The 527,905-nt window shown below is 37.6% G+C and overlaps 9 protein-coding genes, 5 long non-coding RNA genes and 2 pseudogenes across 19 annotated transcripts in view; 5 read left to right on the plus strand and 11 right to left on the minus strand.

Moving 5' to 3' along the window:
- Positions 1-31,539: 31,539 nt before the first annotated feature.
- LOC139143678 (uncharacterized) lies at positions 31,540-48,452 on the plus strand. 3 transcript variants are annotated; one of them, XM_070714196.1, is made up of 5 exons: positions 31,604-31,689; positions 37,098-37,135; positions 44,608-45,059; positions 45,538-45,747; positions 46,153-48,452. In XM_070714196.1, the coding sequence occupies exons 1-5, from the start codon at positions 31,619-31,621 to the stop codon at positions 46,315-46,317; spliced, it is 936 nt and encodes a 311-aa protein (XP_070570297.1). In that variant the 5' UTR covers positions 31,604-31,618; the 3' UTR covers positions 46,318-48,452. The 3 variants fall into 3 exon arrangements, with proteins under 3 accessions (XP_070570298.1, XP_070570297.1, XP_070570299.1); XM_070714197.1 differs by lacking the exon at positions 37,098-37,135 and having other exon boundaries at positions 31,540-31,689; XM_070714198.1 differs by lacking the exons at positions 31,604-31,689; positions 37,098-37,135 and adding an exon at positions 32,493-32,669.
- Positions 48,453-56,565: 8,113 nt separating this feature from the next.
- Positions 56,566-119,037, plus strand: LOC139143679 (retinoic acid receptor beta-like). Of its 2 annotated transcripts, XM_070714200.1 has the most exons (10): positions 56,584-56,812; positions 79,641-79,837; positions 81,086-81,321; positions 86,243-86,384; positions 92,195-92,349; positions 99,729-99,770; positions 106,501-106,689; positions 107,378-107,582; positions 110,272-110,430; positions 110,993-119,037. In XM_070714200.1, exons 2-10 carry the CDS (start codon positions 79,822-79,824, stop codon positions 111,217-111,219), a joined length of 1,371 nt encoding a protein of 456 aa, XP_070570301.1. In that variant the 5' UTR covers positions 56,584-56,812; positions 79,641-79,821; the 3' UTR covers positions 111,220-119,037. The 2 variants fall into 2 exon arrangements, with proteins under 2 accessions (XP_070570302.1, XP_070570301.1); XM_070714201.1 differs by lacking the exon at positions 99,729-99,770 and having other exon boundaries at positions 56,566-56,812.
- A 5,096-nt stretch (positions 119,038-124,133) lies between these two features.
- LOC139143054 (CMP-N-acetylneuraminate-poly-alpha-2,8-sialyltransferase-like) lies at positions 124,134-127,864 on the minus strand (annotated as a pseudogene).
- Positions 127,865-137,232: 9,368 nt separating this feature from the next.
- On the minus strand, positions 137,233-172,481 carry LOC139144386 (probable serine/threonine-protein kinase pats1). The gene is made up of 5 exons (XM_070715088.1): positions 172,280-172,481; positions 167,453-167,751; positions 147,556-147,658; positions 146,985-147,130; positions 137,233-138,531 (listed from the first exon to the last, which is right to left on the minus strand). Exons 1-5 carry the CDS (start codon positions 172,413-172,415, stop codon positions 137,233-137,235), a joined length of 1,983 nt encoding a protein of 660 aa, XP_070571189.1. The 5' UTR covers positions 172,416-172,481.
- Positions 172,482-232,480: 59,999 nt separating this feature from the next.
- LOC139143693 (uncharacterized) lies at positions 232,481-253,580 on the minus strand. Its single transcript, XR_011554658.1, has 3 exons — positions 253,504-253,580; positions 235,265-235,366; positions 232,481-232,579 (listed from the first exon to the last, which is right to left on the minus strand). It is a non-coding gene; the product is annotated as an uncharacterized lncRNA (long non-coding RNA).
- A 1,895-nt stretch (positions 253,581-255,475) lies between these two features.
- On the minus strand, positions 255,476-487,295 carry LOC139143694 (uncharacterized). The gene is made up of 3 exons (XR_011554659.1): positions 487,014-487,295; positions 484,776-484,916; positions 255,476-256,063 (listed from the first exon to the last, which is right to left on the minus strand). It is a non-coding gene; the product is annotated as an uncharacterized lncRNA (long non-coding RNA).
- LOC139143055 (uncharacterized) lies at positions 258,893-261,244 on the minus strand. Its single transcript, XR_011554509.1, has 2 exons — positions 261,043-261,244; positions 258,893-260,678 (listed from the first exon to the last, which is right to left on the minus strand). It is a non-coding gene; the product is annotated as an uncharacterized lncRNA (long non-coding RNA).
- Positions 262,967-267,513, minus strand: LOC139143056 (cadherin EGF LAG seven-pass G-type receptor 1-like). The gene is made up of 8 exons (XM_070713229.1): positions 267,406-267,513; positions 267,081-267,178; positions 266,539-266,637; positions 265,845-265,969; positions 265,045-265,137; positions 264,661-264,727; positions 263,637-263,722; positions 262,967-263,108 (listed from the first exon to the last, which is right to left on the minus strand). The coding sequence occupies exons 3-8, from the start codon at positions 266,608-266,610 to the stop codon at positions 263,021-263,023; spliced, it is 531 nt and encodes a 176-aa protein (XP_070569330.1). The 5' UTR covers positions 266,611-266,637; positions 267,081-267,178; positions 267,406-267,513; the 3' UTR covers positions 262,967-263,020.
- Positions 267,986-271,252, minus strand: LOC139143057 (uncharacterized). Its single transcript, XR_011554510.1, has 4 exons — positions 271,109-271,252; positions 269,922-269,988; positions 268,285-268,435; positions 267,986-268,035 (listed from the first exon to the last, which is right to left on the minus strand). It is a non-coding gene; the product is annotated as an uncharacterized lncRNA (long non-coding RNA).
- LOC139143691 (uncharacterized) lies at positions 271,763-291,410 on the minus strand. Its single transcript, XM_070714210.1, has 11 exons — positions 291,245-291,410; positions 288,666-288,836; positions 287,935-288,150; positions 286,885-287,130; positions 282,145-282,309; positions 280,238-280,422; positions 279,911-280,020; positions 276,743-276,837; positions 272,976-273,161; positions 272,766-272,834; positions 271,763-271,877 (listed from the first exon to the last, which is right to left on the minus strand). Exons 1-7 carry the CDS (start codon positions 291,387-291,389, stop codon positions 279,985-279,987), a joined length of 1,164 nt encoding a protein of 387 aa, XP_070570311.1. The 5' UTR covers positions 291,390-291,410; the 3' UTR covers positions 271,763-271,877; positions 272,766-272,834; positions 272,976-273,161; positions 276,743-276,837; positions 279,911-279,984.
- LOC139143175 (retinoic acid receptor beta-like) lies at positions 301,906-314,223 on the plus strand (annotated as a pseudogene).
- On the minus strand, positions 337,455-338,567 carry LOC139143058 (alpha-2,8-sialyltransferase 8B-like). Its single transcript, XM_070713230.1, has 2 exons — positions 338,470-338,567; positions 337,455-338,060 (listed from the first exon to the last, which is right to left on the minus strand). Exons 1-2 carry the CDS (start codon positions 338,562-338,564, stop codon positions 337,487-337,489), a joined length of 669 nt encoding a protein of 222 aa, XP_070569331.1. The 5' UTR covers positions 338,565-338,567; the 3' UTR covers positions 337,455-337,486.
- LOC139143690 (probable serine/threonine-protein kinase pats1) lies at positions 345,133-399,299 on the minus strand. Its single transcript, XM_070714209.1, has 7 exons — positions 398,432-399,299; positions 391,917-392,197; positions 386,668-386,770; positions 386,082-386,227; positions 350,164-351,419; positions 349,431-349,490; positions 345,133-348,725 (listed from the first exon to the last, which is right to left on the minus strand). The coding sequence occupies exons 5-7, from the start codon at positions 351,107-351,109 to the stop codon at positions 348,550-348,552; spliced, it is 1,182 nt and encodes a 393-aa protein (XP_070570310.1). The 5' UTR covers positions 351,110-351,419; positions 386,082-386,227; positions 386,668-386,770; positions 391,917-392,197; positions 398,432-399,299; the 3' UTR covers positions 345,133-348,549.
- Positions 356,830-366,566, plus strand: LOC139143176 (uncharacterized). Its single transcript, XM_070713308.1, has 7 exons — positions 356,830-357,015; positions 357,494-358,083; positions 359,109-359,190; positions 360,596-360,883; positions 362,476-362,608; positions 364,082-364,218; positions 366,372-366,566. The coding sequence occupies exons 1-7, from the start codon at positions 356,830-356,832 to the stop codon at positions 366,564-366,566; spliced, it is 1,611 nt and encodes a 536-aa protein (XP_070569409.1).
- Positions 395,432-396,931, minus strand: LOC139143681 (uncharacterized). Its single transcript, XR_011554653.1, has 2 exons — positions 396,310-396,931; positions 395,432-395,626 (listed from the first exon to the last, which is right to left on the minus strand). It is a non-coding gene; the product is annotated as an uncharacterized lncRNA (long non-coding RNA).
- A 33,974-nt stretch (positions 487,296-521,269) lies between the features above and the next one.
- LOC139143689 (retinoic acid receptor beta-like) overlaps positions 521,270-527,905 on the plus strand; it is a 77,642-nt gene continuing 71,006 nt past the window's right edge. For all 3 annotated transcript variants that reach the window (XM_070714206.1, XM_070714207.1, XM_070714208.1), the window contains exon 1: positions 521,270-521,522. The gene's annotated coding sequence lies outside the window, so the exon portion shown is untranslated. The remainder of the gene's footprint in view (positions 521,523-527,905) is intronic.

A 527,905-nucleotide genomic window follows, 5' to 3' on the forward strand; every position in this document is an offset into this window, starting at 1 on the left:
ATAAGTAAATATCCTGACAACCTAAATCTTTTGCCTCAAGTTGGCTGCTGGGATCATCAATAAATTGTTTAGGCCGAGAAAAATAAAACGTTTGTTTCTCATCCTCGCGCGCGTCAATTCAGACCCGCCGCGTCAACCTTTTTTTCTGCTCATGAGGAAATAAAATGAAAAACAAAACTCGCAAGAAACGCGACGATAGTGCATAACACAGTGCTGTATAAAACAGAACTGTAAACAAAATAACTGACACTATACATTCCATTCAGAACTGTACACATCACATGTAAGCTGTCATAACTGTGCATTGCTGAACTAAAAGACAAACCACAGAACTGCTGCTATACAAAAATACTAAAACAAACACTGCTGTGCATTTATCTCTGCGTGTATTCCTATGTTGTTTTCATGTTTTTTGCGCGTTCTTATTCGTTGAACAATAAAGAAATATTGAGAAGAAAAAAAACCCGCGTCGTCGCATCATTTTTGCAATATATGTCTAGGATGAGAAACAAACTTTTCATTTTTCTTGGCCTTAATGTACCCTAAAACTTGCGCCCTAAAGGTGCGCCGGAAATGGAAATGGCAGGAAATGAAAGTGCCAGAAGGTAAATGGAAAGAAATCTGACATTTAATAAATTTTCAAGTCCCCTCTTTGCGATGTCAGTTTTTTTAGACCCCCCGGCATGTTGCAATTTTTTTCAAGTCCCCTTCCCCCTCTTCCAGAAGTGGTTTTGGACACAGCCTAACCGTAGGACTTCCGCAAGCCTGCTATTATGACGTAACTATGACGTACATTTTAGCATTGATGTAAAAAAGAATACGAGAGTTCAGCAAGAGCTGCCATGGGTAAAGCCAAAGACAGTTTGATCTGCACAGGTATCGCGATTGTATCCTTCAATAGTTTAGATGATGTCGTGTCCTGCGAAGCCGCTAACCTCTGCGACAATCTCTCTCTCTCTCTCTCTCTCTCTCTCTCTCTCTCTCTCTCTCTCTCTCTCTCTCACACACACACACACACACACACAGCTGCACAGCTTAAAAATGAAAACGTTTCTTTGTGAAAAATGCGAAAAAATACCACTCGGCCACAACAAGACTCACGACCGCCGACGGAATGTCCCGGACGGGTCAGTCGAATCTTTTCTTCACTGAGAACCGGCCGAGTACGGTACATGTATGTACATTACTCTACACTATCGTAATCCTACCTGAGTACCCTCTCCGGCCCCCACAAAAATCTAACCAAATAAATAATATAAAACAAAATAAGAAAACAACCAAAAATAAAGATTGGTCATCTATATCTATTCCTATTTTCGACTGTTTAACGACAGGCAGTAGTTACGATCATGGATGTAATATTTTATGATAAACTTTGCTGCTTTCTACTGTAAATACACAAGAGAAAGCTCATGTTCAGCAGTTCATATGATGGATTCGTTTGTTTGACTAGAATTGCATTACATGCCGTTGAAGTGAGCATGGATATTTTAACACGTGGCCAGCGATACAATGTTTTCACATTGTGAATGGCAAATAATTTATTAAACAATTTATTTATTTGAAGCTTTCGAATTGGTAAAAATAATGAGAAATTTGATGGTTGGGTAATATGAAACACGTGACCAAGTGGCGAACTAGCTGTGGCTCGGCGCCAATTTTGAAGAAAGGATCAGAGGAACGTTATACGTTCACTCAACTTAAAGGGCGGTGGTCGTCGGAACGGCGCTCAAAGGTCGCTAGGGACCCCTACGACCGATATAAACACTGTATCCAAGCTACGTTGGCGATTGATGAAAGTTAAAACATGTTTGTCTTCATGTACATCGTAAAATTTAAATGTCGCAGCTATTTTGACATGATGCATCTATATATAGGGCATGAAATACATTGTTTGTAAACAAGAGAGTTGCACATGCGCAGTTCCGACGACCACTTCCCTTTAAATCAGGAAGTGATCTCACAAGAATGAAATTGTATTCTGCAAGAGACGTGTATAATGCGCACCGAGACTTGCGAATCGGCATAGGGATGCTAAGTAATGCAAATCTTTGTTTTACGTCCACTCTCAATTATGAAAAGTAAACAGGAAAGCTGTTTTATAATACAGCATTTTACAATAAAGTCACGCAAGTTTTATTTTTATTTTATTGTTTCCTTGTAATATGAATACCAATTCACGAATAAAAGCTGAAACTTGGTCTATTTCGCCGCCATAATTTACGCAACAATGTGACAGTGATCTGCAAGCATGAAGGCGTTTTAAGTTCAATTATTTTCAGAAATTGGTAGTCTACAAAAGATTTGTAGGCAGAAAAGCTACGTGCCAAAACGGTCATATTCAAACACACTGTGATGGTTTCTTTTCCAGGAATTCTTCTAAACAATCTTCAAAAATCGCCCTTGGGACGCTAATCAAAGAATTTAGTGACTTCTAAATCAGTTTAATATTACAAGTAATATCCTAATAAAAAAGCGAATCATGACACGTTTAATATTTTCACATAACCATGATCGGTTAAATTTGAAGTTGAACTTCGTTACTACTTAAACATATGGCATATCCTGGCATTTCTTTTGCCCGAATCATCCGCTAAGTTATGATCACGTAGAAATCTAGAAAGACAAATGATGCTGTGTTTGGGATTTGTTGTTTGTTCTTTATAAGTTCCATTACATATTTGCATGTAGGTCTACAGTATATACTAGTCAGTCAAGAGGCAGTTTCCTCAGACTCTTTGGCTTGTCGTTGTTACATCTGCCGAATAGTGTAGAAAGTGAATAAATTTGATCGTCGCCGGTGTTTCTGGTCACAGTCCGGCCACTGTACCTGTGTTCTCGTGTGGAGGTGTATCGGCTTTTCTAAGGTAGAATGCGCCTCGGGCACAGATGTCGAACTCTCAAATGATCAAATCTTTATAATTCTTTCCCTGATCTACCCCTTGTGCCAACATACGATGGGGTTCATTTTAAAGCTCTTGGGGTACGAAAAATTTTAATGTCAAAAGTCTTAGTTTTCGAAAATCTAAATTTTTATTTTCCCGATAGAGTTTACACAGGGATGACGGCTAATTTTAATTTCAAATATCGGTAAATGTCCAGTAGGCCTCATTATATTTCTAGATTTGATAAGAGTTTAGTCGAAAGTTTCATTGAGGAAAGTTTGTTTCTGGGCGCGTACTAGGTGCGTACTTACCTGAACTTCAAAACTCGCGTAGACATTTCGTTGGGATTGTCTTGGGGCTGTGATTTCACTCAATATGGCCATGGACTAGACTTGGTTCAAGTCGGTGAATTAAAAAAAATACAATCATTTGTAATCGTTTCTCTTGTGTCTCTCCTATTTCATACAAAGCTATTTGGAATTTGGCAGCCAAGGCCAGGTCACCAAGCGATTGAACGCGTTACCTTTGAGTCTGCGCAGTAGTGAGTTAGTTTCTGTCGGATTCCGGGAGAAACTCCCCTATACAGCGTTCACCCCACTCACGCGTTTCACATGAAAACAGAACACACATCATTGCGTTCATCCCACTCAAAACATTCACAATCACAGACTTAAACCAAGTCTAGCCATGGACATACTGGTACGTCCATGATACGGCCTATTGGATTGGAAAATCCATCTCACCAACTTTAATACCCCACCACAGTCCCTCAGCACCCCCTAATACGGGTTGCGCGATTGGTCTACTTACGATTTCAAAGGACTGGCATCGCTCACCGGCAAACTTGAAACAACCCGGTCGTTTTGAACGTTGCATGCAGAAGAGCAGAAACAGGAAGATATGGTATCGACATGACTTTCAAATTTTTCTCACTCTGGAAAGGTGGGGTTCCCCTCCCTCGGAACCCCTCCCCGTTTCTCTCTCGTTGCTGCCGATACACGATGTTTTAGAGGACACTTCATTCACACCAGACATAGTGCTTCCGTCCGTGTCACCATGTACGTATATGTTTCCATTTTTTCCCGGGTGATCAGTCGGGTGTTTTTATCAAAAAATGTGTCACTTGTTCTGTCGTGTGGGGGGCAAATTGACATACACGCCGCGCCGGTCACACCTCTGCGGATCGAAGAATTTCTACCTTGGTCTTACTTCAAAATTATGAGGGAAGGGGTGCTTGAATTTGTTTAAAAGTGAGGTTACTTGAAAAATTATAATATTTTCTTGATTCCCCTCTCCAGAGGTGTTTTGTGTGAGGCCACTATTAACTCCATGTTTCGCACTCGCCTTCGATCCATTTCTTCGTACGTGTTGAGGTCGAACGGTTCTCCCGAATGACATTCTCTTTCAACTCTAACTCCGCTCCAACGTCGATGGACATCCTTGGCCTCCAGCTGTTGCCGCCGAGTGGCCAGGGTTTAGATTAGCCATGGGGGGCGAAGCGGGAGGGTAGTTACGCCGTCAATCAGTCGTTTCGAACATACCGCCGCTCACTGTCTTTCTACCTCCATGCTGTGGTAGAGCGCGTTCTGCCTCCGCGTTCTGACTCCTGTTTGACCCTGTACCTGTGTAACATGTGTGCTGTCTCCGTAGCAAAATTCTGCATGGATTTGCACGATTCAACGTGTATATAGTTGTTTGTCAACTACGAAACCATTTTATTTTGTTCACTAGTATCCCGGGGACTGGCAAAGTTCATCGCCGTCCGACGTGACATGGCCAGTACATGTGACTGTCTGTCCTAGTTTCCGAAGCACGTTGAACCGCTCCCTTGAAGTCTACTGACCGCTGGTCAGCACGCGTTAGGACACGTGTTGTCATAACATAGATCATTACGTAATGGGTGTTCTATTTTCTCGTGACCGTGCTGGAGACGCATGTCTTCGATCTTTCGGCCATGGAACCACACACGCAGCCGTGGGTCCATATAGCTGTGGTGGTTTTACAAATTTTACAGCTCCACCACGGATGCTCCGCAGAAAGGAAGCTCAACCCGGATGAAACTCTAACTCGATTTTAGTGATATCAATATTTCATAATTACAATTTATTATTTTGAATAATTATGAAAACAATATCATATTTTTAGACTATTCACTACTAGTTCGCCCGTCCTATAGGCCAGAGTTCACAACCCAACCCCGCCAAGAGATGTAATTGTAAATTACCAGATATCATATAAATCGTCATATTTTACAAATTAAATAATATACAGCAGAGAGAGAGAGAGAGAGAGAGAGAGAGAGAGAGAGAGAGAGAGAGAGAGAGAGATAGCGTTCTGTCTTGTCAAGGCACAGTCCCTTAAACAAAAAGGGACCGTGGTCAAGGCAACACACACATGCCGACTCGGCCATCCCATATCGGAAGGTCTTGGCGGATGGACCAACGTAGAAATCCACAGAGACTCTCCCTTCCTACCCCCATGAACAATGCAAGCCTGAATGGTCAAGGATGGCCGTGTTAAAACACTCTACAATACTGACATCCATAGCCCCCACTCAATTATCAGATTTATCTAATATAAATATTAGTTACTTGATGAAATATTCAATGGAAAACAATAGAATGACAAACTGTTAATGGGCTATTGACACATTTGCTAATGTGAGAACCTGGGATTGAGAAGGGCGCCTTTGGTTTCCCAAAGGAGACTCGGGCGGCCTCTTTTGTTTATATTCGTTATATGTGATCACGGTCCCTCCACAACCGTGATGTGATTTATTCAATATACAAGGAGTCGTATTTAGGCCTATATTCATTTTTATCTGTCATTAAAAGGCTGTTTTTGTTTTTTGTTTACAAGAATATTCAACAATTGATACTTAATAAAAAATTTTAACACAATCCCACGATAAGCAATAAAGTAGACCCTTTCATTAATATTGCTGTAAAGAGTCAGTTGGTCTCCGTGTTGTCGACACGGCAGTGTCAGCAATGGGATTTGAGTATCCATGCAGAGCAGGTTCTGCCGCTGGACTGTCTTTAGAATAACCATGAAAAAAAATTACCTCGATCCAAATTGGCGACGAATACCTGTCTTACTTCCGACACCCTATTACGATTTGATGAGATATTATCCGTTCTGACGTCTTTGCCCTTTTGCAAAATTCCATGCGTGGAAAAGGCTGTACGCATACAAAGTTCTCTCATTACCAGCGAAAAGTCCGTTTTATCGGACAAAAACACGTGCAGTCCCCGTTACCTCAGACACGCGGTCCGTGATATGATGGAGGGATCGATCGCTCGCTCGTGTCTGTCTTAGGGATGGACCATTAGACCTTGGAGGGGGGGATGGTCACAATGAAATTGTGAAAATTTTTTTTTACTATTGTAAATTTCTGAATTTTTTTTTTCCAATTGAGATTAGCTGTGCAAATTTTTTTTCAGAGTAAATTTTCAGATTTATAATTTTTTTTTCGTTCGTCGCTGTCTGAAGATAAAGAGGGCAAACATGTGGTGCCAAGCACCACAAGCGGCCACGCAAGCGGTCACTGGGAAGAGGTCAGGAGAGGCCCCCTGCTGCTGTTGGTGCTTTTGAAAAATAGAGATTAAAATGGTGTTATTTGGTGGCACTTGGGGAGTATTTTTGCGGGGGAGGTCAGGAGGGGGTGTCCCCCTCCTGCTGTTGGAGCTTTTGAAAAATAGAGATTAAAATGGTGTTATTTGGTGGCACTTTGGGAGCATTTTTTTCGGATTACACATCTTCCTCTGAAACATGGTCTTCTTGCTCCTCAGTAGCTTCGTATAGTTTTGAAATTGACTATTTTGGTTTCCTGGCTTCCCTTTCTACTGCGTGGTGAAATGCCTACATTCACACCCACCAAACATCATGCATATCTCATGATTTACAATTGATTTTGACAAGCTGAGAAGCTAAAATAAGCTAAATAATATAGTGAAATTTGCATATTTGTGTTTTAGAGCAATTGTTGCCCTTTTTTGATCAAACATCTATTTCTCTGTAGCAGCATGTCCAAATTGATTGGATGTGTATAGATGTGTTGAAATTTCAATTTTGTCTTTTTAGGGAATTTATGCCATTCATGGTCAAAAAATCTGTATTCTCTGAAAGGGCTTGTCCAATTTCTTTGAAATTTGATGCACAAAAACGATTAACCATGCAGATTTATTCAGTATTTGCTATCGAGAAACTTTCAAAGTTCAACCCTTTTATGTGTTTTTGTGTTGGGATTTGTTGGATAGATGGCATTCTACGTAGTGTATTGTTGAATGTTAAAACATGTGTTGCTGTTGTTATTTGAGGCTGTTTTTTGAGAAAAAGAATTGAAAATGCCTTTTTAAAAGCAAAATAATACATAATGACTTGATATGTTGTTTTATCATTATTGACGTGTTTCTACTTGTTCACCCATTCTTGCATTCATCATTGTAATAAAATGCTGTGAAAAAATGAAACTGATGTGGCCTGCATCTGTTTACCTTGATCTTAAAAGGCAAATACAACTTTGTCTTGACAACCATACCATAGTTTCAATGTTTTACCTAGTGTACCTGCTTGGTTTGTACGCAGGAAAGAAGTAGAAAACAGGCTCTATAATTTCATAATTTTCAAGTGATCAGAATACAAAAGTCCTGAAAAGATAAGATAATCACAACTTCCAGTATAAGGGATACAGTCACTCTAAATGTATAAATTAAAATTAAAAATGTGCCGGGAGGATGTATTAAAAATACAGAAAGTTGCTTACTGTCGGTAAAATTTAAAAAAAATTCAAAATTTTAAAGACTTTTGCAGATTTTTTTTTTTACGCCTTTGTCTTCTTATTTATTTATTTTTTATTTTGCAAACTAGTTTGAAGATTTTTTTTTTCCTAACTTTCTGCTCTGAAATTTTTTTTTCTGTTTTTGACCACCCCCCCTCCCAAGATCTAATGGTCCATGCCTTACAACTACACTACAATGAATGTCTGGGTCAATGACCCCTGGATGTAGGAGAGACGATCGCGCTGTGTACTTTTGTAGAGAGAAAACAAACTATTGTTATGCAAAGTTGTCTGTCACGTTGTTCAAATCCAATTGCACGCTGTGAGGCTACAAAGGTCATGGGTATGTAGGTTTAGAGGCCAACCGTTAGTTTTGGGTGGCCAATGTGCCATTTCACAGTTCCAGAACAGCATTTTTCATTACTGTAATATGCATTCAAGTAATTTTACCCCCTCCCCCAAAAAAGTGTATAAACGAGTTCCGATGAGAAACAAAGGGGCGTTTCGCAAATCGCGCTATTGCAAGGGCGAGTCATCACTGTCAGGAGTTTGCCCCCGGGAAGGGGGTCTGAGGCACAGGTGCTCGGAATTGATGTGGTATACGCTGCTGGAGAGAATCTTTCCTTTTCGTTACTCCACACTGATACTCCATGCGTCTGTGGTCTGCGGCAGGGCACAGGTATTTCCACGGCTAGTTCACATCAGAAATACCATGCCACAGTACTTCAGAGGAACCATGAAGTGTGACCATCAATTTTATTCAATACGACAGGCTGTATCCCGCCGTTTTAAAGACCGTGGTGGAGGGAGCGCTACAAAACTAAACTGTTTCGGAGTTTTGTCGTTGTCCAATGTTATGTCATCGGGGTTTGTCCATCGAGGGAACTGGCCGTGTGCAACGAAGTGTTAATGGTTAAAAAGCGCAATGTGCCTGTAGTGAATTTCATCAAATGTGACAATGTTTTGTCCATTTACAGCGCTGTAAATTACTTTCGTGAGGGAGAAAAATAAAGTTGCAATGTTTTTCGTGGTCTTACGCATGAAACAATAAATTGAAATAAATTAATCGAGACCGGCGTGGGACGTCTGCCTTGAGTGTTAAAGTGGTCGAGTGCATGCTTCGGAGATGATGATGATGATGATGATGATGATGATGATGATGATGATGATGACGATGATGATGATGATGATGACGACGACGAAGATGATGATGATGATGATAGTGATGATAATTTTTAACACCATTAATATTATTTTCATTATTATCATTATTTACCACTTTCGATATTATTAGTAAACATTTAGTGTCAAGATAGCCTTGAGTCAACTTCTCAGTCTTGTAAAAAAAATCACGAAAGATTCAGGCAATGAATTACTGTGTACAGAATCAGTGTACGTGACAACGTTTTCAAAATGGTAACCATTGTAGTTGTAATATCACACAATCTGGAAAAAATCTTTAAACGGCTCTCTAGAGAGATCCCACATCTATAGACAGTAAGTACCACTAATATTATACAATGTATATTCATCCAATTATATTTTTGATCCGCCTATGGAAATTCAAGTTCTGTATTCTCTGTTACATACGTAGCGATTATTTTCACCTTCTTCTGTGCTTTCTGGGTGAATATTCCGCAAAGTAAATATATATTTTGTTACGTGCAGAGAAAACGAACAAAAGGGTGAACTCAGCAGTTGACGTTTAAACAAAATTTATTACGAAAATAAAACTAATTGCTAAGTTAGGGACAGAGTACAAGCTTTAAAGTGTACAGACTAATTACTTATCTCAGCTGGGACGGCAAAGCTCCAGTCTCAGAGTTGTAACAGTCAGTTGGATGAATGAACAGTCCTTTGGCTTGCAGGCTTGAAACTGCACAAAGTCCACAGTATAAATCCAGCGTTGGCAGTGAAGGTCTTGAAAAGTCTTGAGAATGACTACTGCTGGAGTTTAGTAACACACAAGAGACACACGATCCCAAAAGTCTGACTGGAAGCTGTGCACGTCCCTTTTATAAAGGCATATAAGAACAATCTAGAACTTTTATTGACATGCTAATTACTGTTCTAAAATTATCTCCCTTACACAACTAATCAACTTCCAGAACATTCCAAACATGACTCATTGAATTCAAGGTTGTTAGGTCATCAAGGGCAGTGACCTTGAGAATGTTCTAGACTAATTGAACTCAGGTCATGATGAGTGTGGGGGTAAATGACCTACATAACACACCCCCTCTTCAAAAAAGAAAATTTTTCAAAGAAAAATCTTTCTTTTACAAATGTAATCTTGAAAAGGATTTAAGTACTCAAATTTTGTTTTACTCTAAAGTAAAACTTCTTGAAAGTGAACATCAGTAAACTCTAAATACGAGAGAGACAGTCTGCAATTAAATTGTCTCTGCTTTGATATGTCGAATGTCAAGATTAAACTCCTGTAACATTAAACTCCATCTTAGCAATCTCTGATTTTTGCCTTTAAATTTCTGCAGAAAAACAAGAGGGTTGTGATCAATATAAACCACTATTGGCTGATTTGAAGAAGTAACATAAACTTCAAAATGCTGTAAAGCTAATATCAAAGATAAACACTCTTTTTCAATTGTAGAGTAGTTTCTCTGGGATTTGTTAAATTTGCGTGAAAAATAGCAAACAGGATGATCTACACCATGACTATCCTCTTGCAATAAACAGCCACAGCACCACAGCCGTATCACTAGCATCCACAGCTAATTTGAATGGCAAAGTGAAATCTGGTGCAGACAACACTGGAGCACTTTGCAGTATGGCTTTAAGTGTATCAAATGCCTGTTGGCATTGCTCTGACCAAACAAACTTTACTTTCTTTTTAAGTAAGTTAGTCAAAGGCTCAGTAATTGTGGAGAAATTTGGACAGAATTTTCTGTAGTAACCAGCCATACCGAGAAAGCGCATCAGTTGTCGTTTGCAGTTTGGTATGGGAAAACTTGAAATGGCACTGATTTTGGCATCAACAGGTTTTACCTCACCCTGTCCTACAGTATGTCCGAGGTAAGTTACCCTCGCCCAACCAAACTCAGATTTGGCAAGGTTGACAGTCAACATTGCTTTACTCAGTCTCTCAAAGAACTTCCGCATGAGCTTGATGTGTTCCTCCCAGGTGTCACTATACAGGACGACGTCGTCAACGTAAGCTGCACACCCGTCTAGCCCGGATATGACGTCGTTGATCATCCGTTGGAACGTTGCCGGAGAGTTCTTCATTCCGAATGGCATCACCTTGTACTGGAACAATCCGTCTGGTGTAACAAAGGCGGATATTTCACAAGCACGATCCGTCAGAGGGACTTGCCAAAATCCCTTCAGTAGGTCAAATTTCGTCACATACTTGGCTTTTCCCACTCGGTCGATGCAGTCATCAATCCTCGGGATTGGGAAAGTGTCTGTCTTTGTTAAAGTGTTGACCTTCCTAAAGTCCGTGCACATACGATAACTGTGATCTGATTTGGGAACAAGTATGCACGGCGAACTCCAGTTACTTTTACTGGGTTCAATAAGTCATTGTCCAGCAGGTATTTGACTTCTTCCTGGAGATATTTCGCTTTTGTTGGATTCAGTCTGTATGGATGTTGTTTTACAGGCTTACTGTCCCCAACATCAACGTCGTGATAGATGACGTTCGTCCTCGTTGGAACATCTTGAAACAGGTGTTTATATTCGTGGAGCAGTTCTTTCACCTGTTGTTGTTGTCCTGGCTGGAGGTGTGCCAACTTTGTAGACTCCAGCTTCTCCAGGATTTCTGAGTTCTGAAGCTTGACCGAGCCCAGCTTTGAGTTTAGAGTATTTTCACTCAAGTCAGTTTCAGTATCACTATCTTCATAATGGCTTGAACTGACTGCACTGACAGGCTGAGTTATAGTAGGATTATCCCTATCCAAATATGGCTTAAGCATATTTATGTGACATAGCTGTTTTTGTTTTCGCCTGTCAGGTGTTATTATGATGTAATTTAAATCACTCAATTTCTTATCAATTAGGTATGGCCCAAAGTAACGAGCATGGAGTGGTTTGCCAGGAATTGGAAGTAGAACAAGAACTTTTTGACCTGGTTCAAACTTCCGTTTTGAGGTGCTTTTATCATATTTGGTTTTCATTGACTGCTGAGATGACTCAAGATTTTCTCTGGCTAATTCACATGCTTTAGAGAGTTTTCGTACGAAAATCTGACACATATTGCAAAATATTCAGACAATCATCATCGTCTGATAGGAATTTCTCTTTAACGAGCTTAAGTGGGCCACGGACTGTATGTCCAAATACAAGCTCAAATGGGCTAAAACCAAGAGACTCCTGAATTGACTCTCTAACAGCAAAGAGCAAAAATGAATTCCTTCATCCCACTGCTTCTCTGTGTCAAAACAGTAGGTCCTAATCATGTTTTTCAAAGTTTGATGAAATCGCTCAAGAGCACCCTGACTTTCTGGATGATAGGCGGATGACCTATACTGTTTAATGCCTAGCTGATCCATTACTTGTTGAAAAATTCCAGACATAAAGTTGGAGCCTTGATCAGACTGGACACATTTAGGGAGGCCGAATAAAGTGAAAAATTTGACTAAAGCTCTCACTATAGTCTTTGTCTTTATATTTCTCAGTGGTATGGCTTCGGGGAACCGAGTTGATGTACACATTATTGTCAACATGTACTCATTTCCTGATCTTGTTTTTGGTAGGGGCCCAACACAGTCTATTAGTATCCTACTAAATGGTTCTTGAAATGCAGGAATTGGCTGTAAAGGGGCCTTTGGAATAGTCTGATTTGGCTTTCCTACCATTTGACATGTGTGACAAGTTTTACAGAAATGTGCTACATCCTGCCTGAGATTAGGCCAATAAAAGTGACTGAGAATTTTATGATAAGTTTTCCTGACTCCTAAGTGACCAGCCCAGGGCGTTTCATGGGCCAGGCGCAATATTTCAGCACGGTAGGGCTTTGGAACCACAATTTGATGTTTTATAGCCCAATCGTCATCAACCAAGACATCTGGAGGTCTCCATTTACGCATGAGAATACCAGATTTTGTATAATAGGAAACAGAGCTATCTGAAGTTTTACCTTCATCATCTACCCTGTCAAACAAAGACAAAATATCTGGGTCTTTGTGTTGTTCTGCAATGAGATTTGATCTAGAAATGTCTGACTTTGGTCAGCAGAAGTTTTACTGGAAGTTTCAAATCCACGAGGGATAACGGAATGATCCGTGTCAAACACCTGACTGAGAAATGTGTCATTTAAGTCACATCTGTGACATTATTTTTGAGAGTATTTTGATTCTCGGAAGTTTTCTTTGACATGGCTCGAGTAATGCACATGAAGGAAATAAATCGGGTATCTCTTGTTCAATTGGCTCTGGATCCTGATCTAAACTAGGATTATCAGTCACAAGTGGATTAGTGATGACCTTGTCCCCAGCAAGGTCGTTTCCAAGAAGAAGGTGAATCCCTTCGAAAGGCAAAAAAGGCCTAATACCTAAAGTCACAGGTCCAGAAACAAAGTCCGAAGACAAATAGACATTATGGAGAGGAACAGGAATGTAGTCATTACAATCTACCCCCTTAATAAGAACTTTAGAACCTGAAAATGACTTTTCAGAAAACGGCAGGGTATCTGCCAACAAAAGAGACTGGGAAGCCCCGGTATCTCTTAAAATTTTGACAGGGTAGCGGAAGAAAAATCACTAGAAAGTGATATAAAACCATCATGAATAAATGGCTCGAAAATACCCATAATGCTATCTTGAGAAGAATTGACCTTGACCTCATTAATTGGGGATAAGAGGGGTTTAACCTCAGAAAATGTGTTGCACACATTATTAGACTCTAATTGAGTTGATGAAGAAATAAAGCCGGTTGGCTTAGATCCACTTTGACCACTTTGACCTTCACGTTTTCTTTTCAATTTGAAACAATCTGACATTAAATGGCCGTCTTTCTTACAATAATTACAAGAAAGTGTACCGAACTGTTTGTCAGAAGGAGATTGAGACTTGGGATCTGATGATGTGGGAGTGTTACTTGAATTTTGTGAACTGTTGTCATTTGATTTCCTACTCTCCTTTGAGAAATTCTTGGATGAAAAGGAGGAGTTAAATTTACCTGCATTGTTTCTGTATGAAAAGGACTGGGATGGTTTGCTGAGAAATGAAGATTTGTGGGTCAATGAATAATCATCGGCCAAACGTGCAGCAACCTCTAATGTATCTGCCTTTTGTTCATTGATAAACGTCTTGATGTCACTCCGAATGCACCTTTTAAATTCCTCAATCAAAACAAGTTGTCGTAATTTGTCATAATTCTGACTGACCTTTTCGGAAGAGCACCAACGATCAAACAGTTGTTCTTTTGTTCGAGCAAATTCAACATAAGTTTGATCCTTCACCTTCTCACAATCCCTAAATTTCTGACGGTAAGCTTCAGGCACCAACTCATAGCCCTTGAGAATTAATTCCTTCACAGAATCATAATCTGAAGCCTGCTCTACTGACAACTGAATGTAAATTTCTCTGGCTTTACCCACCAAAGCACTCTGCAAAAGCATAGACCAGGACTCCTTAGGCCAATTCAGACTCTGAGCAATTTTCTCAAAATGAGGAAATATTTATCACATCCTTTTCTTGGAAAGGGGGAACTAACCTGAAATGCTTAGTGATGTCAAACTTGTCTGAAGGAAGAATTTTCCTGACTGTCCAAGCTCTAAACGTCTCATTTCTAACTGTAGTCGATGTTCTTCCAATTCTCTCTCCTTTTCTCTCTGTCTTCTTCCATTTGTAATTCTTTCTCTCTCATTTGTAATTCTAGTTCTTGATCTCCAAATTTGTCTGCATTTCTAATTCTAATTTTCTGAGTTCAGAGGTAGACTCGGGCTCATAATCTTTCAGGGTGGATTCCTCAAATTGGCCTAAATCAACTAGATGTTTGGCAATACGGTACTGTATTTCCCTCTTGCGCATAGATCTTTTGACATCTACTTTAAGGAAATTGGCCAGTGCTATGAGGTTGTCTTTTCTGAGGGAATTAAATGTGTCCTGATCAAGGTCATCCATAATTCGTCTGGTTTAAATTCCGCCATGATTAAATTTCGCTGAGTTCACAGTATACAGTAGTTTTGAAAGGCTGGCAAAATGTTGTCAAACGGCTCAAAATATTCGTCTCCCGGACGAGCCCCCAATTTTGTTACGTGCAGAGAAAACGAACAAAAGGGTGAACTCAGCAGTTGACGTTTAAACAAAATTTATTACGAAAATAAAACTAATTGCTAAGTTAGGGACAGAGTACAAGCTTTAAAGTGTACAGACTAATTACTATCTCAGCTGGGACGGCAAAGCTCCAGTCTCAGAGTTGTAACAGTCAGTTGGATGAATGAACAGTCCTTTGGCTTGCAGGCTTGAAAGCTGCACAAAGTCCACAGTATAAATCCAGCGTTGACAGTGAAGGTCTTGAAAAGTCTTGAGAATGACTACTGCTGGAGTTTAGTAACACACAAGAGACACGATCCCAAAAGTCTGACTGGAAGCTGTGCACGTCCCTTTTATAAAGGCATATAAGAACAATCTAGAACTTTTATTGACATGCTAATTACTGTTCTAAAATTATCTCCCTTACACAACTAATCAACTTTCCAGAACATTCCAAACATGACTCATTGAATTCAAGGTTGTTAGGTCATCAAGGGCAGTGACCTTGAGAATGTTCTAGACTAATTGAACTCAGGTCATGATGAGTGTGGGGTAAATGACCTACATAAAATTATGAATCTTCGAAATACACAGGATCATATTTATCAGCAATCAGGGTTACTCGGTTAGTTACAAGCCTTTCACTAATGTTATTTTGTAACTTTTTTATTTCCTTTGGGACCACTTCCTTGAGATGATTGAATGTTCAGGCTTAACGACAGTATTCTTTTCATTTCTGTCGCTTTTATAATCTTTCCTTCTTCGCTATCCGATCTCTTCAAGATATGTATCTAGGTTTTCTTCTTTTGGCTTCAGGGGCTGTTAGGGCAAATAAAAAATATGGTTTTCCGACAACCCGACCTTACCAAGAAGAACCCGCCTACCCTAGTCATTTTTTTGAGCATTTTCGGGAAAAAAATCGAGTAAATCATAGACCTTAAAAACGTTTTTAAAGTCTATGAGTAAATTCTCTAAATTTTACAATATTTTAATGGGTCTAAGCCAACATTAATGAAAATGATAAAATTCCGCTGACCTACCCTACCCTAAGTTTTGGAGGTATGTCGCCGGAAACACACAATTTAAAAAAACCAATTGGCCTTACTAGTATATACAAGACAAATCTCATCTCGATGAAGCCATCACGTGGAATAAACTGTCGGAGATTATTAAAGGGAAAGGACATATATTTACATAAGTGCCTCTGGTTCTGGACACTTCGGCAAATGTAATGCAATTATCTCTATTCCCGAGCACTTTGATATAAGTGACCATTACCGTAGCGGCATATTTCCAACTGACTGCAGAATTATACTTTTCCCTATTCAGCATTTTTGGGGGCATGAAGGGAAAGCAGGCCGACGCGTATATAGAGGCAGTTGAATTGTTGAGATATTTGAAACCCCTCTACTCGGTATGTTCGGTAAAGAATGAAATTAATGACTTTCCACATGAGACAGTTCAATGAAATATACCATGCAAGATGCTAGGCCTATGAATATTACACATTGATAATGAATCATAAGCATAAAATTTTAATAACGAAACGACCCCATAGATATAATTTGTAAATACCGATGTACTTCGCATCTTTCACAAACTGTATCAATGGAAATGAACGCCTAAAGATACTGAATATGCACGATATAAGATACATAACGAAGCATAAAAAGTGTTTTTTTCTTGTGCAGGATGTCACCAAATCATGGTAAACCTGGCAGGAAGCTTTTCCCTTTAAGCCTATGGCGAAAAAATATTCGCATCCTTCGCATGACGTAAACAACTGATGTCTGTCTGTCTGTCTGTCCGTCTGTCTGTCTGTCTCTCTCTCTGTCTCTCTCTCTCTCTCTCTCTCTCTCTCTCTCTCTCTCTCTCTCTCTCTCTCTCTCTCCTCTCTCTCTCTCTCTCTCTCTCTCTCTCTCTCTCTCTCTCTCTCTCTCTCTCTCTTTTTCTCTCTCTCACGCTTTGTTGTCTTGGGAAAACTAATGTTATATGATTTACGCATGCTTTGTTTTGGTAACTACAGTTAAACCACGGGGGACGTTGTTAAGCTGGGAAATTAAAAAATCCAGCTATTTTTAAACTATGGTCACCAGGGTACTCTGCAAAATATCGACAGGGAAAGGGTTCGATCGATTGATATTCAATAACAATAATAATATGAAGAGAGAGAGAGAGAGAGAGAGAGAGAGAGAGAGAGAGAGGAGAGAGAGAGAGAGAGAGAGAGAGAGAGAGAGAGAGAGAGAGAGGGGGGAGGGAGGGAGGGTTGAGGCCAACATCTATTGAACTCTTTAAAACAATCTCGTTATCACATTCAAAACTAGTTCTCCATTCCTTTGTAAAATGTGTAAATTGGATTCAAGGTGTCAAATCAACTTTTATTATATAGTGTTGTATAGTGTTTTATTCTCCTGGCATCTGCACGCTGAGGTCCTAGCTAGTTGTACTAAGTACAGACATTTAACTCTCCAAATTGATGACAATTTATGCCGAAAGCTTTTTGTTTTTCGTTCACAGTACTGTTTATAAGTATATTTTTTTATAAACATATATTATGTTTCCTGCAATAATAACTATTCATATACCATAATAGCCAAGAGCCCTGCCCTAATCGGGATGGGGACATTTCTGAATACTGAACTGTAAAATCGCTGTTTCTGTAAAACAGAAATAATCGGACGATAAACAAGAATTATAATTTTTTTATTCAAGATATTCGTCAAAACAACGGCAAATACAACAGTAATGTTTGTCACCCACGGGGAGACTGTGAAATCGTAACTGCCATTTAAAAAAAAAAATCAAAACGTACTTATCGTGTTCGTGGACCTGAAACCAGTGAATGAGACACTAAATGATGTTTTCTTCCACAAGGTATCACCGCAGTTCCCATAATTTATGCAGAAAATATGACATTCGCTGTGCAAGGGAGTAACACGTGAGTCGGTGTACCGGCGCGACACGTGATCTGACACAACACGAGGCTCGGAATGAATGGAAAGGTTCAGGGACGAGCTGCCGACAGTCTGTCATCAACGCCGAGACAAATGTATTATGGTCTACGCTCAGACGAATGCTACTCGTCTTATTGTTTTAATCTCAAATAAAAATTGTTGCTTCGAGTCAACATCTGATGATAATTTAAAGGCAGAAGATGACATTTATTAATTCTAAATATTTCATTTACCTTAACGTTTTACTTTTAATTCATTTCTTTTCATTTAATTTGCGCAATATGTTATTTATTTTTTTCAAACGTTTGAGTTCATATCAGGCTTAATACCTCGGGCATGGCACATGGTTCCGGATCGGGTGAATAGTTCACACCATTCTCCCTCCGTCACTACAAAGGACCTGTTCCATCGATACCTGTGGTGCAGATTTCCTGTTGCTGTGGGTATAAACCTAGTACTATGAGGCGAAGCAACGGATTACTGAAACGAGAGTCAAGCTTTCCGGTATAAGCAAAAATCTCAAGCACGTGTACTTGTACATTTTGCATAGCTCATTTTGAATTCAAAGCTGAACAGTTTTTTGGTCACTCGATACCATATATACATTTATAATCATGCATGCTCAAATCTTAAAATAATCAGTGTTACCATTTGTTCGGTCATTCGATGTGTTTCCATATATTAAAAAGACGTTCACTTTTCTCGTTATTTACACAGTATGTGGGCGATGCCACCACCGACGTCGACGCGTGTATATTTGTGTGTAAACGTCGTCCCTTTGCTATTGTTTAGTAAATAGAGTATGTATGTATGTATGTATGTATGTATGTATGTATGTATGTATGTATGTATGTATGTATGTATGTATGTATGTATGTATGTATGTATGTATGTATGTATGTATGTATGTGTTGCGGTAGCACTCATCTGCTGACGATACAAATATCGTGTTTCTTCTTCGTTACCACGTGAACGGTTTTGTATCTTTTTGTGTGCCACGTGTGATCACAAATTATTTATTTCGGTTCTATAACAAGCCTGCACGTTACCGTGTCGTTTGTCTTCTGTGAGCAGAAGGGATTTACAGACGTCTGCTGGATCTTTGGCTGTTGTAATTCTATCTTCGGTAAAGTGTGGATTAGGATCGGCGTTGAAGACGTATTGTGGAACTGTCTACGGTCCGGGCATTCATCTTCTCGAAAACACACACTATTCTGAAGAGTGTGTGTTATGGAGACTTTGGAAATGTCTGAAATATTCAGAGCCGGATGGGATTTCGTGCTGACAGGTGTCTTCGTAGATTTTTATACGACCCGAGTTATGTGCTACTATTTTGAAATTCTTCGTGAACTGTTGCATAGGAGGGTATGGGCAGATCTCGACATACTGGTACCCACCCGGACCTGAACATCACCAGTCTCTGGATTGTTGGGCTGTTGATGTAGAGGGCGCTGTTTGTGATAATCGCGGTTGATACTTTTGTCGGCCCTGTGAACAAGTATGTACGCAATTCTGAAGCACGTGTACAAACGGCATTAAACATTTGGAAGTAAATTCTTAATTGGATTTTCCGGGTCATTTGATATACTTAAATACTTTGGTCTTTCGAAATTAAATTCACTGGGAATATTTTTTGTCTTTCGATACAGGTCCATTACGTACACATTTTGGATATTAAAATTTTTATGTGAGGGGTGACCACTCTTTTCGCCTATGAGGGGACCGTTATGTATGTATGTGTGTATGTATGTATGTATGTATGTATGTATGTATGTATGTATGTATGTATGTATGTATGTATGTATGTATGTATGTATGTATGTATGTATGTATGTATGTACATACAGGTAGAGTTTCTAGTACCTACTGAAGATGCATACAGTGTTTCTTTTGCGTGACCAGGTGTGATCAGGAATTTATATTTCGGTTCTGTAAAAGCCCGCACTCACGTTACATGGCACGTATTTTGTCATCTGTTCACAGTGAGGATCTACAGCAATCCTCTGGTGTATTGGCTTCACTGGTGTGGCTCCATCTCTTGAAAATATGGATTTGGTTCGGCGCTGGACACGCAATGTTGAACTGCCAACTGTCCGAACAAAAACTTATCGAAAAAAGCTCAAGTGACTTTTGAAAAACTTCGGAATGATTGGTGGTACATGCACCATGTCTAAACTGACAGTTTACCCTGCCTGAGGTCTGTGCTTTTACAACGTCAGAAATCTCCGGGAACAGTCGCACTATATGTAAGGGAGTCATTCCACAGTAAAGTGCAACCACTTTTGTGACAATAAGGTCAAAAATTAAATTTATTAATCTGAATCTAAAAGTTGAGTGGGTGGACAGTACTACAGGTGTGTCATCTAAAATATTTTTTTTTAAGATAAATAATTTCTTTGTTTAAGAAGGAGGGCAAATTGTCGCGGCAACAGTAACGCGTGTAACATGGACAGACATGACATTGTATTGTATTTGATCACATGTATCCCATTATCATCCCTGTGCCAAGTTTGAAAGAAACCCATTAGTCTACAAGAACTAGAAACACACTTCAGAAGATGTTTTAATCTTAATATTATCAGAAGAGGAGGATATCTGATGCAACGTTATGGCAACTGGCAACGTATGTAACATATACAGACACTGGATTGGCTTTATACACAAATTGTGTGTGTTCCATTCTGAATAAATGTACTTGATTGATTTATATATGTATATGTCATGACGAAGTTAAATACCTCAGAATTATGATGTGAATTGTTATAAATTGGCTCTGTGGATAACCATATAGACAACAGAGGGAAGACCCCTGTATTGTCTATGGGATAACGTATGTAACATTGGACACACATCATCAGTTCTGTCCAATTCGTTCATAAACGATATGGGCATCTAAGGTGCATCAATAGTTGTAAAGAAAGCTTTCAGTAACTTTCTGATACAGATAGAATTGTCACACTAAAAAACAAATTAACATTATTCTATCCAGTATTTAATTAAACTACAATTACTTCCACGCGTGTAACACCGGTAACGCGTGTAACAAAGAGGACACACATCCTGCCATTCAGGTGCTCTCTGTAATGGTGGCCATCGGTTTATATTCAATTGCGCCATAAACATGAACTTTAGGGCACCCTCAAATGACAAAATTTCAGCAATGTATACCAAAAGAATTTTTTTTAAATCTTGATTTTCGAAATGAGTTAACACGTGTAACATGTGGACACACGCCTTCCAGAAATATTTTTAACTGCAAGAGAACCCAAGCTTCAATAAAGACAGAATAAAGAATGTTACATAGTGGAAGATTTCATTGTTAGTCAAATGTATGAGTGGTTTGTTGCAGCTTACAGCCTTCACTATATTTATTGTTCTCAGATTATCAATTTGCATAGAGTTGGACAGACATTGTTACACGCGTTAGCAATATTTTTGGGCATAATATTTGGCCCTTTCCCTAGTGCTTTTTTTCTAAGAATAAATTTAGTTTGTAATTGCTTATAATACATTACTACTTTGCATTTGAAATCAATTCAAATGGTATAAATATTGTAAATATCCCTTCCTAATGTTACAGGGGTACAAAATGTCACAAAATGGTGAGCAAATAGAGGCCATATTTACAAAGATAAAAATCTATAATTTTTGTTGAGCTGGACATACAGCTTTAATATTATTTTTTATATATGTTCATATGTAGTACTTACTAAAAATAATATCATTCTGTGTGAATGCTGTTATCATTGAAAAAGCTAGAGCTCCAAAATTGGGAATGTCAAATGTTGCGCTTTACTGTGGAAAGACTCAAGGCTATGTATTGGCTATCTTCTGACTGTAGGGCTCGTGGTATGATAGAGGGCGCTGTTCATATCAACGCTGTTCAAGCGAAGGGAACAGCCTTGTTTGGTTGTTGTACTGTTTTTATTGAACCAATCATTGTCTCATTTTTATTCATTTTAAGGAATAAATGTACTTGCAGGCTGAGACACGACTGAAAACCTAAAATAATCAAATACAGAATACCAATGCATCCATCCATCCATCCATCCATTCAACGATAAAGAGTTCCAAACATACATATTATTGAGAACTGGGAGATTTCTTGAGATAACGGTCAAACATATCACTACATACACCAAGTGTTAAATAATCCAATAGCGAATAAAATAGATACAGCATATTGATATTTATGTTTTCTCACCGTGACTAGGTAACTAAAAATGAATAAAAATGAGACAATGATTGGTTCCAGCGATTTACCGTAAATTCCTGGAAAATTGGACAGTGTTTTAACAAAGGAGGAACAGTGGAAATAATAAAGCTTGTCATTTTTAGGGAATTTTCCCCGTTCGTTCATTTCCCCGTTTGCCGACAAGGCCAATGATGGAACGCTAGTCGCGTGAATGAGCTGCCCCGTATTTACAGCTAATCGTGTAACACGACGCCAACGTTGCACGTGAAATTACGGAAAATGGTTCATGCTTGTCATAGGATTTCAAAAGTGCGTGGATCATTTTCAGTTTCCCCTACAATCATATATTTCGACACTTCATAAAAGACTGTCTCGAAAGGTTTATGAACGACTCGATATTGATATACTGTTTTATACCTTAATCTGTGGTTTCCAAATGGGCCTAAACGGAACGTTTTCTTCACTGCATAGCTACACCGTATGCCGCTTTAGTAAGTTTTATATGATTTTTACATGTAAGACTGTGACACTTCCGATTGTGGTCTTCATGTCTTTAACAAACAAACATGAAACTGTTCAAATTTGTCAAAAGACTGTCATTTGGAAGTTCACTATCGGCTACTGTACTGATAACCGACTGTGATCAGCTGAGAAATGATAAGCGCACACAATATAACTATATTGAGGGCAAGGAAGGGTATTCTTCTCAGAATATCCCTATGTCTTTGTTGTTTTGTGTATTGAAACCAATTTTTGCTCTCCTCTCTTTCACATCATCAATGGTGCTGAAGTTTTTTTGATAGTATCACTGTAGTGTCGCAAACATATATTAGGGATGAAACCATAGACCCTCGAGGGTCTTTGGTAAAACACAGTGAGCTTCGGATCCCTTCAAACGGGTGCGCCCTCACTCGGGCCAATTTTAGACATCGATTGTTGACATATTGTTTGCGCATAAGGTAGTAAATACGCCGCAACATGCACCCAAAATGTTAAATTAAGGTTTTAAGATTAGATGTATGCCTATATCAGTGTAGATAACAGGCATGAAAAAAGATGCCTCATATTCTAGCCTGACCATAACTTCCTCCAACAGTCCGGGTCATTTCCAAAATTGGCGACGCTATACCATAATATTTTTTCTATCATTAGCCAATCAGCGGCCAGCGCGCCATCAGTAAAAATTGTATTTCCTGGCAACCTCCACATGCGTCCTTCGTTACGTACGCCATACTGTATCAACTCTCGAGCCGTATTCCGTCATAATGTCGAACAGTCGTGTGGCCACTCTGTCAAAACACATTTTCAAAATCGCGTACCATTTTTATTCTGGCTTAGACAACAAAACCTCATATATCGCTGTGATTCCTGGACTCTGGCCTGAAGTCCTGCGAAATATAAATCGTGTACCTACACAGATCGTTCAGAAAACCCCATTTGTACATTGTATCGGAGCATGGATGTAAAAAGTTTTTTACATCCATGATCGGAGATGGCAGCGATCACAAATTCTACCGTATGTCGAACAGTTGTGTGGCCACTCTGTCAACGCATTTTCAAAATCGCGTACCATTTTTAGTCTGCGTAGGACAACTACAAAACAGGTATCATTTTAAAGCTCTGACATCGCTCTTCCTTCTTGCAAAACGCCATACGCGTACCTACACAAATAACCTTTATAACAGTATTTCTAATAGAGATGACGAACATCTACAAAATGATTCTCGGTACTTGAGCGAAATCGATAAACTGGGGATAAAAATGAATCGTCATTTTTCGAATATTTCTTCACTCATCAGACCCGTTGTTGGACATGACCTGCATAACACGTGGATTATGTTGACAGTCGAAATGCGTCGAAATTCACAAGGCAGAGGCTTAATAAGCGGCCCAAAACTGCCGATCACACTCGGTGGGTAATTTGTGACCCAGCGTGACCTTTACTTTATAAATGATGAAATCTGGTCGATGATTGGCTAAAAGCCGGAATACATTATCATAACGAGTCGCCAATTTTGGAAATGACCCGGACTGTCCAAAGCTTGTTTTTACGTTAAAGGCGTATGTTATCGTGCTGGATTGCGAAACATAAGACAACTGGGAAAACATAATTTTATCGAAGATAATTTTGGTCCAACTAAAAATCAGCAGGTGTGTTTCCTGTACCATAGGTCAAATAATAAGAAGATTTATCTCAACAAGTTGACAAAAAATATGCAAAAAGCATTTGGTGTTGGAAATATATACACTTAAAAATTACAGACTGTTTTCCGTTTAACTATTTAAATGCACAACTTCACGGTCTACTCGCCCACTCTTACGCTTGTTACATAGAAGCAAGGCTAACCCAATATGACAATTTTGAGACTTCACAGTGAAGTTGTCATTACATCCTTTTTTACAAATAGTGTACTAATTTAGCCGTGCACTTTATCATCACGGATCGGTGACTTTCTGTTCAGCGTCCTTGATCGCGTGGTTGGTTGGTTGATTGGCTGGTTGTGAGAGAGAGAGAGAGAGAGAGAGAGAGAGAGAGAGAGAGAGAGAGAGAGAGAGAGAGAGAGAGAGAGAGAGTTGGTTAGTTAGTTGAGCACTTGTAACTTTATCGTACTGGGGAAAATTATTTGACATTACGTTCCAATTTGAGTCTGTCGAACATGAAATGCGTCCTCTAGTGGTAGATGTTAGAAAGTATGTAGGTATTGCTTATGAACCAGCGTTAATCACGCCACCTAGTGCCGTTGTTTGTTGGATCTCACAGAACGCCTAGCGGCGAGAATAGCATCAATAGTATGGTGACCAATCCATGCCAAAATTATCACTTTGTATTTTACTATTCTGAATTCAATTTTATGACCATGCCTTTCTCTCGACTTTCTATATTAATCTTCTATATTCAATTTTACAACAGTTACTATACTTTCTATGTCTCTTTCTACGTTCTATTTTATATTCTACTACTTAACCTGCTTACTTCATCATTTCACAGTTTCACAAATGAAATTTAGGAGAATAAAATGGAAAGAAACAATGTTGCACCGTGAAATATAATGTTGCATTGTGAAACTGAAATGATTAATGAATGTAGGACAGAGACATAGAAAGTTGAATTGTAAAACTGAATATAGAAGAGTAATACAGAAAGTCGAGAAAAATTTTGCATTGTAAAATTGAATTTAAAATAGAATATAGTAAGAGACATAGCAAGTCGAATTGTAAAATGAGTATAGAATAAAATAGAAATGTTGAGAGAAATGAATTGTAAATTTGAATTCAGAATTGTATAATAGAAAGTAGTAATGTTGGCATGTACTGGACACCATAGTCGACGTCATTGAGTGGTATTCGTGCGTACGCGCGTATGATCAATATTAAGCTTACGTCCTCTTCGTATCTCAGTCCTCGATCCTCTGTGTTATCAGCCACGTGCACATCGCAGCATCACTTGTAAAACATAAAATGTTTTCTTTCTTATCCCCATCCCCAGGGCAATCTAAGCAGGCTTCGATCGAGTAATTGCGGACCATCCCATCGTGCTGCAGATCCCAATTCCAGGAAAGTTGTTTCCCGCTCTCTACCGCGGGTTACAGTTAAAATCACCGGTAACCAGGGTGCCGTAGCAACATGCTCTACAGAAAATACAGCCAGGACTAATCAATTTGACATTTGAAAGAGGAAACCTGTAAAAAGGGCAAAAAGCAAATTCAATTTGCTGTTGTGTTAAATACAATTTTTCATTTGGTAGAAGCAAAGCAAACGTGCTTAATTTTTTTCTTTATCGCCACTTTTAGCGAAACAAATGATTGTCCCCTGGCGTTTCGCTCTATTACGTCAATGTGAATCTTCTTATAAAAACTCTGATATCCGGATGCCGCGAGATTTTATGCCCAGCTTTCCTTTAACAGTATGTCTCAGATGTATAAAACTGACAAACTTTAATACTACAGTGTAATTTTGTGCTTTTGTTTCTCACTTCTTGTCATTAATCTTCTCCGAAAAACCTGAACGATTGTTCTCGTTCGAAATGATTTGTTCAGATCCTTTGGAATGTTTTTAATTCGGGCTGTACTTTTCAAATGCGATAATAATTATGATGTAATTTTTAGATCATTCGTGATTTTTCTTGGCCGCCACATATCGGACATGCTCTTCACTAGTTTAAGGTAGAACGCGCGGCGGGGACAGAGAGTCGGACTGTCAAATTTTTACCATTTTTTTCTGATCTGCCACTTGTGGGAGATCATTTTAAAGCTCTTGGAGAAAGAAAAATTTTCACCGGCTTATTTTTTTGAAAATCCAAAATTTTATTTCCCCCCCATAGAGTTAACATAGGGATGGCGGCCATTTTGAATTTCAAATATCGCAAAATGTTGGATAATTTGTTTCGCTAGTTCCAAACTTTGCACGGTGACCCCCGACTTTTATTGTTGATTTGGTAAGAGAATGGTTGAAATTTTTATTCAGGAAAGTGTGAGCGAAAGTTTAAGTCTTTCACTTTCGAGGCGCATACTACCTTAAGGCTATATTTCTTTATGAAAACCCGTCTCTGAAATTGACAGTACAATTGCTCTTATATTCGGTTCGCAACACCGCTGAGACTTAATTGTAATTGTATTCTGGGGTCATTTTGAAACAGGAATCATAACGAAATTAAAAGACTCTTCTAGATGGCATGTTATGGATTTGGAAAACCTGAATATATTCGGTGATATGTGATTTGTGAAGAAACAATTTGGAACAATTTGTGAATTACTGGGACGAATCAGATCCACATCTATAGTCACTTTGTTCGAAAGATCAAAACTAAGCGGAGCCTCACAGGCACGTTCCTAGGTTAAAAGGCCTGGGAACAAACTAGACCCCTGTATCACCTAAACTTAGGATAAATACTTGAAATGCTTCTACATCTTCATCAGGCTGAACAGATAATTGATATTTTAATGTTTACGATATTCGCTTCTATCAAAATTTGCGATGTTGTACCCCGTGCATTGTCAACATAAACAATTGTATTGAGGCTGTTGTTTGAACCGTTCGATGGGCTGCTGTCCGAATCCCTTGACTTGTTTGCAATACAATCTGGACATTGACATGTCAGATTTAAAACCTCGATATCAGAGACTTTTCACAATATTTTCACGATTTCATTATCAAACTAATGTCATGTCATGTTGTTGTATACTTATTAGAGGTGGGAGTATATTACTCAGCATAACGCTTGTAAAATATGAGTGAATTTGAATATATAAAACAATGTCATCGGGGGTACCCCTAAAATATGGTCGCTGAGTTCCTTCATACACATCCATCATGGCAAGACATCTTTGAGACAAACTGACCAACACTGAGATAAAGTGCGTTGTTTTGGGTAGTATTGCCTGATACCCGGGACAAACATACCTAGTCCCAGGCGGTACCAGGAAAGGCACGTTTATTCTTCTTAAGGGGTACTATGGCAGTTAGAAAACAAATTTGAATTTTGGCCAAATGTTTCCAGGATGACACATACGTCATCGAAGAGTGGGCACGTCAACACTGACTCAGCTTATGAATGGATGTAATTAAGAACCGGGGGAAGCAAAATTTGATGATTTTGTGGAAGGGAAAATGCTTAAAGGTGCAGATCCCTTGGCTTGACAAAATTTTTTTGAACTTACGGCTAATTTATAGAACATATGTTGCACAGCTGTTTCATATGCGAAGGACTTTAACTTTTTTGGTACTTTCAGGGTTTCATGCAACGTAAAAATCTTTAAAAACCACTGAAAGGTATAGGTTTTAAGTATCAAATAGAGATTCTTTAAGGCATGTCACCTTATTGGTGGCAGTTCTTAACAGACGTTGTAATCACGCAGTCTACCACTTTAAAGTTGGTTTCTTAAAGTTCAACACGTACGAACATCCTCCCCGGAAACTGCGGAAACGAATTTCTCCCAGTTTAATTAAGGTAGTAGGCCTATGCGCCTCGGGGACAGATATTCGGACTCACATTTTTTCTAGTCTATCGCCTGTTGTGGCTCATTTTAAAGCTTTTGGAGCATGAAAAAATTTCTCCATCCCAGTTTTTTCGAAAATCGAAGTTTATTTTCCCATAGTGCTAACACAGCGATTTCTGCGATTTTGAATTTCAAATATCAGTAATTATTTGGTACATGGTAGTGTGTTTCTCTTGGAACAAACTTTGCACTCTGATTTTTATTCTCGATTTGGTAGGAGAATGGGTTGAAAGCTTCACTGAGGAAAGTTTGAGAAAATGTTTTAGACGACATGTTTTCATAAATCGCTTTCAGACCCCTATAGACTGGAAGACCCGTCGCTCGAGGGCGCCCTCAAGCGACGGATCTTTCAGACCGCACAACTCCCTGGCATCAAAGGCTTATCCTTTCTTGTAATAATTTTAAAAGATTCAAGAACAAATCTTAAAGGGAAACAGTTATCGGAACCGCGCCTGTGCGAGTTTCTTGTTTATAAACATGTATTTTGTGCACGATATCTAGATCAGTCTAGATGCACCTCATCATAGTTGCAACTTTAAATTATACGGTGTAGATTATGACAGATATGTTTTAACTTTCATCAGTCACCATCGTACCTTTGATACAGTGTTTACATTGGTCGTATGGGTCCCCCGTGAGACCTTTGAACGCAGTTTCGACGACGGTATCCCTTTAAACTAAAGATCTGAAATATATTATGAAAATTAGATTCAAATAATGATCAAGTAATAGTCAAAGAATGAGACAAGCAAGAGATAAGCTAATGAAAAATCAACAAAAAAAAAAATTCAGAATCATGATATACTGAAGTGATCATCCTGAAGCGATATCATCGTAACTGTGATTTTGCCCTATGAATTCAATATTCATTTACCAAAGTAGCAACTACGACACGAAATTCAATGGGAAGTTGGCAAGATTGCACGTCGGTATACATTTTGCTGGAGCGATAGGCTGATATATAAACAAACAGCATGAGTGTGTTGGTAGTTTTTTGTTAGTTCCAGAGTATTTCCACCTGAAGTCTTGACGCCAACAAGTTAAGTTACATATCGAAGTAAAATTGCAAGTTTCAAATCATTTCTTTTTCGGGCCTCTTCTTGTGACGTAAGCCAGTAATGAGATTAGATCTGACCTTTGTAAAAGGACACCGCCCGAGGCGATGAAACGTTCATCCTTACGGCGTAACACTTGATGGATGATGTGTCTTTGTGTATTATTTGATATTATCTGTAACATGCAAATTCACTTACATCTGCAGTATTGTGAATTGCGCTTTGCTTAGGAACAAAAATATTGGCTTTTGACTTCTTGCCAAAATAATGCAACAAACCGGTTTTCCCCCATATTTTTTTCCTTTTTATGAGCTGACAAGATCCAACTTCCTACATATGAACAACAAAACAGGAGTGTGTACTCTCATAATGGATCTTGGAGCGAGAGAGTCAATTCTTGCGTCGCGCACAGGTAATTTTGTTACACAGTGAGATAACGGGATAAGTTCGATGTTCGCTATTGTATAGTGCGTGTCAATACTATAGAAAATTTTAAACTATGCGTATTGTACAGTCATTTTTACGGTATATATATATATATATATATATATATATATATATATATATATATATATATATATATATATATATATATATATATATATATATATATATATATATTATATACAGTGCGTTTCACCTAGGTACCGCAACTCAGCGTATGAGACGGACACAATCCTCGTACAAAGGGCACGATTAGCTTGTGTATCACGGACACATTTCAAAGCCACCGACTCGTCGATTAATTACAGTAAACCAGCATGGGGCAGCCGCTGTCTAGACTGAGAGATAAACCGTTGACTCGACTTGATCTACAATGTAACTGTTTCTTTTACAATTCCAGCTAAGAGTTCAAGAGGTGAAGGTATTCTCAACAGAAACTAACTAAAAAGCCACACATTGTAGATCAAGTGTATCTCTCAGTCTAGACAGAGCGGCTGCCCTATGTTGGTTTACTGTAATTAATCAATGAGTCGGTGACTTTCAAATGTGTCGTGATACCCAAGCTTATCGTTTGTTTTTTACATGGATTGTGTCCGTCTCATACGCTGAGTTGCGGTACCTATGTGAAACGCACTGTATATATATATATATATATATACCATTGATCGATATGTCATATTTAGTTTGATAACCCTTGCTATTTATTGTATTAGGGGTCGTCGATCATCAAAGCTGACGCACGAACTGTATAGGGAGGACGCTGGAATTATCGAGTGGTGTGTGTCTGACTCTGCCTGTGAGTTAATGTGTGAGTGTCAGTTTGGAAGATATGACACAATCACGAATATAGATAAACAAATTTTACGTTCACACTTTTTCGCAGTTTCTAGTGTATATTTGACTCTATCAGAGTTCAATTTATGGTGATTTTTTGTTTTTGAGGTTGTCGAAATTTGTGTCCCATTTTTTGTCAATAAACGCAGAGATAGTACTGCGTCAGAGCCGTCTAATCACATTTAGTTGAGACCACACGTTTAAAACCACACACTTGTCTGTATTGTAATCATTTCCCTTCCGTTATGGTTTTACGGCCCGATTTATTGTACTTGGGCCTCAGCCCAAGTACATTTGTTTTCATTCCGTGGGAAAAAACTCTGTAAGGTATAACCATTCCTGGCTGAGACCAGGGAGGGCAAATGTCTTGGCTTCATCTTTTCTGGGATAATAAATGGCGTAATGATGTTAACTGAATGGAAGTGCTGCTCTCAGCCAGTCTTGAATAAGTGAGATGTGAATATTAATGCTTCTCTATCTGAGTTTTTGCCACAAAATCTTCTGAATATAATCAAAATGTGCATCGAAATGCAACAATTAATGCACCCTCCGTTTCTTAATCGATGGCACGACCCTTGCTGCACCCACTGGACGAGCCAAAGTGGGAGGGGTAATTTCAGTTTGGTCGAACAGGAGGGCTCGAGACCAGAATTTAACATTTAACTTGAAACATGTTTAATCACTGACAAGATGTGGACTATGTGTTAATCAAAGTGAAAGTGTCAAAAGGAAAGATTTTATATCCGGACACAATGAAAAACACAACGACTGGAAACTGTACCCCCATTTGAGAATAGTAATGCCCACAGCGATGGAGAACACTTATCCTTGAGCTGAGAAAACCAGACCATCATTTCGAAATAGAGCTGCAGATTCGAGAAGCTCATTCAAATAGCTAGGTACACCCCGTAAAGGGCTGGTTTCGAGTCTTGAGGGCAAATTTCGCCTCCTTCTTCATTTAGAAATCGTACGTTTGTTTTTCCAGGAGAAACACATCATTTGACACAAATTTGCATGTAAAGGGGTCGCCAGTAAGCACGTGGTCAAATCTGGCATAAGAAACAATATGAAATGTTGGGTAAAGCCTGCCCAAAATAAACTGATTTGAACTTTTGTGTTTTGTAATTTATACCACTGTAGTAACATTACCTTTTTTTGACAACATCACACAATGTAATACGTTTTGAAACTGAATACTCCGACGTATTCTGTGTCTCCTTTACTAAAAAATACGGTATGCCCATTACCATGTAAGGAGATGATGACGTCAAGACAGATTTGTTGTGCGTTTGGTCGATGGTCCTGGATGGTGGATGAAGTTTTGTCAAGGTAGGTTGTGAATTTATTTACCTAAATGGAAGAAATTAGGGTCGATCTAAAAGAAGGCCGCAGAATGTTATGATACTCTAAGCGAGCTGAACTTCAATGCGAATGGTTGGATAATTTGGAGGATGTCTAGAATGATCTCGTCTCATGAAGATTATTTGGCGGTCAGCATTTAATTTCAACGCGTCACAAGTTTGCGAAATGAGTATTCAAGTCGAAATCGCCCAGTGAGTCAATGTAACTGTATCTGTATTACCATTTTGAGGTATGTAATTGTCTCAAAACTGACATTGTACGAGCATAAGTACGGCCTCGTACTTTCACAGCAAGATTTTGACGTAAGGCTGTAAAATTCCTATTAAAATTGGAGCTACGGTTTGTATTGGGACTATTTTTAGACCCCCTCCAATCGTGAACTCCAAAACCCAAAACGTACATTTGTTTGGACTCAACTAGGTCACGTTGAAAATTGCCAGCAAGGAGACTATTACTATGCAAATGACCACAGCCGCATTTCTCCGTACTAGGAAGACTTAGTTATACATTTTCTCAGTTTTTTCTCCTCTATCTTTCGAATAAAGATGATAAACCCTTGCACTGCCAAGCCTAAAATAATTGCTGTCGACTCCAAGCTATACACCCTTGCCATAACCGCAGGAACAGCTGTGCGGGCCTGCTCATGTTCCGTCGAACGATATTTTTAGAAATCTGGAGACATGGCACATCGCATTTTTTATATTAATATTTTACAAAAGATGTAAGAAGCAATGATTTTTGTCGAAAATTCTGAAAAAATGTAGGAAGATTTGATCGCGAACACTTTTTCACTTGGGGTCAACATGGGGTCGCAGCCATGTTGCCTCAAGGCAAAACTTATTTCTGTCCGCTCTCAAAACTCAAAAATGTCGGATTTGAACCTGAAAATCTATGTCATTTTGTCAAACTTCGGCGAAATTTCAGCCTATAGACAGGATTTCATCTAGGTAGGTACATTTACTGAAATTTGATAATCCTGTGCTTGAACGGCACTGACAGCTCGCGTTCTCCGGGAAGTCAAGTATCCAGCTGCCCATACACAGCTGCCCATTGGCTGAGTTATGAAATTGTTTTCAAGCGACGGCGGCAGACCGTACCGGGGCTCTGCCCTTATGAAAATGAAACTGTGCGGCAGCTCTGCTGTAGACTAGCGGCAGCTCTGCCGTAGAGTTGCTGCACTAGTGCTGCACAGGAAAGCTGTGCAAGAGAGGCTGTGCAGGAAAATGCAGCTGGCTGCACAGTTTCTGCACAGTGTTAATCTGAGCAGAAACTGTGCAGCAGGAGACAAAACTGTGCAGCTTCTGTGCAATAATCTCAATACTGTACACCTTGTGTGCGGCAAATGTTAAAAATGTGTACAGATTGTGTACAACAGACCTTGAAGTGTGCAGCTTGTGTGCAGCAGGCCATCAAAGTGTGCAGCTTGTGTGCCAGAAATTACATTACATGTACAGATTGTTATTGGTTATTGCTGCGAATATGGAGCAATTAACACATGATGGGCACATTGCCGACTATTTCATTACCGGGAGTACATGCAGTGTACCATTGCACTTCGTGACCAGTCATATTCAAGAAAACAAAACTGACCTTCATTTATATTTTGCATTCATTTATTTTTATAACAGACAATCCAACTTTTAAATTATAAAAACTGTTAGATAATGGACAGCTTTTAAAGCACAGTTCAGCTGTGAAAGCGACACAGGCCTAAACTCAACAACATTGCAGGATGATGGTATAAAGAGTACATCTGTATAGCAGTGACATGTAACATCATTACATGAGTACCCCCTTCGACGATCTGGTTTGGTAAATCAAGGTTCAATCGACAACTGAATTTTTAGGAAAACAAATTTTTAAAACAGGGACTTGTCTGACTTGCAAGTTAAACTCTGTATTTTCTGCGAGTGATACCAAAATGCACTGAAACAGTTTCGAACGAAATGTATGATGGTCTGTAACTTGTGTAAGGACGCGTCGTAGACTTTTGTTACTGCAAATCTGTACCTTAAAAATATCGACAGATGAGAACTTTTCATTGTAGAAACAAACAAATAAACTTCAATGTCGCAGGACCCGCTACTAGTACCTTGGCTCCAAGCAGGGCCGTGGACGTGTTCAGACTTCACGCTATAGCAGTGTATACAGTATACGGTACGTACGTACAGTGCCCAGCACTGGAAGCTAAGTCTGTGTCCTGTCATCGCTAACAAAATCTCGCTTTCTGTTATGACTGGATTGATATTCAATGCTTTTGTCCATGTTTTCAGCGTTAGATAATTGCCGAGCACAATTTTGGGGTGTTTCACACCCCATCCTGACCGCTGTACGAAAATCCAATACGCTGCTTCGCTAACGTCCAGCGCTGAGCTGCAGCCGACATGTTTACACTCTGAGGTCACGGTTCATCAAGTTCATTCGCGCATTGATATTGAATCTTCGTGTTGAAGAAATTTTACTCTATTTTGAGTCTTTCTATGATGAAAATAACCCGTTTCATTATACTTGTAAATTGGGTGCTCTATCAAGTATAAAACATAACGGATTGGTCAATAATGTAGAGTCAATTCCAACGTTTAAAAACGGGACTACATTATAAATCGCGTAATGATTTATAGATCGCACTTCCGTTAACGTCATGAGGCTTGATCGGCGCGAAGTTAGATTTTGGTACCATCGGCTGTGTACTTGTTGTTAGGGAGTTATCTAGTGGACAATTTCGTGATCTTTCTATGGAATCGCCAGGCAAATGATATCACAGTGTTGGAAAAACGTGTATACAGCACCAGAGATAGACGGGTTTCAAAATTTGTGAACGTGAACAGCAGTAAAAATGCTCACTATGTTTTCTAAGTATGTACACACGGTTCGGAGAGACCTGCAACCGGAACCGGGATCGAATCATCCAGCCTCTGCGAGCAATTCTCAAATGTACCGGTAAGTCAATTTACCGTCCGTCTGTTCATCGCTATAATGTTCTGTAATCGTTGCATTGCTATGTTTAGCTACAGGTGAATTTTCGTTGAGTACCGATTCATACTGAATTCACTTTCGTTTCACAACAGTTACAGTAAGTGCTGAGATTTTTGCAGATTGTCGCCGCCGTTGGTATGTAAACACATACGGCGAGCTGTCCGCTGTTTGACATTTGATCATTATTAATTTAATAATCATAAATGTATATGCATTTTTTTGCTTCAAGTTTTCAAATTTGTTGTCTCTTTTCAAATAATTATTGATGTCTTTCATCAAATTGCGATGTTTAAATGTGTGGTCAAACGGTAAAGACTTTCTTCCCTGAACGATTTGTATTTTTCAGAATGCATAGTGAGGAAGGGACAAGAAATTCAGAGAACAGAAAGCCAAATCGCAGCCTATGACAGTAATGTAAATGTTACATGAAACTTCTCGAGTCAAAAGAAAATTCTCTTGAAGATACTTGTGGCATGAAATGAACATGGCATTTAAAATAAATCGTACCACAATTTGAATTTAATCTTTTTTTTCTCTATGTCTTTTTATTTAACAATAACTTTATTTGCGCTGACCATTTTTTCTTGTGATACTGGTATTTCAGAGCTTAGTTGGATAATAAAACACATCTTGTGCTTTCCACAGTCTGTCAGGTTTTCAACGGTGTCACTAACATTGGCCATGTTTACACAAAGCGATTTTACAACTTCTGTTTACATATCTGAGCTGAACGTATTACAATATCCTTGGAAAAGATAAAAACGTTGAAACTTATGGTACAATACAAGAAATTTTGCTGTCACTTAATTGTGTTGCTTCTTTGGTTTTCAGTATCTATCGTCTATTTAATAATGTATTTCGTTTTCTTACTGTTGCTGAAATTGGTAAAAGTTTATCCCAGAGCTGACTGCTGTGGAATTATGCCAACTTATGAAGGAAATTTTGCATTTTGTGGTTTGCGGCAAATCTGCAGTAACATGCAAAATAATTTGCCGCAAATTTTACCTACTCCTGGTAGCTGTCCTGCAAGATGCCACAATTTTCTGTGAAGTTCCTGCACAGTCTTTCATGGTACTCTGTAGTTCAAAGGGCTATTTGTTGCAAACACAGGCTTCCACATTTCCAACACAAAGTTACTGCAGTTACTGTTTTCAGTATTTCTTGCATTATATATTTGCTCAGTGCAGCTAATGTGTATAATGCAAAAGAATCACCTGACAGCAAAGCTGCTGCAACTTGTTGTATTGTTGCACAGTTCCTGCACAAAGCTACTGCACAGTTACTGTTTTTCATTGCTTCTTGCACCTGTGCGGCAGCAACTAATTTGCATGAGAAAAAATCGCCTTACAGCAGAGCTGCCGCAACCTGCTGTATATTGCTGCACAGTTCCTGCACAAAGCTGCCGCACAGTTACTGTTTTTATCATTTCTTGCGCCTGTGCGGCAGCAGCTAATTTGCATGCGAAAAAGTCGCCTTACAGTTGAGTTACAGTAATTGTCTGTTGCACTAGTGCCGCACCTGTGCAGGAACCTGTGCAGCAGGCTAAATATTTTCATAAGGGTGGATATGAACCTACCGCCGGTGTAGCTCTAATGACTGTTGCGTTGTTGTTGGGTTTTTTTTTGAAGATTTTTTTACATTAAACCTACCATATTCCTTCAAATTACAACGAGATTTTTTTCGATCACACAAAGTACGCTGAACACAGGCAGGCTATCGAGAAATACTGACAATACGTCACTTGTATGGTGAAAGTGCGGCACATTATGTCACTTGTAATTTGGTCGTACGAGCTCGTACGTCTGCTCGTAGTTCGTCCGTTTTGAGACGATTAGATAAATGCCATTTTGTAAAAAGATAAGGTTTCATTATATCGTGGGGAATGTCCACTATCGTTTTCTTATCGTTTACAGAAATGGATCTCGAAAGTTGAGAACACTAGTGCAAAATGTCAATAAAAGGCATGTGCTTGATTTCCTTTTTCAGCGTCGCGTTTAACGGTCGCCATGATCGTCAGTGTATCTGTTGATTTTTGAAATTAACCCATTATGAAAGGAGAGTCTGAGTTGTTGGACAACTTATTTTTTTTTAACTCAATGATTACTCTTCTCTGTATCTGAATAATTGTCCAGAAATTAGTGAATGGCGCAAATTAGAAAAAGCATATTTCCAATTCACAGGCAACACGTTTCTTTGTTGTTGACTGATTTTGAAATTTTGATGCCAAAGCAGCGCCCCCCCCCCCCCCCCCCCCCCCCCCCCCCCCCGTCTTTGTCTAAAGATAGCATTGCCAATAGATTAGAAAATGTACAATCCGTTGCAAAGTAAATAAACTGCAGCGATGAGTAAAATCATTTTCATGCATTTTAAGATGACATAGAACACTTTCACTTTTACAGGGAAGTTGTGGTTTGGCAGCTTTTTAATAGGAAAGCAGGTATGTCTTTTCAATGCACACATCTCCATTGTTGTGTTTTATTGCAAAAGATAGCACTCCACTGGCCATCTGACAGCAATAATTTTGTATTGTTAGAGCCATTAGTTCTACCTGCACCATACATAATGCATGAAGTTGAAAATTATCTATGCATTACAACATTCATTTGGAACAAAGATCAACATTATCTAATCAAAGGAAATAAACAAAACTGTTCAAAATTAGCAGCAATACAGAATCTCACACTTTCTCCGCTGGCCAAATGTACATTTTTAGATCATCATGAAATTATAACAACTCTGACAAACATCCAAATTTTGCCCAATCCTGGCCCTACATGCAGTGTGCAGGAGAGTGATTATTCTTTACATGTTTACTATACAATAAGCTCATGCGAGTTTCCACAGTTTGCTCAATATCACTGCACAGGTAGTATACATACAGGTGTTAGCACTTTACAGGAAATTGTGGAACATGATGATGAAATTCCAGATGTTCTTTATAGTGATGACTTTGAGTTTTCACTTGTGCAATCAGTGCAGTTGCCCTACAAAGACTGGCAACTTCACATGAATCTGTTTATTAGCAGTTTTACAGATAATATGTTTACAATTTAATTGTTTTAAGCTAAGTTTAGCAATGCCTGTCTGTCTCTCTGACTGTCTGTCTGTATACTGGATAATCAACAAGAACCATGCTAATTTGCATATATATTGAATGAACTTTTCTAATTATCGACATAGTTTTAAAACTACTGCATCAAATTTGATGGAAATTTATACACATACTTATCTGATAGACCCCTGACTGTAGAGCGAGACATTGGGCAATATCATGTTATTAATAGCTAATTTGCATATTTAATCAATTTACCAAATTAGCACTGTAAATCAGGAACTCCCTCTCTTCTGAAGATTCCCTTTCCCTAAACACTGTGAATGGCAAGTGTTTCTATGTCCTTGCTGGTACTGTAACTCACTATGGTAACACTTTGTCTGCTGGTCATTATGTTTCCTTCATCAAGGAAAGTGACCAGTGGTTTAAAATGAATGATCTACAAATAAAGACACCTTCATTGAGTGAAGCAATGAATGACACATATCTTTTAATATATGTAAAACCGACCAATGATGACTTAGTCATATGCCATCAACATGAACCAAAAACTCAAAATCAAGAACCCTTGCTCAGAACTCCATGAAACTTGCTGGAGATATTGTTTGTGTACATATTAAATTGTAGTAAGAGACTTTCCACACTGCTAATCAAGAGTTCCTACTCCAAACTCCATAATACTCCAGAATATTGTTTGTAACTATGTTAAACTGTATCAATTAAGAGACCCTTCACAGAATCTAATAAAAAAATCTTTAATTTGTATTTTATGTTAAACAAGGGAGCATTTTCAGTTCATATCTGGTTCCTTTGCAGATGTACAGTAAACTGGTAAGCCTTCAACCAGCTACAATGACTTCTTCAAATCCACTGATAACTGGTCTTCCTAATCCCAATAATTGTTGTTTTCATAATGCAATTGTACAGTTATTAATGCATTGCCCTACTTTTCATCAAATATTGTTCCAACAACCATACCATGGGAAAAATACACTGGTTAACACAATCACACAAATATTCAATAGTCACACATCTCAAACATTCAGAAAAAATCATCAGATCTTTACAATTATATCATGAATACTTGCAATGACAGATTTCAGCCAAATGAACAAAATGATTCACATGAGTATTTACTTTATATTATAAACCAGCTTTATAATTGTCAGTTTTTAACTCCCAACAATCCCCAAGTGTTCAAGCTTTCTGGAAATCAAGTTGTTACATGCAATAATTGCAAGCAACTTCTGTTACTGTTTACAGTGTTTTAGACATAATGCTTCCCAATGCAAATAACTCAATACAGCATTTACTTAACCACTACTTTGATACTGAACACCTTGATTACACTTGTAATAACTGTATGTGCACTGGTGCAAACAAATATTTAACAGTTACTGCAGAACCACTGATTCTCATCATTACTGTGAAGCTTTTTGATGAACATTTGTCAAAACAAAGTTGTAAAGTGATTTCTGAAGATTCCCTTTCCCTAAACACTGTGAATGGCAAGTGTTTCTATGTCCTTGCTGGTACTGTAATGGTAACACTTTGTCTGCTGGTCATTATGTTTCCTTCATCAAGGAAGGTGACCAGTGGTTTGAAATGAATGATCTACAAATAAAAACAGCTTCATTGAGTGAAGCAATGAATGACCCATATCTTTTAATATATGTAAAACCGACCAATGATGACTTTCTCATATGCCATCAAGATGAACCAAATGTACAAGCAGATCCAGAAAACAGCATCTCAAATGATTCAAACTCCTAGGACCCTTCCAATTATCTTTCTGAGATATCACAACCATTTTCTGAGATATCACAACCATTACTGAACAAGTATGTTTCTCTTCAAATGGATTACAATAACCTGCCATTATATATTACTGTATATATGTGACAAGACATCTCCAATCAAAACAGTTATTTTCAGTCATGTCCATGAGCACTTCGAGAGTACTATTGCTTTCAATAATACCCCAAAAAGCTATGCAATTGAAAAACATGAATATCAGTCTTTAGAATTTCACAACCAGCAACATTTACCACTCTCAGATACTGTCAATACCCCTGTACATATGTCTTCAAATGCAAAAACTCCAGCCTTGCAAGCAACTGCACATGCAACTACTTTTAAAATAACAAGAAAACAAATGAACACTCGATCAACCACACTAAAAAAGCCATGTAATAAACTCACTCATGATTTGCCCAATGCAAATGGTGAATTCAAAAGTACAAAACAGAAAATCAACAAAAGATCTGTAAATAGCAGTACTTCAAAAGGTAAGAGACAAATATTTTTCATTTGGAAAAAGACATACTTCTTTTCAAAGAAATATAAACCAAACTTGTAGTAAAACTTGTGCAATGTGCCAAAAGCAATTATTCCCTGAAGAAGTCTCTCACATGCAGACTAATAAGAAAGTCACATGTTACTGTAGAAGATGTATACAATATGCCAGAAAAGGCACATTAGCACCATGGGCTTCACAGAATGAGATGGATCCTGGTCCAATCCCAGATTGTTTAAAGGGTTTAAATCTCCTTGAAAAAAGATTGCTAGCAAAAGTCCAGCAATATATCTGTAGTAATATTACCAGGTGGCCAGTATGGTACAAAAGGCCAATGCATAAATTTTTCCATTGATATTAATGAACAGTTGAGGTCACTTCCATGTACATTGGCTGATGCCAATGTAATTGTTGTACCTTCTGATGACAAGGACAAACAGTCCATGCCTATCAACTTTGAAAAATTGTTTTCAGCATTAAAGTGGCTGAAAAAGGAGAATCCCTTGTATAAAGACATAGAGGTCCCACAGCTGTACACTACAGAAACTTGTACAGTTCCATCAACTCAGGTCCAGGACTCAGATATGGACTTTTCCCTTGCTCAGGATTGCTTTCCTCAACCTTCAATTAAGCAAAAACAGTCAAATTTTTTTACCATGGCCAAAAACAAATTAACCGATTGATATTCTGTCAAAAACAGTAAAACCACTTGAGGAATTGACCTTCCCCTGGTTATTTCCATTTGGTAAAAATGGCCTCTGGGCTAAGAGACCAACAAAAATAACAGATTTGTCATATTTCCAAGCCAGATTGTCACATACAGACAAGCGCTTTTCATCTGAATTGCTTTACTTATTTTATGCACATTCTATATATGAAAGTAGAGCATTGGCCAGCAGTGTTTCAATTGCTCTTAGAATGAAGTCACCTGTACTGTTTAATAATGGTAAATCATCTATCACTGCAGCAGATGTCAAAAAGCCAGGTAAAAATGCTATTACAGAAAACTCCTATGCCTTCATGAGAAATATCAGGGGGACACCAGCATACTGGCACTCCCAACTTCTCAATTTGTTAGCAAAAATAGAATGCAAAGGTCCACCTACATGGTTCATAACTTTGACAGCTGCTGATCTCAAGTGGCCAGAACTTTTTTCTCAATTGGCTCCTCATAAAGATATTGAAAAGTTAACGCCACTCCAAAAATGGTCCTTAGTGAGGGAAAATCCAATAATAGTTGCCAAGCATTTTCATAGACGAAAGCAGGCTTTCTTGAAATACATATTGAAAGGCAAATCAGAACCTCTGGGACATATAACAGAGCATTTTATAAGAATTGAATTTCAACTCCGAGGATCTCCCCATATCCACATGTTCCTGTGGATAAAGGACAGCCCAGATCTTGATTCTCTTGAAGGTCGTGCACATGCCCCTGCTTTTATAGATAAACATGTTAGTACCATAATACCAGATGATACAGACCCAGTCTTAAGGCATTTAGTCTTGACATTACAGGTTCACCGCCATACTAAAACATGTTTAACCAAAACTGGCCACTGTCGGTTTGATTTTCCACGTCCACCATCACATGAAACCAGATTGAAAACAATATTGATCCTGGCAATACTTCTCGATTTTACATCACCAAAAGAATCTAAATGACACAATGGTCAATGCCTACAATCCGGTAATATTGAAAACTTGGCAAGCAAATATGGATATTCAGTTGATACGAAGTGTGTACGGTGTTGCCCTATACATATGCACTTATATATGCAAAAGTGAACCACAACACTTACGTGAAGCAATATCTTCTGCACTTGATAAACTGCCACCAGAATCTTCAGAAAGACGTAAACTACACAATATCGGGGCCATTGTGTTTATCACATCGACAAGTATCAGCTCAAGAGATAGCATTCCGAATGACCCATATACCTTTTGTGCAGTCATCTATGGCTACTGTATTTGTAAATTGCCTCAAACCAGCCAAAAGATCTAAAATATTACTTCCGAAAAATACCCTAGAAAATTTGCAGGATGATGATACAAATGTATTTCAGATAGGCTGTATTGAACAATACAGCAACAGACCATCTGGCCACATGTGGGATCATATGTCTCTGTACACATTTGCTACATGGTACACACTTGCAGGGCAAAATCTCATAATGGACATCGACAACCCTGTTTTAAGTTGCTGAAACTTAATACTTGGATAATTCAGCGAACAAAACCGGCATGCATAAGATATCCAATTCTAAATCCTTACGAACATGATGATGAATACTACTACTCTCAGCTTCTGCTTTTCCTGCCTTTTCGCAATGAAGATGAAATCCTTTGTGGTTTCAATAATGCATATGATGTGTATTTGGCTAAAAAACAGCTGTTTGACAAAAGTTCATGCCCCAAAAAGAATGTCATGGAAGACATTGAACACAATGTGCACTTGCTACACAAGTTGCACCATGGTGATACACAAATTGCAGATGCCCTTACACCTAATACATCTCATGTTGAAACATCAAACCTACTCAGTGATTTGGATACTGGTACAAAGTTTCAGATTTTCATATATTAGATATTTCATCAGACCAGCAGGTACTCAATGGAAATAGTTTTGTTGACATCATTCAACAAGAAGACCTACAGTGGCACCATTTAAGCCTATTTACCATGACTGACTCGGTTTACAACACAAAAATGAAATTACTCACACCAGACCAGAAAGTTGTAATAGACCATATCATTGCATATGCTGAAACATATCTTGATTTTATAAACTGCAAAACCAAAACAAAGCCCAAGCCTTTGCACATATTTGTCACAGGTGGAGCAGGTTGTGGAAAGTCCTTTCTTCTGCAAATTCTGAGAGAGTCAATTTTTCACAAACTCCTAACTGCCTGTGTATTAACACTGGCGCCAACAGGCACAGCTGCATTCAATGTCCAAGGTCAAACAATACACTCAACTTTTTGTTTGCCAGTAACTAATCGCTTTTCTAAAAATTATCAATATATACCACTCACTGCAGCAATGAAAGATAACTTGCAAAGAGCATTTGCAAGTATACATTTTATTATCTTAGATGAAATAAGTATGGTTTCTGATCACATATTCCATGCTATTCATCACAGGCTACAAGAAATTAAGCCAGATTCTGACAGTACATCAGTATTTGGAAACTGCAGTATTGTAGCCTTTGGAGACTTTTTCCAATTGCGCCCTGTAGCTGCTAGGTATCTCTTTGACGATGCTAATTATCCATCATGCAATCTTTGGATACAGTATTTTAAACCTTTTTTCCTCAAAACTAATGTCCGTCAACAAAGTGACAGACCATATGAAGAGTTACTCAATCGTGTTAGAGAAGGCAACCCTCAACACTTGACATAAACTTACTTTGTGAGTGATGTAACATTGATCTATGCAAACCCCCATTTGATACAGCTATACATCTCTTCCAACACGGCTACAGTGCTATCAGTACAATAATATGAAAACACAGGAAATCGCTACACTGACAAAATCCAAAGTATACACCATTTGGGCAATACATACTTCCCCTGATGCCTCACCAGTGCCAGTATTACCGCTATACCTTCAGATGATACCATGTGTGGAGGCTTGCTTTCTAAGTTAACACTTACTATTGGCAGTAGAGTGCTCCTACTCCGCAATATTTGCACTGCAGAAGGCCTTGTAAATGGAGCTCAGGGCACACTAATACAATTTCACTGGGATACAAGAAAAGATATGCCAAGGGCAGTAGACATTTTATTTGACAATCCAAAATTGGACAGTCAACGCAATCTCCAATTGATCAAACCATTTCAATTAAACCCATGACCACTACTTCATTGCTAAAGGTGGCCTTGAAATACAAAGGACACAATTGCCACTCATACCAAGTTGGGCTATAACTATTCACAAAAGTCAAGGTTTAACTTTAAAGAATGTTGTTGTTGACTTGGGCCATAAATGCAAAAGCCCAGGTCAGGCATATGTGGCATTATCACGATTACCACACATTGCAGGATTAGCATTATCTGATTTCTCAAAGCAGTCAATTAGAGTTTCAAAATCTGTATTAGCAGAAATGGTAAGGCTAAAGGTAAATAAACCTTTAAATTGCTTAGCATTTTACCAATTTGATCAAATTACACAAACACTGTGTGTACAGCCTAGGCATGCTTATCAAAAGTGAAAGGTCACAACAGAGCAACTTCTGTCACATACTTTTACACATACCATGTACATGGTGCCAAAACAGATGTACGACAAATCCACCTTAGACTTCTTAGCTAATTTTTATGTGGCACTAGGTGCTATTAGGTAGTATAAGTTATCAGTGAGTCTTATTAAAGCTCATTTCAATGGACAGTATTTTTGCGAAGTCTGGTGAACAGATAAATGTTAACAGCGTTTGCTGGTCATTTCACTAGCCTGCCCCTTTGTTACTGGTATTGTTATCAAGTTTCCTAAACCATTTTATCATGTCCCCCCCCCCAACCTCTACAAAAAACACTGATGCATACATATATAATTTTCTTTCCAGGAAACATGCCTAGGAGATCAGAAACCACAGTAGCTGCTATACAAGCAAATACCAATACCAAAGGAGTTTTGACAGTTCAGGTTGCAAAACCGTTAACTGTATCAAAATACCAAATTGGAGATAAAGAAAAAACAGCCGGGCGAACTGTGGTTTGTGACAACACAGCACCAATAATTTGCTATGTTGAGGATCCTCCTAAATTCTCTTCCTTTCATGAGTCAAAGGTAATCATGATCAAGAAATACTCCACCAGATTGCAGGATGGCAATTTAATAGTGTCTGTTGGTAAAAACACTGAGGTGTTTGATGTCAACAAAGTACTAGAAATCCCTGAAGCACTTCTGACGGCAGCTCAAGTTCTCGATGTACCTGTGGCACCTGCAGTCAACATTACTGAAGCAAGAACATCACCACGTAAAAGGAAATTGACAGTTGAAGGCAAAGTTATCAAAGTAAGTGGTACACTTCCTGGCTGTTAACAACTTGTCATTTGGCAGCCATGCAGCGATATGTAGCAATCAAAGCACTCCGGTAGTTGTAACTTTTGACTATTTCTTACTATTTTCATTCTTAGTATCATGGTTTCGTTTATATCTGCATTTATAAGCAATGTTAGGTAGCTCACTTGATTTGTACAATCACCTTTTTTCATAGAAAAGCCGCTGGCAATTACTGTGTTACCTTAGCCAATATCACTGTGCCCACTGACTAAGGTCAACAAACTTGGCAGTATACAACAAAATTATCAACCCTTCATATAAGTTTGATGACAGTTGCTAAGCAATTTCTCAAATGAAATCGATGCATTCAAATATATTTACTAAAAGGCGAATGAGTGCTACAAAATTCATAATTGATACAATGTCATATTTTCATGGATTTTATTGTATATGCACTGATATTGCTTTCCTTTGACATCCATACATGTAGGTATCTGATGTCCAGACTGTTGGTCACAAAAATATACCTTTGAAGAAATTCCATCTCCAAGATGCAACTGGTGATGTCAGTGTAGCACTTTGGAGAGATCAGTCAAAGCTATCAGTTGCGGTTGATGACTGTATTTCAGTTTCATGTCTCCAAGTTGGTGAATATAGAAAAGAGCCAGTTTTGTCTTCAACTGACTTCACCATGATTAAGGTGAGTACCAGAGGTGATTAGGGTATTAGTTTTCAATAAATTATCTTTTAACAGCAGCTGTATATAGGCAGAAAAAATCTCTTGAACATGTCTGCCCACTCAAATTGACAAATTTTCAATTAAGGATGCTTTTAGTCTTGTCAGTTGCAAGTACAAAATGTGTTATTAAACTTATAGTCCATTTGAAGGACCTAAATGCAAACAAAATTTGTCATTTTTACTGCCATATAGATATTTAGCAGTGTATCAAAATGTTCTGTATTACATTTGACATTTTAGGTGTATGTTTTCTGTTAAGTGAATGTAAATTCACTTTTACATTCACTTTTGTACATCATGTCTGTCCAACTCTTCAACTCATTGTACAAGATGTAAAATTATCTTCTGTTTCTTTTTTTCAATCAGCCTGTACCTAAAGAGAATTTGAAGATCTTCCTGCCATTGATGTTTCTGATGATGAGGCTATGCAGACTGGAACCATTATTGGTGTCTCTGAAGCAAAGTTGTACCCATCTTGCCCTAACAAAAGATGTCGAGATAAAGCCCTGGATGAAGATCACACCTGTTTAAAATGCAATACAACGTATTTGCCTTCTTCTACTGGTACAGGTGCAGTTGCCAAAATTGCCATAGATTATGATGAGGATATAGAGACATTTACTGTCTTCAAGCCAGCTCTCATTCGCATTTTAACATTACCCGGAAATGGACAATTAAAACAAGCAATACTTGACATCCTGCCTCTGAAAGTGCTATTCCAGTACACACCAGATAATATTATTACATTTTTACAAGTTGCAGCTGTTGAATAAATCTCCCGGCAGATCATCAGTCCATTTTCCTACTTCATTGTTTCGTCATCTGTTTTTTTACAAGAGCTTGCATGCATGCATGCTATCACTTCAGAATCTGCATCTTGATACACAAAATAAGTGCTAACTCGGCCATTTCCTGACAGTATATTCAATAATCCTGCAGTGTTTAACAAAGCAAGTCTCTTTAAGTTTAGTGCAATGGTTAATTAGAGCTTGAATAGCTGTAACTTTTGACTCCTTTTCAGCAGTTTTTAGTCCCCACGGACACCGTCCGGGGGGACTTATAGGTTTGGTCATGTCCGTGCGTCCGTCCGTCTGTCCGTCCGTCCGTCCGTCCGTCCGTTCACGCAGATATCTCAGAGACGCCTGGAGCGATTTCGTTCAAACTTGGTACAAGGATAGTACCCTACCTCATACAGATGCACGTCAATTTGTTTCACAATGCAATCAAATTTGGCCGTGTTAGAGGACTTTTTAGTTTTCACCTCCATAGACTCCCATGTATAAGGCAGTCCATAGACTCCCATGTATAAGGCAGTCCATAGACTCCCATGTATAAGGCAGTCCATAGACTCCCATGTATAAGGCAGTCCATAGACTCCCATGTATAAGGCAGTCCATAGACTCCCATGTATAAGGAAGTCCATAGACTCCCATGTATAAGGCAGTCCATAGACTCCCATATATAAGGCAGTCCATAGACTCCCATGTATAAGGCCAAGAAAAATAAAAATTTAGTTTCTCATCGTATTCATATTGCAAAAAGGATGCAGTGACACAGTTTTTAGTCCCCACAGATAAAGTCCAGGGGGCTCATAGATTGGGTCATGTCAGTCTGTGAGTCCATCCATGTGAGTCCATCCGTTCACGCAGATATCTCAGACACTTTGACAAAATGTCACGTGACCTTGGTGACCTTTGACCTCAAATATACATATTTGTCCATAACTCAGTAACCACAAGTGCTACACCCTTCATATTTGGTATGATGGGACACCTTATGACGCCACATATTGTTCCCAATTAATTATGCGCATATCTAATTTTGAGCGAGCCAATAGAGCTAGAGGTCTGATTTTTGGTATGTAGGGATAACTTAGCAATACAATTTGTTTGACAAAATGTCACGTGACCTCGGTGACCTTTGACCTCAAATATACATATTTGTCCATAACTCAGGAACCACAAGTGCTACACCCTTCATATTTGGTATGATGGGACACCTTATGACGCCACATATTGTACCTCATTAATTATGCACATATCTAATTTTGAGCGAGCCAATAGAGCTAGAGGTCTGATTTTTGGTATATAGGGATAACTTAGCAATACAAATTTTTTGACAAAATGTCATGTGACCTTGGTGACCTTTGACCTCAAATATACATATTTGTCCATAACTCAGGAACCACAAGTGCTACACCCTTCATATTTGGTATGATGGGACACCTTATGACGCCACATATTGTACCTCATTAATTATGTGCATATCTTATTTTGAACAAGCCAATAGAGATAAATGTATGATTTTTAGTATATAGGGATAGACTATAGGATAGAAATTTTTTGACAAAATGTCATGCGACCTCGATAACCTTTTACCTAAAATACATGATTATGTCAATAAATAAGTAACCACAAGTGCTATGTCCTTTATATTTAGTAGGATGGGAGACCTTATGACAACACATGCTTTACCTCGTTAATTATGCCCATATATAATTGTGGGCAAGCCAATAGAGCTAGAGGTCTGAATTTTGGCATATATGGATTAATTAGCAATACAATGGGTTTTTTTTTCAAAATGTCACGTGACCTTGATGACCTTTGACCTTGAATATGCATATATATGCATAACTCAGTAACCACAAGTTCTTTACGCTTCAATTTTGATAGATGTCACATCTTGTACCTCGTTTATTATGCACATATGTATTTCTTGGCTGGCCAATACAGCTAAAGGTCTGATCTTTTTTCCCGATTTAGAACCATAACTTAGACATGCCTCTTGTTTCAAATTGGGAACAATGACATAGACCTATGTGTCCATAGATCTGAACATATACACTCCAGTGATACTTCTTAATGACCTCATTTCCCTGCCCCATCAAGACTAATACTCCTATTACAAGTGGGGACTATGTCATTGTCAATGACTTGTGTTATGGAGTTGCTGGTTCATGTTGTTTGATAATATAGTTAATTCAGTTGTTTTTAATGTTACCTCAGGAAAAAACTCGCAAGTTGTGTTATTTTCAAAAAGGTTTCCAGATTGTGCTTCAATTTCTGGTGCTATGTTTGACACTTGATTAACAGTTCAAAAGTTTGTCTAGCAGTATAGATTAGTAGGTTATATCAAACACCCATTAAGTTGATGCAAATTTTGTACAACTTTTGAGAATATATTTTGATTTTATTATTATATTAAAGTTAGTTCATGGAAATGTTCTGACTCTGTGATGTTTATTTAAGTATAATTATCCATTGAGTTGAACTACATGGATAGATTTCTGTAAGGCAACCGGTTCTCCTCCCAAATATGGCCACAGTACTGCCATACAATTATGATAAACACCAAAAATGGTGCACATGCAATCTTTCCATCTTTACAAATACAACATGGTGCAACCTACTTCAGGATGGGACAGGAATCCACTCCATTTGTACCCATTTTTCAATTCTGCCACAAGCAAAATTTATAGATAGCAATGAATATGTGCGAAAATTAAATGGTAACTTGAGGTTGGTTAAATTTTGCAGTTACCGCTCAGGCCCTCTAACTAGCTCTAATAAAATCATGTAGTGTTGAGTTTGCTTCCCAATGCCAGAACAATTCACTTAGGGACACACCATTAGACTTTGTGAGGGGGTGGTCACGCTCGGATTCTGAATTTTTTTTGTACGTCTGAGAATTTCAAATTTTATTTTTTTCAAATGTAATAGATTTGCAAATTTTAGAAGTCTGAATTAATTTTTCCAAACTTTCTGCTCTGAAATTTTTTTCTTTCCATTTCTGACACCCCCCCAAGTCTAATGGTCCATCCCTTACCAGTTTGTTTCAAGTAGGTAATGAAAGTGACTGATGAGGGCGCTATTTCAATATATTACAAATGTTTTACGAAAGAATTCTGAAACGTTACTACACTTGCTTCACAAAATACTAAATTTGGTACCCATGTTCAGGACTCAAATGGCAAGAACTGGAAAGCTTTTAGTGAGCGTGCTAGCATATTAATGTTATCACTTAGTGTCATGAACAAGCTTTACTGGCACCGACTATCATGAAACTAACCATGTATTATGTAAACTGTTTATCTCCATCATAATATAGTTAAACAAACACCATGTTATTTGTGCACATATTAATATTTATTATACATCTACCATCGAGAACAAAAGAAATTTGCTGTAATTTGAATATTTAAGGAGTTTAAGCAATTTCCACTATAAATAAAGAACCACTGCCTCAAACTCCACAAAAGTTGCTAGACATATTTTGCCATTGCCATGCCATTGCTTCGTTTAATAACCAGTTAATCAAATGCCTAATTGACAGGAGGAAATTCGAGACCATATTTGAATACTAGTATATATTGTCCTCAACATTACTATATAACGGCCCAAGTACTCATTGCCTTCAGCAATACTGCCTTGTTTTTTTTAATTTCATTTTTGCAACAGCAGAATATCCTTAGTGCGAATTTGACGCACGTAAAACGAATTGGAGTCTTACCCCTTCCCCCCCCTACTAAGGAATTACGTTTCTTGTGCGTAGCTTTTACGACCGACAACCCCTTATAGTCCACTACGAATCCTGCTCAATGCGACACGAAACATTGTATCTAACTGAGAATACTTGCCAACATTCAGCCTAAATTTTCGACAACTTTTTGCAATATTTGCAAACTCAAGCCACTGATAACATTTTCTATATTCTGCGTTAACCACAGCTGATTTGGGCGTGCCCTTCATGCGCCATGGCTTTCATACACACGCTTTTTTCGACTTTGAAAGATTTCAGTTTATGCATATTTCTTTTGCTCTTGTCACGATTATCATACTGATGTATTATCAGTGTTAACAAACTCCACCCGCAGAAACTGTGAACCACGGTCCCTCCACAAAACGGTCAAGAAACGCCACTACTTTCTTTTGTAATAGTCCGGGTTTCGATTGGGCTGTCTGTTGATTTTAACACAAACAGCCTGATCTCAATGTCTGACGGATGCGCTATTTTGCGGGTTGCGGGCTGCGGGTTGCGGGCATGAAAAAATGTGTGATTTTTGGTATCATTTTCGCTAGTAGATAGAATAAATGCTAAAATAGTATCTAGATGTATTTGTTTATGGAATAAAAGCCGTGAACTTCTTGAATAATGCCGTTATTTAGCTTACATCTGGTAAAGCACCACCAACGTCAGAATAGTCCATTTCCCATCCAACATTCGCCGTTGCACAGCGCACTGCCGATCGAAGCTTTCGAAATGATATCGAACACGGATGAGTAATAATATGAACAAGACAGATTTCACAACAACTCGCTATATTAACTTTTTATGTAATGATTAGGACGGATAGTTTAAAAGTAAGTTTCGGATCGTTGACAGCACAGATGAACTGGGAGATGAACTTCGGTTCGTTGAAACTCGACACGCCTAATAATTTGTTACTTTTCATAGAATGCCCTCCCCTTCCCACACTTCAGATTAGTTCAACCGCCGATAAAAGCACAATTTTCAGAATCGTTTTCAATGCCGTTTAAAATTATTTTATTGTGGTGAACACGATAATAGTCCTAGGAAACTTTTCATAGTCACGCTGGATCAAATGCATATGGAGCGACTATCATGCTGCAGGTGCAAGTCATAGAATATGTTCATGATATTAGGAGATACACAATTATTGAGAGCTGCAGAACACAAACTCATCCAAAAATATTCCTATTAGATCGATTCCTGAAAATAAGTCAACGCACCGACGTGTTTTTCCCGCTGAAATTCTCGCGTAAAATGTTAGCGGAATGTCGTTCTCTGTGGTCGTGACCTCGGTTGAACCGAAACGGCAAAGTAAGCTAAGTCCATTGTCGTACGTCTTTTTCTTTTTAAAGATTTCATGAAAAATACACGGCATTTAAATACACAACACTTCTACGCTTTTTGAAGTCAAATCTTTCCTTACACATTGCATTTAAGTAGGCATTGTTTAATTTTCTGTATGTGTTGCCCTAGAACCGAATTGTGAATAGATGCATTACAAAGAATTTACTTCCTATGGCCTGATACTAGAAATGTAACAATTTTCATTCCGCGATAAGTGGCGACATTTCCGAGGCGCGAATTTTTTTTGTCAGTCTGGTATTATTTCTCACTCACATCCATGGCAAGAAAGAAAAGTGATTTCAGATCCCAAATTATTTGTGATGGCCAGGCAGCTCGGAACAAAATAAATTGGTCCTCGGAATCGCCGCTTTTAGTTTAGCAGATTTTGATTTTTTTCAGAAACATGACGTATTTTCACCCACTTGGTATGGTCTGTTATAGCATCTTTAGTCCAAAAAATCAATTTTACAGCATATATGTTTTCAACAGCCTTCAAATGTACAGTATTATGTTAAAATACACAATATGGAATATGTTGTGTTTCATTAATTTTTAACCATCTTGACCTGATGTTGAAAATATGGACTTGGCAGGAAAAGGGATACTGTACGATAGACCTGATCATGATTATTGATAATAGACACCTTCTAAAGGTTTTATTTCTTATATACTAAATGCCATATTACATATATTAGAAATCTAGCCATAATTCTAAAAACCCTCAGCCCGCAGCCCGCAACCCGCAACCCGCAACCTAGACTCTCCACAGTCGCTGTGCCTTGTTTTTGTGCGCGCCCACGATGGGCCTGCATTCGAAGACTACGCTGTGCAGCTGTGAGCACGCGCTGCCAGACACAGCGACTGTCGGTTTTTGCAAGGGTATGAATATTCATAAGGGTAGTGACCTCAAAAGAAACACCTATCTAACTGGGCGGAGAGAATATATACTAGTAACCGGTAGACCTATATACGTGGTATGTTTTTATTTTTCATTTTTCATTTTATCTGGCTATGCTACTTGTCATTTTTGTTTTGATTAACGGGTGTGTGGAGTTCTACAAAGTACCCGGATCAGGCAGAAATCCGACCGGTCGCTTGCAAGAACGTCCAGACCCTGGGATTCGCGTCGCGTCTCTGAAGGGCGCGCGTGTTCGAACAGGGGAGAACGCGAATCGCAGGGTCTCTGCCAGACTACCGCAACCCGCAGCCCGCACTTTAGCAGATACCAAGCTCTGATAACATATTGCCCACCACTGTTTGCTTCTGTTCGCTTGATTTTTGCGTGTAGGTCAGCGGAGCGGAAATTATGCTCTGGCTCGCGAGAATGCAGTTATCAGTCGTGAAATCTTCAAAGAGAGAAGGTCACAACTAGATATGTAGATATTTAGCAGTTCTATTGACTTCTGACACTCCAGTAATATTTTACGCTATTCACACTTTCTCATTGTGTTCTTTTACTGTATGTACAGTAGTAAGTATGCTATTCATTCAGAAAGTTTTATTTCATAATCTGTTGTCTGTAAATAAATCACATAGTAGTATTATAGCCTAGAATATTCCACTAAAACAGTACAATATTTTAAGATACGTCTTTAAGGTAGTATGCGCTTCGAAAGTAACAGACTTAAACTTTTGCTCAAACTTTCTTTACGGAATCTTTCAACCATTCTTTTTCAAAATCAAGAATAAAAATTGGGGGTCACCGTGCAAATTTTGGTACAAGAGAAACAAATAACCAAAATTCAAAATGGCCGCCATCCCTGTGTTAACTATATGGAGAAAAATTAAATTTTCGATTTTCAGAAAACTAAGCCGTCGAAAAGTTTTCTTACACCAAGAGCTTTAAAGTAAGCCCCCACAAGTGGTATATCAGAAAAAAGTTGTAAAAGTTTGAGAGCCCGAATATCTGTCCCCGAGGCGCATTCTACCTCAATTTTCATTCATCTGAAAAAAAATTTAGGCACGCCTGGCTTATCTTTTCCTTGTGGCGTTAATCATTAATTTTTTTTAGAGCGTCTTTGGTTATAGGGAAAAAATATCAATCCTCCCTGTATAGAAGTTTTGAATTGCACTGTATTTTATAGCCTAGTATTCTAGGTCATGTCAAAACGGAGCCACAAATTTTGTTTCTCGCCCTGTTGTAGAAAAGTATTGAGATGCATCGAGTGTTTCATGTAAGAATGTTCACGACTAGTTGCCCTGAAAGGCTTCATCGATGTCTCAGCTCAGAATAACAAACAATACCTAGGCCTGACTTTTTAAAGTAATGCAAAATTGACGAAAAATAGTACATAAGAGACTTCAAATTGGCCCCTTTAAAGAGACAATATCTGTAACTTTGGAGAAAGTGTTCGTCACTTTTTTCACGGAAAAAGCACATTTGTATTTCTTCGCATTAAAGACGTATAGTATGCAGGGCTTACCAAAATAAACTTTGTATGATATGTGTAATACCATCGTTGACGACTAAATTTCTCGTCTGGATGAAGTTCAGTGGCCTATAGGCCTAATTACGATTCCGACAAGGATTTTTTCCCACAGGCTGAACACTGTTCTGACGTACAATATTCTGACATTAGGCCTAAACTGTTCTCTGAAAGACCCATGTGGAAGACAAAGCACAGGATATACATGTAGCTTTTGTCTTGTGCTAAGGGGTCAAACTACATCGTATTGAACTGCATTGTGGGTAAAAAGTCGGCTTGTCATCACAGCAAGAGTTTGACGTAGTGATGTACTTTTATTATAACACAAATGCAGTTATCTCCACTGCAAAAACGATGTCTTTTTCTTTGCGAATCGAGCTAAACTCATCCATCTTTTCATCTTTTCAGGCATTTCTGGTATGAATTTCCTGAAGAACCAAGAACTTTACTTTGACTTCTTTAATCTTATGTGTTGTACCTGTAGAAATCTGCCATGTTGAAAGTATGGTCGACAGCCTGAGGCTTTCATGACTCACTTAGCGTGGAAAAATCGTATTTAAAGGACCGAGAACTGTGTTCGAACACTGATAGAGTGTGAAGTACCCGGAAAGTCGGTTTCTGCAACATCCGAGGTCAAAATCTCAAAATTTTCAGGGCCATTGTACGCCTACTCGCAACTTAAGCTGACAACTCATTGACGCAAGAAATTCGAACTCTCACTCTCTCCTTGCACGTATAAGGCTAACCTAAATAATACATCTCAATATCCAAAGTTTATCCTTCATACCGATTGACATCAAAACATATCGAAAATGAATACTTGTAACTCGTATTAACTAGTATTGTTGAGATTGTTGACTACTGTTGTCCTATCGACCAAAATTTGGTGTCGTACGCCGTAATAGAACATAATAATGATCTTTCTACACAGACAGCCAGTGCGTGAAAAACGTTCAGTTTGTTATTTTTAGCAAGGCCGCACTTTATAATCAATTCATCAATAATTGCGGGAGCTATACGTAAGCTGAGTACTGGGCATTTCAAAATTCTCTAAAAAGAAGAACGCCGTGTATGCTTATTTATGTCACCTTCATAAGCATTTATATCCCATGAGGTTGCAAAAAATTGCAAAGCCTACAGAAGAACTATAGTGAAACTGGCCCAGAGCCAAAGCTATTCGGGGGGAGAGAGAGAGAGAGAGAGAGAGAGAGAGAGAGAGAGAGAGAGAGAGAGAGAGAGAGAGATTACTTGGAATAGCCCTACGATAATTAAACAATGATAATGTGCAACAACGGCAATAATGTTTTTCATAAATTTCAGAAATAAGTAAAAACAATTTTTCTCAACAGACCCGTTCGGCAAAGGGTTTGTTGTAGATAGAGCGATAGGGACATAGCCCCGTACTCCCCCCGAGAAAAGACAAAGGTTGGACGTTTTTGCCTTTAAGAACTCCCCTCATTACACCGTATACGTAATTGTAACCTTCCGATCATTAATATTTGTACATGCGGTCGAACTCCCACGAAAGTTCAATTTCATCCTTTGAATAGCTTTTTACAGTATTTTGTGGGCAATGAAATGCCAGGAACCTGGCAGTTTTGCTCAGCTGTTCAGCTACAGTATGTGGAGATCCATCTCTGCTATACGAGTTGACCGACGATAGCATGAAAACATATTTTTAGTTTTAATCTGCCCGTGGTAAAACGGTGATAATGTCCGATGACCTTGCTTGTAGTTTATCAAAGGAATGCATTTTACGTAACGATTCTGCACTGGCTTCGTGTCCTTGGTTGCCTTCAAAAAAACTCACTCCGCCACATTCACGGCGGTTTACCTTGAACAATGCCTGTATTTACATAGAGATTTTCCGTTCAATAGATTTGTCTGGCCCACGAGTAACCCCGATGAATAGTCGCCAGACGATTACGTAACAAATTTTACTGGCACGACCTCACGCTATAGTTGGCCTATCGAGCGCTCAGCTCTGTACAAGAGTAAACACACGCAACAGATCACGTTTATAATATCATTAATTGGCAGCAGCAAGGACCCGAACAACGCTTTATGAATATTAACGCAACTTTACATATTGTATATTTGGTAAATAAAGAAACCCAGCGATTCGCAATGCAGCGTCGGGCCCGTAATTCCGCCTTTGTTTTCAATATAATTGGTTAATTAAGCGGCACTATGGATTGACCTGAGGTAACCGCATTTTATGTAAATTAGTACTACATTGAAACCAGACACTGTATTGTAACTTTTTAGTATTCATTCGCTCAGCCATTTCATACACAAACTCTTCTCTTTACGTTGTGAAAAAATACCGCCAGCAAACTTATTTTACTAGCTGTGTAAGCTGATCTAAGTTCCTCTGGAATGCTGAAATGAAGCGACAAGTTTTGTCGGAGTATTTGCAGCTCTATATATCTTGTGCTGGCACTTGTTTTCCTTGCGGACTGATATATAGCTGTAAGTGAAAAAATCGGCGAAGCTATTTCGTGTATGTTTATTTTTGATGGCGCTCTTGCCTGCTCGGTCAGATATCTGCGATTTACGTTGACTCTATCTGAACGAAATCCAGAGGCTACAAGTAGGAGAATAACGTGCAATCGGAATTCTAAATCGCCAGGAACTTCTCCGTGTCAGCTTCAGACCCGAAACAGAGGCGGCGATAGGATTTGGGCTGTAGTTAACCAGTGTTGCTGACATTGTCGTATCTCAAGGTCGGTGTACATCCCTATCCCAACATTTGTAATTAGACGTAGTAAAAACTTGTCAGTATATTTACACGAGCATTTTTCAAGAATTAGAGCACTTCGGACTCCTAGCTTGACGGAGAATACGAATGCCTACATGCCGCACATGAATCAGCCCATGTCAATACTGAACTGAATTCGTGGGTGGAAGTAAAGCGGCTGTAAAATCGAAGCATGGCGACGCAAGCTTGCAGGCCACACAGTGTTCGGCGAAAACGATCACTGGTCGGCCATAACATGCCAGGGTGCTACTATAAGATTGTGACGGCTGCCTTTGAATTCAGGGCAGTGCATTGGAGCTAGCACACGGCATCGTTCTGTGCATTGTAAAGTTTGCGTTGCTTTTGCTGTCTAATACAGAGAGAGAGAGAGAGAGAGAGAGAGAGAGAGAGAGAGAGACTCTGTTCGTGGGGAGGGAGTTCTCGACTGTACATAAAAAACATTCTGTCATGTACATACTATTGTATATAGGACAAGGTTGCGGTATGCTTATTCGATCCAATGGATATCTTACGGCCAACTTAGGCCTACAGTAGGTGTCGCATATTGTACTAAATATACAGCCAGTGTCGGGCGTTGTGGACATCTTGGAACAGTTCTTTGAGAGTGAGACGCAGTTTCGTAGGAAGTTTATGTTCTGCAATCTCGATTGGCCATTTGTCAGTGAAGACAATAATCATTTGTGTCGTTCCACGCACAGAAGTTTTCGACAAGAAGTGCGGGGACATCTGCGGTATGGTCTTGGGCTTACAATCTGTTTGATGTGCTAACAGTTGCTTAGCAAGTCGGAGATTAATGTATATGTGTGTGCACTTTGATTTTACCTTAAAATTTGGGCAGTAATTTTCTATAAGTATACATCACATGCCCTTTTTTGTCAAGAATAAATTATTTTATGTTAGAAAAAACTACAAGGAAGGAGAAACTTAAAGCTTTTCTTTTGAGTGTCAGACTCTATAAATAGAAAAATTTGACCTTTAGCACCTAGGCTTGACCTTGGAAACTTGTGCTGTTGTATTTACATATCTTTTAAGTGAAGCACATAAAAAGCACCTTCATTTCATTTTCTGTTTGTATTTCACAAATTTTGCAAACAAATGTAAGTAGCGTGCACATAGTGACAGCTCAGCTTTTGTTTGGAGATTTCAGTGGTTTGACAGAGTAGTTCATTTGTGAGGGATGAAAGTAGTATCACAGTGATATTTCCATATGTTTTGAAAATTACTTTGTATGTTCAAGGCAAGCCAATGTTCCCCTAATACCCAGTTACAGGATCCTAAATGCTAACTTTATCTGGCTTCAACAGCCAGTCCAGAATCCGACCCCTTGTATTATGTTGCTGCTCTGCTTTTTTCTTGTAACTTGTTTTCATTTGGTTGCCGCCGTGTGCTGGAAGGTGTGTTTTCAAAAGTTATGTCCTGTGCTCTGTTTTACGTGTGCTATCCCAAGGAAGCGGGTAATCTTCATGGATGCAGTTGGGTCACTGTAATTGTGTTCTACAAGTTTTAAAGATAGACGTTGATCCAAGATCTGGTGCCATGGCTCTTTTGGGTCGTAAGCACTCTTGCATTGCGCTTTGTCGCAAGTTTTGGGTGAGAAGCTGAAAAGAAATGACAAAATACTGCCACTTGATAATTTCAAATGAAAGCAGAACTGGGCTAACCTTTGAACTGCTGCATATTTTGAATGATCTGTGGACCACCACACCGGCTCACAGGAGATAAATTTGATCACCCCTGCTCTCATGTGCCGTGTAGGTTAACTAGGTCATCAAAAAACACTTCACAGGGTTCGTGGTCAATCGAGAATAGAGACGTGCCATATATGCAAGCTTTGACCTCTGCACCTTGTTTTGAGCTTTCCGGGCAACAGTGAATGGGTCTGATGCAGTGCTTTAGATTGTCTTTGGGAGGATAGGTAAATGGTTATGGAACAAAAGTAACATTTCTGTCATCCACGTATATGAATTTGCATTGATATTCAAAGGGGAACTCTGGCAAAATGACTTGGAAACCATACTAAAATTTACTTTTGTACTGCCCTTGACAAAAATCGCTGCAGCTATGACCTGAGAGCAAGAGTTGTGTTCTAAGCAACCGGGATATGTCGAAAGATGGTACAGCTAATGCTACAATTTTGTTGGAATACAGATGCCATCCATTCAAGGCCTACATAACATGATTGTGATGACAGACAACAAGATTGAGAACGAGAGAGAGAGAGAGAGAGAGAGAGAGAGAGAGAGAGAGAGAGAGAGAGGGGAGGGAGGGAGGGGATGTTTTGTAGATATTTGTACTTTTCAAAATCTAGCAGATAATTGTGCAAGAATGTTTTCCTTGCAAATCTACTCAAATGAGGTGAAAACCAAGAAATGAAAACCCTATGTAGTCATTCTGTTACCCATCTTTAAAGACATAAACTTCACTGTACTATTGATAGTGTATCAGATATAGGATAACCATGCCACAATGATTTATAACCTTTTCGTTTGATTGTCTGGTAATGCTCAGTCAGTGATGAGGTCAATATTCCTGACCTGACCTTGAGTATTACCCTTTGACCTCCCATGGTCCTGTCAGCAGGTCCAAACTGTAGCAGCTGCATCCATAGATATCATTTTCTCATCAGATCATATACAATGCAAGATCCGAGGTACATGAATATTCCACATTGATTAAGGGTCATTAGCATAGAATTTAATACCGAAACAATGCTCATTAATGTAATCTGCATATTTGAATATCATTATACCTCGCATCTTGCACTAATAGTCAGATCAGGCTTTGTCCACGCAGCTTGTGAATTTGTGCCATTGTTTTGTGAATCAATGCTGTCTGCTGTGTTGTCATTTATTTTCTATAACTAGTTTTTCCAGTCACACAGAAAAATGATGTTGCGGAAGAGTTGTGCATTTGCACGCTGATGTTGTTGGAAGTTGTCACAAAAAAGTTCTAGCACCAAAAACTCCTCAGTACATTTCATAACCATATGTAGAAGCTGTTGAGCCCTTTCCATCTCTGTATATAGCACAATCTCATTGTTTTCTCTGCAAAATTGGATTTGGGCCGAGGAAAGTAGGTCAAAAGGTCTTAAGAATGAGGCCATGGAGAAGATATAAGGAATGCCCATGGCTGATTTCAAAAGCCCACCGTTCATCATAATGAGAAAAAGTAGAATTTGTGATTCTACCTGCCAAAAATTTTGCGGTTAAATTTGCATAATACCTGAACCTAGCAAATGAGAAATTGTTCTGTGCCAGTGTGAAATGACATGTATTATGAAGACAAGTGTCTGTAAAGAGTGAAGTTTAACAGGTAATTTCAGTATCACTAACAGTAAACATGGAGTATAAACAACTGACATTCAGGCCAATAACTTTGGATCCTTTACTTGGTACAATTTCAGTTTGACCTTTGACTGAACAGCTGTTTTGCATAACAATGGAAGGGTCTCACACAAACTCATAATTTTGTTCAGAAATCCATCTTAGAATCACGAGGTCACATAAGACCAGTCGAAAAACTAGTAATGTATGTGTAAAATTTGTGCAGAACTACAATATCCTTGTAGGGTTGAATTTTTCACTTGTACACTCATAGATGACAATATGGATGTGTATTTAGCCAGCATGCAATGACACGATGGTGTTTATGTATTTGATATTCTGAAAACACTATTTCTTTAATTTGCTAGAAATTTAACCTTAATAAAAAGGTGTACAATATCGGTAATAATTTATTCATAAAATATTTGTGTCCTTGTACATACAGAGACAGTTGACTCTCTGGTAAATGTATACTTCGCATGCATTGTGTCATGGAATTTATGTACAGGGCATTCTAGAATCACTGATTTTTTTAGCTTTTGCCAGAAAAATTTGACTTTAAAAGGTGTACCATAATAACAATATAATGAATAGGGATGTAGAAAATAGGCAGAAGATGGAAAAAATAACCGCCTGGCCCTGTGAATGGCAAAGTTCTGGCTGTAAGCAAGGGAAAAAACATCCAATCTACATAATGCTGAGGTTTTAGAAATTAAAATTCCCCTGGCACCTCCTAATTTCCATGTGGTGAGAGAATGTCCTATATCACTAATTAATGATATTATTCGTAAAATAACAGGATTTATGTCCTTGTACGTACACCGATAGCCTATTCTCTGGATGTGTACTTGGTTACCATGCGATTGTGCGATGAAGTACGTGGCATTTTCTTGGATATAAATCCTGGTTGTCAGAGCATAAGCTGTAATACCAAGACCCTTTTGACAGGACCTTCGATAGAAGTGCAGTCCGTGTTTTCATTTGTCAGTGATCCACTGCGTTCCCATTTCCAATGCTTTTTATGACCCAGGGAACCAGCATGCCATGGACATACCGACGTACAAATGGTACAAACAGTGAAATTACTGTATATATTTAGTATTGTTCAGTCCAAATATAGGGACATAGAAACATTGATATCTGTTTTACTGGTTATGTTGACATATTTCAGTTTTCTGCCTCTATTAAGTCCTTTATGTTATACTGGCACTTGTTGATTATTATTTATTATTATACGATTTTCATTCCTGTGGCACCAAAATAAAAGCATTCTAGATGTTGCATGTAATATACTCGGTAGTTTTAAAAAAAAGATTTAGTGTTCAGACAATAAGCGCTGTTTATAATTCATTGGAACATCTCTTATTGTTTAATTTTATTTAACTTGTGGTGACAGAAAGAAAGAGATAATAATAAGCATGATGAATTAGTATGTTAATTTTTGAAGTGAAAAAAAAGGTTTAGGGTTTGGTTTACAAAATAAGGCAGGTTACTTCACTTGGTAAAAATAGTTTTAGTGTAAAAACTAAACTAGAGTAAATTGTGGTTCAGATGTAGTGTTTTCATGGAATATTAGTGGACATTTGTGACGGAAATGCATTCAGAGGTGAATAACTGGTCAGAATATAAACTTTTAACCTATTCACTGTGAACTGGTCCACAAGCCCCATTGATAAAAATGGGTTTGGGCCAAACCATGGTGGTGAAAGGGTAGGGGAGAGTGTCTGCCCTGTTGATATTTCTATGGAACTGAATTTAGTAGTCCAAGCTACCAGCTTACTAAAAACATCAGGTCATCAGGTTTTTAGGTGTTTAATTAATGACTGAAAGGGCAAAAAGGGGTTATATTTTCATTTTAACTAGTGCAAAGCAATATATTTTGACTGTTTGATTTAGTGGCGTTGTGGTTGTTGTGATGTGAAAATTTCTTGAATACAATTGGGAAAAATTAAGATAGAATGCTGTACAATGAAGGTGTTGAACAATTTTATGCAAAAGTTTCTGAGGAAAAAAGAAATTGTTAATTTTCGTGGTATATCTGAATTTAATAAATGTTTCTGTCTTAGATATGATACATTTGTGTGAATTATAAATGTACAAAATGTAGTTTCTCAATTACAGCAATGGAAATTGTAAAAAAAATGAGTTACAATATTTGTTATTGATATTAAACTGATAAACTAATGTTTTCCTCCATGTGGCAAAAAATGACTTTCTTCTTCTCCCGAAAGATAAAATTCTTTTACAGTAATTTTACTGTAATCTTCAATCTCCAAGAGCCAGGATGAGTACAAAGCGATATCCCTTCACTTGGCAACATCACCCTCTTCAAGAAGCATATTTTGTGATGCTCTACACTTATTGTGCTACAGATGCCATAATCATTAGATATTTGCAGGCCACATGTATGTTATCATTGAGTTTAAATCCTTCAAAGAGCATCAATTTACTCTTTGTTCAATGTTGTCAGGAATATCGCTATTGAGAGGACTTCGAAAATAACAAATTTGTAAATTTGTTTTCGGCTCAGGTTTTGCAATGGGAACAGTTCGGAGGTTGATAAACACTAAGTGTGAGAAGGTACATCGTATTGCACTCACTTCACAACATCTCATATCTCAACACTTCTGGTGACCGAGGTTTAACCCCCTTCCCTTGGAAGCAATCTCTTATTTCCTTAGCAACCTGTCTGCCAATCAAAGCTGCTGTTAGCTGAAGATGGAGGCTGTAAGTTTTGAACTTACTGGGCTGCACGAGGCGATACATGTACATTCTGCAAAATGCTGCAGTTTACGGTGCTTCAACTAATATTTCACATAATTGACACATTTCTACGAAAAAAAGAAAAGATGTAGTTGTGTTAGAACAGTCAGTATCTTGTATCTCCCGGAGGGACAATTTTTAGTAGCTTAAAGATCATGTATTTTGACCATTTGGCCAAAATAACAAGGGAGCTGTTGGATATTTTAAAAAACATTTCACAATCTCCCTCTGTCACAGAGCGTTGTGATTTGTTAGGTTGTAAAATGGAGATACCACACGTACATGAAAGAAAACATTTACACATAAAAGTTGAGTGAACATTTTGTTTATTCATAATGGGAATATTTTTGGATCATAATATTGTTTTAACAAACTCGTTGTTTGCCCATAAATGGCTGAAACACTCCAGTTTAACTCCATAAAGTGCAAAGTAGAGCATTTCAGCGATATTAACCTTTTTTTCCTGCCAGACTGTATCACTCCCCCATCTGTTAAGTCAGTGAAAGGTGATATTAAACAAAAATCATATTTATTTTCACCCACTTGTCTGGTATGTTATAGCAGCTTTAGTCTGTAAAAATCATGTTTACATAGTATTTTTTTTTAGAGGCCTTCAAATGTTCAATTTTTTGATAAAACGCACCATATGGGACATGTTATGCTTCACTATTTTTTTTTACCAACTTGACCTGATGATGAAATTTGAACTTGGCAGGGAAAAGGTTAAAGTTAACTCAGGTCAACAGTTGAGTTCAGTACTGGTATATTGATAATTGTCAGTGTGAGGAAGTCTGCAAATTTCAAAACGGAATACTAAATACACAACCTCAAAATCAGAGACGGCTCACTGCTTTTAGCGACAGAGTGTCATGAAGTTCATCGGAACAGAGGATCCGGATATGACATTGTCATGGAAACGTCCGCCTCTGAAACAGCACTGAAGCTTAACCCTATTGTTTCCAGTCATGTGGATGAACCCAAATGAAAGGAGATAGCGGCGATAGGGTTAGTGTCCTTGAACAAAGAGACAATAGCTGTACCTATTGATAATACAAACTGTGCTGTCGTCTATTTTTGTTCCACAAAACTAAATAAATTACTGGTACATTTTGTCTCTTTCTTGCACGTAAGCGTGTTGAAATACAAACTATCAGACTAGCAAGCCGAATGTATCATACACAGTATGTTATGAATGTTGTTATTGACAAATGAATTCCTTTAGGATTAGAATTAAGTTTAATATCAACAGTAACAAGAGAATTACATGTACACATATTGTGTGTTAACAAATCGAACGTGAGGGATTTTAACATTATTTTTTTGCAAGCTGAAGAAGAAACTACTTTTATAAGCTGAACAAAAAAAACTGTGGCAAGTACATCAAACGTGTAAATAATAAACAAACAAACAAACATGTAAATGAGTACATGAATAAATAAAGAAGTGAAATATCCGTGCTTTTTCAAATTTCATGCAAATCAGTTATTGTGTAATTCTGCAGTATTTTATATGCGTATGTGCCTTGCAGTGCTTGTACTTCTATTTAGCAGTTTTGTTGTCAAAAATGACAGAAAATCTCAAATAAACTGGAAAATGGGAGCGGCCTTGAGAAAGCTATTTATACATTGAAAGAACACTCACTGTATTCAGTATCAATAATATGTATCCAATGGTTGAGTTCGTATTTCTGGTACTGAACAGCCAGGGTCAAAGGTCATTTGCGTGAATCAATAGTCAATTGATAGATAGATGAGTTTATATGTTCAACTGTTCAAAGTCTGTTCTGTCTTTGTTAAATCATTTACGCACTTTGAGGTATTTCATTGTTATGAATTTCAAATTGTTTAGGTCCCAAAAGTTGAATTATACATGACAAGATTATGAAAAAAGGTAGAACGCGCATTGAGAAGGATAGTTCTAAACTTTTCCTCAAATTTTCCTTCAAGATTCTTTTAAACTATTCTCTTTCAAATTCAAGGATGAAAATCTGGGGTCACTTTGCACATATTAGTATTAGAGACAAGTTTACACTGATAGTTTGAAATTCAAAAAGACAGCTGTCTAGGTACTTATTATAGTGATTTTAAAAGCAGCAATATCTGGTAAAATATTTGTAGCCCTGATTTTTTCAGTGTTATTTTTTCTGAGATATATTTGTGAAAATAAAATCTAGGATTTGCAATGAGATTTCTTTCCACCTAAACTCCATTGCAAGAGTTGAAATTTTGATTTTCACAAAAACAAGATGGTTTAAAGTTCATTTACCACACATGTTTCAAAATGAGTCTAACAAAGTAGCATAATAGCAAAGTATTGTGGAGAGTTGAGAGGTCTTGTGTTTGGCTGTCTCCGGGAAGGTGCAATTCTACTGTAAAGAAAATATATACATGGAAATGGTGTTGAAATTTGCCTCAAAACACAACTTTTACCCAAGAACAGCCCACCACAGTAATGGAGAACCTTCAGTAAATGTACTGGCTAAACATCACCCCCCCCCCCCCCCCCCCCCCCCCAAAAAAAAAAAAAAAAAAAAAAAATATTCTGTCTTTTGAGCCATATATTCATATGTTAATAACAATACAAGAAAAGATATGAATTTAAGCACAAAAGTGTACTTGGGATCCAGTTGTCAACTGTGGGATTTTTCCCGTTCCCATGCAGGTTTTTAGTGGTCCCGGAATATTTTCCACTCCAGACACCTATTTCTATCCTACCCCTGATCAAGGCAGCGCATGAATAGCACCCAACACTATCAATCATAACATTGGTATATACCAAATTATTTTGTACCATTGCATGCATGCAGTTACTCTAGTTTTCTGAACCAAATTGATATTCTACCACTGGTTATGAAATCATAAACAAATAAATCATTCATTTTTAGCAACTGTCAATTTTAGTCTCTACGCCATCACATTTTGCATTGCTGAATATGTGAAAACTTCTCTGCCTACGTATTTTTCTGTACCATTTACAGTGGGCGTATCAGAATGGTGTATTTAATCATTTATTTATGTATGGTAGTACCCTTTACAGTTTATAGGGTTTTGTTTTTCAGAATTTTTCATGGAAACCGTAACTTAAATACCCAGGTCTTTTGTTACAATTCAAAATGTTTAATTTTGTGTTTTGATTTCTGGACAGTTCTCTATTAGATTTTTTTTGGGTCCATGTTGATTATTTCTGTTGAGGTTATGAAGCGTTTGCCACGCTTTGGCGAGTCAAATCCTCGCTTGAATTAAAGGACTACAGAGAAATTTTATTTTTTCCCACCAAATTCTAATTTTGGTTTGATCATGATACGTGTAGGTGTAGTCAGTCAACGTGAACTGCTGAATGTAGCCACTTTTCATCACCCACCATTCTGTTTACAGAAAACACCCCCGAATAGAGTTGTTAATTATAATCCGTTCCTGTATCAAAAGCTGTGTATTGTATCCGCTTTGTATGGAAGCGATTCTCTTTATGAAACGAGTGAGCACGCATGCATCCACAATTCCCCAGTACCTGGATCCACGTACAGCAGCCTAAACAGCCCTGAGGTGGCAGTGTACCCGCAAAATGTAAACATATGGTTGCAGTATAATTAGTATTTTTTGCTTAGGCTGTGGTTGTTGATCAAAACTGATCACTGAAATGCGTTTACTTGCTGGTTTTGTTTTTTCGTTGATGGGGGACATCAGACCTCGTTTCTTTGTAGTGCGTGACAAAATTGCTATAAAAATAATGGAAAATTAACATACTGTTAACTTATTGGCTGATGATGTGGCAGATAGATGTAATGAAAGAAAAATGGTACAGCTTTGTGTGTCAGTCACCGACCTGTAAAGTGATAGCCTGGACATGAGCAGACAATGAAATTCTCTGCCAATCTTCTCAACAGTGACATTGCTATGACAGCAATGGTTTAATAAAATTAGAGAACCACAATAGAACATCCATGTTAAATATTCTTCCAGGTCACAAAGCATTCATATCTAACTGTCAAGGTAACTTTGACCTTCAAAAAAGTGTTAATGAAAACAATTTAATGATTTGATCAATAATTCAAACAAACAAACAAATAAACAAATACAAACAAAACAAGTCTATAAAACTGACAACATTACAATAAATAAGTATTAAAATAAATGAATAAAAAATAAATAAATAAATAATAAATAAATTAATTAATAAAACATATCCAATACATGAGAAATCAAAGAATGACATATTTTTGTGTCGCTGAACTTTACAAGATCAGAAAGGATTTTAGAAATAAATTTCATTAGTCAAAGCAAACTTGTGACATGTTTAAAGTGTATTTACGAGCACTCTGCGAATGTAATCGTCTGTATAAATAAAATGTAAATACTTTTTTACATTTATGTACATATGTATGTAGAAATATCATCGGCAAGGGTGCAATAATCCATTTGTGTTCAGTCATTTAGATTCACTTTGTTTCACTTTAATCATTTGTGACGCTGCAAAAATTTCATTTTCTGTTGAATATGCCGTCTGGAGCTTTTAATCTTAGGGTTATTGTTATTCATGCGGTCTATGCAATTGTCTTTATTAATTCATTCACAAATGCCCAGGTACAGTATTTTGTGAACGTAGAGTCGTAAAATCATTTTAAGTGACAATATTTAGATGGCGAAGAGCCAAAGAGTGTCCCCAGTTTCAAAACAGTAACCCCATGCTAGCAAAAATAACCACCCCATCCCCCTGAAAAACAAAACAAAACATTTGAAACATGAGAAACAAACAAAATGAAACATAACTTCAAATTGTTGAAAAGCAATTTTGTCCATAGTTGATTTTCTGAAACATTTTCTCTTAGAAAGTTAAAATTTTATCAATTGTAGGCAAAAATTGGAGCGAAGGAAAAAAAAAACCTTGTTGACATGCAGCGTGTCTTTTGCAGTTTTAGGAAGACTAGCATAATAGCAGTTTAGTTTGTTTGACAGATTTGGACCAACCTGTTGGCCCTCAAGCTGTGCTTCAACCAATTGTTCGGAATGAATAGCAGATACTTACGTATTTGGTATTATTGAATTATCACTGTCTACTTCTACGTATTGACAGCCCATATTTGGGTAGCAGCAGATATATGTCTTCCCTCAGGCCTCAGAGTCGGCCCATCGCCTCGTGAAACAGACAGTTGCAGCGCACATCTCAGGCTTTAGGGCGACAAATATATACTGTAAGCCTCACAGCCAGTTAATATATGTGTAATAATGCACAGCAGTGGACCCTCTAAACCAAATTATATCAAATCAGTGTATAAGTCACGCCAATGCGTCGTCCTGATTCAATGAGAGCTCATGCTAGTCGCGGTGAAAAGCTGTTTTACCAGTGCTAAACAGGCCCCGCAACTAGCATAGAACCATTATGGGAAGGCAGAGAGCTTTTAGATAGCAGGAAAAAAAAGGCCTTTGAACCAGTTATTAAAATGATTAAATACAAGAAGTAAACATTTAGAATTATGCGTTTACAACTGCCGTATTTGAGCATTTGGCTTGCGCTTCACCAAATCAGTGTTGTTTCTCTCTTTCCACTGCCACATCAGAGTATGTTTGCTATGTATCCGTTATGTTAACAGCGTTCAATCCCGGGCCTCGGAATTTCTCTTCGACAATGATCGCTCATGATAATGATACTGTTTTTTCCATTTTTTGTGCTAATAAAACTATTGAGGAAACAACTTTGAATCCCATAAACACAAATGTTGACATCATAGAAATAACTCCCATCTCAGGAAGTTATGCATTCAACTTGGTTATAATTTGCTCCATATAGCACTTGTACCTTCGTAGAAGCTCATGATGTATGTATATGTCATGTATTGTATGCAAATCCTGTGTATACTTGCCAGGGGTAGGTGTTATTGCTGAAGGTAGCCTTGAAAATGAAAGACCTAAACTTTTACTCAAACTTTTCTCAAGCAAACTTTAAACCGTTCTCTTTCCAAATCAAGACTAAAAATCGTAGGTCACCATGCAAATTTTGTTACTAGAGAAACAAATTACCTGAATTTTACCAATACTGGTATTTGGAATTCAAAATGGCTGCCGTCCCTGTGTTAACAGGGAAAAATTGTTGTTTAGATTTTCACAAAGCTAAGATAGTGATTACTTTCCTTATTCCAAGAGTTTCAAAATGAGCCCCCACAAGCAGTAGATGAGAAAAGTATTGTCAAAATGTGAGATTCCGAATACATGTATCTATCACTGAGGCGCATTTTAGTATGCACCTCGAAAGTGAAAGACTTTTGCTCAAATTTTCCTCAAGGAATCTTTCAACCGTTCTCTCTCAAAATCACGAATAAAAATCAGGGGTCACCGCAAAAATTTTAGTACTAGAGAAACAAATTACCAAAGATTTACCAATATTTGAAATTCAAAATGGCTGCCATCCCTGTGTTAACTCTGTGGGGAAAAATAAAATGTTTGATTTTCAAAAAACTAAAGTTTATCTTTCTCCAAGGGCTTCAAATGAACCCCCACAAGTGGTAGATCAGAAAAGAATTGGAAAAGTTTGAGAATCTGAATGTCTGTTCCCGCGGCGCATTCTACCTGAAATGGCAAAATGGTACACCCTACTTTTAGAAGTTTTGCACGTGAGAGATACATCAATCAGAATAAGCTGTTTCATAGATGCACAGTGAAGGTCATTTGGAATATTAATAATGTTTTTGAATAATCAATGAATTGTTCCCAACATCGTCAGATATGTGACAGTGATAACCCTTGCATGGTGAGCAGTTTCATAATTTTGTCTTCAAAATTTTTAGGTCATCACAGGAAGTTCCTTACCCTTTACCGGAGTTATGATGTGGCTTCATGGCTTTTTTCTTCCAAAAATTTTTGCCATCGATAATAATCCTGTGTCATTAGCATGGTTTATACAAATCATCTGTTTAAGTGCCCTGTTCAGTCTTTCGACATATAGGGTGGGATTTTTTTTGTAGTCATCAACTTTCCCTCAGTAATTTGAGACTGCCTGTATTTTGTATTTTTATGTTATTTCTTACTTTCAACACTGTTCCGTGTAACTGTATATAGTGATAGAGGAGGGAGGAGGAGGGGGAAGGGAGGGGCTCACATTAAATGTTATTCTGATCTTCGCCCTTCAGCTGCATTTATGTGAAAGCTCCATCAGTCGTAACTATGGATGTATTTTCTGGTATAATGTTTAGTGTTCATAATATATTATTTCTTGTTCTACTGCCAAAATCATATGTCAAAGTGACTTGCGTTCAACCTGTCACCACAGCCTGTTTGTCTGTTACATGTATGACAAATATCGATTATTGTTGACATCTGCAGTTTAGTTGGCACTAGAATTCATTTGTCAACAATATACACAATGTGTTGTGTTTGTAAGGCCAATACTTTTGGAATTTTTTTGAAAATAGTTTCAAGAAGAGACAAAGAAAAATTACTTCAACTTGTTTTATGGTACCAAGAATAAGGAAAGCCTAGAAGTCAAGAGCTACAGCTTTGGCCCATCAACTGAAATCTTTCAGCTGTCGGAGCCTGTACTTATGTCATCATTTTGGCTCTTTCTGTGTCAAAGATAAGAAAAAAAAAAGGAAAAATTTGGAATTAGCACCTTGTTTACATCTACAATGTAGCTTATACACCTTGCATGCCAGGGTACTGGTTTAATAGCACCAAAGGTTATTGGCCTGGCTTAACTGCCTGTTCAAATATTTTTATAGCAAGCGCGGTTGCTGTATTCATTATTATACATGTACAAGTGGGTGGTGAAGAATACTTCTAAAAATTCCTACCAAAGAGATTGTTTACAGACAGTGGGTGTAATAGTTTCTGGGAACAAACTGAATCCACGGAAATTGTAATGACCTCAGTGAACCTTCCTGTGCCAATGCACCAGCCTTATGAATATTAAGTAGTCTGGCTGGTAAGCAAGGCCAGAGGATGGCGTGTCATTATGAAGTGACCTTGAGATTTTGGCCAGAGCTGATATGCTGACATCATGCCAAGCAATTTGTCACTATTAAGTCATCCACCATGAAGGCGGTTGTATTTCAGCGGTCTTGGCTGAAAAACAAGTTGCAGAAATAGTTGTGGTAATACCACCAGGATTGAGATGAAGCCTGCTAGTGGTTTCTTCTGCGTGTGTCCGCATGCCACAAATGTCCCTCAACGTACATCATTAAAATAATAATATATCTCATTAATTACGACTTTGTTTGCCCTACAGATGATGCACACAATGTAGGTTTTTTTAGTCCAATAAAATTATGATGAATATTTTCTAGTGAGTGTTTGTTCACTGCCTTGACTGCAATTTGTAAATTATAGAGTTGTGTATTTGATCAGAAGATTGAGTGACACGGAACTAACAAAGTAAAATATGCCTTGTGTCAGAAAAGTGTGAATGTTTATTTTCTTGTTGACGTCAGTCAGAGGTCAGAGGTGAAAGGGCAAGACTTTTCTAAGATCCTTCCTGGGAATTTGTATACAGTGTTTAGCAACATAATCAAGAGGGGTTGTTTTTGTACAACTGGAGAGATGACAGTGATTATGAACAAACTCTTGACTTAACATTTTGATCGTAGATAATAATGTATTAACCCTTTGAGCGCCAAAGTCAATTTTTGTCTTTATAGAATATATCCAATTTAATTTTTTTCAGATTTTTGCCAAAATTTTGATAAAAAACTGTAGCCAATGAAATGTGATGTACATTTGGTCTAAAATTATCAAAAAAAAATCACAGAAAATCTCATAACATTGGTCAAACGTTCCACTGAAATTTTGGTGGCAAAAAATTACAGCACTCAAAGGGTTAACGCTCTGAATGAAATTTAGCTTGGAAAAACAGGAAAGAACATCCTTCTCATACAGCAACATGTTCATCTGTATAATAGTAATATAATAATAATAGTAATAAACTTTATTCCAATTCGATAGCCTTGATGTTACATTGTATATGCCTCTTTTCACAAGGGTCAAGCACAGAGAATTTTTATGTACAAAGTATACAAATATAGGGATAAAAACAACATTACAACATCAACAGATCATCGAGTAAAAGTGTTGGTGAAGTTTTGTCAATAAAATTTATAACAAACATGCTTAAAAACTCTAACACCTGTACAAAATCTTATTGCTGTAGGTAACTTGTTGTATAAGCTAGGAGCAATTACTCTAAAAGATTGTTTGAATAATTTTAATAATTTGATAATCTGTACGCATCGTGTGCGAAGAGATAAAGAACAATGGAGCAGTACTGTGTCGTAAAACATTTTAAGGATGTACACCGGCTCCTAGATGGAAAAATGTCATGCTTAGGCAAAAGTTAGCCTTTGTGATGGCATGACTTCCATAATAATGACCCATCACCTATTCATGGAAAGTTTGTCGTTTGGGTGATTTAATACTTCCTAAGGCATTCATTGCCTGTTTCACAAAGAAGTGATTTTCACAACCCACTGATTCAGCTTTTCTGTTTATACTACACAGCCTGTCAATGTGCCCCCGCTCTGGCTTGTCTTTCGTCAATTTTAGGAATTTCTTGAAACTTCTATGAGTCAGCCCTACACCAAACATTTTGTAGTATGCGTAAAGATTGTCTCCAGTCAAAATGAATGTTCGGGAGTCATTAGCACTTCAAATTGACCAAGAAAAGGCACAACTTGCTGGCTATATAACTTTCCAGCAATGGAAAGAGCAATAGGTCTATATACCGATACATGTAACACCCACAAACGTAATTTCTCTGATTTCAAAATTGTTGACAGGAAGCACACATTATGTAAACTGTAGTTTCACTGTTTTCAAATTGTGCCAATCGAGCATTAATTTTTATGCTGTATCCAGTTACATTGGTACTAAATATAGGCGTGACACATTTAAAATCATGAGTATTAAACAATTGGCTTCTAAATTCTCATTATAATTGGCAACTTTAGAGGAAAGCCAGAAAAAAGGGCCTATATATTTTCATTGTTCAGTTTGAGAGAAAAGATGAAAGCATTTTATGTATAATTTAAGGAATACATGTATTTGAAAATGAAATCTTATCATTGTGTATACGGATGAATATTGCTTTTGCTGTTTTATAGTTGACAATGTGACAACTGCACTGATGAGTTTTCATTCTTGTCTGGATTTGTTTCTGATTCATTTTTGATAATGGACAGGAGTTGTCTGCTCAAAACGTGTGCCTGTAAAGTGTCTTTGAAGATTGGACAGAAACGCCACTCCGCAACTCAACAGTGTTGCGTTACACTGCGGTTATAAATGATGCAGCTGTTGCCCTGGTCCGACATTTGACTTCCCGTATAATTATGTAATTATGTCATCAGATTCATACGATCTGTGCGTTTCTGTTTTTTTTTGATATGCAAATTGCCTGACGTGAACTTTGTACACACGGAGGTCGTCCCAGGTCAGCGTTTTCAATTGTGGTTATTCTATGCTTGCCAATTTCTCCAAATTGCAGTCTTTTGATATCTTGAAGAAAACACTTAGTTGTGTCTGTCTGTCTGGCTTGCAGTAATCCATGTTTCTGCATGTATTCAAATTCTTGCAAGTGCGAGCGCAAATATTGCCTTTTGCCTGATGGTAAACACACCACAAAGAGTTTCAAATTCATCATAAACATGCCAATAACCAAGCTGGCAAAAGAACAGTAAGTGATTTTTCTGCACTCGTTACAGATCAAATAGAGGTTTGTTATGATTTGTTTTCCAATTTTCATCTGGCATTTCAGAGTTTTTGTACAAATATTTTTTTGTGTGGGAACAAGGTTTGCACAGCAACATAATATTTCTATTTCCTTATCCTTCTTGCTACTTCAAGACATTGCTGAGTGGTTTGTTTTTACGTCTTGTTGTGCAGACTTGTCCTGCACAATGCAGTCGAATGTCTGAACAACAAATGGCGCACTGACGTGGTACTGACGCAACTGAAGTCTGTGCAGTGCAGGAGAAAATGCCATCAACATGCAACTGCACATATGTAAAAGTAAAAAAAAATAATGTGTGCCATACTTTGCTGTGGAGATCGTAGCAGAATTGGACGTTGGTTGGAGATCTCAGGAAACCTGATTGCACACAAAAAATTTTATATCCGGGAGAGAGAATTGAGATGCGCTGAGAAGTGGTTTGCTTGTGGAATAGTACGGCTTCGCTGTCACATCCTGTTTTACGTACGGTAGATCTCATTTGTAGGACATCTCTGCCAGGATGTTCGTCTTAAAAGTCACATTTTTAGGTCTCGTCTTCCTACATCAACTATCATTTCTGGTACATCACGGTGGAACCATCATTACTGTATCATGTGAAGATGACTGTATATTCCAACTTAATTAAATTTATTTGCCCCTGTGGTAAAGAATATATTGGTCAACCACACAAATATTTTCACAGATGATCATTGTGATACGCTACAGAGATAATATTTTGATGTAGAATTACTCTTCAGGGACTAATGTGGAAAATTTTCTGGAATAGCAGATAATAGTAGGAGAGAAGAATAAGCTGGTAGTAAGACTTTTTTGGTGTCATTACCTATATGCACGTGGGCATTGTGTATGAATGAGGTGGTATAGTTATTTATGGGGTCTTAATTTTCAACTGTGGGCGTCTAAAGTTTATTTCCGCGAACTCAAAAAGTTCAAACACAAAAGGGATCATGGCTGCTGATTTGCAATCACTTCAAGCGGCAACGAATGGAATTTGAGTTTATTGAGTTTGGTTTCATTCCTGTTTGTGGCAAGGACGAGATGTGAATGCATAATGAGGTTATGCATAGAGCAATCAATGGTTCTGCTCTACGGTCAATCTGTCTCTCTCAGTGAACTGTCTTTTGTAGTTACATGTCCTGTACATTGGTTAAAAACCAAGAAGAACATCGTGAAAGGGTGATAATTTTTCATCTGTGGATGGTCCATTTTCTGGTTTAATAATGGCATCTTATTTGTTTTCAATACCTAGCTGTGTAGGTACAGTATAGAATAAAGGCCAAAAGAAACGAAAAGACTTTGTTTCTCAATCTCATGTTCTCACACTCCTATTCACATTAGCTGTGCCTGCCTTTTTTTGATGTTTGCATGAACAAAAAAATCTAAATTAAAAAAAAATCCTGACAGGTTGCGGGCTATGCATGACAGAAACTGTCATTGACTACATACAATCACATGCAGTACGTGCACTGGTATGTATTCATGCGGTACGGTTCTGAACAGTGTGAACCTATTGACGTCATCTTGCTGTACACTAGAATAATACCTCTGAATGTTAACAGTCCTGTTTTTTATTTTCGTTTCGGTTGTTTGATCTTGTCAAAAAAAAAATTCATAAAGACAAATCCTATGGCAGCAGCAGTGTTATACGAGATCCATTGATCTAGGATCAGAAACAAATTTACAGATATTCTGTCTCCGAGTTCTGTGGCATGTACATTCTGAATTTGAACTTTGAAGTTACTTTGAGCTTAGACTTGGGTATACTTTGTAGCCACTCTGTGATTGGGATGTATTTATCACAGTCCAGTGGTCCGAAATGTAGGACAATTGACTTCCTGGCCTCACCTTTGGACGCATCACGCACAGTTTGGATCACAGTCTAATTCCGATGAAGTAGACTATGAAAATATGTATATTGATACCAAAGGATCACCCGTTGAAGTAAAAGTCTACTGGTAATTGCTGTAAGGTCCCAGAACTTACTGAAATTGTACTAAATTTTACTGAAGTTCCAGAAATATCTGACCCACAGCTGAGTTTCTGTACCTGTATGAGAGCGTGTCCTTGATTTAGGTCAAAGGTCTTATGTAATGACATTTCAATAAGTGGTAAATCAAACGCAATGTGTTCTTGGAGTGAATACTGACAATGCAGTCAGACAATTGTTCTTTTTGTTTGCTTCAGCTGTGCCTTACTACTGGTATTATGATGGGTAGAGAGATTTTGATCACATGATATGCTGTCACTATATCATTAGGTTACTGGTCCGATCTGTTTAGTACTGTGCATCTCATGGACATCATCACATTTCTTTTTATTTTGCCAAGTAATTTTATTTTTGTCTCAAAATCCTGTCAATATATTTGCCTGTTCTCAGGTGAGCAGACCGTTTCCTCAGACAAGTTACAATGAATCTGAAAAATGGTCTGTCCAGTATTTTTTTCTACCCGGTATTATCTTTATGACATTATCAGAGTTGTGCAGTTTATTTTTAACTGTCGTGTGACTGATAGGATTATAGGAATGAGATTTACTGGCAAATCTCTTGTTCACAGCTTGTGGTGCCTGAGTTTATACATTATCAATGGAGTTATAGGTTTGATTATTCCCCTGTCAAACAATATTCATATGCTTGGACATTTTTAATAATACTTGATAAATTTTGTTCTCTGAACAGCTCTGCTTCCATGGTGTTGATTTTATGCAACTTGTTGCTTGTTATTTAACGTAAGATGCTGTTTTTCAAGGATAGTAATATTTATTTGGCCAAAAACCCCAATGAGCTTGTTTCTCATCTTACATACAGGCTTCTTGCAAAAATGATGCGGTGACGCAGTATTTATTGTATTTTATGTATTTTTTAAAGCTTTAATGATCCAAACTCAGTGTTTCCCCTGGGTTCCAAAATCTTGTAGCAAATTTGGCTAGAAGCCCTAAAAAATTATTCGCCAAACCAGATATTCAATTAGCCAAGCCGATACCACTGATCACAAATGACGTCATTTCTTTCTCATTAATATGTAAAAATAAATATTTGTCTGCATTTTCCTTAAGAATGACGGAAATAAACCCTGTTAGTGCTACTATGGATACTAAAAGTAACACCAATTTATGGTTCAGATTACAAGGTGCCAACATCAGCCACGCATACAACATAAAATTTGTCCGAATTTCAAGCGACACTTGTCCAAAGTTAGGCGTATGCAACTATATTCAGTAACAAACCTGAAATCGCTATCGTGCGATACTGTACATATCGCTACAGACAACGGCACGAAACCTGGTTCAGCATACTAGTTTTTTCAAACGAATCAGATATCCATTCTCGTAGCAGTTCGAAAGTAAAATACTCTCAGACTTGAGAAATATGTGCATTTTTTTAGACTTCCAATACATTTGCTTTACGCTTGAAGTTTAGCAAGCGAAGCTCGAACAGCGCACAGCGTATCAATGGCGCTTGGGTCAGGGGTCATCATCAAAGACGTCATTGTGTATTCACAGCCAGCTTCAATCATGCCATGGATCGCGGAAATCACGGCTCATAAATCCAAATGTTCGCGTCTATTATGTTAACAGAATCGTAAAGTATCAAATATATACCCTTTTGATATGGAGAAACATCTTTTTGTTTCACTGACGATCAAGTCAAATGCTCAAATATCGCGACAAGACTTTGGGTATATATTTGCACGATGTACGTGAAATGTACGTGAACGCGGAACTGGGCCGACTCGGCGGACGAGCGACGAGGGCTTCTCTGAAAGTCTGTATGAACGATGTCACGTCACAATACACCCGGTCCGTGATACATTGAAAATTGCCGCGAATTTATATTTAAGGAAGCCAATTCACACAAGTTTCTATAAACGTCAGTAAAGGTATTTTCTTGTTGGCAGCAATACACCACGAACATTTTCGCTTTTCAGGAGTGCCTTACTCGCTCTACGTTCTAAAAAATGCCATGTGTATGCTTGTGACCATGCATGCCGCTACCTTCCATTCCAAATTCACGGTCGACTTTCCTACATTGATCATAATTTTTCTTTCCATTTCATAGCTTTACTTGCGCTTAGAATGTGTGTTGTAGGGGTGGTTCCCCCATATTGGTGGAGCAGCCAAAGTCAAAAAGGAAAGTTTGCTGTTTTTGCTTAGTTTCACCGTCTCTACGATCCTTCAATTCAGTGTTGACATGGCTGTCACTGCACGGAGTTATCTGTAGGCACACATTGCGCGTAGTCAAACCCAAAACTTTGCAACATTTTAGTCAACTAGTCATGATATACATGCGGTACTATTGATTTGTGAGTTATTTCGTTACAATTTTATTCATACTCTATACGTTACAAATAGGATCTCCTGACGCATAAGGTCGGTCGGGGATGCACAGAGATAAAGCATTACGTCTCAAGTTGAATGCAGGACATGGACATATGTGCGCCCGGACAGACAAAGTGATGACGTCATAGTGCAATTTTCGATTCGCAAGTTTGGCTAACTTTTGCCAAAATCTTCTCGCCAAACGCTACTTTTTTCTCGCATTTGCGATTTGGCGAGCGGGCAGCGGAAACACTGAAACTACTGACATGAAACTTAATCAAAATAAAATAGGAAATGTGAACATGCGATGGTAATTCCATCATCTTGCGTGATGACGTTGATAACTTTACTGGTTAAAAATTGTACCGTACATCGTGTGCATGAAATCTTACAGGCAATAAATGTTACATTATCTGCCGTGCGTAACAGAGTGAAACTCAATATTTCTTCCCAAATAAGTTTTCCAAGTGAACATTGAAAAAAAGGATGATGCGGCTGGTCTAGATTGACACATATGTGGATGACAAATGAAGCTTTTATTTTTTCGTCCTCAAAGCATATAATTTGGAAATGCAATACTACTGATGTAGTAATAGGATATGATACTAAAATCCAGCATGATCACGAGGTGTGCACGCACTGAAAAGTTGAGAAAATATGTTTTTATTTGTCTGAAGTTTTAATGGTTGTGTAATTTTGTGTCATGTTTATATCTGGTGGTAATGGCATATATTTTGAAAATGCGAATGTCCTGCCTGATCCTATATCAGTTGCCGTATTGATACTAGTAGCAGCCTAGTACCCTTTCTGTGTGCCCATGTATGCAACAGTGTCAACTGTATTTGCTACAAACTGGCAAGATTTCAAGTAGTTTGTCACTAGTTTTGCATATCTGTTGCCAGTTTATTTTTCCGGTGGATATCTACCTGACCTGTTTACAAAGTACACACATACCTGGTGCCAACTTTTGGTGTGACCTTGTTCCTATCAGAATATTGCATCTCTCAGTACTCAACAATGAAATGGTTATAAAAAGGTTTGGTTTCTCCGTCAACAAAGTGAGAAGACCTAATGAAAAGACATCGATTTGAATTGTAAACTGGTGCGCTTTCGCGGTTGTCAAGCATTTGTCTACATGAGAAATACATTAAAAATGTACTTTCACCTCGAAAAGTGAATTCTTTGAGAGTTGCGTTTGATTAATTGTCTACTTTCAGAATTGCATTGTGTAGACTTATATAGTATCTGGGATCTGTAGGACCTTGTGTTGCTGTACATAAGGGCATCATGCTGACGTCAGTGATTATTTCCATTGCGCAAAAAGAAGTGCTTTTGTTTTGTGTCAACAAAAACTAATTACGCAAGTTGTGTTTTATTGTCGTTGGCCCAGAAGTAGATGCTGGAACGACGAGATATTTGTTGTGAAAACAATTTTTATGCCGCTTACAGTACCAATGCTCTTGTTGTAATAAAGTGAAACCATTCTTGATGAGCTACCCTGCAGTGTTTTCCACTTTTGATTTGCAGGAGTTCAGTTTTATGATTATATGCTCTGAGAAATATCATACACATTATTTAAATTTCAGTCAGACTGAAAGATACAAGTACTGAAAGTTGCAATATAACTTTTTAGTATCCATTGATACAAACTGACAAAATGCTTTCGTGTGCTTTCATTTGCAGGGCTACATGGTAACAAAGACTGCAACTTTTTCCAAAGTTGCCACCAAGTGGTAGGTCACAAGTTCAAAGGTCAGTCTCTCCCTGAGGTCAAGTTGGCAGGTCAACCAGGTACATATCAGGTGCATTGATGTTGTCGCAAAATTAGCAACTCTAGCTGATTTTCTCAGTCCAATGTTTCACAATGGAAGGGTATTCAGGTGAGTTCAATCTTTCTTTTACCTGGGTTTTTGTTACAGTTTCTGTTTCTTAGCAAAAAGTCTGGATTCTGGAAAATCTATTAGATTGGTTACTACTGTTTATAGAGGGCGAAAAGCATTACATTAAGATTGTTTTACACAATTTACACACATGCAGAAAATTGCTAAAAATATCCCCCGAAAATTGATTGTATCTGTTTCTTTCAGTATCAAACTTCATTGTGAAAAAAAGACTTATTAAAACACAAAATGGAAAAAAATTACATTATTTTTTTTATGGAAATTGATCCAAATTTTTTATGTACTTACAGTGACCTAATGTACTGCATTTTTCATTTGAGTAGCATTTTATTTGAATACCAAAGGTCAATATGTAATCTGGCAGTTGTGCAATGATCATCCAGTGGGGTCTTGAAATTGTTTCAGAGAATTGTTCCTGGGACTCATGTAATCTGAGTTAGGGAGTACAGACTTGTTCTTTAGTTTAACCCAGTTAGTGTTTGGTGGAAACTCCTTAGAAAAGTATCATGGTGAATGATAACACAACCTTTGAGTGTCTCCACTCAAAATCTGAAATAAAATGTATGATTCTGAGGGTTGCATCGTCCTGCCTCACGCCATCCTTTTTTCCGCAAATTTCTCTTGGTCCACCTACAATGTCAAGTTCAAATAAATATTGCTTGTTGGCATTAAAGTACTCATGTGTAAAAAATGTAACACAAGAGACAATGCCATTTTAAAATGACACAAGATGAAGAGGAAAGAGGTAGGGTTTGCTGATATTGTTTCTTTTTTAACCGTCACCACCATGGTTTGGTCCAAAAGCAATTGTCGTTGATGATGATTTTGGACTTGCACACAGAGAAATGGAGGTGAACAGGTTAAAGATGTGCATATTTTAGAAACTTATCATGAACATATAACTATGTAAACTATGATCTGATTGGCAGGATACAAGTGTCTAGGTTTGATATTAGTTGGCCAAATTTTGTTTGTAAATCTTGCATACAAATGAATGATTTGCATATCAATGAAGATATTATTAGCATATCAAAGATTTGTCTCAGATTGATTGACAGTTGATCAAGGGGTTTTGTTGACATATTTAGCTACAATAAGGTCTCATATAGTTTAGTTTTTGAATCAGACTCCTGATTTTTACCTCGGCATTTTGACATTACACAACACTTAAGACCAAAAATGATTACCTTCAAAATTGGTGTCATGTTTAACATTTATTTCTTGTAGAATATTCAAGTGCAATGAATAGCTTGGGACTGAACCTTGGGATGAATGTGAGTAAATCATCCAGTGGGGTCAACTACAATGCTACAAGCACGTCAGTTCCCACTCCATCCGATTCCAACTCACTGCCGCCAAGTTCACCAGAGTCCCCTCCTCCAAGGATCTATAAACCGTGTTTTGTCTGCCAAGATAAGTCTTCTGGGTATCACTATGGAGTCAGTTCCTGTGAAGGCTGCAAGGTAAGGCATAGCAAGCTTTCTGAAGTTGTTATGAAACAGAATGGTTGTAAATTGTGAAGCAATTCTCAGTACTTTAAATATGATTTTGCCACCTAAGTGAGTCATAAAAGTCTCAGGTGGTCGACCATATTTTCAATATGGTGGATTTCTACAGGTAAAAACGAGAGTGAAAAATATAAGACTTCAGAAGCAAAAATAAACTTTTTAGCTATACAGAAATTTAACCCTAGAAATACTTAAAAAGATGAGACTACCGGTATGAATGAGTTTCCCTAGTTTCACGATCAAACATTTGTGTATAAAGTATTTATGAGATCACTGTCTCAAACTTTTGCTGTGGTGAGAGATCGACTTTGTACCCACAATGCATTTCAGTATCATCCAGTTTGACCCCCTAGCACAAGACAAAAGCTATTTAAGGTGGTGATAGTTAAAAAAGTCTAAAGTAAGCACTATGGTGCACATAGGGTGTAATAGTAAAGTGACGTTTTGATCCAAAAGGAGCAGTTGATCAGAAATCATCTGAAATGAACTGAAAAGCAAATCTTGTGAAAAACGTTTTATCAGCCCTGCTTGCTTTTGCAAACAAATATTGTGTATTTAACTTGAAACTGAAAAAAAGTTTGCATGTGCTGCCAATTTCAGAATAGGAATGTGCCAAATCTTAACCTTTTCACCACCATGGTTGGACGCAGACCCATCGTTACGTGTATCAGTGGATATTGTAGACCTGTAAACGGGGAATTTGGGGCTGAAGGTGTTTAAGGTGGTTGGAAAGGCTAGAGCGTCAGTTATAAATTTCAACAAAGCTATTAAAATATAAAAGTAGTCAACATTCTCTGTGGAATAAAAAAAACTAGACATTTGGGCACAAAGGCATTGCAGAGTTATAGCCTGTTAAAACTTCTGAAATACTGACCAAATAAGAAGAAGTGGGGAGTCCTTAGTGTATTAACTATGGTAGAGGTCCCCTAGCTTTTAATAAAATGTTTGAAAGGGAAAGTCATTATTTGCTGTTTTTCAGGAAAGTTTGACAAGGTGGTGCTGGCATTCAGAGTGAGTGACTGCTATTGTAAAAGCATTTTTAGATTCTTTGAGTGTCAAAGAGGTGTCAAAAGTGAGATTAACCAAAAAAAACTGCTCTATGACTTCAAAAGAGGGGTGCAAATATGGCTTGTTTTCAACATTTTTGACAGAATAACAGTTTTCCTACATAATTGTATACCAATTTAATCCAACTTTGAAATGAGATATGGACATGGAATTTTTACAGCCTATTAACAAGGTTACAGATAAGATTTGTACGGCACAATTTTCCTGTATTTGAAGTACTTTTTGAAAAAGAAAATTTTGAAATTTGAAAGAATTTTTAATAATTTTTTGATATATAAACCCATGTAAAATCGTAAAAACAAATTTTATTTACAAATCCTGCCGTACAAATCTTACAATAAATAGTGTCAACATATTTATAACTAATTTGGTAATATTAATACTATCCAATTATTATGAAATTCAAATATGTAAAAAAATATGAAAAATTAAATTTTAATATTTACTGGTGTCATATTTCAAAATCGTGGCTGCAAATATACAATTTTTATATTTTTTGGAGAAATATTAACTAAGGGAGTTATCCTGAAAATTTGAACTAAATATCTTGATTTTAACACTTGAAACTTGACATTAACTCTGAGAAAGAATTGGTGCAAAAAATAGCCTTTCCAACCACCTTAAACATGGGAAAAAAGTTTCATCTCTAATTCATATTCTCACCACGTTCCTTTGAAGATCTGATGGTTCCCCTCTGACGTCTACCGGTAGAAATGAACTGTCAATTCTCAAAAACTTTTTAAACATTTAAACACAGATGGGATTTCTGCAACTCAGCGTTGTTGGATCAGGTAGCAAAACACAGTTGATTAGGATTTATTTTTGTTGAGGTCACGCCAACTTTCAAACACTCTGTCACACTTTCAAGCTATGCAAAAGGACTTCTTTGAAAACTCTGTCACCACTAGCATGGCAATACATTCACATATTATGTAGATTTTACTGGGTTTATATACTTGAAGTTGACAGTAACCCTGTCAATGTTCCATCTTTCTACAGTTGTACACAAAGTGACTTGAATTCCTAGTTGTTTGTTTCAGTATGCCCCTCAGTACCCTCAAATTCAATTATTCATCGTTAGTTGAGAAATATTCATTAGCTGATATCCTCACTCTTTTAGCCATGATGGTACGAAGTCCATAAATTGTCATGAAATATCGTAAATTATACTTGTAGATATTCAATTTGATTGTACATTGGATTGGCATGGGTTATTTCTGTTTTTTTCATGGCAATAGATATTCCAAACCACATTTGTAGCCTTGGGCAATCTAGCTATGCATGAAGCTGAACAGTGAGTCGACACAATATCACAGGATGTTCATGTGACTTAATTGTTTGCAGGCTGATGTTTGTCTGATTCTCAAGCATTAAAATGTGATGTGAAAGGTGTTTTAACATGCATTCATGACAGCATTTATTCCAGAAAGCAACCTTGCTAATGCCATATGCCTGTTTTTCCAGTTTTTTGGAATTTGTAAGGTTTGTGTCAACTTGATAACAGACATGTCACTGTTGCACCCTCTTAAAAAGGTTCGCTACACGAACAATAATAGCCCCCAAGTATCGATCAGGCAAATTTGTCCTTGATGAAGGCTGTTGTGCTATCGGTACACAGGGCAGATTGCCGTCTGTTTTCCGCTTTGTCCACTGCACTGTACAGTGTATGGACAAAATGTGTACAAAAACATCCAGTAGGAATCCTAAGGGACTATCATAGTCCTATAGGATTATAGTATCATGAGATTTCTACAAGACAGTTAGATGTGCATGCATGGGACTGTAGAAAGTTTAACATTACTATTGGAATTCTGTAAACATCCAAGAGATGTCACGTAAATTTATATTGGACTCTGTCCAATAGGATTTGAGATTTTTGTGAGTGAGTTATATGTGCAATTTGATATAATGCTATTGTTTAGCTAAATGCTATACAGACCATGTTTTACCATGACACCTATGACAACACATATAAAACAACATTAGAAAATCAAAACATAGTCAACATGTACTGATCTCTTTTCAGGGAGATCCAGCAGGGTTTTCTGCAAGGGGATTTTTAGGGATGGGTAACCTGTGAGTTTTTCCAGCAATCTATTGATATATTAATAATCATTTAAAAATATATTTCCACAACAATATAATATGCAAATTAATCATTGCTATGTAAATTAACCATTTCCCTGTTTTTTTCAAACTACCTATATTGAATCATGATCTCACAGGAATAAAGGCAGTTGTTTCTTCAGATGAGAAAGCACACAGTGCTGGTCATCTTATACCTAGGCTGTGGGTAAGAAAGTTGTGAGAACAAATAGGAGACAGTGGAATCTGCTAACGGTAGATATGTTTGTGTATGACAGATACAGTAATTTGTCCAGAATAACCCTTTTTCGAGTGCAGGTTGTTCCAAACGCGGTTCATTCTTTGCTTTACATCCATGCATGTGCAGGTCTTCAGAGTTTTTCAGCAAGAAAGAAACAAAACCAACTTTGCTTGTGCAATTTCCATTGTTAGGTGTGTTCTGTTACACAACCAAGCCATGACTCACATTGGGACAAAATAACAGAACTCATATTACAGCCACTGAACCAAACCAGTGTACCCTCTTGAAGCATATAGTTACAGGAATTTGTTATTGTATTAGAAATGCGTTAACTCTTGCCATATTTTGTTCATGTCCTTTGATACTGTTATCATCACAAACAGGTTCTTGACATGAGTATAGTAGTATACAGGGGTCCATTTTATCATCTTTTAGGACAGGAAGAATAATTAACTTGTTCCTTGGCATTGCTAATTCTACTTTAGTCAATTTGGAATTTTGTTGAAATTGTGTAAATATTAAGACCCCAACCATGACTATCTTGAGGATACTAAAAAGACAATAGTGCAATTGTTTACTTTGAAGGGCTGGTAGCATGTGAAAATGGTCAGAATTTCCTCTGTCAACACTGCCTGTATATGTAATACCTCTATTATTATGGACAATTTGTGAAATGTAGACTCCAAGTCGCCAGTAGCAATTAAATAGAGAGATTTTGCTAGTTTGTTATAAACAATTTCACCTGCTGTCTCTGTTGGTTAGCCAAAAAAATTCCAGGAGCAATAAATGTTTTTCTCTGGCCTTTACTGTACGTATTACTGCATGTACATTCTGCTGTCTCCCCCCTCCCGCACTGGCATCTAGCGATGAAACAGCAGAATACACAGCAAGCCCAATTGCAAATGCCCCGAGTATGGCATGCTTGCACTGTCTCCATGGAGTTCTGTCATAGAAGTCGTTCAAAAATTTCATAAATTAATGAGACATACAACTGTTAATTGAAACATGGCAGTTAGATGAAATGGCCACGGCAAATTGATTTTATAGCAAAAAAAAAAAGAAAAGTTTTAGAGTATTTTCATTACCCTGTGACAGTCCTTGAAATGCATTTTCTCCAGAATTTATCAGACGCTGCCATCTATGTGCAACCTCTTCTTGTAGACAACGCTCTCTTGAGGACACTTCTCTGTATAAAGGACAAGTTTTTTGAGGTGAAAGTTACCAGTTGAAAAGGGAACAGCTGTCTGTTTCTGACACCTCACTGTGTTAAAGTACATTTGCCATTCTGGCACGTGTCCTTAGTCGACAGCTAGACTACATGATACATGTGTCTTTCCAATACTCACTTCACTTGGTCGCATCCTTTGCTTACATTGCTTATACATCATAACTTCTGTCTGTCATGCTTTTTTACACAACAGATGATCGATATGCCAGTTTCAATTTTTTTTTCATTTGTCTCTGTTTTTTTAATTTTTGCAGGGATTTTTCCGGAGAAGTATACAAAAGAATATGCAATACACATGTCACAGGGACAAGAAATGCATCATAAACAAAGTGACAAGGAACAGATGCCAGTACTGCAGATTACAAAAGTGTTTCGACGTTGGAATGTCAAAAGAATGTAAGTTTTGCTGGCTTCTTCTTCCTGCCGCGTACTTTGACCACCATCTGGGGATGTGCAGGAGACAAAAAAAAGACAAAAACTAAAGTGAAAACAAAAGGAAGAAAAAGGGTGTGGGTGTTGCTAGGAATACCCGTATCATGACGTTAACACTTCAGCAACCTGATATGACGTTTACAATCTTACTGAAAACATGTTCAATTTCTAATCATTTTAGTATTGTGTTCTGGTTTGATAAGCATACCACATGACTTAAAAGCACCATATGCTCTCAAATGCTGTCAAAATGAGAGATTCTAAGGAGGCAAACTTGTCATTACTAGACAATATTTGTCTACATAAGATTCATATCATACTGGTTACTAAAAGGCAACTAATATAATGGTACATTGATGGACCATTCAAAGTAGCTAGAACATACAACATCAAATTCTTTGTATGCATGTACGAAGCAAGATTGCGGTGGAAAATTGACCAACCCATCATTTTTGGTATCTAATCCCAAAACTTACGTCCAGCGTACTGCTCTGATTTTCTGTCAAAGCTATAAAACTCCTCATTTGACTTATATCTCATAATTTAAAAAATTCTCCTAACATTGCCATTTGTCCAGGATGACAGAAAGTCCATCATGGCATGCTGATTTGCAGCGTGTTCTATAACCAGTTCAGCATGATGAACCTATCTTTGAAAAGAAAACAACGCATATCCCATCACGGATATTCATGCTGGAAAAGACTTCCATTTCCATTGTTGGGAATATGCATAGTTTGTAAAGCCTCACATCACCAAAGTGCTGATTATATAGCATTATTGACTGATGTAGTCTTTTGTAGATTCAATACAGTTTTTTTTCTGGTTTGATACATTTGATATTTTCCTCAATTAAAGTAATGTTGTATATGTACACCGGCGAAGGAAAAGCCTTGAAGGGGAAACCCCCTAAATGAGACGATGCCTTGTGGCGTATTCGTTATTATCGTACCTGGCAGCCAGTCTTGGAACCTACTGCCAGTTTCTTACGCAATTCTCTGAAGACGAGTCGTCTTTGCTGGTTTTTAGCTGCACATGTTTCTTGTATTCATTTTGTGCAACACTGATAGACCCCATAGTGGAAGCTGTCAGATATACAGTATACAACGTGCCCCAAATTGCATAGCCATTTTTTTCTGCCATATGTGAATTATTCTTACAAAAAAGAACGTAATTAAATACCGCAATTGTCGTCGTGATATGCCATTATGAGGCGGCTGTCTCCAGAATTGCCAATAATGTCTGGGACTTTCGTGTAATATGAGATTTCCAGTTGGGGTTTCACTTACGCATAATATGAGTCTTACTGCTTCAGCAGCATCTTCTTCTGTGATATTTAAAGGTGAGCATGTTGTACAATATGCCTTCATGATTGATTTCTGATGGGTATGGATCTGACATCATGAAAGTATCAGCTCTCCCACTGTTCCAGTGCACTATACATCATTTAATGTTAGGCCGAGCTTTGAATGTTTATTACGGTACAGTTTGACTGAGTTCTTCCACTTACAGATTAGTCTTCCTGAATTTGGTCCTATGTTTTTATATTTTCCCTTCTTTTCTTTTATTCATTTTTTGCATCCCTTTTTATTCCCAAGAGCTAGGCTCAGATAGTTGGACGGTTGTTACCATGACAAATCCGGCTTTTGTTTCATTTTGCTAGCCGTCCCTATGCCGGTAGACCTTTAGTGCAGCCATTCATGATTCATGTTGAGATGGTTAATACCACGTGTCATATCGTTGGGTGACTGTCTTTTGTATAGTTGCTATTAATATTTTATTGCATCAATTAATCCGTGTTCCACCCCATAAATAAAAAACGTTGGCATAGCTTCTTCGTCTTCAGAGATTAGATCGACCTTTACAGGAAAAACTGGGTTGAAATTAGTCTCTGTACTGTTGTCTGCTATGTACTACATTACAGTGTAGTTTTCATCACTGCCATTGATATTGAATTTGAACTGTGAACTGTGGCATTCTCAGACAGATAAGGACGACCTTGGCTGGAAATCAATAGACTCACATCCAAGCATGTAGCTGCTTTGTTTAGAGTCAAGGTCACTTTTGAAAGTGAACCAGCAGGCATGAAATTTATTGAGTTTTATTTTGCATGGGGCAACAACGCCAGTTTACTTTAAAAAATTTAGACTGCTAAAACCCAGTTTTCAGAGGCTTAGATGTGTTCTTCAAAGATATATCAAAGAGAGCTATTTCGGTGTAATAGCCACTGTTTTTGGTTAGATACTGCATTACGATTTATTGAATGTGCCAGTATCAACTCAGACTATGATTACGGATTATTGAATTAGGTCAATACACCTTCCCTTCCAAATTAGAATGCACGTACCGTACCCAACCCAAAACGGATGTACAGAAGAACACTGAGTGTGGACTAATACTCAATAACCAAAAAGTACTTGTATTCCATCTGTTAAAGTGAATTTGATTGCAAGCTGTCCACCACCCTAAGGTATTAGTACACACAAACTTTCAGTAAGGAAACTTTAAGTCATGCCTTTAAGAAATTGAGAATGAAAATCAGGGGTCATCATGCAAAATTTTGTTCTAGAGAAACAAATGACCAAATATTCACTGATTCTTCAATTCAAAATGGTTGCCATCCCTGTACCGGTAGTAGCTTAAAGGTAATACAGTCACCTGTAATCTAAATATGCCCATATATGGTCAAAGGGGCGTTCCTTGTTGTTGAAAATGCCCATGTGAGGGCGCTGTTTTTAAAAAGTGGCCACCTGCTTGAAATCTGTGAATGGTTAGACTTTCACTTTCAAAGGTAACTGTGGCAAAACTGGAACAGGTGACAGTATATCTCAACCCCAGTTCAGATTTAATACAAAATCTAGCAACACATGTACCGGTATATAAAGATTGCATTTTCAGAGGAAAACTGAAGGCAGAAACACTTCATAATCTTCTTTATATCTTAACCCCATGCCTTTTTGATGCTGGGTATTAAAGACAGTTCGCAAAGCCATCTTAACAGGGTAACTCTGAAGCATCTTGCGTAAATATATCTTATAGTTGATTTGAGATACAATCCAGCAGGGCTGAACTCTGCTAGTGGACAGTTTGAGGAGAAAAACTTGTCAGGGGCTTACATTGTTTAGAAAAACATTAATGAGTGTGAGTTGACTCATTTACAGAGTTTAGACGATGAACTGGTCACATTTGATGTTCATTTGAAAATAAGCACACAGTGAGCACATTATTTGTTGCAAAACAACATCAACTCACTTCATTAATTATTAGTAATAACAACAAGAACAACAACGCTGTCGACAGCAGCTAAAAAGAAAAGTGCCGTATCATGGATAAGAGAAATGAGTCGTTACTCCTGCCCAGTGCATAATAATTTCAAGGCAACGAGAGACAGAGACAGAGAGAGAGAGAGAGAGAGAGAGAGAGAGAGAGAGAGAGAGAGAGAGAGAGAGAGAGAGAGAGAGCGCGCACGCACACGCACACACACACACACACACACACACCTGGGACTCTATAACCATACACCTTTCAAAATCAGCTGGCCAGTGAGGTCAGTGCATGTGACCTTGCTTTATACTCATCATTAAATGTGAATACTCTTTCATTGTGTCAATGATGAACTGTTCCTGCAAAGAACAAATGAACTAGCAAGGTACATGTGTTATCAATTGATCATTTACACTAAATTGAAGGTCAGCTAGGTTATTTACGGAACGGCATTTGCGTCCTTTTGTGAACATGTGACAGTCTGAACACAATATGAATATGCTGATTTGTATGTTTTGTATGAGAATTTAATATCATTATCATTTCATTAACATTTCATTATAGGTGTTACAAATGTAAGCCTTATCGAAATAACAGTTTAATTGAGAATGGAAAACATTTGCTTAGTCAACTAGAAAATACTACACCAGTGTAGAGTTTCTCTCATTTTGATGGAGATATTAGAGAACTAGTACTTGTCAAAGAGGACTTGTCAAAGAGGAAATAACCATAAAAAACTGCATATTAAGGGAAACCTTAGTGAATATGTATGCTTTCAAAAATTCTTGTAAATGATTACTTACACACTTTCAGCAAACCTATTGGTATACAGTGCTACACTTTGGATAAGCCAGCTTCGTTATTATTCCTCAAAAGGTCAAGTCACAACATACATTATACATACTGGTACATTGCAGTGGCCAAGTATTATTGTTCAAAAATTAAGAGTCAATAGAAATTAGTAAAAATTATTGAGCATAAGGGCCAGTAATGCTAACTTTTGATGATTTTTCTTCAATTTTTGTTTTTAATGTCAACCATAATTTCTTGTTCTACTCCTCAGAGCATGTTGATGTATACGGTATTAAGCTTGTCAACACACGCTGAACATGTGTAAAACTGTTGTTATTGTTGAAAAGTAAATCCTGGTCCGGATTAGAATTCAAATGTAAATAACAGTGCATTGTACACATATAGGTGCTATGTTGACAAATACTGGTAAATAGTGTGTTTCAACATTCTTTTGGGAGTAGAATAAGAACTTATAATTGACGTACAAAATAAAAATAATGAAAAAAAATCATCAAAAGTTAGCATTACTGGCCCTTTGAATGTTTGGGTTACAAATGCAGCAGGTACTATCCAATTACCAGACACTGCCATGCATTCAAGATTATGTGATACCCCAGCCACTTTACTATTTGGTCATTCAATAGCCCAATATTTGCCACAATGGACCAGCAGATATTGAAAGTTTGAATTATCTTAATTCTGTATGTCTGAACAGCTGACTGTATTATTCGTTTGACAGGGAACTCCAAAATCACCTTTGAAGTGCTGTTTATTATGTCATTTGATTTGTGAAAGTTGGGATTGAAGGAGCTTTATTTGTTATTGTTTATGTTTGTTAATCATTGCATTATCATTGATGTTGTGAGTGCATATATAAGATAGCCATACGTGGGCTCCGTCAGCTCTTTTGCCACCATGGTTTGGCCCACACCCATTATTAATCAACTGTAATATGGACTGGCTTACTCAGCGTGGGAATGAGGGGTGAGCAGATTAAAGAGGAACCACAATTACTTCTTTCATGCCCACACTCCCTATCATCGGGTGCACACTTTGCTACCTTCCCACCAACCCAGTGAAATTTGTACATGTCAGTTGGTAGGCGTCATATTACATCCATTATGTATATGTATTTAGGCAGCTTGAGTTCATGCTTTACTATGATTACAGGCCATGAAGAAGTTACGGTGCCACCACGAGGGCAATGTTGATAAGAAAGTCCAGTTATTATGTTCTTGTGCATTTATTTACTCACAATGAAAACAATAGTGAAACAACAAACGTGAACAGTAATGAGTTATAAACATCCATTTCATTGTTATTGACAAAGGAAACATGAATCAAGTATAGATAGTTATTTCGGAGATCCTAAGTACCGGTATAATGGCTATTTCTGTGGTCCCAATGGTTTAATTGGTGAGAATCATATAGCAAATGGTAATGACAACAAGTTTAACCTTTTCACCTCATATTCCTGTATCCAGGTCCACACTTACCATTGAAAACAATGAGGTTGGACCAAATTACTGTGGTGAAAGGGATAAAAGCATCCCTTGATCCATCCTCCATCTTCAAGGGGGTTCTGCAATCACCTTGTCAGCCAGTAAATCAACAGCGAAACTGACTCCACCTGATAATAGCTTCAAAAACGATTTGTAAGCACATACAGTGTACATAGACACACGGTCAGAGATTGAGTGCACGATTTATTTTCTCTCCAGGTGTGCGGAATGACAGAAACAAGAAGAAGAAACTGAAACACGAAGTCAGCGAAAGCTATGAAATGACAACCGAGTTAGAGGACTTGATGGATATTGTAGTGAGGGCTCAAAAAGAGACATTTCCACCTGAAACCCCTAAGCCAGGATACAGAGTGGTGAGTGACGATTTTATTTTGTTTTTGTTTTATTTTGGTTTTTTGTTCCAAATACTGAAGACCATGCTTTCAGCAGGCAGGGAGCAATCTACTTTCCGATTTCAAACTCTGTAGCTTTTAAAAGAACTCCTATTTGCTGTATGGATAATAAGTATTATGAGCATTTGGGATAAGTAAAGGCATCCGTTATCTGTATGTATGTATGTCTATCTGTCCTGTGTATGTACCTATGCATAAGCTATGTATGAGTATTACATTTGTTAGAGTTGAAAGTGATACTGTTCAAATGCAGATTTTAGCTCCAAAATGTGCAAATGAGCTAAAAAATGTGAATATTGTAAAGAAAAAAAAATCATTCGGGAATCATATTCTTCCTTACTTGCTTTTAAGGTGGCATAAGATATTATGAAATAGGTCATTTTTATAAGTTAGTCAAAAAAAATTATCATGCAGTGGCTTATTATGAAGTAGGTCATTTTTATAATTCAGTCAAAAAAATATCATGCAATGCTTTTCAAATTGCTCTGAATTTGTCTGACTGGTTCCAAGGGATGTTCACTTTCTAATTTGTTTGAATACAGTGTACTTTTGTAATAATTTTTGTGGATATTTTTCGGGGGGGGGGGGGGGGGGGGGGGGGGGCCAGGAGGGAGTCCAAGTGCCTACTGAAAAACTGCTCCCTGATTCATTTAAGAATTGGCATGTTCCTCGGATGTTCTGATTCAGATTTGCACACATAATGATGAAATCAGTTCTATATTTTCAACATATATCTGTCTCTAATTTTGAAATTCTTCCCAGAAACTGCTTATCCCCGTGCCTTGTTGTAGTGTGCTTGTATGGGTCTTCCGACTCAGGTCTGTTCAAGTTACGACAAAACACTCGTAGCTTGATCGTTCTTTCATGATATACGGTACGTACAGTACCCAATGCCAGGATGGATGTATCAGTAGAGCTCCTGATTCCGATGAAGTTGACAAGCATCAGTGAAAATATGTTTGACAGACCCATGCCAGTGAAAGTCATGCATATGTGCATACGTAAATTCTGGTAGATGGGAGCACAGTGTACTCCATACGTCTGGTAGTTTCATCTTGTGGGGAAAAAAGTTGCAAATGTGCAGTTCATGTGTGGATGTGTACTTGTACAGACAGACACATTCTATTTGAGTATGAGGGTTTTCAGGAAAGGGTTGGGATACAATGTTTGTTCACTTCAGTTGTCTGAACTGGTGCTGTATTATTAATAACTCATTTCACAAAATTCATTTTTGATAAGTAAAACTGCACTCTGTTCAGTTTTGTCATGCTCCATTTTGTGTCCGCTATAAGCCACTTAATTCAATCAGAAATGTCACATCAATATCACGTCACACTTTTTTTATCAGTAGCCTCATTCATGGTCACAGGTGTTTCTGATCACTCAAGACATACAGCTTTGCAATTTGCATAAACACTTGTTGAAAAGTTGCTTTACTGCATACAAAATACCAAGAGGATGATAAATTTGACAATGTGTAAAAACAACTGTTCTTTAAACACTGGAATCCTCGTTTTTTAGAACAGTTATTGTTACCATTTTTCTCTTATCATACTTCCAGCCTGAAAAGGTGTTTCACCAGGGACATTGTAACGCAGTGTCTTCACCTTTGTAAATTTTACGAGGGTTCCCCAGTATTTTTTATTGGAGTTCTGAGTTAAATCAATGCAATCCCATTAGAGGACAGCAGAAATGGTACTTTGGTTCCCATGCCATTTTAATACCTATCTTCCCAAAACTTTACAAAAACACTACTTGTAAGCCACATGCTTTTAGGTCACTGCTGTGATTTCAGGGAATTATGGGAGTTGTGCTAGCTGTTTATCATAATTTTGTACCTTGAAATTGAAAGACTTAAGCTTTGCTCAAACTTTCTACAAGAAAACTTTAAGCCATTCCCTTTCGAAATCAATTAACAATCGAAATCAGGTATCTCTGTGCAAATTTGAAACTACCGGTAGAGTTAGGCTAGGTACAGTCAGTATGTAATGAGAACACTGTGTACATGAACAAATAAAAAATGCTTTAATATATGAACATCAAGTAAGTTGAGATTGATTTGTAACAGTGTAACAATTTTAATAGTGCAACAGTTGGTAGTAAGTAGTAGAGATAGAAGCATAACAGTTATTACTGATCTGTGAACAGCTGTTATTAATACTAAGTAGCAGAGACAGTAATATATATTATTGCCTGAATACATGGGTTTATGTGCCCGAGAGCAGGTGACAATTTGCCCGACGCCAGGAGGGCAAATTGTCTCCTGCTGCGAGGGCACATAAACCCATGTATTTAGGCAATAATATTTTTATTACATGCCCCTTCACAGTTAATGCTATATGACATTTAGTTACATGCAGGGCCTTTTCAAATAATTTTACCATTATCGACCGGCATCAAACAGATTTTACCGAAAGTCAAAATAGTAGCGCGCATGGATATTTTACATCTAGCGTTAAGCGTCTACTTTTACGTCGAAAATGTCGAAGGGCTTCACTGGACCGGGTAACCATGGAAACCGGTCAGTACATCGTTCACCGGCCCGCTAACATCCCGGATGTCCCTATTCAAATCAATGCACTGATTTGCACTCACATCGAGGCATGTAATAAGCCTAGCAGTGACTACTGAATAGTGGAGACAATGTAACAATTATTACATATCAGTGAAGACAATGTAGCAGTATACACATATTGACTGGCCATGAGGGTCACAGCATACATTTGTTGCACAAGGGCCTTAGAGTTGCCCAAAAACAGTCTGTTACCTGAAGCCATAGGCTGAGGGAAACAGACTGTGTTTCATGACAGTCAGGCGCAAGGGATCATAAATGTATGCTGCTACCAGCATACAGGCCAGTCAATATGTGTTTTGTAACACGTCACCTCATCCAAATTTCTCAATGAAAAATTGAGTAACTCCTCAGCTGTTATCACTCGTCTTGGTTGCAGATGTCATTTCCATCTTCGTTACACATTCTGGAATGTATGCATGTGTATAGATGGTTCTTCCAAATTTGCCCAGTCAATTGTTGTTCTGAAATGTTAACCAGTGAACAGTTATGGAAACTTTTACTGTTAATTTGTTCTTTTGCATATATCAGCATCGAAATGTCTCATACTATGAGACCGTAAATAGCGAATCACAATAATTGAGAGAACACTGATTGTAAAATAATCACAGTCATACCAATCCATAATCCGATAACACTCGGTCAAAATTCTTAATACAATAGTTATAAACACAAAACAGCACACAACAGACAGTAAATCACCGGTACACACAACAAAGTCAAATTCATGAAAGAAAGGTACCGGTATATGGACCTCTGACCAGAAGACCAAGAAGTGATATCAGGTGTTTCGAAAATATTAAGCGCAATGTAATTGCTGTCACTAAATGTGGCACCGACATATGTCATGTATAGACTACCGGTATATTGCATTCTGTTCGTGTTACCTGCCATCTGAGTTTCAAAAAAAAAAGTGGGCAAACTTTTCAACAGTGACTCAGCATGTAGCCATGGCATGAGTAGCAATAATGGAATTCACCATTCCATCAGCAATTCGGTTGTTAGGGTTATCAGAGGTGGCGTTATGCAATAATTATGTGTATTTGACGCAAATAAATCTGCTTTCGGGCAAAAATATAAATACCATGGCTAAGATTGACACATGAAATGAGTAAATGTATGATTATATGTATGTATTTTCTGATGGATTGCTGATTGAGTTCAGTCCTGGTACAGCATGCTATGTTCCACTGGATATTTGAGGTGGGCATTGAGTGATATGAATAATAATCACTAAACAAATCCTACCACAACGCATACAGGTATAAGGTGTTCATAAAATGTCGCTGGAATTATTAGACATTTTCGGGGACATTTCATCATGTGGAATCATCTTCAATCATGCCATTTGAATGATTGATAGGTGGCTTAGGCATAAACAAGACAGGCACTCATCTGATTGGTTTGAAGTTGATCTACTGTCAAACAAAACGCTACGCTCATTGCTGATGCTGCTTATCTCTCTTTATCATTTATTTCATTGTTTTCATCACCATTTTGATGTCAGACATGCAAATGAGAAAGGACAGAAAAGGCCCCAAAAAGTGTTTCTGGTCCTTGACATTCAGCAAAAGTGATTTGACGACGCCATTTTCTTTTTTCCCCCTTTTTTCTCCCTCCCCCCTTTTTTTCCTGTCAATAATCAACACTGGTTTGGCACTATTGATACAACAGTTATTGTCTTTTATCACTGGCTGCATAATACTTCCGTTTTCTGTTTAGCATTTTTAGCTCCGCTGTCAGCGACGCGGAGCTTATCAAATAGGTTGATTTTCCGTCGTCGTCCGTCGTCGTCCGTCGTCGTCGTCGTCCGTCAACAATTGCCTTCTCTTCTGAAACCGCAAGTCCGATTGCTTTGAAATTTTATGTGCAGTTCACTTGGGGTGACCTCACTTGAGTTTGTTCAAATCGTGGTGAAATTTGCATATTTGTATTTTTGGGGCATTTTTTGGAGTTTTTGGTAAAAAAATCTTCTTCTCTGAAACCGCTTGTCCGATTGCTTTGAAATTTGATATGCAGTTGACTTAGGGTGACTTCAGTCAGATTTGTTCAAATCGTGGTTGGATTTGCATATTTGTATTTTTAAGGCAATTTTTGTCATTTTTGGTAAAAAGATCTTTAAAAATCTTCTTCTTCAAAACTACCAGTCAGATAGCTTTGATATTTGGTACATATGTCCCTAGGGATGATCTTTTTCAGATTTGTTCAAATTGTGGAGAAATATGCAAATTTGCATTTTTAAGGCAATTTTTGCCATTTTTAGTCAAAAAATGTATTTCTCAAAAAGTACTGGTCTGATAGTTTTGAAATTTGGTATACAGGTTTCTACAGATGAACTTAGTAATATATATTGAATCTCTGATGAAATCTGTAATTTTGTAATTTTGGGGCAATTTTTGCCATTTTTGGTCAAAAAATGTGTATTTTCAAAACTACTCATCTGATAGCTTTGAAATTTGGTATACAGGTTCCTGCAGATGAACTGAATGATATTTATTGAAATTATGATGAAATCTTTAATTTTGTATTTTTGGGGCAATTTTTGCCATTTTTGGTCAAAAAATGTGTATTTCCAAAACTTGTCATCTGATAGCATTGCAATTTGGTATACAGGTTCCTACAGATCACCTTAATGATATTTATTGAAATTATGATGAAATCTGCAATTTTGTAATTTTGGGGCAATTTTTGCCATTTTTGGTCAAAAAATGTGTATTTCCAAAACTACTCATCTGATAGCTTTAAAATTTGGTATACAGGTTTCTATAGATGAACTTAAAAGTATTTATTGAAATAATGATGAAATCTGCAATTTTGAATTTTTTGGGCAATTTTTTCCATTTTTGGTCAAAAAATGTGTTTCTCAAAAAGTACTGGTCTGACAGCTTTGAAATATGGTATACAGGTTTCTATAGATGAACCAAATTTAATTTCTTGAAATTATGATGAAATCTGCAATTTTTGTTTTTGGGGGCAATTGTTGCCATTTTTGGTCAAAAATTATACTCTCAAAAAACTACTCATCAGATAGCTTTGGTTGACATGTTTTTAGGGATGATCTGATGTGATATATTCAAAGTATGATGAAATCTTCAATTGTGTATTTTTGCAGCTATTTTAGCCACTTTTTTCTGGCCACTGCATTGAGCTATCAAAGATTTCCACCTTCTTCATCAACATGTGTCAAAAATAGTTATTCTCTACATAAACACAGCGGAGCTATATCGGCCGCTAGGTCGCATTTTTGGACATACAAACAGGGATGTTAAGGATAGCTGTACTGATGAGTATGTAACAAGAAAAGGACATTACATGCAAGTTCTGAAGTGATGCACGCGATGACCAGAAGTGATAATTTTTAGCCTAATTATGAGCACATTGTTAAACAACCTGTCTTTGATACTTTTTGACGTAGCTCTGACTGCATCACGCTTGTTGCTGACCGAGCACAAATCAAAATGGCGGATTCTATTCAAGGTTAGGGATTTGCATATTGATCACGATTGCAAGGTAGTTATTTTGGCTTGGCCAGAGATGTCCCAGCAGCTTCTGTGTTTATTTCTAATGATTGTAAATTATTCACCTTTTAAAGTCTAACATTCAGCCGCCATTGCTGTTCCTGTTTTCGAGTACCGTGCTATGCCCAGATAGGGACCTCACTCCTGTAATTAACCCTTTGAGTGCCAAAGTCTATTTTGTCACCTTTATAAAATATACAACAGACAAATTTTTTCTCATTTTTGCCAAAATTTTGGTAAAAAACTGTAGCTGATGATGTGTGATATCCATTTAGTCCAAAATTATGAAAAAACTTACAGAAAAGTTCACAAAAATTGGCAAAATATTGCATTAAAATTTTGGTGGTAAAATTACAGCACTCAAAGGGTTAACAGAATGGGATAAATAAGACTCCAATTACACAATATGAATAACTGAACACACCGATTGCATATTTGTTTGAAAGTTATGAGTCTAGCATGTTGAGTTCAACAGTTCACGAACATGGTTACGTAGTACTACAATCATGTGCATCTGTAGATATGCTTGGTGTGGAGAGATGCCATACAAAGCAACAATGGCTGTGAAGAAGTTGACCAACATTTACAGAATTTATGATTTCCTTTGTTTGATTTCAAAAAGCAAAATAAATGTTAGCTTTGGCATTTCTTGCTGTAGTGATGCAAAAAAATATGATAAAAAATGTTCCTTTCCTGTTGAATTATGTGAGTTTTTAAAATATTTTTGAAAAGCTGCAGATTTTGTGAGGAGCTTCCAATTATAAGTACACATATGGTGTACTTACAACTGCAGATATCATGGTCTTCTATTCTTCAACCATCATGTTTCACACAGTCGATGATGTCATCTTTATCATTGATAAATGAATTTGCACTCTGCAAAATCGATAGTTCATGATGCAGGATTTCAACAGTAGCCATCCACAATACTTCCCAGGAGACTTCTGTCAGTGCAAGGATGTTGTATCATCATTGAATGACTAAGCTAAACTATACAACCTACACAGAGTTTCTTACATTTTAGACAAAAATTGACACAAAGTCAGCAGAGTTTGACTCCCTTTTTGCTCAGGCGTGTCAAAAACATGCATTAAAAAAAAGGAAATCCTAAGGCGACCTCTAATTATTTCATACATTGTGATGTCTGTGCAAGCTATAAGGAAAAAATATTTCCATTGCATCACACAATGCAGACACAATTTGTATGGCTCTCTACCTATTTTGTCTTGTTTTTCACATTCTCCTTTCAGCCTGCAAATCTACAAGTACCATCCTCTGAGCAAGGCCTGACAGTTAGTACCTCTTGATTCTTGCTCTTTTTAGCTCCATCGATCACATCAGCTCATTGTCATGACTGTCCCCACGCTCCATCAACCCCCCCACTAGATCGATACCCATCTTCCATATGCGGTGTCGAATTTCTCTTCAAAGGTTTTCTCCATATGAAAATCAGCGTCTAACCATATTTGCTATTGGTTTGACTGACAATTTGAATGAACGACATGACAAATTTGTCATTAAACGGAATACAAGAGCTGGTAAGAGAGCAATCACTCAGTATGTCATTGTGGTTGAGTAATTTCAAACTACGGTCCCATTTTTACTGATATGTATTTTCTTGTAACACACATTGTTCACATTTTCTTTTAGAAATTAAGTTTCTTCCAGTTTCTCCCGGTTGAAACACCCTTTTATTCTAAAATAGCATAACAAACATTCTTTACTTTTGCACATAAATCAAGATATATTATTCAGTTTTTCACGTAGAACAAAAGAAAATTAAGTCGTCATCAGGAGGCAAACATATTTTTATTGTTTGTCGAAGAAATCAAACTCTGAGAGCAAACTTTTCCCATTCCTAATTGACTTTATGAAAAGTGTATCTGTCTTGTCATATTTGGTTCTTTTTATTTATGTTGTCAGTTTCGGTCTCTGAAAAAGGGGACACGAGGAGTATACAAGTTACTCATCCAAAGCAGTGTAAAGCATGTGCATTTGTAATATAAACTGATAATTCATGAATAATTCATGAAAATTTTGGAAAATTGAGGCTTGATTCGGTGATCAGTGTGCAGCTGAGATTGATGGCAAAACCTCCATATATGAAGAAATAGCTTGTCATACAAGTCAAAAAAGCTTCTCATGACAGTCCAGGTTAGGACGAAAATTGTAATTGTGTTCTGTGTATTCCTTAAAACTAATAATTGTTGTGACTACTCAGGAGTATATCTCCGTAATATTTATCCATTGTAGTCTTGCTGATTTCATCAGCTAAAGTTTAAAGTGACAAACCTGTAGCCTTTGATGACATTTCAGTATTTTTCTATATTTTTCTGTCTAATCACTAAAGTATCTTTCAACACAAAGTCTTAGCATTGCCAACGCAATGCATTATGGGCAATATGCAGTGTTAGTGTTGACAAATGAATTCTAGTCTAGGCTAGAGCTCATTCAGTAATAGTAACATTGGATATGTCATACATACATGTATGTGCTGTGTTAGCAAAATTGATGCTGAGGCAATTTCTCCATGAATTTTTGGCAGCAGAGCAAAAAATGTTATTTTGTAAATCAGAACCAAAGTACTAGAAAACACATCACTGCTGCTGGAGCTTAAAGGTGGCAATAGTTCTTCCAAAGGAAGATCCACTCACCGTATTTGGTATCTGCTCTTAAGTGCCAGGATGCAGCTCATTTGCTAGTGCAACAGCTGCAGTTAGTCTGGTTCAAACCCTTGGTATCTTCTCTTATACTTCTTTCTGCTGTTTTGCTCTGAGTTAGTGTAACTCCAGGAGCCACACAACTTTTGCGCATGGAGATTAAAAAGCCCAATTCGAGCCAACTTGGCACTTGTGTTCTTTTGCCAAAGATTTCACCAATGGCAACCTCAAACTGGGTTGTGCATGATCTATATTGCTTTTTTGAGTGGATTTGTTTGGTTGCACTGCACTGGTTATTATGTCATCATAATTCAGGAATTTACCTCTTCTCCCCATTTCCCTTTATTGAAGCCCAGCTTTGCTATAGACAACAATAGGACAGGACCAAACCACTGTGGCGAGAGGGTTATAATTGCCTTGTCTAGCAAGCGCATGAAAATCTAGACAACTTACATCATCTGTGCTGCAGCTCTCGAGCTGAACAATTGTGAGCAAACAGATCATGATCTAAAGTAAACTTTTTATTTGACTTAATATTGCAAAGGATTATGTGTCATTGAAAATGGTTTAGTGGTTAACATCCTTCTACTGAAAACACATAGATTGGTTTATCTTGGGGAGTACAGACACTATTTTATGTCTGGAATCACACACTGAAAGTAAAAACAGCTCCTAGCCACAACCAGCAATTACTTACATGAATAGCTGGGGAGGAGGGATGGGAGGGGAAGTGGGTATGACTGACAAAATTGCAGGTTGTAATAAAATGCTGATGATAATACGTGTAGTACCGGATTTTTCTGAGAGTACGCCCACTTGAAAAACCGCCCATGGGCGGTTTTTTGGGAGATGGGCTGTTATTAAGAATTTTAATTTCATCTCAACCTTTGTCTACGGCATTTCAACTTGACTCCCCTTGAAAAAAATTACCTACGCAAAGGTCAAAAAGTTTTATATAGCGTACAAAATAAAATAAGTTACACTTCTGTGATAATTACTTCGGCGATATATGTCCGTATCCCCCTATTTATGCTAATAAAATGCAGGTGGAATGATCCAGAAGAACGCAAAGTCAACGTTAGAGTTTGCCACACAATGCCGACAATGATTGACAGATGAAGCAGGAGCCAGGAATTTTCCATTCTGCACAATGGGATCATGAAATAAATAAAATGACTATCATAAAAAATAACTCTGTTTCATTATTTTTTTATTTAATGTACATCATTACTTTTCAGGTTTTTTCGCTTTGATACAAAAATCTGATGATTTTCTTCGCGTAAATTTGTTGCATTCACAAACGTAACAGTAGTAGTAATCCCTAGTAGAAATGGTATGATCCACAATTGTTTACGATTCTTGACCTCTTTGCGTGCAATGAATGTGAAACACTGTATCTATTTTCACACGTTCGACTACTTTGATTAACTTGTCACACGTACAAACTAGGTCAACCTCAGAACACGTGCACACGTCAAAATCTGATCGATGATTTTCTTCGCTTAAATTTGAATGCGTTCGACAAACCATGGAGGCATGTGATAATTGGATATTATTCCCTAATATTTTTCTTCGTTCAGCGAAGGAAAATATGAGTGACGTAATGACCGTGTCACCACGAGTCGAAGACGAGTGGTGACACGGTCATTACGTCATGAGTATTTTCCGAGCTGAACGAAGAAAAATATTAGAGAATAATATACTTATCACATGCACAAGCCAAGAATTCGTTATTTTTTGCAAAATAAAATAAGTTTTCCATGACGATTCCGCGTTTAAACTTTTGAACTACTTTAGGAATAAATATCAGTACGCCGTGCACAAGTTGTCAATCATTTCCATTCGTCCGTCGTGTGCGGAACAAATGACAGCTCTCGGTCTACACGTAGGCTACCTTCCGCAAAGTTATACTCTATTTCAAATGTAGTATAGTCCTAGAAATTTATCACAGACGAAGATACGCTATTTTTCGGGAACAAATATCGACTGAATCTCGACGGCGCGAACACTGTAAACGTCGCGCCTGACCCTGTTTGCAATGCGTACGGAACCCACGTATTCTTGACCGCGGACATCCGGGAACTTGCGGATTTTTACGTCATTTTTGCGTCACACTGCCGAGAGAACAAAATATTGAAGTGTGGATTTTTCAACATTTACAGCAGTATTCAAAGTTTCAACATCATGTCAATGATAAACACTAAGTTCTGTACTTTGTCACATAATTTCTGCATTGTTCATTGTCCTGTGAAGTCAAATCCCATTTCACCTCACTCGCGTACGTGAGGTGAAAGTGACGTCACTCCGCTGTCAAGAATACGCGACCAGCTTCGAGTTCGTTGTTTCCGCAAATTATTCACGTAATTCCTTCGGAATATACAGGCGGTACACTCTTGTGTTTACATTGTTCGGATGAGTAATGTCGTAGTCTGTGAAAATATCGATTTCATTACATGAATTTTGATCGTGGGAGAAACATCGGCCGCCATGTTGTTTGTTTACATATTTACGAGCACACCGAAGATCGACAAAAAAAAAGGTCCGACGCACCAAAATTGATGACATAGACGCGGGTTGTCGTGACGTAGAACGACCAGAGAATAAATCCCGTATTTTTTAGTTAATTGGCGGTAAATTTTTACCGAATTACGGCCCTGGGCCGTTATTTAGCTACAGGTGTGAAGCAGACAATGTAGCCATTTTCTGTTTAACGGCCCTGGGCGTACTCTCAGAAAAATCCGGTAGATGCTTACCTTGTATTTAAAATGGCAGCCTATTGCCTCCTGATGGTGGTAGTGTAAGTCAGTGTCCATGAAAACTTATTATCCTTACACTAAATAGGTAAATAAATACAGATTAAAAATCCAGACAGGGACTTCATATTGTCCTTTTTGGTTGACCATGAGCAAATGTACAGTTCACTCATGGTCCCGGCTCACAGTCTCTCCATCATGGAGGGACTGCAATATGCACTGAAATCCATTTGCTTTGCATAAAGCGGGAGTCCAACAGCCATATCCATGTAGTCACATCATCGTCCCTTCCATGGCTACAGTTTGGGACGTCCCTGTTGTTTTCAATAGGACACTGGGACCTACATAAATGGATTGAAGGGTTAAACCCTGTACATAGTTAGAACTCAGTACTGATGTGTCCGGATAACCCTGTTTGAGCATCAATCAACAGGGACAGCACCACCATTTGTCCTTGCCAATATTTGAGACCTAAGCCATCATGAAAATACTGTAAAAGATTTCCAATTAGGTCATATCATAACATATTCACATGTATTTGAAAATTATCTATGGAGAAATTAGCAGGTTTTTTTTAAAATTTGCAAAAAATGCTTGCAAAATTTTTTGTGGAAATTTGTATAGGAAAACTGGTCTGTAATACACACGTAACAATTACAGTGACAACAAAAGTAGTGACAGAAAACTGTAAAGCTGTTTAAAGTATAGTGAATAGACAATATAAGGTGAGCCGCCATTGAGTATTGGAAATTAATATATACATTCAGACAGATAAATTTCAAAAGTTGCATGGCCCAGAATAGTACCTGCTGTGGGAATTATTTGTTGCCTACTAATAGACCTCGCATCTGACATCGGCCAGCTAAAAATTGACAATTATCACCAGGCAGGTAAGTGCAAAATTTTACCTGCCCAACCAAAAATAGACCTGCCCAACCCAGGTGGATATTTCTTAATTTGCTGCCTTGGAATCTGAAGGTTTTCTCCGGAGTCAGCACTTTTGTGTTGAAAATGTTTTCAGGTCACCATTTTGTGCTTCCAAAGCAGCATAATCTTTCTGCATTCCGTTGCCAGCTGATCTGCTGTTAGCTGATCAGTGATTTTCATGTAGGGGCTAGAGAATAAAGTGTGCCGCCAAACTTTATATCTGCTGATGATTCCACAAGTAGACATGGCCAACACGCCTCTGTAACCGTGCATGAATATATCATCCAAATCTGTGTTAAATGCTCTCAATGGGTAAATATCCAATATAGCAATAAGACCTCAAACAGCAGTCAGTTTCTGGTGAAAGTTGGTTCCATGCCACATATAGAAACTTCATTAACTATTTCATATTTATAATGTATTTGACAACCTACTGCTTTTCTGAGGTATTCCCTGCCACCGTTAACTATACATAATCACAGTGACCTACAGTGATTGTTCATTTCAAATTTCAAAGGGCAAAGTGCGTAACACGGACGCAACGTAGAGTATGTCATACCACGTCAGCCATGAACGTTCATGCAGTTTCCGTTCATATGACTGGACAAGTCAAGATGTCAGTTTTAGAACTATATACTGACAGATCTGTCATAAAAGGAGAAAATCACTCTTTTGATGGAATTTATCATGCCATGAAGAGAATATGAAACTACCATCATATAATCAACATGGAGGTTGCTGTTTGGTGGAGTAACCATCAGTCAATAATTAAACTTCTCCATGACAGTGGTTTTGCTAAGGTTTGCGAATATCGGTAAATGATCTGGTAACCCTGGTAGCATTTCTGCTGTCCCCTGACCTGATTGCAATGACATACCAAGGGGAATCCCGGTAAAATGACTGGGGAACCATGGCAACATTTACCTGCTGACCGCCCTTAACAAAAACACTGCACAATATCATGTCAATTTTAGTATCTCCGTTTGTTAGCATTTATGAAGGCGCCTTCTTTGTGGGCCGCTCTTCCCAGGTGTTTCAAGTGTTTCACTAAATAAAGTTACGGTATACAAAATTGCCAAAATAATGAATACTGAAGGTATACGTAAGAGAGGGACTATTTCTCTAGGTTTGGCATTCATGCTAGAAAATCGTGTAATCCAATGTTGGCTTTCTTCCCTGATTGTTCCATGGACTGAATATCAGATGTTAAACATTTTACAATTCATAAAGGAGCCGTTAGAGAAGTCTCGTAAATTTTTGATAATTTACCAATTTGTGCTTCCTTGAATTACCTCTCTAAATTAAGGTAGAATGCGCCTCTGGGACACATATTCAGAGTCCCTAACTTTGCAATTCTTTTCTGATCTGCCACTTGTTGGGGTTCATTTTAAAGCTCTTCATGTAATAAAACTTTTCACTCTCTTAGTTTTTTTATTCTCCTGAAAAATTCCAATGTTTACTTTTGTCCTGTAGGTGCAACTGTAGGTGCAACTTCACCAGACAGGTTTTCCTCCTCAGTTGTCATCTGTGAAATGAAAATTGATCATCTGTGATAATGTTGCACAGATGTACATTGGACCGACTTTGCAGCCAGCTTTGCTATCTCAGCTCTCATTAATTTTGTTTTGCAATCTCTTCGTCTTGTCACATTTCTGACAGTTCTCTTGTTTCTTTTCTTGTAGGCAGCAGATCCAGCGCCAGGCGTTGGCTCGTCAAGTGAAACCGACCCCTTGCTGTTTGAGTATGTCACAGACATGTCGTCGAGGGCGATCATCATGGTGGTTGAATTTGCCAAAAAAGTTCCCGGCTTCCTACAGCTCAAGACACAAGACCAGATCACGCTACTAAAAGCAGCGTGTTTGGAGATCATGGTAAATACTTTTATACCTTGGATTCAAAAAGTTCAAACAAGGCTGAATAGGGTGACTGCTTTTAAATAAGATGTTTTCCGTGGAAATGTTTGTTATAAGATGGGGTACTCAAAATTTTCTGTATTATTTTATAAATAAATATTTTTGCCATATGTGCAATGATTCAAAAGCAATACCCAGTCTTGAATGTACAAATTGAAATTAAGGTAGCACCACCTCAAAGGTGAAATACCCGGTACTTACCGGTATACTTTTGCTAAAACTTTCCTCAATGAAACTTTCGACCATTCTCTTAGCAAATCAAGAATAAAAAATCAGGGGTTACGATGCAAAATGTAGTATTAGAGAGGCAAATTACCTGAGATTTCTCGATATTTGAAATTCAAAATGGATGCCATCCCTGTGTTAACTCTATGGAGAAAAATAAAAAATGTTTGATTTTCGAAAACTAAAAAATGTTCTTAAACCAAGAGCTTTAAAATGAGCCCCCACAAGTGGTAAATTAGAAAAGAATTGTAAAAGTTTTAGAATCCGAATATTTGTCCCCGAGGTGTGTTGTACCTCAAACTGTGGATTGTGAACATTCAGTAACGAAATAATACATTTTCATCCATTGTGATGTACATTGTACCACATTATTCAAAAAATGATAAGACTTTATCTTTTGACGTTTTTCTTTTTGTCTCAGATTTTGAGGATAAGTTATCGGTTCAACAGAGATGACGGTAGTGTCACATTCACATCAGGATTAACACTCACAAATTCCCAGCTGAAAAGCGGAGGGTTTGGAACTCTCTTGGACACAATAGGACAATTTTCCAAGCAAGTCTTCAGTCTGAAGCTAGATGAAAGAGAGGTGGCCCTGCTCTCCACAATTTGCCTCATCAGTGGAGGTTTGTAATCTATTTTCTCAATAATGTTTACGATCATCATGGTTAAGCGTGACCCATGTGATTTTCATGAAAGGCCTGTCAACATGGGTAAAAAGGACCAAACATTAGTTTGTTGACCTGTCGTAAGAGTTTTGGTTCATGTTATAAGAGTGGGTTTTCATTGACAGTGAATTGCTACGATACTTTTTAGTTTTTGAATGTCTATACACAGTTCATAGCTTTATTGACGCTTTAAATTGTCTTGGCAGCGTTTGCTTACCTGTTGAATTAATGATGAACTGTGTAGAAAAGTAAAATATTTGTCATGTTAGAATGATTTCATGAGCAGAGCACAAAAAACTACAAATGTTACGAAAGGGAAGCACAGAGAGAGACACTATAAAATTTTGCCTCTTCAATACATTACCAATATATTTTGTGTTGAAATGAAAGTGTTTTTGTAAAATTCATGTGTAATCAATTTAATTCGTTCACCCCCATTCCCTGGATAAAGGTCCACAATCACCATTGATAACAATGGGTCAGGGCCAAACCATTGTAGCGAAAAGGTTAATAGTCTTGTGATGGTAGGGATTGTCAGTCTTTTCGGATCATACAATAACCTCAAAAAACAATTGTTAACTTTCGTCTGTAAATTTCTTGATCGGTGGGAAAATTTGTATTGCATTATGTAGACTTTAATTATGAACAGAGAAACAGTGTGGTGCGTTTGTCAAAATTAAACTCATGCAAAAAAGACAAAACTGTCCAAGTTTTACAACTGGAAATTTAGGCTAATGCACATGTACTAGAAACGCTGGGGTTTTAATGGATGCTGTGGTTTCGAATATCAACCCAAGCTACGTTAATTACCCTTTCAAAGTGACTCTTGGATCAGCGTTTGTCTGGCATGCCTGAAGCGGTGCTTGCGAGTTGCCATGTGTCTGATCTGTAATATCTTACAAGGACACATTTTGTGTGACAACAGATACTATAGACATCGGTTGTTCAACTGGTAGAGCTTGTTGTAGGTGTTGCCAGGGGGTGCGTGTAACTCATGTCTGAGTCCTTGAATATACAATGTGTAGTGTAACACTCTGTATGTTCTTTGAGATAAATATCTTACCTGTTACAATTCTCCAAATTAGATTTAAGGTAGAATGCGCCTAACAGCATCTTTTGATAATCAAATTATAACTTTCCTTTACTGTTCTGCTGCTAATTTAGCAAAAGAAATATTCACAATTATTTGCAAAGGAATTTTTACAATCCCAATTTTCGTGAAAATTTAAACTTTAATTGTGGGCTACAGAGTTAGCATGTGTTATTGGAGCGACCATTTTGCATTTCAAAAATCAGGAAGTTTAAGGCAATGTGTGTTCATAATCCAAGACTGTTTTCACAGTTACCCCTGGTTTGTATTAATGATTTTTAAAGACAGTAGCTTACGGTTTTCTTGAGAAAAGTTTAAAAAGGTTGAAACCTTCAAGGTAATACATTGGTTTCCATTGAGTTCGAACTCACAACGTACGGACCCAATCACCTAGTGCAGTATTACCTGAAAAAAGATACAATGTTGAAGAAAGTTATGACCATGCAGACATTGCAGGCTTTTTCATCATTTTTCTCCCTGATTAGCAGACCCATTCGTTTTGAATTATATTCCAGCCTTGGGGTCATCTAAGGTTTCATCTGTTCAGTATGTCATTGCATGACCAATTTGTTATGATTAGTTCAGGTACACTTTCCTATTTTTGCATGAAGTCTAGCAGTTTCACATTTTTGAATTCATTGGCTGATACCACCTGCCTTCCTGTATTCTCATTTAAACTGAATTTTTTGATTTGTCCATAAAGTGTTGAGATAGACAAAACAAATGAAAAACGAGTAATGCAGTCCAAACCTTTTCGTAGTGTTGTAAATGTCTGTCTTCCTCATGTCATAGAGGGCGCCCTTCTCTACCTAAATGTTCAGAAGTCCTGGTTGATTTTTAACCCTTTAAGTGCCAAAGTCAATTTTTGCCGGCATTATAAAATATACCCTTGTCACTTTTTTCCAGATTTTTGCCAAAATTTTGATAAAAAGTGTGCAGCCAGTGAAATGTGATGTTGAGTTGGTCCAAAATTATCAAAAAAATTCAGAAAATTCATGAAAATTGGTAAATGTTGCAGTAAAATTTTGATGGGAAAAATTACAGCACTGAAAGGGTTAATTCGTGTGAATGATGGCTAATTCATGTGTATAACACACTGAAACTTGGATTTTAGCTAAGCCGTGGTTCCTTATATCCCGGCAAATATCAATGGATTTTGAAATATTTTCATATTTGATATGACAGTTATAGCTCTCAAATGGTGAGTTTTATAGTTTCTACAGCTTGATATGTGCACACTAGTGTCTCGTATAGAATGCTGCTAGAGATATGACGTATGAGATCACACTTTAAGATGTCCTGTTTTAATCAGCAGTAATACCCAACAATCTTTTGTAATGTTTGTGAACAAAATATTTATGTGATTCTAAAAAACATCTGAGAGAAATTTTTGACATTTGAGTCAGTGGAACAAGTTTAATTGTGAATGTCAAGTGCAGGGATACTTTTCTATTGAGCATGTGCAGAAGTAATCAATAAAAGTAAAAATACAAATGATTGATTGATTGATTGATTGATTGATTGATTGATTGATTGATTGATGACTTCATGTAATAGATCGATCTGGACTTGAAGAGCCGGAGAGAATTGAGAAAATGCAAGAGCCATATCTGGAAGCCCTGCGGATATACGTACGCAGACGACGTCCGACTGAGCCACACACTTTTGCCAAGATCCTTATGAAGATCACAGATCTTCGGAGCATAAGTGTCAAAGGTAGGCAGGAAATATTTTTGAGTGAGCTGTTGGATGCCTCAGAATATAGATTTGCATAGCTTTCTAAATATGGTATGACAAGTTGGGTGTTTATAAATGTTCAGTTAATGTGGTAGGTGTAGGTATCAGAGAAAAAGTTTCTTGTTGACAATAGGCGCTCAACTTACTGAGGTTAAACCTTTGAGCACCAAAGTCAATGTTTGTCACCTTTATAAAATATTGACCAGTCCATTTTTTTTTCAGATTTTTGACATAATTTTGATAAAAAACTTGAGCCAATGAAATGTGATGTCCATTTGGTACAAAACTATCAAAAGAATTACAGAAAAATTTAAAAGGCGGTAAAATTTGCACTAAAATTTTGGCGGGAAAAAAATTACAGCACTTAGAGGGTTAACCAGGTTGTCTTTAGTTTGAAAGGTTCTGCATTGGACATGGTTTATAACCAAACAAGTGTTTGTGGCACGTGATACACATCTCTCATGCTACTCTGTTTTGCTCTTCACTTGCGTTGTGCGGAAAATACTAATTAAATCTTTCAATTTTGGCGCATGGCACACAGGAGCGGAAAGGGTGCTGCACCTGAAACTGAAGATCCCTTGCGAGATGCCGCAGATCATCAACGAGATGGTGGAAGAGGATGATGAAGGTGCAGGACCCAGTGAGGAGAGCAGCAAGCATGCGGCTGCCTCGGACATCCAGGAGATCAATGTGAAAACTGAGAACATGTCCGCTTCCAACCAGTGCACCACTGGCATTGATGTTATGAAAGCAGCGTTATTTTCTTGAGAGCCTCATGAACACAATCTACTCTCTCCTTTAATTCCTCATCCCCTCAAAGGGTCTAGCGTTTCACTTCCTGTTGACAGAATTACCCAAGTCTATGAATCAGAGAGAGGGTTTAAGATCAACTCCAGTAAAACTTTTATTATTTTCAGTGAAAAAGGAGAATGATATTTTAGTTAAGTATCAGTCACAGTCATCTACTGTAATCTTTTCAAAATCCTTCCACCCCCATTTTTCTCTAAATAGGATTTACCCACCCTATTGAAAACAGTGGGTATGTACCAAAGTGAGGCAGTGGAAGGGGAAACGCACTAATGTGCGTATGTTTATGATTTCCCTTCATGGGAATACTTGTGTCAGAGTCGTTCCGGCCAATATACATGCTGAATGAACTTGAGAGCCTGAATTTTGACACTGTAAAATCTTTCTATTCTACCCTTTCTATTCTCCTTGTGTCGTGGTGCATTGAATTGTACTTTTCATGTTAGGCAGTTAAACAACAAGGCTGTACCAGTATTTTGATATGGTCAGATGCCTTGAACCTTCCCTGTTCCATAAATGTTGGTGTCAGATGTGCCCAGAACTAATGACAAAAAACAATATTTTGGGCTGTTTTGTTTAACTGGTGTCAGAAAGGGTGACATTTTTACTGTAGGACTTCTGTATCACAGAGAAAGAAATTTAAACAAGTGGTTTTACTACACACATGGGTTGTTCATACCACAACCCTTGATGTTTAAGATTCTAACAACTATGAAATATCTTAGCTTTTGCAGAAAGTGATTCAGAAGTAATCCATAATAATATATTATTGTAGGTAGAGACTATATGCAACATGTTATTTATTGTTTTCACTCTCATCTTTTACAAGCTACAGCTTTGCGCCATTGTCTTTTTTTTGTGCGTGCTTATCTTTGCAGCAGTGGGAAAAGTCACTAAAAACTGTCAACAGAATTGCTTTTGGGTGTCACTACCTTTAACAGAATGTAGGAGTCTTTTGGGACAAAGTCCCGCAGAAAATCAACAAGGACGTTGACTTCTCATTCACATGTGTGGTAATTCTGGACATTGTCCAATATGCTTCGTATATTGTCGTCTAGAAATTCCATGGTAATATTATAAGACACTTTTATATCCTATAGTAATTCTGTTGGATTCCTATGGGACATATGACTCGACCAGTTTCACCCTCAATCTAAGTTCACCAGTACAACCAGTCCATTGTGAAGACAGGGACAGTGTTAACAAACATCTGGTGGAAAAATTGTAAACTCTATAATGTGTCTGAATGTTTTCTTTAAAAAACACTGAGATTTAGATAGGACATATATTTATTATCTTTTTCCTGACAAATCAGCTTGCCAAACAGATGACAGCAATTTTCCAGTATTCCAGTTTACTTTTCAGTGGATGAATCTCTTATTTGTTATTTTGGTTTTCTGCGACTGGTTGAACGGCAACTTGTTCAAATGCAGTAGGTTGAAAGTTAAGCCGCAAATTATGAAAAGTGAAATAATCAGAAGAATTGGCTTAAATTATTTCTTGCCATAGCACATTAAATGACATGAGGAACAGTCATCTTGTTCTATAGAAAAATTCAAAAGAGACAAAATTTTCTTATCATTCAGTGGAAATCTTCTTTGAAAAGGTCAAGTGTCGTTCTATGTAAGCAATGTTCTGGCTGTTATGATGACTGAGGTGAGAAATTTGACTTTCTTTTGGTATCTTTAGGTCATATACTGATTATTTTTGAACTCATGTTTCCTAGAACCACCAGAGTTGGTTACTATATCGGATTAGTGCTGAGATGTTATTTCAAATGTTATGCCCTACAACTTCCTAAGGAGTCCTACAACGCGGTCAAATCAATCAGGTAGTATAAAGGTTCAGGTTTCATCAGTTGAAATGGATGACATGGCTGCATAATTTTCTGTAGGACTTTACGGCATAGATATATATCAGTTGCACGTAAGTTTTGGTGCTTGTGAAAGATTCTTTAAACACATACTGGGTACACTGTAGGTGTACAAACCTATGCAGTACCTGCTCAGGTGCTACCTGTGTCATTGAAAACATGCGCAAAAATGGAATTGCTCTGGCAAGAAACATCAAAGCGCCAATTACCAATATGTTAGGTAACCATAGAATGTAGGAACAAAGTGGGAGATACTATTCCTCAGGGGCATTTATTTAACAATGTGAAATATGACTGATGTCAGAGTTTGTAACAGTTTCAGTATGGCCTTGTTGTGAATATCATCTTGTTCTTTATATTGAATGGTAAAGCGGTGTTTCATTGTCGCTGTTATCATAATATTATCTTGTGCAAGTTAAATGTGATTATTGCCCTGAGGTAGGAACTTTTATGTCTATGATCTGCTATTTGAGAGGAAATACTTGTTTGTGACATTTGCACACCAAGAATGCGCCTCAGGGACAGGTGTTGGGATGGATATGTTCATATTTTTGTGATACTTGTCTGCTGCTGACGTGCATGAAGAGTTGGTTTTAGAACTTTGCAGCAAATGAAGTTTTTAGTCTTGTTTTTGAGAAATTTAAAAAAATTTGATTTTTGCCCACAAACATAACACAGGGTTCTAGCGGAAAGTTTGGCTGGTAATTCTTTCCTGCAGTCCCAGAATTAGCCAGTGAACCCTAATTTTTTTATCTTGCTTATGAAAGAAAATGTTCTAAATTTCCTTAAAACGAGTTCAAGCAAAAAATTAAAAAAAAAACATTCTGTTTTGAGGCTCATATAACGTAAAATCAAAAGTCACTTTGACAAGAGATGGGTATCATCTTTGAAGACTTTGCATCTCAAAGAAATGATATGACTGTTGTGAATTCAGAACTTCAGACAGGAAATGCATTGTGATTACTATTTGGCATGTTCTAGAAAACCATGGTCCCTGCCCTGGGATACATTTCCTTTCGTACATGTGTAGAGAAAGTAAGTCAAACTTAAATCACGGATGCACATTGTGTAAAGCGCAGTAACTTTGAGTCACTATCTCAATTTTGCACATCTTCTGAACTCTAGTCATAGAAATGTGAACACACCATGTGCAAGTGGAGTTTACCAGTTGGTTTGTTTTTCCTCCAAAATTGTAAATATCAACAAGCATTATGCAAATTCCTGCAGGATGTAGAAGTTTCACAGCATTTGATTGCCACTTTTTAAAATTGCATGATGATCACGTATTCAGAAAATGAATTCATCTATGGCCGGCATTGCTTAAATTTGACAGTGACATTAATTATAAAACTAGCAAATGTTTTACATAGGATGTGAGCCTTTGCAATGATGTTGACAGCCAACTTTAAACCGCTGTTGCTATTTTGATTCATATCAATTATATTCAACCATGACAACAGGTTGGGACACAAGTTTTTGTGTGAAACATGAGGTAATTAGGCATTATCAGCAGACATGCACATAAACATTGGTGGCTGGATTTTCCAACGGTACACACAGTGTAGAGTTGGATGCAGGTAGCCAGGAGATCTATCATTAAAGACAGCTGTAATGAGTACATGCACCATTGACAACCCTGACCCTCAACTCTGAACCACATTGCCAACTATCCCAGCATTCTTTGAATGTATTTCTTTTAATTCTTCTCAATTCCTTGCTTGCTTGCTCTGAGCAAAAGGCAGTCATGTTATTTAAAACTGCTTGTATTTCCGGAATGCCCCTGTGAGACTAAAACGCCTATTTCAGTCATTTATTATTGGATAGTAGTTGATTGAAAATTCTTTTGACAAATCTCGCTTAGACGTAATATTTTTCTAAATTTTCATAATTTTCTCTCATTTATGCATGTAGCAAAGCTATTATGTTATATTGCCAGTTTCTCACGTCTGTTTGTAGTTTGTACATTTGTTTTTTCTTATATGTATAATGTGTGTATGTAATATTCATGTATGCACAAATGCATCTGCTGTGTGTACATTTCAGCACTGGTGCATGATATAGCGTACATGTCGGTGTTTGTGAATGTAGACATTTGCAAAGTGTTGGTTAATCAAGAAAACAGTCTTTGCGATGTCTGAATATAATTAGTTTTCGAGAAATTCCCAACTTTTACTGATATTGACTCACTCGTCTACCATGTTACCAAAGAATTACTAGATGTATTTGCAAAGCAAATTTTTTAAGCGATGAATAGATCAAAACATTTAATATTTTACTTCCAATATGCATGCATCGACATAAACCGTTTATATATACATATTCTTAATTTCTCAGTGACATCAGTTGACAGTACGAGTATGAACGTTAGGAAAGAAATTAGGTCAGAGAGATAAATATTATTGTTCCTCGGATAGTTGTGGGCAAAGCTACTGAGGCGTTGAACAACATGTAAAAACTTCTATTTATGAACTAGCATCTGTTGACATGGAGTCCAGATTCAAAAAAAACTGATACTGAAGATGTATGAACCTTTATGAAACGGGCATGTTACTCTTGAAGGTCGACTCCTGTTGCATTGTTTACCACAAAAAATGCCCACGCCATGCAACTTGTTGATAATTGCTTTTCCCAAACTCCATACTGAAGTCTGAATTGAAGTCCTATGGGCGTGAAGACTCGAGAGACTAAAGGGCGCCATCACTAAAATAATAGCAATGCAGAAGTATGTGATTGCTTCAATTTAAAAAAAAAATAAGATTTTCAAATTGGTTAAAATAGCAGCAGCGATTCCGAGGAACATTTTATTATTTCTAGCCTGATTAAATTAAAAGACAAATCCTGCTTCATTGAAGCACTTTTCACTTAGTTTAAATGAATCACTTTTTTCTCATATCATTCCTTGTCAAACAGGGAGGACTCTATTAATTAATTAATAGATTTTTTGCTGGTGTTAAGCATTATATGTTAACACTGTCACTTCAAAGACTCTGTATGAAGATCAAACGACACTCATAGTAACAATGGACTTTCGTTAAGTATTGTATACAGAGTATAACACAGAGGTCACTTTCTTTACTCATAAACAATGAATTAGTAATGTTAATGTAAAACCATTATTTATCGATCTAGATTCCTTGTTTTATTGATCAGTCAATACACATCTCACGGTACTGCGTGGTTTCTTTGCTTATTAAACAAACTACACACATTGCATTTCAAGTGAGCTGTATATGTATATATGAGTCACTGACACAGCCACATCTCTCATGAAATTAATACTTTTTTGTACTTTATTTTCAGTACACAAATATACTTCACAAAACCACTCCAGAGTATGGCCTTTGCAACAAAGCCAGATGTTGATTTTGACCGTAATCCTCTCATATCATGTTCAGGACAGTCAAGAAACCTCTTTAGTTTAATGGTATTTTTCAAAATTGTATCATTTGGTTAGATAGACAACCAGACACGTTATTATTGCAGCGTTTTGCAAGTTAAACGGATTTCATTCGATTTCAGCAGATAATGGATCATTGCGCAAGAAGCAGACATATTGTGTCCATTTGAGTAATTGATTTCATGTATACCGGTAGAACGTGTACAGTGATTATCGTTACATTATCTTTGCTGAAAGCAAAATACTCAGTTTCATTATAATTCATGTGTATTTTTCAGTCACATAATCATAAATCACTTTTCGGGAAAGCATAGCTTAGTGTGTCAAATGCTTGATATGTCAATATGAGAGAAGGAAATATGACGTATTGTGTAGCAATTCCAACTGTTACATTGTACATTGACTTGGATGTACAGGTAATTGGGTAAATCGGTTAAATATTTCATAAACCAGAAAGAATGACATCCAATATCCATGACATGTAGACATTGAGTGCATTTAAATTGAAACGTTGAAACAGTGGTTCTACTCTGGCATTATAAGGACGAGATGTGGCCTACAGACTGCAGTTACGCCCAAAGGATCATGTGATGGCAGTACAAACAAACCAATATGTACAATTGTGCATAGAAATACACATTTCTATTTGTGGACGTGGGTTTTGTTTGTACCATGGTCCATTCGAAATTCTGGGCTTAAACAAAATTGAAATTCGCATTGTTCATTTTCATAGGAGTCCTTTCTTGAATGCTAATTATGGAATTATGGCACCGACTAAAGTATAGTGATAGATAATGTGTTCAAAACAGAGCACTTCAGTTTTCAGTCGAACGGAATAACCAAATTGATAGATTGATATGCGATAGCTGTTTTTGATTGGTTGTGGCTTTCGTCTATTTCTTGATATGCACAATCTCCATATGTTGAATCAGAAAAGACCGTGCAATTCAGAACTTACAATGAGTAATTTTTTCTACCATGAAAGTCTGTCATCCATAAATTATGATGGATGTTTGTGATGATGTACTTTTGAAAATGTGTCATGTGATATTCATCTATTTTGCGATGTCATGAGATGCATGGAACGAATCGTATAAAATACTGCAAGTTAATGTCAGTCTGTTAAAGTAAGCCAGATATCTAACGTTACATTGTTGGCTTTAAGTTTTCATTATGCAAAGCATTAGACCATCAGGGAATGCAAAACCATGGAAGTTAAAACTAGAGCCATATTTGGTAATCACTGGTTATCAGTTTCAGCGTACCATTAGGTCTGTGATGGTGAGGTTGTCAAAATGAGGCAGAAGGAAGAGTAGACTTAGGATTGGAAAAATACAAAAAAATTAAGCTTTTTCTCATGCTCGTGAAAAAGTCTATAAATCACCACCACTTATGTTTTGTCAAAATTTGAACACACTTTGTTGAGCTCACCTAGAGGCTTTGAATCACTGTAAAAAGATATTTATCTGTGATTATATATCTTGCTTCTTTGTGGCATGTGGTCGTTTTGGTAGGAGAAACAGTTCTGTTATAGCTATTGTTTTCATTATTCATTTACCAGTGCACTCTAAAGTACCCAATCACTGCAATTGTCAGGGCTGTGTCTGTTCACTGAGATATCCCATCATACACCCTCTCTATTCATACAAAGCATTGTTTGTGATGACCACTGTACTTGGAGTAACTGCATCAGTGTTCCAGATCTTTGTTGCATGCCATTTTTCAGACACTTCAAAGGTTTACCCTGATCTGTATCTAGTTTTCAACTGCTGTTATCAGTCTTTTGACTCTTTAGTTAATGTAACCAAAGAAAGTTTGATGTGAGCTGAATGTTTTGTTGTTAAACTTTGGTGTTGACAAATTAGAAACGTGCTCTTCTCCGCCCAGGCCTTTCTCTTGTAAGTACTATGCTAGGGCGTTTAATTGCAGTGGTTTGTACACTTTATCAAAAAATATATCAAAAAAAATATAATTTTTTTTCTCATTGCAGTTTCTAGATATATTCCCATGATGAACTTGAAAAATAGCATTTTGAAGAAGTCGTGTCAGAGAGGTCATGCTCATAAAATATTACAGATGTGTCTGAAAGGCATTGCTTGGACTGAAAAAATATGATCATGTTTCTAGAGTGTATGTATCTATATTGTAATCTTTTAAAGATATAAAAACAAATGATGAAAAGAGATATCAAAAGCTCTGTTTAAAACAGAACTTGCAGCTACAAAGTAGTCTTAAAAAGTTTGAAGGCTTTTATTTTAATTTTTTTCCTGTTAAAATGTTTTCAATTTTTTGACATCTAATTGCTTGTGCCATGTATTTAAGACTTTTGCAAGACTGAGCCTAGCATTTAAGGCAAAAAACTTTCACAAACAGGCAATGATAGGAAAAGTTTAGCGTACTATATATGTAACCTGTGAACCTTATGTTGTATATTTTCTTTATCCGAAACACTCCTACAAGGGTGTGCATGTAATAAAGCGAAAATAAAAATTCTGAAATAGTAACAAAACATTGTGTCTGTATGAATATAAAGATGTCAGTGACTGTTTTCAGCTCCACTGTCAGTGATTGTGGTTGCCTGGCATTGTCTGTCTTCGCTAAGTGACTAGTTGCTGTATGTTGTGGTTCAAATCCGACTGAAAAATGCCTGAATTTGCATTCAAAACTTCTTGAAAATTGCAATGCCATTTACTTTCATATTTAGTATACAGTTCCCTGTGATGAAATACATAATTCTGTATTTTTGCCATTTTCAATTAAAAAATCTTAACTGCTGGTCAAACCATGTCTTTTATTTTGTACATATGTTCCTAGGGATTACCTAATTGAGATGTGACTACATTATGAGGAAATCTGCAATTTTCTATTTTTTGAGGAAGTGTTTTTATTCGTAGTTTCCTGATAGACTACCATGCATAGTGAATCAACATTCAGTGCAATTCCAAATCAAATTTATTGCACACATATCCACTTGTAACCACCTTACTCTAATCAAGTACTTTAAAATGAAGTATCAAACATCAATAAATACACAGATTAAGCTAGTTTTGTACTGAAAAAAAATCATAATTTCCTTATAGACTACCATGCATAGTGAATCAACATTTCAGTGAAATTCCAAAATCAAATTTCTTGCACATACATCCACTTGTAACCACTCTAGTCTAATCAAGTACTTGAAAATGAATTTTGAAACATCAATAAATACACAGATTAAGCTAGTTTTATATTGGAAAAAAATATATTCATAGTTTCCTAATAGACTACCATGTATAGAAACTTAATATTCCAGCGAAATTTCAAAATCAAATTTCTTGCACACACATCCACTTGTAGTCTAACCAAGTACATTCATATGTACCAAGTACATTTAAATGAATGAGGTCCTGAGGGCGCTAACAGCAACACAACGTGTTTGATTTGACTTCGTAAAACTACACAATTTAGTGCTATTTTGCTACATTTTCCTCGGATATTCGTGTATTCTGAGCAAGAAATCATGTCTAGGAAGTGCGAGAAATGTAGGATGCGTTCTTCACGTTCCATTATTCACGCCAGCGACCATTTTCTGTGTGATATGTGTGCAGACTATAATGACAGCTGTGCTCAGCGACGTGAAAGGCCTGATTGGGAGACCTTTCTAACAACTATGCAATCGCAGGTAACAACAGACGCTCTGCTCGTAAACGATGCTTCTACTGGTCCCTATGTGTCCATTTTTGAACAGCTTTCTGCTACAATGGATGTTAATATATTTGCTTCTACTTTTTGTAATGATATATCGCATGTAGACAAACATAAAAACATGTCATTTCCCGAGCGTATTTTTCACACCCCGAAGTTTTACGATCGTTTCTGATTATGACCCGAAAGCGCCCGAAGGTTTGTTGTGCTGATTAACGATATTCTAGGGTATCCATAATAAGTTCGAACGGCGCAATTATTTACCTCCCACTGCAAAGACTTTATAAGCTTACACAGCAGTATGCCTTTACCTCACAGTGTTGTCCTTATATTTAAAAGTAGCCGGGTGGACTGCGAGGGGGCGAAGCGACCGAGCCGCGAGTGAGCGTAGCGAACGAGGGGGGAGAACGCGAGAGGGGGGGTGTCCCCCTCTTGCAAGGCAAAAAATGAAATTTTGGAGTGGAAATGGTGTTCTCTGGTGGCATCTGAGGTGACATTAAGCTGAGACTGAAACAGTACTTTTGTTGTGTCTTAGACGTGGCTCACATACAACAAAACAAACAAACAAACAAACATGATTTTGTTTTGTTTGTATTATTTATGACACACATGGTTTTATTTGCAGTGAAGATGTAATATTTAATCTTAAATCACCCTCTGTCCGCTCATTTTTATTGCTCATTTCCCATTCTTCATTACCACATAGTAGTTTCCCAAAACCATCAAACTCATTCTATTCTAATCAAAACACATTCGCTTTTGTTAAGAAAAAAAGAAAAAAAATGCGTATATAGAAAACTCATAACAATGAAAAAATGCGTAGAGAGTCGATCCAAAGCATAATAATATTACGCATTGGATTGAGTCTCTATGAGTTTTCTACACGCAAACGATAACCAGACGAGATGAGTGCCCGCTTGACATTAAATTTGTTCCAACATTTCTGTCTATCACTCATTTTGTGTGGAAAGTTTCGGATTCTCTGAGTGTAGTCTGAAAAATCGGCATCGTCGAGTCAGAGGCACGTTACCATGTCAGCTGTGCCTATGAACTTACTACGTTGCTAATTTTCAGGCGAGCGACAGTTTCTGTAACTTATGACACAAAGTGAGTGATTGACAGAAACGTTGCAACAAATTGAATGCAAACCGCGCACGATCATCGCGTCTCGCTGTCCCCAAAATTGATCAAAGCAGATATGCAGCATGGCGTCGGAAGGAAACAACTCTATTTTCTTTCAAATTTGCTCCACGAGTCCGTGAAAAAAATGATTCAGAGGGTCCATCGAAATACACTATCGGGCAACCCAACATGGAGAACATGGAGAGGCGCAGTGAAATTAAACCTAAGCCAGAATCCACGACGTGTTGTCCTGTTGTCTTAAGCAGCAGGGGATCAGCGCCACGGTGAAGCCGTGAGCCGTGACGATGATGCGCTGGTCGGCAATGGTCGGCAACACACATGCCTGTGACCGTGGGTTCTAGTAAGTAAAAATAATCAATGAAAAAAAAATACCCATTCAAATAAACAGTTGTTTTTCAAAAAATCAGTTCTAGCTCATTTTTTTTAAATCTAGAAAATGCGTCGGTATTGCTCTGAGAATAACTTGATGTTGAGAAGATCATACTCGTAGTGACCGTGACGTGGCAGCCAGCGCGGCGGCGGAAAACTAGTTGCAGTCTCATGAACTTCGAATCGTCGATCAAAATCACATCTTTTCGGCGCTTTTTTGTCACAAATGCAGCGAAATTGAAGTTTTTCATACATAAACTAAATATGTTTTTGAAATCAAGTATACCTTCGAACGGGCTTTCTTCGGGAAAAAATATTCCATCGGCAAGGTGCCAGTTGCCGACGCCACATTTCGTTTTGACGTCATCGTTAAAAATGACCTAAGATGACCTTCATACTAATCAAACCAATTACACTGCTCGTAACAAAGACAATACCATAGGCGCGTCCATCAGCCAATCACACTATTTAACAAATAAAAGATCGGGCTCAAAAAGCCAAAAACGGGTATTTAGAAACTGTTTATGTTTGTGCAGTTCCATGCGGGGAAAGGGGTGGCGAAATTGCTAATCGTATACGTGTGCCGTCTAACAGCTGGCAGTGCAATCCCGAAATTACAGATTTATAAAAATAATCTAATAATCTAATGACGTTAAAAGTAGCCGGGAAAAAATGCCAAACAGCCGGGCTATTTACCCGGCACCCGGCTTCTGAGGACAACACTGACCTCAGGTAAGCTTTTTAAAAACTTCTGCCTAGCTTTTGTCGTTTACATTATTCTCAATCAGTTATATTATATTTTTAACCAATACCACATAAATATCAGTTTTTACGTGCAAAATATTAGCCGCCTCTGATGACTACATTTTGTCGTCTGCCACACAGTTAGGTGTGATTCGATATATAGCGGCCGCGCGTGGCATGCCTCTATGCATACCACGCGGCGGCCGCTATGTATCAACCAAACGTAACTGTACTATTCACCAAGGTGAATATTCACCTATGCGAATTCTAGTGGATCAGCAAACCTTGCTTTTCGTGTTTTTTTTGGCGGAGTCAGTAAGACTCGGTTTTCACCCACGGGGCATAACCGATCACCAACGTGAGTGGTACATGTACTGTGGCGTACAGCAGCGTCAGCGTAGAGTCGTACTCCATAGCTTAGTTGACAACGGCCCCAGTGCCGCGCCGAACGTTCCATGTTCGGAGGCTGAATTTAGGTGGGCCACCGGAATTCAAACTTTACTTTTTTAGGACATGTTTTTATCGATATCTCGCGATCCGCGCGCAGTCGCCACGTCAAATATCGACCGTTGGCATTAAAAAAAATGTGTTTTAAAAATGTTACCAAGTGGTAGTGCCACTTTAAAGGGACATCTAAAGTATCATACTAATCTGCCGGCAAAACAGGCAGTATAAATGGTGCCACTTTTAGTACACAGCATAAATTCACCGCTCAGAGTGAACTGGGGGAATACAAATGGCTTGGTACAAACGAAAGTATTGTGATCGATCATTCTTGAGGGCACTGTCTATACGATCGTGGAAGGGCAAGGTAAGTACCTTTTTATGGTCAGAACTTGCTGTGGTTCCGTAGCCCTGCCACTCCCTGGCTGGTTGTGTGGTAGCCCTGCGTACAGGTCTGTGTGTTCCGGCGTTATACGGCCTCCACCACGTGTTGTGGAGGCCGTATAACGCCGGGAACACACAGACCTGTACGCAGGGCTAGTTGTGTGGGGGAGTGGGGGCTACGGTTTAGTCAATTGGAAAAGTGCACAGTCGTGCGTGATGAAAATCTTGTGGGGAGAAAGAGAGCGTTTTTCTTGCAATTCTCCAGAAAAACAACAAAAAAACATCATAAGGCCAAAAAAAAAAAGAAATGTTTCTGGTCAGCGCGCGCGTCACTTGAACAACAGCGCGTCACCCTTTTTTTTCTGTTTGTGGCCGGCGGCCGTGGCTTACACCAAACCAAAATGGCTGAAGAGAAAGACAAAATTCTTTGGGGGGAATGATCAGTGACTGCATGAACAGTATATATGTGACTATATTGATAAAACTATAAAACTGACCCTCCTCCCTCCCTTGAGGCAAAAAAATAAAAAAATAAAAAAAATAAAATGCGCGTCATCGCACCATTTTTTAAAGAAAGACCTGACCAGAAACATTCTTTTTTTTTTTTGGCCTAATCCGGAGTCGGGGTGCATCTAGCGCCTCTATGTCTACTGTCCTTAAGAATTTCGTTTAGTCAATCAGATAAATTGTAGTCATCAACCCTATCTCCTCGTCACAGAAAACAGTCATCTCTTCAGTTAAAAACTCCGCAATTGTCATACCGTAAGTCGACGAATGAACTAGACAAAAGTTTAGCCACAACAGTTTAGTCAGTTAAGGCAGGAGTATCGGTGTCATCCATGTTGTATCATATCTCATTGACTTGATCTGACTTTTCGCTATCGTCGCTTCATGAAGACACAACGCCCCCTTGTCATCCCTGACATTTAGAAGTTACCAAATTTATTATTCCCCTTTCGTTTAGGTCTAAGAAGATCGCATTCTCTTCGGGCATAACAATCTTCTTTTTATTGTACTGAGATCGCTTGTTGTAGTAGTGGTGACTGACGCGTTTTCCGCTTGGATCAGTCGGGAACGGCCAGAATCCGTAGATGTCGATCTTTTCACAGAGGAAAAGCGCCACCGTGAAACTTAGGAATCCTTCACTTGTACCACCGGTCTTGTTCCAAAATCTGTTGAAGACAGTATAGATGAAATTACATTTGACAAATATAACCAAACATTCAATTAAGAGATAGTGTACGACAATAGGCTTTCGAGATGGCTTGTCGAAAAGTAAAACATTGAATACTATGGATATCGTGAGAAATTTTGTAGTAATTGATTTTGGAAATATATGTACAGACTACTTACTCCGAAAATAGGGGGAGTCTTTGAAACGGATTTCATAAAACACAAACAATTATTCAATTATTCAATCAAGAGGTGTTTCAAGACTAGGATTGGTCTAATCCGGTGAATTTGAAAAAAGATGAAATAGTTTTGAAGAGATCTATTATCAAACTTCTTTCATGTGAAACTGCTTTTGTTTCATGCTTGAATATTGCAGCTGTCTGCTAATGTTTCAGAATGACGAATGAGTTGTAGACAGCACGTGATACCCTGTGTAGATTTCCAATGCTACGTTCGATCATACGTTCAACCTAGACACAGTTCACAAATAATGCCAACACACACATATGGGATTAATACAGTCACTGTATGTGTCTTGCATTTTCAAGCCGTAAACGGTTTACTCGCGTACCTTAAATGTTGATGAACTAGCTCAATAAAGAAGGCTATTTCGTCCATATTTTCCATATTTTTGATACACGTTGTATTGTTGTTACTGTTTACTTTTTATGTAAGGCGCATTGAGATATTTTATCATCTAATTGGCTGTATAAGATATAAGATAAAAAAGATTAAGATTAAGATGATAACTTTATATGTTTAGAAAGCTCTTAAGATTTCAAAATTATGTTCAGTTCCTTTAGATGAAAACAAAAAGTGTGAGGAGAAAGGTATGAAGTAATTCCTATTCCATGTTGAAGACACATACATTTACAGCTATACCTAGTAACATTGGGATGGCTTACTCTCCAATTATTCGGGTCCATATCGGAAGAACAGCATAGGCATACGTGAAGTTCAAGCCATCTGAGTGATCCAGGAGGTACTGGATGTCAGATTTTGTCTGGCTTATTCTGTTGTGACTCCTCGTCATGTTGAATCCAAACCATAGTATCGTACCATAGACCGCAGACAAGGTATCCATGGAGAATTTGTTCTTGTTTATCAGTGTTTGGTTTTGGGGTCTTTCAAGTGAAGCACAAGACTGTTTAGGGCAATTTTGTTGACTGCTGTAAAATCCGTTCTGCTGCCGACATCCGCCTCAAATCCAGCTACTGGGGGTAGATTACTACGGATGATGAAATCATGAGAGTCGATTTCGTTGCCGCATTTACTGCGACGCAAAATTCCACCACTGCCGACCACTGCGCATGTCTGACGGGAAGCAATGGTATGAAAGTTTTTGGCGTATTGGGCTCCTGTAGGCATGTCTGCTAGTCGCCAGATGTGATTGCAACACTTGGTGCTAAGGTTGCGGTCGTCGTTGAACATGGTAACGGTCGACTGGAGCGTGATGACATCAGAAAGCCTTTGTCTGAAAGAGAAAGTTGCAATGTAGAATAAAACACCCGGAGTAGCGTCAATCAAGGCGATATAGGGACAGAAAAGGGCAGAGAGACAGCAGACATGGTGAGATTACTGGTGGTAGACTGAGAGACTGATAGACAGGCATACACTCTGACAGAGGGAAACACAAACAAGTAAAGAGCAAAAAATAAAAACAAACTGAAAAAACTTAAAATCTTAATACAGGCAGACCGGCAGATAGATAGATAGTCATGAAAACAAAAAAGTCATACAGAGGCAGGTAGATAGACAAACAGACGAAAGATAAAAGAAATTTCCCGTAGATAGAAAAGGAGAGCGTAGCTCTACATCGGAGTTGAAATTGCAGTGTACAAGAAAGTGTTTGCTAAAGGATAAAATACGCGATCCTTGCTGTACCTTAAATCTCTTATTGTCTTCGCATCTTTTAAATTATCCGGACAGGATTTCCACGCTGGCATTACAGCAACGGTAGATTTTCCACTTTTCGACATGTTGGCGCTGCTTGAAATGATGAGAAACTATTATTTACGTACATTTGCATTCCGTTGAATCCGCCTGACGTCTTTTAATTCTGTAGAAATAACATAATGCTCCAAATTGCGACAGTAATATCAAATTGAAAATTTTATTCTACTGAATAATCTGAAGTGAAATACTAGAGCTGCAAGAAGCAGAATGCAAGAGGAACATGAACGACATCAGCTCTTACGGTAACAGCAGAATGAATTTACCTAGCAACCTGATTTTTGAAGTCTGAAATAGTCAGGGATCTCTTTGAAATGTCCGCATAATAATCTATTTAGTCAGTGTAACTAAACCAGAAACGCTATAAAAGCTTTGACTTATTCTGGGACTGACACAGATTTGTTGTTGTTCACTACCAGGAACAGAGAGGACTTATCAAATTTACAACGTCCCTTGTCTCCCATCTAGTCGCCTTTCTCTACAGCTAAATTCGAGTTGTTCATTACCTGAAACTTATTTCCATAATCCTTACCTTGTTTCTTTGTGCACACGATGGCCAGTCCAATGTTTCATTGAGGGCGCTGCAATAGGTATTACGCCTGATCCGAGTTGAGTCCGGGAATAAAGAAACATCATGAACATGCATACGATAGAAAGACCAAGCGTCATCCAGTATAGCCGATGAAACTGCGTCACCGTGAACATCATTTGCACAGTACGCTGTTAGAGATCCTTCTTGGTAAACGACTGGTGCTGAAAGCTGCTATAAAACGTTTTCCTAAAGTGCGGAGAGGAATGCTTGACTTGGAATGAACCGGACCCTTCACTCAGATTAGAATAACTGTTGTCGAATAACGTATTTTCCTTCAAGTTGGTATCTGGTATACTCTAAACAAATTTCAAGTATACGCTCAGCCAAATATATCTTCAGTTTTGTCGAGCATGGTAAAAATTCATTCTGCTTTCATTAAAGGTAAATCTACTGTGAAATGAGAAAAACGTTTTGGTGATTATACATATCTTACATAAGAGAGTACATACGACACTGTAGTAGAGTAATTTTTACCAAAGGAGTTAGTACAGCTGCTGTCTTTTATTCCACTCTCGCAATGCAAAGATACCTGTCGTTTTGTTCCACTCTTACGTGGCAAAGATACAGTGGAAACGGCAAGAATGAAAAGTCTTCGATAATAATGATATATACGCCCTGCTTTTAGCATCGAGCACTGTAATTTATATTTTACATCTTAGTGGTTAGGGCATTCCCGATATGTTCCCTTTACCTTACACTCTAGTAGCCGAAATATCTGAGAGTTTAAGAACACGCTATGCTTGCTTTGCTATTTCGACGTCGACAGGCGAGCAACTGTTTATACAAAGGGTCAAAAGTTCATACCAACGTAAACTGCACGGACAACAAAGCGTCATATGTCAACATGTTGGTACACTACAACGGACATAAGAAAGAGAGAGTAACAAAGGAAAGACATTGGTATTTCTGGCCTCTACTACATGTCGATATGTATATGTATATATTGCGACGTATATTTTGTGTTGCGAGAGCATCAATTAAATCTCAGTTACTATTAACTTCGGACGATACACTTGAGACATTGAGATCTTTTAAAAGCCTTTAGACCCTCACCCATCTCTTGTAAATAAAAATATAAGTTGCATACACAAACGCCAAATCTATGTCTTTGTCACAACACAAGTGAGACGAAACCCTGTATCATTGAACTCACGGAGTGCCATATAACACTCATGCATTTTGGGAGATTAAATTTTCATCATAGAGTGAAACCAAAGTTGAAGTAAATAAAATACCAACAGTACCGTAATCGTGTTTACCTACCTGTTCCCAACGATATAAGTGTTCAAGACATTCATAGTCAGTTATAGACCACATATACCTACATTGAAGGTATAGATGCTGTCAAACCAGATCGAACTCGTTAATTTCAGCGGAACGGACACGGTTCCAGTGAAAGTTGCTCCCCACTCTGTAATCAGCGTCTGAGCTGATAGCGCGATAAAGGATGCAAACATCAATTACGCAATGTTTATATTTGCTAAAGGTGCATATTGCCTTCTTGGTTTTCAATCTCGCCTTATCTAAACATTCATTTACACCTTGTCCGTGCCGACAGATCCCCTGCGATAATTCTTGTTACCGAGAGTATTATCTAGGGGAGATATTTTCTGAAAACAAACTTGAATAGTTCTTTTTCCATTTGTCGTTAGTGATAATGTAGAGTCATTTTGAAGAATCAATATTTTGATAAGCCCTTAATCAAAATCTGAAGTTCGACATTCCCCCATTGAGTAAACGCACGGAAGTGAACGAGTTTTAAACTTTGATATATTGTAAATTTGTATTTATTTGTTGCTCAAAACCCAGAATTTGCTCTGGCTCCCTACCTTCCCCCTTGATATGGAAGCCATAGTACCGTGTTCCTTGAGTAAAACGTGAGCAAAGAGTTAAACATTTCGGGTCGAGGCGTGGCGGAATTACTTTAATGCCACATCCACTGGTGTTATAACCCGACGAGATTGATATCTATGAACGTACCTTGTCAGGTGATAGGAGCAATATGAGAAGAGCTGACGAACATGTTCTATGACCGACATCTGAGAATAGCCTCTATTTAGTGGATACAATGCTTCGAAGGGTAAAATCTTCGCTGGAGGATTTACTCCGGTCCGATAAAGACGTTCGGCGCTGTGATAAACAACTGCTCTTGACTGGCACGGCTTTAAAGTTTGTCTTGTGGACATCAGATGTGAACTACCAACAATTTAGTGCTGCGGTAGCTCTACGTATCTAGTAACAATAGCTGTTTGTCGACAAATCTATGTGCTATATGGAAAGATGTTCCTTCTCCTGTATTTATTTCAACAAGAAAGTACACTCAACATACTGCCAGGGACGTAAAGTCTCTATAAAGTAATTCGTAATTTTTGATGTATTTTCCAATATTTTCCAATATTTCTGTTCTGTTTGCAAATACATTGTCTTAGGGACTGGACGGAAATTAACATATACATGATAATCTAGGGGAAATGTTTAGTACTATACTCTCAGACATCTACGAGAAGTGAATTTATGTATTTACTTGTGCTACCACGATATAAAATGCCACGCCGTATTATCAATTAGGTCAGCCCTTATATCTTATGACATAACGCGCCAATTTGGCTATTGATAGTTATTTTAATGCGAATACGCCACTAAATATACACTATTTTAGGATGTGATTTGTGGGTTATTTACGAGTCTCCCCAGTATATAGTTCCAACGTTGGGATTTATTCTCATTTTGCAAATTCTGGCTGTTTATCCAGTCAAAGCGTTTTGGGTCTATACAGTCTCGGATATATTCTCACATTGTACCCAAGTTTTGGCGGCTGTGGTACGTCAAAAAAGAGAACCGTAAATGATGGTCGCAGGACGATGTAGGAGTCTTGAGTAAAAGTCGCTGAAAATCTGAACCATCGGTGGAATTCTTCGACAGAATTTGTTGTAAAGGAACATCGAAGAGGACATGTATCAGCAGACGTAATCTGAGCTGGTTTTATTCGTAAAGAGATCTCGACACTCGCATTACTTTTTTGCTTGGATGTGATCCTGATGACTGCGAGATCGATGGCCGAGATAAGGGAATGAGATCAGAGCATTTCTGCTCGATCAGTGAAATTCAGAAAGAATTCTTAGCTGATTTGGCAGGATTGCGGCGACTGGAAATCTCCGAGCTGAGAGGAACTGACGCCAAACGTGACAAAACGCTACGTGGGAGTTTGTTCTGTGGTGTGTTATCTTTCTTAGGGCAAAGGGACTCGCAAAGTAAGTGTTTACACAAACACAGAGCTGACCGATGTGATATAGTTGCACGCTATATTCACTCGAACGAAATCTAAACAGCGTATGACTGAGAATTTCCGAGTCGAAGTTGTGTTTGGCAGAATCGCTCAATATAAACGTAATATGCGGGTAAGACATCGCCCTCAATGTAGATGATTACTTTGTTTGCATTCGTTGACGAATGTGCATATATATGAATACGCCCTCAACATTATAGGCTTTAACTTTATTAAATTGCACGCCTGATCATTAATTAAGGCCATTTTTTTCACCAGAAAGTTATTACTTTGAAAGAAACATGGACACTGTTGGCTGTCAATACGGAAGAACCACTTTTGACTTGTATTGTGTGTTGTGTCAGTAACACTAGATGAAAGTGTGTACTGCTTGTGCCATAAAGGACCTGTTACTGTGGCTACTGTACGCGACGAAGATGAATCCTCGTGCACCGCCGATTCAAGCGCTTGACCAATGAACAGTTACACTTCATAGTTACTGGACATTTTGTAGATCATAATATTTTATCATTGAACGCTGATCTGGATTTTGTCGCAAACTATTTATTTTTTTGGTATTAGGCTGAATTCCCATTGACTCTGAAACCAGTCAAATTAGTGATATACATTTAGATTGATTTTCCGATTTTATAGCACTGTTCAATTTACCATTTGTACTTTCGGGTTATCGATGTTTATATTGGTATATAAGTCCTCACTTTAAGTGTTTGCCCATACTACACTTGTACAAGAACGTATGATACCAGTGTTGTTGTTGTGTAATACCCTATTCATTGATTAAATTTTTTTCCAAACCCACATTCTCAACCCAAATATTTCACTATTACTTTATAACATATACGTTAGCATTCGACAATTTTGTAATTAAAGAATGAGAATGAGAATGTAATACATCAATCATAACTGTTTTGGATTATCGGTTGATTTTGATTCGATTTCTTCTGTTTCTAACCCTTTTATGACTTTCTTTTGAAAAGTTTTTTTTTAAATCTTATTTCGATCACAAGTTTAAAGTCGTCCTGTGTCATTGCTTTTGCCTTGTCTCTTTACTTGCTAAACTTCTCTCAGGCTTGCATGAACGTGTTACTTAATTACTCCATTACTTGAGCATTCACCCCGTTTAGGGGTTCCATTCTATGTAGCATGTTCAAAAGACCGGCGTCAAAAATGCGGACTGATGGCAGAATAATTGTTTGTTTATTTGGTTTATTTGCGACAATTATTTATAAACGATCTATCTAAATGTCGATTTGGTGGTATAATAATCACAACATTATAATGAAATAAACCAAAAATAATGACATTATCCCTGAAAACAAAGGAAATCTAATAAGAATGGTCAATCAAAACCCTCTCTGAAATAATTATCAAACTATGGTGCAAATAATTACAGATTTATTTTAATAAGGGAAAATGGCAAAATGATTAGAAAGTAATTGTAGTATAAGTGAATAGCAATAAAGTAATTGTAAATTTTAAAAGCACCAGACTACAATTGAGAATGGTCATCAACTGATGATACAATCATCGTAAAATGAGTAAACAGTGATGATATAATGAATATGTAACAAATCAGTTTTGCTAAATTCATCGTAAAATGTGTAAAAAATAGTCACACGATAAATGATAAAACAATTCTCAAAGAAAGCAAATAATGGTTGACTAAATAAGGAAATTTCAAAATAGACACGACAAAGCAATCTACTGATGTTGATCTTCGGCCTACAAAAATAAAACGATTGTTTCTTATCCTCGCGAGGGGTCAATGCAGACCCGCCGCGTCAACCATTTTTTCTGCTCATGAGGAATTAAACAGAGCAAAATAACAGCAAAAATACGCGATGAGTAGCTCATAACACAGTGAGGTAATAAACAGAAAACGTAAACAAAATAACTGACACTAAAATTCCATTCAGAATTGTACACATATGTCACTGTTATATTAAGCTGTCAAAATGAACATTGCTGCACTAAAGGTCAAACCACAGAACTGTTGCTATACAAAAATACTGAAGCAACACTGCTGTGCATTTATCTCTGCATGCATTCCTATGTTGTTTTCACGTTTTTTGAGCGTTTTTATCGGTTGAAGAATAAACAAATTGTGAAGAAGAAAAAACGCGTCACCGCATCATCTTCGCAAAATGTCTAGATGAGAAACAAACTTTTTTATTTTTCTTGGCCTTATCCAAATTTAGCTATCAAATTAAACGTTCTCAATTTCACTCAAGAAAACAGAAAAATAAATCCTTAGATATTTTACTTTAACTTATAAATGATCAATATGATGTATTTGCACCTCCTTTATCTGAATCAAAAATTACAGATTTGATAAGTACAAATTATTATTGTCTCTCTCTAATCATTCTCATTCAATATTCGTGAGTTTAAATATTCTGCTGATAGTTTTGCGGCAAATACAGTACAGTTGCTTTCTTTTGTGTCATTCGAAATATTTCGGTGCAAATGAATGTTACAACTATGTCAAAATACTTCATTCCAATGACAATGTAGACATTTTTGTTGACATTGTCATTTGGCATATTGTTTTTATGTGTACTATTTTCAAGGAATGCGGTGAAAATAATTATTTGAGGGTGAATATTCGAGTAAACACGTCATCATCTTGTTGTTCTACAAATACAAGGGAGATAACAATTAAAAAACTACAGTGGGCGAAAATATTGTGTCTGTTTATAGTTTTTGTGTGATAAAAGATTCTTATAAATGAGAAGCAACTAAGAATCACTCCATATGATCTTTTTCTTACACTTTGTCTAAAAGTGTTTTGAGATTACTAGAAAGTTAAGATATGATCAGTCTTATTACACAGCAACTTTAGATAACTCTAAATTGTATTCATAAATCCAAATCAAGGTTTATAGAGGTGATAAATGAATCTTTAGAATTAACGATACCTTAAACTCTTGAGTCTACTTTGCGAATCAAAGGTGATAAAATTGCCATCAACCAAGTTTGGAAATCACCAGAACCAACACACATCTGGTAAAAACACACACACAAAAAAAACTTTCAAAACATAGAACTTTGCTTCTAATGATACATCATAATCTAATGTGACTGTAGTGAAGGACACAGACTGAACCCTTAGTCGTACATCTCAAGACGTGATTAGAATTCCGTACATATGTTGAATGCCGACAGGCAACGAGTCTAATTGCTAATTGTATATAATATGCGCTGGAGTTATTTCTTCATTATTGTGTTTCTCTATGGAAAACATTAGCTAATAAACAACAGTAGCTAAGTGCTAAATTACACTCGCTTTCTTCATTTATTGACACAGTTTCATGTTCACAGCATTCAATTTCATTAAGGGTCAATACCCTGATCGTGCTAGGTAAAATACAACTAGTAAGTGTACATCACAGACCTGCAAGGGATTTCTATCAACTGATCTACCAGCAAGCTTTTGACATTCGGCGAAACATTGGCGAGATTCGACATTACAATGAATACCACAAAAATGATAAATACCAGATTACAGAAGAAAGTGATAGTAAAGGTCAAGACATCGAAATCTGTCGTGAAATATTTATCCAACCGTTATTAGTTCGGAAATGATTACAGAAATGATAATAACCGATTTAACTGTCATTTGGTTGTATGTTAATTACAAACTTATAATGAAATAAACCAACAGTGATGAAATAATACCAGATCACGTAGGAAATTTTAACAAGAAAGGTAAAAACATCGAAACTCAGTGAAATACGTATCAAACTATTGTATTTGATGGGCACATAATTACAAATCGTTGTAAAAGGCATGTGGTAAAATAATTACAAATAATTGTAAAAGTAAGGTAAAATTAAGAATGGTCATAAAACAATGACAAAATCATCGTCAGTGATTACATAATGAATATATAATACTGAATACACTGAATTATAACAAATAATATATATATTTGCAAAAATCATTGTAAAATAATTGAAAATGATTACAAAATAAATGAGCTAACAATGCTCTTACTAAGCAAATAATTATTGACTAAATTATGAAATATTGAATACATGGCAAAACAAGAAACTGATGTTGATCTCTTCCGATAATCAGCCATTAAATTAATGCTGCTAGTTATTAATTATACATACTGTTTATGCTGTGACCGAGTTAGTTTTTATTATTGTGTTTCTCTGTGGCAAACGTTGAATAGTAACACAAGTAGCTCAGCATGTAAAAATAAACTCGTTCTATTAATTTTTTTACAGGTTTGCATATTCATAGCATTTGATTTCATCACAGACAAATAGAGAAACAGACTAGCAACGGGTATTGTTCAAGGCGTGAAGCGGTTACGTAACCCACCAATGTTCGCCTCCCCTCATCCGATCAGGTTGCTCTCGTCTGTTTTTTCCGTAGAGTGCCGACCATGCATCCTTCGGTAATTTTCGTATTTTCGCCAATTGTTAAGCGAAAGTATGTTCGGCAAAGTTTATGTTGTTGTTGTTGTCGTGTGGTGCTGAGCGGAATTGGCGTGCTGGCGAAAACGGGAGTGTTTTGAGCTTCAGGAAAGAGAGTTTTACCATTTTAAAAATTCCTCTCATATTTTTATGAATATATAATGAGTGTGTTTGAACAAAATTTGAAAGTCTTTTATCGATACTGTCTGGTTTAACTCAATGGTTTACGGTCAGTCATACCGTCTTTTACACGTTCGTCAAGGAAGGACATGTTTATAAAACTGCTGGCGTGTTATGTTTTGATTGGCGTGAAGCAGTGTTTCTGCCCTGAGAGCTCACAAAGTAACTATGGTTGCTACGCGACTGGCAGCACGATGCCATCTCGTCGTATTTTTCGCATAATCTCGTGCAATTATCAACCACAAACAAAGTCTCAAAAAAGTTTAACACCTTTGAAGCTCATTTTAATATGAAAAGGCCATAGTCTACCGAGACGACCATGGAACAAAAGGCATACCGCGTTGCTAGTCTGTTTTTCTATTTGTCTGTGAGTTGACCAAGTTCCATTAAACTGATAGTGCTAGGTTCAAAACATAACTTAATGTACACCACGAATGTTTTTAACAGCTCTATCAGTGTTATTTATACATTCTACAAAGTATTGGCGATATTTAACATTAGCTTCTGATTTTCATTGCGTCATTTAGAATTTAAACTCAGATTGGAACACGTTTACTGTACGAAGTACTATTCGAGACTAATAATCATACGATGACTCCATTTATGTTACAGTGTTCACTGCTAGATGGATAGAAAAATGAAGTTGATATCTCACCGCGGATCATCTCTTGTATATAATGCTAATAAAAGCTGATAGCTGAAATGAGCTTCTTGTAATGATATGAATCTGCATTCCTAGTAAGCAGAATACATGTAATAGCCACATCACTCTAGATCAGATTCTGACTACTGGAATAACTATTTTTGTTTCCTTGCAGATACTTATCAATATCCTTCACCAGTTCGGGTCTCTTCATCTTTTGAAAGACTTTCTTCAGCAGCTCCATATCATCTTCTGTTATGTCGCCCTGTTCTTTTAAATTCCAAAAGACATCATTTGCCGTCTTGTCCGGTGTCTTGAGCGTCGCTGCATCATGTATGCTGATTTGCTGACCAAGTAAAAGGTCAATCATTTGACGCTTGTCATCATTAGTCAGCTTCTCATTCAGGGTATAGAACAGTTGATTCAGTGGAGCTATACCTATATTTGGTGATACATTGAATGTAATTTAGTCAGAATTATTCCTGATACTGCAAAACAATCACCAATGTGTAATCGGGAAAAATTCATTATATAGCTATAAAGGTGTTATGCACATTGAAAGTGAATACTTAAATTTATGCTCCAAGTTATTTCATCAAGAATGCTTTCAAACTCTTCAAAATCAAAAAGGGAATTACGGGTCACTGTACATATTTTCGTACCTAAGAAATGAATAACCTCGAATTTACCAATATTTGAATTCAAAATGGCCGACATCTCTGTAATAGCTATTTTGAAAAAATCCACTTTCAACTTTCGGAAAAAAGAAGACGGCGAATTATTTATTTTTTCCAAGATTTTCAAATCAACCAATACAAGCGTAGATCATTAACAAATTGAGAGTCTGATTATATATTCCCGAGGCATATTCTGAGATGTGAGAGGTATTTTCAAATCAGTAGCTCAACATATCTTTCATGGCCTTTCATAGCGTCGGCGATCAGCTTGACCGTAGACTAATCAAACCGCGGTATGCTCACATGGTATTCATCAGACCATAGATTATGGAAAAATGTACGGACCATTGCGAGGCATTTTGCATGAATACCAGTATGTGAAAAAACATCTTCTCAAGTCGACTCCAGACGAGTTGTAAAATGTGTACCACTAACATTCTGCACGTTACCCTTACATGAAAGAGTCAAGTTTACCTTCACGTTTAGATCCTTGAGTAGAGGCCTCTCGATGGCGTGCTTCCGCGTGCTTGTCTTCTGTAATCGAATTGGGATGGTATCGTTAACGTTGAAGTTGTTCAATTTTGTATCAAATTATGTAATACAATGATACATGCAAAGCGCATGATAGTGATTATATTATGCCTTTAATGCAAAATTAGGAACATATTGAGCGAGGTGGCATCGACAACATGCTTTCAGTCGTACAATTGAATATATTCTATTTCAAAACATTCCCTTCGATAACATATTCTCATGAAAATATTTCCATTCCATAGAATTTGCACGTTGAGCCCTTGGGTCTTCAGTTTCTGAAAATCTGATTTAACTACTACTACTACTACTACTACTACTACTACTACTACTACTACTACTACTACTACTACTACTACTACTACTACTACTACTACTAGTAAACAAATTGCATCATCGTATAGGATGAATGTACATCATACCCTGTCACTCTGTCGTTTGGTTTATTTCGATTAGTTTGTGCCAGAAAAATAACTATGTAATACTATGGCTTGAACTCTCACCTGTCCAATACCACATGTCCAATTTCCGATCCTTCATTAGCATTCCACTTCTTGGGCAGACACCTGAGGATTTGTCTCCTGACAATGGAACACATTTATCATCTGCATCTTCAGAGCCTTGCAGTAATTCTCCCACTCTGTGATTCGGACACTGGCACTTGAAAGAGGGATGGTACACCAGGTTAGGGGTGTAGGTTTTGACTACCACACGTAATTCTTCCTCGATCAGTTTCCTTACATTGCTCACGTGCCTCGACTGTGGTGGAGGTGAATGCTGATCACCAGCAGGGATACTTAGTATCTTCAATTGGATATCAGCGTCTTCTTTGCACATGGTTATATAGAACTCCTCTTTCGGGAAGTACAGTCGAGCCTTGTGCTTTCTGATGACTGCTATAGATTCTGGCCAACGCTTTAAGCATCGGACAAGTAAGCGGTAGAAGAGGCCTTCAGGAAGAAAATTGCCGACGAAATGGATGTACAGGTGACAGTGCACTGAACTATTTGCTGGGAAAATGATACTATTTTTCCCCTCTGCATCTTTTTGTAAGAGGCTAGGTAGATAATATAGACTTTTCTCTTTTTTAGGATTTGTAGGCATTTCACAAATGATGTCATATAATTCCATCATTTTCATAAGAATCGTCTTGTCTTCTTCACGCTCGTGACGTTTCAGAATATAATCAACCAATTCTTCGTGCAGCCTACCTTCATTATGCAACTCGTCGATCAGGCCGTTAATTTTTGAAGGGGCATCGAGGTCTTTCTTGTACGTGATTGATTTGGTGATGAGTATTGTGAAAAGATTCACCAACCATTCGACATCCAGGATGACGGTGTTTTCCATTTCAGGTATTGACCCAAAATAGAGTATTTCACCTATATCATGATAAAATTCAAGTGCTTTCATGACTTCTGCTTCTTCCATTTTCAATTCTTTGCCAAACTTCTTCACTTCATCTAGAGATACTTTCTGCTTCTGTAATTTCTTCAACGATAATTCCAAGTGTATCCATTTCGCTTTCACTTTACCGAGAAAAAAATATTCCTTAGCCAACTGCTGTAACTTCTCTCGAAGGGTTTCTACCGCTGGGTCTGCTATTGTGCCATCTTCTTTTCTGGATTTGTTGTCGATTGCAATCATATTGATGACGTGGTTATTAACCACCTGGGTTGCATGCTTACGCAAGAATTCCTTGATCTCAAGCAGTCGTTTCTGAGCTTCTCTCTCTTCACCGTCGATAGCCGCGGCAGCTTCTGTACTGTTTTCCTATTTGAGTAATGTATTTATTGATCTATAAAATACTCAGTTCCACACAAAATCACCATGTGGAAGCTGTCATAAGTTGTCTTCCGGGGTGCAAGTTTTAAGTCTACAAGTACTCATAGACATTGTGATAATCATAACATCAATAAACGTTTTAGCTATCGGGACCATAACTATATGCGTTTGTTCAAAGAATATTTGTGAGTCGGAGAAAGACGCGTATATACCACATTGAGAGTGAAAACAAATGACCGGGTACAGGTGATATGGGTAAGATGGATATGATACCGTTACATACATACATTGTTATTGGGGATTACGCCAACATTTTAGTATTCAAGGCATCCGGTGAAAACTATATGAATTTGCTTTCTGAAAACCGACCAATTGTCTGAGTAATGGAGAATATTATACATTTACGGTGTTAAGCTTCTTATTTATATGTCTGATTTGAGACCAGTAGTTCCAGAATATCACCGCATTGCGAGTGCTGCACAATAATTACATCAGCAACTACGGAAGATACATTTGTTTCTAAAGCTGACTTGTTCGGTCCGTATCAACTTCATCGTCGATACTATCGAATTTTTGGCTTGTCTTGGCTTCATTGACGAGTAATTGCTCAATATAAATGCATGTATTTATGTATGGATATATGTATGAAAGGGGGAGTAAAGTGAGAATCCCCCGGGGTAGGGTTCGAGTTAAACTGACGTCGAAACAGAAGCGAGTGATTTGGTTCAATGTAAAAATCACAAGTTGGTTTATCACAATTCGAATCCAACAACAATAACTAGTAACACCAGAGTAGCAAGGCTTGTCCAGCCATGCTATGAAGCATCAGCAATCTACAGAGCTCTCAACTAGAAGCGCGGCAAATTCCTATCCTACCTCGTGACCATGAACGCTGGAGAAAACATCAGGAAAAGTAGCAACGTAATTTGAGCGGGAAATATACTGTTATAGTCGTATCTCGCCGGTCTGGTGAGCGTACTCACTGCTGAGAGGTACTTCTAGATCTTTGACAGAGTAGAGACTCACAGAGTTGTTGGATATCAATGATGGTGGTTTATTACTGAAGTGTAAAGCTTACACATCAGATGCCCAGCTATCTCCGACTGAAAATAGTGGGTGATCATCCCTTTTTAAAAAGAAATCCTAACATAAATTAGTTAATCCTCCAATCACTAATCAACTAATATTTCTTGATTGGCTACAATAAAGAAATACGTCACTATTTCTCTGATAGGCTATTGATCATATAAAATCATACATGATCTGCATAAGTGACATCATCGTTATACAACACTCCCCTTGCGTAATCGTCCCAGGGTCCGGTGTGGAATTTAAATATTGACTATAAGAATTCACTTTACTGCCTTGACACTAGATGTCACTAATAAAAGTGTCTTTCTTATCATTGATACTTAGGTGTCAATGACGTAAATACATTAAATGTCCATAACAACGAAGTTTGAACCAAGATGTGTGAAAATTCATAACGATCATTAACCCTTACACAGACTTGAAAAGTTCAGCCCTTTCGTTCACTGACCCTTGTACAGATTCCGAAATTACAAAAACAATATCAGTAAGCCAAAGAAAATTGAGCGAGAAATATACCAAAGTCTGATTGGATATAACTAAACGTCTATGATTGGCTGAAAGTTTCTATTTCAGAATCCTGGTGTCTGTAATGAATAAATTTTGAATAACGTTCTAAACTTCTGCTGCAGCAAATTCTCCGCCACAAAAAAAAAAACAAAATACGTAAACACCATGAATACAGAATCTCAGAAAACATGAAAGTTAACACGTATAAAGATCCATTAATTTGTCCATTACACTATAGAATTTAAAAACGCAGCTCACATTGTCAATGAAAGCATACTTTTACTTTTAACAGGCCAAAAAAATAAATTGTGCTGTTCCGATAACATGGTTTTCAAAAATAGGCTAGGTAAGTCGGCATGGATTTTTTTAATATTTTTGTTTTTGAATATGCACTTTTGAGTGGTTCAGGGCTATCAAACACTGGCCACAACATTTCCAGAAAAACGTATCATACATATAAATGGAATAAAAACATAGAAGACGTCCTCGTTCAAGCAAAATCAAATGCCCGTTAACGAACACGTGATTTAACGGTATTTTTCCTTTTTCACTTCCGTGTTTACGTAGCTCTTAAACTGTTAGGGTTGGCAGACAAAAAATAGGGTAGGTCGGGTAATCGGAACAGCACAATTTTTTTCTTGGCCTGATAAAGAATGCATGCAATTGTGTAAATTGTCTGAGTCAAACAAGGTCCGCTATTCGTATTCGAGCAGCTACAGCAGAGTCTCCAGTAGGCCGTCTTGGAAAGACATCATCCGTTTTTTGAGTGGTGTCAACGGCAGTACGCGTTCCATCTTTCGCTTTCGTGAATAGATTTCCCGTGAAACCTACACCGGTTATCGTAAAACGCTGGAACCTACTTTGTAGCTTGGCAACGATGCTTGTACAGGATTTGCGTAAGGTTTCCCTGTAACTTTATTGCATATAACACAGCCTCGTATTACACTACGTACGACGATCCGTATTAAAAGGATCCAGTATCTCTTGTTGTATTTGAGTCACAGTTTACTGGACTCCCCGTGAAGCATCAGTTCATGTGCTTTCCGTACGATAAAGTCTGTTAGTTTGTGATGCGACGGTATCAAAGCGGAAAACTTTGTGACGAAATCGAGGTGCGCGTTATGAATTATACTTCCACAAGGGAGTACGTCATCATCGTCAACAAACAAGTCTATAGCTGTCTCACGGTTGGGGCACACTTGCTCAAATTCAGTTTCACCGACTGTATTGTGTCCCCATCTCCTAACGTTATAAATTATAGAGTCACACATACATTAGATGTAGTACTTGTATTTTTTATTTACAATCACTCTCGTAAAGCAGATGAATCGGCGTTCAGTCTTGGTGGATGTAAACACGGCCATACTTTTCCGGGCCCCGCATCCCTTCGACATGTTTTGGGCAACCTGTCCCAGTCTTGCTGGTGTTCTCGCTCTTGTCCACAGTTGATGATGATACACGCGAACGCTTTCTGGTGACAATGGTCGTACTGGTACGGCATTGCAATCACATAATCGATGGAGTTGCTCCTGGAACTAAATTCTACTTTACCGTACATCTGGCTTTCGAACCGTGCGTATTCGACGCGAAGTCACAAGGCCACGGCACGGCTGTGCTATAAACGCGGCTATTGCTATCGATAAACTTGTGTCACAGATTTGAAAATGATATGAAGTTTTTTCTTTCGGTCTCTTAGGGACCGTCCGATGTTCTCACAATGATTAAAGCATGTACGTGAATGTTTAATAGTTGACATTATACTTTGATTTGTAACATTACGCTCCAGCACTAGTTCCCAAAGGTAGCCTTGAGCGGTGCCGAAACGTCTTTGGTCGCGATGCCAAACGTACGACTTGGGGCCTGAAATTGGGAGGCCCAAACGTCTTAGGCCCAAACGACTTGGTGCCGAAACGTCTAGAAACCCGGCATGCGAGGCACTCGAAAATGTGCACCACAGAAAACGGTTGTCTGAATGCCTCTTTTCCGACCCTTTCTTGTAAGTTTGGCAAATGCTAATACGGCATCCTAAAATGGCAAATGACTGCGGTTATTTAAGCCACCATAAGCGGAACTTCTTACCATGTTGAAGCCACAGCGGTAAGCATTCGCTGCGGCGGTGGTGAGCACGCTCACTCGTACGTTCAATTAGGCCTACTTACGTCATTCCGGTGGCAACACGGCGAATTCCGAAACGACCCGAATGGCAGCCAACTTCACAATCACGCAACATAAGCTTATTGCATTTTTATAATATTTAACCGCGTCATTTCCTTTGAATGATGCATTAATTTGATAAAGTAGGGATGGCAAAATCATATAGCATGGCTCATTTTAAGCAAAATTAACTTTGAATTATGCGGGACTTTAAACTTTAATTCGAATCTGTGCAGAACGTTACGCGTACGGAACGCGGAAGTTAAGCGCAGTCACTCTGTACGTTACGTTCTCGCTACGGATGCAATCTTAACCTCTGTAATGTCTGGAGACATTGGAATCAGTACACTGTACTAACCGAGATTGTATCATATGTTTCATAGTGTTTGAGTCGATCATTTCTGGATGTCACTTCCTTATTTTATCGAGATTTCCAAATCACCAAATGGTACTTGAACTTTAACAGAGTGAACGCAATTGTTGTAAGCTTACTTGTGTAGTAACCTCTCACATCGGCGAAGACCAACGCAATCAATACAATTTTTAGAGGTTAAAGGCAGCATCGTGGCGTTAATAGTCGCGCCAGCGGCTTACTGACTACGCATGCGCTTATTCATAATTACTATGCGAGTAACCGGAAGTGTACCCTTCTTTCACGGCGCCGCCATGTTTTTTTTTTGAGTACTCGTAAATAAACAAAAACGAAACAAATTACTATTATATAACATGCCTTTTATAAAATATACCTCTTTTATTAGCCAGTAAACGTTATTATGCACATTGTCAATGATACAAAATATCGTTAATATAGATAAAGGGAGAAAACTGTCGTGCATATGAACGGGAGCATACGCAAAGAATGCTGGGATTAAATTATAGAAGAGCGCCCCCTGTGTCAATAATTAGATTCAAAAATTGCCAGTTTTTAGACGGAACGCTATAGTTTTCAGCTTGCAAGTGGAAGGTGGGCAGTGCGGTTACCATTGCAATGATAATGATTGCATAATACGTCCCTTGTTTATCGCAATAGGCTGTTATCATTGTAAAAATTGCCAATCTTTGTCCAAATTTTTTACACGCTACAGAAATTTATACCTGCCCTGCTGCAGGGTTTGACGTCGTGTACGTACGTGAACTGCTTTCATCAGAGGGAAACTGGGCATACCGGTAGTTGTCATATAAACGTTTATGAAGTAACAATTACAGTTTATCATGAATCAATACAAATAACATTGCCAATCTTTAATAACCCCTGGCGCGACACCAAGGGCTGAGCCCTATATAATATTACACGCATAGTGCGAGATCATACCATATGGTTATCACTGACAAACCCATGTCACTGCAACATACATGTGATCACCAGTTTGATCCTCCTACTATTAAATATGTTATCATTGTTAGAAAATAGATTTAGCGTTACTGTGCTGGCTAACTTTCTGTCAGATACTAGATATACTAGCAGAAACTGCGTCATCGAAGATAAAATGTTATCAAGAAAATGCATATCAACAAAATTATTTATGTATTTCAGACGAACATCGTAAGCTCGACATGATTTTTTGAAAGCGTCTGTTTTTCTCTCTTTTTCTCTGACATAAGATTTATGAATGTTGAGATTTGAGCCTCCGTACATGCAGTCAGCTTTGTCTGTTGTTTACTTTCTTCCGCAGGTGTATATTGTACCTGAGATGTCTTTTAAGTTTTGTTTGTTTTATACAATTGGATATCATATCCCCCATATATCACTTCCAAGAGGAGACGTGACAAAACGGATGTAAAGCTTTTCAATCGATTTGTATTTATTTCATTTGATTATTTTCATAAAAAATTAGAATTTCAAATTTGATTGGAAAGAATACTGTAATTATTTGCATGGTGTTTTAGCGATTTTGGATTTTCATTGCAATCAGCGGGTTTTAAATTTAGCTGAAAAGACATCTTGACCATCTTAAATATGGGGAAAAATATAAATTAGCGGCATCTTAAATTAGCAAATTTAAACACTTAGCTAAATTAGCTAACATTGATACTAGCTAAAAAGACTTGTTTTACAGTGTTATCAGTTTGCAGTAGACTGACCAGAAGATATTGTCATTATCGATTTAATTTGATAAAACAAAACGCAAGAGAGATTTGGAATGCATTGTATTTTCAAATCGTTACACCTTGCATTTTTAAAATGATCATTCGAAGCATGGGCAGTATTGTGGTCTTCTGAAGTCGAATATTGGTATTTGGTTTACGACGGCATACAGGTAATAAATTTGGATTGGTTTTATAAAAAACAAAAACCAAGCAAAATGCATATACTTGACATGGTCTTTTATACCATTTGATGGAGGGAACGATACCTGTCATAACCCCCGAATCATGGTGGTCCAAAGACCTTGTTGTCGTCCTGTCAAACACAAGTAAAATAGTTATTTTCAAAGCTATTTGACGACAAAAACTATAGAAAGGCCATCACTTGGCGAAAGCATGCTTCTCCTTACACTAATTTACTTCACTATCAGCCAAATATGAATACCAAAGTCACATTATGCCAACATGAAAGCATCGCATATGTTGAGTTCAAATCTTCGACGTAACTGCGAGTCTCAGAGTGCAACAATTCACGCTAACCCGATGGCCAGCAGTTTTCATGCCAGGCCAGTAACTCTTGAAAGATGTCCTGCTATTCCTAAAAACGGGTGCCAGTAACATTCTCTATATGCATAGAAGTTTACAAGAATGTTTTGCTAAGCTAAATACCTGACAAATTTTTTCAAAGATACGAGAGATTTGCAAAACGTGAAATTCGCAAATAAAAACTGAACAGACTGATCGGTACTGCATCTAAGCGAAAAACCTTACCTCATGTTTTCTCGCGAGAGTAGTGGCGCTATTCAATATGCTCCCATTTGTTATGCATGTGTTAGGATAGAGATCTCGTTATGGTCAGAGAAGAGTGAAAGTTAAGCGTATTGACCGTGTTGCATATGTAAAGGTCAACTGGATTTCGAAGGCACTTCAACATTGCACTTTTATATGATATCGGATATTTACAGGTTCTAGACAAAACAGTATCAAAATCAGAATGTTTTGGTCAGATCATAAACCCTCGGCAAAAACTATAGTCAGATATGTGAAATGGTGAAATCTCCGATATTGGATATTTACCCACTGTTTTAGACAAGTCTATTATAATTTAATTTGAGTTAGAGTCGGACTACGGAAGTTGGGCTTGGCTAGACCGCGGGACCAAATCTGTAAGGTAGTGATCTCCCAGATATACATCGATTATTTGTCCGCGATTTGACAAGTATAACATCGTCTAATATCGAAGTTAGAACCGAGCCGAAATCATGAAGTCGGGCTTGGCAAAATCTGTGAGGTAGCAAATCTCCGACATATATAGGGGCCTATTGGACATTTGTCCCGAAATCGCCGAAAAAACATCGGTGATTTTACATAGACCAGACGCGCCCAAGACACGAGTGACGATATTAGGGTCCCAATCGCCGATAAATATCGAGTAAATATCTGTGATTTCTCAGATCCGTATCGAGAGGCAAGGCAAGTCATTCTAGAATTGCCTAGTATCGTTTACTATAAAGAGTCTCAAAATCGCCGATGTTTTGTATTGAATCCATTTGTGTGTGATCCGGTGTTTGTGCTGCCAAAACTTATCCATCCCTGATCGGAGTTCTGGATTCTTAGAATTTCCGTGTTGCGACATATTTCAAGCCCATGCTTGTGCTCTTTTTCTCAATGTAGAAATATTTGTTTTGAAAGGCTATTTTAGGAAATGAAAACGTTTTATGTGTTGGTGCTTAACCTTTCACTGAATTCATGTTTTTTTAACACTGAGATCAGTTGTCCCAACTTTTGGTTTTGATCGTCATCTTCATTTGAAGAATTAAAAAAGAATAAAAGAATTAAAAGGCAGAAAAATCAGTTTGATTTTAGGATTTTAAATGAGTGATTTTTGATTTTTTAAATCGCATGTTCTTGGCCCCTATACTGAACGCGGGTAAAAAATCTCCATCATATTTTGATTTGACCTAATGATCGGACCAGTTGATTTCCATCAGGACCAGTGATTTTTTAAAATTGCTGGCCCGATTGGCCAGTAGAGATTTTGCGTGAGTTTCGCACACTGACTGCGATGGCAACTGCAAACCTGGAATTGATATTTACAAGAATGCTAGACAACTAAAGGACCGGCAATTTTCCTGCATTGAAGACTGATCATCGCCAATTTAAATAATCGATATGTTTAAAAAAGAAAATAACAAAGTGTCTGTCCCGGACATTAACGCATAATATGGCATAGTCCCATTTGGCAACAGCAATTATTTTACATACGTAAGCATATAAATTGCGCCTATTGTATTCTGATTTGAAGTTCCTTCGTACATACATTTTAAGCTTGAGATTTTTCGGATCTTTTGTCCGTTTCCTCTTTTTTAATGCGTATCACACTTTCTTGATAACGTCCGCACGTTCATTGTATCATTAGGCAGAAAAATCGTAAAATTATGATATTTTTCTGGAGCAAACTTTAATATTCGTTTACATCTAAAATTTAAAAGCTAACTATAGTGAAATTGGTAAGTGGCATATTTAATCAACGGTCTGTTGATAAAAATTATATGCTCAAAACATCACTGAACGTCACCCATGTGTAGCATATCCAACTTTACCTTTCGTATGAGGTCTTTCTTAGTTCCTAAAATGATAACGGGTGGTTCAGTTGCCATCTTATAACTTCCATCTAATTGCTTCAGACGGATACCCGGTCCTGGGCTTGCATGCGTGTGTATTGAATTCATCCAAAACGTAAGAAATTCTGCAGGACATGAGTGAAGTCGAAAAATAACTGACATTTTAAGTGAGCAATCAGAATCAATCATAGTAAACACAGATTGATTTTATGAGGGAACTATCATTGCTTGGTTATGAACTCACCTATATGCAATAAGCCATTCTACGCAAATTGAGGATAAAGTCACGCCCCAGGCTGATCATTAAATATTTTGAGACGTACGAATTATACATGGCGCTGAACGTTCATGAGCGAAAAAGTAGAACAGCAGCAAGATTATCCAAACCCCCTTAAAACAGCTTCCGAAATACGTTAGTATTGCATTCTTCATTCATATATACTAACATTTCTCGCTCGCAAGGATTACAATCTGAAAATGTCAATCTGACACAATGACCTCTAGAAGGACAATCAATGAAGTTTGAAGTGTTTCCTGTGACGTTACTGACCCTTTATTTTCCAGTTGTGAACATCATCGACAGGCAAAGTATCATCCAGAGACTTGGTTAGATCAGTTACAAGAATGTAGATAACCCGACTTGAAAGGAACACCTGTGAGTGTGTGTATGCGAGAGAGAGAGAGAGAGAGAGAGAGAGAGAGAGAGAGAGAGAAGAGAGAGAGAGAGAGAGAGAGATACTACATTAATGCGAATGTACATCTTTCAATACTTACGATAAGTGTTCGTGATGAATTGCATAGACTGTCACAGTTATTATACTATTTACCTTTAATAGTAATCTTTCAAATCAGACTGAATAAGATATTCTTTCAAATATTAAAAATTAGGACGTACATATATAGTGCTTGATTTTGCTGCGGAAAGGTGCACCAAAGTAAAACAATCCCTGTTTAGTTGGCATTGTCTGCTAACAACATAATTCAAACATTATGAATATCATCAGTAAATATGTGACATTGGAATAGTGTGCGCATCTCACGAGATCGACAGAAACGTTATGAATTTCTCGAAAAACATTTAATTTGAAGTCAAATGATTTGCGGAATTTCGAAGTTGACCTGTTGTCATCGGCGCCCTAAGCTACGAAATACAGACGCATTCTAAACCACGCGTTAGACTAGAACGTGGACATGAACAGGACACGTGACGAATTTGTGAAGAAACGATAGCATCAATTCTGGCTGCCCCGGAGACAGGGTTTGTAGTTTACGTCGGCATAGTGTCTAAGAATTCTTGTTATCTTTATATTTCAATATGTCCCACTTTAAAGCAGTATCATTTTTGTGTATTTTATGTTTAACCAAGTCAACTGAGTTAAAGGCCAATGGCTGTTTATTTTAGCTTTATTTTGTGATTTTACTTCCAAACTAAACCAAGTTCGTGGGAATGTACTCATTGAAGGGTGTTTATACAAGTATAATAAACTGGTCACTCGGACTGCATGTGCCATTTTGAGTAAGATAAATAATAAACGTTTGCCCAGCCGTAAAATGGCGCCCTCATGCAAATAAAGCAACAACACTGTACGTTGTGCACATATGCATCGGAATTTTCACAGAAACTACAGAGTAGTCCAATATAATGCATATTGCTGGGTGTTTTCCACTGGGACATCATATACCTTGTTTTCTTTGTATGATATTACCATTTTAAAAATGGCGAAATCAAAATAGCAATTAAAATTTAAATATACTTCTCCAATTTTTCAGTTGTAAAAGACTATATCGTTTAAATTTGTAGAATTAAAAGGTAACCAGAAAAAATAGAAAACCTTTTTCAGGTCCACAAATTCAAGAGTTACAGCTACAGGGGCTTTAACTGCCTATCATCCCGAGGACTGTTAGCAATGAATTGACTTCAAAAGCTCAGAGGTACAATGTTACGGCTGTATCATAATGATAAAACTGTGCAGTCTTTTGTAACCTTACTGTCATTGTCACTCTGAAAGAATACTTACATCAGCAAATTTCAAGAAGTAATACACCCATAAACTTATGGCGTCTTAACATCTAACGAAAAACACGGACCGTTGTGGAAATCAATTCCTTTGTCGGTCAAATCGAACCCTGAAGCAGCGCCACTCTGCACCTCTTGACTGAAATTGGGACAGGTCGACCTGCCATAGTTCCTCTGCAATATGATATAGTTGCCCATTTCCACATACTCTATGAAAAACGTATCGAGTATATACTCCCTAGGTCGACTAGGTCGATTACTTGATTTACTATTTTTCATTAGTAGTAGAGTAAGCGTGGACAACTGGGATGAAGTAAGAATTTTTACACCCATTTTATTCATTTATCTACATGAAGCGAAGGAAAAATTAACCATCCATGTAACTAAAGTATAACCCTGACCTATATACGAACTCACGCATGCGCAGCAGTGCATTGTCCTGAACTAAGCAGGGAAATTCCCTTCTGAGTCACACACAACATGTTTATACATGTACGGGAAATTCCGTGTGAGTCATCACCATCAAACTAGCCTATAAAAGGTTTTTTTACCCCCGTTGTCAGTCCGACCGGTCGCGGAGTCTAGCTGATGTTGAACACGAAGTTCCTATCGGTACGAACTTGTTCACCTGATAGATAAAATTTTAGTAATTTCCTCTGAACTTAAAATATGTCGGAAGACCATTACTTCAAACAAAATGAGTCGTTTCAGATGAATGGTACTGATATCTAAAGTGTTCACTCTTTTATCTCTACGTACAAATGTAGTTCCTAAGTCGGGGGATTCTACTCTATTCCCACCAACAAAACATTCAATACTCATTTCCCCTCCCCGATCTTTATCAATACTTATGATAATATCACAAGTTGTTCTGTTATCTGTTTTCATAGCATAATATCCAACCAAATCGTCAAATTCATCTCCAGTAGCTAACTTTACACATCTAATGAGAACTGTACCATGTTGAAGTATTTTCATATTGTCTGTCATCTGTTGATTTACTGTCTGTAAAGTTAATTCAGCTGCCTCATCACCGACACTTTTAAGACCCAGTTTCTTTAAAGTTGTGTCCCAAAATAATCTAACTGGAACTCCGCTAGCTGTATACGAGCAATAATTCTCCCCCTCGTTTATCCACCTTCTTAGTGTATTATCTGCCTTCATTATTGTATTAAGAGGACTAATTTTAAGATGAATTGGTATACCAAGAAGTGCAATGTATGGATTTGTAGGAGTAAGCCAACTACGAAAATCTAACAATTTATATTTGTTTACATTGCTATCAAAATAAATCACATTCGGAGTTCCTGGTGTTCAGCAACACCTCCTGCAATTTCACTACCCAATATATCTAAGATGTTACGCGGCACATTATAAGGCATGAATTTCTGACTAGCCGAATCCCATGTCAGAGCAAAAGGAGTAGAATCATTCGAAGCCTTTGTGGCGTCAATTACAGTTTCATCAATGTCTTTAAGTTCGGAAAATTCTACAGCATGTTCGTGGGGTGGCGCCGCGGCATTGGCTAAAACGAAATATTTTTCGCGGTCTTTATAACGAAGGACGTAATCCTTATTATGATTAGCAGCCATTTTAGTATTATTGTTAACTTTAACATCACTCAGATCTTCAAGCTCAAGATTTTGCATACGAATTGTACCTAGACCGAAGCCACTTGGATCAGACATACTCCGTAGGGACCTATATACAGTGAAAATTAAAATAATACCTTGTAATATACAATACACAATCATGGCTTCAGCTATAGGAATGACAGTTCTCGGTGCTGTATTAAATGCAACGGCATTCACAGGTGGAAATATTATCGGACAAAAGCTTTCGGGGAATGGTGAGGCTCTTATTGAAGAGAAAATTAGACATGATAAAGCATTAGAAAAATTTGAACATGATCGCAACGTCTGGTCAGAAAAAAGATTACTACAGGCTGACTGGGAAAGAGAAAATCAAGCAAAGGACGCACATGCTGCGGCAGAATTAAGAGATACAGATGCAGAAATCCTGGAAGAAGCAGAAGCGGTGCAAAGCAACTCTACGTCAAGTCCAGCGCAAGCGTTAGCGCAATTCTCAGATTATTATCAACCCAGTCCTGAGCAAAAGAAATATGAGATGATCTATATTGCTGGAGGATTGGTCGTGGGATGGTTTATCTTCCGATAGGGTTCCTTCGGAACGCACCGGTAGGGGCCCGCTTCGGGACTACTACAGCAATTCAATACAAAAGCTAATTGGCCAGTTATTGAAATCGATCATGTTCCCATCCTGATCCGTTATCCAGATACGCATTGAATTCATGTAATCTCCCCCTTTTCTCAATGGCATAGAAATTGCTCCGTTTTTAAAATCGTAAGTAACCTTTTCACTTATTTCTCTCGTATCCCGGATGGGAAGTATTTGTAAACAGTTCGATACTTTCCCCTGTATGTATCCTCCGGAGGCACCCGAACCAAATGAAACATAATTTCCAGTAACATCGACTACATCTGAATGAACTATATATTTAGTGACTGTTAAGAAATCCACTTTCTTCGGACTAATAGTACTTTTTATAACTGGGTTGTCCTCAGGTTTATCTGAAAAACCAACTACGTTGGCAAAGCTACCTGTGGCATTGAAATACACTTTAACATCTTTAGCCAAAGTTAGAAGAACGTGGTTTGTCGGCAGATGTTTTTCAAAATTAATTTTTTGCTTCAACCCGATTGCTTTGTTTAACGTATCGATATTGTAGTTACCTGGACGTATTGATTTAGTCTTCTTCGTTGGTCACCTTCTTGATATTTTATTACATTATTCGTCGATGTTATGTTATGCCATGAATTATATAGTCCACACTCTAGCAGTCTTATCTTCGTAAACTGCGTCGTGTCAATGCAAGGGTAAAAATTAACAGTGACTTGTTCACCTGTTTGGCTTTCAATCCAAATGATCATTGTTGTGCGCTGTATATATTACTAAGTATAAATGTTCGATGAATATTATTATTACGAAGTATAAGGTTCTGCAGGAATAATATTTTTCTGTTCAAGGAGATCTTTGGTCGCAACCGCGGCAGCAGTCGCACCACCTAATTTTGCCAAGCGAGTCAAATTTGGACGACTTGGATCGCCCATATCAATTTTCAGAAATTTGCTGGAGATCATAAGATATCCCATCGCAAGTCCTGCGATTACAATACCATCGTACATTGTGTTTACAACTGTTTTAATATCCATGATTGCTGACTAGTATATAAAATAAAAAATAAAAATAAAAAATATGGGGAGTTAATCCATCTCATACAATGTAGAGGAGCTGGGAACACCCCCCTCCCCCTCCCCTCCCCTCGGAACCCCCGTCGGAACTGTTCCGGATGGAGCTGCTACGTGCTCTGTTTTTTTCGCTTTCTGTGGAGGATCTTTCCGATCTGGACTCGATCGATTAACGGGACAGGGGGTATGCCGAGCACGCCCCCAATATAGTCCTAATGCAGTCAATGAAACTCCCACAATTCCTAAAACAAGATAACATTTATTATACCAGCGTGAGCTATCGCGTGAGCTATCACACTGTTCTTTCATTGTAGGCGGTAGGCTTATACAGTTTGTCGCTACCGCATCACTCCCCTCCCCTCCCTCCCCCTTCATTGCTTGGCGTTTCTTCTCCTTGTTTTGCCTGTTCCATTCCGCTAATTTCTTGCCCGCAGCAACTCTCCCTGGATGCTTCGGCGGTAACGTCACTTTCTCTATGTTGCGCTGTGTCGGAATCGGGAAGGTCGTCGTTTGCGGTGTGGGCTCCGTCGGCGGGGCTTCTGACGGAGTCCCTGGCGGAGCCGTTTGCTGAGTCGGCGAAGTTGAATCCATTTATTTCAGGTACTATATTAAACCCGATTTTTTTAAAATTTAAATGTTTACCCGTAATTAAACCGGTGGAAATTAGAGCAATCAGGGGTCCACATGTGTAGGCTATCCGTCCTGATAATCGTTTTATTTCACTGTTTAGAATAAAATCCTTTTTAAGATCAGTGGCATAGTTATCTCGATCATCGATTGGAACTACCTGACTTATTGCACGGGCTCCTAGATCTATGAAACTTTGAGTGATGGTATCACTTATAAGAGAACTGTATTTCGCTTCATAGACTTTAAATGCTTTATTCACCGTTTCATCTCCCATTTTTCTACATCAGCAACTGAAATCTCCTTACCAAAAAATAACTTGCTTTGACCACTTGCGATGACACACAGTATTTTTTCACGTTTCGTCTCTATTATGGATCGAGCGTCTGAAGGCACCGAAGACCCTTCGGAACGCGTATTTGCCGCTGCCGATGACTTTATTAAATTCTCCATTGTTTGCAATATGTTATCTATTCTTAGTAAAAAATAAAAAATTCGTTTAAACCTGAATCCGAAATATAATATTAACATGGTCTGGAATGTTAGAATGATTCCGACAGGGATTCCGAAGTATGGAAAATTCTCCTCCATTTAAATCTATCTGTATATAGAAACACGAATAATGAGTACAGACCTATTCCCAGTTGCTTTTCAATTGAATAAGACGAGCATACCGACAGTACAGCATGCTGATACCCCCCCTTCCAAACGGACGGGGGAATAAAACCTATTCTCATGGACTTAGAAATATATGTAACGCCGACAGAAAAATTTACTTTTCATCCACGGGATATATTTAAAGATAACGTAATCACTCATCGAACAGCTAAAGAAAGTAATGTCTGGTTGGGCAGTCCAAACATGAAATACTGGGACCAGCAATTAAATTTCGCCGTATGGTGCAGCACTACTGGTTGCGGTATATCATTCGCCCATCTCTTTGATAAGAAATTTCCACCACAAATACGATCATTCTGCCGTTTCCATGTATATTTTACAATACGTCGTATCCTTCACGAAATGGGCGTTGCACTTCCAGACGATACCCCCACCTTCAAAGCGGGCGACAATCCGTACAATCTCGTCCAATATGAACTTCTATGTACTGAATTTGGAAATATAAGTCCAACGAAGTCCGACTTTCGATATCGAAAAGGTCAAAATAAAGGTCTTGGTTATGGATATGAATATTACACTAATCGTGGGCCTGTTCGACAGCCAAAAGCGATATACAACGGTCATGACTTTTTCCTCTCCGCCGACGGAGGCGTTTTCTATACACATACCATTTTTGGAAAGAAAAAACATGTACTGTCCGACAAAGACCGACCGCACTATTATTTCTTCCGAAATGATGGATCGGAGGGTCAATACAATAGTTTCGTCCCTCTGAAGGGAGACTCGGGACTAACAAAGGCCGGTCTAGCTCGCCTCAACGAAAGTCTTGAAGCCTACGTATATTGCATACTTGGCGCACAAGCAAATATTCGTAGTACCATAGTGGGTGATACTGGCAGTGCACAGCAAGTCCGAAAAGAATTCGGTGTTCTCCTCGAAGATGAAATTCGTAATACCGACAAAGTAATCAGTTATCGGCGATATCAAGACACAATAATGAATACTGGTGTCAAACTTGATATGGCAGTCTCACCCAATTTACTTCTCTTGCCGTCTAAGATGGTTATTCTTTCAGGCCCGGCAATCTCAGGTTATAATAATGAATTGCAATACGCAACAGAATCTATGGTGTTCGGGGTGAATGGTGATATAAACACGGAAGTTCGAGAAAGTGCTATACACGAGATGGAAGGAGGGGAGGAGGGGGGGGATCCTGTGAAGTGGCAGGACGAGCCCGGAGGACCACCACCTCACAATGACACGACTCGGTCCCCGAAGGCCCTTCGGAACGCTTCGGAACGGGCAGCAGCAGTGACCGGCGCAGACCCTATTCATGAATATGGTAAAATTGGTTTGTTATCTTTAGCAATATTCATTACATTAATGTACAGTATATAGATCCGATGTATGCAACTGTACCATTCAACATGATTGTAACTGGACCGACAAATTCTGGCAAAACGGAATATGTAATGGATCTCCTCACCGGTCCGTACCTAGGAAAATTGAATATATAGTTTTCATTTGTCCGACATTCATGAACAATAAAACGTATAATAAAAGATTCATTTTCACCGATGACCACGTGTTTGTGTTTCCGGTCGGACTCGATGCTGTGGATGATACACTAGCCTTTGTGCATAAAGAATGGGCTGGCACGAACACTTTAATAATCCTCGACGACTGCGCTGCGTCCAAAGATATGAAGAAGCGCAGTGACGTTTTAGTCAAACTGGTTTCAGCGCAAGACACGACGGACTATCTGTCTGGGTTCTGACTCAGCAATATACTAGTATTAGTAAACCATTTAGGGAAAACATACAGATGTTAGTACTTTTTTACACACTGAGCAAGACAGATAACAAGACTATTATTAAAGAATATGGAATGGAGGTGTCAGAACGGGAGGCACGGACCTGGTCAGACAATTGAAAAGTAGCCATTCAGTAAACTAGTATTTCATTTACGGCATCCGTACGACATAAAATTTTTCGTATAAATATAGCAAATTATGGAAGCTGAGAAGCCGAAAAGTGACAAAACATCGCGGAAGGCACTCTTAGAGAATTAATTACAACCCGAAATGGGGGTTGGAGGTGACAAAAGTGTATGACGCAGCACGGGCCAGCGGACTCCACGTCACTAAGAAGAGGTGAAGGACTGGTTAAAAACTCAGCTAACTTATAATCTACATAAACCGGTCCCTCGTACTCGTGGCGCGTTCCGAAGGGGCCGGCGCGTTTTTGTAACATCGGTGGACGAGTTTTGGCAGGCTGACCTCGTGGAATTCCCTCCCCCATTCGCAAAAGAGAACCGTAACATTCGATACATGCTAACAGTAATCGATGTGCTCAGTAAATACGCATGGGCCAGGCCGATACAGTCAAAACAGCTGATGATACGTTACAGGCGCTACAAGACGTGATTAAGAAATCCGGGAGAAGGCCCGACAAACTTCAGACAGATGAGGGGCGGGAATTTACAAACCAAAAAATGCAGGGGTGGCTCCAGGAGGCGGGAATTCATTGGTTCTCACACCTACAGTGACAAAAAAGCTAGCGTCGTTGAACGTTTTAATCGGACTCTTAAGACGATGATGTGGAAATACTTTACATACAGACAGACACGAGAATGGCTTTCTATTCTACCAGAACTTCTTGAGAATTACAATAACACCGTTCACGGAAGTATCAAAATGAAACCCAGGGACGTAACAGAGGAGAACGATTGGCAGGCATTTTATACACTATTCGGTCCTGAGTTGGCAGCCGGGGAGCCAACCCTGAATTCAAGCCGGGAGAACGTGTCCGAATTACAAAATACAAGACCACTTTTAAGAAAGGATATTTGCCCAATTGGACAGAGGAGATTTTCGTAGTTTCAAAAGTTGTGTACGCAGCTGGCTTGGGAACACCACCAGTTTACAAAATAAAAGATCTGAATGGAGAGGAAATACTCGGCACTTTCTATTCTGATGAACTTCAGAGCGCACCTTCAGAACGCGACGAGCTGTACAGAGTAGAACGAATTTTGAAGACGAAAAAAATTAGAGGAAAGAAATATTATCTGATAAAATGGCGCGGTTATCCAGAAAGTTTCAATAGTTGGGAGCCGAGGAAAATGTTATTAGAACTTCGTAAGTACTTCGTAAGTTCCTGTGCTGGTTCTTGTCAAGTACTAACGTAAGTACTAACGTAAGTATTTACGAAAGTTATTCAGTAAGTACCATGGAAAAAGTCTTAATTTCTTGAAAGCTGAAAGTGACAGCTTACCATTATTCTTCCAACCACCTGGCCAAGTATTTATCATGTACTGTCGTAAGTAATGTTCACTTACTGCATCTTTTTGGCCGTATGTGGATGAGGTGGTACCTCAGTTCCTGAACATATTAAGTTTGCAAGATCTTCAAAGCGACTTCTCATGTTGCCACGGTCCGTTCTTTCCAATCCTCCTTGTTCAGCTTTATCGATAAGTTCTGGCTGAAGTATAATGTACACAACTGACATGAACCATAGACAAGTAACTCCAAAGTCCACCCTTTTCATCATATCAAGTGCTCGTAAGTCAAACGGAGCATTATAAGCACACACTGTTTCACAAGCATTAAGAAGTTTGTGTAGGTTCTCGAGTGAGACTCGAGGTTGTTCTAGTTGTTCTTGACCAGGTGGAAAGTAAGCTTTTTCAAGTTCCTCCTCCTCGAAACCGTCTATTAAAAATCCCTGGCTGCCGCCGGTCCATGCAATTCCAAAGTCAAAAGCTTGTGGAAAATCTACTGGTCCGACTGTCTCGGTATCAATTGTTGGATTAAGTATATTCTTGAGAACTTCAGGCGTAAGAGATTGATGAATTACCAAACATGGAAGCCTGTAGTCGTGGCAAATTTCTAAGAAAACTTTTTTGAACTTATTGTGAATCTCTTCTAATTCTTCTAAGGCGGTACCGGTTATTTCGTACGACCTGGCTCGAGTCAACACATTCCGCCTGCAATAATCCCAAGGCATATCTTTGAATATGATAATGAAACTATGCAAATGGTCAAATGCTCTAGAAACAATCTTTTTTTCTTCCGACTCCGTGGAAACACCCCGGATTCTAGAAAAAGTTAGATGTTGAATTATGGAAGAGTCACAAATAATGTAGCGTTCCGAAGGAGAGGCCCTCCCAGCCTGACATTGTAAACTAAGAGTATGTTCTATAAACTGATTCTGAAAATCAGCAATCGAAACGGGGGTGACACGCCCATTATAAAAGTCAGCAATGTTGCTGGAAAAACTAGTGTCAAATTCTGGTACGTGATACACCTCCGGTCCCTCCGCCAAATTTACTGCATCGTAACTCTTACCACTTCCAGTTGGTCCATTTATGAATATGTATGACATTTTGGGATACTATATCATAGAAATTTTTAATTTTTTTTTTTTTTATTAAGATATATACTATAAGACAATGACAATCCTTTCTATTTCAGATGCAATAAAAATACTTGAAACCGGAGAAAACATCAAAATTGATGATGGAGGCAATTAGTATTTGGTGAATATGTAGATCCTTTCATATACGTAGACAGTGAGCTAGAAGTAGTTTTCAACATCGGACCTAAGTACGGTTCGGGAGGAGATCCAGCTACATGCGATGGGGTGTGTGTCCGTTGGCAACCGAGTCTTCAAAAGTTTACGATTTAATAGTATTCCGTACCCTAGGTGAAAGTTTCGATGCAAGCACTGCTAAAAGTTATGCTGCAAGCCTGGCTGCTCACTCCAAGAATACTACCAGATTTTACAATCCATCTAAAGTGTATCAGAAGCGAGGGAGCGAGACACAGGGCGTGGCGTATTTTAAATTTCAGTTTAAAAGAGGCGATTTCGCTACATGTATTGATATGGTTCAAGAAATTGACTGCGGTTTTAAAACAGTGAGTCCGTTACTACCAGTCCGAGAAAATCCTGCTATTGTACCTCGTAATATCCGAAAAGGTAGTAAGATAGAATTCTTAGCATTTAAACCGCGATTAAGTAAGCGTGCCTTTCTTTCACTGTTGAGAGATTAATATTTTGTGCTGCGCCTAATAAACCAGAAATTCAAGATGTGGAAGAACTAGTCGACTTAGAAAGATTAGGTGAGATATATAAACAAATAAATGCTGACAAAAATATTATAGTGGATTTTGATGACCTATCATAGAATAATTATTTTTCATTTTAAAAATTTTTAGGATAGTATATATCATAAAGATTATTATGTCCCGTCAATTACATACAGCATTCAAGGGAGCAGTTTTACGAAAAGAATTTCCTGAAGTCAAGCGAGTCAAGGATATCGGGGAGCTGGTGGATATTGAAGGTATGGTCAAAGGGGCCAAAGGGGCGGAACGAAAGATGTACTCTGTTTATACCGAAATGGAAGTCAAATTATCGGATCCGAAAACTGGTAATACACAATCGCGTTCATTGTATGTTAAATTAAATGATACATACACAAAAGATGTAAGAGGATCGGGATTGGATGTGGGGCAACAATTAATAGATCGCTACGATCGTATGCTTGATACAATTGAAAATGTTGAGGGTTCTGGTCTCGTTCTCGAGGAGATACTTAATTTTGAAGTAATTCTAGTAGAAGTTTTACTCGGGGCTGGGGCTCCTACGGGAACGGAACGAGTCCAACTTCCCGGATGGTTAAAAAATAAGCATTGTGTGAGCGATCTGGTGCTACCTTCGGGCAGCGAGAACTGTTTTCAATACGCCATCGTAGCAAGTTTAAAGTTGGCCGACCCCGAGTTTCGTGAAAAGAGAGGTGGTCAGGTAAGGAGAAAATGGAATACGTACGCCCCATTTATTGCTGACTACTGTTGGGAAGGTATTCCCTTTCCTACGCCCGCCGATCTGACTGTATTCAGGCGCTTCGAGCAGCAAAATCCAGGCATCAAACTTCAAGTATTTCAGATCTACGAAAATGATCCCGCTCCCCCGTCCGACATAACTGTGTTATATAGTGCCCCTGGCGGAGCCCCTGACGGAACCGTTCCGATAGGGGAAGGTGAAGCCCGTTCCGAAGGTGATAGGAATCAAATAGCAAATATCTTACTGATAGTTGGCGAAGACGGCGGCCGTTCTCACTTCGTACCAATTACTGCGGAAAATCGCCTTCGTAATTCTCGTACTAATCGAAAGAATGAGCGCAGACGGAAGTGTATTTGTATGGTTTGTAAAAGAGGTTTTAAGTCAACAGAAGAATTAGAAAAACATCAGGTATACTGTGGAACAGACACTGCCCAGCCAGATTTTCCTAAGGAAGTGTGTCAATTTGAAGGACATCGAAGAAGGTTCCTTCTCCCTACGTCGTCTATGCAGATACTGAGGCAATTATTGAGAAGGGGACCGGCCGACACATTCCAATTTGTCTTTCGTATGTTATGGTGGAACGGGGTGGGGAGGATCGCGGACCTCTTCAGAACGAGGCCGACCCACTGTTTATGGTAAAAGAACATTCACAGGTCTCTCCTGTGTTACAGACTTTCTAAAGGATATGAAAGAACGGGTCGAGTATTATTCTAAATCGTATTATTGGAAAATAATACCGATGAGGGATCCTTCTAATTACCGGCGCGACGGATGTGATCCAGTCTGTATTGCATGTGGAGAGCCGGCAGGATACCGAGTAGTGAAGGAGGAGGCGACCTTCTATTGCGAAGGATGCCGGCCGTCGAGAACCATTCCTATCTACTTTCACAACCTCAAGGGATACGATGGTTCTTTTATTTTGAAAGAATTACATGAAATCGACGCCGGAGGGGGACCAGAGCCTAAAATCATAGCTAAGACGAGCAATGGAGGAATTATGGGTCTCTCGAAAACATTTATTTTTCACGCCTCAATTGTTGTTGATGGGAAGAGGGAGATAAAGAGACGTTTCTTTTCTATAAAGTTTATGGACAGTGCTCAGCTGATGATGGGGTCATTGGCGAAGTTGGCAAAAACTGTGCCGGACCACGGATGGACGGCAGTACCACTTACGTACCCGGACATTCAAAGGGCGAAAGGTTTCTTCCCCTACGAATATTTAGACTCGGTTGACAGATTAGAAGAGGGTGAGCTCCCGGAGAGGGGGGAATTTTATAGCGAATTGACGGAAGAGGGGATTTCAGAGTCCGATTACGAACATGCATTGAGAGTATGGGACGAAGTTGGATGTAAGACGATTCGTGATTATATGGAATTCTATTGTGAGACGGATGTTCTCCTTCTTGCTAATATATTCGAAAATTTCCGTGACACATGTTTAGAAGCGTACAAGTTAGATCCAGCCCACTATATGTCAGCGCCTGGCTTGACATGGGATGCTATGTTACTTTACACGGGTAATAAGTTTAAACTCATTCAAGATGCTGAGCAGATGACTTTCGTACAACGGGGAATTCGAGGCGGCATCAGCCAGTGTAATATTCATTATTTACAGACAAATCATCCTGCTTACGCTGGCCCCGCCGGCGGGAATACTTACGTTAGTTACGATCCAGAGAAGCCGGTGACCGAAATAAAATATCTCGATGCAAACAATCTCTACGGCTGGGCAATGAGTCAGGCAATGCCTACGGGCGGACTTCATTGGATGACGATGGAAGAGTGGGAGGAATGGGAAGAAGGGGGCCGAGGCGGAGCGGGGGCCCGAGACGGTGGAGCTGGCGGAGCGTGGGGACCTGGCGCCACCTTTCCACCAAGTTTTCTAGAAGTAGACTTAGAATACCCAGCCGAATTACATGAAGAACACAGCGATTTGCCATTAGCACCGCATCACTATGAATTTCCGAGGCAGGGCGGTCGACTGATTACAAGTGTGATGGATAGAGAGTCCTATGTCTTACACTACAAGTTGCTGGAATTCTATCTTCGGATGGGAATGAGATTGAAAAAGATTTATCGGGTGCTTGCTTTCGATGAAGCTCCATGTCTCGCGAAATATATCGACTTTAACACTAAAATGAGGACAAAGGGAGGACAGATTTCGAAAAGAATTTCTATAAGCTGATGAATAATGCAATGTTCGGTAAGACAATAGAAGATGTTCGAAAGTACAGAGACTTTAAATTTGTTTCGGACTGGAACGGCACGGATAGTGGACGTAAAAAGATTCAGAAGTATAATCCAAAGATGAAACATATAACTTTCATAACTTCCGAAGAGGATGGTGATTCCTGCGACAGTGCCCTACTGGAACTGAAAACGGATGAGCATAGATATTAAAACCAGTTTTCATCGGCGCCGCAGTACTGGAACTTTCTAAGCTGCTTATGTATGAGACGCATTACAATTACTTTCGGGTCAAGTTCCCTGGAATACGATTAGCCTACATGGATACTGACAGTTTTGTTTACAGTGTGCCGATCCCGAACGCCTCCCCGGACGGCTCACGCGTCAGCACTTTCAATGATATAGTCCGAGAAGATGTGAAAAGAATGGTGAGAAGTCTATATATGATACTAGTGGGATGAGCTCCGCCCCCAACTTTCCGAAGATTAATAAAAAAGTGATAGGTAAATTTAAAGATGAGTTGAATGGTGAACCTATTCTTGATTTTGTCGGCATACGCTCGAAAGTGTATGCTTTTCGAACTCCAACTTCGGAGACGAAAAAAATAAAGGGGTGAAAGATGTTTGTGTTAGAAAACATTTGAACTTTGAAGATTATAAAGATCTATTTGAAACTGGGAATAAGCCCGAGCCGGCACAGTTTGTACAGTTTGTACGGAAAAAGGCTGGAGAAATCCGTAGTGAAAAGCGTAGTAAAATCATGATGGCACCAAATGATATCAAACGTGTGCAGTTATATAATCCAGACACGGGCGAATGGCTGGCAGAAACATGGCCGATAGGAATGACGACGGGTTTAAAATTGTAAAGACTTTAATCTACTATTTTCAATAGAGACCAGGGCATCACTGATAACATAAATGTGAGCAAATATATTGACATCGTGAGCGTCATCGCCAACCTTAATTGAGGTGTCTTTCTTCAGAATTTCAAGTTGAATTCCGTCCTTTGTGTTCATTACTTTTAAACCATTTCCATGAAACTCAATATCTTTAAAGCTACGCAGATCGATAAACAGACAAAATTTATTCTTCAAATAATCGACCTCATCTATATCAATTTCACACCAATCTTTATCTTCAGCAAAATACCGTCGCACCTCTCGCCAAAATTGTCTTGGTATCATCTTCTGAGCGTACACTTTATTTGCAATGCCTTCGATTGATACAGACACAGATTCAATGTAGGGGTTAAAGAAAAATTCACTGTTCAGTTCTGCATGATACTGATTTTTAGTGAAGAGTATAGCGATACCTCTAATGCTACGTCGTGGTACATTTATATTTTCATTGATAACCGTGTCCGATTCTTTGAATGGGATTGTTCTAAAATAATGTATATGCTCGTAAAGGTAACTTTTTCCACCGTTGTAATAACCAGCAGTTGACCTCGCGAGTTCGGGGTCAGAAATTGTTTCGTATTCCATTTGAATGTTTTTTAATTTATAATTGGCTGTAAAATATTATTATAAGCGATAAGTAATTGTAAGATGGGTGCAAGCGTAATTTCCCATTCAATATGACTCCCTAACGCTGATGGATATGCAACTCCATGGCCTGTTATGAGGGGGTGAGTGAGACGAATAGCATATTTTGTTTTATATGTGTCGAAAAGTAACTTATCGCCCATGACGGTGGCATCTCCATCGGTCGAACCGCTTCTTAATTTTCTTAGATTTTCGTTCTGAATTCCGTACAGTGTCATGTTCGATCTCTCCTTTTTATGTTTGAAGAGATCGCGATAACATTCAATAAGGTTATATTTATTCAAATCGAAAAGTGTCTGACCCTCAAATGTGAGTTTCATACGCTCCACCAAATTTTTTGCAACATTTTGTACTACTCGGTTATTTTCATCTCCCATTACTTCGAGATCAAAAACCAGGTTGAAAGTATCTGGAACTAAGAGTACTCCGCTTTCTAACTTCGGACATCGTATGATAAGTGTCTGGCCTGGATCTGCCTCACTTGGATTATGAGCAATCACGTGATGAGTTCTTTCTGACTTCGTTCCATTCGGTATTCGGTTGGTGAAATTCGGTAATAATGTTCTATCGTACCCCATTTTCGTGTAATGTATATAGTAGAAGAAAAAAAGAAAATAAATCACATCTTACATTTCACTTCGTGTATATAATAACTTAGAAGAAAAAATCACATCTTTACATAAATATTTCCGTCTGCCTGAAAGATAAATCGATTGCCTGTGTCGCGAATCAATCGAAGGACCCAATATTCTTGGAGATGATGAGCCTCTTGGTCATCCTCAGTATCCTGGAATACAGCTATGAATTCTAGTCGCTTAAAGAAGTTAGTCTTTTGACATTCCTTCACGAAAGCTAATATGTTATGATATAGATTATCATCTTTGAGTCGGACACCTGGATTTGCTCGAAGTATATGTCGATTTACTCGTCGGAGTTTGCACCATTCCAATTCGACGGAGAAACCAAACAGGTCTTTATTTTTAGAAAGAAACTTTGCAATATTCTTTTCACCAAACATGTTGATGCCGTAGGGGTGTCATATATTAATACATAATTTTATTTATAATGACTAATGTTAATCCAGTCAAAAATATCCATAGCTGTTCTCCGACAAATCCGACCACCGATCCTGCTGTTTTTAATAGAAAACTGACGAGGGAACCGATTAGACCGGGTATTGCAGCAGCACTTTTTGCGGCCAATGTTTTTAACCATTCGCCAAATTGCTTTACAATTTCTTTCGCTTTTGTATATACTTTGGGCGGACCTGAACCTCCTGCGTTTGCTCCTCCTCCCCCTGCTCCCCCTCCTCCCCCTCCTCCTCTAGTCACAGCCAGGGCAATTGTTGATATTGTCATTCCAAGGGCAGTCAGTATTGCAGCAATTGTAATACCATTTCGTTTAAATAACTCTGTCAGCTTCAGCCTGAGTGACAATTCTGGATCGGAAATTACATCACGAAGAGACCTAGTCGTAGCCAGACTTTCACGTGCCTCACTGATCTTATCATGTTCGTATTCAATTCGATCAACAATTTTAGCTTCTCTTGTTATTAGTTCAGCTAGTAGTTTCTCGGCTTTTTCTTTTCCTTGGGTGCTCGTTTCAGGATCCTTTAACTGTTTTTCAACTTCTTTTTTCTCTAGCGTTATTTTCTTTTTTTCATTGTTAAGTTCACCAAGACGCATATTTGCAATCCTTAATTCATCATTAATAGCTCTATACTCAGGTTTTCATTATTCCATTTTTCGATTTTATTTTCGATAGTACGTATTTCATCGGCATTATCGCTAAAATTTTCTCGTAAATCTGTTATTCTATCTCTGAGTCGTCCAATGTCGTATGGTTTCAGTTTATCGGCTGGCCTTTTCAGTAACATTTTCGCTTCATTATCAGTCAATTCTGATACAAAATCTGGATCTATTCCTAATATATCTTTTTTAAATTCTGCAGCTCCCTTACCTTTTATTGAGGAGGGCATTAAATACTTCTTGCCTTTATTTGATGTCAGCCTGGCGTCTCGATAATACAGCTCTCCATCCCTAATACTAGCATTCGTACGCATTAATCTTCGTTTATCCATATCAGTAATCCTATTACTATCTAAGTATTTGGTTAGCCGTTATATCTGTAATTTCTCCTCTCTGTCTAATCAACGACTCACCTGCGGGTCTGTCGCTTGAGCCGGCCTGGAAAGTATCAGCTTCTGCAAGGACATTATCGCCAATAAAAGATGTTTCAGCAGTAGCATCATCGTCATTTAAATTTGCATCATCGAAATCCTGGAGTGGTATATCTTCTCCTCCTTCTGCCATATTGTATTTCTATATTACTACAATTATTTTTTATCATCCCTTACATATACAGTAAAAAAAATGCACATCTCAGTTGTTGAAAGCGTTGAACAATTGGCTGATTACATAGAAAGAACTAGCGCTGCATATCGACGAAGTTATAAATTAATGGGTCGAATTGATATGGCTCTTAATATTACTAAAGGAATTCTTGTAAGTTCTGCTGTAATAGCAGCAATTCCGACAGTTCCAGTACTGTTAGCCTTAACTCCTATACCTGGCGTCGTTATTGATGTAATACAAGGAAAAACGGGAGTATCAAAAAGAAGAGAGAAATATAAACATTATTACGTTCAATATAAACAGCTGCTTACACAAATACAAGAAAAAGGTGCAACCCTTCGGAACGAGGAGGCTCCGGGGTCAGAACTTATTCAGAACATATTTCATCAGGCGCTAGAAATACAAAAACAAGAAGGATTTAGTCCGCCGCTGGAGCGATACCTAAGACATTATGGATTGAATGGATATGAAATTTAGTTCGCCCCGATAGGAACTCTGAGTTCAACATCAGCTAGACTCCGCGACCGGCCGGACTGACAACGGGTGTAAAAGTCCCTTTATATAGGCTAGTTTGATGGTGATGACTCACACGGAATTTCCCACCTTCGGAACGTGTATAAACATGCTCAGCAGGCCCGCTTAGTTCAGAACAATGCACTGCTGCGCCAAACCCCTGTTGCGCATGCGTGAGTTCGTATATAGGTCAGGGTCACACTTTAGTTACATGGATGGTTAATTTTTCCTTCGCTTCATGTAGATAAATGAATAAAATGGGTGTAAAATTCTTACTTCATCCCAGTTGTCCACGTTTACTTTACTATTTTCATTACCAATCTCTTCGATAATGTAATCTTACTTGAGTTTAAGTTTTGTTTCCTTGACGTGTTTGATAATGTTTCTCTTCTTTGCCTTTTCAAAGGCACTTTGGTTAAATTGTTCGTCCAGATTTCGTTTCCCGTTACTTTTATTTACCTTTTCCTTTTTTTAATGCAGTCTCATTTAGTTTTTTTGCCCTATTTTGTCTGTTAAGTCTTTTGGCTGAATGTTTCTCCTTCACTGTTTCACTGTTGTTCTTTCTTCAAATGTAATCTACATGGCCAATTTTTATGTTACTTAATTATTCTGTAAAACTTTCAAAAAATCAAGTAAAGTTTGAATTGACATTTCCAACTTGTGGCAGCCCTTGGCGACCATACCTCTCCTTCGAGGCCCTTAGCAATCAGCGCGTCAGTTTTTTACAGCATCGTCACAGGCCTTTAATTTGCATTGATGAGACTTTATTCTTCCCTCGCAAGGCGAGAAAAAGCCCCCATCGTTACTTACACCTATCATTGCATGACGTAGGAGAACAAAAAAATTATTTGGGTCGTTTAATCGTCTTGGATATCATGTTGATTAATTTAAGCTTTTGCTAGGTATTCAACGCCATTCAGCTTGGTGCCCACCCTTAGTGTTGTATAGAATTTTGAGTATGAACCCATATATTAACATCACTCCTACACGCCAGACTTAGGACTGAACACGATCCGCACTTAGCATGTAGGATAGGGTACTGCATTTACCGAGTGCTCACCGCCAAGACTTCTACGAAATACGACGCACTTCAGTATTATATATGGGCTTCTCTCTTTCTTTATAGTACGTTTCAAGAAAATCGGTAATGGTAAGTGTCAGAGGTCGCACTCTTCGACAACGTTTGTTCTCCAATTTTTAATGCGTCAGTTTTCAAGGTCAAATATAGACCATAATATAGTATTATTCATTGATGTCGTTACATCAGGTTGTTATTGGATATAATGACATGTTTTTATGCTACTTACTAATATGTTATACTGCATAGCCAAATGATCACATGGGGGAAAAGATAATAGAATTCAAGGCAAGCAATTCGAAGTTTAGTTTGTTTTCATAAATAAACTTGCAATGAAATGCTGTCATCTGGACAATAACAAATTTCTCCTTTGATAAAAAGGCGAAACATGAAACTAACCTGATGGGTTATATAATATATACTTTGTCCTGCGAAATCCCACAAACTGAAGTACACATCTGATTCTTCTCTTTTCCTCATCCAAGGTACAAGCTTATAGGGGCCAAGCCTGGTAAAGACGTCAGATATCCGTTCCCCTTCCAGTTTTACTGCATTCAATACATTTGCTACTTCCGCTTTGGTGGCTGGGTGTTCGCGATGGCCATATTCCATTTCAGTCATTCCACTCACGAGGACATCTCCTAGTAACTTCTGCGTCGGCTCCACAGATTTATGGCCTTTGTAATCAGTAGTACACTCTAAACGAAAATGCAAAATTTATCTTATTTATTTTATTATACACGTTGTGTTCCTTTTAAGATTTGAATTATTGCTCCCCTATTATTCTTATGTGAGCATAGTGACGTCCTCATGATGCTGTGTTATAGTTACTATATTTGAATTGCTGATGGATGAATATAAACCATTTAGGATTTAATATTCAGGATTGTGACCAAACCCTAATTACTGCAAAGGATTTGTAACTTACTAAATAAGCAGATGAACCATCATTACAGAGCAGACAAGAAAGTATTCATGACTGATCAAATTTTACGTAGTTATCCGTTTGGTAATTGCAGTGTTTCCCGAGGAGGGGGCATCCTAACAATAACATAAGATAAACTTCTCCCACATTAGATAGTACTCGGTATGTTTAAACCAGTTTAGTCCGTTCATGATTTGAAATATTGAGATGTAACGGCTGCAATGCAATTAGACATTTTTCTCACGAAAGATTCCAAATTTATTGTATGGACGTCATACATTTAGTTTCTTACTGTAGTCACCCGATCGAACATTTGCCACTGCTTGAAGAAATTCACACAAAGTTTATTTTGTGCACCGGTCATTATGACCGCAGATTGCGGTCGCATCCTTTGACATGTGCTTTTTAATGATTTGAATCGGTAAATTGAAGTGACAAAGTACGAATTTACCCCTTCAGCGGATGACATTTTATAAAATCTCGTACTTATTTCACGCAAATTCCTATTTCGGCATATTAATGATGGAACTATGACGTCAGCAGCTTAGATCACTATTGCTGTTGTACTAGTAAAGGATACTATGTTAAGGTTGTGAAAATTTTGATTGCATCTTCGTTTACAATAACTTATCGAATAACATTATTACAATGTCTACTAAATGCATGCTTTTGAGATATGAAATTTCCGTAACTTCACACTCTTTTGCTTAAGTAGTAAAACGTAAAACATCATTATCAAAGGCTTTACCCAACAGTTTCCTCCAACTAATTGTTTAAATTGTATAGGTGACTACGAGTACACATACTGACTTCTTTGTCTGACAAATTGATATATTTAAGGTGTATACTGTGGTAGTCGTAACTTCATTCTCGAGAATTCTTCACTGGGGATATATAATCACTTGATAGACAAAGTACATGTATTGAGATAGCTTTTCATTAAAGTTTATGCATCAAAATTAAACAACTCAGCGGCCGATGTTCTAATGTCTGATATAATAAGGCCGACTGTGCATGTGGCCGGTCAGTCGCGGTCCAAGAAAACACGTATATGCAATCGAAAAAAAACATTGCATTGCTCTTTCGATTTGACTTAACATATAATCCTTGATCTATTGACAATTATTTCTAAAATCATTTATTTAACTTCGATTAGTGCACTCACGCAACGCCGACTTTTAGACGTTAATAGACCAAGCTTACTCAGTTCAAACTATGATTAGACGTATTATAATCAATTTTCGTAATAGAACGACTGATTTCTCAACCTGCCGATGGACGTAACTCTGTCTCGAGAGAAAAATGCCCGAATAAAATTGAAAGAGTTGAACTAGTGAGTTTTTTATCTCACCACTGTCTTAATAAAACAATTCTTTCATCGAAAATGAGCGTCCGAACCCCAGAGAAAGTACACTAATACTAATAGGCTAGGTTTCATGAGTTGCTGTACATGAAAGTTAGCCTGGCGCTACATCAGTGCTATTTAGGGCTTCCTATTCTGGCATATCATGCAGGGACGTCGTCATAATGAGCACAGGTGTTTTCAATGCAGTGGTGCTTGGCTAGTCGAAGGCAGAAAGTTATTTATATGAATTTTCTATTATTTGCTTTTCAAGTGCTTGTGAACTCCGCTGTGTTCATATGTTTAGCGATCGTAACGACTTTGTACCTTAAGTTGTAAAGTATTGTGCCTTATGATATCACAAATAATGTTTACTTCGTTGCGATCAGATTAGTAAAACGTAACCGGCAAATTCTGAGCGGCAAATCTGGTTACAGTAGTTTCGACCTCTTTGAGTTGCTAAGTGAATCGTCGCTGGTTTTTCACTCTCATTTTTACAAAATTCCAATTAAAATAACCGTAGGACATCGTTGAGACGGCTACATACACTATATGTATTTAAAACTTGTAGGCAATATGTACGATTCGTTAACTTCATCGCAGTCATGATCAGTATGCAGAGATCTGTATCTTCGCGTTGCAAAATAGTCACCATCACAGCCCTTGGACGTGGACCAAAGCAAAGTGTAAACTTTGGTAAGTAAATTTTCAATCTACCTTCTCTGTGACGTGCCGACGTAATTTTTGCTAGCCTGTTTTTATTCGGTATAATTCTCGGGGAACACTATTGAATTGTGATGATGAAGTTCTTTCCTCTAATACTGTAAATGGGCGAGTCATGAGTTTGAATGTAGAATGAACACAGTCAACGAAGTGGAGCTACCTATGTGGTTAGTGTCTACATACTTCTCTGTTGCATTGACCAGGGTGAAAATTTTGCTCATTTATACAAACTGTTCACTCGATTGACGACTTCAAAACAAAGAAAGAACAATAAAAGAATAAATTGTTGTGTAAGAAGGTTTGACGTTTTCAAACTTAGAACCTAGTTTAGAGCGGTACTTGCGTACACGTATTCCAGAACAGTTTCATCTCATAAAATATTTTGTCATTCATAAAATCATTCTGACGGTCTGTATCTTTAAAATTTGACAGTTTTTTCGAAACTTCATTTACCTATTTTTGCTTGTGTGTTGTGTGTAACCTGTAAATATTTTTTCTGGCATATTGTAAGGGGAATCATAAATTTACAATGCCGGCATTTCATTGAAATTCAGGCTACGTGAAATCGTACATCACAAAATATGCATACGATATTTCTATCGCTGTGGATCACTAATGGAGTTGTCCTCCCCCATCTAAAAGTAATTTTTATTTAAGATATGTTATAAGTAAACTAGTTTTCATGTACAAATGCATGTGTTGAAATCCCATTAAAAAATCCCTGTTAACTTTTTCATTCCTCTTTCTTGCATTGCATTTTTTAGGTCTTTTGCTGTAAGTGATGATTTATTTTTGCGATGGTGCAACAGATGCAGAGAAAAAGAAATGCTGATGACAGCTTTGTAAGGCCAATCTCACAGGCCCGCAGTGGTCATGAAAAAGGAATCTAGATTGATAAAGCCGACTATGTGAGTATAATTAGTATAGTGTAAGAGCATTCCATTTCATGACATGTAGCATGACCAAATGCAAGAATATTGTGAAAGGTATGCCAATGCAGCAACAATTACATGCTGTAACAGAATGGTGTCATGAAATTTATCTACTGGTGTATGTGATTGCATTAAATGACTTCTCATATTTTCCTTTTTGTTGAATCAGGTCTTTCTGCAGTCTACGGAAAGTAAAGAGAAAATGCAAAGAGACTTAACGATCAGCTGGATCAAAAGTAAATGGGTCCTCAAAACATGTTTGGATATGCCAACACTTCGGTCGGATGATACCCAGGAATAGGAGAAATATCCTGTGAAAGATCTTTCACAGAATATTTTCTCCTAGTCCTTGGTATCATCCGAACTAGAAGTTCTAGAAATTCTCGAACTGTTGATGAATTTATGGTTTATTTTGTTTTGCGTCATTTGTAAGCATTTACGTGTGCAATAAATGTAAGGTAGGTATTCAACTAAAGGACATGCTAATTTTTTCTTTTGTATGTGAATGCGTGACAGTGTTCATACCTACGGCTACATTCTGAAAAATGTTTATGAGAACAAGAATGAGTAATGACGTCAGGAGAATGAGCGGTTGTGGCAAAGTGCGGAAGATTGCAGGAGAGTGAATGTAATGTTTACGGTGTAGAGGTAGGGGGTATGCTGCTTGAATAGGGACTGCCCTTAAGGTTGGCTTCAATAGCTGTATATGTAAACCGTAAATCCCATTTGTGGCAAGTGTACCGCAAACATATGTTGACAGTCTGTGGTTGGATGTTATCATAGATTGACTCATATTTGCCAAGGTGTGTCTGAGTAATAGTTGTAATCTAACAATTTATCGCAATGAATCGGACTGTATTGGAGCAGATGTAGAAACAAACTGATGTGCATTTGTATGCCATATGAAAAGTTCATCAAAATTCACATTTGGTTCCGAAGGTAGCTGTTAGTCATGAGCTTTGTAAATTTGATCGCTGACTGAAGGACATACATGAAAGAGACCCATAGAACGATGCTATTGGCCAAATGGTGTGCCTTTGGCACAGGGATGGGATAAAATGTTCAGCTGTTCATTGATAACTTTGCAAAGTTAGCAACGTAATAGAGATTGATACGGCTATAGTTTTAAAATATGACCTAGATTCTGAAAGGGGACCATATTGGTGGCCGTGTATACACGTACAGGAATGAAGGCTTTGTGAGAATTACATGAATGATCGTATGGACTGTATATAGTTCTTGACCAGTGCTTCATTAATGCTACCACAAGATTCCCAACATGATCTCATCAGTTAAAACATTACCCTTTATAATCCATTTTGTGATATCTATACTGTAGACATCAGCTCCATCGGTGCTTAAATGCTTTGTTTCGTACGGTTCGTTGAAAAGACTTCTCTTCGTTGATGTCTTCCCTGCACCATATGCACCGACCAACATTACACGTCCTCGAAAAAGCTTTTTGCACGTTTCATGACTTTGAGATGCTTCTTGAAGTTCGTGAAAAAAATCCTGGTTACAAGAAATAATAATCAAGAGTACAGATGCATGAGATACCATATTGCGATGAAAATTATCATGAGGGATTCAATGCATGCAATGTCAAAAAAAAAGGAGAGTGGTGTTAGGATCTGAATCAATAGAAAGTAATTTCATCAAGTTTTGCAAATGAGTTTGTAGTGGCAAAAAGCTGAAAAAAAAACTGTCGATAACAAAATGGTGTTTAAATTTATATTTTAGGCAGGTATATGCTATAGCATATTGACGAGATAGCTTATTTAGAAGTTCTGTTTTGATTGCGAGCTGCGATATGTATATTTGATGAATGCAAATTCCCACAAATCACTTCATATTAGGAAACTTTTAGAAAACAAACAATTGATATGTACTTCATTTTTCGTCTCAAGGCTATGCGACTGCACGAAAAAACACATTCTTATTCAATAACGTCAATGTATATTGATCACGTGAATAGTACCATGGACGAAAACGACAAATCTCCGCGCTGTGTAAAAATCCCGCGCTGTAAAAAAAATATCTCCGCGCTGTGTAAAAGCTCCGCGCTGTTTGAAATTTATCTCCGCGCTGTATGAAAATATATCGGCCCTGTCGGAAATTTTCCGCGCTGTTTAAAATCCGGCACGCTGTTTGAAATTTCTCTCAACTGTTTGAAATTTCTCCGTACTGTTTCAAATTTTTCTCTACTGTTCTTTCACTGCAGCTTAATACTTCTGGTATCAACCCTCGAGTCGTTTTCTAACGACACTCCTCATGGTCTATAAAACGAGGAACTAAAAGAAATCCTTCTTACAAAATCATAGTTTTCACCACCATGTGAAGGAATAAGCATTCCGTCGATATCCTGACAGACAACCTAAAATTCCGGTGTGTGTTAATTCAAACACACTTTGCCCACATCGCTCAAACAGTTAAAAGGTTTAACGATAGCGGTTTAAACAACGGAACTGTGCGCTTTGTTTTTGCTTAACTTGTCTTCAATTTCTGCCAAAACTTATCGTATCAATACAAGATGCAATCTGTCATCTAATCGGTACTACAATCTACCAAACTAAAAAAATTGCTGAGCAATACAATAAACCCCGTCCGGCAAAGAAAATCATAAACTGAGAAAGCTGCCATATAACTAATCAAAGTTGGCGGCATGAATTACATAAACCATTGATACTCTCCTCGAACCAAACTGATTTAAAAGGCCGTTTGCAGCAAATATTGTTAACCGAAACCTTGGAATGCTAAAAACAGAGAAATAAGATGATGTATTTCTCGAAACAGCCCTTAACAAATGCCTTTAAAACACAGGAAAACAGGCACCAATATCGACCCAAAATCTATTACAAAGTCCATGAAAAATTTACACAAAACCAACAGTTCGGATAATCGATACAAATGCCTAAAACAAACTAATCGTTGACAGACTAGTACACCATTTACTGTTAACATAACGAGCACTAGCAACACTTAAAATATGCCCTAAAACAAAAACATATAGCGTCCGGAAACGCTGGTCGCTGCTTGGTCATGTTAATTATAATATGCAGCACAGAGAATTTGCAACAGTGCTGAGAGTTATACACAGAGCGGAAATATCTATAGCGGCGTTCCATCAGTCTAATCAATTAAAGCAGTTTTTGGAAATGTTGGATTAAAAATTTGTAACTTTAAATATTTAAATGGTAGTTGCCATTCTAGGGTGCATGATTTCTTTAAAAACACGAGCTTGTTGTCTTGGCGAGCCGAAAGCAACAGTCGATCGCGCGTTGAATTATTCAAAGCATAAAAAGAGAGAGAACAAAATACTTGAAGAGAACTTGTGGAAGTCACTTTGTGAATTGGAAAAAAAATTAGACAGTGATTTGAATGACGATATTGTCCTTGATTATGAAAGAGTTAAGACTAAGTTAGAACATTTGTGGGAACACGAAGTGAAAGGAGTTATGGTAAGATCAAGAATTAAATGGTATTCAGAAGGTGAGAAAAGCTCCAAGTATTTTTTAAATTTAGAGAAAAGGAACCATGATAAAAAATTAATTACAGTTTTAAATTCTGGTGATGATGTGTCCATAACGGATAAGAAAACAATTCTCAAAGAAATCAAGAACTACTACGAAAATCTCTATACCTCACGTCACCCCACTTTTGATGCAGAAATGGTTGAATTATTTTTTAACGATTCGGTTGTCAAAAAGTTGTCTGATGAAAAGAGAGATTCTCTCGAAGGTCTTTTCACAAATTCTGAAGTTCTTGAGGTGCTGAAGTCAGCGCCTAAGAATAAAACTCCTGGGAGCGATGGACTCCCAGCTGAATTTTATATTGTTTTCTGGGAGGAAATTGGTGATATTTTGGTTGAGGTCCTGAACGAAGCTTTTCGTACAGGAGAAATGACATCTACACAAAAACAAGCTGTCATCACACTTCTACCGAAACCCGGAAAAGACCAAAATTACATTAAAAACTGGAGACCAGTCTCGCTGTTGAATTCCGACTATAAGGCAGCAGCTAAATGTATAGCCAAGCGCTTGGAAAAGGTTTTACCAACCATAATTCATGAAAATCAAACCGCTTTCATCAAGGGTCGCAAAATTATAGATAACATACGTCTTATTTCTGATATCATCCATTATTTCAATGCCAAAAATAGGAAGGGTATACTGCTTTTCTTAGATTATGAGAAAGCTTTTGATTCCTTGGAATGGCCACTGATTGACAGAGCTCTCGACCTTTACAATTTTGGTCCTGATTTGAAAAAATGGGTAAAAGTTTTCTATAACAATATAAAAAGCTGTGTATTAAACAATGGTCATTCTACAGGCTGGTTTAACGTTACACGGGGAGTAAGACAGGGATGCCCCTTGTCAACCGCTCTTTTCGTAATCGCTATTGAACTGTTAGCTACTGCAGTACGTAATGATAAAAATATTTCCGGTTTACTTCTCCCTGACGGGAGTGAAGAACGTATCTCACAGTTTGCTGATGACACTACTTTTTTATTAGATAACAGAAACTCGCTTGATAATGCCATTCATTTGGTAGAAAAATTTAAACTTTGTTCAGGTTTGAGTATGAATTGTGATAAGACAGAAATGATGCTTCTTGGAAAATACAGGTCAGAATCTTTCGAGGACTGTGGTATCAGGCCAACAAACTTTCCAATCAGACTCCTAGGGGTCTATTTAGGCTACAATAAAAACAAAATGGATGATTTTAACTTCAATCATAAGCTTCGGAAAATGAAGAGCAATTTGAACATATGGAATTCTCGTAACCTCACTCTGAGAGGAAAAGCACTGTTGGCCAGATATCATGGGGCCTCAAAGTTTACTTACATAATGAGTGCAGTTTCCGTCCCAAGGACTGTGTTAACACAAGCCAATAAATATTTGTTTGAGTTTATTTGGAACAGAAAGCCCCATAAAATAAAACGCAATACTTTGATTGGAAATCCTGATGAGGGTGGCTTGGGAATGGTTGACTGTGAACTACTTGATAAAGCTTTTAAACTGTCTCTGCTTGCACGTTTGAAAAGTTGTAATCATCAATGGACGAAGATCCCAAAATATTACTTTGGGAAAATTGGAGGTTTAGATTTATTATTACAGTGTAATTATGACATTAATTTTTTTCCTGTTACCATGCCTAAATACTACAGCGACATGTTGAAATATTATCAAGATTTGAGAACTGTAACAGATGATATTACCTATGATGGAAATGAAATTATCTGGAATAATAAGAACATTTTAATTGATGGATATTCTGTATTTTTTAAAGATTGGTATGACAAGGGTGTTATGTACATTTCAGACCTTCTCTCTGAGAACGGAAAATATCTCACGTGGGACAATTTTTCAACAAAATATGACATTGTCAAGAATCAGTTTCTTAAATACCATAGCCTCATCCGTGCTATACCAGAAACATTAAAAAATTACTATAGAACCAGAGGTATACCTACGAATGACCAAGTTTGTCCGCTGGGCGATGGTTTGTTAAAAAGATTTATGAAAAATTGGTTAGAAGCAAATTTGTACCTCCCAGAAGTCAAGCCTACAATGAGAGGTTATATAAAATTAATTTCTCCTAATTGGAAAGTAATCTGGAGCAGGATTAAAGCTACAACAATAGAAGAGAAAATGCGTAATTTTCAGTACAAAATTTTGCATAGAATAATTTCGACTAATAAATTCCTCCATACTAGAAAATTACGCTCTAATGATCTATGTGATCATTGCAAGAATACCGAAACATTGGAGCACTTACTCTGGGAGTGTACGAAAGTTAATAATTTTTGGAAGGAATTTGAGATATTCTGGTCAAACAAATCTAAGCAAACTCTGCATTTGGATTGCCAAACAGTAGTTCTTGGCGCAGATTTTGACAATGCAAAAGATTCTTTTCTTTTGAATCATTTACTATTATTGGGAAAATACTTCATTTATACAGCTAGATTTCATTCTCATCCTCTGAATTTTCGTTTATTCATGGATAAGATTGGAGAAGTCCGCTCTGTTGAATGTAAACTTGCAAAATATAGAAAAACTGTAAATCAATATGAAACAAAATGGGCCGTACTTTTGCATTGTGAGTTGTAATAGTCTTTTTTTCTCATATTGTATGATAATCTTTACTGACCTCGCTTGTTGTTTTGTCTTTTTGTGTTGTACTGTTTTTGTGTAGTTCTTTCAATAAAAAAATATTTAAAAAAAAAAAAAAAAAAAAAAAAAAAAAAAAAAAAAGTCCATGAAAAATTTACACAAAACCAACAGTTCGGATAATCGATACAAATGCCTAAAACAAACTAATCGTTGACAGACTAGTACACCATTTACTGTTAACATAACGAGCACTAGCAACACTTAAAATATGCCCTAAAACAAAAACATATAGCGTCCGGAAACGCTGGTCGCTGCTTGGTCATGTTAATTATAATATGCAGCACAGAGAATTTGCAACAGTGCTGAGAGTTATACACAGAGCGGAAATATCTATAGCGGCGTTCCATCAGTCTAATCAAATTAAAGCAGCTTTTGGAAATTGTTGGATTAAAAATTTGTAACTTTAAATATTTAAATGGTAGTTGCCATTCTAGGGTGCATCATTCCTTTAAAAACACGAGCTTGTTGTCTTGGCGAGCCGAAAGCAACAGTCGATCGCGCGTTGACGAGCTTATTGCTGACAATGACTACGCACTTTTCCAGGTGAAAGGAGCCATTTTATCTCTGGGAATGGAGGATATGATCCTACGATATTATAGGTGACAAATCTTGCTCAGTCAATTATCAATTCATCGATGCCTCAAAACTGCACATTTGCGACACTAACTCAGATGTGTAGCAGATTCTCGACAAAACCCAAATCCACAGCATTTAGGCCGTGTGGTAATTAACAGCACGAACTATAGTAATGCAGGTGATGAAAGAAGTGTATAGTCGAATATATGCTGTGGGTATTTGTAACTTCTTTGTCACTTTTCTACTTATTACACTTAAGGGAGAGACCCACCTTCCTTGGGTGATTTTGGTCATTTTTATGGTAAATTTTGAATCCGTGTAATATGGTCTTTGAGTGGAATAAAGTTTGAAACCATAACACACTCGGAAATGTGTTAGATTTTAACAAAAATGAACATTGAAGGCTAGTTCGCGCGCCGTCGTTTTTATTTTGTCGTAAAGGTTTCCAGATTAGTCAAGACTATCTCAAGAGTGTAAGTAGATTACGTTAATTCCACCCGGAGGAGTGTGCATGCGTCGGTCTTCTTCTGCGTTACCAGTAGGAAGTATGTCGCCCAGGTATGTCGTGGCTACCGTAGGTAGCCGTCGATAGTGAAAGCATGGTCCACTTAAGCTAAATATCAAACATATAGCCGGGAAGAAGAGAAGAGTTGAAATCGTCAGACTTACAGTCTCCGGTTTCCGATGCGTTTACAAAAGGCGTGAACTGGAAGTGGTCGCAAGCGCACACTGTAATGCTACACATCTCTACTCATTCAACACTGGACTGAGCTTCGAACAATAGCTGAGGTACATCTTGCGCACAACTGAAAGGCTGCTCATTGTAGTTTACGTTATATTCACTTCGTTTTCCTGTAGCACATATTTAATAGAACTGTTCCCGTACAAAACAAATAACGGCCGAAAGTCCGAATAGTACGTCCCTGTCTTGTCCCCGTCTTATATTTTACGTGTTTGCCAAATAAAGTCCAGCACAAAAAATTAATCGCTTCCGAAAACCAAAACGTACATTCGTTTCCGATAACAAGTTACGTGACTCAATGTCAAGTATAGTCTGACATTCAAATCTGACCCCACCCCGATCAAATTAGGCCTACTGCCGAAAAATATGTCTTTCTCTGTTAACGTTTTATATGTTTGTCTCGGGGTTTGTCGGCACCCAATAAAGTCCGATAATCAATATGATCCCATTCCAAACTAAATGCGACTGAAGATAAAAATGTCTGATAATGTTTTTTATGTCTGCAAATGCCCAGTGAAGTCTGGCATCCAAAAGTGTTCCCGCTTATGTTACGGTTTAAAGTAGCCAAAGAAGATTACGTTCCTGCACGTCACCACAAGTTTTCTATCTTTGTCTTTTGAAAATGGTTGCGACGTCTTTTTGTTTCAACAGTTGGTCAAGCAACATTCCTTTAAGTAGAAATTAGAAATATGCCAATAGTTCTAACTTTTACAGCAAGAAAATTGCGCCGGTGTCTGCTCTGCCCCGTCGGGAAACGTAATGCATTGTAAATTCTATGCGGGTAACGCAAGTGAATTCTGTTACTTTAAATTAATGCCGTAATTTACAATTTAAGCACATTGTTGACATAGCATTTGTTTTTCAATCTGCATCGGAGCTAATCAAGGAGCAGACAAATAGTTTTCCTCGACCTACTTTTATTGGTGAACTGCTCGAGAAATTAGTCGAAGTCAATCTCGAAAAGTATGCGATAATTCACAGCACAAATTCATGTCAGTATAGTTTTTGAATGATTGCGATTCAATTGCTATTAGGTAATTATACACTTATGCAATAAATTTAAGAAACCAAAATAGAAAAATATTGGAATAATTTTCATGAACTTGAAAAAATTAAACAACCACGAACGTGTTTTTTCGAATCTGCAACTGCTTTTTCCTGTGGATGAACTCAATCACGTTGAGAAACAGCGTGCTGCTGATCTGTCTGTTGTCGTTATAATATTAGTTCAACAGACAGTCACAACGGAAGAACGATGCACTCTCATTCAACATATATATCAGAAAACGCGATATTCAACTGTATGACTGAAGTTTACGCATTTCATTACCCCTACAAAACTCGACCGTCGCGATTTAGAGAATGACGCATTCCGTTATCAGCGTTGTCACAGTTTCAAATCTGTGTTATTTACTCACTGAGCCAATAAAAGTCGCTTTTATACCCCGGACTTTTAGAATTGTTCGAGTTTCGTGTCAGAATATTTATGGATTTATTTTAGTTTTCGTCAACTGCTACCCTTTATCTTGTGTTAGAAAATCGTTTTGGATACCAGATATTGTCTGATGTTATATTAGCGAACTTGCTAAATGCATGGACGAAACGAAACGAAAGGAACGATACACGCCCTGTGATTGGCTAGACGCTGCAACGTTCGTTCTTTTCGTATGCAATCCTTTGTTCTGATTGGATGAACGAAAACGACGAAAGAGTTTTCGCTCCTTTCGTTCACATTCTTTTTCTTGATTGGCTGAACGAAAGTGACGAAAGATTTGCATATTCATTTTGTCTGCATGGAAGGGCGAGCTGTTGTTAATCAAAATGCTGGCGCCTCGCTCTCATTATATATTCACCATGATGTAATTCCGCCGTCTTTGAAATACAAGGAATAAAACTGACCACGGGTTCATGAGACCACCGAAACACGTTGACACTTCGTTTGACGCGCTAAACGAATTACACAATGCTTGAAAGGGGGCCTCGACACCATATTATGGTGTAGATAGTGACAATTTGTATGATTGACGTGCGGATTTGTGAGACCACTTTCATGCTTTTACACACCGCAACACGTTGAAGTTCGTAAATTATGCAAAGAAAACAATGGGAGCCATAACGTAAACCGCGACTTAGCCGAAACCGCGACTTATTGAGGCGCGACTTAGCGAGGGTCCACTGTACTTTCATGACACGAGTTGAATGGAGGTCACGGTGAATGAACTCTGTTCAATCTGCGTTCACTGTTATTCCTTGTATTTCAAAGACGGGAGTTATTACATGGTGAATATATAATAAGAGCGAGGCGCCAACATTTTGAGGAACGACAATAGCTCGTTCTTTCCAGACAATCAGTAAAATGGGTTATGCAAATATTTCGTCACTTTCGTTAACCCAATCAAGAAAAAGAATGTGAACGAAAGGAACGAAAAGTCTTTCGTCGTTTTCGTTCAGCCAATCAGAACAAAGGATTGCATACGAAAAGAACGAACATTGCAGCGTCTAGCCAATCATAGGGCGTGTATCGTTCCTTTCGTTTCGTTTCGTCCATGCATTTAGCAAGTTCGCTATTTACTTTAGCCTAACGATGGGTTCTAAACTGCGCAACACAACAGTGTTTGTACTTCACTAAAGCTGCTCTGGGGTCGGAAACCGTGTTCAAGGTGGACTGTGGTCGTGCAACAACATGCAGTTGACACAAACTCGAAGTGTCGTGTTCTGATTGTGTGGAAAACGCAAACAAGCTAGGATGCAAGAACAATTTATTCGGTCCCCTCGCTCAGCACTCGTGCTCAGGAAGCAGTTTCACCTTGGCAGTACGGAACGTAAAACTAAAACCTAGCGTACGCAACATGGCGTCTAAATGAACTTCACGGCTTTGTCGCCATGGACGATATAGTTAATTTATTGTCATGTGTCTCTCTCTCCGGACAGGAAGCTGAAAACGCGTTGACGATTTCGCAACCAAAAGACAGGATGTCATCGGACTTCGCAGGCACAATCACATCATTTTTACAGAAATATATGCGCAGTCCAAGACACGGCTTTTCAAAACCTTACCCTGCTATCGATTGCAGTAAACGGCTCACCAATGGCCGTCACCCCCTCGTACTTACACTTTTTTAAGTGAAAAAACTCAAAAACACACATTTTTGAGCAATACAAGCACAAGCATACAGGTTTTGAAATATTCGTACAATTTTCGTAGTCTTCAATTGTCGAGCTACCTAAATATAAATTACATGTCGGGTTATATTAATGGTGAAAAATTAGGTCAAGATAAGTGTCTGAGAAGCTGGGTCTCTCCCTTAAAACAGATGTTGAGCATGTTTATCAAATGAACCATATGGGATTCCCGGTTTGCAATTTGTAGCCAGCTTCGACGCCTACATGTTTCTTATTGTTGTCGGTTAAATGATTGGGACAGTGGGTTGCACCTGATCAGCTGGATGAGTGGTCACCGTGACCTATAATCATGATACAGTGTAAGTGAACCGTGATTTTAGTCGAACCCGGGAAACCCGAGAAATTGGGCGAAGTGAAAGCTTTCATGAAATTACTTTTGATATGGCATTGCTTTCAATTGTTCAAAACCTGTCGTCATAATGTTCTGCAGGAACACTGACTTGTACGCATCCAATTGTTCTTACAAACAGCATAAGTACCCCTACCACATATGCTTCACACGTCCCTTTGCCACGTTTATCAGTAACTCATCACAATGTAAGCATTTATACTAATTCTATTATTGCATGACCCACCGTAAACAATTTAGTCATGACTTTCTTCACATCCGTTAAGAAAACATCAATTTAACCAACCAATCATCAATATTAGTTGCAACTACTCAATACTAGTCAAACAAATTACCCGACACACTCGAATATGATGTTTCCTCGTGAACTTGCTAGAACTCTTGACCACGATTCTTCGTTGTTACGTATTAGATATATGAGCACAACGATCGATCGATAAATCTATCAAATGTAAAAATTCACATGATTGAACCAAGCGAGCAGTATGCATGCTGTATATCGCATTCTGTAAATTTCCGAAAGGCGATGATCAAGTGACTATAAGATGTGAACATACTGAAAAACTAAAAGGTGATGGCAACTGTCGTGATGTTGTGTTTGTTGCATCGATTTCGATGGGAAGTATCAAAGAAAATCGGAATATTGTTAAGGCTATCTCCCATCAGCCGTTCAAACCGTAAAATCACAAACGAAATGATAGAATACCATGAAAACAACCTGTATCTCGCCAGTTACTGTTTCAGATGTGATGGTGAACAGGACTTGGTAACGGTACTCTCTCATTACTGACCGCACAGTTTCTTCTCGTATTGGCAGAAAGTGGAAAAAGATAACAATATGTATATATAAACATCAAATATATAATTTTGAAATGTCACACACTAGGTCGGGTGCATTTCCTCCACAGCAGATTGTAGGCAACTTGTGCGCTACAATGATGACAGTGTCCCCGTTTCTTGGCAAATTGTGTGTTCATTGCATTGTTCACAAAACGGCTATTAGTGGTCGCTTACTATGCACTGATCGTGCACAGAGAATGCCCAAAGGAGACGCCAAACAGATTTACACATGACACGCTACTGCACAACTTTTTATGGTAACACCTCTCTGATATTCCAACAGACAGACAGACAGACAGACACAAGTCCATAGTTCATATCGTCACTCATCATAGACCTGTACATTGCCCCTCTACCCACACTCTGGGTGCCGTTCCAAACATCAACCTTGGTTCTGATTTAATGTTTGGTGGACATCCTCGACCAACAGGAGTTTAAAATCACATTCCTATATAAGCCATGTTAATACAGAAAATGATCTTTGTCAACAAATAAACATTCAGAAATTATGAACATCTATGACGTCTTTCATTCAATATGCAACCATTATTATTATTACTCGACACTGACTGTACCTCTAAGCAAAAAGCTTATTGCTATTGATAAACATATCCAAAATATTTCTACAATCGATAAAAAGAAGGCCTAACGTTTGGCGCAAATTTGCAACCATTATAACCAACTAAAGCTACACTAAATTCACTTTGCAATCGGGGCGACCTAGTCCAATACTCGTCGTTCGTGTTAAATTCACATAGCTGCAACAGAACACTGCACATTGAATAAGGAACACTGAACAATTGTAAAGTATAACAAAAAACATACATCTATCACCTGTTGCATCAAGTCAACAACATTCACCCGCACAATGGCAATACTGTCCTTAAAAAACTTCTAACATTTCTCTGTGAAAAAAACTATTGCATACATATCAATCTCCTAACAAAAGTAGTTGAATACGCTTAAGTAGAATAACTCTGCCTTGAACCGTGTCTCAATGTTCAAGAGTTTCTATTACAATAGTACATGCCACTAATGAAACTCATATTTGATTCAGTATTCAGAATACGAAGAACTCACAAGCGACTTTGATTTCCGTTCTTAATGTCCGATAGTGACGTCCCTACATAATAATCGGTAACAATACACATGATCAATGGGTATACAATGTCTGAAAAAGCTGCTATTGGTGCAACAATCGTTAGTCCTTGTTGACTTTCGCGCATGTCTTAAGAAATACTTGTATCTCTGCCACACCCAAGCATGTAGAATACAGACAATTTAATCTTCTTAACAGTTTACTCAATAAAACTATGCAGCAAATGCATCACAACACGGGGATGAGCAATTAAGAATATTATAAGGTCACTTCACAAGACAAACTGAATAAACAACAATCATGACTACCTATCCATCTGACACTAAAAATGTGCATCTTCCACGCTTCGAATTTATCAATTATCAGCGGTCAAATGTCCCATGGTTTTTCTGCTTTCAATCATAGTTTTCAACGTGCAGTTGACAATGGTGACTTCTAATATATGTTGTTTACAATAATTGTCAAATCATAGTTATAAATTTTTATCTGAAACCAACAAGTACTCACATTAAATGTTACACATACTACTCACATAACTGAACAATAATTGAAATCTATGTATTTTTCACTGACGTCGCACATTGCAAAGCTGTTGAGCTAGCCTGTTGGTACTTTCATCCTTATCTGTTAATTTGGTGTGTAATTTATAAAAATAGCGAGCGACGCACTTTCCATTAACGTTTATTAACAGGCAAGGACGAGATGAAAGCCAAAATTAACTGGCGAGGCTTGCCGAGCCAGTTAATGTTGGCTTTTCTCTCGCCCGCGCCCATAGATATAAATTAATGGTATGCGCGTAGTCTGTTATTTTCATTATATTATCAAAATTTGCGACAATCCCCACGCGAACGACAACGAGATCCCAGAACTTGTCAGTGAGTAGTGCGCGCTGTAAAACATTTGCAAATCCGGAGATTTTTCAAAAAAGTGTCTAAACTTGGCTCATAAGTGTTCCATTTTATTTTTTGTTTGTCAATGATCTTTGTACAAATTACAATTTACGTTTTGGCTGTAAAGGTTTCGATGTTTACGATATTATTCATATTCACGGGCACATAAACAAATCATTATTGCGTATTTGTGGTCAGTCACATTGTTCAGCTCGACCAATTAAAATGCGACGGACAGGGCATGGTAATATAATGTATATTTTACGCCTGGTTTGTCTGTGTATCAATTACATGTGAGTAAATTATCTAAAATTGTCAAGTTTGTTGATCATCCAAATTTGAAACTAGTCGTCAAAATGGACTACTGTCTAAACATTAAAAGTTCAAAATCTTTTCAAACACAAATGCACTTTAGTCACAAGTGAAAATAGGAACGCCTCGTTTTGTTCGCTATATGGGAACATCATGTGCCCTTGTTGGTATTTAAAGAAAATAGCTGGGAAAATTACTAATGTTATTATTATTTGATGACACTTACTAAAAATGTTGTTCGTAAAAAAGATATACTAGAACTGAAAGGCATCTGCAGTGTCAAATTATAACTTTTTTGCATATTTAATGAATCATCATCTCAGAAACCGCTTGTCTAATTGGTCTCTAACATTTTAAGATTTTTTATCCAACTGCCTTTTCAAGTGTCCGTCCTATGTCAGACACATATGGCCAAGACACTAGGCGTAGATGGCGGGTTTTCTCTGCTTGCTATTGTTGATGTATGTTTATGTAAAGGGGATCTGTAAGTATGACCAATACTGAAATAAGTTTTCTGCCATTAGAATATTGTCAACCGACCTCTGCACTCACTATATCTCGTAGTATGATATGTACGCCTTCCATACCATCCACGTCTATAATAGCTAAAGGGATGTGGCCCCATTTATCTCACGTGTTCACACACGTGAGCAAAAGTCATAGCGATGTATGTCTGTCTGTCCGTGTGTGTGAGTGTGTGTGTGTGTGTGTCTGTCCGTCTGTCTTTCTGTTTGTCTCTCTGTTTGTCTGTTTGTCTGTTTACACAATAACTCAAAAACGCCTGAACAGATTAAAGTCAGATTTGGTAGAGGTACCATATTCTAATTGCAAGAACTGATTAGATTTTGGTTATATGTAATAATTGCACCAAATTTTATGAAGTCTGCTGCAGATACTGATCCGACAGATATCTAACTGTGTTGTAAAGCATTTAGTAGTGTGAAGTTAATGAAGGGTTCATAGCATATTTAATGAACTTTGTAATTAAGTATACAACTCTGAAATTACGGCACCCGATTCGGTGAAACGTGCTCCAGACGTTGATCTGATAAAAATCTAATTGTACTGAGAAGGATTGGGCAGTGTCAAGTTAAAGAAAAATAATTTCCATATTTTATGAAGTTTGTAATAAGTCATAAAACTCCGAAATAAATGCACCAAATTTAATGAAATCTGATGCAGATACTGATCCGACAAATATCTGACTGTGTTGTAAAGCATTTAGTAGTGTGAAGTTAATTAAGGGTTCATATGCATAATCAATAAACTTTGTAATTATGTATATAACTCTAAAATTACGGTACCAAATTTGGTGATACCTGCTACAGATATTGATCTGAAAAATATCCGATTGTACGGAGAAGCATTTGGCAGTTTCAAGTTAATTAAGCGTTCGTTTGCGTATTTAATGAACTTTGTAATTAGTGACATTACTCCAAAATTACAGCATTAAATTTGATGGAATGTGCTGCATATGTTGATCTGATAGATATCTAATTGTCCCATGAGTCATTGAGCAGTGTAAAGTTAATAAACAGGTTATTTGCATATTAAATAAAGTTTTGCTATTAGTGATTTAACTCTGAGAGTACCGGGCGGGAGTAAAGCGTACTACACACAGCGATGTCTGTCTGTGTGTCTTTTTGTGTGTCTGTCTGTTGGTGAAATAACTCAAGAACGGCTTATGGGATCAAAATTAAATTTGGTAAATAGAATCTGTTTGAAAATGGTTAAAACTGATTGGGTTTGGTGGGTGTGGCTTGCATATTATTTTCTTATTTGCATAATTTTTGATTTTAGAAAAAAACAGACATACAATGAGAACGGTTGAAAAGAAATGGATGAGATTTGCTGCAAAAGTTTATCATACAATGACATAAAAATGTTAAACGCTAATTTTAACATTTGTTGAACTTTCCTTTAGGGATATATATCTGAATTCTATCTGAATTGACTCAATCTAAGTCGAAAAAACTTGGTACGTATATTGAAGTTACTATGATTTAACATAACTGAAAGTCAATAAGCATTTTTACTTCAGCCAATTCCTAATTTGCATATATAATGAAACTTCCTAATTAGTGTTAAATATCTTGATTGACTTGACCAAAGTTGACGAAACTTGCTATGTATATGGAAGATACTATAATACAGCAATATTGAAAGTTATTTAGCTAATTACTAATTTACATATTAACGAAATTTCCTAATTAGGGATATATACCTGGAAAAACCTGATCAAAGTTGGCGAAACATGGTATGTACATTGATGATACTTGGATAAAACAATATTGGTAGTCGATTAGCATTTTTATTGCAGCTAAATCCTAATTGGCATATTGAATGAACTTTCGTAACTTTTCGAACTTTGGATGGACATAATCAAAATTGTTGAAACTTGCTCTGTACATTGAAGAAACTGTAATGACCAACAGTCGGTCAAGATATGTTTCAAACTTTAATTACTAATTTGCATTTTTTGACGGACTTTCTTAAGTAGAGATATATATTTGAATTTGCTTAATCAAAGTTGTGAAAATGTGCTATGAACATTGAAGATACTATGATATAATATTTATTGAAGTTGTACAGCATTATTGTTTTAGCAAATTACTAATTTTCGTATTTAACGAACCTTCCTTACAAGAAATGTACATGGATTGACTTTACCAAAGTTGATGAAACTAGCTATGTATAATTAACATACTAATATTTCATGTTACAAAAAAGTCGGTTTTGACTTTGTAAAACATCGAATTTACTAACTTACATATTTAACAAACTTTTCTAATGAAGGATATATCTTGATTGACTTAATTGGAATCGGTAAAACCTGCTATGTACATTGAAGAAAATTGATACAACACTAATGAAAGTAGTTGTAAGCATTTTTACATCAGCAAGTTAGTAATTTGCATATTTAACTAACTTTCACAATAACGGATATACGACCGGAAGGACTATAAGAAGTTTATGAAACTTGCTACGTATATTGATAAGACAATGATGTCGTATAAATGAAAGATATTTAAATGTGTAATTTTTATGTCAGCTAATATATGATTTGTATATCGAATTAGCTTTCAAAGTTTGGAATATATATAACTAGAAGGACTTTACCAAAAACAAATAAAAATTGCTATATAAAGTGCAAATACAATCACAACACTAAATGTAAAGCTCCCTAGATTGCAATGTGAAATAATAATTAATTTTTGTAAGACATGTTATGAATGTTTAATGTAGCTGGATAATATCAAAGACTGAAAGTTATAAATATAGCCATGCACACTACTAAGAACGAAACACATCTATTATTTTAATTATATTTGCGATATTATAGACAAAGTACAAGGTATTATTTTGACCGATATGGTTCCAAAACACACAATGAGGGTTTATATGCATTGGCTTTTCTTACACTCTATTTTGGATCTTTTTGAAATATATGACTAAATTATTTTGGATAGTTTTCATAAACCTTGTGTCTCCTTTTTCTTTTGAAATATCAGCGCACGTAAAGTAGCCTTTTCGAAGAATATTCAGCTATCTTGATAGGCATCAAAAATAATATGCAGTTTGTGTATGACACTTAGTGAATATTTAATGTAGCATAATAATATCAAAGACTAAAAGTTTTAAATATGTACATGCATACTGGCGAACCATTGTTTTGCAGTGCTAAATTTCGGTGAAAGTTTTTAAATTATGTCACTGGACGTGAAATAGGTACATTTGCCCCAAAATATCATTACAAAAAAATTTTTCATAATGTGAATACATCAAAGGCTTAAATTTTGGCATCGAGATGCAGACAACCTTAATTTCAAAGGCACGAGTTTAATATTCTGTTTAATGTTAGTTATATTGTTATTCGTCTTGATCATTTATACCATAAACCTAGTAAAAAACAATTTTTTTATGAATAGTGCTCCTAATACCCTTAAATCCCTTGAACATGGTATTCAACGATAACATGCAAATACAACTATAATATCTAATGGAAGTTGTGACGCAACACTGGGAAAATAAAGGTATACATAACTTCCAAGTTTTTGAAAACGTGTATATATACTATAATGAAAGATGGTTCTGACTGCTTTGCGTTTGTAAGAATAACATTTACAAACATTTTTAATATTGCAAAACTTCCAATACTTACATTCTATTGTAAGCGTCAGAGAGAGAGAGAGAGAGAGAGAGAGAGAGAGAGAGAGAGAGAGAGAGAGAGAGAGAGAGAGAGAGAGAGAGAGAGAATTTATATTAATGCACGAAATCTTTATTAATATGTCTTGTATGCTTTTCCCTCCTTAGTTTTGCGGCTTTGATGTCATATGTTTTGCTCTGACCAACTGAGGACCGTCTCTATGGTCTCCATTCCAAGAGACTGTACATGACAAGTAGGGGCATTAATCTGGCACGTTGGTGTTCGCTACACCAGCTACACCTCACCAACAGTTCCTAGCTTCAAAACAAATATATAAAGTCAACCTGTAGATGGTAATTTAAACACCTTTTGAATGCCAAGACAGTATCTGCAGCTGGAGAGGGAGGGTTCCCGGGACCAAAGCGCTCAACCCACCGCCGCCCGTCCCAAGTCGGGGCAGCTGCAGTAGACTGAGAAGAGCTGATAACAGGATGTAGTGAAGCCTGGGCTTGATAATTGGAAGAACATCACCCACACTGTACACGTCATAATAAAACGTTGATGCAGATCAAGCCAGGCAACGGCCACCACCCGTCATGGTTTCAATCTCCCTTACCAAGTTATTTGAGGGCAGCCATTCGCAATTATAATATAATTATAATTAAGTATTTTATTAGACAGTTTTCTAATTTTTAATGCAGCATAATATTATTAAAGACTGAGGGTTTTCAATATGAAGGTGCATACTACTTAAAGCATTAAACATCCAAAACACACGGTGAGGGCTAATGTATATAGGTATACTTACTTCCTATTTTGGATAGCCATAGAAAGGAGAGAGAGAGAGAGAGAGAGAGAGAGAGAGAGAGAGAGAGAGAGAGAGAGAGAGAGAGAGAGAGAGAGAGAGAGAGAGAGAAGAGAGAGAGAGAGAGAGAGAGAGAGAGAGAGAGAGAGAGAGAGAGAGAGAGAGAGAGAGAGAGAGAGAGAGAGAATGTTATTAATGCAAGACGACCATATTAATATGTCTGGTATGGTTTCCCCTTCTTAGGTTTACGGCTTTGATGTCATATGTTTTGGTCTTATCAACTGAGGTATGAGCGTATTGTATTGGCCAGCCATTCGGAGTTATAATATAACAATAATCAATTATTGTGTGAGATAGATTTTAAATTTTTAATAGAGCATAATAATATCAAAGACTTTGGGTCTTCATTATGGAAATGCAAACTACTAAACTAAAGTATAAAACATTCAAATACATGGTGAAGGTTACTATATAGAGGTTATACTTACTCCCTACTTGGGATATCCATAGAATAGAGAGAGAGAGAGAGAGAGAGAGAGAGAGAGAGAGAGAGAGAGAGAGAGAGAGAGAGAGAGAGAGAGAGAGAGAGAGAGAGAGAGAGAGAGAGAGAGAGAGAGAGAGAGAGAGAGAGAGAGAGAGAGAGAGAAGAGAGAGAGAGAGAGAGAGAGAGGAGAGAGAGAGAGAGAGAGAGAGAGAGAGAGAGAGAGAGAGAGAGAGAACGTTATTAATGCAAGACGACCATATTAATATGTCTGGTATTGTTTCCCCTTCTTAGGTTTACGGCTTTGATGTCATATGTTTTGCTCTTATCGACTGAGGTATGAGCGTATTGTATTGGTCAGCCATTCGGAGTTATAATATAACAAAAATCAATTATTTTGTGAGATATTTTTTAAATTTTAATAGATCATAATAATATCAAAGACTGAGGGTCTTCATTATGAAAATGCAAACTACTAAACTAAAGTATAAAACATTCAAATACACGGTGAAGGTTACTATATAGAGGTTATACTTACTCCCTATTCGGGATATCCATAGGGGGGGAGAGAGAGAAAGAGACAGAGAGAGAGAGAGAGAGAGAGAGAGAGAGAGAGAGAGAGAGAGAGAGAGAATGTTATTAATGCAAGACGACCATATTAATATGTCTGGTATGGTTTCCCCTTCTTAGGTTTACGGCTTTGATGTCATATGTTTTGGTCTTATCAACTGAGGTATGAGCGTATTGTATTGGCCAGCCATTCGGAGTTATAATATAACAATAATCAATTATTGTGTGAGATAGATTTTAAATTTTTAATAGAGCATAATAATATCAAAGACTTAGGGTCTTCATTATGGAAATGCAAACTACTAAACTAAAGTATAAAACATTCAAATACACGGTGAAGGTTACTATATAGAGGTTATACTTACTGCCTATTTGGGATATCCATAGAAGAGAGAGAGAGAGAGAGAGAGAGAGAGAGAGAGAGAGAGAGAGAGAGAGAGAGAGAGAGAGAGAGAGAGAGAGAGAGAGAGAGAGAGAGAGAGAGAGAGAGATTTTTTATCAAAGCTAGACAATTATATTGACATTGCAGAAGAATATATGGTTAGTATGGTTTACCATCCGTCGTATCGCGAGCTTTTATCTGATATATTTTGCTCGTATCAATGAGGTATGTTTATACATTATTTTGATAGTTTTCATAAACCTTGTCTTTCCTTTTTCTGTTGAAATATCAGCGCATTTAAAGTAACTTTTTCACTCCATATTCAGCTATATTAATAGACATCAAAAATAATAACAACTAATTGTTGATATGATGTTTCTGAATGTTTAATGAAGCATAATAATATCAAAGACTGAAAGTTTTTACTATGGACTTGCATACTACTAAAAACAAAACATTCTTTTGCCATGCTATATGCTGGTGAAAGTTTGGTAACATATTTCACTGGACGTGAAATAGAGAATATTACCTCAAAATATCATTAGTAAAATAAATAAAATAAAAGAATACATCAAAGCATTGAAATTTCGCAAAGAGATAGAGACGAAATTTATTTGAGAAGAACGAGTTTACTATTGTTTTCAATGTATGATATATTGTTATTCATGCTAATCATTCAGAGCATAAACGCATGGAAAAACAAATTTGTTATTAATTGTACATTAAATCAACTTAAAATCACTTGAACATGATCTTTAACAATAACATGCAAATAAAATTAAAGCCTTTTATACCTAATGGAGCTTTTTACGCAACTCCTAGAAAGTAAAGCTATAACCTTACATAAAATAAAAAAGATTAAAAAATGTGCATATGTATATTTTTGATAGATGGCTCAGACTGTTGTGCGTTGTAAAAGATATGTTGACAATATGCATGATATCGCTAAACTTCCGATACTTACATACTATTGTAAGTGTAAGAGAGAGAGAGAGAGAGAGAGAGAGAGAGAGAGAGAGAGAGAGAGAGAGAGAGAGAGAGAGAGAGAGAGAGAGAGAGAGATTTTTTATCAAAGCTAGACAATTATATTGACATTGCAGAAGAATATATGGTTAGTATGGTTTACCATCCGTCGTATCGCGAGCTTTTATCTGATATATTTTGCTCGTATCAAATGAGGTATGATTATACATTATTTTTGATAGTTTTCATAAACCTTGTCTTTCCTTTTTCTGTTGAAATATCAGCGCATTTAAAGTAACTTTTTCACTCCATATTCAGCTATATTAATAGACATCAAAAATAATAACAACTAATTGTTGATATGATGTTTCTGAATGTTTAATGAAGCATAATAATATCAAAGACTGAAAGTTTTTACTATGGACTTGCATACTACTAAAAACAAAACATTCTTTTGCCATGCTATATGCTGGTGAAAGTTTGGTAACATATTTCACTGGACGTGAAATAGAGAATATTACCTCAAAATATCATTAGTAAAACGTTTTCTATAGCGTGAATACATCAAAGCATTGAAATTTTGCAAAGAGATACAGACGACATTTATTTAGTAAGAACGAGTTAACTATTGTTTTCAATGTATGATATATTGTTATTCATGTTAATCATTCATAGCATAAATGAATGGAAAAACCAGTCTTGGTATTAATTCTACATTAAATCAACTTAAAATCACTTGAACATGATCTGTAACAATAGCAAGCAAATAAAATTACAGCCTTTTATACCTGATGGAGCTTTTTACGCAACTCCTACAAAGTAAAGCTATACCTTACATAAAATAAAAAAGATTTAAAATGTGCATATGTATATTTTGATAGATGGCTCAGACTGTTGTGCGTTGTAAAAGATATGTTGACCAATATGCATGATATCGCTAAACTTCCGATACTTACAAACTATTGTAAGTGTAAGAGAGAGAGAGAGAGGTGAGAGAGAGAGAGAGGAGAGAGAGAGAGAGAGAGAGAGAGAGAGAGAGGAGAGAGAGAGAGAGAGAGAGAGAGAGAGAGAGAGAGAGAGAGAGAGAGAGAGAGAGAGAGAGAGAGAGAGAGAGAGAGAGAGAGAGAGAGAGAATGTTATTAATGCAAGACGACCATTTTATATGTCTGGTATGGTTTCCCCTTCTTAGGTTTACAGCTTTGATGTCATATGTTTTGCTCTTATCAACTGAGGTATGAGCGTATTGTATTGGCCAGCCATTCGGAGTTATAATATAACAATAATCAATTATTTTGTGAGATAGTTTTTAAATTTTTAATAGAGCATAATAATATCAAAGACTTTGGGTCTTCATTATGGAAATGCAAACTACTAAACTAAAGTATAAAACATTCAAATACACGGTGAAGGTTACTATATAGAGGTTATACTTACTGCCTATTTTGGATATCCATAGGGGAGAGAGAGAGAGAGAGAGAGAGAGAGAGAGAGAGAGAGAGAGAGAGAGAGAGAGAGAGAGAGATGTTTTATCAAAGCCAGACAATTATATTGACATTGCAGAATGATATATGGTTAGTATGGTTTACCATCCGTAGTATCGCGGGCTTTTATCTGATATATTTTGCTCGTATCAAATGAGGTATGATTATACATTATTTTTGATAGTTGTCATAAACCTTGACTTTCTTTTTTCTGTTGAAATATCAGCGCATTTAAAGTAATTTTTTCACTCCATATTCAGCTATATTAATAGACATCAAAAATAATAATAACTACATGTTTATATGATGTTTCTGAATGTTTAATGCAGCATAATAATATCAAAGACTGACAGTTTTTTACTATGGACTTGCATACTACTAAAAACAAACATTCTTTTGCCAGGCTATATGCTTGTGAAAGTTTGGTAACATATTTCACTGGACGTGAAATAGAGAATATTACCTCAAAATATCATTAGTAAAACGTTTTCTATAGCGTGAATACATCAAAGCATTGAAATTTTGCAAAGAGATACAGACGACATTTATTTAGTAAGAACGAGTTAACTATTGTTTTCAATATATGATATATTGTTATTCATGTTAATCATTCATAGCATAAACGCTTGGAAAAACCAGTTTTGTTATTAATTGTACATTAAATCAACTTAAAATCACTTGAACATGATCTTTAACAATAGCAAGCAAATAAAATTACAGCCTTTTATACCTGATGGAGCTTTTACGCAACTCCTAGAAAGTAAAGCTATAACTTTACATAAAATAAAAAAGATTTAAAATGTGCATATGTATATTTTTGATAGATGGCTCAGACTGTTGTGCGTTGTAAAAGATATGTTGCCAATATGCATGATATCGCTAAACTTCCGATACTTACAAACTATTGTAAGTGTAAGAGAGAGAGAGAGAGAGAGAGAGAGAGAGAGAGAGGAGAGAGAGAGAGAGAGAGAGAGAGAGAGAGAGGAGAGAGAGAGAGAGAGAGAGAGAGAGAGAGAGAGAGAGAGAATGTTATTAATGCAAGACGACCATTTTAATATGTCTGGTATGGTTTCCCTTCTTAGGTTTACAGCTTTGATGTCATATGTTTTGCTCTTATCAACTGAGGTATGAGCGTATTGTATTGGTCAGCCATTCGGAGTTATAATATAACAATAATCAATTATTTTGTGAGATATTTTTTAAATTTTTAATAGATCATAATAATATCAAAGACTAAGGTCTTCATTATGGAAATGCAAACTACTTAACTAAAGTATAAAACATTCAAATACACGGTGAAGGTTACTATATAGATCCTATACTTACTCCCTATTTGGGATATCCATAGGAGGGAGAGAGAGAGAGAGAGAGAGAGAGAGAGAGAGAAGGAGAGAGAGAGAGAGAGAGATTTTTTATCAAAGCTAGACAATTATATTGACATTGCAGAAGAATATATGGTTATTATGGTTTACCATAAGTCGTATCGCGAGCTTTTATCTGATATATTTTGCTCGTATCAAATGAGGTATGATTATACATTATTTTTGATAGTTGTCATAAACCTTGACTTTCTTTTTTCTGTTGAATATCAGCGCATTTAAAGTAATTTTTTCACTCCATATTCAGCTATATTAATAGACATCAAAAATAATAATAACTACATGTTTATATGATGTTTCTGAATGTTTAATGCAGCATAATAATATCAAAGACTGACAGTTTTTACTATGGACTTGCATACTACTAAAAACGAAACATTCTTTTGCCAGGCTATATGCTTGTGAAAGTTTGGTAACATATTTCACTGGACGTGAAATAGAGAATATTACCTCAAAATATCATTAGTAAAACGTTTTCTATAGCGTGAATACATCAAAGCATTGAAATTTCGCAAAGAGATACAGACGACATTTATTTAGTAAGAACGAGTTAACTATTGTTTTCAATGTATGATATATTGTTATTCATGTTAATCATTCATAGCATAAACGCATGGAAAAACTAGTTTTGTAATTAATTGTACATTAAATCAACTTAAAATCACTTGAACATGATCTTTAACAATAACATGCAAATAAAATTAAAGCCTTTTATACCTAATGGAGCTTTTTACGCAACTCCTAGAAAGTAAAGCTATAACCTTACATAAAATAAAAAAGATTAAAAAATGTGCATATGTATATTTTTGATAGATGGCTCAGACTGTTGTGCGTTGTAAAAGATATGTTGACAATATGCATGATATCGCTAAACTTCCGATACTTACATACTATTGTAAGTGTAAGAGAGAGAGAGAGAGAGAGAGAGAGGAGAGAGAGAGAGAAGAGAGAGAGAGAGAGAGAGAGAGAGAGAGAGAGAGAGAGAATGTTATTAATGCAAGACGACCATATTAATATGTTCTGGTATGGTTTCCCCTTCATAGGTTTACGGCTTTGATGTCATATGTTTTGCTCTTATCAACTGAGGTATGAGCGTATTGTATTGGCCAGCCATTCGGAGTTATAATATAACAATAATCAATTATTTTGTGAGATATTTTTTAAATTTTTAATAGAGCATAATAATATCAAAGACTAAGGGTCTTCATGATGGAAATGCAAACTACTAAACTAATGTATAAAACATTCAAATACACGGTGAAGGTTACTATATAGAGGTTATACTTACTCCCTACTTGGGATATCCATAGAAGAAGAGAGAGAGAGAGAGAGAGAGAGAGAGAGAGAGAGAGAGAGAGAGGAGAGAGAGAGAGAAGAGAGAGAGAGAGAGAGAGAGAGAGAGAGAGAGAGAGAGAGAGAGAGAGAGAGAGAGAGAGAGAGAGAGAGAGAGAGAGAGAGAGAGAGAGAGAGAGAGAGAGAGAGAGAGAGAATGTTATTAATGCAAGACGACCATATTAATATGTCTGGTATGGTTTCCCCTTCTTAGGTTTACGGCTTTGATGTCATATGTTTTGCTCTTATCAACTGAGGTATGAGCGTATTGTATTGGTCAGCCATTCGGAGTTATAATATAAAAATAATCAATTATTTTGTGAGATATTTTTTAAATTTGTAATAGATCATAATAATATCAAAGACTAAGGGTCTTCATTATGGAAATGCAAACTACTTAACTAAAGTATAAAACATTCAAATACACGGTGAAGGTTACTATATAGAGTTTATACTTACTCCCTATTTTGGATATCCATAGAAGAGAGAGAGAGAGAGAGAGAGAGAGAGAGAGAGAGGAGAGAGAGAGAGAGAGAGAGAGAGAGAGAGAGAGAGAGAGAGAAGAGAGAGAGAGAGAGAATGTTATTAATGCAAGACGACCATATTAATATGTCTGGTATGGTTTCCCTTCTTAGGTTTACGGCTTTGATGTCATATGTTTTGCTGTTATCAACTGAGGTATGAGCGTATTGTATTGGTCAGCCATTCGGAGTTATAATATAACAATAATCAATTATTTTGTGAGATATTTTTTAAATTTGTAATAGAGCATAATAATATCAAAGACTAAGGGTCTTCATTATGGAAATGCAAACTACTTAACTAAAGTATAAAACATTCAAATACACGGTGAAGGTTACTATATAGAGGTCTATACTTACTCCCTATTTGGGATATCCATAGAAGGAAGAGAGAGAGAGAGAGAGAGAGAGAGAGAGAGAGAGAGAGAGAGAGAGAGAGAGAGAGAGAGAGAGAGAGAGAGAGAGAGAGAGAGAGAGAGAGAGAGAGAGAGAGAGAGAGAGAGAGAATGTTATTAATGCAAGACGACCATATTAATATGTCTGGTATGGTTTCCCCTTCTTAGGTTTACAGCTTTGATGTCATATGTTTTGCTCTTATCAACTGAGGTATGAGCGTATTGTATTGATCAGCCATTCGGAGTTATAATATAACAATAATCAATTATTTTGTGAGATATTTTTTAAATTTTTAATAGATCATAATAATATCAAAGACTAAGGGTCTTCATTATGGAAATGCAAACTACTTAACTAAAGTATAAAACATTCAAATACACGGTGAAGGTTACTATATAGAGGTTATACTTACTCCCTATTTGGGATATCCATAGAATAAAGAGAGAGAGAGAGAGAGAGAGAGAGAGAGAGAGAGGAGAGAGAGAGAGAGAGAGAGAGAGAGAGAGAGAGAGAGAGAGAGAGAGAGAGAGAGAGATTTTTATCAAAGCTAGACAATTATATTGACATTGCAGAAGAATATATGGTTATTATGGTTTACCATAAGTCGTATCGCGAGCTTTTATCTGATATATTTTGCTCGTATCAAATGAGGTATGATTATACATTATTTTTGATAGTTGTCATAAACCTTGACTTTCTTTTTTCTGTTGAAATATCAGCGCATTTAAAGTAATTTTTTCACTCCATATTCAGCTATATTAATAGACATCAAAAATAATAATAACTACATGTTTATATGATGTTTCTGAATGTTTAATGCAGCATAATAATATCAAAGACTGACAGTTTTTACTATGGACTTGCATACTACTAAAAACGAAACATTCTTTTGCCAGGCTATATGCTTGTGAAAGTTTGGTAACATATTTCACTGGACGTGAAATAGAGAATATTACCTCAAAATATCATCAGTAAAAGGTTTTCTATAGCGTGAATACATCAAAGCATTGAAATTTCGCAAAGAGATACAGACGACATTTATTTAGTAAGAACGAGTTAACTATTGTTTTCAATGTATGATATATTGTTATTCATGTTAATCATTCATAGCATAAACGCTTGGAAAAAAACCAGTTTTGTTATTAATTGTACATTAAATCAACTTAAAATCACTTGAACATGATCTTTAACAATAACATGCAAATAAAATTAAAGCATTTTATACCTAATGGAGCGTTTTACACAACTCCTAGAAAGAAAAGCTATAACCTTACATAAAATAAAAAAGATTAAAAAATGTGCATATGTATATTTTTGATAGATGGCTCAGACTGTTGTGCGTTGTAAAAGATATGTTAACAATATGCATGATATCGCTAAACTTCCGATACTTACATACTATTGTAAGTGTAAGAGAGAGAGAGAGAGAGAGAGAGAGAGAGAGAGAGAGAGAGAGAGTATTTCTATTAATGTACGAAATCCTTATTAATATGTCTTGTATGCTTTTCCCTTCTTAGGTTAGCGGCTTTGATGTCATATGTTTTGGTCTTATCAACTGAGGTATGAGCGTATTATATTGGCCAGCCATTCGGAGTTATAATATAACAATAATAATTATTTTGTGAGATAGTTTTTAAATTTTTAATACAGCATAATAATATCAAAGACTTTGGGTCTTCATTATGGAAATGCACACTACTAAACTAAAGTATAAAAAACATTCAAATACACGGTGAAGGTTACTATATAGAGGTTATACTTACTCCCTATTTGGGATATCCATAGAATAGAGAGAGAGAGAGAGAGAGAGAGAGAGAGAGAGAGAGAGAGAGAGAGAGAGAGAGAGAGAGAGAGAGAGAGAGAGAGAGAGAGAGAGAGAAGAGAGAGAGAGAGAGAGAGAGAGAGAGAGAGAGAGAGAGAGAGAGAGAGAGAGAGAGAGAGAGAGAGAGAGAGAGAGAGAATGTTATTAATGCAAGACGACCATATTAATATGTCTGGTATTGTTTCCCCTTCTTAGGTTTACGGCTTTGATGTCATATGTTTTGGTCTTATCAACTGAGGTATGAGCGTATTGTATTGGCCAGCCATTCGGAGTTATAATATAACATAATCAATCATTTTGTGAGATTTTTTGAAATTTGTAATAGAGCATAATAATATCAAAGACTTTGGGTCTTCATTATGGAAATGCAAACTACTAAACTAAAGTATAAAACATTCAATACACGGTGATGGTTACTATATAGAGGTTATACTTACTGCCTATTTGCGATATCAATAGAAGAGAGAGAGAGAGAGAGAGAGAGAGAGAGAGAGAGAGAGAGAGAGAGAGAGAGAGAGAGAGAGAGAGATTTTTTATCAAAGCCAGACAATTATATTGACATTGCAGAAGGATATATGGTTAGTATGGTTTACCATCCGTAGTATCGCGGGCTTTTATCTGATATATTTTGCTCGTATCAAATGAGGTATGATTATACATTATTTTGGATACTTTTCATAAACCTTGTCTTTCCTTTTTTTCTGTTGAAATATCAGCGCATTTAAAGTAACCTTTTCACTCCATATTCAGCTCTCTTAATAGGCATCAAAAATAATTTATTGTTTGTATGATGTTTTTGAATGTTTAATTTAGCATAATAATATCAAAGACTGAAAGTTTTTACCATGAACTTGCATACTACTAAAAACAAAACATTCTTTTGCCATGCTATATGCTGGTGAAAGTTTGGTAACATATTTCACTGGCGTGAAATAGAGAATATTACCTCAAAATATCATTAGTAAAACGTTTTCTATAGCGTGAATACATCAAAGCATTGAAATTTCGCAAAGAGATACAGACGACATTTATTTGAGAAGAACGAGTTTACTATTGTTTTCAATGTATGATATATTGTTATTCATGTTAATCATTCATAGCATAAACGCATGGAAAAACTAGTTTTGTAATTAATTGTACATTAAATCAACTTAAAATCACTTGAACATGATCTTTAACAATAACATGCAAATAAAATTAAAGCCTTTTATACCTAATGGAGCTTTTTACGCAACTCCTAGAAAGTAAAGCTATAACCTTACATAAAATAAAAAAGATTAAAAAATGTGCATATGTATATTTTTGATAGATGGCTCAGACTGTTGTGCGTTGTAAAAGATATGTTGACAATATGCATGATATCGCTAAACTTCCGATACTTACATACTATTGTAAGTGTAAGAGAGAGAGAGAGAGAGAGAGAGAGAGAGAGAGAGAGAGAGAGAGAGAGAGAGAGAGAGAGAGAGAGAGAGAGAGAGAGAGAGAGAGAGAGAGAGAGAGAGAGAGAGAGAGAGAGAGAGAGAGAGAGAGAGAGAGAGAGAGAGAGAGAGAGAGAGAGAGAGAGAGAGAGAGAATGTTATTAATGCAAGACGACCATATTAATATGTCTGGTATGGTTTCCCCTTCTTAGGTTTACGGCTTTGATGTCATATGTTTTGCTCTTATCAACTGAGGTATGAGCGTATTGTATTGGCCAGCCATTCGGAGTTATAATATAACAATAATCAATTATTTTGTGAGATAGTTTTTAAATTTTTAATAGATCATAATAATATCAAAGACTAAGGGTCTTCATTATGGAAATGCAAACTACTTAACTAAAGTATAAAACATTCAAATACACGGTGAAGGTTACTATATAGAGGTATACTTACTCCCTATTTGGGATATCCATAGAATAGAGGGAGAGAGAGAGAGAGAGAGAGAGAGAGAGAGAGAGAGAGAGAGAGAGAGAGAGAGGAGAGAGAGAGAGAGAGAGAGAGAGAGAGAGAGAGAGAGAGAGAGAGAGAGAGAGAGAGAGAGAGAGAGGGAGGGGAGAGAGAGAAGAGAGAGAGAGAGAGAGAGAGAGAGAGGAGAGAGAGAGAGAGAGAGAGAGAGAGAGAGAGAGAGAGAGAGAGAGAGAGAATGTTATTAATGCAAGACGACCATATTAATATGTCTGGTATGGTTTCCCCTTCATAGGTTTACGGCTTTGATGTCATATGTTTTGCTCTTATCAACTGAGGTATGAGCGTATTGTATTGGTCAGCCATTCGGAGTTATAATATAACAATAATCAATTATTTGTGAGATATTTTTTAAATTTTAATAGATCATAATAATATCAAAGACTAAGGGTCTTCATTATGGAAATGCAAACTACTTAACTAAAGTATAAAACATTCAAATACACGGTGAAGGTTACTATATAGAGGTTATACTTACTCCCTATTTGGGATATCCATAGAATAGAGGGAGAGAGAGAGAGAGAGAGAGAGAGAGAGAGAGAGAGAGAGAGAGAGAGAGAGAGAGAGAGAGAGAGAGAGGGGGGGGGGAGAGAGAAGAGAGAGAGAGAGAGAGAGAGAGAGAGAGAGAGAGAGAGAGAGAGAAAGAGAGAGAGAGAGAAAGAGAGAGAGAGAGAATGTTATTAATGCAAGACGACCATATTAATATGTCTGGTATGGTTTCCCTTCATAGGTTTACGGCTTTGATGTCATATGTTTTGCTGTTATCAACTGAGGTATGAGCGTATTGTATTGGTCTGCCATTCGGAGTTATAATATAACAATAATCAATTATTTTGTGAGATATTTTTTAAATTTTAATAGATCATAATAATATCAAAGACTAAGGGTCTTCATTATGGAAATGCAAACTACTTAACTAAAGTATAAAACATTCAAATACACGGTGAAGGTTACTATATAGAGGTTATACTTACTCCCTATTGGGATATCCATAGAATAGAGGGAGAGAGAGAGAGAGAGAGAGAGAGAGAAGAGAGAGAGAGAGAGAGAGAGAGAGAGAGAGAGAGAGAGAGAGAGAGAGAGAGAGAGAGAGAGAGAGAGAGAGAGAATGTTATTAATGCAAGACGACCATATTAATATGTCTGGTATGGTTTCCCCTTCTTAGGTTTACGGCTTTGATGTCATATGTTTTGCTCTTATCAACTGAGGTATGAGCGTATTGTATTGATCAGCCATTCGGAGTTATAATATAACAATAATCAATTATTTTGTGAGATATTTTTTAATTTTTAATAGATCATAATAATATCAAAGACTAAGGGTCTTCATCATGGAAATGCAAACTACTTAACTAAAGTATAAAACATTCAAATGCACGGTGAAGGTTACTATATAGAGGTTATACTTACTGCCTATTTGGGATATCCATAGAATAGAGAGAGAGAGAGAGAGAGAGAGAGAGAGAGAGAGAGAGAGAGAGAGAGAGAGAGAGAGAGAGAGAGAGAGAGAGAGAGAGAGAGAGAGATTTTTTTTCAAAGCTAGACAATTATATTGACATTGCAGAAGAATATATGGTTTATGGTTTACCATAAGTCGTATCGCGAGCTTTTATCTGATATATTTTGCTCGTATCAAATGAGGTATGATTATACATTATTTTTGATAGTTGTCATAAACCTTGACTTTCTTTTTTCTGTTGAAATATCAGCGCTTTTAAAGTAATTTTTTCACTCCATATTCAGCTATATTAATAGACATCAAAAATAATAATAACTACATGTTTATATGATGTTTCTGAATGTTTAATGCAGCATAATAATATCAAAGACTGACAGTTTTTACTATGGACTTGCATACTACTAAAAACGAAACATTCTTTTGCCAGGCTATATGCTTGTGAAAGTTTGGTAACATATTTCACTGGACGTGAAATAGAGAATATTACCTCAAAATATCATCAGTAAAAGGTTTTCTATAGCGTGAATACATCAAAGCATTGAAATTTCGCAAAGAGATACAGACGACATTTATTTAGTAAGAACGAGTTAACTATTGTTTTCAATGTATGATATATTGTTATTCATGTTAATCATTCATAGCATAAACGCTTGGAAAAACCAGTTTTGTTATTAATTGTACATTAAATCAACTTAAAATCACTTGAACATGATCTTGAACAATAACATGCAAATAAAATTACAGCCTTTTATACCTGATGGAGCTTTTTACGCAACTCCTAGAAAGTAAAGCTATAACCTTACATAAAATAAAAAATGTTTAAAAATGTGCAAATGTATATTTTGATAGATGGCTCAGACTGTTGTGCGTTGTAAAAGATATGTTGACAATATGCATGATATCGCTAAACTTCTGATACTTACATTCTATTGTAAGTGTAAGAGAGAGAGAGAGAGAGAGAGAGAGAGAGAGAGAGAGAGAGAGAGAGAGAATGTTATTAATGCAAGACGACAATATTAATATGTCTGGTATGGTTTCCCCTTCTTAGGTTTACCGCTTTGATGTCATTTGTTTTGCTCTTATCAACTGAGGTATGAGCGTATGGTATTGGCCAGCCATTCGGAGTTATAATATAACAATAACCAATTATTTTGTGAGATATTTTTTAAATTTTTAATAGAGCATAATAATATCAAAGACTTTGGGTCTTCATTATGGAAATGCAAACTACTAAACTAAAGTATAAAACATTCAAATACACGGTGAAGGTTACTATATAGAGGTTATACTTACTCGCTATTTGAGATATCCATAGAATAGAGAGAGAGAGAGAGAGAGAGAGAGAGAGAGAGAGAGAGAGAGAGAGAGAGAGAGAGAGAGAGAGAGAGAGAGAGAGAGAGAGAGAGAGAGAGAGATGGAGAGAGAGAGAGAGAGAGAGAGAGAGAGAGAGAGAGAGAGAGAGAGAGAGAGAGAATGTTACTAATGCAAGACGACCATATTAATATGTCTGGTATGGTTTCCCCTTCTTAGGTTTACGGCTTTGATGTCATATGTTTTGCTCTTATCAACTGAGGTATGAGCGTATTGTATTGGCAGCCATTCGGAGTTATAATATAACAATAATCAATCATTTTGTGAGATATTTTTGAAATTTGTAATAGAGCATAATAATATCAAAGACTAAGGGTCTTCATTATGGAAATGCAAACTACTAAACTAAAGTATAAAACATTCAAATACACGGTGAAGGTTACTATATAGAGGTTATACTTACTCCCTATTTGGGATATCCATAGAATAGAGAGAGAGAGAGAGAGAGAGAGAGAGAGAGGAAGAGAGAGAGAGAGGAGAGAGGAGAGAGAGAGAGAGAGAGAGAGAGAGAGAGAGAGAGAGAGAGAGAGAGAGAGAGTTTTTATCAAAGCTAGACAATTATATTGACATTGCAGAAGAATATATGGTTAGTATGGTTTACCATCCGTCGTATCGCTAGCCTTTTTTATCTGATATATTTTGCTCGTATCAAATGAGGTATGATTATACATTATTTTTGATAGTTTTCATAAACCTTGTCTTTCCTTTTTCTGTTGAAATATCAGCGCATTTAAAGTAACTTTTTCACTCCATATTCAGCTATATTAATAGACATCAAAAATAATAACAACTAATTGTTGATATGATGTTTCTGAATGTTTAATGAAGCATAATAATATCAAAGACTGAAAGTTTTTACTATGGACTTGCATACTACTAAAAACAAAACATTCTTTTGCCATGCTATATGCTGGTGAAAGTTTGGTAACATATTTCACTGGACGTGAAATAGAGAATATTACCTCAAAATATCATTAGTAAAACGTTTTCTATAGCGTGAATACATCAAAGCATTGAAATTTCGCAAAGAGATACAGACGACATTTATTTGAGAAGAACGAGTTTACTATTGTTTTCAATGTATGATATATTGTTATTCATGTTAATCATTCATAGCATAAACGCATGGAAAAACTAGTTTTGTAATTAATTGTACATTAAATCAACTTAAAATCACTTGAACATGATCTTTAACAATAACATGCAAATAAAATTAAAGCCTTTTATACCTAATGGAGCTTTTTACGCAACTCCTAGAAAGTAAAGCTATAACCTTACAAAACCAATCTCCTACGCTCGGCAGAAATGAAAACAAAGTTTGGTCGCACAGATCGGCCGATCAAGAAACTATACCCAATTATGGAACTAGGTGCGGACATCGACAGCGACAATTTGTGTGATCTCAACGGCTCTGAAACCAATAAGGGATGGACCATTAGACCTTGGGAGGGGGGTGGAAATTTTTTTACTATTGTAAATTTCTGAAATTTTTTTTTCCAATTGAGATTAGCTGTGCAAATTTTTTTTTTCAGAGTAAATTTCAGATTTATAATTTTTTTTTCGTTCGTCGCTGTCTGAAGATAAAAAGGGCAAACATGTGGTGCCAAGCACCACAAGCGGCCACGCAAGCGGTCACTGGGAAGAGGTCAGGAGAGGGGTGTCCCCTGCTGCTGTAGGAGCTTTTGAAAAATAGAGATTTAAATGGTGGCACTTGGGGAGTATTTTTGCGGGGGGAGGTCAGGAGGGGGGTGTCCCCCCTCCTGCTGTTGGAGCTTTTGAAAAATAGAGATTAAAATGGTGTTATTTGGTGACACTTGGGGAGTATTTTTGCGGGGGGAGGTCAGGAGGGGATGTCCCCCCTCCTGCTGTTGGAGCTTTTGAAAAATAGAGATTAAATGGTGTTATTTGGTGACACTTGGGGAGTATTTTTGCGGGGGGAGGTCAGGAGGGGTGGTCCCCCTCCTGCCGTTGGAGCTTTTGAAAAATAGAGATAAAAATGGTGTTATTTTGTGGCACATTGGGAGCATTTTTTCGGATTACACATCTTCCTCTGAAACATGGTCTTCTTGCTCCTCAGTAGCTTCGTATAGTTTTGAAAATTGACTATTTTGGTTTCCTGGCTTCCCTTTCTACTGCGTGGTGAAATGCTTACATTCACCCCACCAAACATCATGCATATCTCATGATTTACAATTGATTTTGAAAAGCTGAGAAGCTAAAATAAGGTAAATAATATAGTTAAATTTGCATATTTGTGTTTTTAGAGCAATTGTTGCCCTTTTTTGATCAAAACATCTATTTCTCTGTAGCAGCATGTCCAAATTGATTGGATGTGTATAGATGTGTTGAAATTTCAATATTTGTCTTTTTGGGCAATTTATGCCATTCATGGTCAAAAAATCTGTATTCTCTGAAAGGGCTTGTCCAATTTCTTTGAAATTTGCTACACAAAAACGATTAACCATGCAGATTTATTCAGTATTTGCTATCGAGAAACTTTCAAAGTTCAACCCTTTTATGTATTTTTGTGTTGGGATTTGTTGGATAGATGGCATTCTACGTAGTGTACTTTGAATGTTAAGAAATGTGTTGCTGTTGTTATTTGAGGCTGTTTTTTGAGAAAAAAGAATTGAAAATGCCTTTTAAAAGCAAAATAATACATAATGACTTGATATGTTGTTTTATCATTATTGACGTGTTTCTACTTGTTCACCCATTCTTGCATTCATCATTGCAATAAAATGCTGTGAAAAAAATGAAACTGATGTGGCCTGCATCTGTTTACCTTGATCTTAAAAGGCAAATACAACTTTCTGTCTTGACAACCATACCATAGTTCCAATGTTTTACCTAGTGTACCTGCTTGGTTTGTACGCAGGAATCAAGTAGAAAACAGGCTCTATAATTTCATAATTTTCAAGTGATCAGAATACAAAAGTCCTGAAAAGATAAGATAATCACAACTTCCAGTATAAGGGATACAGTCACTTTAAATGTGTAAATTAAAATTAAAAATGTGCCGGGAGGATGTATTAAAAATACAGAAAGTTGCTTACTGTCGGTAAAATCTAAAAAAATTCAAAATTTTAAAGACTTTTGCAGATTTTTTTTTACGCCTTTGTCTTCTTATTTTTTATTTTGCAAACTAGTTTGAAGATTTTTTTTTCCTAACTTTCTGCTCCTGAAATTTTTTTTTCTGTTTTTGACCACCCCCCTCCCAAGATCTAATGGTCCATCCCTAATGATCAACTGGATTGCAAGGAATCAAAGACTGTTACACAGCCGGACAAACTTACTCGCGCTGCTGCCAAGAAGTTGCGTCAATGCATAAAAAACTGGACGACTGATTTGTTGAAATAGAGAGCTATTTCATGTGAGCTATCAGATTAAAACTTATCATACGAACACTGACTTTATTTTCACTTGTCGTTGTGAACATTTGAAGTGATTTTCATTGCATAACATTAATATTATCGTGTTTACATACAGCTTCAGTGAACATTTGTGTGAATGTAACAGTAATAATTAGTGTGTTTTTTTTTACGCAAACACGTTGGCCTTTCGTTCACAGGTCAAAAATTTCATTGCCACGTTTTATTTTTGCAAACATGAACGAGTCTTGTTTATCATCATGTTTACATTGTGTTACGGATTCAGTTACAGTTTAATTTAGTTGTTCAGTAATTGCAGGACTTTCGCCGGGCGGAGTAATGTTGAGAACAAGTGTATATTTACTGCCTTCTGCCTATTGGCGCATTGTCTCGCTGTCAATCACCTAGACTTTCCATATTTGTATTGTACCACGCCCCCTTTCATTGGCACGTGTGTTCTGAGACTTTGGCGGAATAAAGCTTGTTGAGTTTGCTGTTGTTAACTGAACACGTGCGTCTGTTCGTTCTGTTCTCTGGGTATCTACGAACCATCTCACCCAAAGCGGTCACAGATGATGACCGGCCACAGTGCAGCAAGAAAAGTAAAAATGCCGGGACCGATTACCTAGCAATGGTAAGTAGGTTTTTACACCCAAATGTCATGCTTATTCAGACCTCGAATTTCGCTTTGCTGTACGTTTCCCCCGTGTTCAAATCTTCATGACGCGCTGAGTGCCCTTTCATTGGTAAATATGACGTACGATGATGCGGAAGTTTAAAAAATGCGAATGAAGTTGAGCTCAAGGTGACGTACACAGTAATTAGGTCCACTCGATGCCCGATTTGTATAGGTCCGTATAGTCATTCACCATATCACTTTACCCAAATTCTGCATTTATATTACAAAGCCTTTGAACCATGTACCCATTCCAGCATCGGCGATCATCACGTTTGCTGGCTTGACTAGATCGGCTAATGAATACAGTTAGAAGCTGAGCAGCTTTAAAAAATGTTCCCTGCATTCCCGGTCAAAGTAGCTCACTGAAACTACCATTCTTTGTTCATCTACACTTATCGATTGAATAACTCGAATCAAACACTAAAGTACGCAAAAATGGGATCTTTTTGGAACTGCAGATTGACCTGCAAGTTGAATGCTTGACCTGTCACTGCCGATACTGAAAACATCGTGGCGACGATCACACTACGTCAAACGGAAAGCTCCAAAAATTACGAAATTACGACTTCAACGCTCACTAGTTGCCACGTTGTTGTGATGAGGTTAATCCCGAGGTTAGCCATCTAAGAATTTTTCCGAACTTGGCCTTGCAAGTAGTAAGTAATTATTCCCTTCAGAGGAGAAAATAAGAATTTTACATCATTTTATTCATTTTATCTAAAGGGGTGAAGGAAAAATTCACCATCCATGTAGCTATGAAGTGACCCTGACCTATATATTAACTCACGCGCAACAGCTGGCGCAGCAGTGCATTGTCCTGAACTAAGCAGGGAAATTCCCTGCTCAGTCAGTTCACATTCTGAATGAGACTTGCGCAATGCGCTATGACTCACCCCCACTATCAAAACGGAACGACATTCTATTCTCTCTCTCATTTGTTAGATAGATTCTGACTGTGCTGCAGCTCTGCACCGTTCCATAAGTGTTCCAGTACCCATTCTGGAGGTGGATGTAAGTATATACTCGTTTTCTGGTTGTGTGAATTTACTATGTTTTTCCTACACCTATCGGAACGAGATTTTCACCTATTTTATTCCCTCCAATACAGTAACCGTTCCGATCTTGAACACTGTTGCCTTAATACCTTTTCAGGCAGGGACTTTCGCAATACCCTTCCAGTTGCTTAGCAACTTGTCATGTGATTTCAGAGGTCTGAGTCTCTACAGTTTTTCAGAAACATTTTCTGTGGAATTTTTTCTGAACGACTCTCGTTAACTTGTTCACCCGATAGATTAAATTTTAGAAATTTCTTCTGAACTTAAAATATGTCGGAAGACCATTACTTCAAACAATATGAGACGTTTTAGATAAATAACACTGATATCCAAAGTATTAACACTTTTATCTCTACGTACAAATGTAGTTCCTAAGTCGTTCTCTACTCTATTCCCACCAACAAAACATTCAATACTCATTTCATTACGATCTTTATCGATACTTATAATAATATCACAAGTTGTTCTGTTATCTGTTTTCATAGCATAATATCCAACCAAATCGTCAAATTCATCTCCAGTAGCTAACTTTACACATCTAATGAGAACTGTACCATGCTCAATTATTTTCATATTATCAGTCATCTGTTGATTTACTGTCTGTAAAGTTAATTCAGCTGCCTCATCACCGACACTTTTAAGACCCAGTTTCTTTAAAGTTGTGTCCCAAAATAATCTTACTGGAACCCCACTAGCATTGTATGAACAATAATTCTCCCCCTCGTTTATCCACCTTCTTAGTGTATTATCTGCCTTCATTATTGTATTAAGAGGACTAATTTTAAGGTGAATCGGTATACCAAGAAGTGCAATGTATGGATTCGTAGGAGTAAGCCAACTACGAAAATCTAACAACTTGTACTTGTTAACATTGCTATCGAAATAAATAACATTTGGAGTTCCTGGCAGTTCAGTAACTCCACCTGCAATTTCACTATCCAATATATCTAAGATGTTACGTGGTACATTATAAGGCATGAATTTCTGATTATCCACATTCCACGTCAGTGCAAAAGGAGTAGGATCGTTTGAAGCCTTTGTAGCGTCTATTATGGACTCATCAATGTCTTTCAGTTCAGAAAATTCTACAGCATGTTCGTGACTTTGCACGTCGCCTAAGACTAAGACAAAAAGTTTCTCGCGGTCCTTATAACGAAGGACGTAATCCTTATTATGATTACCTGCTATCTTAGTATTATTGTTAACTTTAACATCACTCAGATCTTCGAGCTCGAGATTTTGTACGTGAATTGCACCTAGACCGAAGTTACTTGGGCCAGACATACTCCGTAGGGACCTATATACAATGAAAATTAAATAATACCTTGTAATATACACAACCATGGCTTCAGCTATAGGAATGACAGTTCTCGGTGCTGTATTAAATGCAACGGCATTCACAGGAGGAAATATTATCGGACAAAAGCTTAGCGGGAATGGTGACGCTCTTATTGAAGAGAAAGTCCGACATGATAAAGCATTAGAAAAATTTGAACATGATCGCAACGTCTGGTCAGAAAAAAGATTACTACAGGCTGACTGGGAAAGAGAAAATCAGGCAAAGGATGCACATGCTGCGGCAGAGTTAAGAGATACAGATGCAGAAATCCTGGAAGAAGCAGAAGCGGTGCAAAGCAACTCTACGTCAGGTCGTTCCGAAGGGGCAGTTCAATTCTCAGATTATTATCAGCCCAGTCCTGAGCAAAAGAAATATGAGATGATCTATATTGCTGGAGGATTGGTCGTGGGATGGTTTATCTTCCGATAGGGTTACACCGGTAGGCGGAACGACTACAATAATTCAATACAAAAGCTAGTTGGCCAGTTATTGAAATTGACCATGTTTCCATCCTGATCTGTTATCCAGATACGCATTGAACTCATATGGTCTGAACCTTTTCTCAATGGCATGGAAAGTGCCCCGTTTTTAAAATCATAGGTGACCTTTTCACTTATTTCTTTTGTATCCTTGACGGGAAGTATTTGTAAACAGTCCGATAATTTCCCCTGTATGTATTCGCCAGAGCCAAATGAAACATAATTTCCAGTAACATCAATGACATCTGAATGAACTATGTATTTAGTAACTGTTAAGAAATCTGCTCGACCTGAACTCATAGTACTTTTTGTTACGGGGTTGTCCTCAGGTTTATCTGAAAAACCAACGACGTTGGCGAAGCTACCTGTGGCATTGAAATAGACTTTAATATCTTTAGCCAAAGTTAGAAGAACGTGGTTTGTCGGCAGATGTTTTTCAAAATTAATTTTTTGCTTCAACCCGATTGCTTTGTTTAACGTATCAATATTGTAGTTACCCGGACGTATTGATTTTGTTGTCTTATTTTTTGGGTCGTTTCCTTCTTGATATTTTAGTACATTATTCGCCCTCGTTATGTTATGCCATGAATTATATAGTCCACACTCTAGCAGTCGTATCTTCGTAAACTGTGCCATGTCAATGCTAGGGTTAAAATTAACAGTAACCGGTTCGCCTGTTTTGCTTACAATCCAAATGATCATCGTTGTACGTTGTATGTATATATTACTAAGTATAAGTGTTTGATGAATATTATTATTACAAAGTATAAGGTTCTGCAGGAATAATATTTTTCTGTTCAAGGAGATCTTTGGTCGCAACCGCGGCAGCAGTCGCACCGCCTAATTTCACCAATCGAATTAAATTTGGTCGACTTGGATCGCCCATATCCATTTTCAGAAATTTGCTGGAGATCATAAGATATCCCATCGCAAGTCCTGCGATTACAATACCATCGTACATTGTGTTTACAACTGTTTTAGTATCCATGATTGCTGACTAGTATATAAAATAGAAAAATAAAAAAAATATTGGGAGTTGGAGAACAGGTTTAGTAGGACACTGTCGCAGGAATCGCCATCCTCTTCGGAAGTTATGAAAGTTATATGTTTCGTCATTGGAAACATTAGTCATAATAAAATTATGTATTACTCCATCTCATGCAATGTAGAGGAGCTGGGTCCCCCCTCCCCCTCCCCTGTCGGAACTGTTCCGGAAGGAGCCGCTACGGATTCTGTTTTTTTCGCTTTCTGAAGCGGTTCATCTTTCCGGAGGGAACAATTATGCCGAGCACGCCCCCAATATAGCCCTAATGCAGTCAATGAAACTCCCACAATTCCTAAAACAAGATAACATTTATTATACCAGGTATCACACTGTTGTGGCGGAAGGCTTATAAGTTTGCTTCAGTCATACTATCGCTGGTCATTGCTTGACGCATCTTCTCCTTGTTTTTCCTGTTCCATTCCGCTAGTCGCTTGCCCGCAGCAACTCTCCCTGGATGCTTCGTCGGTAACGTAATTTTCTCTATGTTGCGCTGTGACGGAGTCGTTTCCGTTTGCGGTGTGGGGGTCGTCGTCGTTTCCGTTTGCTGAGTCGGTGCTTGAGAAGTTGAATCCATTTATTTCAGGTCTTATATTAAGCCCGATTTTTTTAAAATTTAAATGTTTACCCGTAATTAAACCGGTGGAAACTAGAGCAATCACGGGCCCCCACGTGTAGGCTATCCGTCCTGATAATCGTTTTATTTCACTGTTTAGAATAAAATCCTTTTTAAGATCAGTGGCATAGTTATCTCGGTCATCGATTGGAACTACCTGACTTATTGCGCGGGCTCCTAGATCTATGAAACTTTGAGTGATGGTATCACTTATAAGAGAACTGTATTTTGCTTCATAGACTTTAAAGACTCGTGTTATGGATTCACCGTTCCACCTTTCCACTTCTCTAACTGTAAACTCCTTACCAAAAAATAACTTACTTTGACCACTTGCGATGACACAGAGTATTTTTTCACGTTTCGTCTCTATTATGGATCGAGCGTCCGAAGGCGCCGAAGGTAGTGCCTCTGTCGTATTTGCCACTGCTGATGTCTTTATTAAATTCTCCATTGTTTGCAGTATGTTATCTATTCTTAGTAAAAAATAAAAAATTCGTTTAAACCTGAATCCGAAATAAAGTATTAACATAGTCTGGAATGTTAGTATCATTCCGATAGGGATTCCGACAGGGATTCCGGGAAAATTCTCCTCCATTTAAATCTATATGTATATAGAAACACAAATAATGAGTACAGACCTATTCCCAGTTGCTTTTCAATTGAATAAGACGAGCATACCGACAGTACAGCATGCTGATATTCCTTCCAAACCGGATGGGGGGGGGTAAAACCTATTCTCATGGACTTAGAAATATATGTAACGCCGACAGAAAAATTTACTTTTCATCCAAGGGATGTGTTCAAAGATAACATAATCACTCATCGATCAGCTAAAGAAGTAATGTCTGGCTGGGCGGCCCAAAGATGAAATACTGGGACCAGCAATTAAATTTCGCCGTATGGTGCAGCACGACTGGTTGCGGTATATCATTCGCCCATCTCTTTGATAAGAAATTTCCTCCGCAAATACGATCATTCTGCCGTTTCCATGTATATTTTACAATACGTAGGATCCTTCATGAAATGGGCGTTGCACTTCCAGACGATACCCCCACCTTCAAAGCGGGCGAAAATCAATACAATCTCGTCCAATATGAACTTCTTTGTACAGAATTTGGAAATATAAGTCCAACGAAGTCCGACTTTCGTTATCGCGGCGGCCAAAACTCAGGTCTTGGTTATGGATATGAATATTACACTAATCGTGGGCCCGTTCGACAGCCAAAAGCGATATACAACAGTCATGACTTTTTCCTCTCCGCCGATGGAGGCTTTTTCTATACACATACAATTTTTGAAAGAAAAAACATGTACTGCCCGACAAAGACCGACCACACTACTATTTCTTCCGAAATGATGGATCGGAGGGACAATATAATAGTTTCATTCCTCTGAAGGGAGACTCAGGATTGACAAAGGCTGGCCTAGCCCGCCTCAACGAAAGTCTTGAAGCCTACGTATATTGCATACTCGGTGCACAAGCAAATATTCGCAGTACCATAGTAGGTGATACTGGCAGTGCAGAGCAAGTCCGAAAAGAATTCGGCGTTCTCCTCGAAGATGAAATTCGCAATACCGACAAAGTAATCAGTTATAGGCGATATCAAGACACAATAATGAATACTGGTGTCAAACTTGATATGGCAGTTTCACCCAATTTACTTCTCTTACCGTCTGAGATGGTCATTCTTTCGGGCCCGGCAATCTCAGGTTATAATAATGAATTGCAATACGCAACAGAATCTATGTCCTTCGGGGTGAATGGTGATATAAACACGGAAGTTCGAGAAAGTGCTATACATGAGATGGAAGGGTGGGATGATCCTGTGAAGTGGCAGGACGAGCCCGAAGGAGCGACTGATACGAGTCGGGGGCCTCCCCTCCCCTCCCCTCCCCTATCGCCTTCGGAACGGGCAGCATCTGCAACACTCACCGCAGACCCTATTCACGAATATGGTAAAATTGGGTTGTTATCTTTAGCAATATTTATTACATTTATTTACAATATATAGATCCAGAGTAAATGTCAATATACGTAAACCCGCCATTCAACATGATTATAACTGGACCGACGGGTTCTGGCAAAAAAGAATTTGTAATGGATCTCCTCGCCGGTCCGTACCTAGGAAAATTTGACTACGTAGTTTTCATTTGCCCAACATTCATGAAAAATAAAACGTATAATAGAAGATTCATTTTCACCGATGACAACGTGTTTGTATTTCCGGTCGGATTCGATGCTGTGGGTGATACACTAACCTACGTACGGGGCGAATGGGCCGACACGAACACTTTAATAGTCCTTGACGACTGCTCCTCGTCCAAAGATATGAAGAATCGCAGTGATGTTTTAGTCCAACTTGGTTTCAGTGGAAGACACTACGGACTATCTGTCTGGGTTCTGACTCAGCAATATACTAGTATTTGTAAACCATTCAGGGAAAACATACAAATGTTAGTACTATTTTACACACCGAGCAAGACAGACAACAAAACTATTATTAAAGAATATGGAATGGAGGTGTCAGAACGGGAAGCCGTGGGCCTAATCAAGCAATTGAAAAGGATACCATTCAGTAAACTAGTATTTCGTTTACGGCATCCGTACGACATAAAATTATTCGTATAATATAGCAATTATGGAAGGCAACACCGAAGGAACTCTTAGAGAATTATATTACAGCCCAAAAACTGGTTTGGAGGTGTACAAAAATTATATGACGCAGCACGTGCCAGCGGACTCCACGTCACTAAGAAAGAGGTGCAGGACTGGTTAAAAACTCAGCTTACTTATAATCTACATAAACCGGTACCTCGTACTCGTGGCGGGAGGCGCGTTTTCGTAACATCGATAGACTCACAGTGGCAGGCTGACCTCGTGGAATTCCCTCCCCCGTTCGCAAAAGAGAATCATAACATTCGATACATGCTAACAGTAATCGATGTGCTAAGCAAATATGCATGGGCCAGGCCGATACAGTCAAAAACGGCTGATGATACGTTACAGGCGCTACAAGACGTGATTAAGAAATCCGGGAGAAGGCCCGACAAACTTCAGACAGATGAGGGGCGGGAATTTACTAATCGAAAAATGCAGGGGTGGCTCCAGGAGGCGGGAATTCACTGGTTTCACACCTACAGTGACAAAAAGCTAGTGTTGTTGAACGTTTTAATCGGACTCTTAAGACGATGATGTGGAAATACTTTACATATAAACAGACACGAGAATGGCTTTCTATTCTACCAGAACTTCTTGAGAATTACAATAACACCGTACACGGAAGTATCAAAATGAAACCCGTCGACGTAACAGAGGAGAACGATTGGCAGGCATTTTATACACTATTCGGTCCTGAGTTGGCAGCCATGGGAGTTGACCCTGAATTCAAGCCGGGAGAACGGGTCCGAATTACAAAATACAAGACCACTTTCAAGAAAGGATATTTACCAAATTGGACAGAGGAGATTTTCGTGGTTTCAAAAGTGGTGTACGCAGCTGGACTGGGAACGCCGCCAGTTTACAAAATAAAAGATCTGAATGGAGAGGAAATACTTGGCACTTTCTACTCCGATGAACTTCAGAGCGCTGCTGGTGCCGACGAGCTGTACAGAGTAGAACGAATTTTGAAGACGAAAAAAATTAGAGGAAAGAAATATTATCTGATAAAATGGAAAGGTTATCCAGAAAGTTTCAATAGTTGGGAGCCAGAGGAAAATGTTATTAGAACTTCGTAAGTTCCTGTGCTGGTACTTGTCAAGTACTAACGTAAGTACTACGTAAGTACTAACGTAAGTATTTACGAAAGTTATTCAATAAGTACCATGGGAAAAGTCTTAATTTCTTGAAAGCCGAAAGTGTCAGTTTACCGTTATTCTTCCAACCACCTGGCCAAGTATTTATCATGTACTGTCGTAAGTAATGTTCACTTACTGCATCTTTTTCGGCAGTATGTGGATGAGGTGGTACCTCGGTTCCTGAACATATTAAGTTTGCAAGATCTTCAAAGCGACTGTGCATGTTGCCCTTATCCGTTCTTTCGAGTCCCCCTTTTTCAGCTTTATCTATAAGTTCTGGTTGAAGTATAATGTACACAACTGACATGAGCCATAGACAAGTAACTTCAAAGCCCCTTACAGAACCGTAAGGTTCCTTCGGCATCATATCAAGTGCCTGTAAGTCAAACGGAGCATTATAAGCGTGCACAGATTCACAAGCGTTAAGAAGTTTGTGTAGGTTCTTTAGTGAGACTCGAGGTTGTTCTAGTTGTTCTTGATTAGGTGGATAATAAGCTTTTTCAAGTTCCTCCTTGCTGAAACCGTCTATTAAAAATCCTTGGCTGCCGCCGCTCCATGCAATTCCAAAGTCAAAAGCTTGTGGGAAATCTACTGGCCCGACTGTCTCGGTATCAATTGTTGGATTAAGTATATTCTTGAGAACGTCAGGCGTAAGAGATTGATGAATTACCAAACATGGAAGCCTGTAGTCGTGGCAAATTTCTAAGAAAGTCTGTTTGAACTTGTTGTGAATCTCTTCTAGTTCTTTTAAGGCGGTTATTTCGTACGACCTGGCTCGAGTCAACACATTCCGCCTGCAATAATCCCAAGGCATATCTTTGAATATGATAATGAAACTATGTAAATGGTCAAATGCTCTAGAAACAATCTTTTTTTCTTCCGCTGCCACGCCTCGGATTCGAGAAAAAGTTAGATGTTGAATTATGGAAGAGTCACAAATAATGTAGCGTTCCGAAGGGGAGGCCCTCCCAGCCTGACATTGTAAACTAAGAGTATGTTCTATAAACTGATTCTGAAAATCGGCAATCGAAACGTGGCGCCCATTATAAAAGTCGGCAATGTTGCTGGAAAAACTAGTGTCAAATTCTGGTACGTGAGTCACCGTAGCAACTCCCTCCGCCAAATTTACTGCATCGTAACTCTTACCACTTCCAGTTGGTCCATTTATGAATATGTATGACATTTTGGGGATACTATATCATAGAAAATTTTTTTTAAATTTTTTTTTATTAAGATATATACGATAAGACAATGACAATCCTTTCTATTTCAACTGCAATAAAAATACTTGAAACCGGAGAAGGCAATATTCGAATCAGTGACGGCAAACTCATATTTGAGGAATCTTTGGTAGATCCTATTATATACGTAGACAATGAGCTAGAAGTAGTTTTCCCCATCGGACCTAAGTACGGTTCTAAAGATCCTGCTACATGCGATGAAATGTGTGTCCGTTGGCAACCGAGTCTTCAAAAGTTTACTGATTTAATAATATTCCGTACCCTAGGTGAAAGTTTCGATGCAAGCACTGCTAAAAGTTATGCTGCAAGCCTAGCCGCTCACTCCAAGAATACTACTGGATTTTACAATCCATCTAAAGTGTATCAGAAGCGAGGGAGCGAGGCACAGATAAAGTATTTTAAATTTCGGTTTAAAAGAGGGGGAAACACTTCCGATTTCGCTACATGTATTGATATGGTTCAAGAAATTGACTGTGCTTTTAAAGCAGTGAGCCCATTGCCAGTCCGAGAAAATCCTGCTATTGTACCTCGTAATATCCGGAAAGGTAGTAAGATAGAATTCTTAGCATTTAAACCGCGCTTAAGTAAGCGTGCTCTTTCTTTCACTGTTGAGAGGTTATTTTGTGCTGCGCCTAATAAACCAGAAATTCAAGATGCGGAAGAACTAGTCGACTTAGAAAGATTAGGTGAGATATATAAACAAATAAATGCTGCCAAAAATATTATAGTGGATTTTGATGACCTATCATAGAATAATTATTTTTTCATTTTTAAAAAAATTTTAGGATAGTATATATCATAAAGATTATTATGGCCCGTCGATTACGTACAGCATTCAAGGGAGCAGTTTTACGAAAAGAATTTCCTGAAGTCAAGCGAGTCGAGGATATCGGGAGCTGGTGGATATTGAAGGTATGGCCAAAGAAAGAAAGATGTACTCTGTTTATGCAGAAATGGAAGTCAAATTATCGGATCCGAAAACTGGTAATACACAAAATCGTACATTGCCTGTTAAATTAAAAAATACATACACAAAAGATGTAGGAGGGTCGGATGTGAAACAACAATTAATAGATCGCTACGATCGTATGCTTGATACAATTGAAGCTGTTGAGGGTTCTGGTCTCGTTCTCGAGGAGATACTTAATTTTGAAGTAATTCTAGTAGAAGCTTTACTCGGTGCCGGGGCTGGTGCAGTCCAACTTCCCGGATGGTTAAAAAATAAGCATTGTGTTAGCAAACTTATTCTACCGGTGGGGCCGAGAATTGTTTTCAGTATGCCGTCGTAGCAAGTATAAAGTTGAGCGATCCCGAGTTTCGCAAAAAGAAATGTGGTCAGGTAAGGAGAAAATGGAATACGTTTGACAAATTTATTGCTGACTACTGTTGGGAGAGCATTCCATTTCCTACGCCCGCTGATCTGACTGTGTTCAGGCGCTTCGAGCAGCAAAATCCAGGAGCACGAAACTTCAAGTGTTTCAGATCTATGAGTCCGATCCCGCCCCGTCCGACATAACTGTGTTATATAGCGGAGTCCCTGACGGGGGCGCGGATCGGGTAGCAAATATATTACTGATAGTTGGTGGGAACGGGGGTCACTTCGTGCCAATTACTTCGTTAAATCGTCTTCTTAATTCTCATACTAATCGTAAGAATAAGCACAGAAGGAAGTGTATTTGCCCGGTTTGTAAAAGAGGTTTTAAGTCAACAGAAGAATTAGAAAAACATCAGGTATACTGTGGAACAGACGCCGCCCAGCCAGTTTTTCCTAAGGAAGTATGTCAATTCGAAGGACATCGGAAGAAGGTTCCTTCTCCCTACGTCGTCTATGCAGATACTGAGGCAATTATTGAGAAGGGGACCGGCCGGCACATTCCAATTTGTCTTTCGTATGTTATGGTGGAACGGTGGGGCGGCGAACGGCGGCCAAAAGTTTATGGTAAAAGAACATTCACGGGTCTCTCCTGTGTTACAGACTTTCTAAAGGATATGAAAGAACGGGCCGAGTATTATTCGAAATCGTATTATTGGAAAATAATACCGATGAAAGATCCTTCTAATTACGGCAATCCAGACTGTATTGCGTGTCCGGCGCCCGCCGGATACCGAGTAGTGAAGGAGGAGGCGACTTTTTATTGTGAGGGATGCCGGCCGTCGAGAACCATTCCTATCTACTTTCACAACCTCAAGGGATACGATGGTTCTTTTATTTTGAAAGAATTACATGAAATAGATGATGGTACTGGACCAGAGCCAAATATAATAGCTAAGACGAGCAATGGTGGAATTATGGGTCTCTCCAAAACATTTATTTTTCACGCCTCAATTGTTGTTGATGGGAAGAGGGAGATAAAGAAACGTTTCTTTTCTATAAAGTTTATGGACAGTGCTCAGTTGATGTTGGGGTCGCTAGCTAAGTTGGCAAAAACTGTGCCGGACCACGGATGGACGGCAGTACCACTTACGTACCCGGACATTCAAAGGGCGAAAGGTTTCTTCCCCTACGAATATTTAGACTCGGTTGACAGATTAGAAGAGGGTGAGCTCCCGGAGAGGGATAAATTTTATAGTGAATTGACGGAAGAGGGGATTTCAGAATCTGATTATGAGCATGCATTGAAGGTGTGGGACGAAGTTGGATGTCGAACAATTAAAGACTATATGGAATTCTATTGTGAGACTGACGTTCTACTTCTTGCAAATATATTCGAAAATTTCCGTGACACATGTTTAGAAGCATATAAGTTAGATCCGGCCCATTACATGTCAGCGCCCGGCTTGACATGGGATGCTATGTTACTTTACACAGGTAATAAGTTTGGGCTCATTCAAGATGCTGAGCAGATGAATTTCGTACAGAGGGGGATTCGAGGCGGCATCAGTCAGTGTAATATTCATTATTTACAGACAAATCATCCGGCTTATGCTAGTGAAGCTGGCGGGAATTACGATCCAGAGAAGCCGTTAACCGAAATAAAATATCTCGATGCTAATAATCTTTATGGCTGGGCAATGAGTCAACCAATGCCCACGGGCGGACTTCATTGGATGACGATGGAAGAATTGTTAGAATGGTCTGCTCAGAATGGCGGAGCAGGATTTGATTGGGGACCCGGCGCCACCTTTCCTCCAAGTTTTCTAGAAGTAGACTTAGAATATCCAGTCGAATTACATGAAGAACACAGCGATTTGCCATTAGCGCCGCATCACTTCGAATTTCCTGAGAGGCAGGGCACTCGACTGATTACAAGTGTGTTGGACAGAGAGAGATACGTCTTACACTACAAGTTGCTTGAATTCTATCTTCGGATGGGAATGAGATTAAAAAAGATTTATCGGGTGCTTGCTTTCGATGAGAGGGCGTGTCTCAAACAATATATTGACTTTAACACTGAAATGAGGACAAAGGGGACAACAGATTTTGAAAAGAATTTCTATAAGCTGATGAATAATGCAATGTTCGGTAAGACGATAGAGGATGTTCGAAAGTACAGAGACTTTAAATTTGTTTCGGGCCGGAACGGTACGGATAGTGGCAGTAAAAAGATTCAGAAGTATAATCCAAAGACGAAACATATAACTTTCATAACTTCCGAAAAGGATGGCGATTCCTGCGACAGTGTCCTACTGGAACTGAAAAGGGATCAATATGAATATAAAAAGCCAGTTTTCATTGGCGCGGCAGTGCTCGAACTTTCTAAGCTGCTTATGTATGAGACGCATTACAATTACTTTCGAAAGCGGTTCCCTGGAATACGATTAGCCTACATGGATACTGACAGTTTTGTTTACAGTGTGCCGATGTCCTCCCCGGACGTAACTTTCAATGATATAGTTCGGGAAGATGTGGAAAAGAATGGTAAGGAGTCGATATCGATCTACGATACTAGTGGGATGAAAGATGAGATGGGAGTTCCGAAGATTAATAAAAAAGTGATAGGTAAATTTAAAGATGAGTTGAATGGTGTACCTATTCTTGATTTTGTCGGCATACGCTCGAAAGTGTATGCTTTTCGAACTCCAACTTCCGAGACGAAAAAAAATAAAGGTATAAAAGATGTTTGTGTTAGAAAACATTTGAACTTTGAAGACTATTATGATCTGTTTAAAACTGGGAATAAGCCCGCTCTGGCACAATTTGTACAGTTTGTACGGAAAAAGGCTGGAGAAATCCGTAGTGAAAAGCGTAGTAAAATTATGATGGCGCCAAATGATATCAAACGTGTGCAGTTATATAATCTGGACACGGGCGAATGGCTGGCAGAAACATGGCCGATAGGACTGACCTACGGTTACGGTTAAAATTGTAAAGACTTTAATTTACTATTTTCAACGGTGACCTGGGCATCACTGATAACATAAACGTGGGCAAACATATTATGATCACGAACGTCGTCGCCAGCCTTAATTGAAGTGTCTTTCTTCAAGATTTCAAGCTGTATTCCGTCCTTTGTGTTCATTACTTTAAGACCATTTCCATGAAACTCAATATCTTTAAAACTACGCAGATCGATAAACAGACAGAATGCAGCCGTCAAATAATTGACTTCACCTATATCAATTTCACACCAATCTTTATCTTCAGCAAAATACCGTCGTGCCTCTCGCCAAAATTGTCTTGGTATCATCTTCTGAGCGTACACTTTATTTGCAATGCCTTCGATTGATACAGACACAGATTCAATGGATGGATTATGGTAAATTTCAGTGTTCGCAAACCTAGGAAACGATTGATTAGTGAATAGTATCGCAATACCTCTAATGCTACGTCGTGGTACATTTATATTTTCATTGATAACCGTGGTTGATTCTTTGAATGGGATTGTTCTAAAATAATGTATATGCTCGTAGAGAAAACTTTTCCCACTGTTGTAATAACCAGCAGTTTGTCTCGCGAGGTCGGGGTCAGTTATTGTTTCGTATTCCATTTGAATGTTTTTTAATTTATAATTGGATGTATTACTAAGAGCGCTATTGACAATTAATTGGGAGACTGGTACCAACGTAATTTCCCATTCGATATGACTCCCTAACTCTTTTGGATATGCAACCCCATGGCCTGTTATGAGAGGATGAGTCAAACGAATAGCATATTTTGTTTTATACACGTCAAAAAGTAAAAGATCGTCCAGTTTTGACCTATCGTCATTTGCATCGGCCGCGCCACTTCTCAATTTTCTTAGATTTTCGTTCTGAATTCCGTACAGTGTCATATTTGCTCTCTCCTTTTTATGTTTGAACATATCGCGATAACATTCAAAAAGGTTATATTTATTAAAATTGAGAAGTTCCTGCCCCTCGAATTTTAGAACCATACGCTCCACCAAATTTTTTGCAACATTTTGTACTACTCGGTGATTTTCATGACCCGTTAATTCGAGATCAAAAACCAGGTCGAAAGTATCTGGAACTAGTACTACTCCGCTTTCTAACTTTGGACATCGTATGATAAGTGTCTGGCCTGGATCTGCCTCACTTGGATTATGGGCAATCACATGATGAGTTCTTTCTGACTTTGTTCCCTGTGGTATTCGGTTGGTGAAATTCGGTAATAATGTTCTATCGTACCCCATTTTTCGTGTAATGTATATAGTAGTGAAGAAAAAAAGAAAATTAATCACATCTTAAGTTTCACTTCGTGTATATAATGACTTAGAAGAAAAAAATTCAAATCACATCTTTACATAAATATTTCCGTCTGCCTGAAAGATAAATCGATTACCTGTGTCGCGAATCAATCGAAGAACCCAATATTCTTGTAAATGTTGGACTTCCATTTCATCATTGTCAATCTCCTGAAAGACGTTTATGAATTCTAGTCGCTTAAAGAAGTTAGTCTTTTGACATTCCTTCACGAAAGCTAATATGTTATGATACAGATTATCATCTTTGAGTCGGACACCTGGATTTGCTCGAAGGATATGGCGATTTACTCGTCGGAGTTTACACCATTCCAATTCGACAGAGAAACCAAACAGGTCTTTATTTTTAGAAAGAAACTTTGCAATATTCTTTTCACCAAACATGCGCGGCCATATATTAGTACATAATTTTATTTATAATGACTAATGTTAATCCAGTTAAAAATATCCATAGCTGTTCTCCAACAAATCCGACCACCGATCCTGCCGTTTTTAAAAGAAAACTAACAAGGGAGCCAATTAAACCTGGTATTGCAGCAGCACTTTTTGCGGCCAAGGTTTTAACCATTCGCCAAATTGCTTTACAATTTCTTTCGCTTTTGTGTATACTTTGGGCGGACCTGAACCTCCTGTGTTTGCTCCAGTTCCTGCTCCCCCTCCCCCTCCTCCTTTAGTCACAGCCAGGGCAATTGTTGATATTGTCATTCCAAGGGCAGTCAGTATTGCAGCGATTGTAATACCATTTCGTTTAAATAACTCTGTCAGCTTCAGCTTGAGTGATAATTCTGGATCGGAAATTACATCACGAAGAGACCTAGTAGTAGCCAGACTTTCACGTGCCCCGCTAATCTTACCATTTTCGTATTCAATTCGATTGTCAATTTTAGCTTCTCTTGTTATGAGTTCAGCTAGTAGTTTCTCGGCTTTTTCTTTTCCTTGGGTGTGATCTTCAGGAATTTCCTTTAACTGTTTTTCAACTTCTCTTTTCTCTAGCCTTATTTTAACTTTTCATTGTTAAGGTCACTAATACGCATATTCGCAATCTTTAATTCATCATTAATAGCTCTATATTCTGGGTTTAGATTGTTCCATTGTTCGATTTTATTTTCAAAAGCTTGTATTTTATCTGCATTACCAGAAGCATCTTGCCGTAAGAATGTCAGTTCATCTTTGTATACACCCATGTCTTCTGGTGTCATCTTCTCAGCCGGTATTTTATTGTTTTTCACATCTTCAGAATACAATGTACGACTCACATATTCGGGCTCTGCGCTAGAGCGACCTCCTAATACATCTCTCATAAATTCATGTCCTCCTTTTTCTCTCATTAATGTGGTGAGCTTATAAAATCCACCTCCTCTATCTTTAGACAGCTTGAGGTTTTTATAATACAGCTTTCCATCCCTAATCTCAGATTCCATAGCCAATACATTTAGTGCATCCGAATCAGTAATTTTATTCTCCTTTAAGAATTTATTAACCATACTTAATTTTTCATCTACTATAAGTTCAGCCAAAAGACCCACCTTCGGGCCGGCCTGGGAAGGATCGGCTTCTGCAAAGGCATCATCATCGAAAAAAGTTGTTTCAGCAGTAGCGTCATCATCATTTAAATTTGCATCATCGAAATCCTGGAGTGGTATATCTTCTCCTCCTTCTGCCATATTGTCTTTCTATATTACTACAATTATTTTTTATCACCTCTTACATATACAGTAAAAAATGCACATCTCAGTTGTTGAAAGCGTTGAACAATTGGCTGATTACATAGAAAGAACAAGTGCTGCATATCGACGAAGTTATAAATTAATGGGTCGAATTGATATGGCTCTCAATATTACTAAGGGAATTCTTGTAAGCTCTGCTGTAATAGCGGCAATTCCAACAGTTCCAGTTCTTTTAGCTTTAACTCCTATACCAGGTGTTATTATTGATGTGATACAAGGAAAAACGGGTGTAGCAAAGAGACGAGAGAAGTATAAACATTATTACGTTCAATATAAACAGCTGCTTACACAAATACAAGAAAAAGGTGCAACCGAGACCCCCGCCTCAGAACTTATTCAGGACATATTTCATCAGGCACTAGAAATACAAAAACAAGAAGGATTTAGCCCACCTCTGGAACGATACCTACGACATTATGGATTAAAGAGGAAAGTCCCCTACAAAAGTGGGATTATGGTAAGACTATGCAGATGTGAAAAAGCCACGCTACGGGTAAGACGCACTCGATTTGCTCCGAGATTTCCAGAAATTTGACGGGTGAACGGCGTTAACATCCGTCCAATCTCATACATGACACCTGTGAATGTATAGCGACTGCCTTTATGTCGAAAAAACGTTGAAAAACAATGTTATTTAATACAGAGAACGCATATTTTCACAAAGTGTGGGTCCAGAATGTCCATTTGACCTCTGTTCTAAATGTTAATGTATGCTGCCAATCATGATTACTCAAATTCAAATTGCGGCCTGGGCGATCTTGATCCCTGCCGAGCACAACAAACAAAGCGTACTGACTTATCACTAAAATCACCGTTATGTACCTAAACACACGCATACACAACCACATACAACGTAAACGATACGACACATGTAATGAACACGCAAGAAACGGCATTTTCTTTTTAGAGTGATTGGTGGTCTTGAAAAAAAACCGTTTTGTATGTGTTCCTGTAAAAAGTTATGAACATTGAGAGTCTTCACACGTCGTTTTGAAGGCAATCACAATTTCATTTTTCCTTCAGGCATCCAAACTGAATCTTTTGACTCACATTTTGAGGAAGTACCTTTAGCATTGTGACAAGTTTGGTCATGTTTATATCAGTTGATTCAATTCAGTTGAGCTGAGTGGAATTGGAATTTCAGTGTCGATTACATCGTTGCCACTATTGCGTTGTAGATCGATCATCCATGATCATCCATACTCGAGTACTCATCGACGACGACCACGGCCCTGCAGTCCTGGGGGACTCATCAGCGTCATTTACTTTCTTTACCAATGTATTTCAAAATATTTGGCTGACCATTGTCACAGATTACTAATAGTTTCCTTTGTTGAAGATTCTGGCTTACATATCGTGAATAGCAAGCAGCGTATGTATAGTATTCAAATATGCAGGCTCATCTATGGAACTACGGCAACTTTTCCACAACGTCTCAGTCACATGTCATTTGCATATTACGAACGGTCGTCGATGTTTTCCGAGGTTACCTATCCGAGGTAACCGGATATGCAATCTGCGCTCACTATACTTCGGGTCATGCATACCAAACTCTAAACTGGGGGTCGTAACGTTTTAAATCAGTTTTACTCAAAATTTCTTCACCCTTTCCTCTGATTTGTTCGAAATGCCAAAATTACATGGAAAGTAAGCTTACGAATGGGTGAAGATTTGTTTTTCAAATTCAAAGTTTTTTTTTTCCCGTTGCAAGCTGCGTGTAACCCGGCCGTGCGAAGTACCAGTGACCGGCTATTATCTACATCACTGCCAACCAAAAAAGCCATAAAGCTACAAACAGTAGAAGGTTCTAACTTACGATTGCTTACGATCACAATCTGCTACCGTCCTTAGAGACTATCATCTATTTGCTAGACTTTCCCCTTATTTTTTATATGTCTAGTTTGCGCGCTTGTACCGAGCACAAGATGTTCAGGGCTAGATTTAAACTCAATACAGTGCCCGAGGAAATTCTCTCCTGAACTAAGTCAAGACCTTCGTTTTCTATCTTCCTTCCGAAGCTCGTAATACTATGTCCATTTCAACTACTGGCTTCAATCACAGCGCCTTCAAATTCAAATCACCCGCTGCTGTTGTGAGAAAGTATCCGTTCCGTGTTGATGAAAGCCGGGGTTGAAACCAGGGGGTTGAAAACCGGGTCCCGTTTGAAATCGAAAGGGAATATGCACACATCTACATAGACGCAAAAAGGTTAGCAGAAATTCAGAGATGTATTGAAAGCCATACATCGTTGCTGTTTATTGAGTAAATTGTATGATGGAAATTCGTCTCCGAGCACGGCGATACATGAGCGGCATATTCTGTTTCATAACTTCCTATACATGTATTTCTATTGCATACCACAGCGGTCATCGCATCGCTGTCTATCGAACCGCAAAACGACTGTGATTTGAATTCAGTAAATTTTGATTGGATTCGAACTCACAACGTACGGCATACAGTCACCTTAGTAGCGAAGAAATCACAGTCAAGGAGGTCTGTCGACCAGACCACAGCCCCTCGACCAGTACTCCACCCTAGTTATAATGTAGTCTTGAATTGTGTGAACCCTACACACTTCCGTAATATTCAGGCAGAGGTGATAATCGGTAGTTCCTGGTGTAAAAGATAGTTTATGTTTCTCTGATAAGCCAACGACTAAGCAAGTGTTTAACCATCCCGCCCAGTGTTTGCCAACAACCGACGTCACTACGACGTTGCCTATTGTGCGCCCACGGCGCTGGACTTTCCTCTTTAAATGGATATGAAATTTAGTTAACTAGAGTCGTTCAGAAAATTCCACAGAAAATTTTTCTGAAAACTGTAGACTTTCAGACCTCTGAAACCACGTGACAAGTTGCTAAGCAATGAAGCCCGGTATTGCGAAAGTCCCTGCCTGAAAAGGTATTGCGCAACAGTGTTCAAGATCGGAACGGTTACTGTATGGGGGGGACTAAAATCTCGCTCCGATAGGCGTAGGAAAAACATAGTAAATTCACACAACCATAAAACGAGTATATACTTACATCCGCACCTCCAGAATGGGCGCTGGAACACTTATGGAACGGTGCAGAGCTGCAGCACAATCAGAATCTATCTAACAAATGAGAGAGAGAATAGAATGTCGTTCCGTTTTGATAGTGGGGGTGAGTCATAGCGCATTGCGCAAGTCTCATTCAGAATGTGAACTGACTGAGCAGGGAATTTCCCTGCTTAGTTCAGGACAATGCACTGCTGCGCCAGCTGTTGCGCGTGAGTTAATATATAGGTCAGGGTCACTTCATAGCTACATGGATGGTGAATTTTTCCTTCGCCCCTTTAGATAAAATGAATAAAATGATGTAAAATTCTTATTTTATCCTCAGAAGGGAATAATTACTTACTACTATCGCATAGCGTTCAAACAAAGGCCGAATGTTCCACAGCAAACAGGAAGTCTTCCCCGTCAGTGATGTAATCAGAGTAATATGCAACTGGGATCTGCGCATGCGCAATCGTTCGAAAACGACCCTCTAAAGTTGGAGTGGCAACGAACTGTTGGCGTAGATCGTTTTGAACATTCCAGGACTTTCAGGGCAAATCCGGGGCCCCTGCACATCACACAACAAGCCATGGGCCTAAAATCGGCAAAATGTTACCTGTTTCAGTAATTTGGGGGCCAGCGCCAGGCTCCGTAACCTTTTTGGGTTTAGTTAGGAGGCAAATGCCACATTACATAGAATTTCAACGTTTTTGGAGTCAAGCTAGGGGCCCTGCCACGTTCCTTGACATTAGTGGGTGAGCTAGGGAGCCTCCACAACACGCCATGGACTGAAATGAGAGTAATACACGGCACCTCTCTATACTACTAGGATCGCCATTATCTTGTCTCTTCCTCTGTAAGTTGTTATGTTTTAACAATATTAGAATAGCACGCACAATACAGGATTCTGAATTCTCAAATCTGATAAGACAGTATCGTAAGTGTTCTCCAGCAGGCATGTTGCACGAAAGTTAAAGATCGAAGTTTAAAACACAAAACCATTTTCTGTGTTGATGCCATTGAGTAATTTCTTCTGATTCTAAATATGAAGTACTTATGAGTGGATTTCTATCTATTTACGCTGGAATGAAGTATTTGTGCAAGAATTATTTGAACTCAGAGTTTAAAAGGGAATTTTCGTAGAACATAATAAAAACAGGACTTGTTTTACAAAGATCATGCTTCTTACCTTCGCTGTATCAAGAACAGAAATACAGAAGACAAGAAAGACAGACAGACGAGGCAAAGAGTATAGAACGAAGCAGAGAGAAAACAACAGAAATAAGACAAGTAAAGAAAGACTTGCTGTAGGTACTTATGTTAAGTTTTTCTCACAATTTCAAACGGAAAAATTTAAGACAATCACAAAAGACAAGGGTGCACCTACAGTGTCTATGCCATGCCCAAAACATAATTCTTTAAAAAAGTTTCCTCCGGGTTGTTTCGTCACATTATGCATTGTATCGATGTGCAATGCGAAAAATACGCGACATTCTCTACTTATGCAGGACGCCTGCACGCACAAGGCTGGGTTGGGCCGGTTGAGCCTCTGAAGCCAGCTGAGGTATTTGCATATTGTTAACCAGGGACGAATGACGACAATCGTCCTGATTGATATGCATGATATGTAAATCAAACAAAGCGTTACTTCTGAAATTAGATTCACAAATACAGCTAAAATCAAAACAGTGCGGTGGACGCGATGCTCAGGACAAGCACAGGATGGACTGTGGAACAAGCAACAAATTACCAGTAACCAGCACAATTTAACAGAAAAAAGACAGATTGTTAACTCACAAGGATAAATTAAATCAATTTAGAATTTATTCATTTTCATCAACAAAATAGTCCACTACCTGTTCTGAAATTTCTCGGGCTGACGTGACGTGAGTTGCTATGCTAACCCGCTACTTCCATGTTCTGACCACAAGTATTAAAACCTCGATTTGAACATTTAATTTTATAATTTTATGATGTTTCCTATATATTTGTGCAAGATCGTTCACGATTGACAAAATCTCACATCGAAGAGACTATAGTATTACACTTCGACCTAACAAGTGCGTCTCGCTTGTACATATGTCCATGCATAGAGCATGGCACAAGTGACGACGTGATTGTGACACAACTGAGCGACGCGACAAGAAGATCATGTTGAAAATTTGCAATGTTGGCGATGTCGTGCTTTAAATAATGAGATAACGTAAAATCCCTTCGCTCAAAACTCTATCGCGTGCCTAACAAATGAACGTAGCCCGGAAAAGCTGCATGAAAATAGCAACAGCAGATTTTCATTTTGGTGTTCACGCAGACTGGAAATGTTACTCGGTTGATCTCCGGCACTGTTCGGCATGGTCGGTTACCTATATAGTCAGTAATACTAATACTCGTCGCTCAGTCACGATGCTGCTTGAAACGACGGTTAGTTTCCTTGCATTGGTACTTGTTCATCGGGCATCGCGCGTTTGTCACTTCCGGAAGATATATGAATTCATAAAAGGTCTTACAAACTGCGGCCGAATATATCGAGCAGCCATACCGATCTTTTTCACTGGTGATCCGCGAACAGCGGATTTGTCGGTACCACAGTCCCTCTAGAGGGACTGTGCTTTGCCCAACGTCTATTTAGCTTCAGTCGATTTCTCATTCACACCTCTATCTATTGCCGTCGTGTCAATCGCTCCAGCATGCAGCAAGGCATAGACCTTCGAGAAAAAACGAGGGTCTATGAGCAAGGCAAGCTTTGAAAGTGCGAACATCGACTGTACCCTATACTGAATCAAGTGCGATATTACATTGTTTAATTCAAAAGACGCTGATTTTATGAATAAATATACAATGGCCGATCTCAAAAACTCAAGTTAAATGGAGATACAGTTTCATAAGATATGAAATACGTTTTCGGGCTGGTTGATAAAATATCGGCAAAAATTAAAGGATATCGGGCCCGGTACTCTAAAACCCTGGGGAGAACACTTTCTGGTATTTCGTCCCAGAACGAAATAAAGTTGCAGTTGACTAGATAGATGTCGATGTTAGTTTCAGCAAATTACACAAACTAGTTGAAATCGTGCAAGCTTAGGTCTCAAACATCGCTAATGTACAATCGCCCTACGATCTTCCCACATTTCCCGCGTTCATTTGACAAAATTGTAAATCTTCCGATTCGTCACGAGTTGTTGCATCTGGCTGACCGGAAACTAAACAGGAGCGACGGGTTGAGCGTTTATGAGGTGAGAACTCAAACTCGGCAGTGGAGATATAGTACCGAGTGAGGTAGTTCAGCGGTATTGTCATTGTGTAAACAGAATGCCTCGCAATGCACAGTTATTTTCAAGGAGAGCTTTACAGCTGTGAAATATTTAAAAAAACCTTCGTGTGAACTCCGGAAAGGCGAAAAAAGTCGACTGCCTTGGCTTTGGGAGACACACCCACCTGCAACTTATACTTGCTTATAAATATCTGCAGCGCGTAACTCTCAATGTCCAATTTGGGTAGAACTTATCTCCAAGGCATATAGATTGATTTTAAAAGTTGTTGTTCGGGGCATGGCATAGACATTTTAACACTATAATGCAATAAAACCAGTGGGGCCCTGTTCGATCCAGTGCACTGGTGGCTTCCACCAATCAATTGGGCGATTGTACACGAAGTGTCCATATATTTCGTAACATACAAGCGTTTTGGTAGAAACGGGGAAGTTGAGACTAGAAGGACAATCACCACAGTAATTTTTAATAAAAATTTTGTACCTCTTTTTTTGCTGATTTTTTTCCTTGTTTACATAGTGGATAATCTTGCGATAACTGAAACCTTCACATAACGTTATCATTGTTACAGTGAAAATTCCTTGGCTTGGAATATCTTAATTAACTCCATAATGTCAATCTTTATCAGTCAACAATTATATGTGATAGATTAATAGATTAAGAAGTACGTTCATAAATTAAAACAAATGTCTTATTCTGATTGTCCTTCATTGCTTACATGTCTGCTCTTATACTTTAGCGGCAGACGGTGGTTCATATTATTCTGTTCAAAGGTGACTGCATAGCTGTCCATGGTGTTCAATGAGCTCATGAAATACATTCTCAGGTCATTATTACTATGACAAGCAAGCGCTAGGTTCGAGTATTTTTCAAGAAAACCATGTTTTGTTCAGTTTAAAAAGTCATACCTGTATATTCAATTACTTCAAGAGCTAGATCAGTTCTCCCGATGTCTTCCAGAATGTCAATTAAGCTACCTGTATCCCAAGGAGCCACAGCACGTTTATGTTCAAGTTCCTCTAAGAGCGTGAGCGTAGATCGAATAGAGTGTAGATCTCTGTCTCTTAAAACCCGTTTGACTGTGCTTGATGTCTTCATTTTCAACAGATCATCTATGGATACAATGTTATTTAGAAGATTTTTAAATGAATGGAGTGTTTGAAATGAAAAGAGGATATTGTACCATTTGAAATTAATCGGCAATGAGCAAACTAAAGTCATACATGAACATTTTAATGGACGATTATTGTAAACATTCCGATAACAATGTCACACCCGCTGATAAAGTTAGCGTGTCGGTGTATATTTCATCTGTCGGACAAATGTTGATCATTAAATTGTTAATATAAGAAAGAATCGACACAGAAGAGTTAACGATGGTAGCTTGATGTATTTCAAAACACAGTTTAAGAACCAGAGTACTTCTATTATATCGCAAACTTTATGATCATTTCAAAAGACTAAAGCCAGGAATGCAATTACTTCTAAATGACAGGTCTAACAATAAATGTATGGCTCCAATGTGTGAACCGATAAGACATTATATGTGTTCATAAATGTGCCTTTTACTGAATTCGGAAATTTAGCAGGAAAGCCTTTATGATCTAACGTATCGAAAGAGTGAAATCTGTTGTATTAGTGGTAGTTGTGTCTGTTTGGTTCCAGCTCTGCCTTTTTGGACTCATTTATCCCGCCAAACCACACTTCGATAACGAAAACAGCACACGGTATAGGAGTCAATTAGTTAATAGTTAATTATTTACGCGGGTCAACATCCTAAACTCAATGTGCATCAGCTCTTCATATATTTCATGGTCATTCAATACAAACGGTAAACAGCACTATGTCTTGAAGAGTGTAATATGGTAAAACTAAATAATTACATATTATAGTCGTTTTCTTCTTTCAAAGGCGCTACCCAAGAAAAAATATTAGGAAATGACATACTTATCACATTCATCAGCTTATTTTTCGCAAAACAAATGTAGTACTTCGTGAATGAGTGTGTTTAAACTTTTAACTAATTTTGGAACATAGATATACCCATGGGCAAGTTACAAGTAATTTTGAATCGTCGGTCGGGTGAGTGAGGTTAGCGAACTTACGTCAAAAGAGCACAGGCCAAATGTCTGGAAATCGCTCGCGTGAATCGCGTGAAGTAAGTTAATACAATAATAAACTACTTCAAAGATAGCATAGGCCCAGAAATTTCGCTCGGAAATGGATACGTTATTTTTTAATATAAAAATAAACTGACCATGAACGGCACTGGCACTTTAGACATCAGTCGAGCAAGCTGCTTCCAGCCGGTGGTGGCGCTTTCAGGGAACATTGGCACTCATGCGTCTTCCCCAAACCACGGAAAGGGAAGTTTTTGTAGATCATCTTTGACCGTCAAATCATGAAAAACGGGTATATTTTTGCAAAAGCTAATCCGCGAGTGAATTAGAATACCTTTTGAAATCTTTGCAAATGATGCTCTCAGACGTATAGTCATGTCAGCGCTAAATTGAAATAGTCACTCCTTCCCAAAAAGTCATTATTTTGCTCCCGACTGTAATTGAGGTAAGCTGGTACACACAAAATAAACTATTTTGAAGTGCCAAGATAAATCTCATTTCTCTGTACAGCTTGATATAGTTGTAACTGTATTTGCAATTATCTCACCCACTACTAAATTTTTTACAAATTAGAAGATGTTTCCGGTTTATTTTTCTCCTATATGTCTCATAGAAAGGGTGTTTTTTGCTGAAAAAGGCTAGATAATGGTTGTTTTGAAATTTTGTGAAACAAGCATTGGTACCTGTGAGTGCCACAGCCAGACACGTCAAACATTTGCCGCAACGTTTGACGAACCCTTTGTAACACGAACAGCTTCAAGTTTTTGATTTTTCAAATTATTCACATATTTCTTCTGGAATATACAGGCGTACACAGTACACCCTCATGTTCTCATTATCAAGGTTATTTTGTCATAGTCCATGAAAATATTGGTGTCACTACGACTTTGGAAACTACAGTGTGGGCCCTGTCACCGTACAAGTGGAAATGTCCACGCATGTCCGTCCGAAGTTGTGGCGGTCGGTTCTAACAGACGAGTGCAAGCCTCCATATTGGCGACTGAACTAAAATACAAATACTCACAATGTCCGGAGTTGGTATATTTTGTTAGATTCGAATAATTATAACGGGTTTTACAAAAAAATGTTCAGTCTGACATTTATCTCTATCACGAGAGAACTACCGGCTCCCATGCTGTTTGTTTACATCGACAAGCTCACCGAAGATCTATGCAAAATAGTTCCGAAGCATTAAACTTGATGGCATAGACGCGAGTTGTCATGCGTAGAATGACCAGAGGAGTCGCTCCGTACTTTATTCGTGAAGAGAGGAGTCGGCAAACTTGGCCTGTGCATGCGGTAATCTTTACATGTATATGGAACAACAGCATCACAAATAGTGGTAAGTTCTAAAACCCGAACTCGTTTGAAGATGTGATTGGGCGTGCCAACTTACCTGTTTTGAGTAAACGCAGATGTATGATCAATTTTTTAGAGGTTGAAACAAAGCAGGCTGTACTTAATCATTTCATAGCAAATATGGTGGTCATAGCAAATTCAGCCGCATTATTTTGTCTTGTTTTTCTGGCTTGGTTTTCCTGACAATCGACACCTTCATCAACAGTATACAATTGGTACCTTTTCGACTGTATGGCTATTCCCTACGTTTACTGCAAACGATCTTCATGTACTACATATACTTGTGCAGAATACGAGGATCGGTATTTTGGAACATACCTGGCTTTATTTCTCGTTCCAGTTTCTCCTTCAAATTCTGCCACAGAATAGCATCTGTCTTGTCCAAGTCAGTCGTCATAGTTGTGTATGACGTTAAAAGTCCTGGAAAACGAAAGTGATACTAACACTCTTGTAAATCATTTGTTGGTTATCATCAATACTCTGTATGCATCAGTGTCAGCATACCTAATGTATGTTAATGTCACTTTACCCCCGCTCGCTACGTCAGATTATCGAGACGTGCTAGATTTGAAAGATTGACGCAATATTATGCAAATCGGATGAGTTGGACCTTTTGCAAGATACAGAGGCAGCTCTATTTACGCAAGTGGTATTATATGCAAAGCTAATGTTTGACCAAATTGATGTACAAAAGTCCATTTCATGCTGCTCACGTAAAAACTTGCTTCGTGAGTCAGGGATACAAGTGACAGTAAACTTTAATTTCTCAGGGAAAAACCGCAAAACAATTTATAAAAATACTAAAATCTCCATGACAAAATGACCTAATTGTAAGACCTCTCACCCAAGCTTCCGATAATGTATCAAGCGTAATCAATTCAAATATTTACATTTCCTGCAAAGAAGATAGTCTAGGGAATTAAACATTGGATTAAATATCAAACCGTTTCCAGCATCGTATTACCTAACGGACTTGGTTTAGGAAGTGTGCGATATTTTACTCCCTGTTTCATTTTGCGGCCTTTCCCTACCATTACCCCACATGAACTGGTTATGTTAATAATATTCATATTTCATTGTGATCAATTGTTTTATTACACTGTAAATGCCTTATTAGCTTGTTGTCTTCGTAGCAATTTTATTACAGTATATCTTCGTCGCGCGTTATCAGGTTTTTATTGTTAGGATCCATCAACTATTAATATCGATTTTTGTAAAACTCATAATATGTAAGATAAACGTGCACAAATTATTTAGAAAAATCAAAAACTTGGTCTCGTCATGCTTGTTAATAATAATATATCCGGATAAATCTCTCTCGTGACTGAATAAATTATGCCCCGGTCTTACTAAATAAAATTACTTGGATTCAATAACATTAGTAACGTAGAGGATCGTGTGATTGGGTCAAGGGTAAATGTGCCAACTTGAACTAGACACCAAACTGAAATGTCCTTGTAAAACTATAGCCATGGCAATTGATGTTGCATAACACCAAATGAGACCCGCCTCTCAACTACATTACTGTCAGTCTAGGGAATTTACATGCACGTTAAGCATAGGGTGTGTGTGGCGCCTCGAAATCTGAGATCAAAATTTCTGGAAAAGCGCTGCAAGTAGATGTTTTGCTCTCTAGTCTTTTTACATTTTGCCCCGAGAGAGATAATCGTTTATTTAAGGTCAGGGACGCGTTACTATTCGCAACGTATAACTGTGTTCGAGCAAGGCAGATTTTAGGGGAAAAATTCCAAGATATTGCACTTTCAATAAAAAATACCAAGCCATGGATGACAGGAAAATAAAATGGTTGCAAGCAGACATGAAACTCAAGAGAAATCAGTGGTTCAACAGTTACTTTCTGTCACTACTCTTTTTTTTCGGCGCGCCCTTCAACACAATATTCACCATATTCATAACATTTGATTTCATTGCATTTTTACCAGATCATAACGCCTATGTAAAAATAAACTCAGTTTTAAAACAATAGAAATCCCAAGCACTTATGAAGCATATTCATATCCAGAGCCTGTTATTGACAAAAGAGTGCTGAACAAGTCTCATAATTTAAACTACAGCTTCAAATAAATGTTTGTATGTTTTTTTCCCTTTAATTTTGGATATCATGTCTCTGAATGCAAGGTAATATTGGAAATCGTTTTGCTGTCTAATGTAAATTTTAGTGTTCACGACATAAAATGACTCCATTAAATTTTTACTATTCAAAATGTGCTGTGCCAGTTGAAGGAATATTTAACTACCCGTCTTCTATATTTGAAGTTTTTCAAATCATTTGAATATTGAACTCCCCTCTTCTATGTTTGAAGTTTTTTTCAAATCATTTGAAGGTTAATTCCTAATGCTTTTAACACAAAACAGTGACAGTTTTTATAGCAGTTTTGAAATATCACGTCTTTTTTCCTTTTGTTCAGTTTCTCCTTGACATATATTGTTTTAACTTATTTTTATTTCATTTTGTACTCGTTTGTACTTGTTTTACTTTTATTATTTTTCCAATGTGGCTTTCATGAAAATTTCGCAATCCTCGTACGTCTTGTCATGAGATGGGCTGTCACTTGCACTCTCATTTCCTTTGCCAGGGACTTTACGCTTCACTTAGTATAGTAAGGTGACCGTTTTCCCTGTTTTTATCATTGGTGAAATGTCAATGTATTTAACCAACCGGATAAGGAGGACTTTACAAGACCGAGAAATATTTGAATATAGTTGATTGCTACTCTTTTAAACTGCATCTTTTAGGATAGCAAAGGGCCGATGGGGCAGCTGACCTCTAACCTGTCTCGAAGACGGTTCCTCTTTTGTATAGGGACCATATCTCGAGAAGTTTTTTTTTCATTTGACATGGCTAACCTACTATGAGCTTCATCTTGATTCATTACTTCATTTACAAAGAGTGTAACATGGTCGTGCCACAAACAAACAATTTATCACTATAGCAGTGATGTCAACAGATTGAGCCCACTGATAAGTCAACACGTAAGGCTTATTAGGCTATGTTAGTCGACATAATAATAGCAATTAGACTCACATACCCTGTTATGATATCATGATGCGTTCACAAAAACGGTGAGGATGAGCTGGAGGAATATAAGGGAGATTCGAAAGTGGGGTTTAGTGGAGGTGGAGGATTTGAAAGTTGTGCACTGCCTATAGGGGTGACCTGAAAATTTTGGTTCCCTTTTATCTTTACGTGTGTCAGGTAATTCAGTGAAAAATGAATAACATTTGAATTCTTCTAATATTATCTTCCAATTCTTCTAATATTAGTAATAGTTACACTGTAAACAAACTTTAGAACCATTTTGTCATATTTTATCATAATGACTTTTATCTAACCAATCTAAATATGTAATACTATGTTTTTTCGTTAAAAAAAATCCGAAACAAGTGGGTCTAGTAACGGGCAGAAACTGCAACTGTTGATAATATTTTCAATATTTCTATGCAATGCATCAAATACAGTTTCTTGCTGTCTCCTTACAGCATGCTGAAACATACAATATTCAGTTTGTCAACAAAGCCTGTATATATATGTATTGGATGATAATTGAATTAGAAGCCAGAATGAAAGTTATTTGTCAATGATACAAATGCTCAGTACATGTACACAGGCTGTGTTGATAAGCTAAATACTGAACAGTTCAACATGTTGTCGGGAGTTGAACAAGAACGCAGTTGTATAAACTGAATAAAAATTTTGACAAAATAATGAAAGTTAATACAGCTACCGCCTTGCGACTGCAGTATCACTGTCGCTGCATATCGGCGTGACAGAGATAGCTCTGACACAATGTATAGTCGGAGAAGAGTTTGAGTCCACTGACGCGCATGACAGTGAAATATATTTGTACACAAGATCAGACCAGAAAGCAAAGTTATCAGGGATTTTTTAATTCTGACATATGAGAATAATCAAATGGTAAAGAAAAAAGATAGGGTCACAACGCTTGATTGTCTAAATTTTCACATTATTCTCATCGTATTATAACACAAAAGTAAAACTTTGAACATCTAAGATTCTAGTTTAAATTTAAAAATGTGTGACCGAATAGGATTATCTATTTTCTAACAAAATTGCCATTATTACACCCAAAATTGCAGAGATTAAAACAAGTATTTATGGAATATTTTAACCTTCTGGCCGCGGTATTTTCAATTTAGAGCAGCCTTTAAGTGATTACGAGGCGCCAAATGTAAAAAAATATATTAACACAATCACGCTTATTTCAGCGATAGAACAGATGGAAAATGTATCGAGAGAGGAATTACATACATACATACATACATACATACATACATACATACATACATACATACATACATACATACATACATACATACATACATACATACATACATACATACATACATACATACATACATACATACATACATACATACATACATACATACATACACACACACACACATATATGGAAAGCCATAGCTGTCTTATGATGTATGAGAACTATATGTCACCCCAATTAAACATTACACGATGCAGATATGACATTATGTGATGTGGTTATAGCATTATGTGATGAGGTTATACAATTATGTTGTGAGGTTATAGCCTTGTGTGATGATGACATGCCATTATGTGATGAGGACATGCCGTTATGTGGTGAGGTTATGCCATTATGTGGTGACGTTATAGCCTTATGTGATGAGGTTATAACCTTATGTGATGAGGACATGCCATTGTGTGATGAGGTTATGCCATTGTGTGATGAGGACATGCCATTGTGTGATGAGGACATGCAAATATGTGGTGAGGTTATGCAATTATGTGATGAGGTTAGCCAATCATGTGATGCAGACAAGTCATTTCACTGTGTTGTTATTTCATTATGTATGCCAGACAAGCCATTACGCTGTGGTGTTGTATCTTTACGATGTTGACACTGGCCATTACGTTATGGTGACTCTTCATTATGATGTGATGTTACTTCTTTATGATGTGAGGAGGGCGCTATTTACTTGTCATTGAGGGCGCTCAATTTCTTAGTACTAAGTAAAATGGTGGACGTCAACGTATCACGTTCTCTCACGGTCCCTCCACAAAACACAAAACGGAGACATACTAAGGGAGCCGTCATATTTACGGCCTGGGGGGTCGGAGGAATTGCTTTCGAAACTCCAAAATTTCGAGTAACCCCCCCTGCCAACCATCGACGTGTTTGAGTAACCCCCCCTCTCTGCTACAGAAAATTTGAGTGACCCCCTCCCCTCCCCCCAAAAAAATTGGGAAAGTTAAATATCTATACAGTAAAATGGATTGTTGCTGCGACAGGCCCTGTACAGACCCTGATTAAACCCTGTGGTATAGGTCATTGTCGGAAGGAAGTTCCAATTGCTGTGGCAGGGGCTGATGTACAGGTCTGTATCCAGTGCTCTGGTGACATGCAGTTATTCTGTAGAATTTTTTTCAAGAGGGGGAAGATGTGGTGCGAAAGCACCACAAGAGACCGCATAAGCGGTCGCGGGGGATGTCAGGAGGGGGGTCCCCCTCCTGCCATTGGAGCTTTTTAAAAATAGAGGTTAAAATGGTGTTATTTGGTGGCACTTGGGGAGTATTTTTTTCGTATAAAAAACTCAAAGGAAAATAAATCTGAGACAGTATTTCAAAACTTATATTTCAGTTCACTGATTTCAACTATATTTTTTTGAAACCGAAAAAATAGCGACAGACATACATTTATTCACATTTATTATTTATTATTATTTTCCTGCAATAAAAGATGGGTTTGTTGTCAAGGGATTCAACTGGTTTTAAACTTTATAGCATCAATAAGCTTGCTTTACACATTTTCCCCTATCGGTAACCTATACAATGTAGAATATAGAAAGCAGACGTTTCTAATTAATGATCAGGCAAGTATATCAATCTTTAATCAGGAAATACTGAAAAACGTACTCAGTACTAGCCTCTAACATAAGGCTTGTCACGTCGAATAGCTGATCATTCACGTCTGAAGATCACAATAACGTGAAACACAAAGTGTAATGAGATTTTAGTTTCTACTTGAAACCACCTGTATTATGATTATATATATATATACCGTATATATATATATATATATATATATATATATATATATATATATATATATATATATATATATATATATATATATATATATATATATATACACACAGGGCTCGAAATTAGCGGTAGTCCCGCGTCTACAGACTACCAACTTTTCTCTTGGGCTACCAAAATCCATGAAATGGTAGCCAACACGGACTACCAAAGCCTGGGACCTGAAATTCAGTCATTACTTCGTGTGCCATGTCTGGTGCGTCATTCTGGGACGAGCTAAATGCACAAACTCTGCTGGACACAGAAAGGCCAGACTATGACTTTGTATTACAAAGACGACCGTGCGGTGGAACTTTTCAACAAAGTTTCAACTGACGCACTTGAATGACAGGCACAGGAAATGATGGCCAATGAAAACGCATTTTCAGAGGTCCATAGGCCTATATCTTGTTTCATAAATTTGACTTTGTTGTGTTCCGGTGATTTACTGTCTGTTCTGCGCTGTTTTGTGTCTATGTTAACAACTATTGTTATACGAATTTTGACTTAGTGTTGTCGGATTGTGGATAGGTATGATGGCGATTATTTTTCGTTGCATTTTGATGATAATGGATCATTGACAATTACACGGCAATTATGCCTCCTAATAAGCTTACATTTGACGCCCCTGCCGGCAGCGGCCGGCTGCCCATATCATACATAACTCATGCACATACAGCGATTTTATCAAGTGCTGCTCTGCAGAAAGGAAGCTCAATCCTCAGTTATGTGATGTCAATATTTAATAACTGTGATTTATTATTTTTAATTTATTGATTTTTAATAATTATGAAAATAATATCATATTTTAGACTTCATTTCCAGTTGGCCTTTGAAACGCCTTGTCAATAGGTCGTCAAACTTTTGAGTATCACTATCGTCCATTATACCTGTTTCTTTTGGTATTAAAAGTGTGCAATATTCACATCAAATAACTATAAAATTCATTTCATGGGCAGAATCTTGAAAAATAGCCCTTTCTTGTCTGGTTAACAAATTAAGATATCTCTGAATTAAAATATGCATGGGCTACCAGCCATTACCACTGGGCTACCAACTTCAGAAAATGGTAGCCCAAGTGGACTACCAGAGAAAAAAATTAATTTCGAGCCCTGTATATATTATGTGTGTGTGTGTGTGTGTGTGTGTGTGTGTGTGTGTGTGTGTGTGTGTACACAAATACCGGGTATGAATATACATATCTTTACTATTATTGTTGTATTAATTCGTAACTCCACTAAATGCTTCAATACATGTCAACAAAATTGAGTAGCCCCCCTTTCTTGTTCTCCACTTTTGAGCAACCCCCCTTGTAGCTTTCGATTTTTTGAGTGACCCCCCTCAGATTCCTCCGACCCCCCAGGCCATAAATAATGACGGCTCCCTAAGAACAGCGAATTTGTCAAGTTTCCTCCCTAGATTTCAGGAGGAAAGAATTGATAGTTCAACGATATTGTCCCTGAACGACGGAGAGTTGAGTCGATTAGGAGTCACCGCAATACTTAGGCGATCGTGTGAGACTTAGAGAATTATGTAGATAAGATGCATCAAGTGAGTATTCTTCCAACGACACAACGCAACTGGCTCTGGTACTTGTGCCAGTGTTACTGCAAGTACAAGCCGCATCCGCAGGGAGCGATCATTTCTGTTTTCGCGTCATCATAGTCCAGCGGAACGCAGGCGAAATCGAGGAATTCGTGCAAAGAAATGTAAAAGGACATGGACTGGACAGTTTGTCCACGTTTGTCTGTCTTGCTGACCGTGACGCCAATCAATAGCGTCCTATCTTCCGAGATAAAACATACTATCTCGAGCTGGGTCGGGACACAGATTAGCCCTGCGTACAGGTCTGTGTGTTCCCGGCGTTGTACGGCCTCCACCACCGTATAACGCCGGGAGCACAGAGACCTGTACGCAGGGCTAGGACACAGGTATGTGGAGTTGCCGTCCGGGGTTCCAGTGTAGTATACCCTTTCTATGTGTACTATACGGCAAGTACTCACGTACCTGTGGGTTGGGACTGAAACGACTAACTTTAGACAGCGAGTGTAAAAGTAGAGACTTGATCTTGATGGACACCTTGATGTCTGATGCTGGGTTTCCACAACTACGTTGTTGAATATAAATTTTCATCATTTGTGAGAAGAAAGAAAAACTTGTTTTGACTTGTGCTAAGAAAGTACATATTAGGCCGTAGAGATGTTAAAAATACCCGTATATATGTATATATATATATATATATATATATATATATATATATATATATATATATATATATATATATATATATATATATATATATATATATATATATATATATATATATATATAAACAACATGAAGTGTACTATACGGCAAGTACTCCACGTACCACGTAGGTTTAACTTGATTGGTTGAAAAAAAAACATGTATAGCAGAGTGAATTGTTGACAGTTCAGAATTTCTTATGTCACAGTGCATTTGTATGTTAGGTAGGGCTTGGGAGCAGGCAGTGGTGAGATTTTAAGGCAACACCAGTTTCATGCTAATAAGGTCAATCACATTCTTTGTTTAAAATTGAAAGCAAATTAAGGACAGACAGAATCAAGCTGAAATATAGAACAACAATTGTGTTTGGTGCCTTGTGATGATGTTTTCAATCATTTTGACCCCTTCGAAAATTGAGTTGTCAATGTGAATTTGAATCATATCCAAATGTCAAGATCTGGTATGAATATTACTTGTATATGCCTGTTATTAGTAAATGTGTCTAAGTTGTCATCACCAGCAGTATGGTTAGTGATTTGTACATATGGTTGGGCCAGTGGCGAGGAAAAATGTCCAAATTTTTGTACTTGATTGAGGTTTTCACTCAAAGTTGGAACACAAGCTTGGAAGGTCTTGCTATTGATTTTATCAGATAGATATGCAAAAAAAGTGTATTTAGTGAAGATTCAAATACTCAAATCACCCATTTTTATTCAGCCAAACTTTATTTGCTCTCATATCAGATTTGTGAGACAAGCTTTTAAAACCCAATTAGTGTATTTTGAAATAAATTTACATTGTTCAGTCTATAAAAACAAAAATTGTTACTTTTAAGGTGTTATACATTCAATAGTCAAGTACCTAACCACTCACCTAAAATCAATTAGCATTTTTTACTTTTTCTTTGATGATTTCATCACTGTAGGTTTGTTTTGTTTCAGGAATATCATCAGTAAAATACCAGTAAGAGTAATGAGAGTAATTCCATCGACAACAGCTGATTACTTCCAAAACTTTCACACTTCTAATGTATTTCCACCATACATAGTTAACTTATGTTCTAAAATCTGTGGACATAAGTCTACATCTACTTTGCACTTTTGAAATGAAATAACAAGTCTGTCTATAATAGGCTGTCATAGTGGTGATTTCTCTAAGAAAGTGTTTTTGTGGGTCATTTGTCAAGAATAGCTCGGTTACATAATTGGCTTGCAAATGTGCTCTCTCTGTCAGTTGCTATGTTCAGTGGAGTTCCACCTTTTTACTAAGTTTAATAAACGTGTTATACTAACATACTGGTTTCACTGTTATATGTTTATCGTTGACATTATATATAGTAAATGTAGATTGTATTGATGTCTGTGAGTTGAATGCTGCTACGGTAAGGCCACTATTAAAAACGGAAGTAACTAATAAAATAAAGTCCAGCCAGGTGACATATTGTGACCATACATTATGATACACAGACTTTTTAAAATATGTAGGACAAGACCAAATGACTGTCACACATGCAGTAAACTGTGAAAGTTTCTATGAATGACCTAACTTTGCAACAGTGTTAGTAAGTAGGCAACATAGGGCATTAAATCCCACTGGGTGGAAATGTAAAATTTAGGCCACTTCACTTTCTTGCTTCTTATCACAAATATTGAATAGAGTATAAATCTTTTTCTAGAAACTGAAAACAGATACATTTGAATGAATGCTGTACTGCGATTCTTATTACAAAACTGAGCGGAGTTGTTATCTTATGATTTTTACATGATTAAGGATATGTGACTTGATCATCAACAGAACCTTACAGCTTCAATAATCATGATAATTCAGTACTCTAAGTAATACAAATTTGTGCTTAAATTTCAAGCATTAACAATGTACAAACACTGATGTGGTGCTAAATTTCTATTTGATGGATTCAAGGCAAAGGGAAATATCAACATGTAGGAGATAGTATACAACAACTGTCACTTAGTCTCAAAGCAGAGGTTCACAAAGGTTGAGTTTTAGCTCACATGGTCACACCACCTGAGCTGTTGTTGTAGCGCTTTCTGTCTGTCTGTCTGTCTGTGAATATGATATTTCAAGAAAGGCTGAACAGATTTCAACCAAATTTGTACAGAGGTTCAAATATCAAATGGAAGGAACTGATTATATTTTGATTGGCGTGGCTTGCATATTAATGAAGTAAACACATTTTTAATTTCTGTTGCATGGTTCTCTATGGGAAGCATGGTGACCGTAGGGTCATAAACCAAGATTTACTGCACCAAATATCATGAAACTTACCATATAAGCTATTTTCTCAATAGTGTGAGATAGTCTGATAAGCACCATATCAATTGAATGCGAATTTGCATTTAATGAACTTTTGTAATCAGTGACGTAGTTTTAAAACTACCGCATCAAACTTGAAGTAACATTGTACAGAATTTAATATGAAAGACACCAGATTGAATAGTGAGACATTAAGCAGTAACATATCAATTAACAGCTAATTTGCACATTTAACAAATTTAAAGGGACAAAGTCACTCTTTTCGACCTGTTTTCGATATCAAAAATCCATTTAATACTTTCCAAAATTCATAGATGATCTAAGTAATGATTATGCATGCCTTGAAGGATACCGAAAAAGATCTTCTTGCTCTTTACACCAATGTTCAATGTCTGTGGAGTCTGCGCGAATTGAATCAACTGCCATGTTTGATTTCCAGCATTTTACGAAGCACGCATGCATGTGCGTGTGCAGCATGGTTGCCATCGTCACGATACTCTGTGCCAATTGTGTAAGTGGTCACCAAGATGTTCAGATATTGTCAAACAGTACTTTTTGTACAGATGTGATTTCAAAGTGCGAAACACGAAGTTGACCTTCTTGAAATGCAAGTGGAGTGAACGATTTAGCCGAGCACAGTGTAGCGCCCCATTAGGCAAGAACTCACAGGCATGCGCACAAAAAAAAATTCTTGATTTTATGGTACAGACCGATTTTCCTTTGGCGATAGTTTCATTCATTGTGTCTACGACCTTGATAGAAGTTGTGCATGGTCACCCATTCATTCAGCATCTTTCAACATATAATAGTGTCTTGTATCGTACAAAATTAATGAAAAAAAATGGTAGAAAAGAGCGACTTTGTTCTTTTAAGCAATGTAGCACTGTAAATCAAGAAGCCCTGCTCCAAACTTCATTAAACTACAGGAGATATTGTTGTCCACATATTAAACTATCAAGAGACTTCACAGTTTTTAATTGCCAAACAGTTAATTTGCATATTTAATGAACTGTTCTAAAGTGATATAGAACTTACATTATTGCACCAGAGACGATAAAATGTTGCACAGAATTTGATCCTACAGAAAAGCTCATATTGTAGGATATTTAGCAGTTCTATGTTAATTAAAGCTAATTTGCATATATAACAATTAGCACATTTAGTGTAATATAATGTCATACCCTTCTCACATAATTCTGTAACCTCATCACATAATGATACGTCTTCATCACATAATGCTATAGCCTCATCACATAATGACATGTCCTCATCACATGATAGCAAAACCTAATCACATAATCATGTGTCCTCATAATATAATGCTGTAACCTCATGACATAATGGCATGTCCTCATCACATAATGGTATAACATCATCACATAAATTCTACAACCTCATCACATAGTGACATGTCCTCATCACATAATGACATGTCCTCATCACATGATGGCATAACATCATCTTATAATGGCTTGTCCTCATCACATAATGGCATAAGCTCATCACATAATGACATGTCCTCATCACATAATGACATGACCTCATCACATAATGGCATAACCTCATCACATAATGGCATGTCCTCATCACATAATGCTATAACCTCATCACATAATGGTATAACATCATCACATAATGCTTCAACCTCATCACATAATGACATGTCCTCATCACATAATGTTATAACCTCATCACATAATGGTATAACATCATCACATAATGCTTCAACCTCATCACATAATGACATGTCCTCATCACATAACGGCATAACCTCATCACATAATGGCATTACATCATCTCATAATGGCTTGTCCTCATCACATAATGGCATAATCTCATCACATAATGCTATAACCTCATCACATAATGACATGTCCTCATCACATAATGGCATAACATCATCTCATAATGGCATGTCCGCATCACATAATGATATCATACATTATAAGACAGCTATGGCTTTCCATACACATACATACATACATACATACATACATACATACATACATACATACATACATACATACATAGAGCCTCGACTTGGATAATGGTCGAAAATTTACATTGAGCCTCGCTCGCTTTACAGACATACAGCTGAAAACATTTACATTCCTCGTTTTGATGCAGCTGCAAAATTTTATATTGGCTGGTCCCCGCCTCAGTGACAAGCACAAAGAGGCAGGTAATGGGAAACTGCCATATACAAACTCATTTTAAGACAGCTTGGACTCGGAAATTTATATTTATACTTTCTCGTTTTCGAAACAAGATAGAGAATTCCAAATGTTCATATAATGTTGGTCGCAACTGGATTCACATAAAAAACCTTGCGTTCACAATGCTCAACACAGCAGGGCTTGTGTTTCACCGTATAAGGCCGGGAACACACAGCACGGTACGCAGGGCAAAGAAGGACCTTGGCAAGACTAACGCTAATACACGCAAAGTGCTGGTGCCTGTGCTTTATAAGTGCATTGAACTTTCCAGTGGCTGAGACTCTCTCAAAGACCCTAACTGGCTACTTTATGTATGGTCTGGCTCACAGGCTGACTTGGTGAAGCCTCGCGCTTCCGAAGCCAGCGTAGCAGGCTGCATCGGCTCACAGAGAACAGGGCTTAACACCGATCACAATGCGTAGCAGCTGAGGGGCAGGCTTATAGCTGTGGTGTTTTCGGGCGGGATTTCTGCCTTTTACATGCTGGATTTGACCAAGAGGGACCGTGTTTTGACTTTTACGTTTTTAACCCCGCCAAAACGTATAAGTCAAAATCAGCACGTAAAAGGCAGAAATCCCATCTGAAAACGCAACAGCTGTGGATCAACAGCTAGGCCGGACTATGAGCGAGTCCAGACATTAGCTGAGTGTGACATAGTAACTCTGAATGGCGCACGGGGTGTGTCGATTAACTGGCACACCTCAAGTGGCGTCATGGCCGGTGCAGTTCAGTTTGTATCCTCTGCCTATCTTATATTGCCCGATAGGCCGGAATTAGATCGGCAGCTATAGTCGAGACTCAGTTCTATTGCCGACTACGACCCCGCCACAAAATCATAGTTATTCTTAGGCTGCGTTCAAAAAAAAAAATGCGGAAGGGGGTCACGAAATTTCTTGGGTTAGTAGTGGGGGGACTTGAAAGTTTGGCTCTGTTATAAAGGGGAGGCGGGCCATATATATTTTGGTTCCTTTTGCTTACATTTTCCGAACCAAGGGCCTTGTAGCTCGGTAGTTCAATGGAAAATAAATAACGTTTTTATATCATTCAATGGTTCTAATGCTAGTAGTAATCGAACAAAATCTAGAACCGTTTTGTCGCGTTTAATGACTTTTGTGTCGAAACAATTTAAAAACGCATAAATGCCATAGATTTTATGGGTATAAAAACAAGTAGACTTCTTAACGGGGCAGAAGCTGCAATTTGTGGTAGTTTTTTTTGAATATTTCTATGCAATGTTCAAAGGCAGTTTCTTGTTGTGTCTCTACAACATGCTGAAACACACAATATTCAGTTTGGTGATAACGCCTGCATACATGAATACTTCTGATGATTGAATTAAAGTCCAGACTGAAAGTAATTTGTCAATGATACAAATGCTCGGTACACATACACATGCTGTGTGCAAGATGTATACTGGACAGTTCAACATGATGTATGGAGAAGAACAACATCGCAGTCCTATAAACTGAACAAAATATTGTCACAATTATCAAACTTAATACAACTACTGCCCTGCTACTGCCTACTTGCAGTGTCACTGTCACTGAATACCGGTAGAGACGGTGATAGCTCTGACTCTGATGTAGTTGAAGAAGAGTTTCGGTCAAATGACGCTCCTGAAAGTGATACTTGTACACAAGATCAGGCCAGAGAGCAACACATGGAAGACCGGGAGATTTGACATTGAGTATATCCTGATGTTTGAATTCTGGCATATTAAAATTATCAAATATTAAAAGAAAAAAGATGGGGTTACCATGCTTAATTTTCTACTAATCAAACAATGAAAGTCACTGTTTTCCCGAAAATCACTTAAAATCAGTATATGAAAACATTCCTTTCAAGTTCATGCAGTGAGTGCAATCTTCTCATTCTCATCGTACAATAAAACAAAGGTAAAACTGTTCACAGTTTAAAAGAAACAAGGGTGACTAAATGGAATTATTTATTTTTTAAACAAAATTTGTCATTATACACCCAAAGGTTAAGAGATTAAAATGTTTATTTGATGGAATATTTTAACCTTCCGTTATTGTCGACTTTTTCGAACAACACAATTGAAAGTAATTCTGGATAATTGGATCTTCATTTTTTCAAGTTTTTCAAAAGTGTTAGGTACTCTATAGCTGAATGTTGCAATATTACAAATTACTCATAAAAACAAATTAATTAGCTGCAATAACTGCAGCTAAGGGAGCCGTCATTATTTACGGCCTGGGGGGGTCGGAGGAATTGCTTAAGAAATTCCAAAATTTCGAGTAACCCCCTGCCAACCATGATGTGTTTGAGTAATCCCCCTCTCTGCTACAGAAATTTTGAGTGACCCCCAAAAAACAAGAAATTGGGAAAGTTAAATATCTATACAGTAAAATGGATTGCTGCTGCGACAGGTTCTGTACAGGCCCTGATTAAACCCTGTGGTACAGGTCTGTGTTAGAAAGAGAATCCATTGCTGTGACAGGGGCTGATGTACAGGTCTGTATATAGTGCTCTGATGACATGCAGTGTTCTCTGTAGAAGGTTTTTACAAGAGGGCGAAGATGTGGTGCGACAGGGGGAGGTCAACAGGGGGAGGTCAGGAGGAGTGTCCCCCCCCTCCTGCCGTTGGAGCTTTTGAAAAACAGAGATTAAAATGGTGTTATTTGTTGGCACTTGGGGAGTATTTTCTCAGATTTTTTTCTTATAAAAAACTCAAAGGAACAGAAATCTGAGAGAGTATTCCAAAACTTATATTCCAGTTCACTGATTTCAATAAAGATTACATTTTTTGGAAACGAAAAATTAGCGACAGACATACATTTATTCTCATTTATTATTTATAATTATTTTCCTGCAATAAAAGATGGGTTTGCTGTCAAGGCATTCCACTGGTTTTAAACTTTATAGAATCAGAATTAGCTTGATTTACACATTTTCCCCTATCGGTAACCTATACAATGTAGAATATAGAAAGCAGACATTTCTCATGAATTTTCAGGCAAGTATATCAATCTTTAATCAGGAAATACTGAAAAATGTACTCAGTACTAGCCTCTAGCATTAAAGGCTTGCCACGTCGCATAGCTGATCATTCTCTTCTGAAGATCACAATAACGTGAAACATATAGTGTAATGAGATTTTAGTTTCTACTTGAAACCAGCTGTTATATATATATATATATATATATATATATATATATATATATATATATATATATATATATATATATATATATATATATATATATATATATTATGTGTGTTGTGTGTGTGTGTGTGTGTGTGTGTACATATACCGGGTATGAACATAGTACATATCTCAAGCATACATATTGCTGTTCTTTACTATTATTGTTGTATTAATTCATAACTTCATTAAATGCTTCAGTACATATCAATAAAATTGAGTAGCCCCCTTCTTGTTCTCCACTTTTGAGCAACCCCCTTATAGCTTTCCATTTTTTGAGTGACCCCCTCACATTCCTCCGACCCCCCATGCCATAAATAATGAAGGCTCCCTAACGGGCCATGTGCCCTCTTTTCCTGACGTGTGCAGCGCACCGGCCGCTACGGACAGGTGCTGCACAGCCAACACGTCAGAGAAGCCGGCGCACGGCCCGTGGGCTACAATAATTGCAGCTAGCATGTATTCTACATGTATGAATGAACACACTATACGCGTATGATTATGTGTATATATATGCATACATATATATATATATGGCGAATGTGTGTGTGTGTGTGTGTGTGTGTGTGTGTGTGTGTGTGTGTGTATATATATATATATATATATATATATATATATATATATATATATATATATATATATATATATATATATTATATATATATTCCGACGAGGACATCTGTATACTTCGATATATTTAAATAATAACACACGCCAGCAAGGGCAAGATCACGATTTGTTGCCCGCCCAAGGGATGGTGCTCATGACGGTAATATTGATGATGCCCGAGCCAAAGGCGAGGGTATCATCAATATTACCGTCATGAGCACCAGCCCGAGGGCAGGCAACAAATCGTGATCTTGCCCGCGCTAGCGTGTGTCATTAATTTTATTACAACAAACAAGCACTTGTTTTCGAAACTTTGCTCAGAATGCAGTCAAGTGTCGATCAAGACTCGCAATAGTGAAATGTTCTATTTGTTGCTCGAAGACAGTGTTGTTCAAGCTTTTCTCGTTTAATGTACTAAAAGGCGTCGTGTACTTCAGGTCGAGCTAATTTCTTGTACCTTTTTTAAAAGCCATTGCTTTACTGAAAATACCAAGCAAATGTACGCGATGATGTGGTACGCGCAGAAAGGACGCGCGGTATTCCATGGAACGTGGTAGCGGGCTATATCACTGCACGCGACAGGGCTATATCAGCGCACGCGACAGGGCTATATCACCTAAGCCATGTTCTATCACTTTTTGTTCTATATCACGTGAGTGAGGCTCAGCCAATCACAGTACCTGAAAAATACGTGAGGTGTAATATATATATATATATATATATATATGAAATATAGTGGTGAATGAAAAGTGACCCATGCGGGACTCGAACCCACTAATGGATCAGTCGGTCCAATGTGGGCGGTCCTGACTCTTAGATGGGGCTTTTCATTCGTTGTGCGTTGATGGTGAGTAAGGCGGCTAAACATATATATATATATATATATATATATATATATATATATATATATATATATATATATATATATATATATATATATCCTCTGTATATACATTTTACATCTGTTCTATCTCTGAAATAATCTTGATTGTGTAAATTCAATTTTTTACATTTGCCGCCTCGTATACTACCAACTGTTCCTGTGATGAAGGTCGCTTTTCGTAAAACATGGTCGATATGGACAACTAGCTGTACTCTGTGAAACGTGTCAGCTGTTGATTGTGACAGGTAAAATACTGCATGAATGTAACTCTCTGTCGCAATAAGCCTTATACCAAGTCGTAGCCTCTACGTCTGCAAAAAGGAGATACTTCGTACGGCAAAATGGTAAAATTATCTCCATTGCAACACACAGTGCTATTTCGTACGTCAGACGGCATTTGTCGAAAAGGACTCATCAGATTGAAAAGCGGAAATAGTGCACATTCATTATATACGTTACTACCAACTGTTCATGTGATAGAGGTCTCTCACTGAAGTCAGAAAAAAAACATGGCCGATGTGGACAATAAACTGTACTCTACCCAGCTCCTGATTGTGACAAGAAATAAAATACTGGATGTTTGAAGCCCTCTATCACAATAATAGACTTTACATTCCAAGTCGTGGCTAGTATGTCACCGTAACTGAGATAGTAGGTGTGGCATATTTGTATCTCCACAACACACCGCAGGTACTATTTCATACCCCAGACAGTTTTTGCCGAGAAGGAAAGCATGGTCATGAAATTCTTCGATCAGTTATGCTAGTTGTCATGGACCAATAAACAATTTATTTCAATACCATGGGGTAGTCTTACTGCTATATTCAGTCCCTGAACACCTGCTTATCGCCCAACATGTTGACCTTATGAGTGCAGTGGATTACTCTCTGTCGACGTCGGGCTGCAGGATAAATGTTCATGTTTTACTCGGTTGTATCATGAACTTGTCCGAGCCAAGAGACGTCTTTCCCAAACTTCACTACATTATCAGACACATATATATCGGGGGCCTATGGTTACTGAAGTTAGAAGATATTTTAGCAGTATTAAAAGCTCACCTACCTCAAGAATGCTGCTGCGTGTGTCGAATAAATGTCCCGGATGTCAAAGCCCTGTGCAATAAACATAGTGGTTTCATGGACTTTGGCACCAGAAACAACGACACGTTTCGAAACGTACCTTATCACATCGGCCCTGTGTAGGTCATAACCTTTACTGCTGACTGACTAGAGCCTCAGTGAATATGAACTGTTTGTTTGCTTGGTTACCGCCGCATATCCGGCTGTAGGGACACCAACTGTGCGATCGAAATCTAAATTGTTGCGCGGACGTTGACCACTGACCCAACTAATCGAAGAATTCCATGACCTTTAAGTTTATAGAATCTTCAAATCTGTCATCTAGCCATTACCTTCACAATTGCCGCATTTTACCTAAATGATACAGTTTAAAGAATATAAAATATAAAGGTGAATGGCCTAGGAATACTTTCAAAGTTTCTACATGCATTTCTTTTCGACCTTTCAGAGGGTTATAAGACAATGTCTGTATCATAAGAACTATTTCTTTGATTGACATTTTCAACAATTATGTTCTAAACGACCATACATAAAAGAAATTATAAGAAATACGAATGAATTAAAACATTATTTCATGCGCTTTTTTCTGTTCAGAGACTTTAAAATGTTTTCTTACAAGGCAGTAACTGGCCACATTAGATGAGTTGTTAAACCTCAAGTAAAACCTTGTCCCAACTACACAGTGATAAAATCGATAATAAAGAAATGCTAGCTAGTCCTTGAAAGTAGTGAATGGTGGTCCTGGTACTATTATAGGTAGTTACATTTCGGAACGGAGACAGTTTTGCTATGAATCTGTACAGGCTATATATTTAATGTTACAAGCTGGTCATGTTGAAATTTACGGCGGCTTAGATTTTTTTCTAATTTAAGACAGCAAAATAATGTCTTTCCAAGTCTTAAACTTGTTAGGTGAGCATTGGATATTTTGTTATTGTAAACCATATTTTCAGTATTACAAGCTTAAGAAATAGACTCACTCCAACTGCAACTATTGAAGTCATCAGGAAGAGGCTGGAGTACACCAAAGTATTGACACAGTGTGGAGACATTGTGGACGTACTCAACAAGTTTCTTCAATCTTCAAACGACCTTGATTGAAAACCAACTTTTCGGCAATACTCACCTTGCCTTCCTCGGAGTAAAAAGTAGACAGAATAGACAAAAATAGACAAAAGCAGATAAAATTAATGGCAAAGGAAAGTTAAATGACTACTAAAAAGTAAACGCGCAACAAAAAATAACAAAAACTTCATGATATTGTAAAAAGACAACACTGAGATTACACAATTTGTGTATTGCTGAAACAACGGTTTTAAATAATGATAGTTTGAATGTTTAAGAAACTGGTTTAGTACGTCCATTATTTCTCCTCACATCGTTATTATTACAACAGTTTCCGCCCCAATGCATTTCCATGAACCAGATTTTCTCCCCGAGTGTATCAATAAACATTAACATATGCTCTTATAGTTTCTATTAGAGAATGAGAAAGACAAGCGATGTCAGCGTCAGAGTATTTTCAAATACTGTTTTACAGTGTATGCGTATGAGACAGTCAACGTAATATGCCTCATATGTTTCGTGCACGTAACTCTGTTTCTGAGGTTGACCCAGCGGTGTCATGTACTTTGCACATGGCATATAAATGCTATAGTCAATGATACCGTGTTTGTTTTGCTTGCAATAAATTATTCAGAATGAATTCACAAAGGTAAATTTACCTGTACGCATTTGCATTTGGATTCACTCTCATTTTCTCCAAAAACTAGTCACTGCAATATCAACATGCATGGACGCCCTCAATAGATTGAGAATTCCGGAATGACATGCCAACCAATTTTTAATTTACACATTCCTGGGCGATCAACTAAACAGAAAAGGACATTTCATTAACCTGGTGGTAGAGTTAAATTTACTAGCAATTCACTTTTTAATCGCATTCTAAGGCTATTTAATAACACACGTTCATGATATTTTCCATGTTCAAATGAAGATATGTAAACGAGATCGTCGCTTTGTTCTCAATTATCAGAAAAACTTTGTGTTTCCGATTATTGTTGTAATCACGGTGTAGTACTACTAGGAGTGTTGGGTGGAACGTTAAATATGCCGTGAAGTCCACGACATCTGAAAACTATTTTACAGTGACCAGGCCTAGGAATATTCCAGATTCATTGGTAAGAACGTTGTTGCTATATATGACGAATAAAATGTTGTTTTCGCTTTGCCGTTTTTTCAAATTGCCAAAGAGGGAAAGCCTCAATGAAATGACTTTACACATATTTTGCTGTCTTGAGTTCAGGGATACGGCGCTGAAGGTTATGTACATCTTATTCAGATAACCTGCCCTCTCTTTTGAGACCTAGGCATGTTGTATTGGATACTTGCACAGCAGAGAAGTCCTGCAGCAATAAACGCAACGACGATGGAAACCCAAGCTATAATGATTGAGTGTCCCCAGGTGAAATCCATGTTGGTGTCCGTTGCATGTCTAGACGTTCTCGCAGCATACCATCCACTTCCAAGTGCAACTGTTGTACCTGGGATGTGTGCAGAGGAGAGAGAGGCATAATATTTCAGATATGGTATCAAAACACACAATAGGGCTAAAATACATTTGCTATACTTACTCTCTATTTTTTATGTCTATAGTAGAGAGAGAAAGAGAGAGTGGGAAGGGAGGGGGGCTGACAGACAGACAGACAGGGGCATAGGTGAGGGAGAAAAGGGGAGAGAAAGGCGGGTGAGACATACAGAAGACAGACAGTCTGCAGAACGGGCAAAAAGGGAGACAGATAGCCACACGGACGCAGGCACCACGAGACCGAGAGACAGACATAGAGATATTGTGAGAATAAGATCACACGATCTCTGGAAACATACTACCCGAAGACCACAATAAGAAACAAACATATTTTCACTAATGTCAAATTAGTTAATTTCGTTTGTGTCTCAAGTCTCAAAGCCAAGTAAATGAGACTGCGCTCTCGCAATTTAAATCGCCTTTGAGAAATGTTTTAAGGAAATGTATTAATCGAATCGAGGGAGCGTTAGAATGCATTCGGCCGCGGTGTTAAGGGAGCGTTCAGTTTTTACGGCTGGGGGGGGGGCGGCAAAATCTTGTCGCCGGTGTTCAAAAAAATATAGACCCCCCTTGCATTTTTCGTGAAAAAAAGATGACCCCCCCTTTGTCAGACGAAAAAAATTGATGAACCCCCCCCGCTTAAAAATAACTAAAACCCATACGTCAAATTACCCGCATGGTTTGGATTTGAACTCCGGTACGCCGCGCACTTTATTCGTGTAGCAGAGATGCCAGTGCACAAACTTCTCAGCCACATCCATTGAAACGTCTGTTAATTAGGACGACTGTTAGGCAATTTTAACTTCATTTCAATAGACAACGCATGTCCATGGACATTGTATAAAGTGAACTTTATTGGAGTGGTTCGCCAAAGGCAGCCCTCCGGTTAAGAGGGTCATGGGCCATTACGTAAAGTCAACTTTATTCTAGTGGGCCACGGTACCACCGTAAAGAGGGTCGATCATGGCTATTGCATAAAGTAGACTTTAGTGGACAGGGCTGCTGAAGGCGCACGGCCATTAAGATTGCCGTGGGGTATTACATAAAGTCAATTTATTGGAGTGGGCCGCCGCAGGCGGCCCGCCGGTAAAGAGGGTCGATCATGGCCATTGCATGAAGTAAACCTAATTGGAGTGGGCCGCCAAAGGCGTCTGCCTGTTAAGAGGGTCATGGGTAATACATAATGTATATTAATTGTAGTGGGCCGCCGAAGGCGGCCCGCCTGTAAAGAGGGTCGATCATGGCCATGGCATAAAGTGAACTTTATTGTTGGTATTATGTTTTTGAAAATGTGGTGACCCCCCCTTTCTTACCAGTGAAAAAGCGATGACCCCCCCCTTTGCGGATTCCAAAATTTTGATGACCCCCCTGGATACGCTTACCACGTAGCGTGAAAAATAAACTTGACATGCCAGTGCCGTTAAACTAGTCTCATGGAATCAAACAATGTTCCATTGAGTCCATTTTCACTGTGACCTGATCAAGGTGTTTCCATTGACTTCTATATCATTTACTCTTATTTGCGATTTTCCAATTAAAACTAGTATTATAAAAAGGTTTGGAGAAAGGCTGGTTTTCCTGTACGAGTAAAAATACATGTGGACACCCCGGCTAACAGCATTGACAGGCAAACAGAGATACCTCACCCGTTTCGTACACTGAAAAGAGCTGTTTAAAAGAAAGGTGCAACTTGTTATGGGTTGGCAGTTATGCGTGAAGCCTCGATCAACCCAATTTCATAGTAAAGAGAGAGAGGCATTGTGACACTACAAAGTGGACAAATAGAAGGAGGATGTGAAATGACCTTAGCTCATTGTAAACATCCCTTTGAAAAGAGGCAATATCACTCTGTTTCTCTCTCTCTCTCTCTCTCTCTCTCTCTCTCTTCTCTCTCTCTCTCTCTCTCTCTCTCTCTTGTATAGTTTAGAAATTTTCATGGGGTAGAACTGTTTGGCAGTGTGTTTGAGTAAAAGTTAATGAGAAGTTGAAGTCGGGACTTAAAACGGTTACCTGTGTTCTGTAGCGTCATATGCCGTGAACCACAGAGGAACGTCCATACGTACCGATTTAAACTTGTACTGATGGTCAACTTTATCGTTATATATATATATATATATATATATATATATATATATATATATAAAATCAAAGAAAGTGTTGACTATATACACCCTTTAAATCGACATTAACTACACACACCTTCAATGACATTCCAATCGACTGCTTCATTGTTACAAGTCGGTCTCTGCTCGGACGGCGACGTTACACAACTTTGCCAGAGTCCGTATGTATACTGGAAATTGCCATGGCGATTTTCAACCGTGAACGTATGCCACTCAGACGTCACAGTGCTGAGTACCTCCAAAATCAGCGTGAGCACAGTCGCAGCTAGGCCTAGAACCGGTAGCAAAGGGGCCATGGTGTTTACGACGACTCCACCGAGCCAAGAGTTGAACTACGACTAAACGAAGCATTGTCTCCTGTTTATTGCCTGAGTTTGACAGGCAATAAATCTCGGTCAAGAGTTATAAGCTCCAAATCTCGTGAAGCGCGACAAACCTTAGCTCTTCCAATTGTGTTTCATAGTCTGACAGCCATTGTGGCAAGAATACCGACTTCTTGATGGATGGCTACCCTGTACACTGTACCGATAAAGCAAATATTGGCCGTAAAAATTTCTCCCTTCATTGGTTCACCGTTATGTTTTAAACAGTTTCTCTGAGCAATGACCCACCTTTAACTTTGATTTAAACTTGCCATATTGAAAACAAGTCGAGAACCGGTATGATACTACACGATAATTGAAACTTTATTCAGTATTTGTGGATTTGCAACTCCAAGACGAAACCGTTGTCTAGAGGGCCTCATTCTTTTAAAAGCTAAGCTGTTTGTACAGCATGTAAAATAGTAGAGTGAATTATATTTGTTTGTAACTTGGTATCTAAAACTTGCATAGGAAAAAGTTGATCGGACCATAAAAGATACACAATCAAGAAATCTAATGGTTTGATAATTGCCTTTGTCATCAACATCGCTGCCTTCACTATTTGGAAGTAAGTTACACAACGGCTTCGTGCCAATATGTAGATACCACATACAATCTTAACTTTGCTTCAGAAAATTTAGTAATATAGAAAAAGTATAGTAAACAAAGTTAAAAGTTAAAATACCAGTACTGTCGTAAAAATAAATTTAGCAGCGCAATGTAAATTTCAAGCGTCAGCATGTTTTTTTATTCCATCATACAGTTAAACATATTCATATCAATGAGTTTGAAGCAAATAATCAAACAGACGTACATTTGAAACACTGTTTCTGTATGAAGTCGACTGAAGTACTTCTTACACACATTAGCTATCGCCAGGTCTAATTAATGTAATCTATACGCTGTCAGATTTCATTTGCAATGTTTCGCATAATGAGGAAATGTAGACCACGTTGTATACACTTTTGTGAACCCTCGTTTGTTACAAGGGACACTTCTAGCAGCGATTTTGAATGTTTAAAATCGTTAGCACAAAAAAACTTGACTCTAAAATGACACAAATGTGTTGAGACACGCGTACACAACAATTTGAAACCAATTTTTAATAAAATTAAACACATTCTCAGCATTTTTTATAGGAATGGTTACGCAAATTGAACTATTTTAGTGTATGCTTTACTGGAGCTCTGAATGTACTAGCCATTAAGAATAGGACATTGGCAGCGTGTCATACCGAGAACATGCTCAAAGTCTTCCATTGATTTATTGTTTGTTTTCAGACAAGAGGTCAAAAGGAGACCTTGACACTCTTGACGCTGACGAACTGCGCCCTCTACTGTACGCCTGGTTACCACTTATGAAGTCTTTCGTTTTACCTGTTAAACCACAATCACGCGTTTGCTATAATTTGTTCTCTCAAAAGGATGAAATCAGATGCCTCTTCAATAGTTATCGATTCATGATACAAAGTGAAGGGTAGTATATTTAAATAACCAATGATTTGTGTATTTTAGATTTGGCTAAAGTCAATAATTTTGTTGAATAAACATTTTAGCAAATTACAATGCATAAGTGTTACTGTTTAGATGAAACGCATAGAAGACTATACATACGCCATCTTTATGGAGCTATATTAATGCGTAGCATCTGCACATTTATGGGGTGCACATTAGGTAAGTGAATCACCTTTATAATAATAGTCTATTCACCGAATTGTACCAACTCTGGGGCACTTGAACAATTCGAAAAGTTATACTTAAGGTAACGCACCTGTCAGACGTACAGTCAACAGTGACGTATTGTGCCGAAATCTTAAACTTTTAAATCATAAATACCTTACCAATCCCAACAAATGCTAGAAAGTGACGGTATGCCTTTTGTAACCATTCGAAATGATAATCATTTTCAAATTCGACTAATGTTAAGACACGGAAATCAGTTGAACCATAAAATGCCCGACGGCTCAACATTAAACGTCTAACTTTTAATGTTCCTTGCAGTCATGGTGACGCTGGTTTCAGTCATCAAGATTATGGCAAAGTCCATTTTAGGGTGTTATGGTCCACTTCGATCTACCTTACTTTCTCTGTAAAAGAGGTGAAAGTAAAGAAAAATTGAATATTCATATATATATATATATATATATATATATATATATATATATATATATATATATCATTCGTATTTATGATATACTGTTAAAGCATGAAAATACTGAGATGCTATATACCAGTAGCTTACTGTCCATTGATAATGCTTATTTCTACGAACGTGTAATCTCTACTAGCAGCTCTTCTGAACCTCTGATGTGAAACACTAAAAGTTGCGACACCATTTCAATATCGCCCGCTCATTCTGAGTTTTCAAAAATAACAGGACGATTCATTTTTGCATGTAAATTACTACACAATCGTTACGAATCACAGCAAAGAAAATAGGGATATGCTTACTTTTCAATCTCTCTATTTCCGTCTTCTCTTCCCGTCTTATCTCGCCCATTTCTCGGCGGATGGCTTTTCGCTTGTCGAAGCGAGTATGTTCTATTTGTTTGCACTCTTTTAAGGCTTCCCTCTCGTCATCGTCATCTCCGAATCTTACTCTTATTGCTTCCAGAACCTAAATGTAGGCGAAGAGAATTAATTGAATAGTGGAAGAGAGTATGACATCGTAACAGTCAAATCAATAAATTAAGATTAGGCTGTTCTGTTGAGGATTGAAACTTTCACTTGCGTATGGAGAAAATTTGGGAGAGTTCAAGGTGAAATAGTGATGTTTTTCGCTGATGGTACCCTTTAGCCTGAATATGTTCTGTTTGTGCAGTCTCAACAATAGTAAACGATGGAGATTATAGGTCTCAGTCTTGTAGGGGTTAAAATCTACTCTCAGTAAATCGCTGACGAACTTATTATCAAAACTCATGCCTGTCGATAGACAAAGATACTATGATCGCCGAAAAGAAAAAAACACAAGTTCTGGCCTGCAGCAGTGAAATTGAAAAGTGTCATCAATTACGACAGAATACTGTCACATGTCATCTTTATTTTAATCTCGTTTCTTTGCCCATACGCTCAGCTAAGATGAGCGACCGCAGAGACATTCCAGTAGCAGAACGAACTGGTCGAAAGACATATATGTAGTAAAGATACTGCAGAGGAACTATTGAATTTGATACGGCAAGACAGAGTGAGAGGGAAAGAAGTTAGAACTTAGAGAGGAAGAGAGAACAACAAAACAGAGACATACATTCGCTTATAATCACAGTAGAAAAATCGAGAATTTCTACTAACTCGCGATTTGTTGCGAACGATGTGAGAAAGATCATTGATCCCTGATAACAAATAAATGATAAATCTGTTAACTCTAGTGTTGTGTCATACCACCGCTTACAAATGAAAATGATACATTGTTGTTGAGTATATTATATCACAAGAACCTGCCGTTAGTTGAATCATCAAAAGTAGAGAATAAATGTTAAAGGTATACTGTCACCTGTTCCAACTCTGCCACAGTTACCATGGAAAGAGAAAATCTAACCAATCACAGATTTCAAGCGGGTGGCCGCTTTTTTAAAAACAGCGCTCTCACATGGGCATTTTGAATACCACGGAACGCCCCTTTAATCATACATATATTTGTGCCTTGTCTAATCCTAGATTTCAGTTCTTGATGATACTCGAATAATTAGCTACAGGGTCTGTGATATTTTTCCGGCATACGCTTGTAAAAGTTTGCTCTTAGAATTGGGTACGCGATAAATCGTTATTGACCGTTTTCCTTTTATGTAGTAAACACAATATTATTGGAGCCAGACAAGCCTGTCGGGAAGCTTGAGCCAAGCCTGGCATACTTTTACTTTGATGGATTTGCTAGGGTAACGTGTTTATGTCTACATAAGTTGACGAAATTCATAGGATTGTTTCTCACAGAAATATTCTGTTCCAAAAATATGCCAAGTAGTATAAAGTATCCATTTAGTAAACATCATTTGCATTATAAAGGTAATTTTTACGCATTTTTTGTTTTGATTTATTCCGTTTTGGGGGTTGTGCATGGCACACATTGTTGAATCATGTGCAGCTGTACCAATGATTTTTATTCCAAAGTTTGTGAACTTTCATGAAATTATACAAATCAAGTATGTGTGGATTTCTCTTTATAATTACAGTTATCCTGTACGAGCGTTTTAGCCACTGCTTAAACTGTAATGATCGAATTGGACGATACGAGCGATAAGGTGAACTCTCGTATTCTTGGTCACCGAGCTGGCGTTTACTACACAGGGTCGTCCCCTGGGTATCTTGCAAGACTTCCTCTGAATATCAGACTTATTCGCCGGAAACGGTTTGAATCATTTTGAGACTGCTGTATGATTTTTAATCGTATACCTTACCAAAATGAATAACAGTCCGGCAAAGATATATCCAGCAATCAATTCTCAGAAACAATGGCGAATGACCCACAAAGCCATGTCAGAATTGTAACGGGTAGAGTTAACATAATTGTACGCAGATCCTCCCTGAAAGTTTTTGAAAACATATCCAAAGTTCAATCTATAGAATAATGGTTAAATACTATCTTTATTTACATACTATAAAAGCTTAAAGAGGCACTTTTCTTGACAGGGTACACCCAAGCACAAATGAAAAGACACCTTCCAAGGAAGAATACGTTTAGGACAAGGATGTGTTATGAAATCAAACGATCCCTATATTCACTGACAGGGACAGTTGGTCCATGTCAACCTTTAGAAATAATGCTTGCAAAACAGTTGACAAAATGAGCCTTTTTCACCCCATGTCCACTTTGCACATGTGATCATTTTAACATACAGGTATTATACCTCAATATTCAGACAAAATGTACATATGGTTTAATTTGTTTACGCAAACACCAGACCCTCTTTGTAAACAAATGAACCAAACTTCTTTATTCCTTAGATATATTTAATTTGATACCCATAACCCCTTTTACAGAACATGCCTGTAAATGCTAATTACGAAGCATTTTTGGTGATAAAATTCTATGCTGGAAAGATTAAACGTACCAGAATTTATGCCACTCTTCGTATTCGTAAAATCGTCTGTCACGGTCAAAGTTTCGCTTTGTCAGTGCAAGTAGTATGATACTCGTCTAACGTGACAAGGAAAATGAAGAGAACCAAGGTTATCATTTATCGCAGGATGGCTTCAAGAGTCAGTTTAAATAGGCCTGATCAATGTTAAGGTAGTACTCACTTCCATATTGAAAGACTTAACTTTTATGCAAAAATTCCTCAAGGCAACTTTCAAACGATCTCTTTCAAAATCAATGCACGGTTTGGTATTATGGGAACATTACTCAAACTTTCTGGACAAAGAAAATTCAAATGGCCAACATTCCCATGTTAATTCTTTTGGGAAAATTAAGCTTTCAATTTCACAAAAGTTAGCCGATGTATACCTTATTTATTTCACGACCTTCAAAATGAGCTCCAACAAAAGGTAGACAATTTTCATAAAGTTTATAGTCTGAATATCATGTTCCCGAGGTGCAATCTACCTTAATGTGACATATACATATGTGTTCCAGATATTGTATTTTCAATGACGGAATACTTATCCTTCTTTAACGCGTATGATCATGGATAGTCTACAAAGTGGCGCTTTTCCCGTTTTTTCTAGCTTATGTATAGATTTCAATATACTTCTTCGAGTTCAATGATCGATAAAATTGGACGAATTGGTTATCTTTTCATCAGTAGGAACCGCAGAAGCATTGAGAAATGCCATTCTGCGAAAGGGTTAGGACCATGGTCGCAATTGGAAGAGTGACAAAAGATCATTAACGATTAGAAGAAACATTAAATGGTTTGAAGATAAGCACAAATAAATTTCAACAACTTTATTCAAACTGTGAAAATTCAACTGAGTGTTGTAAAGTCACGTCGCCAAGTCCTCCAATAACAAGTTTAATTTTTGACTTCCTGCTATCTGATTATTACCCATAAAATGATTTTACGTTTGATCCAAACTCGGCAAACAGTTCAGTGTAACAAAGAGAAATCTAAAGATCGTATGATTGCAACTTACCATGTTCATCGTGACCGCTATCATGACAGAGGGGATCATTACAGATGAATTCACGGGAAACCAAAAACTACAGAAATAATAAACAAACGATCAAACAAAAAACCAAAAACAACCAACCAACCAACCAAACAAACAGAGTATCAAAGCCATGAAAAGGATAGGTCAAACTTCTAGGCTAAGTTGGGATACCATATAACGCTTGATTACTAGATCTCCATAGATCTATATAACATTCATCTGTGGAAAATTTAGAGGTACATTTATTCTAGATGAACGTGTGAAATTCCCCACATATCACCTAAAACACAGCCAGACTAATTGAATTGTCTCAGGAAAGATTTGCGTAATAAACATGCCGAGAATATTTACTGTAAGTATACTTACTCATTTCTATTATTGTAGATATCAAATTTTATACATAGGCAAATTATCACAACAATGACTGGTAGTAGCCAACCACTTAACATATACGGAATCCTGTAAATAAAAATTGGGCAGTTCTAAAAGTTGACACCGAGGTTGTGTCGTGTTGCAAATATTCTTGGCGATAGGAACACGCTATCTTTGCAGAATATCACTACACTACCCAAAGTGAAAGAAAAGACGAATCATCTATCATCTGAGTGTCCTAATATAGTTGCTAGGCTTGTGCTTTCATCAATACAGTCTAGTAAGAACGACTCGTTTGGTAGGTTATGATTAATATTAGAACATTTTAATAGAAAATGGAGTCCTACTGACTCTAATATAAATCTAGCACACTGAGCTCAAGTGCAATTTTAGGGTTGGGGTAAAGATCGAAACCAACAGATATACTAATTATGCTTGAAGTATTTTACGTTTTTCTTGGGATCTCGCGAGATTTTTGATACTCCATCTGCTACTCGATCGATATCTGTTTCAGAGCATGTTAAATAAGTTAAACTTTCTAGTCGAGTGTGCACCGGTAATTTGTTGTCTATCAGTGCTTGGCTGTTTGTGTTTGTCTTATAGGGTTTGTCATGATGGAACTTTTGACTATAATGTATATTATGGCGTGGTAATATTGTTTTGATTTACTAATAAAATAAATTACTTTTCTGCAGCTTTCAATACCATCTCAAAATATTGGCCATTAATGTCCCTAACGAGACTTTGTCGGTTGAACAACACTGTCATTGAAGATTCAGTGAAGTCTTGTTTACCTTCGATATTTGCAGGTGTGTATGAAATGTGCCAATCTCCTATACACCTCGATTGATAGGTTCAAGGTCCATGAACTATTAGCCAGAAAAGAAAACTGAATCACAGCCGCCGAGACGCTATACACCTAAAAGAAGTCAAGAGCAAATGGTTTGTGAGGGCAACTCCTACGGTGAATATTCATAAGATGGCGATATCTGTCTACGCTCAGAAGAAAACATAATGCGGCCAAATCGAATCTAGGACACTGACTATCGCTTTAATAATATGACAGCTAACAAAATATGATCGCAATCCCTGAAAACCAATCGGTTAGAGATCGACTGCACTGTTGTCATTTTCAGCACTATTTTATAATGCCAGACAGAGTGTAGAGTGGCAAGAAACTATGAAATGTCAAAATATTATATTGGTTTAATGTAACTCACATTCCAGTGGTTGTCTTTGGATTCTACCAAAACTTGTGCAAATGTTATTATACTAATTATTATCGTACTTATTATTATTATACTATCTCTTAATTGTCACTCAGGCATTAGGATTGTAAACATACATCCGTATATCAAAATTTTCTATGACTTCGAGCGTTCAAAATCATGCCTGCCTCAGAAATGTTCGTTGATCTGAGGATGATTTTCAGATGAAACTATACTTTAAGCTGACACTGACGTTAAAGATATCACTTTCTAAACATACCATCGGTGAACTTGTCACTCCTCCAAGGAATACGAAAAATGGCATTGGTGAAAATGAATGATATAATGCCATATCAGACAATACTGGTCAGTGGACAATCTACAATGCAAAGATATGAAATAAATAATCAGCCTGATATATATATATATATATATATATATATATATATATATATATATATATAATATATATATATATATATATATATATATACCGTCTGAAGATTGCAGGATGCATGAAACATAAGTAACAGATATTATCACTTTGTACTTGAAGTAATGTGTGTGAATGGACATGCTTAACACAAATGAGTGACTCATCAGCGTTTTACATACATACATACATACATACATACATACATACATACATACATACATACATACATACATACATACATACAAGGGCGTGTCAGCCATATTCATAGAAAATTAGTAGTTTTGGCGAGGCACATTGGTAGAATGCCAAGCCATCGGGTAAAATAATGATTGACGACCACAAAATCGTACATATAAGGCATCTTTGACAGCGGCTACATAACTTACCCGGATAAGCTTAGGAAAAACACAGACATTAGGATGAGTAAACATGCCACGCCATTGGTGGCAGTGATAATGTCGCCTCGTGCAGCGACAATGAATGTCTGGAAATAAAAAATAATTGACAGTTTTCAGAATTAAATGTAAGGATAGGTAAATGTACAAAAACGTCCAGAGCCTCAAAATACAACAGCACTGTACTAGCTGGTATCATCATAGCATATCGCAATATCTTTCTTGCTTGAAACAAAATAAACTAAGTGGCCTCACTTTAATGCCCCCTTTATATTTTAAGAAGGGTTATGTAAATTGATGGACGGGATATACTGACCACAGGCTTCACACCTATCTTCATAACAACGGCTGTGATTGTCTGTTGAGGGCACATGCAGGTTGTGTATTCTTCGTTGATCGTTTCTTGACCAACTGACACTTGTCTTTTTCCAGATACTACGAAATAATAACAAATAGAACAACGAATAAAGACCTATGCATATATATACAAATATATATACAGTTTGAAATTAATCTTTACAAACGATATATAAGATCCATTCAGTTTATCTGTCTGAAGATTGCAGGACGCATTAAACTTAAGTAACAGATATTATTACTTTGTTTTTGATGTAAATTTTATTTTATATATATATATATATATATATATATATATATATATATATATATATATATATATATATATATATATATATATATATATATATATATATATACCATTCTTTTTTGAGCGGTTCTGTCTGTTGCTTCTACGTGACTGGCTGCCGTATGTTGTGAGTTCGAACCGGATAAAAAACACAGTATTTTAATGCTCTGTTGGTTTGGAAAACTGCCAAATCCCAAGAGGAGACATACAATATGCTTCATTATGCAGGAGAATTAAATTATCTGCTTACCCAGTAGGTTCATTGAATTGCATTGCCACACACTTGGGACTAAAACCAATCTGCAAAGTATAAGTGACTAGGTGACTACATACGTACATGAGTCAAAATATATATATTGAGGAAGCGAGATTGCCTGATGTTAAATATCAAATATAATAAAACAAGTGTTTAATATGAGAACTTTAATGTTATTTTGCATTTCTTCGTAAAATGGTAGTAAACCTACAAAGTTTTGCTCGACTGCTACTCAGAGGGAAAATAAAAATTCAGGTAAGCATTATTAGATTTTTATCATCAACGAGGCATACCTGCTTGTGGGGAAACTTCAAGGTGAGCAGGGTTTCTGGCTGTCCATACACATGGCCACTAGGGTAGATCCCAACAAACACAACCGGGCTGTTTACCTTTTGCACTCTCTTTGTTGTCGTGATAGACTTGACCCAGGTTCGTTTTGATGAGCTGCAAAGTGACGGGGCGATAGGTCAACGAGATTCGTAGACATGTTTCTCGAATGTTGGACTGTCTAGTTGGAACATTTGATGGGCTATGACAGTTGTTATGGGATCACTTAGAAGTGCACTTGGGAAAACAGAGTTGGCCAATCATTGTCTATCAGTCTACACTTGTTTTACCCTCTTCTTGAGTGCTTTCCCCTTCTTTATTTAAGGTACTACGGTTGCCATTTCGCAAACACACGGTTTCTTAAAATTACCATAAAAGTGGTAAATACATGTGGTATCCAATTCAACTAAAACGGTGTTATCCAAACTTTTAAGGAGTGGCAAAAAAGCCTAAGAATCTTGCATTAATTTACATTTTCGCTACAGAATTGAGCGCATGAAGGTAGGACGGAGATGACTAACACATCACAACCATGGATTAGTTTTATTTTCACTTTAATACTTCCCAAATAACTATACTCATTGAGCTGTATTATTTATACTCTGTCACATGCTGGACAAGTATTTAAAAGCAGGCAAATCGTTTAATATTAGCCAAAGCACAAGCTTGCAAGATATTTACATTAAAAAAATTACAAGGATAATTCAAACAACGAAACAGATCAATTTGAAATAAAAACAGTGAAAATAGCATTATGACGCTTTCTTTCAAGTCACCCAATCTAGAAACCGACTAAATTAGCCTATTTGATCTGTTTAAAATTGTTTTCACGGCAGATAATGAAACGGGCATTTTCATTCCCTAATTTCCCTGTCTGCCATCCTTGATCACTAGACGTTCACTCGGTAGCAAAACAGTTTTGCAGTTGACATTTTTCAATACTTATTTCCTTTGTCATCTAATTTTATCGATGAATTCGCCAACGTAAAGGGTAATAAGTCGATGCAATTCTGGCCCGACCCTATAGTACATACAATGCTTTTATTGAAACTTTGGTTCAGTTTTGCGAGTAGCCTACAACCTAGATATCGTCCGTGCGCCCAGAGTTACATAACCATTGTCCAAGCATATCATCATTTAAATCAAGGGCATTGCTAGGAAATTAGACTTTCCGCTATTACTGATGTTGATCGTTATGTACGCCATGCGTATACACAACCATGAGTTCACACTTTACTTGATACACTGACACTTCAGTGCAACGATAGTTTTGCCAAATCAAACGCCTATAGTTTTTACAGTGTTAGCATCTTGTCGACTTTGCACTACAATTATCTCATTTCGACCGAAATATGGAGCTCCTGTCTTCTTTCGAAAAGAGGAACTGATCAGATAATACCTAAATTTTCTTAATTTCATAATATCCGACCTCGATAAACATCATTGCGTGCAGCAGCTCATAGAATATATTCGCATAATACAGCAAAGTGCGACTTGAAGCTATTGAAATCAAGTTTAGATGATTTTGTCCCATTACTTTTTAATTGTGATGATCAACTTCACCCGTTGTAATAGGGATATCAAGATGATCAAAAAGGCCTACCTTTTTGTCTCTGCTGGCATGACATCGGCGGGATTATGGTAAACGAACGTCACCAAAGTTGTCATATCTAAGGTTGAAATGCGAAATGTTGAAAAGGTGATAAGAACCACTGTGACTTCTTTACTCATTTTCTGACATCCAAATAATTAATATATGATATAAAGAACACATTATGTAAATAATCTTGCAATGAACTTGCCATTCATCACCTTAATCGGTCAAGAAATATTTTAAATACTTGACAAGATATGGAAATACCAGACATAGATACAGTAGTTTACTTTAACTGGACAACGACATGTTTCTCAGATCCGTGATATATGACTAACTGCGGTTTAAAATCTGGATTTCAAAATTTGATACATTTTCACCCAAAGACTTCAACATTCTAAGCTAATAGTGCTCAATGAACAATTTAAATAGCGATTGCTCACAGCCCTCAGTCAACTTTCAATTGCCATTTTCCATCTGCGTCACACATAAACGGTAAGAATCATCACTCTATACCTATTGTAAGTTTAAGTTTGTAATATATATATATATATATATATATATACATATAATATATATTTGTGAAACTTAAGTAATAGATTTCATTACTTTGTATGTATATATATATATATATATATATATATATATATATATATATATATTACATATAATATATTTGTGAAACTTAAGTAATAGATTTCATTACTTTGTACTTGAAGTAATCTGTTTATTTATAACGCTCTGCTTTAGCATTGAGCACTGTAATTTCCCACAACGACATCTGTATACTTCGAGATATATATATATATATATATATATATATATATATATATATAATATATATATATATATATATATATATATATATATTCTATAATGGTTATGAAGGAAGGCAGCTACATCAATGTAATTAATTAATTTTACTAGTATCGTATATTAAATTCCTATGGTTGTGCCTTAACAGTTTAGTTTGAACACTATGGCGAAAAATTGGTCGATAGTACCTACCAAAGAATGATAGCATGAAGCCCGGGCTGAAAATGACGTGGACGATGATAAGAAACAATGTATGTCATATTTTTATCGAGCACTCCACTTAACAAAGCTTTAATGACCACTACATACGTTATTACACTATTTTTGTTTGCTGCTGGAACTATACAAGAACATTTAGAAGTTACATTGAATGTGCTCACTAGAATTGCCTGTCCAGATTTTTGGCGGTATCCCTAAGTGAGTCGAAGGAAGCGATTCGGATTCCACTGTATTTCTTCTTCGTCTTTTGTCAATTCCATTTATTGTCAGCGAATTTATTCCTCTTGGTATCTCTTTCGACCGAATTGCTCGATATTCTGTTTAAAAAGAAGAAATTCACGTCTTTGTGTCTCTATAACAAAAAAGCTTTTATTCAACGACATTCACAGATAGTTTTAGGACAAAATATAGAATTAACTGGAAGTCGCAATTTCTGGCTTTTGATTGTATATCCAAATAAAAATATTGTCTAATAAATAGTCTTATGTTGAAAGAACATTGCACTAGTCAAACACAATGATCGTGCATTCACCATTGCTAAGGATTTCAACGATACCAATAAATCAATTGATTTGTCAATCAATTTAACTTTTCAAAATATAAGAAGTTTTGTTCAAAAAGCACTCTCGTTTCTCAGTTTGGCGTGAGCAAAACTATAGAATCTATTCCACAGCAATTTTAATAGTCTTGTAATCATTACCTTTAAATAACCAATTTAAAATCCATAAAACCAGAGGCATTCAAATTCTGGACATTAGATTATAGAGAAGAAAACTCGATAGTCAACGAGAGTTCAAAGAGACACTTGCCTATGTTGTCGTATTTCATGTAAACTGTAATATTATTGGTCTCTATGTACATAACGACACGGTCAGAAAACGTTTTAAGTGTCTTAAATACACCGACTGATCCTTTGTCAACTCCTAGATTCTGAAACCAAATAGAGTTATTTCAGTCAGTACTGAGAGAAATATTGTTGTTGAGAAGTCATGCTATACCGGTGGTAAACACCTATTACCTGGTCATTAGGGCTATAGCGACCGTTTATTACCCCGAGGGACTGTCCTTACCAGAAACACATCGTTATTCCCCGAGGCCGTTTCCCCGAGGCCGTAGGCAGAGGGGTATAGGGATGTTTTTCTGGTAGAGGCATGGCCACGAGGGGTGATAAATAGGCGCTACAGCCCGAATAAAGACCAGGTTATAAGTGTTTTCTAACACGCTACATGCTCGTATTGTTTTAGGTTATAGTTTCAATATGTTTTGATAAATGCACTTCGACAATCCACTGTGAGAAGCTTACTTGGCGGTTTCTCCATAGTGGTAACAGTAGTACCAATTTCTTCACAAAAATATCCAAAGGATACCTAGCAACATCCTTGGTTGTACTTGAATGTTTGTCGTCGATGATCTGTTCAAGTTCCTACGCTGGTGGAATGGAAAATCTTGCTGTTTTAGAGGGAGGCTCGTCATCACCTTCCAATCACCCGCCATTGTTTCAAAGCTGCAGACGACACTGCGCGTTTGGCACGTGACCGGGCACATTCCCACATTTGACAAAAAACTATTTCCCTGGGGAAATAATCTTTCAAAAATACCCTCGATTCGGCGGGGACTAGACGTATCTATTTTCTAGTCACGTGACATATACTAGCGTTTCGCAACATGGAAATAGCAGGTCGCGTGTTATAATAAACACTACGGTAGATTCTGAATTATTTCATCGTCGTATCTGTTGTTCATGTCTCATTAATAGGTTTTTCACAATAACAGTAAATTTAATGTAAAGTGAGTGTGAAAGTCAATTATTTATTTTACCTCATGTATGGACTGCCAGTGGCTTTCTTTGTCCGCTCCCAAGAGAGCATTCGCTGCTTTGATTTCAGACTGGAGAAAGAAAAAAGGCAAGTTAGATAGGGAATAATTTGTGATCTTCAGTACCCTTTCAATTTTTTTTCTCCGTCAAATATTACGGATCAAATAAGACGAAGAAACAAAATAAAACTGGATGACGTATTTTTAACAAACCTGTAGGTATGCTGTTATGTCATTAGAGGGTCCCCCAATTACAAGCAAATTGGTCGCTTGCACTTGTTCAAGTATATCAATGGTAGCCAGTAAGTCGCCCCCGAACGTTACAGTTTGACCGTTAAGTACATCTGCGGTTTTTTCGATCAGTGAACGTGCTTGACTTTGTGATGTGATGTTGCTTATCTGTAAGGGAAATATGACATTGATTGAAATACAACCGACATCAATACTGTATTACAGTTCACTTTCTCCGGCCGGAGAATAGCCAACGAGGGGTCGTCGGGATAGTACTGCAACAGAGTATTGGCTCGAAGTTTTCAAAGATAATGCCGTTTATTTCTGATACATTTGGATGTTACATACTGACATGTGCTGTCTCTTCTTCGCCTGTATTTGTAAACACACACTTTTTTACACACTATTTGTTTTTATTTCAGAGTCCTTCGATACGCGCAGAATTGTTAGACATAACGCTTTGCTTTAGCATCGACCACTTTAATTCCCCACGACGACATCTGTACACTTCAAAATATATACATATATATATATATATATATATATATATATATATATATATATATATATATATATATATATATATATATATATATATATATATACAACACACATTCCAGTAACATTACCGCAAACACGATAGGTTGAACTTGCTATTCTCTTTTTAAATAATCTCTGGTAGTGACTCGGGTTCCTTTGTAAATTTTAGCGATTTTGTGATTATTTCATATTCTGACCCCTGAAATATGCTTTTTATTAGAGAAAACTGTGAGGTAACATTGTACTGGAAAATGTCTTAAATTTTAGTGAAAACACGGCCTTCTAACCACTGCGCGAGTTATTATTTTCTTTTTGTTTTAACGGTCCGGATTACTGTCAGCGTTATCGTTATACCTTGAGGAGATTATGTAAATTTTTACGCACCATGTTGCGCATGCGCGCACGTCTTCATAAGAGACGCTATCCAACATGGCTGATGACTGCCGGCAGTATAAGCAGTGTAGAAAACGCAAACGGGGGCCGAAGAAGCAAAATGGAAAGCTGATGGACGCGATGTTGTGTGTTGGCCGCTACAGCTAACACACAGCATCGTACACAGGGCTAGCGAGAGAGTTGCCGACATCGACGGTTATTTACGAAAAGTGAATAAAAGACTGGCATTTTTGGAAGCGATCGAGTAGCTGAGGTAGGCAGGGATACGACTTGGGCCCAAGAACGCTGAATTTCGACAGTAATTTGGCTTTTTACGTCAAGTCCCAAAATGGATTTGAAGTCACCGACCCTACGTACGGGTCTTTGCAGGGTTGTGGTGAGCGAGGCGATTAGCTGTAGCGGAACACATAGCATCGTACGCCGGGCTATAGATTACACTGCCGTCCAAAGAGAATCTATTTAATCTTCATTATAATATGCTTAGCTGGAATCCGGCAATCTGATTGGCTGGAGCCGGGGTTTATATTCTCAACAAGAAGACCTGCGCGCCGCGTAACATTTTTGAGCTCGCGCAAATTTCGAACGCCAACTTGAGAGCTCAACGCGCCATAATGTCGAACAAGTCTACGGCTTCAGATTGATTTTGTTTGTTAAATTTTAGTCTAGTGCAGCTTGACGAACCAACAAATGAAGAGTTTCTGTAAGGAGCGGAGGCTATGTAACAACAACATGATTTTTTAAAGTTTTTTGAGCGTTTTTTTAAGTAAAATTCTTCAAGTTCGATGTCTAATCGCGATATCGATGCGTTGCGTAACCGTATTTTATGAATTCAAATGTGCACGCGCGCGCGTTCTGAACGTTCTTTTTTAAAGTTTGATGACGCTGCGCGCTCCTGAACTCTCGTTCCAACTTCGACCCTAAATAACGAAATTGCGAACTTGTTTTTAACTTTAGCATATTATAATGAGGTTATAAACGGTGCGCTTGGGTATTTGGTTGCGGATATAAGACCTCTGGGGTGAAAATTAGCATATTTGGGTGAAATAATCACCTCGCTGCGCTCGGTGATTATTTCCCGCCAAATATGCTAATTTTCACCCCAGAGGTCTTATATCCGCAACCAAATACCCTCGCTTGCCGTTTATAACCTCTAATTGGAAAATATGGTTCTATAACAGCAGCCCATATCTTGGACAGTGTCTTGGACTTAGTTTGTCCATGGATGTAGGAAGCATGGTTTGTCCAATTTGTCAATCCGACACTGTTATGTCGGTCTAGAGCATAGCAACGTACGCGAAACGTCGCTTCACGATCGTTGCCTGTCAATTTCTATCTGTGGTCAAGAGAGTGTCGCTGGGTGTCGCGATATGTCGCCGTTTCAATTTTACAATGAGTGAATCTGTCGAGTATCGCCTCGGTCGTTTATTTTAAGTCATGAAGAATCGCTTTTACGTGTAACTGAAGTTGATTTTGGTTTCATACCCGAGGCCATAATAGTACATGTCACAGTGGAAAGCGAAATAGCGCACGAAAACCCGGTCATTTTTTATGGTAAGCAAAAGGACTTCAGCAGATCACATGTGAAAACCACAAAAACAAGTGCGACTTTCCCGCATTCCTTGAACTTCTCAACTACAGAAATTTTTAGAGCATCGAGAGTTGGTCGTCTCATCTCCGAAAGCAAGCAAGCAAGCAAGTGACGTCTTGTACTATAGGCACAAAAATCGGCACTAAAATGAACTGGGCAACCATTTCACACTTGGTACGTGCATAAATTACGGGCTGTGAGACCGGAAGTCGAGCGCTTGCGAGAGAGCGAGCGCGCGTCGTCGGCAGAACGCAGACCTGTAAACCATTCCGGCTGTATGATTTTTTTAAACTTTTCTCGTCTTGTAACCAGACTCTAACCGTTACCAAACAGTGTACAGTTAATATAATTATAGCTAGATACGTATTTGACAAACAGATTATGCCCTGAATTATCTCTCTAGTGTTTATCGTGTAAATAGTACCCACCGCTTACGCTGACCAGCCTCACGTTTCTACGCACAATTTTCATCATTTTTAGGCGAACTAATGTTTAGGACTTGTCAGAAATTCTCTAACCTGATGCCCAAAATTTAACCTAGACCCAGATCGAATAATTTTTTTTGAAACGCACAAAAATCCGACTTTTTTCGGCGATTTTGTGTGAAAAATGGGACGTTTACACAAATCGTCGATTTTCTCAGTTCCGATTTTTGCTATGTATGCGCACCTTCAAATGAGTGTAAGTCGGCGACGCGTGGGCGGATTTCCCCGATTCTTCGCATGCTAACACTTCATGAATAGACCTGAAAAACCGTGTCTTAGACTTTTGATAACCCCCCTGAAGTGACGATAACTTGACAAACGTGAACAAAAGCCGATAATTTATGCGAAAGCCGACAGTTCACACTTCGAAGGCTCACTGTGCAGAAACAAAAGCGAATTTCAAAAATCCAAAACACGGTTTTTCCCCTGTATATCCAGCTGTCTAGTGCCGTTAACAGATCACTTAGGGGTGCTGCCAATTCTTACTTATACTCTTTTATGTGAAAAAATTCAAAATCACACGTTTTTGACTTAAACAAACATACCAATGCATGTTTTGACAACTAAACAAAATTTTTACCTTCTTCAAATATAGACCTATTAGAAAATGTACCACATGTTGGGTGTGAGACCCTGTTTTCTATGTGAACTTTTGATTGAAAATATGTGTCAACCAAACTGAGTCACTACATTCATCAAATCAAACAGAATCAAATTACATGTGATGAAGAGAACTGTGTTACCTCGTCAGATATTTCATAGAGAATGTCTGATTTGCAGTATGTTGAATCAACTGGAAGCCATTTCCCATCTTCACCGCATGTTCGGATAGCAAGGCCTAATGTCAGAAAGAGTGCTTATAATAACAAATGTGTGTATTATGGCAATGCGGATGTAATTAATTATTTTACGAAAAGTTGTCGATGGTGGTACTTTTGTGCTATATACACAGCCCCGCCCACCCCTTCCGTTTACGAAAGTAACATCGACGGACCATGGCAGATCGATTCTAGCCCTGCGTACAGGTCTGGGTGTTCCCGGCATTATACGGCCTTCACCACAGCCCTGCAACGGTCCACAGAGATAACTGGGGACTCTGCAGCCAGATTCTAAATTGGCGATCTCCATTGATAAACAACTTGTCAAATACGTTGTGTTTCAGAAAACGAGCGGTTTTGGACATTAGGAGAAGTTAATCGCATCTTTCTGGGGTTGGTTAGGGGTAAAGGTAGGCAGGGAAAGGATTTTGCCCCGATAGAGCAGAATTTCGGCCAAAAAGACCGGATCGCAGAGTTTCCAGTTATCTCCATGGACCGTTGCAGGGCTATGGTGGAGGCCGTATAACGCCGGGACACACAGACCTGTACGCAGGGCTAATCGATTTCATGCTGAAACTAATAAGTAATGGATTATATTATTTCAACGGTGGTTTGCCTCCAGTAGATTTCACATCGTGTGTACAGTTGTATGTATATCAAGCATGATTTCATCGTTTATCACATGAACTGGCCCGAATCGCTACCTGTGTGACGTAGAACACGACTGATAAGAAATCCGAATTACCCCTGTTGTACATCATCAACCGGAACTTTTTTCGTTCATGGTACCGTTCATACATGCAGGAGTCGCGATACCGACAGAATTGTTGTGATCGATGCCGTGCTAGCTCTCACGACATTTTTACAAAATTGTGACCAGATAAGTCCAGATATGGAAACATAGTTCGAGTCGCTAAAACTATAGCTTTTCCCGAGAATCAAATAGAGATAACGTCGATCGTTTTATCGCTCAGTGACGTCGCGGCTACAGTCGAGTCGTGCAGGCTCAATGTGGACGTCGTACCTGGCGATCCCGGTTAAGGTAGTATGCGCCTCGAAAGTGAAAGACTTAAACTGTTGCTCAAACTTTCCTCAATGAAACTTTCAACCATTCTCTTACCAAATCAACAATAAAAATTAGGGGTCACCGTGCAAGATTTGGTACTAGCGAAACAAATTACCCGACATTTTGCGATATTTGGAATTCAAAATGGCCACCATTCCTGTGTTAACTCAATGGGAGAAAATTAAATTTTGTATTATCTAAAAACTAAGACGGTGAAAGTTTTTCTTTCGTCAAGAGGTTTACAATGAGCCCCCACAAATGGTAGATCAGAAAAGAATTGTGGAAATTTGAGTCCGACTATCTGTCCCTGAGGAGCGTTCAACCTTAACGCGGTTGCGATAAAACCGGAACCTACACCTCAACGTAATTTCAACTGAATAAATGAGTACAGTATAATCTTCGGGAAAGCGACATAGGAGGCACAAGCATAAAGTCATTCGACTAACAACGATAAATTTCCTTCATCACACAAAAATTCCGTAAATTCTCGCTCGGAATCAAACTTGCAGCGGCGTAAGGCTGTAGCGAAGACATAAGGCTGTCGAGCTGTGTGCAGCGCTGTGGAATCCGATGTACTTCGAAAGTTGACTCAGACAACACTCAAAACAGAGTTTCCGTCAAGTAACAAAATTAGGATGTATCCACGGGCGAGATATTTGTCACTGCAAACATCAAAGTCCGTAAGACGAAAACATTGACGACCGAGATCGGGATTGACAAGTTGACACCGGCAGAGACCGGTGACGGCAGCGTTGTGGGCACAAACATGCAATGAGGTACACCCTGTGTGTCATCGAACGGAATCTTTCGCGCTCGCCAAGGTCGTAAACTTGTGTTACATTTTGAAACTATAGTCGAGTCGTGCAGGCTCAATGTGGACGTCGTACCTGGCGATCCCGGTTAAGGTAGTAGGTAGTAGTAGTGGACAGATAGTCGGACTCAATTTCTACAATTCATCTCTGAGAATAAGAATTACTTTTTCGATCGTGTCGTTGCATTTACTTCATAAATCTATTTGTAAATATTCTAAATAACTCTGAATACTATAGCTATCCGTCGCTAGCACGGTGAAAGCTATGTCCGCCGATGGCCGACTTGCCTTGGCATCGGTACAGCGCGAGACAATGATTGACACGTTCACGTGACCGAATCCGTACGTCTGGTTGGTGGAGATACCATTCGATGTATCAAAATTTCAGCTTGATGGGATTTATGAATGAAAGTATCTCCTGGGTGACGGGCTGCTTTACTCTTTAAATGAAAGTAATCCGCGTAAGTAAAACACAAATCGCGACGAAATTCATGCAATTTGTTACGATAATTTTGATCCATCTACGTCAAAAGAAAAATAAGAAGACTGTTCATGTGATAAATATATAATCCCATGGTATTTTTCTCTGTTTGACGTCATCGTATACTCGTGTTTTTCGTGGAGCCGCACAACTTCTCGCCTTCGGCTCGACGTTGTACGACTCCGCGAAAAACACTCGTATACGATGATGTAAAACAGAGAAAAAACCATGGGATTATATATAAGAATAAAGCAATAATGTATCCCTTCCTGGCCTGTAGCTCTCTCCACCATAAAGTCAACTTACCGGTGATTTTGAGACAAAATTGAACGACAAGTAACCTTCTGCTTCATATTTATCATATGTTTCTAAGTTTGATTTGATTTGATGCGATTTGATGATTTTTTTGTACATCCATGTATGAATTTTATTGGTTCTTTCAACCTTCACAAGGCAGGACAAATGCTAGTATAACTGGATGTAACTTGAATGTGTTCCTGTGTTTGTGAAGTGACAATCAAACCCAAATCTCTTTCAGGAACGATGGTGTTTTTGTTTCTGGTAATATGGGTGGGCAGTGCCTGTGACCTAGTTACATTCACTTTTTCATGAAACGTGACCGTTCGTCCAGTCAACATAGGTTCAATATGTATCAAAAGAAAATCAGAAAATTTGCATATGGCATGGACACGTCGGTCGCTGTATTAAAAAGGTAGTTGTGAACACTGTACGTACCACGTGTACCATGAGGACAGCGCCGCCAATCAGTCGTACACAGTGCTTTCGTTTTTGGCCACCAAAGTCCCATACTATCCGTTTCTCTTGACACAAAACACTAGTGTCAGCTTGAAGAAGAAAAATAAGATAAAGGTTTTTAGTACAAGAATAATTAATTTTTTGATAATTCCTAGTTTCTGTGCTATGTGTGAAACCATGTCTTGTCTTGTATTGTATTGCTATTATAATGTATCATCCTCACTTCGAACTTGCTATTGATCCAACCCAACTATGAAAATCAATAGATATGTACAAATTGACGACATACACAAACGATGTACGCACCAATAACACAAAGGGATTCGTCATCATCGTTCCTGACATAGCGTAAAGAGACTGGTTTGCATGCACTATCCACTCTCCCGTAGTGCGGTACACATGACATGTGTGACTTCCGATGCTGTTTTCACAATACTCATTCCCGTTCATGACGTCACAGCTGTGGGTGTTTTCGGCGCATTCGTCAACATCTGAGGGAAGAGCACAGAGATAATGCCACGGCTGTGTCAGCTTGTGATATTGTTTATATAAATTCTTTGACAAGCGGGTCTTGGGTTTATGATGAGTGAAATATGAGTTAATCATGAGTAAATTGAAGTGCATCTATACATAAGACTCCTTAGCATTATGTCTACCTATGGAAACATAGTCGATGGGATAAATTTGTTTCTTTTTTAGAAATTTAACTTCTCAAATATAATCACCCATTTGTTGGTGATTGTTGTTTAAAAAGCAAATGTACAATGCTCATCTTTTAGAAATGTTTTCTTCGATTCATATAGCCATCTCAAAAAATCGTTGTTAATCATATCTGTATGTACAGGATATAGATCTTTGGACACAAGACACCTTGCGCTCTACGGCAATATAGAACAGTACCGCGGTTGCAGGCTGTCAAAATATTTGACTGCTAGAGGGCAGGTTCTTAACACAAATAAATCTAATAAGTTTAGAAAATGTGAAATAGCTTCACCCTTCAATTTCATTTCAGCTGTATTGATATGTTCAACCTCAAGAAAAATGTTGAACTGAAAAAACTGACAGTTTACGAAACATGGAAGCAACTCAAAATACTAAAATGAGTGGTGAATGCATTATAGTACTGTGCACAACGGAAATAGTCATGAGGGTACCGGACGTTTCAAAATATAGAGTGGTTGATGTACACACTAGGAAATGTCAGGTATAATTTCCAACTTATTTTAAGTCTCGCGTTCATTTACAGTTGCTACAAACGCGAGATTCTGGTCCATCCATGAAATGGAGTTACAAAGCGCCACAGGGACAAATCAAGAGACTCAAAATCTTACGATCGTTCATGACACTTTATGCGGTCTCATTTTGAAACTTGATATGAAGGGAGGGACGTTGTCTTGCAAAATTGAAATGCCATTGTTTTCCTAAACAAGGACAATTGTTTAGTGGAAGGAACACAGTGAATCAATAATGTATTTACAGGTGGATAAATTATGATGGGACCCTTATTTTGAATATTGCATCGCCATGGAAACAGTAAAAGTTCCCTTGAGCAATTCAACATATAAGCTAAATTCTCGAGCTTTTGAATCCCAACCGATCGAACATGACACTGAATGAACAAACTATTGACGAACGAAGCGGAACTCCGTTTTTGTTTTAGAATATTGATATCGTCAATCTTAAGGATTCAAACGAAGTGGAATTCACAGATCACACATTTGTCCGGCCTCAGAGTTTTCAATTGCGTCCACATGCACGGGGCTCAAATAAATTTTACATTTCTACTTTATGTAAAACCTCTATCAAATATAATTTGTTTTCACAATGACATATTTCTCTCAAGGATCACAACAACTACTGTCACGGTGTGAAGAGCGCTACAGCTGAGTGATAATGCAAATAAAAGCCACTTTGCCTGATTAGGAAGCATGCGCAGTAAGACAATTGGAAAATTAATTGGCAGAAAAGAAAGTGCACTTCATACTTAATAAAGTCATTTTAAGGGCGAACCTCTCTTGAAGTGGAGTCAATATATGCGTTACATTGTGCGTTGAATTTATGATTAAATTTTTATTATGTATATTTAAGAAGATGCACTTCAGAGGGTGACAGTTCCAGCTAGCGGCTTTTGATTTTACCATCTTCCTCCAGTTCCCCCATGGTCTATCTCTTGGCACCGTCTATATTTACCATCAACATTATCATACACTCACCAACACATGTAGGCATCGTTCCAATAAGTTCTCCATCGTCACATGTGACAGGTCGGTCCTCGTCCGTTTTCCATCCACTTCGACAGGCAGGTTTCATCGTCTTTCCGTGCTGAAGACTACCGTTCCATACGCTGTTTGTACCCCTGATATACACAGAACACGCTCCTACAAAAAATACACAAAATTACTTTAAGGTAGTTCGCATCTCAAAAAGGAAGACAAAGTTTTACTGCAGCTTCCTAAATGAAACCTTCAACCATCATGAGGGAAAATGCGGAGAGAGTTTGACCGGTTAAGAAGGGCTTGACTACCCAGTTTCTGCGTAGTGAAGCGTCATTACGTATTCATGGTGACCTCTGGCCAGCTGTCAATATCTTTGGGGGCTTTTGTCTTTTGGCCTGCTTTGCATATGCGTCGTTGGACACGACCTGCCAATCACCCAGGTAGTCAATTAAACTATTAATTGACTGTTTACCGACCCAATTAACACTATCCAGCAGTATCAGTCATATTTTAATCGCGTGGCCCGGGTGGGCACAACGTAGGAACGCGTGTATTTCTATGTGTACGTTTCACTTATGGTGTTGTTTGTACCATGGAGGTAGGAATGTTTGTACCATCGTGCGTTTGAAGTAAGCTTACTTGTTTCACCTACAGCATTACCTTCAAGGTGACAGGCTTACTATTAATGTTCAGTATCATTGCACCGAGTTCTGCCCACGGTGAAAACCACCTGTTTTGCGACGGTCCCTCTGTGGAGGGACCGTGGTTTTGCCTACTAATTACTGCCCGTCCTGAATGTAGCCTATCTATAGCTACAGTAATCAGTCAATATATAATACCCCGCGCCTTATAATTTTTATATAAACCACAGTCTCTCTATCCACGAGGGACTGTGTATAAACTTATAAAATCATAGTCCGTGCCGTAAAATTGTTGACTTTCGATGCGATATACAGGTTGATCGTTGAATCGCACCGGCGCATCCATATTTACTTGCCCCATAAGTTTACTACTCTGTAAAGGGTGGGTAGATGGAATTCCTGGGCCAAAAATGAACACCGGGGCGAAACTTTTTTTGAACCCATGTGAAAACATAAATCATTTATCAGTTTTGATATATACTCCTAAATTGTAAGTTTGATCATGGAGGTACCTCCATGGTTTGATCAAAATCGAGACCACATTCAAGGGCTATGCAGGCTGTCCATGTACGCACACACAGTGACAAGAAGGCGGCAAACACCTACTTACCAAGCACATCGAATCGGCGAAAAGAAGCATAAAAAAGCTATAGGCTCATCGCCAAAACAAACGCGCCAAGCGCTAACAAAAACCCATACCAAGCGGCCCTTTTCAGGGCCACCAAACACTCCAAAAAGAGAACTACCAAAAAAAACAACATAAAATGACATAGAACACACAAACACTTAAAAGAAATAACAAAAATCGTACACATAAAATAACGTGACAGAAAAAATGGCCGTGGAAATAAATCAGCTATTTCCAAAGAAAAGCCGACAACAACATGAAATTCAACAACAACCTATCATCGCTCAAACTATGAAACTCCGAAAAATAGTACTAGGCAAAGGCCTTAAAATTAATTCGGACGCCAACAAAACCAAACAGAATAAAACCACCTCAGGATTTCAACAAATAAAGTCGTAAAATGTGACTACGCTACATCGTGAGACACAAACAATCGCAACAACACAAATTCAAAGAAAAGTCAAATTGGGCTCCACAAACAACAAACACCAAAAACTTGAAAGCTATCTGAAGCTGCTAAACTCGCACTTCTAGAGATACCCTTTCAAACAAGGAAACAAAACATGTCGCGTGCTAAAAGAATCGCGATAAACCACTTGCAAACAATAGACAAATTTCGGGAAAAAAAACCCTCGACAAGGGTCGGGTTTTCGTCATTGTCAACACAAACGATTACGTACTCGAATGCGAAAGGCAATTACGCAACACTCAGTATTATCACAGAGAAATATAAACAGAGTGGCAACACTTGCATGCCTTTTGTTCCATTGTCGTCTCGGTAGACTATTGGCTTTTCATATTAAAATGAGCTTCAAAGGTGTTAAACTTTTTGGAGGCCTTGTTTGTGGTTGATAATTACACGAGATTATGCAAAAATACCACGAGATGGCATCGTACTGCCAGTCGCGTAGCAACCATAGTTACTTTGTGAGCTCTCAGGCCAGAAACACTGCTTCACGCCAATCAAAACATAACACGCCAGCAGTTTCATAAACATGTCCTTCCTTGACGCACGTGTAAAAGACGGTATGACTGACCGTACACCATTGAGTAAAACCAGACAGTATCGATAAAAGACTTTCAAATTTGGTTCAAACACACTCATTATATATTCATAAAAATATGAGAGGAATTTTTTAAAACGGTAAAACTCATTTTCCTGAAGCTCAAAACACTCCCGTTTTCGCCAGCACGTCAATTCTGCTCAGCACCACACGACAACAACAACACAAACTTTGCCGAACATACTTTCGCTTAACAATTGGCGAAAAATCCGAAAATTACCGAAGGATTCATGGTCGGCCGTCTTCGGAAAAGAGAGGCGAGAGCAACTGAGGCGAGGCGAACATGGATGGGTTACGTAACCGCTTCACGCCTTAAACAATACCCGTTGCCACTCTATCTATCTTTCTCTATGGTATTATACACAACAAGCCAGAACAAACAGTAAACAAAGTAAACGAACTATGAATCAAAATGTACGAGAACAAGCACATCAACCAGGATACTTGTGAGTATCTTGATCCAATAAACATAAAATCCGTACCCCCAGTGGTACTTATTGCCTAAAAATTCACAAACCTCCGCAAAAATCTAAAAGACACACCAGTCAAAACAAAATTTACCGAAGTAAAGAAACATAGAACAAACAAACCGAACCACCAAACGGACTCACAACGTGACCAAAAATTAATATACTTGCCTCGCTAATCGAAAAGCAAGACCACTAAAATGCATTAAAATAAATTTTCACAAACACAAACTAAGGAAAGAATCTACACCGCGACTGATGAGAAACCACACTCGGGTTTCGAAACGCAAGCGTCAAAGGGCGACTCTATCAACTTTTGTAACAACATAGGTCCGGCTGCGTCTCGCCATAAGCTTTCCCCACACAAACAAAACATTACCGTACACACTAATCCAAACTTCTCTACAAATATCAAAAGCGAAACAAACATTTTTATTAACACACACAATCGGATAAGAATGTAGGAACACATTTTCGAAACGAATCAAACACAAACTCGACACAAAAACATTTAGGATAGTTAGATGGGGAGCCTCTTTCACATTTTTTACATCTCGCTATACTGTCTATGATTCTAAAAATAAAGTCATCTGCCACTTTTTCTGTATACGCGGTTTGGCAAAACTCATCTCTTCAATCGAAAGTCGGGCGAGTTCATGGTTCTTTACGTCGAGCTTAAGGAATGTAGTTATATTCGCGATGTTTTATTCGAAAATTATTTATTTCTTTAAGGGCAAATGCACGTAATTCATGCTGTTGGAAATACTGGCCGCTCATAAACAAGACAATAAACTCGATATCTGTGCATCTTTACTTTTATTGTCAAAGTACCATCGACACCCAAAAAAACCCAAATGGTTCAGTCCACGCGTGGGTTCAGTCCAGGTATTTGCAACGCCAGTCACCTAGGCGACGGTAATCCGCACCACTTATCACCATCGGGAAGGTACTCCTCCCCCTATACCACTGGCGATCCCACCCTCAAGGCACTGCGTCATTCGACCAAGCATTGTTATTGTAATTTCCTGCATAAAATTAACAGCGAGGTCAACATGATTCTATTTCAAAATCAAGACTAAAATCATTGGTCACGTTGCAAAGTTTGGTACTAGAGAAACAAATCACCTAACAAATGCATTTACCGACACTTGAAATTCAAAATGGCGGCCATCTCAGTGTTATATCTGTGTTACAACTTTTATATTTTAACAAAAGTAAGCCTGTGAAAACTTTAGATACTCATGAGCTAAAAATGAGCTATTCAAGTGGTCGATCAAGAGGATATTGTAACAGTTTGTCTGCATATCTGTCCCCTAGGCGCATTCTACCTTAAAAACAAGAAATAATTTGCCAGTAGTCAATAACATTATACAGAATGATGTCACGTGACGTAATGTGGGATTTCGTTAGAGCTTGTTTTTTTTTGTCTTGACTACTTTAATAAGAGAATACCCGCGAGCATTATCTTGTTTTGATTTTTCCGTATTCGCTCGCATACTGTGACTCTGTTAATTTTACTTAAATATCATGATATTATTAATTGTTTGGATTATGTTTTTGCCATTTATGTGGAAATCTTAAAATGGGGATATCTATGATATCCAATTCGAACTCAAGGGAAAAAGACACGCAGCTCATACATCAAAATGCGGTGACCAGATGCCCTAAAAGTGACAAAATTGTCTCCATTGTCATAATGGTAGTCTTTGCCGTGTTAATATAAGGTAACAAAGAGTTTATTGCTGAAAATGAAAAGTTAATGTTTATGGATATGCGATTTAATTTCCCTGATACTTAAATATACATGTCGGGTAAGACAAGAAGGCGGGCAATTTAATCATCATCCATATCCGTGTGTCAAATGTTATCGCTTGCATTATTATCTATCCGTATCAAAACTCTTATTTCTTATTGCCGATAATTGTAACTGCCAATACCTTGAACAGTCACTGAGAAGGAGCAGGAGATATGATTAGCCGACGGATCGTGAAACGTATACGTCACTTCCGTTGTGCCCTTTGGGAAGCACGCCCCCGGTGAAGCTGTGCTGTTCATGACGACTTGATTGGAATTGTCACGTGAGGTAGGTTCTTCCCACGAGACGTTCATACAAGGTGTCTGATAATGAGGTATCTTCACTTCCTTGTCGCAGCAAGAAGATGTGATCTCTGGACTCTCTCGGTCTAAATTTTAAAACAATTAAAAATGGAATCGTCCGTCTGAAGATAACACAGAATGGCAATATTAATTCGTTCAGCTCCGTTAACCAGATGCTTAATTTGACAATGTGTGCTGCGTTTGATAATATTTTCATTATGTCTGTTCAATACATAAGTATCGCAGAGACAATTAATGAAATTGTGTTTTTATAGAAATATAAAATGTTGTTGAATGGCATTGTTGTGAATAAACGAAAGTGCATAAGAAATGCAATACACGTGTTGTAGACCTGGCTCATATTTGAATACAAAATTCTTGATGAAGTCGTTTCATGTTTCGTTGAAAAGGAAAATTGGTTTGTTTCGCAAAAAATCACACCATATTGTAGTCTGTTCTACTGTCATAATCAAACTCGGTTACAGTAAAAAGAGCAACAATGTGCCTCAGAGAAAATTGCTCACATAAAGTCTACGGTATTTGCACATGTCTGTGCTATCGTTGTATATTTATGTTTAAAGGCGGTAAGAGTAAGATGACGTGAGAAAGTAAGTTGAAGCTACGGACATGCAGAGTGAAAGAATGTTGCTGCAGGGTTTCTATACCAATTTGGTGTGTTGCTCTTCCACAAGACAGACACAGAGACAGATAGACAGACACAGAGACAGATAGATAGACAGACAGACAAGGGCTTTGAAGACATTGAGCTGTCGACACAGGTACAGAAAATGACACATAAAGTGACAGATACATTGATAGACGTTGTAAGGGGCAGGATGAGACACAGAGATAGAAAAAGAGACATGTGCAAAAATGAATTTTTACTGCACCTTCTATAGTCACTTCAAAAGCGCAGCTGGAATTGCCATAGGTGCATTGTACACTGGTAACACCGATCGGAAATAGGTCACCGGGGTTGTAGTTACAATTGACTGGAACATCTTCATCGTTAGAACTCGGCGGATCCCACCATACTATGCCTACATTGCACCTGGGCAAAGTTTGGTTGTGGAGATCGTGGTAGTAAGCGCAGTCGTTCACGAATTCTGCATTAATATAGGGCATTTGTGTCATATCAAGGAATCGCAAACTCTTATAACCGTCCTATAAATGATTAACAGGAAATGTAAAGATATGCATTGATCCAATCCAAATTTCAAATTGTCTTAATGCGTAACCATCTTCTATGAGTAGATATCAATTCTTTGAAGTTAGAAATTCAGAACAACAGTGTCTAAAAATTTACGACACACATATTATAACATTGTTAAATAGATAGATAGATAGATAGATAGATAGATAGATAGATAGATAGATAGATAGATAGATAGATATGTCTACAATATGACATTGTTGTCTTCAGCATGTGAGCAAAAGATATGTAATAAATGCAAGAATTATAGTTAGATGTGATATGCGATGTTCAGAAAACTGTTTAAAACCCTCTATGTTCAGTAACAAGTATTTGTTCTGCCAACGAACCGTATCATCAGTTCAGGATTGTAAAGACACAGAAAAGCTTATTGAATCTGAAAATGCAATCGTTCTACAAGAGGTTCACCTGCATATATTTCAATTTCACAGATATCGTCCGAAGATACTTCGACGTATTGTGCAGTTCCATTGGCGCAGCAATACACCGCTTCGAGTTGATTGGAACCCCTTTCGAATTGTGTCCATTCAACGCACATCTTCCGTTTGGTCATAGGCTCGGTAAACTCTAAGGCTATCGCTGGAAAAGCCACAAGAAAGTTCTGATCATTGGTTGGTACAATTATGTGCCATAATCTTCTAGATGCCCGAGTACCGCATTTTATTTGCAATAAAGTAAGTCAATGTCGCCCATAACATGATATACAGTATTAAACTTTTCAACTCAGCTAGTACATAACATTGAGTAGAATGCATTGTTATTGTTGACCAGTGAATTCTGGTCCGGACTAGAATTCAAATGTATACAATGACAACGCATTTTACACGTATAGATGCTGTGCTAGTAGTAGTTTTGTTTATTATAGTGACATGATGTTTTCCCTCCCAGCCCAATGGGCTTATATGTCACCTAATATCAAAATAAATATACAGTACAAAGAAAGACGGTGCACAATAACAAATACATTGTTTTCTGTGAAAAAAATGATAATATTTAGCTGTTTCTATATAAGACATCTTTTCTTTTCAGAAAAGCCTTTTCTATGTATTTTGCCGTATTTCGAATATTTACTGGGTTTGTCAATAAATATACCAATTTCTGGTTTGACGACAGATTGTTGTATTCGACATTATCAAAATTAATGAACATATTCCTTGTATCATCATAAAGATTGCAATGCAGAAGGAAATGGGTTTCGTTTTCTATAGCTCCTTGGTCACAAAATATACAAAGTCTATCATTCGTTGCTTAGCCTCTATATCGGCCTGTTTCTATACGTAGAGGTAATACACCCGATCGAAACTGCGCTAAAAAGGACCGCTGGCTTCGAGAAAGATTCATGGAAAGTTAACGTAAAATTCGGTTCGGTAAACATTTTTGAAAAGAATGTATGTACGTAATTTTGTTTTGTCTCTAGCAGTTTGAGCCCATATTAATTCCTGTTGGAAACGCAGACGCTGCTTTAATATAGAGAGGTTTATAGGCAAAAACATATCAAAATATGTGTCAAGATTAACGTCGTCGTCAAATATTTTACAAATCTCTGAGGACCAGTTACTATAATTAAGTGCAAAATCCCATAGAAATATTTTCTTTGTTAATCGACTCTCATCTAATTGAATAAGATGGTTCCAATATCTGATCATACATACATGTCTACGAACCCTGCAAGAATCCCAGCCAGTATCCCCTGTAATTGCGTGAATTGGCGTGAATCGGTGAACAGCAAGGAAAAAGCGAAGTGCCCTATTTTGTATCATATCACACTTGTCGTGTTTACCATATCCCCATACCCCAGAACAATAATCAAGTATAGGAGACACACACGAATCATACAATTTTGTATAGGTACTAAAGCCCATATTTTTCAGTGTTTTAAACTTGCGATTTACAGCTCCAAGGGCTCTACCCGCCGATTCAGCAAGATTCGCAGACGTAATAGAAAAATCTAGAAATTCGTTTAAAATAACCCCAAGATATTTATATCTATCAACATAATGTAAAACATTTCTACCTATATGAAACTGATAATCACTTCGTGGAGATGTATCCTTACGAAAATGAACAACTTTAGACTTTAGATTATTAACAATTAGTCTCCATTTCGAACACCATTCGTTTACTCGATCAAGCATTGTGCTAACAAGCGACTCGGAAATAGTTGGTGTTTAAACATATTTTGGGGAAGAACAAGAACTTCATCAACAACATTCCACTGTACACAACGCGTCGAATGGACGAGATTTGTGCAATTCTATATCAATATACCCTAGGAAGAAAAATGGTAATGATTTTTTTATGTATTGGATAAAAATATGGACGCGACAGTTATTGATCTTTCTACGAGAAAGCCACGGACATTTGTCAAACTGATAATCTTTAGAGGCTGCACGACGGCGGGCTGTCCTCACTTCGAAAAAATCGTGAACATTTTGGTTCATACTTGCTTATTAAAACTTTGAAATGTTCTATTTCATATCAACAACAACATTTTTATTGCAAATAATTGATATTCAAAATGACTGCCATTATCTTATGAAATCTATGGAAAAATGATCTTTTCCAGACGACGAGAACTAAATTCATTACTTTCGTTTCGTGGACCGTTCAAGTAAAGCAAGGATCTCGGACTACTTTTTGTCATATACAAATTCAGATTGAAAAAGTACAATTTCTATGCTTTCTAGCAAATTTTGGAATTTTTGACTCGAATCTCGGAGATTAAAACACCTCCATCCCGATAACATTACCTTCAAAGGCACAGTTCGATGATAATTTACAAAAGGAAACAATTTTTTGGCACATTTTAGAAGTCGAATAAGGGCAGAGATTGTCACCTAAGCCTTACTAGACCCCTCTGCTCGAATTGTTACACGCACTCATAACAACAACAACAACAACAACAACAACAACAACAACAACAATAATAATAATAATAATAATAATAATAATAATATTAATAATAATAATAATTTAACAACACCTACGACGGTTTCTCGAGTGGATTGAAACAAAGTGTATGATATGAAAACCGCCAAGATCCAACGTCAAGTGAAATCGTTCGTCTTGGTTTGCTGATACACAAGTATGTAGATCACTATCCAAAAGGGTGATCATAGCTTGTCCGTTCATCGTAATCCTCGCTGGTGTTTTTTTCGTGAACCCTGATTACGATTGAAATCAGAGTGAATATCTTTTTAACAGTAGATATTTTAATCAGATTAAAATAAAGACAGATAATAATACGTCAAAGACACAGAAGGGTACAACAAAAATGTACAGATAAGAAGCGCATTGTTGATCGCAATTATGGGTGGCGGCTTCACAGTTTCAAGGAAGAGGTGACAAAGTCATCCATGACAATCATAGTTGCAACCATATGTTGGCGTTTTCTATCAGCTCAGACATTGTACATAGAGTTGATTCTGTATTCTAGGCGTATACCTGGAGCTTTTCACTACGGTTAATTAATCAGACTGGCGCTTTGTTGAAACAAAAGGTAAGGAAGTTCAGTAAAAATCGAGAAAAAATTGAAAAAGCTATTATGTAACTTTCATGTAGGGACACACGACACAGAAATACGATTTGGAAAGTACTGCAGGAATTGACAGTATGACATCTTATTATACACCTACTGCCGTAACCTATGAGTGTTTGACCGTCCAATAAGGCCAACAAAAGAAAAGAAATGTTTCTGGTCAGGTCTTTCTTTAAAATGGTGCGGCGACGCGCATTTTATTTTATCTTATTTTATTTTTTCCCTCAAGGGAGGGAGGAGGGTCAGTTTTATAGTTTTATCAATATAGTCACATATATACTGTTCATGCAGTCACTGATCATGCCCCCCAAAGAATTTTCTCTTTCTCTTCAGCCATTTTGGTTGGGTGTCAGCCACGGCCGCCGGCCACAAACAGAAAAAAAAGCGGTGACGCGCTGTTGTTCAAGTGACGCGCGCGCTGACCAGAAACATTTCTTTTTCTTTTTTTGGCCTAACTTTCCGTATTTTGTATAGTACGCGAGTCCCGAATACGGGAGACGCGCCTGTTTGACCTTTGACCTAGCGATTATCGGATGTAAACAAACTATTTTACGTTGAGTTATAGACATAATAACAACTTCCACCAAAATGTATTCGTAGTATAAGATTTAAAATACGCTTAAAACAAAACTGAGTCTAAATGCAATTGATTTTTATTTTAAAAAACTAATTAAATTGAAAACATTCAGCGAAGTTTGCTTGTACTGCACTGAAAATTAATTGGCTTCGTGCCAACGCAAGGGACTGTACTACGGAGCAGTAGATCGCGCGCGTTCCACTCATATCGCGCGTGCCGCATCCCTCAAAATTTACCATAGAATTAGTTTATACGGACGATTAATGGAGGGAGGTGTATAATAATAGGGTTATACACAAAATACGGCCCTGTATGGACTCGGGCTCAGTGAGTGACGTATTGGACTCGCCTTCAGCTCGTCCAATACGTCACTCACTGAGCCCTCGTCCATACAGGGCCGTATTTTGTGAATAACCCTATATTATCGCATTTCCTGTAGGCAAATATAGATTTTGTTGTGGAGACAAAAATTACTAAAGAGAGTTGTTGTCTTACGTTGAGACATTTGCGACAGATTGTAGAACCGGTCTTTAGACGTCGTGTTGAAATGCGTAGTAAACGAAACGAAGGCTTTCAAAATTATTGCTTCACAGCCTCTTATAACTTTAGGCCTTCTCACTCAGGATATTAGTAAGAAACGTTTGGGAAAATTTAACTTTTCAGTCAAACTGCTCCTCTCCTGCATCATTTAAACGTCTTCGGAAGCTCTGGACCGGTACTAAGGTACCAAAGATCTAGTAATACTTACCTTGAATCGATTGGATGCTCTCTGTGTTGTCATCCGCTGCATCATACAACAGAAACTTGATGATGCCCAGGACACAAGGGCGTGGCTATGTGTTTGGTCACATGTACTTGACATCAGTCTTCCTATAACTTCTTCACTGATAACGTGTTCCAGAGATTGAACTCAGTGATGTGTCCTTCGAAAGCTTGATCGACGTTAAACGTGCCACCTCGGCTATCTTGATCTTGACCAAGTATTAATAAACCGCCTCCCTCTAGTGCGTTGAACTGCTGCAAATTGTATTCTTGCTTCATCAACCCATCGAGATACAGTGTTTGCTTCCCTCTGTCAAGACCCCATGTAAAACACCAGAATCTCCAAATCTTAAATAAGTCTAGGGATTCTCCCTGGACCGAACCTCTCGCTGTTGCCACGGCCGGGAAAGGTGGCAAGAAGTGTGAATCCTTTCGGGTCTTCATTATCTCTAAAGTGGCTTTCCATGCATATTTCCCAGTTGGGACGCTCAAAGTAAGAGACGAATGTGTAGATGTGACCGGCCACTGCGTGCGGTATCCTGACCCACAGGCACATGGATACTTCACTCATTGGAGGAAAACGAAACGTGTTTTTATCGTCTACCTGGACGTATGATGACGTCGTTCCGGACATTGTCAGAATTCTGCCAGAAAGTCCATCGGCAGTCTCTGCAAGGAAACCAGTCACCATGTAATGTAAATTCTACGGTAGTGCGCGCCTCGAATTGGAAAGATTTAACCTTTGCTCAAACTTATTTTTATTCTTGATGTCGAAAGCAAATGTAAAATGTTTCCTGCGAAATTTAGGCTAATTTTTTAATCTTTAAATTTCGACACGCTAACATACCTCAAGCTTGCGTAATACCGAATGACAGCCAGATCATCTTCTTACAAGTCCTTTGAAATAAATGCGTGTTCGATGGGAACTATGGGACATCATGAATGTTTCATAATGTTTGCACTAGACGGCAGAAACATGAACGGCAAACCTGATTTTTTGTTTTGGTAATTACTGAATATACGAAACATTGGCAGATAAGTGATGAGTCACAGTAGTACAGTAAAGGGGGATGCCTTAGAAAGCCGCATCTGGTTTCCCTGCAGTATTGAATTTATGAAACCGAACGATAAAATTGAATTCGCCATCAGCAGACGGATTTTTTTGCTTGAGCGACTCTCTCCTTCATATAGCTATGTTAATTTCTCTCGTTGTACAGAAGGAAAGCATATGTGTTTTGAAAATTACTATAAAACTACTCTCCCTAATTACATCGTGACGTACATTTTCCAAATAGGCCAGAAACAGCTGTAAGCGTTCTCCGAAGCGTAAAGATATTAGGCAAGGGTTAACATGAAAAACTGATGACGAGACGACTGCCACTTTTGAGGCAACAACAGCTTTTCGATGAATCGGACCAAGTGTTAAGTTTACTGTGGACATAATTGCACAAGACGCTTAGCAAATCCCTTTGAGACTTGCCAACGTGTTGGAAAAGCCTGTTCAACTTCCATTTTTAAATGAAACATAGCGATCAAAACGATTGGAACTATTTTTGGATAATTGGATGGTGAAGTAATGTTGATTTAATCAACAAATGTTATCTCATCTGCTTTTATTTGTACATTACACACTTGTTTTTGTAAGTAATTTGTATCATTGCAACATTTAACAATCTAGCACCTAAAACTTTTGAGAAATTTCAAGATTATAAAAATCCAATTATCCAAAATTAGTTCCAATCGTGTTATTTATTATCTCGAAGCCAATATATCCTAGGATGAAAGTTGTTCAGTGGGGATAGCAATTTAAACCTAATTAGTTGAGAGCGAGACCGTACTTCCACTGTTCTCAACGCATCGTTATAAGCAATCCCATCCGACGTACGTGACTAAAGGAGGTAATCATGACATAGTTTGTGAGCAAAGCAGTCAAATTTTAAACATTATGTTTTGCATTCATCTCTAAGTGTATAATAGTTCATCCATTTTAGATAAAATACTAAATTTTTCAGGCGCGGGTAATATACACCAAAACTGTGTTGTTGTGATGCAAAATGATAACAATAGTTTTAATGTTGTGACTAGACAGGCCTAGCTCTATTTTATTTGGCTTATCGCGTAATCAATTGAACGTGCGGGAAACACCAAAATGGTCTGACGTCGGGCACGAATTCTGTCGGTATTAAATGAGGATATTACAACCAGGCCACGGTTAAAATACTGTCACGACTGTTTTTTTTCATGCTGGCGCCACAACAAATTAAACCGAAGGTTACGGACAAATACCGATGAACTTGTCGACTAGTGTGGACTTACCTTGGCAACAGGCTTGGCGAAGGGCGCAAATAGCTAGCAAAAGCACCGCTACAAGCTGCGGGTGAAATCTACAATGGAAGCGTTGGACGTCCATGATAGAAAGTCTCCATAGCATGTGCCGAGAATTCTGGAGTACTTGGTCTTATTTCAGCTTCATCTATCACTGTCAGTGTTCCAGTAGGTAAAGGTTTTAAGTAGATGCTTCTCACACAAATAAGTGACGTCATGGCCGTCTACCGTACTGCGCAATCCATTTAACCTACGTTCGAATTCACAATTGGCTAATGCTATCCGCCCCGATGTCTCAAAAGGAAACCTAACATTTCATCCTGTATACCGCACCCATGTGAGAGTATTACCATTTAAACCCACAATCTTCAGAGATTAGTTAAAACCCCCTACATGTAAAAGTCCGAATGTATGGAATAACGGATATTTAATGAAAATTGATATGTATATTTCTAACAGTAAAGTTCCAACGCTCTGCTATACATACAGAAAATGTTTGTTTTTTTCTGACCTGTCGCGGTCTACATAGACTTATAAGAGTACCTGATACACTTATTTACAAATAAAATTCAAAAACGTTTCATTTTAAGCTTAGGTTGCGCAAGTTACTCTATTTTTGCTTGCGTGATTGGATTGATTGATTGATTGACTGGCCGACTTATTGCCAATTGAATAGATTTCCTATTATTCTTCTATTACCATACCCTATCAACAAACCATGGAGGTGTCCTGTTCAGTTTGTGCTTGGTCATCGATTCGTGTTTTATTCCACATACTGCTAATATTTTGCCCTATGCAAAAAAAACCCGAAAAACTCGGAAATGACCACAAACAGACGCAAGTCGTCTAAGAATGCAGACGCGTAATTTTTTGTACGCAATGCCATCACATTTCACAAGACAAATTAAAGTCCTTGTAGTTTAAACAACTGACAATAACACAATTCCTTTCAAATACAATTACTTGTTTTCTTTCTCTTCACTGCAGGTCTATACTGAGGTCACCATGGAAATTTCGCACACGTCTTTCATGATTAATGATCCGTTTGGCATTCTCTCATAGTTTGTCTGAAATGAAATTTTCTCCTACTTGTGACTTCATTTACACTACCCATTGTGTAGAAATATAAAAACATAATAATACTCAATAATTTCCCTTTCAAATTAAGTATCTGACTACTGCGCGCCGAATGTTCCAAAATATTTATCGATTCAGTGCAATAGTAGACTGTCTTTCTCGATTGAAATAACGATTCAGTGCCATCACGTAAGGAAATAAAGGAAGAAAAGTATAATTAAAAAAACAAAAGACAGAAATGTCATTTAATACTAAATTTAGCTTCAGAATATTCTTGAAAGGGTAATGTGGAATAAACAGTTTTCAACTTTTTAAATAGTCATACACCCATACTTATTGACATGCATAAACGTATAATAGTTCAGTACACGTACGTAAAAAGTGCAATGAGTACAAACAAAGTAAAATATGTTTAAATGGTACGTACACAAAAATCACAGATAACTGTGAATAGTTCCAGAGAGTCAGTTAACTGTGTCAATTTCAGGCAGTTCACAGTTCAGGTCACGAGCGAGACCTACAACCCATGACCCTTCATAGCAACACTGCGAACACACATGCCTCAGCGCGGTATGGCCGGGGGGGGGGGGGGGGGGCAATGCAGGCCTTCCAACAAGCCGCTCTATAATCTCCGTTACATGATTTCTACAATGAAATGAATTCAAATACCATGATAATACACCATCTCGTTGTTTGGTAATTCCTCGAGGAGATAAGGACTCTTGCTCCAGGGTCTATGCTTGTATGTATTAACGAAAGCAGTCAGACGGTTTGGAGTCAAAATCTTTATCCGAAATATCACTGTCAAAATTGATGAAATAACTTGTTCAAATTCCTTGGCCTAACAAATAAGGAGATAAGGAAAGCACTAGACAGCATATCAAGAGCAGCACTACGAGCCACCTACACGTTATGGCTAGCAAGAAGCAACAAAACGTTTGGTAGTTGGGAACTGGTTGCAAGGCCATATATGCCTCCTGTCGAAGAATTTGATGAGGAGATACCAACTGTAAACTAATCTGAAGTCTAGGTTCCTGTGTCGATTAGTTACCCTGAATGGTACTTGCACTTTCTTCAGGGGTTCCACCTTGCAGGACCGTCTCTGTGGTCTCCATTCCAAGAGACTGTAGATAACAAGTAGGGGCATTAATCTGGCACGTTGGTGTTCGCTACACTTCACCAACAGTTCCTAGCTTCAAAACAAATATATGAAGTCAACCTGTAGATGGTAATTTAAACACCTTTTTGAATGCCAAGACAGTATCTGCAGCTGGAGAGGGAGGGTTCCCGGGACCAAAGCGCTCAACCACCGCCGCCCGTCCAAGTCGGGGCAGCTGCAGTAGACTGAGAAGAGCTGATAACAGGATGTAGTGAAGCCTGGGCTTGATAACTGGAGGAACATCGCCCACACTGTACACGTCATAATAAAACGTTGATGCAGATCAAGCCAGGCAACGGCCACCACCCGGCCATGGTTTCAATCTCGCAATAAACAAAGCTATCAGACGGTTTGTAGTCGAAATCTGTACTTGTAATATCACCGTCAAAATTAATAAAATAAAACAAACCTGTGCACAAAGAACCCACCCCTCCCCCACCCCCAGGGGACTGACTCCTTCCCCCTGTGGTTTATGCTGTGAGTTAATGCTACGTTCCGACGTACTGATATAGTGATAGTAGCATTACCACAAAGGTGTGAAATGGACTTGTCTGACCTGAAAATAAAACTGCTCGTTATAGTCGAAAAATAAAACACAAATCCTACAGTCAGTTACCTCGTTCGATGCGGAAGACTCTCTGTTGTCCGAAAAACACTCTCATGTAACGATAACATGAACACTTTAGGAAAAATCTGCCGTGTTTTGACAAACTCGGAGTATCTGGAGTCCACCGTTATAATGACGCTACTCATTTAGTATGATAATGGACGATGTTCGCATCACTGATTGGTCCATGAGTAACGCCATTAATGGCATCTCACAGAGATTCACCACTTTCTATGTGCGGACGCTGTCCATTTACTAAATTGCATGTTTGTAAGTTGTTCCAAATGTGGATGCACCCGGCCAGTTATACTGGAAGAAAACAATGTTTACTTTTCCCTGTAAGGTTTCTGAGTTATGATTGTATATTGAAATCTGTTTATGTATCTTGTGTATGGGCGGAGTGTAAACATTGGTTACATGTTATATATTTCAGTCTATGTCAAATATTGTTCATGAAAAATCAAGAACAGTTTGCTGTTTGCTTGTAAAAGATAACATATGTCAATACATAAACTTCCTTGTAGATTGATTATCATATGCCATAGTTGTTCTACTTTTAATACGTTTGTGTAGAAAAAAAAACACATTCAGTGTCTAAATAGTGGGAAAGGGTATCTACAACATAAAACAACTTGTATTATCACATGCACAAGCCAAATTTGTCGTCGTCTCCGAACAAAAAATACGGGATTTATTCTCTGGTCGTTCTACGTCACGACAACCCGCGTCTATGTCATCAATTTTGGTGCGTCGGACCTTTTTTTGTCCATCTTCGGTGTGCTCGTAAATATGTAAACAAACAACATGGCGGCCGATGTTTCTCCCACGATCAAAAGTCATGTAATGAAATCGATATTTTCACAGACTACGACATTACTAATCCGAACAATGTAAACACAAGAGTGTACCGCTTGTATATTCCGAAGGAATTACGTGAATAATTTGCGGAAACAACGAACTCGAAGCTGGTCGCGTATACCGTGGGTTCCGTAAGCATTGCAAACAGGGTCAGGCGCGACATTTACAGTGTTCGCGCCGTCGAGATTCAGTCGATATTTGTTCCCGAAAAATAGCGTATCTTCGTCTGTGATAAATTTCTAGGCCTATGCTATCTTTGAAATAGAGTATAACTTTGCGGAAGGTAGCTACGTGTAGACCGAGAGCTGTCATTTGCTCCACACACGAACAAACGTGAGCGCTAACGCACAGGACGGACGACTGGAAATGATTGACAACTTGTGCACGGCGTACTGATATTTATTCCTAGAGTAGTTCAAAAGTTTAAACGCCGGATCGTCATGGAAAACTTATTTTATTTTGCAAAAATATAAGAATTCTTGGCTTGTGCATGTGATAGAGTATATTATTCCCTAATATTTTCTTCGTTCAGCTCGAAAAATACTCGTGACGTAATGACCGTGTCACCACTCGTCTTCGACTCGTGCTGGCACGGTCATTACGTCACTCGTATTTTTCCTTTGCTGAACGAAGAAAAATATTAGGGAATAATATCTAATTGTCATGATTGTTTATCAGGAACAACACCCTCAACACACATATTTGGACCATTACTGCCCAACAATACACATCATATTTTGCAAAAAATGCAGATGAATTAGTTTTGTGATTTTCACTCTGAATGCTTTTGAATGTGCGCATGCTATTCCTGACCCTCTGCAGCTAGTGACAAAATATCATTTAATCATTGATAGAGACAGTTACTTTGATTTTTTTTCGGAAATACTCAGTGACTGCCATATCATGCTCAAGCACATATAAGCGTACAAACTCCCCATATATAGTGCATGATAATATAGTCTGTACTATCACATGGAGAAAGGAGTTTATACGTATACTATTTGTAATGGTAAAATACACAGAACTAATATGACAGGCATTACTATAATGATGATTTGGCGTACTACGTGTAATAATACCCATAACGAACACGATACCGTATAGTTATCATAATGCTATTACTTCACGTGGTGTCAGAAACTCCCAAATTTGTATAATTTAGGTAATGTTCTCAGTGTGTTAACTTAAATGACCTATACCAACCTAGGATATGTTGTGAGACTGTGGTTAAGATGTGAAGAATAACTTTGTCCTATTCGGTATCAATTTGTAGTGAAATTTGATCCGGAAAACAAACCTGTAATTTTCAACGTTTTCATGTAAGACATACAAGAACTGATAAGAAATTTGGATCCAAGATTAGTCCAGATATCATAATCACCCCACAAAGGAAGGCATTTCACTCTCTGTAATGATAGCTTTTTAAAATGCCCAAGGTTGTAAATAGCTCACCTACCGGTACTTTACATTTCCTGCCATATGGCCATTGTAGCTCTAAAAGATACGGTCAATACCAAGGGGTGGCAAATTTTATATCCGGGGGTGGGGAAGGTTGATGAGGTAGCATTAATTTCTTTTACCTGATCTTTTGTACATTATTTTCCCCCACTCTCCCACCTTTTCTTTTTGTCAAGCCTTATCTGGCTGATTTGTTTCATTGACATTTGCTAATGTATGCAGGATGTGCTTGCCCTATTGCTATATAAGTTGATAGATGTGCATGTTTCTAAAGTTGACCTCCAGTATCTAAGTTGAAGATCTTATTTGCTTTTGTCATTCTTGCTTTTCCGGTTGTACTGTGCAGAAATCATTGTCATAACATCAATGTAGAACTGTGCTGCACTGAACAGATAGAAACAGCATCCATCGTTGATTTTTCGTACCTTTACTATTATGTACCAATTCCAATCAAATGTGAGCGATACTGTATCATAGGCTGTATATTTTGGCAGAATGCAATAATGCTACCTGCACATATTTATACATGTAAATGGCATGTGTTAATAATTCTCTGAATGCATGGGCCACATAAACACTAAAGTTAGATGATACTGGAACACACAGAATAAATATTCATTGGATTTTGATGTGCCCCATATTTCCCTGTATAATGATGAAAGGTGAGATCCATGAACAAATTGTTTTCTTGGTGTAGAAGTGTCGATAAAGGCAAGTCACAAGCTTTAATGATTAACTCACTGTGGTGTGTATCTGATGTGTTTTTTAAAGCCATAAGAGTTGGGTGAAGATGTTGTCATGGATTCCTGTTCTGGGATGCTACCCTAAATCTCATTACTGACGTTGCTGTCTTGAATTTCTGACCCAAGGATGTTGATCATAAAATTAATCTGCCCCAACCAGGTGGGTATTTCTTCTTAATCTGTTGCCTTGGAATCTGAAGATATTCTCCGGAGTCAGCACGTTTTGTTTATAAAATGCTTTCAGGGTCAATTTTGTATACAATGAAGCAAAATCTATTCTTAATGTCAATAAAGGAATTCATTCTGTCACAAGCTGATCTGCTGGTAGCTGATTGAAGTGATTTTCATGTAGGGGCCAGAGACCAAAGTGTGCCGCTAAACTTTATATCGGCTGACGATTCCACAAGTAGACATGACCGACACACCTCTGTAACCATGCATGAATATATTATGCAAATCAGTGTGAAATGCGGTCAAGGGTAACTATCCAATATTGCAATAAGATCTCAAACGGCAGCCAGTTTCTGGTGAAAGTTGGTTCCATATGCCACAAGTAGGAATCTCATTAACTGTTTCAGATTTATAATTTGATGATGTACTGCTTTTCTGAGGTATTCCCTGCCACCGTTTACTATACATAATCACAGTGACCTACAGTGATTGTTCATTTCAAATTTCAAGGGCAAAGTGCGTAACACAGACGCAACGTAGAGTATGTCATATCATGTCAGCCATGAACGTTCATGTAGTTTCCGTTCATATGACTGGACAAGCCAAGATGTCAATTTTAGAACTACTGACAGATGTGTCATGAAAGGAGAAAATCACTCTTTCTGATGGAATTTATCATGCCATGAAGAGAATATGAAACTCCCATCATATACTGTAATCAACACGGAGGTTGCTGTTTGGTGGAGTAACCATCAGTCAATAAGTAAACGTCTCCATGTTAATGGTTTTGCTAAGGTTTTGAAATATCGCTAAATGATTTGGCAACCCCGGTAGTATTTCTGCTGTCCCCTGATCCGATCTCATTGACATACCAAGGGGAATCCCAGAAAAGTGACTGCGGAACAATGGCAACATTTACCTACTGTAACCGGCCATAACAAAACACTGCACGTAATGTCACTTTTAATATATCCATTTGTTAGCATTTATGAAGGAGCCTTCTTTGTTGGCCACTCTCCCAAGTGTTTTAAGATGTCCGACGACATCACTTAATAAAGTTATACAAAATTACTAAAATAATAAATACTGAAGGTATACGTAAGAGAGAGACTATTTTGCATGACAGGTTCAGCATTCATGCTAGAAAGTTCTGGCTCTCTTCCCTGATTGTTCCATGGACTGAATATCAGATGCGAAACATTTTACAATTCAAAAAGGTGCTGTTGGAGAATCCTCGTAAATTTTTTGATAATTTCCGATTTGTGCTTCCTTGAATTGCCTCTTTAGATTAAGGTTGAATGCGCCTCGGGGACACATATTTGGACTCCCTAACTTTTACAATTCTTTTCTGATCTACCGCTTGTTAGGGTTCATTTTAAAGCTCTTTGTGTAATAAAACTTTTCACTGTCATAGTTTTCGAAAGTCAAATATTTCTATTTTGCCCCTTAGAGTTAACACAGCGACGGTGGCCATTTTGGGTAATTGTTTCTCTAGTACCAGAATCTTCATGGTGACCCCCAATTTTTATTTTTGATTTTGAAAGAGAACGGTTGAACTATTTCTCGAGAAAAGTTTGAACAAAAACTTAAGTCATTCACTTTGGAGGCTCATACTACCTTTATTCCTTTCCTCTAAGAAAATCCAATGTTTAGTTTTGTCCTGTAGGTGCATTTATAGAAAAAACTTTGCCAGACAGGTTTTTTTCCTCAGTTGTAATCTGTGAAATGAAAATTGATCATCAAACACGATGCACATAAAATAATATACTCTATGATAACGTTGCACAGATGTACATTTGACCGACTTTGCAGCCAACTTTGTTATCTCAGTTCTCATTAATTTTGTTTTGCAACCTCTTTGTCTCGTCACATTTCTGAGAGTTCCCTCGGTTATTCTCTTGTAGGCAGCAGATCCAGCGCCAGGCGTAGGCTCGTCAAGTGAAACCGACCCCTTGCTGTTTGAGTATGTCACAGACATGTCGTCGAGGGCGATCATCATGTTGGTTGAATTTGCCAAAAAAGTTCCCGGCTTCCTACAGCTCAAGACACAGGATCAGATCACGCTACTAAAAGCAGCATGTTTGGAGATTATGGTAAATACCTTTATACCTTGGATGCAAAAAGTTCAAACAAGGCCGAATGGGGTGACTGCTTTTAAATAAGATAATGTTTTCCTTGGAAATTTTGTAATTAGATGTGTTACGTGCAGAGAAAACGAACAAAAGGGTGAACTCAGCAGTTAACGTTTAAACAAAATTTATTACGAAAATAAAACTAATTGCTAAGTCAGGGATAGAGTACAAGCTTTAAAAGTGTACAGACTACTTATCTCAGCTGGGACGGCAAAGCTCCAGTCTCAGAGTTGTAACAGTCAGTTGGATGAATGAACAGTCCTTGCAGGCTTGAAAGCTGCACAAAGTCCACAGTATAAATCCAGCGTTGGCAGTGAAGGTCTTGAAAAGTCTTGAGAATGACTACTGCTGGAGTTTAGTAACACACAAGAGACACAATCCCAAAAGTCTGACTGGAAGCTGAGCACGTCCCTTTTATAAAGGCATATAAGAACAATCTAGAACTTTTATTGACATGCTAATTACTGTTCTAAAATTATCTCCCTTACACAACTAATCAACTTTCCAGAACATTCCAAACATGACTAATTGAATTCAAGGTTGTGAGGTCATCAAGGGCAGTGACCTTGAGAATGTTCTAGACTAATGAACTCAGGTCATGATGAGTGTGGGGGAAATGACCTACATAACACACCCCCTCTTCAAAAAAAGAAAATTTTTCAAAGAAAAATCTTTCTTTGCAAATGTAATCTTGAAAAGATTTAAGTACTCAATTTTTTTTTTACTCTAAAGTAAAACTTCTTGAAAGTGAACAACAATAAACTCTAAATACGAGAGAGACAGTCTGCAATTAAATTGTCTCTGCCTTTGATATGTCTAATGTCAAGATTAAACTCCTGTAACATTAAACTCCATCTTAGCAATCTCTGATTTTTGCCTTTGAATTTCTGCAGAAAAACAAGAGGGTTGTGATCATATAAACCACTATTGGCTGATTTGAAGAAGTAACATAAACTTCAAAATGCTGTAAAGCTAATATCAAAGATAAACACTCTTTTTCAATTGTAGAGTAGTTTCTCTGAGATTTGTTAAATTTGCGTGAAAAATAGCAAACAGGATGATCTACACCATGACTATCCTCTTGCAATAAAACAGCACCAGCAGCCGTATCACTAGCATCCACAGCTAATTTGAATGGCAAAGTGAAATCTGGTGCAGACAACACTGGGCACTTTGCAGTATGGCTTTAAGTGTATCAAATGCCTGTTGGCATTGCTCTGACCAAACAAACTTTACTTTCTTTTTAAGTAAGTTAGTCAAAGGCTCAGTAATTGTGGAGAATTTGGACAGAATTTTCTGTAGTAACCAGCCATACCGAGAAAGCGCATCAGTTGTCGTTTGCAGTTTGGTATGGGAAAACTTGAAATGGCACTGATTTTGGCATCAACAGGTTTTACCTCACCCTGTCCTACAGTATGTCCGAGGTAAGTTACCCTCGCCCAACCAAACTCAGATTTGGCAAGGTTGACAGTCAACATTGCTTTACTCAGTCTCTCAAAGAACTTCCGCATGAGCTTGATGTGTTCCTCCCAGGTGTCACTATACAGGACGACGTCGTCAACGTAAGCTGCACACCGTCTAGCCCGGATATGACGTCGTTGATCATCCGTTGGAACGTTGCCGGAGAGTTCTTCATTCCGAATGGCATCACCTTGTACTGAAACAATCCGTCTGGTGTAACAAGGCGGATATTTCACGAGCACGATCCGTCAGAGGGACTTGCCAAAATCCCTTCAGTAGGTCAAATTTCGTCACATACTTGGCTTTTCCCACTCGGTCGATGCAGTCATCAATCCTCGGGATTGGGAAAGTGTCTGTCTTTGTTAAAGTGTTGACCTTCCTAAAGTCCGTGCACATACGATAACTGTGATCTGATTTGGGAACAAGTATGCACGGCGAACTCCAGTTACTTTTACTGGGTTCAATAAAGTCATTGTCCAGCAGGTATTTGACTTCTTCCTGGAGATATTTCGCTTTTGTTGGATTCAGTCTGTATGGATGTTGTTTACGGCTTACTGTCCCAACATCAACGTCGTGATAGATGACGTTTGTCCTCGTTGGAACATCTTGAAACAGGTGTTTATATTCGTGGAGCAGTTCTTTCACCTGTTGTTGTTGTTCTGGCTGGAGGTGTGCCAACTTTGTAGACTCCAGCTTCTCCAGGATTTCTGAGTTCTGAAGCTTGACCGAGCCCAGCTTTGAGTTTAGAGTATTTTCACTCAAGTCAGTTTCAGTATCACTATCTTCATAATGGTTTGAACTGACTGCACTGACAGAGAACTGACTGCACTGACAGGCTGAGTTATAGTAGGATTATCCCTATCCAAATATGGCTTAAGCATATTTATGTGACATAGCTGTTTTTGTTTTCGCCTGTCAGGTGTTATTATGATGTAATTTAAATCACTCAATTTCTTATCAATTAGGTATGGCCCAAAGTAACGAGCATGGAGTGGTTTGCCAGGAACGGAAGTAGAACAAGAACTTTTTGACCTGGTTCAAACTTCCGTTTTGAGGTGTTTTTATCATATTTGGTTTTCATTGACTGCTGAGATGACTCAAGATTTTTCTCTGGCTAATTCACATGCTTTAGAGAGTTTTGTACGAAAATCTGACACATATTGCAAATATTCAGACAATCATCATCGTCTGATAGGAATTTCTCTTTAACGAGCTTAAGTGGGCCACGGACTGTATGTCCAAATACAAGCTCAAATGGGCTAAAACCAAGAGACTCTTGAATTGACTCTCTAACAGCAAAGAGCAAAAAATGAATTCCTTCATCCCACTGCTTCTCTGTGTCAAAACAGTAGGTCCTAATCATGTTTTTCAAAGTTTGATGAAATCGCTCAAGAGCACCCTGACTTTCTGGATGATAGGCGGATGACCTATACTGTTTAATGCCTAGCTGATCCATTACTTGTTGAAAAATACCAGACATAAAGTTGGAGCCTTGATCGGACTGGACACATTTAGGGAGGCCAAATAAAGTGAAAAATTTGACTAAAGCTTTCACTATAGTCTTTGTCTTTATATTTCTCAGTGGTATGGCTTCTGGGAACCGAGTTGATGTACACATTATTGTCAGCATGTACTCATTTCCTGATCTTGTTTTTGGTAGGGGCCCAACACAGTCTATTAGTATCCTACTAAATGGTTCTTGAAATGCAGGAATTGGCTGTAAAGGGGCCTTTGGAATGGTCTGATTTGGCTTTCCTACCATTTGACATGTGTGACAAGTTTTACAGAAATGTGCTACATCCTGCCTGAGATTAGGCCAATAAAAGTGACTGAGAATTTTATGATAAGTTTTCCTGACTCCTAAGTGACCAGCCCAGGGAGTTTCATGGGCCAGGCGCAATATTTCAGCACGGTAGGGCTTTGGAACCACAATTTGATGTTTTATAGCCCAATCGTCATCAACCAAAACATCTGGAGGTCTCCATTTACGCATGAGAATACCAGATTTTGTATAATAGGAAACAGAGCTATCTGAAGTTTTACCTTCATCATCTACCCTGTCAAACAAAGACAAAATATCTGGGTCTTTGTGTTGTTCTGCAATGAGATTTGATCTAGAAAATGTCTGACTTTGGTCAGCAGAAGTTTTTACTGGAAGTTTCAAATCCACGAGGGATAACGGAATGATCCGTGTCAAACACCTGACTGAGAAAGGTGTCATTTAAGTCAACATCTGTGACATTATTTTTGAGAGTATTTTGATTCTCGGAAGTTTTCTTTGACATGGCTCGAGTAATGGCACATGAAGGAAATAAATCGGGTATCTCTTGTTCAATTGGCTCTGGATCCTGATCTAAACTAGGATTATCAGTCACAAGTGGATTAGTAATGACCTTGTCCCCAGCAAGGTCGTTTCCAAGAAGAAGGTGAATCCCTTCAAAAGGCAAAAAAGGCCTAATACCTAAAGCCACAGGTCCAGAAACAAAGTCCGAAGACAAATAGACATTATGGAGAGGAACAGGAATGTAGTCATTGCAATCTACCCCCTTAATAAGAACTTTAGAACCTGAAAATGACTTTTCAGAAAACGGCAGGGTATCTGCCAACAAAAGAGACTGGGAAGCCCCGGTATCTCTTAAATTTTGACAGGGGTAGCGGAAGAAAAATCACTAGAAAGTGATATAAAACCATCATGAATAAATGGCTCGAAAATACCCATAATGCTATCTTGAGAAGAATTGACCTTGACCTCATTAATTGGGGATGAGAGGGGTTTAACCTCAGAAAATGTGTTACACACATTATTAGACTCTAATTGAGTTGATGAAGAAATAAAGCCGGTGGGCTTAGATCCACTTTGACCACTTTGACCTTCACGTTTTCTTTTCAATTTGAAACACTCTGACATTAAATGGCCGTCTTTCTTACAATAATTACAAGAAAGTGTACCAAACTGTTTGTCAGAAGGAGATTGAGACTTGGGATCTGATGATGTGGGAGTGTTACTTGAACTCTGTGAACTGTTGTCATTTGATTTCCTACTGTCCTTTGAAAAATTCTTGGATGAAAAGGACGAGTTAAATTTACCTGCATTGTTTCTGTATGAAAAGGACTGGGATGGTTTGCTGAGAAATGAAGATTTGTGGGTCAATGAATAATCATCGGCCAAACGTGCAGCAACCTCCAATGTATCTGCCTTTTGTTCATTGATAAACGTCTTGATGTCACTCCGGATGCACCTTTTAAATTCCTCAATCAAAACAAGTTGTCGTAATTTGTCATAATTCTGACTGACCTTTTCAGAAGAACACCAACGATCAAACAGTTGTTCTTTTGTTCGAGCAAATTCAACATAAGTTTGATCCTTCACCTTCTCACAATCCCTAAATTTCTGACGGTAAGCTTCAGGCACCAACTCATAGCCCTTGAGAATTAATTCCTTCACAGAATCATAATTTGAAGCCTGCTCTACTGACAACTGAATGTAAATTTCTCTGGCTTTACCCACCAAAGCACTCCCCCACACCAAAGCACTCTGCAAAAGCATAGACCAGGACTCCTTAGGCCAATTCAGACTCTGAGCAATTTTCTCAAAATGGAGAAATATTTGTCAACATCCTTTTCTTGGAAAGGGGGAACTAACCTGAAATGCTTAGTGATGTCAAACTTGTCTGAAGGGAAGAATTTTCCTGACTGTCCAAGCTCTAAACGTTTTATTTCTACCTGTAATCGCTGTTCTTCTAATCGCAATTCTTTTTCCTCTCTGTCTTTCTTCCATTTCTAATCTTTCCTGCCTTTCTTTTCTTTCTGTCTTTCTTCCTTTGCATTCTTTTTCTTTCATTTCCTTTTCTAATTCCAATTTCTTAAGCTCCAAATCTGCCTGTATTTCTAATTCTAATTTTTTGAGTTCGAAGGAAGACTCAGGCTCATAATCTTTTAAGGCAGACTCCTCAAAATGGCCAGAATTAACTAAATGTTTTGCAATCTTGAACTGTATTTCCCGCTTGCGCATAGATCTTTTGACATCTACTTTAAGGAAATTTGCCAGTGCTATGAGGTTGTCTTTTCTGAGGGAATTAAATGTGTCCTGATCAAGGTCATCCATAAATTCGTCTGGCTTGAATTCCGCCATGATTGAATTTCGCTGAGTTCACAGTGTAAAGTAGTTTTAAAAGGTAGGCAAAATGTTGTCAAACGGCTCAAAATATTCGTATCCCGGACGAGCCCCCAATTTGTTACGTGCAGAGAAAACGAACAAAAGGGTGAACTCAGCAGTTAACGTTTAAACAAAATTTATTACGAAAATAAAACTAATTGCTAAGTCAGGGATAGAGTACAAGCTTTAAAAGTGTACAGACTACTTATCTCAGCTGGGACGGCAAAGCTCCAGTCTCAGAGTTGTAACAGTCAGTTGGATGAATGAACAGTCCTTGCAGGCTTGAAGCTGCACAAAGTCCACAGTATAAATCCAGCGTTGGCAGTGAAGGTCTTGAAAAGTCTTGAGAATGACTACTGCTGGAGTTTAGTAACACACAAGAGACACAATCCCAAAAGTCTGACTGGAAGCTGAGCACGTCCCTTTTATAAAGGCATATAAAACAATCTAGAACTTTTATTGACATGCTAATTACTGTTCTAAAATTATCTCTCTTACACAACTAATCAACTTTCCAGAATATTCCAAACATGACTAATTGAATTCAAGTTGTGAGGTCATCAAGGCAGTGACCTTGAGAATGTTCTAGACTAATTGAACTCAGGTCATGATGAGTGTGGGGGAAATGACCTACATAACAGATGGGGTACTCAAAATTTTCTGTATTATTTTATAAATAAATATTTTTGCCATATGTGCAATGATTCAAAAGCAATACCCAGTCTTGAATGCACGAATTGAATGAGGTAATTAAACTATGGACTATGAACTTTCACCGACGAAATAATACATCTTCATCCTTTGTGATGTACATTGTACCACATTATTCAAAAAATGATAAGACTTTATCTTTTGACGTTTTTCTTTTTGTCTCAGATTTTGAGGATAAGTTATCGGTTCAACAGAGATGACGGTAGTGTCACATTCACATCAGGATTAACACTCACAAATTCCCAGCTGAAAAGCGGAGGGTTTGGAACTCTCTTGGACACAATAGGACAATTTTCCAAGCAAGTCTTCAGTCTGAAGCTAGATGAAAGAGAGGTGGCCCTGCTCTCCACAATTTGCCTCATTAGTGGAGGTTTGTAATTTGTTTTCTCAATAATGTTTACGATCGTCATGGTTAAGTGTGACCCATGCGGCAATGATATGTTGTGTGATTTTAAATGAAAGGTCTGTCAGCATGGGTAAAAAGGACCAAACATTGGTTTGTTGACCTGTCGTAAGAATTTTAGTACACGTTATAACAGTGGGTTTTCTCTGACAGTGAATTGCAACAGTACTTTTTAGTTTTTGAATGTGTTCATAGATTAATTGACAATATAAATAAGTCTTGGCAGAATTAATGATGAACTGTGTAGAAAAGTAAAATATTTGTCATGGTGCCATGTCATGTTGTCATGTGCAGGGCACAAAAAACTACAAATGTTACATATGGGAAGCACAGAGAGAGACATTATAAAATTTCACCTTTTCAATACATTACCAACTATTTTTGTGTTGAAATTGGTTTAGTGCAGTTCATGTGCAATCAATTTAATCCGTTCACCCCCATTCCCTGGATAAAGGTCCACAATCACCATTGATAACAATGGGTCAGGGCCAAACCATTGTAGCGAAAAGGTTAATAGTCTTCGGATCATACAATAACCTCAAAAAACAATTGTTAACTTTCGTCTGTAAATTTCTTGATCGGTGGGAAAATTTGTATTGCATTATGTAGACTTTAATTATGAACAGAGAAACAGTGTGGTGCGTTTGTCAAAATTAAACTCATGCAAAAAAGACAAAACTGTCCAAGTTTTACAACTGGAAATTTAGGCTAATGCACATGTACTAGAAACGCTGGGGTTTTAATGGATGCTGTGGTTTCGAATATCAACCCAAGCTACGTTAATTACCCTTTCAAAGTGACTCTTGGATCAGCGTTTGTCTGGCATGCCTGAAGCGGTGCTTGCAAGTTGCCATGCATCTGATCCGTAATATCTTACAAGGACACATTTTGTGTGACAAACAGATACTTTAGACATCGGTTGTTCAACTTGTAGAGCTTGTTGTAGGTGTTGCAAAAGGCTGTGTGTAACTCATGTCTGAGTCCTTGAATATACAATGTGTAGTGTAACACTCTATATGTTCTTTGAGATAATATCTTACCTGTTACAATTTTCCAAATTAGATTTAAGGTAGAATGCACCTAACAGCATCTTTTGATGATCAATTATAACTTTGCTTTGCTGATCTTCTGCTCATTTAGCAAAGGAAATATTCACGATTATTTGCAAAGGAATTTTTTACGATCCCAGTTTTCGTGAAAATTTAAACTTTAATCGTTGGCCACAGAGTTAGCATGTGTTTTTGAGCAACCACTTTGCATTTCAAAAATCAGGAAGTTTAAGGCAATTTGTGTTCATGATCCAAGACTGTTTTCACAGTGACCTCTGGTTTGTATTCATGATTTTGAAAGATAGCAGTTTACGGTTTTCTTGAGGAAAGATTAAAAGGTTGAAACCGTCAAGGTAATACGGTGGTTTCAATTGAGTTCTAACTCACAACGTACGGTACCCAATCACCTAGTGCAGTATTACCTGAAAAAAGATACAATATTGAAGAAAGTTAGGACCATGTAGGCATTGCAGGCTTTTCATCATTTTGCTCCCTGATTAGCAGACTCATTTGTTTTGAATTATATTCCAGCCTTGGGGTCTTCTAAGGTTCCTCTGTTCACTATGTCACTGCATGACCAATTTGTGTTGATGAGTTCAGGTACACTTTCCTATTTTTGCATGAAGTCTAGCAGTTTCACATTTTTGAATTCATTGGCTGATACCACCTGCCTTCCTGTATTCTCATTTAAACTGAATTTTTTGATTTGTCCATAAAGTGTTGAGATAGACAAAACAAATGAAAAACGAGTAATGCAGTCCAAACCTTTTCGTAGTGTTGTAAATGTCTGTCTTCCTCATGTCATAGAGGGCGCCCTTCTCTACCTAAATGTTCAGAAGTCCTGGTTGATTTTTAACCCTTTAAGTGCCAAAGTCAATTTTTGTCAGCTCTATAAAAACTACCCTAGCCATTTTCAGATTTTTGCCAAAATTTTGATGAAAAGCGTGCAGCCAGTGAAATGTGATGTTGAGTTGGTCCAAAATTATCAAAAAAATTCAGAAAATTCATGAAAATAGGTAAAATGTTGCACTAAAATTTTGGTGGGGAAAATTACAGCACTCAAAAGATTAATTCCTATGAATGATGGCTAATTCATGTATATAACACACTGAAACTTAGATTGTAGGTACTGCTCCATGGTTCCTTATATCCCAACAAATATCCATAGATTTTGAAATATTTCCATATTTTTGTATCGGGGGGAAGATGGGGCCTTTGGATGATAGTGATAGTTCTAAAATAGTGAGTTTTATAGTTTCTATAGCTTGATATGTGCATGCCAGTACCTTATATAGAATGCTGCTAGAGATATGATGTATGAGATCACACTTTCATATGTTCTGTTTAAATCAGCAGTAATACCCAACAATCTTTTGTAATGTTTGTGAACAAAATATTTATGTGATTCAGAAAAACATCAGAGAGAAATTTTTGACATTTGAGTTGGTGGAACAACTTTAATTTTGAATGTCAAGTGCAGGGATACTTTTCTATTGAGCACGTAGAGAAGTAGTCAATAACAAGTAAAATTACAAATGATTGACTGATTGATTGATTGATTGATGACTTCATGTAATAGATCGATCTGGACTCGAAGAGCCGGAAGAATTGAGAAAATGCAAGAGCCATATCTGGAAGCCCTGCGGATATATGTACGCAGACGACGTCCAACTGAGCCAAACACTTTTGCAAAGATTCTTATGAAGATCACAGATCTTCGGAGCATAAGTGTCAAAGGTAGGCAGGAAAACGGTTAATAATTTTGAGTGAGCGGCTGGATGCCTCAGAATATAGATTTGCATAGCTTTCTAAATATGGTATGACAAGTTGGGTGTTTATAAATGTTCAGTTAATGTGGTAGGTGTAGGTATCAGAGAAAAAGTTTCTTGTTGACAATAGGCGCTCAACTTACTGAGGTTAAACCTTTGAGCACCAAAGTCAATGTTTGTCACCTTTATAAAATATTGACCAGTCCATTTTTTTTTCAGATTTTTGACATAATTTTGATAAAAAACTTGAGCCAATGAAATGTGATATCCGTTTGGTTCAAAACTAGCAAAAGAATTACAGAAAAATTTTAAAAATGGCAAAATGTTGCACTAAAATTTTGGCGGGAAAAAATTACAGCACTCAAACGGTTAATGTAGGTTGTCTTTAGTTTGAAAAGTTCTGCATTGGACATGGTTGTTAACCAAACAATTGTTTGTGGAACGTGATACACGTCTCTCATGCAATTTTGTTTTGCTCTTCACTTGCGTTGTGCGGAAAATACTAATTAAATCTTTCAATTTTGGCGCATGGCACACAGGAGCGGAAAGGGTGCTGCACCTGAAACTGAAGATCCCTTGCGAGATGCCGCAGATCATCAACGAGATGGTGGAAGAGGATGATGAAGGTGCAGGACCCAGTGAGGAGAGCAGCAAGCATGCGGCTGCCTCGGACATCCAGGAGATCAATGTGCAAACTGAGAACATGTCCGCTTCCAACCAGTGCACCACTGGCATTGATGTTATGAAAGCAGCGTTATTTTCTTGAGAGCCTCATGAACACAATCTACTCTCTCCTTTAATTCCTCATCCCCTCAAAGGGTCTAGCGTTTCACTTCCTGTTGACAGAATTACCCAAGTCTACAAATCAGAGAGAGGGTAAGATCAACTCCAGTAAAACTTTTATTATTTTCAGTGAAAAGGAGAAAGATATTTTTGTTAAGTAACAGTCACAGTCATCTACTGTAATCTTTTAAAAATCCTTCCACCCCCATTTTTCTCTAAATAGGATTACCCACCCATTGAAAACAGTGGTATGTACCAAAGTGAGGCGGTGGAAGGGGAAACGCACTAATGTGCGTATGTTTATGATTTCCCTTCTTGGGAATACTTGTGTCAGATCGTTCCGGCCGATATGAGTGACTCGCTGAATGAACTTAAGAGCCTGAATTTTGACACAGTAAAATCTTTCTATTCTACCCTTTCTATTCTACTTGTGTCGTGCAGCACTGAATTGTACTTTTCATGTTAGGGAGTTAAAAAACAAGGCTGTACCAGTATTTTGATATGGTCAGATGCCTTGAACCTTTCCTGTTCCATAAATGTTGGTGTCAGATGTGCCCAGAACTAATGACAAAAAACAATATTTTGGGCTGTTTTGTTTAACTGGTGTCAGAAAGGGTGACATTTTTACTGTAGGACTTCTGTATCACAGTGAAAGAAATTAAAAAAGTGGTTTTACTACACACATGGGTTGTTCATACCACAACCCTTGATGTTTAAGATTCTAACAACTATGAAATATCTTAGCTTTTGCAGAAAGTGATTCAGAAGTAATCCATAATAATATATTATTGTAGGTAGTGACTATATGCAACATGTTATTTATTGTTTTCACTCTCATCTTTTACAAGCTTTGCGCCATTGTTTTCTTTGTTAGTGCTCATCTTTGAAGCGTTGGGAAACATCTACAAACTGTCAACAGAATTGCTTTTGGGTGTCACTACCGTTAACAGAATGGGACAAAGTCCCGCAGAAAATCCAAAAGGACATTGACTTCTCATTGACATGTGTGGTAATCCTGGACATTGTCCAATGTGTTTCGTATATTGTCTCCTAGAAATTCCATGGTAATGTTATAGGACATTTTATATCCTATGGTAATTCCATAGGATTCCTATGGGACATTTTGAAACAGCTTATGACTCGACCAGTTTCACCACGTTAACAAATGTTTGCTGGAAAAATGATTAACTCTATAATGTATCTGAATGTTTTCTTTAAAAATACTGAGATTTAGGTAGGATATATATTTATTCATTTTCTTTTTCCTGACAAATCAGCTTGCTAAACAGATGATTGCAAGTTTTCAGTATTCCAGTTTCCTTTACAGAGGATTATTCTCTTATTTGTTATTTTGATTGTCTGCGACCGGTTGAACGGCAAGTTGTTCAAATGCAGTAAGTTGAAAGTTAAGCCGCAAATTATGAACAGTGAAATAATCGGAAGAATTGGCTTAAATTATTTCTTGCCATATCAGATTAAAATCAAATAAGGAACAGTCAGTCTGTACAACAGAAAAAATTCAAAAGAGACAAATTTTCTTATCATTCAGTGGAAATGTTCTTTGAAAGGTTTAGTGTCGCTATACATAAGCAATGTTCTGGCTGTTATGATGACTGAGGTGAGAAATTTGATTTCCTTTGGTATCTTTAGGTCATATACTGATTATTTTTAAACTCATGTTTCCTAGAACTACCAGGGGGTGATTACTACAGATAAGTGCTGAGATGTTATTTCACTGAATGTTATGCCCTACAACTTCCTAAGGAGTCCTACAACGCAGTCAAATCAATCAGGTAGTATAAGGTTCAGGTTTCATCAGTTGAAATGGATGACGTGGCTTTAATTTTCTGTAGGACTTTTAGGCATAGATATCAGTTGCACGTAAGTTTAGGTGCTTGCGAAAGATTCTTTAAACACATACCAGGTACACTGTAGGTGTACAAACCTATGCAGTACCTGCTCAGGTGCTACCTGTGTCATTGAAAACAGATGCACAAAAATTGAATCACTCTAGTGAGAAACATTGAAGCGCCAACTACCAATGTGTTAGGTAACCATAGAATGTAGGAACAAAGTGGGAGATCATATTCCTCAGGGGCATTTATTTAAAAATGTGAAATATATGACTGCTGATGTCAGAGTCTGTAACAGTTTCAGTATGGCCTTAATCTTGTTGTGAATATCTTGTTCTTTATATTGAATGGTAAAGTGGTGTTTTATTGTCTCTGTTATCATGATAGTATCCTGTGCAAGTAAAATGTGATTATACCCCTGAGGTAGGAACTTTTATGTCTATGATGATCTGCTATTTGAGAGAAAACGCTTGTTTGTGACATTTCCACACCAAGAATGCGCCTCAGGGACAGGTGTTTGGATGGATATATTCATATTTTTGTGATACTTATCTTGTCTGTTGCTGACGTGCATGAAGAGTTGGTTTTAGGACTTTGCAGCAAATGAAGTTTTCAGTCTTGTTTTTGAGAAATTTAAAAAAATTGGTTTTTGCCCACAAAGTTAACACAGGGTTCTAGCGGAACTTTTGACTGGTAATTCTTTCCTGCACTCCCAGAATTAAACAGTGACCCCTAATTTTTTGATCTTGCTTATGAAAGAAAATGTTTAAATTTCCTTAAGAGGAGTTCAAGCAAAAATTAAATAAGGCCATTCCGTTTTTAGGTGCATATCACGTAAAATCTACTAAAGTCACTTTGACAAGAGATGGGTCTTATCTTAGAAGACTTTGCATCTCAAAGAAATGATGTGCGGTTGTGAATTCAGAATTTCAGACAGGAAATGAATTGCGATTACTATTTGGCATGTTTTAGAAAACCATGGTCCCTGCCCTGGGATATTTCCTTCCGCATATGTGTAGAGAAAGTAAGTCAAACTTAAATCATGGATGCACATTGTGTTCGGTAAGTCGCAGTAACTTTGAGTCACTATCTCAGTTTTGCACATCTTCTGAACTGTAGTCATAGAAATGTGAACACACCATGTGCAAGTGGCGTTCACCAGTCGTTTTTTTCCCCAAAATTGTAAATATCAACAAGCATCATGCAAATTCCTGCAGGGTGTAGAAATCTCACAGCATTTGTCACTTTTAAAATTGCATGATGATCACGTATTCAGAGAATGAATTCACCCATGGCATTGCTTTAATTTGGCAGTGACATTAATTACAAAACTAGCAAATGTTTTACATAGGATGTGAGCCTTTGCAATGATGTTGACAGCCAACTTTACACCGCTGTTTCTATTTTGATTTTATATCAATCATATTCATCCATGACATCAGTCAGTGGTGTTGATGACAATGGGTTGGGACATAAGTTTTTGTGTGAAACATGAGGTAATCAAGCATTATCATGTATCAGCAGACATGCACATAAACATTGGTGGCTGGATTTCCAACAGTACACACAGTGTAGAGTTGGATGTAGGTAGCCAGCAGATCTATCATTAAAGACAGCTGTAATGAGTACATACACCATTGACAACCCTGACCCTCAACTCTGAACCGCATTGCCCACTACCCAGCACTCTTTGAATGTATTTCTTTCAATTCTTCTCATTTCTGGCTTACTTGCTCTGAGCAAAAGGCAGTCATGTTATTGAAAACTGCTTGTATTTCCGGAATGCCCCTATTTCAGTCATTTATTATTGGATAGTAGTTGATTGAAAATTCTTTTGACAGGTCTTGCTTAGACGTAAGTTTTTTTCTAAATTTTCATAATTTTCTCTCATTTTTGCATGTAGCAAAGCTATTATGTTATATTGCCGGTTTCTCACGTCTGTTTGTAGTTTGTACATTTGTTTTTTGTTATATGTATAATGTGTGTATGTAATATTCATGTATGCACAAATGCATCTGCTGTGTGTACATTTCAGCACTGGTGCATGATATAGCGTACATGTCGGTGTTTGTGAATGTAGACATTTGCAAAGTGTTGGTTAATCAAGAAAACAGTCTTTGCGTAGATGTCTGAATATAATTAGTTTTCGAGAAATTCCCAACTTTTACTGATATTGACTCACTCGTCTACCATGTTACCAAAGAATTACTAGATGTATTTGCAAAGCAAATTTTTTAAGCGATGAATAGATCAAAACATTTAATATTTTACTTCCAATATGCATGCATCGACATAAACCGTTTATATATACATATTCTTAATTTCTCAGTGACATCAGTTGACAGTACGAGTATGAACGTTAGGAAAGAAATTAGGCCAGAGAGATAAATATTATTGTTCCTCGGATAGTTGTGGGCAAAGCTACTGAAGCGTTGAACAGCATGTAAAAACTTCTATTTATGAACTAGCATCTGTTGACTTGGAGTCTAGATTTAAAAAACTGATACTGAAGATGTATGAACCTTTATGAAACGGGCATGTTACTCGTGAAGGTCGACTCCTGTTGCATTGTTTACCACATAAAAATGCCCACGCCATGCAACTTGTTGATAATTGCTTTTCCCAAACTCCATACTGAAGTCTGAATTGAAGTCCTATGGGCGTGAAGACTCGAGAGACTAAAGGGCGCCATCACTAAAATAATAGCAATGCAGAAGTATGTGATTGCTTCAATTTAAAAAAAAAATAAGATTTTCAAATTGGTTAAAATAGCAGCAGCGATTCCGAGGAACATTTTATTATTTCTAGCCTGATTAAATTAAAAGACAAATCCTGCTTCATTGAAGCACTTTTCTCACTTAGTTTAAATGATTCACTTTGTTCTCATGTCGTTCCTTGTCAAACAGGGAGGACTCTATTAATTAAAAGATTTTTTGCTGGTGTTAAGCATTATATGTTAACACTGTCACTTCAAAGACTCTGTATAGATCCAATGACACTCATAGTAACAATGGAGTTTCTACAAGTATTGTATACAGAGTATAACACAGAGGTCACTTTCTTTACTCATAAACAATGAATTAGTAATGTTAATGTAAAACCATTATTTATCGATCTAGATTCCTTGTTTTATTGATCAGTCAATACACATCTCACGGTACTGCGTGGTTTCTTTGCTTATTAAACAAACTACACACATTGCATTTCAAGTGAGCTGTATATGTATATATGAGTCACTGACACAGCCACATCTCTCATGAAATCAATACTTTTTTGTACTTTATTTTTAGTTCACAAATATACTACACAAAACCTCTACAGAGTATGGCCTTTGCAACAAAGCCAGATGTTGATTTTGACCGTAATCCTCTCATATCATGTTCAGGACAGTCAAGAAACCTCTTTAGTTTAATGGTATTTTTCAAAATTGTATCATTTGGTTAGATAGACAACCAGACACGTTATTATTGCAGCGTTTTGCAAGTTAAACGGATTTCATTCGATTTCAGCAGATAATGGATCATTGCGCAAGAAGCAGACATATTGTGTCCATTTGAGTAATTGATTTCATGTATACCGGTAGAACGTGTACAGTGATTATCGTTACATTATCTTTGCTGAAAGCAAAATACTCAGTTTCATTATAATTCATGTGTATTTTTCAGTCACATAATCATAAATCACTTTTCGGGAAAGCATAGCTTAGTGTGTCAAATGCTTGATATGTCAATATGAGAGAAGGAAATATGACGTATTGTGTAGCAATTCCAACTGTTACATTGTACATTGACTTGGATGTACAGGTAATTGGGTAAATCGGTTAAATATTTCATAAACCAGAAAGAATGACATCCAATATCCATGACATGTAGACATTGAGTGCATTTAAATTGAAACGTTGAAGCAGTGGTTCTACTCTGGCATTAAAAGGACGAGATGTGGCCTACAGACTGCAGTTACGCCCCAAGGATCATGTGATGGCAGTACAAACAAACCAATGTGTACAAATGTGTATAGAAATACACATTTCTATTTGCGGACATGGGTTTTGTTTGTACCATGGTCCATTCGAAATTCTGGGCTTAAACAAAATTGAAATTCGCATTGTTCATTTTCATAGGAGTCCTTTCTTGAATGCTAATTATGGAATTATGGCACCGACTAAAGTATAGTGATAGATAATGTGTTCAAAACAGAGCACTTCAGTTTTCAGTCGAACGGAATAACCAAATTGATAGATTGATATGCGATAGCTGTTTTTGATTGGTTGTGGCTTTCGTCTATTTCTTGATATGCACAATCTCCGTATGTTGAATCAGAAAAGACCGTGCAATTCAGAACTCAACGAATAATTACCATAAAGTTCTGTTATCCATCAATTATGGTGGACGTTTGTGATGATGTACTTTTGAAAATGTGTCATGTGATAATCATCTATTTTGTGATGTCATGAGATGCATGGAACGAATCGTATAAAATACTGCACGTTAATGTCAGTCTGTTAAAGTAAGCCAGATATCTAACGTTACATTGTTGGCTTTAAGTTTTCATTATGCAAAGCAGTAGACCGTCAGGGAATGCAAAACCATGGAAGTTAAAGCTAGAGCCATATTTGGTAATCACTGGTTATCAGTTACAGCGTACCTTTAGGTCTGTGATGGTGAGGTTGTCAAAATAAGGCAGAATGAAGAGTGTACGTAGGATTAAAAAAATACAAAAAGAATTAAGCTTTTTCTCATGCTCGTGAAAAAGTCTGTAAGTCACCACCACTTACGTTTTGTCAAAATTTGAACACACTTTGTTGAGCTCACCTAGAGGCTTTGAATCACTGTAAAAAAGATATTTATCTGTGATTATATATCTGCTTCTTTGTGGCATGTGGTCGTTTCGGTAGGAGAAACAGTCCTGTTATAGCTTTTGTTTTCATTATTCATTTACCCAGTGCACTCTATAGTACCCAATCACTGCAATTGTCAGGGCTCTGTGTCTGTTCACTGAGATATCTATCATACACCCTCTCTATTCATACAAAGCATTGTTTGTGATGACCCACTGTACTTGGAGTAATAGCATCAGTGTTCCAGATCTTTGTTTCAAGCCATCTTTCAGACACTTCAAAGGTTTACCCTGATCTGTATCTAGTTTTCAACTGCTGTTATCAGTCTTTTGACTCTTTAGTTAATGTAACCAAAGAAAGTTTGATGTAAGCTGAATGTTTTTGTTGTTAAACTTTGGTGTTGACAAATTAGAAACATGCTCTTCTCCGCCCAGGCCTTTCTCTTGTTAAGTACTATGCTAGGGCGTTTAATTGCAGTGGTTTTGTACACTTTATCAAAAAATATATCAAAAAGAAATTATTATTTTTTTTTCTCATTGCAGTTTCTAGATATATTCCCATGATGAACTTGAAAAATAGCATTTTGAAGAAGTCGTGTCAGAGAGGTCATGCTCATAAAATATTACAGATGTGTCTGAAAGGCATTGCTTGGACTGAAAAAATATGATCATGTTTCTAGAGTGTATGTATCTATATTGTAATCTTTTAAAGATATAAAAACAAATGATGAAAAGAGATATCAAAAGCTCTGTTTAAAACAGAACTTGCAGCTACAAAGTAGTCTTAAAAAGTTTGAAGGCTTTTATTTTAATTTTTTTCCTGTTAAAATGTTTTCAATTTTTTGACATCTAATTGCTTGTGCCATGTATTTAAGACTTTTGCAAGACTGAGCCTAGCATTTAAGGCAAAAAACTTTCACAAACAGGCAATGATAGGAAAAGTTTAGCGTACTATATATGTAACCTGTGAACCTTATGTTGTATATTTTCTTTATCCGAAACACTCCTACAAGGGTGTGCATGTAATAAAGCGAAAATAAAAATTCTGAAATAGTAACAAAACATTGTGTCTGTATGAATATAAAGATGTCAGTGACTGTTTTCAGCTCCACTGTCAGTGATTGTGGTTGCCTGGCATTGTCTGTCTTCGCTAAGTGACTAGTTGCTGTATGTTGTGGTTCAAATCCGACTGAAAAATGCCTGAATTTGCATTCAAAACTTCTTGAAAATTGCAATGCCATTTACTTTCATATTTAGTATACAGTTCCCTGTGATGAAATACATAATTCTGTATTTTTGCCATTTTCAATTAAAAAATCTTAACTGCTGGTCAAACCATGTCTTTTATTTTGTACATATGTTCCTAGGGATTACCTAATTGAGATGTGACTACATTATGAGGAAATCTGCAATTTTCTTTTTTTTTGAGGAAGTGTTTTTATTCATAGTTTCCTTATAGACTACCATGCATAGTGAATCAAAATTTCAGTGCAATTCTAAAATCAAATTTATTGCACACATATCCACTTGTAACCACCTTACTCTAATCAAGTACTTTAAAATGAAGTATCAAACATCAATAAATACTCAGATTAAGCTAGTTTTGTACTGAAAAAAAAATCATAATTTCCTTGTAGACTACCATGCATCGTGAATCAACATTTCAGTGAAATTCCAAAATCAAATTTCTTGCACATACATTCACTTGTAACCACTCTAGTCTAATCAAGTACTTGAAAATGAATTTTGAAACATCAATAAATACACAGATTAAGCTAGTTTTATATGGGAAAGAAATATTCATAGTTTCCTAATAGACTACCATGTATAGAAACCTCATATTCCAGCGAAATTTCAAAATAAAATTTCTTGCACAAACATCCACTTGTAACCACCCTAGTTTAACCACGGTCCCTCCACAAACCAAGTACATTCATATGAATGAGGTCCTGAGGGCGCTAACAGCAACACAACGTGTTTGATTTGGCTCCGTAAAACTTCACGATTTTGTGCTATTTTGCTACATTTTCCTCGGATATTGGTGTATTCTGAGAAAGAAATCATGTCTAGGGAGGTGCGAGAAATGTAGCATGCGTTCTTCACGTTCTATTATTCACGCCAGCGACCAATTTCTGTGTGATATGTGTGCAGACTATAATGACATGTGCGCTCAGCGTCGTGAAAGACCTTATTGGGAGACCTTTCTAACAACTATGCAATCGCAGGTACAACAGACGCTCTGCTCGTAAACGATGCTGCTACTGGTGTCCATTTTTGAACAGCCTTCTGCTACAATGGATGTCTATATATTTGCTTCTACTTTTTGTAATGATATATCGCATGTATACAAACATAAAAACATGCCATTTCACGAGCGTATTTTTCACATCCCGAAGTTTTACGATCGTTTCTGATTATGACCCGAAATCGCCCGAAGGTTTGTTGTGCTAATTGCAGGAATGGAAGTTTACAAAAAAAGTACAAAAAGCACGATTAGAAGCAGGGGAAAGCATAAGTGTGCGCATGCGTGTAAGGGCATCCTCGTACGCGGATGTCATTTCAAAGATGAACGTGCTTCTTGAGATACTTGTTTTGTACCTTTAGAAGCACAATCAGTAAATATCAGTAAATATAGGAAAATTGCATGTTAAACTCATTTTTAATGCTGTCAGTTTCTATTAAGGTAAACGTAGAATGCCTACATTTTCTACATAACAACATCTCTCCCCCTCCCTCTATGACATGCTTCTTGAGCGATATATTTTGTATCTTTAGAAGCACTCAATCAGAAAATATGGGAATATTGCATGCCAAACTCATTTTTAATGCTGTCAATTTATATTAAGGTAAACGTAAAATGCCTACTTTTAAACATAACAATGTCTCTCACTCTCTCCACACCATCCCCCACCCCCTTATCTAATTATGATGTGCTTCTTGAGATATATACTTTTTGTCCTTAGAAGCACTCAATCAGAAAGTATAGCAAAATTGCATTGTTTTTGAAAATTATTTAATTTCTTTGTAGTGAAAGTTTGAATGCCTAGTGTGGATCACTAACATGTAATGCTTCTTGAGATACATATTTTTTACTCTTAGAAGCACACCGAAAAAAGATAGGAAAATCGCATCAATTACACCCTATTATGTTAAATTCAGTCATTCTATAATAGTTAAATATAGAATGCCTAAGTGTGGATCACAGTTTAAACAAAAAACTTTTTCCTCCCCTCTGTTATGGCTCTTGCTTGTTGAGATACATATTTTGTACCATTAGAATCACAATGAGAAAAATTAGGAAAATTGCATGTTAAAACTAATTTTTAAGCAATCATGCCATTTTGTGTTCAGTTAAAATTAATATGCATATTTTAGGTCACAGTTTAAACCAAAATCCCTCCCCTGTGTGATCTCTTGTTGAGATATATATTTTGTACTCTAAAAAGCACAATGAGAAAAAAATATGAAATTTGAATATTAAAACCAATTCTGTCGACAATATGTCTTTTCCTGCTTAGTTAAATTTAAAATGTCTAAAGTGTGTGTCACTTTTTAAACATAAATATCTCACCTAGCTACCCTCTATGAATACATGTGCTTCTTGAGATATATATTTTGCACTCTAAGAAGCACAATGAGAAAAATATACAGAACATTGAATGTTTAAACAAGTTTTATAGACAAAATGATGTCTTGTGCTTCTTGAGATATATCTTGTAGCTATATAGATATATATTGTTCTCTAAGAAGCACAAAGAGAAAAATATACAGAACATTGAATGTTTAAACCAATTTTATAGACAGTATGATGTCTTGTGCTTCTTGAGATATATATTTTGTACTCTGTTTAGTTAAATTTAGAATGCCTAAATTGTGGTACTCTTTTGAAACATAAAGATCTCATAAAGATATATATATATATATATATATATATATATATTATATATATATATATATATATATATATATATATATATATATATTGTTCTCTAAGAAGCACAAGAGAAAAATATACAGAACATTGAATGTTTAAGCCAATTTTATAGACAGTATGATGTCTTGTGCTTCTTGAGATATATATTTTGTACTCTGTTTAGTTAAATTAGAATGCCTAAAGTGTGGGTCTCTTTTGAAACATAAAGATCTCTCCTAGCAACCTTCTATAATTACATGTGCTTCTTGAGATACATTTTTGGACTCTAAGAAGCACAATGACACAAACACAGAACAGTGAATGTTAAAAGAATATTATGCGTTAAGTGGTGTAACTTTTTAAACATAAAATCTTTCCTAGCTCCTGCTCTTTTATGATAATTACATCTACTTCTTGAGATATATATATATTTTACTCTTTGAATCACAATTAGAAAGATATACATAATATTTAATGTTAAAACAAATTTTTTTGATTAGTTAAATTAAGAATGCTAAAGTGTGGGTCACATCCCTTCTTAACTATTAAAATTTCCGCTAGGCCCCATTATTAATACATGTGCTTCTTGAGATATATATTTTGTACTCTTTGAATATTAAAACCAATTTGTAGACAATATGTCTTTTTCTGCTTTTTTACATTTAAAATACCTAAAGTGTGGGTCACCATTTAACCATAAAGATCTCTCCTAACCCTCTATAATTACATGTGCTTCTTGAGATATATCTTTTGTACTCTAAGAAGCACAATAAGAAAAATATACAGAATATTTAACGTTTAAACAAACGTTGTAGACTATTTGATGTCTTTTTCGCCCAAGTTAAATTTAGAATGCCTAAAGTGTGGGTCACATTTTGATCATAAAGATCTCTCCTAGCTCCCCTCTATAATTACATGTGCTTCTTGAGATATATTTTATACTGTAAGAAGCACAATGAGAAAAGATAGGACAATTGCATGTTGAAACTAATTTTTTAGAAAATACAATGTCTTTTTCTGCTAAGTTAAATTAGAATGCCTAAAAGTATGGGTCACCATTTAACCATAAAGATATCTCCTAGCTACCTTCTATAATTACATGTGCTTCTTGAGATACATTTTTTGTACTCTAAGAAGCACAATTAGAAAAATATACAGAACAGTGAATGTTACAACCAATTTTTTAGACAAAATGATGTCTTTTTTGCTTATTTAAATTTACAATGCCTAAAGTGTGGGTCATAGTTCAAACCTAGAAACCTCCTCCCCTGTATGATGTCTTGTGCTTCTTGAGATACGTATTTTGTACTCTAAGAAGCACCAAGAGACAAATATACAGAACATTGAATGTTAAAACCAATTTTGTAGACATTATGATGTCTTGTGCTTCTTGAGATATATATTTTGTACTATAAGAAACACAATGAGAAAAAGATAGGAAAATTGAATATCAAAACCAATTTTGTAGACAATATGATATCTTGTGCTTCTTGAGATACATATTTTGTACTCTATGAAGCACAATGAGACAAATATACTGAACATTGAATGTTAAAACCAAGTTTGTATGCAATATGATGTCCTTTACCATTTAGTTAAAGCAAAATTCTTTAGTGTTGGGTCACAGTTTAAACGAAAAACCCTCCCCTGTATAATGTGTAACTGTGCTTCTCGTGGGTTTTTTGAAACTCTTAGAAGCACAATGAAAAAAAGAAAATTCTATGAGCTTTAAACCCAACATTTTTCTCAAATTATGTCATTTTATAGTACGTAAACATATCCGGGATACTAATTACTTTATGGGTGCAGTACAAACATAAGAATATATGTCTTCTCTTCTCTATTGTCACTTGTGCTTCTTGAGATACATAATTTGCACTCAGAAACACAGAAAGAAAGTAGAAAAGTGCATGGCCAAACCTGTTAGAAGCACACTGTAAAAAGACATGAAAATAAAGAAATTTCATCATTGTAACGTAATTCATTGATTAAATTCTTTTATGTTTTATGAAGCAATTGTGACTTATCTTCTATAGACCAATTTTATTAATTAAACAAACACTTTTTCCTGTTGAATTATGACTGGTGCTTCTTGCGAGACATATTTTGTGTCCTCAGAAGCACACTATAAGAAGACATGAAAATAAAGAAAATTCATTATTGTAACGTAAGTTATCGACGAAATTCTTCCATGGGTTATGAAGCAATGAAAATTGTGACTAATCTTCCACAGACCATTTAAAAAAACATTCTTGTTATATTAAGACTGGTGCTTCTTGCGAGACATATATTTTGTGTCCTTAGAAGCACATTATTAAAAAACATGAAAATATAAAGAAATTGAACCATTTTACCATAACTTGTCGATGGAATTATTCACGTTCTATAAAGCAATAGTGATTTATCTTCCACAGACCAATTTTAATAATTCAAAAAAAACACACTTTCCTCTCGAATTATGACTTGTGCTTCGTGCGAGACATATTTTGTATCCTTAGAAGCACACTGTTAAAAAACATGAAAATATAAAGAACTTGCATCATTTTATCGTAACTCATTGATTAAATTCTTTTAAAGTTTATTAAGCAATTGTGACTTATCTTCTACCAACCACTTTTAATTGAAAAAAAAAAACTTTTCCTTTATATTATGACTGGTGCTTCTTGCGAGACATATTTTGTGTCCTTAGAAGCACATTGTGTTCAAAGACATGAAAATCAAGAAATTGCACCATTTTAACGTAACCCAATAATGAAATTCTTTCATATTTAACTAAGCGATTGTGACTTATGTTGTTCAGACCGATTTTATTCGGTAAAAACATTTCTCCGTTTATATTCTGACTTGTGATTCCTGCGAGACATATTATATATCCTGAAAAGCACACTGTTAAAAGACATGAAAATATAGAAGTTGCACCATTTTATGGTAGCTCTTTGATGTAATCCTTCCACAGCATCGTGATTTATCTTCTACAGACTCCTTTTATTCAAAAAATCCCTCTTCTTATTATAATTCCGTGTATCTGAGGACCAATCTTCGGTTTAAAAATTACCTTCATGTGTATCAAATAACAACCATTGTTTGATGTTGAAACATAGCAATATTCTGCTGGTTATCATCGCGTCTTTAAACACATCTTGAAGATTTTTAAGCGCTAATTTCGAGGTTTATGACAGGTAAGTATAAAAGTGAACAAAAGACAATCCATCTGTTAATATATTCAAAAATTTTTGACTTAATTACAAAAAATCTGATAGTGTAAAAATGTGGCAATTAGTAAACATTGAATGTATATTCTCTCTTGTTTTTGCTTTTCTGGTGATGACAAGTATTTCAGTCATTTCTTGGAATGTGAATGGATGTCACGCTCTTTATAACGGTACAACTTTCTGTCTTAACTAAAGTGTAACCATTGCGCTGACTTTAATTTTCTACAAGAAACCCTTCTACAATGCAAATCAATCGGCACATTGGAAAGTTGTTTGGCGTGCGCCTATTTACTTCTTTTATGGAACGAGCAATTTTGCTGGTGTTGCATGCGGTGCTGTTTCTGCGAAACAAAAATGTTGATGTTGTTTCTGTCAAAAGTATCATTCAAGGTCGTTTACTGCATTTGCATGTTAAAATGGATGATACTTCCTATCATTTGCTCAATGTTTTTGCTCCTACCAATGGAGATGGTCGTTGCATTTTCTTTCAACGGCTTCGTACAGATTCATGAAATATGACTAAAACTTACCCATACCCCAAAGTTTAACATCGCAAATTACAGTGGATCGCAAATTCTACCAATTATTTGCTAGACATAATAAGAAATGCAATGCTTTGTATGAAACCTGTTTTAATTGCTACAGAAACATACCAGAAATATAAAATTGACTTTTAATAGAAAAAAATATTTGGATTGTAATAGCCATATTTTGAAGAGTAATGCATTATCACAGTTCTGCAGACTGGCACCTTTTTTCAAATTATTAAATTATTCTTGTGAGTCATCTAATGAGCTTAACCTGGCTTGTTTAGTATTAGAAAGGCAATTTATTAGTCTTCAAAATGACATATTGTAATGTTCAATATTGTCTATCTTTGTTTCTGAAATAAGACAAACATTTACCCGATACCCTAAAGTTTGTATCGGAAATTACTGTTACAGCTAATCTCAAATTTTACCAAAGTTTTACTTAGATATATTACAAAGACAATACTTCGTATGAAATCTGCTTATTTGCTGCAGGGAAATGTCATAAATATATCAAGACTTTTAATAGCAAAAAAATTGCCATACTTTTGCTACACATGATACAAAAGGCAACGTTTATATAAAATCTGATTTGTTTGTTTGTTTCAAAAGTATGTCACAAATATGAAATAAACTTTTAATGGGAAGATAATATGATTTAGTAGCCATTTTGATCATTTTGGTAGGGCACCCAGATATGGCACATGTATGTGTTTCAGCAAATTTGCCGTGATACGTGGGTACCCTTCCAAATATGATCCAAATGGCTACTAAATTATATCATATTCCTGTTATAACTTATTTCATATTTGTGAAATAATCGTAATCATACGAATCCATAATCCGATCACACTAGGTCAAAATTCGTAATACACAAGTTATAAAACATAGACTCTTGACAGAACAGAGCAGATAGTAACTTACCCGTACACACTCATGTATCTCTCATTCTAGGGCTGAATTAGGTAAATCTGGACTCATTGCTCAATTGAATTCCTTATAATCAAAATTCACTCCTGTATAAGCAAGCCAACAGATTTTGCAGACAACATATTGCTTTTTTTTCCTTTTTATCCTTTCTGTCGTTATTCACGTAAATAACTGACGCTAACATTCCGTTCAGAACTGTACATATATTTCACTGTTATATTAAGCTGGCAAAACTGTGCGTTGCTGCGCTAAAAGTCAAACCACAGAACTGTTGCTATACGAAAATACTAAAACAACACTACTGTGCATTAATCTCTGCGTGCATTGCTATGTCGTTTTCATGTTTTTTGCGCATTCTTGTTGGTTAAAGAGTAAAAAAGTGAGGAGAAATTTTAAAAACCGCGTCACCGCATCATTTTTGCAATATGTCTAGTATGGGAAACAAATTGTAACAATTACGCTAAACGGAAAAAATAAATTGAAGAAAAGAAAATTGAGTACGAGACAATGTGATTACAAATCGATCTATAGATATATCTATCCATCTATCTGATGACGAATTTATCGATCGATAAATCGATCTATCGATTAATTGATCTATTTTTCTATCGAATTGATAGATCCTTCGTTCTATCGATCGATCTGCCCATCAATTATCTATCGATCAATTGATCGATCGACCGACCATCTATCAAACATCAATATATAGATCGATCGATCTATCGATTGAGTGATCGATTTATCTAGCGATACATTGATCGACCTATCTATCTATCTATCCATCTATCTATCTATCTAATATCTATCTATCTATAAATCGATCGATCTATCGCTCCCAATGAATCACTGAATCAGATGTTATCAGTTAATTGATACAGTATTGGTTGTTTTGATGCAGTATTGGTTGACTTTTCTACGTTATCAGTTGATTTAATCCGTTGTTGGTTCATTGATACGTTATCGGTAAATTTGTTGATACGTTATCGGTTAGGAAAAATTACTACGTTATCGGGTTTGATACGTTATTGGTTAGTAACAAAGTTATCGGTTTTAACAAGGCTTCTGAAAAATACAGGTTTGTTATCCGGGGGGGGGGGGGTGCATGTAGCCCCTCTAGCCCACGGCACATAAACGTATACTTTCAACTAATGCTCATGATATAAATACTCTTGTTACTCGTAAAACCGAATTTAGGGTTAAAATATTGGTTTTCTGTTTACAAGCTTGCCAGCAAAAATTATCTATCGTAAGTCTCTCGGGTCTTTTGGTTGGCCCTTGGCGTGGGCGTACTGATCACCTGCTTGAATTTTTTTTGGAATAGTATTGGTCTCATGGTCCTTGGTACTTGGCGGGATAGATATGCTCCAGCTATGCCATTCCAAGGCCGCGTCATGTAATAATCCCCTTGCTGTAACCAAACTCTTCCATCTTTCGATTTGCCTCTGTCCTCCTGCTTTTATCATCGATGAAATTCAACATAATTTTCTTGATTTCCTCTGGCAAGGAAAACTTTGGGTATCAAATTAATCAGTTTTTGCTCCATTGAAGTTAGGAGGGCAAAAGCTTATCGATATCTTTTCACGTTTGAAAGCTTTTAGGTGAAAATATCTTCAAAAAAATATGTATTTAGGTCTGGATAATCCTTCATTTTTGTTCGCTGTTACACCTCTCAACTTTTTATAGTCAGTTTTCAGTATGTTTCAGGATGTCTACCTAGATTTTATCTTTAGCTTTTGAAAATTAAAATGGTCTGTAGAAGATTAGTCACAATATTAATGACTTCATAAACCATGAAAGAATTTCGTCGATAAGTCACAATTGCTTCAAAAAACGTGAAATAATTTCATCAATAAGTTACGGTAAAATGGTGCAATTTCTTTATATTTTCATGTTTTTAATAGTGTGCTTCTAAGGACACAAAATATGTCTCGCAAGAAGCACAAATTTGAAGATAAAAGGAAAAAGTTTTTTTTTAATTAAAGATAGACAGTAGAAGATAAGTCACAATTGCTTCATAAAACATGAAATAATTTCATCAATAAGTTACGGTAAAATGGTGCAATTTCTTTATATTTTCATGTTTCAATAGTGTGCTTCTAAGGACACAAAATATGTCTCGCAAGAAGCACCAAACATATATCAAAGGAAAAAGTCTTTTTTTCAATTGAAAGTGGTCGGTAGAAGATAAGTCACAATTGCTTAATAAACTGTGAAAGAATTTAATCAATGAGTTACGTTAAAACGGTGCAATTTCTTTATATTTTCACGTTTTTTTAACAATGTGCTTCTAAGGATACAAAATATGTCTCGCAAGAAGCACAAGTCATAATTCAATAGGAAAAAGTGGGTTTTGTTTTGTTTTTTGAATGATTAACATCAGTTTGTAGAAGATAAGTCGAATTGCTTCATATAACGTGAAATAATTTCATCACTTAGTTATGTTAAATGGTGTAATTTCTTTATATTTTCCTGTTTTTAATAGTGTGCTTCTAAGGACACAAAATATGTTTTTGCAAGAAGCACAAATTGGAAGATAAAAGGAAAAAGTGTTTTTTTTTAAATTAAGATGGTCAGTAGAAGATAAGTCACAATTGCTTCATAAAACGTGAAATAATTTCATCAATAAGTTACGGTAAAATGGTGCAATTTCTTTATATTTTCATGTTTTTTAACAATGTGCTTCTAAGGATACAAAATATGTCTCGCAAGAAGCACAAATAGGAAGATATAAGGAAAAAGTGTGTTTTTTTTATTACAGATGGTCAGTAGAAGATAAGTCACAATTGTTTCATAAAACGTGAAATAAATTCATCAGTAAGTTAAGTTAAAATAGTGCAATTTCTTTATATTTTCATGTTTTTAATCGTGTGCTTCTAAGGCACAAAATATGTCTCGCAAGAAGCACCAGTCATAATTTAATGGGGAAAAAAAGGGGTTTTGAGTAAAGTGGTTAAAAGGGTGCAATTCTTTATTTTCATGTCTTTTTACAGCGTGCTTCTGAGGATACGAAATATGTCTCGCAAGAAGCACCAGTCGTATTTGGAAACAGAGAGCACGGACGATACGATCACATGTGGATTTCACTACGATTGTGGTTCTAGAGGTACAAAACAAGTATCTCAAGAAGCACGTTGCTTTGATCTTTCAAATGACATCCGCGTACGAGGATGCACGCATGCGCACACTTTGCTGCTTCTAATCGTGCTTTTTGTATTTTATTTGTAAGCTTCCATTCCTCGCTGATTGACAATATCTAGGGTATCCATAATAAGTTCGAACGGCGCAATTAATTTACCTACCACTGCAAAGACTTTATAAGCTTACACAGCAGTATGCCTTTACCTCACAGTGTTGTCCTTATATTTAAAAGTAGCCGGGTAATTTAAGAAAGTAGACGGGTGGACTGCGAGGGGGCGAAGCGACCGAGCCGGGAGTGAGCGTAGCGAACGAGGGGGGAGAACGCGAGAGGGGGGTGTCCCCTCTTGCAAGGCAAAAAATGAAATTTTGGAGTGGAAATGGTGTTCTCTGGTGGCATCTGAGGTGACATTAAGCTGAGACTGAAACAGTACTTTTGTTGTGTCTTAGACGTGGCTCACATACAACAAAACAAACAAACAAACATGATTTTGTTTTGTTTGTATTATTTATGACACACATGGTTTTATTTGCAGTGAAGATGTAATATTTAATCTTAAATCACCCTCTGTCCGCTCATTTTATTGCTCATTTCCCATTCTTCATTACCACATAGTAGTTTCCCCAAAACCATCAAACTCATTCTATTCTAATCAAAACACATTCGCTTTTGTTAAGAAAAAAATAAAAAAATGCGTATATAGAAAACTCATAACAATGAAAAAATGCGTAGAGAGTCGATCCAAAGCATAATAATATTACGCATTGGATTGAGTCTCTATGAGTTTTCTATACGCAAACGATAACCAGACGAGATGAGTGCCCGCTTGACATTAAATTTGTTCCAACATTTCTGTCTATCACTCATATTGTGTGGAAAGTTTCGGATTCTCTGAGTGTAGTCTGAAAAATCGGCATCGTCGAGTCAGGGGCACGTTACCATGTCAGCTGTGCCTATGAACTTACTACGTTGCTAATTTTCAGGCGAGTGACAGTTTCTGAAACTTATGACACAAAGTGAGTGATTGACAGAAATGTTGCAACAAATTAAATGCAAACCGCGCACGATCATCGCGTCTCGCTGTCCCCAAATTTGATCAAAGCAGATATGCAGCATGGCGTCGGAAGGAAACAACTCTATTTTCTTTCAAATTTGCTCCACGAGTCCGTGAAAAAAATGATTCAGAGGGTCCATCGAAATACACTATCGGGCAACCCAACATGGAGAACATGGAGAGGCGCAGTGAAATTGAACCCATGCCGGAATCCACGACGTATTGTCCTGTTGTCTTAAGCAGCAGGGGATCAGCGCCACGGTGAAGCCGTGAGCCGTGACGATGATGCGCTGGTCGGCAACGGTCGGCAACACACATGCCTGTGACCGTGGATTCTAGTACGTAAAAATAATCAATGAAAAAAAATACCCATTCAAATAAACAGTTGCTTATAAAAAAATCAGTTCTAGCTCATGTTTTTAAAATCTAGAAAATGCGTCGGTATTGCTCTGAGAATAACTTGATGTTGAGAAGATCATACTCGTAGTGACCGTGACGTTGGCAGCCAGCGCGGCGGCGGAAAACTAGCTGCAGTCTCATGAACTTCGAATCGTCGATCAAAATCACATCTTTTCGGCGCTTTTTTGTCACAAATTCAGCGAAATTGAAGTTTTTCGTACATCAACTAAATATGTTTTGAAATCAAGTATACCTTTCGAACGGGCTTTCTTCGGGAAAAAATATTCCATCGGCAAGGTGCCAGTGGCCGACGCCACATTTCTTTTTGACGTCATCGTTAAAAATGACCTAAGATGACCTTCATACTAATCAAACCAATTACACTGCTCGTAACAAAGACAATACCATAGGCGCGTCCATCAGCCAATCACACTATTTAACAAATAAAAGATCGGGCTCAAAAAGCCAAAAACGGGTATTTAGAAACTGTTTTATGTTTGTGCAGTTCCATGCGGGAAAGGGGTGGCGAAATTGCTAATCGTATACGTGTGCCGTCTAACAGCTGGCAGTGCAATCCCGAAATTACAGATTTATAAAAATAATCTAATAATCTAATGACGTTAAAAGTAGCCGGGAAAAAATGCCAAACAGCCGGGCTATTTACCCGGCACCCGGCTTCTGAGGACAACACTGACCTCAGGTAAGCTTTTTAAAAACTTCTGCCTAGTTTTTGTCGTTTACATTATTTCAATCAGTTATATTATATTTTTAAACCAATACCACATAAATATCAGTTTTTACGTGTAAAATATTAGCCGCCTCTGATGACTACATTTTGTCGTCTGCCACACAGTTAGGTGTGATTCGATATATAGCGGCCGCGCGTGGCATGCCTCTATGCATACCACGCGGCGGCCGCTATGTATCAACCAAACGTAACTGTACTATTCACCAAGGTGAATATTCACCTATGCGAATTCTAGTGGAATCAGCAAACCTTGCTTTCGTGTTTTTTTTTGCGGAGTCAGTAAGACTCGGTTTTCACCCACGGGGCATAACCGATCACCAACGTGAGTGGTACATGTACTGTGGCGTACAGCAGCGTCAGCGTAGAGTCGTACTCCATAGCTTAATTAGTTGACAACGGCCCCAGTGCCGCGCCGAACGTTCCATGTTCGGAGGCTGAATTTAGGTGGGCCACCGGAATTCAAACTTTTACTTTTTTAGGACATGTTTTTATCGATATCTCGCGATCCGCGCGCAGTCGCCACGTCAAATATCGACCGTTGGCATTAAAAAAATGTGTTTTAAAAATGTTACCAAGTGGTAGTGCCACTTTAAAGGGACATCTAAAGTATCATACTAATCTGCCGGCAAAACAGGCAGTATAAATGGTGCCACTTTTAGTACACAGCATAAATTCACCGCTCAGAGTGAACTTGGGGAATACAAATGGCTTGGTACAAACGAAAGTATTGTGATCGATCATTCTTGAGGGCACTGTCTATACGATCGTGGAAGGGCAAGATAAGTACCTTTTTATGGTCAGAACTTGCTGCGGTTCCGTAGCCCTGCCACTCCCTGGCTGGTTGTGTGGTAGCCCTGCGTACAGGTCTGTGTGTTCCCGGCGTTATACGGCCTCCACCACGTGTTGTGGAGGCCGTATAACGCCGGGAACACACAGACCTGTACGCAGGGCTAGTTGTGTGGGGGAGAGGGGGCTACGGTTTAGTCAATTGGAAAAGTGCACAGTCGTGTGCAGTCGTGCGTGATGAAAATCTTGCGGGGAGAAAGAGAGCGTTTTTCTTGCAATTCTCCAGAAAAACAACAAAAAAACATCATAAGGCCAAAAAAAAAAGAAGAAATGTTTCTGGTCAGCCCGCGCGTCACTTGAACAACAGCGCGTCACCCTTTTTTTTCTGTTTGTGGCCGGCGGCCGTGGCTTACACCAAACCAAAATGGCTGAAGAGAAAGACAAAATTCTTTTGGGGAATGATCAGTGACTGCATGAACAGTATATATGTGACTATATTGATAAAACTATAAAACTGACCCTCCTCCCTCCCTTGAGGCAAAAAAATAAAAATAAAAAATAAAAAATGCGCGTCACCGCACCATTTTTTAAGAAAGACCTGACCAGAAACATTTCTTTTTTTTTTTTGGCCTAATCCGGAGTCGGGTGCATCTAGCGCCTCTATGTCTACTGTCCTAAGAATTTCGTTTTAAGTCGATCAGATAAATTGCATCACACCCTGTCTCCTCGTCACAGAAAAACAGTCCACTCTTCAGTTAAGACTCCGACATTGTCATACCGTAAGTCGACGAATGAACTCGAATGAACTAAACAAAAGTTAAGCCACAACAGTTTAGTCAGTCAAGGCAGGAGCATCGGTGTCATCCATGTTACATCATATCGCATTGACTTGGTCTGGCTTTTCGCTATCGTATGTAGCTTCATGAAGACACAACGCCCCCTTGTCATCCCTGACATTTAGAAGTTACCAAATTTATTATTCCCCTTTCGTTTAGGTCTAAGAAGATCGCATTCTCTTCGGGCATAACAATCTTCTTTTTATTGTACTGAGATCGCTTGTTGTAGTAGTGGTGACTGACGCGTTTTCCGCTTGGATCAGTCGGGAACGGCCAGAATCCGTAGATGTCGATCTTTTCACAGAGGAAAAGCGCCACCGTGAAACTTAGGAATCCTTCACTTGTACCACCGTCTTGTTCCAAAATCTGTTGAAGACATTAGATGAAATTACACATGACAAATATAGCAAAATATTCAATTAAGAGATACGACAATAGGCTTTCGAGATGGCTTGTCGAAAAGTAAAACATTGGATACTATGGATATCGTGAGAAATTTTGTAGTAATTGATTTTGGAAATATATGTACGGACTACTTACTCCGAAAATAGGGGGAGTCTTTGAAACGGATTTCTTAAAACACAAACAATTATTCAATTATTCAATCAAGAAGTGTTTCAAGACTAGGCTTGGTCTAATCCGGTGAATTTGAAAAAAAGATGAAATAGCTTTGAAGAGATCATATTATCAAACTTCTTTCACGCGTGCTTTTGTTCCATGCTTGAATTTTGCAGCTGTCTGCTAATGTTTCAGAATGACGAATGAGTTGTAGACAGCACGTGATACCCTGTGTAGATTTCCAATGCTACGTTCGATCATACGTTCAACCTAGACACAGTTCACAAATAATGCCAACACACACATATGGGATTAATACAGTCACTGTATGTGTCTTGCATTTTCAAGCCGTAAACGGTTTACTCGCGTACCTTAAATGTTGATGAACTAGCTCAATAAAGAAGGCTATTTCGTCCATATTTTCCATATTTTTGATACACGTTGTATTGTTGTTACTGTTTATTTTTTATGTTAGGCGCATTGAGATATTTTATCATCTAATTGGCTGTATAAGATATAAGATAAAAGAAGACTAAGATTAAGATGATAACTTTATATGTTTAGAAAGCTCTTGAGATTTCAAATTATGTTCAGTTCCTTTAGATGAAAACAAAAAGCGTGAGGAGAAAAGTATGAAGTAATTCCGACCCCATGTGGAAGGCACACATTTACAGCTATACCTAATAACATTGAGATGGCTTACTCTCCCATTATTCGGGTCCATATCGGAAGAACAGCATAGGCATACATGAAGTTCAAGCCATCTGAGTGATCCAGGAGGTATTGGATGTCAGATTTTGTCTGGCTTATTCTGTTGTGACTCCTCGTCATGTTGAATCCAAACCATAGTATCGTACCATTGACCGCAGACAAGGTATCCATAGAGAATTTGTTCTTGTTTATCAGTGTTTGGTTTTTTGGGTCTTTCAAGTGAAGCACAAGACTATTTAGGGCAATTTTGTTGACTGCTGTAAAATCCGTTCTGCTGCCGACATCCGCCTCAAACCCAGCTACTGGGGGAAGATTACTACGGAAGATGAAATCATGAGAGTCGATTTCGTTGCCGCATTTACTGCGACGCAAAATTCCACCACTGCCGACCACTGCGCATGTCTGACGGGAAGCAATGGTATGAAAGTTTTTGGCGTATTGGGCTCCTGTAGGCATGTCTGCTAGTCGCCAGATGTGATTGCAACACTTGGTGCTAAGGTTGCGGTCGTCGTTGAACATGGTAACGGTCGACTGGAGCGTGATGACATCAGAAAGCCTTTGTCTGAAAGAGAAAATTGTAATATCGAATAAAACACTTGGAGTAGCGTCAACCAAGGCGATATAGGGACAGAAAAGGGCAGAGAGACAGCAGACATGGTGAGATTACTGGTGGTAGACTGAGAGACTGATAGACAGGCATACACTCAGACAGAGGGAAACACAAACAAGTAAAGAGTAAAAAAATAAAAACAAACTGAAAAAACTCTAATCTTAATACAGGCAGACCGGCAGATAGATAGATAGTCATGAAAACAAAAACGTCATACAGAGGCAGGTAGATAGGCAAACAGACAAAAGATGAGAGAAATTTCACGTAGATAGAGAAGAGAGCGTAGCTCTACATCGGAGTTGAAATTGCAGTGTACAAGGGAGTGTTTGCTAAAGCATAAAATACGCGATGCTTGCTGTACCTTAAATCTCGTATTGTCTTCGCATCTTTTAAATTATCCGGACAGGATTTCCACGCTGGCATTACAGCAACGGTAGATTTTCCACTTTTCCCCATGTTGGGGCTGTTTGAAATAATAGGAAACTATTATTTACGTACATTTGCATTCGGTTGAGTCCGCCTGACGTCTTTTAATTCTGTAGAAATAACATATAAGCTGCTCCAAATTGCGACAGTAATATCAAATTGAAAATTTTATTCTACTGAATAATCTGAAGTGAAATACTAGAGCTGCAAGAAGCAGAATGCAAGAGGAACATGAACGACATCAGCTCTTACGGTAACAGCAGAATGAATTTACCTAGCAACCTGATTTTTGAAGTCTGAAATAGTCAGGGATCTCTTTGAAATGTCCGCATAATAATCTATTTAGACAGTGTCACTAAACCAGAAACGTTATAAAAACTTTGACTTATTCTAGGAGTAGCACAGAGTTGTTTTTGTTGTTCACTACCAGGAACAGAGAGGACTTATCAAATTTACAACGTCCCTTGTCTCCCATCTAGTCGCCTTTCTCTACAGCTAAATTCGAGTTGTTCATTACCTGAAACTTATTTCCATAATCCTTACCTTGTTTCTTTGTGCACACGATGGCCAGTCCAATGTTTCATTGAGGGCGCTGCAATAGGTATTACGCCTGATCCGAGTTGAGTCCGGGAATAAAGAAACATCATGAACATGCATACGATAGAAAGACCAAGCGTCATCCAGTATAGCCGATGAAACTGCGTCACCGTGAACATCATATGGGCAGTAAGCTGTTAGAGATCCTCCTTGGTAAATGACTGGTGCTGAAAACTGCTATAAAACGTTTTCCTAAAGTGTGGAGAGGAATGCTTGACTTGCAATGAACCGGACCCTTCACTCAGATTAGAATAACTATTGTCGAATAACGCATTTTCCTTCAAGTTAGTATCTGGTATAATCTAAACAAATCCAAAGTGTACGCTCAGCCAATACATCTTCAATTTCTCGAGCATGGTAAAAATTCATTCTGCTTTCATTAAAGGTAAATCTACTGTGAAATGAGAAAAAACGTTTTGGTGATTATATGTATCTTACATAAGAGAGTACGTACGACGCTGTAGTAGAGTGATTTTTACCAAAGGAGTTAGTAGAGCTGCTGTCTTTTTATTCCACTCTCGCAATGCAAAGATACCTGTCGTTTTGTTCGACTCTCACGTGGCAAAGATACAGTTGAAACGGCAAGAATGAAAAGTCTTCGATAATAATGATATATACGCCCTGCTTTTAGCCATCGAGCGCTGTAATTTATATTTTTACGTCTTAGTGGTTAGGGCATTCGCGATATGTTCCCTTTACCTTACACTCTAGTAGCCGAAATGTCTGAGAGTTTAAGAACACGCTATGCTTGCTTTGCTATTTCGACGTCGACAGGCGAGCAGCTGTTTATACAAAGGGTCAAAAGTTCATACCAACGTAAACTGCACGGACAACAAAGCGTCATATGTCAACATGTTGGCACACTACAACAGACATAAGAAAGAGAGAGTAACAAGGGAAAGACATTGGTATTTCTGGCCTCTACTACACGTCGAGATGTATATGTTATATATTGCGACGTATATTTGTGTTGGGAGAGCATCAATTAAATCTCAGTTACTATTAACTTCGGACGATACACTTGAGACATTGAGATCTTTAAAAGCCTTTAGACCTCCATTGAGATCTTTTAAAAGCCTTTAGACCTCATCCATCTCTTGTAAATAAAGAGATAAGTTGCATACACAAACGCAAATCTATGTCTTTGTCACAACACAAGTGAGACGAAACCCTGTATCATTGAACTCACGGAGTGCCATATAACACTCATGCATTTTGGGAGATCAAATTTTCATCATAGAGTGAAACCAAAGTTGAAGTTAATACTACCAACAGTACCGTAATCGTGTTTACCTACCTGTTCCCAACGATATAAGAGTTCAAGACATTCATGGTCAGATATAGACCACATATACATACATTTAAAGTATAGATGCTGCCAAGGCAGATCGAACTCATTAATTTCAGCAGAACGGACACGGTTCCAAAGAAAGTTGTTCCCCACTCTGTAATCAGTGTCTGAACTGATAGCCCGATAAAGGATGCAAACACCAATTACGTAATGTTTATATTGCTAAAGGTGCATATTGCCTTCTTGGTTTTCAATCTCGCCTTATCTAAACATTCATTTACACCTTGTCCGTGCCGACAGATCCCCTGCGATAATTCTTGTTACCGAGAGTATTATCTAGGGGAGATATTTTCTGAAAACAAACTTGAATAGTTCTTTTTCCATTTGTCGTTAGTGATAATGTAGAGTCATTTTGAAGAATCAATATTTTGATAAGCCCTTAATCAAAATCTGAAGTTCGACATTCCCCCATTGAGTAAACGCACGGAAGTGAACGAGTTTTAAACTTTGATATATTGTAAATTTGTATTTATTTGTTGCTCCAATCCAAGAATTTGCTCTGCCCCCTCCCTCTCCCTTGATATGGAAGCCATAGTACCGTATAGTGTTCCTTGAGTAAAACATGAGCAAAGAGTTAAACATTTCGGTGTCGAGGCCCGGTGTCGAGGCGTGTCGGAATTACTTTAATGCCACATCCGCAGGTGCTAAAACCCGGCGAGATTGATATCTATGAACGTACCTCGTCAGTTGATAGGAGCAATATGAGGAGAGCTGACGAACATGTTCTATGGCCGACATCTGAGAATAGCCTCTATTTAGTGGATACAATACTTCGAAGGGTAAAATCATCGCTGGAGAATTTACTCCGGACCGATGAAGACGTTCGGCGCTGTGATAAACAACTGCTCTTGACTGGCACGGCTTTAAAGTTTGTCGTGTGGACATCAGATGTGAATTACCAATACTTTAGTGCTGGGCTAGACTTGGTTCAAGTCTGTGATTTGTGAATGTTTGAGTGGAGTGAACGCAATGATTTGTATTGGAAAATATATCAAATCAATCCGGCAGAAACTAACTCACTATAGGTCTACTGCGCAGACTCACTATAAGGTAACGCATTCAATCGCCGGGAAAACCTGGCCTGGGCTACCAAAATCTGAATAGGTTTGTGCGAAATAGGAGAGACACAAGAGAAACTATTATAAATGATTTTTTTTAATTCATCGACTTAAACCAAGTCTAGTGCTGGGGTAGCTCTACGTATCTAGTAACAATAGTTGTTTGTCAACAAATCTATGTGCGATATGGAAAGATGTTCCTTCTTCTGTATTTACTTCAACAAGAAAGTACACTCAGCATACTGCCAGGGACGTGAAGACTGTATAAGCCGTAACTTTTGATTTATTTACTTATATTTCTGTTTTGTTTGCAAATACATTGTCTTAGGGACTGGACGGAAATTAACATATACATGATAATCTAGGGGAAATGTTTAGTACTATACTCTCAGATCTAGACAACTTCGAGAAGTGAATATATGCATTTGCTTGTGTTGCCAGGATATATAGCCACCCCGTATTATCCATTAGGTCAGCCTTAAGTCTTATGACATGAAGCGCCTACATTTGGCTATTGATAGTTATTTTAATGCAAATGGGCCACTAAAAATCCACTATTTTAGGATGTGATTTGTGGGTAATTTAGTCCCTACATAGTTCCAACGTTGGGATTTATTCTCATCATGCAAATGCTGGCTGTTTATCCCATCAAAGCATTTTGGGTCTATGCAGTCGCGGAGATTTTCTCATATTGTACCCAAGTTTCGGCGGCTGCGGTACGTCAAAAAAGAGAACCGAAAATGATAATCGCAGTACGATGTAGGGGTCGTGAGTATAAGTCGCTGAAAATCTGAACCATCGGTGAAATTCTTCGACAGAATTCTGTTCTAAAGGAACATCGAAGAGGAAATGTATCATCAGACCTAATCTGAGCTGGTTTTATTTGTAAAGAGATCTCGATACTCGCATTACTTTTTTGCTTGGATGTGATCCTGATGACTGCGAGATCGATGGCCGAGATAAAGGGAATGAGATTAGAGCATTTCTGCGAATGTCTCCTCGATCAGTGAAATTCAGAATGAATTCGTAGCTGATTTGGCAGGATTGCGGCAATTGAACATCTCAGAGCTGAGCCTCAGCGGCGGAACTGTCGCGGAACGCGACAAACACTACGTGGGAGTTTGTTCTTTGGTGCGTAATCTTTCTAAGGGCAAAGGGACTTGCAAATGAAGTGTTTACACATACACAGAGCTGACCGATGTGATAAAGTTGCACGCTATATTCACTCGAACGAAATCTAAAACAGCGTATGACTGAGATTTTCCGAGTCGAAGTTGTGTTTGGCAGAATCGCTGAATGTAAACGTAATATGCGGGTAAGACATCGCCCTCAACGAAGATGATTACTTTGTTCGCATTCGTTTACGAATGTGCAAATATATGAATACGCCCTCAACATCAGGCTTTATCATTTAATCAATTAGACGCCTGATCATTTGTTATGAAGGCCATGCCCATTTTTCTCCAGAAAGTTATTACCTAGCGAAAATACATGGACACTGTTGGCTGTCAATACGAACGAAACACTTTTGATTTGTGTTGTGTTAGTAACACTATATGAAAGGGTGTACTGTTTGTGCCATAAAGGACCTATCACCGTGGTTACTGCACACGACCAAGAAGAATCTTCGTGCACCGATTCAAACGCTTGACCAATGAACAGTAACACTTCAGAATTGCTGAACAGTTTGTAGATCACTAGAGTTGAACATTGAACGTTGGTCTGCGTTTTTGTTGTAATTTGTTTAGTTTGGGTTGTAGGCTGAATTCCTATTGATTTTGATATCACTCAGTCAAATTTGTGATATACTTTTAGGCTGATCTTCCGATTTTATAGCACTGTTCAATTTACCATTTGCATTTTCAGATTATCGATGTTTATTTTGGCATATAATTACTCATTTTAAGTGTTTGACAATAGTACACTTGTACAAGAACGTAAGATACCAGTATTGTTGTTGTGTAATGCCTTATAGTTTAAATTTAGCGTGTTTATATTTGTTCCAAACCCATAATCTAAACCCCAACAATTCAGTATTACTTTATGATATATACGTTAGCATTTGATAGTTTTAAAATAAAGAATGAGAATATAATACATCAATCATAACTGTTCTGGAATATCGATGATCGGTTGATTTTGATTCAATTTCTGCTGTGCTTAACCCTTATATGACTTTCTTTTGAAAAGTAATTCAAATCTTATTTCGATCAAAAGTTTGAAGTCGTCCTATGTCATTGCTTTTGTTTTGTCTCTTTATTGCTAAACTATGTTCCCCAAGGCTTGCAATAACTTGTTACTTTGATTACTCCATTACTTGAGCATTCACCTGTGTTAGGGATATATTATATATAGCATGTTCAAAAGACCGGCATCAATATACGGACTGATGGCAGAATAATTGTTTGTTTATTTACGACAATGTTTTATAAACGATCTAAATGTCGATTTGGTGGTATAATTATCACAACATCATAATGAAATAATCCAAAATTATCCAAGAAAACAAAGGAAATCTAATAAGAATGGTCAATTAAAACCCTCTTGGAAATAATTATCAAACTATGGTGCAAATATAATTACAGATTTGTTTTAATAAGGGAAAGTGGTAAAATGATTAGAAATTCATTGTAATATAAGTGAATAATTAGATATTATTCCCTAATATTTTTCTTCGTCCAGCGAAGGAAAATACGAGTGACGTAATGACCGTGTCACCACGAGTCGAAGACGAGTGGTGACACGGTCATTACGTCACGAGTATTTTCCGAGCTGAACGAAGAAAAATATAAGGGAATAATATACTTATCACATGCACAAGCCAAGAATTCGTTATTTTTTGCAAAGTAAAGGAAGTTTTCCATGACGATTCCGCGTTTAAACTTTTGAACTACTTTAGGAATTATATCAATACGCCGTGGGCAAGTTGTCAATCATTTCCAGTCGTCCGTCGCGTGAGCGAGGAAGACGGCGTTCACGTTCGTTCGTGTATGGAGCAAATGCCAGACGACCTCTCAGTCTACACGTATCTTCCGCAAAGTTATACACTATTTCAAAGATAGCATGGGCCTACAAATTTACCTCAGACGAGGAGACACTATTTTTCGGGAACAAAAATCTACTGAATCTCGACGGCGCGAACACTGTAAACGTTGCGCCTGACCCTGGTTGCAATGCCTACGGAACCCACGGTAACGCGACCAGGTTCGAGTTTGTTGCTTCCGCAAATTATTCACGTAATTGCAGAATATACAGGCGGTACACTCTTGTGTTTACATTGTTCGGATTATTATTGTCATAGTCGACGTCTGTGAAGATATCAATTTCATTAAATGATTTTTGAAGGCCCGGACAACGCACTTGACCCCCTTGCTGCAGTGGAAATCGTATGTCCGCCGCATGAGAGTACACAGTGCATCGAAAGTTCAGGCGTCAGCAGGGTCTATACGAATACAATCCCCATGCATGTTGGCGACAAAACTAAAACACAAGGACTCAAGAATTTGCCTAGTTGATGTATTTTGTCAGATTCTAATAATCATGACTAATGTTTACGATATTTTCACATCACACACATTTTGATCTTGGGAGAAATACCGGCCGCCATGTTGTTTATTTACATTTGCGACGAGCACACCGAAGATCGACACAAAAAAGGTCCGACGCACCAAAATTGATGACATAGACGCGGGTTGTCGTGACGTAGAACGACCAGTGAATAAATCCCGTATTTTTTGTTCAGACAACAAACTTGGCTTGTACATGTGATAACAATAAAATGATTGTAAAAGCAGGGTACAATTGAGAATGGTCATCAAATGATGACAAAATCATCGTAAAATGAGTAAACAGTGATAAAATACTGAATATGTAACAAATCAGTTTTGCAAAAATCATCGTAAAATATGTAAAAAATAGTCACACGATAAATGAGAAAACAATACTGTAAGTAAGCAAATAATGATTAAATAAGGAAATTTCAAAAAAAAAACCACGACAAACAATCTACTGATGTTGACCTTTCGCAAACAAAAATAAAACGATTGTTTCTTATCCTCGCGAGGGGTCAATTCAGACCTGCCGCGTCAACCTTTTTTTCTGCTCAGGAGGAAATAAAAAGAGAAAAACAACAGCAAAAATACGCGATGATAGTGCATAACACAGTGCTGTATAAAACAGAACTCTACATTCCATTCAGAACTATAAACATATGTCACAAATTACTAAAGTAAAACTGCTGTGCATTTATCTCTTCGTGCATTCCTAAGTTGTTTCCACGTTTTTTGCGCGTTCTTTGGTTGAAGAATAAAAAAACGAGAAGATTGTTGAAAAAAAATAGCGCCACCGCATCATTTTTGCAATATGTCTAGGATGAGAAACAAACTTTTTATTTTTCTTGGCCTTATCCAATATTGAGCTATAAAATTTAATGTTCTCAATTTTAATAATGAAAACAGAAAAATAAGTCATTAGATGTTTTACTTTAACTTATAAATGATCACTATGATGTATTTGCCTCTCCTCTATCTGAATCAGAAATTACAGTTTTGATACGAACAAATTATTTTTGTCCCTCTCTGATCATTTTCATTCAATATCCATGAGTTTATGCTGACAGTTGTGCGGCAAATACAGTACAGTTGCTTTCTTTTGTGTCATTCGAAATATTTCGGTGCAAATGAATGTTACAACTATGTCAAAATACTTCATTCCAATGACAATGTAGACATTTTTGTTGACATTGTCATTTGGCATATTGTTTTTATGTGTACTATTTTCAAGGAATGCGGTGAAAATAATGATTTGGGGGTAAACATTCGAGAAAACACGCCATTCACTGGCTGTTCTCAAAATAAGGCCATTCTAAGAGAGATAATAGTTAAAAACTACATTGGGCGAAAATATTGTGTCTACATTTATGGTTTTAGTGTGATAAAATATTCTAACTAAGTAACTAAGAATCATTCCATATGTTCTTCTACTTACACTTTGACTAAAGCCATTAAAAAAAACTAAAAGTGTTTTGAGATTACTAGAAAGTTAAGATATGATCAGTCTTATTACACAGCAACTTTAGATAACTCTAAATTGTATTCATAAATCCAAATCAAGGTTTATAGAGGTGATAAATGAATCTTTAGAATTAACGATACCTTAAACTCTTGAGTCTACTTTGCGAATCAAAGGTGATAAAATTGCCATCAACCAAGTTTGGAAATCCTCAGAACTAACACACGTCTAGTAAACAACACAAAACAAAACTTTCAAAACACAGAACTTTTCTTCTAATGATACATCAGATTCTAATAAGACTGTAGTGAACGAAATATAGTAAGCCCTTCATCGTACACCTCTAAAGGTGATTAGAATTTTGTAAATATTTTGACTACCGACTGTAACTATGCTAATTGCTAGTCATACGTAAGATGTATACTGTTCTAGAGTTGTTTCTTCCTATGAAAAACATTGACTGGTAAACAACGGTGGCTAAGTATTAAAATATACTCGTTTTCTTCGTTATTAACAGAGTTGCATGTTGACAGCATTAAATTTTATAACAGTGATCGTACTAGGTAAAATACAACTAGTAAGAGTACATCGCAGAACTGCGAGTGATTTTTAACAACTGATCTACCGGCAAGCTTTTGAAATTCTGCAAAACGTTGACGAGATTTGACATTACGGTAATTACAACAAAAAATCATAATGTAATCCCAGATTACAAAAGAAAGTTATAATAAAGGTCGAGACATCAAAACTTGTTGTGAAATACTTATTAAATTATTATTAGTTCGCCAATGAATATAGAAACAATTTAACTGTCAATTTGGTTGTATGTTAATTACAAAATTACAATGAAATAAACCAAAAGTGATAATCCCAGATCACACAGGGAATTTAACAAGAAAGGTAAAAACATCGAAACTCAGTGAAATACATCTAAAACTATAGTATTTGATGGGCATATAATTACAAAATCATTGTAAAAAGGGAATGTGGTAAAATGATTACGAATAATTGTGAAAGCAAGGTAAAATTAAGAATGGTCATAAAATAATGACAAAATCATTGTCAAATAAGTAAAAAGTGATTACATACTGAATATATAATAATGCATATACTCAAATATAACATATGTATTGTAAAATCATTGTAAAATAAGTGAAAATGATTAAAAAATAAACGAGCTAACAATACTCTTAGAAAGCAAATAATGATTGACGTAATTATGAAATATTGAAAACATGACAAAACAAGATACTGATGTTGATATCGTCCCATAATTAACCATTAAAATAATGCTGCTAATTACTAATTAAACATACTGTTTATGCTGTGATGGAGTTGCTTTTCATTATAGTGTTTCTCTGTTGCAACGTTGAATAGTAAACACAAGTAGCGCAGCATGTTAAAATACACTCGTTCTATTCATTTTTGACGGGTTTGCATATTCAAAACATTTGATTTCATCAAGGGTCCATCAACCTGATAACGCTTGGTTCAAAAACACAACTTAATATACATCAAGAGTGATTTTAACATATCTATCCGCGCCAATATACATTCTGCAAAATATTGCCGATATTTGACGTTAGCTTATGATTTTCATTGCGTTATTTAGATTTCAAACTCAGACTGGAACACGTTTAATGTACATAGTACTATTCGCGATTAATTATCACACGATGACTCAACTTATGTTACAATTTTCACTGTAAGATCTAGATGGATAGAAAAAATGCAGGTAATTATCTAAATACGGATCATCTCTTGTTCATAATTCTAATAAAAGCCGATTGCTCAAATGAGCTACTTATAATGATGTGAATATGTATTCCTATTACATAGAATACACTTAATAACTAAATCACTCTAGATCAGATTTTGACTACTTGAATAACTATCTTTGTTATCTTGCAGATACTTATCAATATACTCCACTAGTTTGGGTCTCACCATCTTTTGAAGTACTTCCTTCAGTAGCTCCAGGTTATCTTTTGTTATGTAGTCATGTTCTTTTTAAATTCCAAAAGACATCATTCGCCGTCTTGTCCTTTGTCTTGAGCGTCGCTGCATCATGTATGCTGATTTGTTGACCAAGTAAAAGGTCAATCATTTGACACTTGGCATCATCCGTCAGATTCTCATTCAGGGTAAAGAAGAGTTGATTCAGTGGATCTATACCTATATTTAGTGATACATTGAAAAGTAATATAGTCAGGATTATTCCTCATACTGCAAAAATATAATCAATATGTGATCAAGGAAAAACTTAATTATATAGCTACAAAGGTAGTATGCACACTGAAAGTGAATACTTAAACTTACTTAAACTTTATTTCATCAAGGATACTTTCAAATTCTTCAAAATCAAGAATAGGAATCACGGGTCACTCTACATATTTTCGTACCCAAGAAATGAAAAACCTCAAATTTACTAATATTTTAATTCAAAACGACCGACATCCCTGTGTTAGCTATTTGGGAAAAATCCGCTTTCAACTTTCAGAAAAAATAAGACGGCGAATTATTTATTTATTCCAAGATTTTCAAATGAACCCATACAGGCAGTAGATCATTAAAAAATTGAGAGTCTGAATATCTGTCCCGAGACATATTCTACCTTAAAATGGGATGAGAGAAATTTTCAGAGCATTAGCTAAACATTTATAGCAATGGCGATCAGCTTGGTAATCCAAACGCGGTATGCCCACATGCGATTCACCAGACCATGAATTGGGGAAAAATTCTACGGGCCGTTGCAAAGCATTTTGCATGAATAACAGTAAGTGAGAAAAAAGCATCTTCACAAGTTTAATCGAGACAAGTTGTAAAATGTGTGCCACTAACATTCTGCATGTTAACCTTACATGAAAGAGTCAAGTTTACCTTCACGTTTAGATCCTTGAGTAGAGGCCTCTTGATGGCGTGCTTCCGCGTGCTTGTCTTCTGTAATCGAATCGGGTTGGCATCGTTAACGTTGAAGTTGTTCAATTTTGTCTTAATTATGTAATACAATGATAAATGCAAAGCGCATGATAGTGATTATATTATGCCTTTGATGCAAAATAAGGAAAATATTGAGCGAGGTGGCATCGACAGCATGCTTTCAGTCGTACAGTTGAATTTAATGTATTTCAAAATATTTCCTTCAAGAACATATTCTCATGGAAATATTTCAATCCTATAGCAATATTATAAGTTTTAGAATTTGCTTTGAGTCCTTTGGTCTACAATTTCCGCAAAATACGTTTTAAACTACTACTACTACTACTACTACTACTACTACTACTACTACTACTACTACTACAGACGGACAGACTGGCGCGCACACCACACACACACACACTTACACACACACACTTACACACACACACACACACACACACACACACACACACACACACACACACATATATGTGTGTGTGTGTGTGTGTGTGTGTATGTGTGTGTGTGTGTGTGTGTGTTTTGAGGTCAAAGGTCAAATAGCGTCCAATAACACCTAAAGTTATTGTACTCCGCGTCCTCTGGTAGCGAAACTTACTGTACGACGAAACTCCATAAGCTAGAGATGTAGTAGGTGTATAATTATATGTAATATCACTGAGGCCTTAACACTCACCTGTCCAATACCACATCCCCAATTTCTGATCTTTCATCGGCATTCTACTTCTCGGGCAGATAACTGATGATTTGTCCTCTGACAATGGAACACATGTATCATCTGTATCTTCAGCAAGTGGCAACAATTCTCCTACTTTGTGATGACGACACTGACACTTGATAGAGGCATAGTACACCAGGTTAGGGGTGTAGGTTTTGACTACCACACGTAATTCTTCCTCGATCAGTTTCCTTACATTGCTCACGTGCCTCGACTGTGGTGGAGGTGAATGCTGATCACCAGCAGGGATACTTAGTATCTTCAATTGGATATCAGCGTCTTCTTTGCACATGGTTATATAGAACTCCTCTTTCGGGAAGTACAGTCGAGCCTTGTGCTTTCTGATGACTGCTATAGATTCTGGCCAACGCTTTAAGCATCGGACAAGTAAGCGGTAGAAGAGGCCTTCAGGAAGAAAATTGCCGACGAAATGGATGTACAGGTGACAGTGCACTGAACTATTTGCTGGGAAAATGATACTATTTTCTCCTTGTTCATCCTTTTGTATCAGGCTAGGTAGATAAAACATACGTTTTCCTTGCGGATTTGGTGAAATTTCACAAATGATGTCATACATTTCCATCATTTTCAGCAGGGTTGTCTTGTCTTCCTTTCGCTTGTTATGTTCCAGGATATAGTCAACCAATTCTTCGTGCAGTTTTCCTTCATGATGCAACTCGTCAATCAGGCAGCGAAGTTTTATTTTGGTACCAAGGTATTTCGTGTGCTTGCTTGATTTGGTGATCAGTATCTTGAAAAGATTCAACAACCATTCGACATTCAAGATAACAGTGTCTTTCAACTCAGGTATTGATGAAAAGTGTAGTATTTCTCCAACATTATGATAAAATTCAAGGGCTTTCATGACTTCTGCTTCTTCCATTTTCGATTCCTTGCCCAACATCTTCACTTCATTTAGAGATATTTTCTCTTTCTGCAGTCTCCTTAACGATAGTTCCAAAAGTATCCATTTCGCTGGCACTTCACCGAGAAAAAAAGTGCTCCGTTGCCAACTTCTGTAACTTCGCTCGAAGAGTATCTACTGCTTGGTCTGCGGCGATTGTGCCATCTTCTTTTCGGGCTTTGTTGTCGATTGCAATCACATCGACAACGTGGTCATTAACTGCCTTTGTGGCATGCTTATGCAAGTATTCCTCAATCTCACGTAGTCGTTTCTCAGCTTCATCGTCAGCAGCTGCGCCGGCTTCTGTACTCTGTTTGAATTATTTATATTTTTGTTTATAAATTCTTACCTTTAAATACTTCCTCACAAAATCGCCATGTTCAAAGTTGTCATGTTAAGTCTGAGTGCAATCGTTCAAGTCGATATGAACTTATAGAACTTGTGATAACGTCAGTAAACTACCTCCTGATTTGAATGAGTATCAGGACCATCAATCATTATATGCATTCGTTTAAAGAATATTTGTGCGTCGAAGAAGGCGCATGTATATCACCACATTAAAAGTGAAAACAACTCATCGGGTACGGTCACAAGGGTAAGATGGCCGAGTTACCGTTAAATATTTATCTGTTGGGTCATGCTAATTCCTCAGCTCTCATTGCATCCGGTGAAATTAAAAATGAACACCCGTTCATGCATTTATGGTTTCGTTTATTTAGTTTTCCTAAGTTATTTAACGCAAAAATTTTATTAAAAAAAAGAAAAAATATGTGAAATAACGTTTTAACGGTATATGTGCTGGACTTATTGGGAGGTGCACCCGTGCTGCAATGTATTTTGATTCTTTCCTCTAATATTCAATCACCGTCCCTCCACCCACGGGACGGTGATTCAATCACAGGCACACGACGTCTTTTAAAATAACTTGTCTGTAATTTTAATGTTGAAACATGCATTTTATTAAAATCTGTGCAAATGGAAAGCGTGCGGGCAAAACTATTGAGACATACAGTGAACAGTGCCTGTGCACGGCTGTGGCTGCTCAGTTATACTGTTAACGTTACTAACTTTATACAAATGGCGAATTTTAAAATCACTTGTTTACAATTTTAATGTTGAAACATGCATTTTATTGATAACTGTGCGAACGGAAATCATGCAGGCAGCTTTTGAGACATACAGTGAGCAGCGCCCAGAACACGGCTATGGCCGCTCCGCTGTCTTGTGCAAATTACTCTAAGGTACGAAAGTATTTGGAAAATAATTTTTAAATTAGACAAAATTAACGGTTATTGGCCATCCTCGAGATTAAAACTTCAACTTAATCAAGGGAATGCTTACAAAAATCGATCGATTGTCTTCCTAACTTGTAAAGTCAACATCGGTCCTATCTATTGCTGATAATTAGCGCAATGTTTTTTTACGGACAAGTCCCGCGCCAGCGCCATTTTCAAAGTGTGCAGCTTGAAGTTGACGCACGCGCATACTTTCATTTTAAACCAATGCGTCATTGTTATGGTTATTCGTACTGAGGTATAGCCTTCAAAATGGCGGTGTCACGGGAGTTGTCCGGAGGTAAAATTTAGCGACTTACCAGCATTTACATGGCCCGGTGCTGTTTTTGTGTTTCAAGAACCCAGTCGATCGATTTAGAACCACGCATGCGACAACACAGAAAAGTTTGAAACCCCAGAGTTGCCAACGACGTTTTATTTTACGGATTTTATTTAAATTTTTTTCTCAATAGTTTCGTACCTTAGGGTAATGTGTACAAATGCGTGTACGTAGCGTCCAACCAATTTATTGAAAATTGAAAATTGAAATCACCTTCAAAATGCAATTTTCATTTGAATGAAATAACAACCAAGTTTTAATATTCGTTTTTGCAGACAAAATTTTATTTTACCGATTTTTTGGTACGGTTTTCGAGGCCAATCAATCCCCAAAAAATATTAAACAGCCTTTTGGCATAGAAAGCAACATTTGAAATGTTGCAAATCGAAAATTATTTTTCATTTTTATCTTCGTTGAAAAAAAAAGATTGACAGCCCGTTTTAAATAAAGCTTCTGCTATTTCATTATTAATGAAACATAATTCTGTTTCGCCTTCTTTATATTTTGAATCCGAAAAGCAATTTTTCAGTAAACACAAATTAAGCCTTAATCAATTAATCGTGTTTCATTCATAAGATTTGAAGACACAAGTTCGGGTTTACTTTTATTGAACGTTCCTTGTTTCATATTTTGAATTTATTCATTTTTTAAAAATGATGTTGTCATTCTCAACAAAGCATAAAAATAACTTCAAGTCTTCAACTTTATTCTATCTTAACATAACAAAAATGGTATTTCTTCCGATTTTGTAAAATATAAAATATATATAGGATAATTTTGACATTTGAAGGAGAACAAAAATGATGAGAATCGAAACTTGTTAATACTAAATCATGTACGACTAATTTAAAATGAATTCGCTGTTCATTTTGTTACTTGCGAAAATTGAAAATTGAAAATGGTAAGTTTAAACCATTTTCATTTTTTTGAAAATGGTCGAAAAACGACTTACATATTATTTCAATTTCTTTGCTGTTCCTGGCCCTCTACCGGCCAGTGGGCGAGCAGCGATGCGTGCGAGATTTTCGGCTTCCGTCAACGCAAGAACTGCGGTAAATTAAAATGGAGTTGTCTTCCTTAGTCTCTGAAGAGTTTATGCGGCAAATGGTTGTTTTTGAAGGTAAAACACACCGCGAGATAGCATGTACTTTGAAAGACTTGTTTCCTGATCATAATCTGTCAGGATTAAGCGAGAGATCAGTGCGCAGATTTTGTGAAATACATGAAATTAAGCGACGCCACACGCCGAACAATGACCAATGATTAGTAATAGTACAACATATACTGTTAACATAACGAGCACTAGCAACGCTCAAAATATGCCCTTAAACAAAAATCCTTATAAGCGTCCAGAAACTCCGGTCGATGCTGGGTCATGTTAATTATAATATGACACCACACACCGGATCGCTCACTATAGTCAGTCAATAGAGTGGCTAACTCTCGGAACTCTCTCAACAACGAATCTGGCTTCTCCTCCTCGAGGACGAAGATGACTTCATCACACAACCAAGCGGAGGGGATACAAAACAAGAGAGCGACTGATGAAGGAACCCCATTTTTGGTTCCGAAACACCGTTATTAAAGACGAATCACTCAATCAACAAACCGGTTTACCGGGAACCCAGATTACATGACTAGGGAGTCGTGAGAAATTGTAGGGAGGGAGGGCCTAATTAAAAAGAGTATACGGAATCTAGGAATTGCGTTAGTTTATACATGCCCGTAGTATATTCAGGCAACACCACAATACCCATCTCAACACTACCTTTGTTGCGCCAAACTTACATAAGTCGGGGATTGAAATTGATTAGATAGAATAAAGTCTTTTGAGTTTGACCAATTTCGACACCTCTACATGCAGAGTCTCTGGTAAGCGTCACAGTGGTTAACTGGAAGTACATTTGTTTACGCATGGAGGTATAAAGTGAGAGTCGTCTTTTGCCCGTGATTAGGACACCAAGACTGGCCAAGACTGTATCGTGTTTCGAAAAATAAATGTTGACCTGGCCTGACACGAGTATGCCTATCGCGTTCATGTTAGGCCTGCCCGCAGCCTATGTGTTGTGGTGGGACTGTGGTTTACTTGCACGCGTGCGAAATACAGCGTTTTGGTAACATTTTGATTGATACAAGTTGGCAGGATGGTGGACTTGTCCACAAAATAAACCTGTTTGCAACGTTTTTATTAATACCTGTCAATAGGCTTACGCCCATACCAGTCACAGTTCGATAGACACCATAGGACATAGATATTTGCAATATAGCAACCTTAACATATGGTCTTCAAAATCAATGTACGGAATTTTGATTGATCAATTATTAATGTTACAAATTTACGTGCAGTGTGATTTTGAAAAATACTGGCCTCCCTCCCTATAATTTCTCTTGAGTCCCTTTCTGCATATGCACGCTGGTCATTCGCTGGTCCCCAGTTCATGCATTTAGAAGGCGGCGTTGAAGTCCGAATGGTGATTTGTTCATGAAAATGAATCAATGAATAATTGGAGTGAAAATTCACCTACTTCTGGCTCGCGGCGCGTGCGTGGCACGTAAATTAGGCTTACCCCGATTCACCGGTGTCTCGCCATATATTCCACACAAAATAAATGCAATGATCCTTTTATTCACCACATCGTAATACTAAACAATCTTGGTAGAGCCGATGTGTGGAGTAGTCCTACGAGTATGGCGAGAGTGTCCAGCTTTGGCTACGCCGTGGGAGGCGCGTAGCCAAAGCCGGACACTCTCGCCATACTCGTACGGCCAATGTTTAGAGTTGCCCTCAATTTCCTTTATATCGTCTTCGGTAGCCAGTCTTCCGCAGCACATGCAGTGAGCGCGGGAACAAGTATGCGTTGCGGAAACTGGAAGTCTCGTACGCATTGCTGCTCACCCACTGGCCGGTAGAGGGCCGGGAACAGCAATTCAAATGAGTCGTCTTTCGACCATTTTCAAAAAAATGAAAAAGGTTGAAACTTACAATTTTCAATTTCTAATTTTCGCACGCACCAAAGTAAAATTGCAAATTTCTCTTAAATCGGTAAGACATGATTTTATTTCAAAGAGTTTCCTTTCTCTTCATTTCGTTTTTCATCAAATACATACAATGTCCCGTAATAAATTTACGAATCCTGAAAATAGTACTATTTTTTTTATTTTAAGATTAGGTAATATTTTGATACTGGTAATGATTTTTTTTGTTTTGTTGAAAATGAAAACATCATTTTAGGATACAAATTATAATATGAAAACAAGCAACTTTCCTTAAAAATAATCCAGAACACGTGATTTTGAAATTTAAGAAATAAAAAATAGAATTAAAAGATTAAATTTCATTTTATTTTCACTGATAATTGCATTTCGGATTCAAAATATGAACAAGGCGAAACAGAGTTATGTTTCATTAATAACCAAATAATAGAAGCTTTATTAAAATTGGTCTGTCAATTGGTATTTGCAATTAAGATGAATATGGAAAATAAAATTATATTTCAATCATTAAAATAACGCTTTTGTGCTAAAATGCATTTATATTTTTGAGAATTGATTGGCCGCGAAAACCGTACCAAAAATCGGTAAAATAAAAATTTTGTCAGAAAAAACGAATATTAAAACTTGGTTGTTATTTCATTCAAATGAAAATTGCATTTTGAAGGTGATTTCAATTTTCAATTTTCAATAAATTGGTTGGACGCTACGTACACGCATTTGTACAAGAGAGCCGAGCGGCCACAGCCGTGTTCAGGGCGCTGCTCACAATATGTCTCAAAAGCTGTCCGCATGATTTCTGTTTGCACAGTTATTAATAAAATGCATGTTTCACCATTCAATTACAGACAAGTGGTTTTAAAATTCGCCGAGTGTATAAGTAACAGCAGAGCTAAACGGCCACAACCATGCACTGCACTGTAGTGTAGTGATTGGTATGGAAAGCCATAGCTGCCTTATAATGTATGATAACTATATGTCACCCCAATTAAACATTACATGATGCAGATATGACATTATGCGATGTGGTTATAGCATTATGTAATGAGGTTATACAATTATGTGGTGAGGTTATAGCCTTGTGTGATGATGACATGCCATTATGTGATGAGGACATGCCGTTATGTGATGAGGATATACCATTATGTGATGAGGTAATGCAATTATGTGGTGAGGTTATAGCCTTATGTGATGAGGACATGCCATTATGTGATGAGGACATGGCCTTATGTGATGAGGTTATGCCATTATGTGATGAGGACATGCCGTTATGTGATGAGGTTATGCCATTATGTGATGAGGTAATGCAATTATGTGGTGAGGTTATAGCCTTATGTGATGAGGTTATTCCATTGTGTGATGAGGGACAACCCATTATGTGATGAGTTTATGCCATTGTGTGATGAGGTAATGCAATTTTGTGATGCAGACAAGTCATTTCACTGTGTTGTTATTTCATTATGTATGTCTGACGAGTCATTACGCTGTGGTGTTGTATCTTTACGATGCTGACACCAGCCATTACGTTATGGTGACTCTTCATTATGATGTGATGTTACTTCTTTATGATATGAGGAGGGCGCTATTTTATTGTCATTGAGGGCGCTCAATTTCTATTGAAGTACAAAGTAAAATGGAGGACATACTGAGAAGAGCGAATCTGTCAAGTTTGCTCCCCAGATTTCAGGAGCAAAAAATCGAAAGTACAACTATGCCAGTGTTACTGCAAGCATAAGCCGCATCCGCAGGGAGCGATCATTTCTGTTTTCGCCTCATCAGAATCCAGCCGAACACAGGCGAAATCGAGGAAATCGTGCAAAGAAATGTAAAAGGACATGGACTGGACAGTTTGTCTGTCTTGCTGACCGCAACGCCAGTAGCGTCCCATCTTCTGAGATCAAACAGATACTAACTCGAGCTGGGTTGGGACTGAAACGACTAACTTTTGACAGCGAGTGTAAGAGTAGAGACTTGATGGACACCTTGATGTCCGATGCTGGATTTCCACAACTACGTGATTGTGGGGGTGTAGAATTGCTTCACTGTGCATATGCTAAGCAATTAAAAGTGATCACATGCAATTGGTCAGTTCCTGATTTGAAAACTAATTTAGGCTCTCAGAGTAAGATATATATTAGACCCATCCAGAAAAACCTGTCTACGAAACCTATCAGTTCAGAGACTGACGAGACTTTGATTACTCAGACATGTATGGGCTGCAACAAAGAATTTAATATTCGTGAATTACGTGATCATCTGTGGACCTGTACAGCACGCTCTGATGAAGATGAAGATGATGTATCCTATGAGTATGACAGGAATGAAGAACAGGAAGATCTGAACATTATTGATCCAGTGGATAACACAAGGTAAGTAAAGTGCTATAAAAGATTTGCAATGTACACTTATCAACTTTGTGTTGTTTATATCCCTTATGCAACAAGTATCTAATTGTATAATATTGTGATTTTGTAGACAAATCCACTCTCACAAGCTCAATGGGTTGCCCTTTGTGAACTATATAAATTATGAAAATTTGTTGTGTTGTAAACATTTTGAACAATGAAATATGATCTATTTTTATGAAAACTTCTATATATGTACATGTATTTGCGTAACACTCTTTATCTTGATGGCAAATAACAATAGTGTCCAGCAATTTCACCAATTTATACAAACTAATCATCAATGAGTCAATAATGGCCTCGTTACCTGATGATGACAGTTTTTGTGAGCAATGAGTATGATTTTCCCACCAAATATTCAGACAGAACAATCTTACATGTCCATGCCATTTATGTTTTGCAGCAGTGTCAATGAATCACTTGTACATTGACTTGACATGAGATTTGCACATTGTATGATAGTTTGCAGTTGAGCTGCAAAGAAAGATGCAAAGATATTTCAATGTTATGTAAACAAAAGAGATTAACTGTCTTGAACAAAAGCATCCCATTGGTTTTTTTTTATTTTCATTCAATGTTTTTATGCCTTAACCAATCTTGAATGAGCTTTTTATACTTTTGGCTTATAATCTTAATAACATTGTTGGCCTGTCCGTTTAATAATCTCAAATGATATAAAAAAATTCTAACAGATCAAGTAATGATGTAAATGAGATTTTATCTTGTGTACATACCAATGATTGTATTGTCTGTGGACAGGTCAACATTTAGGTATCAGTTACCATACTTTATTATGCTAATGAAAGTATTTTAGGAAGATGATCTAGCTGACGTGAGTCTGTATTCATGTATCAGTATGTCATTCTGTCTGTCCATTCAGTTTTCTCAGAAATTACAATTAGTCCATGTATAATTCAGTGTGCTGATTTATCATGGTTGTAGGATGGAATTTCTTGGAATTCTTTAGTTCTATGTTTTTCCTTCTCCAGTGATACTGCCAATGGTACCACAAATATGATACCAAACATGGATGTCCAACAGTCTGCTGCTGCTTCAAATCCTGATAACACTGTAAGTAATTATTGGTGTACACAGCAAGACAACCAAAGGCAGATTACAGTACATGCCTGTAACAGCATCTCATGCAGAATTGAGGCAAAGTGGCATTTATTTATGCAAAGTATGTTAATGAGCATTGTTTATTTATTTACATTTGATGATAATGACTCATTATGAATGGTGAATATTCATTTGTATCAAGCCTGCACTGTACAGTATGTGCAACAGGGGCTGACCAGTACCTGTATCAGGCCCTGAAAAATAACCTCTGTTACAGAACCTGTATAAATTCAGATTTTAGGGCTGTATGCACAGTCCTGAATTAGGCCTGGTGGTGAAGGACTGTACACAGTGCTGTTATTTCTGACTGTGTCCATGCAGACCTGTAATCACAGTACTGAAACACTGGCGTATGTACAATGGTGTATCAGCATTGAATTTATAAACTAGGGCCTGATGCAGGGTCTGAAAATTTGCAGGATTTCAGGTGTGAAAATTTCAGACCCTGTCACAGGTCTGTGTTCACGGTACATATACGATCCTGTAAACAGGTGCTGTAAGAGGCAGAGATTTCATACCTTGTCACAGCACTGTGTGCACAGCATTGTATACAGCCATACATACAGCTCACAGCTAGTACCGGATACAGAATGTTCTGTAGCCCCTGGTAAAACCCTGTGGTGTCTTTGCTAACACAGACCTATACTGCAGGCTATATCAAGGCCTGTGTAGGGCCTGTCAAAGGGAAGAATTTTTTCTTTGCTGTGAAAATGTTTCACTGTGTGTGAAATCCTGATTTTATAAACATATTCCTTGTTTCACTTGCCTCACTTTAGATCTCACACTTTTGCAAGGAAGCAGTACATTTGAGAGTAATAAACTCATTTTAAATTACCGCTATTTTCAAAATCTTGCCATAGAATTCTTTGTGAAAGTGGAATGAATCTCTTGTCCTTCCTTACAGTGGGTTGTGTACATGCACCCATTACACAGTTGATCATACCGTGAGGAGGCTGTCATATTTAGGTGTGACACCCATTTATCATTTGTCTTACTGAAATCTCCCAATGCTGTTGAACTTTGTGGATAATCAATCACACTTGAGTAAACGTCTGCGAGTAAGAATATGTACATGAACTTATTTTTATCTGAATATAAAATCATAAAAATGATGTCAAAAGTTGCAGCTCATGGGCTTTTAACCTCATGTACATGTATGAAATAAAAAAAAGTATATATCCTGTAAGTAACTAATGCACAACCATATTTACATTTAAAAAATGTCAAGCAGTACAGGAGACTAAAAAACTCAATAAACACACTTGGTGTCAAACACATAATGTATATATACTGACATATAATACATACATATGTTCAATTTGTTAATGTAATGAATGTTATGTTTCTTTTTGTCTAGCCAATGGATGACAGTTTACCAAAGGAGGAGACTGTGGATGATGTAGTGACTGCAACTTATGAATACTGTAACACAAACAGTGTATCAGATCCAGTTGAAATTTTGAAAATTTTTCAAAGTAAAATGGTTACTGGTCGGAAATTAGACATAGAAGATTCAGCTGTTCTTGTTGAAGGTGAAACAAATTTCATTATGGTTGACAGATCTAATATCTTAAGAACAGCAATAGATGAGATTTGTTTGATTGACAACCCAAGACTGACTTTGGAGGTGGAATTCTATGGAGAGGTATGTAACTAGTTTGCATGCTTTCTATGTGAGAGTTGTCAAGAACAGTATGTCATTTTTTCAATGATTTTTGCCCTGTTGTGAACAGTACATCTCTGCAACAAAAGAAAAATTCATTCTGTTCATCAGTAAATTATTACTAAATATTGCTATGCGTTGAAATTTAATTGGACATCACTAGGTAATGAGACTAATACACATCTACAAAAAATTTCTTCCAGTCTGTTCGTTTTCGGACACCATGGCGGGAAGTATCAAAGGTGCTCAATTTGTTGCTGCAATGTGTGTGTGTGGCTGTCTGTCTGTCTGTCCATCTGTCTCTCCATTGACGGATTTGTTCCACTCATAATTTAAGAACCATCGAGTCTAATGTCATCTAATTTTGTATGTAGCATTGTTATGAAAAGCTCTAGATCTGACTAGATTTGGTGGGTGTGGCTTACTAATTAAATGTTCATTTGCATATTTAATTATATTCCGTAATTAGGCCATATCACAAGAAGTACTCAACCAAATTTAGTGGGACTTTGCACATACTGTAATCATCTAATGGCATCACTATGATAAAAGTTAACATGGCTTGTTAATCAATTGCTCATTTGCATATATATATATATATATATATATACATATATATATATATACATATATATATATATATATATATATATATATATATATATATATATATATATATATATATATATATATATATATATATACCAGTATATGAGTTTTAGCGTGGTCCCTCCGGGCCATATCTCAATAATTACTCAACAAAATTTATTTGGACTTTGTACATACTTTTGTTGCTTCTAGAATTAATATTATAATAGTTTAGTGGGCATGGCTTGTTTATTAGTTGTTCATTTGTAATTTAGTGAATTTGAGTAAGTAGGCCATATCTCAAACATTACTGAATCAAATTTTTTGGGATTTTGCACATACTTTGATCATCTGAGTGCAATAATATGATAACAGTTCAGTGGGCAGTGCTTGTTAATTAATTGGTCATTTGCATATGTAATGAAATGTAGTATATAGGCCATATCAAGAGAAATACTCCACATTAGCCTTCACAGCATGTAAAGAACTTGTATTTGGTGATGTGTGACACCGTAAGGGACTATTCATTTTATACCTTCCTTGCAATATAAGACATCATTTATTATCTTCATATCTAATTTAGGCATTACTACTTGATTACTTGGACCCTGCTAATGCCATGTCCAACTTTAATTTTCTATTGTTTTGTCATATATATCTTCAAAGTTTACATGGTGACCCCATATTTATTCAATATAAAGTCCAACATATGATAAATAACAGGAATGTATTTCTTTGCCTTTGTACTGTCTTCCTAAGTCATGCCCATTAACCACAGTGTCCACTTAAGTCTCACTGATTGAGTACTAATTTACATAATTTTGATGCACATGTTGCCCAAAGTGTCATATGATTATTTTCCTTGATATAATGCACATTGCATTACAGAAGTATACCTGTCATAAATTGTTCATGAATAAATATGTCCTTTTTTACACTCATCTATCTATGAAGTTACTTACCAATAATTCTGCTACCAATTACAGGAAGCCAGGGACTTAGGTGGCCCAAGGAAAGAATTTTTTACTGAAGTTCTACGGGAAATACATGACAAGTATTTTGAAAATGGCTTAAAACAACATCTTGAAGAAGACTATAAAACTGTTGGCGTCATAATGGGTAAGTTGTACAATATTGAAGTATTTAAGAGGCAAGCCTTGTTTGTTTCTCAAAAGTCCATACATGTACTTGTGTTGTACTACTTACTAAGACAATGATTAATCAATGCAAGTAAGTGGGAGTACCCATACATCTTGTCTCAGCCTGTCCATTTGAAAATCACAGCTAATCATGTCTGAAATTTAAACATGCAAAATGTGTAATATATGTTGACTTAATAATTTGTACAAACCTACCATGTCTAAATGTCTCATTTTTTAAAGTCAGATACAAGCCTTACCCTAACATGTCAAATTAATAAAATTTACAATTCAAAAGTGACTTCAACTAAACAATATCTAATATGTAAACATTTATTCATTTGATTGCACATGTTAGACCAACATGTTTGATTTCAACATTTATGGAAAATTCCTCTGATTTGACAATTATTATTAGTTTCATAATAACAAACAATGCCTTTTCACCAACTCACGGCAATCACTTCAATTTACATGAAAAAGGGTCCAGTTGCAGTTCTTACTCAAATTCATCTTGAATACTCACAGATACAAGGACTTGTGCTTACTGTTTTATTGTGTATTGAACTTGTCCTAAAAAGTACTAACTAACATTCCTTTTCCATAGAAAACAATTTTCTGCTGGATACCAAGTGTGAAATATCAAATTTCTTCAAATTGTGTAGAAAAATGCAAATTTTGAATGTTTAAGACAATTTTTGTCGTTTTGGTCAAAAAATTTTTTCCACAAAACCACTTATCTTGTAGCTTTGATATTTGGTATACAGGTTTATAGGGCTGATCAAAATATCGTATATTCAAATCATGATGAAATCTACAATTTTGTATTTTTTAGGCAATTTTGCCATCTTTGATAAAAATTTGGTTCTCAAAAATTACATGTCCCATAGCTTTGATATTTGGTACACAGGTTTGTAGGCTTTATCGTAATGTGATATATTGAAATAATGATTGAATCTTCAATTTTGTATTATTGTAGCTATTTTTGCCATTTTGGTCAGCCCATCCTGAAATGGATTAGCAAAGATAGCCATCTTCTTCATTAACATGTGTGCCACAAAAATTATTCTCTTCATAACACAGCAGAGCTCTATCGGCTGTTAGGTTGCTTGTTTCTTCAAAACTGCTGGTCTAACTGCGTTGATATTTGGTATATAGGATGACCTTAGTGAAACAATTTCATAGATTTTTGCCATTTATATGTGTATATAGGGTATATAGAGGGTCTGTAAGTATGAATCATACTGAAAGAATTCTTCTGCCGTAAGAATATTGCCAAAGGACCTCTGCACTTGCTATATCTGATATTATAGTATGTATATCCTCTCTGCCGTCCATGTCTAGAGTAGCTTCAGGGACATTGGCCCTATGTTGAAAAAATGTGATTCTCTAGAGTCCAATTCAAACTTTTCTTTGCAAGACTTCAAATGAGTTTTTGTTACTCAATGTATAGGATTAAGTACACTACAAAATGGAAGAATTCCACAGTTCATGGGTGAAGAAGTTCGACAAGAGCTATTCCAAAGCCCCTTTCCGTCACCATGTATTGAGCAACTCAGACAAGGATTTGACAAACTTGGCATTTGCAAGGTGTGTCATATACCCCGGTATTTAGCAACCAGGCTTCCGTATTTATAACTGATACGTACACAACAGAACTTTTCTGGTGTTTCTGTACTCGCATTGAATATTTCAATATTGCTATTTATAGCCATCATGGATAACTTCCTTGTTGGTTCTTGTTTTGTGAAACTGTGAAAAAGATGCATGAGCAGGCATGATTTTAACATCTATGTCTTCAAAGGGGCGGTTATAAAGCACTTGAATGTCATTTTGGCCAACCACATATGTTACACGACTTTGGAAGAATCTGGAATGTTTCCATAGTGCTTCATGTTTTGCATGGGAGAAAAGCTCCAAACAAAATGGAGCTTTAATGTACCATGTGATCAAGAGCAAACCATTGTTGTTATGAGTACATCCAGTAGATATGTCAACAATACGAAGATATACAGTTGGCCATTTATGTGTCATAGGGTCAACAGGGCTAGACATATCCATAACAACAATGATTTGCACTTGATCATGTGATACAAAGCTCCATTTCATTCTGAGTTTTTCTCTTGACTATCAGTTAACAATACACAGTACTACAAATATCCCGTGATTCGTTCTCATTTGTACCATCAGAGATTAGCCAGTAAAGCCAGTCACATGTGGAGGGAGAATTGTAGACCACTAATAAAAAATTTTACAATGTACTTTTGAGACTCTCATTGTCAATTACCATTTCAAATGATTTTTATCTCATATTTGGTATGTATATAAATACCAATAAGAGCTTATATGGTGAGTATACCCAGGGGTTGAGATGTGACGTGTTCAAATGAACATGTCAGTGTCATTAATATGCAAATAAGGTAAGAAAAAGGGGAAATCATGCAAATTTGCAGGAGTGGTGGCAATAGTTCTTTTACCGGTTCCATGATGCAGTGCGCGCCAGGGTATACAAAGCGTACGTTACGCATAGAACTTTTTAGCCGTAGGGTACACGCAGGGTATGTTACTCATAGAACTCTATGGCAGATTGCACCCTGACCTATATTTTCGTCGCTGATGGTTAGAATATACACGGGGCATTATTTGGCATTGCAAATTTGTGTCATTCTTCTATAACAATCTGTTATGCAAAAAAGTCAGTATGTTTTTGTTGTTTTGAGTGTATATACAGTGTTTTATATAGCCACTGCAATGCATTGTGGGATAACCGTGAAAAGGTCTATAACTGAAAGAGCCCACACACCTGAGTTGGAGATTCTGTAATCTCTAACCTATTTGTATGCAGTGTACCTATTATGTATAGGAGTGGTGGCAGTGACTGAAACAGGCTACTCCACTGACCATGAGTCATTTCCTGTCATTGTTCATGAACTGATACATATTGGCAGACCTGCTGAAACCATGAAGGACTGCGTTGAAACATTCCTCTGCTAAGCCTGTTCCTAAAGATGACCTCCAGTACCTAAAGTTTCAGCCCTTATTTACTTTTGTCATTCTTGTTTTTCTGGTTTAAATATTTCTTGATGGACCAATTGAAACCAAATATGAGCACACTGTCCCTGATGGTATTATTTTAAATCATGCATTAATGAGAGAGGAGATACAAATTTTATAAAATATTCAAGCAATTGCATAACCACTGTACAGAAAAGTTTATAGTAAAACAGGGATACTTGAAGCACCTGTTTATACTAACAAAAGATGCAGATTTTTTCTACTGACAAGACAAAGAAAATTTACATGTTAACTTTCAACAGAGATTGGCCACTGAGTACATCTGCTTGTTTCCTCCGAAGTGTGACATTAGCATACTGCGCTTTCTATGCCATTTAAATTTTGATTTTGAAACAATTCATGGCAATTCCTCTAAATACTTTTCCTATATAAAAATTTAATTTAGTTTATCCTTGTCAGTATTTAAAACAGAAAAAGTTATTAAAATGGTAACCTTCGATGGTACAAATCATGGAGAATTGTGGGTAAAATATTGTACTGTGCAATAGACATGCTGGCAATACTACCTTACCAAAAGTTATGTGCATTTTTCAATAGTTTTCGCGTCACTTAAGTACTGGGGTATGTGTCCTTTTTTGTTCTAACAATGCACGTAAAACAATTTTAGTGTTAAATCATATTGCTATGAGAGTTGTCTTACAGGTTACATAATTTGTCTCTTTTTACAGCTTGCAAAGAAATTACCGCTTTTGCTGCATTTATTTGTTCCAAATGCCAACAGTGCTCTAACATTTAGAAAGCTGAAAACTCTTCTGAAGCCAAAGTTTAGTCCTGAAGGATCCAATAATCGAAAACATGAAAATGATGTGTATACCATCTTTATCGCTTATATGAGAGAAGCTGCAGGCAAGTACTTTTACTGAAATAAATAGATTCTATCACAAACAAGTTTCTTGATGTATTAAAATATAAATTTAATGAATATTTCATATTAATCATAGGCTAAGCTTAATGGTCATAATAGAATGTATTAAATAGTCTCAGAAAAAAAGAACTGGTCTTGTCATCAAGTTGTTTTGTTTACTTGATGGACAAACCAAGCCACTTTAGTGTAGCATTAATATGCTCTGTACTGTATTGATGTTAAAAAAGTCATCAAGACATGTAACAAAAACAATGCTGTCTTGTTTTCAATTATCATTGTCATGTCTGAGACGGGTCAACATACAATATCCTATTTGAAGAAAGGCAAAGAAAGATCAAACTGTACACATTATGCTGATCATCAAGCTATACTACAGTACTGACTGAACTTTTATGTCTGCCTCATTATCAAAATCATTTTTTGACGACAAAGTTAATTAATTGAGGAGGCTATATAAGTGACGTCATTTCCATAAAGACACTTCCGTAACATTTTTTTCACACTGTTATGTAACAAAACAGAATTGCAGAGTAGTAAATGCTTGCTGAAATGGATTTCATGCGAGGAACTCTAAAAATATCTGTAGAAAGAAAGGAGAGGGTGTGTTGTGTACATGAAATTATAACACAAGTTCAATATACTGTACATGCCCCTTTGTGGGAATTTACTTTCACCGTGCATGAAAATGTTGGGTGCGGCAGACCCTCCATATAGTTAGATGAAGTAGTTTTGGTCCCAAGTACATGGTGTTATTTCTTTGTATAGCATCAAATAGAGTGACGCAAACAATTTTGATATATTACAGTCTTGTCAGTGTAAATTCCGTGCATGTTGGACTTGTGAAAAGTACTCATTTGCATTTGTGGAGGGAGATACCATGCAGTTCGACAAGTAGTAATGCCTAAAATAAGATTTTAGGCATTACTACTTGATTTCTTGGACTCCCAATGCTACTTGCAGCTTTAATTTGTTATTGATCTCTGAACATGATGACTCTATATATTCCATTTAATGGAAAGTCCACAAGTTTTCTGTTTTTTCTTGTACACCTCTTTGCCACTTTGTACTTTTCTCAAGTCATACCAATTAGCCACTGTGTCCACCTAAGTCTCACTTTGCCTGTGTTTATAAAACATATTCTGTCTTCATTGTAGGTGGTAGGAGATGTGAAGGTGATATAACATTGAACATATTCTCAAGTTTGTTACTTGTGACTATGATGAGCCTATTCTGGGATACACAGAAGGTCCAGCTATTGATTTTTATGAAGTACCAAACAACGCATCTTTTTTGCCAACAGCAAATACATGTATCAACATGCTGAAGCTGCCAAGAGCTACCCATGATCATCCTCTGCCGGACAAAGACACTCTGTTTAAGCTGTATGATTATGCATTTTCTTGTCACTACTTTGGTGCAATATAAATGTATAATCACTTCTTGTTGCCTGAAAAGACTTATTCATTGGTTGTTATAATTTGGCAGTATTTCTTCAACAGACATACCAAATATCAAACACACACCTTTCCCATTGTCCAATTAATAAAGCTTTGCAGAAAAGGGATTTATCATGTTGTACAAAAGTGCATCAGTGCTTTAAGGTATAATACATTGTGCTTTCATGGTGATAGTTTTTAATTTTTACTTTATAACTCATAAACTATATGTGACTTAATTCATATAATTGTCTTTCCTATCATATCATGACAATGTAACTTACTTCAATGACATTGGTTTTGATGGTCTTTTCGAAAAGTCCACCAAGAATAACAGTAATTGTTCTGTTTCCTAATTAGTTAGAAAGTTCATTATATACCTTTTAAATCAAAGAGTTTGTTAGTCCCGCAAATGAAGTCTGGTGGAGTTATAGATTAGGTCCTGTCCGTTTATCTGTCTGCAGCCATTTCTGAGATAGCCCTGAACTGATTTCGTTCAAACTTGGGATAAAGATAAACTACTATGGCATACAATACACATGTCAATTAATGCTGTGATGTGATACAATATGGCTGCATAACAGCAAATTTGTTGCAATTCTTTTTCATGTCTTGGAAGTGTAACATTAACTTAATGGGACAAAGCTGGTCATTTTTCATAAATTTTGTTTGATATGAGCTACTACTTATATTGTTTGACTTGTTGAAAGATTTTGAATGAATGGGTGACCATGCATATATTCGACCCCGATTTTAAACATGATAAATGAAACCATTGCGAAAATGAATTGTTGGTCATGACCATCAATTCATTTTCACGATGGTTTGTCTAAAAATCTTGGTCGAAAATATGCATGGTCACCCATTCATTCAGTATATGTCACACAATATAAGTACTATCTCGTATCAAACAAAATTCATGAAAAATGGCTGACTTTGTCCCTTTAAACATTCCTGAATCAATTTTGTTTACACTTGGCACAACAAAAACTTATCATAGTGTTCAAATGCATTCTATTTATTTAAATGTGGCCATATGGTACATTGCACACAATTTTTTGAAAAAAACAGTTCGTCATGTTACTGGCTGGTATCATTTACTGTGCTGTTTGGGTATTTAATTCAAAATTAGGTAGAAAATGTACCATATTTAGGAGGACGCACAACTAAAATGTCAGGAGTTTGCTTGTAAATGTCAATTTCCAATGGTCAGAGAGCATCACAAGTTTGTTTAGGCCGTAATCGCCAAAAGATGTCAAGTATTACTATTGCCATTGAAAAAACCAATGGCCATAACTTTACTCTCCCGAATGCAAAAACATGGCTGCCACATTACCATTTTGATGTGATTTTTTACATTAAAAATTCACCCCTTGCCCCTGTATTGAGGCTGCAATACATATAATTCAGACACCATAATTCAAATACCTTAACCAAGCGGGGACTGTGTCATCAGCGATGACTTGTTGAATATTAATTTTCATCATTTGTGAGGAGAAAGAAAAAATATGTTTTGACTTGTACAAGGAAAGTACATATTAGGCCTTAAATGTGTTTAAAATATCCGTGTGTTTAAACAACATTTAGTGTACAGTAGGTAGAACTTGAATTTTATTCATTAAGTAGCTATTTGTTTAAATGATTGATCGAAAAAAACGTGTGACAGAGTGAACTGTTGAGAGTTCAGAATTTGTATTTGTACGTCGTATAACTTGGTTGAGGTAGGGAGTGGGGTGGGGCTTGGGAGTAGGCACTTGTGAGATTTCTTAAGGCAACACCAGTTTCATGCTGATAAGGTCAATGATATTCTTGGTTTTAAATTGAAAGCAAATTAAGGACAGACAGAATTAAGCTGAAATATAGAACAACAATTGTGTTTTGTGCCTTGTGATGATGTTTTCAATCATTTTGACCACTTCGAAAATTGAATTGACAATGTGAATTAGAATTCCATCCAAATGTAGAACAGTATTGGGCAGATCTGGTATGAATATTACTTGTATATACCTGTTATCAGTGCATGTGTTTAAATTGTCATCACCAGTACGGTTAGTGATTTGTAGATATGGTTGGGACAGTGGTGAGAGAAAATGTCCAAATTTTTGTACTTGATAGAGGTTTTTATTCAAATGAGGAACACAAACTTGCAAGGTCTTGCCATTGATTTTCTCAGATATGCAAAAATGTTGTATAAAAGAGTCAAATACTCAAAGCCCCAATTTCGATTCAGGCAAACTTGTGTTATTTGCTCTCATTTCAGATTTTTGAGACAAGCTTTTAAAATCAAATAAGTGTATTTTGAAATACATTGATATTGTTCAGTCTATAGAAGCAAAAATGTTTACTTACAGTGTTATGTACATCAATAGCCAGGCACCTAACCACTCAGTTTAAAGCAAACAGCGTTGCTTTACTTTTTCTTTGATGATTTTTGTTGATGACCTTTGATGAAGGTTGGTTTTGTTTTGGGAATATCATCAGTGAAATACCACTGAGAGTAATGAGAGTAATTGCATTGACAACAGCTGATTAATTCAGAAACTTTCACACTTCAAATTTATTTCCACCATACATAGCTAACTTTTGTTCTAAAATTCTGGACAAAAGTCTACATCTACTTTGCACGTTTGAAATGAAAGCAATATAAGTCTGTCTATAGGCTGTTATAGTGGTGAATTCTCTAAGAAAGTGTTTTTGTGGGTCATTTATCAGGAATAGCTCGGTTACATAATCGGCTGACAAATGTGCTCTCTCTGTAAGTTGCTATGTCCAGTGGAGTTCCACCTTTTTACCAAGTTTAATAAACATGTTATACTAACATACTGGTTTTCACTGTGATATGTTTATCATTTACATTATATAAAGTAAATGTTGTTTGTATTGATGTCTGTGAGTTGAATGCTGCTATGGTAAGACCACTTATGAACACGGAAGTAATTATAAAATAAAGTCCAGCCAGGTGACATATTATGGCCATACATGTCTACACAAACTTTTAAAAATATGTTGCACAAGACCAAATGATTGCCATACATGCAGTAAACTGTGAATGTTTCAATGAATGACCTTACTTGGCAACAGTGCTAGTAAGCAGGCAACATAGGACATTAAATCCCACTGGGTGGAAATGTAAAATTTAGGCCACTTCACTGTCTTGCTTCTGATCACAAATATCTTTTTGAATTTGTGTACTTTGAATAGAGTATAAATCTTTTTTATAGAAACTGAAAATATATGCCTTTGAATGAATACTGTCACAATTTGTACTGAGATTGTTTTTACAAAATTAAGTGGAGATGTTATCTTATGTTTTTCATGATTAAGGATATGTGATTTGATTATCAACAGAACCTTTACAGTTTCAATAATCATGATAATCAGTACTCTAAGTAACACACATTTGTGCATATAAATTTCAAGCATTACAAATGTAAAACACTGATTTGGTGCTAAATTTCCGTTTGATGGATTCAAGGCAAAGGGAAATATCAACATGTAGGAGCTTGTATACAACAACCGTCACGTAGTCTTAAAGGAGAGCTTCACAAAGGTTGAGTTTTAGCTCACATGTTTACGCCACCTGAGCTGTTGTTGTGGCACTTTCTGTCTGTCTGTCTGTTAACATGATATGTCAAGAAAGGCTGAACAGATTTCAACCAAATTTGGTACAGAGGTTCAAATATCAAACGGCAACATTTGATTAGAGTTTGATGGGCGTGGTTTGCATATTTATGAAGTTATCACATTTTTAATTTTTCTGTTACATGGTTGTCTATGGGAAGAATGGTGACCATAGGGTTATAAACTAAGATTTACTGCACCAAATATCATGAAACTTACCATATAAGCTTTTTTCTCAATAATGAGATAGTGTGATAAGTACCATATCAATTGAATGCTAATTTGCATTTCATGAACTTTTGTAATCAGTAAGCATCACACTTGAAGTAACATTGTACAGATATTGATCTGAAAGACACCTGGCTGAAGAGTGATATATTTAGCAGTACCATGTTAATTAACAGCTTATATAACAAATATATATGTAATATATGTAACTTGCATGGGTTTTTAAATAGAAAACTGGCCAAAAATAGTGGTTGATGTTCCATTCTAAGGTTTCATCAACTTCATTGGTTTGATCACAGTGTGTTAATTGGGACTGTGGTTTGATTCATGGGAAAAGCCAAGCTTGGCGCTTTCAACACATGATACAGCAGGGACCATTTCCCAATGGGTATTGTATCGTTCGTTGCTCATTGACATTCATGTTGGATGATGCGTGTATGTGCATGAGTGAACAAACACTGTGATACCCATTGGATATGGTCATGTGATAAAAGCACCAAGCTTGGCACTTTTTCATATGAATCAAAATCCAAAAAGTTGAGGAAGCCCTAAAATGCAACTTCCGCAATTATTTTGGTCAGTTTTGTGAAAAATAGGGATGATTATAAATGGCAAAAATTGCGTTTCTTGAATAAGCGATCCCATAGCTAGCACATCTGTAAAAATCAGCCTTGGTAAACTTCTCCTTTCAGAAATGTATAAATGCAGTAATTGTGTTTTAAAAGCTGACTTGCGCTAAGGTTACTTTAATGATTTCCCATAGAGTTTTGAATAATTGATAATGCATTCCTATAAAGGTCAATACCATAATCCTCTGATGACCATGTTGGTGATATTGCCTGTGAAAGGAGTTCCAAGCATTCATCACTTAGTTGCAAGGAAGAACCATTCAATATTGGTCTGGAATGTTCTAAGTCTACAAAGTCATCAACATATCCTTCGACACCATAGTTGGCAATTTCAGTCTCAGATAGGTCTACCCCAATAGGATTTTGCAACTGACCTGCAACCCATAGACGAAGTGGGGATGAACCCACCGTCCTTATTCTGTGACAAATCCAGGCATTTCGCCAGAGTTCCAGTTTGTTATTGATCCTGTCCAGGAACACATAATGAAGGGCTGTAATGTGAACAGGATTTAATGGATCCAGCAGGAAATTGTCCTCCATAAAGTGAAATAACTGGTAGTATAAGGCAAGCACTCCTTCATATATATCACGCCATAACCTTTCAATTCTCTGGTTGTGAACGCTGCTACCTGTTATCATACTGCCACGATGGAGTCCTCGCGCATGTAGCATGAAATCTGCAATTTCAACATTTTCCATGCCTTGGTCTGAGCGAACCCTGCTTGGAACACCATAGGATCTAACAGCTGACTTAAAGCATGCTAACAGGGTATCTGCTCGATTATTATCACTGCACTGTAGCATTACAGGAAGTCGACTGAACCCATCTATACCACCAATGATGATCATTCTCCATCGTATCAGTTTGTGATTAGTATCAATATGCCAGAGGTGATTTGGACCTTTAACATTGTATATTCGACGCTGTAACCTACCACGTTTCCTTGCTTCAACCCCATCTCCATCTATGCGGCATACACTGTCCCTAAGTCTGACCCTTTGCACTTTTATTCCACTCTTTTCCATGAGCAAGTGCTTCAGCATGTTTTGCCCACAATAGGGGAATTCTTTTGTCAGTTCCTCAACATGATCATCAAGTTCTGCATCTGAAATGTCACTAAACATCATTTTACTGAGACCATACTGTCCCATTCGACGGTAAATTGTTCTTTCTGACACCATGAGCATTGAGGCTATTTCTGAGATCTTGAAACCTTGGTCCAAATGAGTTTCCAGTATGTCCCTTGGTATGAGAAATTCAGGAGCACCACATGCACCATGCACTCGGGGAGGATTACGACAACCAAATGTTATACATGCTGTACGCAAAGCCATTTGATCAGCAGGATTTTTCAAACCTAGCAAATCCATTTCATAGCTTGATAATTTACATACAATGTCAGGCGTTATTTTCTCCATTTCGAATGTCCTTAAGTTACATATAGTCGGGTCGGAAGGTAGGGTTCCCATGCACCCCATGGATGTATTTTTTTAACCTACATTTTTGTAATCCTTAGGGTCTATATTTAATGAATTTTGATGTTCCCAAAATCAAATCGTGTCCCATGGGGTTCATTTGGCGCCATCTTTGCCGCCATCTTGGCCGCCATCTTGGATTTCAACGATGGGGTAGGGGTCACGTATCTACCGCTCGACGGAAACAGAAACAATAAAATACTATAAACGTTACATTTTTAGAAAGCCAAGATCATGGCCTTTTCATTGATATATAACTTAATAGGGATTATTATATTCGAACGTCGATTAGACTTTATATCGGTCATTGGCCGTAAATCGTAAAATTTGCTAAATTTCACACCCAATAATTAAGTTCCCGTTCCTCCAAACAATTTTTCATAAGGTATTTATATATTTTTTGGAAGAACTCAGTGCAATAAACAAGAAAAACAACATTAAAAGTATGTGTCTTGAGATTTAGTGGGTGTATGAGCTTGTTTTCTTATTACGCGGTATGCCACATATCCGTGTGTAACATAAGGGGTAGGGGTAATGTTTCCCTTTCTGTTTCGAATCATGAATGATGAAACCATAAAAATGTTACATTTTTTGAAAGTGCTGCATCAGACCTTTCTAAAAATATATAGATTTATGGGGAAAAGTTGCATATTTAAAAGTTACAAAGCTTAAACCTTTCGGTTTGTGTCGATTTTAAGTGATTTTTTAAGAACGAAATTACAACATATGGGGTAGGGTAATGTTTCCCTTTCTGCCTCGAACCATGAATTACGAAACCATATAAATGTTATACTGTTTGAAAGCTCTGAAATTGGCCTTTCCAAACATGTATAGTTTTATTGGGAAAAGTCCATATTTTAAAGTTACAAAGCTTATGCCTTTCAGTTTGTGTCAATTTTAAGTGATTTTTTAAGGACGAAATTACAACATATGGGGTAGGGGTAATGTTTCCCTTTCTGCCTCGAACCATGAATTACGAAACCATATAAATGTTATACTGTTTGAAAGCTCTGAAATTGGCCTTTCCAAACATGTATAGTTTTATTGGGAAAAGTCCATATTTTAAAGTTACAAAGCTTAAACCTTTCGGTTTGTGTCAATTTTAAGTCATTTTTTAAACAAAATTTTAATATAAGGGGTAGGGGTAATGTTTCCCGTTCTGCCTTGAACCATGAATTATGAAACCATATAAATGTTATACCGTTTGAAAGCTCTGAAATGGGCCTTTCCAAACATGTATAGTTTTATTGGGAAAAGTCCATATTTTAAAGTTACAAAGCTTATGCCTTTCAGTTTGTGTTAATTTTAAGTGATTTTTTAAACAAAATTATAATATAAGGGGTAGGGGTAATATTTCCCGTTCTGCCTTGAACCATGAATTATGAAACCATATAAATATTATACCGTTTGAAAGCTCTGAAATTGGCCTTTCCAAACATGTATAGTTTCATTGGAGAAAGTTGCATATTTGAAAGTTACAAAGCTTAAGCCGTCCAGTTTGTGTCAATTTTAAGTGATTTTTTGAACAATATGCACAAAACAGTTAGTCCGTTGGCCAGGTATCGAAATCATCCCCTCTAAGGCATTTTACCCACTATGATTTTTTGTTAGCTAGTATTCTCAGCTGTCATAATCTGCTTAATTAACTGATGGTGTGTGAGAGTGTAACGACTTGTTTGTGAAGGGCTGTCACGCCCTCCGTAGTAAAATAGGAATGGGTTAGGGGTAACATATTTACCGCTAGTCGGAAACAAAAACAAAAAGTACCATAAACAATACATTCTTAGAAAGCCCAGATATAAGCTTTTTACTTTTTTGATAATTATTCGACTTTAGATGGCGCCAATATTCCGTATGTACATGGCGGTCAGCAGCTGAATCATTCACATAACGAACGTTGATATGGCCTGAAACTTCGGTAAATTCATTCAAGCAAACTCTTGTTTGATTAAGTTGATAGTTTTCCTTTCTTTTTTATTTCGAGTATTTGCCATGGCATGACTGAAACGAACCTTGAAACGAAGGCTGTACGTATCTATATTAGTCCGAGCCTGAGCGTGATCTGAGAGCAAACAGATCCGCAGATAATGCGAACGATCGCAACCGTTACCAACAGACTCATTATGCAGAGCCATGCCCCAAAACGCCCAACCATACTTGGCACTAATCATGATCCCAGTCCATTTCGAGCCGGGCTTTAAGGGAAGTGCAGTGGCCTTTGAAAGACCCTTTGGTTTGGTTTTGTACCGTAGTATAGGAAGAAAACCCGACCTGTCGTCGTTGCTGTGAATGTTTGTGTTGTTTTTAGCCTCTTTTTTTGCCTATTTGAAGAATCGTCTTTGCAGCCTTCCATCCTGCGTTCTGTGTAGCGAGTGTCTTCGATCGCTCTCTTAAGTTTGTGATGTACAACTGTCTTGAGTCCCGGTGCTTTATTGGGTGTAGAGGTAAATAGTTAGAGATCAGGGTGATAAATTGGTTGCCGCAGTGTCTTTCCAGGTGTTGCCACTTTTGAAGGAATTCAACACTCGGTATTTGGCCTGGTAAGTATTCTTTAAGGTGTACCTGTAGGCTAGTGGTACTGAATAGGGGCCACTTAGGTTTCAACACATTCGATACTCTTGGCTTTCGCTTATACCCCGTTGTATGAGTAACTGGGATCGGAAATGGGAAGGCTTAATTAATATCCATCTTTGCTAATATTAATTCTCGTTTGGCTTACAGATGGCCACCTCTACTTGTTTCGGTGAAAATTTGACTTTCAATTGGACAAAACATTGATATGACTTTCTTCTGTGTGTTATTTAGGCCTATGAAAAATATGAAAATTGCATATATATTGTTGTCAAATATCTCAAATCTTAGATTGTAAGAGATAGGCTTAGGCTTCCCTGTAATCATACAAATGAGTTAAATGGGAATTTATTGGAGTAGATTACAGTAATCGAAGAGAATGGTTGACACTATAGAAAGACTTATCTCGGATTGCGGGGACCTAACTATAAAAGAACAGCACAGAATACTTGCCGGATGTATTGACTGTTCATGTATAGTACAGGCTAGTACAACATGGAATGTAAAACATACAAATCAAAGAAGTGGCAAATTTTCTCAACTTTTCACAAAGTTTATATTCCATCATTACTATCAGGATTAGGATTTCCCAATCTATAAATAAGCTATTACTTGATTACACCTTGATTCAGCATGACTAACATTTTGCATTTGCCACGCAACCAGCCATGCCCGTCCCTGGATCGCGAACAATGCCTTTAACGAAGCTTTGAACGCTTTTTGTGAATTGTGTAAGAATGTCCTCTCTGTGGAGTATAATGTGTGAAGCCGTTGTCTAGCTCGCTTGACTCTGATGATTATGTTGACTTATTTTTTCTCAGCTGCTGGTGGCTGATCTAGCTCGAAAGTTAGATCAATCTAGTCTCTCTGATTCGATCATGCTGGTGGGAATGGTATCTTCAAGCATTGACCCTAAAACGTCCGTTTGTAGGGTCTTTGCTTCAAAGACGTCAGGGTCTAACATTGGTTAAATGTCATCCATGATAAGAAACTAATGATAGATTCACTCACAAGCATTTTAAACATTGAGGTGTCAATGGGAATATAAGCCTTTTTAGTCATTTTCTGAGGTTTGTCTCGCCTTCTTATTGCTTGGTGTAGAGAGTGTTTGTTCGCCTTCTGTTTACTATTTAGTTGCGTAATTTGAATGCGTTCTGTGACATTTGCTTTTCGGGTTTTAGTTCCAGAATTATTTTGCTATTGAATTTTAGTACCTAGTCGAAAATGTAATCCTCATTGCGAGTATATAGTGTTCTGCGTTGTAAAATAATTTCGAAAAATTGGTTATGATCTCTTGTTTTCTGGTAAGGAGGTAAAGTGTTGTCGATCCATCTTATCTTATTATGGAGAAGCTATATTGTGGATTAATGGTGATTGGTTTTCAGCGATAAAAGATTCTCTCGTGTTCCCGGTGTGGTATTAAAAAACACTATTAATAGTGAGCTCTGATTTGCCCAGACGGTCACGTGACTGTGCATGTATTTACGATATACTGTAAAGTTGGCCATTCCTATCTCCAAAGTGGGTTTCTTTCACATTGTTTGTATTTTCATCACAAGTTTCAATATACTGATATAATATAGCGATAAACAACCCCTATAAGTTGGGTACACCACTCGAGCTCGGTTTTGACCATTTCACTCCTTATACACACGACTGAAGTTCGTGCGTATATGTTGTTTACCGGTCGAAACCGTGTGGTATCCTTTCAAAGTGGTGCTTTATTGCTTATATATCTCTCGCGATACAATTAAAGAAAAGGGATTGATTGTTGCTGCTGTCATATCAACTTTGCATGACGACTATGACATCCAATTTAGTGTTTGTGGGTTTGGAATATATAATTTTTGACATATTATAGCTGTTAACTTTCTTTCCCTAATTTGAGTTATTGAAATGAGTAAAACGTCTTTTATTAACCACATTTTAGCTTTTTAGTGCTATTCAATGCCTATAGAGTATTTTTCTATGTTCCTTTTAACAAGTAAATGTCAGTAAAGTAACACAAACTTTTGAGTTTAGGCATTGTCACTGCATAATTTTTGAGTTTACCCCATCAAGCCATATCTTGTTGGAAAAACAACTGCGTTAGTGTTTCAGAGATATGATATTTATGTGGCTTCCTTATTCGCTGCGTTTGGTAGGAGAGGAAACATTACCCATACCCCTATCCCTAAATGTATATTATAGAGGGATGTACGGCATACCATATATTAGGTAAACAATCGACGCACCCCATAAGTCTCAAGAAGATACACTCTTTTAATGTTTTTTACTTCTCTATTGCATTAAGTTCTTTCAAATGATATATAAATACCTTGTAAAAATTGTTTGGAGGAACATGAACTTAATTATTGGGTTTGAAATTAAGCAAATTTTACAATTTACATTTCATGTCCGATATAAAATCTAATCGATTTTTGAATATCGATTTATCCCCATTTAGTTGTATACCAATGGTAAGGGGATTATCTGGGCTTTCTAAGAATGTATTGTTTATGGTACTTTTTTGTTTTTGTTTCCGACTAGCGGTAATATGTTACCCTAACCCATTCCTATTTTACTACTGAGGGCGTGACAGCCCTTCACAAACAAGTCGTTACACTCTCACACACCATCAGTTAAATGGAAAATAAGCAGATTATGACAGCTGAGAATACTAGCTAACAAAAAATCATAGTGGGTAAAATGCCTTAGAGGGGATGATTTCGATACCTGGCCAACGGACTAACTGTTTTTGTGCATATTGTTCAAAAAATCACTTAAAATTGACACAAACTGGACGGCTTAAGCTTTGTAACTTTCAAATATGCAACTTTCTCCAATGAAACTATACATGTTTGGAAAGGCCAATTTCAGAGCTTTCAAACAGTATAACATTTATATGGTTTCATAATTCATGGTTCAAGGCAGAACGGGAAACATTACCCCTACCCCTTATATTATAATTTTGTTTAAAAAATCACCTAAAATTGACACAAACTGAAAGGCATAAGCTTTGTAACTTTAAAATATGGACTTTTCCTGATAAGACTATACATGTTTGGAAAGGCCCATTTCAGAGCTTTCAAACAGTATAACATTTATATGGTTTCATAATTCATAATTCGAGGCAGAAAGGGAAACATTACCCCTACCCCATATGTTGTAATTTCGTTCTTAAAAATGACTTAAAATTGACACAAACTGAAAGGTTTAAGCTTTGTAACTTTAAAATATGGACTTTTCCCAATAAAACTATACATGTTTGGAAAGGCCAATTTCAGAGCTTTCAAACAGTATAACATTTATATGGTTTCATAATTCATGGTTCAGACAGAAGGGAAACATTACCCCTACCCAATATGTTGTAATTTCGTTCTTAAAAAATCACTTAAAATTGACACAAACTGAAAGGCATAAGCTTTGTAACTTTAAAATATGGACTTTTCCCAATAAAATATACATGTTGGAAAGGCCCATTTCAGAGCTTTCAAACAGTATAACATTTATATGGTTTCATAATTCATGATTCGAGGCAGAAAGGGAAACATTACCCCTACCCCACATCAACGGCAGAAGGAAACATTACCCCTACCCCTTATATTGTAATTTCGTTTAAAAAATGACTTAAAATTGACACAAACTGAAAGGTTTAAGCTTTGTAACTTTAAAATATGGACTTTTCCCACTAAAACTATACATGTTTGGAAAGGCCAATGTCAGAGCTTTCAAACAGTATTTCATTTATATGGTTTCATAATTCATGATCCGAGGCAGAAAGGGAAACATTACCCCTACCCAATATGTTGTAATTTCGTTCTTAAAAAATCACTTAAAATTGACACAAGCTGAAAGGCATAAGCTTTGTAAGTTTAAAATATGGACTTTTCCCAATAAAACTATACATGATTGGAAAGGCCCATTTCAGAGCTTTCAAACAGTGTAACATTTATATGGTTTCGTAATTCATGATTCGAGACAGAAAGGGAAACATTACCCCTACCCCATATGTTGTAATTTCGTTCTTAAAAAATCACTTAAAATCGACACAAACCGAAAGGTTTAAGCTTTGTAACTTTTAATTATGCAACTTTTTCCCCATAAATCTATATATTTTTAGAAAGGTCTGATGCAGCACTTTCAAAAAATGTAACATTTTTATGGTTTTATCATTCATGATTCGAAACAGAAGGGAAACATTACCCCTACCCCTTATGTTACACACGGATATATGGCATACCGCGTATTAAGAAAACAAGCTCATGCACCCACTAAATATCAAGACACATACTTTTAATGTTGTTTTTCTTGTTTATTGGACTGAGTTCTTCCAAAAAATATATAAATACCTTATGAAAAATTGTTTGGAGGAACGGGAACTTAATTATTGGGTGTGAAATTTAGCAAATTTTACGATTTACGGCCAATGGCCGATATAAAGTCTAATCGACGTTCGAATATTAATTAATCCCTATTAATTATATATCAATGAAAGGCCATGATCTTGGCTTTCTAAAAATGTAACGTTTATAGTATTTTATTGTTTCTGTTTCCGTCGAGCGGTAGATACGTGACCCCTACCCCATCGTTGAAATCCAAGATGGCGGCCAAGATGGCGGCAAAGATGGCGCCAAATGAACCCCATGGGACACGATTTGATTTTGGGAACATCAAAATTCATTAAATATAGACCCTAAGGATTACAAAAATGTAGGTTAAAAAAATACATCCATGGGGTGCATGGGAACCCTACCTTCCGACTAGACTATTCAGTTGATGCAGCACATCAGAAATACTTTTCAGTGACTCAATATTTGAAGACTGCAAATTCCCATTCAATATGGCAGACTGAACATGAAGCTATGCACTATGGGATATGTATAAGGCCTACTTCAATGTCAGTGAGGACCGTTTGTCATCACATTACGACACATCACCATCTGCTCATCACATTATGACATTTTCTAATCACATAATGCCATAACCTCATCACATAATGGCAAAACCTCATCACATAATCATGTGAACTCATAATAGAATGTTATACCCTTCTCACATAATGCTTTACCCACATCACATGATGACATGTCCTCATCACATAATGGCAAAACATCATCACATAATCATGTGTCCTAATAACATAATGCTATACCCTTTTAACATAATGCTGTAACGTCATCACATAATGATATGTCCTCATCACAAAATGCTGTAACCTCATCACATAATGACATGTCCTCATCACATAATGACATGTCCTCATCACATAATGGCATAACCTCATCACATGATGGCATGTCCTCATCACATATTATGCTGTAACCTCATCACATAATGTCATAACCTCATCACATAATGCTATTGTCTCATCACATAATGACATATCCTCATCACATAATGTCATAACCTCATCACATAATGCTATAACCTCATCACATAATGACATATCCTCATCACATAATGCTATAACCTCATCACATAATGTCATAACCTCATCACAAAATGCTATAACCTCATCACATAATGACATATCCTTATCACATAATGAGATATCCTCATCACATAATGCTATAACATCATCACATAATAGCATGTCCTCATCACATAATGGCATAACCTCATCTCATAATGACATATCTGCGTCATGTAATGTTTAATTGGGGTGACATATAGTTATCATACATTATAAGACAGCTATGGCTTTCCATAGATGGGCACTGTTCACTGTATGCCTCAAAATCTGGCCGCACGATTTCCGTTTGCACATTTGTTAATAAAATGCATGTTTTAACATTAAACATTCAGATATTGATTTTAAAATTCACCGTGCGCCTATGATTTAATCGATTTTGGACTGTGACTATCGATTTTTTACAGCAAAAACTAAATGAACGAAACCCAAAATACATGAGCCAGTGCTCATGATAACTTCGGAATTTGAAAATCAACATGGTATTGAGTTTGTTATTTATTAGTCTGCTTCGAGACTGGTTATTTGAAACTATCACTATTTGGTGTGTACAGATCATATCGTCAGGTACCAGAGATCCTTTGTTTCTCATGCTGATTTGTTCAATCTCTGATCGATTTCTATCGATTTATTACTTGGTTTACTTGGATTGTTTCGCTTGAATGACAAATACTGGTTCTATATATTGTTTAATGGGAAAGTATGTATGTAGTATGTATGTATGTATGTATGTATGTATGTATGTATGTATGTATGTATGTATGTATGTATGTATGTATGTATGTATGTATGTATGTATGTATGTATATGTATGTATGTATGTAGTATGTATGTATGTATGTATGTATGTATGTATGGATGGATGGATGGATGGGATGGATGGATGGATGGATGTGTGTATGTGTGTGTTATGTATGTACGTATGATGCATTCATGCGCATGTAAGTAGGTGTATGATATGCATGTTTGTGCATACGTATGTGGTTGTAGATACGTCTGTGTTTTTTGCTATAGATGTAATATTGTATGTAATTAGGATGCAGTTGAGCTGAATTATTTATGTTTAAAAGCATTACTTATACATGTTAGGATTGACTTCTGGGAAGTTTGGTACAAAAGTGATGTATAGTTGTGGTATAGTTTCATCTCGGGCAATTGCTCGAGATTATTAGCTACGAATCCCCGTATATGATTGCGTCAGGAATGAGATCTCTTGTTATGTTCGTCAGTGGTGAGGGGAGTCGAAGGGGAGACGTAAATCCTTAAACAGGAGAGATTACACTGGAACAATCTGGATTGGTTAAGATATGATTCATGATGTCGTTGAGTCGATCATTACTGGATGTGACTTCTTCACTTCATCGATATTTCAAATATCCAAGTTGAACTTAAACTTGGACAAAGTAAGCGCAATTGCTGTATTTGTGAACTGTCACCTATCTCACACCGACGAAGACCAACCATACTATTTTGAGTTGTTTAATACAGCATCATGGCATATGCACAGGGGAAAATCACACCATATTGTCGTCACTAAGAAAATCATGTTTTTGGGACATGCATGTGCTCATCAGTTGGTTTGCTTCTGCTATTCCATTTGTTTTTTATATGCAATGAATTATTTTTAGCGTTATTGTACTGCCTAACTTCCCGTCAGATACTTGATATACCGGTAACAATTGCGCCATCATGAATGTATATTAGGAAAGACATTGGTGTATTTCGGACGAATATTGTAAACTCTATCTACATGTTTCTTTGAGTTACATTTGTTCCTAAAGCCACACTTTTCTTTTCTTCAATGACCGTTTGTCTCCTTTCCTTTTCTTGAAGATAGGATTTAAGAGTAGTGAGATTAGAGCCCTCGTACGTTAAGTTATATTTACTATGTTTATTAGCTTTCTTCTGCAGTTGTAAATCGTACGTAAGACGTCTTTTAAACTGTATTTTTTAAATTGGATGTCTTCCATGTGTCGCTCTCATGCAGAGAAATAACAAAGCTTATGTAAACCTAGTCACTTGATTATTCTTCGATGTAATTACTCCGTTACATTTAACATTTGATCAGCAGGAAACAATATAAACATAACATACTCTGCTAGCAGTAGACACACACCCGTATATTTTTTTTAATTTTCAAATTACTTTAATCAAATTTGTTGTTAAGCAATACATAAAAGTGCGGATGCATATTGTTTCCAAATCGGTCATGATCATGTCATGCATCTTTGTTCATTCTGAGCATAGGAGTGTTGTGGTCTTCAGAAGACGCATATTGGCAATTTGGCTTATGGAGGCAAACAGCTACATATAACTCTAGATTGACTTCATAATAAAAATAAATCGAGCTTGTAACCTGTAAATTCTGCAATGCCGGCGTAATTCCATACGCCGGAGTCAAGTCGGCATTAATCGGAAGTCAAATATTTTTAATCTTCACGTTAAACATAACGCACATTTTGAAACAGATTAAAATATTGGGAGCAAGAAGGCACCCGGCCTACCTTCGTGTTCTTGCGTCAGCATTTACTGGGTCTAATGTCATTTTACTTATGCACCTCTGTCCAACCTTTGTTAAAAGTTGCACTTTTTCTCTTTCCCCCGCTTTTAACTTACATGTGCAACGGCAATGATGGAAGTTTTAGACGCAATGAACTAAGAAGTCAAAGTATAAAGAACCCCATCATGTGCATGATTGTACAAATAAATCTGTCTACGAGAGGGCGTTTTACGCTATGTACATGTACATATGAGCGACTTGTTTGACCAATTTTAGTTTTATGCTCTTATATGAAACTCATTTTTCCTTCTTTTTTCTGTCTTTTAGACTGGCTCGTAATTGACAGCAAGAACGTTGGAAATTCGTGATTATGTGATGATTTATTTACATTCAAAACTAGGAAATCGGGAAATTGTTGTAACGATCTTTTAACTTTTTAGCTGACCCGAAACTTTTCAAGGGCTCGCTACGACAAATATGTAAAAACATCCGTTACCCTAAATAATGATTATGAGATTATGGCGGGGAGGGGGCGGCGGTAGTCGTCTTGTGTGGTGCATCAGGTCTAAAGGAACACCAAATGCCGACATATTGAGAAAGCTGCACGCCTATTCCACGGTCCTCTGTGGAGTGAGCACATGGAGGATCGTGCTATGATTGACAAAACAACGAGTGGCTTGTCTTGTCTTGGTGTGTTATTTCTCTTCTCAGCAGTGGTGAGGTTGATCCAGGAGGAATTACGGACATGACGTAAATACGGCGGAATTACATAGAATCCGGAATTTACAGATTACCAACCAAACACAACTCATATAATTTTATCGTCCGTAAAACCATTTGTTGGGCCGGGAGGACAACCTGCAGAATCTGAAAATCACATTAGTCCGAAGACCTAGCTGTTTCTCTGTGAAACTGAATCACAATATTATTTTTTAAACTTTTGAAGACTAACAACTAGAAAGGCCACTACTTTAATTACAATGTTTCGCAAATAGCTGTGGCCGCAACTTTACATTTTCCATACATTAGTTCACTTCAATATTCACCAAGCATGAACAATGAAGTCACATAAAGCTAACATAAATGCTGCATATATATGAGTTAAAACTTTACACGCGACTGCCATAGCTACTACCTGCAAACCTGTAGTGTCTGCAGCTGCACAAAATTGTTATTTTCCAGGACGCCAGACAAGATACAGACGGGTAAGTTTCCTGTATCGATGACTGATCATCGAATCTCATACAAAAAAAATGATATTAAAATAAAGATGTGCTTAATTTCTATGATTATGTAATATATGAAATAAGTACTTTGCTTAATAATGGGCCATGTCGTAGGATGCATTACTGTCCGTGAAGGACGGAAAACTGAGCATGGATGTGTCAATATCATCCATCGGTTCCATGTATCGTTCATATGACATCCTCTAGAGCAAGTTTTAATATGTTAAACTAATCATTAATAGCTTACTACCGTTAAATCGTCAGGCACATTTAAACAATTTTCTGTCGACAATTAGTGTATGCTCAAAACATCACTCGACGAAATACTAAATTAAACGTTACGTCATCATGTTTAGCATATTATCCAATTTTACCTTTCGTAAGAGGTCTTTCTTAGTTCCTAAAATGATAACGGGTGGGGCAGCTGCCGTCTTATAACTTTCATCCGATTGCTTTATCCGAATATCCGGTCCTGGGCTTGCATGCGTGTGTATTGAATTCATCCAAAAAGTCAGAAATTCTGAAGGACATAAGTTAAGAATATAAATTTACTAAAACATAATTGAGCAATCAGAATCATGCTCACTGTAGTAGTAAACTGAATGTTTTTCTGGGGGAATTTCATTTGTTCAGTTATAAACTCACGCAGATGCAAATGTCACTGAAATGCATATTGTGAAGAAATTCATGCCCCAGCTATCATTATATGTTTGTGACATACGAATTATACAAGTTGCTGGAATTTCAAGAGCGAAAAATTAGAACAGCAAGAAGATCCAAAATTCCTAAAAATAGCGTCCGAAAGACGTTAGTTTGGCAGTCTTCGCGTCATTCAGATAAGCTGAAATTTCATGCACGCTCACTAGAAGAAAACAGAAGGTTTCTGAAAATGTCAATCACAAAATGACCATAAGAAAGACCGTCAAAGAGGTTTTAAGTGTATCCTATGATGTTACTTACCCTTTACTGTCCAGTTGTTACCGTCATCGTCAGACAGAATATCATCTAGAGACTTGTTGAGATCAGTTACAAGAATGTAGATAACCCGACTTGAGAGGAACACCTGTGTGTGTGTGTGTGTGGTGTGTGTGTGTGTGTGTGTGTGAGAGAGAGAGAGAGAGAGAGAGAGAGAGAGAGAGAGAGAGAGAGAGAGAGAGAGAGTAAAAGAATCTCACGCCCCCAAGGACCTGGGATCAGATTTCTCACACGAGTGGGGGATATTGTGTCTTGAGACAAAATATCACCAACGAGTGTGAGAAATCTGTTCCAAGGTTCATTTTCTCACATGACCACACAATGCGTTAAATTCACATTGGACACGTACAAAATTATCAAAAATCGTGACAACTCTGTCGTCTTCCACTGTACTCTGACCGGCTTACTTTGTAGTATCGGCCCGTGTGTTACTCGTCGTGCCATTGGATAAAATTTTGCGCGTGGGACGAAATCGACTGTTCATCATCCAATCAGAGCTCGTGTAATATTTACTGCAGAGTGTGGGATCGATTTTTCCCACACCGTCGATCCCGCACTCCCTGCGGCCAGGAATGTGAGAAAGAGCTATCTTTTATCGCAAACGGTTAATTTGAAATATACATCTTTTAATAGCCTATAGTAAGTTTTCGTTATGGGTAGTAGAGACGGGCACAGTTATTTTACTATTTACCTTTAACAGTCAGAGTATCTTTCAACTCTAACTGAATAAGATTCTTTCATATAATGAAAATTAGGACGTACATATATAGTTCGGGGTTTTGGCTGCTAGAAGGTGCACCTAAGGAAAACAATTCCTGTTTAGGTGGCATTGTCTGCTCACAACATAATTCAAACATTGTGAATATCATCAGTAAATATTTGATATTGAAATAGTTTTCGGATCTCTTTTAAATTTTTCGAAACACATTGAATTTCAAGTCAAATGATTTCCGAAATTTCGAAGTTGACCTGTTATCACCGGCACCCCGAAACCTAAGCTACGAAATACAGACGCATTCAAAACCACCCGTGAGTTGTGCCGCCGCACAAATACCGTTCTGTAACGAGAACGTGGACATGAATGGCGCGAGTGACGAATTCGTGAATAGACGTTAGTAGCTATAGCATCAATTCTGGCTAAGCCGGAGACATGGTTTGTAATTTACGTTGGCATGGTGTCCAAGAATTCTTGTTAGCTTTGTATTCCAATGCATCTTATTTTAGAACACAAGCATTTTTGTGTATTTTTATCTATAACGGAGTCAACTATCTGCATTATCCCGATGTCATCACGAGAACCGTTAGTGTTGATTGACCTTAAAAACTGAGATTCAGAATGTTACGGTAGAGTCATAAGAGAAAACTATGCAGTATTTTGTAACCTTACTGTCGCTGTCACTCTGTAAGATTACTAGCGTCAGCAACTTTCAAGAAGTGGTACATTCACAAAGTTATAGCGTCTCAAGTAACGTCTAACACAAAACACGGACCGTCGAGGAAATCAGTTCCTCTGTCGATCAAATCGAACCCTGAAGCAGCACCACCCTGCGCCTCTTGACCGAAACTGGGCAAGGTCGCCTTATCATAGTTCCCCTGCAATGTGATAATAGATCTAGACTCTCTCACAGCCCCTCGTCCGCTACGCAGCTCTATCCTCAACCATATGGTGATGCGCCCTCAACGGTCTTTCTAGCAAGCAAGGCTCACCGAGCCAGCCGGGTTATAGCGTAGCGGAACTTGGGGCTGTTAACACTTGTTTTTTCGATTTTTTTTTCGATTTTTCTGATTGGCTACTTGCAGACGGGTTTTCCGTCCAACGTAGGGCTTTCTTTCCACCCATATCGTGACTGACAGGCTGCGCTATCTATCGAACGTAAGCATGACGCAGCTGTGAAGTTAATTAATTAAGAAGGACAAACAACTCAGTCTCCTTATCTAAACATAGGAGCTTTATAGTTGCCAGTCTACGTAGTCATAGTCCAGACTGTGATACTACTGAAAGAGCTGTGCATAGTTACATGTTACAGTTACTTCTCCTCAGAGATGGATACTTTTGGCAGTGATCTTGTACACGTCTTTTCTGTTCAATGACAGTCCTTCGATACTCCAGTTCTGTCTACTCAACTGTAAGTGTTGGTTATATAGAATATACAAACGTTGCATAACATTTCCTTGCAAATTTTGACTAGTCACTGAGTGAGACAGTTCAAGGTCCAATTCACTTACACAACTTCATAACAGTCCAAAAGTATGCAAATAATTCATGTTAAAATTCCAATTTAATGGGTCCACCGTCCAGTACTATCAATATCGACAACTGTCTAGTCATCAGCAATCATTGTCAGTGCTTGATTACTAAATTTGTATTTATATATTTCTGTCAAAACTTAGAATCTATAACATATTGTCATGTGCAAATAACCAGTCAGTCAGTCATTCAGCTGAAATGCTGAAAATGTTTTAATAAATTTACTGAATTTACTGCCATTGGCACATGATGACAGGGCTTCTAATTGCTTGTCTCACAACTTCCCGATGTGACATTTAAATTTTTGTCAATGCACCGGCGTTTTCAACGCTTCACTGTAGACTTTTTGAGCCATGGACATTCCGCCCCAGTGACTATAATAGCACAACAGCTAAAGTTAGTATCTATTTCGGCAATTGCGTAATAGTACAAGCCTAAGATATCTAAGTAGCGTGCTTCTAACACTGATATCACTTGTTATCTCATAGGAGGCATGTCTGTCTCGAAAGCTGGTCCAATGGCAGGCAAAATGGAAAAAGTATGGGTGGAGTTTTGACAACCAATCAAAAAAATCGAAAATAAAATCGAAAAAACAATTGTTAACAGCCCCTCGCCGGCTTGGCCGGCTCGCTGACGTCAGAGGTGAAGCAGGCGAGGGGCTGTGAGAGAGTCTATGATAATAGTGCCTGTTTCAACATACTCTTGGGAAATTTATAGAGTACATACGTCCTAGATTTACTGACGAACAGCAGGTGTCGCTTTTGTCTTGTAATCGAGGTTTTCCTTCTCATCAAAGGTTGACATCAACGATGATAATAAAGCAGTAGCGGTATAATCGAGAAAACAGCTAAAATGTAGGCATACATTGTGTGTTCATTGAAAAGTCGTCTCTGCAGCATTATTGACGGTGGTACAGACACTTGCAGAAAGCAGCAAGTACTGAATTTAGCGCTCACAATTCTGTGGACATGGAATGTGGGCCTCATGCGAGTTTTGATATTTTATACCGAGGTTTAGTTGCTGCATGCCATGTTAATCTACCAAAATATTATAAGCAGTAATGAAAATTGTCATGATAGCTGATATACACTTACTTTTGTCCGACTTTTATGTATAGGATAAAGCCCGAGTACGAGGGCTCTTCTTGTATATAAAGTCCAACCCAACGATAAAATGTCGAGGCCGCAGAGCCCGAGTACGAGGGTTAATTTTATCCGACTTAAAAACTATCGCCCCTAACCGATATATTTTCGTTTTCAATGTGTTTACGTCAACCGTCCCCTTTGTCAATGTAACATGTTTAGGACTTTTATTTGTGAAATAGCCTTCCAATGTAATGGAACATCCTATAAATGCCCTAGGGCACATTAGTTTAAATGCCCTAGGGCACATTAGTTTATGTTTGTACCACAGCAGATTTTGTGTTGCAGCTGGTTTCCGCTGTGTTACCAAATTTGAATATTAAAACGTACCAGATGTCTACAGATTATGACATGTTCACTTTTGATTGGACAGTACTTTACTATGGCGCTGTCATTCGTTTCTGGAATTTGGTGACCAATGCTTTACGAGTAGATAAAACACCCTGAATTGAGCACTCTGATTGGTCAATCAACAGTAGATAGTTTTTTGACTTTGATTAAATGTTTTTCGTTTTGTTTGATTTTATTAATTTTTCAAAGTTAAATTTATTTCACTAATTTTTTTTTGTTTATGTTGTTTTTTACTACAATTCTTTCAATACTGCATTCTGACTTTTGTTTGAGTTTTGTAACCTTTACGTTATTGATTACCTCTTTTTTTGCTTTTCGAAGGTACGTTGGTTAAATTTGTTATTATTTTGTTTCGTTTCTTCTTTATTTGCCCATTTATTGTTCAGAGATAATTTCATTGAATTTTGTTTTGAGTTTGATTACCTCGTTTTCCTTCTCAAAGATTCTTTGGTTAAATTTGTTATTATATTTTGTTTCTCATTTATTTCTCTTTTTAGCCATTTGATGTTCAAACGTAATTTCATTGAATATTATTTTTACTTTGTTTACTTTTACTATTAACTTCTTCAATGAAGAATCATTTCGATTTTTTGTCCAATTTTGTTTGTTTCTTACTTTAGCTTGAATGTTTCTCCTTCACTGTTTTTCTTTCTTCAAAAGTAATCTGTAATTGCTAAATTCTCATTAGGTTACTCCATTTTTTCTGCATGTTTCATCATGGGGGTTTTTCACTGAAAACAAATAAACAAGTAAAATCGACATTGACATTTTTGACAATTTATGACAGCCCTTGCCCACCATAGCTCGCCTTTTCATCATTATATACCAAATAACTGCATGATATAGGAGAAAGACAACATTTTTGGCCCATTTAATCGTCTTTGATATCGTTTCTAAACCTTTGCTTTTGGTAGGTATTGAACGCCGCACAGGCTTAATGTGTCGGTCTTTGCCCGCCTTTGTTATCGTTTTGAAATATGACTTTGCATCTACATATTCACATAACTCCTATATGGCCGACTTAGACAGCCCACGATCCGCACTTAGCATGTAGGATAAGCTATCGCATATAGTGAGCGCTCACCACCAAGACTTCCATGTAAGACGACGCACTCCCGTAGCTGAACCAGTATTAAGGCTTTCCTCATTCTTTTGAGTACGTTTCAAAAATATCGAGAATGGTAAGTTCAGAGGTTTCGCCTTAAACGACTTTTGTTCTTCGCTGTAAATAATGCGTCAGTTTTCAAGGTCAAATATATTGACCATGATATAGAATGATTCATTCGTGTCATTACATCAGGTTGTTACATTAGATATGATGTGTTGTTTTATGTTGTGTAACGGTACTAATATGTTGTACTTCATAATTTCATGATTGCAAGAGTGAAAGTGTAACAGACCTCTGCGTAAGTAATTCCTTTTTCTGTATGTTGTGATTGTGGACAATGTGAAATTTCTCCTTAAATAAAAAGGCAAAACATCGTGAAACTAACCTGATGGGTAATATAATATACACTTTGTCCTGCGAAATCCCACAAACTGAAGTACACATTTGATTCGTCACTACTCTCCATCTCGTCCAACCTGTAATGGACATCAGATATCCGTTCCCCTTCTAGTTTTACTGCGTCCAATACATTTGCTACTTCGGCTTTGGTGGCCTGGTGTTTGCGATAGCCATATTTCATTTCACCCATTCCACTCACAAGGACGTCTCCTAGTAACTTCTGCGTCGGCTTCACAGATTTATGGCCTTTGTAATCAGAAGTACACTCTAAATGAAAATACAAAATTTATGTTATTTATTTTATTTATCCCCTCTTGTTCCTTTTAAGATTTGATTTATAGCTCCCCTATTATGTGAGCATAGTGACATCTTCATGATACTGTGTTATAGTTAATATGTTTGAATTGCTGATGGATGAATTTAAACCAGTAAGGGTGTAATATTCAATATAGTGACCAAACCAAAATTATCTAAATTACTGCAAAGGATTTGTAACTTACTAAATAAGCAGATTGATCATCGTTAAAAGGCAGACAAGAAAGTATTCATGACAGATCAAATTTTCAGTAGTTATCCCTTTGGTCATTGCAATGTTTCCCGAAGGGGGCATCCTAACCATAACATAAGATAAACTTCTCCCACATTAGATAGTACTCTTTAAGTTGAAACCATTTCAGACCGTTCATGATTTGAAATATTGAGACGTAAGGCTGCAACACAATTGGCCATTTTCTCACGAAAGATCCCAGATTTACTCTCTGGACTTCATGACTTCTTTTTCTGATTTTCATCCTGATTTATACTGTGACAAAAACACAATTACAACATTTAGTTTTGTAAAGGATACTATGGTACCATTCACTAGGGAAATATAATCATTAGACAAAGTACATGTTTTCAAGTTTAAGGGTTTATCAAGATTGAAATAGCTTTCCATTAAAGTGTATGCATCTAAACTAAAGACTCAGCGGCCGATGTTCCAAGATCTGATATAGTACGGCCGACTGTGCATGTGGCTGATCAGTCGCGGTCGAAGAAAACACGTACGCAATCGAAATAAACATTGCATTGCTATTCCGATTAACTTAACATATAATCTTTGATCTATTGACATTATTTCTACAATCATTTACTTAACTTCGATTAGTTCACTCACTCAACGCCGTTAATAGACCACGCTCACTCAGTTCAAACTATGATTAGATGTATTATAATCCATTATCCTAATTGAATGACTGATTTCTCAACCTGCCGATGGACGTAATCTGTCTCGAAAGAAAAATGCCCGAATAAAAATTGAAAGAGTTGATCTAGTGAACACCACTGTCCTAATAAAACAGTTCTTTCATCGAAATGAGCGTCCGAACCTCAGAGAAAGTACACTAATACTAATAGGCTAGGTTTCATGAGATACAGTACATAAAAGTTCGCCCGGCGCTTAATCAGTGCTATGTAGGGCTTCCCCATATGTTCTGGCATGTTATGCAGGGACGTCGTCATAATGAGCACAGTTGTTTTCAATGCGTGCTTGTTGTTTTAAACGCAGTGGTGCTTGTCTAGTCGAAGGCAGAAGGTTATTTATATGAATTTTCTATTATTTGCTTTTCAAGTGCTTGTGAACTCCGCTGTGTTCATATGTACAGCGATCACGATCATGAGGACTTTAAACTTGAAGCTGTACAGTGTTATGCCTTATGATATCACAAATAATGTTTACTTCGTTGCGATCAGATTAGTAAAACGTAACCGGCAAATTCTGAGCGGCAAATCGGATTACGGCAGTTTCGACCTCTTTGAGTTTCTCGGTGAATCGTCGCTGGTTTTTCGCTCTCAATTTTACAAAAATTCAATTAAAATAACCGTAGGACATCGTTTAGACGGCTACATACACTCTATGTATTTAAAAAAATTATGCAATGTGTACGATACATTAACTTAATCGCCGTCATGATCAGCGTGCATAGATCTGATATTGTCGCTTTGCGAAGTAGTCACCATCGCAACCCTTGGACCAAGGCAACCGTTTAAACTTTGGTAGTGAATTTTCAATTTGCCTTCTCTGTGACGTCCCGACGCAATTTTTGCTAGCCTGTTTTTGTTCTGTATAGTTCTCGGGGAACACTATTAAATTGTGCTGATGAAGTCCTTTCCTCTAATACTGTAAATGGGTGAGTCATGAAAGAAAGAACAATAAAATAATAAATTGTTGCGTAAAAAAGTTTGAAGTTCTCCAACTTAGGAACCAGTTTAGAGCGGTACTTGCGTACACGTATTCCGAAACAGTTTCATCTCATGAAATATTTTGTCATTCATAAGACTTAACAATCAGCTGGATCAAAAGTAAAGTAAATGGGTCCTAAAAACATGTTTGGATATGCAAACACTTCGGTCGTTTGATACCAAGGACTAGGAGAAATATCCTGTGAAAGATCTTTCACAGGATATTTCTTCTAGTCCTGGGTATAGCCAGGACTAGGAGAAATATCCTGTGAAAGATCTTTCACAGGATATTTCTTCTAGTCCTGGGTATCATCCGAACTAGAACTATAAGTTCTAGAAATACTAGAACTGTTTGATGAATTTATGATTTCTTTTGTTTGCGTCATTTGTTAGCATTTACGTGTGCAATAAATGTAAGGTAGGTATTCAACTAAAGGACATTGTTTGAACCTACGGCTACATTCTGAAAAAGGTTTATGAGAACAAGAATGAGTACTGACTTCAGGAGAGGGAGCGGTTGTGGCAAAGTCTGGAAGCTTGCAGGAGAATGACCCTTATAAACTCACATACTTATTTAAGTTATCCATAAGTCTGTAAATAAGTCTGTATATAAGTTGTTTTTGTGGCAGATACCTACTTGTTTCGTTACAGACTTGTTCCTTTTGTCTATGGCCAAAGTTAGGTCTGTACATACTACTAAGTATGTGTATGCCGAAAAAATGTAAATTAGCTAGGTAGGCATCGGCCATACAGACCTAAAAATTAGCATAACCACTTAACAATACATACTTAAAGCGCGTAAATATAAGCAGGTAAAATTGGTATGTAAAATTTACATATATTAATCAGCATATATAAGCACGTAAAATTGGTATGTAAAATTTACATGTATTAATTAGCATATATACATACTTCTTGACAATAAGTATGTATGTTCTTAAAAATTGGCATACATGATGCCTATATATTCAAGTCTTGATGCATGAAAAAATTGATCATAATTATCATGCTTCTAAACTTGATATACCAGGTCAACAACTGAAAAATGGACAGTGATACCCAAGACAGAGGGCAGCTTCCAGCAGAGTTCATGGGACAGTGTACATAGTAGCCTTCCCAATACTTCCATCCATTACAAATTTACTCGGTTCAGAATCATTTTGTAATGAACTGTAGTGGATAGACTTGCCATGAAAGAAACTAAAAATTAGTCTTACCTCAACATAGGGAACAAGACAGCACAAGAAGCAACAAGACAACACAAGAAGCAGTTCTCTGATGTCAAGTTTGCAAGCTCTTTATTTCATAGTGGAAGGGGAGATTCATGTGAAAAACCCAACAGAAGACGTCTTTATGTCTGCATTTGATTGTTCACATTATCAAAATTTGTTTTTGATGCCATCCTTATACTTTCCGATCTTGTTCTGAAACTTCACATTGGTCTGGTCAGCTTCTTGGCCTTTGCCCATAGATACACTGAGAATAAAAATGATAAATAACAGACAAGGATGTCATTACATGTGGAGAGTGAAATTGCTTGTACTTCGTCGACTATCCTTAATATAAAAATTCATGGAAAGAGCATTCACGTGCTTAAATGAAATTATAATAATTGATATAAAATAATTTACCTTCTGATAAAAACACTCATGACATATCTATAAATTATGTTCGTTGTGATTACCAAATCTTTGCTTTTCAGCCTCATTTTCCCCATTGATTAGTGACACACCATTCCAAACTACTGACCGGTGGTGATTTGGGTTCAGCACATCTCAAACAGAAGAAATGTAAATCAAAAAGTATCCCTTTATAATATTAAAACCAGGTCAAAGTTTAAATAATAAAAATATATGAGTATCTGTTGTATATCATCAATCCGGTCAAAATTTTGAATCAATGAGTAAAAATAACAGATAATAGCCTGGCTCTATTCGTTACTACAACTCACAGAGATAGACAGTGTGAAATAACACTTCACTGTCCATATTGAGGTACCAACCTCCATCATGGTTTAATTTTTGCCAACACCGTCCGTTCGTTTCGTATACTTGAACAGGGTTCGCCAAGAATGACATCAATATAGCGTGACTACAGAAGTGAAAACTGCGAAAATTACAGAGACAACTCGTGGATAAGGCGTATTGGAAATTACTTACCGAATTTTTAAACAATCTCTTCGGTCTCTCCTGCCTCCATGCTTCGATCGAACTATGCATATTGGTTGTGTTCGTGTTCTACGGGACGATATCGCGGTCGATCTCAGAATCGGTCATCCAAGGGCCATCAACGCATCGTAAACGCTGTTTGTTGGTTTTAAATTCATAGCTAACCTGTACATACCCTGAATGATTATGTCCTACGGTAATTTTACGCGAAACTGTGTCAAAATCAGAGCGGAAAGAGGTGACGATTTTCTCTCTCACTCAAAACGTCCTAACGTCCCACCAGTGCATATCAGATTTAATTTGCCGCTTAGGATTTGACCCGTGACCTTTTGGCAACTTGACCAATCATAAAGAAATCTTCACATGATCTACAATAATCTGATCAATCATAAAGAAGTCTTCACATTATCTATGACATCATCAGGCGTGATTCTAAAGTCCTGGGTTCAAAGTCTGACCCATGTGACCCACGCACTCAGCCATCTAGCAACGTGATCGAACACAGCTGTATGCGAGCTCGCGTTTGAAAAGCTAAAACGACAGAAAATCCATTACATGTAAACCTTTACCAGATCATCACAACGCTCTGCAAAAACGTCTCCGACATACAAGTCTCGTGACTTTAATACAAACTTGGCCCGATGATGACTTTCATCGCGCACGTCCGGCGTGAGTCGATGTTGAAACTATGCTTATATATTACGCTGGGATATAGGGCATCATACGTAGTCGTAGCCGTAAGCTTTCAATCTACTCTGTGATCGGACTCGTTGTTCATGTTTGAAAGGGCCCGGTAAGAAAACACAAAAGAACCAGATATACGTTATTTTTGAGTTGCAGTTCTTTGAAAGACTAGGCTTTTAAAGGGAGATATGCACGTGAAATAAGTTCAACCATATTTTACGTCGAGCTCAACGTTCATTTTTCGCAAAGTGTTTTTTGGCAGATCGTCCATGTAGCCGACACGGACACGAACTGTCTGATCGTTTTTTGTCTTTTTTCTGTAGAAACAGTCACGATTTCAATGAGAACTGATCATTCGCAAAACGTACATAAAAAGTCAGTGATTGATTTTCTGTACCGATCAAAGTCAAATGGTGGTTTTTTTCACACAATTTGTTGAACTTCAAAATCAAAATCAACTATCACACATTTCCGAATATGCAGTGTATGCCTATTGTGCAGACTTAAATACGCGACACCGGCCCAAAACAACATAAGTCTGTAGGAAATTAAACGTAATTGTTTATTTTGACCAAGTAGATAACAAAATAAGTTGTTATGCTCTCCGGACGTAAAACAATTAGGTATGTATGATCACAAAATAAATATGTATGAAGTTCCAACCACTTATTTTCCCAAAAATAGGTCGTTTTTGGACGGTACAGACCTAATCACTACACAGTAACTACTTGATAAGTCGTTCAGTTTTCGACGGGGAATGCCATGTTTACAGTGTAGAGGTAGGGGTATGCTGCTTGGGTAGAGACTGCCCTTAAGGTTAGCTTCAATAGCGGTATGTAAACCGTTAATCGCATTTGTGGCAAATGTACCGCAGAAAATATTTGAAAATCTGTGGTTGGATGTTATCATAGATTGGCTCATATTAGTCAAGGTTCGTCTGAGTAATAGTTGTAATCTAACAATTTATCGCAATGAATCGGACTGTATTATAGCAGATCTAGAAACAAACTGATGTGCATTTATATGTCATAGGACACTACACATATGGAAAGTTCATCAAAATTTACATTTGGTTCTGAAGGTAGCTTTTAGCTATGAGGTTTGTAAATTTGGTCTGCTGACTGACGGGCATACATTACAGAGACCCATAGAACGATGCTATTGGCACAAGGGTGGGAAGTAAAGTGTTAAGCTGTTCACTGATAACTTTGCAAAGTTAGCAACGTAATAGAGATTGATACGGCTATAGTTTTAAAATATGACCTAGATTCTGAAAGGGGACCATATTGGTTGCCGTGTATACACGTACAGGAATGAAGGCTTTGTGAGAATTACATGAATGATCGTATGGACTGTATTAATTCTTGACCAGTGCTTCATAAATGCTACCACAAGATTCCCAACATGATCTCATCAGTTAAAACATTACCCTTTATAATCCATTCTGTGATATCTATACTGTAGACATCAGCTCCATCGGTGCTTAAATGCTTTGTTTCGTACGGTTCGTTGAAAAGACTTCTCTTCGTTGATGTCTTCCCTGCACCATATGCACCGACCAACATTACACGTCCTCGAAAAAGCTTTTTGCACATTCCAGGACTTTGAGATGCTTCTTGAAGTCGGTGAAAAAATTTCTGGTTACAAGAAATAATAATCAAGAGTACAGATGCATGAGATACCATATTGCTATGAAAATTATCATGAGGGATTTGCATGCAATGTTAGAAAAAAAACTAAAAGAGAGTGGTGTTAGGATCTGAATCAATAGAAAGTAATTTCATCAAGTTTTTGCAAATGGGTTTGTAGTGGCAAAAACCTGAGAAAAACAACTTTCGATAAAAATGGTTTATATTTTAGGCAGGTAATATGCTATAGCATATTGACGAGATAGCTTATTTAGAAGTTCTGTTTTGATTGCCGAGCTGCGATATGTATATTTGATGAATGCAAAATTCCCACAAAATCACTTCATATTAGGAAACTTTTAAAAAACAAACAATTGATATGTACTTCATTTTTCGTCTCAAGGCTATGCGACCGCACGAAAAAACAAATTCTTATTCCATAACGTCAATGTATATTGATCACGTGAATAGTACCATGGACGAAAACGACAAATCTCCGCGCTGTGTAAAAATCCCGCGCTGTAAAAAAAATATCTCCGCGCTGTGTAAAAGCTCCGCGCTGTTTGAAATTTATCTCCGCGCTGTATGAAAATATATCGGCCCTGTCGGAAATTTTCCGCGCTGTTTAAAATCCGGCACGCTGTTTGAAATTTCTCTCAACTGTTTGAAATTTCTCCGTACTGTTTCAATTTTTCTCTACTGTTCTTTCACTGCAGCTTAATACTTCTGGTATCAACCCTCGAGTCGTTTTCTAACGACACTCCTCATGGTCTATAAAACGAGGAACGAAAACAAATCCTTTTTACAAAATCATAGCTTTGGCGAATATGTGAAGGAGTAAGCATTCCGTCGATATCCTGACAGACAACCTAAAAATCCGGTGTGTGTTAATTCAAACACACTTTGCCCACATCGCTCAAACAGTTAAAAGGTTTAACGATAGCGGTTTAAACAACGGAACTGTGCGCTTTGTTTTTGCTTAACTTGTCTTCAATTTCTGCCAAAACTTATCGTATCAATACAAGATGCAATCTGTCATCTAATCGGTACTACAATCTACCAACTAAAAAGATTGCTGAGCAATACAAAAACCCTGTCCAGCAATGAAAATCAAAAATGAGAAAGCTGCCATAACTATCAAAGTCGATTACATAAACCAATACTCTCCTAGAACCAAACTGAATAAAAGGCCGTTTGCAGCAAATATTGTTAACTGAAAACTTGGAATGCTAAAAGCAGAGAAATAAGATGATGTATTTCTCGAAAACGCCCTTCACAAATGCTTTTCAAACACAGAAAACAGGCACCAATATCGACCCAAAATCTATTACAAAGTCCATGAAAAATTGACACAAAACCAACAGCGCGGAGAATTTTCGTTTTCGTCCACGGTAGAATAGTCATAGTATCATTGGTCAGTTGTGAAACGATAAAATATATCATGGATCCCTCTATTCGATGTCTATAGGTTCCATCACATAGACGATATGCGAATAATTACTTTCTTTTATAACTTCGTTCAGGTTGAAATATTGTCAATAAATACCAATCATTAACTACGTTACCCTATCTTAACGGCCAGGCAAGTCAGTCAGTTAGATTTTAACAAAAAATGAACATTGTAGGCAAGTTCGCGTGCCGTCGTTTTTCTTTTAACTTAACCGCAGTCCATCTGTGACTTAACGGTTTCCAGATTAGTCAAGACTATCTCAAGAGCGTAAGTAGATTACGTTAATTCCACCCGGAGGAGTGTGCATGCGTCGGTCTTTTTCCGCGTTATCAGTAGAAGTATGTCGCTCGGGTATGTTGTGGCTACCTTATTAGCCGTCGATAGTGAAAGCATGGTCCACTTAAACGAAATATCAAACATACAGTCGGGAAGGAGAGAAGAATTAAAATTGTCAGTTAAAATCCAACCTTAAAACTCCAGTTTCCAAGTCGTTTACAAAAGGCTTGAACTGAAAGTGGTCGTAAGCACGCACTGTAATTTACGCAGAACTCATTCAACACTGGACTGAGCTTCGAACAATAGCTAGTGATACATCTTGCGCACAACTGAGAGGCTGCTTATTGTAGTTTACATTATATTCACCGCCGAAAACAAAAACGTACATTCGTTTCCGATAAAAGTTACGTGACCCAATGCCAAGTATGGTCTGACATTCAAATCTGATCCCGCCTCATCAAATTAGGCCTACTGCCAAAAAATGACGTCTTTTCTGTTAACGTTTTCTATGTTTGTCGCGGGTTTGTCGGCACCTAATGAGGTCTAATATTCAATATGATCCCACTACGAACTAATTGCGACTGAAAATAAAATGTTTGATAATCTTTTATATGTCTGCAAATGCCAATTGAAGTCCAGCATCAAAAATTGTTCCCGCTTACGTAGCGGTTTCAAGTATCCAGTGAAGATTACGTTCCTGCACGTCACCCCAACTTTCTATTTTCTTCTTGTAAAATGTTTGCAACGTCTTTTTGTTTCAACAGTAGGTCAAGCAACATTCCTCTAAGTAGAAATTAGAAATATGCCAATAGTTCGAACTTTTACAGCAAGAAAATCGCGCCGGTGTCTGCTTTGCCCGGTTGTGAAACGTAATGCATTGTAAATTCTATGCGGGTAACGTATGTGAAATTTTGCTAAATTACATTAGAATGATGCCGTGATTTACAATATAAACACAATGTTGACCTAGCATTTGGTTTTCAATCTGTACTGGAACTAATCATAGAGCAGACAAATAGTATAGTTTGTCTCGACCTTCTTTTATTGGCGGACTGCTCAAGAAATTAGTCGAAGTCAACCTCGAAAAGTATGCGATAATTCACAGTACAAATTCATGTCAGTATAGTTTTTGAATGATTGCGATTCAATTGTAATTAGGTAATCATACACGTGTACAATAAATTTAAAAAATCAAAATAGAAAAATAATGGAATAATTTCCCTGAACGTGAAAACAATTAAACAACCACGAACGTGTTTTTTTCGAATCCACGACTGCTTTTTCCTGTGAATGAACTCAATCATGCTGAGAAACAGCGCGCTGCTGGTCTTCTATTGTCGTTAAAATATTATAATATCTAAAGCCTCAAAACTTCACTCAATGACATAGCCTATTGTAAAAGGATTCGAGTGAGAGATATCTTTTTCCTTTATTCTGTGGATCAGGTGGTCTTCCATTCCTATTCTCTAACCCAATCCATTCCCACACCCTCCATAACTTTTACTCTCCATACCTCAAAATCCTAATTCTCCAAAAATGATACACGATGCCTTGAAGTATGTATAACTCTTTCTTATAAATCCCTTTGATATGTTGAAAGTCTATACACAACGAATCTATACACAACGAGATAACCAGTGGAGGATTTTTAGTCTAGTATTATTAACTGTAACCAGCTTGATCCATATATTGAATTCGATTGTAAGATTCACTTGCAATAATCACGTCTGAAACTCTATACGCAGGACAATTTGAATGGTGAAGCTCAATAGGTGCCCTACAGGACCAGTGGGAAGTTATTGATTTCTTTTGCCAGGTTGCGCCTGTCCGGGGGTGCCCAACACAATATCCAGCTATAATTTCCACAAGAAGTTCGTACTCCCATTGCTGAGCATTTATTGAGATATCAATTATGCTATTTACAGCCATTATACAGAGCGAAAATATAATCTACAATGGCTGAGGCACCCCCGGACAGGACCATGCGAAAGGCAGGCCGCCTAAAAGGCGAGGGCACTGCAGGAAGGCCCCCCTGTCCAAGAGTACCACAGTGATAGCCAGCTGGTTGGCTTAGAAAGCACAAGTATTACTGAGCTAACGAGTTTTCGATTCAGTGTGGTTGTTTGCACATATACTCAAATCGCAGTTCGTGACATGTACTAAAAAATAGAATATACTTTTTTTCAATTTTACACATTTCCACGTTACACCTTAATAACAATTTACCCATTTCCAGTTGGTTTTATTTTTCCACTTTATTTTCCATATCATTTTGTTACAACTTCATTTTTCAAATATCTGCAATTCTATTAGATCGCATGCCTCAAACCATATCCTCATTTGGCATTTCCTTTCAATGTGGCCTTCCTCTCCATAGCCACAGCATTTCGTATTTTATTGCTTGTATGTGCGTCGCTGGTGATCGGTATGGTGATCGCGAGTGACCTCGAATATTATTCAGAAACTTCCCCACTTGAACTTTTATTTCTTCCCGCTCTTTGAAATCTAGCAAAAGTGATATAAACGTCCGCATCTATTCTGAACTCGTTTTTCTCAAATTTTAAAAGACGTGACTGTCCATGAGCGTTGAAACAATCTATGATTTGCTCCAGTGGCTCTATCACCTAGAAGAGTTGAGGATTTGAAATCTCGATGCGAGTCTGTGCCAGGTCACTAAGTGTTGGAGCGCCACGCGCCCATCCCATATTTGCGGAGTCTACGTCCCTGCAGTGCAGCAGTTTGTCGACCTTGCTTCGCAAATGTACTTGTGCATCTCCTACAAGAAACTGCAAACAGATGGAAAAAATCTCTTTATAAATTGGCCCCAAATGCAAGTCATATATGCAATGCGAAACAGTGTATCTCTGCACTACTCGTACATAGTCACGTTTTACTTGAACAAACTACAGCCACCTCGATGCGGCGAGTCACATGCCTTCATTCATTCTTTTGCACCTCTACGAGCCAGGTGTCGCACACCATACACAATCTTACTCGTACCGCTGCTTACATATCTCCGTAGCCTCCTCGCTAAAATCATCTATCAGTATATATCGAGCCTAAGCGCTCGTCCAAACCCTTTCAAACATAAGAAGCAGAGACAAGATAGATAGAAGAGAGAGAGAGACAGATAGAGAGAGAGAGAGAGAGAGAGAGAGAGAGAGAGAGAGAGAGAGAATCAAAGTACAGGGCTGACCAACATCACAACTCTTTCACAATAGCCAAATAGTCTAACAGCTGTGCTTGCGCCCGCAGTAGAGGCAACATACAAAAAACTTTGCACATAAGACATTTGGCATTGCACATAGAAATTTCAATTACAAGGGCTCACCTGAGTTGCACAATATTTTGCTGTAAAGGTACCGTTGGCACACTCGGAGAAGGCGGAGTCCCCACCGCTGATGTAGCGGAGTTTGTAGCTGTAATACCCTTAGTTGCTTCAGCTGCAGACGGGCTGATATGGGCTGACGCAAGAGATGTGCTACACTGCATGGTTTGCGGAGTAGAAGTGTGACTGTTGTTCTGCATCGCCGACGTTATCAAGAGAGACTGAGAACTATTGTCTTGGACTATTTTATATCTATTTTATGAATATTCATTACATGCGTAGTGATATCAGTCAGTGATTCGGCTCGTACTAGTAGTTCAACAGACCGTCACAACGGAAGAACGATGTACTCTCGTTCAACATATATATCAGAAAACGCGAAATTCAACTGTTTGACTGAAGTTCACGTATTTCATTACTTATACAAAACTCGACCGTCGCGATTTAGAGAATGACGCATTCCGTTATCAGCGTGGTCACAGTTTCATATCTGTTTTACTTACTCGCTGAGCCAAAACAAGTCGCTTTTATACCCCGGGCTGTTAGAATTGTTGGAGTTTTGTGTCAGAATCGATTTATTTTAGTTTTCGCCAACTGCTACCTTAGCCTCTATCTTGTGTTAGGAAATCTTTTCAGATACCAGATATTGTATGACGAAAGGTTCTAATCTGCGCAACACAACAGTGTTTGTACTGCACTAAAGCTGCTCTGAGGTAGGAAACCGTGTTCAAGGTGGACTGTGGTCGTGCAAAAACATGCAGTTGACACACACTTGAAGTGTCGGGTTCTGATACCGTGGAAGACGCAAAAAAGCTAGGATGCAAGAACAATTGACTCGGTCACCTCGCTCAGCACTCGTGCTCAGAAACTTTCACCTTGGCAGTACGGAACTTAAAACTAAAACCTAGCGTACGCAACATGGCGTCTAAATGAACTTCACGGCTTTGTCGCCATGGACGATATAGTTAATTTATTGTCATGTGTCTCTCTCTCCGGACAGGAAGCTGAAAACGCGTTGACGATTTCGCAACCAAAAGACAGGATGTCATCGGACTTCGCAGGCACAATCACATCATTTTTACAAAAATATATGCGCAGCCGGCCATTTCTTCGGATGATAATAAGATTTTTAACTGGTACACTGCAGTGTACAGTTATAACGCTAATTTGTATTTGAGGATTATCCGCAGATTTAAGTCGGAGTGACAGTTGTGTAAATAAAACCTAATGCTTACGCCGCGAACTGGCCGTGTCAGTGTTCATTTTCTTCCAATTTTCGCGTCATGTATTATTTCATTCATACCACAAATTCAGACAACTATGTAAAAAGACCTGAACTTCATTCCGGACTGGGAATTTCCACCGAAAATGTGAGCGAACCGGATTTTTAGCTGATTTTGTGCGACTCCATGGGTAGCATGTGCATTTCTGCGATTTACTGCGTTCCAGTTTTGGCAATGTATCGCACCTTCTGGAGAGTGTAATGTGACGCCCCGCTGAAGGATTAGCCTTATCTTTGCACAGGTTGTAGTTAGTGACTGTTTCTGAGACGCAGCTCATTGGCATCAAAATTACTGAGACAAGGATACACAACAAAAGACTCGTTAGGACTTTCAAAAAGTTCTACGGTCGATATGACGACATTGTGGCCAAATATGACACCTCGGTCACTCAAATGATTAACGACAGCATTCCCGGCTTTGACTTATTACAGTGATTCATATCCTGTATCTTTTCATACAATATTTAGACAATTTTGGGACCAATCCTGACGGGTGTAGCTTGCTAGCAGGGTACGCTTACCCATTCCGGACACCTGGTACCACAACTAACTATCAGTGGTTCAGGATAGTCCTACTTCAATTTGTAAATCACAATTGTCCCATGGACCTGGTAATATATTACCTTGAATGGAAATGATTATTGGAACAGTTTAATGTCATATTTCTACAAAAATTCTGTCCCAGAATTCCGATAATAGTCCAAAAAACAAAAGATAGAGTGACAAACGTGGGCAAAAGCTTTAATTTATTCAAAACCCTCCACTTCTCACTTCCAAGGCTAATCATGCAAAAACAAAGCTGAGTATGAAAAATCCAAGACATGTTTTTTTAACACCTTACCATGCTATGGATTGCAGTAAACGGCTCACCAATGGCCATCAACCCCTCGTACTTAAACTTTTTTAAGTGAAAAAAGTCAAAAACACACATTTTTGAGCAAAACAAACACACGCACACAGGTTTTGAAATATTCTTACAATTTTCGTAATTTTTAATTTTCGAGCTACCTAAATATATATTCACGTCGGGTTAAAGATTATTTTGATAGTGAAAAATCAGGTCAAGATAAGTGCCTGCGAAGCTGGGGCTCTCCCTTAAAAAAGATGTTGAGCATGTTTATCAAATGAACCATATGGGATTCCCGGTTTGCAATTTTTAGCCAAATTCGACGCCTATATATTTCTTATCGCTGCTAGTTAAATGTCGGGAAAATGGGTTGCACCTGATCAACTGGATTAGTGGTCACCGTAACCTATAATGATACAGTGTAAGTGAACCATGAGCCGGGGAAACCCGGGAAATTGGTCGAAGTGAAAGCTTTCATGAAATTACTTTTGATATGGCATTGCTTTCAATTGTTTAAACCCTGTCGTCATAATGTTCTGCAGGGAAGTTAACTTATACGCATGCAATTGTTCTTACGAACAGTATAAGTACCCCTACCACACATGCTTTACAAGTAGCTTTGCCACGTTTGTCAGCAACTCATCACGTAAGGACACAGACGCGTGCAATGTAAACATTTATACCAATTATATTATTGCATGACCCACTGTAAAAAATTTAGTCATGACTTTTTTCACATCCGTAAAAACCCATCAATTAAACCAACCCATCTTCAATGTTAGTTGCTTCTCCTCAATACTAGTCAAGCAAATTACCCGACAGACTCGAATATGATGTCTCCTTGTGAACTAGCTTGAACTCTTGACCACGATTTTTCGTTGTTACGTATTAGATATTTGAGCACAACGATCGCTCGATAAATCTATCAAATGTAAAAATTCACATGACTGACATATCTTGTGATTGGTAGCTAGTTGACGTAAAGGGGTGAATGACATGATTCGAATCGCACGATTTTGTGGAGATACTGAAAGTCCGAACAAAACCCAAGAGAGCAGTATGCATTCTGCATATCGCATTCTGTTTTCCGAAAGGCGATGATCAAGTGACAGTAAGAGGTGAGCATGCCGAAAAACTAAAGGTGATGGCAGTTGTGGTGATGTTGTTTTTGTTGCATCGAATTCGATGGAAGTATCAAAGAGAATCGCAATATTGTTAAGGCTATCTCCCATCAGCCCTTCAAACCGTAAAATCACAAATGAAATGATTGAATACCATGAAAACAACCTGTATCTGGCCAGTTACTGTTTGAAATGTGATGGTGAACAGGACTTGGTACCTAAACTCTCTCTTTACTGACCGCACATTTTCTTCTCGTATTGACAGAAAATGGAAAAAGATACAAATATGTACATATACATATTAAATAGATAATTTTAAAATGTCACACACTAGATTGGGCGCATTTCCTCCACAGCAGATTGTGTGCAACTTGTGTGCTACAGTGACGACAGTGTCCCTGTTTCTTGGCAAATTGTGTGTTCATCGCATTGTTCACTGAACAGCGCTTAGTGGTCGCTTACTATGCACTGATCGTTCGCAGAGAATGCCCAAAGGAGATTTACACATGACACGCTACTGCAAACTTTTTATGGTAACACCATTCTGATATTGGTCAATGTGGCTTCTCCTTCCCATAGACAGACAGACACACTTCCATAGTCCATATCGTCACTCATCATAGACCTGTACATTGCCCCTCTACCCACACTCTCGGGTGCAGTTCCAAACATCAACCTAGGTTCTGATTTAATGTTTGCTGGACATCCTCGACCAACGGGGGTTTAAAATGCTCCATCATATGCCAACATCACCATGGGTAGACTGGAAGGTGACATGCTAGCCAACTATAACCCTAAACCAGCCCACTGGAAACGTTTCATAGACGACATCCGTTTTATTTGGTCACACGGGCTGAAAAGCTCATTGAATTTCACCAGTACAGTAACGCGGCCCATCCACCCTTAAGTTTACAATAGAGCATAGCTCATCCCAATTATCATTTCTGGACACACTTATGATCTTGCAAGGTAACAAAATTGAAACCACTATATACAACAAACCCACAGATAAACATATGTATCTTCTAACCACCTCCTGCCATCCACACCATTTCTTTCCTTCAACCCCCGGGAGCCGGGCCCTAAAATACAGGAAAATTTGTTCCACAGATCATCTTTATGATTCGAAATCAAAAACCCAAAAAAACCCCCCCCCAACAAAAATAACAAACCCCCACAAACCAACACCGCCATTAAAGAAGCCAAAAACATAAAACGCCCAGATCTCATCACATGTTCCAAGCCTACAAAAACCGGCCCAAATCGCATACCATTCATCACCACTTACAACCCAGCGCTACCAAAAATATCGAACATCATAAGAAAACATTGGCCCATCATTCAGTCAAACAAATAACAAAAAAAGCCTTCCCAACTGTTCCCGTTGTAGCCTATCGCCAACCGCCTAATCTCAGAAAAACACTTGTGAGATCAAAATTGCACACAGCTATTAACACCCCAACCCGAGGAAAATGCCAGCCATGCACACAATGCAATCAATGCAAATTTATGTTAATTCAGGACCATGATGTCATCATCAACCACACCACTGGTAACTCATACAAAATAACCGGCCAATTATCATGCAGCACCCGAATGTCATCTACACAATACAATGCTCCAAATGTCACCTTCTGTATGTTGGAGAAACAAAACGCGAACTCCGGAAAAGAATCTATGAACACCTGTACAGCATACGTTCAAATAAACCCACCCTAATCGCCCAACATTTCAATAGCCCGGATCACAGCATCAATCATTTCACTTTCATCGGTATTTGCAAAGTTTACTCGAAACAAGATAAAATAAGAAAATCACTCGAACTGAAAATCATATCCAAACTTAATACCCTCCACCCTTATGGTATCAACAAAAAAGACTGGTGACCCCCTAACTCCATATCCATTTTCACCATTGTATTAGCTACTAGGGAGCCCTCTCCTTCACACTCTGTTCCACCTAGAGTCTGAGCCACACACTACCGGCTCTACGCTCCTACAATGTAAGTTTCACCACTGTAAATAGTGTATTTCCTTATCAGTTCATCTTCTTTATTTTTTGCAACTATTATATTGCATATTGTATCCATTAATTTAGCAACCACTATACTGTATTCATTTTTACCACTTCTGTACGGCTTTCACAAATAGCTTTGTTATCTTTGTATTTACGCTTTGAATATGTTTTCTTTCATTTGTTTAGTGCCCTGAAGGACCCCCGTGTGGGTTCGAAACGTCGGCTTTAGAAATAAAAGGAGTCAATGTACAACCAGAGACTAAGAGTGACTTGTATATTTAACAAACTAAACTTTATAATTATGTATATAAGTCTAAAATTACGGCACCAAATTTGGTGATACCTGCTACAGATATTGATCTGATAAATATCCGATTGTACTGAGAAGCATTTGGCAGTGTCAAGTTAGTAAGAGATCATTTGCGTATTCAATGAACTTTGTAATTAGTGACATTACTCAAAAATTACAGCATTAAATTTGATGGAACGTGCTGCATATGTTGATCTGATAGATATCTAATTGTCCCATGAGTCATTGAGCAGTGTAAGGTCAATAAACAGGTCATTTGCATATTAAATAAAGTTTTGCAATTAGAGATTTAACGCTGAGAGTACCGTGCGAAAGTTGATGCAACCTGCTGATTGTTCTGTTAAGCGTACTACACACAGCGATGTCTGCCTGTGTGTCTTTTGTGTGTCTGTCTGTTGGCGAAATAATCAAGAACGGCTTATGGATCAAAATTAAATTGGGTAAATGGAATCTGTTTGAAAATGGTTAAAACTGATTGGCTTTGGTGGGTGTGCCTTGCATATTATTTTCTATATATTATTTTCTTATTTGCATAATTTTTTATTTTAGAAAAAAAAAACAGACATACAATGAGAACGGTTGAAAAGAAATAGATGAGATTTGCTGCAAAAGTTAATCACACAATGCATAAAAATGTTAATCGCTAATTTTAATGTTTGTTGAACTTTCCTTTTAGGGATATATATCTGAATTCTATCTGAATTGACTCAATCAAAGTCGAAGAAACTTGGTATGTATATTGAGGCTACTATAATTTAACATAACTGAAAGTCAATAAGCATTTTTACTTCAGCCAATTCCTAATTTGCATATATAATGAAACTCCCTAATTAGTGTTAATATTTTGATTGACTTGACAAAGTTGACGAAACTTGCTATGTACATGGAAGATACTATAATACAGCAATATTGAAAGTCGTTTAGCTAATTTCTCATTTACATATTAACGCAATTTCCTAATTAGGGATATATACCTGGAAAAACCTGATCAAAGTTGGCGAAACATGGTATATATATATTGATGGTACTTGGTTAAAGCAATATTCAAAGTCGATTAGCATTTTTATTGCAGCTAAATCCTACTTGGCATATTGAATGAACTTTCGTTATTAGAGATTTACATCCGGCTGGATGGACATAATCAAAATTGTTGAAACTTGCTCTGTACGTCGAAGAAACTATAATGACCAACAGTCGGTCTAGATATTTTCAAACTTTAATTACTAATTTGCATTTTTCGACGGACTAGAGATTTTTATTTGAATTTGTTTAATCAAAGTTGTGAATATATGCTATGTACATTGAAGATACTATGATATAATATTTATTGAAGTTGTATAACATTATTGTTTTAGCTTATTACTAATTTTCGTTTATAATGAACTTTCCTTACTAGAAATGTATATGGATTGACTTTACCAAAGTTGATGAAACTAATTATGTATAATTAACATACTATTATTTAATGTCACAAAAAAGTTGGTTTCACTTTGTAAAACATCAAATTTACTAATTTACATATTTAACAAACTTTTCTAATCAAGGATATATCTTGATTGACTTAATTGGAATCGATGGAACCTGCTATGTACATTGAAGAAAATTGATACAACAGTAATGAAAGTAGTTTTAAGCATTTTTACATCAGCAAGTTAGTAATTTGCATATTTAACTAACTTTCACAATAACGGATATACGACCGGAAGGACTATAAGAAGTTTATGAAACTTGCTAAGACAATTATGTCGTATAAATGAAAGATATTTTGTAATTTCATGTCAGCTAATATATGGATTGTATATCTAATGAGCTTTCAAAGTTTGGAATATACATAATTAGGAGGACTTTACCAATTACACATGCTATATAAAGTGCAAATACAATCACAACACTAAATGTAAAGCTCCCTAGATTGCAATGTAAAATAATAACTAATTTTTGTAAGACATGTTATGAATATTTAATGTAGCTGGATAATATCAAAGACTGAAAGTTATAAATATAGCCATGCACACTACTAAGAGCGAAACACATCTATCATTTTAATTATATTTGCGATATTATAGACAAAGTACAAGGTATAATTCTGACCGATATGGTTCCAAATCACACAATGAGGGTTTATATGCATTGGCTTTACTTACACTCTATTTTGGATCTTTTGGAAATATATTACTAAATTACTTTGGATAGTTTTCATAAATCTTGTGTCTCCTTTTTCTTTTGAAATATCAGGCACTTAAAGTAACCTTTCCAAAGAATATTCAGCTATATTGATAGGCATCAAAAATAATATGTAGTTTTTGTATGACACTTAGTGAATATTTAATGTAGCATAATTATATCAAAGACTGAAAGTTTTGAATATAGACATGCATACTGGCGAACCATTGTTTTTCAGTGCTAAATTTCGGTGCAAGTTTTTCAATGGACGTGAAATAGGTAAATTTGCCCCAAAATATCATTAGTAAAACATTTTCCATAGCATGAATACATCAAAGGCATAAATTTTGGCATCGAGATGCAGACAACCTTAATTTTAAAGGCACGAGTTTAGTATTCTGTTTAATATTAGTAATATTGTTATTCGTCTTGATCATTTATACCATAAACATAGTAAAAACATTTGTTTAATGAATAGTGCTCCTAATACCCTTAAATCCCTTGAACATGGTATTCAACGATAACATGCAAATACAACTATAATATCTAATGGAAGTTGTGACGCAACACTAAATAAAGGAAAATAAAGGTATACATAGCTTCCAAGTTTTTGAAAACGTGTATATATATATTATAATAAAAAATGGTTCTGACTGCTTTGCATTCGTAAGAATAACATTTACAAACATTTTTAATATCCCAAAACTTCCAATACTTACATTCTATTGTTAACGTCAGAGAGAGAGAGAGAGAGAGAGAGAGAGAGAGAGAGAGAGAGAGGAGAGAGAGAGAGAGAGAGAGAGAGAGAGAGAGAGAGAGAGAGAGAGAGAGAGAGAGAGAGAGAGATTTAAAGATTGAGAGAGAGAGAGAGAGAGAGAGAGAGAGAGAGAGAGAGAGAATTTCTATTAATGCACGAAATCCTTATTAATATGTCTTGTATGAAAGAGTTTACTATTGTTTTCAATGTATGATATATTGTTGTTCATGTTAATCATTCATAGCATAAACGTACGGAAAGACCAGTTTTGTTATGAATCGTACATTAAATGCACTTAAAATCACTTGAGCATGATCTTTAACAATAACATGCAAATACAATTAAAGCTTTAATATCGAATGGAGCTTGTTACGCAAATCTTAGACAGCAAAGCTATAACCTTACATAAAATACTGAGATCTAAAATATGCATCTATATATTTTAATAATAGATGATTCGGACCGTTATGCGTTGTAAAAGATATGTTGACAATATGCATGATATTGCTAAACTTCCAATACTTACATACTGTTGTAAGTTTAAGAGAGAGAGAGAGAGAGAGAGAGAGAGAGAGAGAGAGAGAGAGAGAGAGAGAGAGAGAGAGAGATTTTATTAATGCAAGACGACCATATTAATATGCTTGTATGGTTTCCCCTTCTTAGTTTTACGGCTTTGCTGTCACATGTTTTTGCTCTGATCAACTGAAGTATGACCGTATTGTATGGGTCAGCCATTGGGAGTTATAATATAATAATAATCAACTATTTTGTGAGACAGTTTTTTAAATTTTAATACAGCATAATTATATCAAAGACTGACGGTCTTCATTATGGAGATGCATACTACTAAACTAAAGTATCAAACATTCAAAATACACGATGAAGGTGACTATATAGAGGTTATACTTACTTTCTATTTGGGATATCCATAGGGGGAGAGAGAGAGAGAGAGAGAGAGAGAGAGAGAGAGAGAGAGAGAGAGAGAGAGAGAGAGAGAGAAGAGAGAGAGAGAGAATTTTATTAATGCAAGACGACCATATTAAATGCCTGGTATGCTTCCCCTTCTTAGTTTACAGCTTTGATGTCATATGTTTTACTGTGATAAACTGAGGTATGACCGTATTGTATTGGCCAGCCAGTCGGAGTTATAATATAACATTTATCAATTATCTTGTGAGATAGTTTTTAAATTTTTAATACACCATATTAATATCAAAGATTTAGGGTCTTCATTATGGACATTCATACTACTATAGTAAAGTATAAAACATTAAAAATACACGCTGAAGGTTACTATATAGAGGTCATACTTACTCTCTATTTGGGATATCCATAGAAGAGAGAGAGAGAGAGAGAGAGAGAGAGAGAGAGAGAGAGAGAGAGGAGAGAGAGAGAGAGAGAGAGAGAGAGAGAGAGAGAGAGAGAGAGAGATTTAGTAATGCAAGACGACCATATTAATATGCCTGGTATTGTTTCCTCTTCTTAGGTTTACGGCTTTGATGTCATATGTTTTGCTATGATCAACTGAGGTATGACCGTATTGTATTGGCGAACCATTCGGAGTTATAATATAACAATAATCACTTATTTTGTGAGACAGTTTTTAAATTTTTAATACAGCTTAATAATATCAAAGACTGAGGGTCTTCATTATGGAAATGCATACTACTAAACTAATGTTAAGTAGAAAACATTTAAAATACACGGTGAAGGTTACTATAATACAGGTTATACTTACTCCCTATTTGGCATATCCATAGAAGAGAGAGAGAGAGAGAGAGAGAGAGAGAGAGAGAGAGAGAGAGAGAGAGAGAGGGAGAGGTATTTTTATCAAATCTAGACGACCATATTGACATTGCAGAAGAATATATGGCTAGTATGGTTTAACATCTGTAGTATCGCGAGATTTTATCTCATGTGTTTGTGCTCGTATCAAATGAGGTATGATTATAAATTATTTTGGATATTTTTCATAAACCTTGTCTTTCCTTTTTTTTTTCAAGTATCAGCCTATTTCAACAATTTTTTCACTGCATATTCAGCTATATTAATAATAGGCATCAAAAATAATAATTTATTGTTTATATGTTTTTGAATGTTTAATGTAGCATAATAATATCAAAGACTGAAAGTTTTTACTATTGACATGCATAATACTATAAACAAAACATTCTTTTGCCATGCTAAATGACGGTGAAAGTTTGGTAACATACTTCACTGGACGTAAAATAGACAATGTTGCCTCAAAATACCATTAGTAAAATGTTTTCTCCAGCGTGAATACATCAAAGCGTTGAAATTTCGCACCCAGATGCAGACGACATTTATTTGAGAAGAACGAGTTTACTATTGTTTTCAATGTATGATATATTGTTGTTCATGTTAATCATTCTTAGCATAAACGTACGGAAAGACCAGTTTTGTTATGAATTGTACATTAAATGCACTTAAAATCACTTGAACATGATCTTTAACAATAACATGCAAATAAAATTAAAGCTTTAATATCTAATGGAGCTTGTTACGCAACTCCTAGAAAGCAAAGCTATAACCTTACATAAAAACAAAGATTTAAAAATGTGCATATATATATTCTAATGATAGATGGCTCGGACTGCTATGCGTTTTGAAAGATATGTTGACAATATGCAGGATATCGCTAAACTTCCAATACTTACATACTATTGTAAGTGTAAGAGAGAGAGAGAGAGAGAGAGAGAGAGAGAGAGAGAGAGAGAGAGAGAGAGAGAGAGAGAGAGAGAGAGAGAGAGAGAGAGAGAGAGAGAGAGAGAATTTTATTAATGCAAGACGACCACATTAATATGCATGGTATGGTTTCCCCTTCTTAGTTTTTTACGGCTTTGATGTCATATCTTTTGCTCTGATCAACTGAGGTATGACCGTATTGTATGCGTCAGCCATTCGGAGTTATAATATAATAATAATCAATTATTTTGTGAGACATTTTTTGATTTTTAATACAGCATAATAATATCAAAGACTGAGGGTCTCCATTGTGGAAATGCATACTACTAAACTAAAGTATAAAACATTGAAAATACACGGTGAAGTTGACTATATAGAGGTTATACTTACTGCCTATTTGGGATATCCATAGGGGAGAGAGAGAGAGAGCGAGAGAGAGAGAGAGAGAGAGAGAGAGAGAGAGAGAGAGAGAGAGAGAGAGAGAGATTTTATCAATGCAAGACGACCATATTAATACGCCTGGTATTGCTTCCTCTTCTTAGATTTACGGCTTTGATGTCATATTTTTTGCTATGATCAACAGAAGTATGACCGTATTGTATTGACCAGCCATTCGGAGTCATAATATAACAATAATCAATTATTTTGTGAGACATTTTTTAAATTTTTAATACATCATAATAATATCAAAGACTTAGGGTCTGCATTATGGAGATGCATACTACTAAACTAAAGTATAAAACATTGAAAATACACGGTGAAGGTTACTATATAGAGGTTATACTTACTCTCTATTTGGGATATCAATAGGAGAGAGAGAGAGAGAGAGAGAGAGAGAGAGAGAGAGAGAGAGAGAGAGAGAGAGAGAGAATTTTTATTAAAGCCAGACGATCATATTGACATTGCAGAAGAATATATTGCTAGTATGTTTACCATCCGTAGTATCGCGAGCTTCTATCTCATATGTTTTTGCTCGTATCAAATGAGGTATGATTATAAATTATTTTGGATATTTTTCATAAACCTTGTCTTTCCTTTTTTTTTTCAAGTATCAGCCCATTTCAACTATTTTTTCACTGCATATTCAGCTATATTAATAATAGGCATCAAAAATAATAATTTATTGTTTATATGTTTTTGAATGTTTAATGTAGCATAATAATATCAAAGACTGAAAGTTTTTACTATTGACATGCATAATACTATAAACAAAACATTCTTTTGCCATGCTAAATGACGGTGAAAGTTTGGTAACATACTTCACTGGACGTAAAATAGACAATGTTGCCTCAAAATACCATTAGTAAAATGTTTTCTCCAGCGTGAATACATCAAAGCGTTGAAATTTCGCAAAGAAATGCAGCCGACATTTATTTGAGAAGAACGAGTTTACTATTGTTTTTCAACGTATGATATATTGTTGTTCATGTTATTCATTCTTAGCATAAACGTACGGAAAGACCAGTTTTGTTATGAATTATACATTAAATGCACTTAAAATCACTTGAACGTGATCTTTAACAATAACATGCAAATAAAACTAAAGCTTCAATATCTAATGGAGCTTGTTACACAACTCCTAGAAAGCAAAGCTGTAACCTAACATAAAATACAAAAATTTAAAAATGTTCACATACATATATTTTAATGATAGATGGCTCAGACTGTTGTGCGTATGTTGACAATAAGCATGACATCGCTAAACTTCTAATACTTACATACTATTGTAAGTGTAAGAGAGAGAGAGCGAGAGAGAGAGAGAGAGAGAGAGAGAGAGAGAGAGAGAGAGAGAGAGAGAGAGAGAGAGAGAGAGAATTTTATGAATGCAAGACGACCATATTAATATGTCTTGTATGGTTTTCCCTTCTTAGTTTTACGGCTTTGATGTCATATGTTTTGCTCTGATCAACTGAGGTATGACCGTATTGTATGGGTCAGCCATTCGGAGTTACAATATAATAATAATTAATTATTTTATAAGACAGTTTTTTAATTTTTAAAGCAGCATAATATTATCAAGACTGAGGGTTTTCAATATGAAGGTGCATACTACTAAACTAAAGTATCAAACATTCAAAATACACGGTGAAGGTGACGATATAGAGGTTATACTTACTGGCTATTCGGGATATCCATAGAAGAGGAAGAGAGAGAGAGAGGAGAGAGAGAGAGAGAGAGAGAGAGAGAGAGAGAGAGAGAGAGAGAGAGAGAGAGAGAGAGAGATTTTATTAATGTACGACGACCATATTAATATGCCTGGTATGGTTTCCCATTCTTCAGTTTACAGCGTTGATGTCTATTTCGCTCTTATCAACTGAGGTATGACCATATTGTATTGGCCACCCATTCTGAGTTATAATATAATAATAATCAATTATTTTGTGAGATATTTTTTAAATTTTTGATAGAGCATAATAATATCAAAGACTGAGGGTCTTCATTATGGAAATGCAGACTACTAATCTCAAGTATAAAACATTCAAAATACGGTGAAGGTTACTATATAGAGGTTATACTTTACTCCCTATTTGGGATATCCATAGGGGGGGAGAGAGAGAGAGAGAGAGAGAGAGAGAGAGAGAGAGAAGAGGAGAGAGAGAGAGAGAGAGAGAGAGAGAGAGAGAGAGAGAGAGAGAGAGAGAGAGAGAGAGAGTATTTCATTAATGCAAGACGACCGTATTAATATGCCTGGTATGGGTTCCCCTTCTTACTTTTACGGCTTTGATGTCATATGTTTTGCTATGATCAACTGAGGTATGACCGTTTTATATTGGCTAGCCATTTGGAGTTATAATATAACATTAATCAATTATTTTGTGTGACAGTTTTTAAATTTTTAATACAGCATAATAATATCAAAGACTTAGGGTCTTCATTATGGAGATGCATACTACTAAACTAAAGTATAAAACATTCGAAATACACGGTGAAGGTTACTATATAGAGGTTATACTTACTGCCTTTTGGGATATCCGTAGAAGAGATAGATAGATAAAGAGAGAGAGAGAGAGAGAGAGAGAGAGAGAGAGAGAGAGAGAGAGAGAGAGAGAGAGAGAGAGAGAGAGAGGGAGAGAGAGAGAGAGAGAGGACATAGACACAGACAGACATAGAGAGAGTCAGGTATTTTTATGAAAGCTAGATGATCATATTAACATTACAGAAGAATATATGGCTAGTTTGGTTTGCCATCTGTAGTATTGTTAGCTTTTTTATCATATAAATTTTGCTCGTATCAAATGAGGTATGATTATACATTATTTTGGATACTTTTCATAAACCTTGTCTTTCCTTTTTTCTGTTGAAATATCAGCGCATTTAAAGTAACCTTTTCACTCCATATTTAGCTCTCTTAATAGGCATCAAAAATAATTTATTGTTTGTATGATGTTTTTGAATGTTTAATTTAGCATAATAATATCAAAGACTGAAAGTTTTTACCATGAACATGCATACAATCTAAAGCGAAACATTCTTTTGCGGTGCTAAATTTCAGTATGAATTTAGCACGGCTAAATGAGTTATGATTATGCAATATTTTGGATAGTTTTCTAAAACCTTGTCTCTCCTTATTTTTTTGAAATATAAGCGTATTTACAGAAACTTTTTCACTGCATATTCAGCTGCTTAGATAGACTTAAAATAATAATTAATTGTTTTTATGATGCTTTTGAATGTTTAGAGTAGCATAATAATATCAAAGACCAAAAAAATTTACTTTGGACATGCATACAACTTAAAGCGAAACATTCTTTTGCCGTGCTTAATTCCGGCGAAAGTTTGGTAACATATTTCACTGGACGTGAAATAGACAATATTGCCTCAAAATATCATTAGTAAAACGTTTTCTATAGCGTGAATACGTCAAAGCGTTGAAATTTCGCACCGAGATGCAGACGACGTTAATTTTGAATAGAACGAGTGTTCTATTGTTTTCAATGTATGATATATTGTTGTTCATGTTGATCATTCATGTGCATTTTATCTCCCTTTAAAGCTAGATAAACCGAATGGTGCCCCAGATCACCCAGAGTCAATGTTCTACAACAGGCAAGAGGCTCTAGTACAGGCCAGTGAGATTGATTGCTAGCCACTAGACAGGGCCATGCATCCTCCACGGGCACTTTATTACTAATTGGGCTAACCAAATATGTAATAAAGTCCCCATAGAGAATGCATGGACGTTTTATTACATATTGGGTTAACCCAATATGTAATAAAATATTAATACATTGTCTATGGAAACTTTATTACATATTGGATTAATATATGGGCATATTTTTTCCATGCCATTAAGAAGCAAGACGAATTTCGACAACTATTTTTTAACAATAAAAATACCAACTTGGCAACTATAAAGTACCTCTTCAAAATAATGGAATGTTTATTGTTTATTTAAAACAATTAAAAGCATGGTTGTTCACCAAAACAGTCTTATCGGAACAAGAATTTGAAAAACTCTCTTAAGAAACATCAAAGAACGCTTCAACAGAAAACAAAAACAATAGCCTGTTTCAAAAGGTAGCATCATGGTAATTTGTTATGGTATTTTTTAATGCTGGTGGTAGAAAGAAAACCTCTATTGGTACTGTTGAACGCAAAACGTAGAATGTGGTGTGAACAAGCTTATAAACATGTGTATGATGAAATTAATCGGGAAGAACTAATTACAAAATTAGTAGTTGTAACTTTTACATTTTTGTCAATCTTTGTTTTTTCTTATTCTACTCCATTTAGTATGTTAAAAACACCAATGATGATCTCGATCGTCAACGCATCGTGTGCACATTTTGAACTGCATTTTAATTTTTAACTTTTTACATATATAGGTTTGTATTACATATTGGGTGATACACCATGGACGCTGACTCCCTCCGCCTCGAGGTCGAGGCAGATTACGTCTATCAGGACATGACCATGTGCTCGGCCCTCCATGACACGTCCAAGTACTCGCCTACAACAGGCAAGAGGCTCTAGTACAGGCCAGTGAGATTGATTGTTAGCCACTAGACAGGGTCTTTACCACCTGGAGACGTTGAAAAAGTGTACACAGAGGGGCTCAGGCTTGGTGGTTGATAGAGTTACCACCCTCTGGCTGGACATCGCTTTATACTAGCCCCTGAGAGGTGGCTCTTACATCCTTCTACTAGCAGCTCTTAGAAAAAAGAAGGCAACTGTTAACATGAGAACAAAGGCGGAAACTGCTTCTGCTTGACGCTCCACTCGGCTTTGTTTCCTGTACATCACTATCTGAACAGGCCATCCATGTACCAAACCAAACAAGGGCTAGACGAGGCCTGAGTGCCAGGGGATTGGGAAGATGGCCATAAGGGTCGAGTTGCCAGAAGAGAGCAAAAACAAGCCAGCCTTCCAGAACCACCACAAGCAGCTCCCCACCACCCTTGGTGATTTAGGCTGACTTCTGACTTTGAGGCTCTGATCACGAAGGTTTAAGGGTTGATAGCTCTGCTGGTGGACAGAATTGTCCCCGAGGTTATCTATCGCCCGGTTAAAGCAATTTATTCGTTGCTTCGCTTTGATAAAGTTTGTATGTGCGATGTGTGATAGTGAGCATGCGTGCGTGAGTGCTTTACGAACTCTACAACATGTGGAGCGGTCTCGGCCAGAAAAATGTAACAACTTAGCGAGCTATTGAACCACTCTTTTTTGGGAGTGGAGATTTAGCCGAGCGGTTCTGTCTGTGGCCTCTCTGCTAGGCGACTGATGCCGTATGTTGTGGGTTCGAACCCGATTGAAAACTAGCCGTATTAAGCTCAGAGCTCAACCAGCAACCAGCATCAACATCACCAGCATCACCAATCCTGCAGTTTCTGCTACTTTGTCGTGTGGTGCAGTGAGGTGGCAAACTTCCTGTGGGGTATGACTAGAAAACCTGATGCGACCATCGCCACCCACCTAGAGGATGGACCTGAAGGCTACTTCCTAGAAGTGGACCTCAAGAATCCTGTTGAGCTGCGCAAAGCACACAATTATTACCCGCAGGCCGCAGATCACATGGTGGTTGAGGAATATTGGCTGTTGGCATGGCATACCAGCGAGGGCTCTTGGGGGAGGGTTGCCCTCTGATGTTGAAAAGCCAGTCCCCAACCTCTGCAGCAGTTAGCGCTACATCCTCCACTACCACACCTTGCAGCTGTACCTTTCTCAACTTCGCGAAGAGCCCCTGGATGAAACCATACATCTGGATGAACACAGAGCTTCCGAAGCAGGTGACCACCACATCGAAAATGACCTCTACAAGCTGATGAACAAATCCGTCTCTGGGAAGACCATTGAGAACCTTGTAAGTGGGTCAATATGTGGCTTGTGCATGCACATGCGGAGGACAAACTTTGGCACCTGCTGGCCAGCCATGCTTATGTTCGGGCTGACATCTTCGACGACAAACTTGGAAAGGTCAAGCTCCACAAGCGCCAGCTTGTCCTCAATTGTCCCATGTACGTGGGTCAATCTGATTAAAATCAGATGTAGAGTACAGCGACGTCTCTGTACTTACGCGGTATTCTCTTGCTGTCGCCTCTCACTACATCTGACCAACTCCCATAGAAGGTCGCGTTCAAATCTCACGCGATGAAGCTGCCAATCAGATTGCACGTTACGCGATCGCGAGGTCCAGTGCGTCGATGCAATATCGTGTTCCCTTCTTGCTTTTATCTCTGTAAACATCTGATTGTTGTTCAAAATCTACAGCCAGAAGTACACAACACGACGCACTTTCAAATTCCAGTCTAGAAATTTCCGGCGGCTCAGCTGTCTTGTACACATTGTACTGGAGTTTTTAAGTATTAAACAGTAGAGCTGAGCAGCCAAAGTCATTCACTGGGCGCTGCTCACTGTATGCACTGCGTACGATGTTGTGTGTTCCTGGCGTATCTGCGGTCCGCTCTCACCATGTACCACAGCCCTGCTGATAGGCGAAAAATACACAGCAGCGACCGCAGTCCCAATTTGGACCGCGCACGAAAAACTACCTTTTCTAACTACTTTCGGCCGAAACCAGCTCGATTCCGATGTATGCCTACCCAGTCACTCAATCGCTCACTCACAGACTGCGACAAAATTTGAAACAGAGGGGTCGGCCAGTGCAAGCCCTGCGTACATGTCTGTGTACGCCGGGAACGCACAGACCTATGCAGGGCTAGGCCAGTGCCCACGGCGACCAACTCAGCCAGTGGGAGAGGTCGACCACTTACATATAATTGCGTACATTTCTCTTCACAGTCAACAGAAGCTTTTTTACGCACGCCAAATTTAGTATTTTGATGTTATTTTGTTGAACATTCAGAAAACAACGAGAAGACATTCCACTCAATTGGTCGGCCTTGGCGTTTCTGCAGATTGCGAGTCGAGCGTACGATCCAGAGGTAGGCCTACTGTAATGACGACGACGTTGATCGTTGGATGAATAACGTTTTAGGTTATGGTTTGACGGGGTAAATCGTACGTTTAATAAATGGAAAGCAAAACAAGATGTACCACACTGTGCAGCATGCGGCCGATGTCATCTTGTAGTTAGCGTTGAAGCAAGGAAGGAAGTTTGCAAACATCACGCTCATGAATGATATTGGCACCCAGTATTGGCATTGCTTTCACATTGTAACTTTGGCGAAACCTAGAAAATAGAAGAACACTGTAGTCTCATCATATAACCATGCTCCTACTGGCCGGGTTCGCTGACTTCTCCAGCTGGCCGAGTTCTCGGAATTATCCCCCTGGCCGAGCTCGCAACTAGCACTGGCCGACCTCTCTTCTATTCAAAAATTTGCTCTCGCCCCAAACCGTTAACAGTTTACCAGCGATTCACGGTCGGTCAGTTGTCCAGGAACAGGCCATATCTTGAAGATCGTATATAATGGCGTTATCTAATGAGTTATTCGGCCGAAGGTAGTCAGAAAAGGTAGCTTTTCGTGCGCGGTCCAAATCAGGACCGCGTACCGATGTTGCTGTGTATTCCTATGAGGGTAGGCAGGGCTGTAGAGGTAGGCCGTATTTTACGCCGGGAACACACAGCATCGTACGCACGGCTGGTCTCAAAAGTCTGTCCGCGTGATTTACGTTTGCACAGTTATTAATGAAAGGCATGTTTCAACATTAAAATTACAGACAGGCGATTTTAAAATTCGCCGTGCGCCAGTGTTTACAACTGGGTGGATGGCTCGGTTACACTTTCGTGATATGCATGCCAGCGCTTGCGAGTCATACCTATTGTTCTCTGTAAGGCGCTTTCTGATAGGTCGGCTGTTCTGGCCAGAGCGCGAGATTTGAACGCGACCTTCTATGGGAGTTGGTCAGATGTAGTGAGAGGCGACAGCAAGAGAAACCCGCACAGTACAGAGACGTCGCCGTTCTCTACATCTGATTTTAATCAGATTGGTACGTGGGTATGCTCATCTTGAACCTCTGAAAACTCCACATGTATGACGTCTTCTACAACAAGATGAAAGCCTAGTTCAAGGAGTGCTGCCAACTGCTCTACATGCGTATCATCCCAATATGTAAAAATGAAATAACCCAATATGTAATAGTAACCCGATATGTAATAACATTCAGCCCAATATGTAATACTAACCCAATCTGTAACACGTAACATGTAATGCAATAGGTAATACCAACCAAATACGTTATAACACTTAACCCATTATGTAATAACACTATACTTGGGATATAATACTAAGCAAATTAAGACAAGAAACCCACAGCCGTGAACACGCCCCTCTGTACCCAAAAATTACTTCAAAACTTCAGATGAAATTGAAGAAGGCAGTAATTACTGAGTTCAGTGTACTTGCAAAAAAGCGAAGTATGTCCAGGAACCATGAGCACGCATTCAGCAAGCAAGCAAGCAAGCCAATTTCAATTTTAATTTTCTCTTAGTTTTCATACAGCGAAAAATACCCAAGTACATACACATTTCTTGTTATCATTTATTGACAATTTCATGACGGAAATTCTGAACGGTAAAGTTTTGATTGCAGGCTAAATTTCTCTGTTTATTTTAATGAGATATATAGTTCAGTAAACAATTACATGCAGTATTCTTTGGTCGCAGGAATTATGTTTGTTGCAAAGGGGAGTCATAAATTTTATATGCATTTTTTACTGGGTGTGACTTTATTATTATGGAGTTACTCCGCCAATCACGACTTGGTTTTTCTTTTGCGAAAGCAATTGCGGTGTTTCTCAAGGTTCCGGTATTAAAGAGTTGTCATATACGTTTACATTTCGTTCTGTTTATTTACTGATTTATCACGCCACTACAAACATACAAATCGCCAGAGATCATAAGCAATTCACTTATCTACGCTGGCTTTGCAAAGAAAGTTTCACCATACCGCTAGTTTTTGATGGCACAACAATCAGAATATGACAGCAAAGGTCCAATCGTTTACTTGTTTGTGTACAGGCTTAACATTTCTGGCCATCAACATTCAAAAAGCCTAAGCAAATTTAAGGTAAATATGAAAGCGACTACTGATATATTAATATGCTATGTAATATTACAACTTCATGAACAAGTGAGTGGAAATTTTTCTGGACATTAATGAGACCACAGATAAATAATAGTTAGAAAGTGTAAATAATAACCACAGATAAATAATAATTAGAAACTGTAAATAATAGTTCTGAGAGGATGACATGACAAACTTTGACTGAAGGAGAATACTAACAATTCGTTTATAAGGCTTACTTTATGGGATAGAAAGAATACCTGTATCTATTTTTGGTATTCTCTCTAAATATATGCCAATACAATATTTTCAGGGATACACAATGTTTAAAACTCTGTATTTATATGCTCGTAAATTTTATTACATATTGGGTTAACCCAATATGTAATGAAACTTCCATGCATTGTCTATAGACAGTTTATTACATATAGGGTTATGCCAATATGTAAGAATGTCCCTATAGACAATACACGGGAGTTTCATTACATATTGGGGTAACCAAAGATGTAATAAAAGTGCCAATGGATTGTCTATGGACAGTTTATTACATATAGTGTGTTAACCCTATATGTAATGAAGTCCCCATAGACAATACAGAGGAGTTTTATTACATACATGTATTGGGTTAATCCAATGTGTAATAAAACTGTAATTGATTGTCTGTGGACAGTTTATTACATATCGGGTTAACGCAATATGTAGTAAAACTTCCATGCATTCCCAATGGGAACTTTATTACATATAGGCTTAATCCAAAGTATAAAAAAACTGCCAAGTACTCTCTATGGACAGTTTATTACATACAGGGTTAACCCAATATGTAATAAACCTACCATGCATTCTCAATGGGAACTTTATTACATATAGGGTTAACGCAATATGTAATAAAACTACCATGTACTCTCTATGGACAGTTTATTACATACAGGGTTAACCCATTATGTAATAAAGCTGCCATGCATCCTCCACGGGCACTTTATTACTAATTGGGCTAACCAAATATGTAATAAAGTCCCCATAGAGAATGCATGGACGTTTTATTACATATTGGGTTAACCAAATATGTAATAAAATATTAATACATTGTCTATGGAAACTTTATTACATATTGGATTAATATATGGGCATATTTTTTTCCATGCCATTAAAAAGCAAGACGAATTTCGACAACTATTTTTTAACAATAAAAATACCAACCTGGCAACTATAAAGTACCTCTTCAAAATAATGGAATGTTTATTGTTTATTTAAAACAATTAAAAGCATGGTTGTTCACCAAAACAGTCTTATCGGAACAAGAATTTGAAAAAATCTCTTAAGAAACATCAAAGAACGCTTCAACAGAAAACAAAAACAATAGCCTTTTTCAAAAGGTAGCATCATGGTAATTTGTTATGGTGTTTTTTAATGCTGGTGGTAGAGAGAAAACCTCTATTGGTACTGTTGAACGCAAAACGTAGAATGTGGTGTCAACAAGCTTATAAACATGTGTATGATGAAATTAATCGGGAAGAACTAATTACAAAATTAGTAGTTGTAACTTTTACATTTTTGTCAATCTTTGTTTTTTCTTATTCTACTCCATTTAGTATGTTAAAAACACCAATGATGATCTCGATCGTCAACGCATCGTGTGCACATTTTGAACTGCATTTTAATTTTTAACTTTTTACATGTATAGGTTTGTATTAGATATTGGGGTGATACACCATGGACACTGACTCCCTCCGCCTCGAGGTCTAGGCAGATTACGTCTATCAGGACATGGCCATGTGCTGGGCCCTCTATGACACGTCCAAGTACTCGCGAGAAACCTTCCTCTTCAGCCAAGAGAACCTGAAGGTGCTGGGTAAGATGAAGGATGAGTGTGTCGGGCGCCCCGCACCCCAAGGGAGCGGTTATCAAGAGGGCCAAGAGAGTGAAAAAGTGTGCTGACATGGCTCATCCACCACAAGCACTTCAAAGAGGCCCTCTTCAACAGGAAGACCTTCCACCACAGCATGGATGTGCTGAATTCCATGGGGCACCATATCTATGGACCGTGCTTGAACAAGGTCTCTCTGCAACCTTCAACAGCAAGTACTTGATCGCCGAAAATGGGCTGGACATCCTCGCCCACGGTCATGTGAGAACCGTCCAAGTTGCTGCCCCTAAAAGATGGCCATGGACAATCAGACCCCCAAATATTGGGGCACGCCTAAGAGGCTGCACTGTGCCTACAACGACAACTATATTTTTTTTCTGTCCAATGCAGGACACAGTTAAGTTATAGCCTTCTCCCATAGATAGGCTCATGCAACTAAACTATCCGAGATGTGAAGGATCATTTCGCTGCTGGGATGCGGTCTAAGAGGATCGAGACGTCATGGGTGCTACTGCCCCTGAGGATGACAGACTCCCCTCTCCCCATCTATCAGGGCCATCCAACCAACCTCTGCCAGTACATTATGGAAGGATCAGCCTGTTCACATCAGAGTTGAGGAGCCACCCGTCTTGGTAAAATACCCCATTTACCTGCCAACAGAGGGAAAGGGAGAGGTAACCACCTCCGGGAAGGGGTGTGGATCTCCATGGTATCGATCCCCCAGACTGTTTCACTAGGCAAGGGTCTCCCTGGGAATTTGGGCAGCCAATGGGGTTGCATGTGGTATTCTGAAAAAGGTGGCCAGATGATAAAGAGGAGGGCGGGATGAAGCTGAGCTGGCTTCGCCCATTTTCCCCTGCCAACAAGCCGAAAAGGCGAAAGACGCCCAATACAACTGACTGCAAGTGTCTTGCTATTGAAAGACATACGGCAAGTCCGGTAGTAAGATGGCAGCAAGTAAGCAGCAGGTGACCTGAAGGGAGTCTTGAGAAATACAGCAAGTCGTGGCAAAATATCTTCATTTCATCGGCCGGCTGGCTGTTAAAGGAGAAACTCATCAAGTCTGCCGACCAAGCCTGTTGTGACATGATCAATTCCAATTTCCTTTTCTATCCATGTCCAGTATATAGTACTAGATGAAACTTTGGCTCATCAGCCATAAGAGGAGTTGCGCCCCATCTCTTGTGCAAAGAGCTGCAAGTCCTCATGCATCAAATCAGCTCTCTCTTGGCCTCACGTTTTAGCCCTATGTCTGCCTTTTCATTTTTAGATCCCCTGTGTCTGCTCTGTATACGCATCTCTGTATTAATTGAATTTCTCCAACACCCTCTCATGCCTTTTTCTCCCCGTTTTGAGGGCTTCCCTCATGGCCAGACAGTTTCTGATCAAGCACATTATATTGCCACTGGTGAAGGCAGTCACATAGAGAATCACCCAGAAAACCGTCATCGCAACTGCTGCTGCCACATAGCAAAAAAGGCAAGAGAAAGCGGCCCTGTGGGTCATTTTCTCTAGCATATTTCGCCAGCTGATCTCGGCTAACTTCTTCCCCATTCCCATGGACAAGGACTCTTGTCTTTCTTTGGAAGCATAGTCTTCTTCATCTTTGCCATGCCCACAGGCTCTGCTGCCATTGTTTCCATATTCTTTACTGCTGGGGGCGGGAGGGTTCAGCAGCCTCTACTGCATGCATTTCCTCCGACAAGGCCATCTCTCTCTATACTAGTACCCGGATTCTTTTCGCCCCTTTCTTTCTACATAGACGTATTTGGCAATGATCAGGCCTGCACTGACAACAGCAAGAACTGCCCACCCAAAGCTTTAGTAAATGTCCCCAGTTTATTCAGCTCATCTCTACGAGAAAATCGTCGCTCAGATCATGAGAAAGTCCCTCAGGATAAAGTTGATTCAATAGAATATTTGAAACATGTGAGTAACGAAATAGATACCATTTACGGACAGGCTTTGACAGAGTGAACCTTTATCGCCAGCTAGTGGCGCCGGCCATAATTCTGTAGGTTTGTCCGCACATTCGTCTTTGCCCTATAAATTGATACAAATAGCAAAAATGATGACTGACGAACACTAATATAATCTCTTGAGGATAACTTTAGTGCCGAAAATAAATCGTCTTTCCAGTCCACAGAACACTTGTTGATAGAGGGCGTCCTCAGGGTTACAGATTCACAATGCACTCGCATGAGAAGGCGGAGTTTGTCCAAAAGGCGTGCATTCCGAGGGAAAGCAGTGAAACTAGAATTTTTAAGGAACACGTTATTTTAAAAAGTACAAACACATTTTGAATTTTTTGAATGGATGGACAGATGATGAGAAACGTTGTATGTTGAGGTCGGGCATTGCAGTTGATTGCCCATAGGAAGTATGGCATTGCACGTTATAAGAAGTTAACTGAGATTTTATGCCAACGATTTAGTACAGTGAGGCAAGGGGGTGTATTTCGGTTTTCGGCAAAGATGATTGTCAGTGAAAAGGGACAGCCACTCAAAGAACTAATTTTTAAAGTGTACCCAAGTGCAAAAGGAGACTTGTTGCTTGGTTGAGTATGGACACGTTCATTGAGGTGGTCTCTGATATCAATTTGTGAAGCACAATCAGGTTGGCGTCCAGGAGCTACTCTAGAGTTTGTAATACAAGCAGCACAGCTGGAAGAACATTTTCAAATGTAGAAATCCAAAAATATCCCAACAAGAACAAAATATGCCAAAAGTAATGAAAATCAATCAAGTGAAGGTCCAGGATGGGAGGCCATGTTGAGTATATTTCTGACCGTGTGGATAAGATAAAAAAAAGATGTTTCAAAGAGAAGTTTTCATAATTCTAATAATGTTCTATATAACAGCCACGATTTAGCCCACATTCTCGTTAAAGAATTTTCCCTTAGGCATTCGTTTTCCTTGCAATATGGTAAGTGACATAGTGTATAGACCTAGCATCAAGCATCAGAACACGGACGTGTTGCATCATAGTTCAGTAAACATCAAATGTAAACAGTGTGGATGAGATTATGAGGTTGATGATTGTACAGATTAAGAGAGTACAGTAGCTAAATGCACCAGCAAGTCGGGTAGATGTCTGAGTAATAGAAATAAAACAGTAGAGTTCCAAAAGTCTCAAAAGAAGCTTTTATAAAGTTTTATGGATTTTTGATAGCGAGTATGTATGTGCGAGTGCTTTATGAGCTCCGCAGAACTCCACAAAAGAGTGGAGGAAAGGGCCACAGTCAATTATTGAATATCAACTTTACAAGGGTGGAAATTGATGATACAGGCACAGAATACAAGCTTGTTTAATGTTATGAGCGTGGAAAATAGTTATCAGCAACTGAACCGATTTGTAGGCACCCTTGATTGAGTCAAGTCCCCTTGGGTCCACAGGGCAGGCAGGTATGGACATACCCCAGGCAATCGGCATACCCATTCAATCCAGAGAGATAAAAAACAATGTAATAGCAATGGAAAAACCCTTCTTGCTTTTGTATGACAAAATTCATTGAAATATGTCCTCTATGATTCCCCTATCAGCCATGGATGTCGACAGCCCCGACATGAATATGGATTAACATGTAGCTACGGCTTCCTGCTTATTCAGATTTCTCATGACCTTGCCAATGAACGGGTTCTCCGAAAATAGCACGGTTTATTTCATGAACTGGACAAGCTGTTCCCTCGAGACATACCTGCCAAAGTGAAAAAATTACATCAATGCGTGGTAAGCAATGGTGATCATTATTTATACAGTAATGACAAAATGTATTTCATGCATTTATTATATCAGTATTAGATGTATGAAATGAATGTTACTTGTCATTGACAGTGTTCACTGTTCCTTTGCTTCTGTTAATGTAACCTCAAGGTGTTTATACTGTTCACCAACTTCAGTAATTTAGACGACACATCCGCTGTTCTTGTCATGAGACATGCGTTCAATTTCTATAATGTTCATATGTCATTTCTCGCTTGTATTTTGCAGGCAGTGAGAAGCCACAATGGAAGAAGAAATAAAGCGTAGACAGGAATACTATGGAAACTTGAATTGCGTTATTACCATAAACTGACCATTCATAGACTAACGAACTAGTAAATTCCTTTTTTTACTTAAGATTATCGGTCCTGAGCCAGAGGTAATAAACGTTAAACCTGCTGCCTGGCGATGCTTCAGAAGTCAATTGGTTTTTGCAAATGTATATTCGTTGGAAGATCTGATCAGATTCATTACCCGATACACTTATTGACACGATAGGCAGAGGTGAAAGCTCGGCTCGACACGAACAATGGTAGTCGAAATGAGAACATTCATGTGCTGGCAGCCTTTAAAGAGAACATTTTCCCGTTTCTGAGGCCTTATTGCTACAGGTAACACTGCACTGTATAAGTCCAAAAATCGGCTGAGAAGGAGGACAGAATGTTGAAAGCACAAAATGTCATTGATCGAGTTAATGAAAACAGCAGAATTCCTCAGAGCTAGGAATGCAAATTGGCAATCGACAAACGATTGAGGTGTCATCCCTTAATACCAGGGTTGCTCAAAAAAGTTCTCTATAATTCAACAAAACGCATAAATATGACACGAGAATTTAAACTCTCAGTGAGTCTGCTGCAGGTTACATTTTAGGCGACAAAGTACATCAACCAGTTGCTGATAACGGCCATAATCCTGTCGATCCTGATGCTGAGGGCGACCCCCGAGTTTTCAACGATCACAGACCTGGCCGAATAATTGTCTCCTGGCTAATGTGCGTGCGATCGTACTATGCTAAGACACTATGTCATCAAGGATTCATGTTACATTTCTGCCCCGTTGTTCGACCATCTGTACATATGCAATATTGCTGCCATGGGAACCTGTTAGTCTACATCAAGTTTACCAGATGGACTAAAAAATACTGAGCATTATGATCCACACATCGTACTGCCTGATGATTACAAAGAGCGATGGCCAGATGATAGTTTCTCAGTATTCCAAAATGGCGCAATGACAATATATGCTTGGAAAGACACACAAGTATGATGAAATTTATGAGTATGGCAGTCATTGCATGTAGACAGAACAGACAGCAACTGATGCGTTGAGGGAAAGATAAAATAACCGGTACTTTTGAATGAATCGCAGTAACATGTCAGAATGATGCTGTACTGTAAAACCAGTGGTTCAGAGGTGTCAATTTGACCAATCAACAGCTGACTTACTTCATGCCGGGTCCATTATTGCTATGGTGGCAAAGATTTTGGTTTAAACATAATCTGCGCAAGGTATTTTCGCAACAGAGCAGCAGTTTAAGGATACGGTTAAAGTTGAGCGAGATAAGGCGTCAACTCAGTTTTAAGCCCAGGTAGCAAAACAGCTGATCGGATATTTCTCAAGAAGGGAACATTCCCTGAGAGCAGCTGTCTGCCAGCATCATGTCTCATTCCTACCTATGCAATGCAGACGAAAGATATAGATGCATGATGTGTAAGACGTGCAGGACGGATAGTTGGTCATGAAACTCATCCAAATCGTGTTCATGAAACAAACACCTGTTAACTCACCTGTCAATTATTACTCTGCCATCCACGGTACAGAAAAGCATGATAGCGAGAGCTACATGTGTGAAAAACATTGGCAGAGGACGGTAGAATGAATTTACCCGGATTAAGACCCTTTTAATATTCCAAAACTATCAGTGAGTACAATTTGCTTTTGTGCGAGGCTGTGGGAAGTGAGTGAAGGTGTTTAACATATTTGTTTTTTGGGAATGATAAAGTTACGACGATCGCAAGACGCGGGCACTGCCTGAAAAGTTCGTGTTTTGGTCAACAGCTAATCAGGGTGTGATAATAATGATTCATTTGCCCAGTCCTTCATCCATCAAACGAAAGATAAAATACGTTTGTATTATAAACGAGGTATTCAAAACTTATTTGTGGCTCACTTGACTTTACGAACTTCGAATACATCAACACAGTAGTGATCACATATACCAGTCTAAGGGTAGTTCAGTCTGTAAATGCTCAAGCTGAGAGCTGCTGACCAACTAACATGGGGACTGAGATGAAGGAAGTGCCAACCTGGAGCCAAAGTGTCTATGCAAGACATAGAAGTGCTTGTTTGTTTTCCGTTTCTCGCCACGCCCCTGTCTTTGTTTTTTAACTATTTCAGCAGGTACTCCAGGAACTTACATCAAAGCAATCAGGACAAGCAATGCAGGAATTTGAGCAACAACTAATGAACCGATGAGAATTTCCTTCACTACTTAATTCATGTCATCAGCTCATTCATGCAGGAATATTTGGCCTGTGTCCTGTGAATGTAATAAGCCAACTCTTCAATATTTTCTAACACTGGGAGATGCATCTCTATATTAGAACACTCACCCTTTATCTCTATTGAAAAACATTTGGCCAGTGATGGTAAATAATTAGAATGGTTAATATATGCAAGTACAATAAAACCTGTAATCCGGGAACTTGTTAAAGAACTGTGAATTCAGAAAGTCCTGCAGAAGTCTTACGTTAGTTCTTATGAAGTTATATGAGGTTCAAGCAAAGGTCCTAAGAATTTTTTCTCTTATTCGTTTTGGTCTTCAGAATGTTTTCGATTCTGTACAGTTATGATATTCAGCTGTCACACTTTATTCATCGTCATAGACTGTAACTGATATATTTGAGTCCTGAAAGTCTTTTATCTTTGTACACTGTTGACATTGAGTATTGTATACTAGTAAAAGCCTCTTCTCCTGAGTCTGGAAGGTATCGTTTGTCAAAAGTACCCGGACTTTGTATTTCTAACCGTTTTACTATTGCTGATCCTTGATTTCACCTAAACTAGCTATGGTTTGCCTATTAATGTAAAGTGCTTGAAATGCCTGATGATTATTGTAAGGTGTCACATCTCGGTGTTTCATATGAATGCTGATATGAACGAGGATGTTGCAGTTTTCAAGTTATCAGGGTAGCATGTCAGTCCAACATCTTGTTTGTTTATAGATAATGGTTTTACACAATAAATTTGTCCATGTCCTTTTCCCGACGAAACTTGCCCTTTTATCACTAGTCTGTACGTCTGCAACTTATACAACTAATAGATATTCTCTTCCTAGAAGAAACTCTGCCCCTTCCTGTTCGTGAACTGTCCCTGTCTGAGACGTTTCCGGTCACTTTTTAGACGTTTGCAGAATATTCGCCGCCTGTCTTTGCCTTAATTGCACTGCTTAAGCAAATTTGCCGAGGTTTTTGGTCATTGTGAGTTGATATGTAACTCTGCCTGCGTCTCAACCAAGTTTGTTTGCCATTGCTCGTCTATCTTTAATTTGAAGCAAACACTCTGTAGATTTTCCCATGGTACATAATGATTTGTATCCTCGGAGATTCCTCAGTGAAGTCTGCCATGATGTCGCCCGTGTGTAGACAAATTCATAGACTAGTGGTTAAGAAGTCTGAAAACGTACTTTTAAACACACCATTCTTCTCAATTCTCATTTTAGATGATGTGGAAAGTTATGCATGATTGAGAGAGGAGATAGCATTTTTGTAAAATTTTTCACTTATTGTGTTTTCAGCCATACAGAATAATGTGATGGAAAGTACATAAAGAGATAATTTTACTAAAATATTATATTTAACAATTATTCTGATTCCGCACGTTATTGCTTAGAGAATGTGGATTATTTGTTGTACTTTAAGGCCATTTAGTCTGTTTTATTCTGCTTTGTTTAACAGAGTTTCGGTTCTATGAAAACCTGTCCCTGGATGTAATAGTGCTCTCTAAGGCTGCATTCACAAATAATGGTAAGGGGGTGTAGCAATTCAAGTGGAATCGAAAATGTTGGCGTTAGTCGAGGGAGACTTGGAATTTTTTGCTTTGCGTATGAAGGGGGGGGACTGAAAATGTTTTGTTTTGGTTTTTTTTACACATTAGGATTCAATAGCTTGGTGGGTAATTCAATGAAAAATGACTATCATTTTTATATCATCCAATAGTTCAATTGTTAGTTTTAATGAAAGAAAATCTAGAACTATTTTGTCGCATTTCCTAACTTTTATTTTTAAAAATCTAAAATGTATGCATACTATTCAATTTTCATAAGGAAAACAAAAAGGAGGCTTTGACCGGAGCAGAAGCTGCAACTGTAGTTGGTTAAATAGGTTTCCTTTCAATATAATGGCAGTCACAAGTATGAATACATCGTTATGACAGGGAATTAAAAGACGCTACACTTCCTGATTGACAACATATACACTTGCTGGGACGATATTCAGGCAAACTATAGAAAATCCTATGGGGACACAATGTTCACCACTTCTTGCAGACTTATTTTTTATGCATATGAAGCTAAGTTCATGCAGTCTCTTCATAGTTCCGGAACTATAAGGGTTGCAAATCATTTAAATAACACCAATAGATGATCTGAGTTTGAACAATCCTGGTATTTCTAATTACCTCCATCATATCTATTCAGATGAACAAGAAATAAAAGGAACAACAGAAAGAGTAAGCTCAGCGTCATACTTTGATGTTTATTCAAAATAGACAAAATAAATTGCACACTTAGTAGTATCATGACAAAAGGGACGATTTTAATTTGAAATCATCACTTTCCCTACTTACCCATTAACATTCCATCAGGTCCAGTTTATAGTATATACATTTCACAACTACTGAGACACTCTACAGCCTGTGACACATATGAAGACTTTCAAGTGAGACCGCTGTTTGGCCTATAAGCTAGTGAGACAAGGATTTTCACAAAGTAGGTTGGGTAGATCATTTAAGACGAAATCCTATATTAAAATATGACAAATATGTTATTCAGATGATGAGAGACAGTATTCCTGACTTTGACTCACAAAAGTAATTTGGCAACTAGCTGAATTACCCTACAACTACTTTGTCACTTTACTTCAATCTTGGCGGGTGAAGCATGCTAGCATGGTATGCCTACCCTTTCTGAACACCTGGTACCACCACTTAACTAGTGGCTTGAGATTGGACTATTGATTTTGTCACTATGTTGTTGTTTTGTTTTGCTTTGTTTTTGTTTGTTTCTTGGACCTGGTGATTTACTTACCTTGGATGATAACGATTGTTGGAATTGATTTGATGTCATATTGATATGTTTTTCATTATTCGTATGCAATGTATCAAAACCAAGTTCTTTCTGTCTCCCCACAGCATGCTGAAACACTCAATATTCAGTCAGCTAACAAAGCCTATATATGTAAACACTATTGGTGATAATTGAATTAGAGTCCTCACTAAAAGCCATTTGATTTTCAATCATACATATACACAGGTTGTGTTGGCAAGCTGAATACATGACGGTTCATCATGCTGTGGGGAGCAGAAGAAGACCGAAGTTATATAAACTGAACAAAAATATTGTCAAAACTATAAAAGTTAATACAGCTGCTGTCCTGCTACTGCCTTAAAGGGAAGTTCACCAAGGATGATTTTTACATATGTGGTAGCTCTGTGGTCATTTACCCCAGAAAAGCTATTTTCACCATTTATAACTCGCCCGATTTTTACGAAAATGATAAAAATAGTACAGGAAGTTGCCCATGTGATTTGAATCATGGGAAAAAAAGCCCCAAGCTTGGAGCTTGCATCATGTGATATGGAAGGGACTATCTTCGGATGGGTATGACCCCCACATTGTCCACTCACAGTAACACAGTAGTAAACAGCAACACAAATCTGACAGTAGACAGTTTATTATAAGTGATTCATCGTTTATGCGGGGACACTCAGTATAAACAAGAGTTATGTAAATACGCACAGCCTGGTTTAAGCAGGGGTGAGTGGACAATGCCATACCCATTGGAAAATGATGCCTTCCATATCATATTATGCAAGCTCCAAGCTTGGCGCTTTTTGCCATGATTCAAATTACATGGGCAACTTCCTGTACTATTTCTATCGGTTTTTGTAAAAATCGTGCAAGTTATAAATGGCGAAAATAGCTTTTCCGGGGTAAGTGACCACAAAGCTACCACATATGTAAAAATCATCCTTGGTGAACTTCCCCTTTAAGGCACTGTAACTGTCACTGCATACCAGCAGTGACAAAGATATGTAGCTCTGACTCTGATGTAGTTAGAGACATTGTTTTGCCATTTTACTACAATAGCATTCACCACTGCTATCATCCTTTTCAGCCGGCTATCTGTTTCACTAAATAAATGCATTTATGGGTGTGACTTCCAGAGGCAGTGGAATTCAGGGAAATTCACATATCATGCATCTTGTATGTTTTATCACTGCTATCATAGCACAACGCATATGAAAAATGCTGGCTACTCACACTGCATGCGAAAGTTGAACTCATACATCGAGAAACTAAGGTAAGATTTTGCATGGTCTGGATTAAAACATTTCCATTCCCCATCCAATGTGAAACCAAAAGGAGTCGCACTATAGTTTGCTAAGATAACAATTATGCTCGTTTGCTCAATATCTGTATGCAATTGTTTGTGAATCAGGTGCATGTCCTTTTGAGTTCAAGTGATTGAGACAGAGACGGCGGCTCTGTTCCTTCAAACTTAATTACTACAGCTACGTTGAAGTACTGCTACAATAATATAGTGTATCAGCGGGTGAATAAGTGATGACCGGTTCCAGCAGTAAGCGATGCGCTCCAAGTCTACCCATACGCCGTGTAACATAGATTAATTCGGCCGTGATATAGACGTTTTGGCGGGGAAACTTGCGGTGTGTTTGACTTTGATTAGATAGACATGAATTAAGTCAGAAAGAATTACAAATATGTGTAACCACAGGATATTAGGGAGGAACTGAAAAGATGGTACTCTCTCTCTTCATTGTCAAGGAATTAAGAAGTAGCTATCTCTGCCTAACATTTCTCAACAATACCCTCCATTTCGCTAGCGCTACTGAGGGGTGTCCATGCTGCTGAGCTTCAGCTTGAATTTGCTTAGAACAAATCGTCCCTTGAGATCTTAGTATTGCAAGGTGAACTACCGATATCAAAACTTATCCTAAGGGTACGCCTTGCCTAAATGTTTTGGAGAAACGAATCTGAACGAAAGGGAAAGAAACTGGAGTGTTAAGTAAGGTGAAACAAACGCCGAGGTGAAGTGCATAAATATACACACAAAACGTCAATGTATTCCAAAAAATAAAATTAACAGAATTAAGACACTCTATTGTTAATCATCCTGGTCTTGTTGTTGTTATTAACTTTTACATCATCTAGTTCTAGATTCATAACCATGCGTAGTCCGTCATATAATTGGAAAACATTTTTCACAGAGACTTTGGAAAATGAGACTGTGTGCGTATGGTAACTAAACCAGTGCCCCAAAGCATAACTGGGCAAAGATTATGACACAAGTGGCGTAGTGGCAGCACAAACAACTTTCCCCGTAGAGCCCTATGCCCGTATAACTTTTCACCGAGGCTGCTGGGTAAATTTGGTGCTTATGCACACATAGCTTACGACCTGACTTGACCCCGCAATATCCAGCGAATTTCAAAATCAATAAGTAAAACAATAGCTAGCGACGGCAAAACATTTTGCGTTGTCCCATTGATAAAGTCAATCGAGAACAAACGGAAAGCCTCAACAAAAAGACTGCAGCAGTCGGATAACTACTTCCCAGCAGAGGGTCATCGAATTGTGCAGCGTGAAACAGTTTTCAGTGGTAATTTTGTGGTCGTATAACGACGATTTGCCGTACGCATACGTATGTACTGCCATTGGGGGGTGTCGCAAAGGCCTGGACTGACGTGATCAACATTGTGGTGGCACTGGCACACCTTCATGGGTTCATTGGCATATAAGTTGACATTTGCAGCTTTTTTAGGTCCTGTGTGCCAAACACACGGCATAGACGTGTCAGCATGGAGATATGCTTCTCCTCAGAGGGTCTATCACCGCTCACCTCCTCCATTTTCTCGGTTAAAAAAGCCAATCCTATATGTCCAAAGACGGAAAACAGGCTATGCATAAAATCCCGTTCCCTACATTTACAGTCGCGTTCCCGACTTGGTTGTGGGTGGAAATGTTAGGTGATGTATTCAGGTCACTGGGAAAATTAGCGGTTTCCACATGAAAAATCTCATTCATCTTCTCCAGGTCCTCTAAAAAGGACAGAAAAAATGCCCAGAAAACTTCAGAAAATCACAAATTTTTGAGAGCGATTTTCAAAAATATGTATCTTACGAAAGAAATGACAGAATTTCACCGGGTTTTCACTGTTTACAAGGTTGTCTTTCTGTCTTGCGATTTGCGCATGTGCAGAATGTTTTCAGCCAGTTGTTGATTCAGAATCGAGCGTGATTCGCGTGCGTGATTCCAAGACAAGCAAAACCTATCCGCATGAGCCGATGGCGGCGCTCTTCAAAATAAATTACGTAATTGCTCATTAACCTCCCCCCTATAGAAAGTTATACGGCTATAGGAAAGTTGTTTGTGGGCAGTAACCCTTTTAGACGTAACTAGCTTCATGAAGGCGTGATTTGTTTAATGGTCACGTATACCCTAGGCAGCACATACTTTATAGTTTACCTAATATGGTGAAGCTGGTTAGCTACTCAAGAGCGACTGGGTTATCCCAGACCAACCACAACACACTGACTGGGCTCTCCAAGAGTGGAGTCCTTCACCGTATCACTTTTATAACTAGGAAAGGAAACCTGCTATCTCAGATCGGCACCTTACTTTCTCAGAAAGTCACCCAAACATGCGCGGTGTGTTCTGCTGTCCCCGCACGAGTGTTTAGCAAGTACGGTGACGCATACAGAATAAGTATCACATGTCCTCATCCAAGTACCTCGAGTATGGTGGACTTGCGCTGTTTCACATGGGGCGCCGTCGTATTATAACATGTGTACCACAGTTTACTAACACTTGCATCGGAGCGCGCGTATACAACTGGTATTTGCATGGCAGTGCAAATACAAAAGCAAAAACTATGGCATTGGCTTATGTTAATAATTGCAGGAAACAATGACTATTTTTCTTTTTAAGCGACAATTATTTTGTAAACAAACCTAAATGGGTCCTGTAAAAGAGAAACAACTTTTAACATTGATGATTTCAGAGGCGATATTGGCAACGACAAAGCTCACTATAAGACTGTAATGAAAAGAGGTTGTTTTGGTTACTCTTTCCCACCGTAATTGCAGCATGTAAACAAACCCTTGACCCGTAAACAAGTAAACAAAACACTAATGAATCAGAAACGGGGTTTGACGCGTTAAGCCAATTAGAATTCAAGGACATCATCGTACATCAAAAAAGATAAAAATGTGATATTGGTATATAATTCCGTTAAACTTGAGGCAACTAAACACGCGAACGGTAGGAGGCATCGCTCTTGTGCGTTTTCAGTTGTAACAAATGAATAATAATAGAACCCCATGGAAAGGCTGCAAGCTCGCGTAATTCAGGGTATTCTGAGGCCTCAGAATGCATGGCACGCCCTCGTGAAAGTACCCCAAGTATCATGCACTTGAACTTTGTTGCAATAGGATTAAATCATATTATGAGTCCTTTATCTTGTCGACATAAGTTTTTTCAATCATTTTCAAACAATAAGAAAGGCATACCTGTATGTTCAAGGATAATTCGTTTCTGGCTTTGAGCGAAATTGCATTTTATAAAATGGGTATTACAAAAGTATCAGACTATATATGGTTTGTTACGCTTGCATATGATAAGTTTATAAGATATTTATTGTTTATCATGTATGAGTGAAATTCGAATGTAACAAGTCAATTTGTAGATATGATATATTGTCTAGAATCGGAGCAGCCCTACATGATTTGCGGTTATTTTGTGAAAACATCTTATGAAACAACACAAGTAGACTAATATCTTGTTTCTTCACTTCGCATTATCTTTGGTTGTTAAACAAACGACAACTGCTCTTCTGCAGAATGTTTCTAGAAGTTTGGAAAAATTCATGTTGTGTAGGAATTTCTTTTCGTAGGGCTAGATGATTATTTACAACATGCTGATCAAGTTTTGGCGAATAACTTAAACGTCGAGGTCGATGGTTGTGTACAAAAATCACAGACATTTTCTTGCAATAGATATTGTTGTGGCACTAACACATAATCCCGAAATATTATAATGACGATGATGAGTTGTTTTTTGTTAATTCTCGTATTTAAATTTCGGGTAAGAACGCTTGGAACAGAACTCCTAAGTAAAACTGAGCAACGCCCTTTATTACAAAAAGTGAACTGACCTTTTTCATGTTCTTCAACAGACTAAGAGCCAGTGTATGGGTTATAATCAAGTTAGTTAGTTCAGTGTTCCATTTTCTTTTTCGCTGTCTACATAAATTTACGCCTACTGCTTAGTAGCTTTGATATAAGTAAAAGGAATCGGATACTGTACTCCAAATGCTCAGTATAGACTAATGAGAAATGAGCGCTGTCATAGGAAACATTCAATTTCAAATTGCATTCAGCTTAGTTCTCAGACAGTAGGTCTGTTTCATCTAATCTAAAAGTACTGTGTCAAAGCAAAATATTGATAATGACCCACTGACTACGACAATAACAATATTGAAACACGAAAAAGCGAAAACGCGATAACTTCCCATTCTTTGCCGCACTTTAGCAGTCCGATAATGTTGATTTGGCCTATGTAAGGTTATCATTCTCAAAACAATTGCATGATCTGATCATTGCACGGCGTAGATGTGAAAGAATGATGCAATTTTTTGCAGCATAAAGTAAATATTTTCTGTGACACTGCATCATTTGGTAATAGCAGGAACGTAACAATGATTGCTGTAGTGGACCGCTGAGAGTATCGGAAAAGAACATTGCATTGTTCAGATATGTTACGGGACAGTGCATGGATAATTTAAACATACGCACGGTAAACGCAACTTCTTTGCTTAGGAGAGAGGGGGTTTTGCTGTATTTCGATTACCGTGCGCAAAAATCCCACCACAAGTTTTCCTATCGCAACATTTCGTTACACGTGTTTCTGTATCGCAAAATATCGCGCTAACACCAGCATTCTTTTTACATACATGTGAATCAGTGCACGAGTAAAATAACGTAACAATCATTTTGGGTACATGTTTTCCTTTCATTCTAGTGGTTGCGACATTGTTGAGTTGGCACTGAACAGACATTGATTTCAGAAGGGGTATGGGGGTGGTTGGTGTATGACTGATTTCATAGCGACGTAATCACCGATTGTTGGATGCAGATACAGAATGAGGCTTGGTTGGATTTTCGCACTTCCAAACTTTCGTTCAGGGGAGGGAGGGGGTTGAGGACAAACGCACTTAGTTTCGTTTACCGTACGTATATTTTAATAATCCCCGACCCCTAACAGAACCAACACGCATTTTGATTAGTGAACACAAGTAGTATAGAGAGATGACGTATCAGTCTCATTTTGATCCTTGGCATGTACAGGAGGCCATCGACCTTACCCAAAAATTTCAAGGAACTTGGCAGAGTCCCAATATGACCTCTATTCTTAGTTAATCCCAGAACACGACACGTTCCACTTGCGGAACATAGCACTAGCCTCCAAAGTTAAGATTTCTATATTTTCGATGGTTGGCTTGTAATGTGTGAGATGCAGGGTCCCCAGACTTGCCCAAAAAGTCATTGTATATTCCTAAAGATCTATGCTTCTTCTGAAGCAACAATTAGCTTGAATGTGAACCACCATGTTTCATGGGGAAAAATCGACTTTTTGTCGGTAAGCTTTGGGGGCTTTCTGTAACGTGTCTAAACTATTTTGGTAAGCTAGGGGGTCAGTGCCTTAAATGCCATGGTCCTCAATGTGTGTGGGGGGGGGGGTTACGGTGCCAGTATATACCACCATCAGGCTCTATGAAGCTTTTCTTCCACTATAAAGAACTAAAGGAGTCATAGTACATATCTGAAACAAGTTAGGGGTCCTCATATGCCACATTCCTGATTGCTTGATGCCGTAACAAACAGAAGTGGTCACTAAAGCAACACCCATCATACACACGTTAAGTGTATGTAAGCTAGGGAGACTAACGCAACATTCAATATGCTTTACTAAAAAGAAGCAATGGTTAACTTGGAACAGTCCAGGTCTTTGGGACAAATATCGGACCATGCACAAAACATACCACAAGTCACTGATTGAAAATCGAGAAAATGTTACCTTTTGGTTAACTAGAAAGGCCAATGCCACTGTCTGTAAGATTTTATGGTAAGTTAGGGGACCAAACGCCATCTTACATTGGCGAAAAGGCAATATTTTGTTGGTAAGTTTGGGGGTCTTCAGACATGCTCCTTTACTTTTTTAGGAAAGCTAGGGGGTCCAGCATGACAGATGCTTTCGTTCACAAATATGAAAGTTTGGTAGCACTATTTACAATCTGGTTGAAGCTCTTATTCCAAAACAAAGAATTAAAGGGAGTCATAGAATTTATATGTAACAAGTTAGGGGGTCCAGATACGCCATGTTACAGATAGCTGGATGTAAAAAAACTAAACTAGTCACAAACACCTCATTTATCATCCATTCATTTATTTATTTATTTCGGGTAAACTATGGTGCTTCATGGCACATTCTATTACTGATCAATTTATTTGTGCAATCGTAGTTTGACGACTTCATGAAATTTGATATGCGCATGCGTATTCACTCCCGGAATGCGTCAAACAGATTACAGCAAAAATCTATGTACGTATGTGTTGCCCTAACTTTTCTGACGTGGAAATGGATGGTCTGCCTATTGGCCCATTGTCTCGCTGTCAATCACCTAGACTTTCCGTATTTGTATTGTAGCACCCCCTCTTTCATGGGCACCTGTGTTTCTGAGACTTTGGCGGATTAAAGATTGTTGACTTTTGCTGTTGTTAACTGAACACGTCTGTTCGTTCTGTTCTCTGGGTATCTACGAACCACCACACCCCAAACGGTCACATTTTGATGCCGAGACCGATATACAGGTACTCTGAGACGAGATGGATACGCCAGAACGAATAAAATTGAGTAGATGAGCACACCGCGGTCAAATGACTTAAGTAATGACCCAACTTGATGAATTCGTGGAGACAACAGAAGATGGGCTTTACAAATTAAAGTTAGACAAGATCCAAGCGAAGCTAGAGTTTGGCTTCCACCAAACTTCAGCAATTACAATTTCTAGACAAATTCTGATCGACAAGACGGGGATACCGATTTAAAAACCGTCATCGTCGAAGCAGATGATTACTACAGCGCTAATACACAAGGTTAGTCGTTTGCAGAATCCGCAAACACATAACAAGAGATCATGGTACGTCATGAGGATGGTCGCTTTGGGAGCTAAGAGAAGCTGTAACCAGGGAAATAGATGCGAGTCAAGCTGGATAGCCGCTATTTGAACTATTGAATAGTTCTCCCGACCATGGAGATACACTGCCCCGCGCAACCGCCGCGTTCTTAACCAGAAGTGAGATAAACCAGCCGCCACCGCGAAAGTGCGCCTTCTGCAAGGAAGCTGCATACAGACAAGAGAAGATATACTGAATTATCACAACGAAGCGAATGAGTTAATGTCAAAGGGCGGATCTAACCTCCGTTCATGGGCTTCAAACTGCATAGAACTCCGCGAGTGCAGACAAATGTGCAGACAACTCCACTTGTTTGTAGACGAGCGGGGTTTACCTCGCGTCGGAGGCAGACTACACAATGCTCCTCTAAACTTTGAATATTGCTTCTACCGACACGCGAACATTTCACAAGGCTGTTCGTATCAAATATGCATCAAAATGTTGCGCACGCGGGACTGAATGCTGCAATCACCTATATCCTTAGACGGTTCTGGATTACCAAGATACAACAAATAGTAAAATCCACTCTAGGTAAGTGTGTTGTGTGTAGGAAGATAAACGGCAAACCCTAAAAATCCCGACATCAGCACAACTTCAATCTCTGAAATGACTATATAGAAGCGCCCCCATTTACAGTGACCGGTGTAGACTTCACTTGAGCAATTTTCGTGCTGGGTGAAAGGCGTGAAGAAAATGCCTATGAACTTGTACGTGACCTGTCCACTCAAACTTTCCTACGCGCATTTCGTCGATTCTGTGCAAGGAGATCTATACCTTGCTACATGATTTCGGACAATGCCACAACTTACAAGTGCGCAGCAGATGAATTGAAAATACTACTGTTCAGTTTGCCAGCGGTCAAGTCCTATCTAGCAAATCGCAGAATCGATTGAAAATTTATTCCTAAGCGCTCCGTGGTTCGGGGGGTTCTATGAACGCTTAACCGGCATGTTAAGGTACTCGGGCGATCATATGTTACGTTCGATGAACTACAACCAGGAGTACGGAGATCGAAGCGGTCATCAATGATCGACCTCTCACGTATACGTCTAGCGATTTCGGCGATCCTCAGCCTTTAGACAAGGTGATAGACAACTTACTGGATTACCATATGACATGCTGGATATCGAAGAGTTGGAAGATCTAACATACCCGGTGTGACAAAATCAGCTCTCTAGAAACATCGGACCTTCTCGCGAAATTGCTTGGCCACTTTTGGCAACGTTTGTCAAGGGGATATCTCACCTCACTTAGGGACCGAGCACAATTAACGGCAGGGGGGACCGGAAGAGAAAATGGGGGGGGGCACGAAAAAAATGAGTGTTCTTGTGGTGGGCCATGAAAATTCCAGGGAAGGTAAGGGGTGGGCCACCAAAATATTTACACCATGACAGACAGAGAATATTTTTCAGCATTTTTGTTCCTTGTTGAAGCTGGAGTTCCTTGTTAAGCTTCTTGTAGCATGATGAAATACCAAGTCTTAACCCTTTACCACCATGCTTTGTCCCAAATCCATTGTTTTCTGTTGTAAAGTTGGACCTGTAAACAGGGAATTGGGGGTGAAAGGGTTAAACCTCACCATGCAGTTGTTATATGTCAAATGAGCAATATTATTATTGAAAATTGACTTCATTTGTCAACAATAATAATGGTTGGTAATGATACAGAGGCTAGGTTGAAACTGGTTATAACAGCACTGAATGAACTTGTAGATTGTTTATAAGGTATTTGGTAATTTCATCATTCTTTGAGATTAAAATAGCACAACACAATACATTATCCCTTACAAAACTGAACTGCCTATTAGCCAGTCCACATAACTGTGTGGAACAGGTGGCATGGCGATTTGAGGAAAAATAGGCAGTCCATAGCAGTCCAACCTGCCACATGCCAGTATTGGAAATATGACATGTTAAAATTTGAACATTCATCACAAGCTATGCATGTGAAATCAGGCTCAGCCATGTGAAGTAACCATTCATTAGCAGTCCTATTGAATTCATGAAAGAAGGCAAGATTGTCAATGGATTGAATGGTAGCTCACACGTGGCAGTAAAAATTTAGACATGCATTAATAAACTCAAGGACTGACTTATTGCCAATTCTCCTGTTTTCATATCCCTTTTGTCTATTTATTTAAATAAATTAGGCGGCACTCATGTGTAGAGTTGTTTTTACTTGGGTTAAGTTTTTCAGGTGAAATTACTCATATTTGCACTATAGAAATGCACATGGGTCACATGTACTGGTTACTAGACAATTTGTTCTCGGACTTTAATTTTTAGTGGATACAGAAGCAACTGTTTGCCATTTTAAAGTGACAGTATAAAGCTGTAAGTTTTTGATTTTGTTAATATTTTTGTTATGTATCAACTGCACTTACTTTATGGTTAACAAATTTAAGTTGAATTAGCTCGTTGATATTATCAACACAACCAACATACACTTTGTGTGCATGTATATCATAAAAGTTCACTGTTTTGTGTTCAATTGATGTTTAGTCCAGACCAAAATGTGTTTACCAACAATAACAATGTTGACTGTACATAATACAGGTTGTGAACACTGGACATTTGAACGTGTTTTAGAAAATAGGATAACATTAGCAATACTGGCTAACATGATTTGAAGAGAGAGAAAACCTGTAGTCGATGTACGAAGAACAAAATTTCTGCCAAATTATGAAGTTACATTAAATTAGTTAGAATTGGCTTAATTCATCTCCATTCAAAAAAAGAGACCAGGGAATTTCAGAATAAACCAATGAATATGACAATGCAGATGGCTGCAAACGTCTGTGAGCAGACTCTAAATTAAATCAGCACAGATCAAATTTTAAACATCGTTTATTTTTATTTTCAAAATGTGAAATAATTAACACATGTTCACCGCTAAATATTCCTTATGATCGGAACCTGCATTCTATTGAAAGGTACTCATTCTATTGAAAGGTACTCACATTTTAGACGTAATAGGTTGGATCTGTCAATAAATTTTTCTCATTACGTCCATTTTTTTGCGTACGTCCGTCAGCAACTGGCTATGCAGTCATGTACATGTACGTCAGATCATGCTACCTCCATGGTCAGATCATCACACAACGACGAACACACTTGCGACGGTTCTGCATCTGCCATTGATTGTAAAACTTTCGCGATTACAACTTACATAAAACTTAATGGAAACGCAGTACAGGTACTGTTCATCCCCAAACCGTTCAAAAATCGAGCTGGATGGACTAACGGTTCTGACGATGTATCATGTCGTGACTTTGGAAAGAGTTTCAAGTGTTTCCACTTGGAAGAGTGGACGGGATGCAACAGGGTATGGACGAAAGGGTCCCGTAAATGAGTACGCTGGAATTTAACAAGGCTGATCAGTATTGCAACGGGGTTCACTTAGTGTGTTGGACTTCCGTATTTTAACTGATCTCTTCATATAAAGTCATTTTTTGCTTATTAGAAAATTCTAAAAGAACAGTTTACACGTACTTGAAATGTTAAAATTTTGCGACGATCACGACCATTGACCTTTCGAATTTGACCAATGCTTTGTGTTCCCACGCGATCGTTATCGGATATCACATTGCATCTCTCCAATGAAATTGCGCAGAGTTTTTGAAGTAACGGCTGTTCAGATCTTCAGCTGAATCTTACGAATTATGGCTGATTTCTCAGTCATTTCTTCCCCCAGTGACGACACATTTTTCGTCAAATAGCAAGTGAGTTAGGTCTATGAATGTTTCGGTGGGCATGAAGGTAAAGTGTATTTCCCCGCGACAGTGTTAGATGCAGTGACCGAGATAGCAAGTCGCCGCGGACGATGATTTTCCATTGATCCGGTAAGTATTTGAAATGCATATTTATAAAAGGCAATTACAAAATTCGTATGCCTTATAGAGAGGCTATTCTCTGCACATCGATGTTTCCCTGGGAGCTTGTTTTGTACATGGGCCGACATTTTTAACCTGAGTTTGAGGGGTGAAAAGAAAGTACGTATCTGTAAGTATACCTTGACAGGGCGGAGGGAGGTGTACAGTGTGGCCATCAACGCAAAACAAAGCTGGGCTTGAACAACGCCAAAGCTTAGTTTGGCTTCGTCTTGAACTGATTGTCTCGCTCATGGACCAAAAATAGTTACGTCCATGGTCTCACTCAGTGCAAAAACACTGCCATTGGCGTTCTCTTAGTTCATAGCTGCCGATTCGTATATTTTCCCCTTGTCTAACACTTATCAGCGAAACGTCAGTTCAAAAACTTCAAAATGACGGTAGGCCCCTAAAAATCAAATGTTACCATTAAAAATACTCTTATAAAGCTCATGAGGTAGGAATTTTGATTCCGAATACCTGTTACCTCAAGGAAAGATCAACACGTTGCTACCGGTATGTATGTGTGACTTCAGACTATGGAAAAAATGTTGACCAGTGCATGGACTTCACTGTGCACCGCTGGCAATCGTGCAGATATGTGAGCCTCATTCATACTCGAAGTTAATCAGATAATGAATTGTGCCTGTTTTTATTCACATTGCAAAATTTGCTCAATAAGCATTTTCAGATGAATGTCTCGCTGGCTTTCAATTTTCTGGGGTATGCAAAAAAAATAGGCGAAAGGAAAATATTAAAAAAAACAAAACCAGATCCTAGGATGAACATGGCTATGTAAACTTACGATTGTTTGTACCACCTGGTCTTACTTGCATTTTTTACTTCTTGATTACAAGGTTAATTTTAAAATCCATTTTTAATATGATATTGCCAGGTAAGAAGCCTTGTATTGAAAGACAAAATATATTTAGAAATGTGATACGTCTTAATTTTCAAGAGACAGCAGCTGTAATTTTTAATGAGTTCAATAATTTGTTTGCCTCATGTATTAACATACTTTCTTGTATTGATTCAAATTATTAATTGTGACGCCCTCACTTTGTAAAGATGTACATAAATTAATCGGACTAGTGGCTGTGGCAACTAGTCAAGTAAACAAAACGTACACACAAGCCCAATACATTTCTAGATATGTTACACTTTCAATGTGTTTATTTTGCACTCGCAAAGATGCATGTAAAAAATTCCTCTGTGTGTATGTAGCAAATCACACACATGTTCCGAAACTATATTGTAAATTTGTTGTCTTAATAAATGTTGCTAAGTTCATTCTCTTCTTTCTATTTCATTTCAGTGTGCATGTCAGCCATGGCTCAAGAGAAATTCGGCAAGAATAATCATGACCTACCTAAAGAAGTCTTCAATGTCAAATTTCAAAACAAAATAGGATATGAAAGACGAGACTTGGCCAGAGCTAAATGAACTCTTTTAAAAACTAATCTTTGACTAAATCACTTTTCACTGTGTCTGCGAAATTTGTTGAAGCCAAACATTTATAAAATTGGTCATCAGACTAACAGATATATTTTGTGCTTTTTATTTTGAACGTTTGGAAAGGTGAGTCTGCTTGTGTTCAGGTGAGTTTGAGTTGCTTTTAACTCTGTTTGGCCTGTCTCAGTTTTAGACCAAAAATGGCTAAATCACATCTCCAACCAATTGTATCATATAATACACTAAAAGAGCCTGTGTAAAAAGTACTTGATTTCACTGGAATTCGATTTCACTGATTTGATATTTGCTTACACCTTGCAAACATGCAAATGTAACAATGTTTATCAAATTCATAACAGCAACATCAAAAGAGGTAAAATCCGGTGTCAAATCAGTACTTTTCATGGTGGTCTTTTTCTGCCAGGATGACCCTGTCATTCATATGTGCATTCAAAATAACAATTCGTTCACATGTATGTGAATGGCTAGCTCATTTAAATATTGCGGCCTATACACATGTTACCCACGTGCTTCTGAGATGAATGTGGACTGCCTAACTGCCTATTCCCTATGCACATGCATTTAGCCATGCCAACTAGCCATGTGAATGCTAATTTCACATGGTACTGACAGGCATTCCTGTTCTATAAGCTAGCTGTAGGTGTTACAAGTAGTAAAGCTTGAACATATGTTATTTTGTTTATTATTTATTTCAAGAATGCAAGAATGTTGTTCTCACTAAAGCATGTATTATAAGTTATAAGGATTATATATATATGTGTACAACTTTGTACTTATGTAATCTTTCTTTTTTGGCGGGGGGGCACAACAATTTTGTTGCCGATGATGGGGGGCCACTACATTTTTTTGCTGGTGTTAGGGGGCCTGTAAAAAATATATGCACCACATATTTTCTCTTCGGCCCCCCCCCTGCCGTTAATTGTGCTCGTTCCCTTAGTGAACATGACAGTTTGAACACTTCAAAGCGAACAACAGAGAATGTCATTCACGCCCGTGACATTGTTCTAGTCGAGGACAATCGTGTACCGCGAATGAAATGGAATCTTGCTGTCGTCGAGAATTTGAACTACGGTAACGACAACCTCCTACACTCGGCAGAAATCAAAACCAAGCTTGGTCGTACAGATCAGCTGATCAAGAAATCATCGACAGCGACAATTTGTGTGATCTCAACGGCTCTGAAACCAATGATGATCAACTGGATTGCAAGGAATCAAAGACTGTTACACAGCCGGACAAACTTACTCGCGCTGCTGCCAAGAAGTTGCGTCAATGCATAAAAAACTGGACGACTGATTTGTTGAAATAGAGAGCTATTTCATGTGAGCAATCAGTACAATACTCATCATATGAACACTGACTTTAATTTCACTTATTGTTGCGAACATTTGAACTGATTGTCATTGCACAACATTAGTATTATCGTGTTTCGTTTACAGGACTGGTCAAAAATTTCATTGCCACGTTTTATTTTTGCAAGCATGAACGAGTCATGTTTATCATCATGTTTACATTGTGTTACGTATTCAGTTACAGTTGAATTCAGTTGTTCAGTAATTGCATCACTTTCGCCGGGCGGAGTAATGTTGAGAACAAGTGTATGTTTATTGCCATCTGCCTACTGCCTCGCTGTCAATCGCCTAGACTTTCCATATTTGTATTGTACCACGCCCTCTTTCATAGACACGTGTGTTCTGAGACTTAGGCGGAATAAAGCTTGTTGAGTTTTGCTGTTGTTAACTAAACACGTGCTTCTATTCGTTCTGTTCTCTGCGTATCTATGGACCACCTCACCTCAAGCGGTTACAGATGGTGACCGGCCACAGTGCAGGAAGAAAAGTAATAATGTCGGGACCGATTATCTAGCAATGTAAGTTAGGTTTTTACACCCAAATGTCACGCTTATTCAGACCTAATTTTTCGCTTTGCTGTACCTTTTCCCAGTTTTCAAAGCGTCATGACGCGCTGAGTGCCCTTTCCTTGGTAAATATGACATACGATGATGCGGAAGTATAAGAATACGAATAAAGTTGAACCTGAAGGTGACGTAAACAGTAATTAGTTCCACTCCATGCCCAATGTGAATAGGTCCGTAGTCACTAAACATAGCACTTTACCAAAATTATGCGTTTACAAAGCCTTTGAACCATGTAGCCATCGGTGATCATCACGTTTGCTGGCTTGACTAGACAGGATAAACGAGAACAAGTTAGAAGGCTGACCAATTTTCAAAAATGACCCCGGCATCCCCGGTCAAAGTAGCTCACTGAAACTACGGTACTACCATTCGTTGGTCATCTACACTTATCGATTGAATAACTCGAACAGCATTGCTCACAAACACAAAAGTATGCGAAAATGGGATCTTTTTGGAACTGCAGGTTGACCTGCAGGTTGACTGTTAGACCTGTCACTGCTGATACTGAAAACATCGTGGCGACGATCACACTACGACAAACTAAACGGAAAACTCCAAAAGTTACCAAATTACGACTTCAATGATGAGGTTAATCCCGAAGTTAGCAATCTCCGAACTTTTCCGAACTTGGCCTTGCATGGCGTCAAAACAAAGGTCGAAAGTAGCCGATGTCCCATTGCAAACAGGAAATCTTCCCTGTCAGTGATGTAATCACAGGGTACTCAGTAGCCATTAATGTCAATAAAGAAATATGAAAAATATTATTATTAATAAAGAAATATTAAAAAATATGAAATTATTATTAATAATAAAAAAATGAAAATATGAAAATTGTAATCATCGTCATCATCATCAACATCATCATTCAGCATCATTGGCAGTGTTGAATTCTTAACAAAGTTCGCCCGCCTCAACTAAAGTACTCTTCCTTATAATAACTATTATAATTATTATAAGGAAGAGTACTTTAGTTGAGGCGGGCGAACTTTGGGAAGAGTACTTTGGGAAGAGTACCAATGATGCTGAATGATGACGTTGATGATGATGACGATGATTACAATTTTCATTTTTTCATTTTTTTATTATTAATAATAATAATTTCATATTTTCAATATTTCTTTATTAATAATAATATTTTTCATATTTCTTTATTGACATTAATGGCTACTGAGTACCCTCTGATTTTATCAGAGTAATATGCAACTGAGATCTGCGCATGCGCAATCGTTCGAAAACAACTTCTAAATTTAGAGTAGCAACGAACTGTTTATTCTTAAGAAGCGTAGATCTTTTTGAACATTCCACGACTTTCGCGGAAAATGTGCGGCCCTGCACCTCACACAACAAGCATGAGCCTAAAATCGGCAAAAGGTTACCTGTTTCGGTAACTTGGGGGCCAGTGCAAGGCTCCGTAACCCCTTTGGGTTCAGTTAGGAGGCACGTGCCACGTTCCCTAGAATTTCAAGTTTTTTTAGTCAAGCTAGGGGCCCTGTCACGTTCCTTGACATTAGTGAATGAAATGAGAGTGATACATGGCACCTCTCTATACTACTAGGATCGCCATTGTCTCCTCTCTTCTTTAAACCGCCTCTGTAAGTTGCTATGTTTTAGCAATTTTAGAATGCAGGATTCGAAATTCTCAAATCTGATCATAAGACAGTACTGTAAGTCTTCTCCAGCAGGCATGTTGCACGAAAGTTAAAGATCGAAGTTTAAAACACAAAACCATTTTCTGTGTTGATGTCATGGAGTTATTTCTTCTGATTCTAAATATCAAGTACTTATCAGTGGATTTCTTTCTATTTAAGGTGGAATGAACTATTTGTGCAAGAATTATTGAACTCAGAGTTTACAAGGGTATATATATATATATATATAATATATTATATATATATATATATATTTATATATATATATATATATATATATATATATACTATAAAAACCGCTCTTGTTTTGAAAGAGTTTACAGAGATCGTGCTTCTTACCTGCACTATATCAAGAACAGAAACACACAAGCAGAAAAAGACAGACAGAGGAAGGCAAAGAGGATAGAAGGAATCAGAGAGAAAACAACAGAAATAGATAAGTAAAGAAAGACTTGCAGTACTTATGTTAAGTTTTTCTCACAATTTCAAACGGAAACATTAAGAAAATCACAAAAGACAAGGGTGTACCTACAAAAAACTTAACACTGTAATGCAATAAAAATAGTGGGACCCTGTTCGATCCACGGCACTCAGCTGATGGCTTCCATCAATAAATTGGGCGATTATACGCAAAGTAACCATATATTTTGTAACATACAAGAGTAACATACAAGCGTTTTGGTAGAAACGGGGAAGTTGAGACTAGAAGGATAATTACCACAGTAATTTTAATCAAAATTTTGTACCTCTTTTTTTGCTGATTTTTTCCTTGTTTACATAGTGGACAAAATTGCGATAACTGAAACCTTCACATATCGTTATCACTGTGACAGCAGAAAATGCGTTGGCTCGGAATACCTTAATCATATCTCTAATGCAAATCATCATTCAAAAATTACGTTCATAATTTAACAAAGATTTTATTCTTATTGTCCTTCACTGCTTACATGCCTACTCTTATACTTTAGCGGCAGACGTTGCATGCCATATATCTCTTCATCGGTAAATAGGTGTCAATGGTGTTTAATGAGTCCTTAACTTACATTCCCAGGTCATTATTACTATGACAAGCAAATGCTAGGTTCGAGTATTTTTCATTATAATATGCTTAGCCGGAATCCGGCAAACTGATTGGCTAGAGCCGGGGTTATATTCTCAACAAGAAGTTATATTCTCGCTTCGCTCGGTGATTATTTCCCGCCGAATATGCTAATTTTCACCCCAGAGGTCTCATATCCGCAACCAAATACCCTCGCTTTCCGTTTATAACCTCTAAAGAAAGCCCTCTTTTGTTCAGTTTAAAAGTCATACCTCCATATTCAAGTACTTCAAGAGCTAGATCAGTTCTCCCGATGTCTTCCAGAATGTCAATTAAGCCATGTGTATCCCAAAGATCCACGGCACGTTTATGTTCAAGTTCCTCTAAGAGCGTGAGCGTAGATCGAATAGAGTGTAGATCTCTGTCTCTTAAAACCCGTTTGACTGTGCTTGATGTCTTCATTTTCAACAGATCATCTATGGATACAATGTTATTTAGAAGATTTTTAAATGAATGGAGTGTTTGAAATGAAAAGAGGATATTGTACCATTTCAAATCAATCGACAATGAGCAAACTAAAGTCATACATAAACATTTTAATGGACGATTATTGTAACATTCCGATAACAATGTCACACCCGCTGATAAAGTTAGCGTGTCGGTGTATATTTCATCTGTCGGACAAATGTTGATCATTAAATTGTTAATATAAGAAAGAGTCGACACAGAAGAGTTAACGATGGTAGCATGATGTATTTCAAAACACAGTTAAAGAACCAGAGTACTTCTATGATATCGCAAACTTTATGATCATTTCAAAAGACTAAAGCCAGGAATGCAATTACTTCTAAATGACAGGTCTAACAATAAATGTGTGGCTCTCATGTGTGAACCTATAAGACATGAATTGTGTTCATAAATGTGCCTATTACTGAATTCGGAAATTTAGCAGGAAAGCCTTTATGATCTAATGTATCGAAAGTGTGAAATCTGTTGTATTAGTGGTAGTTGTGTCTGTTTGGTTCCAGCTCTGCCTTTTTGGACTCATTTATCCCGCCAAACCACACTTCGATAACGAAAATAGCACACGGTATAGGAGTCAATTAGTTAATAGTTAATTATTTACGCATGACAACATCCTAAAATCAATGTGCATTAGCTCTTCATATATTTCATGATAATCTAAAACAAACGAAAAACAGCACTAAGCCTTGAAGAGTGTAATTTGGTATAACTAAATAATTACATATTGTAGTCTTTTTCTTCTTTCAAAAGGCGCTACCTAAGAAAAAATATAAGGAAATGACATACTTATCACACTCATCAGCTTATTTTTCGCGAAACAAATGTAGTACTTCGTGAATGAGTGTGTTTAAACTTTTTACTCATTTTGGAATATAAACATACCCATGGGCAAGTTGCAAGTAATTTTGAATCGTCGGTCGGATGAGTGAGGTGAGCGAAGAGTTATTAACGTCAAAAGAGCACTGGCCTAATATCTGGAAATCGCTCGTGTGAATCGCGTGAAGTAAGTTAATACAATAATAAACTACTTCAAAGATAGCATAGGCCCAGAAATTTCGCTCAGAAAAGGATACGTTATTCCTTAATATAAAAATAAACTGACCGTTAACGGCACTGACAATTTACAAGTCAGTCGAACAAGCTGCGTCCAGCCGGTGGTGGCGCTTTCAGGGAACATTGTAATCATGCGTCTTCCCAAAACCACGGAAAGGGAAGTTTTGTAGATCATCTTTGACTGTCAAATCATAAAAAACAGGTATATTTTTGCAAAAGCTAATCCGTGAAAGAATAAGAATACCCTTTAAAATCTTTGCAAATAATGCTCTCAGACGTATAGTCATGTCAGCGCTAAATTGAAATAGTCACTCCTTCCCAAAGAGTCATTATCTTGCTCCCGACTGTAATTGAGGTAAGCTGGTACAGACAAAATAAACCATTTTGAAGTGCCAAGATAAATCTCATTTCTCTGTACAGCTTGATATGGTTGTAACTGTATTTGCAATTATCTCACCCACTACTAAATTTTTTACAAATTAGAAGATGTTTCCGGTTTATTTTTCTCCTATATATCTCATAGAAAGGGTGTTTTTGCTGAAAAATGCTAGACAACGGTTGTTTTGAAATTTTGTGAAACAAGCATCGGTACCTGTGAGTGCCACAGCCGGACACGTCCAACACTTGCGGCAACGTTTGAGGAACCCTTTGTGACACGACCAGCTTCACGTTTTTGATTTTTAAAATTATTCACATATTTCTTCTGGAATATACAAGCGTACACAGTACACCCCCATGTTCTCATTATCAAGATTCTTTCGTCATAGTCTATGAAAATATTGGTGTCATGACGACTTTGGAAACTACGGGCCCTGTCACCGTTAAAGTGGAAATGTCCACGCATGTCCGTCCGAGGTAGTGGCGGTCGGTTCTAACAGACTAATAAAAGCCTCGACATTCGCGACTGAACTAAAATACGAATACTCACAATGTCCAGAGTTGGTATATTTTGTTAGATTCGAATAATTATAACCGGTTTCACCAAAAAATGTTCACGTCTGACATTAATCTCTATAACGAGAGAACTACCGGCTCCCATTCTCTTTGTTTACATTTACAAGCTCATCGAAGCATTAAACTTGATGGCATAGACGTGGATTGTCCTGCCATAGAATGACCAGAGAATAAACTCCGCACTTTATTCGTGAAGAGAGGTGTCGGCAAACTTGGTCTCTGGGGAGTGCATGCGGTATTATGGAACAACAGCATCACAAATAGTGGTAAGTTCTCAAAGCCGAATCATTTGAAAAAGATGTGATTGGGCATGCCAACTTACCTGTTTTGAGTAAACGTTGTGGTAGACAATAGTTGGTCGTAGAAACGTCCGTCCCCAGGGGTAGGGGCGGGGGTAGGGGTGTCTTGGTCTCAACACAGGTTTATTCTGCACGGTTATTTTATTTTAATACATTTGACTATGATATGTATTGCCAATAGTCTCTGCCAACTTTGCTGTCTTAGTCTCGCTCAAGCTTCTGTGGTGTTATGTTAGCACTAGTTTACAACGATTTCTTTTTCTCCGTCGCTGTGTCACGTCCCTTTGACAGTCTTGTGCGAAGTTTTGTCACTGTGCTGCGACTATTATCTGATGCGTTTGATTGCCTGATGCACAAAAGCAAGCAAGGGTAAATTACTAATCTGTGGACGCTGTCACCAGATTATCACCGGTTTAACTTTGACAAAGTCAACAACGAACGCGCCAGCAAGGTATAACAAAAAAAGGTGAGTTCGTTGTTGCCTTGTCAAAGTTAAACCGGTGATAATCTGGTGACAGCGTCCACAAATTAGTAATTTACCCTTGCTTGCTTTTGCGCATTAGGCAATCAAACGCATCAGATAATAGACACAACATGTTAACACAGTGACAAATCGCCTAAGATTGTCAAAGGACAAATACGTGACACAGCGAAGCGGACCATAGACAGTACTGTCTATGAGCGGACGGAGGAAAAAGAAATTGTTATAAAACCAGTGCTAACATAAGACCAAGACAGCAAAGGTTGGCAGTATAAATCTTTATTGGCAATACATATCAAAGTCAAACGTATTAAAATAAAATAAACCATAGCAAGAATAAACCTGTGCTGAGACCAAGACACCCCTATCCCCACCCCAACCCTGGGGATGGACATTTCAACTGCCCCTATGGTTGAGTTAATGCAGGCTCTATTTCATCAGTTCATTACAAATTTGACTGCGCTTTTTTGTTTTGCTTTTCTGGCTTGTTTTTTCTGCCAATCGAAGCCTCCATCAACTCTATACAATTGTACATTTTCGACTGTGGGTAATTCCTTACGTTTACTGCAAATGATCTTCATGTACATGTCCGTGTATTTAAGTATATTTGAAACATACTAGGATTAGTATAATTATGGAACACACCTGACTTTATTTCTCGTTCCAGTTTATCCTTCAAATCCTGCCACAGTCTAGCTAATTCCTCTTCCCAGTCAGTCGCCATAGTTGTGTTTGACGTTAAAAGTCCTGGAAAACCAAAGTGATACTCACTCTTGTAAATTGGTTATCATCAATACTTTGTATGCATTAGCTGTCTGTCAAGTATATCAGTATACATAATGTATGCTAATGTCAGTCTACCCCACTCGCTATGTCAGACAATCGAGACTTGCTGAATTTGAACAATTGACCCAATATTATACAAATTGGATAAGTGTTGGACCTTTTGCAAGATACAGGGACAGCTCCATTTACGCAAGAGGAATTATATACAAAGCCAATGTTTGACGAAATTGATAAACGAAAGTCGATTCCACGTTGATCACGTGACAAAAATTGCTTCGTGAGCTATGGCTACAAGTGACAATAATATTTGATTTCTCAGTAAAAAGATGTAAAACAATTTATAAAAATATTAAAATCTCGTGGACAAAATGACCTCATTGTAAGACCTCTGACGCCAGCTTCCATACTGTATCAAGCGTAATCAATCGAAAATTTTACATATTCTGCAAAGAAGTGCTCTCATTTCGGAGTTCTATGACCAATTACAAAACTTCTTTAAATATGCAAATGAGCTATTTATTAACTTGACATTGCTCAGTGCTTTACGCGACAATTAGATATTTATCAAATCAATATCTGTTGCAGGTTTCACCAAAGTAGGTGCCATAATTTCAGAGTTATATCACTAATTACAAAGTTCATTAAATATGAAACTGAACCCTCAATTAACTTTACACTACTAAATGCTTCTCAACACAGATTGGGTACTGTGTCATCAGGAATTACATATTCAAGTACAGAGGCACCACAGGGTACTGTTCTTGCTCCCTTTCTTTTTATCTTGTATACTGCAGATTACCGAGCAACAGAAATGACTTGTCCTTTAGTTAAGTTTGCAGATGACTCAGCCATGGTGGATTTGATTAGTAATGACATGGAGGTCTACCTCCATGGTAATGATGACTACTCAAGTTACTTACAACACGATTGGAACTAAATTGGGGTAATTGGATTGGCAGAATTTCTCAAGAATTTTAGAAATATCTCTAATTTTACACCATATTTGCTTGAAATCTTTAAAATTTTATACACAATTTACGATGCTGTTGAAATCTTATGAGTAAGAATCAGTGCATGATAGTATCTATCGCAATATTCTTCACAACATATGAACAATACTCACATTTGGATGAAAATATTAGAGTTTGTCTGTAGTTTCTTCATTACTGAAACACTAGTAATAATGTCAGTTTGTCATTTTTCCTCGACCAAAATGAAGCTTTTCGATTGATTTACAGTTAAGTCAGTCAGGGTCTTTTAAAATGTGCCCTGACTCAATTTTATGTTTATAAAGCCTTAAATTCATGAAAAAGTCAGGGGCATTTCAAAAGTGCCTGACTCAAAATCGTCAATTAGAGAAATTTTAAGCATTTTGTCTCGTTTCTTCAGTACTTTTACACAAAAATGAACTTATTTTCATAAAAATGAATCCAATAAAAGAGGTATGCAATAATCGTTGTGTTTTCGTTGTTTTGTCCGATGAGAACAATATTTCAAATTTTACACTATTCTATCATTTTGTAAACGTTCAGCTGTAAAAATTTCAATTTCGTTACCTTTTCCTAATAATACTCTCATCCAATTTTCCCATATTAGTTCCAATCGTGTTTTACTTGAAATTGAACGCTTCGTCAACTATTGTGATAGAAATAACTTGGTTTTGAATGTTAACAAGACGAAAGAAATGTTAATTGATTTTCGTAAGCAGCCAATTGAGCCCAACCCAGTTGTTATAAAAGGTGAAAATGTTTGCAGAGTTGTGACTTATGAGTACTTGGGTATCACTATTGATAGTATATTATGCTGGCGTTTTCATTTTGAATCAATGTTGAAGAAGCTGAATTTCCGTATGTATTTTCTTCGGAAATTAAGGTCTTTTAATATAAGGAAAGAGATCCTGTCTGCATTTTACAATGCCGTTATCAGCAGTGTATTAAGTTATTGTATTGTCTGCTGGGGTTGTAACATCTCACAGCAAGAGAAAGCCAGGCTTGAAAAAATTATAAAGAAGGTGGAAACAATCATCGGAAATTCACAGCGACAAGTTGACCTTATGTACTATGACCGACTTGATAACAAGCAACCCTTATTGTGACCAACAAGACTCATCCAATACATCACGACTTGGTCGACAAACGCATAGTAAGAAGTGGCAGACTTAGGCCACCGGTGGCCCGTACCCAGTGCTACGCAAACTCTTTTATTCCACAAGCTATCAGTCTTTTTAACGCAAATTTTAATAGTGGAAATTAACAGCCATGTTCATTTTGTCTCTGTTTTCGCTTTCATGGCCTTGTGTTTTTGTGCATTTTGACTTTTGAATTGTTTGTATCGTTCATAAAGTAGGCATTCAAATTGCCCTTTCAGGGATATAATCAATTTTTACCTTATCTTATCTTATCTTATCACAGTCAGACATTTGTCGGATCAGCATCTGCAGTAGATTTCATCAAATTGGTGCATTCATTTCGGAGTTCTATGACTAATTACAAAACTTCATTAAATATGCAAACGAGCTATTTATCAAATTGATATTGCTCAGTGCTTCACGTGACAAATAGATAAGATATTTATCAGATCAATATCTGTAGCAGGTTTCATCAAACTAGGTGTCATAATTTGAGAGCTATCACTAATTGAAAAGTTCCTTAACCCTCTATCAACTTCACACTATTAAATGCTTCTCAACACAGTCAGGTATCTGTCGGATCAGCATCTGCAGCAGATTTCATCAATTTGGTGCATTCATTGCGGACTCAGATGAATAATTACAAAACTTTATGAAATATGCAAATGAACTGTTTCTTAATTTGGCACTGCTCAATGCTTCACAGTACAATTAGATATCTATCAGATCAATGTTTGTAGCAGGTGTCATCAAATGTGTGTAGGACTTTCTGAGTAATTGTAATTATCACTGATTACAAAAGTTTATTAAATATGCAAATGAAGACAATTGACATGATACGCACAGTATCATCATAATGTTCTTAGATAGTCATCTGTGAAAAGTTTCATGAAATTTTGTACAGTATGATATTGTCGCCACTGTCATTACCGTCTCCATAGGAAACCATTATATGAAAAAAAGATATATCATAACCTCATTAATATGCAAGCCAAACTATCCCAAATCTAATCAGTTCTTGCCATAAGCGTATGGTACCTGTCTATATAATATAATATGGATCTGTTCAGGCGTTTTGAGTTATTGTGCAAACAGACAGACAGACAGACAGACACACATACATACACAGTCACACACATACACATACATGGACAGATATACAGACAGATATCGCTACGACATTAGCTAAGGCCGTGTAAAGAAAATTCTTTGTTTGCCATCCTTGGATTTTTGAAAAAACCTACCAGCCAGCAAGCCAAAAAACAAAACAAAACAAAAAACAAAAGAAACAAACAAACAAACAAACGAACAAACACAGAAAAAACACACGACATAGATCAATCGCATAAACTTTAACTTTCTCATCGGTTTATGGGTCATATGTATGAAAACTCATCATTTACATTTACATTGCAGTGTTTCCTATGCTCTTCATTAAGCACGTTGAAAGCAAACACAGATTGTACTTGTGTTAGTACAACAAGCATACTGTGAGTCTGAACAAAAATTCCAAAACAAAAAATGGCAATAAACACTATACCAGTACATAATATACAATGTACAGTGTCATAGTAATCAACTGGTTATGTTAAGAATATCGTTTGTCTCTGGCGTAGGTTTATGCACTAGGTGGTCATAGGCATCAACAAAATTATTAAAATGACAAGATCTCAATTAAGAATACAAAGCATATTTGCGACAAATGTAGAAGACGCAAATTACGTATATACGAGGATGTTTACGAAGTTTTGACGAAAGCAAGAATATATTTGAATTATATTAAGAATGATGAAGGTAGTCAACTCTTAATAAAGGAATATGAGAATTAACGTAATGTGTTCAATTTTGCAACGTGTCTCAGTGATATTTGTATATAAATTATGACATGTAAATTAAGATTGCGACCTGTATTGATGCTTAAGACTGGACGTATAATTTTATCTTTAATTCATATCTATCGTATAATGAAAGCCCACCTTAAAGGTCTGGTGAAATGCCCATGTTGCAAAATTACAGAAATACAGTTGATGGTCTATAAAACAGTTACATTCATTTCTTTTTCGTTTAGCGCGCGTGATTATGAAATATGGCAAAGAAAAATGCAATTGGGCGTGTCCCCCGAGCTTCTCCAGTCGACTTTTTTCGGCTTTCCGAATTTTGCCCGACGCCTTATCTCATAACGGGAATTAAGTATATCACACCTCCGTAAGCTCCCTACGGGGGGTAACTTCTAGGGTTTCCGCTTACATGATCAGGACAGTGTCCTCCTTCACTATGGGAGAACGTTGTTCTTTTGGTGCCTGTGACAGCGGCAAGAACATGAACGGCTCAACTGTAAACTTTTTCAAGTTCCCGTCAAGTGTTGAGTGTTTGAACCATAATGTGCTTGTCTCTGCTGGTTCGTACGATCGGCCACGGTCCCTCGGCTGAGCCTGCCTCGCTACTCGCTACACAGAAGGTTGGGACCGCAATGCAAATCAACAGCATGAACACCAACACTGAACGTTGTGACTGCCATTAAAATGCACTTGTCTTCAACACGGAACGTCGGGAACGCAATGCAAATCGACCGTGATTAAAATGCACTATAACTACAAATCAGCTGCATGAACAGCAACACTGAATAGACTACCATTAAAACGAACAACAATACGGAACGTAGAGATCGCGATACAAATCATGGAGGTAGAGTCCTTCATGATACAAATCGACAGCAACACGGAACGCGTCGTTGGGACGGCAATTGAAGAACAACGGGGAATACCGGGCCACGAGGACCGCGATGCAAATCGGCCGCAACATGGAATGTTGAAGACTGTGATTAAAATGCACAACACAGAACATCGAGACCGCAATGTAAATTCAACTGCAACACCGATCCTTGTTGCCTCGATTAAAATGCGTATGTCTGCTATGTATAGCAAAAGTTTCAATTCTCGCGAGCGAGCGTTCCTATGCCCGCTGTACACTAGACAAAATGACGTCAAATTTATCGCGAGGGCTCGATTGCGTGTGTCTAAGTTTCAATTCTCGCGAGAGCCATTATGCATGCTGCACACTAGACTACATGACGTCAAATCTCTCGCGAGACTTGGCTCGATTGCAAATACGTACGACGGAAAGAACGCAATAATACGGAAGTAGACACAGTTTTTGCGAATCGCCGAGAGAGAAGCGCAAATTAAACAAAAGACTAAAAAACCAACGTTTTTTCTTTATTTTACCATATTTTTTAAACAAAATCAGTTTCGCCGCTGTGGCGAATTAGGATCGATTTTTTTTCGCCACTTCGGATTTCGATTCGCATTGGCGAACGTGGCAAATGGGCAGCGCGAACACTGGAGCCTGTTTTGTTAGCGGATACCGGGCAGAGATAAGGCGGCGTTGGACCGCTATTCGATGTAAATGAACACACCTGTGACGTCACAGACGGTCAACTATTATCCCCGCTATGGGCGTGACCTGAGTGTCGCAAAATGACCCCATGAAAGCCGCGCATAGAAATATCAAAAAAATTAACACTTGCGCGTACTTTTAGGTTGCAATTCTGTTGCGAGTGTAATAGTATTGACCCCCTGGAAGATATTCAGTCACACGAACGGGACCATTTCACCAGACCTTTAAAGATAACGTAACATGATTGGAACTAATTTGGGATAATTGGATTTTCATATTTTGCAAATTTCTCAGAAGTAATTGGTGCCATATACTGAATGTTGGAATATCGCACATTACTAATAAAAACAAGTGTGTAATATAAAAAGAAAATCAGATGAGATAGCATTTGTAGATTAAATCGGCATTACTTCACCATCCAATTATCCAAAATTAGTTCCTATGGTGTTACGTTTAAAATCCCATTCTAAAATAATACGGCAAAGGGAATACAAAGGACAAGAGAGAAAAATACAACAGACAGGGCAGGAGGACAGAACGACCAAAGAGTAGTCCAAGACATTTAGACAATTGGAGAAGCGTATCTACGGCGTCGGCACCTGTCAAGCTTATCTACCGAGAAATAAAGTCTCTGTAGTACCAACGAACTCTGAACATCTCGTGTGGTCAAGTGAAGATTACCAGTACTTCTCAGCAAGCGAAGACAAGCCCATGACTAAAAGCAGGCCAATGCAAGATAACAAGGTAAACAACACGAGAACAAAACGAATATTAATTGTTATTTTGACATCCTGTACACTATGAATTTCAAAGTGTTGTGGTAGAACAGATAGGTGTTCTTTCAAAACCTGAAAATTCCAAATATTAATTTGCATATAACAAAGTATGTAGTTGTCACTCAGAAAACACAAATGCTAAACATCTTGGTAAAAGTTGAAACTACTGTCAATTACAATTTTTGTAGAAAGAAAGTGGATGGCTGAACAAATCATAAAAGCCTTGAGTGCAAATCCTCCTTTTTAAGTGTCCCAGGTGTCAAATAATACTAGTCTTAAGCACTGATTCTGTTGAGTTAAATGCTCCATTAGCTGTAACTTTAATGCTATTAATTCTTATTTCTGTGTATCGACTACTTTTTAGCCGGCTTCCAATAGCGCTGATCTCGATGTCGGGTTTGTTACTAAATATAGCTGTACGCGCGATATCGGACACCGCTGCCTGACAATTTTTGTTGTTGCATGCGAGGTTGTTGTTGCAGCTTGTAGTCTGAGCCATAAATTCATATGAATTATTTTGACTTTTAGTATGCATTGTAACTCTAACAGATTATATTATCATTGTTCTTGCGGAAAATGCGGACAAATTTTTATTTTGCATATTAATGAAGGACAAATGCATACTAAAATGCCAAATATTCTGCTTGTCAAGACAGCTAATTCCAAATGGCAATTGCTATTTTTTAAACTGAATTCTAATCCGGACTTATAAAATGACCCAATCGTTTTGTAGCAGAAAAAATGTTCAAAGTAAGAGCAACTTCAACTGCGTACGAACTATTTGGAGCATTCAACAACGAACATTTCACCGGCGGTACCTGCTTGCCCCGGTGCAGATCCAATATCGTGATCAATCGCGAATCGCGGAAAAGCTGATGGAAATTCAGTTCCGTTCCTTATTCGAAGCTAAACCAGTCAAGAATTGTTTTCGATCCGTCTTATATGGAGACCAAAACAATTTCACGCACTTCCGCCGACTTGAAAACTTTGAGTGAGAAATCAACTTGTCGTCGTGGTGAAACGGTCGATCGATCTTATGGTACACTACAGTCCGCTGAAATAGGAGGTGCACGTACACTTTACGTACAGCGGTTGATGTACCCTTTTACGATAGGTAGTCTGATTTGTATTGAAACGATCGTACGACATTCGCGTTTTTGCGACATTTAAGTAAACTGCTGCGTGATGGCACTCTGAATGTGTCATTGCGGACAAAGGAAGGGCACAACGCGCCGTATTTTCAAGCAGACAAATTGTGTTTGTTTTTTCCGATTTCGTCCAAGAACCTAACCTCTCGCAAACTAAGATTTTATTTTACAGCGCTTAACGTGTGTGAACACATGAGCTAGTAAAATCAGGTCTATTGGAAATTTCAGTGCGTAAATGTACCCAACGCTTGAACAGTAATTTGGCTTTAGCATAGACTCTCGCCAGTCGCTTGTACCACTTGGTCTCGCTTATTGGCATAGCTTCCGGTATCGGGCTTCATATGTCGAGCAATCAAGGGCATAAAACAAGGTAATTTTAACTTCCATATAATCAAATCTTATATTTTCAGTGGACCTATTAGATCGTAGTAGTGAGAAAAACAGAATGTTTTCACAGCCATGTGGATAGGTCTAGCTGCAGTAGCCAGATGATACAAATGTACTATGCGGACCCGCCGTAAACGCCTGTGTCAAATATTAATGTGATCGTACGCGTTTGATGACTTTCCTGTGCAGAGCAAACTTAACACTGTTGAACCAGTTGTGATTTTTTTTTCGAGTATTTTTTTCAGAGTTAAAAGGAACCAAGAGAAAACACCAAACTTGTTATGTTAATAATATTCCTTTCTTTTTACACTGTAAATGCCTTATTAGCACGTTGTCTTGCGTAGAAACATTATAGTATGGCTTCGTCGCGCGCTATCAGGTTTTTAGCTCACATTTGATTTTACCAATGTGAGTTTATCGTATAGGCTGAAGTCGATGGCGTCTGTATGTATGTATGTATGTATGTATGTATGTATGTATGTATGTATGTATGTATGTATGTATGTATGTATGTATGTATGTATGTATGTATGTATGTATGTATGTATGTATGTATGTATGTATGTACAGTATGTCCGTCAACATCAAAAACACGCAAACCGCTGCACGTTTCAGCTTGGTATTTGGTGTGTGGATGCGTCCTGGGCTATAGATGGGATTTTGTTCAAATGAAGTCTGCATTGCCAAAATTATGCAAATGAGCTTACAAAATGTGAAAATGGTTAAGAATTAATAACTCAAGAACTGCTTTTTTGATTGCTTTGAAAATTTGTGTGCAAGTACCTTAGGTGAACCTTATACAGTTTTATGAATATTGTGAAGATATCCTTAATTTTGTATTTTTGCTGAATTTTTTTGTGATTTTCTCATTTTCAGTAAAAATTCTTCTTCTCTGAAACCGCCAGCCCAATCGCTCTCAAATTTGGGTTGTCTCTTTGCAAGGGTGTTACTCTTCTAATTTGTTGAAATTATGACAAAATTGGGAAAATTACTATTTTTAAGCAATTTTGTCATTTTTGTCAAAAAATCTTAGACAGTATTTCCTTTTTAAAACCCCTGGACAGACAGCTTTCATATCTGGTACACAGACGTACAGAGATGACAATAGTTAGATATGTGGAAATTGTTTTGAAATATAAAAAATTGTATTTTTAAGACAATATTGTCATTTTGGTCAAGAAAACTTCATCTCAAATTACTTGTTTGATAGCTTTGTAATTTGGTATAAAGTCCCTTGTTTGATAGCTTTGTAATTTGGTATAAAGTCCCGAAAGATGTTATTAGATAAATTTCCTGCTCAAAGTGTTGGGAAACCCAAAATGTGTATATATTAGGTACTTTTCTCAGTTTGTGACCTTAAATGACCTACACCAACCAAGGATATGTTGTGAGACAATTTTGAAGGCTGTGAACATAATTTTGTCATATTTGGTACCAATTTGTAGGAATATTTGATCCAGAAAACAAAGCTGAGGTGATTTTTTTCATTTTGGACCAATTTTTGCAACTTTTCTATGTAAGACATACAAGAACTGATGAGAAATTTGGATCCAGGATAATTCCAGATGTTGTAATCACCGCCCACAGTGGAAGGCATTTCACTATCTGTAACTAACTTAAGTGCTGTTTACATTAGAATGATAACACTCATGGCATTAATTAAAAATCTCCAAGGTTGTAAATGTACTTCCTGTCATTTGGTCTTATGTAATACCAAGGGGTGGAACATTTGATATTCAGGAGGGGGTAGGGTCTAGAAGATCGATGATGCAGCATTACTTTTTTACCAGATCCCTTGTGCATTTTTGCCCACTCCCACCTTTTCTTTTTTTATCAAGCCTTCTCTGTTTTTTGTTGTTGACATTTGTGTATGTATTTAGGATCTGCTTCTCCCATTGCTATAGAAGTTGATATGCATGTTCCTAAAGATGACCTCCAGTACCTAAGTTGGAGACCTTATTTGCTTTTGTCATTCTTGTTTTTTCTGGTTTAAATATTTCTTGAATGAACCAATTCAAACCGAATGTGAGCACATAGTGTCCTTGACGGTATTTTTATTGTTTGGGCCCATATGCTATAAACATCATCGAATTTTTGTAAAACTCATAAAATGTAAGATAACTGTGCACATATACTTAGAAAAATAAAAAACTTGGTCTCACCATGCTTGTTAATAATAAATAAATCTAAATCTAAATATAATATATAAATCTCTCTCGTGACTGAATAAATTATACCCAGCTCTTACTCAATAAAATTACTTGGATTCAATAACATTAGTAACGTAGAGGATCGTGTGATTGGGTCAAGGGTAAATGTGCCAACTTGAACTAGACACCAAACTGAAATGTCCTTGTAAAACTATAGCCATGGCAATTGATGTTGCATAACACCAAATGAGACCCGCCTCTCAACTACATTACTGTCAGTCTAGGGAATTTACATGCACGTTAAGCATAGGGTGTGTTGGAATTTGGCGCCTCGAAATCTGAGATCAAAATTTCTGGAAAAGCGCTGCAAGTAGATGTTTTGCTCTCTAGTCTTTTTACATTTTGCCCCGAGAGAGATAAAAGTTTATTCAAGGTCAGTGACGCGTTACTATTCGCAACGTATAAAAGGTCGACCATATGATACTGTGCTCGAGCCAGGAAGATTTAGGGAAAAATTCCAAGATATTGCTCTTTCACAATAAAAAATACCCACCCATGGATGACAGAAAAATAAAACGGTTGCGAGCAGACATGAACTCAGGAGAAATCAGTGGACCAACAGTTACTTTCAGTCACTACTCTTTTTTCGGCGCGCCCTTCAACACCATTTTACTATATTCAAAACATTTGATTTCATAGCATTTTCTCACCTGATCATAACGCCTATATAACACATAACCTTTAAAACTATAGAAATCCCAAGCACTTATGTATCATATTCATATCCAGAACCTGACTTTTGGTTTCTTTGTATTGACAAATGTGTGCTGAACAAGTGTCTTAATTTATGCTGCAGCTTAAACTAAATGTTTGTATGGCTCTTTCCCTTTAATTTCGGATATCATGTCTCTGAACGCAAGGTAATATGGGAAATCACTTCCTGTGTAATATAATTTTAAGTCTTCCACGACATAAAATGACTCAATTTAATTGTTAATATTCAAAATGTGCTGTGTCAGTTGAAGGAATGTTTAACTCCCCTCTTCTATATTGTGAAGTTTTTCAAATCATTTGAATGTTTTTTTTTTCTGATGCTTTTAATACAAAACTGTGATAGTTTTATAGCAGTTTTGAAATTTCACGCCTTCTTTCCATTTGTTCAGTTTCTTCTTGACATTATTTTGTTTTGGTATTTTTATTACATTTTGTACTTGTTTTAATTTTATTTATTTATGTTTTTCATTTTTCAAATGTGGCTTTCATGAAAATTTCGCAATCCTCGTACGTCTTGTCATAAGATGGGCTGTCACTTGCACTCTCATTTCCTTTGCCAGGGACTTTACGCTTCACTTAGTATAGTAAGGTGACCGTTTTCCCTGTTTTTATCATCGGTGAAATTTCTACATATTTAACCAACAGGATAAAGAGGACTTTACAAGACCGAGAAATATTTGAATATAGTTGATTGCTGCTCTTTTAAACTGCATCTGTTGAGGGAGCAAAGGGCCGATGATTCAGATGACCTCTAACCTGCCTCGAAGACGGCTCCTCTTTTGTGTAGAGACCATAATTCGAGAACTATTCTTTCATTGTACATGGCTGAGATACTATGTGCCGCAGCTTTACTCATTACTTCATTTACAAACAGTGTAACGTGGTCGTGACACAAACAAACAATTTATCACTTTAGCCGTGATGTCGACAGATTGAGCCCACTGATAAGTCAACATGTAAGGCTATTAGGCTATGTTTGTCGACATAATAATAGCAATTAGACTCACAAAACCTGTATTGATATTCTGCTGCGTTCACAAAAACGGCGAGGGTGAGCTGGAGGAATATGACATTAAACTGGTCCAATAATCATTTTCATTCAAGGTAATACATTACCAGGTCCATGGGACATTTGAGATTTACAAATTTAAGTAGGACCATCCTGAACCACTGATAGTTAGTGGTGGTACCAGGTGTCCGGAATGGGTAAGCGTACCCTGCTAGCATGCTACACCCGTCAGGATTGGTCCCAAAATTGTCTAATATTGTATTGAAGTGATACAGTATATGAATCACTGTTATTAGTCAAAGCCGGGAATGCTGGGTTAGTGGAGGTTGGGATTTGAGAGTTTTGCACTGCCTATAAGGGTGACCTGAAAAGTTTCTGGTTCCCTTTTATCTTACGTGTGTCAGGTAATTCAGTGAAAAATGAGTAACATTTTAACGTCATCAAATTGTTCTAATATTAGTAATAATTACACAGTAAACAAAATCTATAACCATTTTGTCACATTTCATGACTTTCATCTAACCAATCTAAAAATGTAATACTATGATTTTTCGTAAAAAATCTGAAGCAAGTGGGCCTAGAAACGGGTAGAAACTGCAACTGTTGATAATGATTTCAATATTTCTATGCAATATATCAAATATAGTTTCTTGCTGTCTCCCTACAGCATGCTGAAATACATAATATTTAGTTTGTCAACAAAGCCTGTATATATAAATATGTATTGGATGATAATTTAATTACAAGGCCACACATGTAAACAGGCTGTATTGATAAGCTAAATACTAGACAGTTCAACATGCTGTCGGGAGTTGACCAAGAACGCGGTTGTATAAAGTGAACAAAAATTTTGTCAAAATAATGAAAGTTAATACAGTTACCGCCTTGCCACTGCAGTATCTTTGTCACTGCATATCGGCGTGACAGAGATAGCTCTGACACCATGTAGTTAAAAAGAGTTAGAGTCAAATGGCGCGCATTACAATGAAGTATATTTGTACACAAGATCAGACCAGAGAGCAACACATGATATGGAAGACCAGGAAACTTGAAAGTTATGAGGGCTTTTTGAATTCTGACATATAAAAATAATCAAATATTAAAGAAAAAAAAAGGAGTCACAATGCTTGATTTTCTAAATTTTCACATTATTCTCATCTTAAAATTTTAAACATCAACCAAAAAACGTGAGACTGAATGGGATTATTTATTTTCTAACAAAATTGCCATTATTACACCCAAAATTTTGTGGAATATTTTAACCTACCACTATTGTCAATTTTTAGAGCACTTAAGTGATATATGTCTCGTACTTTTGAGAAAATATTTTGTGTACGTCACTTCACCATTTGGCAAAATGTAGCCAGAAATTCAAAATGTGAACACTCTCTCATCATGGTCGTCATTTTATGTGCTCTTAAGCATGTGTCATAAATCTGGCCAGATTTGGTTTCAGTCAAGTACGCTTAGACTGAGAAATCCAAAAAATCCTCTGATGCGTTTCAAAACAAATCAATTTAAGAAGTTGCTCTACAAACTGTTAATAACAGGTAGCGTCGAACATCTGCGAATAGAACTGCCCAATGTGTGTATTTGTTTTTCTTTGCGTTCATTCCTAATAAGTATTGGGATCTTAATTAATTTTGATCATATAGACCGGGAGACTTGGAAAGTTTTGAGGATACGGAGGGGGAATCTAAATACATAGATTTCAATGGCGATTCCTACTGGCCCCCTAACCGTTATTTGTGAACGCAGCCTTAGTAAACCCACAGCATTTTGGCAATTCGATACAACAGTGTGTTTTTATATGATCGATGATTTCAATTAAATATTAAGTATTAGAACGGACAGAAAATGTCCTGGAGTAAAAATGTTTTATTTTAAAATATATCAGATTGATATGTGGAAATACTGCAGATTCACTTCCTACGTTACTATCGATTGTTCCTGTGAGAAATGCAGCTTTTCGAACTCAGCAAACAAACATGGCCGATATGGACAGCTAGCTATGCTCTATGAAACATGTCAGCTATTGGTTCTGCACGTATAAAACTCTCTACCACAATAAGCCTTATACCAAGTCGTAACCGGTAAATCTGCAAAAAGGAGATACTTGGTGCGGCATGGAAGTAAAATTATCTCAATACCAAAACGCAGTGCTATTTCATACGTCAGACGGTATTTGTCGAAAAGGAAAACATGGTCATGAAATTATTCATTGGTTATGAAATTAATGGTCTTTGACTACTAAACAATTAAAACTTTCAGAACTCGGTGTAGTCTAACTGGAGCAGCTATATTCAATTCAAAGCCTCGGCCTTATCGCCTAACGTGTTGACTTTATCAGAGGCCCCCTTTGTCGACGTCACGCGACACACAGCATATCGATCGATTGATCAATTGAATCAGTCAATCAATCAATCAATCAAGTGGATTTCTATGGCGCCAAAGTCCAAAACGCAGTAGTGTACAATGGTGCTTTACAGAGTCAGAGTTGTTCAGTATGCCCTACTGAACAGAAATTTTTTGATATTTTTAAAGTATCAAGAATGGCCATGGGTGACTGGAGCACTTCCAATATAGACATGCAGTAATGTACATATGTGATTATAGTAATGTACGTTTCTGGGGCGTCGGTGTGCTTTACTCTGTGTCATGACCTAATGTGAGATGAGAGAATTCTTCCTTTGATCTTACTACATTGTCAGGCGGGTACAAAAAGGGAAAGTCAGATGATTGGTATTAGAAGTCGTTTTGTCAACCACATAAAGCTAGGAATTATGCTGCGTGTGTCAATAATGTCCTGGTTGTCAACATTGGTCCATGAAACTTTGGAACTGTAAAAAATTCTGTTCACGGAAGCATTTACAAACGTACACGTTGGGCTTATTGAACTCCATAAGCTAAACTGCTGACCCTAGAACTTCAATGGATCCTTAATAAAACTACTTGCTGGGTTACATTTTTCCTGGAGCCATAGCCACATGACAATAGTAAAACCACTTATACACTCTAATTCTTACACATGACGCAAAATTGTTACGTGGTCGATGATGACTAGCCAAGCCAGCTGGAGGAAATCGAGTTACGAACTTGAAAGTTCCAGGGATAGTACAGGGGATTTGAAAAGTTTGCTATAGGGGAATTTGAAAATATATAGTTCCCATTTTTTCAATAATCTGACTCCATAGTTTTATGGGCAATTCATTAAAATAATTAATGAATAGCATATTAATATATTTAATGTCTCTAATGCTAATGATAAATAAAAACATTTTGTAATCATTTTTGAAATTTCATGACTGTTATTTTGAAAATTCTAAAATAATATGAATGTAATTGCTTTGACTTTGCATAAGGAAAACAAAAAATATACTTTTAATAGGGGGCAGAAACTACAAATGTTAATGATTATTTTCCGTATTTCAATTCCATGTATCGACATAAGTTTCATTACATCTTATTACGGCATGCTGAAACACACACAATTCAACTTGGCAACAAAGCAAGTATCTGTAAATACTGTTGTCGATGATGATTAAATTACACTCTAGACTGAAATCATACGTCAACGGCAGAAATGCAAAGTACACACACACTTCAAGGCCGTTTTGACAAGTTGAATACTGGGTAGCTCAAGATACTATGGGGAGCACAACAAGAACCTAGTTGAACAAAATCACTGTCAAAATCATAAAAGTTGATATAGCTCTTGCCTCTGTATATACCACCAGAATGATTATAAATAAAGTAACAATAACAATGACATAACATCATTTTTTATGTTTAAAAGAAATCATTTATAAGTCATTTAAATAGACAGTAGGTGTAATATTTTAAAGCTTTTTGTTATACTGGTCAATGACAATGTCTCATAACTACTTCCTGAAGCACGCTGGGACATCACAAATTCAGTTTGTCAACACATTCTACACAGAAAGTAATTCTATAATGATCGTTAACAATTGAATTTAAGGACATGTATTCCATACTGTTGTTATACGTATAAACCAGAAGTTCTTGTACTTCTCATCGTAACATGTATTGAAACACCAAGTACAATATTCCAATATATAAAAATTAAGCCGAACACCTGAGATACTGTAGATATTGTGATTCATATGAAGACTTTCAAGTGGGACACAACTTGTTAGTCTTAAAACTAGAGAGACAAGGATTTTCACAAAGTAGGTTGGCTAGATCATTTAAGAAGTTCTATGGTAGATATCGATACCTCATATCAAAATATACAAGTCTGTTACTTAGATGATATGAGAGAGTATTCCTGGCTTTGACCGTAACAACAGTAATTTGGCAACTAGCTGAAATTACCGGACAACTACTTTTCTCTCTTAAGTTCAATCTTGAAGGGTGTAGCATGCTAGCAGGGTACGCTTACATATTCCCAACACGTGTTACCGCGACTTAACTAGTGGTTCGAGATTGCACCATGGATTTCCTCATTGATGTATTGATGTTTTTGTTTGCTGTTTTTTGTTTCTATGAATGGCGATTTGCTTGCCTTGAAAAATAACGATTGCTGGCATTCATATGATTTTAGGGAGTAAACATGTATTCAAGAATTCTAGCTACTAGCTGTTTAATATGTCTCCAATAAAAATAAATTTATCACACGCTTCATATATCGAACGTCAGGTGCTCCGTAGGATTCAATCGTAACTCGTTGATGATGTCGCAGGCCGCATTGTTATCATTTGACTGAATGTAAACCGGAACTATTGCCAGCTACTTGACAACTTCGAGATTACATGTTTTTCACAGGAAATACTGTTTTTACATGAACTGTATAACAGTTATTTAAATAGATCATTAGATCATTGCCTGTTCGATGATAAAAATGTTTAGCAGATGTTTGCGTAATATTGAAATAAAACACATGTCAAATGATTGTTATTTGTGTGTAAACCCACATTTTGAGTGAAAATATGTGAGAGGGGCATGTGATATAAAACATTATAGCCCAAACCAGCAGGAGAGCGTTTGCCCTCCTTACGTCAGGCAAATGGTCATCTGCCCTTTGCCTCACAGTCCTATGTTTGGACCATGATATGTAATGTTTCACCGGCTATGTTTTACAATGGTAAATACATTCAATTTCAGAATGGTTTGTGAGTGGAATATTCCAGGCCTGTGGAACATGTAATTGTTACATAGAACAAGCTGCGATCTCAATGATCATCCCTAGCAAAAGCAATAGTCTATGAGAAAAGTAACAAGAGTGAGGCAACACAATGTCTTGAAAAGGGGAATAGGAATCGTAATTTCTGAAATACATACGTCTATAAACAATTTCAGATATTGATGGCAGATTGTAGACGATTAGGAGATCGGTTTTAGAAAATCTGATTGGTAGATTTTTCAACAAATACACTGTCGAAAGACAGTACCCAAGATGTAAATGATATTAGTTTGATATTTTTCTCATTTTTTTATTCTATGTATCAACACCATTTTCTTTTAGTTAACATTTTAAAACTAATCTTGCAGTGCTTTTAGCTTGAGTATTAATATGCAGCAGTGTTATTGTAATATTGACATTTTAATTGATGGCTGGACTGAAATGCAACTGTCAGCAATGCCAGTGTACAAAAAACATACGAAGGCTGTATTGATAAACTGAAAGCTAAATATTTCAACATGAAAAGATAAGAGATTATTAAAAATAGTATAAATACTGTAAAAAATCAAAATTTTAGTGTATTGCTGTTGACTAAATGAATGTTTGGCCCTATAATAGTGTAGACTTGACATTTTATATCGTGTAAATGGGGATTGAATTTTTATGGGCATTGAGGCGGGATCTAAAAAATAAGATTTCAATAGCGATTCCTCCAACCCCTTGTCGTTTTTATAAATGGCAACGAAATCAAACAATTTAATGACCTTGACATTTATACAATCGCCAAGTCTCGCAAATTGGTCATTACTTAAATTTTATTTCAATATATTACATTGTTGCGTTATAGATGACCAGTAGCTTATTAGCTGTGTTTTTTTGCATATACCATGTATAGCATGTATAGAAAGTACAGTGTGTATCGTATGTGTAGCATGTACAGCAAGTATAACACGTAAGTATGTATGTATGTATGTATGTATGTATGTATGTATGTATGTATTAGTATGTATGTATGTATGTATGTACGTACGTACGTACGTACGTACGTATGTATGTATGTATGTATGTATGTATGTATGTATGTATGTATGTATGTATGTATGTATGTATGTATGTATGTATGTATCTATCTATCTATCTATCTATCTATCTATCTATCTATCTATCTTTGTATGGCATTGTAGGTAGATAGGTAGGTACTGGATGGTCTAGTGATAGTAATGATTGCAACTAGAATGTTCAGTAAAGGGAGATAAGTAGCTTGGTCAATTTTAAGCTGTAATATTTCGCTAATTTTTGGGTGGTTTCGTTCTGTGTATCCACTGCAGTTTTTTGTTCTATCCCAAAACCGTGATGAAAATTCAAACACAGCCATATGTGTTAAGTCTGCATTGTTACTGTTTAAAATTGAATTCAAGTCCTGACAAGAGTTCATTTGTCATCATGGGTTTTTACACATGCATATAGAATATTTGCTTAACAAAATTTTGTTATTGTAGCATGCTGTGGGGAGTAAAACTAGAAACTGCAGTCGATACTCAGACATACATGACTAGCCAAAAGGTACAGTTAATGTCCCTTTATATAAAGAAGTTAATTGTGCCCAGTTTTCCTAAAAGGTGAGGAAAGTCGTCCTGTTTTCTAAGCCTTTTCTATGTGATCTTCTTCAAAAGGGACAATAGCTTTAATGCATACCTTCATTTATAGTTTGGCTTGTAATTGTATAAAAAGCACTATTGTTCATCAAGAAACTTATTACAGCCTGAAAGTCAATATCTAACAACAATTACATATATACTCATATACTAGGTTACATATTAAATATACAGCAAGTTTTGTTGGGGAAATATTGAATAGTTTATCTGTAGGCTGACATGAGAAAGGAAAACTTTTGGCTGAAATTCTAATATCATATTTGTTGTCCACTCTTCACTGTTAAACACCGTATCTGAATCAAGTTAATTCGTATAAATTGTAAAACACATATAAAAGCACAAATATAGCTAGTTTAGTATTGCAAAAAACCGTAGTTTTCCCATGGTCTACCATGTATAGTGGATCAAAATTTTTAGTGAGATTTAAATTTGTTGTACTCACATGCACTTTTTTACCTGCCACTTTAAGCAAAATGCATGTAAACGAATTATCAAACATATATAAATGTACAGATATAGGTTGTTTTAGGGGGAAATTGTTATACTTTGTCAAATAAACGTCCATGAATTATGATTTGATATTTTTCGACGGAGCTTTATATCGACTATATTTTTGCCTTCTAATAGTTGCGCAAAAATGGTGACCCTCCCCAATAGGCATGAGTGAAGTTTCATGACTTTTCAAAAATGCTTGCACAAAAACATTACCACTCACCTGTAATTTCCGTCCAATCTCTTTGAGAGGGGATTTCAAAATTATAGCAAGCCAGAAGGTTGAATGCATTATGAGTTTATTAGGGGGCATTTGTAAAAAGCCTGAGAACTTCCTGTGATTCCTCCCCTCCAGAGGTGTTTGTGAATTCAACCTAAAGTACACGAGCTTGAAAAGCGGAAATAGTGCACATGCAGTATACACTTTACTACCAACTGCTCCCGTGCAATAGAGGTCTTTTTTGAACTCCGCAAACAAACATGGCCGATATGGACAACTAGCTGTACTCAATGAGACATGTCAGACTGCTTGAAATATTGCATGCTTGAAGCCCTCTACGACAATAAGCTTTACATACCAAGTCGTAGCCAGTAAGTCACCATGACGGAGATATTAGATGTGGCATAGTGGTACAATTATCTCATTGTCCAAACACATTGTGCTATACCCCAGACGGTATTTGCCGAGAAGGAAAGCATGGTCATAAAATTCTTTGATTACTTATGCCAATTGTTATGATACAGTGAACAATTTGTTTTATTACCATGGCATAGCCTAACTGGTGTATTCAGTACCCAAACACCGCCTTATCACCTAACATAATGACCTAATGAGTGGTTACTCGCTGTCGATATCAGGCTATGCACGCTAACCTTTTGCAATGTTCACATTTTACTCGATTGTATCATGAACTTGTCCGAGCTACGAGACGTACTTGCCTAGAATTAACTCCATTATCAGGCAGATATGTATTGGGAGGTCTTTGATGGCTGATGTTAGAAGGTATTTTAACAGTATTTATGCTAACCTACCTCAAAAATGCTGCTGCGTGTGTCGAGTAATGTCCCGGATGTCAAAGCCCTATGCAGTGAACACAGTGGTTTCATGACCTTTGGCACAGGAAACAAAGACACTTTCATAAACGTACCTATCACAGTGGCCTCTTGTATGTCACCGACTTTACTGCTGACCCTAGAGCCTAAGTGGATCGTTTAATTGAACTATTTGTGACTGTAGGGATACCAACTATGCGCTCGAAATCTAAATTGGTGCACGGTCGATGACCACTTGCCCAACCTATTGTGAAATTTCATGACCTTGAGGTATATACAATCTTCAATTCTGGCACTCTAGTCATTACTATCACGATTTCCGTATGTTACTTAATGGTAAGGTGTAAGGAATATACAATATGAAGGTGTTTGGCCTAAGAATACTTTCAAAATTTATATATGCATTTCTATTCGACATTTTAAGGCGGTATAAGACCATGTCTGTATCGCAGGAAATATTTCTTTCTTAAACATTTCTACAACTGTGATCTCGACGACCATACTTAAAAGAAACAGTCAAGAAATACGAATGAATTGAGACACCTTCTTGCATTGTTTCTGTTTAGAGGCTCTCATATTGTCGCTGGCTAGACGTTAACAAGCCACATTAGGCGAGTTACAAGGACAAAAAATCATGTTGTGATTACACAGTGATACGATCGACCGTACTCAAATACTAGCGAGTGTGTAAAGCAGTGAATGACGACCCCGGTATAATAGCCATTAGTTATATTTCGGAATAGAGAGAGTTTTGCTGTATATCTGTATAAGCTATATCTTTGATGTCACAAGCTGGTCATGTTGAAATTTACGGCAGCTTTAATCTTATCGAATTAAAGATAAAATGAAAGATAAAAAAAATAACGGCTCTTAAGTTTTAAACTTGTCAGATGAGCATGGGATATTTTGTTATTGTAAACCACATTTTTAGTATTACAAGTAATAGACTCAGTTCAACTGCAACTATTGAAGTCATCGGGAAAGAGCGGAATTACACAAAAGTCTTGACAAAGTGAGGATACATGGTGGACGTACTCAACCAGTTTCTTCATCTTTAAAAAGATCTTTATTTCAAACCAACGTTTCGGCAATACACAAGTTGCCTTCCTCAGCGTAAAAAGTACTAGACAAAAGCGGATAAAATTGAAAATGTCAACGGAAAGTTTAATGACTACAGAAAAGTAAATGTGTAACAAAAACGGCAAAAACTTCATGATATGGTAAAACGACAAGACTGAGATTACACAATCTGTGTATTGTCAAAACAACGGTTTAAATAACGACAGATTTAATGTTGAAGAAACTGGTTGAGTACGTCCATCATTTCTCCCCACATTATAATTATTACAACAGTTTCCGCCCCAATTTCATTTCCATGAACCAGGTTTCCTCGCCGAGTATATCAATAAACATTAACATATGCTCTTATGGTTTAAATTTCTTTAAAAGAATGAGAAAGACAAGCAATTTCAGCGTAAGAGGATTTTCAAATATTCTTTTACAGTGTATGCGTATGGAGACTGTCAACGTACCATACCTCATATGTATCATACACATAACTCTGTTTCTGAGGTTGTCTCAGCGGCATCATGTGTGGTTTTAGTGTACTTTGCACATAGCATGTAAATATAATACTCCATGATACCTCGTTTGTTTGCTTGCAATCAATTATACGAGTTTGCATTTGAATTCTCACTCATTTTCACTAAAAGCTGGTCACTGCAATGTCAACATGCACGGACGCCCTCAATAGATTGAGAGTTCCGGAATGACATACTTTCGTTTAATTTGTTCGAAAAGTGGTTATTTAGATGTGTATGAGATGACAATGTGACAAATCGTGTTTATCTGACAAAATTGCTCTATATGTGCCTGTAGTGGGGCTATAATCTTACTTGTTTGTCAAAAATCATCCTAAATAATTAGTGTGACATCCAAATAAAAACACTCTTAGTTCCGAAACTTAACTAAAGTACAAAATTATTGCCAAAGCCGAACTTATTCACTATCTACCACGATAGTCACATGGTCGCCATCTGAATTGGTTGCCGTAGAGCGGCACTTGTAACGACATCGTAGTCTAACTACACGAGGTTAGTCAGCCTGAACGGAGGGTACCTAATTAGCATATATTAATGGGAATTACGTTTGAATTCAGACAGCGCCCTCTAGTCGGAGATTGACCGTTAGTAATTTTTCACGGAGATTTTCATCACTGAATTTTACCGTCATCGTTGGTCAATCGTATCTACTTTATGGTGATATTGAATGATACTGTTGGAAAGTATTCGCATGTAATTTTTTTAGGATTTCTATGCTGTGAAACTGTCATTTTAACGATATGATTGGTTTTTTGGGATCGACTGAAGGCCCAAGTTTAGCGATGCCGCAAATACATGCAATGATATTTACGCCCAAAAGAAGACCTGCAATCGATTTTTCGTGGTTTTAGAAATGTTCAGACGTAATTTCAGTTTGGCTCAAGGTCTGGATACAAACTTACAGACATTTAAACTTGACCCGTGAATCGGCGTTTCCATCATGGCGGCCTTCACTTCGGACGTACTGAGTACGTGTGTGTGTATGTGTTGTGCTTGTGCATGGCTTGTGTAAGCGTTCTAAACAAAGTGCTACACTCAGTGTGATATAGTTTTCGGACAGGATGGTGAATTTCGCCCAAAGCCGTTTCATAAATGACAAGCACAACAAAATCTTATTATCATACCTTTCGAACTTTATTGTGTTTATCCTCAAACTGTTAACACGACGGAAGTGGTATTTAGAGGGTAAAAGTTGTCAAATTTTTGACCCGATGTTGAGTGCGTAGTAATCGGACTGCTATCGCAGTAATCGGACGTCGTATTTGGATTATTATTGTAGGGGCTAAATATTGATATTTTGAAACTTCAAACCCAAATTTTCAATTTAAGTGTGTTTGGAAAACTGTATATAAATATTTCGTGATAAATTAGTTACGTTAATCCATGGACGACGCAACTATATTTCGACGTGTATGGCGCTTACATATCGGACATGGACTGTCTCTGTGTGTTGCTTTCGACGCCTTGTATCGTACGGTGCACGGTGTGGCTAATTTCGCCAAGTTTATAGCCCGAAATAGCTTGTACCGAAAAAAAAACTATCCAAAACGGGACAGCAGCATCACCTGTCTTAATATGCAGTACTATGACTTGTAAAACGCGATTAATACAGAGCGAAGTGAGTACAACGAACAGCATGTCATGTCTGAAAACTGTCACACTGAGTGTAGGGTGTCTTATTTCTGTACACGTGATGGGAAACCCGTGAACAACAGCGTAAAACAGCTATACTTGCGTTGTCCGTTTGCCGTACTCGGCAGCGTGGACGCCCGCGCCTCAATTCACTTCGCACAATGCCAGTGCGATATCACAGCTGCGGGCGGTCTCTACACGGCGGTCTCTACACGGCGTCACTTAATCATGCCGCAAATACATGCAATATATCGTACGACCCTGAAATTTGGACCACTTACTATCGATACTATAAGAAACATTTTCTGAAAGTTTCAGTTTGGCTCAAGCTCTACAAGACCCTTAAAAGTTAGGTTTTTCGGCAAAAGTTGGATTCCAATATATACGTCGTTCGATCGTCCGCCTTGGCACGGTAATTGTGCCATCGTAAAAAAATTTTGCACTCTCCGGTCAAATACTTTCAAAAATCTTAATAAATGGTTTATTGTCAAAGAAAATCTGCATATTTAAAAGAAGGATAAGTTTCTGTTTAAGTTCACGGCCTTGTTTTTGAGATCGTACGCCGGTCTCTCTCCCACACACACTTCCGCACTCAGCGAGGTAGCGAAACGAGGCTCTCGAACACGATAAAATATGCAAATTTGGTACTCTCCGTTCAGGCTGTAAGTCAGGAAAACAAAGCAAGAATCCGGGCAAGGAAAATAGCTGCAATGATCAGTTCACATTAAAGTGGAGTCAGAGAACATGTAATAGGATCAATCGTGAGTGAGTATACTAAATTAATTCTTTCGATTAAAAAGACGTTTTGGAACAAGGCCCTTTTGCAACTGATTACAGTAACAGAGGGCGGGTCACTCCACGTACCACCATCAAGCAGACAAGGTAGGTTTTTCGAACAATACCTTCGAAATTCTAAAGAAGTAATAAAATACATGATCAGCATCATACACGATTTATGTTAAACTGTCCAATTCCTGTAGCTGCAGACAGTACTGCACAGGTCAGCGAACACCGTAGGTTGCACAAATAACCATGAGTACATGTACAGTTTTCACAGCCCGCAACCGCGGGGTCTGAATCATCGGGGTCTGAATTCCAAAGTGCTAATGCGATTCACTGTAATCTTTGATTTGTGTAAAAATGTGTATTCTTTACGAAAAATTAAGTTCTCTATGAAGAGTTTCCTGATAACTACTCGTTCATGAGCATATTCTCGGTTATCTCCATAAACATCTCTTAAGAATAAACAATACTTCAGAGTCATTCCCAAATGTTAGTATGACAGTGGTGGGCGTGTTCATATAGCTGACGTATTGTCGAAAAGATGTTTGTGCCTGTAATTTGTAAAGGCATCGTACAGAGTCTGGTTCATATTAGATTCCTTTTGCAAATAGCAAGAATTGATTAGTTTCTTTGCGGATGTGATTTACATAGTTTATATTCCTTAACAAGTCTGATATTTTCAGAAAGACATCATCACAGACATTTGTCATACAAACATGTGAGAGCTGTGAAGGTCATTTAACTGATTGATGTGAAAGATATGGCCACTTAACATATTAATGAACTTTAACGGTCAAGGAAAGGTAATCAGGATAGCTCAGTCAGATCAGAGTTCAAGAAAATTTCCACAGGCATGGATCATATAAAGATAAAGACGAACATTTAGCGAATCTGAAATGTCAGCGAATTGCAATGTTTAAATATTTAGTTATATCATTAACTGAAGCTATCTATAAAGGGCGATAGCAGCAAATTTTGTGAATTTTTAAAAAGATATTTCACAACAAAACCCTGGCTAAATGGAAAACCTATCGTATTTCCGTGTCAAGTGTCATTTAAAAGGCAAATTCAATGAACTTTGACAATATATCTTGACATACTTGATCAAGGTGGATGAAACTTGCTTCACGCATTGTAAATGAAGGTAGCAGTCAAAGCAACTGTTATTCGTCAACGATTTCGAATTTGCATATTTGATGCTTACCAATTCAAATTTGCATATTTATTTTAAGAAATTTCAATAAACGTTATATATTCTGACGATGCCATCGAATTTATGAAACTTTGTACATCATTTTTTGACAACATACCAGTGAACAAAAAACATTGCACTTTCAAATTAAAATTTTGGTTCTCGAATATTTAATTAACGTTTCAATTTTTCCTTATATCTCACAGATTGTTTAGGCACGTTTAATAAAGTTTGCTAGTGATCTTAACCATTACAAAACATAGTCATGAAGTGTAAGAGTCACATGACAGAAATAGGAACCGGTACATAATATACATATATATGACTGTGTTGATAAGATGATGGCATATACAGCCAATGCAAGCATACTGAAGAAATGTCAGCACAACAAATCTGTGTCTGTACATTTGATCCCCGGCAGCCTATCTTCTCATATAAAAAGTGCCCGCCTCGAAAGTCAAGGTTTTAAACTTTTTTTTAATTTTTGTCTTTCATAACCAAGATAAAAATCATCGGTCACGATATAAAGTTTGGAATTAGAGAAACAACATTGTCAAAAATTCGATATTCAAAAATGAAAATAGCCGATAATCATCGTGAACTCCGTTAGGGAAATTAAATATAGGCGTCACTCCCAAAACCTAATTACGAGTCAACACAAGCAGCAGTCCTACGAAGGATAATTACAAATTGTTGTGTACACACGTTCATGATATGTTCCATGTTTAAATGAAGACATGTAAATGAGATCGTCACTTTGTTCTCAATTATCAGAAAAACTGTGTGTTTCCGATTATTTGTTGAAATCACGGTGTAGTACTACTAGGAGTGTTGGAGGGAACGTTCAATATGTCGTGAAGTCCATGACATCTGACAATATTTTACAGTGACCAGGAATATTCTAGATTCGTTGGTAAGAACGTTGTTGGTATATATGAAGAATAAAATGTTGTTTTCGATTAGCCGTTTTTTCAAATTGCCAAAAAGGGAAAGCCTCAATGAAATGACTTTACACCTATTTTGCTGTCTTGAGTTCAGGGATACGGCGCTGAAGGTTATGCGCATCTTATTCAGATAACCTGCCCTCTCCTATGAGAGATAGGCATGTTGTGTTGGATACTTGCACAGCACAGAAGTCCTGCAGCAATAAACGCAACGATGATGGAGACCCAAGCTATAACGATTGAGTATCCCCAGGTGAAATCCATGTTGGTGTCCGTTGCATGTCTAGAGGTTCTCGCAGCATACCATCCACTTCCAAGTGCAACTGTTGTACTGGGATGTGTGCAGCGGAGAGAGAGGCATAATATTTCAGATATGGTACCAAAATACACACTAAGGCTAAAATATATTGCTATACTTACTCTCTATTTTTATGTCTATAGTAGAGAGAGAAAGAGAGAGGGGGAAGGGAGGGGGCTGACAGACAGACTGACAGGGGCATAGGTGAGGGAGAAAAGGGGAGAGAAAGGCGGGTGAGACACACAGAAGACAGACAGTCTGCAGAACGGGCAAAAAAGGGAGACAGATAGCCACACGGACGCAGGCCAACGAGACCGAGAGACAGACATAGAGATATTGTGAGAATAAGATCACACGATCTCTGGAAACATACTACCCGAAGACCACAATACGAAACAAACATATTTTCACTAATGTCAAATTAGTTAATTTCGCTCGTGCCTCAAGTCTCAAAGCTAAGTAAATGAGACTACGCTCTCGCAATTGAGAAATGTTTTAAGGAAATGTCTTAATCGCATCGAAGGAGCGTTAAGATGCATTTGCCGCGGCGTTCACCAGCAACTGACAAAAAGTAGACAGTGATTTTGTGTAAAAATCAAGCTGCTTTACATTTTGTATTTATTTTTGAAACACTGAACGATACACTAAGCATACCTGCCAGAGTTACCATCACGCTGGCGGTCTTCAATTTCCCTGTACTGAGCCATCCACTGAGGATACACGACAACATCAGAATCGAAGCGATGGATATGACGCATGCAACCACCATGCACAATTGGGCGACTTTGACATGTGCTGTGAAATACATTAATGAGAACAACGGACAATGAGATGGACACAGATATAAATTAAGATAAAGTGACAAATGTACATAGAATATATGGCATATGTACATAGAATAGAGACCACCGGACAGACGTGAAATACGCAATGCACTCAATTTGCAAATATCATTTTTCTTCGAGATCTCTACTTTTCAATATCGGTCAGTTTTCATCAGCTATTTCCAGGGTGTATAATTCATTAGAAATGTCATGCATATATTAGACAGATATATATAAAGATCGATCTATCGATCGATCGATCGATCATCGATAGATCGATAGATAGATAGATAGATAGATAGATAGATAGATAGATAGATAGATAGATAGATAGATAGATAGATAGATAGATAGATAGATAGATAGATAGATAGATAGATAGATAGATAGATAGATAGATAGATAGATAGATAGATAGATAGATAGATAGATAGATAAGTAGATATATAGATAGATAGATAATATGCTTGCAATCGCAAGTCGTAACAGCATCTCCTGACTTCAAAGTTTTATTACGTGAGCCAAAGGAACGTCCTACCTGGTATACTAAGTTAACCTCAACACAACTAGAAGAGTGTGACGTAACAGAACCAGTTCTAATATGTTAGTGGTGCAATCAAACATCAAAGTTTAGAAGTCCAATGAGACACACAGGCATTTGGTGTTGTTATGGGTGAGATATGATAGCAGTACTCCACTTATTCATCCTCTCTCAAAATCAAGAATTAAAAAATGGGTCCATTATGCAAACTTTGGTACTACAGAAAGTTTGAATTAAAAAAAGACGTCATCTCTGTGTTAACTTTAACGAAAAAATAAAATCATCGAGTTTCACAATATTAAACTGGTGAAAATTCCATAAGCTTCAAAATGAGCTCCAACAAGTGGCAGACCAAAAATTATTGTAAAAGTTTGTCAAGCTATGGCCATAAAATAATTCATTTCAACCCCATATATTGTCACTGAGTCTCACGTTGTGTAGACAATATATTTCTTTAACATCTAGGAACATTTCATTTTAAGTCTTGACTACAATAATGCGTTTTCCCATATAAAGTATGACTCCAATTTCAACCGTGCGATCTGATCTGGTCACTACTTTACGGCAAATTTCTACCGAGTACTTTTTTCCATAGATTAAGAAATCCGCTTATCTTTACGAATCATTACTTGTTGATTGATGAGGCCTTATTGTTCAGTACCTCGACACCAGAAAGTTAGAGGGTGATACGCTTACCACATAGCGTGAAAAATAAACTTGACTGCCCAGTGCCGTTAAACTAGTCTCATGGAATCAAACAATATTCAATTGAGTCCATTTTCACTGTGACCTGATCAAGGTGTTTCCATTGACTTCTATATCATTTACTCTTATATGCGATTTTCGAATTGAAACTAGTATTATAAAAAGGTTTGGAGAAAGGCTGGTTTTCCTGTACGAGTAAAAATACATGTGGACACCCCGGCTAACAGCACTGACAGGCAAACAGAGATACCTCACCCGTTGCGTACACTGAAAAGAGCTGTTTAAAAGAGAGATGCAACGTGTTATGGGTTGGCAGTTATGCGTGAAGCCTCGATCAACCCAATTTCATTGTAAAAAGAGAGGCATTGTGACATTACAAATTGGACAAATAGAAGGTGGATGTGAAATGACCTTAGCTCATCGTTCGCAGTGTAAACATCCCTTTGAAAAGAAGCAATATCACTATGTCTCTCTCTCTCTCTCTCTCTCTCTCTCTCTCTCTCTCTCTCTCTCTCTCTCTCTCCTCTCTCTCTCTCTCTCTCTCTCTCTCTCTCGTATAGTTTAGAAATCTTCATGGGTAGAACTGTACTAATTACCTATTTGGCAGTGTGTTTTGAGTAAAAGTTAATGAGAAGTTGAAGTCGGGACTTAAAACGGTTACCTGTGTTCTGTAGCGTCACGTGCCGTGAACCACGTATATATATATATATATATATATATATATATATATATATATATATATATATATATATATATATATATATATAAAAGAAAGTGTTGACTATATACACCCTTTAAATCGACGACATTAACTACACACACCTTCGATGACATTCCAATCGACTGCTTCATTGTTACAAGTCGGTCTCTGCTCAGACGGCGTCGCTACACAACTTTGCCAGAGTCCGTATGTATACTGGAAATTGCCATGGCGATTTTCAACCGTAAACGTGTGCCACTCAGACGTCACAGTGCTGACTACCTCAAAAATTAGCGTGAGCACAGTCGCAGCTAGGCCTAGAACCGGTAGCAAAGGGACCATGGTGTTTACGACGACTCCACCGAGCGAAGAGTTGAACTACGACTAAACGAAGCATTGTCTCCTGTTTATTGCCTGAGTTTGACAGGCAATAAATCTGGGTCAAGAGTTATAAGCTCTCAATCTCGTGAAGCGCGACAAAACGTAGCGCTTCCAATTGTGTTTCATGGTCTGACAGCCATTGTGGCAAGAATACCGACTTCTTGATGGATGGCTACACTGTACCGATAAAGCAAACATTGGCCGTAAAAATTGCTCCCTTCATTGGTTCACCGCTATGTTTTGAGCAGTTTCTCTGAGCAATGACCCACCTTTCACCTTTGATTTAAACTTGCCATATTGAAAACAAGTCGAGAACCGGTATGATACGACACGATAAGTGAAACTTTAGTCAGTATTTGTGGATTTGCAACTCCAAGACGAAACCATTGTCTAGAGGGCCTCATTCTTTGAAAAGTTAAGCTGTTTGTACCGCATGTAACAATAGTAGAGTGACTTATATTTGTGAGTAACTTGGTATCTAAAAATGGCATAGGAAAAAGTTGATCAGATCATCAAAAGATACATAATCAAGTATTCTAATGGTTTGATAACTGCCTTTGTCACCAGCACCGCTGCCTTCACCATTTTGGAAGTAAGTTACACAGCGGCTTCGTGCCAACATGTAGATACCACACGCAATCCTAACTTTGCTTAGGAAATTTATCAGCAACAAAAAAGCATAATAAACAAAGTTAAAAGTTAAAAAAAGTACTGTCGTAAAAATAACTTCAACAGCGCAACGTTAATTTCAAGCCTAAGACTGTATTATTTCATTCCGTAATAAAGGTAAACATATTCGATCAATCAGTTCGAGGCAAATACTTAAACATACGTACCTTTGAAACACTCTTTGTGTATACAATATTTCCTTTTTGGCTGAGGTAAGTACATACAGCTTACACACAGTAGCTATCTCAAGGTCTAATTAATGTAATCTATACACTGTAATGTTCACTTTCTTTGGCGTTTCGCACAATGACGAAAATGTAGACCACGTTCTATGCACGGTGAATCCTTGTTTGTTTTAAAAGAATCGTTACGAATAGATATTTTGAATGTTTTGAACAGTGAACACAAGCCATTTGACTCTAAAATGACACAAATATGTGACACACGAACAAACAACATTTGAAACAAACTTTTAAAAAATTTAATACATTCTCAGTATTTGCGGTATAGGAATGGTGATGCAAATCAAACTAGTCTTGTTGTTTGCGAGCTATGCTGTACTGGAGCTGTGAATGTACCAGCCAATAAGAATAGGACAAACGATATTGGCAGCGTGCCATGCCGACAACATGCTCAAAGTCTTCCATTGATTTACTGTTTGTTTTCAGACAAAAGATCAAAAAAGACCTTTGACATCCTGACGTTTACGAACTGCGTCCTCTACTGTACGCTTGGTTACTCACTTAAGAAGTCCTTCGTTTGGCCTGTTCAACCATCGTCACGTTTCCTATAATTCGTCATCGAAAAGGAATGAAATCAGATGCCTCTTTAACAGTGATCGATTCACAATACAAAGTGAAGGACAGGATATTTGAATAACTAAATGAATTGGGTATTTTAGATTTGGCGAAAATCAATGATTTTGTTGAATAAACATTTTAGCGAATTACAATGCATATACACCCGTGGCCACTTTAGTGTTGATCAAGCCTGTCTGGTGCAAGCAGAAATTCTGTCTGCAGAAGGGTGATAAAACGGTTACTTTACCCTGTATCAGTGGTGATAATGATCCTACTATCGGTACCCCGTGGACACGCCGATTAGCCTGAAATTAGGGAGTGATTATAAAATACACTGTATACAAATGATGTTGACCACAGCATTTGCCCTATCAGTATTTGGTTTCAGGTAAAACTCATGTGTTTCAAATGCAGTCAGTGTTACAGAACATCACACATTTTGTGTCGATTTCAATATTGCATTGAATGAATACCAATGATACTACAGCGTGTATCGCAAGTGTCGTGTTCAGACTTTGTTCAGACGCGGGAATTGAGAAATGCCACTGATAAAATGTTAGCAATTAAATTACAGACATCGCCCGTCTTGACTGCAAAACTTTCGAAATAAACATTCACTTGCACTAAGCCATGTTTCTTTCCTACAAACCGTGAATAAACGTATTCCAATTTCACTTGGTACGAGAGAAAAGGTAAGAGTAAAGTACAGTCAGGGTAGCATTTTACATGTACATGTATTCACATGTGTATAACCATATGAACGACACTTTTCTCATTCCGGTTGAAGGGAACCTGTCCTGATACATGTATATCTCTACCAAACTTTTCTGGCTCCCTCCACGCTTTATCTTAAACGGTCGCTTGCTTATTTTTTGTAGCTCCTTGTGGTACCTCGCTGGATGCCAAATTGCCACCACAATGTCTTATATTTTGAACAATCAAGCTGCCGTATGATATTCACGACCGTTGCTATTGATGTTCATTGTCGGAGTGCAGACTTACAGCGTGTCTACAGTGCAGTGTTGCGATCGATTTGAATTGGGCAGGCGAGACATTTTAGTAGAACGTTATCTCAATCCTAACAGTGGGGTGCCGATAGTGAACCTCACATTTATTACACCGACCACCACTTTGTTTCGTTTATACAAACAGAATTTCTGCTTGCACCAGACAGGCTTAATCAACACTAAAGTGGCCACGGGTGTAAGTGTTACTGTTTAGATGGAACGCATTGAGCGCGATGACCATTATATAGAAGACTATACGATAATACGCCATCTTCATGGAGCTATATTAATGCCTGGCATCTGCACATTTATGGGCTGCACACGATGTGATATGAACTGCCGTCGACTAATTGTAAGCTTACAATGAGCAGTCGAGGGCGCCCGAGTGCGTTGACCGCATTTATTTACTGTTACCGCAAAAATGGCAAGAGCGACTTCTCGCAACCGAACGATAAACAACACTTTCATGCATACAATAGGCTATTAAAAGTGCCACCTTACACGAAGAAACTGTACAATATGGTCGAACAGACTCACTGCAATTTTAGTACAGTATTCGAAATGGGTGTTAAGCAAACTTTGCATATTTTAGTGCTACCACTTGTCTAATCGTTTTAAAATAATGCACAAAAAGATGCCAGCGTTACCGCAGGCCGACTCTACTATTTGTCAAGAGATAGCTAATCGAGAAAATGATGGGCATACATATTGTGTACTGAATTATTTAGTAGAGCCACACTTACAAGTTCGCTCGCAATGATTGAATCGCACTCCAGCAAGAATAATTGAAAATCACCTAGTTTTCAATATGCTTATTTCGACAGGCTACTCATAAAGTTGAACTATTGAAACTAGGGTGCCAAAAAATTAATGTTACTCAACCAGTATACGAAAGGATGTTTTTGAATGCAAACCATCGAAAATGGTACAAAACCTTGTACATATTACTACAATAGATACTTATACGGTACTGTATTCAGATTCCATGATCATTGTTTGATCGATTAAGCGCCGCTGTTAGTGATTTTGATCAGCGCACCAATCAGAACGTTCATGCACATCTCGCAACCAATATAAATGTATAATATCACGATGCCGAGATGAGCTGGAATACAGTGAAGATTTCTTATAAAGCAATAAATTGGGATTATAGAGTCCTCATAAACTGCCCTCATAGTTGTTAGTTCAATGATCGTTTCGTTTTTACGATTGTTCTCTCGGTCGGTCGAGGATTCAATAGCACTCCTTTCGCAAATGTGAGCATGGCAAGTAAGTGCATCTTCCCGTCGTTCATTAGGCTAGAGTAATTCAATTCTTTGTTGTACGTCCACTCAAAATCTTGAAATGTAGGCGGGTAGGCGGTTCAAAAACAAACACATAAAATCGCACACAACGCATGTTTTGTATTTGCCATATAATATGAGTGCCCATTGAAGAATCAAGGCAAAGAATCGTTTTACACCTTCACAATTTACACTACAATGTGAGATTTTTAAGTACATTCGGAGTATGTTTCAACACATATGAAAAGAAAATCTGTGCGGCAAAGCCTTATTAAAATATAATGTTTTTTCGTGAAAACCTTCTAAATCAAATGCGGGCATGTGAAACAAAAATTTCATTACTTCATTCCTACCTATATATATATTGCATGTCAAGTTTTAGGTTAGAAGAGTCGTTTCAAAACCGGCCACAGCTTCTGTTTCAAAAAAGCCATATATATTTTTTTGCCAGTACCAATGAAAAATTATTAAGTTAATCTACAATTGTGGAAAAAATGGTCCTAGATTTCAAGAATTTCAGAGTTTGCGATATTATTAAACCATACATATGAAGAAGTATGTTCATTAATACAGTTTTTTAAAACGCATGGCTACTACTATTCATCACTACAAATCCGGACTATATCTTATTCATTCTAAAAGAACTTGCGGACCTCAAAAATTCTTGGTTATGTTAGTGAACACTTAAGCTGAAGGACGTTTTTCGTTTTCATATGCTTTATGTTCCAATAGTGTTGTGGTTGCTGTAACAATATTTTGGTGTAGCTATAGGTACGAAATATGATATTCCCTACCTAAGCTGTACACGTTCCAAGTTCTTGAATGTATCGGAACAAACGAGTATTATTGTCGGTTTGAAGGACAAGTCGTTGTTGCAGTTTCAATACGGTCTTCTTAACTTCTAGGCGGCCCTGTTTGCAAAGATAGTACACCAAGATACCAGGGAGGAGTTCGGAACTTGGTAAGAAGACATTTCGATTCCGTTCTCTCTCAAGGGAGCGTGTTTTTATTTGATGTCATTTTCTCAAGGCGTCGTTCCTTATTCATGCCATTATGATCGTCGGTGAAATCTGGCTCACAGTAGTCCGTCCATGCAGTGTGGTGACTGTGATGAGACCATTGCCCTCAAGGGGGTTTTTCATGGCTATGTTATGGTAGATTACACCTCGGGGATAGTTTACCTCTCAAACTTTCGCAATATTCTTTTGGCCTACCATTGAGGGGGCTAAGTTTGAAGCTTATTGAGTAAGTAAAGTTTTCACCAGCTTAGTTTAGTGAAAATCGGGAATTTTATTTACCCGACAAAGATAACACAGGAATGGCGGCCATTTTGAATTTCAAATGTGATCGGTAAATATTTCGTAATTTGTTTCTCTTGAATCAAAATTTGCACGGTGACCCTCGATTTTTATCCTTGATTTTAAAAGTGAACGCTTGACAATTTGCTTCAGGAAATTTGAGCAAAAGTCAAAGTATTTTATTTTCGAGATGCGAACTACCTTAAAATGTTTGCGTGAGCAATAGCATGCACGTCGACAGACTACCTCAATCTCACGGTGATCACCTTTCTTACGATTCGAATGACCAAATTAACGTTTCTCTTTTATTTGCTTCCATACATTTTGGACGCAGATCACAGTTGATATACAGGAAGATTACATGTTCGTTATGTAATTGTTTATGTCGATCTTTAGATAATGACTCCTCTCACTGCCAGTTATATAGCTCTCTATCTTCTTGGTAGGACAGCATCGATCCGTCATTCATCACCGCATGATGGCGCTTTCTACTATGTATAAATAATGTATGCGAACTTACTAATTTCTATCGTTTGGGAGGAGTTTAGCTGATGAAATTCAACAAAAAGAAATTGCTGTAAGGATTTCAAATACAATGGACAACGTTTCCAATTAGATCATAGAGTTACCATTACTAACTTTGCGCCTTTTCTGAGTTGGATGCCTATATTATTATCATCGTCACAGTCAAATAATGCGACTTTGACACGGTTTTGGTCTTGTTTACATACATATGACGCTAAGATAACACAATTCTGAAAGTAAAACTACCGGTTTATAGAAGCCTTCAGACAAAACTGGGAGTCCTATGTTGCTACTAACTTAGGAACCCACCTGACGAATTTCGAGGTAAAGATTTGAATGCATTTGTCGGTACAATGCGATTTGTTACATGTCATGCTATCAGCAGTTCTCTACTTTCCGATGCACTTGAATGGATGGACATGAACAAAAAAACGACCGTCGATGTCACCTGGCAACACACACGAACGATGTTTGTTTCATCTACTGTTTCACGTTACCATCACTGGGCGAAATGCATCATATAAGGCGAAACGAATCTCGTGAATGAACACTTTATCTTTAGCTTGCTCTTCGCTCAATGACACTTCAAGTGAGATAATAATCACGGGTCATCATGCAAATATTTTGACAGCATAAAAGCAGATTATTTGATGGTCAAAATAATATGATTGTCAGAGTTCGTGGTAATGGACTCACAGAATGAAGACACTGAGGAGGGGAAGCTATTACCAACATATTCAACATCCTAGCTACTGACCACCAGAGAATTGTAAGACTCAACGAATGTGTCTATGGGCCACTTTTCGCGCAATTGTATGTAAGGAGGCTACGATTTGTCTTTCACAGCAGACAAAGACATTCTTCTACTAGCCGTCGCCGCCGGAAACAGTCGATCAAGCCACGTGCTAGTTTCGTTAAGGTGTTAACATTGGAAAGGTTATTTCTTCAATGCTTAAAAAATCCGATAGATTCGATGTAGCGCTAATTAATTATATCATCACAATGGCTTTGAAAAGAATCTACGGGGGTTTAGAACCTGCGTTGTCATTTTAATACCAGTCGAGTGCCCTCGGGTACTGTCCGAAGTATGGGCTGATCGACAGCGAAAAGACAGCTGAGCAGTGATTGCGTCAGATGTACAAATAAGCCACTGAGCGGCAATGTATGCGACTTTGACTATGGATTCATGATCAAGAACAGAATTAACTAAAAACACGGGTATCACGAACATCATGAGAGCAAACAAGTTCGTATTGTCATTAAATGTTATTTGCTTCACGCAGAGGGAATGATGTCAGAACAAAGAAGCCACCGCTTTGCCCTTTGAACTATTTCAGCGAAATAAGCACGTTTACCGTATACCTCAACGGTTAGGAAAGTCACCAGGTACGTTTGTTTTAGTCTCTGAAAGCATTTTAGACAACAGCACGTTAACAAATGGTTTGAACGGGACCATACCCAAGAGTCACATCATTATCATGATGACACACATACACTGTTTAAATTTTGATAACATTTCCCATGCAGACGGAAAAACTGCGAAATAAGAATACTTCATGTAACAAACTTTACCGCTTTGAGTATTAATACCTAGGCCCTGTATCAACTTTCAAACTGCTCACAAGATTTGGACACAATTGGCGGATCAATTTTATAATTGTAAAGTTTAAATCGGGCATACCGGTAAGTGAGGCATAGAAGGAGTAGTCGGCTGTTCTTAGCCACCCACTTGTGTATGCCAGATGTCGACTTTTTCAGCTCCACCCTCTGATTGGTGTCCACAGATTGGCCAATCATCGGGTGCGACATATAATTAGAGGGGTGTGTGGTTGTCCAAAAGCAGTTAATTATGATTAATCGTTAAGAAATATTCAGTATTCGGACGAAAATGTGGAGAGCAAAAATGGTCTTAGACTACCTTTCTATAATTGCATTTCCGAATATGGTTCGTGAAATAATTACAGTAACAGTTCATTATCTTGAAATCGAACTATCATTTAGAGTACTTACTGTACAAAATACGATTTTAGTGATAACCCATGGTAAGAGGTCGTTGACAATTGATTGCATTTTGAGTTTTTGCTGCATTTCTATCATAATTGTGCGCCAAGTCACACAATATGCCATAGTAACGCCATGGAAAACATGTACGCGTGCGATATTGTTTTGTCCAGCCGTTTAATCCTCTAAAGACTATATCAGTGCAAGACGGAGGTAGAATCTTAAAGTCTTGGCCTTGGTTGGATTTTTCTCTTTCAAAATTTCTTTTAGGGGCCGGGGAGGGAGGAGGGGTTAAGCAAAAACGAAATGTGTTTTTATGCCATGCATGTATTTCAATTATCACAAATACATGTTCTGAGTGAAATATTACATAACAATCGCAATGTTGAACGGTTTTTGCATGGCCTGCAAAGCCCAAATTGCCGTCGAGCATCGTGATCCATGTTTGAGAACGCTATAGAACACCATGACATCATAGTTGGAGTTCAAGCCATGCAAAATTAATTTACTATTTTGCTCAAATTACAATTTCGTGAGCATGAGACCAGACGGTCTTTTAGAGTTCGCAGATCCTCAATAAAAATTAAGACGGATAAAACTGCAGCGAGTGAAAATGAATACATTAAAAAAAATTACTGCAGATCCATAATAATTGGCTGGAGTCTAGATTATGTTGAAGGCAATTCGGTTTATCAGAGCAACGTGGTTGACCTTCGCGAAACAATGTAAACTCCTCGTATGCGAGCAATTGATCAAATGACAACGGTAAATTTGTCCCTGGAGACGATTGGTATCGCTCCTTTATTCCGTTTACTCAGTCGAAAGTTTTCAAATCTGTTCAGTGTACCTCTTGAAGTACTTCCTCAATCAAGCGTGCTATTCATTGTATACTCATTACATGTGGTTGTCCAGTGCGTTATCTGACAATTGAGGCCGCCATTATGCATTGACATGGGAACACAATGCAATCTTGAACGTCGATGAAACAGGGTTTTGAACGAGTGTTTTCCTTTTTCTGTACGGTGTAATGGACATGGTAATTTGTGTGTGTACATGTATGTTTCACGGTGAACGTTCCTATTGAAATTAGCTTCCATGCATACACAGCGCTGCACCTTTAGGGTAAAGAGATAAAGTACAGTGAACTTTTAATTTTCTGACAGTCACCGTGTACTCATTTAACCACGAAAGTATTAAATATCTAGAAAGAAGAAAATCATGATCATAGTTAATGCATGGGAAAAGACAGAGAGGGGTCCACGAAACAATTAAGTCCACCACTTGATGGTGATGATCATGGTTAATGCATGGGAAAAGACAGAGAGGGGTCCACGAAACAATTAAGTCCACCACTTGATGCTGGAACGGTTCAGTGCTATTTTCAAACCTGATTAAGCTCCTTCTTTCACTTTCAATTAAGTGAAAGTTTTCGGTCCGTTTTTCAATTGGCGTTTCGACGACTACTAATGGTCATTGCCACTAAGTCTTTTCGCATGCAAATATCCGGGCCCCTGTTGGTGTATTATATTACACACACACACACACACACACACACACACACACACACACACACACACATATATATATATATATATATATATATATATATATATATATATATATATATATATATATATTATATTAGCTAAGCAGAGTTTCAGAAATATATTGATACATTGGTTCCTGTCTTTCATGGGTTCACTCCAAAGTGCATTTTTGGTATTGAACGTGATCGTTTCTGCTGAATGATGGCAGCATTTGGTGTGGATTACTCTTCTAATGCTCTTAACTATGGTTAGCATGATAACATGATAAGTTAAATAAATATGTCGCCATTGAGTTAGATTTATTAATCGACACATGACGTGGTGTCTATAATGATAAATACGCCATTGCCATGAAAAACCGAAGCCAGTGACAGAAATCTGATGAAGCGTGTTTGAATTCAATGGTCATAAATTATGATTAGCATTTTTAACAGCGACAGTAAAAGCTGTAATTTGTTGGTTTACGCGATTATGCGATGATGAAAGCCAACGCACGACGTACGGTTCTCAGCTACATACGGGGTGCTTTACGGGTGTAATTATAAATACGGCTATTTGAGTAATTGACATCAGCGTACCAGTAGACATGCAAAGTAAGATACTTTATGGTTTACCGCAAACGTCAGCTTAACCATCCGATAAAATTACAGATGGAAAGGACCCGGATGACGTTTATACCTATGATCCAGTAATGTCCCCGCGTTAGGCTTGTTTTCAAACTTGTTTTATATCGTGAATTAAACCGAGGTAAGTCAAATTGTTAATTTTCATTTGAGTAAGATTTCATTTATATTTTGACGGACTTTGCGATTACAACAACCCTATTTGTAAAATTGATATTGTGCTAGTGTGTTCACACGGTATGTTATGTAGCAGTCTTGTGTAGAATATGACATGATAAGTGACTGTTATTAAAACGAACATTTTGCATGCCAGCCACGCAAAGTGTTCCAATCATATCATGTAGACGGCAGTGTTTAGCGATTTGGAGAAAAAGTGATGTTGTAAAGTGATAATTCGGTAATATTTTTTAAATATTTAACAGGTAAATTCACAGTCCTCAATGTTTTACATCCGTACCTGTAGCCGCTGTCATTTACGAGACGCGGATCCCACTGGCAAAACGATTACCAAGTACGATGATTGAATGATGCTCTGTAATTGAGAGAACGCTCATCAACGGTAAGGACCCGGATAGTGCTTTTTCTCTGATCTTTTGCGGTGGCATGCAAAGCTCGTGAGAGCAACTGGCCTTCTCCAATAAGCGTGTTCATGGACCGGCATGCAGCATTTGATTCAATCGCAGTTCTCCACGACATAGGGACAGTGTTCCAAGTGTCATATGAAATGTACGAAGCAGGCATTTCATGTTAAAAAGTACTGAGCACAAGTCACTGTATACACTCATTAATCTTTATCTTATTCTGAACACGGGCCGGTCAACGATTTATGACGGCATTCGGTAGATTTCCTTCAATTTGTTTTATGAAGCATATACCCAATATTAATTCGTGGACTTACATAATCGGTCGGATTCTTGTTACAGTGAATGAAGGCATGTTAGTGTCCAGGAACAAGAGTTTTATATTTTAATGTTTAAAAGCTGTGCAATAACGTCTACATGCTATTCGAACATTTTGCTGATGTCTTTGTAGGTCCACAAAGAGCTATGACGCAATATTTTTACATGATACTACCTGCATGTTCACGTTACGCCTTCAAATGTTTGTATGTCATCAGGGTAAATACAGTTTATGGTATATATTATATATATTTTTCATTCGATGAAAGCAGTGTGTGTCTTCTGGCCGCTAACCAAATGGACACCCCTTTATAGTGGGGAATACAAATAATCTAAAAAATGAGCGGGTATGAATCTGCGATGCTTTGTTGCCTCGCTAATTTAGAATATGAAGTCCACGCTGTAGGACACAAATTGTGTTCTGATCACAGTTATACACCTTCATCGGAATTCAAACCACGTATGGGCACGTGCACTCGTCACAAAACTGGTCATGCTGTCATGAACAGAAGGAATGACAACAACACTAAATCTGGTCAACTTCTCCAGCCAAAGGGAGATCCTATAATATACCGGTGTCGGGCAGGGGCTGCAACAAGAGGGAGGCAATGCATGTGCCCGGTGCCAAAACTTTGGACGTACGCTCGTACGTCCGTGATAAAACGCGGACAAAATGTCAGCGTCAGCTAGGATTATGCATATGCATAAATCATAATTAATAATCATGATTTGTGACTTCTAGTGGCATAGGTATCCATTGGCCTCCATTGAGGTTCACATCCGGTCTGCCTCTTCAGATACGATTCAAGTGAAGTAAGTGTGTTACCGCGCGTTATATGGACTCTGAAATATTAATAGTTATGACCGACGGTATGTTTAGCTGACATGCTTTTTCCGTGCAAGCGTAACGGTGACTGTAAGACTCGTCTGCAAACATCATAAAAGAAAAACATTTGTGAGAGATAGCTTCACAAATCGATACAATTTTACTGTAATTGTTGTCTCTCCCATTTCATTTGTTATTTTAATAGGTGTACCTTCTCATTAGCCCTAGAACTATTATTTACTGGTCAATTCTTTACATTTGTCGAAAAATAATTCATGTTCGGGGGCCACTAGGAAGGTTTCCAACGAATACAGCACTCAGTGACTGCATCTTTACATCCCGATCAGTCACATTGTTTTCGTTTTTGCCATTGATATACAGGATCAGTATCATATGACATACTGTCCACAAACTGCGAGAAAATCTGAGCAGAGTGAACGACTCCCAAGCAAAATTGTTAGCCTTTGTATAATATGATTTTGTTATACAGGGAAATTTGCTAGACTATTGACAATAGTGACAAGTGGTCTTGTTTACATTGCGTATTCCATGTGAATACGAATTCAGACGATCTGGATTTTGTTTTGGAGTGCGCAGGCATTAAACCATGGATGCTCCGTTACTTTAATTGAATATGCAGGGATCGCGATACAAGCCTTTCATGTTCTTGATTTAAACAAATGTGGTTTTTGACATAATATTTTGTAATTCCCCGAAGAGTGTTCTTTCGCGTCCTTTCCCTACTTTATCTTCGTCATACAGCAGCAATTATCAAATTTTGTCAGCGACAACAGTGAGCAAAAGTAATGATGATGACCCTAGGGTTATTTGTCCACAGCGGATGAATACAGCCCGTCATGAAAGATTATGGACCTCAGCACCCCTCTCCTCAATTTTAATGACGTTTTCACACTGCCGACAACGAACGGGCTACTTACCAATGACATTTATCTGAAGCTCGTGTCAAAAAACTTGTCGCAGCTTACACCGACTTGAATAATATCGTAATTCTTCATTTTCAATCTTCAGCGGTGTTCAAGCGATGAAACCGTATCAGAACAATAGGTCAGCGTAATGTGCAATCTATCAAAAACGTAATCTTTATTTATGATCACGGAACGTCAGGTGCCTGGCTAAGCTCAATTGTCTGTCCGTAGAAATCACCTTAAATGAGCGATTATCGCTTTCTGTTGTGATTAACGCACCATTTGAAGTTCTTGACACCATTCAGCGCTCTTTGATATTCAGCCGCTTTTCAATCACAATAGGAAAAATAGAAATCAGAATGGGGAAAATAGTTATGATTACTAGAATGTGTTTCGTTCGAAATTTCTTTGTTTCACTCTAGATTTGCGATTGAAAAGATAACCATAGATTTGCAGGGGTTGTGACTGCTCTTTACATGTTATAACTTTGTGTGCTTGTGGTTTTGATTTTAGCGTACTCGCACGGTGAGAGAATTTTTTTTAGATCCGTAAATGTTGCGATGACGTCACAGTTATTTGAGTCGACTTTTCGACCATATATTTCGCGAAAGGTGTCAAAGAAGAAAGAAAAACGTTACACTTGTTTTAGGTTTTGTGGCATAATAAGTAAATCACATTTGGAAGTTTGAATTGCTCTCACAGATACGCACTGGAATTTAGATTTGTACAACGTTCACGGCATAAACTACGACGTAATATATGTCCAATGTCTATCATTATAGGTGCTGTAGCAGGTACTCCACACATGCGATTCCAGTTTTTAACGGGCTATTGACCCCGGACTCCCTATGTATTTCAAAAGTTAAAGGATAATTACTATGAAAGCCCGTAAGGGACATATTGTACAGCAGATTAAGATATGTGTCGTGAGTACGAGACAGTTTCTAGTGAGTTTGAGAAAATCTTTGCTCATGAAATAGTTTCTCATGCTCACGAGTTAATGGTTTTTATTTGCTTTAAGGCTTTAAAAACAAGAAGTCATCAATGACATTCTGAATTAAGATATGTGGCAACAATCTGCATTTAATATCGGTAGCTTTTGCCATTTGAGGTGTCTACGCCGATGCAGGACCGTCGAGATGTCACTGCAAAATAAACAATATCCCATTGCGCATGTCGTAATTTACAACTGGTGTCACGTCACGGATACCGCGTCAGTTTCGCAGGTTGACACGCTTCACGTAAATTTGTCATGATTTAGTATGGGATAATCGCTCTGTAAACTTATGCCACAATGTTTGTATGCGTGACCTCGTCATCTGAATTTTCGATATTTTGAAGGGTTCAAATTAGTACCTGAATTACATATGTTGTCCATCGCTTTTAGGTACGATACGCACTAAATCTAGCTAAGTGAACATTCTGGCTTACAAATTGAGCTTCCTAGTTCCATTAAAGTCCTCAATAAACAAAATAATACTCATGGGGCTTATTTAATACGACGGGAAAACATTGATGGTGTCGTGAAAATGAATAATGACGGCACTCTTGGATGTTGCTTTGTCACGTGATATCCGGTTCCTGTCTTGTGACAGAAATTGGAAAGTAGTAATTGTTCTCCCGGCTACGGCTAGCATTATGTTACAAATTCATGGACTTCGGTAAAATTCTAACTCAGACTTCAAGATACACACTTCTTAAAATTTGCAGCTTTCCTGTATCTTCACTGAGATTATCAGGTGCCCACAGCCTTTAATGTATTTCCGTTAGTGTTCTTCTGTATCTAAAAACTCAGCATCTTGTTCATCTTCGAAATCAAGGATTACAAATCAGGGGTCACTGAGCAAAATTTCTTGCAAGAGAAACAAATGACCCAACATTCACGGGCGCTTGAAATTTAAAATGGCCTTCATCCCCTGTGTTAACTCTACGATGGAAAGTAAAGTTCTAATTTTCACATTATTTACTCCATAAGCTTCAAATTGACCGCACAAGTGATACACTAAAAAGCAGTGTGGACGTTTGAAAGTCCAAATATAAGTCCTCGAGGCGCATTCAGCTGAAAATTTCGAGTACCTCTGTTGTAAAAGTAACATTTCCTCTTTGTTCACAGTAGAAGATTGATCATATGTGATTTCCTTCATCAGCAGAAGATACGAGTTCAGATCGCTTGGAAAGCTAAACAGTCAGAATTCAGTATTCTTGGGCAGAGAAATAAAGCATTGCGAATGTGTGTACAGTAGAAATGAGATCAAAGAACCATATTCTCCGAGCCCAAGGCGTTAACATAGGTCACATGGCTTGAGCATGTGCCATACAACTTGCTATTGTAACTTTGATGTAAATGGCGCGTCCTTCACAAAATGCTGATAGTTAAGAAAACTTACTTTGCAACGGTCCGGGAGGTATTGCTTGAGGCATTCATCGCCCATCATGACAATACCCTAAAGAACTGCGACGCAATCAAATGGTAATGCGCCAGTCAATGTAAACCCCCACCCCCCCCACCTCGGGCGATACGGAAAAATGTGGGGATTAGACCATGTGTGCCATGAAACTGTGCCCGAGGGGGTGGGGCAATTGCCTCGTTTTGATCCCCCTATTCCTTTGACGGACAGGCCAGAAGATGTTCGTAAATAACTACGCATGCGCACGTATGCAGGGCCTGAAATTACCTGAGGTCCCAGACCAGTGATTTTTTATCCCGAACCAGTACTAATTACCCCTAAAAAGTCCGCAGACCAATACAAAACAGGAGACAATTTATTTTGCAAGGGAATGTCCAGTGGTTTTCCCAGATTGTGTTCTAGTGTCTTTTGACGAAAAATTAGAAACTACGTCCCCCAAAATACCGAAGTTACTGAAACCATGGAGGTAGCATAGACGCACTATAGCCAGTTACACTAAAACCAAGAGCCCATTCCATTGAGAGACTACGTCTTTTAGCTACAAAATTACAATAATTATCGCGTCTTTAAGTCAATCAAACATTTAAAATTTAGTCTATTTCTTTCATCACAACATAAACTTTAAAGGAAAATCAGTTACTCTATTACAGTTTGCCGCTTTGCGATTCATGTTATGAGCCAGGCGATGCGCGTCCACTTGCCACTGCACTGCAAAAATCAAATGACGGGCCACGTACTCATTTTACATGTAAAATTTAATGTGGTAAAAACCAGACAATAGCCTCAGCTAAAAATATCAGCAACCCCAAAATTGTGTGAAAATATTATATCTCTGTCTATCAAAGTAGTATTTTGCAGTAAAATTCTCTGGAAGGAGTCTCATTACAACTTTCCGATCGTCCGTGGCAAGCAAGCTTCTGAATTTAGAAGGTCACCATGCTGAATTCCTTATATAGTCAAGATCCCCTAGCTCGATTGTAGTTGACCTTAACAAGAACCGCCTAGCTTGTCAAAACAGCATTATGGCAATTTGCTATTGCTATCAAAGGAAAAAGAAGTCCCTCTCAGATATTTGGTGTTTTCAACCTATTTTTTACAATTTAAATGGAAAAGAATCAACCGCTGGGCAATTATAAAAATGAAGTGAACTTTATAGCAATAGTAAAAACATGTCAAGTGTGTGTACAAGAATTTGAGAAAAACTACCAAGTAAATGTTTATGCAGTGTGTCTCTGTATTAAAAAGATTGGCAGTTTATGCTGTATGTAAATCCCAAGCAAAGCTGATAGAAATGCATATATAACATGAGTATGAGAAATGAATCATTCTTGTATTGTTATGCAAATTTTTGAGGACCAGTGGATTTTACCTTTGGACCAGTGAAAAAAAACAGGTCACTGGTCCTGGGACCAGTGGGAAAAAACAGAAATTTTCAGGCCCTGGTAATGGTATGTTGTTGTTCAGAGCGGTAGCATGGCGAAAGGTGGCTGTCAAGGCCATGTGGGCCGGTAAGCAGCTTTTCAACTGGCTATTGATGAACGCGATGCAGCAATATTCAGAGGTGTGTATGACAGTATATTTGTGATTGATGGCTTAAATATCGATAACTAAATAAATGATTTTCATCCGCCGTGTATTCTTATTTTTTGGAAAACTGAACATACCATACGCAAAATTTCCCACATTTTCCCACGTGAGCGTGACATTTCGGATGTTCATGATGCGTCATCGACATGGTCCAGCACTAAAAAGACCTCCGGTCAACTCTATTTTTGATAAAGCTTAAAGGGACAAAGTCAGCCATTTTTCATGAATTTTGTTTGATGCGATATACTACTTATTTTGTTTGACATGTTGAAAGATACTGAATGAATGAGTGACCATACATATATTCGACCCCAGTTTTATACAAATTAAGTAAAACCATCGCGAAAACGAATTAATGGTCATGACCATTAATTCATTTTCGCGATGGTTTGCATGTATCGTGTCTAAAACCGGGTCGAATATAAGCATGGTCAGCCATTCTTTCGGTATCTTTCGACATGTCAAACAATATAAGTAGTATCTCACATCAAACACAATTCATGAAAAATGGCCGACTTTGTCCCTTTAAATTGCTTGTGTATTTGGAAAACATGTTCGATCACGACGGGATTCCTTTTTATGTCCGCTAAATGTATTATCAAATTTATTCATGATGACCCATATAGCTAGGGAAACAGTTCTGTTTCATCAGTGTGATCATTCTGATCATCTGTTCTGTTGAGTTTTACACAGTATCTTTCTGCCGTGTTTCGTGATTAATAAACACGGACCATTGTGAATTTTCATTCCTCTGTTTGTTTTAAATCAGTACATGACTGATGTAGAATGTGTCATTTTGCTTGTAAGATGAGAGCGAGAAGACAAAAAAGCTGCACTTGTGAGATTGGACATCATGTCTCTTGTTTATCAACTTTAATAAGTTTATTGAGGCGACATGTCTTGTGTGATACATCTGGTGTTTTGATCTAATTAAATCATTTGTTCTAGCCTGAAATATGTTTATGCCTGACAACATACAAGCAAACTAGACTGAAAAATATTGTAAATTTTTGCTCCAAAATAGGTGACGTGACAGTGACACCTCAACACTTTTATCTGGTCACAGTATAAGTGGCTGAAAAACAAATGCGAAAAGTATGTTATTTTCCTGGATCTATTTGTGTTGATTGTGATAGACATTTGTGAACAGCATAAATGTCACAAAACCCTGTTTTAAATGATTAAAATTGTTCTAAAGTTGAACATGAACTTTTTATATTGATGCAGGTTGTTTACGACATGAAAATTCCAAAGAGTGGTTGTGTGTAGGAATTTACAAATTCCCCACCCCCGTATGTGGGGGATTTACTTGGTTTAGGTGGGGATTTTCCGGATTGTCTTGCCCCAGGGGTGGGGCATTTGGCAGATTTCACAGGACTAATTTCCAAATCCCCCACTAAACCCCGAGGTGGGGGGGGTGGGGGTTTACATTGACTGGCGCATAACTTTTAAGTTTATGTTTTCAAGTTTACGTCTCTAACTTTCACGTTCATGGAAAGTAAATTGGCAAAAGAACTTGGATTAGGTCTATTATACATCTACCATCGAAAACAATAAATATTTGTGTGCGCTAAAAAGCCGTACGGAACACCCGTTCAGTGACATGTACCGTTTCCAGGCGCCACGTCGGCATGAGCAGTGCATGCGACGGCTGCACCTGTGCATTCAATTTTGAACGGTTTCAAGAGACCAATTGGATGATTGCCAGAATACATGTATGTTTGGCGCCTTTGAAGACCATGTTTGCGCTGAGCTATAAATCGGAAGAAAAATTGTTGACATTTTACAAAAACGGCTAGTATTCGGCCCATTTGATGCGCCAGTCTTAAAAAGACGTATATTAATAGGAAATTTCGAATATACCGCAAACGGTGCAAGAGGACCTTGACACCGCGCGCATCACCCAACGCGTATACTCTGCGCCAATGCCCCCGTGCATCCTTTGCGGTATTTTAGTACTATAATACATTGACCAAGGTGCAGTTAATGAAAGGTTCCTAAAAGATGTACGCACACATAGGTATGTTTCATGCCAAAGTTCAATTGGTCATAACCTCATCATGAGAAGAGGTGATACAACTTTCATGTTGGCCTAAGAGTGCATCAAAACTCTTTGAATTGTCACGGTAAATGGTTAGTATAAGCAGAATAAAAGGTCATTAGAGTATCACTGTATTGTCCTTCGACGTGCGACACCTCAAAACAATTACTAAATTTGATGACACGCGTTGAAGGAGGTTCTGGGATATTGTAACTCTGTCATAATTCTAAAAAGTGGCAGGGGTTGTCCATAAAAGATGTTATTTAGCTGAACTTAGCTAATGGGTTCTTCGACATTTTTGACATGTTGATGTCGTTATCAGCTTGCTATTTATCAACATTCTGTCATATGCCATAGTAGTTGTACTTCTAATGCGTTTGTGTAGCAAAGAAAACATTCAATGTCTAAATGGTTGGAAAGGGTATCGTCAACATACCACAATCAACTTTAATTCTCCCTATTGCGACACAAGAAGAATGATTGTTTACCCGGAACATATCCTCAGCACACATATTTGGACCATTGCTGCCCTGTACAATACTCGTCTGATCTAACGACAAGTAATTTATCATGATAATGGACATATCACGCACGCAGTCGGTGAATTGTGTGTACTGTATACGATAGGCAGGTATAACACGTGTCAGCTAAACGTGATATAAATGCGAGGTCTTTGCAAAGAGCCGTTCTGGTGCTGTCTTCGGTTCTACATGGAATTGATAACACAAAAAGGCTACCGAACGAAGACAATATCTGTAAGTTAACCCTGTGGTTGCGTATATTTTCTGAATTCTATTTCGGGGAGAAATTGTTAAAAGTAACAAACTTCCAGCCACTAGATGATGTTATGTCAATTGCGGATGGTCCACTGCATTTTGGGATGGGGAATGGAGTGATCATACTCAGATTTTGTTTGCGAATTGGAATATTTTTTCACTCATGTCTTTTTTTGTCCCGAATTGTAACTCAAGTTATTGGCCATTGGGGCATGACGATTTCTATTGACAGTTTTTGCATCCATTCAAGTGTTTGGTTCACAGGTGAAAAGAATTCGTTTTCGAAGTTAACATATCAAAGCCAAAGTTTGATTATTGTATCTTTGCTAGGTGTTGTAGAAATTTAAATTTAAAAGTATTCCGGGATCTAACATACAAACCATTACAAATAAATAAATACAACAGTATAGGCGTCTATACTCAGCGTTTTAATGACAACATTTCTATTCAAGCCGGTCATTATTCCATAATGCAATTAAGTGACCATATTTTGCAAAAACTGCAGTTAATTGATTTTTGTGATTTTCGCTCTAAACGCTTTTGAATGTGCGCATGCTATTCCTGACGCTCTGCAGTCAATGACAAGACATCATTTAATAATTGAAAGAGACAGTAACTTTGACTTTTTTCGGAAATGCTCACGTGACGTCATGCTCAAGAACATGACAAATACAACCTTCTCATATATAGTGCATGATAATATAGTCTGTACTATCACATGGTGGAAGGACTTTATACTCATTTGTAATGGTAGAATATACAGAACTAATATCACAGCCATTATTTCAATGATAAGTGGACGTACCACGTGAAATATACCCATCACCAACATTAACACTATACCGTATAGATTTCCGTGATGGTATTACTTCACGTGGTGTCAAACACATGGTTAAAAATCTCACATGTGTTGTAACGTGACACCAAAGATGTGTGGTATGGTAAAGGACTTACTTCCATCTCTCTGACTAATTCCTGTTGTCATACTTTCACCTGAGCGTTGCCAAACATTGTATATACATATTAAAACAATACGCAAAGCTTCCCTGAAAATCTACTCTTTCCCGTGAATGAACTTTCAGTTAATAGTCTACATAAGTAAACATTTCACTTTGAAAGTTCATGGGTCTTTAATTATCTGTCGAATCACTCAGTCTGTTGTGTTCTCAAGACCAAGACACGGAGATAGGTCAAGTTGCCTTATTACAAGTTAGATTGGTTCCTGTTTTTGTGAAATTTTCAGTCGTCTTTCCGGATAACATCGAACAAGCCCCTCGCCAAAAGGCTGTTATAAATAACTGAGTCGGCAATAAATGATACGTATCTATACATATTCATATCTAAGTACCTACCCAGGGCGCCCACCTTTATACACTGTACATACACTGCACAATTCTCAAAGTCTAACCTACATTTCAAGACCTAAACAAAAGGACTGAGGTTCCCTTTGTTTACAACGAGAGAACAGAAATGTCGTTTGTCTCAAGGTTGTTGGAACGTTTTCATTGGTCACGTGACCGCCAAAAATTACTCTAAAGTGATGCTCGCCAGAAGTCCTTGGCTTATACTCGCTAGTATTACTGAGCCAGTGAATTCCGGCATGTTGTATCCTCGCCGTCGTCTGAAAAAGATACCTGCGATCGGTTCGAATTCGTTACATTCCCCATTGATTCGAAAAATAGAATAATGGGTAAAGCAAACAAATTGTCATTCTCTATACAATTTTGAAAGAAGTCTGACTGAGACGTGAGATCTCAGACTGTAGAATAAAGGAAATCGTGTATCTCTCACAAGCAACTACGCATGTGCATTACCCATATTACTGGACGTGCTGAGAATGAAGTAATGACACGAAAATCGTTAGTCTTCTTACTCTAGTCAATATGTAGGGAAGTGGGAAAGATAAGTGATTCAATGGTTGTAATATTGAGAACTGAGCAAAGAAAAACCTGAACACCAAACCGTGTGGTCGTTAATACCTTGATGACGAGCGATATCTGAAACCAAATTTCGAAACTACGGGCTTAAAATCAATGAACTATCAAACCACACCACCGACTGAATTCAAACTGTAATTCGTATGTGTTTAGCATAAACCGTAGCTTTATAATGTTTGTCATTTAGGCTGTCGTGTTCATTTTACGATTAAACTCTCTGTTAGAAGGCTAATTGAAGCCAGTATAGAATCATTTGTCATAGTTACTGTAACCATTTGACAGTGATGGAATACTCATGTTTTTGCATTTATAATAATAAGAGATGACTTGATCACCTTACAAGCGAACTCGCATGCTTCCCCTGCTTGGTTCTTTATAACTTGCCAAATCATCGTCTACATCACAGTATCTCAATTTTTCTCATATCTCGCACTTTTCACTCTAAGACTTTCGGAAAACATGTGTGAACCACTTTGTGAAGGAAGACTACTTCATCATAGTGATACAGATAATGGAACAATTACCCCGAATATTTTTTGAAAATAACAATCTAATACAAGTGTATAGCTTACCAGCCCTTTCTGCTCTAGGTACCTGGCAAAAAATTATAGTAATTCGCCGATTCTGATCGTTGGTAAAGTTAACTTGTCTTTGTAATATTGACTGCAAGCTTGTCCGACACTGGCAGTCGACATAAAAAACGTTTATTCAAAGCAGGTTTAAATGTATTACGTATCTATTGTGCACTCATAACCACAGACAGACTACAGGTGTCAGATCACATGCGCATTAAAATAACCGTAATGCATAAAGCACAATTTATGTACACTGTATGTGAGCTCCGCTGTGAAGATATGCTTTCATGGCGGCTGCCAGTCTCGGTCCGGCTGAACGCCACCAATAATAGTAATTGTAGTTAATCAAATAAATGTTAAGCAATTCCTGGAAGATTTTTAAACAAACAGTTTAAACGGTGGATTTCAATAACATCATACTCTGTAGTAATTGTTACAATCGTCCTTCTGGACATTTTACCCGGGCATAATGTAGGATGGCAAAGTCGTTCACATACCACAAGTTCTGTGATCGTTGAGTTGTGCTATTTAGATGTGGTGGTAATATTGACCTCCTTGGTTTTAGCAGCCTGTGCATGTTCTCATATTTCTTGCCTTTGTTCTGTGGAATTTCTTGGCATTTTAACGCAATCTGAATATAAAATAACCGGAACGTCAGACCGGTTGGCCACTTTCACACAGACCCATTTTAAAGTCAGTACACAAGATTGCAACCACGCTCCATCGGCTGTCGCTGATTCAAAGAATTTGAAAATGTCACTTTAAACTCAATTTAAAGATAATTAGTATTTTACCACCACAGGGCATATACGTCATCGAGAACCGACTTTTACTCACTCTAACAGACAGCGGCGTGTTTGATCTTACAAACAATTTGTAGAAACGTCATATGGTGGCCTAGTAATATTATTAATTATGCAGCATGTAGTAGGTATGCGTGGTCGTCCAGGCGGTAAATACAGGTATTGTCTGTGATAGAATGCATCATGGAATGGCTATAATTTTGCTTTAAATCATGACTTCAGTCTTAAAATAACTTAGTATCACGTTATTGTACTCAATTTAAAATGTGACATCTATAATTTAGTAACACGCAGGTACACACGTGATGTTACACAAAGTATTTGCTGGACAATCGCCATTTTCACAAAAAGCCGGTAAATTTGCGAATAACAATGAAACCCTCTTGACAACAAAAAACTTAATGTATACGTCCCGATTTGTCATTCCGGCACAGCCTTTGATAGACAATAAAGTCAAGAACTGAAAATTCTTATGGAAAAAAATGAGGGAAATTTGAAGTCCTCAAAAGTTGTACAGCGGCGAAGAATTGTAGGATTTCATATAATCGGGATGTCTGTCTCCTGGGCTCATATTATGAGCCAAACAAAACGTCTGCCCTGATGGGGGAAAGACTGAGATACAGTGCGTCTACAAATCGGTGCCATGCCATTGAATGTGCATTGAATAGGTAAACGCAGCGTAGATTGCTTCCCCGTAAGCAACAAACACGTGCTCAAGTTCCCTTTGAATAGTGGTAAAACACTAAAACAGTTTACTACAATGCATGCCAGTTGTAATGACTACAATGCAAACTGCCAGAATTGAATCGTTCATTGTCAATCCCTCTGGATGCCAATTGGCATGTGATTACTCCCTGTCGATGTAACCATGCTTCGTTAGTTGCTCTGTTCTTCTGATGGCTGTCTTTGTTGTTGTATTATTCCAAGGTCGCGATGAAGTAAAGAGTTCAGAGCCGCCTAATTCCAAAAGTCTGTGTAGTCCACCATCCTAGGTGCATAGATATTCTAAACTGATAATATATATTATCTCGTTAATGACTCTTCATATCCTGATATATTCACTTGAACCATATTAAATAGGCCATATAACAAGATATTTACCCTTCCTATAATGTAAAATCCGTAAACTGTTTTAAAAACCTCGCATAATTTGCCTTTAAAAATCAAAAAAGTTCTTATTCGACCTACCCTGTTGCCCACTGAGAGACATGTTCACGGTAGGATACACATTTTTAGCCTGTTACGATTTGTAGAAACACCCACATCATAATATCATCTGAGAAATCTTGCAATCTACACAAAACTGCCATATCTCTAATAACGTTGGGGCGTTTTGGGAAAGCACAATAGTATCTGGCACCATTGTCACATCTCACAGGCTGGTTCCGAGGTCAAGCTCTCTTGTTTTGTGGCGCTACAAAAAGTTGGTTGAGTACCTGTGTAAAACTTCCATTCATAAAGTAAAAATTGATACTAATGTCTCTGGTGTTGTCCTTCGTATGTTTTGTTTTTTTTTTGTTTGTTTGTTTGTTTGTTGAGGTGAGCTTTACTTTAATGTGAGGATTAAAGTGTCTATTCGTTCAATATCGTAGGACTTTATCGAAATACAATTCACTCTCGCATTAATCTCACTTCAGACCATATTGTTCTTTACCATCCTGGCCAAAATTGCTGTAAAGCCAGACGACGGTAATTATCAAACTGTCTTACCCGCATTAAGAACACGTTTCGCAACTCGCTTATCTATTTTTGGTTTAGCTCATTTAGTTTTGCTATATGTCAAGCTCAAAATTGTGATTCATTAAAGGGAAGAAACGCAAAAGCTATTTGTTTTATAGGTATTACAGTTTATTTTGGTTTAATATTTTCAATTTTAACCAAACGCAAACAACACATGACTCAGCAAAAATTGCATGTGTAAGGCCGAAAGATGACGAGAGTAGTTTTTTCCTAACATTACACTTTACTAAAGTAGTCATAATCGATACTGTCGGGTCATAGCAAGATACTTGTAAGGGTGACACTGACCAATTCAAATTGCGTTATAATGCCGACCTGCTTTGCTATTTTCAAATCGTTAGAAAGGATATTTATCGACAACATAGAACTGGAACACCACGGTATTAATCAGCATGTGTGTAGATAAACAAGCTCGGCAAGTGGCATTTGCCATTGTACATCTGGGTTAAATTAAAAAAAAAACAGAGTTCAATGGCCAACTCTTTCCGTTTTTATGAGAGGAAAGAATAAACAATTTTAAGCATGTCATCGAATCGCTGACCAAGATGTTTTGAAAAAGTAGGATAAATATTTGACTTTCTTAACGGTCATGAAATTGAGAACGTCTACCAAAGATTACCAAAGATTATACAGTTCAATATGTAATTGTCCGCTCATGGATGAAAGCAAACTTTGCACGACATAATGTACAACGCTAATTCGAGAACGGAGTGCAAAGTTTACTTTAGTCCATTATGGGCCGGTAGGGGGTACATCATCGCTATTATTTTAGTTTCGGCAATGCAAAAGAATTTGTAGATGCCAAAACATTTTGGGCCACAATGGTGGATAATCGGATAGATTATCAGTTATAATAAAGGAATGACGTTACAGATTCCACTGGTATTGACAGGGCTATGATATAATGCAGAATATTGTATCGTCATTCTTCTGCCAATGTGATGTACCTGTCTTTCCACTGCGCAGACTCAGTTCGTCCCATGCATCAACGTGACGTTTTATTAATTAAGTCATTAATCCGGCCGCGTACAGACCAAGCAAGTCCGGGGCAACGCTCGGAAGGCTGACAATCCTGCGCATATAAAGGTGAGGAGAGTGAACTTTTAATATTTATTTAGAAGTTATTCCCGCGAATTCTGCAAACTTGAGAATGTTTAGATATCTTTCCTAAAGTATGAAGGAAGTCATTTTCTCAAACAAATATTATGAGGACATACTCAGCTTGTTTTGCTTCTGACAAAATATACAAGTATGCAAATACTATCTCTGAAAACGACATTACCTCGTAACCCCACATCTGTATCAAATGACACCGATCCGTACCGGAAATATGTAAAGCGATATACTTGTGAACTTTCAGTATTGGAACAAACTTTTGCTGTACAAGTTAATCCTTGAAGTGCGCGTACTTTCAGAGGTTTTGGGTGGGAGGAGGTTGTTGATGGGTGACTCTGAATTGCCATTGGTGTTTACACGTGTCGGCACTCGTAACATGAACGTCAGTGTTGCGTCGCTAATCTCTCGAAAGATCAAAGGATAGAGAGAGAGAGAGAGAGAGAGAGAGAGAGAGAGAGAGAGAGAGAGAGAGAGAGAGAGAGAGAGAGAGAGAGCAGACAGACAGACAGACAGACAGACAGACAGACAGACAGACAGACAGACCGAGACAGAGAGAGACAGGAAGAGATCAAAGTATACTAGATAGATAGATCAAAGTACACTAGATATACATATCAAGTATACAATATAGATATATCAAAGTATACTAAATAGATATTTCAAAGTATACAGTCCTAGCTGGAAATCACAGTGCTCGATGCTAAAAACACAGCTACTATAAATAATAACACAAATTACTCAAAGTGCAAAGTAATATAACTGTTACGTATGTTTCATGCATGCTGCAATCCTCGGGCAGGACTGAACATTGCAGGATGCATGGAATTTGTTCTGTCTGAGGATTGCAGGATGCATGAAACATACTAAAAGGGAGATGCAAGCTGGCTTTAGAAACATGATACATTTGTCTTTATTATTTTAGCTTTTTAAAACTTTCGGTGCAACATTTTATGGACAAATCTCTGCTTGATTACATTACCTGCTGTTAATGGGGAAAAAATGATATGTTACACCAGGAAACATTTAATTCCCTTTAGACAGAAGTTTACACCGTAAAGTAAAATTCACATTCCGAAGAAAAGACTCGAAGTTTGATTGTAGTCAAACCTCTTGTGGTTAAACTTAGGAGCAACTGTCACAGCATTAAGTTTTGTGAGCCTTGTCCTTTACTCCTATCCAGCATCTTAAACATTGAGGAACGTGAAAAATATAATTACTCCGTTTCATTTTCCCTTCAATGACTTGATCATTTTCAATTTCTACTGGATGTACGAATAAGTATGTCAAATATCAAACATGGACTTTCATCTTGATGTTATACTTAAACTTGTATTAAGGTTAGATCAGACAATTACCGCAGTCGAAGAGGGAAGTACATTATAAATAAGTTACGTGTATCGCCACTGGTGATTCGGAAACACTATTCTTTTCCAATGCTACTACTAGATAAAACTTTGCTGATGCCCTGCATTACACGACATATTTGAAGAACTACAACGACAGCCGGCTTTACAAGACTGGGAATGGTGTTTTAGCAGTTTTATTTCTCCTTTGATGTTTAGTTAAAGTTGTTTTGTCACCAACCTGTCAAAAGACAAAAATGCTAATGCAGAAGAACAACACTAAATTTGAACCACGCGACAAAAACTAAACAATAAACAACAGGGCCCGTTTGGCACCATCGACAGATTAATAGAGTGACCCTGGAGCTTTTCTTCAATAGAATGCTCACTGTGAAAGAACCGTCTGCTATGTTACGTTACCTTTACAAGCTTGTCCCCAGGTCATTTTGATAGTTTTAGAATTCTATTTACAATGCGGCTATTGATTTAGTTCTTCGTTCGGTTCCTCGCACTGTGCACTGGTTGTGTACGATGTTGTAGTCGATTATTTCGCATGATAACATGCCGGACGGCGATATAGGAAACTGTGTTTGAGTGACACACAGAGAAAACTTTCTGTAAGTAGCTAAAGCTGCACATAGGGGAAAACAATGCCTATTCTTAGCTTCAGATGTATAAAGAGCAGCTTTCATATGATAATTCTGAATGACAATATTCCGGCGTACTTTGAAAGGACTGTCTGGGCAATCTGCCCAGACAGGCTTTGATAGAGAAACGAAAACTATGGCTCGTACCCTTTATGATTATTTGAAAATTCCTGCATTATGAACTGTAGCTTGACAAAAATAATAACTTTTCAATTTTATTGTTAAATTCAGCTTGTAGACATGTTCTACAGGAGAATAGAAAGAATGCACACCATTCAACAAAAATGTACCCTATGCAGAGTTCAACTAGCTCGTATTAATTCCTTTGGAATGTGTTATGATTAGTGTGTATAGGCAAAGGAGAGTCTGCAGTTTACCATATAGTGCATTGCTTTTTTTCATGTAAAGTCTGGAGATGTTCTGATTTCTCTTGTGGTATGTGAATACAAAGAGGCATCAAACAGCAATCCGACTCATTTTGAAATAGCGTTAAATTTGTCGATACAGCAGGTATGTATGCAATGTTTGATGAATTGTCGGCAACTGAATTTTTGCCCGGACTTGAATTCGTGTTTGAACGGTAACATAGCATACTATGCACATCCGCATACTTTGAATTTCCATGGAGAAGGAGAACAAGAAAGCGAATTTTATTCATAGTTTATAACAAAGTGTATGAAATTTTCATCTAAAGTTACAGCGATAAGTCTCTTTAAATGGACATCATTGAAGTTTGAATATTTTATAGATCTACACAATTGCAACGGTTGCAATCCGCTTTGACATACCAAGGTAGTTACTTTTTGTTGTCTGTCATTGCCCAGAGTGCGCGTGCGACGTATCCACAATATTTACAGTGCTCGTTGCTGGGCTCTAGTTTTTCATTCAGCGAAAACTTCTTTCTCCCTTCTATGTGTTCAACAGAGAAAAATCAATTTACAACGTAAGAAACCTATTATATTAACTTGACGCGATTATTACAGTTTAGAATAATGGACCACGGAGGACTGGCTTTTCCTTCGTTTTACTCGTTTGGTTTACTCAGAGGTACTCGGAATTTTCAAACAATTGACCGCATTTGGAGTTCGTTGGTACCATATAGTATTTCGCAGAAGGCAAGCTTACAATAGCCTTCGCTTACCATACAAGCAAAGGTCGGAATTGTAGTTCGTCTGTTATGTTATTGACGAAGGATGGGGCTTTAGACAATATATTTAAAGTGAAAGACGCGACCTATATGATAAGAGATAAAAAATTCCTCCAATCACATTTACATGCGGTTATATCTGAAGGCCAAGTCATCACATCATCTACTCGTATAATAAAGCGTTATGGCCAAGGTTCCTGTCAATGGCCATAGAGGTCTCAGTTTTACCTCCATGAAATTGCCTTCACCATCAACATTACAATGATAATGTTTCTTGTTTCTGAAATTGATTTTGCACGGTCCGTATCCCTAGTGTATATCGTTCATGAGCTCAAACCTGACCTTTGACTTGTATGCAAAACTAAGTGTAAAAGCATGATAATTTCAAAAGGGAGGAAAACTCCGTTTGTAAAAATATGATAAAATAGCAGTATGCCTTCCCTTGTTGATGTCCCGCTTTGGTACACAAATTTATAAATTCCGTGTATATCCGCATGCGGCGAAAATATTTACATAGCCAATGTACCGGTCGCTCGAGTGTCTATGTTAAAAAAAAATAGAAAAAATTAAATTGCTTTTAAGGTGGCATATTCGGCCCCTGGAACATTTTTGTCTGAGCATATGATTGTTTAATAGTTCTTTCTTTAATAAAAATCAGACATATTATATCACAATGAATATTCTCACGTCTACTCTGTGCATTGTTTTGACATTTAAAAGTTTCGCATAACTCTACAGAAAGGGCAGTTATGTGACAAATGTAATATTGACACGCTTTCACTTTGTCCATATCTTGTTCTGCAAATTAAATGTCATCTGCCTCTCAGACGCAGTTAAGCTGAAAAGAACGACTCTTGATCAGAATAATGGTCTCCGGGGTCATTTTTTAAGACACAAGAATTTGTATTGTATAATTTCTAAATCGACCTTTGGGAATCATTAATAAGGCAAAAATACCACGCTGCAAATGACTCAGACAAACAGACGTGGATACATAGACCGACACCATATATATTTATTCATGTATACAGATTTCGTCATTGGAAATTACAGCACTCGATGCCAAAAGCAGAGCGTCATCATAAATAATAAAGTAGTAGTATTTGTCATTTATTTTTCATGCAACTTGAAATGTACTCTTCAGACTTTTCTCGACATCTTTCACCTCGTTTACATTATTTGCACGTACATGTACCATTATACTTCGGTCTTAGGTGGTGTTAAACTTCGATAAATGATAATTCAGGTATATTTAACAGCGTAGATTTATCAGCGTTTATTATTTGCAGCTTTTCTGATAGGCAAAGATTGAATCGTTCGCTTATGTTAGTGTGTCTCGATGCTCTGCCAATTGACCGTGAAACGTAAAGTTATTGGTCTTCGTATTTAAGCCATCAAATGTACTCAGTTTTGTTTTTATACATCTTGTTGCGGAAGGATTGCTTCTGATTAGCAAAGCATGTCTTAGAGGTGTTCTTCGGGAGCCTTAAACCTTCTCCTTATAGACTCCTGTTGAGACTCTGGCCTTCTGAATGACACCTCTGACTTTGTAACTACCTTTCAAAGGACATTTAGACTTATCTTGACAATTAAAAACTGATGCTTTGTTTCTATGCTGGTTCCCAGCGGTTATTTTCTTATTATGCGATTTGATGTTATCAGTGCAATAATATTGTAGCTTACTTTAATGTGTTTCTATCAAAAATCTTGCGTAGTGACATCACATAGTTTAACCCTTTTTCAGTAAAAAGTGGAAAATAACGTCAGCAAAATATTCCTCCGACTTCTTGATCACCATTTTCCGAAGGAATCTAAACTACACAATATTTTACATGGGTACGCCCTAAGCCTGCAAAATGAGACAAAAAGGCATAATGAAAAGTTAGATCTGTCTAAAAATTGCAAGATGAGTTGTAAGTAAAAATATTATTGTTCACAGTCAAAGTCCAATTTAGAAAAAAAAACTGATCTTTGTAAGTTGAAATTTGAAATAAAAAAATGAACAAAACAACAGTTTGAAGACAGCAACCTTTAAGGCTTGCGAGGTGCCGCTATCCCTACGCGTCTGTCAACATATAACTATCTTTTTAAACTAAAGACGAGGATAGGTTATTTTTAGAATGAGACATAAGGCAACTATAGAACCAACCGGAAATTGAACCTGGCACAGCTTTGATACTCCCTTTTGGAATGAAGTTTATTGGCTCGCCGCAACGTGATACGGATCCACATTGTTGACAGAAGCGATGATAAGCAGTTAAGGCGCACGCAGTCAGTTATGATGATTGCGAAAGCAACTCAGATTTACACACTCTCGAATTCATTCTTTCTGATAATTGTAAACGTGTGCTTTTAAGTGATAAAAGATGAAAACAAGATTGAATAGCAGGTCTTACGAGTGTTGAAATATGACTTAAAGAAAAAACATGCGTTTTCAATTTAATCATTTTGATGTCTCTCTCGTGACAAATCTTATGATGCTGTCTGCTTTGAATCAAAGTCCATCGGCGTACATCTTCAGTAGCCGTGTTGTAAGCTGACTACACCACAGGGAAAAGGAGGAAATAAAATGGGTAAATGTGATCGATTATTTGGTCTGAGTCTGTACTATTCCTGCTATAACAGTGTTTGAAATATATTCTCCATCATTTCGAACAAAAACTCAAAGACGCAGCATCCTAAAGCAGTTTAACTCTCCAAACAATACAAGTCGAGAAGACGGCTGAATGTTGAAAGCTAGATTTTTGTACCAAGTGCTTGAGGCAAGCAGAAAAGAGAGCGTTAATGTTGCATTTGTCAAACTGTGATAAGGAAAGTGATAGTTAAAGTTAAGTGGCTTCAATAGTATGCACATAACAGACAAAGAAAATCTGTCTTGGTTGAAAAGGGGCACAGGTTCAAGAAGGTTGTGAACATGCTGTCACATATTTAAACGGATATCTCATGTTGCGCAACCGGATATTTGCACAAATGAGGTAAGATCGTCTGCACAAAATAAATAGAAAAGGTCTGAGATATAATTGCATTGTGATTCTTGATGAGGCAAGCTGAATTTGTTGCATATCCAAGTAGCATGGGAGAACGATCGATTTATTCAAGTTCCTACTGCGCATTGGGTAATTTTTAGCAGTTTGGCCTTCGTTTGACCACTCATTTCACTGAACTCGCAATAATCTTGTGAGTGAGCTACCTATACAACCGAGATGGTATCTTGTGTTGTTACCGCGACAGGACGGAAATGATAAATTATACATGCAGTTCCTTGGAAAAGCTGTCTATCTTCTGCAAAGACCTGGTATCCAACAGTAAGGGTTCTGCGCACAGACTAAACTAGAACATGTCCGAAAATAGAACCATGAGAAACAAAAAACTGAGCGATGATAATGTTTTGGGCTTTAGTCTTCTGTCCATCCCCACCCCGTAAAAGAAAAACAATCGCTGCATGAACACTTATGGGACAATCTGAGATGGTCCTTGAGTTCCTTACAGCCAGTTTTTGAGACGGACAATCAGATTTCCATAATAGAAGTCTTGTTGTTTTTCAAGTAATTCTTTCCTAATTAGATTTTTAGAATTGTAAAATGTCTCTCTAATCGAATAGCCCAATTCCCTTTAACTGGAAGGTGTTTTGTATCCTTTAAAACGCACGTTTTCCTCAATTTTTCACAACGAGGCAGCGGTTGCGCAAGCCATGTCCTTCAAAGACGTCGAACTAACACATCGGTCTGTCAAAACATCACGCTTCAGAATTATTCATGTCCATACAACATGTGGATGTTCATGGACACAGCTATTTATACCCTTCTGATTGTTTTGTGCAAAGAAAATAGAATTATATCGCGAGGGAGAATATTTCATGGCCCGATGAAGTATCGGCAGTTTGGCAATGCAGTTGGCCTCGTGAAGGTTGATGTCTATACCTGCTGGACTTTCAATCAGCAACATCCATGATAACCATCTGCTTCGTTAATTGACAAAATAGTTATTCACCACCAATTAATTTCACATTGGTATAATTAAAAAATTCCCAACAGCTAGCGAAGGTTTTTTCTGACCAGCGGAGCTGTATATACGGGTACCACTCAAACCACTGTGAATTCAGTTATGTATGGACACTAGCTGAGGACGCCCTCTGCAAACGAAAACCAGATGTTTTTTAAGGGCTTGGTCGGGCGTTCATTCTCCCCTGTGCAGACGTGTCATAAGTACATGAAGAGCAGTAGCAGGTTACATACGGTTTCCATCGTCAGGTATACAGATCACAGACATTCCTCATTTCTCGCCGGTGCCAAATAGCCGGTCGACCTCGGCAGATGGCCTCGGCTGTGTACCCTCGGGATGATTTCTGTTCTTACAATTTGCAGAGACTAACACGTGATCCTTCTCTAGGTAGCAGAAACTAAGAAATACGTTTCAAGGGTCATTGACAGTCAAATAAATGTTATAGCATGCTGATTCGTATGATTAATCGATTAATAATATTTCAATCGAGTCCCGAACCACGTGCACTGTCAATGTACGATCGGCATATTACCTTTACTGTCTCTGAAATATGTCTTCGAAATGTAATTTGTGACAAGATTCATAAATCTTTTCTCCGCTTCTCTATTTGTATGTATAGAGTAAGATGAAAGCATATAATATGATGACATCAAGTGTGTGTATGTGCGTGAGTGTATATATATGCCTATATATATATATATATATATATATATATATATATATATATATATATATATATATAATATATATATATATATATATATATAATATATATATATTATTGGTTTTTTATCGTCAGATGTAATTCGTCAGATGTAAATATTCTAGTATCCTATGTGTGCATGTCAGTCACTAGCAGTATTATATTATATTATATTATATTATATTATATTATATTATATTATATTATATTATATTATATTATATTATATATATTATATTATATTATATTATATTATATTATATTATATTATATTATATTATAGACAGTATATTATATTATAGACAGTTATATTATATTATAGACAGTTATATTATATTAATTAATCTATTTATTTATTTATTAAAATTAATGTTTTAAGGGTCGTTTTTTTACAGGGTATTTCTAGTGATTTATGAATATCCCTTGCGATTTTACACTTCTTTACTTTTCAGACGGCCTAAATGTTCTAACAATGATTAATCACGCATTCTAAAATTTGATACATCGAATCGGGAGGTTTACGCGCAACGCGTAGAATATGCTTTGAATCTAAAATTCGCCGTTCTTTTCTGCGTGAAACAATCATGAAAGAGGATGACACGGCCGCCAAAATGATCGTGCGGACGTGATCATGCCTGAAAGTATCGGGCGAAACTAAAAGCCGAATCAGGATGGCCTGAATAAACACGATGACAGGCGCCCTGTGACAGGAGGGAGATATATATGTATACGTTCAGCATAGAAGCTTCATTTAGTTTGAATGTCACATACGTACGCCGTGCCAACAGAAACGTGTCCACGCGCAAATGGGATATTGATCTATGTGACTAGTACAACTGAGCTGATTTCCTAAGGTTGGACTCAAGCGAACAAGGAGACTTTCTGAGTTTCGATTTTCAAAATTTTCTTTTCCAGAACCGAGAGCTGGGAATAAGGACCTACACCATGCAATCCCAGATACCAGGAGTTTGTCTGCGAGTAGTTTTCTGTTTGCTGATGATTCTGGTTCTTACGCCGCAGGGTATGTAATGTTTTCATTATATTCCTTGGTTTACACATAGACCCTCGTTTCTCGAGGGTCTATGGTTTACAATTGGTCATTTATTAATACTACTGACAGAGCCACTGCTGTGTGCACGATATGATTACAGCGTTTTCCCACACTCTTTCAAAGTCTTTATCTTCGCCGATTCTGTTTTATTTTTCTGCGCTTTGTTGAAATGTTGCCAAACGCAAAGTTGCCTACTGTGCGCATGTTAGACCAACACGGAAAAAATCTCCAGAGGAAAAAATGAGACCATTCATTACCTTTGTCATGTGAGGGCACTTTTTAAATTAATGTCCAAAATATACCGGTATACCGGTTTTCGATTGGCACCTCTTATTTTGTGACCGAAATTAATTGGCCAAGGTCGTACCTTTTCATAGAAAATAAGTGATGGGCGGGCTAAAAATCAACAACTGAGATTGCACAAGGTATCAAATTTACCAAATTAACCTTTCCAATCAGCACCTGTTCCCTGTAAAAAATAAAAATTAAAAAACATTTCAGTCCGCTCAGAGAGCATTCTGTCCATTTTCAAAACGACGGAAAGTTGATATTTTCTGAACACAGAAGCGTTTCCATTTCATTTTTGCCTTTTCGCCTGTAGCCGCCTTTTGAGAGACAGTTAGGAGCGAGATCACTCATTTCGTTACGAGCTAGTTTCGCTTTTTTCCAGACGTAGTATTACTAGCTAGGTACACAGTGACGTGGTGATGAGATCAGTTGGCCATCGCGATCATAAAGAGGCGATGGATTTGTCGCCGAGCCACTTGCTTAGGTCGTGATTTGGAATCTCAAGTGTGTCGTGAGCAGACTACAATAATTGATAATTTTTATGGAGGAGACTCCAGGGATACTGTATCTGAATTTCAGGTAGTTCGCGCCTAGAAAATGAAAGACATAAGCTTTTGCTCAAACTTTCCTCAAGCACAATTTCAACCATTTACTTTTAAAATCAAGAATAAGAAAACGGTACAGATTTTGGTACTAGAAAAACAAATTACCCAATATTTACCGATATTTAAAATTCAAAATGGCCGTCATCCCTAGCCCAGTTTTATCTCTATGAGGGGAAATAAATTCCCGATTTTTACAAAATAAACCCGGTAATTCCATAAGCTTTAAACTGAGCCTTCACAAGTGGTAGGTCCAAAGAATATTGTAAAAGTTTGAGTGTACAAATATCTGTCCCCGAGGCGCGTTGTACCGTAGGAAAGAGTGCTAATTCATTGTGGCGAAATCGTATATACATAAAATAGGAAAATGATCGGTTTTTTGAACTTTGGAACATACGTAAGGGCAAACCAGCTATCAGAAAAGTAAATTTTGCGCATGTCGCGCAACCCTGAGGGCATCGCCAGATTGTATTGATAATCCCCACAAATGTCTGACACACGCTCAAGGCGTGTGAGGTCCCCCAGCCTGTCATTTACTGAATCATGTCTTTTCTCTGTTCGTTTTGTCGACTATGATGCGATACCAGCGTACAATCGACTCCATAAATCCAATATCGCACCGATAAACTGTAATGACTGAAACCTATTCATCAAAACCAATGGACCGTGCGAACTTTTGAAATTGACACTAACAGAGAGCGTAGAGTGTCGTGCACGAAGTCCCGCAAAACTGTTAGGAAATGGCACACAGCAGGATTTCACAGCGACCTAAGCTCAAACAGTTCGATATTCGTCTTACACGCGACGCCCGTTTTCATCTCTTTGCCAGATCCTGATATATTCGTTTGCTTCCGAACGTATGCACCAGTTTCGAATATGATTATGTCAGTTATTATAAAATCTTTTGGATCAGACAGACAACTAGTGACGACAAATCGTACACTGGTATGCGTGCTTTTGGATGGCAATGCCTAGCCTTATATTTCCATCATGCACCACGAGTTCAAGAAAAACTGTGTCAAATCAAATATTCACTAAGCGCATCCACCCTTTGATTTGACGGAAGAGTTGCATAACCTGGTAATAAACGGCGACGTCTGTTTGATATTTGTATTCGTCGTGACTGTTGATGATTCAAAATGTTATGAATAAATTAACAAAACAAAGCGATTTATGGTCAGAACTTAGGTCGAATAAACTTGGCATTGGCGATCATTTTCATCAGGTTCACAATATCTCCAAGAAAAAAATATTTAAACGAGAGCTGAAATAACGGTGAGCGAGATAGAATTTATTAACAGTCAAACAAAAAAGTTCAGATGAATAATGTAAGTTGTTAGGTAAACGATAAATTATAAACCATAAACATAAACTTTTGATAACAAAATTTTGCAAAATAGTAGTCAATTACAGTGAAACTAACAAATTTATCATGTAAATATCAGAAAACCTCAAGATCAGAAAATCCCAAAATAGATCAGAAGGTGTTGAGTGCACTACTGTGGACAGTTTCATAGTTAAATAACGCAAACAAACTTTGAAAGGATACACGATCCACTGTAATTATGTAAAAATGCATTTCACATTCCTTGCGTGTACACCATATGATATCTTAATATGTGACGTGGCTAATAGATAACCGAGTGTGTATGCCACGAAGAGTAGCTAAGGAGCTGCACGACCCTATGAATTTAATAAAATTTGAAAACAAACATTTATCCATTGTGCACAATATTCGCACACTCACATGTTTCCTTGCAGTGAAAGTGGAACGCATTTTTCACATGTACCGTACAGAATATTCCAGCGGTCGTTTCGAACCAAATGTGTGCGCAACGGAAGGGAATGAATTCTGTCGATATAATATGAACGTTCCTGTAGGCGGCGAGAAATTTAATTCCGTACATCGCGCTGCAGCCTCAACAAAGGTTCTCGGAACGCTCTCAACATAGGCGATGGAGCTATTTGTGTGGGAAAGAGGCTGTTTGATACATTGTGAATGGCTGTACCAGTGCACATGTTGAAACGTTGAAGGACAAAATTATAAATTTTAAATGCGATTAATAGCCGCTTCTATTGGCCATGGCCCTTACCTAAAACTACAAAAGGCGTTGACAGCTGGTCAGAAGTGACAATTACTTTAAAAACATATATTAGCATTCCACAAGCACTACAATCAGATGAAAACAAGTCAATCATTAAAAAAAGTAAAAGTTTGAACCGCGGTGGGGTGGACAGTGCTTGGACCGACAAAAACACTTTGATATCGACTAGCATGTTAATAGACGAGATTCCTGATTGACGGGCTGGTAGATTTCATCTCGCTACTTCTCCCACCCCGGCTCTCTGTGTACATTATCATGATATTTCACACTGGAGTCTGAACAGTTAACGTACAAATTGAAAATACGCATGCGCATATGTACCTAGGAATAGTATACAAGAGGGTTTTAGAACGGTTTAGCAGATGGATACCTTGTTTTCTATTCCTCACAGTTCTTGGAAATAGGTCTTATCTTGGATACACCGTGTCCTTGACCTTGACGAGACGAAACCCTGTCATAACGTTTGCATTCAAATCGACCACTGCCATAATTCCAAATAAAGCGATCAAAAACGTACAAAACAAACAAAAACGGTACATACGCATTTATTGCATTTAGTTAACTTAATTGCTTTCTTAAAAGGTTGCAATTTTCGGTCCAAATACATGCGGGTATTTCGTTGTGAAGGCTTCAAAGTGACTGTTCATGACTGGAGAGATTATGTTCGAACCCTTCGGACAAAAATTAATTTTTTTCCGCAAAACGGAAGTGATTCATTTAGCACAGTCCTCTTGAGACGTAAATCGATCGGGATAAATCCTTCGGAAAGTCAGAGATTCGTTCCTTGACATTGGCTGTAAAATGTTAAACCTAAGAATCCAGGAAATGGGATTAAAGCCAAGGAAGTTTCTAACGAGGGTTTTTTTCAGCCTTGCATTCTGGACCTGCTTGAAGTCGTCCGTTTGATGGGGCAAGCTTGAAATCTATCGAAGTGACAAAGTCGGGGATTGGTTACGTGCTATAAGACAGGTTAGACGGGTCAAGGGTCGATTGACGACTTTGGTGACGTCATGAGTCGTTTTCTAATAGTGCACTGAAGGACGTGAGGACACGTTGATCGACAAGGTTGGAAAAATACTATACGCAAAACGAGTACTTTGCAAAGCGTTAACTCAAGACTTTAGGACCGTACCGAACTCAGTTTTCAGTTTACGCATGCAAATCAAGTTCGTGTATCTAAATTTGTTTGACGCAAACGAGCTGTTAGGAGGCTCAAGAAATCGATAGAACTTGATCGTGAAGACAACTGGCGCCCTGAATTAAAGTTGACAACTTTGAGCTATTATGGTCAATAGAAAACATCCTTCCTGCTTATCATGTCTATGATTTTGACCTCTTTCTAAAATGAGTGGATTGACGATCAAATGGATCGTGGTAGCATCACTGATATGCGTGTCAGTAAAAACGGGTGAGTCAATAGTCAAGATGGCCCCCTAAAAGATATTATTTTAGAAAACGTTCCCCAGAAGGGAAGTGTTTGTTCTTCATTTTATCCCGTTGCTATTGTGCCGGATACACAGAAAGGAATTCCGGAAATACCCTGTTTGAATGAAAGAATTGCCTAATCGGTTCCTTCATAATCATTGTGCAATATTCGTACTGTTTGAATTGTTACTCTAACTTCAAAATAACAATTTTATCGCTTCAAACTCCATGTTAACGTTGTTCATAACATCTCGCGCTACTGAAAGATTTCTATTGTATACCGCCGAAGGTTCTCATCTTTTAAAAATATTTTTTGTCATTCAATCAATCATCCAATAGGCACAAGCCCCGTTAAGATGACATTACCATTATCCTGTTAAGCAACAGGGACTAAAGGGTCTTTGTCTATTTAGGCAATGTGAAATTCTGGTCACAAAAGAGTAAATTTTCTATCGTTTCAATGTCAGTTTAAAACGACGTGTATATGAAGAGTAGATGAGACGAGTTGTCCGTGAGAACGTGAGTCAAGTGGTGACACCATTCGATGTGCGCGGTATCAACTCCATTGAGGTGAAGTAAACAACCCATGGCCGAACCGTTCCAATCATGCAGAAAATATGAATACCACTATTAATCACATTGAACAAACAGTGTTACGTGTTAAATGCCGGTGAACATCAGGCATGACAGATATGTATAAGCTTAATCACTGGCATTGCATATAGATGGGATCATGAATGTGCGAGGGGATATGGTTCATTCGGGGAAGGAATCAATTACACGCAGATGTGGTAGAACGGAAGTGGAAATATGGAAGAAGGATTAATCTTGTGCATTCCAACCAAAGTCGTGCATCGAGTAAGAGGCCGACGGTAGGCCACGCGGTAGGTCTTCACACGATACAGTTCGATCCAGCGTACCGTGAAGTGTGCATGCTTGTCAGAATTTGTTGAATACGACGCGGACGCGGGGGTTGTAAAGAAACTTCAAGATCGAATCAGCCTTAACGTCGGGGCTTATCCACTGCTTCAACGTATACATATCCATAGCAAGTATGCTTGTGCATCGATTCCCTATTAATCTATACATAATGGATAGACAAATACATGCATGTATATATACATACACACACATACATACATACATACATACATACATACATACATACATACATACATACATACATACATACATACGTACGTACGTACGTACGTACGTACGTACGTACGTACGTACGTACGTAACAGACAGACAGACAGACAGACAGACAGACAGACAGACAGACAGACAGACAGACAGACAGACAGACAGACAGACAGACAGACAATAAGACAGACAGACAGACAGACAATAAGACAGACAATAAGACAGACAATAAGACAGACAGACTGACGGGAAAAGAAGCATACTACGTCGCTTTCCTGCTTAGTCGGAGTATTCAAAGACTACCAGTTACGTGCGGTTGTTGTGCTCAGAAACCAGGCAGCACTCACGGTTTAATTTTCCACCATTTCGCAGAGTCGCCAACTGTGTCTTTCCTCGGAATGCAAATTTATGGGCAGAGCGTCAACATCGTTAACAATTGAAAGTTTGGTTTAAATTTAATCACATTCAACAGCCAAACGTGACCATACGGCTTGATTAGACACACATTTTGTTATGTGACGACGTTTCACAGTAATTCCAGGCCATAGCAAGTCATTGCAATTTGCATTTATGACTTAATGTCATAATGGAACCTTTATACCAACCATGATATGTAAAATTAAGAAACAAGGACAAATAGGTGATTAATACTTGAGACTCAGAGTATAAATTCACATCAAGTTCACCGTAATGGACGATTCACAGAAAATGTATGCATATAATTCTGTATTTCCCCGTTATTTCGTTTTGTTGATTCCCTCGTCAGCAATGTCGCATTTTGTTAAAA

The sequence above is a fragment of the Ptychodera flava genome, chromosome 11, assembly GCF_041260155.1.
Source record: "Ptychodera flava strain L36383 chromosome 11, AS_Pfla_20210202, whole genome shotgun sequence".
Taxonomy (NCBI): Eukaryota; Metazoa; Hemichordata; class Enteropneusta; family Ptychoderidae; genus Ptychodera; species Ptychodera flava.

Excerpts from the sequence above, each read along its gene's own strand:
- LOC139143678 (XM_070714196.1), top strand. The coding sequence starts at position 31,619 with ATGATGACGTCAAGACAGATTTGTTGTGCGTTTGGTCGATGGTCCTGG. Across the intron at positions 45,060-45,537 it reads TTGAAGGCAAAGTTATCAAA|GTATCTGATGTCCAGACTGT; the intron begins GTAAGTGGTACA and ends CCATACATGTAG. Across the intron at positions 45,748-46,152 it reads CTGACTTCACCATGATTAAG|CCTGTACCTAAAGAGAATTT; the intron begins GTGAGTACCAGA and ends TTTTTCAATCAG.
- LOC139143679 (XM_070714200.1), top strand. Across the intron at positions 86,385-92,194 it reads CGTTGGAATGTCAAAAGAAT|GTGTGCGGAATGACAGAAAC; the intron begins GTAAGTTTTGCT and ends TTTTCTCTCCAG. Across the intron at positions 106,690-107,377 it reads CAGCGTGTTTGGAGATCATG|ATTTTGAGGATAAGTTATCG; the intron begins GTAAATACTTTT and ends TTTTTGTCTCAG.
- LOC139144386 (XM_070715088.1), bottom strand. The coding sequence starts at position 172,415 with ATGTTGGTCGGTGCATATGGTGCAGGGAAGACATCAACGAAGAGAAGT. Across the intron at positions 147,659-167,452 it reads TATATTATATAACCCATCAG|GTGTTCCTTTCAAGTCGGGT; the intron begins GTTAGTTTCATG and ends ACACACTCACAG. Across the intron at positions 138,532-146,984 it reads AGAAAGACCTCATACGAAAG|GAAAACAGTACAGAAGCTGC; the intron begins GTAAAGTTGGAT and ends TTACTCAAATAG.
- LOC139143056 (XM_070713229.1), bottom strand. The coding sequence starts at position 266,610 with ATGGCATTATATCATTCATTTTCACCAATGCCATTTTTCGTATTCCTT. Across the intron at positions 265,970-266,538 it reads GAGTGACAAGTTCACCGATG|GTGTATAGCGTCTCGGCGGC; the intron begins GTATGTTTAGAA and ends GACTTCTTTTAG. Across the intron at positions 264,728-265,044 it reads ATCTACAATAATAGAAATGA|TTTTTGGTTTCCCGTGAATT; the intron begins GTAAGTATACTT and ends TTATTTCTGTAG.
- LOC139143691 (XM_070714210.1), bottom strand. The coding sequence starts at position 291,389 with ATGAACGGACAAGCTATGATCACCCTTTTGGATAGTGATCTACATACT. Across the intron at positions 288,151-288,665 it reads TGAAATTGAAATATATGCAG|AATTCGTGAACGACTGCGCT; the intron begins GTGAACCTCTTG and ends ATATTAATGCAG. Across the intron at positions 280,021-280,237 it reads CGAATCCCTTTGTGTTATTG|CTGACACTAGTGTTTTGTGT; the intron begins GTGCGTACATCG and ends TTCTTCTTCAAG.
- LOC139143058 (XM_070713230.1), bottom strand. The coding sequence starts at position 338,564 with ATGGGGAAAAGTGGAAAATCTACCGTTGCTGTAATGCCAGCGTGGAAA. Across the intron at positions 338,061-338,469 it reads AAGACAATACGAGATTTAAG|ACAAAGGCTTTCTGATGTCA; the intron begins GTACAGCAAGCA and ends TTTCTCTTTCAG.
- LOC139143690 (XM_070714209.1), bottom strand. The coding sequence starts at position 351,109 with ATGTTGGGCAAGGAATCGAAAATGGAAGAAGCAGAAGTCATGAAAGCC. Across the intron at positions 349,491-350,163 it reads GGGGATGTGGTATTGGACAG|AAGACAAGCACGCGGAAGCA; the intron begins GTGAGTGTTAAG and ends ATTCGATTACAG. Across the intron at positions 348,726-349,430 it reads TCAAGGATCTAAACGTGAAG|GTATAGATCCACTGAATCAA; the intron begins GTAAACTTGACT and ends CACTAAATATAG.
- LOC139143176 (XM_070713308.1), top strand. The coding sequence starts at position 356,830 with ATGCCGTTATGTGATGAGGATATACCATTATGTGATGAGGTAATGCAA. Across the intron at positions 358,084-359,108 it reads GATCCAGTGGATAACACAAG|TGATACTGCCAATGGTACCA; the intron begins GTAAGTAAAGTG and ends TTCCTTCTCCAG. Across the intron at positions 364,219-366,371 it reads ACAAACTTGGCATTTGCAAG|CTTGCAAAGAAATTACCGCT; the intron begins GTGTGTCATATA and ends CTCTTTTTACAG.